Genomic DNA, 572,922 nt, shown 5'->3' on the forward strand with positions numbered 1-572,922 from the left:
CACATGCAGACTCGTATGAGCATGCACATGTGGAGACACGTGCAGAGACACGCACGTGCACACAGAGATCTGCGCACGCGTGTACATCTTTCTCAGACAGAACTCACTCAGAACAGCTCCTCGTGTTTGTTCCCATCAAGATCAACCCTCTTTTGTTTTTCTTCCTTTTAGTACAAAGCAAGGCAGCGGGTACATTTTCCAAACCTTGCATTTAAAAAAAAAAGAGCTAGAAAGATGAGGGATTTAATCAGAAAAGCCCTTCCCAGAGAATCACTTTGGATTGGCTACTTAGCGGTGCAGCATCCCGTAGAGAGGTTTCCATGGCTACCTGTGAGACCTCAGCAACCAGAACCCAGTGCTGAGAGGGGAGTGGGGCTGCAATGAGCCCTGTGTATTGTAAATGTTTCATAAGTATAATAAAAAGAAAAGGAGGACTTGTGGGACCTTAGAGACTAAAATTTATTTGAGCATAAGCTTTCGTGAGCTACAGCTCACTTCATCGGATGCATCCGATGAAGTGAGCTGTAGCTCACGAAAGCTTATGCTCAAATAAATTTGTTAGTCTCTAAGGTGCCACAAGTCCTCCTTTTCTTTTTGTAAATACAGACTAACACGGCTGCTACTCTGAAACATAACAATAATAGTGATAAATCTTTGCAGCAGTATAATGCCTGCTGCCTGAGCGCTTGGCAAAGGGTTGTGAATTGAGCCAGACAACCTCCATCCTCCTGAGGGATGGGGATCCATCATCAGGGAAACTGAGGCACAGAGTGGGGAAGGGACTTGCCCAAGGTCATGCAATCAGTGGCAGAGACCGGGGGCAGGAGGTGGGTTTTGCCTTCCTCTGCAGCATGGGGCACACATGAAGAATACCTGGCAGATTCTCCTCAATTTTGTCTTTAAATCACGCTTTGAGGACTTCACTGTTTCAGCCAGAGGTTATGTGCCTACTCCATAAGTGGGTGGGTGAGGGTCTGTGACTTGCAATGTGCCGGAGGTCAGCTGATCACGCTGGGCCTATCTGGTCCTAAAGTCCATGAGATTGCCTGGCTCCCCAGATTCCCTGCTGTAACCATCCACCTATGTGTAGCAACCCCGCCCCCCGGCTGTTACATCCAGGTGCCATAAATCATGAGGGGGATTGAACTGGGGACCTTCAGCACTAAAAAGCCAGCAGCTGTCTAGAGCCTGAGCTGAGACAGAGCTCGAGTAGGTGTAAACGGGAGGCTGCTGTGATCACAGGGGAGAATCCACTGGCTGGCAAGGGGAGCCCATGCACGAGATGATAGCAGTGATTCTCAAGCCTTGAGACCAGGGACCAGCTTGCTGCCTTCCTAAACTGTGTCAGGGCGATCTCAGGGACCGGCCCCGGTCCACGGGCTGCTCTTTGGGAAAGACGGTTCCTTAGGATGACAGGACACATGCTCCCTCGGGTGGAGGCGGCCTCTAAAGACTTAAACCTGAGCAGCTGGCTGTGGTGGGAGCCAGGCTCCAGCGCCCAGGCTGGGCTCACGCACGAGCAGTGCTTGGGTCCTTGTGCTCAGCTCGGACGGGCAGGGGGAAAGGGAAGTGGGCCACCGCTGGGGATGGGCCTGGTCTTAGGAAGATCATAGACACCTCGGAGATTCTTGGGATCTGGGAATATCCTGGTAGGGTCCGTCCCCCTCTGCTCCCCACCTGCTCTGCTCCAGAGAAGCAGGGCCTGGCAGCCCATGATGGCCAGGCTTCCTGCCCGAGCCTAGAGACGAGGCCACACCCACCTCCTCCATCAGCAATGCAGTCTTTCGCCTCCAGGTCGCTGGTTTGAACCCAGCTGGAGACAGCACCAGCACCCCGGCCGGCTGGTACACTCTGCTACCAGGAGATGGTAGCAGTGTTGCTAATGCAAAACCCCCAGCCACGTACTGTACATACCAGCCCCACCCACCCCCGGCCACCGGCACCTAAGACACACAAGCCGCGGCAACTACTTGAACTCAGTCAGTGGGGCCAGGAGCAGGTGGCTACAGCTGCTAAAGCCAGCTGCTGGAGGGAGACATGTTCTCTCGCTAATCTCCAGCCAGTGGGGCTCAAAGCTGTGGGTGGGAGACAGCCACTCCTTTCTAGGTCTCTTCAGTCCTGACCCTTATTGCTGCCTTCCGAGGGGTGGGCCATGGGACCATGAGGAAATGGACGAAGACTCCCAAAGTGCCTGATCCTGCGGGATCAGGGCCTAACTCGTTCCACAGAGCCGGATGGAGGAGACTGTGGGTGCAGCCCTGGCTAGATTCACAGCAGCAGCCTTGCTCTGTGTTCCCCAGCTGCCCTGACTTTTCTTCATTTCAACCCCTCTGCAGAGCCCTCAAGGCACTCAAGAAAGAGGAAGCCCCTGTTTGCTGCTAAACACGTGCAGACCGATCCGCTGCAGCGTGAGTCTCTTCACACGGCCCTGACGGTGGGAAGCCGTGCTGAGCGTCTCTCTGCAGGAAGTTGTGCTTTGCATCCCTTCCATTAGGCTGTGAAATGAGGAGAACAGAGATTTTTCAAGCCAGCTAGGGGGGTGGCACCCGTGCGATATCCTCACGAGTGTCAGCTACGACCCAGGAGTACATGAGTTTTAATCCCTATGCTCCATTGCCTTGGGTAGGTAGGAAGGATAGCGGCCATGTGACTTTAGCATCTTCTGTAATCTGCCTTGCCTAAGTTTCCCCATCTATCCAATGAATGATGCTGTAACTCACAGGGGTGCTAGTGAGGCAAAAATCCAGGCATGAGCCCCCAGGAAATGGAGAGATATTAACAGACAGATTGATTCTTCAGCTAGCAATGAGCGAACTGCACTGGAAGGTGAAAGGCTCATGTTGCTGATACCAGTTTCACTCCGGATCAGGGGGGCCAGAGCATAACCATAATCCCTAGCTTTTAACATGAGGGGATCTCTAAGCACTTCCCCATCTTTAATATATGGATCCTCACAACACTTGTGACATAGGGAAGATGTGTGTGAGTGAATGCAGGCCTGACACGAGGAGAGAGGTGGGGCTCAAAAAAGGATCAACAGCTACAAATTTCAGCCATGTTCATTTTGTCAACACTTTGTGTGGACTTTTTCAACATTTTGTTGAAAACCTGCAACCCTGTCCCAGGAGCAAAAGGAGAAAAGTCTCTTCTAAAGGGCCTGAATGATGGTTTGTATTTTTCATTCACGGGCTGGGTTTGGGGTTAGAGCCCTGGTACCTGGCAGGGGGAATGGCCTTCCCAGTATGGGGTCATGGCCTGGGTTTGGGGTTAGATCCCTGGCAGGGAGAACAGCATACCCAGGATGGGATCATGGGCTGGGTTTGGGGTTCAATCCCTGATATCTGGCAGGAGGTACGGCCTGCCCAGGATGAGGTCACAGGGTTTGGGGTTGGATCCCTGGCAGGGGATATGGCCTGTCCAGGACGGGGTCACGGGCTGGGTTTGGATCCCCAGTACTGTATCTAGCAGGGTGTTGTTCCACTGTAAACCTGAGTCCTCCCAACCCCCAGGGATAAAGGCCAGAGATGCCAGTGTGCAGGTGTCATGCCGCTACCCAGGCTCTGAGGGCACCTGCACTGGCACAAGGGCTGCTCCAAAGCCAGAACTGTCCATGATGGAGGCAGGTCTCCAGCAGGGCCCTGGGGCTGCATTAGCCTTCCGGATAGTGGTCCCTCAGGGCTGACACGCATCCTCTTCCTGCACACAGCTCCTGGGCCATGGACAGCCCTCTGCAGTGTCCACTGACAGAGGGATCGGGGCTGCAGGGCTGGCTCAGCCCCTCTCATCTTCTAGATGGGAAGGAGGAGATGTATGTGGAGAGGGGACCGTCACAATTCCCCCTCACTCCCAAGCACCTCCTTGTAACACCAGGGTTATTGCTTCAGTTTCCCCTTTCCAGCTCCTAAAAGACTCCCCTAAAAGTTCTCTTGGGTCTGATATTACCCCCACTACCCACCCAGTGGATTATCCCCCATAGGGGAAATAGCCCTTGAAAGCCCCAAACACCATCCATTTATCCCCCCATACAATGTGCTGAAATCCCCAAACCAGGGCCAACACCACACCTCATACCCCGAAGTCTTCTGCCACACCTGGGCTCTGCATTGGCCCCCGCCTGCTCTCAGATCACAGCAGCCTTTGGGGCTTCCTCCTGGCTCAGGAAGGTCAGCAGACTAGCCCGTCCATGGGTTTCCTAGCCCTCCACCTTCCTGAGGGAATTTCTGTAACACCCTCCAGGGAGGAACTCACATTCTCCCATCTTCCATTCATTTATTAGCCCCAGATGCAGCCCCAGCAGGCCCCACCCCCTTAATCAGGTCAGCTGGGGATGCATCTGTGCTGGCACATGGGTGCTGGACCCACTTTATTTAAAGGAGCCACCCAGCCCCAAACCGGGACCCTCTGCCATGCACGCATCCGGCTGGCTCTGGTTCCATGGATAGGGCAGTGGACGGTGAGCCAGAAGAGCTGGGTTCTAATCCCAGTTCTGAGCTGTGTGTGTACAGCACCCTGCACTCTTAACAAACCCAGTGTGATGCCCCACTCTGGGAGGATTCAGCGCTGCCTGGCTAAGGGTGCATCCACACTGCAGGGGTAATGGGCAGTTTGATGAGATGTACCCATGCTAGTTCTGATTTAGCTGGCATACTAAAAAGAGGCATGTAGCCAGGACAGTGGAAGGGCCTGGGGTATGAACTTGTCTGCGACCCTAGGTTTGTGTCTGCTGGAGGCCCTCACTCCAGTGCGGAGATATCCTGTGTGTCATAGGCCCTATAGTGCTAATGAAGGGTCTCCTTTAGCTCAAGTGGTTGAGGCCTGGAGGATTTGAGTGCTGTCCCCGCAGGACCTGTGAATTCTGAGTGTTTGTGGGATGCCCATTGGGGACACAAGTTGTTACAATAAACATAACACACTCACAGGACTTGAGCACCCCAAATCTAACTCGAGGCCCCGATGCAAGCCCAGGCCACGTGGGAAGGGCGGGGGGATGCTGGCTCCCTGACATCCTGGGATTTATCAGGAGCCAAGCGTTTTCTCAGCTGATGGGCTTGATGAGGTTACAGAACACAGGTTTCCCCTTGGGAAACCAGGTTTCCCAGGTTTCCCCTTCGTTTCCCTGGGCTTCTTTGCGGGCGCAGCTCCTGGGAGGACAGGAGCCGTCATGTTGACCGGAGGAGACAGCCAGCTGGTCGGTGCTGCTGCGGCCCTGCCTTCCCGCCGCAGGGGAATATGGATCCTAATGTGTTGCCATAGAAAATAACGAGGCCATTAGAAGGCAGGAGCTGCCGGGCTCCCCTCCTTGCAGCACGACCGGCTGGACCAAGAGATGCACAAATGAAGCCAGTTGGGCTAGGCACTGGGGGGGGGGGGCTGGATGATTCCCAGCCCCAGGGCTCTGTACCGGCCACACCGAACCCAGGAGCTTTGGTGGCTCGGCAGCTTGCCTGCTGCAGCTGGGTACTGCTCGCTCTGAGGGCAAGATCTGTGTCACTGCCCGTCCCTGCCTAGCCTTCCTCACCACCCTCTTTGTTCCCCCACCCCACCGCTCCTTAGACTGGGAGCTCCTTCGGGCGGGGACTGCTCCTTCTTAAACACCTGGAAAGGGCCCACCACACCCTGGCACCACCCTCACGGAGTAGGTGCTTATCACCTGCTTATCCCAATTCAGGCCCTGCTGGCTCTAGTTTGCCTCTACCTGAGTGAAATGTGCCTTTTCCTCCCGGCCACGGTACCCCCAGGGTGGCGGGCAGGAGGAGCAGGGCTTCTACCGGCACCCGTGTGATCAGCTGGTTGCAGGACGGCATCACCCATCAGCCATGGGGGAGGATCCTCTGAAAGCCACAGGCTAGGGATGGAGGAGTGGTCAGCATAAGGACCGGAGGGCCCCCATGCTGCCTTTTTTACTCATGCTGATTAGGGCCGTACCCTCCTGAGCTGCCCCCCAGGGAAGGCAAGATGGCCCCGATTCTGGAGTCTGATCTGCCCGCTGGAAAGCTGGCAGGAAGCTGGCTTACACAGCTATCTGGGAACTCCTTCTGCATAATGGGAATCCCCCAGTGGCACAGAGCTGCAGTACCAGCTCTAAACCATGCCCTCTTCCCCTCCCATTGTGGCTTTGGGGGCGGGGCTGGTGAAAAGGGGGCGTGGCCAGATCACCTTTGCAATCTGGCTCTCTCACCTGCTGAAATGCCCCCTTTGTGGCAGGGCGGCCAGGCATAAATTAAAGCCTGGAGGCTGCTGTGTCTGATGTGTGTGTGGCTGGGTGGTGTAGGGTAACCAGATGTCCTGATTTTATAGGGACAGTCCCAATATTTGGGACCTTTTCTTATACAGGCACCTATTACCCCTCACTCCCGTCCCGATTTTTCACATTTGCTATCTGGTCACACTCGGGGAAGGTGGAGGGAGGGGGATGGGGGGAGATCAGTCCCTGGTCACTCCCAGAATCAATGGGGCTGCTGTGGTGGCACCTTCAATCTCCCACCCCCCACCCCTCCCGACACACACACACACACACACATATGATCTGCTAAGCTGTGCCATCACAAAGAAGCAAACCCTGGTCCAAGCTATTTTTTTCCCCTCTTTTAAATGTATCAGCTAATGTCAAGTTCCCCTCCGAGCTCATGGGAGACCCCAGACCTGGTGCTGCTGGCTTCCCTCCCCCTTGTTCCTGTACCACAACAGGCTAGGGAGAGAGCCTGGCAGCTGCCGGGGCTGGAGAAACGAGCACGTCACCCCAGTGTCAGGCGTGATGAGACGGCAGACTCCCCTGCCACGAGTGACTGACAGCCACACCAGGCTCTCCCAGGCGGGCAGGTTGTGGCAGGCACTCCTGCAAAGTCCAGGTCTCTGCGAGGGCAGAAGCCATGGCTCGGGGTGTCACCGCTGTCGCGTTCCTGTACCAGACCTGGCCTGGCTACGGAGCTGGCTAATACACACAGTGTGCTCATCATGGTCCTTGAGTGCTCTGCCACGTCTGGCCGAGGTTCCTTTACAAATAAGGCATTTGACGCACAGTGACACCCAGCAGCTGAATGCTATTATTCCATTCCCGCTCCCCCTTCAAGTTCTACACGCCAGCCCACAACAACAGTTACACAGCCACACTATCTTTGAAGCTCAGTACGGATCAGGCTGTTCGGCGTCTCTGAATCAGGCTGGTTTTCTAACGAGACGACCTGAATGTGTAACGACTTGGTCATTTTTCAGAGTAGCAGCCGTGTTAGTCTGTATTCGCAAAAAGAAAAGGAGTACTTGTGGCACCTTAGAGACTAACAAATTTATTAGAGCATAAGCTTTCGTGAGCTACAGCTCACTTCATCGGATGCATTGAGCTGTAGCTCACGAAAGCTTATGCTCTAATAAATTTGTTAGTCTCTAAGGTGCCACAAGTACTCCTTCGACTTGGTCATTGGATCTGTCCATGCCTTGCAACAACTTGCTGGGATCGGTTTGGAATCCTTGAGTCTTCTTCTTCTGGTTCTGCATCCGCCATTGGTGGAGTTTGCACCGTTGATTGTTCTTTGTGAGGAACAAACTGTTGATATCAACAGTTCCTGTTGAACTCTTCGCTATCAGTCGTGATCACATATGACGTAGGGGCTGGATTTTTTTTTTTTCTGACAACTGCTGTTGTTCATCCCTTTTCTCCATCTCATTTGCCATGAACATGGTCACCAGGTTCCAGACCTGGCCATTCTCTAACTGATGGACATCCACTGTAAAAGGGTTCGTAAGCTCTTCATAAGCCGATTTGGCTACTCTCTTTGCGTCTGGCCGCTTTGAAGACAGGTTCTTTTCCAAAGTTGGAACAGTAGCTCTGAGTTGCCTTTGCATCAGGAGTTGTGCTTGACTCTATCCAGTAGCTGCTACTGGTGTTGAGCTGTAACTCAGAAGAGCGAGGAATGGGTCTTCTTGCTGTAGGACTTTCTTGGCTGTCTATACAGCTCGCTCAGCCTCCCCATTCGCTTGTGGGTAACCCGGGTTGTCAAAATGACATTGCATTTGGAAGGACTTAAAATCCACGGCAGTGACGTGCGGTCTGTTGTCCGTTGTCCGTCGCTCCGAAGGCAAGCCGCAGAGCCCGGAGGTGGGTTTGCCATGTGGTCCCGCTATTCCCCAGGCGTCTTCAAATACAAGATGATTATCGGCATTGCTCATGTTGCACATTGTCTAATCACCTGCACACAAGAGCCTCCTTTGCCGGCTGGCATTGATTTCATACAAATCCATTACTGCTTCTGCATATCTAATTGATGACTGCTCGTGGAGTCAGCGCTCCCTTCCTTTGTGCAAGACGACACAAAAGGAAACTACTTGGTAATTCTGCTAATTTTGGAGTCTCTGTGTCTGGCTGGTTGAGTTTTTTTCTAGTTATTTTTGGCCGCCATCTGATGAGCCCATTAGCATTTGCTTCATTGCACATGGCATATTAGCCATATAATGACACTGTAATCACATGGTAATACGAAACCATGGAGGTGCCCTGCAGTTACTGGTGGCTGTAGATTTGGACAAACCTCTGTGACACACTGTACCTCAAAATGGCATCCTATAACTCTCATATCCATCATTCATATATGGTTGTGATATTTCATACAAAACATGCCATGTAAGGTATCATATCAAAGCTCATGATCTGCGGAAACTTGCTGTTATGGCCAAATATGTATATCATCAGTGTGTCTGAAGTTATGAGATTTTGCTGTATGGTTGTTACTGAAATGTGCTGTACATTTGCTCGTGACTTACAAAGGAACCCCACCCAGGAGGGTGCTCAACAACGATCAATCAGCCAGGGAGTTGTAATCAAGGGATTCAATGAGGGCTGTCCAAGCACCACCTAATGGGGACTGCTGGACCCCATGACTCAGTTGCACAAGACCACACCAGGGGGATTGCCCAATCCAGTGACTCAGCAAAGCCCACCAGGACATGTCTGGGCAAGAGTCTTCTAGGCATATGGACTAAGGATATAAAATAGGGAACAGTAGCAGAGGGCCTTGGCCTTTCTCCTCCCCCACCTATGCTGAAAGCGACAAAAACGCTGAGAGGATGAAAACTTCATCTGAGGAGACTGGTGTAGATTTAAGAGGGAAACCTGTGTATTTTGAACAGTCAAGATGCACCCAACCCCAAAACTTTGTGTTCTTTCCTAAAGTGTCAACCAATTTGCCTGGTACTGATGTTAGGCTTACCGGCCTGTAATTACCCAGATTGCTTCTGGAGCCTTGTTGAAAAATCAGATTTATATTAGCTACCCTTCAGTCATCTGGTACAGAGGCTGATTTAAGTGATAGGTTACATACCACAGTTAGTAGTTCTGCAGTTTCATATTTGAGTTCTTTCAGAACTCTTGGGTAAATCCCATCTGGTTCTGGTGACTTATTACTATTTAATTTATCAATTTGTTCCAAAACCTCTAATGACACCTCGATCTGGCACAGTTCCTCAGATTTGTCACCCAAAAAGAATGGCTCAGGTGTGGGAATCCCCCTCACATCCTCTGCAATAAAGACCAATGCAAAGAATTCATTTAGTTTCTCCATAACGGGCTTGTCTGCCTTGAGTGCTCCTTTAGCACCTAGATTGTCCAGGGCACCACTGATTGTTTGGCGGGCTTACTGCTTCTGATGTACTTTAAAAAATTGCTGTTGGTTTTTGTGATTTTAGCTAGTTGCTCTTCAGATTCTTTCTGGGCCTGCCTAATTATACACTAGCTTCCTCATTTTTGTGTGGTTCCCCTTTGTGAAGTTAAAGGTTGCTGTGCTGGGCTTCTTTGGCACTTCCCCCCCATGCGGATGTTAAATTTAATTACATTATGGTCACTATTACTGCACAGTTCAGCTAGATTTACCTCTTGGACCAAAGCTAAGGCACACAGAGATGCAGTGACTTGACCATGGTCATGCTGGGAGTCTGTGATGAGCTGGGATTGAGCCTTGCCTCACTCCAGGTAACCAGGCTCTGGCTCCTGGCTCCAGACTCTGGCTCTAACCCTTGGCTCTGGCACCTGGCCTCTGACTCCAGTTCTGACCCTGGGGTCTCACATCTGGCTACCAACACCTGCTGTAACCACTAGGTGTGATGCCTGCTCCAACCCCTAGACACAATCACCCACATTCACATCTTCTGCTTAGCACTTTTCACCCGTAGATCTCAAGGGAACCAAAGCCATATCCCTTCAGTGTAGACATGGGGAAACTGAGTCACACCGTGGTTAAGGCCCACCTTTTCAAAGTGTCCACTAATTTTGGGTACCCACATTCAGATGCTCAAGACCTGCTGTGCACATTCACCTCCTGTTTATTCTGTCGGGAGTTGTGTTCAGAAAATGAGGCCCTAGCTCTGTCCCTAGAAAATTTAAGCACCAGAAGTTGGCTGCAGCTGCTGAAAGTTTTGGCCTGAAACCAGAGAGTGAGCCAGGACTACGATGAGAACTCAGGAGACCTGCTTCCCCCACCCCATCCTGCCCTAGTCTCTGACCCCTGCTGATTCCAATTGAACCTGTTTTCTTAAATGTTCGCCTGCAGCTACTTTTGAATCCTGTTGGTCCCAAGCTGGAAAATTCAGACTTGGATTTGGAGTAACAGAATTATCAGACACAGAGATGAACATGATTTGTTTGGGAACAGTCAACACAGTTTTTGTAAAGAGAAATCATGCCTCACCAATCTATTAGAATTCTTTGAGGGGGCCAACAAGCCTGTGGACAAGGGGGATCCAGTGGATATAGTGTACTTAGATTTTCAGAAAGTCTTTAACTAGGTCCCTCACCAAAGGCTCTTAAGCAAAGTAAGCTGTCATGGGATTAGAGGGAAGGTCCTTTTGTGGGTCAGTAGCTGGTTAAAAGACAGGAAACCTAGAGTAGGAATAAATGGTCAGTTTTCACAGTAGAATATAGGGAAATAGTGGGGTCCCCCAAGGATCTGTACTGGGACCTGTGCTGTTAGAATCATAGAATATCAGGGTTGCAAGGGACCTCATCTCGTCCAACCCCCTGCTCAAAACAGGACCAGTCCCCAATTTTTGCCCCAGATCCCTAAATGGCCCTCTCAGGGATTGAACTCACAACCCTGGGTTTAGCAGGCCAATGCTCAAACCACCGAGCTATCCCTCCCCCTTCGCTGTTCAACATGTAGTGCTCCCATTCACTGGTGGATTAGCCACTGGGCCAATGGGGCCAATGCCCAGGGGCCCTGACCAATTGGGGGCCCCCCAGAAAAATGGGTCCCCCGTACCCTGATCCACTCCACCTGCCTGGTGCTCCTGCTGGGGAGTGAGGGAAGCCCTCCAGGCCCTGACCCTGCTCCCCGTCAGGAGTGCTGGGCAGGGGGCGGGCAGGCCTGCAGGTGGAAGGGGTGGGGAGGGACCCCCACTTGCTCTCACCCAGGGCGCCACAAACCCCTAATCCGCCTCTGTTCCCACTGGTCTCACAAGAGCACAAGTACCAGCCTAACGGCAGACTGTTAAAAACTGGGTCACAAACCCAAATTGGCTGAGAGTTCTAAACTTAGATTTCACCAGCCAACAGCCCCAAGTGCAAACTCCCCAGGCGTTCCAACAGCCTAAACATAGAGTCACAGACAGTCCCCTTGTATACTCCGGTCTGCCTCACCGCCCAGGACAGCATATCTCTGCGATAGATGGCCCCTTACGCCAAGGATCACAGCAATATTCAGGCTACTCCTGATCCCAAAGGACCAGTTGCTTACCCCAGGTCAATTGCATTTTCAATCTCACACCAAAGACAACGCTTGTAGCCAATCCTATAATAAACAATCTAAAGATTTATTAACTAGGAAAGGAAACCAAGGCGATATTTGCAAGATTAAAGCAAGCAACTATAGACATGCAAATGAGTTACTATCTTAGGTTTTCAAAAGTAATAGAGGTTTCAGAGTAGCAGCCGTGTTAGTCTGTATTCTCAAAAAGAAAAGGAGTACTTGTGGCACCTTAGAGACTAACAAATTTATTAGAGCATAAGCTTTCGTGAGCTACAGCTCACTTCATCGGATGCATTTGGTGGAAAAAACAGAGTAGAGATTTATATACACACACACAGAGAACATGAAACAATGGGTTTATCATACACACTGTAAGGAGAGTGATCACTTAAGATAAGCCATCACCAACAGCAGGGGGGGGAAGGAGGAAAACCTTTCATGGTGACAAGCAGGTAGGCTAATTCCAGCAGTTAACAAGAATATCAGAGGAACAGTGGGTGGTGGGGTGGGAGGGAGAAATACCATGGGGAAATAGTTTTACTTTGTGTAATGACTCATCCATTCCCAGTCTCTATTCAAGCCTAAGTTAATTGTATCCAGTTTGCAAATTAATTCCAATTCAGCAGTCTCTCGTTGGAGTCTGTTTTTGAAGCTTTTTTGTTGAAGTATAGCCACTCTTAGGTCTGTGATCGAGTGACCAGAGAGATTGAAGTGTTCTCCAACTGGTTTTTGAATGTTATAATTCTTGACGTCTGATTTGTGTCCATTCATTCTTTACGTAGAGACTGTCCAGTTTGGCCAATGTACATGGCAGAGGGGCATTGCTGGCACATGATGGCATATATCACATTGGTAGATGCGCAGGTGAACGAGCCTCTGATAGTGTGGCTGATGTGATTAGGCCCTATGATGGTATCCCCTGAATAGATATGTGGACAGAGTTGGCAACGGGCTTTGTTGCAAGGATAGGTTCCTGGGTTAGTGGTTCTGTTGTGTGGTGTGTGGTTGCTGGTGAGTATTTGCTTCAGATTGGGGGGCTGTCTGTAAGCAAGGACTGGTCTGTCTCCCAAGATCTGAGAGAGCGATGGCTCGTCCTTCAGGATAGGTTGTAGATCCTTGATGATGCGTTGGAGGGGTTTTAGTTGGGGGCTGAAGGTGATGGCTAGTGGCGTTCTGTTGTTTTCTTTGTTGGGCCTGTCCTGTAGTAGGTGACTTCTGGGTACTCTTCTGGCTCTGTCAATCTGTTTCTTCACTTCAGCAGGTGGGTACTGTAGTTGTAGGAATGCATGATAGAGATCTTGTAGGTGTTTGTCTCTGTCTGAGGGGTTGGAGCAAATGCGGTTATATCGTAGCGCTTGGCTGTAGACAATGGATCGAGTGGTATGATCTGGATGAAAGCTAGAGGCATGTAGGTAGGAATAGCGGTCGGTAGGTTTCCGATATAGGGTGGTGTTTATGTGACCATCGCTTATTAGCACCGTAGTGTCCAGGAAGTGGATCTCTTGTGTGGACTGGTCCAGGCTGAGGTTGATGGTGGGATGGAAATTGTTGAAATCATGGTGGAATTCCTCAAGAGCTTCTTTTCCATGGGTCCAGATGATGAAGATGTCATCAATGTAGCGCAAGTAGAGTAGGGGCATTAGGGAACGAGAGCTGAGGAAGCGTTGTTCTAAGTCAGCCATAAAAATGTTGGCATACTGTGGGGCCATGCGGGTACCCATCGCAGTGCCGCTGATTTGAAAGTATACATTGTCACCAAATGTGAAATAGTTATGGGTCAGGACAAAGTCACAAAGTTCTGCCACCAGGTTAGCCGTGACAGTATCGGGGATACTGTTCCTGACGGCTTGTAGTCCATCTTTGTGTGGAATGTTGGTGTAGAGGCTTCTACATCCATAGTGGCTAGGATGGTGTTTTTAGGAAGATCACCAATGGACTGTAGTTTCCTCAGGAAATCGGTGGTGTCTCGAAGATAGCTGGGAGTGCTGGTAACGAAGGGTCTGAGGAGGGAGTCTACATAGCCAGACAATCCTGCTGTCAGGGTGCCAATGCCTGAGATGATGGGGCGTCCAGGATTTCCAGGTTTATGGATCTTGGGTAGCAGATAGAATACCCCAGGTCCTGGCTCCAGGGGTGTGTCTGTGCGGATTTGTTCTTGTGCTTTTTCAGGGAGTTTCTTGAGCAAATGCTGTAGTTTCTTTTGGTAACTCTCAGTGGGATCAGAGGGTAATGGCTTGTAGAAAGTGGTGTTGGAGAGCTGCCTAGTAGCCTCTTGTTCATACTCTGAAACTTCCTCGTGGCTGGACTTTACAAAAACTAGACAAGCCATTTACAAAACACACTTTGATTCTCTACAAAAGAAAAAGGACACTAAGCTATCTAAACTACTATATGCCACAAGGGGCCACAACAATGGTTCCCGTAACCCACCCAGCAATATTGTTATCTATCCAACTATACTCTTAGCCCAGCGGAAGAATCTGTCCTATCTCGGGGCCTCTCCTTTTGCCCCTCCACCCCCACGAACATGATACAGTTCTGTGGTGACCTAGAATCCTATTTTCGACGTCTCAGACTCAAGGAATATTTCCAACACACCTCTGACCAACATATTAACCCACAGAGACCTTCCTGCCAACACTACAAAAAGAAGGATTCTAGGTGGACTCCTCCTGAAGGTCGAAACAGCAGCCTGGATTTCTACATAGACTGCTTCCACCGACGTGCACGAGCTGAAATTGTGGAAAAGCAGCATCGCTTACCCCATAACCTCAGCCATGCAGAACACAGTGCCATCCACAGCCTCAGAAACAACTCTGACATCATAATCAAAAAGTCTGACAAAGGAGGTGCTGTCGTCATCATGAATAGGTCAGAGTATGAACAAGAGGCTACTAGGCAGCTCTCCAACACCACTTTCTACAAGCCATTACCCTCTGATCCCACTGAGAGTTACCAAAAGAAACTACAGCATTTGCTCAAGAAACTCCCTGAAAAAGCACAAGAACAAATCCGCACAGACACACCCCTGGAGCCAGGACCTGGGGTATTCTATCTGCTACCCAAGATCCATAAACCTGGAAATCCTGGACGCCCCATCATCTCGGGCATTGGCACCCTGACAGCAGGATTGTCTGGCTATGTAGACTCCCTCCTCAGGCCCTTCGTTACCAGCACTCCCAGCTATCTTTGAGACACCACTGACTTCCTGAGGAAACTACAGTCCATTGGTGATCTTCCTAAAAACACCATCCTAGCCACTATGGATGTAGAAGCCTCTACACCAACATTCCACACAAAGATGGACTACAAGCCATCAGGAACAGTATCCCCGATACTGTCACGGCTAACCTGGTGGCAGAACTTTGTGACTTTGTCCTGACCCATAACTATTTCACATTTGGTGACAATGTATACCTTCAAATCAGCGGCACTGCGATGGGTACCCGCATGGCCCCACAGTATGCCAACATTTTTATGGCTGACTTAGAACAACGCTTCCTCAGCTCTCGTTCCCTAATGCCCCTACTCTACTTGCGCTACATTGATGACATCTTCATCATCTGGACCCATGGAAAAGAAGCTCTTGAGGAATTCCACCATGATTTCAACAATTTCCATCCCACCATCAACCTGAGCCTGGACCAGTCCACACAAGAGATCCACTTCCTGGACACTACGGTGCTAATAAGCGATGGTCACATAAACACCACCCTATATCGGAAACCTACTGACCGCTATTCCTACCTACATGCCTCTAGCTTTCATCCAGATCATACCACTCGATCCATTGTCTACAGCCAAGCGCTACGATATAACCGCATTTGCTCCAACCCCTCAGACAGAGACAAACACCTACAAGATCTCTATCATGCATTCCTACAACTACAGTACCCACCTGCTGAAGTGAAGAAACAGATTGACAGAGCCAGAAGAGTACCCAGAAGTCACCTACTACAGGACAGGCCCAACAAAGAAAACAACAGAACGCCACTAGCCATCACCTTCAGCCCCCAACTAAAACCCCTCCAACGCATCATCAAGGATCTACAACCTATCCTGAAGGACGAGCCATCGCTCTCTCAGATCTTGGGAGACAGACCAGTCCTTGCTTACAGACAGCCCCCCAATCTGAAGCAAATACTCACCAGCAACCACACACCACACAACAGAACCACTAACCCAGGAACCTATCCTTGCAACAAAGCCCGTTGCCAACTCTGTCCACATATCTATTCAGGGGATACCATCATAGGGCCTAATCACATCAGCCACACTATCAGAGGCTCGTTCACCTGCGCATCTACCAATGTGATATATGCCATCATGTGCCAGCAATGCCCCTCTGCCATGTACATTGGCCAAACTGGACAGTCTCTACGTAAAAGAATGAATGGACACAAATCAGACGTCAAGAATTATAACATTCAAAAACCAGTTGGAGAACACTTCAATCTCTCTGGTCACTCGATCACAGACCTAAGAGTGGCTATACTTCAACAAAAAAGCTTCAAAAACAGACTCCAACGAGAGACTGCTGAATTGGAATTAATTTGCAAACTGGATACAATTAACTTAGGCTTGAATAGAGACTGGGAATGGATGAGTCATTACACAAAGTAAAACTATTTCCCCATGGTATTTCTCCCTCCCACCCCACCCCCCACTGTTCCTCTGATATTCTTGTTAACTGCTGGAATTAGCCTACCTGCTTGTCACCATGAAAGGTTTTCCTCCTTCCCCCCCCTGCTGTCGGTGATGGCTTATCTTAAGTGATCACTCTCCTTACAGTGTGTATGATAAACCCATTGTTTCATGTTCTCTGTGTGTGTGTATATAAATCTCTACTCTGTTTTTTCCACCAAATGCATCCGATGAAGTGAGCTGTAGCTCACGAAAGCTTATGCTCTAATAAATTTGTTAGTCTCTAAGGTGCCACAAGTACTCCTTTTCTTTTTGAGAATACAGACTAACACGGCTGCTACTCTGAAACCTGTGATTATGAAAGGCACTGAATTTAGCCGTATAGAGTGGAAATCTGTCAACTTCATGAAAAAACTCGCACAGATACAGACAGACATCATCTTCCTCTCCAAATGCAAACAGATGGACATCATACCGAAAGGACTGAAGGTAAAAAATCCATTACAATCTACATACCACACAGACTATGCTGACAGCTTGTGCCACACACTCTCAAGGAAACTGCGGAACCACCTGATCAACATCCTCTACAGCAAACAGGGAAAGATTAAGAATGAGCTCTCAAAACTGGATACTCTCATAAAGAACCAACCTTCCACACAAACTTCCTCGTGGCTGGACTTTACAAAAACTAGACAAGCCATTTACAAAACACACTTTGATTCTCTACAAAAGAAAAAGGACACTAAGCTATCTAAACTACTATATGCCACAAGGGGCCACAACAATGGTTCCCGTAACCCACCCAGCAATATTGTTAATCTATCCAACTATACTCTTAGCCCAGCGGAAGAATCTGTCCTATCTCGGGGCCTCTCCTTTTGCCCCTCCACCCCCACGAACATGATACAGTTCTGTGGTGACCTAGAATCCTATTTTCGACGTCTCAGACTCAAGGAATATTTCCAATACACCTCTGACCAACATATTAACCCACAGAGACCTTCCTGCCAACACTACAAAAAGAAGGATTCTAGGTGGACTCCTCCTGAAGGTCGAAACAGCAGCCTGGATTTCTACATAGACTGCTTCCGCCGACGTGCACGAGCTGAAATTGTGGAAAAGCAGCATCGCTTACCCCATAACCTCAGCCATGCAGAACACAGTGCCATCCACAGCCTCAGAAACAACTCTGACATCATAATCAAAAAGGCTGACAAAGGAGGTGCTGTCGTCATCATGAATAGGTCAGAGTATGAACAAGAGGCTACTAGGCAGCTCTCCAACACCACTTTCTACAAGCCATTACCCTCTGATCCCACTGAGAGTTACCAAAAGAAACTACAGCATTTGCTCAAGAAACTCCCTGAAAAAGCACAAGAACAAATCCGCACAGACACACCCCTGGAGCCAGGACCTGGGGTATTCTATCTGCTACCCAAGATCCATAAACCTGGAAATCCTGGACGCCCCATCATCTCAGGCATTGGCACCCTGACAGCAGGATTGTCTGGCTATGTAGACTCCCTCCTCAGGCCCTTCGTTACCAGCACTCCCAGCTATCTTCGAGACACCACCGATTTCCTGAGGAAACTACAGTCCATTGGTGATCTTCCTAAAAACACCATCCTAGCCACTATGGATGTAGAAGCCTCTACACCAACATTCCACACAAAGATGGACTACAAGCCGTCAGGAACAGTATCCCCGATACTGTCACGGCTAACCTGGTGGCAGAACTTTGTGACTTTGTCCTGACCCATAACTATTTCACATTTGGTGACAATGTATACCTTCAAATCAGCGGCACTGCGATGGGTACCCGCATGGCCCCACAGTATGCCAACATTTTTATGGCTGACTTAGAACAACGCTTCCTCAGCTCTCGTTCCCTAATGCCCCTACTCTACTTGCGCTACATTGATGACATCTTCATCATCTGGACCCATGGAAAAGAAGCTCTTGAGGAATTCCACCATGATTTCAACAATTTCCATCCCACCATCAACCTCAGCCTGGACCAGTCCACACAAGAGATCCACTTCCTGGACACTACGGTGCTAATAAGCGATGGTCACATAAACACCACCCTATATCGGAAACCTACTGACCGCTATTCCTACCTACATGCCTCTAGCTTTCATCCAGATCATACCACTCGATCCATTGTCTACAGCCAAGCGCTACGATATAACCGCATTTGCTCCAACCCCTCAGACAGAGACAAACACCTACAAGATCTCTATCATGCATTCCTACAACTACAATACCCACCTGCTGAAGTGAAGAAACAGATTGACAGAGCCAGAAGAGTACCCAGAAATCACCTACTACAGGACAGGCCCAACAAAGAAAACAACAGAACGCCACTAGCCATCACCTTCAGCCCCCAACTAAAACCCCTCCAACGCATCATCAAGGATCTACAACCTATCCTGAAGGACAAGCCATCGCTCTCTCAGATCTTGGGAGACAGACCAGTCCTTGCTTACAGACAGCCCCCCAATCTGAAGCAAATACTCACCAGCAACCACACACCACACAACAGAACCACTAACCCAGGAACCTATCCTTGCAACAAAGCCCGTTGCCAACTCTGTCCACATATCTATTCAGGGGATACCATCATAGGGCCTAATCACATCAGCCACACTATCAGAGGCTCGTTCACCTGCGCATCTACCAATGTGATATATGCCATCATGTGCCAGCAATGCCCCTCTGCCATGTACATTGGCCAAACTGGACAGTCTCTACGTAAAAGAATGAATGGACACAAATCAGACGTCAAGAATTATAACATTCAAAAACCAGTTGGAGAACACTTCAATCTCTCTGGTCACTCGATCACAGACCTAAGAGTGGCTATACTTCAACAAAAAAGCTTCAAAAACAGACTCCAACGAGAGACTGCTGAATTGGAATTAATTTGCAAACTGGATACAATTAACTTAGGCTTGAATAGAGACTGGGAATGGATGAGTCATTACACAAAGTAAAACTATTTCCCCATGGTATTTCTCCCTCCCACCCCACCCCCCACTGTTCCTCTGATATTCTTGTTAACTGCTGGAATTAGCCTACCTGCTTGTCACCATGAAAGGTTTTCCTCCTTCCCCCCCCTGCTCTTGGTGATGGCTTATCTTAAGTGATCACTCTCCTTACAGTGTGTATGATAAACCCATTGTTTCATGTTCTCTGTGTGTGTGTATATAAATCTCTACTCTGTTTTTTCCACCAAATGCATCCGATGAAGTGAGCTGTAGCTCACGAAAGCTTATGCTCTAATAAATTTGTTAGTCTCTAAGGTGCCACAAGTACTCCTTTTCTTTTTGAAAAGTAATAGAGGCTTCTGTAGTCAGCGAGCTCTTTAGGGCTAACCCAGGCTAAGCAGCTGGGGATCTTTGCTTATACCTGCCAACACTTTGCCTCATCAGGCTCCAGAGAGATCATTTGTTCCTTTGGTTTGGGGTTTTTTATCCCCCACCCGCCGCCCCCGCCATGTGCTCTGAGCTACAAACTCCGCTGCTGGGAGGAGTCCACTCGCATGACTCATCTTCAGGGTGCGGAGAGCAGAACGAACGCTGAGCGTCGTTAGTCCTTTTGTTGGTGATTCCTCAGTCCAGATGTGGGGTTTCCAGTTGTGAGCTCCAGCCGTAGCCCATACGGTACAGATGGCTCTCCTCTTGCGGAAGGAGTGTAACAATTTCTGGAGAAGAGCAGCTCTTTGCACTAATTAATGTCCCTCTCCTTCACGGTGATTCACACGGTCCCAGAGACAAGTGCAACAGCTCAGATATGATATTACACTCTGGAACACAGATATTACACATAGGATCAAAGCAGCATTCGCAAGCATTCGCAAGCACATCACATATCACAAGCATTCGATAGTCTAAACACTAAATACTTTCTTAGAATTCTAATACCTATTTTGTCAATATCAACCCACAAGTGAGCCAGACGGATTCCAGGTATGTCTCTGCTAGTGGCTAGTCGAGACATGGGGACCTTGGCATGAACTAGCTCCTGGCCTGCCAGAATCACAAACAAATTCATAAATGGTCTGGAAAAGGGGGTGAGCAGTGAGGTGGCAAAATGTGCAGACGATACAGCTCACTTCATCGGATGCTGTAGCTCACGAAAGCTTATGCTCAAATAAATTTGTTAGTCTCTAAGGTGCCACAAGTACTCCTTTGAATTTCATCTGCCATTTTGTTGCCCAGTCACCCTGTTTAGTGAGATCCCTTTTGTAACTCTGGTCAGTCAGCTTACGACTTAACTATCTTGAGTAATTTTGTTTTTAAGAACAGGCTAGACAAACACCTCTCAGGGATAGACTAGTTAATACTTAGTCTGGTCTCAGCATAGGGGACTGGAGTAGATGACCCATCAAAGTCCCTTTCAGACCTACTTTTCTATGATTCTATAATATAGAAAAGGCAGAAGTGTTCAATAAACATTTCTGTTCTGTATTTGCGGGAAAATACAGTTGATGCAGTCTCATCATATGATGATGAAAAGGAGTACTTGTGGCACCTTAGAGACTAACAAATTTATGTGAGCATAAGCTTTCGTGAGCTACAGCTCACTTCATCGGATGCATTGAGCTGTAGCTCACGAAAGCTTATGCTCTAATAAATTTGTTAGTCTCTAAGGTGCCACAAGTACTCCTTTTCTTTTTGCAAATACAGACTAACACGGCTGCTACTCTGAAAGATGAAATTCAGTGTTGATAAATGCAAAGTAATGCCCATTGGAAAACATAATCCCAACTATACATACAAAATGATGGGGTCTAAATTAGCTGTTGCCGCTCAAGAAAGAGATCTTGGATTTGTCGTGGGTAGTTTTCCGAAAACATCAGCTCAATGGGCAGCAGCTGTCAAAAAAGCGAACAGAATGTTAGGAACCATTAGGAAAGGGATAAATAATAAAACAGAAAATATCAAAATATCACTGTATAAATCTGTGGTACTCCCACACCTTGAATATTGCATGCAGTTCTGGTTGCCCCATCTCAAAAAAGATATATTGGAATTGGAAAATGTACAGAGAAGGGCAACAAAAATGATTGTGGTATGGAACCGCTTCCATCTGAGAAGAGATTGAACAAACTGGGACTTTTCAGCTTGGAAAAGAGACAAGAAAGAGGGGATATGATAGAGGTCTATAAAATAATGACTAGTATGAAGAAAGTGAATAGGGGACTGCTACTTATCACTTAACACAAGAACTAGGGGACACCTAATGAAATTAATAGGCAGCAGGTTTAAAACAAACAAAAGGAAGTACTTCATCACACAACACACAGTCAACCTGTGGAACTCATTGCCAGGGGATGTTGTGAAGGCCAAAAGTATAATTGGGTTCAAAAAGGAATCAGATAAGCTCATGGAGGATAGGTCCATCAATAGCCATTGGCCAAGATGGTCAGGACACAACCCCATGCTCTGGGTATCCCTAAACCTCCAACTGTCAGAAGCTGGGACTGGACGACAGGGGATGGATCACTCAATATTTGCCTTGTTCTGTTCATTCCCTCTGGTGCATCTGGCACTAGCTACTGTTGGAAGACAGGATACTGGGCTAGATGGACGTTTGGTCTGACCCAGCATGGCTGTTCTTATGTTCTTATCCTTTGGTCCTTCTGGAACTGTATCTGCTGATTCAATTTAGCTAGCTTCTCTCCTATCTGCCCATCTTGGACTCTCTCTTTGCCTGCAGAGGGTGGGTCTATTCCCCTTGGTTCCTGGTGCCATGTGTTTGCCACGGAGGGGTGGAGGACCTAGAAAGGAAAAAGGAAGATCATATTATTGTCTGATCATTATAAAAAAATCATGTTTTCTGCTCTATCCAAGGGACTGCATTCATTCAAAGTCAAAAGATTATACTTTTGAGTAACATACACAAGCTCAGTCAGGGGAAGACTGAGGATTAGAATCCACTTCTCCTGAAGCCTAGCTCTTTGTCTGAGCTGGAAATTGAATCCAGGTCTCCTGAGTGCTAGGTATGTGCCCCAACCATTCTTCCTCACTTATCACAGTATCACCTAGACTCTGCAACCAAAATCACAGCCCCATTGTCTGCTGCACCGTGCATACACTTAAAAAGGATACTCCTGCTGTAGTTTTGAGTGGAGAAATCATTCCTCGCTATTACTCTTAAAAAGTGCTTCTTAGCATGGCTGAAATGTTCCACCCCAGAGGTGGTTGCATTTCAGTAATGGGCGAATGATCTCTGCACTACACTCAGAACCAAGCTGCTGCAGACCTCTCCCCATCATCACAGAGCTATCAAAAAGTGAGCTTGGGGAATGAAGATATTAGAAAGAGACCAGCTACTGCCATGGCCAGCAAGCCATCTGGTTGTGACATCTGTTAAAGATTGCGTGTGGCAAGCTCTCAGACATGCACTAAACTGAAGACTTTTCCCTAATTTTTTTTCCCTTTTAATATTCAGATCTTTTGTATTTTTTCCCAGTGACTGAAATTCAGGGAGACCAGGAGCCGGCAGAACAAATCTTCAATTTGCTGTGTCCGCGATAAGATACAGAAATGCACCACTAATGTCCCTGGGCCCTTATTGCTGCTGAGCAGGGGTAAGGGATGTCAGGGAGCAAGGTTTGCTCTGCTGGGAATAGCAGAGAATCAATCTCCTAAAATCCACAATTCCCCTACTTTGTGCCTAGATTCCCAGGGAACTCATGGAGATTAAGGACATCCCCACTGTAGCCCTGTGATTCTTGCCCTCCACCCCTGCTGGTTCCAAGGCAGTACAGTCCCTGCAGGAGCCCCCACTGCCTCCAGCAGATTGGCATGGCCTGATCCCACTCCCATGGCATTAATCGTGAGTCTTTCCATTGTCTTCAGTGGAGCTGAATGGGCAGCATGAAACTTGCAATGGGGTGGGCCTATGCATCTGAGAGGGAGCCATGCCCCAGAGAACAGTCACTCCCCAGCCCCCCACCAGCTCTGTCTGGATGAGCACAGCCTCCATCCCATGAGGCATACACGAAGGGGCCACCAATAGAATTGGAGCATTCAAATGAGCTGCAGAGGAAGCGTGGTGATTGGCGTGGTAAGGCATCATGTGCAGGAGGGCGGGTACAGGTGATGCTGCAGGGCTGGCGTTGCCGGGGGGGCACAGTTAAGGTTGTGGTGCATGGTCTGTCATGTACGGCAGTTGTGTTAAATAGGAGGCAAACACTTGGGACTGGCCATTGTTTAACTTTCACTCATCCCTATGCAGATCTCCCTGATATGCATGATGTCTCCACAACATCTAGATCTACTCAGGCGAAAGGTATCATCAGGGCAGGTACTGATCACCCGTCCAGAGGTGTAATGTCAAGATAACGCTTGACCTCAACTGAGTTAACCTTAGATTTAAACTAGAAGGAATGAAAGCAGGATCTGGTTCAGTGGGAGTTTTGCCTCAGAGTCCAGAGCCTGGTCAATATATCTGCATCATACTTAGGAGTTCTACATATCAGAGCTTGGAGCATAGCATGAGCCCAGATACTATGGTTTTTCATAGATTCATAGACTCCAAGGCCAGAAGGGACTGCTATGATCATCTAGTCTGACCTCCTGGATAACACAGGCCAGAGACTTGACCCCAAAATAATTTCTAGGGCAGATCTCTTAGCAAAACATCCAACATTGATTTAAAATTGCCCAATTCAGACTGGAAATAAGATGTAAATTTATAAGTGTGAGACAGATCTAACTCGATCCAATGGCTAGACTCTGAAGATAGACAAATTCAGACTGGAAATAAGGAGTAATTCAGACTGGAAATAAGCATGAGACAGTTCTAATTCAATCCAATGGCTAGAAATTGAAGTTAGACCCGTCTCTGCTAGACTAAAGAGCCCATTATTAAATACTTGTTCCCCATGGAGAATAACCCCTTAACCTTCTCTTTGTTAAGTTAAATAGATTGAGCTTTTTGAGTCTGGCACTATATTCTCTAGTCCTTTAACCATTTTCATGGTTCTTCTCTGAACCCTTTCCAATTTATCTACTTCCTTCTTGAACTGTTGATAACAGAACTGGAAACAGTATTCCCGCGGCAGTTGTACCAATGCCAAATACAGAGGTAAAATAACCTCTCTACTCATACTTGAGATTCGCCCCTTTATTTATCTCAGGTTCACATTATTTCTTTTGGCTACAGAGTCACACTGGGAGCTGATTATCCACCACGACCCCCAAATCTTTTTTAGAGTCACTGCTTCCCGGGACAGAGTCCCCCATCCTGTACGTATGGCCTGCGTGCTTTGTTCCTAGATATATACATTTATGTTTAGCTATATTAAAAAACATCATTTGCTTGTGCCCAGTTTACGAAGCGGTCCAGATCTCTCTGCATAAGTGACCTATCCTTTTTATTATTTTCCACTTCCCCAACTTTTGTGTCATCTGCAAACTTTATCAGTGAGGATTTTATGTTCTCTTTCGGGTCATTGATAAAAAAGTTAAATAGCTTAGGGCCAAGAGCCAATCCCTAAGAACCCCTCACTGGAAACAAGCTTGTTTGATGATGATTCCCTGATTACAATTACATTTTGAGACCAATCAGTTAGCCAGTTTTTAACCCATTTAATGTGTGCCATGTTAATTTTATATCGTTCTAGCTTTTTAATCAAAATGTCTTGCGGTACAGCAAGTCAAACACTGTGCAGAAATCTAAATATATTACATTCACACGATTACCTTTATCAACCAAACTTGTAATATCATCAGAAAATATATCGAGTTAGTCTGATAAGAGCTATTTTCTATAAACCATGTTGATTTACATTAATTACATTACCCTCCTTTAATTCTTCATTAATAGAGTCCTGTATCAGCCGCTCCACTATCTAGCCCAGGATTGACAGTGATGGGCAGCACTATAAAACCCTAAGATGGAACAGTTTTCGGTACAAAGGAGGTCAGACTAGATGATCACAGTGGTCCCTTCTGGCCTTGGAGTCTATGAACATAGGTCTTGTCTTGCTCCCAGACATCACACTCACATAATGCAATAAACTCTGGGGCCATCTAGGACTATACCATAGTCTTTCCGCTGCACACCTAGAACCCCCTGCTCCAAAACACAAACATCTACTGCTTGAGCGATAGGAGAATCCCCGCTGGGTCTTGGCAGTCTGGGGCATATGACACACCCAGTGTTACCAACCCCAAGTGTTCAAAAATCACGAGTGAGGCCTTCTGACATTATGAGATTGGGTTAAAAATCATGAGATTTTAAAAAAATTAAATACATGCTGGATCCTTCTGGATGTTAACCTGTACGGTGCTTTTGGGTCATATTTTCAAGCTGTTCCTTGCAGCGATGAGGGCTGGAAATGTCCTTTTTTGAAAGGAAAGCTGAGAGTCTCACACTGTCACAGGAATGCGGGAGCTGAAGTTCTAAGAATTGCCAAGAGTTAGCGACACAGCATATAGCTGAGCGGTGTTGTCAGATGACTGGCTGCGCATACATGTTTGTCTCTGAGTGCTGCCCTGGCTCCGACCGAATGGCCCAATAACCACAAACCCATTAGTAGCGAAGGCACCCGGTCAGATTTATTGTCGACCAAGCACGGTATTAGTGCCCTATACTTGCTACAAGTTCACTGTTGATAATGCAACACAATGTTGATAAATGCAAAGTAATGCACATAATCCCAACTATACGTATCAAATGATGGGGTCTAAATGAGCTGCTCCCACTCAAGAAAGAGATCTTGGAGTCACTGTGGAGAGTTCTCTGAAAACATCCACTCCGTGTGCAGCGGCAGCCAAAAAAGTGAACAGAATGTTGGGAATCATTAAGAAAGGGATAGATAATAAGACAGAAAATATCATATTGCCTCTATATAAATCCATGGTACACCCACATCTTGAATACTATGTGCAGATGTGGTCACCTTATCTTTAAAAATATTAATAAGACCGGGACTTTTCAGCTTGGAAAAAAGACGACTCAAGGGGGATATGATAGAGGTCTATAAAAGTACGACTGGTGTGGAGAAGGTAAATATGGAAGTGTTATTTACTCCTCCTCATAGCACAAGAACGAGGGGTCACCAAATGACATTAATAGGCCACAGGTTTAAAACAAACAAAAGGAAGTATTTTTTCACACAACACACAGTCAACCTGTGGAACTCTTTGCTGGAGGATGTGGTGAAGGCCAAGACTATAACAGGGTTCAAAAAGAACTAGATAAATTCATGGAGGGTAGGTCCATCAATGGCTATTAGCCAGGATGGGCAGGGATGGTATCCCTAGCCTCTGTTTGCCAGAAGCTGGGAATGGGATGGATCACCTGATGATTCCCTGTTCTGTTCATTCCCTCTGGGGCACCTGGCATTGGCCACTGTCGGAAGACAGGACACTGGGCTAGATGGACCTTGGTCTGACCCAGTATGGCCCTTCTTATGTTCTTCTTAATACATGTAAGCCTGTGACAATGGACGCAGCTCAGTCAGTGGTGGGACTTTCCACTGCCCCAGAACTGGGGCAGGACAGGCTGGATGAAAGGTTAAAACGAGGTATTCCAACATTTATAGACTGAGACAAACAATCTGGGATCACAATGTACAGATCACTGTATGCCTTTCATGTCCAGTTTTTTACCTCCTCTTGTACTTTCCTCCTGATGTTTCAGACAAAACATTCCTATTCACCACCTGTCTTTGTACTCTTCCTCCAGAGAAGATATCACTATTCATCACTTTTGTCAAACTATCCTATCGTGTGCTAGGTTGGGGTGTTCTTGTGGTGGATTGCTGGGGTGTGTTTACATATTCAGTGTGTTTTAGCAATGCTAGCAATACTGTTGCCGAGTTCGTGTACCGGACACTGGTTTGCAGGCAAGCATCTGCTTTTGACAAAGCCTGACAGTTACTCATAGCATAACTTTGGCTGACTTTGGTTCAGGCCTCAGGACTTGCACCAGGTCCATGCTTCAGGCTCTCTCTACTACCAGCAGTTCTGACCCAGAGAGGATAGTTGTGATACACACACACACATGCCTCAGCGCCTCACACTGCATTATGGTGTATATATAAAATACGCATACTTAATAGATGTTTTTATTAAACCCTTTTCTAACAGAGCCTTAAAATATGCACGATGCTTTCGGCCAAAAGGCACTGAATGCAAATGCTTAATAACAACAATAATCTTGGAGGACGTGTCAGGGCATTTGCTGTGCAATTAAAAGTATGTTTTGACAAGGCAGCAGCCCTCGTTCAAGTGCCAGGGGACGTCTCCAATGCAAGCAAGTGACTGATTTCAAGGCAGCTCACGGAGCTGCGGATGGAGATGCTGGGGGTGGGGGAGGGGACGAACAGGGGTATAGTCGTTAGCTGCAGAAGGGTGTTGAAATCAGGTCAGCTCTCAGTTTCCCTTCCTTCTCGAAGCCGATTACTGTAGAGCCCAGAGCTGGAATTGCGGCTCCTGAATGCCCCAGCTCCTTCACGATCCAAACCTACCTAACCTGCAGAACATTCATTATAGGATCAGGCATCAAAATTGCCCCGAATGATGCATGGGTTATAAAATTAACACCAGCCATGTTGCTTCCTGTACAGTAGTGTCCCCTGCGGGGCAGAAGAGACACATGCAGCTGCAATGAACACGCAGGGGATTCTTTAGGGAGGCTCCGATGGTTCTTCCTGGCTCCCATGCTGACTGAGGCAGCCCTGTCTCTGGCTCCTCCCTGCCTCGGTTCCCCACCTGTACAAGGTACTTTCCTTACACGTGTTGAGACGGCAAGCTTTCTGGGCCTGGGCTGTCTCTCACGGTGTGCGCACCCAGGGCCTAGCCCAACTGGGCCCTGATTTTGACTGGGGCCTCGGTGGCCATTGCAATGCCATGGGCCTCGGTTGAAATTGACACGAGTGGGAGGAGAAACAGACGCAGAGGGAAGGGAAATGACTTGTCCAAAGTCACACAGCGAGAGCTGGGACTAGACTGCAGGTCTCCTGACTCCCAGGCCAGTACAGCACCCACTAGACCACACTGTCTCCTGACACTCGTCTACCAGGACATGTGTAGTCACAGACACCGACTTTCTAAAGAGCCGGGGGGAGCCCCGCCCCCACTCCACCCCTTCCTCCAAGGCCCCGCCCCCGCTCCGTACCACCCCGCCTCTTCGCGCCCAGTTACGCCCCCTCCCCCGAGCGCACCGCGTCCTCGCTCCTCCCCCTTCTCTCCCACCTTCCCTGCACTGCGTGAAACCGCTGATGGCAGTGAGCACAGGGAGGGGAGGGTCGCCAACTTTTTAATTCCAGGAAACTTAACACCCTGGCCCAGCCCTGCCCCGCCCCCTTCCCTGAGGCCCCGCCCCCGAGGCCCCGCCCCCGCTCACTCCATTCCCCCCTCCCTCTGTCGCTTGGTCACCCTAGCTGCAGGAGACTTCCCATGCCCCCGGGCCCCTCGCCCAGGGGGCTGCAGCGTGCCCGGCGTGAAGGTTGGGCCCCAGGGCAAAGGGGCTGGAGGCTGGCTACCGGCACTGAGGGGCTCTGCCCTGCCTGTGCCCCGGCTGCTGGCTGAGTTTCGTTGCCTTTTTATTTTCTCTCTCTGATTATAATGGTGCCTGGGAGGACTCCACTCTTCCAGGGGCTGCCTAAATCACCCAGCTGGGAAGGGAGGAGGGTGGGCTGGAGGGGAAAAGATGCGGCGGGGGGGGGAGGAGAGATGGGGAGGGAAAGAGGCCAAGAACGAGAGCAGGGTGGGGGTAAGAGGGGGCAGTGAAGGAGAGAGGAGGGTGTGGGGGGTATGTGGGGTGGATGGGGATGCAGGGGGAGGCAGAAGGCTACAGGTGCATGAGGATGGGGTGCACAGGGACATAACAGGAGAGCAGCAGTGTATGGAGGTGAATGGGGTGCAGGGGTGTGGGGGGTGAGGGACATGGGGGTGGTGATTCTGGGAGGAGGAGAGGATGGGTAGGAGAGTGCTGTAAGGGGTACAGGGCTGGAATGGGTAGGAGTGGGGGGCGGGATGGGATGGGATGGGGAAGAGCTGCAGTGAAGGGGATGGAGGTGCTGGGGGTGGGACAGGAAGTGATGCAGTGACGAGGGGATGGGGGTGCGGGGATAGGGGCAGGGGGATGCAGTGAGGGGGATGGGGTGCAGGGGGTGGGACAGGGAGGGATGCAGTGATGGGGGGTGGGATGGGACGGAATGCAGTGAGGGGGATGGGGTGCAGAGGTTGAGATGGGGAGGGATGCAGTGATGGGGGGGATGGGGGTGCGGGGGGTGGGACGGGGAGGGATGCAGTGATGAGGGGATGGAGGTGCGGGGGGTGGGGCGGAATGCAGTGAGAGGGATAGGGGTGCGGGGGTTGGGACGGGGAGGGATGTAGTGAGTGGGATGGGAGAGTGGGGGTTGGGACGGGGAGGGGACAGTTTATTATAGGATTGGCTACCAGCGTTGTCTGTGGTGTGAGATCCAAGGTGCAATTGATCTGGAGTACGTGACTGGCCCTTTGGGACTGGGAGTAACCTGAATATTGCTGTGATCCTTGGATTTAGGGACCATCTATCATAAAGGAGGCTCATCTGGGTGACGAGACAGACCAGAGAAGTCTGTGACTCCATGGTAAGGCTGTTATATCGCCTGAGGAATTTACACTTGATAACTGGTTGCTGAAAGCTAAATACAGAACTCACAGCCAGTTTGGGATTTGTGCCCTCGTTCTTAGCACTCTGCCCTGAGGATGGTACCTTGAGTCACTGCAGGTAGCGTTACACTGGCCCATGTTATCTGACTGGCAACCCTATGTGTTACCCTCGTCACACTAGGGAACCTCTGAAAATCTGAGAGCTGCCCTGCTAGCACTGAGCCAGCGGCTGTCAGTGGGCCTTGCCATCAGCGGAGCTGATCCCCAGTGGTTTTCGGTGCATAAACTCGTTCAGCTGCAGGCAGGGAACGTGGCCAGAGACACCAAGCAGATTCTTTCCCACTGACAGTTCAAGCCAAGACGCAGAGGAAGTGGCAGGCTGTACTCATTTCATAATCACTTGAGCAAGAAGAATTGACAGTAGCTTAATTACATTCTCCTGCTCCAGGATGTCAGATTAATAGAGCCTGAGTCTGCTTTTGATTCTTACACTAGGTGTAAATCAGGAGTAACTCCACTGGAATCAAATGCCTAGATTAGCGCTGTGCCCAGCGGAGGCTGCAAAGGCGTCAATTGCTACTCCGTGACATTGGGGCCTGTTCTAGGATTCTTTTGGCATAGTTCAGAGCAGCCTCGAGGCTGCTCTAAATTACATTCGCTGACTATGGTCCCCAGGGCCAATATGCCAGCTGAGAATAGCCAGAGCATATTAGTGAGTTATTCTTATAGTTCTATTTCAGCTGGGGACTCTACTGGTTCTTCAGCAAAATGCCGGAGTGGCATAAAGAAGTTACATCATGGCAGAAGAATCTGGGCCAAAGGATCTTTTTTGGGTAAATAAGATGGGAACTGGGCCCGGTGTCTTAGGGACACATAGACGTTAGCTCTTTTGGCCTGATCCTTGTCTCTAACTGCGTTTTCCCATATTCATCTCAAACACAGATACAGGTTGTGAAATGAAATGAAATGTCCTGTCTAGCCTTGAAAGAATGTGTCTTAATCACAAACCTCTGTGAAATTCATTTCTCTGCGCTGTGATATCCTGGGGCCAATTGCTGTGAAGAGTTCCAGTCTGAGCCAGAGGAATGCAGGGTCAGTGCATTGCGTTTCGCGTTCCTTTCTATCCATATGTCTCTGACAGCTCGAGAGAAGTGGGGGCAATGGCTGGGATATTGCAGATGGAAATTGGTTCTGATTAATTAGGCAGGCTATATACAGAGACTTTTACATTTGATGCCACGGAAGAGGGTTTAATCTTGCCATTCACTGATGGACTCCCCATTGAAATGGCAAGTGCTTCTGGATCAGCGACACCCCAGCAGATCATGAACCCCGTGTTTGTGAATGAGCATCGGGCTGGCAAAGTGCCCACCTGCAATCAGAGCCCCGTAATATGCCAGCGTGCACTGAAAGTAACAAAAGTGTGTGTGTGTCAGAGAGAGAGAAATTTTAACAAAAATGAAATATTTTAATTTTCCCTGACACTTTTCCTTGATATTTTAGGGGTTTTCTTGGAAATTTTAGTTTTATTTATTTACTTTTGACAACAGAAAACCAAAGCATTTCCAGTTGGAGGAGAAAAAATTGGGGGGGAGGATGGGGGTATTTATTTGCTAACGAAGGCCCCCCTCCCAAAATATTTTCAAATGATCATTTGAGGCTTAAGAAAAAAGGGAAAATTCCAAACCCACTGTAACTAGAAAGGCCAGTTCGCTTGTTGGGTTCTTTTAGCTGCATCTTGCCCCATTGCGTCTTGGGAGTTCAACTTCCCACTTGCCCCGGAGGGCATCAGCTGGCCCACGAAGGAGGGAAGGTCCTTTCTAGAGCAGCCAATCGCCTCTTCTGCTGGGGGTTCTAGAAGACAACAGAGGCCTGAACCTGTGTCTGCATCACACGGGCTTGTCTGGGCAGTAGGTAGTCGCTGGAAGGGGGCTACCTGCAGGTAAGCCGCTGGAATCGGGGCAAAGCTGGGAGAGGCTCCTTGCACACACGAAGTTGCAGAGGTTTTTTATCAAGTCTCACCGCTCATGTAGAGCTACGACAAACTGCCTGAAGCAGGCATAAGGTAGTGCCGGCTGCACAGAACAGCAGAGAATTTCACCAAAGCCCAGGTGGCAAGCCCAAGTAGAGCTGACATCTGAAGGGGTGCGGCTTCTTCTCTCATCCTGAGTGGTTTCAGAGTAGCAGCCGTGTTAGTCTGTATTCGCAAAAAGAAAAGGAGTACTTGTGGCACCTTAGAGACTAACAAATTTATTTGAGCATAAGCTTTCGTGAGCTACAGCTCTGGCTCATCCTCCAAATACCGGGATGGATGGATTGTGATGCTACAATGAGGAAGGCCCTATCGGTACCTTGACAGGTAGGTTCATAGATCCCAAAGCCAGCAGGGGTGTGACAAAACGGGACCGTTCTTAATGTTTCCTCTGAATAGTGTGGGGGAGCCTCAGTTTCTCCCTATGCAGTTCTTAAGTATCTAGGTGGTGGGATAAGGGTGTATGATCGTTGCAGGGCCCTAGAGGGCAGATGTGTGCAGGGGACTGCTAGTTCCTGGCAACTAATGGCCTGGGCCTTCCCCCCTGCAAGGTGAGAGCTAAAGGGTTGGAGAACAAAGGAATCAGGTGCCCTCCTGGCCTGGGAAAGGGACAAAGCCCAGAGGAGGAGGGGCTGGAGAGAGTTTCAGTTTGGGCTGGCTGGGGACATGAAGTGAAGTGCAGATGTGGTTGTCTGGCTCACTGCCCCCCCCCCAAAATGGACCAAGCTGAGGGGTCCTTTTCTCTGCACCTACAAGCTCTGTTTTAGACTATGTTCCAGTTGTCTAATAAACCTCTGTTTTACTGCCTGGCTCAGAGTCACGTCTGACTGCGAAGTTGGGGTGCAGGACCCTCTGGCTTCCCCTGGAGCCCGCCTGGGCAGACTCACTGTGGAAAGCGCACGGAGGGGCAGAGGATGCTGAATGCCCCGAGGTCAGACCCAGGAAGGTGGAAGCCGTGTGAGCTGCATGTCCTGCAGACCGTCTGCTCACAGAAAGGAGACTTCCCCAGAGTCTTGCCTGGCTTCATAGGGAGCAGTTCCAGAGCATCACCCGGGGACTCCGTGACAAGTGGTGGCAGCAGTGGGATGTTCTGCACCCCGTGGATGGTGCTTCCTGCAGTAAGTGACTGGGGAGCAGTAAAATGAAGGGGGATTGACAAGGACCAGGCGTGCTGAAGGCTCAGAGAGGAGCGGTTTCGGGGGTCGTTTAACCCCTGGAAGTGAGTGACCAGCGAGAAGGACTGTGGAGTAATGGGGTCCCCCTGGGGACTGCAGTGAGCAGTCTCAGGGGCGGAGGAGCCATGGCTTGGCCCTGGGAGAGAGAAGGACTTTTGCAGTAACAGGGTTCCCCTGGGGATTGCAGCGAGCGGTCCCAGGGGCGGAGGAGTCTGCAGCTCGACCCTGGCAAAGAGGTGGTGGCCTCGAGAAGGGCTGGCACACTAGGGGTTCTCCCTGGAAACTGTGGGCTGCTGAGAGCACACAGGCCTGTGAGTCCACAACAACTTGGGAACAGCGGAGTGATGGCCTGTCACCACCTCTTTAAGAAGGACATTGTAACCCTGTGCAGAAAGAGAGGGTTGCGCATTGGAAAGTTCACCAAAGCACAGTTAATCGTGCAGCTGGAGGAGGGTGATCGCTCTAAGGAACAGATTCCTGACCCAAATGGGGCTATAGCAGGATCTGGGAGCAGCTGGAGTGGTAGCCAGGCATCTCCAAGACCCCTGTCCCTGACCAGATGGGGGTCTTCATGATCGGGTTCCCCATCCGGGGATCGGAGATGGACGGATGGATGGAGCTGAGTCCGAGAGAGCAAGAGGACTGTGAGAGACAGCGGGAGCCTGAGAAAGAGCTGCAGGAGCAGCAGCAGCATGAACTGGCGATGGTGGAGTGGAGAGGCAGAGGGGACCTCCCAAGGGTGAGTGGGGATAGACCCCGGGGTACCAGTTCCACAGGGAACCTCGAGACTAAATTGCTGCCCCCTGGTTAAGGGCGGGGGGGATGTGGATGCCCACCTCACTGCCTTTGAGCAGGCTGGCGATTTGAAGCAGGAGGACCCCGGGGAACAGCCCCGGTGTCTAGCTCCCTTGCTGGGTCCCAAGGCCATAGACTCCGTCAGCCAGATGGGTGGGGAGGTGGACAGGCTCCCACTCCTGACCCCAACCTATATGTCCATGTGGAGTTTCCTGGGGCCAGGCCCCTCGAACCCCCAGTGGGAGCGGAAGGTGATGGGCAATGGGGAGACATTCCTGGGGTGGCGAGATCCTGGGACAGAGAGAACTGTTGTCAGGCCCCTGATGGTGCAGCCTCAGATGCTGAGGAGCTGGGTGAGCAGGGTGAGGGTCCCAGGGATGAAACCCCTCACCTTGCCTATGGCTCAGATCCTTGTGCAGACACAGGAGGGGTGGAGCTGGCTGGTCATTGGGGTTCTCCAGGATATCAGCTGTGAGACCCTGTTGGGGAGTGACTGTGTCTCTTTGGGACAGGATACTGGCCCTGATCCTGTAAGGGCCAAGGGTTTGAATTTGAATCCAGGGAACCAATCGGCGGAGAGGGAAATGGTCAGTGAAAATGCAGATGACCTGGCTGGCAGTGGAGAGGAGCCGCAAGGCTCAGGCTACCTGCCTGCCTGTAACCAGACCCCTGGGGCTGGGTGGGACAGAGAGATGCTCCCCGCCCCCTTGCACACCGGAGAGGGGGCTCACGCGGGCTCTGATGCAGTGAGGAAAGCAGCGAGCTCGCTGCCTAACCCCACTGGGACAGCAAGGGCAGCGCTGAGCATGGTGGGAGCTGAGACCACAGCTGAGTGGGGGGAGACACAGGCAGGGCAGGGTATCTGTTGGGAGTAGCAAGATGCTTGGTAAGGAAAGTTTGGATTAGCCTAGGCAGCCTTTGTTAATCTATCCAACTATACTCTTAGCCCAGCGGAAGAATCTGTCCTATCTCGGGGCCTCTCCTTTTGCCCCTCCACCCCCACGAACATGATACAGTTCTGTGGTGACCTAGAATCCTATTTTCGACGTCTCAGACTCAAGGAATATTTCCAACACACCTCTGACCAACATATTAACCCACAGAGACCTTCCTGCCAACACTACAAAAAGAAGGATTCTGGGTGGACTCCTCCTGAAGGTCGAAACAGCAGCCTGGATTTCTACATAGACTGCTTCCGCCGACGTGCACGAGCTGAAATTGTGGAAAAGCAGCATCGCTTACCCCACAACCTCAGCCATGCAGAACACAGTGCCATCCACAGCCTCAGAAACAACTCTGACATCATAATCAAAAAGGCTGACAAAGGAGGTGCTGTCGTCATCATGAATAGGTCGGAGTATGAACAAGAGGCTACTAGGCAGCTCTCCAACACCACTTTCTACAAGCCATTACCCTCTGATCCCACTGAGAGTTACCAAAAGAAACTACAGCATTTGCTCAAGAAACTCCCTGAAAAAGCACAAGAACAAATCCGCACAGACACACCCCTGGAGCCCCGACCTGGGGTATTCTATCTGCTACCCAAGATCCATAAACCTGGAAATCCTGGACGCCCCATCATCTCAGGCATTGGCACCCTGACAGCAGGATTGTCTGGCTATGTAGACTCCCTCCTCAGGCCCTTCGTTACCAGCACTCCCAGCTATCTTCGAGACACCACCGATTTCCTGAGGAAACTACAGTCCATTGGTGATCTTCCTAAAAACACCATCCTAGCCACTATGGATGTAGAAGCCCTCTACACCAACACTCCACACAAAGATGGACTACAAGCCGTCAGGAACAGTATCCCCGATACTGTCACGGCTAACCTGGTGGCAGAACTTTGTGACTTTGTCCTGACCCACAACTATTTCACATTTGGTGACAATGTATACCTTCAAATCAGCGGCACTGCGATGGGTACCCGCATGACCCCACAGTATGCCAACATTTTTATGGCTGACTTAGAACAACGCTTCCTCAGCTCTCGTCCCCTAATGCCCCTACTCTACTTACGCTACATTGATGACATCTTCATCATCTGGACCCATGGAAAAGAAGCTCTTGAGGAATTCCACCATGATTTCAACAATTTCCATCCCACCATCAACCTCAGCCTGGACCAGTCCACACAAGAGATCCACTTCCTGGACACTACGGTGCTAATAAGCGATGGTCACATAAACACCACCCTATATCGGAAACCTACTGACCGCTATTCCTACCTACATGCCTCTAGCTTTCATCCAGATCATACCACTCGATCCATTGTCTACAGCCAAGCGCTACGATATAACCGCATTTGCTCCAACCCCTCAGACAGAGACAAACACCTACAAGATCTCTATCATGCATTCCTACAACTACAATACCCACCTGCTGAAGTGAAGAAACTGATTGACAGAGCCAGAAGAGTACCCAGAAGTCACCTACTACAGGACAGGCCCAACAAAGAAAACAACAGAACGCCACTAGCCATCACCTTCAGCCCCCAACTAAAACCTCTCCAACGCATCATCAAGGATCTACAACCTATCCTGAAGGATGACCCATCACTCTCTCAGATCTTGGGAGATAGACCAGTCCTTGCTTACAGACAGCCCCCCAATCTGAAGCAAATACTCACCAGCAACCACACACCACACAACAGAACCACTAACCCAGGAACCTATCCTTGCAACAAAGCCCGTTGCCAACTCTGTCCACATATCTATTCAGGGGATACCATCATAGGGCCTAATCACATCAGCCACACTATCAGAGGCTCGTTCACCTGCGCATCTACCAATGTGATATATGCCATCATGTGCCAGCAATGCCCCTCTGCCATGTACATTGGCCAAACTGGACAGTCTCTACGTAAAAGAATGAATGGACACAAATCAGACGTCAAGAATTATAACATTCAAAAACCAGTTGGAGAACACTTCAATCTCTCTGGTCACTCGATCACAGACCTAAGAGTGGCTATACTTCAACAAAAAAGCTTCAAAAACAGACTCCAACGAGAGACTGCTGAATTGGAATTAATTTGCAAACTGGATACAATTAACTTAGGCTTGAATAGAGACTGGGAATGGATGAGTCATTACACAAAGTAAAACTATTTCCCCATGGTATTTCTCCCCCCCACCCCACCCCCCACTGTTCCTCTGATATTCTTGTTAACTGCTGGAATTAGCCTACCTGCTTGTCACCATGGAAGGTTTTCCTCCTTTCCCCCCCCTGCTGTGGGTGATGGCTTATCTTAAGTGATCACTCTCCTTACAGTGTGTATGATAAACCCATTGTTTCATGTTCTCTGTGTGTGTGTATATAAATCTCTCCTCTGTTTTTTCCACCAAATGCATCCGATGAAGTGAGCTGTAGCTCACGAAAGCTTATGCTCTAATAAATTTGTTAGTCTCTAACGTGCCACAAGTACTCCTTTTCTTTTTGCGAATACAGACTAACACGGCTGCTACTCTGAAACCTAGGCAGCCTTGTGAGCTGATAGCTTTGTCTAGTCAGCAGTGTGGGAAGGCGAGGAGAGTGGAAGATGAGTGTCCCTGGACCTTACCTGTTAGCTGGGTGGAGAAGTGTCACAGTGAAGGAAACGTGCCTGTGTCTATCAGGGGTATTGACTTGCCTATGGAGGGAGCTACCTTGATCTCCAAGCAGTTGTCTGTGAACAGCCCTGTGTGCTGGGACCAGGGGAATGAGATCCCGAGCTGTGTGTCTGGGAAAGGAGAAAGTGTGTCCGGCTCTTCTTTGTCTGTGAAGCAGACAGAAGGGGCCTTTCAGCCTGTGATGGTTGAGAATAGTGCAGTTGTCTCAGAGTTGGTTCTGGATTCAGCTAAAGCCCAGGAAGGGAATGGTCCTAAATTTGTGTCTGCTAGGGAGAATGGCCCTGTAACTAGGTCGCATCTAGTTAGTGTCTATGTAAAATCCCAGAGACCAGACAATTCTGGTGCTTGTATTTTGCCTGTTGCTAGTGTGTTATTGGGAAAGGGTGTAGCAACTCTGTCTAATCAGGGTGACATCCTAGCCAGGGCACAAGGAGAGTATAAAGGTGATTTGATTGTGTTACCTACTGATGGTGTGGAAACCTGTAGCAAGAAGGAAAAGATTCCTGAACTTGTGTGTGGCAAAGGGAAGGAGAAGGCTTCTAACCTTTTATCTAGGGAGTCTGTGAGTTTGCCTGAAAGGGGATTGTGTAGGAATCCGCCTGATGGGCCAGAGGTAATTCTGGATGTAAGTGAGACCCAGAAAGAGTCTGTTGTTGCTCAGGGAAGTGTTCCTCTAGAGCAAACCCTAGGTGAAGAGGGTAAGGGCAGAATTTCTGTGAAGGGTGAATTGTTGCACAGAAAAGCCCTAGGGAAAGGAATCCTCATGGAGTCTTTGCAAGCAGTTTACTGCAACTGAAGGGTGTGAAAGTGATTTAATCAAGAAAAGGAGGACTTGTGGCACCTTAGAGACTAACAAATTTATTTGAGCATAAGCTTTCGTGAGCTACAGCTCACTAACACGGCTGCTACTCTGAAACCTGTTATTAATCAAGAAAGTTTCAGTTCCTAACAGCCAGAAATTTTCTGTTGTGAATGGATCCACTGACTTTCCTGTTGAAAGATCCATTGTGGATAGCTTTGAGAAGGTCTCAGATGAAGTGAAAGCTTTTAAGAAAGTTAAACAGCCCTATAACCAAGTGGCTGTGTTTGGCCAGCTTGTTGGGGAGACAAGGTTGTTGAGAAAGGAATGTCTCCATGCTAGTTCTGTAAGTGAACACTATGTGGCTCAGGTCAAGATGGGGGCTCTTAACCAAGAAAGCCCGAATTGCAGCCCTCCAGACTTGAGCGCTGGGAGAAGACCTGATCCCAGTTTGACCCCCAGGGGTTTTGGGGTGGCAAAAGGGCATGGGCCACATAAACCTTCCCACATGCAGCATGTGAGTGCTATCGACCACCCCCGACCTAAGGGAGGGTGTGAAACTGGAAGGGCCTGGTGTAACTCCCACCAAGAAATGGGAGAGATGCTGGGGCATCCATGGGAACGTTGGTGGCATCGAACTTCCCCAGGTCACCAGCTAACGTGACCCCACTCAGTTCGGCCTCAAAGGGGGGAGAGATGTGACGAAGCGGGCCTATTCTTAATGTTTCCTTTGAATAGTGTGGGGGTGCCTCAGTTTCCCCTAGGCAGTTCTTAAGTATCTAGGTGGTGGGATAAGGGTGTATGATCTTTGCAGAGCCCTAGAGGCAGGTGTGCGTAGGGGTCTGGACACAGAGAATGGCCGACACCCTGTTTCCTGGCAACTGATGGCCTGGCCCTTCCCCCCTGCAAAGTGACAGCTAAAGTGTTGGAGAACAAAGGAATCCGGTGACTTCCTGGCCCAGGAAAGGGACAAAGCCCAGAGGACGGGGGGCTGGAGAGAGTTTCAGTTTGGGGCTGGCTGGGGACATGGAGTGAAGTGCAGATGTGGTTGTCTGGCTCACTGCCCCCCCTCCCCAAAATGGACCAAGCTGAGGGGTCCTGTTCTCTGCACCTACAAGCTCTGTTTTAGACCATGTTCCTGTCATCTAATAAACCTCTGTTTTACTGGCTGGCTGAGAGTCACATCTGACTGCGGAGTTGGGGGGCAGGACCCTCTGGCTTCCCCAGTACCCCTCCTGGGCGGACTCATTGTGGGAAGTGCACGGAGGGGCAGAGGATGCTGAATGCTCTGAGGTCAGACCCAGGAAGGTGGAAGCCGGGTGAGCTGTGTGTCGTGCAGACTGTCTGCTCACAGAAAGGAGACTTCCCCAGAGTCCTGCCTGGCTTCATAGAGAGCAGTTCCAGAGCATCGCCTGGGGACTCCGTGACAAGGGGCCACTGTGATGATCCAATCTGACCCCCTGCATAGCACAGGACAGAGACCTGCCCCCAAATAACTCCCAGAGCAGAGCTTTTAGAAAACCAGCCTGTCTTGGTTTTAAAACTGTCAGTGATGGAGAATCCACCACGGCTCTTGGTAACTCGTTCCAGTGATTAATTACTCTCACCTTTAAAAATTTATGCCTCATTTCCAGTCGGCATTTGTCTAGCTTCAACTTCCAGCCACTGGATCACGTTAGGCCTTTCTCTGCTACGTTGAAGAGCCCATTATTAAATCATTGGTACCTGTGCACCTTCCAAGACTCCAGAGAGACTCCAGAGCGCCTCATTATGATCCTCTCGCCTGTACCGCTATTTGGCATAGGCCATGAATCTTGCTCGGTGATTCCTCTAGCCCACCCCCACCTTCTGGCTAACCTAGATTACATCTTATTAGAAAGACATCTACAGGCTTGTCAACCCCAAGTGTTCAAAAGTCACAAGAAAAATCATTTGGTGGTGGGTTGAAAGGTCATGAGATTTTAAAAAGTATCAAATGTTGGGTTCTTTTTTGTTCTGGTTTTTGAGCTTTTTGGGCTTATGTTTTCAAGCTTTGAGGGCATCAGTGAGGGCTAGACACTTATTTATAAAACAGTGAAAACTGAGGGTCTCATGTAATCACATGAATTCAGGAGTTTAAAAACATAGATTATTACGAGATTTGCGATAAAGTCATGAGAGTTAGCAATGATGTATCCAGTCTTCTTTTAAAGACTCCATGAAGAATCCATCCCATCCCAAAGTTGATCCACTGGTTAACTACCGTCATTATTAAATATATGGTGCATTATTTCTAGTCTGAATTTGTCTTCCTGCAGCATTATTCCTTTGTCCGCTAGACTGAAGAGCCATCTGCCATCGGAAATCTCACCCCATGCAAGGACTTATAGACCATGATTAAGTTGCTTTTTAACGTCCTCTTGGACATAGAAAATAGATTGGGCTGCTTTAGTCTCTCACTAGAAGGCAGGTTTTCCAGAATCTTGATTCATTCTTGTGGCTCTTTTCTGAACTCCTGTCAGGTCTTCAACATCCTCCGTGAGATGCGGCCCCCAGCACTGGACACAGCGCCCAGTGACAGTCTCTCACTCATGCTGGATGCAGAGGCAATATCACCTCCCTGCCCTTGGTAGTCCCCTCCTTACCCATCCAAGGGATTGCATTAGCTTGCACAGCCTCCGCATCAGGGGGCTTCCACCAGGACCCTAAGTCCTGGTCACCCACGCTGTATGATCTATCCTCTTTGTTCAGTCACAGGGGTAGTGGGGCTAATAGAACAGGGCTGACTAGTCCATGGCTTCTGGCCCTTAAAAGGGCAGGCCACCTAGTTACACACCCTCACTGTTAATCTGGAAGGTCTATAGAAGACCAGTATCTCCTCACCCCTCCCGGCCTCGCATACACAGCTTCTCTTCCAGATACAGGTGGGACTGCCTGAATTCTTCCTTCCCTGTGCAGACATCCAGCGATTCCACAGAGGCCCCTTTAAGAGGGCTCCTGACCCTAGGACGTGCTGAGGGCTCCCTGGAGGTGCTAAGTGGATATCTACACAGCTCTGTAAACCCCAGTCTGAGGGACCTGAGCTTGGGGACTTGCTGCTTTCAAGCCTGTGCTTGAGCGTCCACACTGCATTGCAAACCCGGGCTTACAGTGGCCGGAGCTGGGTCTCACGGCCATGCTAGGGTATCCCTACTGCACTGTGCAGGCCTTCTGACATGCGTCTTCGGCTTGGGTGGTGGCCACGCTGCAGAATGCCAGGGCTCGGGCCTGAGTGTGAGCTAGGGGCTGTCCTATTTTCTAGAACTGTACATCGCTCTCAAACCTTTTAAAAAGTTCCCTAGCTACAGTCTGATTCTTTATGTGCAAGGCCTGGCTTGTCCCAGCTGAGGTGCTTTTCAAGGAGGGTGTCTGTTTTCCTTCTTTGGTTCCCAGATTTTGCACTCATATTACCATTGCTTCTCTCTTCTAGCTTCTGCGTGAGCTGAAGGGTTTCTCGCTGCAGTTATTCCCTCCCCAGCTGCATCCATTCTTGGCTCAGTGGTGAGCGGGGCAGAGCTGGCTCTTCCCACTGCTGCAGCCCCGGTGCCCTCTGTGAATTTCTGTGGACTCATTCGTTCTTCCTCTCATAGGTCAGATTCTATGAGAAAAATTCTCATCTCAGCTGGCTTTTCCTCAGGGGAAATAGAAGAGTTATGCATACAATGTGGTCTCACTGCTTCATATTAAATTTAGTATATGTTTCCTTGCTTGGGCTTGCCCCTGCTTCCGGTCTGTGTCCTACACCCAAAATAAACAAACTGCAAACAACCAACTGCCACCTTCCCTCAACTGGTCCCAACCTTTGGACTTGAGAATCGCTTAAAACGAGTGTCCGAGGGTGTAAAGTGTAAACCTCAGGGAAATCAGCAAGCTGGGTGTCGGTCCTGCTGTGACTTTTGGGGTGCAGTGAAGGATTGTGTTACCAGTTGCCCTGCAACTCTGGGTGTCTTCAGTGCTTTGCTCCTGTGGCTCACAGCCTGGACACCAGCTGCCAGCAGACAAGCATGCAGGGCTTCCGCGGTCCAGTTACTGTGTACCGAGCGACTCCAGTCTGCAGTTTCCCCCAAACTGTCTCCCTGCAGTGGCCTGAAACATTCCTCGACTTCCTTAAGTCTGCAGCTCTGTTAAAGAGGCAGAAATGACAGCTTGTTATCTTGACAGGAGCTACTAATCCCTTCAGTTCAATCGCAGCACTGGGCGGTTTAGATCCAAAGTAAAACAAGTGTATTTAATGACAAAGAGAGAGGTTTTAAGTGAGTTCAAGTATAAGAGACAAGGATAGGAAGGGTTACCAATGAACCAAAGTAAAAATACACTTTCTAATGGCTAAGACCTAACGTAACAAGCTACAGTCTTTGTCCAAGGGCGTGTCTCACCAATCTTGCTTTTCCAGACTAGCTCTTAGTCTGGATCCCTTCAGAGTCCAAGGCACTGGTTTTCCTTGTCTCCTCGGGTGAAGGATAACTTAGGAGTTCTCTGCGCCTCTCTTTATAGCCCAGCAAACCTTTTAAATGTCTCTTTCTCCAAATTCCTTGATCCTGCTCCAAGAGGCAGGAAGACTTCCAAGGGTGTCTCCATCCCCCGCTGAGCTGTTTAAGTGATCACTTTTTCCCCACTTGCTCTCCTAACGGCTTTGCTTGCCTGCCATGCAAATGGACTTTTCTTTGGCTTTGGTCCCGCCTTGCTCAGTTTACATGGGAGATACATTCAAGCAAGCAGGACCACCGTTCTTTGTCTGGAAAACACTTGTTTAGCAGCTCCGCTGACATGCCTGGATTCCTCATCATTCTAGCCTATCTGTCTAATTCTTTGCACGTTGACCTTGCATACATCATGGTAGAATATTAATGATTAGCGAATGATTCATTTTCCAATGACATGTTACATGACACCTTTTACATACAGATTATAACCATAATGAGTTGGGATGCACTTTGAAGTGGTCAGGCCAGCTGAAATTCACAGCTAGATACCAGAAAGGCCCTCACCTTCTGGCATAGGGATGTTCTTGGAATCATTCCAAGTCTCTGCTGGACTTAGGCTCTGACCCAACCCCCAAGCTGGGTCCTACGATGTGGGTCCTGAGTGCTTGCTGACCCAAGTCCAACTGAGTTGTGTGTTGGGCTCAAACTGGAGTCAGAGCCTGGGCATAGCATGCAGTGTAGACACACCTAAGTACCTTTCATAGAATCATAGAATATCAGGGTTGGAAGGGACCTCAGGAGGTCATCTAGTCCAACCCCCTGCTCAAAGCAGGACCAATCCCCACCTTAAGGGCCAGGCCCACCTCAAGGACTGAACTCGCAACCCTAGGTTTAGTAGGCCAATGCTCAAACCACTGAGCTATCCAGCTGCTCAGCTGTCTGAGGGCTTGGCCTTCCAATTCCCGTTACATCCGGGATCGAAGCACAGCCAGGGCTGTAGGGAAGAGGACCCAAAAAAGAACCACACCTAGCCACGGTTGTGTTGGGAACTACTCCTTGTACATAAAACACAAGGTAGAAGGCGAATGCTTCAGCTGTCACTGGCTGCATGCTCCCCTCTAATTTCTGCTCCTAAGGAAAGGAGTCATATTTATCAAGCAGTCAGAGTGGCTGCTTGAGGCAAAAGGTGAGAAATGAATCAAGAGGGCCGACGTGATTGTTCCCTCCCTGTGGCGCGCTGGTGCTCAGACTGGTGGCTTTTCATTATTAAATGCAAGCTGGTTAGCAGCCCCTGCCTCTTGGTGAGTTTTGTTTTAATTTCCTATTTAATTTTACTATCTGGTGAAAGGATCTTTTCATTAGCAGCTTCCTCAAAGGGTTGCAAAGCCTCTTGTTCCTCCAACTCCTGAATGTGTTAATTTCCTGCTGAGGATAAAGAGCAATAAAACACCCGACATGTTATTTACTGTTGCTCCACTGTTCCCCTCGGATTGTCTGGGTTCTCCCTCCTCTCATAGGAGACGTCTCCACAGGAGCTGGCAGTGTAATTTCCAGCTCTGGTAGACGTGTGCACTAGCTGTGATTGATGTTAGCATGCAGGGATCTGTTCTGGGTCCAGTTCCGTTCAATATCTTCATCAATGATTTAGATAATGGCATAGAGAATACACTTATAAAGTCTGTGGATGATACCAAGCTGGGAGGGGTTGCAAGTGCTTTGGAAGATTAAAATTCAAAATGATCTGGACAAAGTGGAGAAATGGTCAAAGAAATAGGATGAAATTCAATAAGGACAAATGCAAAGTGTACCACTTAGGAAGGAACAATCAGTCGCACACATACAAAATGGGAAATGACTGCCTAGGAAGGAGCACTGCGGAAGGGGATCTGGGGGTCAGAGTGGATCTCAAGCTAAATATGAGTCAACAGTGTAACGCTGTTGCAAATAAAAAGTGGACATCATTCTGGGAAGTATTAGCTGGAGTGTTGTAAGCAAAACACAAGAAGTAATTCTTCCGCTCTACTCCATGCTGATTAGGCCTCAACTGGAATATTTCAAAGTGGCAGCCGTGTTAGTCTGTATTCGCAAAAAGAAAAGGAATACTTTTGGCACCTTAGAGACTAACAAATTTATAAAAAGAAAAGGAGTACTTGTGGCACCTTAGAGACTAACAAATTTATTAGAGCATAAGCTTTCGTGAGCTACAGCTCACTTCATCGGATGCATTTGGTGGAAAAAACAGAGGAGAGATTTATATACACACACTCTAATAAATTTGTTAGTCTCTAAGGTGCCACAAGTACTCCTTTTCTTTTTGCGAATACAGACTAACACGGCTGCTACTCTGTAACAAATTTATCTGAGCATAAGCTTTCGTGAGCTACAGCTCACTTCATCAGATGCATTCAGTGGAAAATACAGTGGGGAGATTTATATACACATACAGAGAACAAGAAACAATGGGTATTACCATACACACTGTAACCAGAGTGATCACTTAAGGTGAGCTATTACCAGCAGGAGGAGGCAGGGTGGGGGGGAACCTTTTGTAGTAATAATCAAGGTGAGCCATTTCCAGCAGTTGACAAGAATGTCTGAGGAACAGCGGGGGGGGGGGGGGGGGGAGGGGAATAAACGTGGGGAAATAGTTTTACTTTGTGTAATGACTCATCCACTCCCAGTCTCTATTCAAGCCTAAGTTAATTGTATCCAGTTTGCAAATTAATTCCAATTCAGCAGTCTCTCATTGGAGTCTGTTTTTGAAGTTTTTTTGTTGAAGAATTGCAACTTTGAGGTCTGTAATCGAGTGACCAAAGAGACTGAAGTGTTCTCCAACTGGTTTTTGAATGTTATAATTCTTGACGTCTGATTTGTGTCTATTTATTCTTTTATGTAGAAACTGTTCAGTTTGACCAATGTACGTGGCAGAGGGGCATTGTTGGCACATGATGGCATATATCACATTGGTAGTGTGCAGGTGAACGAGCCTCTGATAGTGTGGCTGATGTGATTAGGCCCTATGATGGTGTCCCCTGAATAGATATGTGGACAGAGTTGGCAACGGGCTTTGTTGCAAGGATAGGTTCCTGGGTTAGTGGTTCGGTTGTGTGGTGTTTGGTTGCTGGTGAGTATTTGCTTCAGGTTGGGGGGCTGTCTGTAAGCAAGGACTGGCCTGTCTCCCAAGATCTGTGAGAGTGATGGGTCATCCTTCAGGATAGGTTGTAGATCCTTGATGATGCGTTGGAGAGGTTTTAGTTGGGGGCTGAAGGTGATGACAAGTGGCATTTTGTTATTTTCATTTTTGGGCCTGTCCTGTAGTAGGTGACTTCTGGGTTCTCTTCTGGCTCTGTCAATCTGTTTCTTCACTTCAGCAGGTGGGTATTGTAGTTGTAAGAATGCATGATAGAGATCCTGTAGGTGTTTGTCTCTGTCTGAGGGATTGGAGCAAATGTGGTTGTATCGTAAAGCTTGGCTGTAGACAATGGATCATGTGGTGCGGTCTGGATGAAAGCTGGAGGCATGTAAGTAGAGTATTGTGTCCAGTTCTGGATGCCACATTTCAGGAAAGATGTGGACAAATTGTAGAAAGAGCAACAAAAATGATTCAAGGTCTAGAAAACATGACCTATGAGGGAAGATTGAAAAAAATGGGTTTGTTTAGTTTGAAGAAGAGAAGACTGAGAGGGGATGTAACAGTTTTTAAGTACATAAAAAGTTGTTACAACGAGGAGGGAGTAAAATTGTCCTCCTTAACCTCTGAGGCTAGGACAAGAAACAGTGGGCTTAAATTGCAACAAGGGCGGTTTAGGTTGGACATTAGGAAAAACTTCCTAACTGTCAGGGTGGTTAAGCACTGGAATAAATTGCCTAGGGGGTTGTCTTCCTCGCCCTCGGTCACTTCCACCTCCCCAGTCATGTCCTCTGCAGCTGAGGGTATTTTCTTTTGAATAATGGATGATCTTGTGGTTAAGGCATCCGTCTAATCCTTAGGAGACCTGGGTTCAATTCTCACCTCTACTACAGATTTCCTTTGTGTCTTTACGAATGTTACTTAATGTACCCTGTGTTTCAGTTTCTCCTCAGTACAATGGGCCTAATAACACAGGTAAATTGCAAGGGTAAATACACTATCCTCTCTCTTTTGTGTACTTACGGCCCCGTTACTTCATAAATCATTGTAACATATTAATCCTCACAGCATGCCTGTAAGGTGCCCTTGTCCCCATTGAACAGAACAGAGCACAGCTAAGTGATATGCCCAAGGTCACATAGAAAGTTTGTGGCAGAACAAGGAATTGTACATGGGTTTCCCAAGTCGTAAGCTGGTACCCTAACCATTGGCCTATCCTTCCTCTTAATGAATGTGAGGCACTATGGTGATTGGGCCACAGATATAAAAGAGGATGGAGTTCTTTCATATTGTGTCCACACTATCATTAAAACTGTCATAATCATAGATTGGAAACATAGTTTCCCTGATCCCCTGGGGATTGATTTAGGTTTTGAGAACAGCGCTGGACTAATCGTGCTATAAACCCCATACGCTGACTTCCTCAGTGGGTGGTTTTAAAGTAGAAATGGCGAGGAAGGATTTTTGTTCCTGTAACAAAGTTTGATAAAAACGGAAGTTTTTCTTTTTTGCCACATTTCTTTTTCCCCTGAAAAAATGTGGAGGTTTTGATTGAAAAAACACAACCCTAATTCCCCTCCCATCCATTCACAGGGTTTGGCAACCAAAAAGCTTAACGGAAAGTGGATGTTTCCTACAGAAACTTCCTTTACGGCAAAAATAAAAATGTTTTTTAGGAAAAAAAAAAATTCAATGACGGATTTAGAGAATTTCGACCAGCTCTGGGTTTTTTTTTAACCCCACTCTCAGGAAAAGCCCTCTATTGAGTCCAGTGCTGGAATGCACCATGTTCAGCGATCACTGTTGCTACAGGCCAAAACATGAGTGTAGAGTAAGATTTTGGCTACCTGGAGGCTTCCTGCTTTGTTCCAGCCTAGCAGAGTTGTGTTAAAATCCAAGACCTGTGTATTCCGTACACCTGCAGGAATATTTCTGTGTAGAAAGAGGAGCCATGCGTAACTGCCCCACCTGCTGGGGAAAGACATTCATTATCTGACTCTTGCAACAAAGCATTGGCTCCTAGGAGAAGCTAAAGAAGCCGCTGGATAGGTCCCTGTGTGTGTTTGTCTGTGCACATCCTGGGTCCTTGTGTGCATGGTTGTCTGAGTGTCCATCTCTCCCTCAGGGTAACGTCACTTCGTTTTGAGCTCCCAGGGGGCTGGGGCTGTCCAGGACAGAGGGTGAGGTCAAGAGCTCAGCAATGTGTGTGGTTTTGGCATGCACATTGCATTTCTATATGTAGCTTTGGCGGCCTCCTATTTCTCTCCTAACTAGTGGCAGTCCAGCCCCAAAGCCCCTGTGAGATCTACCTCTCTGGGCTGGGTGTTACTGGTAGCACAGGCTGCCACTGGAAAATAGAGTGTTTCAGTGGCTCTCAGCGTTAACTGTTGTCTGTCTGCTGGCTGTGTGCTGTAAATGAACTGGCTACTGTATATGTGTTGCCACTGCCTCTAGTGGATGGACTCAGACTTGCTCAGCTGTGTGTCATGGGCCCTGTACTGCTAGCTTGCACACTGTCTGGGAAAAGAAAGCAAAGCCAAAGGCGGAGTGCTCCCCTCCCAAAAAGGGGAGGCTATTGTCTCTTCTCAGGATGATACAGATGGGGTTGGGGTATCTGGGGAGGAGAGGTCATCTGCAGACCATGCAAGTCATGGTCCTTCCGCTGGATGCTAGAGACGATGCTTGTGCAACCCAGCAGTCAGTGAGTGTGTGTTACGTGTCTGATCCACAGAGGATACGGGTCTGTGACCACCCTCAACTATGCAGCCTGGCCATTGAGGTCAGTACTCCACTCCCAAGATGTTCCATTGGCAGGGGGCCAAACAGGAGCAGGAGACGGATGGATGAGGGAGAACAGGAGACTGAAGAGGAGAGGGAGGAGAATACTTAGCACGACCTCACCATGCTGTTCTCCGTGCAGGAAGCCTGCCAGTGATTGTTCATTCATCTGGAAAGGGCCTGCCACCCTTTTTTCTTGAGATCATTTGCCTTTGGTTAATCGGTTAGCGTGGGAGGGTCACGGACAAATTGCATGAGCAAGGCTGGGAGGGGGCCTTTCCTTGGCAAACAGCCAGGCTGAAGGCAAGCTAGCACTGGTGCCAATCAATGGGGGGAGCTCCCGCTGACCCATTGTAGCTGCTTGTTGTTGCATTTGCTTCACCAAGAGTTGCGTTCATCTGCCTCACTAGAGTGGAAACTCTCCCCTGCACAGGGGTGAATTTCACCCAGTCTGAATTCCAGCGAGAGCCTGGAATTCATTTCCCGCTGACATCCGCATCATGACAAAACTCTGCCTGCCTGATTGCTCCCAAAAAGTGCATTCCAGGGGAGGTGATGCAAAGGTGGTGAGTAGAAATTGCATTGCCCAGTGAACGGGTCTTCTACCTCCTAGTCCTGTGTCTTGGGTTCTGTTTCTGCCACTGACCTTCTCTGTGACCTTGGGCAAATTGCTTCACCCCTTTGTTTTTCTTCCTACCCTGTGTCGCTCTTGTCTACTTACATTGTAAGCTGTTCGGGACAGGGCTACCTATCACTATGTGTCTGAGAAGTGCCCAGCTCAAAGGGGGGCCAGTTGTGAGTGGGACCTCCTAGGAACTATTGTAATACACGTAATAATTGCACCACTGAAAATCTTTGAATAATTTCCCCCACTAATTGGCCAGCTAATGGACGTGCGGTTGACTTAAAGTTTGACTCATAGAGATGTGAATTTGGGGGATTGCTTGATTCCTCAGGAAAAGAAAGGTCAATATGTGGAGCGGCCATGTGATGGGCCCAGATTGCCACAGGGAGCTGTCTGCTCCTGAACCCACGTCCTAGACATTAGTGCAGCCAGTGAAACTGGGCCAATACAGATGGGGGCTGAGATTTCAGTGGGGGCTACTGATCTGGGTGCCAAACATAGGGATAAAAGGGTTTCTGAAAGGCAAAATTTCCCAGGTGGAAGGACCTTAATTCAGCAAAGCACTTAAGCTTGTGCTTCCCTTTAAGGCTGCGAGCTGTCCCAGAACTACTCATGTGATTAATGTTAAGCGCATACTTTAGTGCATCAGAGCCCGTGGGCCATCGGGGGATATTGGATTGGAGGTGGCGGAGAACCTGCCCAGTATTTGTGTGTGACACAGGAAAACAAGTTGTTTCCCCCAAGCATGTGGCAGCATCCAGGTGCTCTGAGAACGGCAAGGCAGTGCTGCTGATCTCTTTGTAGGCACAGCCACTGCAGAGAAAATTGCTTCCCATCAGCCAACACATCTACATTAACAATGGAATTTGTATCCTTCACCATGGGCACTGGTGTACAGCACGAGGCTGTTCAGAATTCAAACATTCGCTACCGTGGCTACGGACACGCTGCAGAAATCTCGTTTTCATATTCAGGATGCAGAATGCCAGTACAAGGGCAAGTAGCTGTGTGACGAAGCGGGACTGTTCTTAATGTTTCCTCTGAATATTGTGGGGGTGCCTCAGTTTCCCCTAGGCAGTTCTTAAGTATCTAGGTGGTGGGATAAGGGTGTATGATCATTGCAGAGCCCTAGAGGGCAGGTGTGTGCAGGGGTCTGGACACAGAGAATAGCCGACACCCTGTTTCCTGGAAACTGATGGCCTGGCCCTTCCCCCCTGCAAGGTGAGAGCTAAAGGGTTGGAGAAAAAAGGAATCAGGTGCCCTCCTGGCCCGGGAAAGGGACAAAGCCCAGAGGAGGTGGGGCTGGAGGGGAGGCAGTTTGGGCCTGGCTGGGGACATGGAGTGAAGTGCAGACGTGGTTGTCTGGCTTACTGCCCCCCCCAAAATGAACCCAGCTGAGGGGTCCTGTTCTCTGCACCTTCAAGCTCTGTTTTAGACCATGTTCCTGTCATCTAATAAACCTGTGTTTTACTGGCTGGCTAAAAGTCACGACTGACTGCGGAGTTGGGGTGCAGGACCCTCTGGCTTCCCCAGGACCCTGCCTGGGGGGGACTCGCTGTGGGAAACGCCCAGAGGGGCAGAGGATGCTGACTGCTCCGAGGTCAGACCCAGGAAGGTGGAAGCCGGGTGAGCTGTGTGTCCTGCAGACCGTCTGCTCACAGAAAGGAGACTTCCCCAGAGTCCTGCCTGGCTTCGTAGAGAGCAGTTCCAGAGCATTGCCCGGGGACTCCGTGACAAGCTGGTACAATATGTTTTATAAACTAGCATCATTTAACCTTCCAAGCAGCAAATACAGATGTACAAGCCGGGGTAGCACCGAAAGCGCCGGTGCTGTAAGCGGACAAAAGAAGTGTGATTACCCTCTGATATGGGTGGGGGAATGGAGGCAGAGCACAGAACTCAGAGCCCAGCGAGAGAGGGGTAGGAGGTAGGGTGGTTTTAAGCTCACTTTGAACTCCCGAATCCTGAGCTGCCCTGTGTATAACTTATGTCAGGCTTTTCAGGGTTATGTGCCACAGCTCCACCCCTGACGCACCCCATGCACCTATGCGTGCCAGATGCTCCGTACAGCTGTCTTCCAGGGTGCTGGACTAGCAGAATTCTCCCCCTGTTACCCTGGGTTTGAGTGGTGCCTTACCCCAGAATGTGTTTAAGCTCATTGCAGCCCTATTGTGTGCATTCAGCCACCATGAATTAATAAAATGGAACACCACACTGTTAAGGGTTAATTTGGACCAGCAGGGCTTTTGGAGGCAAGGTCAAATACTAGTGGCAGGCTGGCAGTTTCTGCTCATCAGAATGGGAGGAGGGGAGAAAAGCGTCAGCAAATTATGAGACTGAAAGAAAATAAGTGGATGGAGACCTTGAGTTTGGGCGCCTTTGGTATAGAAATTTATTATGGCTGAGATTGTTAGGAATGTTTTGTTGATAAGCAGTTGACTGAAGTGAGGAGAAGTGCTGACCCAGTAGGGGTCACTATTAGCCGTGTGTTTTGTACAAATTAGTTATAAAAGACTAGATAATAGAGTATACTTTGGCACAGTTCTCGGAAGCTATCCTGAGACACATTTTCCTGACACCATACTCCCCAGTGAGGGAGCAACCGGCCATCACTAATCTGCTGCTAATTACTCGATACCATCTCAGATTTTTAGATAATTACTTGGGATGTTCTAAATCTATTGCTTATGTCTGTGTGTGCTTAACTCTAATAAATAGTAGCTTTAGATAAGAGCACGCTGGCTTGTATCAATCTTTCATCAGCCAGAAGCGCTCTGTTCCCATTGATTTATTCCTGACCCTGCCTGGAGTGAAGCAGTTGAGTTACCATAGCTTTGGGTTCTGAAAATCCTGGGTAACATCCCTGCCTCATCTGGGACTATTCGTGCCCCTTTATGCCACTCTTCCTTTTAACCCACCACAGAGGAGTCAGAACCTCAGCCAGAGAGACTAAGGGTACGTCTACACAGCAAAAACACCCCTGCGACAGCAAGCCTCAGAGTCTCAACTGACTCAGGCTGGTGCTACGAGTCTAAAAATAGCAGTGGAGATGTTCCAGCTTGGGGTCCAAGACCCTTCCCTCCGTGATAAATGAAGGGGGTGGAGGGTAGCTCCCTTTTATGGAAACCCAGCCAGCCAGTAGCTATAAAATCCCTCTTAGTAGCTGTTCTCTAATTGCTCTACCTGCAAAGGATTAAAAAGTCTCACTGCTAGGCATAGGTAAAAGGAATGGAGTGGGCAACTGGCCAAAAGAGCCAATGGAAAGGCTAGAACTTTTTAAACTTGAACAAAGGTTCCCCTTGTGTCTGTCTGCTGTTGTTCTCCTGGGGAGAGGCGGACAGGACAGAGCGATGCTGTAAGAAGCTTAGGCCAGGTATGAAAAATCCTTGGTATCGTACCTAGAAACTACTCATTTAAAACCCCAGACATGTAGGTAGATCAGGAAATGTCTAGGAAGACATGATTAGGTTTATCTCTTTTTATTTCTTTATGTCTTGCGGACTCCTCTGTGCTAATCCCACGTGCTTTTGTTTTGCTTGTAACCTTTAAGCTGGACCTCAAGAATGCTATTCCTGGTGCTTAATTCTTGTAGTTGCTCTTTTAAAATCTAGCAAAAGCCTGAGTTCCCAGATGTATTCTCTTTCTTTTTTTTTGTTTTGTTTTGTTTTTTGTTAATAAAATTTACCTTTTTTAAGAACAGGATTGGATTTTTGTGTCTTAAGAGGTTTGTGTACATGCTGTTTAATTAGCTGGTGGCAACAGCTGATTTCCTTTGTTTTTCCCCCTCCCCCTTTTTTTTTTCTCAGATCTTCCCGAGACGGGGGGAGAAAGGGCTTGAGGGTACCCCACAGGAAGGAATTCCCAAGTGCTCCTTCCTGGGCTTTCAAAGTGTTTTTTTGCACTTGGGTGGTGGCAGCATTTACCCATCCAAGGTCAGAGAACAGCTGTAACCTTGGGAGTTTAATACAAGCCTGGAGTGGCAGTATTAATTTTTAGAATCCGTATGGGCCCCCACCTTCTGCACTCGAAGTGCCAGAGTGGGGAATGAGCCACCCCCCATGAGATTTCACAGCCCAGGCTCCAGCCTGAACGTCTACATTGCTGTTTTTAGCTGCAGTCAGGTGACCCTGGCTCTGAGACTCACTGCCGAGGGGCTTTCGTTGCAGTGTCGATTGTCTCTGCTGCAGTAAAAGACCCACATCACAGGCTAAAAATTGCAGCGGAGATGTTTGGGCTCTGAAATCCTTTTTGGAGGAAGGTCTCCGACCCCTGGCCTGAATGTCTACATGGCAATTTTTAGCCCTGCAGCCCAAGTCCACTGGACTGGGCTCCAAGACTCAGTGCTGGGGGCTTTTGTTGCAGTGTAGACCTACTCATAGTGATTTGCCCCAGGTTACACAAAGAGGTGATGATTGAGATGGGAATTAAACCTGCACTTCCTGAGCCCCTGGCCAGCACCTTAACCACAAGGCCACATTGCTCTTCCTCGCCCCAGTGCAGGAGTTATTAATTTTTTGTAATGGCATGGGGGCCACATCTTAGTGCACAGAGGGTCTAATGGACATGCCCCCTCCATTTCGCCATCACAAAACTCCTGCCCGGCAAGGACAGCCTTAGCTAGGGTAGCCACGACTGTGTCCCCAGAATACCAGACCTTGGGTACTTCTGGGAATGGGGTGGGCCTTCCTCTACTGGAATGACCCTGCCCCCAGTGGCATGACCTCGTATGCTCTGTGTGTGCTAGGTCACTCTGCAGAGAGGGTGCCACTTTGAAGAGCGCACCCGCCCCACCCTGGGTGGTGTGATCGGACCAGCGCGCTTGTCAGAATGGTGTTTTCCATCTGTGATACCAGACAAAACACTGTCTGGTTTTTCCTCAGTACTACACAGGGGACAAAACCACAGCAAAAGAGAACCACCTGGCTTCAAACCAGACAAATGGCCTGGAAAGCCACAGCTAGTGGAAAAGTAACATTAGGGAAGAACCAAGCGCATTTTTAGTTGACTTTTAATGCAGCTTATTAGCTGGAAATGCGGAGAAGGAGCCAGTAACATGTGACTAGCCATCCATCTGCGGAGCACTTCCTGGTGGTGTTTGGATCACAGCTGCCTTGCTCAAAAAGGATGAAGTTGGGCTAAATCCATAAACACTTGGGAGGTGTTTCGGTGTGACTTTGAAAGGGGCTATCGGAGGACATGCTTTGCCCTCTAAGAAGTGCAGTGTAGTCTCCCAGTTGGCCAAAGGATGGAAGAAAGCTTCTTACATGGCTGTCACTTTTTTGCTGTCTGGTATTGAAGAAGGCTCCTACAAGGTATGTATCTGTTTAACAACAGTGGGGCAAACACCCTCAACAGAGGCCGATACAATGGGATGTAACAAGACCCTAACCAGGAGAAAATCCAATTGATCCAAGAGATCAATTTATAAGTGGACATGACAATATGGAAAAGCCGGGACTTACTGGAGGGCAGCACCAGCTAGAGGCTGCACTAATACTACAGTTGTACCAAAAAGCCAAATAAAGTACAGATATGCATTGATCATGGGAATTTAAATAGAGCCATTAAATGGAAACATCATATTGGGAAAACTGTTGAAGCAGCAGCTAAAATCTCCGAAGCAAAAAATTATTCTCTGGATTAGATGCAGAACGTGTATTTCAGCAAGTAAAGGTGGATGAGTTAACTCTAAGCTAATGATTTAATGCACCATTTGGATGTTACAAACATAAGTGAATGTAGTTTGGTATTAGCTCTGCTCCCAAGGTATTTCAATGCATAATTGCACAGACCTTTGAGGGATTACAAAATGTTGACTCTATAATGGATGAGGTTTTAATCCAGGCTAGGCCCTTAAACAACATAATGAATACCTTAGGCAAGTGTTAATAGAGAACAAGAGAGAGGCACTTAATACTGAATTTAAGAGTCCAAAATTGGCTTATCAGAAGTTATCTGTATTGGGCATAAATCCACAATTTAGCTGCTGATCCAGGTTGAATCAAGGCAAAACCAGGAATCCCCACCTCCCAGTGCAAGGCAGAGCCAAAGAGAGAGCCAACTATTTGGTAAAATCCCTTCCAAATTTATCAACGGTCAATTGCTGGAAAATGACATTGTCAGATGTTCGGAAAATGGACAGACACAGGCATTTGAGCAGTCACCTCTCACCACCAGCCTTAACATACCATAGTGTAACTAAACCAATTGGTTTGTCAGTGCACCCTCTAAAGGACTGCATGCACTGTACGGGAATGAATTCAGGGAAGTCCGATGGACTGTGTTACAGATTCCAAGGTCAGAAGGGATCAGTGTTATCATCTAATCATGCCAGAGGTCAGACTAGAGGATCATAACAGTTCCTCATTGCCTAATCTATGAATCCGTGGACTGTATGTATGGGAGGGAACAACCAATCACATTTACACAGAGACCCACGAGCAAGGGATAAAGAAACTACTCCCAGATGTAGAAGGCCAGTAAGAAACTCTTGGATCACCTAACCCCAACTTAAGCATTATTTTGATGCATAGGTCTCTACTGACTTTCTGCCGTGAGTTTCACTTTGATTGAAAAGGAGGTGCTTGGTTATCTCAACACACACACATGTAGGGATGGAATGGATGGCAAGAGATCCTCTAGTCCAGCCCCCTGTGCTGAAGCAGGGCCAAGTAAACCTAGACCAGCCCTGACAGGTGTTTGTAAAGCTGGATCTTAAAAACTTCCAATGATGGGAACTCCACAATCTCCCTTGGAAGCCTGTTCCCGAGCTTCACTATCCTTAGAGTTAGAAAGTTTTTCCCACTATCCAACCAAAATCTCCCTTGCTGCAGATCAAGCCAATTACTTCCTGTTTTATGTTCAGTGCACATGGAGAACAATTGATCACTGTCCTCTCTATGACAGCCCTTAATTGATTTGAAGACTGTTATTTGGTCCAGCTTTAGTCTTCTTTTCTCAAGACTAATCATGCTCAGTTTTTTTGACCCTTTCCTCATAGGTTAGATTTTCTAAATCTTTGATCATTTTTGTTGCTCTTCTCTGGACTCTCTCCAATTATTCCACATCTTTCCTAAAGTGCAGCACCCAGAATTGGATACAGACTCCAGCTGGGGCCTCAACAGTACTGAGTAAAGAAGGAAAATTACCTCCTGTTCCTTACATAGACACTCCTATTAATACACCTAGTCCTTGGGGAATTCTGTGGCACTGCGCAATGCAGAATTAGTGCAGAATTAGTGTTCTACACAGAATTTTCTCTCCACAGAATTTGGCATTGCAGAGCTGCTGGCCACCAATAGGGGCCACTGGACCCAGCAGAGCCTAGCCCCCCCAGCTCGCAAGTAGAAGGCACTGTCAGGGGAGGAGGATGAGTTTGAGGATTCCTGGCAGCTGCAGTTCCCAGAATCCCCGCATGCCCTTAAGGAAGGAGGCGGCATACACTGCAGGAAACTCCATATAAGCCCAGGACCCAGCATCAGGCTGTTTTTCTCTCTAGTCCCTGGGTAAGGGAGGGGAAAGGGTGCGAGGGTCTAGACTGGGGGGTGATACGCAGCTGGGCTCTGGGGGGTAGGAAGTGTGGGTGTCTGGGCTGGGGGTCACCCCACAGCTGGGCTCTGGGGGGGGGGTAGGCGATGCGGTGTTTGAGCTGGGGGTTCTGCGTGGCTGGGCTCTGAGGGGAGGGTGTGTGGTGTCTGGTTCCCTAGCTGGGCTCTGAGGGGCAGGGGCAGAGAAACAGGAACTGGGTTGTTGTAGGGGTTTCTTTAACTCTCTGCTCCTGGGGGATTTTTTTTGTGTCTGTATTATTACAGATAGCGTTTCTGACCGCTATTTTGAAATAAATTACTAAAATAATTGAAACTGGCATGAATATATAGTGTTATTTTGACAAATAAATTATGCAGAATTTTAAAATATCGTGTGCAGAATTTTTCATTTTTTTGGCGCAGAATTCCCCCAGGAGTACACCCCTGAGAATGAGATTGCCTTTTTCACAACTGCATCACATTGTTGACTCATATTCAATTTGTGATTCAATGTAACCCCTGGAACCTTTTCAGCAGCACCGTAGAACCTCAGAGTTATGATCTGACTGTCAGCCACACACTTCATTTGGAACTGGAAGTATGCAATCAGGCAGCAGCAGGGACAAAAAAAAAAAAAAAGCAAATACAGTACAGTACTGCGTTGAACGTAAACTACCAAAACAATTAAGAGAAAGCAGCCTTTTCCTTCTGCATAGTAAAGTTTCAAAGCTGTATGAAGTCAATGTTCAGTTGTAAACTTTTGAAAGAACAGCCAGAACATTTTGTTCAGAGTTATGAACATTTCAGTTACGAACAAGCTCCATTCCTGAAGTATTTGTAATTCTGAGGTTCTACTGTACTTCACCAGTATTCCCATTCTGTAGTTGTGCCTTTGATTTTTCCTTCCTATGTGAAGTACTTTGCGCTTGTCTTTTTTTGAATTTCATTTTGTTCTTTTTAGACCAATTCTCCACTTTGTCAAGGTCGTTTCGAATTCTAATCCTGCCATTAATGAAAATATTGAATAGGACTGGACCCAGGATGGACCACTGTGGGACCGCACAATACATGCCCTCCCAGTTCGACAGTGAACCATTGATGATCACTCTTTGGTGTTTGTGTGATAAGAGCAGAAACCTAGAAATCGATCCCAAACAAAGTAAGAGTTTGTTTGAAAAAAAAATCTGCCTTTATCCACTTCTGATCGAATGTCTGATCCAAAGAGACAAGCTCCTGGTGAAGAATAAACTGGCAGCAAACAGATCAACACCATCTGAAAATGACATTGAGGACTATGATGCTCAAGAAGTAGTGGAGCTTCAAATTGGAGCACGCAGACCCAGTTTTGCATATAACAAAACCAAAGCTTTATAGGAGTGGCCTAAAGAAAGGACAGCGTTTGCTGCCAAATGCAGGCCATATTGCCTGTTGAGGCCTGCTCCAACTCCCATTGGAGCCAATAGAGATTCTCACTGATTTTGATAGGTGCTGAACTGGACCCTTTGTTAAGGACAGTGTTTTGCCATAAGAAGAGACTAAATTGTCCCGACAAGGGGGAGGAACGAGGGCCTCCCTAAAATACACAGCACTCATCTAAGGCCGGGTCTATGCGACAGACCTATATTGGTAAAACTACATCACTCAGGGGTGTGAAAAATCCACAGCGTAGGCGGAGTCGATGGGGGAGCAGCAGCAGGAAGACACTGCGGTAAGTAGCTCTAAGTACGTCGATTTCAGCTACTCTATTTTCGTAGCTGAAGTTGCGTAACTTTGACTTCGCTTGCTCATCCCTACCCCTCCGTCCCAGTGTAGACCAGGCCCCATCGGATGCATCCGATGAAGTGAGCTGTAGCTCACGAAAGCTTATGCTCAAATAAATTTGTTAGTCTCTAAGGTGCCACAAGTACTCCTTTTCTTTTTGTGAATACAGACTAACACGGCTGCTACTCTGAAACCTTCCAAATTATCAGTATCTATCTATCTATCTATCTATCTATCTATCTTACTATATGTTCCATTCTATGCATCCGATGAAGTGGGCTGTAGCCCATGAAAGCTTATGCTCTAATAAATTTATTAGTCTCTAAGGTGCCACAAGTACTCCTGTTCTTTTTGCTAGGGAGTGATGCACAATCAGCTCAGTCTGCCGGAGATGTGACTTGACTGTGGCGGGTAAGTACCTTCACAAAGAGAAAACACCAGGTGCTAAAAGGCTCTTTAGGGCAAAACATCACAAGAGCTGAAGCTAAAGCCAGACACATTCAGATTAGAAATTAGGCACATTAAAAATAAGGGAAGTGGTGGCGTTTCTGCCTCTTTGATGTCTTCAAATCAAGACCAGATGCCTTTCTGGAGACGTGCATTAGCCAAACACAAACACGGGGTAACTGGGTGAAATTCTCTGGTCAGACTAGAAGAGCTAATGGTCTGTTTTGGCTTTATAATCTACGAAATCAAAACATAACAGGCATGGGCTATGGTGGGTTCTGGCTACTGACAGCAGACTACAGTGCTCAAGTGCAGGATTTCAAATTCTCAAATGCAGGATAGTGGTGCTCAGAATTGAAGAAAGATGTTGATAAATTGGAGAGGGTTCAAAGAAGAGCCACGGGAATGATTAAAGCCTGATAGTGACAGACCCAAGGAGCTCAATCTATTTACTCTGGCAAAGAGAAGGTTAAGGGATGATTTGATCACAGTCTGTAAGTACCTACACGGGCAGCAAATATTTAACAATGGGCTCTTCAATCTGGCTGAGAAAGGTCTGACACGATCCACTGACTGGAAGATGAAGCTAGACAAATTCAGGCTAGAAATAAGGTGCAAATTTTGAATGCTGAGAGTAATTAACTTCTGGAACAATTTACCAAGGGTTGTGGTGGATTCTCCATTGCTGACCCTTAAAATCAAGACTGGATGTTTGTCTAAAAGATCTGCCCTAGGAATTGTGGGAACAGTTCTCTGGTCTGTGCTGTGCAGGAGGTCAGACTAGATGATCACAGTGGTGCCTTCTGGCCTTGGAATCTCTGAATTTCAAGCATTGCGAGTCTCACCTCTTCACCACAATGTCACTGGAACAGGCAGGCTGGAGAGTTGTCCAGTGAAAATCACAACAAGATTTTTATTGAGTCTAATGCCACTGGACCTTAGTCATACACTAATAGAATGGCTGGCTGCCCCATCACATCTGCTTAACGAGCAGACAAACAAGGACTTTTCTTCCCACTCCAGACTTTGCCTGCCGTGCTGACCCATGCTGTCTCACCGTTGCACTCCCCTATTGATCTGTATCCGTCATCTCTTGTCTTATACTTAGATTGGAGGCTCTTTGGGGGCAAGGACCATCTGTTCTGTGTTTGTTCAGCGCCGAGCACAACGGAGTCCTGGCCTTTGACTAGGTCTCCTAGTGCTGTGGTAATTCAAATAATAAATACTAATAATTAATAGGAGAAAAAAAGGAGTGTGAACAATGAAAGCACGAGCATTGTAGAAACAGAAGGGAGTAATTGTCAAGATGTACCGGTCTCCCAGATTCCTGTTTAACATCGGAAAGAAATTCTAGACCCTGAGGAATCTGTCTCAGCACTGGCTGGATCATTACAGGGGCCAGCATATACGAGGTCACCACCATGATGAACGGCAGCATTGCTAAGATTGCCAAAGCCCAGATAGCAGCTGGCAGAAGCCACCTGACCAGCCTAGTGCTGCTGTGGGCTGGAAGATCCAATCAGATATGGCCGGGGCTGAAATAAAGTATAAATGGTTGACCTGGCGTCTGATCGAACACCTCTTGGGTGAAAAGGCTGTTGCTGACTTCCGTGGTACGTGGATTGGGCCTTTTCAAAAAGTACTTCAGAAGTGATTGTTTCAGAAACGAAAGATCTTGTCTTAGAGGCGCTAAATCGCCGGCTGCATGGTTATTAAACAACTGGCAGGGCACAGAAGAAAAGCAAGGCGGGTCCTGTAGTTCTAGCACTGCCTGGGGACTCAGCAGCTTAGTCCAGTTCCTGGCTTTTCTACAGACTGACTGTGGACAGCTCATTTCATCTCTCAGTACCTCACCTATACCAGGCGGACAGTAGCCCCTGCTCCCACCACTCGTCTGTCTTGCCTATTGAGAGTCTAAACTCTTTGGGGCAGAAGCTGTTACCTGCTATACTAACACAGCATAGCCAACTCTTGTGGTTCAATTACACAAGTTTCTGGATATTTGGTATTCTTAGTGCCCTGCCTTCTGGAGTCAGGTGATTATGTGAGAAGCTCAGCATTCTTTTTTTGTTTAAGTAAATTTCTCGCCCCGCACAGCAGTAGCAAAAACTTCAAAATGCAGGCCCCAAACCCAGAAGGCCAATGAAAAGAATCTTCCAAAATGGATTTTAAACACCCAAAACAACTCATGATTTTTAAGCTAGCCTGATGATTTTTGAATACGGGGGGTTGATAATATTGTGTTCAGCGCCTAGCACAATGGGACCCTGATTTTGGCTGGGCCGGTAGATGCTACCATAATATAAATAATAAAAATAATTATAATAAAGTAGTGACTGTGTTAAGCCCCTGACGGCTCCCCCCTGGGTGAGCCCAGTGGGCGAAACGCACCCCTGCGCAGAGGGCCAGTGGAAGGCTATTAACCACTTAACTCCTATTTAAGGACTTAAGGGGCATGCAGGACTAGTGTTGTCCCTCTGCATGGGGGTGAATTCCACATGGTGTAAATGACATAGGCCTGATTTTGGTCTCACTTACAGCAGTCGCCCCCAATGACCCTTGTACAAGACCTGATCAGAATGGATAAATCCAGGAGCCTGAGCAGACTCGGGCTGAGCCGAATGCTTCAGTGGTTAGTAGAAAGTGGTGACAAGCCTAGGTCCTGCAGAGCCACTGGGCATAGCAGGCTGGCTCCTCGTCTGCTGCAAATCAGCATAGCACCATTGCAGTCTGTGGGGGAATCCCAGCGGCTCAGGATACTCCAGGAAGCTCTGGCTGCTTCGCTCCACTCCTCTTGACTTTCACGGAGACTTAGGTTTCGAAGTTCATGAGTCTCTTTCGAAAATGGGTCTTAGATGTCAGACTCCCTTAAGCATTGCAATGCTGAGCTGAGGAACAAATAAATACCTGGCATGAGACTCTCCGGCCTAGATGCTCCAAGATATTTAGCCCATTGAAATCAATGGGCATTAAGCAGCTCAGTACTTCTGAGGATCTGTGACTCAGTTTCCCCTCTGGACAATGGGAATAATAGCAGTGCCCTACCTGCCAGGGCTATTTTGGGTATAAATATATTAAAGACTTTAAGGGGCTCAGACACCACAAAGGTGCAAGGCCAGATAAGAACCATAGATGGGGAACAGTGCAGGACTGTGTCACCTGGCAAAGTCTGTTCCTGACTCAGCATGGTGTTTAAGCCGATGAGCAGTCCCCATTAATGTCTTACCCCGGTGTAGCTGCATTGGCCAGATCCTCAGCTGCTGCCCATCAGCCCTGCTCCCTTGACGTTAATGGAGCTATATTGATTGGCACCAGCTGGGTATCTGGCTCAGGGACAGCCGGGCATGAAGTCTGACACTTTTATCTGGTGCTTTTCTAGGTGCTCCCTCCTGCCCCCTCCACATGTAAATTACACCAGTTTTACACACCAGATCGGAAGTGAAACTCCTTTGCCCCTCACACCTGCTTCCTGACCCACTTAAACACAATGCAAGAGACAAGGCAAGTGAGTGGATATCTTTTATTGGACTGACTTCTGTTGGGGAAAGAGACAATCTCACAAGCACCACAGAGCACTTCTTCAGGTCTTCTGTGGAGCTCAAAATCTAATCTCTTTCACCATCGCAGTTGGTCCTGTAAAAGAAATTATCTCACTCACCTTATATGTCTTATATCCTTGGACCAACATGGCTACAACATCACTGCATTGAACACAAAGAGCAGTGTAACATTGCTGCCTCTGGTGGGACATTTCTGAGAGTACCAATTTGGGACAAATTGCTTAGAGCAGGGCAGTTACAGCCCAAGGCTGAGGTTTCTCCACTTCTAAAATACAAGAAACCAGCCAGACAGAGAGGACTTTGGTTTTACCCCACTGGCTAACCATAAGTCATGCAAACAATTTCCTTATACACTGCAGTTTCCAGTATCACCACCAGTACCACTCGTTACGGGGATAAATAGTTACGAAAACCAATACCCCAGTAAAAGAAAAAAGGTTCTCTCGATCTTAAAGGATCAAGCCCCAGACTCAGGTCAATATACAAATCAGATCTTATCCACAAATCATGCTGTTGCCAATCCTTTAAAATCTAAAATCTAAAGGTTTATTCATAAAAAGAAAGAAATATAGATGAGAGCTAGAATTGGTTAAATGGAATCAATTACATACAGTAATGGCAAAAGTTTCAGTGGTAGCCGTGTTAGTCTGAATCAGCAAAAAAACCAAGGAGTCCTTGTGGCACCTTAGAGTCTAACAAATTTATTTGGGCATAAGCTTTCATGGGCTAGAACCCACTTCATCAGATGTATGAAGTAAAAGATACAGGAGCAGGTATAAATACATGGAAGGATGTGGGTTGCTTTACCAAGTGTGAGGTCAGTCTAACAAGATAAATCAATTAACAGCAGGATACCAAGGGAGGAGAAATAATTTTTGAAGTGGTAAGAGAGTGGTCCACTAGAGACAGTTGACAAGAAGGTGTGAGTAACAGTAGGGAGAAATTAGTATTGGGAAAATTAAGTTTAGGTTTTGTAATGACTCAACCACTGCTAGTCTCTATTCAGGCCTAATCGGATGTATCTAGATTGCAAATTAATTCCAGTTCTGCAGCTTCACGTTGGAGTCTGTTTTTGAAGTTTTTTTGTTGAAGAATTGCCACTTTGAGGTCTGTTATTCAGTGAACAGAGAGATTGAAGTGTTCTCCGACTGGTTTTTGAATGTTATGATTCCTGATGTCAGATTTGTGTCCATTTATTCTTTTGCGTAGAAAATGGCAAAGTTCTCGATTCAGGCTTGTAGCAGTGATGGAATAGACTGCAGGTTCAAATCAAGTCTCTGGAGTACATCCACAGCTGGGATGGGTCATTCAGTCCTTTGTTCAGAGCTTCAGTTTGCAGCAAGGTTCCTCCAGAGGCAAGAAGCAGGACTGAAGACAAGATGGAGGAGATGCAGCAGCCTTTTATAGTGTCTTGCCATGTGGTCTCTGCTTTCCTTGTCCCAAGGACAAGCTGTCCATCCCATGGCATGGACAAACCTCAGAGTTCTGTCCATAGGCAGGTCCCTGCATGTCTTGCTGAGTCACAAGGCGTGTCTGCCTTCTCTAAATGGGTCAATTGTATAGCTGATGGTCCTTAATGGGCCATCAACCAGGCTAGGCAGTGCTTATGCCACATTGTCAAGGTGTCACCCAGAAGCATAGCACAAGTTTGAACTACAGACAGAATAGAGCCAATACTTATAACTTTAAATACAAAAATGATACATGCATCCAGATAGCATAATCATAACCTGCAAACATAACCTTGTCTTAGACACCCTTTATACAAGATTTCTTGCCACTAGAGGACCTTGGGTGCAATAGTGATCTATACAGTCTCAGTTTGTGTCAATAACGTCACAAGCAGTCTGAACTGAGAGTGGCTGCCTTGACCCCACTAAGGACAGGACAAGAAGCAATGGGCTTAAATTATAGAAAGGGAGGTTTAGGTTGGACATTAGGAAAAATGTCTTCAATGTCAGGATGGTTAAGCACTGGAACAAATTACCTAGGGAGGTTGTGGAATATCCCTCACTGGAGGTTTTTAAGACCAGATTCGACCAATGATACATGTCTACAGCCAAGCGCTACGATATAACCGCATTTGCTCCAACCCCTCAGACAGAGACAAACACCTACAAGATCTCTATCATGCATTCCTACAACTACAATACCCACCTGCTGAAGTGAAGAAACAGATTGACAGAGCCAGAAGAGTACCCAGAAGTCACCTACTACAGGACAGGCCCAACAAAGAAAATAACAGAACGCCACTAGCCATCACCTTCAGCCCCCAACTAAAACCTCTCCAACGCATCATCAAGGATCTACAACCTATCCTGAAGGATGACCCATCACTCTCACAGATCTTGGGAGACAGGCCAGTCCTTGCTTACAGACAGCCCCCCAATCTGAAGCAAATACTTACCAGCAACCACACTCAACACAACAGAACCACTAACCCAGGAACCTATCCTTGCAACAAAGCCCGTTGCCAACTCTGTCCACATATCTATTCAGGGGATACCATCACAGGGCCTAATCACATCAGCCACACTATCAGAGGCTCGTTCACCTGCGCATCTACCAATGTGATATATGCCATCATGTGCCAGCAATGCCCCTCTGCCATGTACATTGGCCAAACTGGACAGTCTCTACGTAAAAGAATGAATGGACACAAATCAGACGTCAAGAATTATAACATTCAAAAACCAGTTGGAGAACACTTCAATCTCTCTGGTCACTCGATCACAGACCTAAGAGTGGCTATCCTTCAACAAAAAAGCTTCAAAAACAGACTCCAAGGAGAGACTGCTGAATTGGAATTAATTTGCAAACTGGATACAATTAACTTAGGCTTGAATAGAGACTGGGAATGGATGAGTCATTACACAAAATAAAACTATTTCCCCATGGTATTTCTCCCCCCCACCCCACCCCCCACTGTTCCTCTGATATTCTTGTTAACTGCTGGAATTAGCCTACCTTGCTTGTCACCATGAAAGGTTTTCCTCCTTTCCCCCCCTGCTGCTGGTGATGGCTTATCTTAAGTGATCACTCTCCTTACAGTGTGTATGATAAACCCATTGTTTCATGTTCTCTGTGTGTGTGTATATAAATCTCTCCTCTGTTTTTTCCACCAAACGCATCCGATGAAGTGAGCTGTAGCTCACGAAAACTTATGCTCTAATAAATTTGTTAGTCTCTAAGGTGCCACAAGTACTCCTTTTCTTTTTTTGGACTTCAGTAGTTCAAGATCCAAATTAGCGATCAACGTTACCCAAAAGAGTCCCAGTCGTGTGAATTCATTGTTTCATTAACTATGTGTACATATATATATATATATATTATTCTCACAGCAACATGACTGACTAAGTATTACTATTTGATCAACTACATTTGGTTAATGACCTAGTAAGAGCGTTCTGATTGGATAATAACTTTGTTTGGTTAATAATACAATCACACAGTATTTTAATATCACATACTGCAAAGAGCCGCAGGAGACACATTAAAAAGCCACTTGTGGCTCACGAGGCTCAGTCTGAGTATCACTGGGTTACACAAACACCTGTCAAGGATGGTCTAGATCCATGTTCTTCACTGCAAGACTCACGAGCTAGTGGCAGCTCCCATGGACCCTTAGTGCGACTCCCTGTTGATCGTGCTCTCCGGCGGCAGGGGGGCTGCAGCTAAGGCAGGCTCCCTGCCTGCCCTGGTCCCACGCCACTCCCAGAAGTGGCCAGCGCAGCCCTGTGGCCCTGGGGGTAAGTGGGAAGAGCAGAGGTCTCCGGGCGCTGCTCCTGCCTGCAAGCATCGCCCCCACAGCTCCCATTGGCCAGGAACAGCGCACAGAGCCACGTGCCCCCCCCCAGGGGCCACAGGTCACGCTGGTCCCTTTCAGTGGCATGGGGCCAGGGCCACCCAAAGTAAGTGCCATACCTTTCAATGGGCAGGTTCTGAATAGCTCTTCCACCCCCCCAACCTGCAGCTTCCCGTAACCAGCCCCCCATAGCCCCTCCTGCACCCCAAACCTCTGCCCCAGCCCTGAGCCCCCTCCCAGAGCCAGCACCCCATACCCCTTCCTGCACACCAAGCAATATTACCAATAATGGTAATATTATCATATCAACCAACAAAGAACTCGGAGTGTTCAACTGTCTGTGTTGGGCTGATGTGGCTCTCACAAGGAAAGTTTTTTGCCAAAGTGGCCCCACTTCAAAAATAGTGAAGAGCACTGGTCTAGATGATACTTAGTGCTGCCTCAGTGCAGGGGACAGGACTAGATGACCTCGCAAGGTCCCTTCCCGTCCTGCATTTCTAAAATTCTGTGATCGCTCTAGCAGGGTAAAGGGACCTTCATGGTGCTGAGAGTCAGGCCCAAGGAGCAAAAACCAGTTGAAAAAGAGAGGAAAAGCAGGCTCAGCAAGTGACTTCAACCACCGCTAGAATCATTAAAAGGTGCCAGTCTCTGTTTCACAGGTGTAAATCTGGAGCAACTCCGCTGAAGTCAACGGGCCAAAAACCTCAGCCGGTGCAAATCATTGTAACTCCACAGAGCTGCACTGGTTTACTTCAGCTAAGGATCAGGCCCCCATGGATTTTATGTTGGATTCTCACCAGTCTTACCTGGGAGCAGAATCTTGTCCACCATCCCCTAGATTACCAACGGCAAATTACTGACATCTATGACTGTGATTTAACATTTAGATTATGGTAGAGCCTAGAGGCCAGCCAGGAGAGGCCCTGTTGTGCAAGGCGCTGTACAAAACTACAGTAAATTATAGTGCCTACCCCAAAGAGCTTGCAGTCTAAGGGTATGTCTACACAGTGATCAGAGGTGCTACACCCAAACTAGCTTTGCTCTAGCTAGCATGAGTAACAATAGCAGTGAACCCGTGGCAACTTGGAGGACATCTGAGCGGGTGGGGAGAAGCATGGGAAGCCCTATTAGGAGTTCAACACCATTCGGCGGAAGTGCTTGAGTGCTCTCCTTGGCCGGTGGAGCTGGGCAGGTGGGTGACTCCAGACCAGCACAGCTCAGTGACGGGCAGAGGGCCAGGGACTGATGGGGGAGGCCCATGTCCCCCCCAGAGCTGGGCCCCGCGTGAAGTTGTCCATCTGGCGTTTCTGCTGCCGGGCTGTGGAGGGTTCGATGGCTCTGGCCTTCTCTCCCCTCGGCAGGTGGATGAACAAGAGATGAGGAAACAGCAGGATGAGATCACGGCCATCATCAAGATGCGGAGAGCCAGCTCGTCCAGGGGAACCCAGGTAGCCAGCCTGTCCGCCTGCTGGCAAAGCTGGGCACTGGTGAAGGAGGGGCAGATCTCACCTGCACACGTTCGCTCGGTTCTCTTTGGAGATCCTCTGGGAAACTAAGATCTCAGGAACTCCGAAGGGGCCAGGCAGACACAGTTAGTCTCCTCCATCAGCTAACCCGGGAGGGTCGCTCTCCGCTTTAGCTGTCTGACTGTAGAGGCTGCTTCCTGTTCTGACACAGCTGGTTTCACGGCACTGTGTGTGCCGGAGCACCCAGGTCCCGGGTAGCTTTGCAGTTGTGGCAGCCTCCCTTGCGACTGTTACTCCAGCTAGCTGGTGTATAGCATGTGCTGCAATCACACCTCTAACTGCAGTGTAGAAGGATGCTATAAAACAAGGCACGGCAGATGGATGAGACGAACAGCAGGATGTGGGGGGAACGGGGGAACAGAACTAGTAGGACAGGCACTATTCTTAGCCGATCAGGACCAGTGATCACAAATCCATCAGTGGAAGCCAGTGGAGTTTCCTGCAGGGTTAATTTGGCCCAGTGACAGTCACCATGTGCCAGGGCACTAGATATAAATCTTGGCATGCCAGGCAGGCAGGGGAGATGGCTCGAGGCTGGCTCAGCTCCACCGCGGATCTCCATACAGCTCCACCTGGGGTAGTGACCAAAGACACTGAAGCTGGCTCAGTTTGGGCCTCCTGGCCCACCAGTGTCCCCAGCAACCCCCCACTGCATGCTCAGGGATTACACACACAGCTCCTTCCTGCCTGCTGTAACAATGCAGCCAGGCTCCCCAAACCACATGAATTAAATTACGAACATGCACCCGGCTAATAATAGTCTGAGCAATTTCAGCAGCAGACTAACAGCACCCATATCGACAGGCTCGCTCCTGATGGCAATTAGCAATGGAGCAGGGCCCAACACAGAGCAGGCCAGGGAGCGGGCAGTGGGGCAGCAGGGTACGGGGCAGGGAGGCAATGTCCATGGTGAATTGAGATGGGAAGCTGAGGAAGAGGAGAGGGGAGATGGCGCAGGGGGGTGGGGTGGAGAGGAGGAGACCTCCTGAGAAATAACCAGGGTGAGTGGAGAAGAGACAGGGGACTTGCCAAGGCTGGAGTGCAGTCACTGCACATTGGGAGCTGTCGGACCAGATTCTCAGCGGGTGTTAATCAGTGTTGCTCCGCTGGTGTCAAATAGAGCTTTGCTGGACTCATTGGAGCGAGGCTTATTACAACAGCACACCCTCCCCTGACTGACACCAGCGGAGGATCTGGCCCAGCATGTGTGTGTGTAGATTTCACACCCAGACATACCCTCCCCTGACAGACCGGCAGAGGATCTGGCCCAGCATGTGTAGATTTCACACACACATACACACACCCCTTGACACCAGCTGAGGATCTGGCCCAGTGTGTGTGTGTAGATTTCACACCCAGACACACCCTCCCCTGACTGACACCAGCTAAGGATCTGGCCCAGCATGTGTAATTTCACACACACACTCGACACCAGCTGAGGATCTGGCCCAGCGTGTGTGTAGATTTCACACCCAGACACACCCTCCCCTGACTGACACCAGCAGAGGATCTGGCCCAGCGTGTGTGTGTAGATTTCACACCCAGACACACCCTCCCCTGACTGACACCAGCAGAGGATCTGGCCCAGCGTGTGTGTGTAGATTTCACACCCAGACACACCCTCCCCTGACTGACACCAGCTAAGGATCTGTCCCAGCATGTGTAGATTTCACACACACACACTGATTGACACCAGCTGAGGATCTGGCCCAGCATGTGTAGATTTCACACACACCCCTTGACACCAGCTGAGGATCTGGTCCAGCGTGTGTAGATTTCACACACACACACTGATTGACACCAGCTGAGGATCTGGCCCAGCGTGTGTAGATTTCACACACACACACACGCTGATTGACACCAGCTGAGGATCTGGCCCAGCGTGTGTAGATTTCACACACAGACACATACACACACTGATTGACACCAGCTGAGGATCTGGCCCAGCGTGTGTAGATTTCACACACACACACACTGATTGACACCAGCTGAGGATCTGGCCCCGCGTGTGTAGATTTCACACACACACACACACACACACTGATTGACACCAGCTGAGGATCTGGCCCCGCGTGTGTAGATTTCACACACACACACACACACACTGATTGACACCAGCTGAGGATCTGGTCCAGCGTGTGTAGATTTCACACACAGACACATACACACACTGATTGACACCAGCTGAGGATCTGGCCCAGCGTGTGTAGATTTCACACACACACACACTGATTGACACCAGCTGAGGATCTGGCCCCGCGTGTGTAGATTTCACACACACAGACACACACACTGATTGACACCAGCTGAGGATCTGGCCCCGCGTGTGTAGATTTCACACACACAGACACACACACTGATTGACACCAGCTGAGGATCTGGCCCCGCGTGTGTAGATTTCACACACACACACACACACACACACTGATTGACACCAGCTGAGGATCTGGCCCCGCGTGTGTAGATTTCACACACACGCACACACACACTGATTGACACCAGCTGAGGATCTGGTCCAGCGTGTGTAGATTTCACACACAGACACATACACACACTGATTGACACCAGCTGAGGATCTGGCCCAGCGTGTGTAGATTTCACACACACACACACTGATTGACACCAGCTGAGGATCTGGCCCCGCGTGTGTAGATTTCACACACACAGACACACACACTGATTGACACCAGCTGAGGATCTGGCCCCGCGTGTGTAGATTTCACACACACAGACACACACACTGATTGACACCAGCTGAGGATCTGGCCCCGCGTGTGTAGATTTCACACACACAGACACACACACTGATTGACACCAGCTGAGGATCTGGCCCCGCGTGTGTAGATTTCACACACACAGACACACACACTGATTGACACCAGCTGAGGATCTGGCCCCGCGTGTGTAGATTTCACACACACAGACACACACACTGATTGACACCAGCTGAGGATCTGGCCCCGCGTGTGTAGATTTCACACACACAGACACACACACTGATTGACACCAGCTGAGGATCTGGTCCAGCGTGTGTAGATTTCACACACAGACACATACACACACTGATTGACACCAGCTGAGGATCTGGTCCAGCGTGTGTAGGTTTCACACACACACACTGACACCAGCTGAGGATCTGGCCCAGCGTGTGTAGATTTCACACACACACACACGCTGATTGACACCAGCTGAGGATCTGGCCCAGCGTGTGTAGATTTCACACACACACACACACACACACTGATTGACACCAGCTGAGGATCTGGCCCCGCGTGTGCCTGTGGATTTTTCACACACACACACTTGCTGCTGCCCGGGGTGGCCGGAGTTGGTCCGAGTTGAACAAAGGCTTCTCCGCCACCCGCACGCCGGGCCGGCGATTGCCCCCCCCCCCGCCCCGGCCAGCCCCGGTGCAATCAGCAAACTCCACCCGAGCCGAGGCGCTGGCCCTTGTGCCCCCCCCCCCCCCGCGGAGAGCCCGGCCCCGCCCGCCGGGACCCGCCCCTGGCTCCAGCCCCCTCCCCGGGCGCTGCAGCGGCTCCGCCGCGGGGCAGCCGGAGCCGGGGTCTCCCTCCCGCTCACACGTGCTCCCCCGCTGCAGCCGCCCACCCTGCAGGCTCCCGGCGAGCTGCGCCGGGATCGGTTACGGCTCCCGCCCGCAGACGCCCGGCCCCCGAGCCAGCTCCGGGAGCGCCCGCCGCGGAGCCGAGGAGGGCGCCGGGACCTCCGGCCCGCAGCATCCTCAGCCCTCGCCTCCTCCTGGCCGGGCTGGCGAGAGGATGAGGAGAGATGGGCCAAGCCTGCGGCCACTCCATCCTCTGCCGGAGCCAGCCCTACCGGCCGGCCGCGTCTGACATGTGAGTGCCCGGCGCGCCGGGGGTTCTAGCCCGGGGGCCGCTGGCTGGGGCCGGCGGGGGTCAGAGGGAAGGGGGAAAGCGAGGCAAGGAGGAGTGGTGGAAGGGGAAGAGGAGCCCGCGAACGGAGCCGAGAGAATGAAACCGGGAGGGAGGGAAAAGTTCTTCCTGCCTCAGAGCCGGGAGAGAGGGTAGGAAATAAAGGAGAGAGACCCAGCGACTGGGGCCGGCCCCCCGGGGGAATCTGGCCAGCCCCTGCCCACCCCTTGCTCCGGACCCCTGCCCTAGCTGGAGCGGTTGCTGCTGCCTGGCGGGCTTGGTATTTCCACAGCGGGCACTGCTCTCTGACATGTCCTTCCATGCCACACAGACAGGGTGGGGACATGGGATGGAGCAGATCCGGGGGGCTTGCTTTCGGGGCGGCTCGCCCAGCCCTTCCAACAGCCGCTGGGAGTGCAGACCAGGGCGAGATGCCCCCTGGTCGCCTGCTGCCTCGGTTTCCCTTCAGTTGCTTTAGTCTCGCCGTCTGAAAATCCCCCTTGCGTGGAAGGAAGGAAGGGATGGCATGGACATGGCGTGAAAGCCAGGTTAGTGCAGCCCTGTGCGGGCACATGGGTGAGCCATTTCCCAGGGAGCAGCTAGAGAAATGTTGGACTCGTTTTGTAAAGGGCTGTGTGTGTGTGTGTGTGTGTGTGGGTGTAGACTTTGCACTGGCAACTACAACTCTCAATGTGCCACTGACGTGGGAAACACTGTAGTTTCCATGCTATAGTAATGCTGACACTGGTCCAGTTGTACCTGGCAGGGGCTGAGTTCTGCATCTGGATTCGATTTACCCCTCCTGTGACTCCTCCCGAGGAACCCCAGGCACTTGGCCAGGTGTGTGGAGCGTTTCCCAGAGGGATGGCTCCGAGGCAGGCACAGTCAGTCGGATCCGAACTGTTTGCAGCCTTCTGAGCATCTGTGCAACGTGCCTCAGGTAGCACATGAGCAGGATTCATCACCGAATTTGGTCCACGGGTTGGATCGTTAGCTTCCCTGGCCTGGGCCGGGCACTGACGGGGAGTGCGAACGCTGATCCGTCTCCCCGCTGTTTGCAAAGCCGCTTCTGTGCTGCCAGGGAGGAGGCTGGAGTTTTAAATTGCTCGCCGTCTGTTTCACCTTGCCATGGCCGGGTCAGGGACAGTGGAGGGCCTGCTGGATCCTCGGGCTGTCTCTCCGCGGCAGTCTGCCAGGAGAAGGCAGCGAGCGTCCCACATGGTGCCACGGGGAGGGCACCGTGCGCTCAGCAGGGACACTGTGCCATGTGTGGGTTCCTTTGTTTGCCCGGGTAAATCACCCGTGTTCAGACAATAGCTGAACAATCTCAGCCCATGCAGCGAGGCCCGCTCAAGACCGGCTTGTTATTAGAAGAGGTCGCCCCAAACATCTCCCTCCTCTGCCTCTCCAAGGAGCCTGAACGGAATCCCTTTGGCCAGCCCCCCTCCCCGCCCCCAAGTGGGTTTGCCCTCTGTACAGAGCCGCTCGCCTTAGCCATTGTTTTAAACTGCTGGCTCTGGTGCCAGGCAGAGTTATTATTTCCCCCCGGGGGGGAGTCGTTTGTCCAGCCGGTCCCCTGATCCTCTGGTTGCTGACATCTTTCGTGCCCACCCACGAGCATGCCCCAGCATTGCTAGGTCTCACCGCTGTCGCAAGCAGGGGGAAACTGAGAAGTGAAACTGCCCCGTGTTGCAAGAAGCCACAGCTCCCCTCTTACCCAAGAGCTGATTTGCATCTGAAAGCAAGCAGCAGCAACAGTGGGGTGCTGCTCCCAGCCAGCCTGGCTCTTGGAGCAGTGCCCGGGGAGCTGTGGGACCCGAGCGGCTTTAATAAGGGGGGGGGCGTACAAAGAGGCTGCCCTCTTCCTTTCCCCAGCGCCCTCCAGCTCTGCTGCGGTGGGCAGCAGGCAGCCCCTGTGCTGTCATTTGCAGGTGGGCACCAGCTCCAGTTGTAGCAAGTCCAGCCCAGCTGGAAGCGGGGAGGCAAGGAGGAGTCTGCAGCAGCAGCGTGGTGGGGGGGGGGGAGGAGGAGATCCGCGTGCAGCTGCTTCCCAGCTGGCGCTCCCTGGCTCCATCTGGGGGATGGCTTGTGAGCTGCCTGCTGTGGCCAGCAGCGAAGCACTCCCCCTAGGAGAGAGCACGGGGGTTGCTCTGTGCCCAGCTGGTCCACCCCATTCACCCGCAGCCCTTCAGGGCAGAGCGAGGATGGGATCCTGATCACCCCCTTTGTGGCAGAACACAGGGGGATGGGCACGAATAGTGGATGGAGTGCTGGGAGCACCCCTCTCTGAGTAGCAGAGTGCTGCTTGGATTTGTGCTCCTTCTGTTGTGAGCTCCCCGGGTGGGCCTGTCCCACAGCCAGCCCTCTTCCCAGGAGCTGTTGGACACAGGTCTGTCAGCGCAGTAGCCACCACGTGCATGGGACTGACTCTTCTTCCACATGGACAGGCAATGGTGCCAAGCGCACCCTCTCCAACTCCATAGTTGCACAGGGCGACGGATGAGTATCTCTAAAGCTGATCCTTTCCTCCTCCTGATCCCTGCACTCTAGGAGCCCTCTTCTCCCTCTGCAGGGCAGGAGCAACCTGTCCATAGATCTCAAAGAGCATCAGAGAGAGAGGCAAGTGTCATCACCCCCATGCTACCGATGGGGAAACTGAGGCATGGGGAGATGAAGTGCCCTGCCCACGGTCACCCGGCAGGTCAGTGGCAGAGCTGGGACTAGAACTCGTGTCTCCTGTCTAGTGTTTTCTCCCTACACTACAACCACAGGCACATCTTCTGGGTGGGTGCTGGATCATGTGATGCCACCAGGCCTCACGGGGGCACCTCAGTGGCATGATGTGCTGCCTGACAAGAGGGCTTAGAGCCTAGGCCCAGAAGTCAGGGCTCCTGGCTCTGGCCATGGGCAAGTCATGCCAGCCAAAACGATCACAAAGCCTTGAATCCCTTACCTGGAGGGTGCTATGGAAGGGTTGTTAGTGCTGGAGGATGGGGTCCCACAGACAAGGCCTATATGATGGAGTTGATGCTGGGCAAAGAAACAGGGGTGGGGGGGAAGGAAGGTTCCATGTATTAACAATCATTAGTAAAACAGGGCTGGATTGAGGCGCAGCTGCCATAGGCAGACAGGTACAGGGCTAGTATTAAGATTAACCTGAGGCGTTAGCTTGGTGTCCTCCCTGGCTGGGGAAGATTGTGGGGAAGGACTGGAGACAGCAGCTCCCTCAAAGCAGTCACGTGGGCTCAGCTCAACACAACTTCTTTGCTTCGGTTTATAGGGCTAAGTGACTTGCTCAAGGCAAGGTCTCCAACCTCCGCCACCTGGGGCTGAAGCTGAAGCCTGAACAATGTAGCTTCGTGGGGGCCCCCGTGGCATGGGGCCCCCAGGTAATTGCCCTGCTTGCTACCTCCTAACACCAGCCCTGGCTTTTATATGCAGAAAACCCGTTGTGACACAGGTGGACCGGGGAGTTTTTATAGTGGGGGTGGGATGGGGGCTCAGAAGGAAAAAGGTTGAGAACCCCTTCACTACAGCGTGATCGGAACATGTAGCGCTCTGTATCGCAGCGGGGTTTTTAATAAGCCTAAAGTGCAAATCCACTGAAGGCCAGCATTTCCTGGAACCGAACCAGCCCCCCTTTCCTCTGGGCGACCCTTTCTAGCTCTGGCGGCGTGAGCGAGTGGGACGCCGCACGATGCATTATTTTCCAGGCAGCCTTTGAACTCAGCGGAGCCTGTCAACTAATGTAGGGCTGAGCACGTGGCAGAGAGCTCCAACCAGACTGGGTCACCCAGTTCCACACTTAAGCTGGGGTGTAAGGCGTTGCTCATTGAATGCCAGCCCTGCACTTCCCGAGGGGGATCTGTAGCAGAGCTGTCCTCCATCCTGCACTGGGAGAGACATCCCAAATCAACTTCCGTTCTGAGGCCCTCGCAGGATAGGCCCAGCGGGGGCATTTTGCACAACTTAGTGCTGCCTGTTTGTTTGTGCATTCTGTGCTGTTTGCTTCAGCTGAAAGATGGGAATCAGCAAACTGAGGGACAGATGTTCAACGGGGCCAGTGCTCCAAAGCCTATTGTCACCCCCTTCTCAATCCCCAGGGCTGCCAAGGGATGATCCAGCGTCTGGTGTTACCTAGAGCAGCCTCAGGGGTATTCTAAATGATGCTGGCTGCTAAAGGCCTCTTCTGATTTGTCACTACCCTGCAGGGCTAGGAATGAGAGCTGATACCATTGGAAAAGGGAGCTGTCCTTCTTTCCAGCGAGAGACACAGTGTTTGCTTCCAGCCCTGGATGCAGCCAACTGTAAAGTCTCTGATGCCTAGGAAAGCTACACTAGGTCATTTCTTAGCTCCTTCAGTATTAGATACAGGGATCCAGCTAGATATGTGGTATCACTTATGGCTCCTGTACAACCCTGAGCACATTGTTGGCGCCTTGCAAATAACAAATAATCAGAAGAATAATCAAATGTAGGATGTTAAAGGAATTAATCCCATTGCGTCTGCCGGCCAGACACTGCAGCAGATGCTGTCAGTTAGTATGGGCTCTGCTCCATTGGTCATGACTACATCCTGCGGCCAGCACTCAAACAGGGAGGGGAGCTTTACCACCTGAGCCAAAAATGACTCTTCCCCTGAATGAGGTGGTAGGAAATGATGTGGCTGCCTCCTTCCCAGCACAGGGCAGCATCCATAGTGTAAAGATAATGTGAATGCAAAGTGCGTGTCACGTTCCCCAGCTAATTGCTGTTCCATAAGAGAACAGCCTACTGCTGCTGGTTGCTGATGGAGCTGCTCCTTTAGCTCAAGTGGTGGAAGGCAGTGCTAGATGCCCAGGTTTCAAACCTTGCTGTTGACTTTTGCTGGGAACTGTTTTGTGAGCGTGTGGCTTGGGAGGCCAAACCACCCAAGGGATTTTTCTCCTGGGAAGCAATGAATGATCCAAATGCATTTCCAGGAATGCCCAAGGTTTCTCAAGCCAGTCTCTCCCCTCTACTCTCGCTCTTTCACTGCTGCTAGATTGCTGCCTGCCTCTTTCCCAGCTCCCACGTGGCTTCCTGATAGCTGAGCTGGTCGTTAGCCAGAAACATGGGCACGCTGGAGCGTGGAGGAACCTGTCCTGGGACACTCTAGCCATGCAGTCCTGCCCTGCAAAGTGCTGAGCTATGCTGCTTAATGGATGGGGCTGCTCATCTAAAACAGGGAGGGAGCTCAGTGAATCCCTTTCCTCACCAGGGCTGAGGCTGCTGATGCTGCTACATCAGCAAAGGAAAGAGAAGCGTGTCTGTTAGCCCAAGTGAAGCAGGGACTGGGCTATTTAAAGAGAGACCAGACAAAACACCGGACAGTCTGCATTGGATCATAGGATACGAGTTTTGTGGGAATCAGGGATGGAAAAGACCTTTGCAATAGGAATTGGTCTGGACAGCCCCCTAGCCTCTTAAATTTGGGGGTGTTCTTTGATCTCATTCCAGGCAACAGCCCCCTAATTTAGAACAGGCTGAACCAAAACCCTGGACCTAGGTGCTTTGTGGTGTTTGAAATCCAGATCCAGAATTTCACCCCTTGAGCTCAGGTTTAAACAGTGTGGGGACCATATCCCTGCATTTCCTGGATAAAGGACACACGCACACAGCCCAGTTATGGGAGGCAGCGTAGGGCGCCAGCCTAGGAAGTGAGAGACCTGCAAGCAACTAAGGCTAGTGGGTGTAAATTAAATTGAGCAACATGTATCCTCCAACACACTCATCTAGTTCTGACTGTGAACCCATGACCGAGAAATAGGAGGTAAGGACAGCTTTGGAAAAATATCAGAGCTACAGCTGAGATACTGCCACTTATGCATGTTCTCAGACTGATGTGGCTCTATGCTAAAATGTCACAGTAATATCATACCTCACCTCTCACCAAAACGCCAGCTTCTTTATGAACTGTTTCAAACAGATTCCATGTGGCTATGGGACAAAGCACAGAATGAAAATCGAGAGAGAAGTAGTTCATGCCACGGTGGATCTCAGCTTTCCACTGCCATCCATTTCTACCTGTCTAGATTCTTTTATTGCCATTGTGGTATCTCATCCTAAATACACGATAACAAACACCAGGCTAGGGTTCTGTCTTTTGCTCTGACCTGGTGGGTGACCTTGGGCAAAGCACTGCCCTGCCACGTGCCTCAGTTTCCCCTTTGACTCGTCTAATCAGACTGTAAGCTCCTTGGGGCAGGGACTGTCTTTTATTATGGTCTCGTCTCCACTCAAAACTACAGTACTCACTGCAGCGACGGAAGGGGTTCTTCTGTTGATCTAGCAGTGTCGACACTAGGGGTTAGGCCGGCTTCACTATGTCACACACTTTGTCACTATGACTCAACCGCAGCCCTTAGAGTTACTTATTAGCTTGCACTTTTCAGGGGGGTGACTCAGAAGACACTGAGGAGTTATTTTTAATGAGCAGTTGAAAGGCTAAGACTCTTAAGAGTTTTATTTTTCTTGCGCTGTTATAAGCCACGGGCCAAATCCTGCTGCACTTTACTTCTCCCAAGGCTGAATGTGGCTCTGGCCACGCGACGACTTTCCAGTGCTGATCTGGGAGGTAACAGCAGCTATAATAATATCTAGGTCTTATATAGCACTTTTCATCCAGAGATCTCAAAGTGCTTTACAAAGGAAGTTTGCCTCATTATCCCCATTTTTCAGATGGGGAAACCGAGGCACAGAGAGGTGCCTTAGCTCACCGAGCAGCTAGTGGCCAAGGCAGGAATAGACCCCAGGTCTTCTGAGTCCCAGTCTAGTGCACGATCCATTTGGGCTACACTGTACATGCAGAGAGAGTGCTAAGGGGTTGCCCTACACACCTGATTTGGAGCCTAGTATTCCTCTTAAAATCAGTAGCGTTCCAGCTCCTCTATGCCACAGTGCACCACCCTCGGCAGTGTGGGGGTGGGGTTAAAGCAGCGTGGGGGTTGTGGCTAGAAAGCAATGTGCGGGCGGGGCTATAGGGCCAGACTGGCAGGGAGACGCTGCAGTTTAGGACTACACCACTGCTTCAGATGGGGTGAAGGAAATCTACAGAACGCCTAATCATCCCGTGGAACTCACAGCCACAAGAGATCACCGAGGCCCAGAGATTAGCAGGAGTCCAAAAAAGAAAAAGGAGTGTGCGTTTGTATGGATAATCTGAACACCCACAGCTACGGTAACAAGGTTTACAAAATAGCTAGAAGGGAGAGAAACCTTGATGCTTCAGCGTACAAGTCATCATCCGATTGGTGGCATGCCACGGGTCTGGTGCTCTTGAACGGCTCAGGAACAGGGTCTGGGAGGAGCCCTTCGGTGTGTCAGCCCCCTTAGGGTCACACTTTCTCACTGGGATGAGCCCCTTGGCTTCACTGCCTTCTGGGACCGACCCTCAGAGCCTTCAGCACCCCTGCTTCACCCCGTGAGCTCCCTTCAGTGAGTGCACCTGGATTGGATGCCTGAGGGGGACTCCACAGGGTGCAATGCACCCCCACCTTCCTTAATCTGGAGTGACTCTGAGCTCGCGGTGGAAAAGCAGGAGGGTTTATTAGACGTCTGGAACACAGCATAGAAAGTCCTTAGTTAACAGATCTCGCCATTGGGAAACGCTTCCTTTACAGAAATAGACCTGAGCTATGAAGTCTGAATCAGGAGCTAGATCACCTAAATCCAAAGTTTTCCCCACCTTCTCGGCTGCTTGCATTCAGACCTATGGGTCACGGTCAGCTCTCTAGCCAAGCTCTCTGTGGCCTCGTTTCATTCAGGCAGCATGCTGAGCTACACCCCTTTACTGACCCAGGGCAATCCCCCTTCCTCCTTGCGTCTGCCTCCCTCCTTCTGCCCCATGTAGATGGTTATCAGAACTACAGACCCCATGGAGTCTGACACGTTTAATTTAAACAACAACACAGCAGCGCTTTTGCCGGCAAGAGAAACAAGGATTAGATCAAGGAAATGAGGCCAGTTGCAAACAAACTGCTCACATGGGATTAGTCATGGGGCTTGTCACAGAATTACATTTTCTAGTTGCCAGAGCACTAGTGATGGACTCAGGCAGGAGGCACAGGTGGGGAGATGGATTCGGGGGACCCACAAGACTGACAACTAAAGGGGAGCTGGTGGTATGGTCCAGGCTCTGGACTGGGTTATAGGAGAGCTGGATTTAATTCCTGGCTCTGTTACAGACCCCCTCTGGGGATCCAGAGTAGTTGGGCTTGCCCCTCTCCATAAATAGGGGTAAAATTCACCTCCGCAGAGCACCCATGCTCAAGCCCTCCTAACAGAAACAGGACTAGACAGGAGGGAAGCTGCCATGGGCAGGGTGGTAGCTGAGGACTTGGGTGGCCAGGAATTGATCCCCCAGATTTTGGGCAAATCATTCAAGGGCCGTCTAAACACATCCGCTGGGGCTGTAATTTCCATTTTAGTAAACATACCTGTGCTCGCCCTGATTGAGCTAGTGTGCTACAAAGAGCAGCAGCATGGGCTAGCGGTGCTGGGTACAATCCTGCCTGACCCCCTGGAGGTGGACAGACAAGCCATGCAGACATGGCTACCCTGCCATGATCAGTAGGCCTGCTCAATCTGAGCTAGCACTGGGTACCTGTACCCAAGCTGTAAATTATACCCCCAGCTGCAGTGTAGACATATCCTTAGTGTCTGTGCCTCAGTTTCCCAACTGTCCAACTCGGGGACAATAGCCCTCCTTTAACTCCCAGGGGAGTTACATGAAGGATTCCATGGTGCCGTGTGCCAGTGAAGGCCATACACGTATCCCACTGATGCATGAAACAGACCGATTCTGGTGTCGAATCTTGCTGCGGGGCTGCAATGAACGTGTTTTAAACACTATTGAAAACCTCACGGCGACAGCATCCTTTTAAGCAGAAGAAGCGGGGGTGGGCGGTGGGAGGGCGGGGATGTAGGGAGCCTTTAAATAAAAAAAAAAATCGCAGCATGCAGGACACATCCAACAGTTAAGGGGGGCGCCCACTTCAGAAAAGGCTTTAATCTCCTTATTCAAGCCGAGCGATGACTCGTCGCCTAATTTTATTACCAGTGACGCTAGGCAAGACATTGTGCCTTGTCACTGTCGCTGTCCGTGCGCTGCCCTCGTCCACTGGCCCCGGTTCAGAACAGCCCGCGCGGATGTGCTGTGCTGGGTAGGGACGGAGGCAGTGCGTACGCCAACGCTGTGCGGAACGGAGGACGTGGGACAGACGATCTCCTCTGTAATAAGCGACAGGGCAGTGCAGGGCCGGACCCCGACAGGCGATGGGAACTTCCTCCGTTGGGCTGAGCGCCCTTTTTAATTTACGTCCTCTTCAGTGGGAGCTGAGGGACCTTTCAAGATCAGACCCATACTTCACCTCTCCTTTGCTTAGAGAGTGGGAGGGCATAGTCCAAATGTCCCAGGGCGGTGCTGCTGTCTGCTCAGCACTGCCCGTGAATTGTTTGCCCATGTACTCTGTCCCTCTCCGATGGCTGTGTGGTATCTATGGAGGTGCTGGCAGGTAAAACCCAGAGCCTTCAGCTTCAGTACCACTGGATGGAAGGTCAGCTGACAGTAGCATTAGGTTTTTATCTTCTTTGCAGACCAGCCACCCGAGGGAGATAGAGTCATAGTCACCTGAGAAACATAGGAAGTCCCAGGCAGGCTGGGGTTGGGGTGATGGCACCAGCCTGCAGAGCTGGCCTCCCACCTTCACCACAGGTTCTCTGCACGGCCTTGGGTAAGTCACTTCATCTCGCTGGGCCTCGTCAGGGAAAGGGGGATCATAAATCTGTCGTGTGTGTTCAGCCTGCCAGCTCTTTGGGGGCAGGGTCTGGCCCTCACAAGCGGTTTGTGCAGCGCCTAGTACAATGGGCTGTCAGCTTAATAGGGACTGGAGTACAAATATCCAGCATTTTCATACAATAGCGCCTCTCTGTGGTACTTCTCTGGCCCCCATCACTGAGGTGTCCCGATCGTTAACATAGTTAGCCTGACAACACCCCTGCGAGGTGGTCACACAGGAGGTCTAGGGCAGTGCTTCTCAAGCTATTTTTTTTTTCCAATGTGTACGCGAACCGGCAGCTGATGGCTCGTGGACTGGCCGACACCGGTCTGCGGCCCACCACTTTGAGTAGCACTGGTCTAGGGGACAGCAAGGAACTGAAGCCAGGTCTCCCAAGTCCTAGTCTAGAGCAAGAACCGCTGGGCCGTCTTTCCTCACAAAGCCTGTGCTGGCGGCTGGCTAATGATGTAAGAAGGGATGGTCAGGTCCTTGAGTCAAGGCACTCACCCAGTCTAGGCATAGATGGAGGTTGGGGAACAGAGACGCATGGCAGGCAGCAGGGCCAGGATGGTCTTTAAGAGGACTGAAGTGTTGACAGGGTAGGGGCTGTGGGGACAAGCTCAGGCCAGTGGCACTGGGCATTGTGGGTGGCCCCGCGGAAGAAGCGGGGTGGGGGGGGAGGACTGTGTGAGAAAGCTGCTGGTCAGGCAGACGAAGCTGGAAGTATTGGCGGAGAAGAGAGGACAGAGGGAGGAGAGAAGAAATAGGAGGGAGCACAGTTCTGGACAGCTTTGGGGCTAGCAACAAGGAGTTTCAATCTGATGCAAGAGCAGACAGGGAACCGAAAACCCCAAGCTGTGTTCTGACCGCTCTGCTCTGGGCTTGTTTCTCCCCCGTGGCGATTAAAATCTCCTACATCGAGTCCCATGAGCATCACCCAACAGCATCGCACAGGACGAGTTTTTAACCTCATCCAGGCCGACGGGGTTGTTGGATGGGCCCCCTATGGCCGACAGGTGCATTTAACAAGCTCCTCGGGGTAGCCCCAAGATGATTAGGGTTTGTAGACGGATGGCTGCTTAGTGCACATCACTACCTCATTTTATTTTCAAATGAGGAGTCTGGACCAGGGGTTGACAACCTTTCAGAAGCGGTGAGCCAAGTCTTCATTTATTCACTTTAATTTAAGGTTTCGCATGCCAGTACTACATTTTAACGTTTTTTAGAAGGTCTTGCTCTCTAAGTCTATATATTATATAACTAAACTATTGTCATATGTAAACAAGGTTTTCAAAATGTTTAAGAAGCTTCATTTAAAATTAAATTAAAATGCTGATCTTACACTGCTGGCCCACTCAGCCCATTGCTGGCCTGGGGTTCCGTTCACGTAGGCCGGCAGTGGGCTGAGCGGGGCCCTGGCTGGCAAGGGGCCGGCGGCCGGGACCCCAGACCGGCAGCGGGCTGAGCGGGGCCGGCGGCCGGGACCACAGACCGGCAGCGGGCTGAGCGGGGCTCAGCCCGCTGCTGATCTGGGGTTCCGTCCGCCGGCTCCTGCCAGCCAGGTTCCCGGTTGCCGGCCCTGCTCAGCCTGCTGCCGGTCTGGAGTCCCTGCCCTGTCCACAGAGTAGGTACCTACCTTCTCCCTGGTTCTAGCCCATTCTCTTCCCCTCTGCACTGAGCTGAGGGTGGGAATGTGCTGAGAACAGGGCTGGGGGTGAAGGAGTAGGCTGGGGGTTGGGGTGCAAGGTCTGGCCAGGAGCTAGAATGAGGGAGGAGGCTCAGGGTTGGGGCAGGAGGTTTGGGTGTGGAGTGCTTACCTGGGCAGCTCCCGTTTGGTGCGAGGGGTGCAGGTGGGAATGTGGGGTGTGTGTGTGCGCAGGAGTTCCCGTTTGGTGCTCAGGGTGGGAGTGGGGATGTGGGGGGGTGCAAGAGTCAGGGCATGGGGGGGCTGGGTATGTGTGGGGGGTACTGGAGTCAAGGCTGGGGTTGTGTGTGTGGGGGTGCAGGGGTCAGGGCACGGGGCTGAGATGTGTGTGAGGAGGGTTCAGGGCGGAGGGCTGGGGGTGTGTGTGAGGGACATGCAGGGGTCAGGGCTGGGGTGTGTGTGGGGTGGGGTGCAGGGGTGTGTGAGGGGGGTGCCGGGGTCAGGGCAGAGGGCTGGGGCTGTGGGCTGGGGTCATGGGGGTGCTCCCAGTCCCCTGCCGTGAGCCGCTCAGGGCAGGGGCTGGAGGGGATATGCCCTGATTCCACCCCCGTTCCCCAAGGTCCCCGGAGCAGAGAGCACACTGTGGCTGCACTTTTCCCTCTCCCCTCCGCAGCAAGGGCTGTCAGCTGAGGCAGGGAGGGAGAGAAGGAGGGGCAGGACCCCAGCATTCTGCGGGAAGAGGCGGGGAGAGGGGGAAGCTTGCCTGCCCTGCAAGGAGAGAGCAGTGAGGGGGGGCCAGAAGAGAGCGGGCTGGGCCGGGCAGGATTTTTAGTGGCACGCTGCTGTCTGCCCAGGTCCGGCAAACAGCAGCATGCCATTAAAAATTGGCTCGCATGCTGTGTTTGGCACGCGTGCCATAGGTTGCCGACCCCTGGTCTGGACAATGAGCTCTGAAATCCTGCAGAACTCCTTAGAGAACAGTTGTCTATAACTCGTAACCGCTCAGCACCTCGCCTGCAATTCACAGTCTACTATAGCAAGAGATGCACACTTTTCCCGTTAAAGAGCAAGGCCTTGCTGTTGCTAACTTGAAGATCTGGGGACACAATCGGATCTCACCCATGTGCCCAACTTTGGATTGGGAGCCAGGGGAGTTGGGCGCCTGCCCTGGCTCTGCCCCTGACCTGCAGGAAGCATGTTAATTGGCTCCTTCAGGGGAAATTGATGGTTGTCACCTGTGCCACAGAGCTGGCCTGATTTCTCTTTAGTGTAAGGTGGCCCCCAGCGCTCTGAGCATCCTATGTATATTCATGGGTTTATCCTCCCAACACACCTGTGAGGTAGGAGATGGCTATTGCACCCATTTTGGAGATGGGGAAACTGAGGCAAAGAATAATTAGAGGCTAGGATTTTCAGAATTGCTCAGCCCCCTCTTTTAGGCACCAAAATAAGCAGCCAGATTTCCACAAGAGCTCAGCACAAGGGGAGATTAGCTCTGTCGAAAATCTGGCTCTAGTTGTGGGCTTTGAGGACTTGAAAACTTGGCTCTTTGTGTTTTGCCCAGCATTCCACAAAGAGTCTGTGGTAGAAGAATCCAGCTCCGGGGAGGTCCAGTCTCATGCTTTAACCACCAGCCCACGGCAAGAGAAGCTGTCACATCTAATAAACCTAGGCTCGTATCAGGAGTGCTGGGATCCAGGATAGGGGCTACTAGGAAAATCTTGATCCAGATTCAGGTTCAAATTCCAGATGCTCCCCGGAGTTTGGTGCTGTTAAGTTCCAGAGCCAACCTGGAAAAGGACCCTTAGAAGGAAAAGGAAACAGGCCCAGGTCCTCCAAGGTATTTAGGTTCCAACTTCCATTGAAATGGGCCACGGTCAACGGCTGGATCATGGCGCAAACACACTGCTTTAACTCAAAAAATATTTGTTCTTTCTATCGTGCTAAGTCTGACTCCTACAGTGGAACCGTACACTGCGTTGGCTACAGGGTAATTAGGGACTCAGTATCATTAGCTTCTATGGTATTGTTTGATCACACTAGCTGCATTTCCACCCCACATCCTCTCCTCTCCCTCCCCCCTGCCCACCACAGCCAGTAACTGATGTTTTGGGTCAGCGTACCTGGCCCCCGATCATAAAACTAAACGCAATGCTTTGGGTTAAGTGGCACTAATTTTACCTGGGTGTATGGTGGCAAATTGGAGAATTGGTCTGAAATCAGCAAGATGAAATTCAATAAAGACAAGTGCAAAGTACTACGTTAGGACCGAAAAAATCAAAAGCATAACTACACAATGGGGGATATCTGGCCAGGTGGTAGTGCTGTGGAAAAGGATCTGGGGGTTAGAGTGGATCACAAATTGAACATAAGTCAACAAGGTGATGCAGTTGTTAAAAAGACTGATATTCTGGCATGTACTCACAGGAGTGTCATATGTAAGACATTGGAGGCAATTGTCCCGCTCTGCGAGGCACGGGTGAGATCTCAGCTGGAGTACTGCATCCAGTTCTGGATGTGATGCTTCAAATCAGTTAAGGACTTTTATAAAGAGGATGATGATCAATTGTTCTCCATGTCCACTGAAGGGATGGTGTATGGTCTCCACTCAGGTTCTGGTTGGGAAGCGTGGCCTAGTGGTCATGATCACAATGCCAGACTGCCAGATGGGTTGTGGGGAGGGGAGCCCAGGCCCTCCCACTCTACCGGGCTCCAACCCAGGGCCCTTTGGGCTACCAGTAACCTGGCAACCAAGACTACACCTCCCTGGACGTCTTCCTCTCATCTCCCCCTCTGAGGTCACCTCAGTCCAAAACCTTCACCTGATGGAAAAATCCAAATCCCAAGGAAGCAAGAGGGAGTCACCACTGTCCAGGGCCATGGGATACTTCCCTCTCTGCAGAGGGTCCTCCCTTTCTTCACGGAGGGTCCCTTTGGGCAACTGCGTCAGAGCCTTTAGGTTTCGCTCTGCTCTGCTGGAGCTGTGGGCTGCTCACCTTCAGCTCCAAGTGCCAACTGAGCTAATTCGCTGCCTTTTAATTGCTCCAGCAGAGGGAGCATTTGCTGCAGGTGTGGCGGGGTGGGGCTGGCTGAGCCCAAAATGAGCCCTTAAGCCCTGGTTGCTTGGTGCGGGGTTTGTACACCCCATCACAGATGACAAGCAGTAATGGGCTTAATTTGCAGCAAGGGAGATTTAGGTTAGCTATTAGGAAAACCTTTGTAACTTTCAGGGAAATTAAGCTCTGCATTCGGCTTCCAAGTAGGGTTGCCAAACCTCCAGGATTGTCCTGGAGTCTCCAGGAATTAAAGAGTAACCTGTAATTAAAGATTATGTCATGCGAATGCATCCAACCAAAATTGGCATCCAACCAGGAATACAACCAGGCATCCAACCAGGAATTGGCATCCAACCAGGATTGGCAACCCTACTTCCAAGGGAGGTTGTGGAATCCCCTCACTGGAGGTTTTAAGACCAGGCTGGACAAACCCCTGTCAGGGCTGGTCTAGGTGTACTTGGCCCTGCCTCAGAACAGAGAGCTGGATTTGGCGACCTCTCGAGGAGACTCAAAGAGCCCGACATTTCTATGGTTCTATAGTGCAAGAACCCTTGTGACAACCAGTGATGGAATAACTGACCCTTGGGTCATCTCTTTCCTAACCTCCTGAATTTGGCGCATGCCCTAAAGCATGAGGCTCTTCCAGACTGCAATGAGCATTTACTCACTGTCAGGCTGGAAGGAGGTTACTAGTGGAGTTCCTTGGGGATCGGTTTTGGGACCAATCTTATTTAATCTTTTTATTACTGACCTTGGCACAAAAAGTGGGAGTGTGCTAATAAAGTTTGCGGATGACACGAAGCTGGGAGGTATTGCCAATACAGAGAGGGACCGGGATATCATACAGGAAGATCGGGATGACCTTGTAAACTGGAGTAATAGTAATAGGATGAAATTTAATAGTGAAAAGTGCAAGGTCATGCATTTAGAGATTAATAAAAAGAATTTTGGTTATAAGCTTGGGACTCGTCAGTTGGAAGTAACAGAGGAGGAGAAAGACCTCGGAGTATTGGTTGACCACAGGATGACTATGAGCCACCAATGTGATATGGCCATGAAAAAAGCTAATGCGGTCTTGAGATGCATCAGGCGAGGTATTTCCAGTATAGATAAGGAGGTGTTAGTGCTGTTATACAAGACACTGATGAGACCTCATCTGGAACCCTCATCCTACTGTGTGCAGTTCTGGTCTCCCATGTTTAAGAAGGATGAATTCAAACTGGAACAGGTACAGAGAAGGGCTGCTAGGATGATCCGAGGAATGGAAAACCTGTCTTATGAAAGGAGACTCAAAGAGCTTAGCTTGTTTAGCCTAACCGAAAGAAGGTTGAGGGAAGATATGATTGCTCTCTATAAATATATCAGAGGGAAAAATACCAGGGAGGGAGAGGAATGATTTAAGTTCAGTACCAATGTGGACATAAGAACAAATGGATATGAACTGGCCATCAGGAAGTTTAGACTTGAAATTAGATGAAGGTTTCCAACCATCTGAGGAGTGAAGTTCTGGAACAGCCTCCCGGGGGGAGCAGTGGGGGCAAAAGACATATTTGGCTTCAAGACTAAGCTTGATAAATTTATGGAAGGGATGATATGATGGGATAGCCTAATTTTGGAAATTAACTGGTCTTCAACTATTAGCAGTAGATATACCCAATGGCCTGTGATGGGATGTTAGATGGGGTGGGATCTGAGTTATTACAGAGAACTCTTTCTTGGGTGTCTGGCTGGTGAGTCTTGTCCACATGCTCAGGGTTTAGCTGGTTGCCTTATTTGGGGTCGGGAAGGAATTTTCCTCCAGGGCAGATTGGCAGAGGCACTGGGGGTTTTTCGCCTTCCTCTGCAGCATGGGGCACGGGTCACTTCCTGGAGGATTCTCAGCACCTTGAAGTCTTTAAACCACAATTTGAGGACTTCAGTAGCTCAGACATAAGTTAGGGGTTTGTTACAGGAGTGGGTCGGTGAGATTGTGTGGCCTGCATTGTGCCGGAGGTCAGACTAGATGACCCTTCTGACCTTAAAGTCTATGAGTTTACCAAGAGGGACACATGCGGCGCCACATGGGAGATTGTTGAGGGTGCAGTGCAAGCTTGGAAAAGCAAGATCTCCCCTGGAGCGCATGCAGAGCGTCACCGGGTTGAATGTGCATGTCTCAGGAAAGTCACAAATATGTTCTGATCTATAACAAAACTGACTCGCCAGCTGAGCTCCAGGAAAAGACTTCTGTGTGCCCATAAGACCATCATAAGAACGGCCATTGTGGGGCAGACCAATGGTCCATTTAGCCCAATATCCTGTCTTCCGACAACGACTTGTGCCAGAGAGAATGAACAGAACAGCCAATCGTTGAGTGAGCCATCCCCTGTCATCCACTTGCAGCATCTGGCAGTCAGAGGTTTTGGGGCACCCAGAGCATGGGGCTGCATCCCTGACGATTATGCCTAATAGCCATTGATGGACCTACCCTCCACGACCTTCTTTGATTATTTTTTAAACTTTGTTTTAGTTTTGGCCTTCACAACATCTCCTGGCAAGGAGTTCCACAGGTTGACTGTATTGTGTGAAGAAATTCTTCCTTTTATTTGTTTTAAACCTGCTGCCTATTAATTTCATTGGGTGACCCCTGTGTTCTTGTGTTATGTGAAGGAGTAAATAACACTTTCTTATTCACTTTCTCCACACCACTCATGATTTTCGAAACCTCGATCATCTCCCCCTTTAGTCGTCTCTTTTCCAAGCTGAAAAGACCCAGTCTTATTAATCTCTCCTCACATGGAAGCTGTTTCATACCCCTAATCATTTTTGTTGCCCTTCTCTTTTCCAATATATCTTTTCTGAGATGGGATGACCAGAATTGCACGCAGTATTTAAGGTGTGGCAGACCCTGGATTTGTACAGTGGCATTATATTTTATGTCTTATTATCTATCCCTTTTGCTTTAGGACTGAAACATACTGCTCTTCACTCAGAATCTTGAATGGGGGACTAGTAATATATTTGAGGTCCCAAATGAGATCAGGGCCCCATCATGCCCGGTGCTGGACACACACATAGTGAGAGTCTAACTACATAAAGGGCAGGAGCGGAAACTGAGGCACTGAGCATGGAAGGGACTATCCAAGGCATGTCAAACAGGTCAGTGGCAGGACCAAGGATTTAGTAAGACTCAAAGTGGGATTGGACATTTAGATGGAGAAGTATATCTAGGGTTAGAACAGCTGATGGTAACAAAAATTTTGGAGAGGATATAATACCTCATGCTTCAACCCAATCACTGTTAGGGGATGAGACCTTATTGGGGGACAGATTATCTCACCTCTGCCTAAAATGGGGTTTCTTGCACCTTCCTCGGAACCAGCTGGTGCCAGTCACTGTCGGAGACGGGATATGGCTCTGGTACAGGCCAGCACTTCCTAGGTAGCCAGAAGCAGAACACAGATCTGCTGATTTTTAAGCAGGGGCAGATTGACTGGCCCACCTTGTCTCTCTAATCTCCTGTAATAAAACACAGCATCTGAGCTGTGCAGCATGGGGTTGTCAAGGGGAGGACATGCTCCTTGGATACCGTGGTGCTGAAATCAGCCTGCTGGCTTAGCAACACCACACCTTCCCAGCCGCACCATGGCAAAGTAAGAAGTGTCCCATGCACTCTGGGGTGGAGTGGGTTGGGGCCTTGCCTCTCACGACCGAGTGAGGTATGGTCTACACTGACAATTTAGGTTGACATAGCTACAGCGCCCAGGGGTGTGAAAATCCACCCCCCCGAGAGCCGTTGCTATGCCGACCGAAGGCCCGGTAGGCGCAGCTTGGTGGATGGAAGACCGCTTCCGTCGACCTTGCTGCCGTTGCTCATGGCGGTGGTGTTCCTGCAGCGATGGAAAAACCCCTTCCGTGGCCGTAGGCTACGTCTACACTATGCGGTTGCGCCAGTGTAGACACAATGCTGTAGCAAAAAGAAAAGAAGTACTTGTGGCACCTTAGAGACTAACAAATTTATTTGAGCATAAGCTTTTGTGAGCTACAGCTCACTTCATCAGATGCATCCGAAGAAGTGAGCTGTAGCTCACGAAAGCTTATGCTCAAATAAATTTGTTAGTCTCTAAGGTGCCACAAGTACTCCTTTTCTTTTCGCGAATACAGACTAACATGGCTGCTACTCTGAGTGCCGTAGCAGGGTCCCTGGAGTCCCTGTAGTACGGACGAGCCTGCCGCCAGTCTCTGAGAGGGATGGACAGCAGCGCATGGCTCCCGGGTTAGGTGGTGGCACCCTCCAGGAGCCCAGTGCATGGAGGAAGCCCATGTGCTGAGCCTGAACTATGCAGTTATCTCCAGAGGTCACCAGCTGTTTCCCCCAACTCCACCAGGGACTCAGTCACTCTCAGGACTCCGGGGAAAACATTACAGCAGATCAATAAAGGAAATGGCAGGGCCCAGCCCTGTGAAGGGCAGAGCACCATCAGCACCCCATTGTCTATCTTCTCCCCACCCTGCAAGTTGGGGACTTTTTGCTGTGCACCCCCCTAGCCGGGACAAGCTTCCTTTCCCATTCCCCAAGCCCGGTCCCCGTTCTTCTCCCCCGGCTTAGCTAAGGAGCCCTGATGCAGTCCCAGCCCGAGATGCGAGTCCCCCGCTCGCCCAGCCATTAGCCCCTCTTCATGGCCAGATAAATTGCCCCAGTTGATCCGCAGTCAGTTCAGCACCTACTTTTTGCTGTTTGTTATGCTGAAGGTCTGGTATGTAGGTTAACTCCTGGGGGTAGGAACAGAGAGAATGTGTTAGAAGCCCTGCAAGGCTGTGTTGGATCCTCTAACGCTGGTGTGAATAACACACAGCCAGGCATTGTAAACTAGAATTCAGTCCTCTCCTTCTTCTCCTCCTGCCTAGGATCAAAATAACTCCAGGGCCCGATCCTGCTGGGAGCTAAGCATCTCTTGTGACACGCTAGGACATCCTGGACCCCCTTCTATCCTCTGCTCAGGAGCTCAAGCCTTTATTTTAACAACCAGGAGGAGGGACAGGCCCCAAACCTTCCATCTCTCCACCAGCAGTCTGTACCCAGCCCCAGGTCAATGTCGAGCGGCCGCTGATCATCATCATTTGGAGGTCATCTCGCCCAGTTCCAGGTCTCCCTAGTACAAGTGCCACCCGCACCTCACTGGCACAAGAACAGAGAGGGCGTTCCTCTATTCAGGGTCTGTGGGGGCCTGCACAGAGCTCGGGGCAGTCCTGAGTTGGACCCCTGCTTTAATGAGCACTTCAGTCACCCCTGATCAACCCACCCCAAAATGCACCTGGGGCTGCTCGGAGGTGACGCAGAGAAGGTGCTCAGCACAGAGGCCTGCCCTGCCCCTGGTGTATTGCCTAGGGGAAGGGGAATGTTTGGAGAAGGGTGGGGAATGTTTCTCTGTCTCCTTTTATTGCCTATTTAGGTTATGAGGATGAGGCGGCATGCAGTGAAACAAAAAGATGATACATTCAAACCAGAGGAAAGGAAGCACTTTCCTGCACCCCTGCCATCTGGTGTTAAGCTGTGGAACTCATTGCCACAGGACTTTACCCAGGCAAAGAGCTGAGCAAGTGTATGAATGAAATTAACCCCACAGAAGAAATGAACCCTGGTGCCTCAGGGAATAAGCTGCTCACCAGCTAGGGGCACAGAAGGAATGCTCTCCTGCTCCATGGTTCAGTGCTGCACAATTCGGTGCATGACGGGAAGTTTAATGCCTCGTTCTGAAGCACCAGCATTGGCTGCAGTCACCGACTACCCCCGGCCATGGCGCCAGCCTAGCTGGCCCAAAGGGACTGCAGGTCACTGCTGAATTGGGCCTCTTGTCGGCAATCTCAGCAGACAGGCCAAGGGCTGAGCGGCCCATGGGGACTAAACTGACCTGTCGCCCCTAAAGGAGGTCCCTGCAGGGCCGGGCTGTGGCAGCCTGAGGACTGCAGAGCCTGTCGGTCCTGCGATGCCAAATTCACCCCACCTAAAAGGGGACACGTCATGGCAGAAATGCCCCCCTCTCTGCTCAGAGCCTGGGTCCAGCCGTAGGGAACAAGGCTACAACTTGACCCAGGGCCCCCTAGGGCTCCGGCATCCTTTTCTGGCACAGGGGGAATCTCACAGCAGCTCAGACAGAGCGAGAGGTTGAGGAAGCGGATAGCTCTTCCGCAGCTGGGAATCCAATGTGTCTGGGATCGAATGGGAAATGAGCCAGAGCTCATTGCACAAAGCTGGACGGGCCGGGCTGGCTTTTCACAGCTGGTCAGAGGCTTGAAGTAGGCAGGATACAGGGCAACATGGATCAATTCTCTGGCAACATCCATGTTCCTACTGTAAGGGACAACAGCAGCAAGGCATTCCCCACTGCAACTGGAGACCATTGCTCCTTGTTCTGTCATCGGCCACCACTGAGAACAGCCGAGCTCCATCCTCTCTGGAACCCCCCTTCAGGTAGTTGAAGGCTGCTATCAAATCCCCCCTCACTCTTCTCTTCTGCAGACTAAATAAGCCCAGTTCCCTCAGCCTCTCCTCGTAAGTCATGTGCCCCTGATCATTTTCGTTGCCCTCCGCTGGCCTCTCTCCAATTTGTCCACATCCCTTCTGTAGTGGGGGGCCCAAAACTGGATGCAATACTCCAGATGTGGCCTCCCCAGTCCCGAATAGAGGGGAGCAATCACTTCCCTCGATCTGCTGGCCATGCTCCTACTAATGCAGCCCAATTTGCTATTAGCCTTCTTGGCAACGAGGGCACACTTCTGACTCATATCCAGCTTCTCATCCACTGTAATCCCCAGGTCCTTTTCTGCAGAACTGCCGCTTAGCCAGTCAGTCCCCAGTCTCTTGCTCCCTGGCTTGTTTGTTTATTGTCTGTTTAGTTTATGAGGATGAGGCAGCACATGATGAAACAAAAAGATGATGCGTTTAAACCTGAGGAACGGAAGCATTTCTGGCCCATCCCTGCCATCTGGTGTTTTTAACCTGTAGAACTCATTGCTGCAGGATTTTGCCCAGACAAAGACCTGAGCAACATTCAAAGCAACTTGGGAACAGGTATATGAATGAAATTAACCCCACAGAAGAAATGAACCCTTGTGCTTCAGGGCATAAGCTGCTCACCAGCTGGGGACACAGAAGAAATGCTCCTCCACTCCATGCTTCAGTGCTGCATAATTTGGTGCATGATGGGAAGTTTAATGCCTTGTTCTGAAGCACCAGCATTGGCTGCAGTCACCGAATCCTGGACTAGGTGATCTCTCTATGTGGCAGTTCCTGGGTTTTGTCCATATAGAATCTAGCTCCAGGGATGAGTAATTACATCAGTGCTGGCTCTAAGGAGTCCGAGATAAGGGGGGAAGGGTTGCCTAGGGGTGAGGGTGCTACCTGGGTGATCAGGGTTCAATTGCCAATTCTGCCACATGCTTCTGTGTGATCATGGTCAAGTCACTTAGGGGAATTGCAGCCCAGAGAAACTATCCTTGCAACTGGGCTCACAGCCCTGCCCTGCCTTCCAGAGATCTGTGAGGATAAATACACCAAAGGTTGTGAGATGTTTGGGTACTGCGGTGATGGGGCCACAGAAGTACCATTAGTAGAAGCAGCCACTCCGCCAAGAGGGTGAAAGAGGGACAAAAAGGGAGGAAAAAGAGAGCAAACAAGACATCTCCCCTACATCAGTGACACTGTACAACATCCCATCCAGGGAAGGAGAGTGCGGCTCTGCTGGCGACAACTAACCTAGCTCCAGTGGGGCAAGGCTGAATGTCACCAGCAAGGCATCTGGCCTGGAGTGGTCAGGGAAACCTACAGGAGGAGGGAACGTCGCTGATCCAACAAAGGGCCGAACTCTCCTTTGCAGGCAGTGGGAGATCAGGCCCTGTGGCAGCAGCCTGTTCTGAGAACATGTCCAGGAAGCTGAGGTTAACACCCTGGTCTCCCACTAAGTGCCAGGGTATCTTTCCTGACTGCAGTGCTCAGTGCCTTGACTTGATGATAACCCAGCGCTGCTACAACAAATGTAATGAAGCTGCTCCGTCCCCTTGCAGGGCTCTTGTGCATTATTATTCATGCACTCATTACAGCCAGGCTGACTCTTAATTATGAATAATATTTCTTGTGAACTCAGCCACTGTTCTCCCGCACTGAGCTCCAGCTTCCTCGAAGCCAGCAGGTCCCAAACTGTCCTGGTTAATCCACCACCTTGTGAAAACAGTTACTGGGGTGGCACATCAGGCTCACATGCCCCCAGGGGTGCACGTATCACGGCCTGGGAATTCCTGCATCGCTTTGGGATCCTGCACCAAAGCGTTTGCAGGGATAATTTCCCGTGTGGGGGTTCCGTGAGAACTCATCTCTTAACCAGCTATGTATGATTGGTCCAGTTCCCCCAGTTGCAAAATGAGTACCTGACCTCTTAGGTTCGGGCCGTCCAGGGTGGTCATATGCAATGCTGGGTGCATCGCTCCCTGATGGGCCGTTGGCTGTGAAACGGGCATGCCTGAACTGCATCCGCCCGATGAGCCATTGGCTCTTGGGAACTTTGATGGCTCAGTGTAAATGGGGAAGAAGAGGTGGCAAGGCATTGCTCATGCTTGCATTGCCAGGTTTCAGAGTAGCAGCCGTGTTAGTCTGTATTCGCAAAAAGAAAAGGAGGACTTGTGGCACCTTAGAGACTAACGCCGTCAGCCTGTTCATGTGCTCCTGAGAAATGTACTTTGCATGGCACACAGGGCCCGCATCTCTAGAGAGATCACAACAGGGGTTTCCCACACCCTCTGCCAGGCTGAAATGCTTGGCTAGAATTCCAGGCAATGATCAGGCAGCATGGACTGCCTCTGTGGACTTGTAAGAGGGACACAGATCCTAGCCCCGCAATGCTAAGCCTCCATAAACAACCATGTGCTTTTGGTCTAAAGGTCTTTGCATTTAGATTAAGGAAGAACAAAAGCAGGAGAGCGCAGTGTGTGCATGTCATCTCTATGCCATGCTGCATCTGCTCCGAGAACAAAATGGACACTTAAAGGTGCAGTACACGGAAAACTGTAATGTAGCTACAATTTCCTACAGAACTGTAGGTTACTGGGTCAGAAGTGGTACAGGGTGGTAACAACCATTATAAGTTGCTAAGCAGCTTATGGGAAAGCATTGAGGGGCTGGGCTCGGATCTCACTCTGGAAAAAGCACTATTGAATTGAATAGAGAATACAATCCTCGTAGAGAGTTTTTAGCCTATAGAATTGAATAGAGGATTCTATCCCTCCAATATAATTCTGTAAGATGAGTCAATAAATATAGTGAAAGAGCCTCATTCTCTATGAAATACCCCAGGTCTAAGAGTAATTTCTGTAGAGCTCATTAAGTTTCTAGTGGTTCCATCCCTCTTGGATTCCAGATCCCTCTTCCTCGGGGGAAACCACCGCTGTAACCGGTCCCTCATGGGCCACTTCACCTGAGAGGTCAAGGACCAAATGGGTCGTGGAGAGGCAGCGTGACCCAATCAGTTGGTAGGACGGCATGGTGGGGGAAGCGCTGGCCCTGTTCTACCCACTCCCTGGACAGACGGAGCCTGTTGGGCTCCAGAGCGAACAATCTGGCTCCTTTCACGTTGTGCATGTCTGATTTCAGGATGGGCTGTTGTTCAAGGGCACAGTCTTTGTGCACGAGGCGGCGACTGCTCCCTTCCTCTCTCAAGCCCTGTGGCCTCAGTCCGCGGGCAGGCGTCGGGCGGCAGTGACACTTTTGATGCGTCAGTTTCACATCTGTAAAACGAACGCTGCGGCTGAATGCCGGCATCGGGACTGTGGCTTGTGTCTTGTGTCGAGAGTTATTGGCCTCAAAGCTCAGAGCCCTGCTGTGTCTCCAGCATGCTCCTCAGGGACTCTGAAGTACGATCATTTGCATTACAGTAGCACCTAGAGGACACTGAGGTCAAGACCCTGTTGTTTGGGTGCAGTATGCACAGAGTAAGAGACAGCCCCCTACCCCTGACAATCTAAAGAGGCAAGATGGGAAAAGGGAGCATTATCACCCCACTGTACATAGGGGCAACTGGGGCAGAGATTTGTCCAAGCTCATATAGGGAGTCAGTGGCCAATATAACCCAGAACCCCAATTCCCTGCCTTAAACCCAAGACAATCTTTCCACTTGATGGTGAAGCGTATGGCTCCCGGTGATGGCATGCACCAGTGCTGACTTCCTAGCACTGCCGTGTCATTAGAGTCACCATTGGCACGGCCCTCCTTGCACAAGCTTAACCAGCCAGCCCTCACCTCCTCTCCACTGTGGCCGGACTTCCCTGTGTGTGGGATGTCTGGGCTATTGCACATCCCTGCCTTTTGCCGGCCGCTGTCTTTGCGTGATGCCGTCACGCCGGAGTGACTGCGGTGGGGGGTGGATCAGAGATCTGGCACTAGCGCAGCGAATGGAAATTCTCCCCTTGCTCGAGCAGCGGGGATGTGGGTTTCCAGAGAAGAAGCATTGTTCTCCCCAGTGGCTGCCAAGTTCACAGAGCAGAAGGGGATGCTTGCTTTGCACCATAGATGAAAACATGCCTTAGAAGGCTTCCTGAATCCTTGGGACACCAGGGCTGCTCCGAAGAAGCGGGGCAGAGAGCACAGGGTGAATACCCTATGCCCCCTAGCAGTACTGTCTTGGGGCACGTAGGTCCAGGCTTGTGCACAAAGGAACTGACCCAATGCTGTTCTATTGGGTCAGGTCCAGCCAGTGGGAATTCCACAGGATACATTGACAGTGGATTTCTATTTCAACTGAGCAAAGGTCTATTGGTCCTGCAGCCGACAGAGAGCAGCTGACGAAACCAGCTGGAGGTTACTACTGGACTTCCACGGGGGCGGAGCGTACAGTAGCGAGCGATCTTAGCCACGCTTCCAGGGCTCTTGGGTTACAGCCGTATGGCAAAGAGAGACACCGTAATACCCTTGTCCCTCATTGACATGACGGCTCCGCTTATCATGCGCCACATTTCAAGGCATACATGGTGCCTGTTCTTTATGCTCCCACGGCACAGAGAGCGCCACGGGCAGTGGAACAATCGCTCATAATGAACAAGACATAAAAGCCACTTTATCGCTTAGCTTAAGGAACAAGATACATTGCCGTCCTCTGGGGCTTTGCAGCAGCAGTCCCCACGTGGAGCCTCCACCTGGGAGCCAGACGTGCCAGGCAATTTTGCCAGGTGTCCCTCCCTGCTGTTTGTTTAGCCGTGTAGCACTCTGCAACCACCAATGGGGAGCCAGGCTGCGGAGCCCAGGTCGCTTAGGGCTCCTTCCACAGGGGGTGCCACAGCGGCAGCAGGGCCAGTCAAACGTTGAGCTGGGGGCGGAAAACGAAGATTTGACAAAATCAAAATGTTAGCCGGGAATGTAACATTCTGGCCTGAATTTTCAATGAAAAAAAAAATCATTGAGCTGTGTTATTTCAGTAAGGGCGAAGCACAGTGTTTGGACTTTGGCATTTCAACTTGTATCTATTATATTAATTTAGAGTTATATTATCACCATGGGAGGTTTTTAAGAACAGGTTGGACAACCACCTCTCCAGGCTGGCCTAGGTTTACTTGGCCCTGCCTCAGCGCAGGGGGCTGGACTAGATGACCTCTCGAGGTTCCTTCCAGCCCCACATCTCTAGCATTCTGTTCCAGGGGTTCTCAAACTTCATTGCACCGTGACCCCCTTCTGGCAACAAAAATTACTACACAAGCCTGAGCCCTGCCGCCCCCTGCTCCCTGGGTTGGGGTTGGGGGGGCAAAGCTAAAGCCCAAGGGGTTCAGTCCCAGGCAGGGGGCCTGTAATCTGGGCCCCGATGCCCAGGGCTGAAGCCCTTGGGCTTTGGCTTCGGCCCTGCGTGGTGGGGCTCAGGCGTCAGTTTTGGCCCCAGGGTCCCGCAAGTCTAAGCCAGCCCTGGTGACCCCATTAAAATGGGGTCCCAGCCTACAGTTTGAGAACCGCTGCTCTATTGTGTGCTAGTCTATTGCGCAAACCCTTTCCCCGATGGAAATGGAGCACTTCAGTAAGGTAATTTTGATATTTTTGAAACAAAATTTTTCAGAAATGTCATTGGGGGAAAACTGAAAAACTTTGATTCTTTTCTGCGCCGAGTCAGGACAAGGGGAAATATTGGACTTTCCTGCAGAACAGAAGCTCTGAGTTTTGCCCAGCTCTGCTTAGAGATCCAGCCAGCCATCTGCTCTTCAGATCAGAGCCTGGAAGCTCTGTGAGCTGAATGAGGGGCAAGGTCACCCTGGCCTTTTAATGATGATCCTGAGCAGGCCAGTCCTACTGAGACTAGTTCTTATGCCAGGGTGCATTGCCTAGTGGTAACAGCATGGAACTAGGAATCAGGTTTCCTGGCTCTGCTACTGACTTACTATGTCCCCTTGGGCAAGTCAATTAACTTTTCAGTGCCTCAGTTTCCCATGCCTGCCAACATCTACAAACAAAACCCCAGTAGATTGTATTTTACATAAATTTGTTAAATACACATAAATTCCCTAACAAGTCACTTGTTTGTCCAAACTCACCCCCACCTCATCAATTCACTTCACCCCTGCCTTGACAGCGTCTCCAGCTCTTCACCCCCACGCTCGTTATGCACAGCTTCCTCCCTCACCTAGCACCACTCGTTCCCCGCTCACTCTGTACACACATACACACTGAATCCTTACACAGCCACTTGGTCTGCACATCCGTCCCATCGCTCCCAGGCATGGCTCGCCAAGCCAGCCCCTGGGTGCCATGATGCAAAGGAAAAAACAACCACAGCTCCTCTCTTTTATGGGCAAAGCCCAGGGGAAGGATGGCATGGCCTGTGTCTTCCTGCTCCTGTCCACCTCCCCTTTCCCTGGGGGAAGACACTACCCCAGCCCTAGTCCCCGCCTCTTCCAGAATATCTGGTTTTTGAAGCTGCTGCCTGGATTCTCTTTCTCTGGCCAGGAATATCACACCCCAATTCCCCATTATATCCCCCCACCAAGGGCTCAGCTCAACCTGGCTCCCCAGTGACCATAATCCCCACTCCACCCCATATCTCAGCTCCCCTGGCTGCGGGTCCCTGCTCCACCCCTTCGGAATGGCCCTGAACTCTTCCAGTGAGCTCCATGGCAGGGGGTGAGGTTCCCAAAGTCTTCATTTGAGGTGACTGCTGCCAGGGGACCCCCATGTCCTGACCCCCTCCATATGCCTCTGATCCCCATTGCCCCATGTGCCTCTTCCACCCTTCCTGGGTCTTGAACCCCCAAATTCCACCCAGGGGCCTCTGCCCCACAGTGCCTCCATGTGCCCATGACCTAACCCTCCATGCCCCTGTGTACTGATGCCCCATGTGCCCAGCTGGTCCCGCAATCAAGGGGCTCACTGCATCACGAGCTCAGCCGTTTGCTTGTATAGTTGGGAGGCAGGGGTCGGTACTCCACCTGCTATGTTTAGGTGATGGACTGTAGTGCCTATCAGCCTGTGTGGCAGCTCTGATTGGCTCTGCCTCCCCAGGAGGTGGGTACATGGGAAAGGAGACCCTATCAGATTAGAGGGTTTGCTCCATAGACACTTAGCAGCGATCAATGGGAAAATCTATAGCATTGGAGGGTCTGTTTTCCCCATCCATAAAAGGGAGTTAATGATCCTTACTGACCAGTCCAGAGGGTGGGGAAGGTTGAACGGTGTTTATTTAGTGCTTGGCAATCACCGGAGGAAAAACATGAAAGGAAAAGCATTTACGTGCGCGTGCGCACACACACACACCACACACACACACGCAGAACCACTGAAATCCTGGCAATGCACATCTGCCTTTGGCCCACCGGGCCCATAGCTGCTGCTGGTAGGCCACAGTCATGCCTGGCGTAAGTGGTTGGATCTCCATGGAAACCAGCGGTCCATGCTACGGAAGAGGCCCTGGAGAACGCTGTCCTGGGATTCTGCCACCAAACTGATGGCAGGGGTAGGGTGTTGCCCCTTTGCATCTTATACATCCTGCTTGACCGTCCCAGCCAGGAAGGGGTTATCCCAGAGTTCGTAAGGAGACTTCAGAAGAGAAGCAATTTTAATTCTGCCTTGGTACTGCAGCAGGCCAGCATCCCCAGCATCAGGACCCCAGTACTTTCCACTGAAATTGGGGCCACTTACTGGGGGTGGATGGGGCTGCGGATGGAGCGAGGAACCGCGATTGGCTCGCCCTCCTCAGAGGAGAGCGTGACTTTGCAAACTAAATGCTCCCGGCTCAGCTTGATGCGATGTGTTTTTAACCAAAGAGGTGTTGCTCTAAACGACTCTCATTTTAGCAAGCTACCGAAGCCCAAGAGTCTTTTAGCACAGGCTCTCTCTCACGTGAGTAATAATCATAATAATTAATAATATTTTGCATTCGTATGACACACTTTCCTCCCAGCGGATGCTAAAGAGCTTACCAGGTAACAGAGAACATATCGCAGTGCCACTGAAATGCAGCCACCTCTGGAGTGGATCAGCCAAGGTTCTCTTTATTGTCCGCATTAGGGTGGCGCTTAGCGGCCTCAGTCACAATCCTGGGTGCTGCACACGTACAGAGTATGAGGCAATCCTTGCCCCATCAGGTAGTCAAATCACTGGGACGTGGACTTCTAAGGGCACAGGAGCGAGCCCTAAGTGATCACTTTAAGGTCACGTGGAAAGTCTGTGGCAGATCCAGGAACTGAACCCGTGACACCGGATCCTAGCGCAGTGCTTTAACCACAAGCTTTCCAGCCTCTCTTCAACAAAGGGCATTTTGAACCTAGGACTTTAGGGCTAACGTCGGGATCACTGTTACAGCCAGGTGTGACAGTTGCCCTCTTGACTGACACCAGGATTGAGCCAGGGACCTCCAGAACTAAAAGCATCAGCTGCTCCCTCCAGTGGGCGTTAAAGAGCCGGGGCCATAACAACTCCTACCTGTCATGCAGCAGCACAGAGCTGTAACACACAATCAGTGGCGGGTTACACATGCAGGAGCAGACCTCATTTTGTAAGATCACATTTATGATTATGATTCCATGCACCGAAACATACAATAGAACTACAGAGTCCAAAGCAGGGGCTTAGTGCATCTCCCATAGTGTCAAACAAACCCTCCTTTTCCCCCTCCTAGCCCGTAACTCGTACTGGCTAGAGCAGGCTAACACAAACCTTAACACACAACTGGGGCTGTAGATCAGTGAGAAACCAAGCTGAAAGAAAGGGATGGGGACGGACGTGCGCAGAGCAAGAGAGACTTTATATACGGTAGCCGAAGAACAAAGAAGCAGAAAGATAAGGAAAGAACACATAGCCAAATGCCTCATCCTCGTTAAAGAACAAATCCATTAATTGAAAGATGAGCTGGCAATTTTTTTAATGTTGTATTTATTAAACCACAACATCCAGCAGGGAGGGGAAGATTAAAGTGAATCATATGTCTCCATCATCATTTCAGGAGTCCTTCATTACTCCCACCTGCTGCATATTTCTCTCCTCCCAGTGGAAAGTCTCCCCCTCTTCCCCCCCAATTTTATTTATTTATTTATTTCAGCGCCTTCATTTAAATGAATCAAAGGTGGCGAGGTTCCTTCCCCCCTTTAATTCCTTTCACCCCACAGCTCCCCTTTGAATTGTCCTTCTGGGGGGGAAAAATAGCATTACAGCTAGGCAGAGATCTCAGGCTGTGGGAGCCAGAACTGCAATCCTTAGTTAAAGTCTAACTGCCAGTTGATCGAGCACAAGTCAATTTAGCTTTTGGTGTCTAGAGCACCTGGGGCTACTCTGCCTTTCAGGAGCTGGCGGGAAATGTGTCATTTTGAGATGCCCTTTATTTGTGTTATACATTGGAAACGTGTGCTAATCCTTCTCTACTGGCTATGCTTTTAGAGGATAAGAGCCAACTACTGGTACCAGCTAATGAAATTCCTCTTTTAGCTCAGCTGGCAGAGGTCAGCTCTCTGGGGCGGAAGGGCTCGATTTTGCTGTGGGCCATTACGTGATCACTAGCAGAGCTGAGATGCGGAATTAGAGAGAGGGCCAGGGAGCTGCAGACGACGGCTCTCACCTTTGCGGTGGGTGTTTTATTATCCGCCTTCAGCAAGTGAAGGGTTAACTCTATGCACAGGCCTTCCCCAGAAACAGGGCAGTGGCACAGACCCAGCAAGGGTGACCCTAGATTCACCACCACAAACTCGAGCACGGAGAGCAGGTTTAGTGGCTGTGCATGGCTAATATCATGTTCACCTGACACCTTGGGCGGTGAGCTCAGGTTTCCCAAGCTAAGCAGGCTCTGAAAAGACTGGTACTAGGCTGGGAGACAAGACACTTTTCTCCTCCGTGATCCCAGCTGCAGCCACGCCTGCCATATGCTCCACTGGATAGCAGGAGATGCTCAGGCTTGATTCTCTCCCCTAAGCCTGATTCACCCTGGTATAGGGGAGAGAAAAACAAAGGGGGCTGTACAAGACACAAACCCTGCCTTGAAGAACGAATGGTCTAATAATACCCAAGGTGCACGCACCCGTTCCACGAATAGGAGCAGAGAATGGGGGGTGGAAGCAGAACTGGCGGGAAATTGATGGAAAATTACAGATATCAGAAAACGCCGATTTGTTGGAATCTAAATGTTCTGTGGGATTGGGGCTCAGAGTTGGGGCACCCAGGGTCCCCAGCTCTGCAGAAGCCCACCAGATGGATTGTCCCCAAGTTAGGGCTCCCTGGGTCCTCAGGCAGGAACGTTTTGAAAAGGTCCAAATCATATGTCATTTTGACCCCCCCCAACCCTCCATATGAATTTTGGAATTCCCGTGCCAAGGGAAACTTTGAAATGTCATTGTTTATTCTGTCTTGGAATGATTATTATTACAGTCAAGTTCAGGCAGAACGTAAATTCGTTTCCAGCTACCTCCAGGTGGGAGCACAGAGGTTGCAAGGCCAAATTCTCAGTTGATGTAGAGCCATTGATCTCAGTGATTTACACTAGATGAGAAGCTGGTCTACAAAGTTTGAGAAAAGAAGAGAATGGCCTAATGGTTACGGTGCTTTCCTAGGACTTGGAAAAAGTCCTTGGGGTTCACTTCCCAGTGCTGCTATGTATATTCTGTGTGTCCTTGGGCAAGTCACCTAATCTCACCATACCCCAGTTTTCCATCTGTTAAATGGGGACAGTAGCTCTGGCCTGTCTCACAAGGGCGTGTGAAGACAAATACAGTAGCCCGAGGGGCTCAGGTACTTTGGTGTTGGGGGACAGATAAATAAGTGCCTTAATATGCAGGTAAAATATAGTCCTTCAGTGTTCTCACCAATGAAGCTGTGCACCCAAAGTGGCTTCCCTCCATGGCTCATTCCTTCCAGCACTAATAATTATCGTTATCAGGAAACATCTCCAAATTAAATTCCAGGCCTTAGTTCCCTTATCTCTCTTGGCAGGTTCTCCCTTCCCCTCCCAACGAGTCCCCAGGCCTAGTTACGACTTCTTCAAAGCAGAAGCTGGCTTTCAGCAGAATCCCTGCACCAAGACCTTCTCCAAGCTTAACTAACAGTCCCCCACCCCCACGCAGTCAGAATTAAACAGTGAGAAAGTGTCGGCAATTAACACAAATACTTTCAGTTTGTCCCTCAGATTTACACAGCATAAATCAGTTGATTTCTGGCTCAGTAATTAAAGTAAACAGGCACTTTTCTTTCACTGCCAGGGGCGGAACCAAATCAAACACAGAAATCGCCAGAAATCAGTGCCTCCGGTTCTTTTCCATACCCCTTCTGTACGCCCTCCTTGGTCTTCTGCCTTTGCCGAGCTTTTTGCCCCAGGGGGCAGTACATATCAAAGGATTAAATAAATAGGACCCTTTGTGGGTATAATTTGACTCTCCTTTGAACTGTGAGTTCCTAAAGGGCCCTGAAAAGGGGGAAACTGAGGCAGGGTGCTGCAGCGTGACTTCTGGCCAGGAGGGTGTGCTTGGGAGGTGGGCTGCAGGATATTACAGGCCTGCATCTTGGCTGGCCCTTAGGCACGATGGTACAAAGCCTGGCTAATAGAATCTACCCTAGAGTCTTATGCTGTGCCCCTCACCCTAACATCTGCCTTTCCTGTGTCAGCTTGATTAGCCAGGGCAAAGTCCCTAGCAGACTTGATGACTTCTCTGGCTCTCTTCTCTCCTTCCTGCCTGTGCAAATCTGTGTAAAATGCTACCCCTGGTGTGAGTGGAGAATCTGGCTTTGGTCCCATTGGAAAGATGGCTGGAGGTTAAGGCCCTGGAAGGTGAGGCTCAGTTTCTGGCTATGGCCAGGCTTGCTGAATAACCGGGGCCAAATTAAGTGCTCTCTGTCCCCTATTTGATTAAAAGGGGGGAATAGTCCTTCCCTCCCTGACTCTGGAGGGGCTGTCTCTAATGTGTTTCGGTACAGGGACAAGTACAATGGATCTCAGCTGGGGCCTGCAGCCGGCGCTCCTGGAGTCAGAAGATTTAAGGAAAGCTGAGATTCTCATGTAAAAAAATAAACATCAAATATTGTGAGACTCCTCATAAAATCACAGGAGGCCACAATGCTGGATTGCCCTGCCCTGTCAGACATCAAAGCTGAGTTCTTCTTCAGGGTTGTCTAGGCTTCATTTATAAGTTTCTTAATGTTAAAAACATCACATTCATCTGACATCCATTTCCTTCTTTTCCAAAGGAGAGGATCAGCCAAAGGGAAGCATTTCTAGCTTTTCTATTTTCTGTAACCCTTTAGGTGCCGGAACAAGATCTTCAAAAACAAGGAAAAGACATAACTACCCCTATGCTTGCATAACCAGCCCCAGTTGGGCTGACATCAGGGTTTGAACCTGCAGCCTTTGCCACTAAAAGCATGACCTCAACTGCTGGAGCAAGAGAAGTAGCTCTCTTTAACAGCAGCTGTTGTAGGCTCTTGTCCTCCTCTGTGGAGCAGCTACTAGAGAGAAGCAAGAATCACACTGTGCTTATATTGGTTATACTTAGCCCTCTAAGCTGTTCCCTTCCATATAATTGAGATAGCCCCATAGGGCCATTGGCCCAATCCTGAAGCCCTTCCTCATGTCACTAAAGCAGCTCCATCAAAGGCAATGTTACTGTAGTGAGACAGCATGACTGCAAGGAGTAAGGGCTGCAGGATGGGTTCCCTTGTTTTGCTCAGGGTAGCTGGTAGGAAGGGGACGTGTATAGTACTGACTTCATGATTCCCATAAGTCACTAGAGCATGTACACATATGGGCCATTAAATGCTGTAATTACAGCTAAGCTTTAATTAACATAATTACATTTATACACAAATAAAACATTCGGCATAGTAATTCCTAGCCTGCAAATTCAAACTGGCAGGTTTTCCTCCACAGAGCGCCAGTGAACAAAATTGACGTGTTGGTGAATGGCTCTGTGCCCCCACTGCCCTCTAGTGGATTGAATTGGAGCTGCAGATCATAAGCCCTATACTGCTAAAAGCCACCCCACCTTAGCACAAGTGTGGGGGGGACTTGGACTTCCCATCTGTGCTCCTTTTATGGCCCCAATTGCCATAGTATCTGTGTACCGCACAAGCTTTAATTTGTTCCTGCTCACAGCACCTCAACAAGGAAGAGAAATACTACTAACCCTTATATAACAGATGAGGGGAAACTGAGGCACAGACATACTTGCCCAAGACCACTTAGGAAACTTATAATAGAGATGAGAATTGAACCTGGCTACCTTTTAATCCCAAACTAGAGCCTTAACCACTGGACCACCATTCTGGTGGGGCCAAGGTACCTGGGTTCCAGACCCACTGCTTCCAGGGAGTTCCACATTACCTTGGTATGCTGGGTAGCAAGAACAAGGGAGTTCTTGGTGAGCACAGGCATGCCTTCATTGTTCCCCAGGACCTGAGACTCAAGTAATAGGTTTCCTCCAATTCCCTTGGATTCTGGCAAAGTCTCTCGTCCCAGAGCAGCTGCTCTGAAATTATCCTGGATCCCTTAGGCAATGAGTATAACTCACTGCCTGCTTTACCAGTCAGGACTCCTGCTCCCATCCTTGAGCTGCCAGGCTGCCTTCTGGCACTTCAAGGCCAGGACACCTGGTTTTATGCGGCTGCTTTGGGGAAAAGAGCTATGAGATTCCGAATGACTAGAGGCAGTTAACATCTTGCTTTTTAACACCATGCCCCAGCAGCAGCTGCACGGGGACCCAGTGCTGACTCAGAGCGAAGGGTGCCCCCGACTGAAATGCCACCACCACATCTTCCAGCAGGGCTGCTTTGAAATTGGCCCACAGAAGCACCCTTGAGTTATCTGCAGCTCAGGGATAAAATCAAGGAAACCATAACCGTTACTGTTGTGCTGCCAGTACTGCATAAGGGTGCATTGACAAGACCAGGTTCATCCTGGGAGTAACTCCTGTGACCCCCCCGAGGGTGAAATAAACTCAGGGTGTTTTGGCAAAGAAGCCACAGGTCAGCAGCGACTGTGGATTGAATTCTTACTCCCATCCTGGGCTATTCAACAGGGAGCAGCTGCAAACCTGATCTCAGGTAGTCTTGAGACAGGTCTCTGTGCTGTGCCCTGTGTTTATTGCTTCTCCTGAACATCGATGAAGTATCGCATGACAGCGGCTTGGCTGGGGCGGTGTGTGCACCTGTTGTATTTCACTGTACTAATGACACAGCCTGGGAGCTGGTGAGGGCAGCTGGACTATCCCCCGGCAGCTGTACAGCACTCCTGTGAGTGACACACTGCTGCGAAATGTGTCTGCGATAACAAAGCCGGCTTCTGAGAACGGTGCCTCGGATAGTGGGGCAAGCGCAGGGTGAAACAGGAAATCGCTGCGCTGGGAAGACAGGTTCAGCTTCAGCAGTCTTGGGCTTGTGACCTGAACACGGCGTTCCTATTAAACGCGGGGCCGGCTGCAGCCGGGGAGAGGAAATCGTCGCAGGGCTGGTTTATTTCAGCTGGGAAATGTCAGACTCTGGGCCGCTGCCCTTGTTCGGGCGCTGTCAGGGCACTCTCGGAGCACACTGCCCCCACCGGGTGCCTCAGCACTGACCAGCAGGGATTGGAGGGGAGTTAAAATCGATTCTAATAAGAAGACTCCCCACTCGCCAAAGCTGTCCTGGCGGGTGGGGGAGGCACACTGTGGCATCCCTGCTCACTACTGCTGGCAGAGAGGAGCAGATTGCTCACCAAAAGCTGTCCCAGATGTCGGAGGATGGTGCTGGGGGACTGTGCCTTTAAGGGCCGAGCTTCCCAGCCATGGGACTTGAGTGCTGTGAAGGCACAGCCAGCTGGAACCAAACACCAAATAGCAGAGTTCTTGCAGGCTGCCGAAGCACCGAGGGTGCATCCCCGCCGCAGTAAAAGACCCCTGGCATGACTGCAGCTGGGCTGGGGAGGGCTAACAATTGCAATGTAGACCTTCGGGCTCGGGCTGGAGTCCAGGCTCTGAAACCCCGCGCGGGAGGTGCCCGAGCTGCAGCATCTACACTGAGGTCTTATAGCCCAAGCCCTGCAAGCCCAAGTCAATTGACGCAAACTCTGAGACTCGGTGCTGTGAGGCTTTTTACAGTCGTTCCCGGAGTGATCCCTGACCACCACACGGGAGGCTGGAGCTGCCTCGGTGCAGCAGCTGTTTACTCCAGCCGGTCCCTTCTGGTGAGTGGGAGAGGGGGCGGTGGTGCAGCCCCCTCATGTTGGCATGGCAATTCCCGGCCTAGCGGCTGCTGCTCCCAGCAAGGGGTGGGATGGCCAAGTGGAGCTGCCCCTGAAAATTCAGCACCTTGAACAGCTGCCTAGGTGCCCTGAACTTAACAGCAGCCCTTGCTCTGGGCCGAGAGTGCCAACGAGATAGTTGTGGGCACTCCGTGAGCTGTGGGCCCCTTTGCCCACCAGTGCAGTTCCTAGAGGAATCTCCTAAAATCACCCAGGAAGTGTGGGCAACTGCCTAGGGACCCTACCACCACAAGCAGGCCCAGCTCAAGCACTCAAGTCGGATGCTAAAGACTAGTCAGACCAAAGGGCCTTTAAAATTCGGCATTAAGTCTCTTCCTCCCCGCCCCCTCCTTTGAATGAGTGTGTGTTTGATTTACTTTGAGTATCAGATCTTGGCACAGAATTTCTTTCCTCCAAAGCACTGGTGTCTCCACTTATTGTGTTCGCCAGGAAAAAAACCCCAGTCACCTTCCAAGATAACAGAGGCCCTGCTGCACTGATGGCAGGGATGTCTATTATTCCCTATTATCAAATATTCTCCTAAAAGGGTTTCCTGGGACATGTGCACAGGATAGGGGAGAAAATCAATGTGTTTTGTGCTGCCTCTTGTTCTCTTCTTTTCGGCTGTGTCAGACATAAGGGGAGGATGTCTGTTATCAGAGCGATCGATCTGTAGGGATGCTCACTTTCTCCCCAACCAAAGGCCAGCCACACCTTTGCCAGGCCCTAAGGAGCACATCGGATTATCATAGCATGGAGCAGAGTGCTATCGCCCTCCTCTTCCATACGTCACCACAAGTCCCAGCATGCAACTGCTTCATGTTGCCCGGGAAGGGTGCATTATAGAATTCCAACTGGCCACATCTGGGAAGCCCCGGGGCTACTTTAAGGGGAGTCGGGCTCTGCCTTGCCTGGGAGTAGCAGTTACTCCCCAGCTGATCCCAATCTGGTGGCTTCATTCCCATGTGTGACTCCAGCTGGGAAAGGGTCAGGGAGGATTACACAGAGAGGAGATCCCCGTCAGGAAGAGGAGACCTCATAGAGCAGACCAGGGGATCCCTCTCACTGGGGATGGCAGGCTGGAGAGGGCCCCAGGGATGGACTTAGTCCCTGTGGTGGGCCCTGAGAAAGGAGCCCTGTGGATTGATGTTCCAGGGGAGGACCTGGGGAGAGGCTACATGAACCATAGGTTATTGGGAAGCAGCCCAAGGGGCTGGGAGGTGGGAAGCAGCCCATTTGAAGGAGCAGACCCAGCTGCTGAGCCCAGGGTCCCTGGGCTGGAACCTAGAGCAGCGAGTAGGTCTGCTACCAGGTCTGAGAGTGGGGCGTAAAAGTCCCAGCACAAGTACAACTGAGTCCAAGGTGGGGCTGAAGACTGACCCCTGAGGATGGGTTGTGGAGGAGCCAAAGAGGGGTGGAAAGATCTTGATTTCTAGGTGGTCTTTGGTCACAGCAGAAAGGGGTCTGGATTAGATGGGATTTAGCTGGAGGGCTAAGCTGTAGACCAGGGGTTTGAATTTTGCCCCATCTTAGCACTAGAAGCCCCCCTCCGCCCTGTACAAGAGCACCAGTTGCAACACCCACACCCTCTATGCGTCAGGTAGCAACACCATTCACTCATGGGGTTGCAGCACCACTCACTCAAATTTGGCCCACACTCCCCTCCATCATGGTGTAGCGGCCGGGCCAAATTTGTGTGGCGTTGAGAGGTTGTGCAAAAGGTCGCCATGCCACCCACTCAAATATGGCCCAGTCTGCCGCAGTGTATTCGCCCTCGGCCATGGACTGGGGGTGTCAGAGGCGAAGTTCCCTGTGGCGCCATGCTCTGACACCAGGGGGTGCTACGGTGGTGAGTGCCGGCGCTTACCTTCATAGAGCTTGCAGAAAAGCGAGGGGTGAATGAAACCTGCAAAACCCTCCCCAAGGTGTGCTGGAGCATTTGCTAACTCCTGTCGGCTTAATTGAGGCTTCTGAGAAGGTTCTGCCCATCCTTGTTGATACCAGGTAATACTCACGGGGTAGGCACCTTACAGAAGATGCTTGTGAGAGGAAGGATGGGGAGCCACCATTCAGTTCCTGTTCTGACGTGTGACCTGGGCTAAGTCACTTTGTCTGTGCTTCCATTCCTCGTGCTGTCCTATAGGGGCAACGGCACTGCCCCGCCTCGTCGGGGCGTTATGAAGATCAAACAGAGGCTGACTGCCAACCTCAGTTGATTCCTGGCAGTTCATCCCTCTTTGTTCTTGTGCCAGCTTTGATCCTTTCCATTAGCTCTTCTCCCTCCCTGGTCTTCACCCCTTGATGTATTTCTAGAACAGTGAGACGATTTCTAACTGTTCGAGGAGGGAGGTTTTGGGAGGAGCCTTCCAGTAGCGTAGTAAGGGGCACACAACCTAACCAGCTTTAAGATAGAGCTTGATACATTTCTGACGGGCCTGCCTGGGCTTTCGGGGGGCTGGACTCATGGCCCACGGGGCACCTATGTTCTTAAATGAACTTTTGCATGAAAAGTTTGTTTCCTTTCAGACTTGCAGAAGGAACAAACTCTTTCATTTCAAATCCTATTTTTCCTCATTTTGCTTTTCCTCTCTTTTTTTCCCTTTACGAGAAGAAAGTGTGGAAAATTCCCTCCCCCCAAAGAAAATAAAATCAAACATTTTTTCTTAGGTTTGAATGGAGGCAAAATGAAAATTTTAGATGCAAAATGAAACATGCGTTTCATTCAATCAGAAATCTGCATGGGGAAAAAATCTTACTTCAGATAGAAACTTTTCCTGAGAACTGCTGACCAGTTTTCAACCAGCCTTTGATTTAACACTCCCAAGAGAGGTACATCGGCTATGATGCTACAATTACGCAATTTAGGACAATGTATGTCTTAGTGGTTCAAATATCACTTTTACAATTTTTTTTAAATTTGAGGTGGGAATGTGGTTTGGTCTTTTTGCGGGAAGCACTGCAGGAGTGGGACTTAGGGATCTGAATGAGGTGAACCAATGCACAAACCCTTGAACAGGGCTAGTTTATACGGTACTGATATCTTACATCACCTGTTACCCCAAAGGAGAGGGATCTGTTCACCGCCACTGTTAGGGGGCTTATTCCTTCACCCACTCACTTCCCTAGTCCTTCTCTCATGAACAGAGAGCAGCAATACCCGAAGTCCGAAGGTGCAAACAATTCAACGTTTATTGTGGTGAACTTCCAGCAAGCAATGATTCCAATTTCCTTCCTTAGTGTCCCCCTTCCCAGCTCTGACACCACAGAGCCTTGCCTGTGTCCCTGTTCCCATTCCCCCCTCTTAGCAAAACATAATTCCAATTCCCCCACCCCCACCCCCGTTCCCTGTTCCCATTCCCCCCCTTACTTCCTGATTGACTGCAGGCTATATAGTAAAACTTGAGTTCTGCTTAGCTATACCCTAACCAATCATTTTACTGAAATGTAACTAATCAATCCTAACATATTGTAACATGTTTCAGAGTAGCAGCTGTGTTAGTCTGTATCTGCAAAAAGAAAAGGAGTACTTGTGGCACCTTAGAGAAGTTTGTTAGTCTCTAAGGTGCCACAAGTACTCATATGGTAACATGATTATCTAACCAATTATATCCCACAACCTTAATTAGTTTACACCCAGCAAAATTAATTATACAGCAGACAGAAACAATCACAGAACCAGACAGAGATTATACAGACACACAGTAGACTAACAAATGGGAAATGGGGACTACAGTGATAGAACAACACAGAAATGAGGATTTCACCTCCCAGCTATTGATAAGTGAGTTCTTGCCAGACAGGATGCTGTCAAACTAAGTTTCCTTTTACATCTTCTAGGCTCTTCCCTTTCTCTGGAGGCGATGGGCATTATCAGGACAGGATTGTATCCTAACAGCCCAATAGCACCTTATTTCAGTGTGACTAGTTTGGGATGTGAGGAGGTGACCGGTCGCTTCCCAGCTTATGGCTGCCTTTGTTGCTTAGCCAAAGGCCTTAGCCTAAGAACAGGGCCTCAGACTGTCACAGTGAGAAAAGGCCCTATAAACAGGCAGACAGTGATTTTGATTCTTTCTTTTATACCTCTATAACTAGCTACGTGATAAGAATACACCTACATTCTTAGAGTATAGGCCTTTACAGACAGACCTGAATATCTATATCCTAATAAAAAGAACAAGAGGACTTGTAGCACCTTAGAGACTAACAAATTTATTAGAGCATAAGCTTTCGTGGGCTACAGCTCACTTCATCGGATGCATAGAATGGAACATATAGTAAGATATATATATATATATATATACATATATATACATACAGATAAGTTACATACAAGTACTCCTGTTCTTTTTGCGGATACAGACTAACACGGCTGCTACTCTGAAATATATCCTAACAGCCACTACCGCTGAAATGCAGCCACCCCAGGGGTGGCGTGCAGCCAGCTGTTTAGCAGCACCTGGGAACACCTTACGGCAGCTTAAGACTGGAAGTGAAGAATGTCACCTTCTGAAATCATCAGGGTATTTGTGGCCTGGTGGGGCATCTAGTCAGGAAGCTGGGAGGGTGTCACAGACAATGAGACTAGGCTACGGTGTTGAATATTGGCCTTTGGAAAGCATCGCAGAGTATGCATTGTGAAGCTATCGAGTGAAATTATTATTGCAGAGTGCATAAAAGCCCCGGTCAGGATCAGGGCACCATTGTGCTCGGGGCTGTCCATATAAAGAAGGTTCCTGCCCTGCACAAGAGACAACAAGCAGCTGTAACAGACAAGGAGGGCACCAGGGAAGAGTGAGGTGATGGTGATTAGTGTAATAAGCTGTTGTCACAGCACCCCAGCTGCCTCACTACTGTTGACTGTTTTTTTGTAGACTTCAGGAGAGAATTGGACTTGAAAGAGGACAATGCGGTGGCTTTGCAGATGTTTACAGGAGAACTTGACTCCCGGGTAATGAACAGTGCCATGGCTCAAAAGGCAGAGGTGGAGTCAACATTTCAATAACATCTGAGAGATGATTGGCAGAGTGGAGATAAAATGAAGGCAGGTGTTGGGAGCAGTAGGGAAACCCAGATCCTAATTTAATTTTTGTATCTTGTCAAACTAGCTCTGACCAGTGGCCCATCACAGATGTAGTATCATGCCTCCAGCACAGCTAATTCCAGATACTTCAGAGGAAGTAGGTCCTGTCCCATTGCTCCAATGCACCCAGGTAATTTATACAATGCTGTTGGTATGGGAAGCATCACCAGAGGGCACTGTCATACATAGCCTTGCGAGTTCTTAGTGTGTGAGCAAGTTTTTAATATTGGAAGAAAATGTTATATTGGTTGGTTTCTGAGGCCAGTTCTTTGGGGGAACTGTGGCATGCAGCAAGGGGATTTTGATTCTGTTTCAATCTTGCTAACTTCTCTGCTAATCAGTTCTTGGGACAGAGTTGATCTCTGGGACCCGAGCATTGCTGAAAGATGGGATTGCCTGTGTGCCATTAGACACCTTGTTTCAGGATAGGTGTGGAGAGTATACAGTAAACTGATTGCACTAAGAATATACTCACAATCTGTGCTGGATTCCTCCCACAATGGAAAACCAACCCACAGGGCTGTGACATCTGCTGTTACTTGGCAGAGGGACAACACTATATACACAAGAAAGCAAATTCCTTCCTGGCTTCAGCAGCGATTAGCAAAGCCACTCCTGAAGCATGAGATCTGGCTAGCCCTTACCTTAGCATGAGTAACTTCAAGCCAAATTATCCTGGCTTGAGTCATCAGCAGAGCCAGGAATAAAGACCCAGCATCCCTTGCTGTAGCCATGAGATCAGACAGAGCTGTTAGCACAGAGCCCTAGTTCTAAAAAATATTAACTTAGTCAAATAAAAGTTGGGGAAATGTGTAATTATAATTTTAATTTAGAATTTCCTAAATGTCCTTTTTATTTTCGTAGTTCCTTTTTTGCTAGTGCTGAATATTGAAGCAATTATGTAACTAACACTAAATTGCTTAAAAGGAATGACTCATTAGAGCAAGTACAGAGAAGTCATGGCATATTGTTGGATCTCTCTCACACACACTATACCCTAGCTCACGTTAACCCTTCAATGGGAATGGGAGGCAAAGATTAATCACAGCCTAGGCCTGCAGATTTTCACCCCATACCCCAGTAGTCACCAGTGCCCCCCTTTCTCCCATCTCCCCAGTAGCACAGGGCAGAGCTGGGGAGAGGAGGGGCACTGGATCTGAAAAGGACACAGTTTACACTGCAAGAAGCATGTCACCGAAGTTTGGTATCTGGGGTCTGGCTTCTCAGTTTAACTGCATGGCGGGGAGGGAGCCACATCAGTGTGACTATTAGTGACTGTTTACAATAGCACACGGGATGTTGGACGCTTTCTAGACGTAAAGGATGGATGCTCCACGTCTCTGGAAGCACTCAGCCTAAGGGTGGATGGCCAGACGAGGAGACAGAGTTCAGGGAAAGGAAACAACAGAAAGGATATTCTGTACAAATCAACCAGATTCAGTGTGGGACTTAAAGAGTGGCCAGAACAGGGTCCATGGGGTGAGCCAGGAAGAGGGAGCTGGGTAGGAGACTGCATGGGAGACAGACAAATGGATGGCTCAGGGCAGGAAGTCTGGCAGAGCAGAGGGAGATGATGTGTCCCTCACCCAGACAGAGTAAGTAGGTAGGGCTGGAGTTCTGCAGAGCCTTGCGGGGGATAGGGAGCAGTCACTTCATTCGGCTGTGAAAGTAGGCAGGGAGCTAGTGGAGGGATTCAAAGTGAGGAGTGATGTGATCAAATCGCATCCCGAGGCCACCAGACAACTCTCCAACATCTCCTACTGTGAAGAATTCAAAGACGGCCCCACACCACAACTCCCCCAGGAATTTAAGGATATCGTCAAATCCTTCCCCAAACAACTCCAGACAAACTCTATAAACTCAGCCTCCATGAACCCACCCCAGGGACCTTCTTCATGCTTCCCAAGACACTCAAACAAGGCAGACCCATCCCATCTGGCCACAGCACTCTGACTGAAGGACTATCAGGACTTCTAGAAATATTTCTCCAACCACTCACCATACAAAGGATCAGCTTCCTACAGGACACAACCAGCTTCCTCCACAAATTCCAACATTAACAACCTCCCTCAGAGCACCATCCTTGCTACCACCGATGTCACCTCCCTTGCAATGCCAGCATCACTGCCTGCCTCCAATAGTTACAAAACAATGGGCAACCCGCAGATCTCCAGCCCAAACACAATCGCCAAACTCATCCATTTCATCCTCGCCCTTAACAATTTTACACTGAACAACAAACACTTTGCCCAAACCATGGGAACAGTCGTGGGTACTAGGATGGCTCCCTAATATGCCATCCTCTTCATGGTCCACCTTGAAGAAGAATTTCTGGACAAACGCACCATGAAACCAATATGCCTGAGATAAATCGATGATATTTTCATCCACTGGAAAGACGACCTAAACTCCGTCATAGAGTTCCACCCCAACTTCAACAACCACCATCTGCCCCACAAGAGTTCCTAGAGCAGGTCTTCTAGAGAAACAGCCAGTATATAAAATTTGCCAATGATGGAGAATCCACCATGGTAATTTGTTCCACTGGTTAATTCCACTCACTGCTAAAAAGCCATGCCTTTTTTCTAGCCTGAATGTGTCTAGCTTCATCTTCCAGCCATTGGATTGTTAGATCTTTCTCTGCTAGACTGAAGAAGCCATTATCAAATATTAGTTCCCCTTGTAGGTTCTTATTCTGTGCATTTAAAAGCCTACTGGGTCAGATTCCCTGGACTTCAGTGGAGCTATGCTGATTTACACCAGTGGTGGGCCAGTGTTTGTTGGTTCAGAGCACACTGCCCCAAGGATTGATCCTTGGGAGGGAAATTTTTGCTTAGTGTGTTGACTTTCCTTCGGTGCTGGGCTCGGCTCACTCTACCAGCTTAGACTTCCCTAGGAAAACTTTCTGCAGCCTAATAGAGCGAGTGCTTCTGAAACTGCCAAGATACTTGGCTTCAATTATTCTTTGCTCACTGTCACTCTAAGCCATTTGGAGTAATTAAACATGATCCTGTCCTAGAACTCCTCTGAACATGAGCTCATGTGTTTTTTTTGTTTTTTTTTTTTTGCCAAGAGTGTCTGGTGAATTAATTTAGAAATATAAACAATGAACAAATTAAGTGAAGGTGTGTGTGTGTGTGTGTATGTGTGAGAGAGAGAGAGAGAGAGAGAGACAGAGAACCTGATCCAGTTTTAATCCAGGTTAAATTAGCCAGCAGTGCATTGTGGGAGGACAGGGAAGAATAATGGGAAGGAATTAGAGCCAGCTACTGAAGTGGCATGGAACCAGCATGCAGATACCTAACTAGGTCACTTGCTGCTGCAGAAGATGGAAGGACAAGAAGCAAATGGCCAGAAGCTAAGAAAGAAAATGTTTGAACTAGACATTTGTCCTAAGGGGAAATGTGCTGGGTGCAGGTGTTAAAGGACCATAGAGATGCAGGGAGTTGTCTTGTGACCTGTCCAAGATGAGAGTCATTTACAGAACCCGCCTATGGGCATTCAAACAGCAAGATCAGATTAGTTAGCAGGAGTATCCAAGGAGCGCATAGAGGTCCCAGCTCTGATCAGCGCCCCATTGCGCTAGGTGCTGCATGTTCACAGAGTGAGAGAGAGTCCCTGTCCCTGGGAGGGAGGAAATCATGATCAGAATTTATTATCTGTCTGTGAACGGGGGAGATTCTGTCACTCAGGTAGGCGGCTGTGTTTGTTAGGAACCCGGCGGCAAAGAGAGCCCAGATTCATAGAATCATAGAATCATAGAATATCAGGGTTGGAAGGGACCCCAGAAGGTCATCTAGTCCAACCCCCTGCTCAAAGCAGGACCAAGTCCCAGTTAAATCATCCCAGCCAGGGCTTTGTCAAGCCTGACCTTAAAAACCTCTAAGGAAGGAGATTCTACCACCTCCCTAGGTAACGCATTCCAGTGTTTCACCACCCTCTTAGTGAAAAAGTTTTTCCTAATATCCAATCTAAACCTCCCCCATTGCAACTTGAGACCATTACTCCTCGTTCTGTCATCTGCTACCATTGAGAACAGTCTAGAGCCATCCTCTTTGAAACCCCCTTTCAGGTAGTTGAAAGCAGCTATCAAATCCCCTCTCATTCTTCTCTTCTGCAGACTAAACAATCCCAGCTCCCTCAGCCTCTCCTCATAAGTCATGTGCTCTAGACCCCTAATCATTTTCGTTGCCCTTCGTTGTACTCTTTCCAATTTATCCACATCCTTCCTGTAGTGTGGGGCCCAAAACTGGACACAGTACTCCAGATGAGGCCTCACCAGTGTCGAATAGAGGGGAACGATCACGTCCCTCGATCTGCTCGCTATGCCCCTACTTATACATCCCAAAATGCCATTGGCCTTCTTGGCAACAAGGGCACACTGCTGACTCATATCCAGCTTCTCGTCCACTGTCACCCCTAGGTCCTTTTCCGCAGAACTGCTGCCGAGCCATTCGGTCCCTAGTCTGTAGCGGTGCATTGGATTCTTCCATCCTAAGTGCAGGACCCTGCACTTATCCTTATTGAACCTCATTAGATTTCTTTTGGCCCAATCCTCCAATTTGTCTAGGTCCTTCTGTATCCTATCCCTCCCCTCCAGCGTATCTACCACTCCTCCCAGTTTAGTATCATTCCAGGAGGGGGAGGCAGGGCACAAGGTGTAGGCTTCCTAGCGATGGCAGTGGCTACCATTGGCACTTCACTGAGCACTTTCCATCCCTGGGGGTGTGTTCCCATGGGGATTCAATGACTGTGCGCACCAGCATGCTGGGTGTGGGATACGAGTGCCCACACGGGGAGCTAGGGTGGAAGCACTGGTGTGCCCGAACACATCAAGCATCATTATTCCCACGCTGTAGGCAGGGATCCTAATTCGGACGCATGCACAGCAAGCTAGTGGCAGAGCCGGCAGGCATAGAAACCTCCTTGTGCCAATGCACTAGCTCACCCTGATTCCTCTGGGCTGATTTAAGCCTCATTTCCTTTGCTCCTCCTCCTATTACCTGAGTTACCAACCAACCCTTGATTTGATTCCTTCTATGTGGGTGGCTTTAATCTAGGGGCAGCAGGGGTGAATTGGCAGCGGGCACTCCAATCAGTCAGTGAGGGATGCAATAGAAAGACCTAGGTCATAAACGAGATCCTCTTTTATCCTGGCTCTCCTTGCTGCATTCTTTGATTGTATGCGGATGGCTAAAGGTTACAGACTCGCTTTTGGTTAATGATCAAGACATGATTAATGCTGCCACAGAGGGTGACTTATGTGCATGGAGATGAGGCCCTGGCTTAGCTGCCACTCTTGGCTCGTTAGCAAGTTCAGAAACGAAACGGCGGCTGACTGCCTCGTGGGTGTCTTACCTCTCGGGTCACCGTTTGAAGTCCTGCCCAGAGGCTTAGTGACTGCGTGGCGTTATGTGTCAGGGCTGCATCAGAGGGTGCCCTTGGTTGTGTCCTTCATAAGAACACTTGCCCCTTATCTTTTTGACCTTGTCAGGACAAGGAAAAGTGGTTGAGTCTAATAATAACAGGTAGCACTTGTACATCAGTAGACCTCAAAGCACTTTAAAAAGGAGGCAAGTAGCCTTAGCTCCATTTTACTGAGGAGGAAAGTGACTTGCCCAGGATCACCCAGTGGCAGAGGTGGGACTGGAAGCCAGGTTTCTGGATCCCCCATGCCACACCACCTCCCTTAGGCCTCAGCTATGACTTACCCAACTGCAGTCAAGCTGCCTGTGTTACCCTGCACCAATGCCAGCAAGCAGGCTGGATGTCACTAATTTGTGTTAGGTAAGCTCAGCCTATATTTGGCCTCATTTCCTGATCGAGCCAAATGCTCTGATTAGAAGCTTTCCAGAGCAGGGGCTGGGGCTGTACAGCGCCGTGCCCAATGCAGCTCTGATCTGGAGGGTGGCAGGAGTAGCAATACTGGACTACGTTGCATCGGAAGCTCTCAACGTGCTTTACCATGGTGGGTGAGCATCGTCGTCCTCCTTTTTCAGAGAGAGGCAGTGACCTGCCAGCATCACACAGACCTGGGAATAGAAGTGGGGGAGCACGGATCCCAAGCTGGTATCCTATCTCCAGGCCGCTCTGCCTCCTGGAAACCATTTGCAGTAGCTGTAAAAACATAAGAGCGGCCAGACTGGCTCAGCCCAAAGGTCCATCGAGCCCAGTGTCCTGATGTCAGATCTGGCTGGGCTGGACAAACAAACCCCAGCTCTGTGGGGAGCAGCAATCAATCTAGCGATGGCGAGGAGCCTGCCTGTATCCCCACGCCCTCGCCACACACACAATACATTTCACTGAGACAAGGGGTGTGGGATTAGCTGCATGCTTAAATTGAAGCCCACACTCACATGGTTTGCTAGATCGGGGTCAGATCTGAGCCGTGTGTGAACAGATACGGGGAGGAATTGTCTGAGCAAGCATGTCTGTATCCGAGGGGTGCTGTTTGGTAGTGCAAGGCTTCAAAAGGGAAGGGGCTGGATGGTCTCCTAAAAACTCTGCTCCAGGAATTGTTTTGGGGCAGGTCTCTGGCCTGTTCAGACCAGATGATCACAATGGTCCCTGCTAGCCTTGGGGTCTGATACGCTCGTATCTTTAAGTGCAAAATTGAATGCAACGGATGGGCAGGAATTTCACTGAATCACATTATGAATCTGGCCTGATAAACTGTATGACAAAGAAACTGTAGCCCTAATTAACCATTGCCCTAATCTTAGCCGCCCTTAGCCCTAATCATCACAGAGCCTGAGCAGCTCAGTCATTGATGGACTTATGCCCTTGACATCCCCGGGAGGCAGGGATGTCTTCTCCCCTTTTCCCAGATGGGGAATTGAAGCCCAGGGTAGATTGCAGACAGTCATAGAATCATAGAATCATAGAATCATAGAATATCAGGGTTGGAAGGGACCCCAGAAGGTCATCTAGTCCAACCCCCTGCTCAAAGCAGGACCAAGTCCCAGTTAAATCATCCTAGCCAGGGCTTTGTCAAGCCTGACCTTAAAAACCTCTAAGGAAGGAGATTCTACCACCTCCCTAGGTAACGCATTCCAGTGTTTCACCACCCTCTTAGTGAAAAAGTTTTTCCTAATATCCAATCTAAACCTCCCCCATTGCAACTTGAGACCATTACTCCTCGTTCTGTCATCTGCTACCATTGAGAACAGTCTAGAGCCATCCTCTTTGAAACCCCCTTTCAGGTAGTTGAAAGCAGCTATCAAATCCCCCCTCATTCTTCTCTTCTGCAGACTAAACAATCCCAGCTCCCTCAGCATCTCCTCGTAAGTCATGTGCTCTAGACCCCTAATCATTTTTGTTGCCCTTCGCTGTACTCTTTCCAATTTATCCACATCCTTCTTGTAGTGTGGGGCCCAAAACTGGACACAGTACTCCAGATGAGGCCTCACCAGTGTCGAATAGAGGGGAACGATCACGTCCCTCGATCTGCTCGCTATGTCCCTACTTATACATCCCAAAATGCCATTGGCCTTCTTGGCAACAAGGGCACACTGCTGACTCATATCCAGCTTCTCGTCCACTGTCACCCCTAGGTCCTTTTCCGCAGAACTGCTGCCGAGCCATTCGGTCCCTAGTCTGTAGCGGTGCATTGGATTCTTCCATCCTAAGTGCAGGACCCTGCACTTATCCTTATTGAACCTCATTAGATTTCTTTTGGCCCAATCTTCCAATTTGTCTAGGAATTGCCTAGTCATATAGGAAGCCTGCAGTGGACTGAGATCTCCCTAAATTCAAGCCCCGAAGCCTTGCCCCCATGACATTCTCCCCCACACTGTGCTGGTAGGGTAGAGCTGGGTAAAACTTTGCACCTGACCTTTTTTTTGGCACCAAATACAGCTTCAGTGACACTGAAGCATTTTGCAAATCAGTATCGGTTTTGCCAGATTGTTTCAACTGGAGGAGGGGAAAAAATGCTGAAAAACTTAAAAGCAGTTGCCACTTCCTAAAGAAAATATCTTGATTTTTTTTTGTCTTTGTAGCGCAGAACTTTTGCTATTGAAACTGAAAGAAACCTCGTGAAAAAATCAATTTGAAAACATTACAAAATGCTACAAATAAAAGCCATGGTTTATTTCAGGAAGAACAAACTGTTTTGTTCCACCTGAAATGAACTTTTTTGACTTTCGGATGTTGCAAAACATTTCCAAATAGTTTCTTTTCAAGTTGACCTGAAACATTTCCCCCCAACTTCTTGGAATTATCATTGTTTATTATTTGCTGCTAGTGAACCAAAAAATCCATTATTTGCAGAGCCCTGTTCTAATGGGGAAAGCAGTAGTCACTTTGCCTTGCGTCTCAAAACCCGTGTATCTACTTCTGGGAGTTCCGCTGGGTTGATCCAAAGCCATCTCACAGACCTGTGGCACTAAAGTTGCCTCTTATCCTAAAGTGCTTTTCCCCCATTATTCCTCTCACCCTCAAAGATGGTTTGTGGCTATTCCCTTGGGATGTTCCTTATCTATATAATTTCATTCATGGCTTGTTTCTCCCCTTAGTTTGATGCATTTGTTCCTGAGTTGTCTCTGGACACAGGCACCCGATGTAATTAGAGTTTAAATTATTTGTGCTATCACTAATGCTATAATGACTTGCATAAGTACCTCTGGAAGAACATAGCCCAGCTGGCTGACTTGCATATCTAATTTATAGTTCACATATAACTCACAAGAGGGGATTGATATTAAAAAACCCAGCAAAATTCAGGTCTGGGGTTATTCCACTGGGGCCAGTGGCATGGCAGTAGAGATAGATTTGGCCCATTTTGTTTTAACACAGCTGTTTATAAATGATGCGGTCTAAATTAGCTGTTACCTCTCAAGAAAGCTCTTGGAGTCACTGTGGAGAGTTCTCCGAAAACATCCACTCCATGTGCAGCGGCCGCCAAAAAAGTGAACAGAATGTTAGGAACCACTAGGAGAGGAATTGATAATAAGACAGAAAATATCATAATGCCACTATATAAATCCATGGTGCGCTCACATCTTGAATACTGCATGCAGATGTGGTCGCCCCATCTCTAAAAATATATATCGGAATTGGAAAAGGCGGAGAGAAGGGCAAAAAACCGATGAGGGGTATGGAACGGCTGCCAGGTGAGGAGAGATGAAAAAGTCTGGGACTTTTCAGCTTGGAAAAGAGATGACTAAGGGGGGATCTGATTGATGTCTATAAAACCATGAATGGGGTGGAGACAGTGTATAAGTAAGTGTTGTTTATCTCTTCAACTAACACAAGAACCCAATGAAATGAACAGGCAGCAGGTTTAAAACAAACATAGGGAAATATTTCTTCACACAGCGCAGTCAGTCTGTGGAACTCCTTGCCAGGGGATGTTGTGAAGGCCAAAAGTATAACTAGATGAAAAAAAGAACTAGATCAGTTTATGGAGGTTAGGTCCATCAATGGCTATTAGCCAGGATGGTCAGGAACGCAACCCCATGCTCTGGGTGTCCTTAAGCCTCTGCTTGCCAGAAGCCGGGAATCATAGAATCATAGAATATCAGGGCTGGAAGGGACATCAGGAGGACATCTCATCCAACCCCCTGCTCAAAGCAGGACCAATCCCCAACTAAATCATCCCAGCCAGTGCTCTGTCAATCCTGACCTTAAAAACCTCGAAAAGGTGACAGGGGATGATCACTTGATGATTACCTGTTCTGTTCATTCCCTCTGAAGCATCTGGCACCAGCCACTGTCAGATGACAGGATACTGGGCTAGATGGACCATTGGTATGACTCAGTATGGCCATTCCTATGTTCTTAAGTGATGACTGATATAGAAAAGATCAGTTGGGCTTGGGTATTTTTATTTACTCTTTCATAACACAAGAACCTGCACAGAGCCATCCTATGGACTTAAAAAGTAACAAATTTAATACTGATAAAAGGAACTTCTGTTTTATGTAACCTGTTTTACCTGTGGAACTCACTGCTACTGTATATCACTGAGGTGAGGAGCTTAGTGGGATTCAGCAAAGGATTACAATGGAATGCTGGTTCAATATGAGTGTCAGTTCATCCCAGAAAAGGAGATCTTGGGAATTGTAGTTCAAAGGGGGATGGGAGTTATAGGCTGGCACAGCAAGAAATGCTGGGAAGGAGCATTGAGATATAAGCAACCCTTTCCCTCACAATGGGAAGATACCGGGTGTAGGTGTTCTGGAAGAAGCAGAGAGAGAGAGAGAGAGAGACCCTAGGCAGATGTCTAAAAAGACGGCAGATGGCTGGTGAAGGTGCCCCGAGGACCTGTTTTGACTAGAGAGCCAGACAGAGCCAAAGCCAACAGGGGACTCGTCCATGAAGCGGGTCGAGCAGAGGAGGTGGCCTGGGGGAAGAGAAGCTGGGAGCATACATGGTGGCGCTTGATGCCCGTTTCATTGTGTAAGGCTCAAAGGCTGGAGCTCTAGGGAAAGGGAGGGTGTGAGCGCCCACTGGACTCTGAGGGACCAGCAGGGAGCACTGCTGCTGCTATCCCCCTGTGAGGTGCGAAGACTGACCCGGAAACCCGGGTTCAGTTCCCTACTCTGCCACAGACTCCCTGTGTGACTTTGGGCCAGTCACTTGGCCTCTCTGTGCCATAGTTCCCCACCTGTACACTGCAGATAACAGCTGTGCTCTGCCTCAGGGGTGTGTGAGGATAAATACTCACTATAGAGATGGGGCTAAGTACCACACATAGACACACCCTCGAGGCATGGTCCTGGCCTAGGGAAGAGACTGGGAGAAGTTTTGGGGGTTTTCAGCTGGACTTTAGTTTTTGGTTAAACTCCCCAGGCAGCAAGAGGCGAGCCGAGACAGTCAAGCCATTGCTCCAGTGATCTGTGGAAGCATCTCCCAACAGAGACGGGAGAACACCATCGCCTGGGACTCTGAACTACACTGGACGATGCCCTCGAAAATATCCAGCTGGGCCCACTGGCGGCTGGGGCTGGACCCACTGGAGTCCTGCAGAGCTGTTCTAGTTCTCACCTCCAGCGGGCTCCCCAGGCTTTCTGTCTCACGCCCTGTTCTAAGGTGCAAATGAATTAGAGGCTTGATTCTCCTTTCCCTGACGCCAAGGTGATCCTTCCTTGCTCCTGACTTGCACCAGCCTATCACAGACTGGAGTGCGAGGGCTTCAGGCTGTGGGGAAGCCATGTATCGTAAGGGCAGGAGAGAATGACTGAATCAGGCAGAGAGAAACCTTCCCTGCCCTAAGCCCGTGTGGATCAGTGCTGTTTAATCTACTCCTGCTGTCTCTTCCCCCCGCCCCTCGTCCCGTCTGGAACCGTACGAATGCCACAGATGGCCATATGGATGCCTGTGCTCCTGCTCTGGAATCTTTCCTGCATCTCTCCCTAGAGGAGGGAGTCTCCAGCCAGGCAGATGGACCAATTGATTATTTTTATCCTTTCATTAAGCAGCTGGAGATACTGCCGTGATGTTAACCTTACAGTATCCCCTACTGCCAAAAGCAACTGTCTGCCCGGCCTGGGCATGTTCAGTGCAGATCGGCATAGTTGCTGGCAAGACATGTGCCCAGCTCACAGTGGCACAAAGGCCACATGGGTTGCAACTCTGTCTCTGGTCATTGGCAACTTGTACTGACACACCGAGCATGTGACCAGCTCCCCCAGGCTAGGAACACCTCTTCCGTCTGCTTCCTTGAATTCTGCTGAGCTGGCGACTTGGTTTCATGCCAAGCACTCTAGAGACTGATTCTTCATAGGCAATTTCTCAGCAGGAAAAACAACACTCTTGATTTTACTGCAGCACCTGATGGCCCCAGCTGAGGTAAGCACTGCCTTGTGCGAGGTGCGGGACATACACACAGTCAGAGCTGCAGGGAGCTTACAGTCTAGATAGACAAAGCAGAGGAAAGAAGGATTATTGCTGATGTTTTACAGGTGGGAAACTGAGGCACAGAGAGTTGAAGTGACTTGCCCAAGGTCATCCAAGGAATCTATGGCAGGGTTAAGGAGCTAAAGTCAGAGGCTCCCTCTATGTACTTAACATACAGCATGTCTCCTCCAGGCCACTGGACAGCTGTTACAGGGAACTGCAGCCTGACTGTTAGGATCCCAAGGGTGAAGCTGGCTGCTGGAGGTCAGGGGATAAATCAGTGTGGGCGTTGGCTCTAGATGTGCCTGGGAATTCACTCCCTATGGAACAGCGCTATTCCCAGCCTGTTCCCTATATTACTCTCAAAACACCTCCCTCACCCCCTCGCTGACAGCCGCCCTGCCTGATCTCCCTTTCCTTTGCAGAGGGCCTCCACTGGGGCATCTTCACTGTACTCTATGTCTATGGCACTTGGGCCTGTTTACTTGGTATTTGCAAGCCCGCGGCTTGAGCATCCAAACTGCGTTGTAAACCTGGGCTTACAGTGCTGGGCCTGGATCTCTTGGCCATGCTAACGAGTCCACACTTCGCTACGCAGAGCTTCTGACCCAGGTCTGTGGCTTGAGCTGCGTCCACACTACAAAATGACAAGGCTTGGATCCACAGCAAGACTTAGCCTCTGCCCCACCCTCTAAGCAGGGTTCTAAGGCCCGAGTCAGACAGATTTGTGTGCAGACTGAAGAGGGAGCTCAAACCTGAGTCAGCCCCCAGGTTGCTGTGCAGTGCAAACATACCCTATGCGGGCGAGGCACCGCTTTCATCCAGTTCCTTTCTGTTTGGTAAAAAAAGGCCTGGTTTTCCTGTGCAGCATTCAGCACCATGGAGAGTTCCCCTCCAACTCCAGCCCCTGCTGGTTTTTTGCCTCAAGCTAGCTGGGAATTGACAGCCGCCACTAGATCAGTGGTTCTCAACCAGGGGTACGTGTATATGTGGAGTACTTGTGGCACCTTAGAGACTAACAAATTTATTAGAGCATAAGCTTTCGTGAGCTACAGCTCACTTCATCGGATGCATCCGATGAAGTGAGCTGTAGCTCACGAAAGCTTATGCTCTAATAAATTTGTTAGTCTCTAAGGTGCCACAAGTACTCCTTTTCTTTTTGCGAATACAGACTAACACGGCTGCTACTCTGAAACCTGTGTATATGTGGGGATCACAGAGGTCTTCCAGGGGGTACATCAACTCATCTAGCTGTTTGCCTAGTTTTACATAAAAAGCACCAGCGAAGTCAGTACAAACTAAAATTTCATATGACTTGTTTATACTGCTCTGTGTACAGTACACTTAAATGTAAGTACACTATTAATATTCCAGTGGATTTATTTTATAATTATATGGGACTGGAACACATGACTTGTGAGGAGAGGCTGAGGGAATTGGGATTGTTTAGTCTGTGGAAGAGAAGAATGAGGGGGGATTTGATAGCTGCTTTCAACTACCTGAAAGGGGGTTCCAAAGGGGATGGCTCTAGACTGTTCTCCGTGGTGGCAGATGACAGAACAGGGAGTAATGGTCTCAAGTTGCAGTGGGGGAGGTCTAGGTTGGATATTAGGAAAAACTTTTTCACTAGGAGGGTGGTGAAACACTAGAATGCTTTTCCTAGGGAGGTGGTGGAATCTCCTTCCTTAGAAGTTTTTAAGGTTAGGTTTGACAAAGCCCTGCCTGGGATGAGTTAGTTGGGGATCAGTCCTGCTTTGAGCAGGGGGTTGGACTAGATGACCTCCTGAGGTCCCTTCCAACTCTGATATTCTTTGATTCTCTGATTCTATGAACTAGTCGCTGGACCAGAGAGAGTGGGAAACGACTTTGCAACCCAGTGGTTAACACACCCACCTAGGACATGATCTGAGGCCACTTCCCCTGCTCCAATTACTCTTCCAGACTGGGTAAATAATGGAGCGGCTTCAAGAAGAGAGCCCAAGGGTGCCCTTCATCAGAATATCCCTTAGTGCTGTGGTCAGAACACTTACCGGAGAGGTGGGAGATCTCTTCAAAACCTCCCCCTGCTCCACTGGCAGAGAGAGAGGAATTGCACCTGGATCACCCACATCCCAGGTACCACTGGGCTAGGGGTTAGGTACCGCCACCTCCTCTGGCTGTTTTGCATGGAGCGATGCCTGCCCTAATTGATCCCGACAAAAAGCAGCTTATGCATTTAAACTGCCCAACTCCAGGAACATGGATCGCTCAGTAGAGGCAGGCACCTCCCTGCAGCCTGGATTTCAGTACCTGGCTCTGGGAGAGGGATGGGGGCTAGGACACCCATCTCATCAGCATCTCCCATTGGCTAGCTTAGGCGGCTCCCCGCTTTGCCTGCTGGCTTTTGTGGCTCACAAGCAAAGCTGCCTCTCTCTCCCCATGCCTCGTTGGGGGCGGGGGCGAAGGTGCCTTGCTCAGGCTTTGGGGACCAGTGGTTCTCCTGTGACTTTTCTGGATACCCCGATTCTGAGCGTTGCAACGCCGAAGTCCCTTTATGGATCCAGGCCTAAATGACTTGCAAACTGGCATTCAAATCAGAGTGCCAGGTAGAGGGAGTTACTCTTCAGAGAGCTCAGCTCGCCTGACTGGAAAACAGTGGGGCCGAAATGGCAGAAGCTGCCTGCTCCAGGGGATCCCAGTCTGTTTCTTAAAAAGGAAATAATCTAATGGCTATAATAGAGAAACCTACCTCCCACTTTGTCTCCCTAATTCATTTGGCTCACCAAATGCTTCTTTGGGATGAAGCATCGTCAAGTTCCCCCCGCCCCCTTTCCTGCAGCTAATTTGTACATACACAGAGATGTCTCCATAGAGAGTTGGTTAGGGCTTCATGATTTATTCATCAGGTAGTGGCACAATACTGGAGTTCACTCAGCTGGTCCCATTTTCTAGTTACAGATAAAAACCACTGTGATTTTAGGAAACAAAACAACAAGTTGGAAGTGAGTTTAATCCTGGTGACTGACGGGGGATGGATCACTTGGTGATGAACTGTTCTGTTCATTCCCTCTGGGGCACCTGGCTTTGACCACTGTTGGAAGACAGGATACCGGACTAGGTGACCCAGTATGGCTGTTCTTATGTCCTGCTGAGCGATGCCCCCTGCCAACCGCTGTGGCCTACTGGTTAGGGGACGGGGCTGGTAACCAGGACACTTGAGTTCTCTTTGGGCATGGATCATTGTGTGACCTTGGATAAATCACTTCCATTCTGTCTCCATTTCCCCAGGAGTAAAATGGAACGAAAGCTATCTACCTGCCTTTGCAAAGTGCTTTGGGACCTGCAAATCGGATGCATGATGTACCTACAAAGTGTTGCTTAGCCATGGGACAAGCATGGCACGTGCCATGGGGTGTGACTTCCCCCGGCTTATACATGTCAGGGCCTGAGGGTCATTTTAGTTCCATCATCAGCACGGAAGCCAATCAGTGCTCATTGAACTCGCCTCTTGGCAACGGAAAGTCAGATGAACGGAGCTCTTCAGTTTATGACCTTTGCCACATTACTTCACTTCTGTGTCGTAGCTTCCCCCTCATGGCTCCTCCACTTTATGCCTGGCTGACGAGAGCCCTGTCTCCCCCGGGCCATGTCTCCCTGTGCCTCAAGCTGAGAGGAAAAGTGGTATGGGAGGGGTTATGGGATATATAAGCTGAGGAGAGGTAATTCTCAGGCGCCCAGATCCAGTGGCTTTGTAAATCAGCCAAGGCAGGACACTGGCCAAGTGCATGTGAAAGGCTACCACATCCAGAGGGATGAGGGGAAGTGACTGATCTCCCCGAGGGTAACGCGATGGCAGGTCAGGCGCTCTGCTCTCGGAAAGCTCTTACCGCTTTGTCTGCGTCGCCGTGATCTATACAAGGGGGAAGAGCCCACCCCTTTGTCTCTGGAACTCAGATCCCAGCACCAGAAGGAACGCAGGACACAGACGGTGCTGTGTGGCAAGACGCAGCGTGTGGTTTGTTTTTTGTGAGGAGTGATAGGTGTAGCTCGGCTGTGGGAGTAAACGGAGACAAAGCTCCCAGGACACAGCAGGAGGCAAGTGCATGAGAGCAGTGAAGCAAGGGACTGGGTTCTAATCCTGCCTCTGCCACTTGTCCAAGTACTGTCTCCTTCCACCCTGTAGCTGTTTAGGCCACAAGCAAAGGACAGCCCCTGTCGCCAAAGAGCTATCTGTACATATAGCATCTAGGACGCTGCTCCTGATTGGGGCCTCTAGGCCCTACAATAATACACAAAGTAGTAATGAGAGCCGGGGGCGTGGGTTCTCTTCCTGGCTTGGCCTCCGTGCTTCAGTTTCCCCACTTGTGAAATGGGGACATTCGTACCCACCTCTTGGGGGAGGCCCGGGGTGTCGCTCATTTGCAGTGCGCTTGGAGATCCTCTGGTGCTGCCCACGGGACAGGCATATTTGCTGCTATCTCCTTTCACCCAGCTCTTGCCAGATCCCAGGATGAAGTTGAGCATCTCAAGCCCACGTGGGTGGGTGTTGTACATCCAGGCAGCTGGCCCAGGCCATTCGGCTCTGAGAGCGGAGGAGAATTCACTGCTGCTTTGTTCCTCTGGAGCAGCAAGGAGCCGGAGAGAGCGCGGCGGGCACCGGAGAAGATGCTTCCCACTTGTGTTGACTCCGAGCCAGATCCATCAGCCAGCTGCACCACATCGCGGCCAAGTAATGGCTGGCACCACTTCCCCCTTCACAAAGCTCTTCAATCAAGAAATCCCTCTGCCCTCTCCCAGCAGGTGAAGTAGGAACAGGAGAATGATCCTTAGCCAGGCTGGGCTCATGATCCTGCCCAGCAGAGCCATGAAGAGGTTACATCTCCACGAGGGCTAGGGCCAGAGGTGCAGGGAGTGAGTCCTTTGGCCTGATTCTGGTCTCACATACACCAGCTTAATTACCTTGACTTCAGTGACTTTCCCCAGCGTGAGTGATGGGAGAATCAGGCTCCAGTCTATCTTTCCTCGGGGCCCATTGAAATCAAGGGGAGTCTTTCCATTGACCTCGGTAGATGTTGGATGAGCCCAGGAGGTGTTAATGGTACATTGATCTCCACTGCAGGGGAGGGAGGGCATGCACATAACCTCAGTGCAAGTATCAAGGTGGAGACAAAAGGAGACCCTATCCTGTTAGAAGGGATCGCAAGGGTCATCTAGTCTAACCCCCTGCCAAGATGCCCACAGTGCAAATTAGAGCAGCCCAAAGACTGCCCTAACTTGCCACTGTAAAGATTCAGACCATTTGCAAAATGTGATTTCAAACCCACCGAAGTTCAGGACTCCTTGGATCTGGGGGGTTTCATTCAGGCCTTTTTATACAGCATTTATCACCAAAATAACTGAGTGCATAAACTGCTGTGCCCCTGACTACTTCTCACTGGTAAATTACCTGTATTCCAAGCCCATTTCTGTAAGGGGATCAGCAGCCAGATGAAAGGGAACCCCTCTCTGTAACAGTCACCTCTTCCCAGCAGTGGGCCAGGGGGTAGTGAAATCAAGGCAGGCCCGCAGATGCTGCAGCCATGAGTGTGGTATAAATATCTAAATTACTCCCTGCAGCGAGATGCTCACCTGAGGTAGAAAGCCGCAGGTTCATTCAACCTGGGAAATGAATGAGAATGAAGTGGAAGAGTTTTCACATGACTCATCCCCTTGTATATTTCATAAAGTATCAATCAGCGGAGCAACGATGGAAGGTTCAGGCATGCGGGCAATATTTGCACCGGAGCCACAAATACAGACGCATTGTTAATTAAATGAACATTACTGGGACTGAAATGCTGAGATCCTTATTCTTGGGTTATTCAAACAAACAAATCTGAATGGAAGAATTTATGGCATTGGGAAACCTTTGGGCTGGCTCCTCAGCTGTGCCCTTGTATACCAGCTGAGAATCTGACCTGTTCATAAGAACAGCGAGACTGGGTCAGACCAAAGGTCCATGTAGCCCAGTGTCCTGTCTTCTGACAGTGGCCAATGCCAGGTGCCCCAGAGGGAATGAACAGAACAGGGAATCAAGTGATCCATCCCCTGTCGCTCATTCCCAGCATCTGTTCACTTTCACAGCTGTAATAAAGATGAGACTGTGATTTCAGATGGTTTCTGCATATGATCAAAGAGGGAACCCGGGAGCCCTGTTAATGAGCTTTTGCAAAAGGTGGATAATTTTGGCATCATGTAATTGTTATTAAAGATTTCTGAGGCTTTTCTTTCAAATCACTCAGAGCACATTTCTGCTCCACTTTAACTAGCTGGCCACTTCTGTTAAGCAAATGCTCATTGATGGGCCCTTGAGTTTAATTTTATTCCACCACTTCTCTGCTATTGCAATTCCATTGAGTTCAAGAGTGGGATCGGGCCTATTATTATGATTTATGTGTATTTCTATAGGGCCTGGGAACCCCAGGCACGGACCTGGCGCTGTGCAGACACAGAACAAAAAGATGGATCTTGCCCCAGAGCGCTTACAGCTGTCTAAAAGAGCAAGAACATTGCGTCCTCTGGAGCAGAAGGTGATGGTACTCCGCGGCTGGAAGCATGCTCTCTGGGTTAAAGCACAGGGCTAGGACTCCGGTGATGTGGGTTCAGGTCATAGCTCTGACACTGACTCTCTGCTTGACCTTGGACAAGTCACCTAGGCCCAGATTGTCAAAGGTTTTTAGGCTCCCAATGGGAATTAGGAGCTTAAATATCTTTGACAATCTGGGACTTTCAGTTCAAGGGGGAATGCTAATCTATTCCTGTCTTGGTCAGTTTAGACCAGTGGTTCTCAACCTATTTATCATTGTGGGCCGTATATGCAGCTCTCTGTGTGTTATGTCATGTGGGCCGCATCCGCACAATATATATACTATTTGCATGGTCCTGAGGATGTCACATGGGCCGCATGTATGTGCTGATTGGGCCGCAAGCAGCCCACAGGCCACAGGTTGAGAACCATGCTTATCATGCGTTTGTACAGCACCTGACACATGGGGCCCTGATCTCAGATGCATTCCCTAAGAACTACCATAATACTCCTCCTCCTCCTCAATCATTTCACACTCAAGTTTGCATCCATCAGGTACAAATTTGGCCCACGGGGATACAAAGTATTGAAGTTAGCAAAAGAAATTTCCCATTTCCCATCTTCTTCCCCTGTGTTCCTCCTTCCAACACATCCTCTTGAAAGAGTGAATTTCCATTGCCAGGCAGAGGCTAGAACTTCTGTCCTGTTCAATCATATGGCCAGGGCCTCAGCAAATGGTTTTCTTATTTCCCAGGCTGTGGAATTTTAATGGATCTGAGCATCACTGTCTCCCCAATAAGAAAAGGAGGACTTGTGGCACCTTAGAGACTAACAAATTTATTTGAACATAAGCTTTCGTGAGCTACAGCTCACTTCATCAGATGTAAAAATAAATTTGTTAGTCTCTAAGGTGCCACAAGTGCTCCTTTTCTTTTTGCGACTACAGACTAACACAGCTGCTACTCTGAAAGCTGTCTCCCCAATGATTCTGCTTCATCAGCTCCCAGGAAACAGCAGACCAAAGCCCCTTAACAGGGGTCAATTTAGATTTCAACAAGTGATTAGCTTCTTAGTTCCCTCTGGAATTAGCCTTCTTGAATAACTTTCTGCAACCCATTACTTTCCCACTGCGGAAGCCGAGGGCAGGAGGTTGAATTTTGATTTAAATATATAGTGTTGGGCTCTGGAATTGTGGTTTGTGCATTTTCTTCCTGTGACTAAACCTCTGTCTCTAGGTGGCTTGTGGCTGTGTCTGAGAAAAGCAAAGTCTGTCTCGAAATGCTCAATAGGGCGTCAGAAGATCTGGGTTCAGATCCCTGGTTCCGTCACAAACTCCTTAATGTGCAGATTCCAGGCAGGAAGCCAGCTGCCATGGGCAGAGAAGGAATAGACTGAAAGGTGGATTGCCCATTTACGGCAACATCTGGGGTGGATAAGTGAGCCATAGGCTTAGAGTGTCCACTTCACCACCTGGTGCCCAGTGCATAAGAACAGCCAGACTGGGTCAGACATGGAGACACGACCAATTGCGCAGCCCAAATGTCTGATGGTTGCTCACGAAATCCTGATGCGGCTCTGCCCTCATTGCATGGTCGGCGTCTCTGCTCATCCGCTTCCCTCCAGCCGCCTGCGTGTCACCTGTTCTCTGCCTCTCCCAGGCAGAACTGTATGACCCCCTTCTACCGGCAGGGATCTCGCTCAGCGTTAGAGAACGCTCTGCCGCACAGGGCCCGTCTGCCGCCATTCCTGGGTTCTGCTCTACCCTCTCCCGGGAGGGTAGTCAGGGGCTGATTGAGGCAGGGTCCTTAGAATCCAGAGCTGGCTGTTCCCAGCTCATACAGGCAGCCTTTATTATTCATCACCTGGTAAAAGAGTCATGCATGTACCGTGGCTACCTGCTCTCACCTGGCTAGGCCCAGCTGCTCCAACGGAGACCTTATAGGAGAGCAAAGGGAGTGGCTGTGCTTCCACATGGGTGGGAGTGTTCTCAGTACCTGACTCCTCCTCCCAGAGGGGCAGGGCATTACCTGACTCCTCCCAAAGGGGGTGGAGTTACAGGGCTCAGCTTCCTTATTAGAGAAGGGCCTCAGCCGGAACCAACCTCCCCTTCCCCCAGCATGTTGGCACCTCGGAACTCCATGCCGCAGGTCCCTATCTGCTTATTAAAGGGCCAGGCCTACTTATACATTTCACTTCCTTGATCGTATATGTCACGGCAGGTCCAGGTCTCATATACTGTGGCTTTCAGCTCGCTCTTGGTTAGCGTGGCCAACTCCTGAAATTTTATTACAAATCTGATGATATTTGGTGTTTTACCAAATGCCCCAGCTCCTGGAGTCATTTGACTTGATTATGATTAGGGGTCTAGAGCACATGACTTATGAGGAGAGGCTGAGGGAGCTGGGATTGTTTAGTCTGCAGAAGAGAAGAATGAGGGGGGATTTGATAGCTGCTTTCAACTACCTGAAAGGGGGTTTCAAAGAGGATGGCTCTAGACTGTTCTCAATGGTAGCAGATGACAGAACGAGGAGTAATGGTCTCAAGTTGCAATGGGGGAGGTTTAGATTGGATATTAGGAAAAACTTTTTCACTAAGAGGGTGGTGAAACACTGGAATGCGTTACCTAGGGAGGTGGTAGAATCTCCTTCCTTAGAGGTTTTTAAGGTCAGGCTTGACAAAGCCCTGGCTAGGATGATTTAACTGGGACTTGGTCCTGCTTTGAGCAGGGGGTTGGACTAGATGACCTTCTGGGGTCCCTTCCAACCCTGATATTCTATGATTCTATGATTCTATGATTCTATGACTTATGGGGAACTTCCGCTTTATGGGTTTTTTTTTTAAAAAAGTAAGTTTCTGGCCCTCGCGACTTGGGCAAAAGGCTTGAAAACACATGCCCCCTAAGGGCTCAAGCCCAGAAGGCAAATAAACAGAACCCCAGATTTATTACTTTAAATAAACCTGTTGATTTGTAAGCCAATGTCATGATTCTGGGGGGGCCGAGCTCCTGATGTTTCAGCCCTTGGGGTTGGCAAGGTTGCATGGTCCCCATGAACGTGTCACATCGCATTGGCACTGGCTTTTCAGCTCTGTCTGGTCCTGCGTTCCCTTTCTGCCCCTGCAGGTTTCCAGCTGCAAACACCTCAGTTGTTGGGACGGTACACAAAATGGAGGCTGCTGTTGATAAAAGAAATGGGGCCGTCGACTTCCTGTGACCTGGAAATAGCTTCCATGTTTCACAGTGTCTTAATTTCCTTGCGGTCGCCTGACTGTCTGATTTAGTCCAGTGCTCTGCTGCTCTTGTGGTTGGTTCTATGGTCAATTCCTCCAGCGGGTTTGTCTTTTTAACAGCTGAGGAATATAGCATTGCCAGGCTGAGCTGATTTGTCTTCATCAGGCAGGGTTTAGTTGGATGGGAGATTGCTGGGGGAAAGCCGGGGGGGGGGGTAAGGAGGGGTTAGTGACCCAGAGACGGTGCTGTTTCTATCGGCATCAGTCCTGATCTAATGCCCTGGCACAGCGGTAGGGATGCTGTACAGGGTCCTAGTGTTACCATCTCAAATGGGACCAAAATGGGAAGTCTTTAGATGTGCATTCATCTGTCTCGTTGCGATGGTCGTCCATCAGTACTCTTGAGGAGCCAGCTAACCCTAATATCCCATGCACATTCCAGCTCTCCTTCCCTACTTCCCTTACAGATCCAATGAGATCAGCTAGTTACTAACTTTCTATTCTCTATTATTATTTTTATTAGCGTAGTGCCCATGGGCTTCCATCAGGGCCTCCCTGAGCCAGGCACTGTACAAACTCTTTATTAAACAGTGTATAACACTGGGTATGTCACAGCTGTTGCGTTCTGCCCAGAGGTGGCTGCCTTTCAGTGTTGCGTGGCTCACAGCCTATAGGTACAGTCTGGATGATCCTTTGCAAAGCAGTTTGAGAGCCCAGTGCTGTGTAAACAGGAAACCGTGCTCATTTTCTTTGCTGCTGTCAGAACATAAAATCTCGGCCCTGGTAAGAAAAACAAACAGACCCTCCTGGAGAATGAGCCTGTGGGCTCTGTGTCTCTGGTGGCCCCCGGCTATTTGCTGAGTTTCATAGGCAAGTAGATGGGTGTAGATGCTGGGATAGGAAGGAAGCTGTTCTATTGGGGAAGATTCCCTGGCGACTCCTCGACAATGGAACAGATTAGAGCAAAGGGTACAATGCAAAGGTTTATAGAGGCTCTTTGATATTCTATTAATCATGGAGCTATCATTTGAGATACCGCTGGCAGCAGGCAGCATAAATATATAAGCCTGGCGATAAAGTCTAGGCAGCTTCCAAGTGGCCAGAGGAGCGGCATGTAAGATACGGGTTTATCACAAGTGTGGCATCCCGCAGCCCCAGGTGAATCAGCACCACGAGAGGCTCGTTTCTGGGGATGACACTGGCTCAGGCGGGATTAGCGTTTAGCATCTCGCTTGTAGGTGAAGGTTTGTGGGCGGCCAGGGATACAGAGAGCCTGAGTCTCCCTCTTCTCAAAGCAGGATAAGCAGGGAGTCACTCTGTTGAAATCAGTGGAGATCATCTGGCTAAATGCAATATGAGAGCAGAAACTGCCACAGCATGGATGGGAGACCTCCAGGATTGACGGAGGCGGCATTGCTGAGCCAGTACCACAGCGCGGTGCTGGAGCGTGTCTTCGGTTATGGCAGAAAACTGAGGTCCTGACCACTTGGGATCAGTAAAGAATCCAGAGTGCTTATAGGAAGGGCTGGCGTATTAACCTGGATTTTGGCCAGCAGCCCTGTATTTGTGATTACATTCAGCCTGCTGAATCGCCCCATCATTCCAGCTGGCTCTTCACCTCCTGTGGCAAACTGGCATGTAGCTTTGCTGTCAGCTGTTAGAGAACTTCCCCATTCTGCCTCAGAGCTGACTGCATTTCAGTGGTGGGTGGAGTGGTTTGCCAGAGATATATTCTGTGCAGTCCATTCGTTAGTCACACCGCTTATTGCTAACCATGTGCTCCCCCTGGGAGCCACTTTCTCCTGCTGCAAGTGCTTCTTCGCTCCCATTAAAGTGGTGATTTTTGAAGCTAAGTAAAGGATTTTTTAGCCACACAACTCCCTCTGACATCAGTATCTCCTCGGCAATTCTGAAATGAATCGGGCTGGACGGGAACACTACTGTCCACCCACTGCTTTGAGGTGCATTAATACCAGCCTCTCTATAGTGTTTTGTATCAGTAGATCACAAAACACTCACTATCATGAGCCCCATTTTACGGATAGGGAAACTGAGGCACAGAAGCGGGAAGTGATTTGCCCAAGCTCACCCAGTAGCAGAACTGGGACTAGAACCCAGCTCACCTGAGGTTTACCCCTTTGGCATCAAGGCCACGTAGCAGGATGGACGATGGCTCTCACTGGGCCAGGTCCCCAGTGCTGTACATTGGCCCAACCCCACAGGAAGCACTAGAGGGAGATGGGCCTACACCAGCTGAGAGTCTAGCCCATTATCTGCCAACCCCTGCTCACAGCCTAGTAACAAGGATGGTGGCAAAGAGAGATCAAGTGTGGCGTGTCGTCGCTTCACACCAGAGACCTGAGCCGTCACGGCCCCTTCACCAGCAGCTACACCAAAAATCTGTCCTCTGATGGCTATTTAAGTTCACACCTCGTGGTAGCAAGAGGACAGCTCAGATTTTTCCAGTGGTCCGCACCAAAATCTCCCCCAACTCTGGGAAAGGTCTGAATAGGATGCAAAATTCTCAGCTGCTGTTGCCTGTCACAGGCTGAGCCAAATCCCGAAATCTAAACGTAAGACAATGGGCTACACCTACTGGAGGTCTGTAGCTATAATGCTGACGGACACAGGCAGACACCAGAAATCCCCCCCGGGGCTGCAATTTAGGCTCACCCCGACTTTTGCTTCACCTGCCCAGAGAGCTGAGATTGTAACGAAACATGACGTCACGCTTGTTACGCATGGCTTCTAGTTTTGCGGCTCAGTGTCAATCAACAGGCACTGCCAGTCTTTTGGTATGTTTTTCTTGATTTTTGAGGTCTGATGCCTGATGTTTGAATCTTTGCGGTTGTCCGTGATGTGCTGATATGTCTGTGTGTCCTGCAGGGCCGCTGCTGCCGTCGTAGGGCCTGGTGCCCTATGCAAATATCACCCAAAACAAGGGCTGTTTGTTGTAGGATTTTTATTTTTTTTTAACGTGATGGCTCTGGAATGAGTGACTCTTAAAGGGAGGCTGACCATATTTCCCAACGGGAAAACGGGACACCATGCAGGGCTGGCCCGAGCACCTCCCCCTCCCGCCCCCACACTCAGCGTTGGCCCACGCTGCTCACCTGAGCCAAACCCCTCTCACAAGTGGGGCCGGCCCGCATGCTGCTCACCTCAGCCCCGTCCCATGCACAAGGCTGGTCTTTGGGTGCCCCCCTCTCATGTGCACGGCTGGCCTGAGCCCCTTGGCGTCAGTGGCATTGCTGCTCCGCTCCCCCTCCCCCCCAAACTTTTCTCCACACCCACTAGGGGGGCATGCCCCACTTTTTTGGCAAAACTGAGCATTTGTCCCATTTGCTCTTGACAACTGATCATTAGAGTAAACAGGACAAATCCCCCATTTTGGGCGGGGTGGGGAGGGGAAACAACCCTGAACACCCAGGACAGGGCTTAAAAAGAGGACTGTCCTGGCCAAAATGGGACACATGTTCACCCTACTTAAAAGTGACCCACTACAAGAAAAATAATTGGACTGGTGGCTCTTTTTGCTTCTCCTTATTGACTAACAAAGACCTGTAACATTTTGTTTGTTTGTCTCCAAGAAGGGGTTTTCTTCTAATTATTTTACAGTAGAAATTCAAGACGAGGCTATCGTGGTTTTCCTGGAAGATTCTGTGGGGAATCTGGATTCTGATATTGCAAGTGGCAGGGAAGTGAGACCTCAGCTGTTGAAATGTGGCAGGGATTATGAAATGCTAGATTGTTTTAGAGGCGGCTTTGTTCCATGGGGATTCCTATTTAACTCAAACGCCCAACAACTGTGAGGGAGAAAGATCTCTGTGTTAAAGATTCGTTCTCCCTCCTGCGCTTTCAACTGAGGGCTGACGAAGTCTCCAGCTCCCCATTCCTCCAAGGAGACCTCCCGAGGAACAGCAAAGATGAGGCTTGGTATTTCAAAAGTAAAAATCAACAAAGGCATGTGCATGTTTTAAACACATGCAAGAAACACAACTCCGTTTATTCACTTGGTTGCTCTCTTTAGCTGGACAGGAACCCTCTTTCCCAGGGAAAGGAATATTGGTTTCTCTGCGCCTGAAGAATGAGCTGGGTAACACAGAACGAGCCTCTTAGACTAAGATGTATTGATCATGCACTTCTTGAGCTGCCTGTAGCTAAGCAACAAGGGCTCCTAATGCTTCTGATGCCAGGTCGACATGTTATTGCTATCTGGGCAGAGCGTGAGTGAAGACACAGACCCTTGCCCAGCTGCTGGGCCTGTGGTAGCGCCACCGAATAGGTGGCAAGTGGCAAATTGCTATGTCTTTCATAGACATATTGGGGGCCATATCTATCTCTGGTGTGATTTCGCTGCCCCTATGGAGTCATGCTGTTACACATTCCCCACGCTCTACCCCAGAGTCAGCTGCATTTCACTGCCCGGTCAAATGATCCGTCTTGTTTACAATGATTTGCACCCTTCCAAGCGAAAGGTCTCCTCTCCGTGTGATCTATTAGGAAGATGGTCAATCATTCTGCAATCCGACCGCACCCCCGCAGCAAGTGGCCTGGAACGAATGCCTGGCTTTGTTCCTTCACGAGCGGTGAAATGGATATTGATTTGCAGCCGTCTCCACCTCGCCTGGAAAGAGCTGAGATCCCAATCTTGGTAATTCCCTGGAGGACAGCTTCTCAATCAGCGGGAAGGACCTGCAGCCATTGTACAGCCACGGCTCTGAGCGCCGAAGAGAATGGCCACCCTCTACTGCACCCCTCTGGCCAGGGGAAAGGATTGGCATGCGTGACAGAGAGCAGATGGATTTATTTCTGGCTGAATTTAGAATGTGCCAGGTTCACATCTCTGGAGAAATAACACTTTTGTTTATCCACCCAGCAGATGCAGCCACCCATGGCTGCTGGCCCTGTCTCTGCCCCAGAGGTGGGAATTCCTTGTCTGTGGGCCGTTCTGCTGAGACTTTCAATGCAAGCGTCAGTGTGTGTGTTAGAGACCTGGAGTGGAATCCCAGCCATACTGAAGTCAAGGGGGCCAGCATCCTGGCCCGCCGAGTAGGACCGGGTCTGGAACCATCGACTCCTTTCCCAGACACATTGTCAGAGAGTAATAACTTCCCGTGACTACGGCCGTAAGTGGGGCGCAAACCCGTCTCATAAAAGGGAAGCCTTCCAGCGCCCATTACTAGTTCCCGGCTTGTGTTGCTTGTCTCTTTAGATTGTCAGCTCTCCTAGCTCTGCTGGGGTAGTCTTTAGGCCTAATGCACCACTGTCCTGAATCTGGCGCTGCCATGTGCACCAGCACAAGGAGCGACCAGGTCAGAACAATAGCAGGGTGAGTATAAATTAGCGGAGATCTCAAAGACTTTAGCAAGATGAGTAACTCCCCATGTTACAGATGGGGAAACTGAGGCACAGAGAGCCAGCCAGCCCCCTAAGGTTATATAGTGAGTCAGTAGCAAAGCCAAGAATAGACCCAGGCCTTCTAATGCCTAGTGCAACATCCTAGCTCCTGGACACATTGTCTCCCCATCTAAATAATGCCCCTTGCTCCATTTCCTTGAAACAACTGAAATATGAGTTAGGCCCATGAAGGAGCCTGGGTTATGTTAGAGGGACCTAAACGGCCCCTCCCCACCCTGAAAGGATTCGGGTCAGGCATGCCTGGCACACAAAGCTACCAAATGCTCTTGAGGAGCAGAGTGCATTGACGGGGATTAGATTTTTGCATCAAACAGATTTATGAGGCTTTCAATAGCCACCCCGCACTCGCAATCATTAACATTGCTGTTTAACTAGTCAGCTCCTCCCCCTGCTTCCCTACGGAGCCCATCGTTTCTGAGGCCAGCTTTAACGCCCTGGGGCAGAAAAGAAAAGAACCCCGAATTTCAAACCAGCTTGAACCTGGCAGCTGTAAGCTGGTGTTTTACCGCAGATCACAGGCTGTGCATTGTATGGAAGGGCGATGGGGGAGGAAACTTGGGGTCTGAGCTGGCATGCAATGGAGCAAGGGACAGAGGAAGACAGGACAGGGAGGACAGGGTCAGAGACAGGGAGATGGGAAGGGGAGAGGACCTTTGAAATTGACAAGGAAGGATGGAGAGAGACACAGGGCCAGAGCCTCACTGGCAGAAATGAGTGTGGTTCCACTGACTTTATTGCTGATTTATACCAGCTCGGGATCCAGCCAAGCGTCACCTTCCCTTCTTCCTGGGAGTAAATCTATGGAGACACTAGCACCCATTGCATGGCCAAAGGCTCTGAGCCCAACTCAACAGACAGCGTCAGAGGGCTCCTCCCAGCCAAGGCGCAGTGGGGTTATTTCCCACGTACGCTCTGCCTGTTTGCCACCATCGCCGTCCTTCCCGTCACAGGGCGAACCTCCAGGGCCCTGCATATGCACCAGACAAATGTGATGAATCATTTCTCCCTGCTGGTGAACAGGGATATGCCAGCCAGTGTGCAGGGGTCACAGATCAAGAGGAGCGGTGCTACGCCCCAGCTTTTCAACAGCCCCCTGGAGGAACCCTGCCGTGGGCCAGATCCCCCAAGGGATCCTGCTCTTCCCTCAGAGTTGGCCACGTGGCTTCACTGCCTCTGAAGCAGCCTCTGGGCTCCAGCACTCCTGGTTCACACCATGAGCTCTGCCCAGCGAGTCCAACTGAGAGAGAGTCCTGGCCACAGACTTTTTGCCCTCTTCGGGGATCAAAGTATATGAGACCAGGCAGGCTTTTCAAAGCAGAATAGGGTTTATTAGTCAGCTGAACACAGCATCGGGGGGTCCTGAGCTTAGTCTAGGGAAGCAAAACCCTGCAAACAGCTGCCGCTGTTGCCTGGCCATTCTCCACCTGAGCATCAGGTGTTTCGTAGCATCAGAGACGCTATAGTTGGGAAAGACCGGCTGGCTCTCCCAGCCCATCTCCCGGGGCCACACAGATCCTCACGGCCTGCTGGTTCTCCCAGCGATCCTCAGCCTGCTCTACGGGGCATTTCAACTTCAGTTAAGACAACCCCAGCCCTGAGGCTACCCCCCGCTCCACTTGGGGAGACAGGAGAGCCACCTTTGTTCAATTCCATCCTGTCACCTCTAGTTACAACCAGAAACCCAGCGGGGCTTAGCTCCCCCTTCCATTCCAGATGCCGATCCCTGATGACTGATGGCAGCAGGGAAGCTCTGGATGTTGGATCAGGCCCGTGGTTTGGTTGGAAGGAGAGTTCAGGGTGGTTGGCCCGTTGTTTCCCCTCCGTGGCACTCATATCTCTGCCCCCGCTCCAGGGTATGGCTTGGGCACAGCCAGAGGCAGGACAGCACAGCACAAGAGCCGGCAATCACATTGCTGGCTGTGTCCCCTGGGCTGCTGACTGGCTGCACCTGGCTTAATGAAACTTCACTGATTCAACATGATTTACAATAATGCTGCCAGAGCTGGTAATTGACGTGCCATGTTCCATTTCCATTCCCCGCACCTTTGCCAGGCATGCTGGGCCCTGCTCCAGGCGGGGCTGCATGTTCCCATGTCCCAAGCATAATGGGGATATGCTCTGGCTCTGCTGGGGGGCAGCTGACAAAGCTCGGCAGTAGCAGCAGCCTCTGTGGTGCATTCACTGTCATGGCACATACAGTTGCTGTATCTTAAGACAGGTTTCATGGTGAAGGGGCCATCTCTAATAGGGCAACCTGCTGTCTTGAAGGCGAATTTCTACGGGGAGTGGGAAGGTTGTGTTTATGTTTTGCTTTTGGGCGACTTTATGGGGCAGAAAGAGAAGGCCTGCTTGTTTTTTAACTTTAGATTGTCAAGTCTGGCTTTGCTGGATAACTCACTGGAGGTCTTGGTGATGTCCATTGTGATCTTTCGCTGCTTTCCACTGAAGGAGCTGGGTAGGATCTTTAACACAGACACCTTCTCTCACAATGCATCCGATGAAGTAAGCTGTAGCTCACGAAAGCTTATGCTCAAATAAATTTGTTAGTCTCTAAGGTGCCACAAGTCCTCCTTTTCTTTTTTCTCTCCCAAGTGTGTCTGAGGCCTTGGAGTTAAATAAGTATCACTGGAAAAGCACGCTCAATGGTCTGAATGAACGTCTCTCCCCCAGCCAATGAAAAAGCTTGCTTAGTGCCTTTGATGTCATGAGCCTACAAGTTCTCCCGTCAGCCACAGAGTCCTCAAGGGAACACAGGAGAGGCAAGACCGGAATCTCTAATGCAAAATGCAAGCAGAAAGAAACCCGCCTCCCTTTGAAAGACATTGGACAAATAACCGCCATAAAAAACCCACTGAGTCTGCCCCGGGCCCAGTGCCCTCGGGGGCATGCCGCTGCACCCCAGCTCCTCAGGCAGCTGCAAAAGCTCCGGCTCGGCTGCAGACAGCCTGGCACTGCCCCATGCACGTGCATGCAGCCCAAGGCAGCTGTGCTGCCTGGCACCCGGGGGGAGTGCAGGGTAGAGCCCGGTGCATGGAATAGGCATGAATCTCACACCCCCTGCCTACTTCAGGGTAAAAGGGGGCAGGGTGGGAGATGGGCACCTCCGAGGATGCTCCTTGACCTCCCTATTGAGGTGTTTAGTTCTGTCATCTCCTCTTCAGTCCCCTTTCCTTGGTGGCCCTGCAGCTGGGCTCCCAATTATGCAGGACTGGGCTTCCCTGACCTCACCTCCCCCTTGTGCTCCTACACTGGGCAGCATCACGTCCCCAAGACACCTGCCTTTCCTTACCTTTACTCCCCCCACTGGCTGGTTAGTCCCCTTAGCTGGAAATCACTCCCTGGTGCCATCTCTGCTCAACCGGCCACCTGCCAGAGCACTTGCCTTGGGCTGCAATCTCCCTGCGGGGCTGCGGTGGAAGCTGGTGATTTCAGTGGCCGTGATACTGCAGTTACCTGCCGGGGGGCTGTCATTACCAGCGGTGGGATGGGGGGATTCGCAGCAGCCCTGTCATTACCAAAGACTGTTGACTTTATACTTCCCTGGGGCATCCCTCATCCCACTGAGTTCCCCGGTCCTGAGCGTACGGTGGGGTTGGTCCGTCGCCCACACTAACACCCCTCTGTGGCAAGATGTGCCAGTGATTCGTAAATGACCACAAGGCGGCAGGACGGAACCAGATAGTAACAAGCCAACAATTATCCTGCAAGTGTCCATGAGGGGTGGACTCGGCGCTGGGAAGGTGTAGCTACCTGCATTTCCCACATTCCTAGTAGATATCAGTCTACTATCGCTACCAGCTGGCAGAGCTGCTTTTCCAGCTCACGGGGTAGGTGTCCGAGCTGCAGTGCTGAAGAGCCCAAGGTCACGCCCTCCATGGAGGGGTCATTACCCCTATTCAGTCCTCCCTTGGGCAAAACTCCCACTGACTTCCCAGTTAAAGGGGAGGGTCTTGGCACTGCATCGCGTGTCCATTTCCATCATGTTTCTTATGTTGTTTTCCTTTGGAGGCTCAGTGCCCTTTCAGTCATAAGGGCTGAATAATTAAATCTACTGTTCATTCCAGCTGACGATCATGAACGACCATGAACTGGGATACTCCAAGGGGGAGGCAACTGGTTGTCGCACTCCGAGGGGAGTCACTTCCATAGCTGTGAGTGACGTAAGTTTGTTGAGCGCTCAGCCCAGGCCCCAGGTGATCCACAGCACATGAATGAATCAGCAGCCCAAGTACCTGTCACAGGGTGACTGGCCCTTTAAGGGGAGATGGGTCCAGCCCCACCTGTGACACCCTTCACTCACCTCCCCACTCCCCAGATGGGACAAATGAGCAGCCACATGACAGGCAGGTGCTCGGACGGGGCAGGGGGAGAGATTAGCTCAAAGTCTGTGGAGGAAAGGGAGAATCCAGGTAAAAAATCACTGCTTTGTAGAGAGCCAGGAGAGACTCAAAGAAGAATTAGAACAGTTCCTGGAGTTTAGACCCATTGGCTAGTAGCCAAGATGGTCAGGGACACAGCCCCATGCTCTGGGTGACTGATTGTCAGGTGCTGGGACCACAAGACAGAGGATGGATCACTCAGTGATTGCCCTGCTCTGTTCCTCCCCTCTGGGGCGCCTGACACTGGCCATTGTCGGAAGACAGGACACAGGGCTAAATGGACCTTTCGGCTAAGCCAGTGTAGCTGCTCTGATATAAAGGAGACTGTGGGTGTGTCTTCATGCAATGCAGATCATGTAGAACGTACCCAGCTAGCTCCACTCTACCCAGGTCAGATCCTGGAGCAGTGAAACTGCTTCCATGCGGGGTTCAGTGTGGGTTGTCCAAGCCCGCCTGGAACCCGGGGTCACTACTTGGGCAGCTAGCCTGTGCTGAATTCGGTGCTGCCGGAGCTTACCCAGTCTGGTACCCGAGCAAGCCAGCTGCAGCCATGGGGCAATTGTGCTGCAGACCAACCCTGTGAGAGCGAAGGCAGCGAGTGGACTGCAGAGTGTCTAAGGTTAGAAAAGGGATTTAAACACTGACTCTCGGGGTGGAAGGGCTGTGCCTGACTTAGACTAGGGTGGGAGACTCTTCTGTGTTCGTTTTGCACTTGGATTTGTTGTCTCCAGCTTAGCTGGAGGCCCAAGTCCCTGCAGCAGCCAAACCTGGTTGGGAGAGCCAGCCAGCGTGAGAGGAAACTGAGGCAGCAGCTAGCCTCAGGGCAGACGGGGGCAGGAGGGAAGCAGCACTGCCCCCTGCCTCACTGGCGATCTCTGCAGAGTGGCCAATGAATGACCAGGCCTCAGAGACTGAAGGGTATCCGCTCTCCCTGGGACGGTCCCAGCAGGTCATGGTGGCAGCCTGGCACTCTAGGCGAGCACCAGGTGTGCTGCACCTGCTCACTCCGTAGAAGGCCCCATCCCCAGAGCTGTCAAGGCAGCACCTTCCACCCGTGCTAGTGCCCCTCTAAAAGCAGACCCTTCACCTCTGCAGAGCTGCCCGTCCCAGGGCTAGGTGTGGTGGGACCGCAGAAGAAGCTCTTCTCATGGCCATTCAGTAATAGCCCATTGTCACCCCAGCCAGCACAAGGGCTCTTCAGTTCCCTAGGACCGGCTCCGTCCAGGGCACCGCACGACTGATGGCACTGCCAGGCCCGCCCCTGACTGCATGGCCCAGACAGCTGCTCGTCAGCCGCTAGCCCAGAAGCCCTTCCTAAGAGTTTCTCTTTGAACTCAGGGAACAGACTCATGCTTTTGCAGACTTTCAGGCCTGTAGCAGCCTAGGCCATGGACTACATCCAGCAAGTCCTGCAGCAAGGCCAGCCCTTTTGTTTGAGCCACAGCCTGCCTTAGAAAGTCATCAAGCCTTGATACAGAGCCCCCAGTGCATGCTGAGGTCATGCATCGCCGCCCCTCCAGGCCAGGCCAGGCAGTGGGCGATAGTGCATCCGCGGGCTGGTGCCTGGCGTTTGCTCGCAAACCGGCTGGTGGTCCTGATCGGCAGACCTGGCGCAAAGAGGGCACGGGAAGCAACTTGGGCTCCGGAGAAGTTGGGCCTGGAGTCCCGGGCGGGGGGGGGGGGGCATGGGCAGAGCTGGGTGGAACTGGGATTGCAGGGCAGAGCTGGGGTGGAGAGAAAGCCTGGAATTGCAGGCGGGGCGGGGGCTACAGTTCAGGACAGGGGTGCATTGCCAGAGCTGGGGGCAGGCTCGCAGGCCAGGAAGAGCAGGGGCTGTAGGTCAGGGCTGTGGTGTGCCGGCTGGGCTGGGTCCCAGGGCTGCACTCACCCGGGGTGCTGTGAATCTAGTTGTCCGGGAAGGGCCGGAGCCAGAGGAGGGGAGAAGCCAGGATGGCCGCAGGCCAGACCCGAGGTGCCACTTAGAACCAGACGGCACCGGGGTGCGCCCACCTCGGCCCCCAGCCAACCTGCCCTCAGTTGCCTCATGATGTGGACTAGCACAGGGGGAGGTTTTAGCCCCATCACTCAGCCCTGAGTCAGGGGCGTGACAACCGGCTGTAACTACCCCTTCCACTCCCCTGCGCTGGGGAGCCTCTCGAGCCTCTCAGGAAGAGCCGGTGGATGATTGCGTCCTCCCGCCACCTCCCCAAACCCCAGGCTCCAGTTACCGCTAAGCCAGTGAGAGCAACAATCCCGGGCTGCAGAGGGCCCTCTCCACTGGGTGAGCACGCGGGGGCCAGGCCTAGCCAAGCTTATTGGTAGGCAGCGCTCCCACAATGCAGCCTGAAAGCCCCCCCAGCTGGGTGGGTGGTGGAGACACTCCCTGATCCTTGCTGAGAGACTGGGGTAGCTACAGGCCTTGCAGTTGGGTATTGGGTGTAGTAAACCCCCCCCCCCCACTGGGCCCTTGCGGTTCACGGGTCAGACTGACGTCGCCAGCCTGCTGAATTCATAGTGTGCTTCCTACACTGGGGGGTGATTTGTGAGCTGGCCTTGGTGACAGCTCTCCAGCGCGGGGCTACCTCCCCCGCCACGTCCCCAAGCAGAGCTGGAGAGACAGCCAGGCTTCTGAGTGTGCCGCTTCTCTATTTAGGGGGGTGGAATAGGTCCTGATGGATGTTGATGAATTGCAGAGGGTTCAGAGAAGAGCCCCAAGAATGGGTAAAGGATTCAGACCTACGCCCTATAGGCAGGGGTTTTACACGCTCGATCTAGTTAGCTTTAAAAAGAGCAGGTTAAGGGGGGACTTGATCACAGCCTATAAGTACCAACATGGGGAACAAATATTTAACAATGGGCTCTTCCGTCTAGCAGAGACGGATCTAACATGATCCCGTGGCTGGAAGCTGAAGCTAGACAAATTCAGACTGGAAATATGGTGTAAATTTTTAATGATGAGGTTAATTAACCAGTGGAACAATTTACCAGGGTTGTGATGGTTTCTTCATCACTGACACATTTTAAATCAAGACTGGCTGTTCTCCTAAAAGCTCTGCTCTAGGAATTATTGTGAGACAGTTCTGTGGCCTGTGTTTTACAGGAGATTTCTGGCCGGTTAATCTATGAATTTACCTTGGTTAGATCCATGCTGGTGGTTCTCAGCCATGGGCTAGCAGGTTTCCCCAGGGAGTTCTTGCTCTGGATAACTCTGGGTTGAGGGTATCACACCCCGCCCCCCAGCAGCTGATCCCACACAGCTGATTTCTATTACTGCTCTTGTCCTGCGGCTGTCAAAGTGACGCTCCAGTGACAGGGGGCCTGTGTGGTGATGCTGAAGGCCCTGGGTTGTGTTCCTCCTTAGGACTGTGGCAGGGGATCGTTAAATTGACAACAGCCATTTTAATCTTTACAGTCACCCCTTTGTGTGGGAGCGAGGTGGGAGCTGACGTGACGCTACCTGCCGCAAAGCCTGGCCGGCCCTTCTTTGTCTCTCCAGCTCATTCTTCCGACTCCCAGGACATCTTGCAGGCTCAGCAGGGCGTGGCCTGGAGACTTTAAAGGGAAAAGTTAAGTGCCGCAAGAAGCTGTGATGGTGACCTCAGTGGCCTGCACAGCACTAGGGGGCGCCGTGTTGCACAGGACACTGTTGGTCACTCAGCAGCAGGGGGCGCCGTCCCCGCTGAGTTTGTACTGCACCAATGCCCCAGTGTGGCGCTAGGGGGCGCTGTGCTACAGGAGGTAGTGGCCTTCAAATCAGATGTGAAAGTTGGATCCTGGCCAGGTGGGGTCATTAAGGAGCCCACGGCCACCAGGGCGTCTAACAGAGATAGGCCCCAAACCAAACTCTGGGATCCCCACACCTTGGAATGTCGGCTGTTTGAATTTCTGTTCTGAACCCCAATTCTGCAGCCCGGGCCTGTCTTTAACAGGCTCCCTGGTATCCTGGCCTAATTCCACCTCCAGCCTCCCACTCCCTGCGATTTCAATGGCAATCCTGTTATTCAGCTCCTGGGCCGGGCTGTCGCTCGCTGTCGCCCTGCCCTGCCCCGTTCTGCCCCAGAAGCGGCTGCCAGTCAGCACTGGGCAGAGCGAAAGCGCTCCCCAGGTCTGTAAAGCACCTCACAGCCTGGGAAAGGTGCTGTATAAATGGCTCACTAATGATAATTAATACTCATTTCCGTGTACCCTTTCCCGCACACCCACAGTGCATTATGCCTGTAACCATCACAACGGGGCCTTTATCCCTAGCGTGGGAGATGGCTGTGAAGGCGGCTGTTCTGCGGGGGCCTAAAAATATCTAACAATTATATTGTTAAACGAAAAGCCTACTCAGGCTGGATTTCTACCTCACCCCTCAACCCCCCCCCCCCAGCCCTCTCCAATTTATTTCTATGCAGCCCTGATTTCCCTGCAAATTCCTGTGGCTGCTCGGGGAGACCTCTCCCCCGCATAGCATTTGCCTCTAGGAGCTTCTGCCTTGGGAGAAGAGACAGGACTTGGTTGTAGCCGATATTCTGGGTACTGGTTATTGAGGCTGCTGGCTGTAAGCAGAGGGACCCTGTGGTCCATCGTCCCCCCCCCCCCCGTCTGATTCCTGTCTTGCAAGGTGTCCCTAAATCCTGACCTGGACTCTGGAGTCATGGAAGGGCCAGGTGTCTGCACAGCACACCACAAAGCAGCGCTCTGAGTAAGTTACAGTGGGAATTGAGAAGTCTCTTCTCCTTCCCAGTCTGGGGGCCTCTGGCATTGTGGACGGGTGAGTGGATTCAGCTGGGATGCATAAAACAAGAGTCTGAGTCTCATCCTTTGTCTCCCACTGACTCCCAACCCCAAGATGCCCCCATCCCAGAGGCACACGTGCCCGCACCCCCATCGGATTTCCTCTCATTGCCCAGAACCACCTTCTGATTCCAGCAGATCTGCCAACCTCTGCTCAGGCAGCTGCCCTCTTCAGAGTCCCGCGGGAAGGGGTTGGGTGAGGCGGTCACCGAGATGGGATGCCCCGGGGACAGTGATTTTCTTTCCTAGCCCTGGGTTAATACCCCTAGTGCAGGACAGGAGTCAGTGCCCATTGGCTGCAGTTGCTGCGGGCACACTGGACTGTATTTGCCACCAATTAATATCCCCGGGGACTTTCCAGGGGTTTGCCCTGCTGCCCCAGGTAAATCCCAGCTGGGACCGTTACATTCTGGGACGGCCAATGTGTACCAAACAGCAACCACGCACCTGGGCAGCCACACACCTGGGGGGCCGTTTGGTGGCAGGGGTATAGGAAGAAGGGGTGACTGGTTTCTAGGCCCACTCCTCTCTGACCCTGTCCTCTGAGCTGGCTTCCCTTTCAAGGGCCTCCCCCGCAACGGCGGAGGAGAATCGGTTCACACCCCACCCCGCATATGATGCATCACGCTGACGCCCCTGCCCCCGGGCTGCTCCCCTGCGGGGTCCCACGCAGCAGCCGCAAGAGATCCGGAGCCAGGGCCTGCCACGTGAGAGTGGAATTGGGAGGGAAAAGGTGCAGCCCTAGGAGTGTGAATCCCCCTCTGGCCAGCAGGGGTCACTCTCCCCTCATGCAGCACTTGGGGCAATAGCACTAAAATGTCATTGACACAATAGTGCTGCTCCCTGCATCTCTCCACCTCCTCCTCTCACTTGGAAGCATTAGAGAACGGTCCAAAGCAGGACCCCCGATCCAAGCATCCCACAAGCTCAGGAGCTGTTTGCAGCAGGGATTGACATCCAGCTTTTGCAGCATCTGTCTCGCAGCAAGCAATCAGCTTTGCCTTATCCCAGATCACCATAGTAACAAACCCTGGGCTATGTGCATCACAGTAGCTGGGATTGAACCCGCAACCTTCGGCGCCAGTCCCAAGCAAATCGAATGGAAACAGTCGGGGGAATTTAGAGAGACGGGCTCTAGCTAGTTATAGCATCACAGACCTCTGTGAATCTGGCCTCAGAACACCCTGGGAGCTAGGAAAGGAGGGAGTATTGCCCATTGGCTAGCCCACATGATGGGGACTCAGGAGACCTGGGTTCTATTCCTGGTGCTGCCACCGGCCCTCTGGATAACGTTGGTGAGTCACTTCACCTTCCTGTGCCTCAGTTTCTCCATCTGTAAAATGGGGGTGGTGGTCTTGAGCTCCTGTGTAAAGTGCCTTGCAATGTGCTGATGACAAGCTCTAGATACAAGCTGGGGATTATTACTGCCCCCATTTTATAGTGGGAGAAACTGAGGCACAGAGCGACTAAGTAACTTGCCAAAGGTCACCTGGGGAATCTGAGCAGAGCCAGGACTTAAAGCCATCTCTGCTGAGACCCAATCCAGTGCCTTAACCACTAGATCATCCTTCCCCTTCTCTCCCTGGCCTAGACTTCTAGCTTTCTCTCGCTGCTGTGCTAACCCTGCAGTCTGCAAAGCGCTTTGAGATCCTCAGACAGAAGGTGCCAGTGAAACAGCCCATGTGGCTAATAAGTGGGTGGTGATAAAGTTCATAGGAGCATACGGCACTTTGCCCTCTCCCTTTTGTGCCAACCAGCTGGAGCAGAGGAATGCAATAACCTGCGACTAAATTACCATCGCCAAAGATTAAAGCAAATGTCAGAGCAGATAATGAGATGTGACTTGGTAAATGGTAACTGTATGGGGGAAGGGGGCTTCTTGCACACAACAGAATAAATTGATGGGAATGTGAAATCTGCTGGAGAGATAAAAGACCATCTGACAAGCATAAAAACCATGGAGTTTAGCAGGAACAAAGGAAGCTGAGCTCCGATTTGGGGTGGGCGTGATTTTCATGTTGGCTTTTTTCAGTCCGATCCTATTTTGCCTGTTGAGCCCAGGGCGTGTTGTGAGCTGGACGTAAGATACCATGAACTTGCCAGTAGCGCCAACCAATGCTTCCAAGTGCTGGCAATGGAGCAGCTTAGCACCGGAAGTGAAAGAGACTCTATCCAGCCGCAGGGGGACTGAGGAGAAACTTGTGGCTAGCAGTAGTATGCCTTGTAGCCGCCCTGTGGTTGAGCCACTAGAGGGCAGCATCATGCTCCCATACAACACAAAGCCAGTGCATCGCGCACCACAGCTGATCTCCGAGGTGCTGGAGTCAATGGTCCCTTGGTTTATTATCTATATGTGCAGGGTTGGAAGCAAGATCTCCTCCATTTGCCTTTGCATGCGATGCCCTGCTGACCCTGCCAGCCTTCTAGTAGTGGCCAGACCCTTCCCACTAGGAGCGGGGGGAGGGGAGGGGAATAACCTAACTAGCTTTAAGATGGATCTGGATAAATTTATCAATGGGATGAAATGACAGGGCTAGCTGGGATATCAGGGGCCTGGCCTCAGGACTGGAAGGGATCTCCTGGGTCATTACGTCCTATGGTCAGATAGCAGCGGGTCTGGGGATATAAGTGAATTTTGGATCGCTGAACTTCTGCAATGTATAGAGATCACTTCAGCCAATGCAGCAACCTCTTGGGTGGAACGTGGCAGCTGTTGAACAGTGCAGAGCAACATGGGTTAAGCCCAAAAAAATGAGACAGCCAGTATCGAACAGCAGGACGGAATGGAGGTCAGCAGAATGGCCCAGACTGTGGGACAACACCCTCTCCTCTTCCGAAAAGAGCCCTGGGACCTGTAGTGAGCCCCTCTGAAAGTTGGCAGCTCTGACGGCTGTTGGCACGTCACCCCCATGCACAGCAGCTGTCTTCCTAACAAGCTTCAGAAACTGCATTTCTCTCCAGTCACCAGCTCAGCAGTGGTTTTAATTGCTGCATCCCGGGTAGCTTAACCAGCCCTTTCCCTTGGAAGTCTTGGCAATTGGAGGGTACCTGGGCATGACCCCTCTGTCTCCTCCCACTCAGGCGGTCGCTTGGCTGGCCTCTGGCTGAAATTATTGATCCTTTTGCTGCTGTTGCTTTTTTACCCCGGCTGCGTCGGCCCGTGGCTCAGGAGTGGCTGGGTTACCCGTTATCCGGTTCTACCTGCAGGGGGAGCCCTCTGACCGCTCAGTGCAGAAGGCAGGGCCCCCAGACCGGCTTTTGATGCGGCTCTCTCCAGATTTCGATGCAAGGACTTAGAAGTCGGACCATGCCTTGGTTGGTGGGTGTTAGGGGCTGGGTTTCTCTTAGGCTTCTGCAGGGAAGCCAGGCTCTGCTTTTCGGCATACAAAGAGACAGCCCCCCCACAGTTTGTCTGTTTCTCACACACACTCACTTTGTTTGCCCATCCCCGGATCATCTGGGCACTGGGCTTTAAGCTCCAGCCTGCAAGTTCTTGCACCCCAGAACCCTTATTCTGAGCAGTTTCTCTTTTCCGAGGGCCCCAAACAGCCTCCAGATGTGCCTGGTTTGACGTCTCAGCTCATCACAACTCCAAATATTCCGCAAGTAGCAGGCTCTTGGGCTTATGGCATCTCTTGTGGGTGAGAGGAGGCAGGTCTCAGTTCTAATGACTATATGGGGGGTGCTTTAGCAAGGCTGCAGGGCACAGGCAGCCCCTGTGGGTTTTTTTCCCTCTAGCTCCCCTATGAACTAAACCCAGCATGTGCGGCCTGTAAACCCAGCATGTGCTGCCCGGTGATGCTAAACAGGCTCTGCCTAAATCCAGGCCTGGGCTCTGCACGGAGGGGCTGGATGCTGACACTACAGGGCCTGAGGCGTGAATGAGGAACATCATGTGACAGCAGCATCCCGGGGGAGGTCTGAGATGGGAAGCTTCCACACAGCCCTGATGTGCCAACCATTGCCATCCACCCCAGCATGCCTGTCACAAACTCGGGGTGCAAATGCAGGAGTTCCTGTCACGATGGAGGAAAGCCCCGGAAGGATTCAGCCCCCAAAACCTGGATGGCAGGGCTTGTCCCAGGTGGGGGCTCGCTCCCATCTGCAGAGGGTGGAGCTGGACAGGGCACGCTGAGTGCTGGAGCAGCAACGGCAGCTGGAGGAGACTGGTTTCAGAGTAGCAGCCGTGTTAGTCTGTATTCGCAAAAAGAAAAGGAGTACTTGTGGCACCTTAGATACCAACAAATTTATTTGAGCATAAGCTTTTGTGAGCTACAGCTCACTTCTGTAGCTCACGAAAGCTTATGCTCTAATAAATTTGTTAGTCTCTAAGGTGCCACAAGTACTCCTTTTCTTTTTGGAGGAGACTGGTTCAGTGGCCAGCACTGCTGCTCTGCAGGCTGTCCAACGCTGTTCTCGAAGAGGAGAGCTGGCTGGGAGTGATGGGAGAACAGGAGGTGGTAAATGGTTCCACCTCCTCTTCCCCCATTCCTCCTCAACCCCCTCCCAATGTCTGATCCCTTCCTCCCCCATCCTCGCCACCAACAAATCACCCCCGCTGATTTCACACCAGTTCCTTCCCTCCCCACTCTGCAGAGGTGCATTCCCACAACTTGCTGCATCCTCGCTGCCAAGTGACAAGGTTGAGATCCTGCTGCAGATCCCCTGGGGAATTTGTGCTGAAAGCAGGGAGTGATCTCACCGGCTGCAGCATTAGTGTGGGCAAAGCCGGGCTGGGCATAGTTACACTTTCGCTTCCTAGTCAGTTTCACTTTCCGGTTCTGTGCACTAATAAAACCTGGATGCATTTGAGTGGTTAATAGGAACTACAGTGCAAGGCCAGGGAGAGGATAATGGTGGTGAAAAGAACTTGGATCCTCCTGCTCGAAAAGCACAGCCCTTAACATGAGCTAAAGGAGAATCTCCATTAGCTGTAGAGGGTTTTTGACACACAACTTGAGCAGCTATGATTCCATCCAGTGGTCCACATCCAGACAGTGTATTACAATGATGCCCATTTTGTGGCCTGATCTACAGATTATGAATAAAAATTCCCAGTTATTACTTTGAAGGTTGACAGGTTCTCGTCCCAAGATCAGGCCCATTGTTATTAAAATTATTATATAGTTGGGACCCCCGATATGCACGGGTGCCACACTCACACTATAGAAACCCTTCTGTACTTACAAATACATAATTTATGATACATTTAGCAAAGCCACACCCACTCTAACTCGGTAAGGTAGAGAGATCATACAGAAAGTACATCTGAACATCCATACTCCCACCATCCCTTGCAGAACAACCCGCAATGTTAGCCATTGTCTTCCTCATCACCTCCAGTGGCCATCACTCTGGCCTCTCCCAAGTGTAAGCGGGGAATAGTCCTGCTATTGTGGGGAACTTTCCTGGCTTCTGCATGACCCCGGTGAAGTGGGCTAGCGAAAGGATCTGAGTCCTCGCTCCCACTGCCTTTACACAGAGGCCTCCCTGCCCTTGAGGGCTCCCCTTCCACTCTCCTGTCTGGTAGAGTCCTCGTAACCCCAACAAGGCTGGGCCCAGGATTCCTGGGGGGCTCGACCCCCAACCCTGCAGCGGTCACCTAGGACAGGGGCTAGGGTGTCCCCACTCCAGGGTCCTCTCTCTGCACGGGGCACTTCTCTGACCCACTGACCATTACATACAAGTTAAAGCAAAAGCAAGTTATTTAATCAACAATTAATTTTAAAAAGAATAAGGGAATATGGGAAAGGTTAAAGGAAACACGTCGCCCCGCTCTGTAGCCGGGAACATCACAAGCAGTGTCTCTGGAACGTCTGGGCAGTTCAGAGTCTGCTCCTTGTCAGTCCCAGGCCGCCTTCTCCGGCCCTGGCTGTGCTGCAGGGATGCTGTGGGTTGGAGACTTGCTCTGGTGGTGGCCACACGCTCTCAGGCTCTAAGTGGCAGGACCCTTCTTCCCAGTGTCACCATGTTGGGGTTACGATCCAAGCCTGGCCTGCAGAGCCTCTTGGCTGAGGCGTCTCCCTGTGCTGGGCCCGCTGCCCAGGGTCCCCCTCGGTCTCCCCAGCTGCTCACCGCACCCAGCTCCAGACTGCTCCAGCCCCAGCTCCACCACTCGGGCTCAGCACGGCTGCTGCTCTGCCTCCAGCTCCCTGGGCGGCTCCTTTGTCCCCTCTGCCTCTGCCTGCTGCAGCTCTGCTCCCGGGACAGGTCTGCTCTGCCGGCCGCTTCTGTGACTCTGCTCCCAGCACTGACCTGCTTCGTGGGCTGCTTTTCTGGCCCCTCTGGCTCTGGTTGCTGCCGCTCTGCTCCCAGGGCAAGTCTGCTCTCTTTGGGCTGCGCCTCTGGTTGTGGGGCTGCAGCTCTGCTCCCAGCACCGGGGCTGCTCTCTCTGGATCTGGCCCAGCTCTACTCCTCAGCTCAGCTCGGGCCCCTGCTTTCTCCTTAGCTCGGCCCCCTGTCTGACCCAGGCAATTCCAGCTCACATGGAGGATGGGACCTCCCTGGCCTCCTGACTTCCTGATTAGCCTGCCCACCTGTCATTCAGGCTGACCTAGAGCATTGGCCTCTTCTCCCCATTGTTGCTGGGGACTGTCAGTCTCTGGGTCCTGATTCCCCATCAACCCTTCCCCCTTTTAGTACTGGGAGCTAGCCAACGAAAACACCCCCACTGAATGTTAGGAAGAGGGGCAAGAGTCCCCTTACACAAGGGCTACATCTCTCTCCCCTTCTGCCCTGGGATGCCGCTTTTATAATATGATGTTCTGATCGTTAGCTTTCCCCGAGTTCGGTATATTGCCACTTGGGGCGAGATCATATGGCTTCGAAGGTGGCACCAGTGCACCAAAGAGTCCCTAGAGTGGGCTGCTGCCCTGGACTCCAGACCACAGTTACTCTGGGGTTCGAGTTCATCATTGAAGGTTTGCAACAAAGTCTGTTTTCTTTGCTCCCTTTACATGGTACAAACTCTGGTGCTTGGGAGTCTGCCTCCCTGAACAAACTGTCAGGACATCGAGACTGCTACAGAGGATGAATAGTGCTGTCAGCTCCAGCCTGCTGTGAGCTGGCCTTGGCTTGGGTCTCCTCTGAGGGTCTTGTCTTATTGCTGTGCACCTGCAAAGACGTGTCTCTTTCCTGGTATGGCATCCTGGGACTCGGTGTTATGGCATTTACCAGCTTTGAATTTGGAAACTTAATTCCTTTCACTGCTCCTAAACAATGTCACAAATTCGACAAGGGCAAATTCACAAATAGTTAACAAAACTTTCCTCCGCGACAGACATAGGCATCCCCTTGTTGGGGTGATAATGTGGATGATTATTTCAAACCATGTTACTTTAATGACAGGTTTCAGATTAGCAGCCGTGTTAGTCTGTATTCACAAAAAGAAAAGGAGTACTTGTGGCACCTTAGAGACTAACAAATTTATTACAGCATGTGAGCTGTAGCTCACGAAAGCTTATGCTTTAATGAATTTGTTAGTCTCTAAGGTGCCACAAGTACTCCTTTTCTTCATGCTACTTTAACTGGAACTTGATTTTATATTTATGTGGAGATTGATTATGAGAACCAAACAAAATACATTACATTCTAAAACATTATCACTGCTCCCTGGTCTGTTCTGGGTGACCAGAGTCACACATGGGAGAGTTTTTAAGTTTCCATTTGTGCAGCAAGTATCCACATCTGTCCTAGTTTGTGCGGATGCGATTTAGGGTTGCCCATGAGGTTTGTGGAAGACTAAAGCCAGAGATCTTCCGCATCAGGTCTTTCACGAGGGGTTTGTTTGTGACTTCCTGTGAATTCCATTCGGCTTTCCAAGCTTCACCAGGATTGAAGTTGCATTGTCTTAAGCATTTGCGGATGATACTAAACTGGGAGGAGTGGTAGATACGCTGGAGGGGAGGGATAGGATACAGAAGGACCTAGACAAATTGGAGGATTGGGCCAAAAGAAATCTAATGAGGTTCAATAAGGATAAATGCAGGGTCCTGCACTTAGGATGGAAGAATCCAATGCACCGCTACAGACTAGGGACCGAATGGCTCGGCAGCAGTTCTGCGGAAAAGGACCTAGGGGTGACAGTGGACGAGAAGCTGGATATGAGTCAGCAGTGTGCCCTTGTTGCCAAGAAGGCCAATGGCATTTTGGGTTGTATAAGTAGGGGCATAGCGAGCAGATCGAGGGACGTGATCGTTCCCCTCTATTCGACACTGGTGAGGCCTCATCTGGAGTACTGTGTCCAGTTTTGGGCCCCACACTACAGGAAGGATGTGGATAAATTGGAAAGAGTACAACGAAGGGCAACAAAAATGATTAGGGGTCTAGAGCACATGACTTATGAGGAGAGGCTGAGGGAGCTGGGATTGTTTAGTCTGCAGAAGAGAAGAATGAGGGGGGATTTGATAGCTGCTTTCAACTACCTGAAAGGGGGTTTCAAAGAGGATGGCTCTAGACTGTTCTCAATGGTAGCAGATGACAGAACGAGGAGTAATGGTCTCAAGTTGCAATGGGGGAGGTTTAGATTGGATATTAGGAAAAACTTTTTCACTAAGAGGGTGGTGAAACACTGGAATGCGTTACCTAGGGAGGTGGTAGAATCTCCTTCCTTAGAGGTTTTTAAGGTCAGGCTTGACAAAGCCCTAGCTGGGATGATTTAACTGGGACTTGGTCCTGCTTTGAGCAGGGGGTTGGACTAGATGACCTTCTGGGGTCCCTTCCAACCCTGATATTCTATGATTCTATGATTCTATGATTCTATGTCTTCCCCTTAAGCATGGGGTATTGGTCACCGCTGGAGGCAGGATATGGGACCAGCTGGACCAATAATTTGATCTGGTTCAAAAAATAATACTGTAAGCGGCTGGTTAGTGTGTATGCATGCCACTTCCCTCTATGTCTGGAACTGGAATCACTCAGCTGTGTGTCATAGGCCCTATACTGCTAATAGCGATTCTCCTTTAACTCCAGTGGCAGGGGCCTGTGGTTCTGAGCAGGAAGAGCTGGGCTGCATCTCTTCTGGTGCCATAAGCTCTTAGACTCAGTGATTCCAAGGCCAGAAGGGATTACTGTGATCACCCAGTCTGACCTCCTATATGACACAAGCCATTAAAAAAAATAATCCCCCTCCAGGGGGCTACAGATTTGTTACAACCCTTTGACTTCCTGTGGTGCCTTTTTAGCCAGCCTAGGCACCAGGATGTTCGTCAATTAAGCATCAAAGTCTCCTTGAGAGGAAGGTGAGTAGAATTCCCATCTCCCTCTGGAGCAGCAGGTTCCTGTAAACTCTGAGGAGGCGCTTGTCTTCGGTTTGACTCCAGGTTGACTCCAGTTGCCACTTGCTCTGCTGCTCCTGCAGCCCCCAGGATGCCGCTTCCCAGCTGAGACACCGCGGCAGGTTGCCTGGGTATTTTAATAACGAGATCACCCTTTAATTGGGAGCAGCGGGCGAATGGAGGGCAAATGCCCTCCCAGCATGCTCAGCGTCCCAAACTGAGGCTCAAATACTGACCCAGGCAGGCATCAGACCCGACCCTCGAACTGCCCGTCTGCCGGCAGAAGATTGGGGCCAGGGCGGGTGGACAGTCTCCTTGGCTGTGTTCCCCAGAGTCCAGACCAGGTTAATTGGCTCTGGACCCCCTTCCGGCCAGGAGGTTACTGACCCCCCCGGGGATTGCTGAACCCTCCCCCCCGGCACAGTTTGGGAGGGGGTGGGAGTGGGGAGATGCTACTAATGCTTGAGGACAGTGAGGGGCTGATACAAATGCCCTGAATAAGCCAGCCAGGTTCCCCATGTACCCCACGCCAGGGTTGGTTCTGCTGGATCTCAAAGCATGTGGCAGACGTTAGCCCCTGGAGAGCTGGATCAGTGTTATCCAGGGGCTAGAGCAGAAACTGAGGCATGGCGGGATTAAGGACCTGATCCTGACAGGGGCTGAGCACTGAACGCGGGGAGGGGCATTGCTGCTCCGGGCTGGCTCACATGGCTGAGCAGGGACTAGAGCCTGGCCCCCTGACTCTAACCACTATCTGGTACTGCTGCAGCCCAGCCAGGCTCTGTGTATGGCTCCACCACTTTACACTTGCAGCCAGCGCTCCGCCAATTAATTTGCACAGGCAGGATTTTCACACCCCTTTCCCAAGTCCCAGAGCTTACAGACTCTCTGTGTGTGTGAGAGTGTGTGAAATCTCAGGCTTGGCTCAGGATGGAGTGTAACCAACACATGTGAGCGAACTCGTTGCTGGGGGGGGGTTAATGGCGCCCCCCTGAGGAGTGGGACATTAGGACCAAATGAACATGAGCAATATCTTGTCCTTGATGGTGCGTGAATGCTGGGAGCTGATGACCCCAGAGTCCACCCAGCCCCACAGCTGGCTCAGCTCCAGTGCCCTGCAGTGATGCTGCTGGCACAATCGAATCCCTGCCTGGAATTTGTGCCGAGGGTTAAATGACTGGCTAGCCAAGGTACAGCATTAAAGCCACCGCAGGCAGGAGTGGTGGATCAAGGGGGGGCAGGTGCTCCTCAGCTGGGAGCACAGAGGGTTAGGGTAGAGGAGGGATCCGTGTATTACCTGTGCTGGCAACTGGGTCCCTGAGTGGCTAACAGAACACGGGACAGCGAGCCCAGCAGACAGTTGTGGGGGACGCCCAGCAATGCGGGGGAGCCCGAGGCAGCAACTGCTGCTGTCTGACCGGCAGCGGTGAAGGCCAGTTTGAGGAGGACATGTAAGTGGTGCTGATGACAGTAAGAACTGGAGCTGAAGTGGAAATCTCTTTCCTTGAGGGCAGGATAGCCGCCTGCCCTCTCCCCTGGGACGATCCCATGTATTCCTGACTTGGCTGAGGTCCTCCAGAGAGGCCCTCCGGCCTTGCAGTGTTTCCAACCCGATCCTCACAGCAAGAGAATCTGGTTAATTTCAGAGGTAGTGAAGCCCCGCGGTGCTCAGCGGGAATGGAGCACTGCTCCTCCAGGGGCACTTAACTTGTGTCAGCCCCTTGGCGCTGGGCTGCTTGGAGCCGAGGGATGCTCAGAAGGGGAAACTTGATGGAGGCAAAACTCCACTTTCTGGGCTACTAACCTATACATAGCCCCTCGGCCTGTGTGCGGGGAGGGGAGGGAAGGCTAGAGGGGAGGGAAGTCTGACTACAGCATCCAAGCATATGACATGGCTAACCTCTGTCGTGTGTAGTTCATTCTCTCTCCAATCCTCTCCCTGGGGGAGACCTGTGTGCCCAGTGTACTGTTTACTTGCTGTATACACCTGGGTCTGTGTTTGGGGCAGGGGGAGGGGGAGGCAGGAAGAAAAGTGCCTTGTTCTTGGAGGGTGGTGAGGTTTGGGGTGGTCCTTAGTTCCTGGGGGAGTTCGTTTGGGAGCAGCCCCCATGTCTGGCACAAATGAACTCTATCCTGAAGGCAGAAAGTTCCACCGAGTCCGACGAGCCAAGTTGTCAACCACAGTTCTCCTCCCCGAGCTTCTAGCTCTTTCAGGAGCCTGGCCATTGCACACCTGGAAGGGAAGGACCGAGACCTTGAATTTGACAGCAAGGCTACTGCAGGGCCTTTGCGGTGGCAGCAAGTCCCGTGGGCCAATTGCTCATTGTGTGGCAAAGAGTTTCCTTTGGGTGGTGTTAAATTTCCTGAGTTTCAGTGTCTTGGGCCATGTCTTTGTGCAAGTCAATATCTAAGCAGGCTTGATAACATCCAAATGACCTCCTGTCAGTGCAAAGAGCATAGAATGGAACCCCCCCGCCCCACATTGGCCCCTGTATGAGTACTGCTAAGATCTCTTTCAACAGAATTCGTGCCTTCAGCTAGCTAATAGCTAGCCGTGACGTAGCTCTTCCGAGTCAAATGAGCAAAACCCCAAAGCAGATGGGGATCTAAACAATCAATACAACAAACCCATTGAATCCTAGAAGCCACAGCTCCTGGCACCGCATTGTTAGATAACCATGCAAATGGAGATGGCTCGGCTGGAGCATTCGGCATCCGTTTCCAGCTCTGGAACAGCTGGTTGCTGCACGTACCGAGCGTCATCATTATGGAGATGGAATGCAGGTGAAGAGTTCAGAAAGCTGCTTATTCCAGGGCTTGGGGCCACCTTCTGTTCTCCTTCCTCCTGCGGAATAGTACAAGGCAGCGCAAATAGTGCCGCTGAATGTGATGGGACGGCTCGGGGAGCGGAGTGTATCAGGGCTTGGGCCCTGGGGGAGCAGGGAGGATTATGGGATGGTGATAGCAGGAAGCAGCCTGGTCCAGTGCAGCGAGCACACGTAGGAACTCCTTCCTCTCACTTCATGAACGTGGGCAAGTCTTCTCCCTAGTCCGTGCCTCAGTTTCCCCATCTTGCCCAGAGACCCCCCTCCTAAGATCAGAGTCCCATTGTGCGAGGTGCTGCTCATACACATAACGGGAGACCCTCTCTTTCCTGAAGCTCTTACAGCCTGAATAGATAAGACAGAGAAAGTCTCACTAGAGCATCACACATTTCGTGGCTTCTGCAAGCCAAGCGGTACCCCAATAAGAGACAGCAGCGTATTAAGCTGCTGCCGGTGATTTGTGCAGCCAGCAGCAGGTAGCGCCAGAGAGTTCCCTCCACAGGCCTCATTTTGTTCTCACTAATCAGGTTTTTCCCTTTTTCTGCTTTTCACCCCAGTTGATCGGGTTCTGCCCAGTGGTGCCTAAACAGCCCAGGAAAGTTTGGAGCTGATTGGCTGCAGCATTATTGTATTACAGAGAAAGTGAGAGAGAGCAGCCACAGAGTTCAGTGTGAAACCTTGCTGTGCTCGGCCAGTTATCCCTGCTGCCCAGAGGTGGAACTGAGGCACAGAGAGATAAGTGACTTGGCCAAGGTCATTGTAATGCCTGGGAGCAGGGTGACCAGATGTCCTGATTTTATAGAGACAGTCCCGATATTTGGGGCTTTTTCTTATATAGGCTCCTATTACCCCCCACTCCCTGTCCCAATTTTACACCCTTGTTATCTGGTCACCCTATCCTGGAGTCAGGCGGGTTAAGGGGCAGTCACCATCAGGGGTCAGAGTTCACCCAAAAGGACTGATCATCAGGAGATCCAGTCCAAGGAGAAGGTACGGTGTGGTGGCTGGAGGGGTCAGCAGGGTCCAAGCAGCAGCTAGCAGGCAATGGCTAGCCAAGGCCAGAATAGAAGCAGGAAGTTTATATATATAGGAGTCAGTGATCAGGGCCATGTGACCATGTGGCCTATCAGGAAGTGGGTGGTGGCATCCCGGAAACTGGCCAACCCACGTCTGTGAATTCCCTGATAACCTAATGCAGAAATGCGGCACAATGGCGAAGGTTGTTTCCCGAAATCCCCTGGGTGCGGGGTGTTGGGGAGGCCACAGTCTTGGTGGGAGGCTGGGGCAGAGCTGGGAACTGAATCCAAAACGCCTGGCTCCCAGCTGTATCCAAAAGACCACCCTTCCAAAGAGCTGTCTCTGTGATCATTCAGGATTCGCTGTTGGTGCGGCTGTAGGACATGTGGTATTGTTTCCCAAGCCCTGCTCACTTTTTCTAAACTTTTGTCCCAAACGCATTTTGAAATCAAACAAATCTGGGCCCGAATTTTGCTTTGTGCCAATGTCCATAGCAACGAGCCATCACAGACCTAAAGTGACGCCACAGGGGGTAGGAGTATAGTTACCTTAAAAGGCCAGTCCACTGATGTTGGGGAGTAATTTTACCCCATTTTTTACCTATAGTAATAATGCTCCCAGAACGCATGGGGGTGTTGTGTGGATACTCATTGTGTTTGGTCATGTCTCCCCCTAGTGGCTGTCTACAGCACTTACAATAGCCTACTAGTGGCTTACAGCTAGAGGAATTATTCCTTTAGCTCCTGTGGTAGATGCTTTGACTTGAGCACTGGAGGTTTGAGGTTCGCTGGCCCTGTATACGAATAGCCCTAGGGTTGTTGCTCTGAGTACTGGGGACCAAAACTATATAGTGCAGCCATATAGGGAGCAGGATGGGGAGACAGACATTAAAGCAATGGCTTGTACGTGGTAATCAGGAGTCAGCACACATACAAGAGACTGGTAACTGGTCCATATTTCAAAGCAAAGAGAAGGCTCCAAAGCCAAACAGCCTCTGAAGGCGAAGAGCGGCTCACCTGAAATCAAACCCTCCTTCTGCTGATTTATTTACTGATCGGCTCCTTCACTCGGCCTGCCTGGGGCTTTTTCCAGGGACATGGATCACTTTATTAGAACATATGCATGGCGGCTCTTTGAACGTTTCTCTGTGGCTGTGCCCTAGTGGTCCCCACATTGGGAGTGATCTTGTCAAAGGAAAGGAAGGACAGATGCTATTCAACTTTTCAAACATGCACAAAGGGCCCCGGCAGCAGGAAAGCAGAATTAAGGATTCTTTTTTGGCGTGGAGTTTTTTGGCTAATGCGCCGTAATTTGGAAGGCAAAGTTATTGGTGGGGGGAGCTGGTGATTTTTTTCACACTGCTTCAGTATGGTACAATGGTCACTGAGTGAGTGTGTGTAGGGGCCGGGGTATTTCTGATCATGGGAGTTCAAAGGGCAGACCATCTAGTTCAACTGCTTGAATTAATGAACCATGATGTGTGTTCCACCAGTGCCGCCAGGGTCCAACTGAGATCGGGGCTCGATTGTGCTAGGCGCGGTTGTGTGAGCCCCTGCCCCTAGGAGCTTACAGCAGAAGCAGACAGAGGACTGGAGAAGGGAAGGGTCGCTATCCCTATATACAGGCAGGACGCAGCTGATGCAGAGTGATGACGTGTCTTGCCCAGGGCCACACAGGGTGTCTGTGCAGAGTTGGGATCTGAGTTGTGTTGGCTGCTCTGGTGGGCGGGTGGGGGGCAGGTGGCTTGATCTGTGGTGTGCTCAGGAGGGGGGTGTGGCGAATTGACCAATGGGGGGCCATGTAACTGATCCTGTCTGAGAGCCCCCTGTCCCACACCGTCTCCCCAGGCAATGTGATGTGTGGATGACCCGATCCCTGGGCAGCATGGAAGCTTGCAGGCCAGGCCCTCTCCCCACTGATTGTCCGCAGTGCTGGGAGAGGGGAGGCTGCTCTGGGCTTCTCCAAACCCCAGGATTTGTCAACCCCCCCACTGGGTGTGAACAAACAGATAGCTATTAGTGATGGCTGGTGCCTGAGCTTGGCCCAGCTCTGCCCTTGTTTGGCTTCTTTATTAGCGAGCAGGAAAGCGAGAGAATTCACCTTCCCTCCAGTTCTCCTGTGTCACTTGTGGCAGGGAGTTCCACAGGCTGATTGTCTACACCAGATCCCAAGGGGTGAGTAGTGCTGCTGGAATCTGTGGGGCTGCTCACCCGAGTAAGGCGAGCCCTTTGCAGTGTTTCCTCATGGACACCTCCTTGGGCCCTGCACCCCATGGCCCAGCAGGCTCCTCTCTACGGCTTCACCCACTAACCAGAGCAAAACCCCAGATCCCCCAGGCTGGGGAAAGTCACACTTAGTGGCTTGGGGCCTCTCTCATTTTAAGCTGGTTCCAGGTGGCACTGGGAGCCTAAGCGAGGGCATCCTGCCCCAGTGCCACCCAGATCCCCTGCAGGCCCTATCGCTTTCTGCCCCCTACACCTAGTGGGACCAGAGGAAGGCTGGCGGTGGGGGAAGGCACCGGTCTCAGACTTGGGTTCCATTCGTAGCTCTGCTACAGACTCCGTCCATGAACTGGGGCAAGTCATTTAATGTCTTTGAGCCTCAGTTCCCCAGCTGTGTACACCACATGCCTTAGCTGGGACCTCTGGGCACTAGCACAATTAAACTAATGCTGTCATAGCACATTGCAACGTAATGGCTGTGAGTGTGTGTGCAGGGTGCCCTGTAGCAGCTAAGGATAAAGGACCTAATACTGCTAACAGTGGCTGTGAGTGTGTGTGCAGGGTGCCCTGTAGCAGCTACGGATAAAGGACCTACTGCTGCTAACAGTGGCTGTGAGTGTGTGTGCAGGGTGCCCTGTAGCAGCGAAGGATAAAGGACCTACTGCTGCTAACAGTGGCTGTGAGTGTGTGTGCAGGGTGCCCTGTAGCAGCGAAGGATAAAGGACCTACTGCTGCTAACAGTGGCTGTGAGTGTGTGTGTGCAGGGTGCCCTGTAGCAGTGAAGGATAAAGGACCTACTGCTGCTAACAGTGGCTGTGAGTGTGTGTGCAGGGTGCCCTGTAGCAGCGAAGGATAAAGGATCTACTACTGCTAACAGTGGCTGTGAGTGTGTGTGCAGGGTGCCCTGTAGCAGCGAAGGATAAAGGACCTACTGCTGCTAACAGTGGCTGTGAGTGTGTGTGCAGGGTGCCCTGTAGCAGCGAAGGATAAAGGACCTACTGCTGCTAACAGTGGCTGTGAGTGTGTGTGCAGGGTGCCCTATAGCAGCTACGGATAAAGGACCTACTGCTGCTAACAGCCGAGGGATCCTTCTTTAGCTGGAGATCTGGCGGAGGTTTAGAAGCGAGGGACCCGGGATCTAAGCCTGGCTCCCCCATCTCTGTGTGGCCTGCCTCTGCAGCGTGGCTGGATCCTGCTGGGTGATTGCATTCCCCCCTCCACCAGCCTCGTGTCTGCTAAGGGACATGCCCTGACTCTAGTCCCCCGGCCTGGGCGCTGGCCGGGCTCCCTCCTGCAGGTGCTTAGGACCCAGAGGACCCCTCTCCTTGCTTTCCCCTTGCCAGTGCCTGCTGCCTGCAGCCGCTCCAGCGCCTGGCTCTGCCTGCCCCGTGACAGCCCGCGGTGGCTGCGGCGCCCGGCCCCGGCGCTTTGGGGAGCAGGTGTGGATGCGAAGCCAAGCCCCTGGCAGCGGCGGGGAGGGAGGGGCGGCGGCGGCGGAGCTAGGACGGGCCTTGGCCGAGGAGGGAGACAAACCTCCGCGCGTGGCGGAGCCGGCCCGGGAGCAGCATGGTCCTGATCCTGCCCCACATACTCATTGCGGTTGTTCAATTTTTTAGACGGGGCCAGCAGGTTTTCCTGAAGGCGGAGGAGACGCTGCCCAGCTCCGAGGCGCTACAGGTAGGAGCCGCTTCCTCCCCCCGCGCCCCGCTCCCGCTGGGGCTCTCCGGCCGGGGGCGCTGGGGGGCTGGGGTGGGGGGTCCTGGAGGTTGGGGGTGGGCTCGCATCCAGCGGGCACCGGGCTCTGCCTCCTCCCGTTGCTGCTGCTTTCTCTCTCCCCCTTCAGGCTTTTCCCTTCTCTCTCTTTTCTCCCACTTTCCCTTCTCTCCCCATTTCTTGTCCTTTCTCTCGCCTTCCCTCTCTCTCCCCTTCTCTCTCTTTCGCTCTCCCCTTCCCTTCCCTCTCTTTCTTTTTCCTTCTCTCTCCCCTTCCCTTCTCTCTCCCCCTTCCCTTCTCTCTCTTTCTTTTTCCTTCTCTCTCCCCTTCCCTTCTCTCTCCCCCTTCCCTTCTCTCTCTTTCTTTTTCCTTCTCTCTCCCCTTCCCTTCTCTCTCCCCCTTCCCTTCTCTCTCTTTCTTTTTCCTTCTCTCTCCCCTTCCCTTCTCTCTCCCCCTTCCCTTCTCTCTCTTTCTTTTTCTTTCTCTCTCCCCCCTCTTCCCTTCTCTCGCTTTCTTTTTCGTTCTCTCTCTTTCCTCCCTCCTCTTTATTTCAACTGCTCTTCCCCTTCTCTTTCTCTCCATTTCTTGTTCTTTCTCTCTCCTCCCCTCTCTCTTCCCTTCTCTCTCTCCATTTCTCTTTCCTTCTCTCTTCTCCTTCAATCTCCCTTTCCTTCTCTCTTCTCTCCCCCCTCTTTTTTCAACCTTTACCCCTTCTCTCTCTCTCTACATTTCTTGTTCTTTCTCTCTCCTCCCCTCTCTCTTCCCTTCTCTCTCTTTCTTTTTCTTTCTCTCTCCCCTTCCCTTCTCTCTCTCTCTTTTTCTTTCTCTCTCCCCTCTCTCTCTCTCCATTTCTCTTTCCTTCTCTCTTCTCCTTCAATCTCCCTTTCCTTCTCTCTTCTCTCCCCCCTCTTTTTTCAACCTATACCCCTTCTCTCTCTCTCTCTACATTTCTTGTTCTTTCTCTCTCCTCCCCCTCTCTTCCCTTCTCTCTCTTTTCTCCCACCCCTCTCTCGCCTTTCAATCTCTTTTCCTTCTCTCTCCCCTTCTTTCATATTCTCTCTCCACTTTCTTTCTCTCTTTCCCCTCTTTCAACATCTTCTTTTTCACTCTTCCCCTTCTCTCTCTCCTCCCTTATCCCCCCATCTCGCTCACAAGCTCTTTCCACCTTTCACTCTTGTCCCTCATTCATTCTACCCCCTCCCGCCCCCCTTCACTCTCAGCCCCCCCCCACTTGGCTGGCGGCGATCGGGGCTGCCGGAGGGGCCGTGGGGTTGCCCAGGGCCGGGCGGAAGCGGACCGTGGGTGTCTCTCGCTAGCCGGGGTGAACTTTCCTGTTGTCAGCCTAGCGCTTGGGGGGGGGGGTCCCGGCTGCAGCGATCGGCGGCCGGCGGGGCGCGGTGCGGAGCCCCCCCGGGGGCAGGGGGCCCCGCCGCACTCCAGGGGAAGCCGGGTGCGGCTGGGGGGAGGGAGCTTCGTGGGGGGGGACGGGGACGGGGACGGGTCTGCGGCTGCTTTGCACCGGGGCTGGCCCCGAGCCGCCCGCCGTGTTTGCTCCGAGCCCCGGCCCGCGGAAAGCCGGCGCAAACTTCCGCCCAGTCACCGCGGCGGGCCTGGCGCAGGTCGCATCCCGGGCGGGCTCCCCCCGCCCCACTGCCCCGGCCTGGCCCCTCCGGGCCCCGGCAGGGTGGGCAAGGCAGAGCGGGCCCCACTGCCCTTGCATTGGGGTGGGATCAAACCCGCTGCGACCCGCGGGGCGGACGGGGCCGCCAGCCCGCCCCCCACCCCTAGCTCATCCCCCTTTGGTGCCAGCGGGGGGGGCCCTGTGTGTTCCCGCAGCCTGCCCCTGCTCCTGTCCCGCCCGCCGGCTCCGGATCCAAACAGTGGCAGGTTGCGCCTGTTTATTTGTACCCAGCCGGTTTATTGCCCCGCCGAGCGCGGCCTGACGCGGTAACGTGCCAGGAGCTTCCTGGGAACCCGCAGGGAGCCACCTTCTGGGGCTGGGGCTGGGGCTGGGGCTGGGGAGAACAGCCAGGGATGGCCCCATTTCCCCCACCCAGCGCCTCCGCATCCTCCTGGCCGCAACCCCTGGGCTGGGGTGGGGGATTATTATATTGCTGCTGTATACCTGGGGCGTTTGGGCACAGAGCAGCCAGCTATGCCCAGACCTGGAGCTGGGGAGGGGGGCGGGGGGTGTCATTCCTAGCTTCGGGAGACATGCTCCAGCCAGCTCCCCATACACAAAGTATCAGCCAGGTCCCAGTACATCCCCCTTGGGGGGGCAGGGGCATATTGAGGCTGCCAACCCAGAGGCGACCCCTCTCTATGCAACATGCTCGCTGATCAGAGCTAGCCCATGTACGTCTCCTCCACCTGGAAATCACATGCCCAGCTCCAGGGGTCCACGTACTCCATGTGGCTTGGCCCATATCATAGAGGAAGTCTGTGGCAGACCATAAACGGGAGCCAAGATCTCCTAGATGATCTCCTAGTGCTCCTACCCCTGGCCTCTCTATCCTCCCAGGGCTGATGCCTTTTGCTCTCTGGTAATTTCTGGTTAACACTAAATTTGAGACCTCTTGCAGAGGGCGAGGAAGGGCAGTCTTGTGGTGAAGGCGTACAGGTGGGAGTTGTGTTCTAGTCCCGTCTCTGACACAGACTCCTCTCAGGACCTTGGGACAGTCACTTAATCACGCCCTGTCTCGCTCAGTTGCACCATCTGTAAAATGGGGATAAGAACACTTACCAGCCTGGCTGGGAGGCTTGGTTTGTTAATCCTCCAGTGGAAGCTGACAGTGAAGTGTAAAGGGTTATTATTACAACTGTAGCAGAATGTCCCCCAAATACCTGACATAGCAATGTTTTCTGTGTTGCAGTTTGTGGAGGGGGCCAGTGGAGTGTAAGGCCTCAGATTGCTCTGGACAAATAATGAAATCCATATTTGTATTACAGTAGACCTGAGCAAATAATTGACTGTCCCTGCCCCAGAGTAGTTGCAATCTAAATAGACAAGATGGGCAAAGGAAAGTTCATTATCCCCATTTTGTGGATGAGGAACTGAGGCCCAGAGAGGCCCAGATCCTCAAAGGTATTTAGGCACCTAACTCCCCTGGGATACCTTTGAGGATTTGGGCCAAAGGGAGTCTGTGGCAAGGCTGGAAATTTTAACCCAAATCTCCTGAGGTCCTGTCTAGCACCTGAACCAAGTAAGGTACTGGGAAAGCCAAACATCACAGACTTGTGCTACTATCTGACAACCTGGAAGTGAAACGGACTATGAACAAACTGAAACTGGCCATTCTAGTTCCACTGTCCTTGCTGAGGGTGATGCAAACTGCAGGTGAAGAGCATCTTGGATTGAAAACAAATCCAGTCAGTTTTTAAAAGCTCAGATGTCATTAATATCATACAGGCCAGGAATTCTTTCAATACTCTCCTATCGGAGAGGCGATACAAGGTGTTTCTTATACTCTCAGAATGTGACTCAGGTGGTGCATAGGTCTCATGTAGGAACTCTCTACAGGGGAACTCCATCCTCCAAATTTGATCTGGAAAATGTCCCTTTGCTGCCCTGCTTTCTTAGCAGTGATGCTGGGCAATGATGGGGTTTGTTAGCCAGAGATTTGTTCAGGGCCCATGTGCTCTAGGCGACTTTTCCTCACGCAGGATGGGACCTGGCAGTGTTAATCAAGAGCCCACGAATGCAGGGAGGGAAATGAGCTGAACAAGGCTGAGAGGCAATAACTGGAGACAAAAAATGACCTGCGAAGAGCTGGGGGCAATGGCAGATTGATTTGTGATTGGAAAACAGGGAAAGAACATTTATTTCCCTCTTAACGAAAAAACTGTGCAAAGAGCACTTGGGGCTTGTCTAATACATGCCCGGTGGCATAGGGGTGGGTCACAGTCTAGGTGCCCTCCTGGGTGTTCTGCTCTGGCAGAGGCGCTGGAGCTCAGGAAGGGCCGTGTGTCGCTCCCTGCTGGCCAGTTGAAGGATCAGCCTCTGCGAGCCGCAGGGGGAGCAGTAGCCAGCCCTCAGTGCTGGATGGGAGGCGGAACCTCTGAGGGGGAATAAAGGCAGGATAGGTGAGAGGGAGGATGATCCAGTGGTTTGGGTGTGAGCTTGCCAGGTAGGAGACCCGGGTTTAAGCCCTGCTCTGCTGCAGGCTTCCTGTGTGACCGTGGGCAAGTAATTTAGTCTCTCTGTGCCTCAGTTTCGTATTCCTGTGCTATGGGGATGATTGCACTGCCCTGCCTGGCAGGGGTTTTGGGAGACTATTCCGTTAAAGAGTGGGAGGTGCTCAGATACAGCTGTAAAGGGGCCATCATATAAGTACCATAGATAGTAATAAAGAGGAAAAACAGGAGATCCCAGATCATTCTCCTCATAGACACTCTGGTCCCACTCAAGGCAATGGCAAAGCTCCTTCGGAGCTCAGTGGGCATGGGGGTTGGTCCTGGCTGCCCAGGTCTGCAAAAACTCTTCCTTGTGCATGGGCTTGACTCCTGCTATCCTATGCCTAGTAACACATCATGACTGGGATGGTCACACAATGACTTCTGGGGGGCTAAGAATCCCTTGGCGTTAAGAACATGACCCCAAGCCACACCCTGCCAGCCTGACCCATGCTGAGGAGCCGATCGTTCCTCTGGCTGGCCCACAGGGTCGGTGTGAGCCCTGGTGGCAGGATCTAGCCCTCTGCAAATTGTAGCAAAATCACCAGCAGTAGGAAATCAACCGCTGGGCTGGGTCTATGGGCACTGGGAGGCAGTGTGGAGCTGCGGACAGGGTCCAGGACCAGCAGGCAAGTCTGTTCCCACCTCTGCTGAGTGGCCTTGGGATAGTCACTTACTCTCCCTGCGTCTTGTCAGTCCATGGGACTTGGAAAGTGCTTTGAGAGCCGGGGGCGAAAGAACAAAATATTAATCCTGCCTGGACCCCAGAGGGCACCTGATGAGGGGTCTTCCATTGCGGGCTCAGGCCAGTAGAGATTAGCAAACGCTGGCAGGAACAACATCTCCTGACATGGAAGCCTGTGAGACAGGGGACAGTCTGAACTTTAAAGCAATCAGTTACCGCTCAAGGCTCAAATCCTGTGCGGTTCACTGGAACCTGGCTTCCTCTGAAGGCAGTGAATAAGGACCACAGGATCGGACTCTGCGGGCCTGATCCAAAGCCCATTAAAGTCAATGGAAAAGCTTCCATTGATTTCAGTGGCTTTTGGCTCAGGCACTCAATGGGTTATGGCCGACCCTGCTATGCCCTGATGGTTCCTGCAGGCACAGATGATGTGTGGGAGCAAGGCGTGCATGCCCGGTCCCCTGGAGAATGGGGTGGATTCTGTTCTGTTTGTTGGAGGTGGTGTGTCTGTCGTGCTGGAGGTTGGTGTTGCCGGTCTGATCGTTGCAAGCACTAATTGGCATGTACAGTAATTGCAGATAACTGCTTGGCCCTGTCCTTACACCCTGGCCTGAGGAAGGGGAGGCCCCGCCCTGCAAGCCCTCCCACACACACACATTTCAATAGTAGCTGTCGTGAGGAAGCACTGGAGGATCAGGCCCTGATTTTGGACGGTTACCTGCCCGCCTAGTAACTCCACCGGTGTAGATGTGAGCGGGGTGCCCCGGATGGCAAGGTTCAGGCCCCCCATCCGCTGGGAAAGGTCAGTGCCAGCACAGAAGGAGAATTCCAACAAACAATGGGACGTTTCTTCTGGGTTTAAGTAGCCTCCATCGGCTTCTGGGAGAAGCCTCTGGCACTGCGGATGCTCCTGCAGCCTGTGACTTTTGGAGGAGACACAGGGATGTGCTGGAAGTATTGGGCAAGGCAGCTGGGGTAGATGGAGCATCCCAAGTTAGGCCAGACAATAACATGGTGGCACGGCTGTGGTCGCCACTGAGGGGAGGGTAACAGGAGTACAATCAACCCAGCGAGTCCAGGCTAAGCAGCTGCTCTCACCGCAGCTGGAAAGGGAGATATGATTGGGGGTGTGGGGGGGGGGGCGGAGACGTGGCTCTAAACAGTGAGCTTCCGAGTTCCCTCGCGTGTGGTTTGCTTGCTAGACAGCGCGAGGTGTCCCTCTGGTGTGTCCCTCCCCCGCCTCTTTGCCGGGTGGACCCCATGCGCTCCAGGCTCCGATCAACACAGCCGCCTGGAACAGCTTCTACCTCTGAGGTCGCTCGCGGCTGCAGAGAAGTGAGATTCCTGAAGGGGACTGGAGGAAACGGGTAGGACGGCCCCATCTCCTGCAGACAGAGCACATCCACTCACAGCCTCGGTGAGCTGCCCTGTCCAGAGATCCCTGCGACCATCTCGGGGGCTGGTGATGGGCTTGGAAGATGGAGAACATCCAGGACAGTGTAAGGCCAAAAACCCTTCACTTTTTATTATTAATGCCGAGGGCAGTTCCTGAAAGTCCTAGTCCCTGCCCAGACCCAGCTCATTTGTCTCTCCCTCTGGTCTCATCCTGGATCGTCAGTTCCCGCTTTCTTCTGCACTTTTCTGCCTCTCTTCTGTTCCACTCCCTCTTTCTTTCTTTCCCCTCCTTTCTCACGCTTTCCCTTCTCTCTCTTCCTTGTCTGTTTCCTGCTCCTCTCCTTCCTCTGGTTTTTCTCTCATCCCAGTGCGGATGTCTCTCAGTTGTGCCCATGCAGCTGCTTTTTCTGTGTTCTCTCCCCCCTGCTCTGCGTGTGTGTGTGTAAGCTTGTGTGTGTCGCACGCATCCCTTCCAAGTTGCGTAGTCATCAGGTGTTTGTGTGAGTATCTGTCAGAGAATCTTCTGCAGGAGACTTTGGAGGCAGATCCTCAGCTGGTGTAAATCAGCATTGAAAGCAAGGGAGCCCTGCTGATTTACACCAGCTGAGGATCTGGTCTTTTTCCCCCACAGGGGCCTTATTATGCTGCCTTGGGCTCTTTCGTCTCATGTGCCAAAACTATTTGAACGTACCCGAGATCCTCCATTGAGATGCATGCTGCAGCCCCAGCAGAACCAGCCGCAGGTTTTGAGCTGCCATCTCCCTGGTGCCAGTACAGAGCTGGCAGTGGTGGGGGAAGGGAGAAAGGACACTGCTGGTCAGAAGCTACGTGAATCCACAGCGAGTGACCCCGGGGGTTATGGGAGGTAATCAGATCTCAGGCTTCAGGGCGTGAGCTGATCGTGTCGGGGTCAGGAAGAGATTGTCCACTATGCCGTTGGGCTCTTGGCTAGGCGTGTTTGGGGTGGGAAGACCACATTCCTCGGCAGCGCTGGAGTTAGCCACTGCTGGAGGCCGGTCTGATCTGCTGCGCTCTCCGCTGTACGTTGTCCCAGAGCCTCTAACAGCCCAGGACGGGAGCACTCCCCTGCAGAGCAGGGAGCATTGTCTATATGCAGAAGGCAACAGTGAAACCAGCGATAGGCAAGGGCCCTATCCTGCTTCCATCCGAGTCAATGGCCAAACCCCAGAGTGAGCAGGACCTTAAACTTCTAGCGTCTCTGTTCCCTAAGACTTGCTGAAGGCCCTTTCTGGCCTACTTGTTGTTGGCTTGCCGAACCCTTTCTACCTGCCCTCCCTGCAGGGAATGAAGCCATTGTGTTGGGCCCCTGCTCCCATCCCACCAGGCAGCAAACTGGACCCCCTCCCATGGAAGGTGGGACAGAAATTTCACCTGGGCAGCTAAGTTTGCATGGAGCCTTCATCAGTAAATACAGAAAGTCTGAAGAGACAGAGGGCCTATTCCCAGCCCCTGCTTTTGCAGGGAGATCAGCTCCCCCACTGCGAAGTGCGGCATCTGCCCAAGGCTTGCAGTTTGGGTGTGTGTGGGAAATGCTGCTCCCTGACACCAAACTACACCGACGTTAAAAAGTGGGGGGGCGTGCCAACCCTGGCTCCCCTGGTTTGGGTGCTGGTGGCTCCCTCACTTCTACAAAGGCTCCGGCATTCTTGCTGCACACACTATCTTAGCCTTAGTTGGGGTCGACCCTTGGACAGGAGAAGAGTCAGCAACTCCATGAAATCCACTCGGGACCTGGCTGTCACCAGTTGATTGTACGTGGATGACACCTGGATATTAGGAGCATAGGAGTTGCCAGACTGGATCAATTACAAGGTCAATCCAACCCAGTCTCCTATCTCTGACTGGCCAGTGCCAGATGCTTCAGAAGAAGTGGCAAGAAACTCCAGAGCAGGCCAATGTGGGATCATTTGCCTCCCCTGGAAATTCTCCTAATCCCTGACAGCTAGAGATCCCTCTTTGAAGCCTGCTAAATTCTTGGCCTCTGTGGCATCCTGTGGCAGTGAGTTCCACAGGCCAATTACAAGGCAGCATTGCATTTGTATCCATTTTGAATTTGCCACCTTTCCGATTCATTGTTCTTGTGTTTGAGACAGAACAGAAGTATTGGATTGTTCTGTGTTTGAACAGGACTAGCACAGTGGGTCCTGGGCCATGTCTCTTGGGCATTATTGCAAAAGAATTCATAATAATATAATGTTGTACAACAGCCAAAGTTTGTAGGTAGATCAGAAAGGAATGGGTGTGTGGAAAACAGGGAAAGAGGTAGTTAAAGAGCTTTTTTATAGCACTCTCCTTTGCAGCATTACTGGTGCATACACAGTATCTATTGATTTGATTTTTTTCTTTGTGTGTTTGTTGCAAAGAGAGGGGAAGGAAGATAGCACACGAGAAATAACTGAGAGCTGCTGAAGGGGAAAGAGGAAATGAGCCCGAAGGCGGCTACCGTACAGAAGCAAACAATGCCAGCCGCGCTGATATCCTTCAGATAACAAAACCTGGCCAGTGCTCTGCACAGTGGAGATGTTAATTTGTTTATAGGCATCATGTGTCTGCAGGCTGCAGCGTGCCAGGCACTTTCCCAGGAAAGAGGAGATAAAGTGTCCCAAGGAGTTAAGGGCCGTGCATCAAGACAGCAGTGCTTCTGGTTGCTTAATGATCTGGGAACACACAGTGCTCTCCTTTGGAGCGGGGTGACCTGGGGAGAAGGCGAAGGGGTGTGCATGTGTGTGTGTGTGTGTGTGTGAAAGAAAGGGTCCATTTGGTTGACTGATGGTGACCTTATCCATAATCACCCATGGTATGGATTTTGAACCATCCATTGTGAAACTGACCAGCCTTTATCTCAGCAACCATGTTGAAATTGACTAGCCTGCCCAGTGTATGAATCTGTTTCCAGCTAGTCAGCAGGTGGGTCGCTCTCGAGAGAGAGCGGCAGAGGGATGTGCAGGATGGAGCGAACTAATGTTGTGGCCCTGAAGGCCGGTGATGTGGCACCAGTGCTGTAAGAGGCGGCTAAAGGCTATGTCCCAGCGTAGCACGTGTTGCTGATAAGAGGGGTGGGAAATCCAGTCCTTTGATTTCTCTCTTGACGCTTCCTCGTAGGACCAGAGGGGGAAGGCAGTGCAGCGTGGCAGACTCTTAGTAAATGCCCTTTGCTGGCGAGAATTCTGCTTTGATCTTGAAGAACATGCTAAGGTTTGGCTCGAAGCCAGGTCGGGCGTGTGCGGCTAGAGATGGGGATGTGGGGACAGCGAAAACACCTTGAGCACCACCCTTCCCACAAACACTGGTGCTCCTAAGAGATATCCCGATGAGCCCTGCGGAGAAGTGATCTCTTGGTGAGGGGAAGGGACATGGCAGTGTCTAGGGATGCCCCACAAAACGTGGGCTGGGAAATCACCCCACCCTTGCCTTTGATGTGGTGCTGGAACATGAACAAGGGGTTCCCTGCGAGCTCAAAATCATCCTAGCAGCTTTCCAGGCCCCTGCTGGCTGTGCTTAAACATTTACAGTGGGCTAAATCCTGATCAAGTTACTCCATGGCACCCCCTTTGACTTCACCGTGAGTAAGCGTAACACACACCCTGGTAGGTCAGCAGCAAGATTGGAACCTGGGATTCCCAGCCTTAAGAGCCTGGGCATTTGCCACTTGGGCTGAAGGAGAAACTCTGCTGGCTAGTGCTCTTAGTCGTGTATGTGTCCAGCCCTGCATGGGACACTCACAGCATAGCCAGTGTGAGTTACATCGGGACTGAATGAACCCGGGGGAGGATGGAGTTCCATCCCCAGCCCTGGCAATTGATTCTCAGTGATAAATGCGCATGACGCCATTTGCATCTGCCTTGGTGGTGGAGTGGAGGGGGCCTGTGGCTGGCCCCGATGTTATTGGCGAGGTTGCAGGAGGACAGCTAGGATGCTTTAGCCCCATGGCTGTGTTTTGGATGCCTCTGAGCTTGGGCAATGACACTTCCACTGAGTTCTACACTGGCAATACCACCTGCTGTTTTAATAAAAGTCCCAGGCCACGCGCACACTGGGAAGCTTTGTGCTGTGAGCCAAGTGACCAGACCACCAGGAAGCAGGGCCAGCTGGCGGGGCAAGGTGGGGGCTCAGGGGCAGAGTGTGCAACCTGGGGTATTGCCCAGTTCGTTGGGCACCATCGGGCTGGGACCTGACAAGGAGCTGCGAGTGGCCTGCTCCATGGGGGTGAGTGGGGGCCACAGCTGCTGCCATCCCTGGCTAAGCTAAGCATTTCCTGCTTTATGCTTTTGTTAGCCTTGCACTGCCAAATCTATGTAGACAAGACAAACAAAGGGTGGGAGGGGAAACCGAGGCAGGGAGAGGGGAAATGACTTGTCTAAGGTCTCACGTGAGTTCAGTGGCGGAGCTGGGAATAGAAGCCAGCCTTCCTGACACCCCATGCAGCACCCTGCCCATAGCACCTGCTGCCTCTGAAACGGTAGCGCAACCGTCTTTGGCATGAAAGGCATGCTAGCCCGATATTAATACTCCAGCTGCATTGGTGCTGGGCTGCAGATCGACATGGGATATGTCCTGGGTGGGGGGCAGGGCAGATTCTTCTGGGCTTCATTTCAGGCTTTGAAGCACGCAGACGGAACGCCCTTGTAAATTCCACTCTAGCAGAAGCTGCGTTTGTCCATAGGAATGCCTAAGCCCATCTAGAAATATATTAAGGTCCTTGACTCCTTGACTTTGATGGTGCAGAGCAGGGCAGGGTTGGCTTGTGCTGCCAGGTTATTATAACTCCTTTACTCTGGTGCATTTTGTTGGAGGATCCCAGTGTCTACCAGGGGATGGGCTGTTCCGATGCAGATGCCTTTGATGATTGATTCCCCACTAGAAAGGCAGCTAACGAATTTACCCACTGATCCACCTCCTAATCTGCCCACCCTCATTCAGAGCCCCTTATGGCCAAGTGTAAAGCAATCGCTAAGGAAGCCATCACTCAGTCTTCCAGGCAGAACTACCCGTCTATCCCCCAGCTATTAATCTGAGGACACTTACTTACTTACTCTGCAGCTGGGCCCCATCACATCCATACTTCCTCTGTCCCCCATATAACGGGCCCAGTCCCGTTCTGCCATTATCCTTTGTCCCCTGCTAGCAGCACCTCTGCAATTACCTGCTGATACTGCTATCAGTCAAAGCCTAATTGATATGTGTTAGCCAGGAACTACTCTAATAGGGAATAGCGCTGCTGCTCCTGCAAGAAATGCTCGGTCCTAGCGGAGGGTGAGGTGTGCATCTGTCTGGAGTCAATGCACGTTTTAGCTAGAGACATCCCCCACTCCCCCCCAGCTCCAGTACAGCTGTTAGGGAGGCAGCGTGTCATGGGTATATCCAGCTCTGGTACTCTTATGGCTTTGCTTTCCCTGGCCTGGGTCTTCACGTTTCGAAGGCTCTGGCCTGCCTGTAGTGGCTGGGGCAGCGTGCCGAAGAGGGGCACTCTCTGTGCTCTCCCGCTCTTTCTCTGTCATGGCGACTTTGCTTTCCGTAGAATCATGGAAGTGTGGGGCAGGAAGGGCCCCCGAGTGGCTGTTTAACCCAGCCCCGTGTGCTGGGGCAGGGCCATGTCCACCTAAACCAGCCTTGACAGGAGTTTGTCCAGCCTGGTCTTTAAACCTCCAGTGACGGGGATTCCACAACCTCCCTCGGACACCTATAGCAGAGTTTAACTCCCCTGAGAGTTAGAAAGTTTTTCCTACATTCAAAACTAAATCTCCCTAGCTGCAGATTAAGCCCATTGCTTCTTGTCCTACCTTCAGTGGACATGGAGAACAATCGATCATTGTTCTCTTTCTAACAAATCTTTAATGAATTTGAAGGCTGTTATTATGTCCCCCCTTCAGTCTTTTTTTCTCAAGAGGAGACCTGCCTGTGTTTTTTAATCTCCTCACAGCTCAGGGTTTCTCAACCTTTGATCGTGTTTGTTGCTCTTCTCTGGACTTTCTCCAGTTTTCCCCATCTTTCCTAAAGCCTGGCACCTGGAATTGGACACAGTTCTCCAGCTGGGGCCTCACCAGTGCCGAATAGAGAGGGACAATGACCTCTCTTGTTTTTACGTAAGACATTCCTGTTAATCCACCCCAGCATGATACCAGCCTATTTTGTAACTGCATCACATTGGTGGCTCACATTCGATTTGTGCCCCACTTTAAACCCACCCCCGACCCCGCTCCTTTTCAGTCCTACAACCGCCTGGCTGAGGTAGTTTCCTACGTGGCTCTTTCCCTTACATCTAGACGACGTCATTAGACTGTAAGGTCTTTGGGGCAGGGACTGAATAATTCTGCATCTGTCCAGCGTCTAACACAATGGGGGTCTGGGGTTCCTAGGCCCTCCTGCAATGCAAACATGAAGTGCAGACGGAAAGCAAAACCCTGCCATGTGTAGGGGAACTCGTTACAGAATCTGGGCCGTGCTTTCTCTTTCCTCTCCTGAGTTCAGGACTCTCTACCAGTCCCTGCTGCCTCCCAGAGCTAAGATATGGAACCCAGGTGTCCTCTGCCAGATCTGAGCAGTAAGCCCTACACGCGAAGACCGTCGCTTTGGTACAGTGCCCTTCAGCATGCACCCAGCCAACCACAAGCGCTCGGCGGTTTGGAGCTCGGTAGAAGCGATTTCAAAGGTTGCCCAAATGTTACTCCACAGTGACTAATACAATGAAATATTAACACCCACCTCCTGCCGTGTGTTTTACAACCGTGTTTCCTTAAGGGAGCTAATTCTCTTTGGGACTCACAGGCTGCCTTGGTGATTAGCAGGTCTGCCCTGGGATGCACCGTGGGATAGAATTTTGTAAAAGGAAGGAGGATCGAGTGGATGGGGAAAAGAGACCGGGAGACAGGACTCCTGGGTTCTATTCCCAGCTCTGGGAGGGAGTGTTGCTATTACTACAGTTTGAACAAGGGAGTGGGAGACAGGACTCCTGGGTTCTAGTCCCATCTCTGGGAGGGAGTGTTGCTCTTAGAAAAGACAAACAAAGGGCGGGAAGGGGAAACTGAGGCACAGAGCAGGGAAATGACTTGCCCAAGGTCATACATGAGGTCAGCGGTGGAGCTGGGAATAGAAGCCAGCCTTCCTGATATCCAGTGCAGTGCCCTGCCCATAGCACCTGCCAGGGACTGGGAGTTGGGGCTTCTGGGCTCCAGCCCTGGCATTGGGAGGGAGTGTCATCTAGTGGTCAGAGCAGGGGAGCTCCTGGGTTCTCCTCCCAGCTCTGGGAATGGTGCTGTTCCTGTAGCTGGAGCAGGACGCCCGGGTTCTTTCCCTTCCCCAGTTCAGAAGCACTTGCTCTTTCGGGCCATGGCCTTGCAGCAGGCGAGACTTCTGCTTTATCGCTGGCGCACGTGGCAGCTGCCCTCCGCTGTGTTTGCATAACGGATTAGCCATCAGGCCTTATCTCCCCACAGGTATGAGCTGCAGAGCTGCCAGGCCACGGTGAGTCACTTGCCCACTGGTCAGCTTTGTTCCCAGGACACCGAGAGCGAGCTAGATCCTGCACTCGGCCTGGCATTGCTGCAGCCCAGCACCTTAGTGCCTGGGAAGGTGCGGGAGGGAGGACGGGGGGTGTTGCAGAAAAGGGAGCTGCCAGTTCTCTGCGGGGTGGGGGTGGAGGCTGCTTTCTCACTTCTTTCCCTTAGCATGGGCCAAATTCTCCTCTCTGTTCCACCCCTCTAATCTCAGTGACTTCCAAGCTATGAGAGGAGAACGTGGCCCCTTGATGCTCTCTGGGGAGTTCTTGCACATCCCTCTGGGAGCATCCGGGTAGCAGCCGCCAAGAGGAGGGCCTGGTTGTGCTAGGCGCTGCACGCACAGGTAGCAAGCGAGAGAGAGAGGCCCTGCATACAACTTAGAAAGCCAGAGGGGGGAAACTGAGGCACGATGCAGCGATCCACCCCAGGGCACACAGGATGTCGCTGGTAGAGGTGGGCCCAAAACCCAGGTCTCCTGAGTCACTGCTGTCTGTCCACACTGCGTGCTTTGAGGGTGGTGGTTTCTCTCTGGCTCTATTCCTCTGCACATTTGTAGCCTCCCCACATGGTCTAGGAGGGGAAAGCCAGGAAGGAAGGCATCCCAGCCCTGTCTAGAGCTAGGCCATTCTCCTCACGGTCATCTTCCTGGTCGTAGCATTGTTAATTATCTCCTGCCATCCCGGGTGGGGGCCCTAATGCACGTGTCAGTGGAACATTTCCACAGTGGGAGAGTCATCTGGCCCCCTGACAGCTGGCAGGCGCGGGGAAGCATTCCTGCCTGGCAATGCAAGGCCCCTGAGGCGGGATCTTGGGGGAAGGGAATCATACCGGCCCAGACAGGAGGACTGGCCTCGGGGATGGGGTGCGCAGAGCCTCGGGAGGCTGGGGTCACACGTCTGGGACGGCTGACCCTGACCCAGGCCTGCGTGAGGCCCATTCACAACAGAACCTCCCGCTCAGGGCTCGATTCTGCCCTGTGGTGCCAAAGGGCCCCGATCCAGCAAAAGCACAGGATCTGAGTCGGGTGGGATGGATTGGATCGAGCTCTGAAAAGCACACGCTGGACCATGGTGTGTGTGTGTGGGGGGGGAGGCAGAACCTCGCTATCCCTTGCAACTGAACAGCAGCAGATCATGAATGTGCCCGCTGCCCCCGAACGCAGAAAGCTGCCTCCTGCACCCCCTGGAAGCACACTGGGGCCATGGCCACTCCCCACGACTCAGCAGCTGGTGGGGACACAAGGGGCGGCACGCTGCCCCGGGGAAGCCCCGAGAGGAAGCACAGGCCTGTGCTTTGCAGGTAGAACTGAGCCCCCTGTGACTTTGAGCATACCCCCATTCCTCCGTGCCTCAGTTTCCCTGTGGAGCTAGCCTGGTTCTTCCCTCCCCAGGGGTGTTGTGAGGGCTGTCTCCTGTCTTCTCTGCATCGTAGTGTCCCAGAGGGGCTGAATGTTACTGAGCGTTTGGAGAGGCCAGGTGGCTGTAGGTTTCCCAGAGAAGCATTTGTCTCTGCCACTGCATCATTTCCTCCCTGCGACACAAACCCATTAGCAGGGCAATAAAGGAGAGGAAAAGGTCTGGGAGTGCCGCTGCACACAATGCAATGTTCAGCAGCTGGACAGGGTCGCTTCTTCCCATTGCGGCTTCCTCCCCCGCCCCACCCAGACTGAAGGGAAACGGGCGGCTGGTCGCCCCAGGGTGATCTCCCAGGGCGGAGTGGGGTGGGGTTAAGTGCCCGGCCACCCAGGATCCTCATTTCAATGCAGGGGGTTAAATTGATCCCCGTGGTTAGGACTGGGAAGAGGTTTTTCCTAAGGCATGGAAGGCTGGTCTAGAGGTTAAGGCATTGGCATGGGATTCAGGAGACCTGCCGTCAATTCTCAGTTCTGCCACAGTCCCCCTGTGTGACCTTGGCCATGTTACTTCATCTCTCTGGGCTTTGGGTCCCCATGTGTAATACTCCCTGTGGCAGAGCCTGTCTCGTACTGTGTGTCTGAAAAGCACAATGGGGCCCGGATCTAGATGCTACTTTAATTCCTGGAACGCTGCCCTCAACCCCGCTGTTCACAGAGAGGTGTAAGGGCGCTGTTCGGGCGGGGCGTGGGGGGCACGCATGGGGGCGGCTGGACCTGTTTGTATTGAACGTGAAGCCAGAAACTCCAGTCTGCCAAAGCGAACAGGGCGGAGGCCTGGAGCCAGGACCCCCCGGGAAGGGTTGTGTGCTTCTGGTCTTGCCGGGACTGGAAGGCTCCCAAGGAAGCTGTTCTCAGGAGACCACCAGCTGCGCTGGGGAATTGGCGTGAGCCTCTGGAGTGGAGGCTCATCATCGTCACTCCCATAACCACATTGGTCACTAGGGCACCATCATTGATGAGCAATCAGCCAATTCTCTGCACCCCTCCCGATTGTGCGTCAGTGCCAGTGCTTGAGTCTCCGCGAAGTCCATTCCTGTCCACTCATGTATGTTGTCAATCCAGCTCTTCTTCAGTCTACCTCTTCTGCTCTTCCCCTGTACTGATCTTTGGAGGAAGATCTTGGATAGGCCAGATGATCTTGTTACATGGCTGTACCACTTCAGCTTCCGCTTCTTCGCAGCCGCTGGGAGGTCTTCATATGACCCAGCGTGTTGGGTGATGATGTTGCAGACCTCTTCATTAGTGATGTGGTCGAAGTAGGAGAGGCCCAGGATTTTACGGAAGTATCTCATCTCTACAACCTGTATTTTCCATTCAGTTAGACTCGGGAGGATCACCTGGGACTAATCCAGCGGCAATCAGAGAATCGTCCTTGGCATTGCTGGGGAGCTGTTCAGCGGCGGATCTTGGAGTCAATGAGTTATCCTCGCATCCTCCCATGAGGGGGGCAGATAACGTCCCTGTCTCCTAAAGGCACAGAGAGGGCTGATGAGCTTGGCCAAGATCACACAGCAGTTTGAGGCACAGAACCCAAGAGCCCGGGAGTTCCCTACTCACCCAGCACAGCACTGCCCTCCATGATCTCTGAGCTCAGCCTCTCCTGGGGACATGAGGGGCCCGTTGTGACCCTGTGTCAGGCATTACCAGATCCAAGAGGCCAGGGAGAGAACACCCAGCCCACAATGGGGTTCTCTTGGACTGGGACACACGACGGACACCAATGAATTAGACGTTCACCCCCTGCTGTGACTCCGGGTTTACACCAGCTCAGGGGGATCAGAATCTGCCCCAAAGAATGTCCACTCTGAGTCAGACCGAGACCACGCAGCTCGGACACCTTGGACATGACGACATCTTGGGTTGGTCCAGTCGGTTTGATCCTCCCTTGGCCCATTGCTGAAGGGAGGCAGAAGAGAGCTCTCGGGAGGGACGTGAATGGGGAGAGGATGGGTGTTAAGTGCCCAAGGGGAAGGATGGAGTCCCAGGCCCCAGGGTAGAAAGAGGACACCAGCAGGGGGCTGAGGAGGACCTGGGGCAGAGGAGGTGGGGATGGGAAGCTTGACGGCAAGAGGGAGCCAGTGAAGGGATTCAGGATGGGCTCAGAGCAGGAGCAGAGGTGCTGCAGGCCACGTTGGTTGCTGCCGTGTGTCCACCGGCTGCAGTGAAGGTGCAGCAGGTGGAGGAAGGAGCCATTGGAACGAGCCATGGTCCAGTTTTGGAGAAGGTTCGTTCAGGCTGGAGATACTGGAGTCTTGGGCTGTAGTGGTGGCTTTGGGGTGACCTGCAGGACATGCCATGGAAGGAAGGAAGCTGAGCCCTGGGATCTCTGGGCCACCTTCATCCCTGGTGGGAACCAGCGGCGTTCCACCAAGAGAGGAACGTGGCCGTCTGTGCCTAAGCACTGCACCGATCCAGTCTCTCCCCGGTGGCAGCCTTCACCTGCCAGAGACTTGCTTCCTCCTCCTTTGGCCAAGAAACTTGCAGCAGACCTAGTGGTGGTGGACCCTGGTGGGCTGCCTGGAGAATGGGACTGGATATCTCATGGGAACAGGCTCTTCCCAAGGGGTGGTCGACCCATCTTAGGGAATGGGCGTCACGGACTCCTGTCCGTTTCCTCTCCTGGGCGAGTTCTCTGTCTTGCCAGTCCTCCAAATGCCCCCAGGATCTGAAAACCAAGATGGGCTTTTAAACCAGCTGGTTCCACCAAGGAAGATCCTACAGTGCTCCTTGGCTGGTAGCCTTGCTGATGACGGCTGAGCCAGGCTAGGAGCCCGCTGGGCTCAGCAGGGCAAATGGATAAGATTTGTGTGTGCTGGTTAAATCCAGAGGAAGCGATACACCGGCCGGCTGGATTCTGATCTCCATGACACTGGTGTAAATCCGGAAGGAGCCTGTGGGGTTGCTGTGGATTTACACCTGTGACTACGGCCTGAACGCAGCTGCCGATGGGGAGCTCTGGCCCCCGTGTGTTCATCGGAGTGGAGGAATTTGTGCGCCTCTGGGATCTGCGGCACTGCCTTTTCACATGGCAACGCTCCGCGGCAGCGTCCCTCCAGCCATGCCAGAGGGCAGCCCCTGCGAGAACCGGGCCACCGCCCGCCTCCGTGTCACTCTGCAGGGACCCCGTCGCAGCCAGTGGGGTCATGCCATAGGGGGCAGCGTCAGCTCCGGGGACCTGGGGAGCCTGGGAAATTCCTCTGGGATGGATTTTTTTTGTTGAACCGAGGCATTTTCCACATCGCTGTTGGCACACATCTGCACACATCTGCCGAACTGTCAGCTCTGGGCTGCCTGAGCACCGTCCCGGGGGACCAGCTGAGCCAAATCAATCCATCAGCGACACGGGGGAGCGGGTTGGCTGCCTGATCCTCCAGCTGCAGCCAGCAGGGAGGCCAAGGCAGGCAGGGTGGCTGCCCTGGCAGCATCCATCATCCCCAGGAAGGGAGCATCAGGGCTGGGGTCTCCTGTCCCTTATCCGGGTGTCAATCCAGAGGGACTCCATTGAAGCGATCGCTGATGGGAGACTCGGCGCCATGGCGGCTGCGGGGTTAATGCTCAGCCGGACTCTGTGCTCCAGGGGGGCCTGAGCCAGCAGTGGGGGGGTCTTTCCATTGACTGCCGGGGCTTGGTGCCAAGGCCAGGAGAGCGATGCCAGGGGAAGGGACGTCAAGGAGGGCCAGCACCAAGGGCTTCTCCTAAGCGCTGTCTCCATATTTGAAGGAATGGAGTGACCAGAGAGACATGCAGCCAGCGCCAGCTTTGGAGCCGTGTAGCACCCGCGACGTTCCATCTGCCCGGTATCTTTCCGCTGACAAATCCGCGCGGTGCAGCCTGCCGTGCAATTTCTCTATCAAGCGCTGACACCCTAATGAAACGGCAGCTGCTTGGGCTGGCAGTTGCTTGAAAGCTCCCGACCTCCATCTGACAGGGGATTTACGCTCTCCCTCCCCACACCGCTGCCTCCCCTCCCTGCCCTTCCCCCTCCCCAGCCGCATCAGCGACAGAGAGGCATGGGAGGTTTCAAAGCTGCAAGGCTCGGTCTGTCTGGAGCGCTCGGAGCTGGAAGGATGGTCACGGCCGAGGCGCTGGGCTGGGACCGAGGGCATCTGGATCGAGTGCCTGCCGTGAGTGACCTTGGCAAGGTCACATTCCCTTTCTGTGCCTCGGTTTCCCCATCTGTAGAAAGAGAGATGATGATGGTGCCCTTCCTCACAGGATGTCTGGGAGGTGCCCAGACACTGCAGTGATGGGCGGGGGTGTAATAAGCTGGTAGAGAGATGCATAGTATTTTCCACTCGAAGGGCTCTTCAGAGGATGCTGCTCCTGTCTCACCTGACTGCTTTGTGAGATTACACTGCCCTGTTCTGGGTCAAGCTGACTAAACAGTGTAAAAGAAACACAGAGAAAATCGTGTGATGCAGTGGGAATTTCTGTAGTATTTTTATGACACCTATGTCTGCCTCAGTTTCCCCTGAAAAGGAAAGGGGGAAAGGACTGTTTGCTCTCAGGGCAGGCTAGAAGACAAGGGGATGGATGTTGGCTAGCTGTCTGGGCCTTTGTCCCCGTATCTGTGGAGCATCTGAGAAGACGGTGGCAAATCCAATCACCAGGGCATTCATTGCCTCCTAGCAACCAGTGCCCCAGAGGGAGATGGATTCCCCCACCTCTCGGTCTGAGGTGGGGGGATAAGAGCTGGCTGCTGGAAGGAGTCGGGGCTTTCACTGGGAACTGACCAAGGGGATCAGACGCAGACAGACAGACTGACCAGGGGGTCACTGCAGCTTGGCTGGGCTCTGGGCTGGCCAGGCTGGACTGGGCTTTCCCCTTCAGTTCTCTGTGCTAACGTAAGGGCCCGAGGCTGCATTCCAGCTGGCGGATAGACCCGGCTGTTCGGACACACTGTGCATGGTCCCTGTGAAGGCTTGGTGAGGGGCAGTAACCCCTGGAGAGTGCACAGGTCTCCGTCAGGGGTCCGTCTTGCTTGGACTCGCTGACCGGAGCTCACGGCGGGAAGCAGGCGGGGCTGCAGGCCCAAAGGTCCAGACTAAGGAGGTGGTGAAACCGGGTGACGTACCCTGGAGGAAGAGCGAGACCCCTGGGGGGTCTGGGATATGGAAAGGTTCCTCCCAGAGACTGTTCCAAAGCTGGGTGGGGGAGGGGTAGCATCGATCCTATGGGTCCGTGTCAAATGGGGCTTTGTCGTTTGGGTAAAGTCCCTTCGGCTGCATTCATGCCCCTTTTGTGTCCAGTGCTGGCGTCCAGATCAAAGATGTGAGTTCTACTCCGAAATCAGGCTAGCATGCTTCTGGCACAAAGTTAAACATGGAGGGGCCATAGGGGCACGGGACTGGGGCAGATTCTCATCTCTCCCCAGATCTACATTGGTGCAACTTCCCTGATGTCAGTGGGATTTCTCCTGATTTACACCGGGTTAAGTGAGGTCGGACTCACATCTTGGAGCTGTCAGGTCGTTCACTGCCGTGTCTTGAAGCACCAGAGGCCCAATGCTCCTTTCACGTCTACTGGCAGAAAGCAGGACCCAGGGCAGCGGCTGGCGTCAGCCGGGAGTCACTCTCTGGCAGTGGGCTGTATTGCACGGAAGGCCAGGGTTCAGACCAGCAGCCGGTGTCAGCCGGGATTCACTCTCTGGCAGTCGGCTGTATTCACGGAAGGCCAGGGCCCTAGACCAGCGGCTGGCATCAGCCAGGAATCACTCCCGGGAAGTGGGCTGTATTGCACGGAAAGCCAGGGCTCAGACCAGCGGCCGGCGTCAGCTGGAGTCACTCCCTGGCGGTGGGCTGTATTGCACGGAAGGTCAGGGCTCAGAGCAGCAGCCGGCGTCGATCAGCGTGGCACCTTTGCTGTCAGGCAGTCGTGTGCCCGTGGTGTGCTGCCGCGGCTCTCCCCAGCGACCGGACGCTGAGACTGGCATGGCACAGCTCCGCCGGCCGCCGGGACTAACACACACAGGCGGGGGTGCTTTCCCCGGCATTCCCCAGTGGAGGAAATGGCCTATTCATAATGCACTGCTGTCATCCTGTAGCTCATTGTGTCCTGGGCAGGCTCCGCTGACCTTGGGTCAAGGCCTGAATGGTAAACATTTACCAAGACTACTCCCCGCTGGTTCCCTCTGTGTCTAGCCTAGTGTCTAGGCAGTTTGTGCCCTTGGGTGGTCATGTGAATCCGGGCTTGTGCTCCGGACCTGATCCTTGGCTGGTGTAAAGCAGCGTCATCCCCTTGAAGCCCATGGAGGTTGGCCAAGTTAGATTCTGGATCGTGTGCGTAAACTGAGCCTTCCAGTGCCCTCTCCACTTCCCCGGCTCCATGTCCCCGGCTCCTCCTCGGCTCCTCCTCCCGCATCCCGGCTGTTCTGTCTTTGGGACCTACGGAAAGTCTGACACCGCAACTCCTGTCCTCGGGGCCAGAATTCTCTGGTGCCGGTTCCTGCAGCTTCACCCACGACCCCCATAGTGCCCCCTCCTGTCCATCTGAAACCCTGCTGCTGAACCATCTTCTGAGCATGCCGCCTCTCTTTCTGTGTCCCCCACTCACCTCCCTTTCTGTATCCCCCCACCCCAGCTTCCCACCGTGTTAGCCTTAAGCTCTCTGCCCTCATTTCCAATGTTCTGCAGTGGGGTTCTTATACCGCGGCCCATTATCCCCGTTTCTGAGCAGGAGAACCTGAAGCCGGTGTAGAAGAAGCAGCACCTGAATGTCCAGACAGTTTCCCCAATTGACCAAACCCTGATCCTCTGCTCTGGAAACCTGGTCACATTAAGAATTTCTGGTGAGCTTTTCCAGAGCTGCCTCACTGGGGCCTGGGGAGTATCCGAGTTACAGCTGCTGGCATTTGGGGACACCCAGGATTGTGAGCGTTCTGGGGAAGGGCTGGCTGCTTGGGTCTGTACAGTGCCTAGTACGGTGGTGCCCAGTCCCCAACCCCGCCTCTTGGCACTGCTTTCCTCCTGCTTCTGCTGCTAATGACTCCAGTTCTGCTGTCTCATCTGCGTCAGAGCCAGCCAAGAGGCCGGCGGCTGTGCCCTCCCTCAGCGGCTAAGAGTTCCTCGCGTAAAGACAATGAGACTTGCCATTTCCCAAACTCTGAGCTCTGTCGGTCATGTCTGCATGGCATGGGGTAACCAGAGCCACAGGCCAGCTCCCCAAAGCCCCATCCCAGCATCCGACCTTTCCGGCCAAGACCCCAGAAAGGCCATACCCTCAGGGGGTTGCTGGAGCTGGGGCCGGGAGGCTCAGGTTACTCTTTAGATCTGGAACCTGAATTCCTCCAAATTCCCAGAGTGGGTGGATCTGGGTGTGGGTTCAGGCGCGAACCTTACAAAAGGCCAAGCTTTGCTGGATTGCTGCTGCGTGAGGCTCATTTTGAATCTTGGGCTAGGCTGAGGGTCTGGATCGGTTCTGGGGGAAATTCACAGCCCATTTGCCTCCATCCGGGATAGACAGAGGACCCCTGCAACGGTTCCTTGGAGCTGGCAGCCACAGCCGTGCTGTTGCCAGAACAGATGGCTTCTTGTCCCAGGATCTTGCTTCCAGACTCATTCCAAGAGCCGTGTGCCCCTCCCAGGCCGGAGCGGTGAGGCTGGGTCTGGTGCTGCCCTCTGCCAGCGTGTGCTTTGGAACCCCCTGGGAGCTGTTGCGCCAGCACACGGTGGGGCATCAGCTCTGCCTGTGCGTGTGCTCTGAAAGGAAACTGAGGTCCGGGGAGGCGAACTCCCAAGGGAGTTCACCCTCTGCAGAGAGCGGAGATTTCCTGCCTAGCGCACAGCTCTCTCCCACCCCTGCCAGCACGGCGGAGGGTGGAGGGACATCCGTTATCTCCGGGGTGGATTATCCAGCCTACTAATGCTCCCGTGCAGCCTGCAGTCCTCCTCCTTATACAGTCCCCTAAGGGAGGCAGCAGGGCCTAGTGGCTAGAGAAGGAGGGACGGGTTGGCAGGAGACCTGAGTTCTGTTCCCCGTTCTGCCACAGACTCACTAGAGGACCTCGTGTGAGTCACTGAGCCAACAAAGGACTTAACCACATGCTTATGTCTTTGCTGGATCAGGATGGCCCCGTGCCTCAGTTTCCCCATCGATAGCGTGTGGATAATACCTGCCTTACAATGGAGGGGTGAAAGCACAGAGATGCTTGAATGGAAGGTGCTATGGACTGGACTATCCAGCTCTGCACTATCCAGCTCGGACATACAGCCTGACGCAGAGGCTGAGCGGGTAGAGAGCCGACAGCCCCCCCCCCGCCCACCCCAGGACTGGGCAGTAGCTGAGAAGGGACCCTCCCTTGACTTCAATGGTCAGAGGGGGGAGGGCCCACTGACATCAACTGGGTACACCAGAGGGGAGTCTGGTCCACTGTGCAGATGGGCCAGATGCTTGGCCCCTGCTCCGGCGGCTTTGAAACCCAGCTTCACCAGCCGGCGGGCATGGGGAGCCAGCTGTTACCTGCCCCATTCCTGCCCTCCAGCCAGGGGGCGTGGCTCGGAAAAGAAAGGCAAGATGGCCACTGCTTACCAGTGATCCCCAGCTGGCAGACCAAGCCCTGAGACGGGAGCCAGCCAGCGCAGATTAGAGCAGCCTCGGAGTACAGTCCTGGCTTCGGATGACTTAACATCCCACACAGCCCAGCACCGGCTTGTTGTGTTCTGCAGGGCTGGCATTGCCAATTCCAGGGTGCCCCAAAGGATTGGGGAGGGGGTCAGCTGGCTCACGAATTGCCTCCTTCCCCCCAAGTCCTGTGGCCAGAAGTCGGGGAGCCCTGCGGAAGCTGGAGTGTTTGATCTCGGTGCTTTTAGACCAGTTCGTCCCAACGGACAGCCCTGGGGCAGCCTGGCTGGCAGGAAATGCACTGAGGTCGGACACATTCCTTTCGTCCCTTAGAGCCGCACGCCTCCGGGAGACGCGCAGGCCTGTCTCCGGCACAGACTCTGCCCAGCAAAATGATGGAACCTGCAGTGTGAGGGCCGCCCTAATGCTTCCAGGTGAAAGTTCCCATCAATAGGTATTGATCGCTGCTTTCCCCCTGGCATGCTGGCAGCGCCTTGGCCCCTGGGTCAGACTGAGCATCAAGCTTTTGACTCAGCTGTGTGTGAGGGAGAGAGCTCATTGCTCTCTGTGTGTGTGAGTCCCTGGGAGTTGGGGGGAGGACCCCTTACACAAAGGTCGGAGTGGGGAGGGCCCAGTGGCGTTTCCCGCAGGGTTTTCCAATGGAGATTGTGCTTGAAGGGAAGATTTTGATCTGAAACTCAAAGCAGCGAACCTGGGGAACGTGCAGGGAAGAACTATGGGCTCAGAGCAGACAAAGATTGGACAATAGGCCATTCACTGAAGTGTGTGTCTATGTCTGTTACATGTAATGTCTGGCCAGGGATGTGTTTGTTCATGTTTCATGTACCATGTGCAGGAGTCATATATTTGCATGTACATTTGGCCTATCTCTGTGTGTGTGCGTGTGTTTGGTGCGTGATCTGTGTAACTGCCAACCCTGAAGTGCGTGTTCTGTATGTGCCATGTTAATTTCAGCTAGTATGCCAGGGAACTGTGCATGTACCACAACTGTATGTGTGTGTGTATGTGTATGTATGTGTGCATCCCACGTTTATCATGTGTGTTCTGTCATGTGTGTGTATGAACATAATGTGTTTGCGTGCCACGTGTACCACATGGCTGCATTGTAGGTAACACATGCCCCTGCATACGTACATGGCATGCTGGTGTGCCATCTTCACTTCCTGTCTCAAGCCATTGGGCAGCATTGCTGTATGCTGCTAAATGGCTGCCAGAGGTGGCTGCATTTCAGTAGTGGGTGAAATGATTGTGGTTGTCATTTGCACATGGCCTTGGAATGAATAGCGCTGGGGACCGATTGTAACCTGGACACACCCTCATCAGCACAGTTATAGCAAGGGATTAACGAGCACCCTTATATATTTGCTCCCGCTTGCCCTAACCAAACAGGCCCTGCCATGCAAAACAGAAATGAGATTCCACCAGGCCTTGGGATCAAATAAGAGCTGCTTCCATATCCCTCTCTCTCTCCCTCCTGTCTCCTCTGCCTGACAAAAGGAAGTGCAGTGCACACCGGCCCCTCCCAGCCAGCTCTGCGGCATGACCTCCGACCCGCGCCGTGCAGACAGAGGAGCTCATTTCCTGATGAGAAAGGGTGTCAGCCAGTCCCACACTGACTCTGACCCCACCCAAGCCAGGATTCGCATCAGCTTTTCCCGGCACCCTTCTTTGCCTGTCGTGCATAAGCAGATTTTCACACGCATAGTCAGAGAGGGGAACATCTGTAATAGCTAGGGTAGTGTGGCCTAGTGAACTGAATGCAGGCGACTGTAGAGGAGTGTCTGGTTCTGTTAGTGACTCACGCAATGACTTTGTGGGAGGATGCCTCAGTTTCCCCATTTACAAAATAGAGATATACTATTGTGGCCCAGATAGGGCTGCTTCAGGATTAGCTAGTTTGCATTTGGAAGATATTAAGTGCACTGCGGTGTATGATTAATGAACATGTTTTCCTTCTATGGACGCTTATCCCTGAAGATCTCAGAGGGCTTTGCAAAGCTGGGGAATTGAGGCACACAAAGGCTGCATGACTGCCCCAAGGGCCACAGGGTCAGTCTCTGGCAAAGTGGGGGACAGAAGGTAGGTCACTGGAGTGCCAGGCTGTAGCCACGAGACCACACTCTCATGGGAGGTCATGTCATCAGAAGAGACCCCAAACTCCTGGAGGTTTTCTGCCCCCATCTAATACTAACAACCTCTTGCATTGAAATAGCACCTCTGATCCCATAGTGCTTTGCTAAGTGTCTATAGGGATCCCTGCCCCGCCACTGAAATGCAGCTGCCTCTGGTGTGGAGCACAGCATCAACTCCATCCCAGTAACACTGCACAGCTGAGGGAAGGAAAACGAGGGATTGCTTCTCCCAGTAAAACTCCAGGGGATTCTTAGGCAGCCAGGTGTCTTCAGTGAGCCCATATGGCCAGGAGCTGGGGTCTGCGTCACAGCTGAGTGGTGATACCTCCAACTGTACAGTGCTCTCTAGCTCCATTCCCCGGTGGTTGATTCAGCACTGACTCAAAAAGGAGAACCTCATGGGTATGTCTACACTGAACTCTAAACCTGGGCTCTGACTCAGGCTTGAGCCCAAGCCCCCCTTCTGTCCACACACAAATCAGCTAGATTCAGGTCAACAAGTGCTCAGGTTCTGGCAGGATGGGTCAGAGCCCTGTCATTCTGCAGTGTGGACGCAGCTCAAACTGCAAACCCAAATCAGAAGGGCTGCACAGCACAGTATGGATGTGTTCACACAACTGTGAAACCCTGGGTCCAGCAATTGTAGGCCCAGGTGTACACTGCAGTCTGGAAGCTCAAGCGTGGCTTGGAAACACTGAGTCCACAAACCCAGGTGCGGCACACTGGGCTTTCCAATGCAGTGTAGCTATCCCCCGTGATATCCAATTGCCAGCATTGCACCGCTGATCACTGAGCTTGCCTTGGGAATCTCTGCAGTAGCCTGAATCCTGGGCTACAGAAGAAGCAGCTGCTGTTGCCCATAGGGCTCGCAGCTTACTAGCCCCTAGTCATGCTGCCAAAGCTCGGAGGTACCTCATGCACACAGTGTCTGCCTCCCCCCTCTTGCCCCAGTCTGGCCTCACCATGCTGCTTTGGCTAAGGAGAGCTGGTTCCAGGGCCAGGTGCAGTGACAGACAGTGAGCTGGGAAGATCTGGCCAGGATCCTGGTAGGTTTGGAGCCTGAGGGTGGTTTGTAACATCCTGGAAGAAACTCAGAGGGATTTTACCCTCTAGCACAAACCAGTTCCCATTGTTCCTGTATGTAGGATTTTACAAAAAGAAAAGGAGTACTTGTGGCACCTTAGCGACTAACAAATGTATTTGAGCATAAGCTTTCGTGAGCTACAGCTCACTGCATCGGATGCATTCAGTGGAAAATACAGTGGGGAGATTTATATACACAGAGAACATGAACCAATGGGTGTTACCATACACACTGTAACCAGAGTGATCACTTAAGGTGAGCTATTACCAGTGGCGGGGGGGGGGAGGGAGGGGGAGAACCTTTTCTAGTGATAATCAAGGTGGGCCATTTCCAGCAGTTGACAAGAACATCTGAGGAACAGTGTGGGGTGGGGGGGAGAATAAATATGGGGAAATAGTTTTACATTGTGTAATGACCCATCCACTCCCAGTCTCTATTCAAGCCTAAGTTAATTGTATCCAGTTTGCAAATTAATTCCAATTCAGCAGTCTCTCCTTGGAGTCCGTTTTTGAATTTTTTTGTTGAAGAATTACCACTTTTAGGTCTGTAATCGAGTGACCGAAGAGATTGAAGTGTTCTCCGACTGGTTTTTGAATGTTATAATTCTTGACGTCTGATTTGTGTCCATTTATTCTTTTATGTAGAGACTGTCCAGTTTGACCAACGTACATGGCAGAGGGGCATTGTTGGCACATGATGGCATATATCACATTGGTAGATGCGCAGGTGAACGAGCCTCTGATAGTATGGCTGATGTGATTAGGCCCTATGATGGTGTCCCCTGAATAGATATGTGGACAGAGTTGGCAACAGGCTTTGTTGCAAGGATAGGTTCCTGGATTAGTGGTTCTGTTGTGCGGTGTGTGGTTGCTGGTGAGTATTTGCTTCAGGTTGGGGGGCTGTCTGTAAGCCCAAGATCTGTGAGAGCGATGGGTCATCCTTCAGGATAGGTTGTAGATCCTTGATGATGCGTTGGAGAGGTTTTAGTTGGGGGCTGAAGGTGATGGCTAGTGGCGTTTTGTTATTTTCTTTGCTGGGCCTGTCCTGTAGTAGGTGCCTTCTGGGTACTCTTCTGACTCTGTCAATCTGTTTCTTCACTTCAGCAGGTGGGTATTGTAGTTGTAGGAATGCATGATAGAGATCTTGTAGGTGTTTGTCTCTGTCTGAGGGGTTGGAATAAATGCGGTTGTATTGTAGAGCTTGGCTGTAGACAATGGATTATGTGGTGTGATCTGGATGAAAGCTGGAGGCATGTAGAAACAGCGGTCAGTAGGTTTCCGGTATAGGGTGGAGTTTATGTGACCATCGCTTATTAGCACCGTAGTGTCCAGGAAGTGGATCTCTTGTGTGGACTGGTCCAGGCTCAGGTTGATGGTGAGATGGAAATTGTTGAAATCATGGTGGAATTCCTCAAGGGCTTCTTTTCCATGGGTCCAGATGATGAAGATGTCATCAATGTAGCGCAAGTAGAGTAGGGGCATTAGGGGACGAGAGCTGAGGAAGCGTTGTTCTAAGTCAGCCATAAAAATGTTGGTATACTGTGGGGCCATGCGGGTACCCATCGCAGTGCCGCTGATTTGAAGGTATACATTGTCCCCAAATGTGAAATAGTTATGGGTGAGGACAAAGTCACAAAGTTCAGCCACCAGGTTTGCTGTGACATTATCGGGGATACTGTTCCTGACGGCTTGTAGTCCATCTTTGTGTGGAGTGTTGGTGTAGAGGCTTCTACATCCATAGTGGCCAGGATGGTGTTTTTAGGAAGATCACCGATGGATTGTAGTTTCCTCAGGAAGTCTCGAAGATAGCTGGGAGTGCTAGTAGTGTAGGGCCTGAGGAGGGAGTCTACATAGCCAGACAATCCTGCTGTCAGGGTGCCAATGCCTGAGATGATGGGGCGTCCAGGATTTCCAGGTTTATGGATCTTGGGTAGCAGATAGAATAGCCCAGCTCGGGGTTCCAGGGGTGTGTCTGTGCGGATTTGTTGTGCTTTTTCAGGGAGTTTCTTGAGCAAATGCTGTAGTTTCTTTTGGTAACCCTCTGTGGGATCAGAGGGTAATGGCTTGTAGAAAGTGGTATTGGAGAGCTGCCTAGTAGCCTCTTGTTCATATTCCGACCTATTCATGATGACGACAGCACCTCCTTTGTCAGCCTTTTTGATTATGATGTCAGAGTTGTTTCTGAGGCTGTGGATGGCATTGTGTTCTGCACAGCTGAGGTTATGGGGCAAGTGATGCTGCTTTTCCACAATTTCAGCCCGTGCATGTCAGCGGAAGCACTCTATGTAGAAGTCCAGTCTGTTGTTTCGACCTTCAGGAGGAGTCCACCCAGAATCCTTCTTTTTATAGTCTTGGTAGGAAGCTCTCTGTGGGTTAGTACATTGTTCAGAGGTGTGTTGGAAATATTCCTTGAGTCTGAGATGTCAAAAATAGGATTCTAGGTCACCACAGAACTGTATCATGTTCGTGGGGGTGAAGGGGCAGAAGGAGAGGCCCCGAGATAGGACAGATTCTTCTGCTGGGCTAAGAGTATAGTTGGATAGATTAACAATATTGCTGGGTGGGTTCAGGGAAACACTGTTGTGGCCCCTTGTGGATTTTATAGTAGCTCAACAGGGTCATAAAGCCGGGTCCAATCCTGCTCCTGTGGAATTCAATAACAAAACTCCCACTGATTTCACTGGGGACAGGTCAGGGTCCGCTGGACCGTCAGGGACTGAGCCACAGCTCACTGAAGTCAACAGGAGTCTTTCCATTGATTTCACTGGCTTTTGGACCTGGCCCCAGCTGCAGATCCGGCGGGTTTCCTGCTCTCTCTTCTGCATGTGGAGTGTTCTGTTGGCACCGGTGCGCTTTCCACTTGTATTTAGGAACATGGTCCAGCTAGCTCAGTGTCCTATCTTCCAACAGTGCCTGGTGCCAGGTGCTTCAGAGGGAAGGAACAGAACAGGGCAGTTGATTGAGTGAGCCATCCCCTGTCGGCCAGTCCCAGCTTCTGGTGGTCAGAGGCTCAGGGTATGTCTGCACTATAATTAGACAGCCATGGCCGGCTTGTGCCAGCTGACTTGGGCCCATGGGACTTGGGCTAAAGGGCTGTTTAATTGTGGTGTAAACTCATCCCAAGCTCTGGGACCCTCCTACCTCACAGGGTCCTAGAGCCCGGGCTCCTGCCTAAGCCCAGACATCTACACTGCAATTAAACAGCCCCACAGCCAAAGTCAGTGTAGCTGTACCCTTAGGGACACCCAGAGCATGGGGCTGCATCCCTGACCACCTTAACTAATAGCCACTGACAGACCTATCCTCCATGGACTCATCTAATTCTTTTTTGAACCCACTTATGCTTTTGGCCTTCGCAACATCCCCTGGCAATGAGTTCCACAGGTTTACTGTGCATTGCATGAAGTAGTACTTCTGTTTGTTTTAAACCTGCTGCCTGTTAATTTTATTGGGTGACCCCTGGTTCTTGTGCTACGAGAAAGGGTAAATAACACTTCCTGATTCTCTTTCTCCGCAGCTGTCGTGATTTTATAGACCTCGATCATATTCCCCCCCCCCCAAGTTGCCTCGTTTCTAAGCTGGACAGTTCCAGTATTTTTACTCTCTCTTCAGATCGAAGCTGTTCCCTATCCCTGATCATTTTTGTTGTCCTTCTCTGTACTTGTTCCAATTCTACTATATCGTTTTTGAGATGGGGGACTAGAACTGCACACAATGTTCAAAGTGGCGTTACGATATTTTCTCTCTTATTATCTAGCCTTTTCCTAATAGTTCCTTTCATTCTGTTCACTTTTTTGTCTGCTGCTGCACATTGAGCAGGTGTTTTCAGAGAACTATCCACAATGACTCTAAGATCTCTTTTTTGAGTGGTAGCAGCTAATTAAGAACCCATCATTTTGTATGTATAGTTGGGATTATGTTTTCCAACATGCATCATTTTGCACGTAGCACCATTGAATTGCATCTGTCATTTTGTTGCCCAGTCGCCTAGTTTCATGAGATCCTTTTGTAGCTCTTCTCAGTCAGCTTTGGACTTAACTATCTTGAGAAATTTAGAATTGTCTGCAAATTTTGCCACCTCACTGTTTACCCCTTTTTCCAAATCATTTATGAGTAGGTTGAACAGCACTGGTCCCCAGTACAGATCCTTGGGAGACTGCTTTTTATCTCTCTCCAATGTGAAAACTGACCATTTATTCCTATCCTTTGTTTCCTATCTTTTAACCAGTTACTGATCCATGAGAGGAGCTTCCGTCTTATCCCATGCCTGCTAACTTGGTTTAAGAGCCTTTGATGTGGGACCATGTCAATAGCTTTCTAAAAGTCCAAGTATACTGTATCCTCTGGCAAAAAGAAAAGGAGTACTTGTGGCACCTTAGAGACTAACAAATTTATTAGAGCATAAGCTTTCGTGAGCTACAGCTCACTTCATCGGATGCATTTGGTGGAAAAAACAGAGGAGAGATTTATATACACACACACAGAGAACATGAAATAATGGGTTTATCATACACAATGTAAGGAGAGTGATCACTTAAGATAGGCCATCACCAGCAGCAGGGGGGGGGAAAGGAGGAAAACCTTTCATGGTGACAAGCAAGGTAGGCTAATTCCAGCAGTTAACAAGAATATCAGAGGAACAGTGGGGGGTGGGGTGGGAGGGAGAAATACCATGGGGAAATAGTTTTACTTTGTGTAATGACTCATCCATTCCCAGTCTCTATTCAAGCCTAAGTTAATTGTATCCTGTTTGCAAATTAATTCCAATTCAGCAGTCTCTCGTTGGAGTCTGTTTTTGAAGCTTTTCTGTTGAAGGATAGCCACTCTTAGGTCTGTGATCGAGTGACCAGAGAGATTGAAGTGTTCTCCAACTGGTTTTTGAATGTTATAATTCTTGATGTCTGATTTGTGCCCATTCATTCTTTTACGTAGAGACTGTCCAGTTTGGCCAATGTACATGGCAGAGGGGCATTGCTGGCACATGATTGCATATATCACATTGGTAGATGCGCAGGTGAACGAGCCTCTGATAGTGTGGCTGATGTGATTAGGCCCTATGATGGTATCCCCTGAATAGATATGTGGATAGAGTTGGCAACGGGCTTTGTTGCAAGGATAGGTTCCTGGGTTAGTGGTTCTGTTGTGTGGTGTGTGGTTGCTGGTGAGTATTTGCTTCAGATTGGGGGGCTGTCTGTAAGCAAGGACTGGCCTGTCTCCCAAGATCTGTGAGAGTGATGGGTCGTCCTTCAGGATAGGTTGTAGATCCTTGATGATGCGTTGGAGAGGTTTTAGTTGGGGGCTGAAGGTGATGGCTAGTGGCGTTATTTATTTGCGTATACAGACTAACACGACGGCTACTCTGAAATGTATCCTCTGGAACACCCTGGTCCACCCTCGTGCTTGTTGACACCCTCAAAGAAATCTAATAGATTGGTGAGGCATGATTTCCCTTTACAAAAGTCATATTGACTCTTCCCCAACAAATCGTGTTCATCTATGTGTCTGATCATTCTGTTTTTTACTATAGTTTCTGGTATTGAAGTTAGGCTCACTGGCCTATAATTGCCAGGATCACCTCTGGAGCCTTTTTAAAAAAATCGATGTTACACTAGCTATTCTCCAGTCATCAGGTACAGAGGCTGATTTAAGTGATAGGTTACATACCAGTTAATAGTTCTGCAGTTCTGCAGTCTGCAATGCCCTTGTCTTCCTTGTGTGCTCCCTTAACACATTGATTGTCCAGTGGCCCCACTGATTGTTTGGCAGGCTTCCTGCTTCTGATGCACTTAAACCAAATGTTACTGTTAGTTTTTGTGTCCTTTACTAGTTGCTCCTCAAATTCATTTTTGATCACTTCATTGTGGGTTGCATGGCCCTCCTGTAAAAGAGGAACCTGAAGCTGCTCGGTTAGGGACTTTTCCTTCTCCTTGCAGCCAGTGTGGGGAGATCTCTCTATGAACTGCCTTGTCCTTGTGTCCCACAGACATGGGGCGGGGGGGGGGGGGGGAATCGTGTAAGGCAGAGAGCTGTCTGCTGCTGAGAAAAATCTGGGAGGTGGGACCCTGAGCAGGCATTCATAGACTCATAGACTTTAAGGCCAGAAGGGACCATCATGATCATCTAGTCTGACCTCCTGCACATCGCAGGCCACAGAACCTCATCTGCCCGCTCCTGTAATAGACCGCGAACCTCTGGCTGAGTTACTGATGTCCTCAAATCATGATTTAAAGACTTCAAGTTACAGAGAATCCACCATTTACGCTAGTTTAAACCTGCAAGTGACCACATGCTGCAGATGAAGGCGAAAAACCCTCAGGCGAAAAACCTGGGAAAAAATTCTCTGTAGTAACTCAGAGCCCTCCCCATGTAGTGACCCATCACCAGCCATTGGAAATACTTGCTGCTAGCAGTTGCAGATCGGCTACATGCCATTGCAGGCGACCTCATCAAACCATCCTCTCCATACACTTGTCAAGCTCAGTCTTGAAGCCAGTTACGTTTTTTGCCCCCACAGCTCCCTTGGGGAGGCTGCTACAGAGCTTCACTGGCATTGCTTGTGCCTCTCAAATGCAGCCATGGGGAGGAAGAAGTTAATTCATTCCTCCTCTCACAATGCCCCTGCAAACATGACTGCTGCGGATGGACAATTGCTCATATTCCTGTAATTTCCACCATGCGATTTTGTGATTAAACCCCCTACCAGGAGTTAGGGCCAAAAAAAAAAGTTACTGCGGAACATTGTTAAATTTCCTGGACCTTTTGTTGCTGTGTCGGGAGCAGAGTAATAACATTAAGCCCTCTTTATAATTCTGTATCACCATTTGGTCCCAAAGGGCTTTGTAGATGTACAAAGATCCTTTCAACCACCACTGAGATACAGCCACTTCTGGGGTGGAACGTGCCCGGGTATCAGTACCAGCAGCACCATGGTTTTTAGGAAGGAAAGAAATCTGTATCCTGTAATGGCTGGGAGCCATGTAAACGGGGATTTTCAAAGAAGTAAGGTACCCAAATGGCACTGCAATTCAGTGAGAGTTGAACATGTAGCTCACATAGGAGCCTTTGAAAACTCCAGCCATTTGTTTATGTGGGTATAACTTGTAAATAGCAACCGAACCCAACCGAACCCAAGGAGAGTGACCCTTACTCAGAGGCAGAACAGACTTGGCTGGGGATATGTTCACCAACTTCAAAAAACTGCACCACAGCTCTCTTTGAGCATTTCTCCAAGTTGTCTCTTCTCCATTCCGATTAACAGAATTTAAAATGCTATCTGTAAGAGTACTACCCGGTGGCTGCCACGAATTTTACCAATCCAGTTGAAACTGCAAAGGGGAAGAATTTTAGGTAGGCAAAATATATGGAACTCAACTGGGATGATCACACAAGCAGCCAGAACCTTGGTTTATGTCTCATTTGAAAGAAAATACCTTCCAGCAGCATAGTGCCCCCTACCATCATGAGGGGCTTGTTCACATTTATTTGAAGCTTGGCAGAATTTGATTTTTATTATTTTATAATGTTGATGTAGGTTTATTTTTACGCATTTTTTCTATTTTTATTTCTTTAAATTTTCACCGTTGTGGGAAATTATGGGAGGGTTAGACAATGTGTGTGTATGTGTGTGTGTGTGGGGGGGGGGGGGGTCCGAGAATAATTATTTAATGACAGTAGCTGTTGGGATTCAAAAAGGGAAAGTTTTATAACCACAAATTGTCAAGATCAAATGTCAAAAAAGTGCACAAAGTAAATAACCTTAAATCACCTCTAGTAAGTTCTCAGTGAGCATTTTTCTTATTTTGCCTCTCGGTATATTTCGATTATTATCTGTGGAAATATTGTGTTGTCAGTTTCTGTGCATGTGTATAGTGAACCTGACGTTTATCGATAAAAATCTAGTCCTTCTAAGCCTGTTTATACAGCACAGAGAGCTCTGTTCATCTTCAGACATTAACCTTGGCATATTTAGGGCACAGTGTAAGATGCATGGCTGGGTTCAAGTTCACTCCTAAAGAGAGGGGTTGGACTGCCCTTGGCAATGGGGCTTCTGGCCAGCGTGTCACCTGCTATTATTAGTTATTTGTGTCACCACGGCACCTAGGAACTCTAGTCATGGATCGGGACCCCGCTGTGCAAGGTACTGTACAAAACAGACAGTCCCTGCCCTAAGGAGTTTACAATCTAAGACAAGAGAAAAGAGATGGAGACAGACTGATGGGATAGTGCATTGAAACCATGAGACAGTATTGGTCAGCATGACAGGCAGTGGTCTTAGCACACCAGCAAGTCACCTGCGCCTTTAAGAAAGTAGTATTGGCTGATCTGAGGGGGTTTGCTGGGAAGGTAGATGGTGCGTCAGATGTTACAGGTGACAGCACCTTGGAAATGATTTTAATACTGTAATACAGACCCCTGGCCAGTGGGGAAGTCCTAGTATCCGCAGGAGATTACAGATGGGGAAGCTAAGCAAATCATTACTTCTGAGCCTTGGTGTCAGATTAGAATTTGTGAGTTCCTGGTGCCTGGTCGTATGGTTCAACCACTAGCCCTTACTGCTTCTTGGAACAGGAATTGCCATGTGGGATCAGACCAGGGCTCTGTCTCTCATCAGAAGGTGCAAGAACCCCTGTAACGGAACAACCTGCTGCAACCCCAGGCAGCCAGTGTTTGGCTTGCACCTTGGGAGGGTTTATTTTTCTGTCTTTGTCTGATCTAATGACACTGTAGACTTTCTCATGATCCATATAAATGTCTAAACTCACACGGAGCTCTTGGTGTCTATCATATCCTATGGCAGCGAATTCTACAAGTTAACTATGGGCTATGCGAAAAGAAAAGGCATTTCCTTTGATCAATTTTAAATGCGCTGCCTTTCAGTTTAGGTGGATGTGCCTTTGTATCATTGCCCTGTTCCATGTTTTTGAGGCCTTTGGATTGGTGAGGCAACTGTGGCTAGCAGGGCTTGGGAGTTGGCCACCTGACTCATCAGCATTTTTTCCTGCCGCAAGAGGTCTCTTGTCCAGTTTCTGGGGCCTCCCTGCTCTATTGAAGCACCTCATGGGACTCCAGCCATGCGTGGGGGCTTGATCCTGGGCAGAGAACTTGTAGGATGGGACAGGAGAGTTTGGTCAGGAGGCTTGTTCATTAGCTTGGCATGGTGGGGGTTAATGCCAGTGCCAGGAATGAGGATGCAGTGCCCCGTGGGGACAGTTCGGGTGGCTCCCTGCAGTCTGTTAATGGCTAGCGTGCTTCACAACCCGCTGAGGGCTCGTCCTCATTGCAGAGATAATGCGAGATATAACTTAAGTCCCGTCCACACACACAAGCCTTGAATTCATGTGGCCCATTGTGGGGATAGAGGTGCCAGCTAGAGGGGGCTCAGCTCAGCAGCTCACTCTCCCCCCCCATACAGCTTGGGTGTTATATCCCAGCGTAGCTGAGCCAGGCTATCTGGAGAGGAGACATGAGGGTTAAGTCAGCCGTAGCCCCAAAGCCGGTGCAGGGCGTCCCCTGCCAGCATGCTCAGCTCAGCTGCGGAAGAGCCAGCTATAGCCACATGATGGGAGTTCACACTGGTCTGTTCAGCCCACAACCTTTGGGCTGAGACTGCTCCCAATGGGACAATTCATGCTCAGCATCTGGCCGCCTAACCTCTTCTTTGGCCCCCTTGCCTCGGAGCCCCTCCTATGGCTTGTGATCAGTTAGTGACCCAGTCGCAGCCCCCGGCGCCACACTCTTCCCCAATCCCTCCAAGGCCTCACTGGTTTTTGGAAAATAAAAGCCTCAACGCCAGGTATTCCCGTTGCCGCCATGTGCCCCTGGAAGGAAAAGCAACCCCCTGTTTTTGCCAGTGTTCCTACGCAGCCTGCCCACCAAACGCTAATAGACCCCAGCCCCTTTGGAAAGGCAGCGGATGGAGTTTTACAGCTAAAAGGATTCAGGGGGCTGACACTTCCCCTCCCTGTACAAGGCAGGTTTTGCTTTATCTGGCTGAAAATTGCTTTTCCCAGGAGGGAAGTCTATTAGTTCTCTGGCTGCCATCACACGAGCGGCCTGTATTTGTCAGCTGTCTGCAGAGATTCCAGCCCACCGGGGCCAGATAGCATCTGATTCGATTTAGCATCTCCCTTTAAACAAGGTGTATATTGTCCAGGAGCCTCAGAGAGTGGCACGCAGCTCAGCTTCCATCCCGGCTCCTGCTGAAGTTCAGAGGCTTGCAGGACTGGAAACTGGGATGGGAGGAGGCCCAGCGGACTTCATTGGTACCAGGCATCCTCTCTTTCTACCCCTCGCTCGCTTTTCTTTCTTTCTATCTCTTGCTTCTTCACTTCTTCTCTCTCTTCCCGCCACCAGTTTTCTCTCTTGCTTCCCTCTTTCAATGTATTTCTTCTTTCTCTCGCTCCCTCTTTCCTTTTCTCGCCACGGAGAACTGGGATTACCTCGGAAAGCACAGTTCTGGTTAGATTTCCCCAGGCTGTTCTCGGTAGAATGCTGGATATTATGGGACCTTCTAGCTCAGGGCCCCATTGTGCTAGGTGCTGCGTATAGACTCTGCCCTGAAGCGCTTCCAGTCTAACCAGACAAGGGAAGGATTCTTGTCCCCATGTCAGCTGCGACACAGAATAATCTAGGGTACATCTCCACGGCAATCGCCCTGTGTGACTGCAGCGCAAGCTGTCACACCCAAGCTAGCTTTGATCCAGCTAACTCAGTCACAAACATTTTGCTGCAGTTTCACCGCTCCAGTGCCTGAGCTAGCTGGATCAAAGCTAGCTCAGGTGCATCCCCGCCTGCCTGCTGCAATCACACCTCCAACTGCAGTGTAGCCAGACCCTCAGGGACATGCCCACAGTCACAGAACAAGCCTGCGTCAGCGATAGGAATTGAACCCATGCTAGCGTCACAGCCATGAGACCATCTTTCCTTTTGCTTTTGCCAGCCCAGTGATCCAGCTTGGCTAGTAGCCCCATCCACCCCAGCCCTGGTGCAAGCCAGTGAAAGAAACATGAGCAGCAATTTGCAGTCTCTGTGGAGTTTTCTCTGAAAGCAGCGAGCGTCTTTCTGCCCGAGAGAGATAAAGGCGCCAGACACAAGATGAGATCGAAACTGGTGGGGGGACGGGATCTTAAAAAGAACAAAGGCTTGGAAGAGCGATCAGGCTGATATAAGCACCCTGCGATGCGGGGAGGGAGAAGGGAAAGGAAATTGTGCTGTGCTGGAACGTGACCGCAGGCCTTTAAAGAGCCCAAGGAGCCAAATGCACCAGCCTTTATCACTCCCAAACAGCCAAGGGGGGCAGGGAGGAGAAAGACAGGGGAGCTGCTCCCTGCTGCCAAGCGATCTGGTTGGCTTTAGCTTTTGCCAGGTGGTGATCTATTAAAAGATAGCCCTGGAAATCTTCTCTGCACCTGTCTCGGAACAGATGGAGACGCTAGCAACCAGCATGGGCAGCCACCGTGGCAACAGGCTGCTAATTGTTATTTTGATAAAGGCAAATGAATCTTGATTTTTGTTTCCTTCGTCCATTTCCCTCCTTTCGAGCCTTCCCTTCTCCCCAGCGTTCTCTCCATCCTGTCCGGGGAAGGAGCACAGGCTGGTGTGTAAGGCATCGGCATGGGAGGTTCTAGTCCCAAGATTTAGTGGGAGACCTTGGCCAAGTCCTTCCCTTCGCTGTGCATCAGTTTCCCCACGTGTATGATGGCATCGATTCACCTTTTGGAGGCTCTCACCTGGGAGGTCTGTGGATGGAAAGCACCCTGGAAGAGCTATTATGCATCATTAGTGCAAAGGTCGCTAAGAGTAACACCAGAACGAGTCACGCAGCCATAGCCATGGGCCACTCGCAGGGCCCATCTCCGTCCTTGCTGGGGCACTTCTTGTAATCTGACCTCAAAGCCAGCAATATAACATAATGGAGGTGTAACTCCTTCGGCCATGTGCTGCATCTCCAGCCGCCCCAGTGATGGGGAACTAGATCCTAGCTCCTTCCGGTCTAAAAGACCAGGCCCCTCCCACGTGAGCTAAAGGAGATTCACCAATCGCTTTTGGCAGTATAAAGCCCATGATGCACAGCTGGGCAGTTCTGATGCCATCCTGCAGAGGGCGATGATGCACAGAGAGAGGCAGGGGCGGTGAGTCAGACAGGAGCATAAGTTGGATGTGGTGCACGGCGGAGTTTAGCTGGAGGGTTTGACAGCTGGCAAAAGACTGGATCACTTCTCAGGGGGTATCTGGCAGGTTGGCAGTTGGTGAAGGGCGAGATCATTGCTAGGGGACAGTCGGAAGGGCCATTAGCTGGCAGAAGCGGGAGGCTGCTTGTGAAGGTGGCAGCTGGATCTGCAGGCTCCCTAAAGTTGACCCTGGGGCGGAGGCAGGAATAGCTACAGGAGGTACAGGGCTGAATGGAAGAGGAGGTGGGCAAGTCTCTAGCCTCAGCCAATGAAAAACTGAAAAAGAAAAAGGCAAGACAACAGGTCAATCAGCAGGGGAGATTAAATTAAAATCCAACCCCACACCAAAGGTGTCACAACCTCAGAAGAAGGGGAAACTTGGTTCCCAGCCCAGCCAATCAGCAGAAAATTGGCTCCTGGTTGCACATGCTTTTTCTTTGCTTTTGGGCTCTCCCTGCCGGGAGGGACTGTGTTCCCCAATCCTCTAGGCCCAGGTCCTGGAAGAGAAAAGGTGATCAATATGTTTTGCAAGCCGATTGGTCGTTCAAGACAATTAATTCGGGTTGCTCTAACTCTGGTCCTAACCGTGGTCTGGAAGAAAAGGGCCAGGCCGATTCTGGAGAGGAAAATACTTTGGGTTTCGCCTTGCCTCAACCCTGCCTATGGCGATTGTCAGGGTGGCACTCCTGAGCGAACTGTGGCTGGACTCGGGTGGTGACAGCTGTTCGACATTCACGCATGGCTCCTGGGCGTCACTAGAACCGGAGTGGCTTCGTGTTCTGCTCCCCCTTGCGAGTCCGAAGTGAAGTGGGGTGTGGTGCAGGGAGCTGTGGCATCTCCTGGGTGAAGTGGAAAGCTGAGGATCTCTCCTGGCTGTTGAAGAGCCCAGGACCCTCTCTGTGATAGGGATAATCCTGGGCCTCTGGCCAAGTTACATTGTCTCTCTGAATCCAGCCAGACCCTCATTTTTGCAGCTGGATTTACAAGGGTCTCTGGGTACTTTCCTCTCCTAGAATAGCATTTCTATTGGCAATGCTAAGAGCAGGCTAGTCAGCTCTCAGCTTTCTAGGTGTTAGGTGATCACTGCAGGGGCCCCGGAGGAATTACTCCCCCCATATGCAATTGTCGAAGAGGATTACATGGAGGGGCCTCACTGTAACAGCTGGGGTGTGGTCCTTAATCAGTTACCATATTCTTTGCCTTCTTTTCCTAAACTGGCTGCGCACTGTTAAACAGCTGCTGCACTCAGCCCCAGAGGTGGCTGCATTTCAGTGGCATGCCACGACAATCCTGTCTATTTAGTCCATCGAGGGTTTCCAGAGCCTATGCTAAGTGGATTGGAATTACACTGCTGGCTGCCTTGTGCCACTTAGCCTGCAGAGCCTAGGAGTCGGCCGACCTTTGGCAAGCCTCACTAAGCCAAGAGCAAATGTCTAGGAAAAGCTCTTAGACACACCAAGGAGCTTCAGCTTCGTCTCCAGCAAAGGACAACAGGAAGGAGAGCTCTGTTCCAGGGGAAGCATCCAGGAACACGCTGTCCTGGACAAAAGGTCCTGGACAAAAGCAGCACCCAGGCTTTCAGTCTCATTACTAATGGATGGGGAGAGATGCCTCCTCTCTCCGGGGTTATTAAAGCGGAAGCTGCCTTCCCATTATAAGCATGATTTAGGGCCCCAATCCCAAAATGAGACTCAGCCAACTGCTGCATCCCACCCCAGAGGTGGCTGCATACCATTGCTGAAAGAATGATCTATGTGCTGCTAAACAGCTTCCCTGGGGGGAAAAATCTTCTCCCAGGGGCAACCATCGCATTTGGCCTACATATGGGTCATGTCACCCTCAGTAACGGCACTCCAGCTTCCAATGAATGGCGCTTGAACAGAGCGGTTATGGCCTGTTAAATAGAGAGCAGGGGATTTCCCTGCCTGCTGGCGAGGGAGGGAATCATTCTGCTTCTTGATGGGCATGAGAAAGGGAAGGGCAAGGTGCTGTCATTGCAGTGCCGCCTAAGGGGCATTTCCAGCTGGGGACAGGGCTGGACATTTGTGATCCACCTGCCTTCAATCTGCAAGATCTTGCGCAGCAGCAAACGCGGGGCTCACCGGATTTCACACTCGAGATGAGCGGGTCTAGGGAGGCAGGTGAATCCTGGGAGGCAGAGCAAGTGGGGGCCCTGCTCCATCCCTTCCACCTGCAGTCCTCCTGCCCACCCCCCTTGCCCAGCATTCCTGCCGGGGAACGGGGCCGGCATTTTTCCAGGCTCCCGCCCCAGCAATTGGCCGAGGTCCCTGGGCCCACTGGCTAGTCCACCACTGAGCAGTGCCTTTGTGCAGAAGAGGGCTAAACACCCACGTTCAGTTTCTGCCTCAGGGCCCGTGGTGAATCCCGCTCCAGAGACGCTCCCCTAGCCAGAGCAAAGGCAAGCTGATTGAGATCACTAAAAGTGACTCCGCCAGGCGCTGGGCAGAGCCCCGTTGGGCCAGGCGCGAGTGTGTGGAGACGAGATCTGGCTGTAGAGCTTATTTAAGCCGAGAAGTGACGCACGGGAGCTGGGGTGGGGGGAGAAGGAGCCACTGGCACAAATCCTGCTTTGACAGACGCAGGGTGCCTCGGCAGTTGGGTTTGCTAATTATAAGCGAAGCCAGAGCCATACATGGAGCCCTTCCCTGGCGAGAGGATTTGAGTCTCCAGGGCTGCTATTAATAATAGACTATTTAGAAAATCGCTGTCTTTAGAGGAGCGGGAAGCCCCGTTAGCTTATCCAGCCTCGTGCCCTGTTTCACTGGTGCTTTAGCCAGACGAATGGCAAGCACCCCTCGACCCAGGGCTCCAGTCGAGAAGCTGTCCCTCCGACTGCGGGAGCTCCCATTTAACAGCGATATGCAGTACCTCGCCACATCTCGGCTGGGCCCTTCGCTGCATGCTGGGCTTTCAGTGTCCCTGATCCATAGCAACCAGCCCCTTCCTCTAGCCAGGCCCACGGTCCGTACTCTCTCACTAGGGCTTGCTACCTGCTGGTGAAGCAGCTGGGAAGGGGCTGGTGGAACCCGGCGGGCAGAGAAAAGGCTCTGACACACAGGAGACCCGCATTCATTTGATGCTGGTGAAAGGGGCCAGGTTATCAGAGTGAATCATATAATCACATCTATGAGATGGGCAGCACAGGGCAAGCGTGGCCCCACCCTCCATAGGCCTCACCCCCATCCTAGGGGTACCACCTCCTGTGGTTGGAGCATGGGTTAGCATACAAGACCATCAGGTTTCAGAGTAGCAGCCATGTTAGTCTGTATCCGCAAAAAGAAAAGGAGGACTTATGGCACCTTAGAGACTAACAAATTTATTTGAGCATAAGCTTTCGTAAGCTACAGCTCATTTCATCGGATGCATTCAGTGGAAAATACAGTGGGGAGATTTATATACATAGAGAACATGAAACAATGCGTGTTACCATACACACTGTAACCAGAGTGATCACTTAAGGTGACCTATTACCAGCAGGAGAGCGGGGCGGGGTGGGGGGGGAACTTTTGTTGTGATAACCAAGGTGGGACATTTCCAGCAGTTGACAAGAACGTCTGAGGAACAGCGGGGGGGAGGGGGGAATAAACATGGGGAAATAGTTTTACTTTGAGTAATGACCCATCCACTCCCAGTCTCTATTCAAGCCTAAGTTAATTGTATCCAGTTTGCAAATTAATTACAATTCAGCAGTCTCTAGTTGGAGTCTGTTTCTGAAATTTTTTTTGTTGAAGAATTGCCACTTTTAGGTCTGTAATCAAGTGACCAAAGAGATTAACGTGTTCTCTGACTGGTTTTTGAATGTTATAATTCTTGACGTCTGATTTGTGTCCATTCATTCTTTTACGTAGAGACTGTCCAGTTTGACCAATGTACATGGCAGAGGGGCATTGCTGGCACATGATGGCATAGATCATATTGGTAGATGTGCAGGTGAACGAGCCAGTCAGTGCTTGACTTCTGCTAAGGCTCCCGGGCCTCAGATGGGACACAGGAGACCTAGATTCTTGTCCTAGCTCTGCACAGAATCCCGGGGTGACCTTGGGCCACTCATTTGGCCTCAGCTCCCCACCAGTAGTGTGGGATCATAATCCTTTCTCTCTGTCTTGTCTGTTTATTCCATCAGCTCCTTGGGGCAGAGCCCGTCTTGTACTGATTATAGAGCATGGGTCCAGTAGGAACTCTGCTGCGAGCCACCAAACTGATTTCACTTAGGCCCCCAACCTGCCAGGAGCTGATAACGACCTGAGCTTATTGCTGACCTGCGCTGGATTCAAACCAGCCACCATAGCTCCCTAGCTGGTTCTCTTTCTCCTGAGCTGGCCAATGCCCACGGATTGACATGCTGATGGAGCACAGACCCGAGAAAGGTGTCAGGAAAAGGCCTGGCCTATACCTCAAGCTTAATGAGGCGCTGATTTAGGGACCAGTGTGTTACGGAGAAACTGCATCTTGCTCCTTCCCTCTCCCTGAGCTAATCAGCGCTCTGTCCTCAGTGATGGCGAGTGACCTTTCAGCCAGGGTTTTCTCACTCTGCTGTTACTTATGATGCTGCAGCTGCTGCCTCCTCCTGCCTTCACCTCCCGCTGGGGCGGCTGAAACCTCTGGGTGGCTTCTCCTGTGATTATCCTGGCTTTGCTAAGGCTCATAAGCAGACCAGGGAAATGTGGTCTGGATGAAATTACAGGTGCACAACCCTTTGAAAGACCTTAGTCAAAGAGTCCTTCTCAATGATTCTCTGTCAAACAGGAGGACGTATCTAGTGGGGGCCTGCAGGGGTCAGTCCTGGGCCTGGGGCTATTCAATATTTTCATTCATGACTTGGCTAATGGCATAGTTAGTTGGTACCCATGATGCCTCTGGCGTTTAGGGCAGTGACGAAGCTCCTCCACTCCTGTCTGTTTCTGGCAAGTCTTTCATTGGTTCCCCAGTTGTGCCCCGGGTTTTTCAGCTCAGATTCCACAGATCTTTGCCATGTTGTTTTTGGGCAGCCTCGTTTCCGCTTGCCTTCAGGTATCCATCTTAGTGCTGTTCTGGTGATGGAATCAGTTTCCATCGGAAGCACATGGCCCATCCATCTCCAGTGCCTCTTGGCAATGATGGTGCTCAGCTCCTCTTGGCTGCACTGTGTCAATAGATCTTGGTTTGAGATTGTTCTGGGCCAAAAGATACAGAGGATTTTTCTGAGGCAGGTTGCTTGGAACGGAGACAGTTTGGACGTGTCATACTTTCTCATTCCCCAGCATTCTGCATGCAAAAGTAGTGTTGAAAGTATGCAGCTCTGATAAATCCTGAGTTTGGCTTTGGCGTTGTATTTTGATGATTTCCAGACTGTATTTAAGCTCCTGAAGGTGTGCCTGGCTTTATTGATTCTGGATGTCCTGGCTTGTTCCACCATCCTCGCGGATGGTGCTGCCCAGGTATGTGAATGTTTCTACGTTGGTGAGAACATAATCCTCTAGCCGTACTGGTGACAGTGAGGCAATATTAAGGATCATGAGATCTGTCTTATTGCGGTTGATTTTCAGTCCGATTTGCTGGCCGAATGTGTTGAGTTGGGTTGTTTTTTCTTGTATATGGTGTTGGGTATGTGATAGGAAAGTGAGGTCATCTGCGAAGTCCAGGTCTTCACGGGAATGGAGTGGAGAAGCTGCTTATAAAATGTGCAGATGACACCAAGCTGGAAGGGGTTGCAAGCACTTTGGAGGACAGGGTTAGAATTCAAAAGGACCTTGACGCATTGGAGGATTGGTCTGAAATCAACAAGATGAAAGTCAATAAAGACAAGTGCAAAATGCTTCACTTGGGAAGGAAAAAAATAAATGCACAACTACACAATGGGGGCTATCTGGCTAGGCGGTCATATTGCTGGATCTGGGGAGTATAGTTGATCACAAATTGAATATGAGCCAACCATGTGATGCAGTCATGAGCTAGACTAGTATCACTCTGGGTGGTATTAATGGGAGTGTTGTGTGTAAGTCATGGGAGGTAACTGACCCACTCCACTCGGCACTGGTGAGGCCTCAGCTGGAGAACTGTGTCCAGTTCTGGGCACCACACTTTGGGAAAGATGTGGACAAATTGGAAAGAGTCCAGAGGAGAGCAACAAAAATGATCAAAGGTTGAGAAAACCTGACCTGTGAGGAAAGGTTAAAAAACATGAGTGTGTTTAGTCTTGGTCAAAGAAGACTGAGGGGGGACCTAAGAACAGTCTTCCAATATGTTAAGGGCTATTGTAAAGAGCATAGGGATCAATTGTTCTCCATGTCCACTGAAGGTCGGACAAAAAGTAATGGGCTTAATCTGCAGCCAGGGAAATTTAATTTAGATATTAGGAAAATATTTCTAATCTCAGGGTAGTTAAGCTCTGGAGCAGGCTTCCAAGGGAGGTTGTGGAATCCCCATCACTGGAGGTTTCTAAGACTAGGCTGGACAACCCCCTGTCAGAGCTGGTCTAGGTTTACTTGGTCCCCAACGCCATCATTTTGTAACATTTGTGAGGTGGTGTTGTCGTGGACAGTCCTTCCTCATTGACTCAATGTCCTTCTGAGCTAGTGCTGGCCCTTCATGGGGTGGCTTTCCAGTATCCAGAGGCTAGATCCCTTTGGAGCAGTAGTGTGGTCTAGTGGTTGGAGCAGAGGACCTGGGGTGCAGGACTCCTAGGTTCTATTCCTGTCTGTGCCACTGAATGTGTTGCATGGCCTTGGGTGAGTTACAAAGGCAAACGGAGCATCCTCTGTTCTTGGGTGCCATGATGTCTGAGCACCTGGCTTCAGACACACGGGCAGGATTTTCACTGGTTCAATGTCGACTCTGTGGGGAAGAGCGCCCCCTACTGAACTACCATTGCCACTGGGTTTTGCTGCAAGCTCTCCCGCTGACGGGATCCCATGCAGCAGGCGCGATGTGACTTCGAGAGCAGTCTGGGGTCACACGGCTGTGCAGTGTAACAATCACTCCGGCTGCCTTGAGATTTAATTGAAGTGATTCAGCGCGGCAGCCCTTTCTTCTCATGCTAATGTTGCTGGAAAGTAGCACTGATTAAAAACCCTGCTTGTTCCGGACACTGTCCAGCTTGTGAATGGGACTAGGAGCCTTTGTGGTTTGGGTTAGAAGGACAGGCCTTGTATAATTCAGGTTAGAAGAGAGAGCTGGGCCAACCCCTCAGGGATTGGGACAATAAAATGGGCAGCAAGGAATCACCGCTGATTAGGAACCCACTGTGGCTATGAGACAAGATGCAAAGGAGCCATCTGACCCCTGAGCCTGCTTACATTTCTTTTCCCCCTCCACAAGCCTGTGCTTTGAGTCGGTTTCACTGGAATTGGAAGCCCAGTGCTGCAGTAAATGCTCCTGTGTAATTGGTACTGATGTACATGCAAGGAGGATTGCTCCGGGGAAGGTTAGATAGTGGGAACTAGAGAGGAAGGATGGTCTTATGGTTAGAGCAGGCATGAGCCTCTGAAAAGTGACATTCGTGTTCCCAGCTCTGCTATGGACGCCCTGTGGGACCTTGCGCAAGTCATGTAGGCCCAAATCATCAAAGGGATTTAAGCACCATTGATTTCAGTCTGCGCCTTAATCCCTCATGGCTTCTGTCCATATCTGTGAAATTGGCATAGTAATCCTTCTGGGAATGTGTTTGTGCATGTACAGTGCCTAGCACTGATTTCAATATATGGGGCCTGTTGTATGGGGCCTGATCTCAATGTATGGGTCCAAATCTCAGTTGGGTCCTGTTGTATGGGGCCTGATCTCAATGTATGGGGTCTGATCTCAGATGGGGCCTGTTGTATGAATTTAGATGGAATATATTGGTTAACGGTGTTAGCATAACCCAGTCACTGTTTAACATTCAAATAGTGTTAAGCAAGGTGTGGGGTTTGGTATACGGAGACTTCGGCCTGCTTAGTACCATGGTAAGTGCACTACTCATAATCTTTTAAACCTTTGATTAAATGTACAGAAAAGAAGGGAAAACAGTTAAAGAACTGGAAATGTGAAGCATTAAGGAAGGCTTTCATTTGGACAAGATTCCTTGTTTCCATTCCCTTTAGCGGAAGGGAGTGGAGGAGGGAAACTCCTCCTTGTTTGACATCTCTTCGATGGTATTAAAGATGGTAACAACTGTCCTTTTTGGAGGGGAGAAGTCAGTTGAGATGAGCTGGGGCTGTTGCTCTTGCGGCTGTTGTTGGTCCCTTCATCTCAGCTGGTGTTTGGGATTCACCTGCAACCAGTGCAGGAGGTGGTGTCACCAGGGTCCCACTCTCTGATTCAGTCGGGTCAGGACGTGGCTCGGGATTAGGATGAAGAAGGTCTGGGGGCTCAGGGGATGCTGGGGGTGGTGATGTCACTCAGGTACCGCTCTCTGATCCAGTCAGGTCAGGACGTGGCTCAGGATTAGGACGAAGAAGGTCTGGGGGCTCAGAGGACTCTGGAGGTGGTGATATCACCTGGGTCCCGCTCTCTGATCCAGTCGGGTCAGGACGTGGCTCAGGGTTAGGACGAAGAAGGTCTGCGAGCTCAGGGGATGCTGGGGGTGGTGATGTCACCCGGGTCCCGCTCTCTGATCCAGTCGGGTCAGGACGTGGCTCGGGATTAAGATGAAGAAGGTCCGGGAGCTCAGGGGACTCTGGGGGTGGTGATGTCACCCAGGTCCCGCTCTCTGATCTGGTCGGGTCAGGACGTGGCTCGGGATTAGGACGAAGAAGGTCTGGGGGCTCAGGGGACGCTGCGGGTGGCAGTCAAGATGGCGAAGCTCACTCCAGCAGCCTCTGTTTGTTTTCCATGAGTGTTTTTTCCTTTTTTGCTGTTCTTCCCCCACAAAATCTCTTTCTTGTCAGGACCCAGAAAGGGCACCATGGGTAGATTAGACCCCTCCCCTCATTATTTCATTTACTAATTCGGCCCAGTCGCCGACACGCCACTTTGAGTTTATTAACTTCTGACTCCCCAACGCCTGTTCTTAGCCAGAATGGGAACAGTCTTTGCACTCTATCACCACGGCCTTTTCGGGGGAGATTAATCCAGGGTCTCTGCCTCATGGTTTTGCCCCTATTTTTATCACCGTGTGTTATTATGGGTTAGTGTGACAGCTTATCAATTTTTACTCACTTCTTACAATTAAACTCATCATTAGGGTAAATGTGTAGGCCCTATTATTACACCCGGCCTCTAGGTTCGACTGTAATAAATAACAATAAAGAACCCGCTGGATGGATGGGTGACAAGCCGAATCTGCGGCGCCCTGGGGCACTATGCTTGTCTGAGGGCTGTCACGCTGATAACATCTCTTGGACGCACCCTGGCTGCTTGAAAGTCAGAGCTGTGTAGCAGAGCGGCGGGACACTGAGTCCATCCTAGTCCTGCTTGAGTCAGATGTCTGTTACGATCTCGGGTCCCCCTGACATTTTGCTGGTGCCATATAACGAGGCACTACATCCCAGCGAGAACGGCTCTCCCAAATGGGTGGGCATAGACGATGGAACGGATCTGGGAAGCAATATTAGAGCCGATAAACCGCAGCATGTAAATCTCCAAATCACAGGTTTATGTGCATATGCGGCTCCTTTTGGTTAGCTTTTGTTATTCATAGATTCCAAAGCCAGCAGGGACCATTGTGATCATCTAGTCTGACCTCCTGCGTAACCCAGGCCAGAGACCTGCCCCCCAATAATTCCCAGAAAAACAGCCAATCTTGGTTTTAAAATGGTCACTCATGGATCCACCATGACCCGTGGTAAGTTGTTGTAGGCTGTACCCTCTGCTGTATTCAGGGCCACATTCCCCATCGTTCACTCACCTGCCCTCCCATGTGTTTGCTGACGTTACCTGCTGCCATCTGTGCACTGTAGAGGAGAGATCTCGGGCATTGGAGCTGAATGCTATGGCTGCGGCTAGCCTGCTAAGTGCGGGCCATTCCAGAGCTGTAAATACGTGAGATTTTATACAGAGTTGGGGTCAGTCTTGCCTGTTCCTCATATGTAAGCCACTTGCACACTCACATTGGCATGGCGAGTAGTAGTTTAATCATGACTTAATCACCACCTGTGGAACTCCTTGCCAGATGATGTTGTGAAGGCCAAGACTATAACAGGGTTTAAAAAAGAACTAGATAAGTTCATGGAGGATAGGTCCATCAATGACTATTAGCCAGGATGGGCCGGGACGGTGTCCCTAGCCTCTGTTTGCCAGAAGCTGGGGATAAGCGACAGGGGATGGATCACTTGATGATTCCCTGTTCTGTTCATTCCTTATTTTCTGTATCTCAGAGATCAGGTTTCAGAGTAGCAGCCGTGTTAGTCTGTATTCGCAAAAAGAAAAGGGGGACTTATGGCACCTTAGAGACTAACAAATTTATTTGAGCATAAGCTTTCGTGAGCTACAGCTTACTTCATTGGACGCATTCAGTGGAAAATACAGTGGGGAGATTTATATACATAGAGAACATGAAACAATGGGTGTTACCATACACACTGTAAGGAGAGTGATCACTTAAGATGAGCTATTACCAGCAGGAGAGTGGGGGGGGGGGGGAAGGGCGGGGGCGGTAGGGGGAAGAAAACCTTTTGTAGTAATAAGGTGGGCCATTTCCAGCAGTTGACAAGAATGTCTGAGAACAGGCTGCCGCAGATTATGAGATATTTGCTCTTGGCTCCCCACCCCCACGTCGTCTGCTGGGCAGGCTTCCTTTCTCATTCACCCCTCTCTGGGTGAAATGGATGCGGGGGCAGGCCCTGGCTGCAGTACACCCCCCCTCCCCCCATCCAGAGTGTGGAATGCTACACACACACACACACACACACACACACCCCAACCCCCGGCCTAGAGGAGCCGAGTTCAACAGCTGAGCCGAATGCCATGCATTTCACCCGCCATCTAGGGGAGATTTCCTCTGTACCACGTTAATCTGCCCTGCCCGAAATAAGCATCCGGCAACGGCTGCAGTTACTGCTGAGCGTGGCGTGGCACTGCCTTAGCAATCAGTTTATTTAGGAGGCAGCTACTCTATCCCTCTCTGGCCTGCCACGATCAATCATCTCCCCAAGGGGAGAGCCCTTATGAGCCTCTCTTCCCCACCTTCCTCCCACCCTGGGTGGGCGTTAGCTCTGTTGGCACCTGGCTGTCCCCCACCATCCTGGTGAGGTGTTGGCAATGCCACGGGGCAACTCAGCTTGCCCCTCTTCCCCGGGCGTTAACGTTGTACGGGTCTCCAGCATCCAAGGGTGAGACAATAACGCTTGAACAGGTCTGAATCCCTCCAGCAGGGGGCAGTGCTCGCCCTTCTCACACCCCAACCCTCACCCACGTGCTCGAGCAGGACTGGACCAAATTTTCGAGGTGGGTGCTGCCCGAGTTCAGGGAAAAGCTGTCTTGATGCCACGCTTCCCAGCTCGGATTGCTCTCTTCCCTGTGTCTTTCTCGCCACTTCTGGCCGAGCCCCCACACCCCGTCCTCGCTGAAGCTTCTCTATTTGCAGGCAATGATCCTGTTTGTTCTCAGTCTCCTCCTCCCTGGTTCTCTTAACTCGTGCCATTGCAGCTGGTGTCCTCCGAGCTGCCTCTGGTCTGAGCGTTTGGAGGTGAACGGCCAGAGTGGGAGGAGCTGCTGGGGAGATCAGACCCATAGGCAGGGGAGCTGCTATGGCATGGGCTTTACTCGATGCCCCCCAGCCATCCTAGCTGCAGCACTAGGCCGTCCCCTGGCTTGTCAACAGGGCCTTACTGAGAATATTTCCCCTACTGATCAAGGCTTTTACCCCCAGCGTCAAATGGCTCTTTTTATTTGAATAAAAGCCTGTTGAGTGAGCTGCCTTTCAGCGCACCCTAGCTTGACTGACAGTTCCTCATTTAGCTCATGAACAGAAGGGCAGCAGGTTCAAGTCTCTGCCCAGGAACGCCAATGCCGTAATTACAGCCACTGCTTTGTGCTCGCTTCTCTTTTAATTCTTCCCCAGCTCAGGCGCTCTCATTTCCGATTACAGATCCCACTCTCGCTCTTGTACTGCCAAGTGCGCTCCTGACGCCACCCAGGTAGCTCCCCTCCCCCTTTCTCCTGGGCAGGAGCAGAGAGTCCAGTGGTGAGGGCATGAGCCTAGAACCTGGGATCCTGCTCTGCCACAGACTTCCCGTGTGACCTTGAGAAAGTCACTTAACCTCTCTGTGGCTCAGTTCCCCCGCAGCGGCCCTATCCCAGAGCTGGGTGCAAGTATAAATATGTTAAAGACTGTGAAGAGCAATTAGAGGTCCTGATGAAAAGTGCTAGGTAAGAGCGAGGTGGCATTATTCGAGGGCTGGCAAACTCCAGCTCAGGCTGGCAATTGCAGATGCTGTACTGCTGAATGCATGGAGCACCTTAGGGTAAATCAAACCTGCCCTGGGTGCACCCAGGGAGAAGGCACCCATTGCACTGCCAGGAGCAGGAGACTCCCCGGCGTGCGCAAGTGGCACACGCCACCCAATGGAGCTGTAGGGGGCACTTCCACTGCTGCTTGCTGTGCCAACTCCTGCACCACCGAACATTGGACTCTGCTGTGCTGTGGGCGTAGCAGGAAGGTGCAAGGAGGATGCACATCCAGGGAGACTGGGCCCATTGGGCTGCCTGTCATGCCATCTACCTGCACGGTGGGCCACCTGGCAAGCTAGCCTTGCAGGTTTGGGGCCTGACCCAGACCCCTGGACCTCAACACCCTGGAACTCAGGAGAACTTCAGTTCGTGATTCGGCCGTGGCAGCTTGCAATGGTGCCCTCTTCTCAGCCACTCCTCTCCGAAAGGAAAGCAGCCATTCTCTTCCACTGCCTGACTGACAGCAGGGCACGGTCCGGAGGGCACAGCGGGCCCGATCCAAGGGAGTGGAAATCAGCGCAGTGACGTCAGTGAAGCTACAGCGAGGATCTGACCCCCTGTGCCCAGCAGGATGCAAGGGGCCGGGGGGGTGATGCCCCCAGATGCCCCGTGCCCTGCTCCCTACCCTCTGCGGAGTCTTCTTTGCCTTCCTGCTCAGACCCTGCTCCCTAGCACTGCACACTCCCTCCCTTACTGCCAAGAAGCCCGGCTTTCTTGTGGCACACGAATCCTATTGCAAAACAAAGCATTTCCCCCTCTTCCTCATACAATGGACAGGGAGCAGCAGGGGGCTCCTACGGTGGAAATGTACCTTGATTGCTGGCTTTGGCAAAAGCCTTTGGGAAAACATTTAATCAGCCCCAGTGTAACTAGTGGGATTTATTTTCTGAAAGGAGGCTGGGTGCCGTAGTGCCAAAACCATGAGATCCAAACAATGATAATGAAATCTGGGCTGTTTTCTATTTACCTGCGGGGTTTGGAGCCCTTAGGGGGTTTTTCTCCCCAGCCAGGCGGGTTAGAAACACACTGTCCGCAATGTACTCTCTGCCATATGTACCATCTCTCATTGGCTGTCGAGATGTCGGCTCCAGCCTCCGATCAGCCTCCATCACCCACTGGTTACACTTTCAAACAAGCCTCTTTGTGCTGTCTCCCCTGGTGCCCCTTCCCATTGGGAAGAGCCCCGCCTGATCAGTGAAGATGGAAAGACAATAACAGAAAACGCACCAATGGATGCAGGCTTAAATGCCTTTTTTGTTTCACTGAAAAGGTTAGCAGTGATTGGACAGTGAACATAGTGATCATCTGTGTAAATGGGGCAGAATCTGAGTCTGAAATAGGGAAAGAACAAGTTAAGAATTACTTAGACAGCTTAGATGTCTTCAAGTCCATAGGGCCTAATGAAATACGTCCTATGTAAGGAACTGGCTGAAGAGATCTCTGAGGCATCAGTGACGATCTTTGAAAACTCAAATGGAAGATGGGAGACATCCCAGAGGAAGGAAAAGGGCAAATATAGCACCTCTCTATACAAAGGGGAATAAGGGCAACCCAGGAATTACAGACCAGTCAGCTTAACTTTGGTACTCAGAAAGATAATGGAGCAAATAATCAAACAACCAATTTGTAAGCACCTAGATGATAATAATGTGATAATTAACAGTCAATATGGATTTGTCAAGAACAGATGATGTCAAGCCAACCTGCTATCCTTTGACAGGGTAATAAGCCTTGTGTATGGGGGGGAAGCGGTAGACGTGGCATATCTCAACCTTAGTAAGGCTTTTGATACTGTCTCACATGATTTTCTCATAAGCAAACTAGGGAAATATAGCCTAGCCAAATCGGCTCTAAGGTGGGTACATAACTGTTTGGAAAAGCGTACTTAGAGAGTGGTTAGCAATGGTTCGCAGCCAAGCGGGAAGGGCATATCGAACTCGGTCCCACAGTAATCTGTCCTGGTTCCAGTTCTGTTCAGTATCTCTGTAAATCATTTGGATAATGGCATAGAGAGTATGTTTATAAAATTTGCAGACGAGACTAAATTGGGAGGGGTTGCAAGGGCTTTAGAGGACAGGATTAGAATTCAAGATGATATTGACAAACTGGAGAAACAGTCTGAAATAAATTGGATGACATTTAATAAGGACAAATGACAAGTACTATACTTAGGGAGAAATAATCAATTGCACACATACAAAATGGGAAATGACTGCCTGGGAAGGAGCACTGCGGAAAAGGATCTGGGGATTATAGTGAATTACAAAGTAAATATTAGTCAACAATGTAACACGGCTGCAAAAAAAAAGGAAACATCAGTCTGGGATGTATTAGCAGGAGTGTTGAAAGCAAGAGACGAGCAGTAATTCTTCCGCTCTACTCTGCCCTGATAAGGCCTCAATTGGAGTATTGTGTCCAGTTCTGGGCCCCACGCTTCAGGAAAGAGGTGGACAAATTGGAGAAAGTCCAGCGGAGAACAACAAAAATGATGAAAGGTCTCAAAAATATGATTTATATGGAAAGATTGAAAAAATTGGGTTTGTTTAGACTGGGGGAAGAGAAGACTGAGGGGGGGACATGGTAACAGTTTTCAAGTACGTAAAAATTTGTTATAAAGAAGAGGGTGATAAATTGTTCTCCTTATCCACTGAGGACAGGGCAAAAAGTAATGGGATTAAATTGCAGCAAGAGAGATTTAGGTTAGACATTGGGAAATTAGGTTAGACATTCCTAACTGTCAGGGTGGTTAAGCACTGAAACAAATTGCCTTGGGGAGGTTGTGGAATCGGAGGTTTTTAAGAACAAGTTAGAGAAACACCTGTCAGGGGTGGTCTAGATAATACTTAGTCCTTCCGCAGCGCTGGGGACAACACCCAGTGCTATTATAATAAACAGAAGCTGAGATTGCCACATAGTCACTTCACTCCAGCAGCTGGTGCTTTGAGAAAAGCAGCCAAAATCACAAGAGTCTACCGTGCTGCAGGTCGAGGGGGGTCATTTCCAGTCAGGGCCTGTTTGTGCTTTATAATTTTGGGACAACTGGAAGAGGGGCCAACGTTGTGGTGGAGGATTCTTCAGGAGCTTCTGGCCGTGTGGCAACAACGCCAGATGAAACTGACATCCACTGCGGGTGGAGTCTGGTGTATGCCAGCACCTGGCTTCTATGGGGCAGCATTCCCATCCCCTGTGACCGTGTCAGTGAGATGGGATGTGGTGGAGACAACGATAGGGATCAGTATCGATGAGACACAGTGGAGACCTACTGCTCACTCCGTTTACTACAGGGTGATGAAAGGATGTGAACTATTTGTCCAAATGTTTTTTCATTCCTATTGCACCAAGACCCTCTTTGTTATTGTAGGGTTGCTTGTGAGTGTCAGGCAGCACACAAGTTTTTATATTGTGGGGCTGCTCCTCAGTTTTGGGTAGGAAACTCTGGTTTGTTATTGTAGGGTTGTACGTCGGTACTGTGTACAACACACCGGTTTGTTATTGTAGGGTTGTTCATCGGTACTGGGTAGAACACACTGGTTTGTTATTGTAGGGTTGCTAACAAGGGCTGGGCTGTGTGTGTTGGGTTTATACTGTAGGGTCGCTAATGAGCTGTGATGACTGCTTTGCTCTTGTTGGGTTCTTTCTGAGTGCCGAGCTAGACACATGGATTCTCTGCAGAGTGCAGGGCTGGGCCCATCCGTTTCTTATTGTAGAGCGACTTGGGTGTCGCTTTGTTGCCATTTATGCAGCTGTTTTTCAAACTGATGAGTAAGGAAAAAGCTGGAGCTCAAACATGGGGCCTAACCCAGTGGGAGTGGGCACTTTTAAATCATCACTTTTGTTCCCCACTAAGAAATGCTTTGTATCCTTCACAATGGAGCCGTGCAGGCATTTTCCTCTCCCAGTCAATTATTTCTAATTCATGAGTAATCAGCTGCTGACAGATGTGTGGAGAGGCAAACGCTACTGGAGATGTGGGGATCCGTTGCTCTGGGGTTGCCAGGTTTTTCAGGCCTGGAGGCTGTGAAACATGCTCTCCGGAAGCCGGCTGTCAACAAGTCATCAGTGGCATTTGAAACAGACCATAACCCGGGTGTTGAGGCTCTGGAAAGTTATGAGGCTAAATCCTTTAGTAACTAGCTGGAGAGAACCATCTGGTGACTCAGCCAGGAATGGCAAAAACAGTTGCCCATCTCCAGCCATGAAAACCAGTGACAGACAAGGAATATAGGGAGCTCTAGCTGCCCCTGACTCTGTGGCTGTGGAATAAGCCACTGGCTAAGAGCTGTGGAATTAGCTTAAACCCTTGAGCGTGGAACGTTGCATATTCCCAAGAGCTGCGATGTAGGCACTGTGGAGAAACGGATGCCAGGCTGTGTAGATGCAGAGGTGGGGAAGGGCACAGCTCATCCCCATTCCTAGCAATGCCATTGTTTGGGCTAGACCAGGCTGTGAGGGTCTAACTCAATGCAGGGGGGTCTGGAAGTAAATAAAAATAACACCTAGGAATTGCCATCCTGGATCAGAACACTGGTCCCTCTGTCCTTCTCTTCTATCCAGCTTTTTCATTCCACGACCCCCACCCTCATCTAGCTGGAACACCCCTTCGACTTACAATATAGGAAGGGCAGGGTGGTTGCAACCCCTGAAACCTGTTTATGACTTCACTGGGAGTGTGTGTGTCGCAGCCTCTAAGTTGAGGACCCATGCTGTAGTCCAGTGCCGCAGCACTAACAGTGGGTTATACCAGATGTTTCAGAGGAAGGTGCAAGAAACACTGTAGTGGACAATTGTGGAAGTATAGCCAAACAACAGTTTCCTTCCTGACCTCCAGATAGCAGTCGGCTTATGCCCTGAAGCATGAGGGTTTATATATCCCTCCAAGCTAATGTGATGGCGAATGATCCCATTATCCAAATCTTTTTTGAATCCTAAACTAACCTGCTACCTAATCCTGCCAAGTTGCTGACCTCATTAACATCTTGTCCCAGGGAGTTCCCCTGGCTAATTATGCACCATATAAAAACTATCGCCTTTGATCAGTGTTGCCTTTGTAGCATGTCAGCTTCATTGAACCATCCCTTGGTCTTGTCTCAGGAGAGATGGTAAATAGGAGTACGCACCTTACCTCCTCTCTACCAGCTGTTTTTTTGTACCTGTCTCACGTCCCTTCAGCTTCGTGTCCAGATCTTCTGGGCAGCAAGCCCATAGGAGATTCTGCCATGCCAGTGCGGTTGCCTGCACTGTGTATGGTTAAGCCATTTTGCGCATAGTCTCTATGAATTGTTCATTTGCCTCTTCCACGGCTGCTGTTCCACATATGAAACTCCAGCAACTCCTCCTCCAGGCACTCACTTCTCTCACTGTGTCTGCCTCAGAGTCCTGACCTCACCAGCCTGGATCTACCTGGACTCGCTGATTCAGAGGCAGCTGGACGACTTGGTAAACTGGGTGCAGGCAAACAATAAGCATTTTAATCTGGCTAACTGGAAATGTCCACGTCCGAGAACAAAGCACTCACAGGATGGGGGACTCTTTCCCGGAAAGCTGTGACTCTGACAAAGGTTTGGGGGGAGGGCATGCTGGATAATCAGCTGAACATGAGCTCCCAGTATGACACGGTGCCCAAAAGAGCAAATGCGACCCTGGGGTGCATAAACAGGGGAATCTCAAGTAGGAGCAGAGAGGTTATTGTACCTCTGTGTTTGGCACTGATGCGACCGCTGCTGGAATCCTGGGTGCAGCTCTGGTGCCCCCAGTTCCAGAAGGAAGTTGGTAAATTGCAAAGGGAGAACGTAGCAGAGAAGAGCCACGAGAACCATTCAAGGGTTAGAATTTCTGCCTTATAGTGAGAGACTCTGAGAGCTCGGTCTATTTAGCTTAACAAACAGAAGGCTAAAGGGATACTTGGTTACAGTCTATAAGTACCTACATGGGGAAGAAATATTTAACAATGGGCTCTCAATCTGGCAATAAAGGTCGGACATGGTCCAATGGCTGGAAGTGGAAGCTAGACAAATTCAGACAGGAAATAAGATGTACATTTTTAAGTGAGAGTAATTAACCACTGGAACAATTTACCAGGGTCGTCAGGGATTCTCTGGTTTCAGAGTAGCAGCCGTGTTAGTCTGTATTCGCAAAAAGAAAAGGAGTACTTGTGGCACCTTAGAGACTAACACATTTATTTGAGCATAAGCTTTCATGAGCTACAGCATCCGATGCTGTATCCGATGAAGTGAGCTGTAGCTCACGAAAGCTTATGCTCAAATAAATTTGTTAGTCTCTACGGTGCCACAAGTCCTCCTTTTCTTTTTGGGGGATTCTCCATCACTGACAATTTTTAAACCAAGTCTGGCTGTCTCAGAGATCTGCGCTGGGAATGACTGTGGGGCAGGTCTCTGGCCTGTGTTACACAGCAGATCAGACCAGATGATCACAACCGTCCCATATGGCCTTGGAATCTGTGAGTCTACGTAAGCCTACTCCATCGGTGTGTATCAGGCTTAATTCCCCAGCCATGGGGCCGGCCTTCTGGGTAAGGCATTGGCTGGGGAGTCAGGACGTTTGGGTTCAGTTCCCGGTTCTGTCACAGCCTCCTTGGGTGAGTCACTCAGTCTCTCTTATGCCTCCATTCCCCCAGAGCCGCTGAATGCGGTGGGCCCCGGCTGTGTCGTGCCGGATCCCACACGGCAATGGGAGACAGCACAATAGATGGGCTTGCTGCACCGGGTTTACGATGAGCCCAGCAGAGCAGCAAGGAAGAGCACCGCTGGAGATGCCCTCTCAGGAGACACTCCCTTTGGCCGCTTTTCAGGCAGCAGCAGTGGCGGTCAGCATCGCTCCTCCCAACCCTGCTCTAGACCTCATCTCACCGTGGGTAGGAGCAAAGGGACAGGCCCCTGGAGCAGCCAAACTTGGCCCTTCTCTAGCACCCTCCGGAGGATCGGTAGGGGATGGCGAGCCAAACTGCCACCTCCCTCCTCAGGCCAGGCAGCCCCCAGGGGGACGTGGCCCGGTCGGCCGCCTGCTGATTTGACTTTAGCTGGGTCAGGACAGAACCTGTTTGTTCTGCAGCCCGTTTTGGGGGGAAAGGGGGTGCGCCACAGCCATGGGAGTAGCCCCCGAGGGATTCTGTCCAGCCCTATCAAGACTCCTCCACACGTGGGCCATGGGCCCTCCCTCCACTGAGGAAACCCTGGGGACCGGCTGAGTTTCCACAGGCTTCGTGAGACAGCCTGGAGGGAGGTGTGTAGCAGCGGGGGAGAGACTGTGACAAGCTCCGTTCCCGGCTGGGGAGGTGCAAGAGACCAGCACAGTGATCTATGCAGGCCGAGCACATCACTGGGGGGACGCGTTCATTTAAAGCATTGTATTTGTTCTGGCTCAGGAGCAGCCGTGTTAGTCTGTATCTGCAAAAGAAAAGGAGGACTTGTGGCACCTTAGATACTAACAAATGCATCCGATGAAGTGAGCTGTAGCTCACGAAGCTTACGCTCAAATACATTTTTAGTCTCTAAGGTGCCACAAGTCCTCCTTTTCTTTTTGAGTTATTGCTGTAACCACAGGGCCATCTTTCCTCCACTACGCTGGGCTCCACCTACAGGCGGGAGCTGTCCCTGTCCTGGCATAATCCCTGAGAGCGGGCAGGCAGAGGTACCGATGTTCTGCCCTTCCTCTGAGCAGCTCTCCTCTGGTGTGTATGGAAAACTAGCCACTCCAGGGAGGTGGCGCTAGATGCTGGAGGAATCAGGATCTAGATCTGGGTTGAAAGCCTCTGGCCAGCCAGCCTTTGGGGCTGGAAAGAGGAGGTGCTCTTGGGAGGAAGCTGGTCTTGTTGTTCAGGGCAATGAACTGGGGGGCTGGGTTTGATTCCTCCTGCTGTTGCTACAGTTTTCAGGTTACTCCATCTTTCTGTGCCTCAGTTTCCCCTCTGTAGAATGGCTATAATCCCGTCTGCACTCCTTTGCCTGTTTAGATTGCAGATTCCTCAGAGCGGGGATGTCTCACTATGCATGTGTACAGCTCCCAGCACAATGCTGCTGCTATACAAATAATAACAAATATGTCACGCTGTTTCCCAGGGCACGAGTGGAAATACAACAGGCACAAAGTTTCCTGGGGCGTACAGGGCCACAGCTGATTCCGGGAAGAACCAACTCAGCCGCTCAAGGCAGGTTTGATGTCAGTTCTAGCAATGAAGCGAGTGGGGGCATGGAGGGGAGAGCAGGCAATCAAACCCATTTGTCTGCTCCTGCAATTTGTTTACCGCTTAAATAACAACTTCCTCACCCTCCCCTTGTGAGACCGCTTTCAAAAAACCTCCCAAACACCCTAATCCCTTTCAGCTTCTTCCTTATCAGCAGCTCATTAGGAGCAAACGCTGTTCTCAGCCCTGTTGCAAGAGGAGCGTGACGTTCCGGGCGACGGGAAATCCTTGAAGGAGATGGCCAGCTTCCATGACACCGCTTGTCCTCCCCGGCAATAGTACATCAACAGGAAGGGGCCTTGACTTCGCTCCTTTTTATCAGCACGCCGGCGGTTCCGCAGAACGAAGGCTCTTTGTGGCGGGGGGGGGGTGCCCAAGGGCGTGGGAGGAGGGTAACTGATAGCAGGAGCTGGTCATCAGTTTCCACATGGACCAGCACCAGCAGGGGATGAGACGCAGGCTTTGCCAGTGCGTTAAGCGGGTATTTGCTGGCAGACTCAGGGTTCCTAGGTTCCATTCCAGGCTCTGGAGGGGAGTGTGGTCTAGTGGGCACAGACTCTTCTGCCTGTTCCCCACCCCCAGGCTCGACCCCTTCCCTCTAACCTATCCCAGGCCTGTCTCTCCTCCACCCCGGCTTCTGGATCCAGTCCTATTATCCTTGCCTACCAAGTCCCAGTCTCGGCAGCTCAGGCTTCCCATCCCAGTCTCCCAGTTTCTCTCAACTCCGGCCCTTTTCTGTCCTAGCCTCATTGTCCAAATCTGTCCTTGTCCCTCCTCCCCGGTCTGGCTTTTGTCCCCTCTGCATTTGAATCAGATGGCTTCCTCCTTCACGCTGCCTCATGCCACTGGAGAGACAGTTCCAGTGCCCAGCCCCACCCCGGCTGGTAGCAGCTGGCATCAGCCGTTACTGGGGAAGTCCAGCTTTGCCAGTGTCTCCTAGTCTGTAGCATACTTGGGGATGGTGCATGTGCAGTCTGGTTTGTGCTAGGAGCTGTGAGATGCTCAAGCATGCTCGGGGGGGGGGGGGAGTTTAGCTGCTGAAATCAGACAGTCGCCACTGAGCATGTGCAAACTGAAGTTTTTCAAAGCCCTTATAATGTGGCCAGATTTGGGTAGATTTCCCCAGAGACTGCCCAGATACAAAGGCCACCCTCTTGCCAAATCTCATCCCCCTGCCCCAATGCTTGGGGACTCCAGAGATGCTCAAACGAAAGGTCGGGGCAAAACAGCTCATTTTCCCTTAGCCTCATTCTCCATTTTGTGGGAAATTCCCCCCAATCTGTGAGCCTGAGGCAGATGCCTGGCGTGGAAAATTTCAGCCCAAAAGGTGAAAGTGTGGCAAAGTCCTAGGCAATTGAAAACAGGGTCTATGATGGGAAGTGTCAGGCAACCTCAAACATGGGCGGAGCTACCAGGCCTCCCCTGTAATAATGATTAGCCCTTGGGACCTGAGCTGGGATGTGAACTTGCCAGGTGTGAGGGAGGGAATGGCCTGGACTCCCCAGAGCTGTCCCTGCCCCAGCTAGGATCTGAAAGCCGGAAGGGGCGCGAGAGGGTGGGGATTCATGTTAGGAGGAGCAGGAGGGTTTATTTAACAGAAGCTTTCTGCAAACTGACGAGCAGGGGGCAGGAGATGGGGAAGCCGCAGCAGGTGACAGTGAGCAAGGGGAAGGGGCGACTCGCCCTGGGGAAAGGAGAGGCAGGGTGGGCTTGGGGGACAGTCAAGAGGAAGAGGTGACTGGGGGAAGGGACGGGCTGGAGAAGAAAGCCAGCGGAAGGGAGCCTTGGGATGGGAAAGAGAGAGACTTGGGAATCTTTCCTAGGCCCCGTGAATCCTTTTGAGGTTGGGTGTGGGCAGGAAGTCCAATCAGCGTGGGCTCTGGAGATATGACTCCAATGAGAGGCACCTGCTTATGCCAGGGCTGAGCTTGGCCCAGTCAGGCCAGCTCCCAGAAGGAGAAGGGAGCCCAGTTCTGCAGATTTTACCCAGGGAAAATTCCCAGGGAAATCAGCAAGCGCTCAGCCTGCAGGGCCAGGCCATAAAAACCGGGACGTCCAGCTCCAGGGCCTGGATGGCGGGTGACAGACACAGCGCTCCGGTCTCCAGTGCCTGTTTCATCCTGCCCGAGCCACGTTCAGCATCTCTGAAGTCAGCCACCTGGCTCCGTCCTGGGCGTCACTCCCCCAGGCAGCTGGGTCATCAGGAGTGAGAGCTGGGGGGCGTTGTCCTGTCCTGCAGCTTCTAGTGAGTCTGTAGCCAGCTCGGCTCCCACCGTGGCTCACATCTGCATGCAACAGGGTTAGTAACCAGGGTCAGCTAGTGGCAGAGACCAGCACCCAGGTGCCTTCCTGTAACCGGATCGTGCCGCTGGCTCTTTGCCATGTGGATAAGAGACTCTAACCAGTTTGGCTGGTCCTCCTTCCTCCCCTACGTCCTTGCGTGCATCCCTCCCAGAGAGCATTGCTCTGGGTGCTGCTAGTGCTGATGCCCCTGGGGCACTCTGGGATCACTCTCTGCATTTTTCCAGCATGCACCAGTACAGTCATGCTGTGTGCAAACAGCCAAGTTCAGCTGTGGGGGGGTAGAAAAGCTGCAGGGGAGATGCGGAGAGGACCCTTGTGTTTGTCGCCGGGGTGGTGACTGTGCTTCCGACGGGCTGCAAAATCATGGCTTGAGTCTGTGGTGTAGACGGGGTATGCTGGGGCCAGCATTAGCCAGTCCGACCGACCCCTGAGCTCTTGCACCCAAGCCCTTAGGCCGAGGAGAGAGGGGCTGTCATGTTTCTGCCGGTGGGAAAAGCAATCACGCAATTTCTGCCTGCCAGCACCTCGGAGCTGCACACGGAAATCTTTGGGAAGAAGGACAGCAGCACGCGAATATGTGGCTCGAAAGAAGCACCAGGCCGACTGCCCTGCACAGCCCACCAGCTCCTCCCCAACACCAGCCAGAAGAGGGAGTGGGCAGGGGGAAAGGTGGCCACAGTGGATCTGTCCCCTTGTAACGTGCCATTGAAGCAAGGCTGCAGTTCAATTCTGGTTTCCCTAGCCGATGCCTGGGGGATGCACCAGCCCCTGGATAGAGGAGGTGCAAGCGACTTCTCCCCAACTCTGAGCCAGGCTGGACGACTCTGTCCCGGGGGTTAAAGAACTCACTGCCCTAGAGCCCATGTCGGATACGTTGGACGGGGAGAGCCCTTTGGCGAGACTGGGCAGGACAAGGCAGACTGAAGTGGTACAGTTGGACCCCCACAAGGGCTGGCCTCTGGGCTGATGGGAAGGATACGCACCTGGGCTGCTGATTCTCTGTGTGACCTTGGGCAAGTCAGGTTCCGGCTCTGTGCCTCAGTTTCCCCAGCCGTAATATGTGGACTAAATAGCTCACATGGGGCGCTGGGGGGCTCATTTCACTTATATCTCCCATGTGCTTGGAGATCCTCCAAAGGCAGGTGCCATATAGTATAAGTGTATGGCACTGTCCAGGCGTCAGGGCCAGGACTAGGGACCGAGTAAACTTTCTCCCCGGCCACCATCACTCGTTTCCTCCCAGTGACTCCCCTGTGCTGGGGGGTGGCAGCACCCAGGTCTGGTGGCAGCTGAGCCGTGGTGCTGCCAGCTTTGCTGGCCAGGCCTCTCTAGGACTGGGCGACAGATAAATGCCCGGGGCCCACACGGAATGGAGTCTGGTCTGGAGGGCTGAGATTAGCCTCCAAGCCTGCAGCTGTGTGAGGAGGGAACCCCAGCCGGGAGTCTACGGGAACCACCGGGGCCCTCCCTAAAGCAGGAGGCTTCACAGGGGGCCCTGGGTGCCCTCTGTCCAGCTTTGACCCCTCTGGTATCAGCTTCTGAGTTCCTCACACTCCGGTGCTGCTGAGCCAGCCAATAAATAGGTCAGAAATGCAGCCCTGTCCGGCTAGGGCTGGGTGGGGGACACACTCCTGCTCGCTCTCCATCTGGCTTTCCCTGGCAGGGTCAGTGCCCAGTGCAGGGCATCCTCTGGGCATTGTGCAAATAATCTTCCCCTTCCTGGTGGTTATAAATAAACCCTTCGGAGCCTGGAACTAAAGGCTGCTTCCTTACCGCTATTTGAATGCATCTGACGAAATGAGCTGTAGCTCACGAAAGCTTATGCTCAAATAAATTTGATAGTCTCTAAGGTGCCACAAGTCCCCCTTTTCTTTTCACATATATGCTATCACCTATACCTCGTATGGGTGGTATCTGTGTGTCGGGCTGTGTACCTGGGTTTGTTATTGCAGGGTTACTCCTCAGCACTGGGCTGTGAGTGCTTGTTTGTTATTGTAGGGTTGCTTGCAAGTGCTGGGCTGTTTACACATGGTTTGTTATTGTAGGGTCAGGTGTGAAAGCAAGTCTGCATGTGCTGGTTTGTTATTGTAGGGATGCTCGTGAGCAGTAGGCAGCTCACAGAGATTTGTTATTGTAGGGTTGCTCAAAGGTTCAGGACTGCCCACATTGGTTTGTCATTGTAGGGTTACTTGTAAGAACTGGATTGCTAGCACAGATCCTTTTGCCACATTTCCAAACACCTGAAACCAGAGCCCTGGGCTCTTGTGACCGGCTATGTGGCAGTGGGGTGAGGGGAGCAGACAGACAGAATGAAATAATGGCTCCTGTTACCTTCTGAGCATGCCATGGCATCCGACCTTCCCTGACACAGCGCTGCGTATCCCGAGTTGCCTTTTGTGCTCTGCGGGGCAAGGCAGGCAGCGAAGGCAAGCCCAGCAGTGCCTTGGCATCGGGGTGGGCTGGGAGTGAGTCACAGCCCAGGTATATTTTTAGCACTGCTCCAGATTTTTCCCCAAATGGTATAAAAGGAGAGAGCCGATGTTTTCGCTTGGCAGCCTGTCGCTGGAGACTGGCCTACTTCAGACCGCCCCTGGGACTGAGAGATCCGGAGGCAGATCCTGCGTGGGTAGCTCTGCTGAGGGGTGTTAAACTTCTCCTTCACTTCCAGAGCGAGGTGGAGTCTCTCGCTCTCAGCCACAGCCTCCCGGGGTGGGGAAGGGGTAGGGCCATGCTTCTTAGCATGACAGGTGCCAGATTCCCACCCAGAGATCGGCACCCATCTGTACACATACTAAGAGTCGATCCTTGCTCTAAAGCACTTACAGCCCTGATAGACAAGACAGATGCAGGGTGGGAGGGGAAACTGAGGCATGGAGTGAGGCCGGGACTCACCCGAGGTCATCCAGCACAAGCCAGGTCCCCCGAAGCCCACTCCCATATGACCATGCCACCTCTCTTAATGCTGGTCAGCGCCATTGGCCCAGGCCTGCCACAGTAACATCCTGCCGGGAGCTTTCTGCTGACCTGCCCCAGACAAGCTCATTTCACCCTGTAAAAGAGCCACAACACCCCGGCCGCTCTGCCTTTGTTTCCCCCAAGCTAGGATCCGCAGCCGGGGGCAGGAGCTGCTGACCAGGGGTTCCCAGCGGTAACAGGTTCCAAGTGGCTTGTCCGAGGGGACGTGACTCTTGATTCACTTTGTGCGCTCCAGGATGTCCCCTGCTCGGCTCAGTCTCTCCTCGTGCTCTTGAAGTAACTCTTCCCTGCCATGCGAGCCCCAGGCCAGACAGACCTCGCTCCCTGGGATCCCACCTCAGCTCCACCAACATTAGCCAAGTCCAAGGATGGCAAACAAGAGGAGAACTGGGTCCACCATAGCATGGCCTTGTCTGCAGGGTGGCGGCTGGCACAAGAAGCTCTCCTGCAGGTTGTGAGCTTTCCCCTGAAGAATGGGACGGGGACGCGGATCCAAGCAAAGGAGGGAAGGCTGCAAGAGCTGTTCCACGCCAGGATGGTTTCTTAAAGGGACCCACTCCCCCAAGAGGCACAATATCAAGCCCTTCCGTTTCACAGTGAGTGCGACATGTACACTACAGTAAAAGACCAGTGGCATGGCCACAGTTGGCCTGGTTCACCCAACATGGGCTTGCAGCAGGGCTCAGGCTGCAAGGCTAAAAATGGCAGCGGAGACATTCGGGCTGGGGCTGGAGCCTGGGAGCTGAAATCCAACAAGGGGGCTGGGTCTCAGAGCCGGGGCTTCTCATGTAAACCAGGCCCCCTGCAGCCGTAGCCCCATGAGTTCTGAGACTTGGTACGGTGGGTGTTTTGTTGCCGGGTAGACATACCCTCTAAGGGCAACATATCACATTAGCATTGAGCTATTAGCACCTCTAAGGCATGTAACCAGGTCTGCAGGGACAGAACGTGAGAGGGGTGCAGGTTGCAGGGCCACAAAGAACTTGTGGGATCAATCCTTTGCCTTTGACACGTAGGGGCCTCCTAGACCGCTCCAGGCACTTCTTCACCTTCTCTTGGGTACACCATCCAGACTGAGCTTCTTTAGTGTCTCTGTGCATGGCAGCTTTCCCGGACCGTGATTAGTCCTCGTAGACCTTTCCAGAGCCCTTTCCAATTTGTCAACATCCAGACCTGGACACAGTATCTGGTATTGGGCTCCCCAGGGCTGGGGACAGGGGCAATACCACCTCTCTCATTCTACTTATTGCTCCCCCATGGACACCTCCAAGGATCACATTCCCCCTCTCAGCTACAGCTTGGCACTGAGAGCCCGTGGTCAGCTGGTTACCTGCTGGGATCCCGAAATACTGGGAAGATTCGCTGCTTTCCAGGATACAGTCCGAGTGCGACCAGAGGGTCATTACACATGCACACCTGGATACACACGAAAGAAACATGTGAAAGAAGAAGACAACGACCTAGATAAACCGTTACACTGGGCAGCAGCTTTGTTTCACGCAAGGCAAGAGGGAATCCTTGGACACGCTTGTTCCTCTGACTGGAAACAACAAATCCCACTTGACAAATGACAGCAAACAGATTCAGTTCAGGGGAGCGTAAAGCGGAAGCTCCTAAATGGAAGCGTAAACACGAGCCCAGCTCGCAAGGGGCCCCGGTAATTTCAGTTCCAGCCTCATCACTTTCCTCCTGTTGTTTTCCAGGAAGCTTCTTGTGATGCTCACGGAGTGGGGGGGGGGCGCTTCAGTTCAGCCCCTCTCTAACTCACCCTCTTTACTCTGCCGCCTTTCAACGTGACTCGAGTGCTGGCTTAGGTCACATTAATGCCTGCTTCTCTGCTAGCGTGCCTCCGTACTGACCCAGAGGGGCTGCTGCTGCGAGAGAGAGGGAAGTGGGCCCAGTTCTTCCCCCACGTGGAAAGCAGGAGTGATTCCACTGACTCCAGTGGAGACCGGGCCCAGGCCCAGTGGCTTCGGGTCATAGTCCATTATTAGAATATGGGCCCACGCACACACCAGCTGTTCTGGGTCTGACTTTGCCGTCTCAGCCTTGGAGATGGGGGTGCAGGGAAACTCAAGGAGGGGAGCAGTGTGGGAAGCAAACTGATGTCCCGAGGCTTTGGGCGAAGGTGGCCAAATGTAAGGTCGGACATGTAGGAACAAAGAATGGAGGCCATGCTTCCAGGCTGGGGGGCTCTCTCCTGGGAAGCATAAAATTTGAAAAGGACGCGGGGGTCATGCTGGATAATCAGCTGAATGTGAGCTCCCGCTGCAATGCTATGTCCAAAAATGCTAATGTGATCCTGGGATGCGTAAGCAGGGCAGTTTTGAGTAGGAGCAGAGAGGTGATTTCACCTTTGTACCTAGCACTGGTGTGACCACTGATGGAATCCTGCGTCCAGTCCTCGTGTCCACAATTCCAGGAAAAGTTGGAGCGAGGTCAGAGAAGAGCCCCGAGAATGATTAAAGGGCTGGAAAACCCTGCCTGATAGCAACAGACTCAAAGCGCTCCATCTATTTAGCTTAACAAAGAGAAGGTTGAGGGGGTGACTTGATCACAGTCTGGGAGTATTTCCAGGGGAAATTCAGTCTCGCAGAAAGGTCTGATGTGATCCAATGTCTGGAAGTTGAAGCTGGGTAATTGCAGATTGGAGATAAAGGTCAATGTTTAACAGCGAGGGGTAATTCGTTCACCCAGGGTTGTGGTGGATTCCCCAGCGCTGGCGATGTTTAGATTAAGATGGATGTAAAAGATCTGCCCTAGTTCAACCGCAGTTGTTGGACTTGGAGCAGTAATTTACTCAGAGGAGTCCCCTGGCCTGTGTTGTAAGTTAGATCAGGCCCAGGAACTGGCCTAGTACGTCTGTCTGACCAAGGGCTTGTCTACACCTACAATGCTACGGCTGTGTGGCTGTAGCATTTCAGTGTAGACGCTACCTACACCAATTTGCTGTTCTAATATAGACCAGGCCTGACTGTCTATGTATCTAGGCACTGAGGCAGCTCCCATCACCACAGTGTCTGAGGCCTAGATCCACAGAGGTAGTGAGGCTCCGAATTTGCACTGAAAGCAGAGGGCGTTAAATACCTTTGCAGACTGGGCTGGAGAGACTGGCAGGATCTGCCTTATTTATCTTTATATCCCACGCTCATTTCTGGGGCAGCGGAGTGACTTGCCGTGCTGTGGATTGAGGTGTAGTGACACTGAGCCAGAACCTCAGCTACTGTAAATCAGCACCGCTCCATTGACTTCAGGTGAGGCCAGTTCTATTCTCGCTTCCCCTTGGGCGCCCCCGTCAAAATCAGCGAGCTTGCTCAGGGCTCAGAGAGGTTTGGTTCACAAAAGCCTGGTTCCGATCTCCTTACCCTGCTTTCCTACTGGTCTGAGAGGAGAACTGGGCCCACGGGCTGTACCAAAACGATGCTGGGGAAGCAGTAGGGTTTGGGCACTGTTTTGATTTCAACACTGTGTATAGCATTTTCTGTGACTATGTGGCACTGACAGGTAAAGGAACCACCTGCCTCTGGCATGTCCCTTCTGTTCTGTACATCTTGTACATCAGGGCGCAGAGCATCTGGAGGAGGAACAGGGATGTCGAGCCAAGCCACAGATGTCATTTTGCCTGGCCGGACTACAGCCATGATCAGGCATCGATCAGAGCATGGGCTAGACTGAAAAGGGGAGCGGACGCATGCACCTCTCGGGGTATGCACCGTGTCACGCAGCAAGCTGATGATTGCATTTATTCTGACACCTCTCTGGAGTTCTAGTGTCTATATGGGGTAGGGGGTGATCCAGGAAATGAAGGCTACAAGGGCAGGAGAAATACCAGACTGAGCTTCTTCTTGAGAGGCAGTGCAATGGACTGTGCCTTTAAGAGACCAGGCAGCTGCCCAGCCCGGCTGAACTCCACAGCCCTCTGCAATGCTACTTTTGGATGGCCGTAGGTGCCCCTTCTAGCTGATCATAAGGAGACAGATGAGGTGGAACAGCTTTGTTAAGCCTTGCTGCTCTGAGGTGGAGGAAGATGGCCGTTTCCGATGCCTCGGACAAGCTGGGACACAAAGCTGGTCTCCGGAGGGCAGAGAACTCCCGTACTGTGGTTACAAGAGGGGACTGAACCATTTCTGCACCAAAAGCACAACCCTCTCCTTCAGCCAAAGGAGCGCTCCCTGAGAACCAGTTGGAGAACACTTCAATCTCTCTGGTCACTCGATCACAGACCTAAGAGTGGCTATACTTCAACAAAAAGCTTCAAAAACAGACTCAACGAGAGACTGCTGAATTGGAATTAATTTGCAAACTGGATACAATTAACTTAGGCTTGAATAGAGACTGGGAATGGATGAGTCATTACACAAAGTAAAACTATTTCCCCATGGTATTTCTCCCCCCCACCCCACCCCCACTGTTCCTCTGATATTCTTGTTAACTGCTGGAATTAGCCTACCTGCTTGTCACCATGAAGGTTTCCTCCTCCCCCCTGCTGTGGGTGATGGCTTATCTTAAGTGATCACCTCCTTACAGTGTGTATATAAACCCATTGTTTCATGTTCTCCGTGTGTGTGTTATAAATCTCTCCTCTGTTTTTTCCACCAAATGCATCCGATGAAGTGAGCTGTAGCTCACGAAAGCTTATGCTCTAATAAATTTGTTAGTCTCTAAGGTGCCACAAGTACTCCTTTTCTTTTTGCGAATACAGACTAACACGGCTGCTACTCTGAAATCTGTTCCCTGAGGATAGGGGCTTGTGCGACTTGGTGCCAAAGGGCTCAGGCCTGCTGCATCCCAACCCCCAGTGGCTGGATGTGCCCATGGCCAAGGTGTGTTCAGTTTCACCACTGACGCCCCCAGGGAGATGGGGCGGGTGAGGGGCTGTGAATCATGCGTGCACCCATTTCACCATGAACCCCCAGTGCATGTAAAGTGCTGAGGATTGTACCAAATCCACACCCCTATGAGCACACCCCATTGTCTCTACTGTCCACAACCCAGGCCCCTGCTGCTTAAGCCAAAGAAGCTGGGAGGAGTATAGGGCCTATGACACACAGTTGAGCAGTTCTGATTCCAGCCAGCAGGGGGCAGCGGTTCACTCACTCACCACTCTATTTATATGGCTATTATTAGGAAGGAGAAATCTCAAGGCCACGTTGCCCTGCAGCTCTGGCTACTCATGTTCTTTGGCATGATCGTGCTTCTCTTGTACCTGAGAAGCTATTGCCCCTTGTTGGGTGCCAGTGACCTCTGGACCATTGCCTTCTCTTGGCTCCGGGGTAGCATGGGTGGGGGGATGGATTTGTTGATGTTGTGGAGCTCTGATAGATTTATCTTGCCCTGGTGGGAGACCCAGGCATTTGCTGTATGTTTGCTGGTTTTCTAGAGCTAAGTCCTACTGGCATCTGAGTGATGAGAACCGTTGTGGCATTTGCTGGAAGCACCCGTGCTGACACACGCAGACCCCAGGCTCCAAGAGGAAAACAAAGTCAAGGTTAGGCGCTCTGGGACCTTGTCCAGAGAAGGCATGTTGAGCGAGCAGGGCAGACTTCTGCAAAATCCCTTGTGCTGCGAGTTGGCTCCCAGATTTGCACTCAATATTGTGAATCAGAGCTGGAAGAATAGCAGAAAAATGCTGCCCGATTTGCAAATATTTCCCCCCCAGATGCGCTTGGTTCATCTAGGAGTGGGAGGCTGAGAGCTAGCTACATTGGCTTTATACACTCTACATCAGTTTCCAACTTCGATGTGCAGCCACATCAGCCCAAAGGGGACGGAGAAGGGGGCTCATTCTCTCGCTTAGCATGTTAGAGAAGGGAGCTGGACTCATTTTTAGGGCCCTACCAAATTCACTGCCATGAAAAATGCGTCACGGACCGTGAAATCTGGTGTCCCCCGTGAAATCTGGTCTTTTGTGTACTTTTACCCTGTACTATACAGATTTCACGGAGGAGACCAGTGTTACTCAAACTGGGGTCCTGACCCAAAAAGAGGGTGAGAGTGGGGTCAAAAAGTTATTGTAGGGGGGGTTGTGGTATTGCCACCCTTACTTCTGCGCTGCCTTCAGAGGTGGGTGGCCAGAGACAGTGTCTGCTAACTGAGCGCCCAGCTCTGAAGGCAGCTCCACCAGCAGCAGCCTAGAAGAAAGGTGGCAATACCATACCGTGCCACCCTTGCTTCTGCGCTGCCTTCAGAGCTGGGCGGCAGGAGAGTGGTGGCTGCTGACTGAGAGCCCAGCTCAGCAGGCAGCAGCCCAGAAGTAAGGGTGGCAATCATCACGACCCCTTACAATAACCTTGTGACCCCCCCAACCTCCTTTTGGGTCAGGACCCCCACAGTTACAACACCATGAAAGTTCAGATTTAAATAGCTGAAATTATGAAATTAACGATTTTTAAAATCTTATGACTGTGAAATTGACCAAAATGGACCATGAATTTGATAGGGTCCTACTTATGTTACTGTCTATATATGATCCCTTTCCCGCTTCCCCCCCCCCCCCCCCGAGCCTCTGGGAGCGCCGTTACTTTGTGATGTTCTGACCCCTTGTTTTCTCTTTCCTCTTCACTTGTTTGTGGGGTGGTTTGTTTCTCCCTGGGAAGATCAGCTGACTGCCAGTGTTGGGGTATTAGAGAAATGCTGCTTAGTGAGCACTGGCGAGACCGTGACTGCACACAGAGTCCGGATCTGGAATCCATGCTTTTGAAAGGATGTTGACAAATCAGAGAGGGTGCGGAGGAGAGCTACACAAATAATTCCAGTTCTGACAAACCTGCCTGCCAGTGAGAGGCTAAAGAAGTTCAATCTATTTGTTTGTGAAAAAGATTAAAGGATGTCTCGATCAGTGTACAACAACCTACATGGGGAATGCATCCGATGAAGTGAGCTGTAGCTCACGAAAGCTTATGCTCAAATAAATTTGTTAGTCTCTAAAGTGCCACAAGTACTCCTTTATTTTTGCAAATACAGACTAACACGGCTGCTATTCTGAAACCTACATGGGGAAGAATTTCTGATAGCAAAGGGTTCATTGGTAGATAAAGGCAGAACAAAAGCCGGCAACTGGCGTCAGAAGCTAGATGGATTTCAGACTAGAAAGAAGGTACACATTTTTAAACGCTAAGGGGAATTCACCATTGGAACAACTCACCTAGGGATGTGGTGGATTCTTGATCACCTGAAGTCTTCAAATCAAGACTGGTGTCTGTTTCTAAACTATATGCACTAGCTGAACCATAAGATATGGGCCTGATGCAGGAATTGCTGGGGAGGGCGGGGAGATCATATCCTGTGCACCCCATAACACATAGTGCCTGAGATCCCATTGCTCTCTAAAGCTTGGAATTGGGGAGGAGACAGGACCAAGTAGACAGAGCACTGGGATGGGAATCAGGGGACATGCATTGTATTCCTGGTTCTGCTGCTGGCCTACTGGGTGGCTTTGGGCAAGTCACAGCCCTTCTCTGTGCCTTAGTTTCCCCATTTGTAAAAATGGGGGAAATGATCCTGACCTTCCTGTGTAAAGTGCTTTGAGATCCATGGATGGAAAGCAATACTATTATTACTGTCCGCACAGGCAGGTCTCCTTGAGCTCAAGTGCAAAAGGCCTGTGATTTTTAGAATACGGGCACCAGGCCTCTAGTGTTTGCTCCCCATGCGAGCGTGATGTACCCAGTAACTGCATCCTTTCCTGGGAGCTCACAGCTCATTGCACATCCTCTCTGCCCCTCTGGCCTCATTTAAAGAGATGTCACCTTCCTTTTCAGCTCTCCCCCATCCCCAAACCATGCCAGCTCTCCTCCAACATTTATCTAGTTTGTAACCCAATTTGGGGCCTGCCACTTTATTGTGTCACTGGATTAAGCCATTTGTGTTTCTTATCTCCCCAGCAAAGTGATACAGTGTCTTAATAATGGCTTGCTCCCAGCCGAATACATGGCCGGATTAACTGCTGGCTACAATGAGCCCGTCCCAGGCTCTGACATGAGCATACATGGCGGCGTTCGATCTCAGCGCCTCTTTAAGTCACTCCTTCTTTAAGCTGGTAAATCCATCCAGCCTGGCACATTATCCCCTATTTAGCTACATAGGAGCCCTCCTCTTAGAATAATGACTGGGGATGGGAGCTCTGGTACACGTGCCTTGCTGAGCATATCACCCGCTGTGGAATGGCATCTCAGTTGTCTGCTGCTTCCTGTGTGCTTGCCAAAGTGACGTTGAGCCCCTGCCGTGGAAAATGGATAAAGGTCCAAGATCTTCCTGTCCTTTGTCCCTCTGTTCTCCACTGAGCCTCACTGGATGGAGCCATCCTTTGGTGTAGCTATCACGCACTCTGTGGTCCAGATCCTTAGTTGGCCCCGATCAGCATAGCTCAAGGAAGTAGCGCTGATTTACACCAGCTGAGGATTTGATCCTCTGCCCCTCAAACCCATGGCTTTGCAGAGATGGTCTCTGGGAATTGCCGGTGGGCACTTGGGATTTGGGATCCAGGACAGAATCTCTGTCTTCCTCAGGATAAAAAGTTGGGGAACCCCTGACTAAGCAGCGGGGGGGGGGAGGCTGACAGCTCCCCTCTGGGGCACTTTTTGGAAGCTTAGGCTGGTGATTCTGCAGGAAGGAAGCTCGCCCCAGCGAGCTAGGATGGTGCAGAAGTCAGCGTGCTAGACTAGACACCTGAATTCAAGTCCCTGCTCTGCTACATGCATCTTGGATTGGTCACTCAGGCCAAGTCTCCACAGCTGCCATAACACAGACCCTTCCTACATCGCTGATGGAAGGGGTTTTTCTGTCAATGTAGCTAACCTGTCTCTCTGAAAGTCAGTAGCTACCTGAGGGGTCAGGCTGACATCACTACAGTGCTCAGGGGGTGACATTTATCAGGGTAACTGAGTGACACAGTTATGTCAATCTTCATTTTTCAGTGTAAGCCAGGCAGATGAAATTCAGTGTTAATAAATGCAAAGTGATGCACATTGGAAAACATAATCCCAACTATACATGCAAAATGATGGGGTCTAAATGAGCCGTTGCCATTCAAGAAAGAGATCTTGGAGTCATTGTGGATAGTTCTCTGAAAACATCCACTCAATATGAAGCGGCAGTCAAAAAAGCAAACAGAAAGTTGGGAATCATTAAGAAAGGGATCGATAATAGGACAGAAAATATCACTTTGCCTCTAGATAAATCCATGGTATGCCCACACCTTGAATACTGTGTGCAGATGTGGTCACCCCATCTCAAAGAAATATATTGGAATTGGAAAAGGTTCTGAAAAGGGCAACAAAAATGATTCAGGGTCTGGAACAGCTTACGTTGAGGAGAGATTAATAAAACTGGGACTTTTCAGCTTAGAAAGGAGACAACTGAGGGGGATAGGATAGAGGTCTATAAAATCATAACAGGTGTGGACAAAGTAAATCAGGAAGTGTTATTTACTCCTTCTCATAACACACAAACTAGGGGTCACCACATGAAACGAATAGGCCGCAGGTTTAAAGCAAACAAAAGGAAGTATTTCCTCACACAACACACAGTCAACCTGTGGAACTCCTTGCCAGAGGATGTGGTGAAGGCCAAGACTATAACAGGGTTCAAAAAAGAACTAGATAAGTTCATGGAGGATAGGTCCATCAGTGGCTATTAGCCAGGATGGGCAGGGATGGTATCTCTAGCCTCTGTTTGCCAGAAGCTGGGAATGGGTGACGGGATGGATCACTTGACGATTCCCTGTTCTGTTCATTCCCTCTGGGGCACCTGGCACTGGCCACTGTTGGAAGACAGAACAATGGGCTAGATGGACGATTGGTCTGATCCAGTCTGGCCGCTCTTATGTTCTTTGTCTCTCGGCTCTGGCTCCCCAGCTGTGGAATTGGGATCTGATCCTTCCGTTGCTGGGTTCTTTGGGAGTGCCTCAGTGCAGGAGATCTCTCTCTCTATGGACGGCTGCACTCTGCGCAGTGGTGGCAGATGTGGGGGGCCTGCATGTCAGTTTCCCACTGGAGAAAGAATTAGTGAAGCAAGATATGGTGGGTATCCAAAGAGTGTGGGGCAAGGGGGAGAGAAAGTGCTGTGTTTGATTTACATGTAGGCACTCAGATACTACAGAAATGAGGTATATTTGTACCTAGAGTGCATCCGAACAGCCCCCGCATTTGCAGCTGGGGTTTGCATCGACTGATCCCCGTTTAAAATAAGCCACACCCGGGGGAGACAGTCAAGCCATTTGCTCCCTGCTGTTTCTTTCCACCCTTTGATCCCCCCGTGCACCTTGTCAGCATCCATCACCACAGTGCCGAGGAGGAGAGCTTCCCAAGACGAAACGGGCCAGGGGTACATTTACATGTGCCATAAACATTCAAATAAGCCAGGAGAAGGCAGTGAGTGCACCGTCTGTCCATACTCAGCGGTGGGCTTCGTGGCTCTGACCTGGCACAGGGACATGGGGTGGCTTGGGGTTGGTTTGTTTTTTTTGTCCATGAAAATAAGCTGAAGTGGGTGAGGAAGGTGAGCTGGGCAAACAATGGAGCGCGTGTTTTAGTTGTGTTTACCGTGGCTGTTGAGCACGCAGGAGCTCTGAGCACCCATTGCGCAGCCCACAGAGGAGCCGGGGCTTGACTTTGGAATCATCACAGATTTCTATAAACATTGGGAAATGCTTGGCGGCCGCACCGCTCCAAATCGATAAATGGAAATGTGCCAGCGAAAGGGGCTGGGCTGGCAGCCTGGTGTCTGGATACTGCTATGACAAGGCAGGGACATCTAAGGACCTAAAGAGGCTCCTTAAAGGGCAGCAGTGCGGGCCAGTGAATAAGGCATCAGGCTGGGAGTTAGGAGACTTGAGTGTAAATCTTGGCTCTGCCACTTCATGCAAGTTACTGTCCTGCTCTGTGCCTCAGTTTCCCTGTATCTATTTAAAATACATGCTCTCTCTCTTGCTAGGGGTTTATACAGTGCCACAGGGCAGCTAGGTGTTACCAAAGTAACAATGATAGAGATTGAGATGTTCTCAGTCACAGGTTCAGCCCAGACTAACAGGACTAGCTTCCCTCCCCCACGCATGCCACATGCCATCTTCCTGCTCCCCTAGGAATGAGAAAGTAGTTCAGGCCCATTTGAAGCCTGGTGGCTTTGCTGAAGCTGTCCTCAAGAGGGAGCAAAGATAGGGAGCCCCTAAATCCCCTTGATTCCTAGTGAGGTGCCTAGACATCTTTGCCGTTCTGGTCCTTAGTGCTGACTGTGTTGGGTTGGGAGATGCAGACTGGGAGCTCCTGAACTCACTCCACTGAGGGGCTCGTTTGGCACTGGTGGCGTGCCATCGGGCACCGCGGGCAGAGGCAAGCAGCAACCGGACAAGGACGCGACTGCTGCCTGTGCTCAACCCGGCATTTCGGTCGGCTTGCAGCGCGCCGGCCACGAGCCTTCGGCTGATAATAAATCAGCCTCCCTTTGTAGCCGCTGTCGTCTGGGAAGATGGAATCTGGAACCGCGCCGCCCTGGTGGGGAGATGGGCTGGGCGACCTCCGAGGTCTCGGTTCTCTGCTCTCACACCACTTAGCAAAGACAAGAATCGAAACCACGGGGGGGGGGGGGGGGGCTGGAGGCTTTTAAAATGCGAGTCCTTCGAGCAAGCTGGTTAGAACCCCGGCAGGGAGGGAAATGCACTTAGCCCTCCCCCCAGCTATTTTTAACAGACCCATTTTTAGCCCCCTAGTTCTGATCCTCCTCCACCTTCTACCCCCCATAGCTGACCCCTTTACAGCAAGGTTGCATCACAGCGCCCAGGGCTCAGTCCTTCTGTGAGCGCAGCAGCCTCTGGCTTTCGCTGCACGGCAGCAGAGTTAGGCAGGGATCTAAGGCCGCAGCGTGACCCCTTCCCCATACAGCGCAAGTCAGCAAGCATCCCCTCCAGCCCCAGGAGTCCTGATCCCCAGCGATAAACCTCCAGCAAAGGGCGAGCCCATCTGCAGGAGGGCTGGAGATATTTATTGCTGCAATACAAAGACGCCACAGAACAAAAGCTTAGGCCATTAATCCAGACACCTGAAGATCCCCTCCGCCTCCAAGCAAGGAATTCAAGCTCAGACTCTCAGAGGTATTTAGGCCCCCAACTTGCATTGAAACCAAGGGAGCCTAAACACTTCTGAGGGTCCGGGCCTTGCAGAAGAGCTCTCCGTTTTCTGCCTGCCAACTCACCGCTGAGCTCACCTGGTTTGGGGCTGTCGCTTTAACAGCAGCCTTGCCCAGCATGCTTGCCTGGTAGCTGGCCTTTAAATCTAGGAGAGCCAGCCGGCTGCAGCCCTTCAGGGGCCATTTTGCTTCAGGTGGCTGCTCGTTGCACGTAATGCCCATGAGTCTGGATGGCCTTCCATGCAGTTTTCTCGCATCCCCTGCTGTCACGGTAAAGTCCCGTGCTGCATTCTGCCCTAACCATTAAGCTGAACTGCTCCTGTAGGCTGGGTTTGGCTGCAGGCGGAGCTGTATGCCAGAGGTGAAGAGTGGGAAATATCTTGGATGCCCAGGGATGGTGACTGTGGGCAAAGGGAGTGAGAGCCGCTGTAGCCAGTTCCTCCTGCTTATTCACTGTTGAGAGACTCCTGGGGGATGGGCTACCTCTTCCATTGCTTTGAAAGCACTTGTCACCTTTGTGATCAGCCAGGGATGTAATAATATCCCAGCAGCAGTGAAGGGGTTCATACTATAATGAGCTGCTCTCTGTGTTACCATTGCCATTTAATGGACAGAATAAGAATGCCTCTAGAATGTGGATGGGTGTGTTATAACCCTTATACAGCTAAGAGTGAAGGGAGAGTCTCCTTGAGTTCAAGTGATAGGGGTCTTGAGGTTCTGGGGTCTATCTCTGCTGTGGCTGTGAAGATCTTAGTAACCACAGAGTGCAGCATAGGGAGAGCCATGCACTCCCAGGTGACTATGGATTTAATTGAACATAAAGCATGAGAAACTGATCATCCAATGAGAGTTGTGTCCCCATGAGACTGTTTAAAAGGCTACAGCTGTGGGTGAAGTTGCATGTAGTGGTGCTCTGTTCTTCTTAGGCAGTCCTTGCTCCCCACCCCAGAGGCAGCTGTATCTCAGTGCCAGGCAAGGTGTCTCTATATAATCAGTCAGCTGTCATGCTCTTCCCCAGAGGCAGTTGCATCTCAACCCTGGGTGGAGGAGAGATCCCTGTATAAACAGCTGTTGTGGCTACATCTTAGTGCTTGCCTTGGCTTGGAGTGACAGGATTTATTTGTTGTTTAGTTTGATGAGCGGAGAATTACAGCTTCTCAACAATATAGTAGTTACCCTTGAAATCGTACGGCAGCAAAGACAGATCATACGCATTACTGAGACGTATGAGTTTGTAAATCAGGTTATCGCTCCCTCTTGGAATACTGAGGAAAAAACAGCTCTGGCATTTTGCCGTGCTGGTAAGAAGTTGGCATATTGTCCATGCATCCCCTCAGCTTGCTGGCTGGGGCGCATAGCCCCCGCACCTCACCCCTTAATATGTATTACCGTTAATGTCATCTTCCTAATGCAGCGTAGATTCTATGGGACAAACGGAATCCGTGATCTAACAGGCATCTCTCATCAACCCTACCCCTACCCCCTAACCCTAACCCTAATGCAATTAGGAGTCTCCATAGCTCCCCTGTTAATAAGTAAGCCAGGTGCTGCTGAGAGGGGTTATGTTCACAGCATACACACAGAGAAGTTAAATAAAAAACATAACCTCCCTGCACATTTTTATAGCCTAGTGCCACTTTATTTCTTCGACTCCAGAACGATAACACACACGAACCAAAACCAGAGGGCAAGAAAAACAGGCTGCTCCCTGATGCAGACAGACACAACCCACCCCATCTTACTCTAGGCTGGCTCTGTGCGGACTGCCCACGTCCTGTGCTTCGCTACAGTGCCCCTGGCCTGCACGCAGCGCCAGGAACCCTTCAGAGCATTTAGGCAATGAGTGCTTACAATTGCAATACGGGTTCCTCTATGCCACAGGAGGGGCTAGATTGAGACTTCAGTTGTCCCTGTCTCAGCAGATTGGGGGTATCAGGGCAGGACAAGCTGCTCCGTGCCACGCTGGGGATGAGTCTGGAAGGGATTGGATTTGGGATACAGGGCGCGATCCTTCTGGCCCGTTCCACCTCTCTGAAATGACTGGCAAGCAGGGCTCTTGGAATGCAACCCCGTGTCCTGCACAGACCTGGGCTGAGCCCCTACATCTCATTGCACAGGGGCCGCTGAGCAGTGACTTCAGGTTGCTTGCAGTGTAGATGTACCTGGGTGAGATCAGAGTCGGGTGGGTGGAGACTTTGCTATAGATAGCTCCTGGGGGCAGGCCAGCTGGGCTAGGGGACATGATGGCTTCTCATAACCATAGAAACCAGGTGGCAGCTGCACCAGGGCGTATTTCTCCCATGCAACCATTTGTAATTACTGTCAGTGTAAACAGTAATTAGCAAATAAGTGAAACGAGCGTGGAAACATCTTCGGGGGAGGAGGATGGTATGGGCACAGTCAGGGCAGCTGGGCCTCGAGCTCTGTGGGGAAGAGAGGGGCAGCATAAAGGGGGCCGCAGCGTCACTAGGGGAGAGGAGAGTGTCTGTCTAAGGGGCAGCCTGTCTGTGGGGCAGAGTGGATGTTGCCAGTGGATGGAGTGGGAGAGAGGGCGTGGTCGGAAGGTCGGCTTGAAAGTCCTTTCCCTGGAATAAGCGCTTGGGGTCATTAGCAGCGTGACGTCTTGAGCTTGCATTGCTCCTCCGTGGCACAGAAGGGCTTTGTGCAGCCTGGTGGTGTTGCCGTGCTGTCGCCAGAGCAAACAGCATGATGCAAAACATGGCCTGGTGGCAGCGATTTGCATGGGGCCCCATAATCTGTTTTTTTGCATATTTCCTGGAAAGCGCAGTGTGGAAGTGAATCCTATGAAAGCTGCCAGTTTCACTGCCCTGGAAATGGAAGTCCTCCTCCTATCCCAGAACAGGGCCCAGCGAGGTGAAGTGATTTGCCCAAGGTCCCCGGGAGACCTGGGCTCTCCTGAGTCCCTGATTAGTGTTGTACCCACTGGGTCGTGCTGCCTCTGTCTACGGGCAGGAAGGCCGTGGAGTCTGTTGCCCTGGCAGTGCTGCGACATTAGCCAGGACCTGGACTAAGGCCAGTGACTCGTTTCCGGGAGGAGCCAGCTAACAGCTGTCAGAGTGCAATAACTTGTCATCTCTGCCAGTCTGAAAAGGCAAGCTGCAGGTGGAGGTTCTCTGGCCCACGCCTTCCATTGCTGGGCTCCTCTCCCTCTGTCAGTCTCGTTCAGCAAAACTCGGTGAAAAGGGGCCACCAGGCAAGATCCATGTCTGTGCATCCCTCTCCCAGGTGTGACAGCTCCAGCCGGCCATTGCCTTCTGAGCCGCTGCTGCAGCTGGCCAGCAGGAGGCGCTCAAACGGCAGACGGGCCCTAGCCTCGTCCCTTCTGCTCCCCTTCCCAGCCCAAACGTTCAGACGTGTCCCTTGCTTGGCGCCGCGCCAGGCCGGCCCCGGCTCGGGGCGCGGGGGACTCGCAGCAGAGCCGTCTCCTTCGGAGTGTGTGGAGCCAGATGGTGTCGGCTGCTAAGGAACAGGGCACCGAAGCCAATAACGCCAATGAATTTAAACGGCAGCAGGACAGTGCGTGAGGGAGCTGGGGAATGCTGGGGCTTGTGGGGGGCAGGAGGGGGCAGCAGTGCAGGGAGCTTAGAGAGCAGATGATCGAGGCTTCAGGCTTTTCAGTTCCTGCTTGATGCATCCTGATGCCGTTTGAAAATAAATCCACGGCCGGTGGGAGCAGCTGTGTTCTCCGCCTAGAGACCATCGTACCTGAGCAGTTCACAAGCAATGTTCTATCGAGCCTCACTACCCCGACCTCACTTCGGGAGGTGGGGCAGTGCTAATGCCACTGTTCAGCAGGGGGAAACTGAGGCACACCTACTGGACAATCATTCAGGCTCTGGGGTTCCCTTTCTCCAGGGAACGGGCAAACCAACACAGTGGCTTCCTCATACGACCTGCCCCAGCCCTGAGTGACCCCCTCTAGGGGCAAATGGGGAAGCTCAGTGTCCTAGTTCATTTAGAGCTTGGCATCTCGGCAGAAGCCAGGGGCCCGGTTCTGACCTATCTACCCATCTATTACCAGTCAGAGGCCAATGCTCCGCTCACGCGCCATCTGGGTAGCCAGAGGAGAGTAGCATCTTTTCAGTCAGGGGTGTCTAGCCTGGATTTGAACCCCCAGCTGGCAGCAGATGACTCATGTGCCTCAGGCTGGCACCCCCCGCCCTGGCTCCCGGTGCTGTTTGATAGCGTGTCCAGCTCCAACTCTGGCTGCTTTGGCTGGGATCGTGCCTCGGAGCCCCAGTCGGGGCCCAGAAAGCCTTTGTGCAAGGCGCTGTCGAGGCGACCCTGCTCCAGAGCTGGCTCTCCGCACGTCAGGCGGGACGAGGGGCCAACAAACAGTGGAGCAGCAGTCTCAGCTCACCACTTGCCTAACCCATGCCAGCTGAGGGTGGCTTGCAGGCACCCTGGCAAAGGTGGGTTGTTAGGAGGGTTAAAGGAGATGCCCCACCCCTCGGGCACTGGAGGGGGATCCCCGGCCACTGCTGCTGCCTCCCCTCGGCCTTCTCCCCAATCCGAGCCCACAGCTGCCACCAGGACCACAGCAGCCAGCTCTGCTGTCAATGCCCCCAGTGGGGCAGTGGGCATAGGCAGGGACTACACCCCTGCCACGACTCCCACCTCCGCCACCCTCGAGGGAGTCTCCTCGGCCAGCAGCAAGGACCAGGGGTGGCAAAAAGGCAAGAGCTCGGCCAGCCAGGTCTCCCCACAGCCCCTCCAGTCCCCAGCTCTGGGAGATCTCACTCTTCAGCATGTGTCATAGAATCATAGAATATCAGGGTTGGAAGGGACCCCAGAAGGTCATCTAGTCCAACCCCCTGCTCAAAGCAGGACCAAGTCCCAGTTAAATCATCCCAGCCAGGGCTTTGTCAAGCCTGACCTTAAAAACCTCTAAGGAAGGAGATTCTACCACCTCCCTAGGTAACGCATTCCAGTGTTTCACCACCCTCTTAGTGAAAAAGTTTTTCCTAATATCCAATCTAAACCTCCCCCCATTGCAACTTGAGACCATTACTCCTCGTTCTGTCATCTGCTACCATTGAGAACAGTCTAGAGCCATCCTCTTTGAAACCCCCTTTCAGGTAGTTGAAAGCAGCTATCAAATCCCCCCTCATTCTTCTCTTCTGCAGACTAAACAATCCCAGCTCCCTCAGCCTCTCCTCATAAGTCATGTGCTCTAGACCCCTAATCATTTTCGTTGCCCTTCGTTGTACTCTTTCCAATTTATCCACATCCTTCCTGTAGTGTGGGGCCCAAAACTGGACACAGTACTCCAGATGAGGCCTCACCAGTGTCGAATAGAGGGGAACGATCACGTCCCTCGATCTGCTCGCTATGCCCCTACTTATACAACCCAAAATGCCATTGGCCTTCTTGGCAACAAGGGCACACTGCTGACTCATATCCAGCTTCTCGTCCACTGTCACCCCTAGGTCCTTTTCCGCAGAACTGCTGCCGAGCCATTCGGTCCCTAGTCTGTAGCGGTGCATTGGATTCTTCCATCCTAAGTGCAGGACCCTGCATTTATCCTTATTGAACCTCATTAGATTTCTTTTGGCCCAATCCTCCAATTTGTCTAGGTCCTTCTGTATCCTATCCCTCCCCTCCAGCGTATCTACCACTCCTCCCAGTTTAGTATCATCCGCAAATTTGCTGAGAGTGCAATCCACACCATCCTCCAGATCATTTATGAAGATATTGAACAAAACGGGCCCCAGGACCGACCCCTGGGGCACTCCACTTGACACCGGCTGCCAACTAGACATGGAGCCATTGATCACTACCCGTTGAGCCCGACAATCTAGCCAGCTTTCTACCCACCTTATAGTGCATTCATCCAGCCCATACTTCCTTAACTTGCTGACAAGAATGCTGTGGGAGACCGTGTCAAAAGCTTTGCTAAAGTCAAGAAACAATACATCCACTGCTTTCCCTTCATCCACAGAACCAGTAATCTCATCATAAAAGGCGATTAGATTAGTCAGGCATGACCTTCCCTTGGTGAATCCATGTCCAGATGGTCGCGTCCCCTCCAGCGGCACATGAGAGTTTAGTCTCCTGAGGGCTATGATACTTTGGTCTAATCCCGGGAATAGGGTGACACACAGGGTCTGGTGGGTCCCTTGTGCCCTCCGCCTCTTGGCTCTGTCAGGTTCGCGGAGAGAACTCGGCCGTCTCTGCGCCACCGTCCCAGCTGGTCAGCAACAGGTGGGATTATTTGAGCCCAGCCACGGCCCGCTTGAAGGGACACCATGTCTCTCCTTTAGCCCCGTCAAACTCCTTGCCTCTCATTCGGCTCTTCTCCAGCAGGAAGCTCCGTGAGCCCCGTGCTGGGTCACACGGCGTGGGAATTAATCAGCCTGGCTTTGGAGTCGTTATGGCTTTGGCGCGTAGAACCTGATTGGCCCCTCGCTGTGTTTTCATGGCTAGGAGTGGGGTCTGCACACGTACCTTGTGCAGGTGTGGTAATACGCTGTGGGCATCATCCACTGGATGTGAGCCTGGTACCTCTGTATCTAGCTCAAGCAGTAGAAATACGTGTGTTTAAACAGCCGGGTCTGCCAGCTCCCTACAGGGTCTCACTGCTAGAAGGGGCACAGAGCTACCCTGTAATATCAGGGCTTACATGGGACAGGCACTAGGGGCATAACTGCTGGGTGTTCCCGAGAGCTCATTGACTCCAAATCAGGCTGCAGGTGGCCCAGGGAGTCGGTAATGGGCTGCTGGGTTCTCAGTTGCCCATCAGACTCTCCCTTGGCTGGGCAGTGACCTGTCGTCACCTGATGGCTGTTTGAGGGCCTGTGGGAGATCAGTAGGGTCTCCGTCACAACGAGCCCCCTTCTCACTGGTGCTCGTCGCCCCCTTGCAGCCGGCTTAGCAGAGTGACCCAGGCCAGAGTGCTGCTGGCCCTCGCCCCCCCCCCCCGTGCAGACCCCCAGAGGATCTATCTGTTCCTGTCCAGCGAGTGGGCTTTTGCTCGAGGTGTAGCAGCCCACGTGTCCAGCTCTGGAGATCCCTGGTTCAATCTGGCCAAGCAGGTGACTGTCACGCTGGGGGTCAGACTCCGATAAAGTGTCCCTCTCTGAGGTCTCTCCAATTGTTGGGCTTTGCTACGGCTGGTTTCCAAGTGCTGACGGCTGTCCGGGAACTTTTGTCACGGTCTGATAATGAGCAGCCTCTGAAGGCCTTTCGCTACTGCACCCCCCTTCCCCCACCCCCCACAACTGAGGCACAAAGATCTCCAGAACCCATTACAGGCCCCAGGCTCACAGAAACACTGCCAGACAGGCCGGGCAGCCATGCTTCTCCTATGCAAAAGGACCCCCCTGAAGATGGGTGGGCTGGTCTTCCCTGGGTACCCATGGAGAGAGAGCCGTGGGAGCTAGTTAACCAAAAGGAAAGGTGGCTTAGTGGTTAGGACATTGCCTTGCAATGTGGGAGACTGGGGTTTAAGTCCCTGTTCTGCCACAGCCTGCCTATGTGATGTGGGCGAGGCGCTTTGCCTCCCCATGCCTCAGTTTCCCCCTCTGTATGCTGCAGATAATAGCCATGCCTCACAGGTGTGAGGATAAACATACCAAAGGTTGCAAGATGCTCAGATACAGAGGTGGTGCAGGTGGGATAAATACTTTAGATAGACCATCAGATGCAGCTGCTGGGTCCATTGGCCAGGAGAAATTCTGAGTGCCAGCACCATTCGTTGGTGCCGAAAGGGTGGATGTAAAGGCCTTGGTCCCTGAATGTGGTCAGACCTCTTCCTAGCAGCTCCTTCATCATGTGCCAACTCTGTGCTTTGTGAGATTGATCCCAAGCTCATGGCTGTCAAGGGAAAGGCCGCCACTGACTTTGGGTTAGGCGGCATACTCCACAGAGCTGAGGGGAATAAACTACGCCAACTCTTCGGCTATTAACATTTCCAGTTGAGCATAGATCTTTAGCCCTGTCCTGCTAATCTAATCTCTGGCAGCTGGGAAAGGGGATGGGGAGACCCACGGTGACATGGTGGAATTGCCACACACTGGGAACTAACAGCAAACGCATCCGGGGTAGATGTGCGGAGCTGTTCTATGGGGACTGGGTGATACCATAAGAATGGCCATGTTGGGTCAGACCAATGGTCCATCTAGCCCAGTGTCCTGTCTTCCAACAGTGGCTGGTGCCAGGTGCTTCAGAGGGAATGAATAAAACAGGGCAATTTTATCGAATGATCCATCCCCTGTCATCCAGTCCCACCTTCTGGCAGTCAGAGGCTTAGGGACACCCAGAGCATGGGATTGAGTCCCTGCCCATCTTGGCTAATAGCCACTGATGGACCTATCCTCCATGAATTTACCTCATTCTGATTTGAACCCAGTTATACTTTCAACCTTCACAACATCCTCTGGCAACAAGTTCCAGTGTTTTTTGAGATGGGGTAACCAGAACTGCACATAGTATTCAAGGTATGGGCGTACCATGGCTTTATATAGTGGCATCATGATATTTACTTTCTTATTATGTGGCCCTTTCCTAATGGTCCCTAACATTCTGTTCACTTCTTTGACTGCTGCTGCACTATGAGTGGATGTTTTCAGAGAACTGTCCACAATGACGCCAACATCTCTTTCTTAAGTGGGAACAGCTCATTTAGACCCCATTATTTTCTATGTATAGTTGGGATTATGTTTTCCAATGTGCATTAATTTGCATTGATCAACATTGAAATTCATCTGCCAGTTTGTTGCCCAGTCAACCAGTTTATTGAGATCCATTTGTAACTCTTTGCAGGCAGCTTTGGACTTAAATATCTTGAATAATTTTCTATTATCTGTAAACTTTGCCACCTCACTGTTCACCCGCTTTTCCAGATCATTTATGAATAGGTTGAACAGCACTGGTCCCAGTACAGATCCTTGTGGCACCCTGCTATTTCCCTCTCTCCAGTGTGAAGAATGACCATCTATTCCTACCCTTTGTTTGCTCTCTTAAAAAAATGATCCATGAGAGGACCTTCCCTCTTATCCCATGACTGCTGAGTTTGCTTAAGAGCCTTTGGTGAGGCTCTGAAAGTCAAAGTACACTGTAATAACCAGATCACCCTTGTTCACATGCTTGTTACCCTCAAAGAATTCTAATAGATAGGTGAGGAATGATTTCTCTTTACAAATGCTGTGTTGACTCTTCCCCAAAGTATTGTGTTCATCTATGTGTCTGATAATTCTGTTCTTTCCTATAGTTCCACCCAATTTGCCTGGTACTGGAGTTAGGTTTACCGGCCGGTGTCATGAAATTTAGGGGGAAGGGTAGCAACCTTTATGTATGCAGTAGCATAAAATCCCTCCTTGGCAGCTGTACTGGATTGCCTTACCTGTAAGGGGTTAATCAGATCAAATAACCTAGTTGGCACCTGACCAGAAGGACCAATGAGGAAAGAAGAGACTTTCAAATCTGGAGGGGAAGGTTTTTTTTTTTTGTTCTGTATGTTGTTCCCTCTCCAGGCGGAGAGAGAAGCCAAGCAGGTACAATATCTCCTGAAAACATACCTGGAATAATCCATCTGAAACAACAGAAACTGTGAGTAGGGCAAGGAAATGTGTTAGGTTATCTTTTGTTTTGGCTTGTGAATTTTCCTATGCTACAGGGGTAATTTTATTCCTGTTTTTATAACTGTGAAGCTGAGCCCAGAGGGGAATCCTCTGTGTTTTAAATCTTTTTATTACCCTGTAAAGTTACTTTCCATCCTGATTTTGCAGGTGTGATTCTTTTATTTTTTTCTTTATAAATAAAGTTCTTCTTTTAAGAACCTGATTGATTTCAGTGTGCTGAAGACAAAGGGTCTGGTCTGTGCTCACATTGCAAAGGCAACTGATTGATAGTTTATTCTCAAGCCTCCCCAGGAAAGGGGGTGAAGGGGCTTGGGGAGATGTTTTGGGGGGATAAGGATTCCAAGTGACCCTTCCCTGAATATTTTATGTAAATCACTTGGTGGTGGCAGCAATACCGTCCAAGGACAAAGAAAGGGATTTGTGCCTTGGGGAAGTTTGTAACCTAAGCTGGTACGATATAAGCTTAGGGGGTCTTTCATGTGGGTCCCCACATCTGTACCCCAAAGTTCAAAGGGGGGGGGCACTGGCAGCTGTTAATTACCAGGATTGCCTATGGAACCTTTTTTAAAACTTAGCATTACATTGGCTACCCTCCCAGGCATCTGGTACAGAGGCTGATTTAAGTGATAGATTACATATCACAACTAGTTCTGCATTTTCGTATTTGAGTTCCTTCATAATTCTAGGGTGAATCCCATCTGGTCCTGGTGACTTACTTCCTCTATTGACACCTCAGTCCGGGACAGTGCCTCAGAATGGATACCTAAAAGGAATGGCTCAGGTGTGGGAATCCCTCTCACATCCTCTGCAATGGATGCAAAGAATTCATTTAGCTTTCCAAATGTGGAAGGATTTCTCTTGGAAGGGTTTTAGCACCTTCTTCTGAATCAGTTGGTGCTGGACCACTGTGAGACAGGGTACTGAGCTAGATGGACCCAATTCAAGCTGCCTGTTCCTAATGCTTATCTATGTCAGGAGTGTCTTACGTGAGCATGTTAGTTGGTTGGGAATGCAGCCATCCTGGGTGTAGGGCTGTCAGGGAAACAAGAATTCTCCTTTGACAAAAATGTCAAGGGTTCAACATGGGTTTTCATTCCACAGCAGAACAAAACCCAGATCTTTAGAAACGTCTCATGAGAGAATGTGGCAGCTGGACTCATGTGGTGATGGCCTGCTGTCCAAGGTCCTCAGCAGGATGTGGGAGACCCAAAGTACAGGAATTGCCACAAAAAGCATCAGCGTTTGCCCATGGAAAAATGTTTTGTCGAAAATCTCCTGAGTGCTCTCTTCCGATCCTTGGCCCTGATCTGACCTAGTCCCAATGCAGCAACGCCTCCATCCTATTTGTTTGGCTAGAAATAGGCAAAACCGCACAGCCGAGTTCCCAGCCTGCAGGTTCCCTTTGGTGATGTGGTGCTTTGGGTTCTGTCGACTGGAGTGGGCTGGTGTGAAGAGGCACTACAGAGATACCATAGGCACGGATTTATTACAGAGCGGTTCATTTCTCCCCTTGTTACGTTTTGCCTTCGGGGGCTCTGCAGCTGGGAAGCGGGAGATTATTTTGCAAACCAGGGAAGTGGAGGAAGCAAAGCTTCCATTTGTGCTGTTGTTGAGGAATTTCAATAGCTGCTTAATAGAGGTCCAGCCCTTGTGAAATCAGGTCAAGCAGCATCCTTTTCCCTTCCTACCCAGGCTCGGCAGATAAACGCAGCACAATGGCCAGAGGGCTGGCCTCTATAAAGCTCCTAGTCTTTGGTTATTTTTTCATTTAAAAAACTGCAATGACACCTCATTTCACATGCTCTCCTGCTCCCTTTCCCTGCTGACACCAGGCGTTTTCCTAACCGCTGCCCTCAAACCTCGGGAAGTGGGGAGGTCAGTGTTTATTTTGATAGCCAAAACTGTAGCTTTATGCTGTGTTAGCACTGTTAATTAATTAATTAACCCCTGCATCCTTCCCTGTGAAGTAGTTTAGGATTATTTGCATCCCCATGGGGAAACTGAGCCACAGAGCGTTTAAGCCCCACTGTCTTCATACATGGGTGTCTAAGATTTCCTCATGCTTCAGGGTATAAGCCAACCTCTAACAAATGGGGTCAGGAAGGAACTGCACCTGGGGGTAGATTATTCCCTCTTTGCTTACTGCAGGGTTTCTTGCGCTGAAACATCTGCTGCAGGGCACTATCAGAGATGGGATACAGGATTGGATGGACCACTGGACTGATCTCACATAACAGTTCCTCTTCTTCCTAGTCCATATTTAGACTCCTAAATAAGTGCCTGATGCTGAGAGATGCTGGCCATTCATGGTTTCCATTGACTTCAGTGAAGTGGGAGAGCTTTGATCTAGGTGGTGTACTCAAGGCCAGGCAATGAATTAGAGTCAGCCTGGGGACTGGAACGTGGCTCCCAATCTCGAGGTAGAGCCACTACGTCCTGCATTCTTTGGATATTTCTATCTGTATTTTAACGGCTTTATAGAGCATTTTGAATGGACCTCGCTCTTGAACAGCAGTTTCCACCCATGGATCTCCACGCGCTTTGCAAAGGAGGTCGGAATCATCTTCCTTGTTTGGGGATGGGGAAACAGAGGCACAGAGCGGTGCGGCAAGTCGCCTGAGCTCACCCAGCGGGCTAGTCATAGAGCCAGGATTAGAGCCCAGCTCACCTGAGTGGCAGTCCAGTACTCTCGTCACTAGGCAACACTGCCCCCCCACAGCGACTACACAGCCCTGGGGACTGATCCTGTGAGCACCTAATCACCCGGTGTGGAGCTGGAATCTGTGGGTCGGCCAGGGGTGGGGGTGGCATGTAGCGGGCACTGTTCGGCAGCAGCCTCCCCATTGTTCAGTTCATGAGCCAGTTTGCCATGGCAGCCACAGGGAGAGGAGAGAGCCCCGGCACCGCCTGGGCTCGGTTCTACAGCCACGTTCCTTCTGCCAGCTGGAGTGCCAGGGGGTGGGGGTGTGCACGGCAGCCCATGCCAAGGTGAACGTGGGTGGGCTCTGAAAGGCAGCCAGAGCCATATGCTGCGTGGAGCGTGGCGCCGGGGAAGGGCATTAGGCAGGCGAGGGCTGGTGTTAGTTATTTGAGGGCCGCCTCCCAGTACAGATCAGATGACACGATACTGGCCTTCTGGGCTAGCAAAGGGATCCCAGGCAGGGGCGCGCTAGGGGAGGGGCGGGTGGGGGCCAGGTTAACGGGACTGTTTCTCAGACTGGCAGCCCTGATGCGGAGAGGCAGGCCGGGGCGCGAGTGGATTCGCACGCCGCTGCTAAGCATGGTAGCAAAGAGGAGACGGGACTCAGGTGTGTTTGATATGCCGGGGGTTCCACATTGAGGCTGCTGGACATAGACAGATGCTGTGGTTTCCTCTGGCCCCCAGGCTGACCTACTGTTACCACAGGGGATCTCCCGAAGCCCTGACCTGCATGGACGGCTATTCCCCACACCCAGGGAGCATCTGAATCTGCAGCTGCAGGGAGGGCACTGCCTGTCAGCGCGTGCAGGGAGATCCAAGAGGGCCCCGACGCCTTCAGCTGGCACAGTGGGGTGGGGCCGTGCCCGTGCTCTGGGACGCTGGAGAGAAGCAGAGCGGTTGGCGATTAGTTAGTGTGCAAGGGAATTAATGCGAAGAAATCTCCTCCCTGGGAAGCCAGAGAGCATCGTCTGGGCGGCTTAGCCAGGAGAGTGCTGGGGCCAGGGCATGTCCTTTGCTGCTCCAACTCCCTGCTTGGCTTGGGCCAGGAGGGATCAGTGGAGGGTGGGAAAAGCAGGTTGGAGCATGAAAACATTACACTAGGAACAGTCCAGTCAACGGCTGAACCTATTCACCGGTCACAATGGAGCAGCTCCTGTCAGCCCCAGCAGGGCTTGGGTGCTGGGGAGAAGCAGCAGAGATGTGTGAAGATTTTTCTTTCCCGAAGAGAGACCTGCGCTTAGCTCCTGGCCTGGCTGAAGGGAGTTTGCTTTAGAGGAGCTGAATGAGGGATTGCAACCCCTGCTCAGTGACAGGAGAGAGGCCGGAGTTAGAGCACCCAGCGCCGCAGGGAGATTAGGGCTTCGGGGATCCGCGGCTCTGGGGCAGGCCACCAGGGGGAATGAAACCAAATTTTGAAATATTGAAATCCTTCGCAAAACAGAATGAACATTCTGCGTCCCACTCTTGTACAGGTATTAATCTTAAGCAGGCTGGAAAATCAATTGTACACACACACAGAGCTAGTGAAAAATTATATATATTGTCCACTTCCCTCTGATGGATGGAATCAACATCTCGAGCGTGTGTCATAGGCCCTCTACTGCTTGCTTAACAGAGATTCTCCTTTAGCTTAGATGGTCTGGGCCAGAGCTTTTGGAGCATGAAGAGGACATGTGTGTTCTCGCCACTGTTGCTGTGAAGTTGCATGTGACTGTGGCATTCAGGTGGTGTGATCACAGTGGAGTTTTAAGTGGCCACAGACTTGTTCAGAATAACCATAAGGGCTCGCCTGCTTGCTTCTCCTGGAGTCCTATGCCGAGCTTTCTGAGCCATGCAAGTTTTGTGAACCCTGGAGTCAGCATCCCAGGGCTTAGCGAGCAGGGAAGCCCTTATAGCTATAGCTAAACACAAAGCCACAGAGCAGGATATGCTGTGTTTTGTTTCAGAGTAGCAACTGTATTAGTCTGTATCCACAAAAAGAAAAGGGGGACTTGTGGCACCTTAGAGACTAACAAATTTATTTTAGCATAAGCTTTTGTGAGCTACAGCTCACTTCATCAGATGCATGCAGTGGAAAATACAGTGAGGAGATTTTATATACACAGAGAACATGAAACAATGGGTGTTACCATACAGACTGGAATAAGAGTGATCAGATAAGGTGTATATGGCATAAGTGTGTATGGTAACACCCATTTGTCACGGAGTCCCCAGGCGATGCTCTGGAACTGCTCCCTACGAAGCCAGACAGGACTCTGGGGAAGTCTCCTTTCTGTGAGCAGACGGTCTGCAGGACACACAGCTCACCCGGCTTCCCCCTTCCTGGGTCTGACCTCGGAGCATTCAGCATCCTCTGCCCCTCCGTGTGCTTCCCACAGCGAGTCCACCCCAGGCAGGGTCCTGGGGAAGCCAGAGGGTCCTGCCCCCCAACTCCGCAGTCAGACGTGACTCTCAGCCAGCCAGTAAAACAGAAGGTTTATTAGATGACAGGAACATGGTCTAACACAGAGCTTGTAGGTGCAGAGAACAGGACCCCTCAGCTGGGTCCATTTTGGGGGGCAGTGAGCCAGACAACCACATCTGCACTTCACTCCTCGTCCCCAGCCAGCCCCAAACTGAAACTCTCTCCAGCCCCCCATCCTCTGGGCTTTGTCCCTTTCCTGGGCCAGGAAGTCACCGGATTCCTTTGTTCTCCAACACTTTAGCTGTCACTTTGCAGGGGGGAAGGGCCCAGGCCATCAGCTGCCAGGAAACAGGGTGTCGGCCATTCTCTGTGTCCAGACCCCTGCACACACCTGCCCACTAGAGCTCTGCAACGATCATACACCCTTATCCCATGCCCTAGATACTTAAGAACTGCCTAGGGGAAACTGAGGCACCCCCACACTATTCAGAGGAAACATTAAGAACAGTCCGCTTCGTCACACCATTGTTTCATGTTCTCTGTGTATATAAAATCTCCTGACTGTATTTTCCACTGCATACATCCGATGAAGTGAGCTGTAGCTCACAAAAGCTTATGGTCAAATAAATTTGTTCGTCTCTAAGGTGCCACAAGTCGTCCTTTTCTTTTTGCTGTGTTATGTGACCAGGAAGGACAGATCTACCATTCTGCATCAGAGCAGTGATCCATCCAGCCCAGAGTCCCGTCTCTCCCAGTGGAAGGTGCTCCATAGGAATGTGCAAAAGAAACCTTAGTGGGCAGTTGTGGAATTGCCTTGTGGTGGAAATGTCTTCCTAATTTCCCATCAGTTAGTGGCGGGCTTAGCTGGGTTGTGATTGGCAGGGTGCAGCCATGTCCTCCTCTGTGATTGGCGGGATGCCATTAGGTCCTTTGCTGTGAATGGCAGGGTGCTGGCATCTCTTCCGCTGAGATTGGCGGCATGGGTTGCTCTGTTGTCATAAATATAAAGGGAAGGGTAACCACCTTTCTGTATACAGTGCTATAAAATCCCACCTCTGTCACCATGTCAGGGAACCCTGACGTGGTGGCAGAGGTGGGATTTTATAGCACTGTATAAAGAAAGGTGGTTACCCTTCCCTTTATATTTATGACAGCTGTAATGGCCTTTGCTCGGATAGGTGGGATGCCGTCATGTCCTTGACTCTGATTTGTGGGTTTCATGCATACTTGATAATACAAGTCCCAGAGAGATTGCTGGGGAATGTTGGACCGCTGCTCAGAAACAAGACAGCATAAGTTCTACGGTAACATCTTAATGGGGCTCAGTTGTTCTGTAACAGGCTCGTTATTTAAATGCATTTAATTCTGCTACCCAGAATCGTGTATAATGAAAAATATTTCCTAAAAAGTCCGTAACCGGAATTGGACAAAGGGGGAATCTAATAAAATCCTTTGGAAAGTTTTGTCTTGTCATTTCCAAAGGCCATAACTGATGGCTTCATTTAATAGCAGCTTGTGGGAGGAATATTAGCCCAGATCACATCAGCACCTGTCATTTAGATAGAGATATTTCAATTTAATGTCCCATAGGTTGGAAAAATAGCCTTGAGCCGAAGAATGACAGGGACTACTCATCAGTGTCATAGAACCCAAAGGGGAGGAAGAGGGGAAATGGCTTAAAATAGCACTGAAAAATACAACCCTGGTTGGATACTTATTCAACAAGGACAAGTGCAGAGACCTCCACTTAGGATGGAAGAATCCCATGCACCGCTACAGGCTGGGGACCGACTGGCTAAGCGGCAGTTTTGCAGAAAAGGACCTGGGGATTACAGTGGACAAGAAGCTGGATATGAGTCAGCAGTGTGCCCTCGTTGCCAAAAAGGCCAACGGCATATTGGGCTCTATTAGTAGGAGCATTGCCAGCAGATCGAGGGAAGTGATTGTTCCCCTCTATTCGGGACTGGTGAGGCCATACCTGGAGTATTGCATTCAGTTTTGATCCTCCCACTACAGAAGGGTTGTGGACAAATTGGAGTGTCTCCAGCGGAGGACAACGAAAATGATCAGGGGTCTGGGGCACGTGACTTATGAGGAGAGTCTGAGGGAACTGGGCTTGTTTAGTGTGCAGAAGAGAAGAGTGAGGGGGGATTTGATAGCAGCCTTCAGTTACCTGAAGGGGGGTTCCAGAGAGGATGGAGCTCGGCTGTTCTCTGTGGTGGCAGATGACAGAACAAGGAGCAGTGGTCTCAAGTTGTAGTGGGGGAGGTTTAGGTTGGATATTAGGAAACACTATTTCACTAGGAGGGTGGTGAAGCACTGGAATGGGTTACCTAGGGAGGTGGTGGAATTTCCATCCTTAGAGGTTTTTAAGGCCTGGCTTGATAAAGCCTTGGCTGGGATGATTTAATTGGTGTTGATCCTGCTTTGAGTAGGGGATTGGACTAGATCATAGAATCATAGATCAGGGTTGGAAGGCACCTCAGGAGGTCAACTAGTCCAATCTTCTGCTCAAAGCAGGACCAATCCCTGGTGACCTCCTGAGGTCTCTTCCAACCCTGATATTCTATGATTCTATGATCTAGTCCAATCCCCTGCTCAAAGCAGGATCAACACCAACTAAATCATCCCAGCCATAAGTGAAGACATGACCTGTCACTATCAGCGCTAACCCTGAAGGAAAAAGCAATGCACTGTTTGCTGCTGACGTCCCACCAGCTCCCACGGGAAGCACTGAGACCTCAGTGATGCAAAGTGATGGGGGAGACCAGGTTGGGTTCAGGTTGACGGTGATTAGATCTGCACCTGCCTACCCAGCATGCACTGTGCAACAGCCGTGGAAACGAGAGACCCGTCCCTTCAAAGGGCTGTGCTCCCACTGTGTGCCGGCGACACCGTTGTTCGTGGCGAGGCAGCCGATTGGTGGCTTTGTGTGTTGTTTGTTTGAACTGAGATGGTGATGTGGAGGAATGTGGCACCCACACGGCCAGGCAACTGGGGTGGGTATTTTGGGCAATGGTGTTCAGCCCGTAACTGAAGCCCACCTCGCACACCCTTTCCTGTGTCAAATAAGGTGTGTGTGTGTGTGTTGGCAGGGGTGGGGAAGCATCATGGTTCATTTCCAATCCCAGCTGCCAATGGTAGCTCTCATCTTCCTCCATCCCCTGGCTCATCCCCCCCCCCCCACAAAGAGAGGAGGGGAAATAGCTTTCGTCCCACAAATAGTTCCCAATCCAGATAAGTAACTAATTCAATTGGCGTTGCTAAGGAACCACAATCCCACCGTGGCAACAGAAACTCTATCGACCCAGCTAGGATCGTCCCCTTTTTCCAAGGGCTTAGCTCATGCACGTGGCATGGGGGAATCACGGCTGAATGCCGAGACACCTGTTTCTCCTGGAGGGGAGAGGCTGCTTGAGCGGGGGGATGGGATTTTTGAAGTGAGGAGCCAGGGCATCTGTCCCTGCTATATGACGCAGGGCAAGTCCCTTCCCTGCTCTGTGCCTCTGTTTCCCTTCCCACCCTGTATCTGCCTTGCCTGTTCGGCTTGTGAGCTCTTCAGGGGATGTTTTTTGTGCAGCACTTTGCACCCGGGGGTAGGGGCTGAGAGATCGGATGGGACTTCCCGTCTCCAGCGTCTCTGATCAGGACAGTGAGCTCTGCCGGGCTGTGGAACAGAGGAAAGATGATGCCACTCCTCACTCACCTGCGCAGTTCCATTGACGTTGTGGGTACAATCCTAAGAGATGTGACCTAAGCTCTATACTGCAAGTGGAGATTTTCCTGTAGGTTAGGTGCTAGGGACCCGCACTCTGCAAGCATGGCAATCTGTGATTGAAGTGCTGCCCTGGGAGGAACTGGAGGAAAAGAAGTGTTTGTTCTCCTGCCACTCTTGCTCTGCCAAATCTGGCATGCTCCAGGCTATCACTTGGGAGACATCCCCTGTCCTTCCACAATGATGAACTGGGGTCCAGATTGTCCTTCCATCTCTAGATGGCTGGGGCAGGAGTGCAGCACTGGTGGTGGGTATGCACCACCATTGCCCTCTACTGGGTAGAACCAGAGTTGTGTCCGCTCACCCTGTACTGCTAATGGAGAGTCTTCTTTCTTTCCTCTACCACCTGGGCACTCAGCACGGTGGACAAGGAACGCAAGACCAAGACGTGCCAGCTTTAAAAGCTTGCCTTAAAGTGCCAGGGATCCTTTAAGAATCATGAGCTAGCTCAGCTAATACTGCAGCCTTCCGGCTGTGAAACAACCTTCCCTGCTAATCTACCAGGAGCCCATCTCAGAGATGCTAAAGGCACCCAGAGCAAGGGACGTGTCAGGTAAAGAACAGTACTGCATTTGTGGCATTTAAGGCTGCTCTGGTCTCCAGATGACCCTGGGGTGATCCAGGATGTGTCTATACCCTTGGCCTTAAAGTCAGGGGCAGGGGAGCTGATCCTGTGTCAGAACAGCATTCGGGACTGTTAGCCTGAAAGGAGCTGGGGGAGAGCGACAGAGGCGTATCTGTGACTCCCCCGTGAGACAGCATATGCAGGAGTGCCTGAATGTCTTATGGGTGCAGATTGGCGTGTCAATGTGATTGTGTGAGTCAGATGGGAGTGGGTGGATGTGTTTATGCGGGTCTGCGTGTGTGAGAGACATCCACATGCACACCGAGCCAGTCCACTTTGAGCCGTATAAAGCCTCGTCAGTGTGCAACTGGAGAGGGATCACCATTGTTCATTAACACTTCTCGGCAGTCCTGCAGGAGGGCGGGGCACTATGGGCCACGACGATTCTCCATCCCCCTGCGCTTTGCGATGTCTTTCACGCCTCTGCCAAGCAAGCCTCGTACACTGTCACATCTAAACTAACCACTCATGTAGGCCAGGGTGGCATTTCGTCCCCGTTTGGCACAGCTATTACTAGTATGTATGCCACAGGGTCCAGCCGAGACTGGGGAGCTGCTGTGCTGGGCGTTGTATGTGCAGAGACCCGGTCCCTGCCCTGGAGAGCTTATCAATAAACAAGACAGACAAAGGGTGCAAGGCAGAGAGAGGGGAAGTGACTTTCCCAAGGTCACCCAGCGTTCTGGGAATAGAGCCCAGCTCCACACCTGGCTAACAAAATGTTAGGGTCTCTTAGGAAAGGAATAGAAAATGAGACCATAAATATCATAATGCCACTGTAATAATCCATGGTATGCCCACACCTTGGAATCCGTGCACAGTTCTGGGCCCCCCATCTCAAAAAGGGCATAGCAGAACTGGAACAGGTTCAGGGAAGGGCAAGAAGGCTGATCAGGGGTTTGAAACAGCTTCCGTACAAGGAGAGACTAAAAAGATGAAGGCCGTTCAGCATAGAGAAGAAACGATTGGGAGGGGGGGTCAGCAAGAGGTCTTAGAATCATGACTGGTGTGGAGACAGTGAATGGCGAAGTATTATTTACCCTTCTGCACAGTATAAAAGCCAGGGGTTATCCAATGAAATGAATAGGCAGCAGGTTTAATACAAACAAGACAAAGTACTTTTTCACATAACGCACAACCAATCTGTGGAACTCCTTGCCAGGGGATGAGTTCATGGAGGTTAAGTCTATCAATGGCTATTAGCCAAGTTGATCAGGGATGCAGACCTATGCTTGGAGTGACTCTAAACCTCTGACTATCAGAAGCTGGCGGTGGAAGACAGAGGTGACTCATTCCAGAATTGCCCTCTTCACTCTCCCTGACGCTCTGGTATGGGCCAGGAGACAAGATACTGGACAAGATGGAGCTTGGTCTGACCCAGTACGGCAGCTCTTATGTTCTTATGTCTCCAGACTCATGGGCCATAGAGTCATAGATTTAAGGCCAGAAGGGACCATTATGATCATCTAGTCTGACCTCCTGCAGAACACAGTCCATGGAATGTCACCCGGTAATTCCTGTTTCAAATCCCTAACTTCTGCATGAGCTACAGCATCTCCATAAGAAAAACATCCAGTCTTGATTCAAAGCCTTCAAGTAATGGAGAATCCACCAGCTCTCTAGGTAAGTTGCTCTGATGGTTAAGTACCCTCATTGCCAGAAATTGCACCTTCTTTGTGGCTTGAATTTGTCTACTTTTAGCTTCTGGCCATTGGATTTTGTTCTGCCTTTGCTAGACTAAGGAGGTCTCTCAGAGATCAGCTTCCCACATCAGTACTGATGGCCATGATCAAGTCACCTCCTAACTTTCTCTATTCATCCAGAATACCATGTACAGTTCTGGTCACCCATGTTCAAGAAAGATGACTTCAAAGTGGAAGAGGTCCAGAGGAGGGCTGCTAGGATGGTCAAGGGGAATGGAGAAGCCTGTCTTATGAGAGATGACAAGAGCTTGCCTTGTTTAGCTGGGTGAAATGCATGCTGAGAAGGGATACAGTTGATCCATATAAATATATCAACATGGGACACTCCAGGGAGGGAGAAGAGCTGCTGAAGCTAAAGGACAATGTTGGCACAAGAACAAACGGAGATAAATTGATCAGGAATAAATGGAGGCTGGAAGCTGTATGGCAGGTTTTCCAGACCACGCCTCACTCTAATACCCCTTTTCTGAACCCTTTCCAGACTTCTGGCCTGGCCAGTACTCTAGCCACTGGACCATGCTGCCTCCGCAGGGGAGCATCCGGGCCTCCTGCTCTCCCATGCTGCAGCGGTTGCTCTGGCCTTCAGGGCCACCGCTCAGGATTTTCAAGGAGGGCTGGCCGACTCCTGCGGGGCTCCTCAGTTTAATTTTCAGCTTCCCCGGGGGCTGCTCAGCCATAGTATGCTAAACCTACCCGTTCTGCAGCTCACCTGAAACCCACTGTGAAAAGGCACCTTCCAAAAGCATGAGCACTGCTTAGCCATACAGGGGCATTTCATACTTATTGGGGTAGGGGAGAGGGTTTGGGGAGAGCCCTGAAATGACAAGAGTTTCATAATTAGTGGCAACCTTAAAGCAACAGCAGTTCTACCAGCCACCAGGAGGAGGTGCTGCAATGGTGCAACTAAGTTGCTGCATCAACTTTTCACATCTTCAGAGCCTGGTTTTAAGTTCCAAGGGCAGATGGGGTCAGCGCGTCTGTCGTCCTAGCCCAGCCTGCCCTGGCTGGCCAGCTTTGCGAAAGAACGGCTCAGAGCTGGAGCAGCCAGGGAGGGCGTGATTGAGTATACAGATTGCTCACAATCTCACGGGAGCGACGCCGGGACGGTGATATGCAGGAGCTGCGGGCTGGAAACTTAGGTACAGCAACATGATCTGTAATTAGTGCTGTGTGATTAGCACTCTCTAAGGTGCCTAGGTGGACATGGGCTCGGAGGCAAGCGTGAAAGCGGGGACCATCTTTTTATTCTGTGCATGTACAGCGCCAAGCACAACGGGGCTAGTCCAGGAATGCAAATAATAATCCCTAATACACTAGGCCCTGTGAGCAATAGCCATAGGGGGTGCAGATAACGACTCACACAGGGTGAGAGGAAGGTGCGGGGAACGTGGCTGTGTCTAGTTCTGAATTTCATTGGCCTGTGTGAGCACTCGCTGTGCTGCTCGCAGTCCCTGTGAATTAGATCAGCCGTGTGGCAGTGGGACTGGGCAGGAGGCGAGGAGCTGTGTCTGGGCAGGTGTGACAAAGTAATCAAAGCCATCAGCATTCAGTGGCGCTCAACTGTTTGAACCATGGGGTTTCTGCTGGCGGGGCTGTTTCCTTGGGCTGGTCAGAAACCTGTCTGGGGAGGAAAAGAGGGGGGCCTGGCATCCTCCGGGGCCTGAGCATGTGGCTGGGGGAGCTGCACCTTTCTCCAGCTGACCCGACAGGGACAGACCCTTCAAAACAGGGTGCCTGTTAAAGGCAAAGAGAGAGTAAGTCCATGGCAAGAAGATTCAGGGAGAGGAGTCTGGGCAGGGAGGGCTCTGCCTTCCCCGAGGACACAGACCAGTCCCAAGGCCACTGAGGCATGATGGGGATTTGTGTGTGTGTGTGTGTGGGGGGGTGTTTGGCAGGAATTTGTAGCTCCCCTGTGCTGTTAGAGGAAAGGGGGGTGGAGAGGTGTTGAAGAAGTTCCCAGGCACAGCCTGGGTTCCTCACTCTACCTGACCCATGTCTCCAAAGAGATAAATGACAACCCAGAGCGCCCAGGGCAGGGGGATGGACTCGGGGGCAGCGTGACAGACCAGAGCGCCCAGGGCAGGGGGATGGACTCGGGGGCAGCGTGACAGACCAGAGCGCCCAGGGCAGGGGGATGGACGCGGGGGCAGCGTGACAGACCAGAGCGCCCAGGGCAGGGGGATGGACTCGGGGGCAGCGTGACAGACCAGAGCACCCAGGGCAGGGGGATGGACTCGGGGGCAGCGTGACAGACCAGAGCGCCCAGGGCAGCAGGGATGGACTCGGGGGCAGCGTGACAGACCAGAGCGCCCAGGGCAGGGGGATGGACTCGGGGGCAGCGTGACAGACCAGAGCGCCCAGGGCAGGGGGATGGACTCGGGGGCAGCGTGACAGACCAGAGCACCCAGGGCAGGGGGATGGACTCGGGGGCAGCGTGACAGACCAGAGCGCCCAGGGCAGCAGGGATGGACTCGGGGGCAGCGTGACAGACCAGAGCGCCCAGGGCAGGGGGATGGACTCGGGGGCAGCGTGACAGACCAGAGCGCCCAGGGCAGGGGGATGGACTCGGGGGCAGCGTGACAGACCAGAGCGCCCAGGGCAGGGGGATGGACTCGGGGGCAGCGTGACAGACCAGAGCGCCCCGGGCAGGGGGATGGACTCGGGGGCAGCGTGACAGACCAGAGCGCCCAGGGCAGGGGGATGGACTCGGGGGCAGCGTGACAGACCAGAGCGCCCAGGGCAGGGGGATGGACTCGGGGGCAGCGTGACAGACCAGAGCACCCAGGGCAGGGGGATGGACTCGGGGGCAGCGTGACAGACCAGAGCGCCCAGGGCAGCAGGGATGGACTCGGGGGCAGCGTGACAGACCAGAGCGCCCAGGGCAGGGGGATGGACTCGGGGGCAGCGTGACAGACCAGAGTGCCCAGGGCAGGGGGATGGACTCGGGGGCAGCGTGACAGACCAGAGTGCCCAGGGCAGGGGGATGGACTCGGGGGCAGCGTGACACACCAGAGTGCCCAGGGCAGCAGGGATGGACTCGGGGGCAGCGTGACAGACCAGAGTGCCCAGGGCAGCGGGGATGGACTCGGGGGCAGCGTGACAGACCAGAGTGCCCAGGGCAGCGGGGATGGACTCGGAGGCAGCGTGACAGACCAGAGCACCCAGGGCATGGGGATGGACTCTGGGGCAGCGTGACAGACCAGAGCGCCTGGGGCAGGGGGATGGGGGAGCCAGCCTAGGGGCCGGGGTGGCTTGTGCAGTCTCAGCCCTAGGCGTGGGGTCTCGGGCCGCTGGACTGCAGAATCCCAGGGACAGATTTCAGACAGGGAGTCCGAGCTAGAGACAGCGTCTGGAGCCTGCCCGGAGCCAGCCGGCTGAGAGCATGGGACGGACTAAGACAGTCTGGCCCCCTCCACAAGGGGGAGTCAGCCAGGGCTGTGAGTGGGGTATTTTCCTAGGGGGAGGTTGCAGGTATCGTAGCAAGTGGCTTTAACAACTGCAGTTTACCACAAACCGATAATGGCTCCTGTCTGGGTCCTGGGGGATGCCGGGACCCGGGGTCAGGGCTCTTCAGGCCTCCAGCCGGGGCTGCCCTCTCCAGGCCAGTCCTCTGATAAAAGCAAATTGGAGGGTGCAGGTTTCCAGGCCATGGCATGTGTCTTGGGGGGGATCCCTCTGCACTGGCTCCCCGCTCAGTCTCTGCTGCTTCCCCCCACATGCGGCGCAGACTTGTACCCAGCTGCAGTGTCTGGCAGTCGCGCCCGCTGTTCCCCCGCTCCCGCTGGCTGTACGCGCAGTGCCCTGGTGCTTTCCCCCGGCATCCAGCTTCTCTGCTGCTCCCGGCTGAGCATGTGGCTGCTGCTTCCACAAGGGGTTTCCTGGCTTGGGGGCTTTCTGCCCCCACCCCTCCTGGCCAGGGGAAGCGGCTGGTCGTAGATCAGCGGGGAGGGGGCTGCTGTGAAGGGCAGCTTCCTGCTTAGTAGATTCGTGGTAGAGCAGTGGGTTACTCGGCTCCGGCCTGTGTCTATCTTGGGGGTGACCTGGATTAAGATAAATGCTGCTGACTTCCTTCTTCTGGGCATTGCAGCGAGGAGCCTGAAGGAAGGACTCAAGTGGTGGGCAGTGGCCTGGCAGGTCAGCCCAGGAAGGGCGTCCCGTGCACAGGGGAAGGCATGGGGGGAAGGTGGAGTTAGGAGAGAAGAGGGCACAGAGGCTGGCATTGCTGTCAGAGCAGAGTGCGTCAGGGGGCCATGATGAGAGATTAGGTTGCATGAGCCGTTAGGGCTAAGCAATAGGGGGCCTGGAGGATTAGGACACATTATCTGTAGGTCAGAACTGAGCAGTTAGCCAAAGTTGGGGGCCCTGCAGGTCCCTCCTGCTAGGGGGAGAAATTGAGGCTGGAGACTGGTACCTTTGATGCAATCTTGTTTCTTTACAAAAGAGGGACAAAGTCCCGTTCCCTAGAACACAGGAAGAATCAAACAGCAGGAGAGAGTCTCTTTGCTCACTGCTCCAAGCCCCCTTCCGGCCAGTGCTCTGCTCAAAAAGCTCTCTCTCACTCTCTCTGTACAGGCTTTTCTCAAGGAAAGCTCCCATGCTTGTCCAGGCTTTGTCTGGTGCTTCCTGTTTGCCGTCTCTCTCCGCTTCCCTGGTCTTTCTCCTGTTTCTCTCCTGGTCATGCAATCTTACACATGCCTGTGTTTGGGGAGGAGGTCACTATTATTTCAGCTACCCGGTTCCATAAAGGACCTTAATGGTTTCTTACAACTATCTTAAATGAAGGGGCAGTTATCCCCCCCCACATTTCAAAGTTGTTTAACGCAACCCGTAACAGGAGCCCAGGACTAGGGGGCTGCAGACCAGCGCTGAGAGGGGTCATGAGCAGAACCCTGCAGGGCCCCTGGACTGGAGCAGCAGGGGGGCTGCAGACCAGGAGTGAGATGCCCTGGCAGGGCTGTGTGAGGGCCTTAGGCTGGCCAGGACTGGAGTGCATTACAACTCCATCTGGAACAGGTCAGGGGCATCGGCAGAGTTGGGTAGGGAGCCAGGAATAGCAGGGGTGGGGGGCGTTTGCAGGTCAGGAGTGAGGGTCATCGGCAACAGAGTGAAGTAGATGGTGCCATATCTGGCTGCCAAAGCAGGTGCAATCTGCCCATAGATCACAGCCGGGGTTTTTTTATGGTTTGCGGCCTCTCTGCTTCAATCAGCTACATGATCAGCTGCTTTGCAATCCTGGGCATGATTCATTCATTTGTCCTTTCAGGCCCCGCATTGCTGTTACTCTAGATTGAGAAGCCAGGAAGCCGGACTGATGGCTGATGATTAGATTGTTTGATGTCAAGGGCTGATAAAGTTAACTGCCAGCAGGCTCCTCCGTGATCTGAGTGGGGGCGGGGACGGGCGAGCGGGACAGGGAATGGAGTTGAATAGCAATAGGCTGCAAGGTACTGGTGTGTCTGCCGCAGGATAAGCACTTTAGTGCGTTTTGCTCCAGCGGGACCAATCCTGGGACAAAAAACTGATTGATGGCAATTGGTCTGATTAGCAGCCCTGTGGTGCCAGCTGATCACTTCCAGAGGTGGGCTTTGCAGCAGAGAGAGACACGGCCAAACTGTCTGGTTAAGGGAGAAGGAGGGAGCCTAGACAGGAGCTGGGTCCTGAGACCAGCAAATCCAATTCCTTCCCCTCTACTGCAAATAGAAGCGGGGCCTTATGGGTACGGTGCTGGATTGGGGACTCAGGAGACCTGGGTTTAATTCCTGTTTCTGCCACAGACTTCCTGTGTAACCGTGGGCAAGTCACTTCTTGTAAGAGTGCCTCAGTTCCCCACCTGTAAAATGGGGATAGTGAAACCTGCTCCCCACTCCTTTATCTGCATTGTCTAGTTATGGTGTAAGCTCCAATGGGAAGAGGCGCTCTCACTGTGTGTCTGTACAGCGCCTGGCACAGCATGGCAATGGTTGTGCATAGCACCTCCAGGTGTTACTGGAATACAAGGTGTGCAGGGAGATGGTTGCATGTCTGGATTGCCACCCTTCTGCGATGCTAGGTTTCTGATCAATTCCTTTCCCTGTCCATAACACCCCCACCTTTGCACCTTCCTATTGAAATCCCCAGGATGCTTATTGCTTCCCCTGGGGAAAGCAGGGACCCAGCCCCACCTCTCCGCTTCTAGCTTCATTCCACTGTACAGCTGGGAGAACGAGACTTACCCAAGGTCACACTGGGAGTCAACACAGAGCTGGGAATGGACCCCATTCCCCAGGACTCGTGAGTCCCCAGGCCAGTGCCTTGCCTTGGCTAGGAAAGGCAATGTGTAGCTCATGCAAAGATGGGCCTGAGCCAAACCCCAAATCCTGACCGACCCAACTGTGGGCAAAGTTTGAATCTGGGTCCAGTGACAAGGGTGCTGGGCTGGCAGTCAGGAGTGCTGGATTCTGTTCCCAGCGTTGCCACTGACTTCCTGTGGGACCCTGGGCAACTCACTGAATCTGTGCTCGGTTACCCCTGCTTTGCAGAGGAGGAAGTGACATGGCTGACTGCTCACACGGTGGTCATGATTACCCTGATCCAGACGTCACAGCTGGACCACCCCACGATCTCTGAATATTGGAAGTGCTCAAGGGGCCAAGCTCCCAAGCTTTGGCTTTGGGTGACTTCAGGTGTATCAGCTGACCAAAGAATCCTAACCGGGCTGTTGCCTGACCTATCGATTGGTTATATATTAATCAGAATCCCCAAGGTAGCAGCCTGTGGCTAGGCAGGTCCTGCCTCAGGATCAGCCCCAGAGTTATTAGCGTTGTGATTAGCTTGAGAACCTCGAGTTGCCCAGTAGAGACCCCCATGCTTGGGAGAGGCTTTAGGGCTTTGTAAGTCTTCATTAGCACAATCAGCAAAGCCACAAAGGCTCCAACCCAGCGAAGGTGGAAATGACTCAAAATGAACAGCTGAGCATCCGTATACACACACCACCCCTTGCAGAAAAACCCGAAGTGTCAATCATCACCCTCACCATCATCATCACCAAAGGTCATCATCCTGGCACCTGCCCAGGCTGCTGGTCAGGGGACAGCATTTATACACTGATGCCCACTGTGCCGGATGCATATACTCTTCATTAGGGGTTCAGCCCCTTTTCCTTATCTGTATTTCCTCACCCTTCTCACGTGGGGGTGCCCTTCCCCATAGATTACTAGGTCTTTTGCCTCAAGCTTTTTAGCCCATCTGTCAATTAGTCACCATGGCGTTCTTGGGGTTGGACATCAGATGATGTTCCCTAACTTCAAATACCGAAAGCTGGCATCTCATGGTTACCTGTCAGCAGGTTAGCAACACTTCCTGGCAGCATCGTTCCATCTTGTGACATAGCATCATTTAGGGCTCTGCGGGCATGCTCCAGCATGTGTTGATGTTAACGGGGGCCTTCCCATTGCCCCCCTTGGGAAAGGAGCTTAATGCTGAGCTCCCACTGATATCATAGAATCATAGAATCATAGAATATCAGGGTTGGAAGGGACCCCAGAAGGTCATCTAGTCCAACCCCCTGCTCAAAGCAGGACCAAGTCCCAGTTAAATCATCCCAGCCAGGGCTTTGTCAAGCCTGACCTTAAAAACCTCTAAGGAAGGAGATTCTACCACCTCCCTAGGTAACGCATTCCAGTGTTTCACCACCCTCTTAGTGAAAAAGTTTTTCCTAATATCCAATCTAAACCTCCCCCATTGCAACTTGAGACCATTACTCCTCGTTCTGTCATCTGCTACCATTGAGAACAGTCTAGAGCCATCCTCTTTGAAACCCCCTTTCAGGTAGTTGAAAGCAGCTATCAAATCCCCCCTCATTCTTCTCTTCTGCAGACTAAACAATCCCAGCTCCCTCAGCCTCTCCTCATAAGTCATGTGCTCTAGACCCCTAATCATTTTCGTTGCCCTTCGTTGTACTCTTTCCAATTTATCCACATCCTTCCTGTAGTGTGGGGCCCAAAACTGGACACAGTACTCCAGATGAGGCCTGACCAATGTCGAATAGAGGGGAACGATCACGTCCCTCGATCTGCTCGCTATGCCCCTACTTATACATCCCAAAATGCCATTGGCCTTCTTGGCAACAAGGGCACACTGCTGACTCATATCCAGCTTCTCGTCCACTGTCACCCCTAGGTCCTTTTCCGCAGAACTGCTGCCGAGCCATTCGGTCCCTAGTCTGTAGCGGTGCATTGGATTCTTCCATCCTAAGTGCAGGACCCTGCACTTATCCTTATTGAACCTCATTAGATTTCTTTTGGCCCAATCTTCCAATTTGTCTAGGTCCTTCTGTATCCTATCCCTCCCCTCCAGCGTATCTACCACTCCTCCCAGTTTAGTATCATCCGCAAATTTGCTGAGAGTGCAATCCACACCATCCTCCAGATCATTTATGAAGATATTGAACAAAACGGGCCCCAGGACCGACCCCTGGGGCACTCCACTTGACACCGGCTGCCAACTAGACATGGAGCCATTGATCACTACCCGTTGAGCCCGACAATCTAGCCAGCTTTCTACCCACCTTATAGTGCATATGACTCAGCTGAGCTGGGTGGAGCTGAGTCAGCCCAAGCAGGCTCACAACGCCTAGGACAGCACGGGTAGGGTGCTAGTCTGGGACTCTGGAGACCTGGCTTCAATTCCTAGCCCCTTGGGCAAGTCACTTAGCCGCGCCGTGACTCAGTTTCCCCACCTGTGCAATGGGGATAATAGCTGCCATCCTAGCGTTGCAAGGAGAAATATGTTACTGCATGGGCAATTCTCAGGTGCTATGGCGAGGGGGCCATCTCCAGGCACAGAGATCAGAGCTGAGCCCTGTGTGTTCTCTCTCTCTTGCTCGCTGATGGGGAAACCGAGGCACAGGGCAAGCCAAGGACTTGTCCTGGGGGTCAGCCGTGCAGTTTGGAATTGAACCCAGAGCCCTCCTGCTCCTGGTCCCTGGTGGGGAGGTGCTGTCTAACAGGGCTTGCAGCCTGCCGGTGCCGAGGTTGATTATTCATATTGAAGCACGGGGCTGCAGACTGATGACTTCCTAGAAGCAGCTGTCAGCACCGAGGCACCCGGCGCAGCAGTTTGTTATGCAGCAATAGCCGTGACCTTTTCCCTCAATGATGGGCTCAATGAAGGGGAAAACACTAGCCAGGAATCTGACATCCTTTGTATTTATCAGCGGCCCCTGAGAGATGAGTGATTAAAGCAATTCGGGGTGGGGGGGGAGGAGGGGGAGGCAGCACGGGGCATTGGCCTTTCGAAAGGTGCAGCCTTGGGTACTCGGCAAAGCAAACAACTCCCCCCATGGCCGATAAAGGCTGGAAAATCCCTAGGTCTGAGCTCCGAAATGGGAGGAATTGTGTCCCTGGAGAGTTGTATCTCTGGCTCAGCACTGAGATCCCCACCCCCTTCCCACTCCCTTTCTCTCCTTGCTTTGAAAGGATCAGCCTTGGGGTTTAAAATGCTTTTTTAGCTCCCTGCGGCTTTTCCCCGCACCCTGCCCTGTAGACTTGGCCCAAGTTCCCAGGGCTTTTAAAGATGGTTCTTTTGCACAGCTGCCATCCCAGGTCAGAACACCGGCCCAGCCTCCGGCAACAAGCTGCTGCCTGCCGCTTCCAGGGAAGACTCAGGGTGACAAGTTCAGCCCCCGCTGCACAAGGTCCATTGTGCAATGTTGTACAGGGTGTGTTCGGAGGGGTGAGGATTCCTTTTGGATCCCTGCACGAAAGCGTGAGAGCTGATTACTGCTGTCTTAGCACGTCTAACGTGCCAGCAGCATGAGTCGCGACATTAGCCATCCATCCCCTGTTCGAATCCCACTCGAGTGTTTGTGCCTCTGGCCCTGGGATGGGAGCAGATTCCACAGGCTGGTTGAGCAATCAAAGCCCTGACCCGCCCCACCCCACTTAGGGCTGAGACATGCAAAGGGGTGTTCTCTTGTGAATGGGGAAACTGAGGCACAGGCAAGCTAAGTGACTTGTCCAGGGTATCGGTAGTGAAGCTGGGAATCAAACCCAGGCCCTCCCGGTCCTATGGGGAGGTGCTATCTAACAGCCACATGGCTTCCCCACTTGCTTCTCCTGAGCAATGCTGCCAGCCCAAACTGTTGCCAGAAATGCCCAGCTCACCAGTCTGCATTTCCTAGAGCTGAGAGCCATAGTGCTGGCTTTTCTCTGAGGCCAGGAAGACAGTCTCACTGTGCCCAGAACTGCCCCCTTTGCCAGGAGGAACAGAGCAGAAACAACACACAACAGTGATGGGCATGGGAAAGAGTGCCAGGCAAGTGGAGTGAGGCTGCAATCTTAATGAACTCTGCCTCTTTCCCTTTCTTTCATCCTGGTTCATTAGCGATCGAGCAGGGGGGCGCAACTATAAGAGAGAGATCTCTCTCCAGCATGCTCAGAGACCTGTGTCTGGCCGTAGCCTTGCATTCCCTGGTGCCTGGTAGTACACCAGATTGGGTCCTTCCTGAAACCTGACCATGGTACGCCCACATCTTGAATACTGTGTGCAGATATGGTCGCCCCATCTCAAAAAAGATGTATTGGATTGGGAAAAGGTTCAGAAAAGGGCAACAAAAATGATTCGGGGAATGGAATGGCTTCCGTATGAGGAGAGATTAATAAGACCCGGACTTTTCAGCTTGGAAAAGAGACGACTAAGGGAGGGATATGATAGAGGTCTGTAAAATCATGACTGGTGTGGAGAAAGTAAATAAGGAAGTGTTAGTTATTCCTACCCATAACACAAGGCCTAGGGGGTCACCAAATGAAATGAATAGGCAGCAGGTTTAAAACAAACAAAAGGAAGTATTTCCTCACACAACACACAGTCAACCTGTGGAACTCCTCGCCAGAGGATGTTGTGAAGGCCAAGACACTAACAGGGTTAAAAAAAGAATTAGATACATTCCTGGAGGATAGGTCCATCAATGGCTATTAGCCAGGATGGGCAGGGATGGTGTCCCTAGCCTCTGTTTGCCAGAAGCTGGGAATGGGTGACAGGGGATGGGTCACTTGATGGTTCCCTGTTCTGTTCATTCCCTCTGGGGCACTTGGCGTTGGTCACTGTCAGAGGACAGGATACTGGGCTAGATAGACCTTTGGTCTGATCCAGTGTGGCCGTTCTTGTGTTCAGTCTCTACGCTTCCACTGGTTACTTTCTCCTTTCTGCCCATGGGTAGTTGTAAAGCCGCAGCCCTTTCACCCTGGAACCGTGGGTGCTAAATCTCCAACTCTTGGCATGTTAGCCCCAAACCTAGTGGCAGGCGTGTGTGTCCTCTGTCACATCCCTGCGTGAGCTGAGCAAAGAATCAAGGTGAGGGGCAGCTTTCAGCTCGAGTCCTTGGCCTGCCTGGAGGTGTGACTCTTCCTCCTGAATCCAGGCTCTGCCCAAGTCTGTGTGTGCCGGCAAAGGGCCTGGAGAGGGCTCTGAGTTCTGGGACGGGGAGGGGTCCTGGCTGGGGCGGGGGCTACCAGAGGGGGAAGGGACTAGGGGCAGAAGGCCTGGCCTGTCGGGAGTGGTGTGATGGCCTCATGGGAGAGCTGGTTATGGTGGCCACGTGTGAAGAGGTGGCCGCCAGCCGCTTGTCTCCATTCCCTTTGGGTGCTGCACATTAGTCCAGCGGTACTTTGAATGGGCTGCATAACGCACATATTTTCCCTCCCTCCCTGCGGGTGTTGGCCCCACAAGGTGCGGCAGGGCTGCGTAGGGTCCCCCCTTTCAAGGGCCCTCAGGAGTTTGTTCCAAGCCGGGACAGGGCCCTGCGAGGGAGCCCCCCAGCGGCGGTTATCCCGATGGGGGCCCTGCAGCTGTAATTCACCAGGAGTCACAGAGAGCATCACGGCTGTGTAGGGGGGGCAGGTTGGCCTCACGCCCGCTCTAAGGGATCAGCTCTTCGCGGAGAGGCCTGGCTGTATTCTACAGTGCATGTGTCTCCAGTGTTACTAAGCAACTGGAGATGCAGCCCTGTTGGAATAACAGCCAGAGCCAATATCTTCAGCAGATGCCCTTTGGGTTGGATCCCCACCACTCCCAGCCCTGCAGAGACGGGACCGGCGTTCGGTCCGAAGGGCATATGCAATGCTGCGAGATGCTCTGTGCCCCTAGCTGTGTGCATCTTGTAGTGCCGTGGGGAACCTCCCACCAGCCTCCTGCCCGTGGCTTCAGAGCAGCCGTGATCACCCCTTCCTCAGCATGTCCACCTGCCGGGGCTCTGCTGAGTGCAGTGCATGCTGGGATGGGCATTGGGAGGCTAGCCAGAGCCCGGTGGACACCCCACACGAGCAATGATCTGGACGGTGCGTTTCTCACCATGGTCCCAGTGCCGTGGCTGGAGTCATTCGTTGTCTCCTGGGACACCGCAGGCAGGCTGGCCAGCACCAAGCCCATAAATTTGCTACTACATCCAGCTCCTTTAACCGCCCTGGCTCCCTAATCTGTTTCTGCCACTCCAAGCCCTTCCAATCCCTTGCCATTGCAGTCAGTTCAATCAAGAGGGGTGATGCTGAGCTCCCAGAGATAGCTGGCTTCTTCCCCTGTGGCAAGGTGTGATGAAGTGGGACTGTTCTTAATGTTTCCTCTCAATACTGTAGGGGTGCCTCAGTTTCCCCTATGCATTTCTTAAGTCTCTAGGTGCTGGGATAAGGGTATGTAATTGTTGTAGAGCAAAGGGCCAGTGTACAAAGGGCCAACACTCTGTGTCCTGGCAACTGATGGCCTGGGCCCTTCCCCCCTACAAGGTGATACTTAAAGGGTTGGAGAACAAAGGAATCAGGTGCCTTCCTGGCCCGGGATAGGGACCAAGCCCAGAGGAGGAGGGGCTGGAGGGGGAGTCAGTTTGGGGCTGGCTGGGGACATGGAGTGAAGTGCAGACATGGTTGTCTGGCTTACTGCCCCTCAAAATGGACCCAGCTGAGGGGTCCTGTTCTCTGTACCTACAAGCTCTGTGTTAGACCATGTTCCTGTCGTCTAATAAACCTTTGTTCTAGTGGCTGGCTGAGAGTCACGTATGACTGTGGAGTTGGGGGGCAGGACCCTCTGGCTTCCCAGGAGCCCGCCTGGGCGGACTCGCTGTGGGAAGCGCACAGAGGGGCAGAGGATGCTGAATGCTCTGAGGTCAGGCCCAGGAAGGTGGAAGCCGGGTGAGCATCTTACCCCGCAAAACAGGCTGCTCACAGAGAGGAGGCTTCACCAGAATCCTGCCTGGCTTCGTAGGGAGCCGTTCCAGAGCATCGCCCGGGGAGTCCGTGACACAAGGATCCCAGCGGGATGCAGACACGCTACAGAGACAAAGCCTTCCGGGAGGGAAGCTATTCTCTGAGCAGGGGGAGATGGTCGCTGTAACGCAGCAGGCCTATGAATTAAGGTGTTTGCCCACCCCCACACTGGTCTATAAATACTGCCTGAACCCAAGTCCAAGGGGGGCAGAGGGGCTGGAGTGAGCAGGGGGATTGGTAACAGGGCGGGTATTGCTCGGCAAGCCAGCACAGGGGCACTGACTTCTGGCCAGCCTGGGCGGAAAGGAACTGATTGCTAGAACAGTTGTGCTGTTTATGGCAGTGCCCCACCGTCAGACACTAATCAAGCCCTCAGCCTCCGAGCCCCCATCGAGCCAGGCCAGGAATACTGCCCCCACGTCGCAGGGGGTTAAGCGGAGGCATGGGAGTGGTTGAGTGACGTACCCGAGGCCACGCAGCGAAGCAGTGGCAGAAATGGGTCCCAGAAGCCCCGAGTTTCAGTCTGTCGCCCATGTACACACCAACAGACAGACATCCCTGTGATGGGAGCTGATCCCGCCTCAGCCCAGATGCTGGGCGAGCTGCTGGCTTCAGACACCCCATCGGGCTGCGAGTGGTCGTCTTGACCAGCTGGCCCTGAGACCGCTCCAGGTGGACGTTTTGGTCATGGAAATCAGACACAGGCAGGGTTTGGAGCCGGGCCCAGGGGTGGGGCCGCCAGTGCAGAACAATCGCCTGCATTCATGGTGTGTCTGTGGGTCTTTGCCCATGGTGCATTAGCCACAGCGGGCAGCCCCTTGCTTCTGGCTCCAGCCTGTGAGCTCGCTAGGGCAGGAGCTGTGCCGTCCTAGAGCATGTGGGTGCTGCTAGTAACACGAGAGGGAGGCTGGGCTTGTGGGTGAGGCACTGGCCTGGGCCTCAGGAGAGCTGCGTTCAAATCCCTGCTCTGCCACAGACTCCTCGTGTGACCTTGGGCAAGTCACTTCATCTCGCTGCTGGCCAGTGGGGCTAACAGCCCTGCCTGCATGTTAGCGTGCGATGCTATGGTGAAGTGGGGCCCCACTCACATGGATGGGTCTGTTTATTTAGTGCAGTGTGGGAGACTGCCCAGGGACTCAGGGCAATTTTCACTGAAGTTGAATAAAAAATCAGAATAAATCCTCTGTGAGAATCCAGCACCCTGCACAGGGGGCACTAAGGTCAGTCAGGTTCTGGGCAGTGCCCAGCATAATGGGGCCTGTCAAACTGCCCTGCAGCGGCTCGAGCCTAGGTGCCAGCCTCAGGGCAGAGTGTTAGGAAGCTGGGCACAAACCCCAGATTGGCTGTGAGCTCTGTACTTAGCGTTCACCAATCCAGGGTGAGCCCCTCGGGCGCTATACCAGCCTCACCATGGAGTCACAGATGGTCCCATGGGTATGCCAATCTATTGTGCCACCCAGGCGAGCCTGCCTTTGGGATGGTTGGTCCCTAACATCAAAAATCACAGTAGCCAGGCTGCTCCCAATCCCAAAGAACCAGTCGCTTACCCTGATTAGTTGCACCTTGGATCTCACGCCAAAGACAGCACTTGTAGCCCATCCTATAACAAACCCTAAGATGTATTAACTAGGAAAGAGAAACGAGAGCATTATATACAAGGTTAAAGCAGGTAAACGTAGCTACATAAACGAGTTACAGTCTTCCCAAAGGGAATAGACATTTCTCTAATAAGCAAACGCTATGTGTCCCTTTGGGCTAAGCCAGCCTAAATGCTGGTGATCTCTTGCTTGCACCCAGAAACCCTCCCCAGAGCCCACGCAGCATAGAAATACAGTTTCTTCTCGTTAGCGGTTTTTCCCCGTTGTGCTTCTCAGCTGATGGGAGGAGTTCACTTGCAAGATGCATCTCCCAGCAATCTATTAAGGTTCCACACTAGTTCATCTGGCATTAGTGGGCCGGCTGTGGGTCCTGCCCAAGGACCCAACTCCTTCTGCGGGAAGGCAGCATGTCTCACTAGCGAAGGTCTTTCTCCGGGCTGGTGATGTACACAGGGACGGAGGGTTACAATGCAAACACTTATAGCCTGGGATACAGAGGTTATAAGTGAGATCAATGCTGGCAGCAATCGCCAGCATTTTATAAAGTTTAAACACTAACCGCAGTCTTTTGACTCAACTGTCTGTTTTAACAATACCAGCACCCAGGGGAACCAGCCTGATTCCAGCTCTGTATTTGTCAGGGTTCAGCTGAGACTGTAGGGCCTTGGCATGAACTGACACTGGTCTGTCAGTATGACAGGGCCCTGATATCAGCCAGGGTCTGGGCACAGTGGGGGCCCTGATCTCACTGGGGGCCTGTGTGGCACCTGGCCTAAGGAGGTACCTGATCTTGGTGGGGTCTGTGCAGTGTCTGGCATGGGGAGTGAGAGGGGCAGGTCTCAGTGGGGGTCTGTGCAGCGCAGGGGGCGGGAAGGTGCTGATCTCAGTGGCGGTCTTGTCAGTACCCAACGTGGGGGAGGGACTGATCTCGGTGGGCATTTGTGCAGCACCTGGCACAGGTTGGGGGGCTGATCTTGGTGGGGGTCTGTGCATTGCCTGGCACGGGGGGGGAACTAATCTCGGGGGTCTGTACAGTGCCTGGCATGGTGGGGGGGGGAAGCTGATCTCAGTGGGGGTCTGTGCATTGCTGGCACTGTGGGGGGGTGAAGAAGCTGATCTTGGTGGGGTGTCTGTGCATTGCCTGGCACCGCAGGGGAGGGGCGGGGAAAAGCTGATCTCGGTGGGGGTCTGTGCACTGCCTGGCACCGGGGCGGGGGGTGGGAAGCTGATCTCGGTGAGGGTCTGTGCACTGCCTGGCACCAGGGCGACCCCTATCTCAGTTGAGGCCTCCAGCTGCTACCGTAATATTTTCATTGTCACATTTCTGTTCCATTTGTTTTCCTACCAAGCTCCGGAGTGGAGGTAATAACCCAGCCTGAGATCATTTCGGCTTCACTCTGAAGTACACGAGGCCCCAGTGACTCAGTTGCTACAGTAATAAAGCAGCAGAGAGCCAAGGAGCCATTCTCACTCCGCTTTGCAAGCAGCCTCGGTGCTCCAGTGCACACTGCAGCCTTGCACCAATGATACTCTGCGGCAGGGCAAAGCCTCGGAGCAGGAGAACAAGGCTGTTTGAGCTGCCGGATTTGCTGTCAGGTCCAAGTTCGAGGGGCCGTGTTTTCATTAGAATTCATAGGCTCTGATCTTGGACCAAAATATCCCCAGAGAAGGTTTCTCTCTCCATAGGTCCAGACCAGGGAACCTGAGCCTGACCTGGTCCGTTTCAGACCCTGATAACCGGATGCTTCTCAGGGAGACAAGTCTGAGCCTGGATCCAGCTCATATTGGGAAGGGCTTGTTTGAGCCTCACTTGTCCTTTCCATAGCAGCTTTCATCCCAAACGACATGCACAGAAATCATGTTACCCAACAGCAAAATGCGGCTATCTCTGGGGTGGACCGCAGCAGCTAACAGTGCACAGCGATGCTTCCTGGCAGTTCAAGAGGCAGAAAGGGAAGGAGAATGCCACAGCTTATTTAGACTTCGGGGGCTCAGAGAGGTGGAATAGCTGGTGTTGGAGCCTGGCGAGGCCACCAGGGCAAATGTCCTTATGCAGGTCACAAGGCCAGCGTACGCTCCTTGGGGCAGGGGGGACGACTCTTCCTTAGTGTTTGGGCAAGGTGTGGCATTTAGCTTGCTGTGAGAGTTGCAATAGAATAACGGATTCTTTAACGATCCCAAGTCCTCTGAGCTGCCTCATTTTTGTGTCTCATTCAAATTTCTGAAGAACCTTTAAATAATCAGCATCATCCCTCGCTCTTACATAGTGCTTCTCAGCTGCAGCACTTTAACAAAGCGGGGGGAGGGGCGGTCAGTATCAATATTTCCATTTTATAGATGGGGAAACTGAGGCAGAAGGCAGAGGTGTGACTTGCCTGCAGAGCCAGGAATAGACCCACTTGGGGCCTGGGGAATGGCAGACGCACCCAGGGTAAGGATGATGTTAGCAGGCCATTATAAGTATAAGAACTTGTTTCAACTTCCACAAATCCCCCTGAAAGACCCCCGCCAACATCCATTTCTCACCTCCCATCTCCTCCCTGGCTCTGGGAAGTTTGATCAAAGCCAGAACTGGATTTTTAAAGGGTTGAAGCTCTGCAACATTCCCATTTTTCCTTCCCTCAGGGGAGATTCCACACTGGGTGGAGGCATGCCTGGGTTTTGAGAGCTCTGGTAGGTTTCACTGTCTGGGTTTTGAGTGCTCTGGTAGGTTTCACTGTCTTGGTTTTGAGAGCAGCAGTGGGTTTTAAGTGGGTGCTTAGGCCTTGTGCAGAGAGGCAGCTCAGGGGTGAATTTCACCAGCTAGAAACAGTTTCTCAGCAAGGCTTCCTCGCTCTTGGAAAGGGCCCTTTGGTGTTTGGTTGGTGGGTGTGGCAGTGAGCGAACTGAAGATGGGTCATGTCTGAGACTTGGGAGTCCTCTGTGCCATCCTCTGCTCTGCCACAGATTGCCTGTGTGACCTTGGGCCAGTTGCTTAGCCTCTCTGGGGCCTCAGTTCCCCAGTTGTGCCATGAGAGATGGAGAGTGAGATGGGGGGGGGTAGTGAACAGGTCTTTTGACTGCTTATTTCCCAGCTTTCTAACAACTGTAGGGTTGGGTGCCACCCTCAACCTCATGAGCAGCCTGTTTGAAGAAGCTTTGTATTTCGGGGTAGGGCGTGGGTCTGATCTTCCATTGGCATAACACCAGTGGTGCCTTCATTTACTCCTGACTGCCACCCAGCTGCAAGAGAGAGCAGCAAGCAGATCCGGACTGCTCCTGGAGTGCCTGATTCACAATGGAATCCAAAATGCAGTGCCACTCTCCATGGAGAGTGTGAAATTGGTCTCATTTTCCTGCTACTTTCCCATTGAAATGGCTCTGTATTTTAAGCTGAAATGTGACTGTTGAGCTCGACTGTTTTCACTCTAAAAAGATGGGATGTTTTTTCATGTTTCCCCAGCCACATTACCACCTTGGCAAAATGTCCTTAAACCACAGAAATGGGCGCAACAAATCTCTGGAAAATGTCTGGCTGCTTTCTGCCTTTGCATGTAGCTTTAATAGAGAGAGATCTGTATTGTTAGAGGGCTCTTCCATCTAGCAGACAAATTCAGAACAGACTCCGATGGCTGGCAATTGAACTCAGCAAGGTTCAAAGTGGAGATAAGGAATTAGAATTCTGTTTAGAATTCTATTAAAATGCTTTGAGGGAGTCAATGAACATGTGGACGAGGGTGATTCAATGGCTATAGTGTACTTGGACTTTCGGAAAGTGTTTGACAAGGTCCCTCACCATAAGCTCTTAAGCAAAGTAAGCGGTCATGGGATAAGAGGGAAGATCCTCTCATGGGTCAGGAACTGGTTGAAAGATAGGAAACAAAGGGTAAATGGTCAGTTTTCACAGTCGAGATTTTTGTACATTTTCAAATATATTAATTTCAATTATAACACAGAATGCAAAGTGCACAGTGGTCACTTTATATTATTTTTATTACAAGTATTTGCACTGTAAAAATGATCAACAAAAGAAATAGTATTTTTCAATTCACCTCATACAAGTATTGTCATGCAATCTCTTTATCATGAAAGTGCAACTTAAAAATGTAGAATTATGTACAAAAAACCCTGTATTCAAAAACAAAATAATGTAAAACTTGAGCCTACAAGTCCACTCAGTCCTACTTCTTGTTCAGCCAATCACTCAGACAAACAAGTTTGTTTACATTTACAGAAGGTAATGCTGCCCGCTTCTTGTTTACAATGTCACCTGAAAGTGAGAACAGACGTTCGCATGGCACAATTGTAGCCGGCATCGCAAGATATTTACATGCCAGATGCGTTAAAGATTCGTATGTCCCTTGATGCTTCAGCCACTGTTCCAGAGGACATGCTGGGTTCTGCTCGATAATAATCTAAAGCAGTGTGGACCACGCATGTTCATTTTAATCATCTGAGTCAGATGCCACCAGCAGAAGGTTGATTTTCTTTTTTGATGGTTTGGGTTCTATAGTTTCCGTATCAGAATGTTGCTCTTTTAAGACTTCTGAAAGCATGCTCCACACCTTGTTACTTTCGGATTTTGGAAGGCACTTCAGATTCTTAAATCTTGAGTCCAGTGCTATAGCTATCTTTAGAAATTTCACATTGGTATCTTCTTTGCATTCTGTCAAATTTGTCGTGAAAGTGTTCTTAAAATGAGCATGTGGTGGGTCATCATCTGAGGCTGCTATAACATGAAATATATGGCAGAATGCAGGTAGAACGGAGCAGGAGACTTACAATTCTCCCCCAAGGAGTTCAGTCAGAAATTTAATTAATGCATTTTTTTTTAACAAGTGTCATCAGCATGGAAGAAGAAAAGGAGTACTTGTGGCACCTTAGAGACTAACAATTTATTTGAGCATAAGCTTTCGTGAGCTGTAGCTGTAGCTCACGAAAGCTTATGCTCAAATAAATTTGTTAGTCTCTAAGGTGCCACAAGTACTCCTTTTCCTTTTGCGAATACAGACTAACACGGCTGCTACACTGAAACCTGTCATCAGCATGGAAGCATGTCCTCTGGAATGGTAGCCGAAGCATGGAGAGGCATATGAATCTTTAGCGCATCCGGCACATAAATATCTTGTGACACCAGCTACAACAGTGCCTTGCGAATGCCTGTTCTCACTTTCAGGTGACATTGTAATTAAGAAGTGGGCAGCATATATCCCATAAATGTAAACAAACTTGTTTCTCTTAGCAATTGGCTGAACAAGAAGTACGACTGACTGGACTAGTAGGCTCTAAAGTTTTACATTGTTTTGTTTTTGAATGTAGTTATGTAACAAAAAAACCTACATTTGTAAGTTGCACTTTCATGATAAAGAGATTGCACAACAGTACTTGTATGGGGTGAATTGAAAAATACTATTTCTTTGTATCAGAGGGGTAGCTGTGTTAGTCTGTATCCACAAAAAACAATGAGGATTCCGGTGGCACCTTAAAAACTAACGTTTATTTGGGCATAAGCTTTCGTGGGTAAAAATCTGTTAACTATTTCTTTGTTTTATCATTTTTACAGTGCAAATATTTGTAATAAAAAATAAATATAATGTGAGCACTAGACACTTTGTATTCTGTGTTGTAATTGAAATCAACATATTTGAGAATATAGAAAACATCCAAAAATCTTTAAATAAATGGTATTCTATTATTGTTCAACAGTGCGATTAATCACAATTAATTTTTTTAATTGTGCGATTAATTTTTTAATTGCTTGGCATCCCTAAAAGTTGCTCAAGATAGTTAAATCCAAAGCAGACTGCAAAGAGTTACAAAGGTGAGCACTGGGTGAGTGAGCAACGGAATGGCAGATAAAATTCAATGATGATGTATGCAAAGTAATGCACATTGGAAAACACAACCCCAACTCTACATACAAAATGATGGGGTCTAATTAGCTGTTACCACTCAAGAAAGAGATCTTGGAGCCATTGTGGACAGTTCTCTGAAAACATCCACTCAGTGTGCAGCAGCAGTCAAAAAAGCAAACAGAATGTTTGGAGCCATTAGGAAAGGAATCGATAATAAGACAGAAAATATCATAATGCCACTATATAAACCCATGGTATGGCTGTACTTTGAATGCTGTGTGCTGTTCTGGTCATCCCATCTCAAAAAAGATCTATAAGAACAGAAAACGCACCGAGAAGGACAGATGAATGATGAGGGGTATGAACCAGCTTCCATCTGAGGAGAGATTAAAAAGACTGGGGCTGGTCAGCTTAGAAAAGAGACAAGGAGGGGGACTATGATCGAGGTCTAGAAAATCAGAAATGGTGCAGAGAAAGTGAATCAGGAAGTGTTATTTACCCCTTCCCATAACACAAGAACCAGGGGTCACCCAATGACATTAATAGGCAGCAGGTTTAAAACAAACCAAAGGAAGTATTTCTTCACACAACTCACAGTCAACCTGTGGAACTCATTGCCAGGGGATGTTGTGAAGGCAAAAGTATAACTGGGTTCAAAAAATAATTAAATAAATTGATGGAGGATAGGTCCATCAATGGCTATTAGCCAAGATGGTCAGGGATGCAACTCTGTGCTCGCGGTATCCCTAAGCTTTTGTCTACCAGAAGCTGGGACTGGATGACAGGGGATGGATCACTCAATAATTGCCCTGTTCTGTTCCTTCCCTCCGACGCACCTTGTGTTGGCCACCATTGGAAGACAGGACTTTAGGCTAGTTGGACCATTGGTCTGACTCAGTCTGGCCGTTCTTCTGAGGAGTATAGTTTGAACAGGGAGGGTAATAAGGCTATTCTGCAGGTAACTGAGTCGGCTGGCGGTACACCCACCTGAGGCAACTCTGGTACTATCTGTCCATCTATGGCAGGCAAGCACACGCTGTTCCTGATGCCGTGTGAAACTTGTGCACTCGTCCGCTCTTTCCTCTGAGTGGTGCTGTTTATGTTTGATGGCTCAGACAAGATTTCAGCAAACAAAAGCTGTTTTATTAAACTCCTCCCTTCGTTCTCCATCTCCTGCGCTGCGTGTTTGTTTCTCTTCCCAGATATGGTTTTGCTTTAATCGAAGACAGAGGAATGGCCACCAGGTGAATCTCTCTGTGTATGTGTCATTTGTCAAAGGGATCTGAAATCCCGCGATTTCCACCGTAGTTGCTGTCAGTGCAGTCAGAAGCCAACAAAAGGCGAATAGAAAGCAGGTTATTCTGTAGCTTCTAATGGTGTCCAGGGGATGTGGGCAAATTAGCTCCGAGAGGGCGGGCTCCCAAGACCACGTGGGCAAGGCTTGAGGTCAATTTGGCACAAGCATATAATTAGGAAGGAGCTCCCGGGCCGTTTACGCCACCGTCACTCCACTGGCTGCCATGGAACGGCTGCTGACCTATAGCACGATTGAGCCCTGGACTTGCTAGACGTCATCTTCCCCAGAGGTTCAGGGTCATTGTCGTTCCATTACCATTGCTGTGGATGGGTCGATTCCTCACTCATGCTCCTCTGTGATGAACTCCGAAGTTAGCACTTCTGTGAAATTCCAATGTATGCGGCTCAGCCAGCAGCTCTTCAGCATTTGCCATTTCCCTCTGCTTTCTCCCTGGGAGATTTCTCTCTGCATGGCTGGTCTTGGCTTAAGAAACCCACTCCTAATAAAATCTCTGGTGCGGACACTACTGCTATGGGACAAGCCTGCAGTGACAAAGTGGGACTGTTCTTAATGTTTCCTCTGAATATTGTGGGGGTGCCTCAGTTTCCCCTATGCAGTTCTTAAGTGTCTAGGCGGTGGGATAAGGCTGTATGATCATTGCAGAGCCCTAGAGAGCAGGTGTGTGCAGGGGTCTGGACACAGAGAATGGCCGACACCCTGTTTCCTGGAAACTGATGGCCTGGGCCCTTCCCCCCTGCAAGGTGAGAGCTAAAGGGTTGGAGAACAAAGGAATCAGGTGCCCTCCTGACCTGGGAAAGGGACAAAGCCCAGAGGAGGAGGGGCTGGAGAGAGTTTCAGTTTGGGGCTAGCTGGGGACATGGAGTGAAGTGCAGATGTGGTTGTCTGGCTCACTGCCCCCCAAAATGGATCCAGCTGAGGGGTCCTGTTCTCTGCACCTACAAGCTCTGTGTTAGACCATGTTCCTGTCATCTAATAAACCTTCTGTTTTACTGGCTGGCTGAGAGTCATGTCTGACTGCGAAGTTGGGGTGCAGGGCCCTCTGGCTTCCCCAGGACCCCACCTGGGGGGACTCGCTGTGGGATGCACACGGAGGGGCAGAGGATGCTGAATGCCCCGAGGTCAGACCCAGGAAGGTGGAAGCCGTGTGAGCTGTGTGTCCTGCAGACCATCTGCTCACAGAAAGGAGACTTCCCCAGAGTCCTGCCTGGCTTCATGGGGAGCAATTCCAGAGCATCGCCCGGGGACTCTGTGACACCCACCCATCAGGGTACCTTCATTTTATGCCTTGGGCAAGGCAAAAATTTTCATTTGAAACTTTTTGCTACCCCCAAAATGGGCTTTTTTGTCAACATGGCTATTTCAGCAGGAAATGTCCGTTTTTGCTTCATTTTTTCAAGTTTTGTTTTTTTTTTAATTTCAGTCACAAACCTGAAAACTTTTAGTTTTCAGCTGAAATGTTCCAATAGCTAAGAAGTGAGATTGATGGATTTTATTTTGGACAGCCCAGAAAACTCTTGAAGAAAATGGTAAACAAAAGCCTTCGTTTTTTGTTGAAGTGTTTCCTTGGAGCAGGAAACGGGGCCCCAGCGGCTCTTTTTGCGCTGTCAGAGTGCTGAGCAACGTTATTTCATTGTCCGTCACTAGTCCTTGTTTCAGAGTAGCAGCCGTGTTAGTCTGTATTCGCAAAAAGAAAAGGAGTACTTGTGGCACCTTGTTACACTAGAGCCAATCAGAGATCAAAGCCCCATTGTGCTGGGGGCCCCCGCGAGCCCGTTGTAAAACTGACTCTGCCCCAAGAGCTTATGATCTAAGTTAATGACAAGACATGACAAGTCGATGAGACAGGTCTGGGCAGAAGGAGGAAGAAGTAATCCAAGGATCTGTACCGGGCCTGATGCTGTTCAACTGATTCATAAAAGATCTGGAAAGAGGGGTGCGCAATGAGGAGGCAACATTTGCAGATTATAGGAAATGATGCAAGTTAGTTAAATCCAAAGCTGACCGTGAACAGTTTACAAAGGGATCTCACTAATCTGGGTGACAAAATGGCAGATGAAACCAGCTATACATGCAAAATGATGGGGTCTAAATGAGCTGTTACCACTCAAGAAAGAGATCTTGGAGTCGTTGTGGGTAGTTCTCCGAAAACATCCACTCAATGTGCAGTGGCAGCCAAAAAAGCGAACAGAATGTTGAGAACCATTAGGAAAGAGATAGATAATAAGACAGAAAATATCATACTGCCTCTAGATAAATCCACAGTATGGCTGTACATTGAATGCTGCGTGTAGATCGGTTGCACCATCTCAAAAAAGATATATTGGAATTGGAAAAAGTACAGAGAAGGGCAACAAAAATGATCAGGGGTAGGGAACAGCTTCCGTATGAGGAGAGATTAAAAGGACTGGGACTGTTTAGTTTAGAAAAGAGATGACTCGGGGTTTATGATCGAGGTCTATAAAACCATGACTGGTGTGGAGACAGTGAATCAGGAAGTGTTATTTACCCCTTCACATAACACAAGAACCAGGGGTCACCCAATGAAATGAATAGGCAGCAGGTTTAAAACAAACCAAAGGAAGTATTTCTTCACACAACTCACAGTCAACCTGTGGAACTCCTTGCCAGGGGATATTGTGAAGGCCAAAACTATAACTGGGTTCAAAAAAGAATTAGATAAGTTCATGGAGGAGAGGTCCTTCAATGGCTATTAGCCAAGATGGTCAGGGATGCCACCCCATGCTCTGGGTGACCCTAACCTCTGACAGCCAGAAGGTGAGCTCGGATGGCAGGGGATGGGTCACTCTATAAATTGCCTTGTTCTGTTAATTCCCTCTGAAGCACCTGGCATTGGCCACTGTCGGAAGACAGGATGCTGAGCTAGCTGGACCATTGGTCTGACTCAGTGTGGCTGTTCTTGTATAAGTAGGGGCATAGCGAGCAGATCGAGGGACGTGATCGTTCCCCTCTATTCGGCACTGGTGAGGCCTCATCTGGAGTACTGTGTCCAGTTTTGGGCCCCACACTACAGGAAGGATGTGGATAAATTGGAAAGAGTACAGCGAAGGGCAACAAAAATGATTAGGGGTCTAGAGCACATGACTTATGAGGAGAGGCTGAGGGAGCTGGGATTGTTTAGTCTGCAGAAGAGAAGAATGAGGGGGGATTTGATAGCTGCTTTCAACTACCTGAAAGGGGGTTTCAAAGAGGATGGCTCTAGACTGTTCTCAATGGTAGCAGATGACAGAACGAGGAGTAATGGTCTCAAGTTGCAGTGGGGGAGGTTTAGATTGGATATTAGGAAAAACTTTTTCACTAAGAGGGTGGTGAAACACTGGAATGCGTTACCTAGGGAGGTGGTAGAATCTCCTTCCTTAGAGGTTTTTAAGGTCAGGCTTGACAAAGCCCTGGCTGGGATGATTTAACTGGGACTTGGTCCTGCTTTGAGCAGGGGGTTGGACTAGATGACCTTCTGGGGTCCCTTCCAACCCTGATATTCTATGATTCTATGATTCTATGTTCTTATGTGTTGCCACCCATCACTGTTGCTGTGTGATGCTCTTACACCATCCTGGAAAACATCTTTGGGGAGCTGCGGAACGCTGTGCAGTGCCCTGGGGCCAGGAAGGTGGGGGGCAGCAGCCCACAAAATGCTTCCAAGCAGTCATTATTGGTGTATTGCAAATGCACACTTCTTTGCTTGGTTTGCAGTACACCTTGCTGCTCCCTGCCCTACTCTGTCTCCTCGCCAGGTTTTCAAACCCTGATGCAGTGTGGTTGGCCAGTAGGTAACCGTAGCTGGAGACCTCAGTGCTCTGGTTTGCTCCCACAGTTGTATTTTGTGGAGACACATTTTACAGACACTTATAGGTGTCTGGCTCCACCAAGACCTGGCATGCTGTGGAGCTCCTTCGCTCAAGCATCCTCCTTCTCTGGGCCGCTCACCCAGTCACGCTCGCCTGCAGTCAAACCGACTTGCACGCTAGCTGACTTCTCCCTTTCCTGCCTCAGAGGCTCCCATGTTATAGAAAGAGCCCATGACTACTGTGTCTTTAATCCTTACACCATGGGTCAGTTTTGGGGTGCATCAGCAACCTCACAGAGCATAAGGAAGGGGTACATGAGTGCACAAGTCCCCTCTTCACTGCTTGAGCTTGCAGACCAACTTTCATGCACTATATGCTGGCTGTATTTCAAGGAATCCCTGTTGAGGTTACAGGGACAAACCATCCCGATGAGTCGAAAGAATAGTAAATATGGCAGGCGACCAGCTTGGCTTAATGGTGAAATCCTAGCGGATCTTAAACATAAAAAAGAAGCTTACAAGAAGTGGAAGGTTGGACATATGACCAGGGAAGAGTATAAAAATATTGCTCGGGCATGTAGGAAAGATATCAGGAGGGCCAAATCGCACCTGGAGCTGCAGCTAGCAAGAGATGTCAAGAGTAACAAGAAGGGTTTCTTCAGGTATGTTGGCAACAAGAAGAAAGCCAAGGAAAGTGTGGGCCCCTTACTGAATGAGGGAGGCAAGCTAGTGACAGAGGATGTGGAAAAAGCTAATGTACTCAATGCTTTTTTTGCCTCTGTTTTCACTAACAAGGTCAGCTCCCAGACTGCTGTGCTGGGCAACACAAAACGGGGAAGAGATGGCCAGCCCTCTGTAGAGATAGAGGTGGTTAGGGACTATTTAGAAAAGCTGGACGTGCACAAGTCCATGGGGCCGGACGAATTGCATCCGAGAGTGCTGAGGGAATTGGCGGCTGTGATTGCAGAGCCCTTGGCCATTATCTTTGAAAACTCGTGGCGAACGGGGGAAGTCCCGGATGACTGGAAAAAGGCTAATGTAGTGCCCATCTTTAAAAAAGGGAAGAAGGAGGATCCTGGGAACTACAGGCCGGTCAGCCTCACCTCAGTCCCTGGAAAAATCATGGAGCAGGTCCTCAAAGAATCAATCCTGAAGCACTTAGAGGAGAGGAAAGTGATCAGGAACAGTCAGCATGGATTCACCAAGGGAAGGTCATGCCTGACTAATCTAATCGCCTTTTATGATGAGATTACTGGTTCTGTGGATGAAGGGAAAGCAGTGGATGTATTGTTTCTTGACTTTAGCAAAGCTTTTGACACGGTCTCCCACAGCATTCTTGTCAGCAAGTTAAGGAAGTATGGGCTGGATGAATGCACTATAAGGTGGGTAGAAAGCTGGCTAGATTGTCGGGCTCAACGGGTAGTGATCAATGGCTCCATGTCTAGTTGGCAGCCGGTGTCAAGTGGAGTGCCCCAGGGGTCGGTCCTGGGGCCCGTTTTGTTCAATATCTTCATAAATGATCTGGAGGATGGTGTGGATTGCACTCTCAGCAAATTTGCGGATGATACTAAACTGGGAGGAGTGGTAGATACGCTGGAGGGGAGGGATAGGATACAGAAGGACCTAGACAAATTGGAAGATTGGGCCAAAAGAAATCTAATGAGGTTCAATAAGGATAAGTGCAGGGTCCTGCACTTAGGATGGAAGAATCCAATGCACCGCTACAGACTAGGGACCGAATGGCTCGGCAGCAGTTCTGCGGAAAAGGACCTAGGGGTGACAGTGGACGAGAAGCTGGATATGAGTCAGCAGTGTGCCCTTGTTGCCAAGAAGGCCAATGGCATTTTGGGATGTATAAGTAGGGGCATAGCGAGCAGATCGAGGGACGTGATCGTTCCCCTCTATTCGACACTGGTGAGGCCTCATCTGGAGTACTGTGTCCAGTTTTGGGCCCCACACTACAAGAAGGATGTGGATAAATTGGAAAGAGTACAGCGAAGGGCAACAAAATGATTAGGGGTCTAGAGCACATGACTTATGAGGAGAGGCTGAGGGAGCTGGGATTGTTTAGTCTGCAGAAGAGAAGAATGAGGGGGGATTTGATAGCTGCTTTCAACTACCTGAAAGGGGGTTTCAAAGAGGATGGCTCTAGACTGTTCTCAATGGTAGCAGATGACAGAACGAGGAGTAATGGTCTCAAGTTGCAATGGGGGAGGTTTAGATTGGATATTAGGAAAAACTTTTTCACTAAGAGGGTGGTGAAACACTGGAATGCGTTACCTAGGGAGGTGGTAGAATCTCCTTCCTTAGAGGTTTTTAAGGTCAGGCTTGACAAAGCCCTGGCTAGGATGATTTAACTGGGACTTGGTCCTGCTTTGAGCAGGGGGTTGGACTAGATGACCTTCTGGGGTCCCTTCCAACCCTGATATTCTATGATTCTATGATTCTATGATTCTATATTAGAGCAGCCTCGAGGCTGCTCTAATTTACCCCTGGGTGGAACAGCCACAGGAGGCCAAGGTTTGAAGCTGTACCAAGATATCCTGGTCATGTCCCCTTTAGCCTGTACCATGGCAGCAGTGAGGGGTTATTGTCACGAGGCCTTACACAAGCCCTGTGCTACTGAAGGATCCTATTGTACTACATGAGCTGGTTAAACTGGTTTGCAGCCAGGTTAATGAAACTACTGTCAGTGAGATAGGGGAGCATTACTCTGTTTTATGGATGGGGAAACTGAGGCTCAGACAGACTGAGTGACTTGCACAGAAAGTCTGTAGCAGACCTGGGAACCAAACGCAGGTTGCCGTAAACCCAGTCAAATGCCTGAACCACTAGGCCATCCTCCCTTTCCTGATTAAATTGTTGGGGGGGCAGGAAGGAAGCTGGCATGATAGATGAGAACAAGGTAAAAGACAAGTTGCAGTTTTTATTAGTTTTACCTCTGCAAGGAGCGGGCACAGCTGAAGTGGCTGGGCCTGTCTAGCTTTGCCTGGGAGTGTCTCTGAAGATTTCAGGGGGAGATGACTTTACTCAACCTTTTCCCTTTGCCTCCTGATGGCTAAAATTTTAGCTCGATGCCAGAGTGGCAACATTAGAGGCCTGTTTCCTAAATCTAGGCCACTGGTTTAACTGTCGGGGAAGGTGGGCTGTGCCTCCCTCGGTGGAAAAAATCAGAGCGCCCTTCACAGGAAAAGCTTGCCACTCCAGGATAGGGTTCCTGTCCTAAAAAAAGAAAAGAAAAAAGAATGAGTTTAAAATAGACAGGGGCATTGTTCGGAGGAGGCCGACAATTCTCTTCCCCATTGTATCATGAAAGCTCCTTTTCTTCGGGGAGATTTTGGGTTAGCCAAGGGAAAGGCACACCCCCTGGCCAACTCGCCTTTGGACAGGCTCCTTGGGGTGGAGAGACAGGACGTGCCAGGACTCCTGGGTTCTCCTGCTGCCTCGTTGGTTCAGTCTGACCTTGGGCACGTCCCTCAGGGTCGACGTTTCCAAAGCACCTACGTGATTTCAGAGCCTAGAACGGGGCACCCCGAGCAGCTGTGCCCTCTCCCTTTTTACCAGTGGTAACAGTGAGCAAAGGGGGCAGGGAGGGGACGGAGAAGAGTGAGCGGGGGGGGTCTTGGAGGGGAAGAGCAGCATGGGGTGGGGCCTCGGAGGAAGGGGCGGTACGAGGGGCGGGACTTTGGGGGCGAATTGGCGGTGTGCGGGCAGGGCCTCGGGGAGAAGGGCAGTGCGGGGGCAGGGGCTCGGGAAGGGGCGGCACGGGGGTGGGGCCCTGGGGAGAAGGGCAGTGTGGGGGCAGGGACTCAGGGGAAGAGGCAGTGATGTGGGTGGGGCCTCGGGAAGAATGGCAGTGCGGGGGCGGGGACTCAGGTGAAGGGGGCGGGGACACAGGTCCTGGCCTAGAGAAAGTCGATGGTACTTGAGTGATTTTGAGATGTCCACCTGAGTCACTTTCTGGGCTAAGGGGACTGACCAACCTCACCATGGGGGAGGTATTGTAACTAAATCACAATGTAAAGACGCCTTCCGTCTGAGAATCTGCACATGCTCGATAGAGGGGCAGCCTCCTGGGATGCAGGATGATCTCATCGTTAACGCACTGGAGTGGGATTCAGGGGATCTGGCGTCAATTCTCTGCTCTGTGGTAGTCTCCCCCTGTGGATCACTTCACCGTTCCGTGCCTCAGTGCCCCATCTGTAAAATGGGGACAGTGACACTTCCTTTCCCCCCACCCTGCCTCCATCTTGTCTGGCTCTGGATGCAGATTGCACACACTAAAGGGTGGAGACTGTCTCTCACATTTTGTCTGTACAGTGTGCAATGGGGCCCTGGTAACAGTTGGGGCTTCTAAGTGCTACCATAACACATATAGTAGGAACATGAAAAGGGCCATACTGGGTCAGACCAATGGTCCAGCTAGCCCAGTACCCTGTCTTCTGACAGTAGCTGTTGCCAAATGCTTCAGAGAATGAAGAGAACAGGGCAGTTTATCGAGTGATCCATCCCCTATCGCCCAGTCCCAGCTTCCAGAAATCAGAGGTTTAGGGACACCAGAGCATAGGGTTGCATCCCTGACCATACGGCTAATAGCCATTGATGGACCTCATCTCCATTATCTTATCTAATTCATTTTTGAACCCCATTATACTTCACAACATCCCCTGGCAATGAGTTCCACAGGTTGCCTGTGCGTTGCATGAAGAAGTACTTCCTTGTGTTTGTTTTAAAAATCTGCTGCCTATTAATTTCATTGCATGACCCCTGGTTTTTGTGCCATGTGAAGGGGTAAATAACATTTTCTTATTCGCTTTCTCCTCACCAGTCATGGTTTTATAGGCTTCTCCCTCAGTTATCACTTTTCTAAGCTGAAAGGTCCCAGTCTTTTGAATCTCTCCTCAGATGGAAGCTGTTTCACACCCCTCATAATTTTTGTTGCCCTTCTCTGTACTTGTTCCAATTCTAGTATATCTTTTATGAAATGGATAACCAGATCTGCACACAGTGTTCAAGATGTATCATGGATTTATATAGAGGCATTATGATATTTTCTGTCTTATTATCTGTTCCTTTTCTGTAGTTCCTATCATTCTGTTCACTTTTTTGACTGCAGCTGCATATTGAGTGGATGTTTTCAGAGAACTCTCCACAATGACTCCATCTCTTTCTTGAGTGGGAACAGCTAATTTAGACCCCATCATTTTATATGTATAGTTGGGATTATGTTTTCTGATGTACATTACTTTGCATTTATCAACACTGAATTTCATCTGCTGTTTTGTTGCCCAGTCACCCAGTTTAGCGAGGTCTCTTTGTAATTCTTTGCAGTCTGCTTTGGGCTTGCCTGCCTTGAGTAATGAATAATACTAGCTGGGCCAGGTTTGGCTGCTGTTTTTTTTTTTTTTAAAAGGTTTAAAAAATTTATTGACCAACAACGAAAAAGGCCATTGACTCTGAATCCCAAACACGTGGTACAACGCGTGGGGGCGGAGGACCGCAATGGGCAAGGCCGCTGCTGTGTGTCAGTTTCAGGACTGGCTGTTACAATGAATATCCCTTTCCTCTTGGCAGCATGGCCTTTTGTGTCTCCAAAAGCAGGGGAGGGGTGTGGCTTCCATATAAGTCGGTACTGGCCTGGCCTGCCCTAGGGCTGTGCTTTGCAGTGGTGAATTTAGGGACAGAGGCCTGGGATGGGAATGTATCACCTACTCCCACTATGCTGCCCCTGGGGACATCTCATCAGGGTCCTTGCAGTGGCTAAACTATGGTCAAAGCTTTTAAAAGCCAGCAGCTGGTGGGATTGGGGGACAGGCTCGTTAGCGAGCCAAACCCTTCAAACCCCAGTTCCCGCCAGCCCCAGCTTCCTGTGATATTTGCGAGGCGGCAGCACGCAGAGATTTGTTTTGCTGCGTGGAGCCGGATCAGATAGGAACATTGTGAGTTGGAGCCTGGGTGGCTGGTAGGGTTTGCCAGCCCGCTGTATGTTAGGTTCCTGCTGCTACCGTGGCCTAGGGTCCCAATTGTCTGAGACGGGGTGGGGCATGGGGGAAGAGGAGTGGCAGAGAGGGTTTAGGGCTTGGTCTGACAAGGTGTCACATGCTCGCTTCTGGAGAGAGCAGCGGGAGTTGGGAGAGGGTTGCCCTTTCCGTGAAGTACTCAGCACCACAAAGGATCAGGCCCTTCCAGACAGCGGTGCTCTCCGTGGTGCTGAACTATGGGCACTGAGGGCCTGATCCAAAGCCCAGTGGGCAGAGAGAATCCCATTGAGTCCAGCAGGCTGTGAGTGGAGCTCTGAGATAGCGAATCCAACTCTGTCATTAGCAAAAGGAATGGGGGTGGGAGAAGAAACGCCTCAAGAGTTCCTCGTTCGCCCTTGTGAGCAGCCAGGCCAGGTGCCAGCTTATGCCAAGGCCCCGAGGCCTCACTGAATGCTGACAGATGCAAAGCTGGCAACCCGTCTGGCTCATTTCAGTGTTAGCATTGTTAAAACAGCTGTTCTGTTGATAAGAATGTGCTGAGTGTTTAAACCTTGCGAATAAGATGCTGCAGATCTCACCTATCTGTACCCCAAGTTACAGAGCCATAGCATCGTAAACCCCTGTGAGTGTGTAACTCACTAACGGGGAAAGAGCATTAATTACTGTAAAAATCCAAAGGGCCCATTGAAATCAAATGAGCCATTGTGTAACATCAAAGGAGAAAGACCTTGTTGATGGCCCTCCTCACTCACGTGAAAAAGGCGTTTGGACTCGGGGGGGGGGTGAGGATTTCTAAGCATAAGCAAAGGCAGTATGGATACCAGTCTAATAGGTTATGCTGGCTGTAGAATGACTGTGCCTAATAGGGTACAAAATGTGAGCGAGGCCAAACAGCAAAAATTAAGATGTTTGTACACCAATGCGAGGAGCCTAGGTAACAAAATGGAGGAACTAGAGTTACTGGTGCAGGAAGTGAAACCAGACATTATAGGGATAACAGAAACATGGTGGAATAGTAGCCATGACTGGACTACAGGTATTGAAGGGTATGTACTGTTTAGGAAAGACAGAAAGAAAGGCAAAGGTGGTGGAGTAGCATTGTATATCAATGATGAGGTAGAATGTAAAGAAATAAGAAGTGATGCAATAGATAAGACAGAGTCCGTCTGGGCAAAAATTGCATTGGGGAAGATAACTAGTAGAGCCTCTCCTATGATAGTGCTTGGGGTGTGCTATAGACCTCGGGGATCTAATCTGGGTATGGATAGAGCCCTTTTTAATAAAGTAAATACTAATGGAAACTGTGTGATCATGGGAGACTTTAACTTCCCAGATATAGACTGGAGGACCAGTGCTAGTAATAATAATAGGGCTCAGATTTTCCTAGATGCGATAGCTGATGGATTCCTTCATCAAGTAGTTGCTGAACCGACTAGAGAGGATGCCATTTTAGATTTAATTTTGGTGAGTAGCGAGGACCTCATAGAAGAAATGGTTGTAGGGGATAATCTTGGTTCAAGTGATCATGAGCTAATTCAGTTCAAACTGAACGGAAGGATTAACAAAAATAAATCAGCAACTAGAGTTTTTGATTTCAAAAGGGCTGACTTTCAAAAATTAAGGAAATTAGTTAGGGAAGTGGATTGGACTGAAGAATTTATGGATCTAAAGGTAGAGGAGGCCTGGGATTACTTTAAATGAAAGCCTCAAAAGCTATCGGAAGCCTGTATCCCAAGAAAGGGGAAAAAATTCATAGGCAGGAGTTGTAGACCAAGCTGGATGAGCAAGCATCTTAGAGAGGTGATTAAGAAGAAGCAGAAAGCATACAGGGAGTGGAAGATTGGAGGGATCAGCAAGGAAAGCTACCTAATTGAGGTCAGAACATGTAGGGATAAAGTGAGACAGGCTAAGTCGAGTAGAGTTGGACCTTGCAAAGGGTATTAAAACCAATAGTAAAAGGTTCTATAGCCATATAAATAAGAAGAAGTGGGGCCGCTAAACACTGAGGATGGAGAGGAGGTTAGAGATAATCTAGGCATGGCCCAATATCTAAACAAATACTTTGCCTCAGTCTTTAATAAGGCTAAAGAGGATCTTAGGGATAATGGTAGCATGACAAATGGGAATGAGGATATGGAGGCAGATATTACCATATCTGAGGTAGAAGCAAAACTCAAACAGCTTAATGGGACTAAATCGGGGGCCCAGATAATTTTCATCCAAGAATATTAAAGTAATTGGCACCTGAAATTGCAAGCCCATTAGCAAGAATTTTTAATGAATCTGTAAACTCAGGAATTGTACCGAATGATTGGAGAATTGCTAATATAGTTCCTATTTTTAAGAAAGGAAAAAAAAGTGATCCGGGTAACTACAGGCCAGTTAGTTTGACATCTGTAGTATGCAAGGTCCTGGAAAAAATTTTGAAGGAGAAATTAGTTAAGGACATTGAAGTCAATGGTAAATGGGACAAAATACAACATGGTTTTACAAAAGGTAGATCGTGCCAAACCAACCTGATCTCCTTCTTTGAGAAAGTAACAGATTTTTTTAGATAAAGGAATCACAGTGGATCTAATTTATCTAGATTTCAGTAAGGCGTTTGATACCGTGCCACATGGGGAATTATTAGTTAAATTGGAAAAGATGGGGATCAATATGAACGTCAAAAGGTGGATAAGGAATTGGTTAAAGGGGAGACTGCAACGGGTCCTACTGAAAGGCGAACTGTCAGGCTGGAGGGAGGTTACCAGTGGAGTTCCTCAGGGATCGGTTTTGGGACCAATCTTATTTAATCTTTTTATTACTGATCTTGGCACAAAAAGTGGGAGTGTGCTAATAAAGTTTGCAGATGATACAAAGCTGGGAGGTATTGCCAATTCAGAGAAGGATCGGGATATTATACAGGAGGATCTGGATGACCTTGTAAACTGGAGTAATAGTAATAGGATGAAATTTAATAGTGAGAAGTGTAAGGTTATGCATTTAGGGATTAATAACAAGAATTTTAGTTATAAGTTGGGGACGCATCAATTAGAAGTAACAGAGGAGGAGAGTTGGAGTATTGGTTGATCACAGGATGACTATGAGCTGCCAATGTGATATGGCTGTGAAAAAAGCTAATGCGGTTTTGGGATGCATCAGGAGAGGTATTTCCAGTAGGGATAAGGAGGTTTTAGTACCATTATACAAGGCACTGGTGAGACTTCACCTGGAATACTGTGTGCAGTTCTGGTCTCCCATCTTTAAAAAGGATGAATTCAAACTGGAGCAGGTACAGAGAAGGGCTACTAGGATGATCCGAGGAATGGAAAACTTGTCTGATGAAAGGAGACTTAAGGAACTTGGCTTGTTTAGCCTAACTAAAAGAAGGTTGAGGGAAGATATGATTGCTCTCTATAAATATATCAGAGGGATAAATACCAGGGAGGGAGAGGAATTATTTCAGCTCAGCACCAATATGGACCCAAGAACAAATGGGTATAAACTGGCCACCAGGAAGTTTAGACTTGAAATTAGACGAAGGTTTCTAACCATCAGAGGAGTGAAGTTTTGGAATAGCCTTCCAAGGGAAGCAGTGGGGGCAAAAGATCTATCTGGCTTTAAGATTCTACTTGATAAGTTTATGGAGGAGATGGTATGATGGGATAATGTGATTTTGGTAATTAATTGATCTTTAAATATTCAGGGTAAATAGGCCTAATCCCCTGAGATGGGATATTAGATGGATGGGATCTGAGTTACCCAGGAAAGAATTTTCTGTAGTATCTGGCTGGTGAATCTTGCCCATATGCTCAGGGTTTAGCTGATCATCATATTTGGGGTCGGGAAGGAATTTTCCTCCAGGGCAGATTGGAAGAGGCCCTGGAGGTTTTTCTCCTTCCTCTGTAGCGTGGGGCACGGGTTACTTGAGGGAGGCTTCTCTGCTCCTTGAAGTCTTTAAACCACAATTTGAGGACTTCAATAGCTCAGACATAGGTGAGGTTTTTCGTAGGAGTGGGTGGGTGAGATTCTGTGGCCTGCACTGTGCAGGAGGTCGGACTAGATGATCAGAATGGTCCCTTCTGACCTTAGTATTTATAAGGAGTCCCCAGCTATTTAGCTTGGGACTTGGGTTAGCCCTAATGGACATACCATACATATTAGAGCAGCTACTCTCAGCTTTTGGAACCTGAGACTGTATCTCATTCTCAGGTGGATCTGTCCTGGCTTTAACCTTGTTGCTTTTTCCTGGTTAATGAACCTTTGGTCAGTTTGTTACAGGATTAGCTCCAACCACTGTCTTTGGGGAGAGCTCTGGGGTACCACTGACCTGGGGTGAGTGACTGGTGCTTTGGGACAGGGAGTAACCAGAATACTGGTGTGATTTGTGGTGTGAGGGACCAGCTGGCACAGATTGGTGGTGAGACTGGCCAGCGTGCCCCGGGGGATGTTTGACGCCATGGTGAGGCTGTTACAGTGCCTGAGGGGTTCACACTTGCTACTTGTACATTCTATAATTAGATTGTCGCCAACCGACTAGTTTGGGGGTTTTGCTCTGCTTCTTGCCAGTCTGCCCTGATGTTGGCATTCACGGTCACAAGCCACGGCAGGCAGCCTGACCGTCCGAACTCAGCCCTTGCTGGGCTCCGGCGAGTCATGGCTGTTGTGCTGGCAGGAGGACGGGCTCGGGGCTGTGGATTCTAACTCTTTGCTGCAGGACGGAGTGCGTTGCGAAGCTGGAGCAGTCGAGCATGTAGGACAGAGTCCGCTGGCTGCGGTTCTTGGGGCTGCTGTGCCTCACCGCAGCGAGCACACACGCATGCAGCCTCCTTGCCAAGAAGCTGTCAGCAGCAAAGAATAGCTGCCAGGCAGAACTAGTCAAAGGAGGGCGTTGATGGGATTCTAGGCTTCTATTCCACCCTTATAAGCCTCTATTTTACCTGACAGCAAACAATAGGGAGTGAATAATGAGCGAGAGGAAGCAGGAGTTTGTTGGAAGCAAAATTTCAGTCCCCAGTGCCAGCATGAGAAAGGGATCGAGCTGGCGCTCTACATTTCAGGCCAGTGAGGATGTGGGAAAGGGACCGTCTGCCAAACACATTCACTGCTGGAGCCAGAGGCCTACATTGCTTTGTTTCCCACATATTCCCCATGGCTTCTCCTGCCTCATTTTGGCTGAGGGGGGAGACATTATGTGTATACCTGCAGTACCCAAAGGCTTCAACCAGGACCAGGGTCCCATTGTGTTAGGCATTGTGCAGGCACACACAGAGAGTCAGTCCCTGCCTCAAAGAGCTAAATAGACAAGACAGATAAAGGGAAGGGGAAACTGAGGCACAGAGTGAGGCTGTGACTTGCCCAAGGTCACCCAGTAGACTCAGGAACTGAAGTTCCAACCGCCTGCTCCCCCTCCCATCCGCATTGGCGCCTGGAACATCCTCACATCACCTGCATCATTCACTTTGAAATGGTGAGTTGCCAGGACCTAAGGCTCACTGGTGTGAAGCTCTTTAAATATACTTCTGGCATGATGGAGCCCTTGTCCCTGTCAGGGCCTCAGGCTGCTGCCATGAAGCGATCAGGGAATGTGTGAGCGAACTCAGTGCTGGCATCAGATGCTGGGTCACCAGGTGTAATGATGCTGGTTCTGGTGGGACTCAACTGAGAGTGCCAATTCAGGACAAATTGCTTAAAGCAGGGCAGTTACAGCCCAAGGCTGGGGTTTCTATTCACACCAAGGCAAACCAAACCAGTCAGACAGAGAAGACTTTGGTTTCACCCCACTGGCTAACCACAAGTCACACAAGCAATTCCATTAGACACTCCAGTTTCCCAGGTTTCAGAGTAGCAGCTGTGTTAGTCTGTATTTGCAAAAAGAAAAGGAGGACTTGTGGCACCTTAGAGACTAACAAATTTATTTGAGCATAAGCTTTCGTGAGCTACAGCTCACTTCATCGCTATCACCACCAGTGTCGCTCGTTATGGGGACGAATGGTTATGAAAACCAATACCCCAGTAAAAGAAAAATAGTTTTCCCGATCCCAAAGGACCAAGCCCCAGACCCAGGTCAATATACAAATCAGATCTTACCCACAAATCACTCTGTTGCCAATCCTTTAGAATCTAAAATCTAAAGGTTTATTCATAAATGGAAAAAGATATAGATGAGAGCTAGAATTGGTTAAATGGAATCAATTACATACAGTAATGGCAAAGTTCTTGGTTCAGGCTTCAGAGTAGCAGCCGTGTTAGTCTGTATTCGCAAAAAGAAAAGAAGTGAGCTGTAGCTCACGAAAGCTTATGCTCAAATAAATTTGTTAGTCTCTAAGGTGCCACAAGTACTCCTTTTCTTTTTGGTTCAGGCTTGTAGCAGTGATGGAATAAACTGCAGGTTCAAATCAAGTCTCTGGAGTATATCCACAGCTGGGATGGGTCATTCAGTCCTTCATTCAAAGCTTCAGTGTAGCAAAGTCCCTCCAGAGGTAAGAAGCAGGATTGAAGACCAGATGGAGGAGCTGCAGCAGTTTTTTATAGTCTCTTGCCATGTGGTCTTTCTTTGTTCCAAAGACAAGCTGTCCATCCCATGGCCTGGAAAAAACCTCAGAGTTCTGTCCATAGGCAGGTCCCTGCACACCTTGCCGAGTCCCAAGGCGTGTTTGCCTTCTCTCAGTGGGTCAGTTGTATAGCTGATGGTCCTTAATGGGCCATCAAGTAGGCTAGGCAGAGCTGACACCAACTTGTCTGGGGTGTCACCCAGAAGCATAGCATAAGTTTGAACTACAGACAGGATAGAGTCAATATTCATAACTTCAACTACAAAAATGATACACACATATAGACAGCATAATCCTACCCAGTAAACCCTAGCCTTGTCTTAGACACCTCATTTGACCCCCTTTATGCAAGATTTGGTGCCACCACAGGACTTTGGTTGCAACAATGATCTATATGGTCCCAGCTTATGTCAATACTGTCATAGCAGGTCTACTGGGGGGTTGTGGTGATGGGCCTCAGCCCTGCTCTGGAGGGACCCCGCCGCTAGTGTTATACCAATAAAATAAAAACCAGCAGGATCTTATTAAAGGGGATAAGACAAAATGTCACATTTATTGTGAATACAAAAAGAAGCATAGTAGGCTATCAGTTCTAGCTCTAACATTTCATTCAGTTTCACATTCATTCACATGTTTATTCATACACACACACAGGTTCTGTAGCTGCTGGATAGTTACCAGTCCTGAATGTAGCTTGAGTTCGTGGCTTGGGTTAGTAGCTTGTGGCAGCTAACTGGCCAGGAAGGAGCACATGCAGAGCTGGGTCTCTGTTGGGCATGCATTGATGTCCTTTCATGTTGGCAGCAGAATGTTACCCTTCAAAGTCTTCCATCTCACCCATCCTTTTTGTAGGCTTTAGTTTGAATCCAGAGTCTATAGGTCTTGCTGTGTCATGCTGCCTCCGGGTTCGGTGTGACTGATCACCCGTCAATTGCAGTCATGACTTTCAGCCTAGGACCTGGCTTTGATATTTCTTCAGTTGTACTTTTGTTCTTTTCTTTTGAGGGTGGACTCTTCTTGCTTTAAGAAAAGGAGGACTTGTGGCACCTTATAGACTAACAAATTTATTTGAGCATAAGCTGTCAGCGCTGATGTCTGCATCTTCAGCCATTGGTGTTTACACTTTATTTCATCAGGAAAAGCTGGGGCTGGAGGTTGATTCCATCATCCATACATACCTCATTCACACATCTAAACTAAACTAATAAGATTACAGTAGGGTTTTTCAAAAAGGAAGGTTGCAGAAAGCTTTTACAAAATGGAGTGAGCATTTTAAAATGAGATTGGTACAAGTTAAAATGGAGTTTGAGTTACAACATGGACAAGTGTAAGGAATGGCAAACAGTGAGCAGAAGTTACAATGTTGAAACAGTGTAAGTTTCAGTGATTTAAGTAGCAATTGGATTGAAAGTGAAACTCAATTAGCCAGTTATTGGGGTAACTGGTTTTATGAATGAATGTTGTTTCAGTCATAAAACTTTGCTTATGAAATTATATTAATAAAGTGAACAATTAAAAATAATGTCATTGATCAGTTCTACATCGTCTCCCTTTTGACCCTTCAATCCAGGGGTACTGAATGGGTCACACTTTATGTAATTGTTTTAAGGCTATAAATGTGAGCCTGTGCTTTTAGCTTAAAATACATCTGTTTTATCCAGCAGTACTTGCAGAGCATTAGAACCAACATAACAGTCAGGATTACTAATAGAACAATGATGGAATGAAGAATTATATCTAGAACTGCTGACCAGGTGGGCTGCTCCTACAACACTCTGCCCTTTGATCTATGATCATTACAGTAGTTGTTGTCGTTGTAGGGCACAAGTGATCTGTTGCAAACAAACCAAATGATCATAACCAGGTGAATATAACTAAAACCATTACAATTGACTAAACTCCAGATATAACATAAACACCAATGCACACAATTATAACTATAATAATTGGGAATACAATAAAACCATCATCATTACAATAATTGGGTACATTGACAAACAAAATGAGGCCCAAGTTTGATGCTGCAATAGCCATCAAACAATAAAAGTGAACCCTTAAGTACACACAACAAATAAGATTTTATAGGAGTACCATAGTTGTCATGCAAGGTAAAACTGATTTGGACTTAAACTAACATTTAGTTGCTAAAATGTGGCAGAATCCCCTATTCCTAACAGTTGTTCTCAAGAGGTCTCTGGGGACCTGAAAGATGGGGCCCTACAATTACAGGCAAAGGTCTTATAGGTTATGGGGGCCCATGAACTACCCTTCAGGGCTTGGGGAAGTAGAACCAGAGTGCATAGAGGAAAGTGTGGAATTAACAATACAAGCAAATGTAACTGACAATACACATGTACCAATAATAAAAATCAACAACAAAATGATTATTAGAGAACCTAACAAAAAATAAATTTACCCTTTACCTAGTACAGTATCCCCTCTCTCTCTGGACTCAAAGCTAGCACAGGACACCCACCAAAGACAGACACAGAACATGCAACACAGAGCATATAACACTGAACACAGACTTTGTCATGACACTAAAAAGAAAAGGAGTACTTGTGGCACCTTAGAGACTAACAAATTTATTAGAGCATAAGCTTTCGTGAGCTACAGCTCACTTCATCGGATGCATTTTCATCATTTTCAAATGCATCCGATGAAGTGAGCTTTAGCTCACGAAAGCTTATGCTCTAATAAATTTGTTAGTCTCTAAGGTGCCACAAGTACTCCTTTTCTTTTTGCGAATACAGACTAACACGGCTGCTACTCTGAAACCTGTCATGACACTATAACCATGGTGTTTTATAATTCTTCAGGGGTACCAGCTCTCCTGATGTTCTAGTTCAGAGGCTGAAAGATAGAAACTTAGAAACAAATTAACACTTTGCTCCCACCATGGCAGACCCTGCTCCGTCTCTGCCACAATGTGTCCAGTACGTGGGACTGCACAAATGCTCATTAAGTGGTGCATTTTTTGTGAGTTTAAATTCTCCCTTTCTCCCAGTAAAAGGACATTAACGCTACATCTAGAAAAATTTTCCTGTTTTAAAATCCCCAGCCACTTTGCCATGGCCTGGAGATCTGAGGCAGAAACAGGCACTGTTGTTTCACTTTCACCATCCTCTCTCATGGTTGTGATGGTTCTACTGTTGCAATGGCATTTTGGGAGGAGGAATCTATGCAAATATCCCCTTCCCAATCTCCAGAGGGGTCCCAAAAGTCTGCGCCTTCTGGGGTCTCGAATGTCCCTTCTCCTGAAGTTACTGCTGCAATTTGTGTATTTGCAAATCCCAATTTTTGTTCCAGTTGTTTAATGAGTGATTTACAGTGGTTATGGTCAGTGGGGGCTCTCCCTTGTTCTAAAGTTAACTTTTTGACCATTCCCTGTAATTCCTGATTTTCTTTTTTGTTTTTCTTTTTTTCCCCTCCTTTTCTTTTGTATGCTCCTGTAAGATCTGAGAGTGCTGTTTTAACTCTCTGTACTCATCCTTAAGGGCATCTAACTGGGTTTGGGTACTAATGGACATACATTTCCATTTCTCTGCTTCTGCAGCAGAGACTTATAAATCTTCGTGCAGTTTCTTGTTTTCATTTTTACATTCAACTAATTGAAGGAATACCTCGTTACAAGGTTTTCCATAGAAGCCATACTGTGGCTGCTTCCTTGTTCATTGGAGTTGAGGGTTTATATATCAATAAGTACCTAGCCAACCTGTCTTCTAGGTCTGAAATTGCATGGACATCAGCCAACACTTGATCAAACCAAGGACTGTGTCCGAATTTTTGCAATATTAGTTCAGAAGGTGTGGGTTTTTGTCCAAAAGGCAATATTTTCTGTTTTTCTTTAAGGGTATCTTTAGCTTGTGTTTTCTTAAACATCTTCCCCAACAATTGTGAGCAACAACAAACCAAAACGCAAAAGCAAATTGACACACCACAACCTCCTCACTCCTGAGAGAGCAACTTCACTTTTTAACTCCTGGAAGAGCAACTTACAACTCCTGAAAGAGCAATTTTCCCTTTTTGACTCCTGTAAGAGCAACTGTTGGTGTTTCAGCCGGTGTTTACACTTTATTTCATCAGGACAGGCTGGGGCTGGAGGTTGATTCCATCATCCATACATGCCTTATTCACACATCTAAACTAAACTAATAAGATTACAGCAGGGTTTTTTAAAAATGAAGGTTGCAGCAAGCTTGTACAAAATGGAATGAGCATTTTAAAATGGAGTTTGAATTACAACATGGACAAGTGTAAGGAATGGCAAACAGTGAGCAGAAGTTACAATATTGACAAGTATAATGAATGACAAACAGTGAGCAGAAGTTACAATGTTGAAACATTGTAAGTTTCAGTGATTTAAGTAGCAATTGGTGAAACTCAATTAGCCAGTTATTGGGGTAACCAGTTTTATGAATGAATGTTGTTTCATTCATAAAACTTTGCTTTATATTAATAAAGTGAACAATTAAAAACAATTTCATTGATCAGTTCTACACTAGGGGTTGTTCAGTTTCCCTAGTCCTGGCCTGCTAAGCTCACCAAGAAGGGAGCCAGTCAATGAGCAACTCAGTTGTGGTCTCTGCTGTCCAGGGCTTTTTAGTGTGGATCTTGCTGCGGGGCGCAAAGAGAGGGGGTGTTTGTGCTTCAGAAATGATTGGATGTTTGTGCAAGGGTGGGGAGAGCCCTGTCTCTGAGTAAAGGACCCAGTGGCCGCACATCCCGGGGAGCTCTTCGGTGTCACAACCCCCTGCAAAGGGTCCGTGTGACACCGGCCCGTGGCTCCACAAAGCTACTCATTTATTTCCAAGGATGGGGCAAATTCAGCTCTCAGAGATACCGGGGTAAATCCATCCATGTCTGTGAGGACCCGCCGGATTTACACCAGTGTAATGAAGAGCAAGTTGTGCCCCCTGGTCACTTTATGGTATACCTTTCGGACTTAAGGTATTTCCTAAAGAAAGACTGATACACTGCTAGCAATCCACCCCTCGCTGGTGTGCCACACCCAACTCCTTGCGGAGCGGGTTGGGTAGGGCCCTGTAGACGTTTCCTGTACCAAGCGGAACTGTAACCAGAACGACCGCTGGAGGGCACTCTAACCGGATGGGTCTAGCCCTGCCCTCTGATGCATGGTGTCTCTGTAGACTGGGCTACATCTTCCCGGGTCCCAGTGAGAGTCATTCCAGTGAAGTCAGGGGGCCAATGCCAATCTAGAGCCGTTAAGGATCCGGCCTGATATAATGACAGTACGTTTAAAACCTGAGCATGATTTAGGGAGCTGCTGGGCCTATTTCAAAAAGTGGGCCTAGACTGGGCGAGTTCTCCTGACCAACCTTAATCCGCCACTGCTTATGGGTGGCCCCAGGGCCGTCCCGGCAGGATCAAGGTTTCCATGAGGTTGCGCAGCTCCTAGTTGTGTGGCTTATGGGGTGCTGGGTGAATTTCCCCTGAGTCATCCCCGGTCTTCCAAGACGCAGAAGCCTACGTGCGCATGAGTCAGCGCGTGGGTCAGTTTGACTAACCTTTAACGTGGTGGCTGGGAGGCTGCGGCTTTGGAAATGGTCCCGATTGACTCTTTCAACGGCAAATATCGAAGCGATAAAATCTCTCTCCCACTTTGGATCAGCCTGAGTCAGTGGGGCCTGGTCAGGGGGCACGCTGCTTTCATTCTAGGTCTTCTTGGCTTGATATTTTCTCAGGCTCAGCGCTCTTGAAGTTCATTCAAATCCAGCCCAGGTGTTGGTAGCCAGGGGAACTCCTGGCTGGTGACTCAGTGGATCCTCCCTGGTCTGAGATTCCCATCTGTGTCTCACCTTTCACCTGCCTGCTGCTTTTGGCTTTGATAGACCCAGCTATCTCTAGATAGTACCATCGTGCAAAGGCACCGGACTCCCTGCCAGCAGGGGAAAGGGTGGTAGCCAACAGACACCGATTATTCCCATTAGGGTCCTCCCATGCAGCGAGAAGGTGAAGGGGGAAGTGGGCTGCAGCTGAAAGAATTTTTCAGGTTAGACTCAGACCAGGCATGCACCTGGCCACAGGGGAAAGTTTTCAAGCGAGCTTCAGCATCCCCTCCAGTGGCTGACCCACATGGGAGGCTTAGAGAGGGAATAGGTGGGGGGGAAAGCAAAGCTCGGAATGAGGGGGATGGGCTGCTTTAGTGAATCCCCCTCCACAGCTGCTCCTGGCAGGGAAGTGGAGTCTGAGCTGCAATCTACAGCTGCTGCCCCCAGAGGAAAAGCCCCAAGACAGGAATGCGGCGGGAGCAGTGCGTGTGGGGACAGGGCAGGGTAATCTGGCCTGTGGGCAGCACCACAGCGTTCTGAGGGAAGTTAGGAAGCACCTGTCACTGGGGAGGCCCAAAGCGGTGGCTTCTGTAACGTCCCTCTTTGGGGAGGGGAGTTGGGACTCAGCCATCATGACTCCCAGTGGTTCTCTCTAGCTCCCTGGCTGGCACCGGCCGCGCTGTCCGGTGTCACCATTACATGCTGGACTGGATGTGGCAGTCCTGGACGAGGCTGCTGCCTCCACTTCCCCATCCGTTAGGGACGTCAGAGCAGCTCACCAGCTTCCCGTGGGCATCAGCCAACTCCAGCTCATGGCGGCTCTCTCCAGGCGAAGCCTGATGGCATATGGCTGGGGCAGGGGCCACGGGAGGAGCTTGCGCTGTGCCTGGTCAGGATTTCTGTCCCCGGTGTCCGTCAAGCCAGGATGACAGTCGCTAAAAGCAAACACTCGGGCTGGGCCAGAGGTCAGTTTTGAAAAGCCGCAATTTATGCGGGAGCTGGTTCCAGCTCAGCAAGCTGCGTGTTCTGTTTAAAATTCCACATTTGCTTGTGATCTTGAGGTCCTAGAAGGCAGCAGCATGTGAAGGGCATCATTAGTAATGCAAAGGAATTGACAGCGAGGCAAAGGAGTAAATAAATCAAGCCCAGGTCGATGCATGAAACCCAGCTCAGTAAGTTTGATGGCAAAATGGCCAGATACGCTGCTTCCTGTATGCTCTGCCGTCAGCACTGGCAGTAAATTAGCAGTGTATAGAAGATCCGAATACACTACGTAGGCACCCAGATGGAGATGTACTTGTAGGCTAGTCAGGTGCAGGGAGATGTGGGTGTAATGAGGTAAAATATTGTTTGTGCATTATTTGAGCAGGCTGCTGCTGTCTACTGGATGAAATCAGAATGGCTCCACTGTGTGTCATAGGCCCTCTACTGCTGATTGCTAATGGCAATTTTCCTATAGTTCTTTCCCTACAGTGGCCATTGAGTTCTAAGTGGATGTCATGTGCAGCATAATGTCACCCACCTAGCTAGCCGTGGGTTTGTTACTAGAAATACAGCAGACCATGTGATTGTACAGCACGCTGACTTTAAATGGGCTCTCAAGGTACAATTCATGGGGCTAATTGATCCCTAGGGTAGCTCCATTGATTTTTGGCCAGTGAAAGGCTATGATTGTTCTGTGGTTACATTTGCTTATGCTCACTCTCATGCTTCAGGGCACGAGTGAGTTCATGCAGGGGTCAGGAAGGAATTTCTGTCCCTCACATGCAGCATTGTAGACCTTCTGCGACACCTTTTAGAATCTTCTCTCCTTCCTTTGTAGCACAAGTTGTTGTGAGCAACCCGTCTGAACTGCTCGGGCACAGCAGGGTCTGTGTGCATCCGTGCATGTGGTTGTCCGAGTGAGTCGGTATCCCAGCAGGCTGCATTGGTGTGGAGAGGAGATGCCATCCCGAGGTGGGCGGTGCAGCACTCAGGCTTTGGATGACTACAGGCGGTGCGAGGGCAGGCTTTGAGAGGCTCGGCTGTTACAGTGCAATGGGACAGTTGTAGCCCAGGGCCAGGCTATCCAAGAGAGCGAGAAAGAGACGCAGTTTCAGAGTTGGGCAATAACCTGACTGACTGGAACAAGCTGACGCAAGAGCCCTCGCAGGAAAGGGACGTTTGTTCCAGAGCTTTGGACTCCATCCCAACCACTCACAGCAAAGGACCCACCTACACACCATCAATCAGAGCAGAGGACACAGATATCCTACCAATCAGAGCAGAGGACACCCAACTTCCCACCAATCAGAGCAGAGGACGCCCACCACACCACCAATCAGAGCAGAGGACACCCAACTTCCCACCAATCAGAGCAGAGGACGCCCACCACTCCACCAATCAGAGCAGAGGACCTTAAAGAATTTCACCAATCATGGAACAGGTCACACCCACATTCTAACTATTTACTCCCCACCTCCTCCCATTGTCAAGCACTGAAAGTCATCCCTCCAATCACAGCACAGGAAAACCCAACAGCCATCCAATCACAACACAGGACACCCAGATGTTCTAAAAAAACCTCTTCTCCCCTCCAATGCATTGACATCCATCCCATCAGCCAGAGCCCAGGACATATACCAGCTTTGCACCAATCACAGCAAAAGACATGCCCATACCCCCCCAGTCAAAGGCCCCAATTGAGCAGTTCTGAAGCCACCCAATGGGGGAAAGTGGTGCACACACACCCCTCCCTGCCTTTGGGTTAAGTGTTGCAAAACCAAATCTGTGTGGACTTGTGCGCGCCCTCAGCTGGATGATCTCAAAACTGAGTGTCATGAGCCTTATACTGTCAGGAGAAATGAGTTAGTAGAGATCATCCTCTTAGCTGGCAAGGGCGTGTGCTTCTGGAGCAGGGCAACGCGATCTCTCTCCCTGCTGATCACCACCCTGCTCTGGGTGGGCACGGTGTGGAGCGGAGCGACAGCAGTTATGTTTCCGTCAATCCTTGGTGTCCCTGCCAAAGCAACCAGTGAGGGTACTGTGTGATTGCCACTGGTTTGGTGATCTGTCTGGTTGCTACTGATCTAGATCTGTGCTCTCTCCCTCCTGGGTTTTGTTACCACTGGGGGAGCCTGAGGGGTGAGGAAGGGGAAGCAAGGAAGTCACACTCAGGTAAACTCTTACTGAGGGGCCAAACTTGCGTGTGTTGATTCTCGCCTCATTTTGGTTTTCCACCACTGTGGTTAGAGTCGGGAGAGTTTTGCCTGAGTAGAGACTAAGTAATGATTTCAGGAGGTGGCCCAATATAAACAGTGCAAGGTATTGCTTCTCGAAATCTGTTGCATGCCCCAGAAGGAATTTTGGGTAGGAGACCGGCCTCAGTTGTTCTCCAGACTCTCAGCTTTCATTAAAATAAGCTAGGACATTTCTCACTGTTACGGTTTCAGAGAGAGCCTTCTGGTTGTGACCCACATGTAACTGACACAGCACTGCCTGCCTGAGTTTGCAGAGAGCCTGAAACAGTAGCTCTTTGGTGTGTGTTGCCCTGCACATTTCAGTGGATGCTAATGCAGACAGCAATGGAGGTGTTTGAAATGTCGGTTAACTATTGCACTTCAGGGCCTAAGGGTGAGCCCTCACCAGCGCACAATGGGGTTGTAGGGGGCTCAGCTTGTAAAAATTCGGGACAGGTGGGTGCAAGGGCTGACCATTGGTATGTAGCAGGGGAGAACCGGGCCCTACGAGCGAAGGCATGGACCCTCTGTATCTTGCCCCTCAAAGATGTAAAGCGCTAGCCCTAAATCCTACTTTGCAAAAATCAACTGAGGAGCGATTGGCCCCGGGGGAGGACACTAGTTGCCAAAACACTCAGGGTCAAATTTCAGAGTAGCAGCCGTGTTAGTCTGTATTCGCAAAAAGAAAAGGAGTACCCGTGGCACCTTAGAGACTAACAAATTTATTAGAGCATAAGCTTTCGTGAGCTACAGCTCACTTCATCGGATGCATTTGGTGGAAAAAGCAGAGGAGAGCAGAGGGTCAAAGTATCCCTCAAATAAACACTGTCTAGTGAGCAGATGGCCTGGGGAGCGCTCAGCAGGCTGTGCTGACCTTTACTAGCCAGAGTGCGGCTGGCACGCTTAATCACTGGGAGTGAGCTCCAGTTCCAATCTGCAGTGCAAGGGGCTTCGGCTTGCTGCTAGTTTGTACGATCTTTGGACTGGGAACGATTTAGTGCTTTAAAGAAAAGCTCTGCTCTGCAAAGGGCCCCTCTGACTCCTCCGAAATGCTTTTCCTGCCTGTCAGAGTCACAGCGCTGAGTTCAGTGAGTCAGCACAGCTGAGGGAGAGTGAGCTGGATTCTGTTCCTCCTTGGGCCTCAGCAGAGCTGGTCACTGAATTTCAATTACAGGGTAGTATTCTGCCCCAGGTGCTCCATTGTGCCAAGCGCTAGACGTACGCACAGCGAGGGACGCTCACCGTGCCAGGCGCTGGACGTACACACAGCAAAGGACGATCACCACGCCAGGTGCTGGACGTATGCACAGCAATGGACACTCACCCTGCCAGGCAGTGGACGTACACACAGCATGGGATGCTCACCCTGCCAGGTGCGGACATACACACAGCGAGGGATGCTTACCGTGCCAGGTGCTGTATAGTCAGATGCAGTGACTTTCCCATTGTCTGACAAGACCGTGGCGCAGCTGGGAGTTGAACCCAGGTCTTTTGAGGCCTCATTCACTGCCTTGTCCACCAGATCTGACTTTCAGCTGTCGAATGCTTGCTAGCAGCGTCCCCGCTCGTTCCATTCCCCCTTGCTCGTCTCACCATGGTGTGAGCTGTCTCTCCCTGGCTGTGGTTTGAACCTGCTTGCACCGCCGATTTTACCCGGCTCATTCGGTGACATTTGGCGAGGGCAGCAGGCTCCGCATCAGTCACAGCCAGAGAAAAACAACAGCAGCAGCGTTGATGCACGGAGAGCAGGATGGATGGAGCCAGAGGGATGAGCTGCCACGGCATCCAGCTCTCCAGCTGTCCCCGCAGCCTCGGCTTTGCACGGGGAACATGGCCTCATCCATCTCCCCTCGCCCCCGCCCACCTCCCTCCCCTTGCCCAACGGCACAGGCTGGTGTCGGCTTTCAGAGCTGGCAGCCCTATCTCTCCCATGGCTTCAGAAGGTCGTTAGCAAGGCTCTGACCTGGAGGGGGAAATAGCCTGGCTCCCTGGTTCTAACGCAATGGGATCCAGCAGAGAGCCCCGGAGCCAGGCGGGTAGGCCCAGTTCTCTGTCGGCTGCTGCTTGGGATGCCATGTGCCCCTGGCATTCACACCCGCAGCAAGCTCTGCTCCCGGCCCGGATGCCGGAGAATGGCAGCCAGCCCCGCCAGATCCTACCTCCCTCCACAGCTGCGTTCATGGGATGGGGAGCAGGAGCCGGCTACGACAGCCGGGCAGGGAAAGGGCAGACTCGGGGTAAATACATCCTGCTCCACCTTCCAAGCCCCCTGCAGTTTCAGTTCAGGATTCATGCAGCAACGGCCAGAGCGGAGCAGACCTCTGAGCCACCGGGCCCGGTGTCCTCTCTCCAGGTGCAGGACGGACAGGCTAATGGATAAGGCACCGAACTGGGACTCGGGTGACTCTCTGCTCCACCCCGTTTCAGGGAGGGCTTAGCCAGAATCAGTGGAAGTTGGTGTCTGATTGTCACCGTGACGTACACTCCCAGAGCTTTAAAGTCCCACTGTCCCATTGAGGCAGCATGCTTGGGGTAGGGGGGGTGTTCTCATCCCCTTTGAGGGTCCTTTATGATTTCAGGGCTCCCAGCTCTGCCTGCTGTGTGCTGCGGCTGACACAAAACCAGGCTCTGCACCCTTCCCCTCTGTGCCCCCCCTCTCTGGTGTTGGGGCGAGGGGAGGAAGCGTGCCAGGGTGGGAGGGAGCTGGTCAAGACACATGGTGCTCCTCAGCCACTGGCATAATTTAGATCAGCTGCAGGGCTGCTCTAAGTTCCACCTGGGCTGTTTTGGAGCCCCAGCCAGCCCAGGGTCTGGGGATCCAGCCCTCCTTGGCTCTGTGCAGTGCAGTCATGGTGTAGCTGGGGACTGGACCCCACAGCAGTGCCAAGGGGCCTTAGCATCCCTGGGAATGGTGCCCACAGAGCCTGCAATGTGCATTGTGCTCTGGCCCACCTGACAAGGACGCGTGGTGTTCTCTTAGGAGCACAAATGAAGAGGCCTGTGGAGGAGTTTCCATTTCTCTTTGCCAGGCTCAATGACTATGTTAAGTACTATTAAGCACGTGCCACAAAGAGGGGTCCCATGGCACAGCTGTCTCTCAGCGCCTTGCACAGCCGACAGCTTTTCTAAAGAAAACATGTTCCCCGCAGATACAGCGCTCCAGGACGGGGCAGCCTCCGAAAGTGTCTCCCCGGCCCTGATCTGGGCTGTTCTCCGGCCTGCCGCCGCCCCATGGCGCCGATCCCGCCATAGAGAGCGTGACCGATCGCTGTATGTTTCTGTCTGGGCAGCCTGTGCCTTCGGGCCCAGCCCTGAACAAAGGGTGGCGTCTGAGCTGCAGTGCCCCAGCAATGGCCACAAGAAGCAGCTGCCCCTACTATGACCCCCTCCCTCTCTGGGGACAGGGGGTTAGCTGGCTGGCTAACTGCCCTGGCTAATGCATTGGGGGAGGAGGTGTGGAACCAAGGTCCTGCTGCCTGGCCTCCTGGAGGGTGTGGGAAGCAGGAGGTGCATGGTGCCCGCTCGATCCTACATGCCCTGGCCCATGGTGGGAGGGAGCTGGGGGCATGCATGGCATGTTTGTAACAATCCCTGCATGTGTGTGCAACCGACGGGAGAATTCCCAGCCACAGCATGCCGAGCACTTTCCAGAGGCGGGCCAGCATCTTTCTCCCCCTGTTACAAATGGGGAAACTGAGGAACAGTGCCTGTGCGAGCTGCCCAAGGTCGCATGGAGAGCCAATGGCTGGGTCTGTTAGCCTCTGTGCTGTATACAGCCTGCCCTAGTTCTTCCTATACTAGTGTATATCAGGAGTAACTCCATTGGGTAACACAGGTCTCAAGTCAGTACAGGTGGGGTCACAAGCAGGCTCGCCAGCTCACAGTGGGAGAGGGTGGATCCATCGCTTTAAAATTGAACTGGACATGGCAGAGTCCCGGGGGACTTTGGTACCATTCGTTTTCAGCTCTGGTTTGTTCCCACCCGGAGTTCCCAGACTAATGATCGGAACCTGCTCTCACTGATGCTGGAGTAAATCAAGAATAGCCCCATTGGTGGGGTGTGATGAAGCAGGACTGTTCTTAATGTTTCCTCTGAATAGTGTGGGGGTGCCTCAGTTTCCCCTAGGCAGTTCTTAAGTATCTAGGGGGTGGGATAAGGGTGTATGATCATTGCAGAGCCCTAGAGGGCAGGTGTGTGCAGGGATCTGGACACAGAGAATGGCCGACACCCTGTTTCCTGGCAATTGATGGCCTGGGCCCTTCCCCTCTGCAAGATGAGAGCTAAAGGGGTTGGCGAACAAAGGAATCAGGTGCCCTCCTGTCCCAGGAAAAAGACAAAGCCCAGAGGAGGAGGGGCTGGAGGGGGAGTCAGTTTGGGGCTGGCTGGGGACATGGAGTGAAGTGCAGATGTGGTTGTCTGGCTCACTGCCCCCCAAAATGGACCCAGCTGAGGGGTCCTGTTCTCTGCCCATACAAGCTCTGTGTTAGACCATGTTCCTGTCGTCTAATAAACCTTCTGTTTTACTGGCTGAGAGTCACGTCTGACTGCGGAGTTGGGGGGCAGGGCCCTCTGGCTTCCCCAGGACCCCACCTGGGGGGACTCGCTGTGGGAAGCGCACAGAGGGGCAGAGGATGCTGAATGCTCTGGGGTCAGCCCCAGGAAGGTGGAAGCCGGGTGAGCTGTGTGCTCACAGAAAGGAGACTTCCCCAGAGTCCTGCCTGGCTTCATGGGGAGCATTTCCAGAGCATCGCCCGGGGACTCTGTGACATGGGGTGCAGCCACGCTGGTGGGAGAGGAGGTTCTGGCCCCGGGGGGAGCAGAGCAGGTGCTGGGGAACAGCAGGAGACAGTCCCCTAGAGTCGTAGAAACGTAGGGCTGGAAGGGACCTCGAGAGACCCCCTAGCCTTCGCGTAGCTCTCCCATTAGAGATGGGCCTGTATCCAAGCTTAGAGCAGGAGTTTGGATTCAGGTCTGAAGCTGGTGGCTCAGGTCTGCTGTAGAGACAAGCCACATGGATGTGTCATGCGAGGGCTCCCTGGACACGCAGTGTCTGCCGTGCCGGACGAGACCCGGCTAGCCCCACGCGGGACGCTCTGACAGCCTGGTCCCCCGTGCAGCTGAGGGAGGTGACTTTCACCAGCTCCTGGGCACACCCAAGCAATTCGACAACCCTGTAAGGCTGGTCTTTCTGTGCCCCAGAATGGAGGTGCTTACTGAGAAGCAGGATTAGCTCAGGAGACCTGGGTTCAATTCCCAGCTCTGACACTGATTCAGTGTGCAGCCTTGGGTGCATTGCAGCCCCGCTCTGTGCCCAGTTTCCCCATTGATGCAGTGCTGAGAGATCCTGGGATGAAAGGTGCCATGTGTCTAACATTACCTCAGCTTGCTCCTCTGTACAGGTTAGGATCAGCCTTTATCTCGCCTGCTTCATAACCAAGTAGTACACTGGCTCTTTGCATTCTGGGCTAGGCAGGCACCGCGTTTGCTAACTCATTCTGAGTAGGGCCACGTTCGTCACTTGGGACAACTCTACTGGTGTCACGGGAGCTACCCTGGGTGTGGGGGATTCAGCCCAGTGCATGTGGGGGGTATTTCCAGTTAAATTAGAATCCACTTGCTCCAGCCTCTCCGGAAAGCAGCCCAGTTCATGTGGTGGATTCCAGGCTATGTCACACCCCTGTCCGACCCCAGGAGGACTTCGGGGCAGCTGACAGGCGTGCCTCATCGCCGCCAGATGCTAACCAGAAAGGCGAGCGTCCTGTCCTGCGAGACCTTTCGAAGGTCAGGAGGGAAGGCGCAGAGCTTCTCACGCTGGCTGCAGCTGCCCTGCAAGCATGGAGGACGGACACGGAGGGGATGAATCAGGCAGTAAATGGTGACTGGCAAATGCCCAGCTTGCTGCCTGGCCCTGGTGGCGGAGCTGCCTTGGACCTGCGCGTGCCCAGCCTTGACAGGAGTGAGGAAGAGGAGACCCCGGGGGCAGGGAGAGAGCCGGAGCTTAGTGAAGTTGCTGGGAATCTTTTCGTTGGTTTAGCTGGCTCCCAATGAAGGGCAGGTTGGGAGCCTTATGGTTAAGGTGACCCTGGCCACGGACCCGCCAGTGGAACCGGACCCAGTTCTGGGCTTCAGTTCTAACAGGGCAACGATATGGCTCCTGTCGCCATAGGCGCTGAGCCTATTTAAACATGGAAATAATCAGCTCACTGCTTTCTCAGCCTGTAGAAGAAATGGCTGGATTAGCTGACAGAGTTTTAAATGTGTGAGTGTGTGAGAGAGAGAGAGAACTCACTGAAGGTGTAAGAAATAATAATAATATCCAGCTCTTATCTAGCACTTTTAATCTGTAGATCTCAAAGCACTTTACAGAGGACATCAATGCCATTATCCTCATTTTACAGATGGGGAAACTGAGGCATGGAGAGGCAAAATGATTTGCCCAAAAGTCGCCCAGCAGGTCAGTGCTAAAGCCAGGAATAGAACCCAGGTTTCCTGAGTCCCCAGCCAGTGCATTACCTACTAGGCAACACTGCTTCCCCCGTGAGTTTTGTCTTTAGCTCTGAGCACAGAGAGTCCTTTAACTGGTTGTGTCTCTTGTGGCAATGAGTTCCACAGCCTAGGTCTGGCTCCGCTGAAAATTCTGTCTCCTCCGTTTTGGTTTAGAGGTTCAATCTAAAGGGAGGTCTGAGATGAGATGGGGAGAAGCAACCAGCGTTAGCCCTCATATTGTGCTTTATAATCCCCACCAGTATAACTAGAAAGAATATAATTGTGGCACAATGTGCTACCTGGGGTCTAGATTCATAGATTTTAAGGTCAGAAGGGGCCATTGTGATAATCCTGCCTAGTGCAGGCCAGAGACAGTCACATAGCAATTCCTGCTCAAGAGCTGTCTGTCTCGGGGGTTTCTGCCGTGCCCATCACCATGGTATCCGAGCCGTGCCTGCTGCAGGCAGCTGCCCATTAGAAGCCTGACCTTTCCATTGACACATGGGTTTTCTCTTCTTTCTCAGGATGCCTTACTGAGTCTGGGCTCCGTGATCGACGTCACCTGCCTCCAGGACGTCATCAAAGATGCCATTACGTCCGTGCTCCCCAAAGTGGTACGTAGAGGAGGATTCCAGCGGGGGGGATGGGGGCCTGTGGCTCTGTTTGCTTTGGGCTCTCAAAGTGCAGCGAAGATCACCCACTCCTCCTTCTGAAACAAGGGCAGCAACTTATTGAGTTAAACTGTCCTGGGTGCGACATCCTTAGCTGCGTGGTTTATGGACAATACAGGCAGAGTTTCCTTCTCACACTGGGATCTGGAGCTTGCTGAATGCCGCAAAGGCTCCTGGTGCGAACATGCTGGCTGGGACCCTGGCTTTGGCTGGGTTCTAATCTCCACTGTGCTACTGACTCCCCGAGGCCTTGGGCAAATCACTTGATTGCCCTTTGCCTCAGTTTTCCTCTCTGTATAACCGCATTAACAAAACCTAACTAGACGAAGCCCCACCAAATATACCACAGGCAGCAATCCTCTGTGCCCGGGGGGGACAGGTCAAATCACCTGTGAGGCCTCACTGATATTTAACCTATACCTGAGCCAGGGGATCGGGAATCACAGGGGAGATGGGGGCTGGCTGGACAGGAAATCATGAGATGTGTACTCTCTGCCTGCACCCCATTGCAGGACACTGGCAATGTCTGAGGTTTTGCGAGTGATGGGGGTGGGGTCTGGGGCCCCAGGATTTCACGTTCTGCACATGGAGTAGGGGCGGGGGGGATGCGCACACGTTCAGAGAGCCAGCCCCAAGCCTCAGCATTGCTTACGCTGGAACTCGAAGACTTCAGTGGGAGCTAAGCTGTGCTCCGGCTGGCCCTGGTGTCTTGTCCCCCAAGGCGAGGATCAGTCCACGTCTTTATTCCTGACAAGCCATGGAGCCAGGATCTGATCCCGGTGCCTTTCTGCTGGGGCCTGGAGGAGCTCACTGAATCGGTCACTGTCTCCTTCGCTCCTCGGGAGGTCCCTGCGTGCTCGATGGGTAGCGAATCCCCATGCTCCGGCTGTAGCTGTGTGTTGGGACAGCAGGGGTTGTGTGTTCCAGAACAAGAAAACTCCAGGGACAACTCAATGCGGGGGGCGTGGGAAATACGGGCACTGGAGAGAGCCCCGCTGCATCTCCGGATGCCGGCTGTTAGCTTCCAGGGGCCTGGCTCCCCACTGCGTTGCTCCTCCTGCAAAAGGGGGTGCCGCCCTGCAAGGGGACTTCAGGCCTGCTCTGCACTGCAAAGTCAACGCCCCGATCTGTCTCTGGCCGACGTGTTATAGTGCCACAGTGAGATCCCCACCCCGAGCAAGCTACTGAGGTGGACGCAGCGCATGTGTGCGCCCTGTGTGACCAGTGTCAACCCCGCAGCGGCTGCCCCGCCATGCCCCAGTCCCAGTCTGTAAACTGTGCTGTCTGGGGTCACAGAGACCAGAAGCTCCCCAGCTCCGCAACTCTGCGTATATTGCATCCGATGAAGTGAGCTGTAGCTCACGAAAGCTTATGCTCTAATAAATTTGTTAGTCTCTAAGGTGCCACAAGTACTCCTTTTCCTTTTCCAGACTGCCCACCTTGGCAAGCACATCTCCCTCATTGTGTGCAACTGGCCAGCCCACCACACCGGCTCCACACACACGCCTGCCTGGTGTGGGCGGAAGATATTAGATCTCCTGGGCCCATGGAGGGTAGTGCAGTAGCACCTAGAGTCTCCCACCATGATCCAGGCTTCATTGTGCTGGGTGCTGTACATACACACAGTGGGAGACAGCCCCTGCTCAAAGAACGTACAATATAGACAGACAAGGCTGATGGAAAGCAGCCGGGAGATGATTTGCTCACAGTCATGTAGCAGAGATGGGCCTAGAACCCAACTCTCCTGACTCCCAGGGTAATGCCCTCACCATCAGACCGCAGGGCGTCCACTGCCCCCTGGCCTGGGAGAAAGGACCCCTTTCCCCTTCTGCAGTGCAGCCAGTGCTCAGAGGCCTTCTAGACCTTGGGAAAGGTCAGTTTGGAACCTGCTGGCCAGTTTCTGCCCCCAGCTCTGGTGTTAGCTGAGCCTGCCACCCCCTTTACTGTCCTGTCTCTTTGCCAGCTGGTGGGTATAAAGCGCACGGGCCCGCTGCAGTCCTCTTTGTTGTTTTGAACCTGAAATCGTTCTTGGGCTGCCGTTGGCTAATCGCATTCTCCCGCGCGCTCGCCCGAGAGCGTAGCGGGCAACAATGCAAAGTCCCCTCCGCTCCCAGGGGCTCTTGTGTTCCTAATCTCCCGGCATTATAGCATTAGCGCGGGGGATAATATCTGCGTGTTCTCCCTCTCTGCCGATTGTCTATTCATGCTTGTAATCGCTGCGGATTCTCCTCTAGCAGGAGTGGGTGGCATATCCCCATCGGGAAGGGGACTGCTCCCCGAGGGCAGCAGTTAATGCGCAGTGAGCTGGGGCTGCTGCAGTTCTTCAGCCTGGGTGGCTCCCCAGCCCCATGAAGAGCCTGGAGAATCCTGTGCCTTTCCGCAAGGGGATGCCCAGCTGTAGTGCGAGTCACGCTGAAGGCCCAGGTAATGGAGTGAAAGAAAGTCATCTCTGTGCAGAGGGGGATTGACCCAGAATGCTGCGTGGGTGCAGGCTGTTTTCCTGCATATGCAAGTGTTTATACCTAGCACTTCACAGAGCTGGGGAAGCATTATAATCCCATTTGCCATCAGGGGAAACTGAGGCACGGGGTGTGTGTATCTTGCTCAAGGTCACTGTCAAGGTTCCTTCCCCACTCTGAACTCTGGGGTACAGATGTGGGGACCTGCATGCAAGACCCCCTAAGCTTATTTTTACCAGCTAAGGTTAAAAACTTTCCCAAGGCACAAACTCCACCGTGTCTTTGAACAGTATGCTGCCACTACCAAGTGATTTAGACAAAGAATCAGGGAAAAGACCACTTGGAGTTTCTGTTCCCCCAAAATATCCCCCCAAGCCCTTACACCCCCTTTCCTGGGGAGGCTTGAGAATAATATCCTAACCACTTGGTTACAAAGTGAACACAGACCCAAATCCCTGGATTTTTGGACACTGAAAAAAAATCGATCAGTTCTTAAAAGAAGAATTTTATTTAAAAAAAAAAAAAAAGGTAAAAATCCCCTCTGTAAAATCAGGTTGGAAGATAACTTTACAGGGTAACAAAAGATGCACAAAACACAGAGGAACCCCCTCTAGCCTTAGTTTCAAAGTTACAACAAAACAGGGATAAACTTCCCTCCAGCAAAGGGAAAATTCACAGGTTGAGAAAACAAAGATAAACTAATACACCTTGCCTGACTGTACTTACAGTTTCTGTAATACGAGAGACTGGTTCAGAATGGTTTGGAGGACATAGACTGATGTCCGGTCCCTCTTAGTCCCAAGAGTGAACGAACACAAAAACAAAGGTTTCAGAGTAGCAGCCGTGTTAGTCTGTATTCGCAAAAAGAAAAGGAGTATTTGTGGCACCTTAGAGACTAACAAATTTATTAGAGCATAAGCTTTCGTGAGCTACAGCTCACTTCATCGGATGCATTTGGTGGAAAAAACAGAGGGGAGATTTATATACACACACACAGAGAACATGAAACAATGGGTTTATCATACACACTGTAAGGAGAGTGATCACTTAAGATAAGCCATCACCAGCGGGGGGGGGGGGGGGAGGAAAACCTTTCATGGTGACAAGCAAGGTAGGCTAATTCCAGCAGTTAACAAGAATATCAGAGGAACAGTGGGGGGTGGGGTGGGAGGGAGAAATACCATGGGGAAATAGTTTTACTTTGTGTAATGACTCATCCATTCCCAGTCTCTATTCAAGCCTAAGTTAATTGTATCCAGTTTGCAAATTAATTCCAATTCAGCAGTCTCTCGTTGGAGTCTGTTTTTGAAGCTTTTTTGTTGAAGTATAGCCACTCTTAGGTCTGTGATCGAGTGACCAGAGAGATTGAAGTGTTCTGCAACTGGTTTTTGAATGTTATAATTCTTGACGTCTGATTTGTGTCCATTCATTCTTTTACGTAGAGACTGTCCAGTTTGGCCAATGTACATGGCAGATGGGCATTGCTGGCACATGATGGCATATATCACATTGGTAGATGCGCAGGTGAACGAGCCTCTGATAGTGTGGCTGATGTGATTAGGCCCTATGATGGTATCCCCTGAATAGATATGTGGACAGAGTTGGCAACGGGCTTTGTTGCAAGGATAAAGAACGCAAAACAAAGCCCCCCCCCACCGAGATTTGAAAGTATCTTTTGTCCCCATTGGTTCCTTTGGTCAGGTGCCAACCAGGTTATTTGAGCTCCTTAACCCCTTACAGGTAAGGAGGAATTTTAGGCTACCCTTATGGTTATGAGAGTCACACTGCAGGGAATAGAGTGTGGCTCTTCTGAGCCCCAGGCCAGCTTCAGCCACAAGACTGGCCACCCTCTCTAAGTATTTAAGCCGTCCACTTTTTTGACACAGACCATCAAACGTCTTTTGATGATGACCAGGCGGGACTGGATTTGAACCAGTGGCATTGTGGTCTCACGCCTCTTCCCTTCCGGCCCAGCAGCTGCCTGGGTTGCAAACCTACCCTCCCAGCACAGTTAATGCACCTCCCAGCAAGGGGATGGGGAAGTGATTCCCAGGCAAGCAGGCCAGCCCCACCCCAGGCTGTTGGTCGAATTAGAGTGCCCATGCCCTAGTGGAGTCCAGGTGCTTCTGCATTCTGGGCCAGATCCTCAGCAGGTGTCGATCGGTATCGCTCCGCCAGAGTCGGCGCAGAGCTACCCTGCTTGACGCTGTGCAATCTCATGCCTTCCGGGTAAGGTGCTGCAGAGCTGGTTCTAAAGCTTTCAAGGGCAGAGTCAGGTCCTGTCTTTGGAGGTGGAACCCCTGTGTCCTTTGCACGGGGCTGCCAGATTTACTCCTGCACGGTGTGGATGTTCAGGCATTCCAGTGACAGCGAGGAACAGAACACCCTCTAAGATCCTGCTCGTGTTTGCACCACTGTCACAGAACACCTCCTAAGATCCTGCTCGTGTTTGCACCACTGCCACAGAACACCCCCTAAAATCCTGCTCGTGTTTGCACCAGTGTCAATGCGGGGTGACCGCTGACAGCAGCGGTGGGACGCCTGGTTTAATCCAGTGTCTCTAAGAACCAGATTGGGCCCTGCACGCCTCGCCTGAGTAAAGCAAGCACCACTCCGGCCCGCTCTGCTTTATCTGTCAGAGCTGAGGATAACAGGAAGGCTGGATTCAGCAGCACAAAGGCGGTGGAATCAGGCTGGCGTGATGGAATATGTTCTTTTCATGGCTCTGCTGAGATGTAAGCAATGGAATCTGTTTTCACACAATACAATTATTCCAGTGAACTGTTAGCAAGGGACTTGTGTAGGGTGTTTTTTTTTTTTGTAATTAGTTCTTTTCAGTTGCCTGATATTTGAGTGCACATTACTCCTTTGTTAACCAGTGCTCCCTTTATCGCTGTGATAAATGCAGCTCATTCTCAGGTGCCTTGCTGCATAGAAAATTAGGGAAAATTGCCAGTGTTTTTTTTTAATCCAATAAAGGGGGATGTATTTATGCCAGACCCTCTTAACACTGGCTCCGTGGCTTGTTTGCATAACTCAGGTGCTTTAATATGCTTGTAAAGTGAGTGTATCATCTTGGCACACGTCGAGGATAATAACCTACTACCACTGTCAGAATCCATAGGCACTCCTTTAGCTCAAGTGTTAGAGGTCTGTGCTTTGGTGCTGGTGGTCCCAAATTCAAGGCCTCAAAACCTATGGTTGAGATTGGCACAAGTGCACTTTGCTTGTGAAGAAGTAAGATGAGAGCTTGGTGACCTGTTCCTGGCACACAGCCTATCAGATGGACGGAGCCCCTTTCTTCCCAAGAGCTAGCCTTAAACAGCCTCCAGGATGGCTGCTGAGCACTTCCAACAAAGGTAAACTTCCCAGGCCATCTCGCTGCCTCAGTTTCCCTGTCTAAACCAGCCTGCTCTCCCTCCCTGCACTGCTGTGAGGCTGAATTACTGTTTGTAAAGGCGGTGCTTTGTGATCCGGATTCCCAGCCCCATACCCTATCCACGAGGCCACGCTGCCTCTCGGTGCCAACAGGGAATTAGCCAGAGGAGACATTACTGTATGTCTTCACTGGTCCACGCAGTGCGCTAGCCCTCACTGAGTAACTACGTTATCTTATTGCTTAGCCTCTGACTTTCCTCCCTCCCTCCCACCATCTTACCCCCTTTTCCCACCATGCCTGCCTTGAGGCCGTGTGCCATGCATTGGGAGGCACCTACCATGCTTTGGGGCTCTGAAAGACGTGCTTGTACTTGTGCCATAGTCCCTGATCCATCCTGGAGCCAGGCTGGTTTCAGTTGCCCATGTCATTGATTGGCCACTGGCTGTGGGTGTGGCCGGTCATTGGAATTTGGCAGGGACCAGCTGAAGATGATGATGGTGGGGAGGGTGATGCCCATCCATCTCCTAACTCTACAGCTGACTCCTGTCTGCCCACCGAAAACTCCCTCCCATCTGCGGTGCAGTGGCCATGGCTCACTGAACACTCCTAGGTTACAAATCTGGCATGGCTCAGGTGTGATACGAGAGGCAATGAAGGAGTTTACTTCCTAGTGTACAGTCTGGCAACTGTGTCCTGGTGGCTTCACCCACCCAGCACCTGTGGAGCTGAAATCAGTTGGAGCTGCAGCCAGGGGCTGGGCACCTCTTCGGATCCAGCCCCAAGTTCAGTAGCTGCTAAGCCTTATTGGGGTTAATGCTATGTGTGCCATCTCTGCCCACTGCTTTCTCGCTAGCAAAGGTGCTGTGGTGACAGTCCGGGAGGCTGATGCCCTCTGCGCATCCCTGGGACAGATGGGCCCGCCTTTGGGGGCGAGCGGGTAGCTCAGCTGAGACCCAACAACTTGTTTCATGGAAGCCACCATGGAGCCAGCATCTGGTAACAACTTCCAGTCACTCTTATTTGTATTGTAAAAGCACCTGGAGGAGCTGACTGAGATCAGGGCCCGATTGCATCAGGTGCTGCACATGCACAGAGTCAGAGACAGTCCCTGGCCCAGAGAACTCGCGGTCTGACTAGACAAGACAGAGGATGGGAGAAAGGATGTATTTCTGGTAGAACTGCCCTTCCGAGCCACATTGGAAGGGGTGAGCTAGCAGAGACAGGACTTGTAACCAAGTCCAGTCTAGTGAGTTTATCCAAGAGAAAGCTAAGAGGTAACTTGGTTACAGTATCTAAGTCCTTGTGATGAGATTTCTGATAGTCACAGGCTCTTTAACCTCGCAGACAAAGATGCAGCAAGATCCAATGGCTGGAAGTGGCAGCTAGACAAATTTGGACTGGAAATAAGGTGCAATTTTTATAACAGTGAGGGGAATTAACCCTTGGGGCAACTAGAGGTGCAGTGGCGTCTCCATCGTGAGAAGTTGTTACATCAAGACTGGCCGTCTTTCTCAAAGATATTCTCCAACTCCACCAGAATTCACGGGCTTGGTGCAGAGTTTATTCGGTGAGGTTCTGTGACCTGTGTCATGAAGGAGCTCAGATTCCCTTATCATACCGGTCGTGTCTGGGGGAGCATCACTGAATCTTTCAGTCTTCGCAGTTCTCCACTCCTCCCCACCCTCCATCTCTTTTTTATTAAAAGCCAATTAGGCAACCTTGAAATTAGTTAATTACCGATGGCTTTACAAGAAGCCACAGCTATTGAAGAACCGATCTGACTCACTAGGAAACCATTCTTTGTGTCTGCAAATGGACTGAAGAGAATACCATTTTGATCTCACTGTGTAATTTAATTATTCAGACAGGTCTGCTTTGTGTGTGGGGGGAGGGAAGGGGCACATGCTTTGTGGAGAGAAGAAACCAAATAACACAGTGCTCAAACCAACACTGTTTCATTTTAACCACTTTGGTCCTGCCTCCCGGAGATGGTGCTTCTGGCAGAGTGCACCTCCCTGTGGAAGGGCTGTCTCTCAGCTGGAGAGGGGCAGTGTGGTCTAGCATAGAGGGTAATGAGCGGGGATTTAGGAGAGCGCTAGCTTTCCATTTTAGGACTTTATCCTTTACTGTAATGGCTGAGTGCCTTCTCCAGGTAACACTGAGCCAATAGCAAAGTCCCCTGAGTACTTCATGGCCAAAAGGGACTGTTGTGATCAGTCTGACTGCCTGTGTAACATAGGCTAGAGAACTGCCCCAGAAGCATTCCTAGGGCAGAACTTTTAGAGAAACAGCCAGTCTTGATTTCAAAACTGTCCATGATGGAGAATCCACCACGGGCCTTGGGAAACTGTTCCAGTGGCTAATTACTCTCACCGTTAAAAATGTCTGCCTTATTTCCAGTCAGAATTTGTCTCGCTTCTGCTTCCAGCTATTGGATCGTGTTAGACTTTTCTCTGCTAGATTGAACAGCCCTCTATTAAATATTTGTTCCCCGGGTCGGTATTTAGCGACTAATCACATCACCCTGTAACCTTCTCTTTGTGAAGCTAAATAGACTCAGTTCCTTGGTTATCTAATCTAATCATTCTTGTGGATCTTCTCTTAACCTCTCCAATTTATCAACATCCTCCTTGAATTGGGGGCACCAAAACTGGACACAGGATTCCAGCAATGGTCGCACCAGGGCCAAATCCGGAGGTCAAATCATCTCTACTACTTGAGATTCCCCTATTTATGCATCCCAGGGTCGCATTCGCTCTTTTGGCCACAGCGTCACACTGGGCTCTTCTATTCAGCTGATTATCCACCACGACCCCCCAGTCTTTGTCAGAGTCACTGCTTCCCAGGATAGAGACCTCCATCCAGTAAGTATGGCCTGCGTGCTTTGTTCCCAGATGTCAACATTTAGCTGCATCAAAACACAGATTGTTTTCTTGCCCTCAGCTTACCAAGTGCTCCAAATCACTCCCCCGTTTTTGTGTCATCTGCAGACTTTATCAGTGATGATTTTATGTTTTCTTCTCGGTCAATGTGAAATAGTGTAGGGCCAAGACCCGATCCCTGCGGGATCCCCTGGGAAACACACCCGTTCGATGATGATTCCCCGATTACAGTTACATTTTGAGACCTATCAGTTCGCCAGTTTTTATTCCATGCAGTACAAGATACGTACGTAGGAACGTACCCAAGATAGATCTAGGGCCCAGCCAAACCCCCAGCATTGAGAAGTTTGGGTCTGGATCCAGACACTGACACTTGGACACACCACCATTGTGTCTCCTCCTTCCCATTGAGAAGATAACCCAAGTCATGAATTGTAATCCAGTTGGGAACTCTCAGGCTACCTGTGCGTCACCTTTGGGTCTTTCTCCGCAGCCTTTCAGGGTCTCTTGGCAATGGGCTGCAGTGGCTATGTCATCCCTCGACAGAGCTGGGCACTTCAACCCTTCTTTTCTAATGAGATGGGGAACCAACGAGAGAGGGGCCTCAGTCACTCGAGGAGTCAAGCCTGCAGCTCTTCATCTTCCACCTGGAGTCCAGGCCAGGTCATCAGTGACTGAGAGGTACCAGATATTTGGTAGCCCCTGCATGGCCTTAGTCTGGTTTCAGGTGCCCATATCCACACAAGCAGTAACTGGCCCTCTTGTGCCCATCTTCAGCAGAAAGGCCAAAGAAGGACTTTATGGGCCATGGACGCTGAATGCTCTTCTAACAAGGGTGTTCTTGTTAAAACACAGATACCAATGATGTATGAAAGTGTATGTGTGTGTGTGTAAACACAATTTCCCCCTGCTGGATGGAATCAGAACTGCCCATCTGTGTGTCATAGGCCCTACACTGCTGTGGTGGGGATTCTCTTTTCACTCGAGAGGCAAGAGCCTGGCCTTTTGGAGCAGGAGAGGGCTGAGTTCCAGCCCTGAAGCTGGTGTTCAGAATTGCCGTGGGGCACAGGACAGTGATGTCCTAGGTGGGAATACGTTCTTAAAGGGGTCAAAGTGAGTGGAATTCTACAGCTATCCCCAGTCTACAGGTGGGGAAACTAAGGCATGGAGCAGCTGAGAGAATGATTAAACCTACTGAAGTTAATGGAAAGACTCCTGTTGATTTCAGTGGGCTTTGGATTAGGACCTAAAAGTCACACAGCAGGTCTTTGGGAGGGGTAGGAATTGAGCTCTTGTCTCCAGAGCCTAGCGCCTTAACCACAAGACCTACCCCCCACCCTTCCTCCATCCCATCATCACCACCACCGCTGCTGCTCCTTAGCCCCATGGCTGGCAGCCTGTTGCTTTCTTCTGGGTCAGGGTGGTTCAAGGCACTTGCTTTGCCACTGTCTCTTCCCCCGGAGGGAGGCGATCGCTTCCCTATAATGAACTTGATTGAGCATGAAATCGGGAGGCAGCCCGTGTCCGCCCCTAAATAAATCAATAGTTAGACAAAGCGTGACAAGGCAACAGCTGGCTCTGCTGTAAGCTCGGTCTGCCGCAATCAGGGGAATTCAGAGAGACCAGCCCCACTCGGGCTAGCCGCTGCACTGCAAAGAGCACCTCTTCCGCACCAGAGAGCCCCGGGCTGCCCTTGCTGAAATATGCGTTTCCCAGGTACCCCCAAGCGTCGTCAAGAGTCCCAGCCCCCCACTGCACCACAGCCCCTCTGCACTCCACTGCAGCATCAGATGTGGCCCGGGAGTATCCCAGGCCAGACTTCGGTTGTGCTGAATTGCTCTAAGGGTAGGAGCTGCCCCCTGTGATCCCAACCGGGAGAGTAGCTGGGGCAGGCGGAGGTGCCATATCTCCTTAAACTCAGGCTCAGCGTTCTGGGATTTCAAAGGCCTCCCTGGAGCCTGTGGGTTTGCTGAGCGTTTCTGGCCAGGGCGTTCGCGCAGCCGGCTTAGCCCACACCGAAGGCAGCGAGTGTACCTTTGTCTGCGCTCGGCTCCTCACACATGCTAACGTCGCCTGGCCTAGACAAGGTCCCGGTCGAGGGAACTTCCGTTTGCTGATGATCAACGTCAACTCCCCACCCCCTGCTCAATTACATCTCCTTGTTCCTGGCCATCCCCTCCGACCCAGCCGCTCTTCTTGGAGGGTTGCTGACGCTCACCGGCAAATCTGCTCTTCCCCCTCCCACCAGCCAAATTAACTATGGCTCCGTTATTGACATTACTCATGGGCTGCAAGCGAGCAATTACTGAGTCCTCTGCTTGGACCGTCGGCTGAACCCATCTCTAGCCTGGCAGTAATGAGGTAGCTGAATCAAGCCCATCAGATAAGAAGCGGCTGATGCAGAACAAAACGGTATTGTTGCCTCTAATGTTTCCACGGCATCATAACATTAAATTACTCAGCGGCGGTGCTATGCATTATCTCTTACGTGAGCCGAAGCTAATGGGATTTCATTGCACCCGGCTGCCCGGAATTGGCCTTTCCTCCTTGTCGCTGGTTTCCTGTGGAGACCCTGGATTCGGTGATGGGTGACCCTCCCCCCCGTGCTGCCGGGAAGGACGATGGAACATGTGCAATGAGCCAGGGACGCTCCTCCGAGCCAGGGAGAGACACGTGCCTGGCCACCCACGGCATTGTGACACTGGCTGAATGGGGCAGGAGGTTGCTCCAGGTCGTTTCCTGGCAGGCTGAGGGTCCGTCCTCAGAATGAGCCCCGATTCCAGTCTCGCACGCCCATCGCCCACGGCTCTCCGCTGGTCCCGTGCCTGCTGTAGAGCGGCATCAGGGTGGGCACTATGTGTCTCTGCGCTGGCCCCGCCCGCTTCTGGACATCACGGTCTCGGTGCTAATGCCTTCTTCCCGCACAGGGCCAGCCTGGGAAGCCCCCATCCAAAGGGTGCCGGCTCAGCATGCTGGGGCTACGGATGAGGCAAGGTCAGACTGGATCCTTGGTTGCTGCAGTGTGCAGGAGGGGGATTGATGTGTCCTCTCACATGCCCTGCTGCCATCGCCACTGGGGCACCTCCAGCGGGTGGGTAGCCCTGTCCCTAATTCAGCACTGCCCAGTCACTCTGTACTGGATGAACTGGAAGATTTTTGCCCATCTCTCTCCTCAGCGGCCTTGGGTACAAGCACCACACCAGGCTGCTGGGCCAGGAGCAAAGCCACCCAGACTGCTTGCTGCAGTTGAGAGGTTAGCACTCAGGATAGCTCTGAGCATGGCGCACGAGTGGCTTAATTCACTTAGCCTTAATAAAGAGCGTTCGTACAGATGGGCGCAGGCAGACAGGGCGTGTTTGCTCTGAGGAGTGGGGACCTGAAACATTCCTTCACCCCCAGTACACAGCAGAGAGGCTGGGCCTGAAACAGATTGGACAGCTGGGAAACTGAGGCACACAGGGAGTTGAGCCTAGGTCCTCAGGTAGCATCCTAACCCCTGGGCCATGCTTCCCATTCATACAGGCCGCTTATGTCTGTACAGTAGGGGTGACTCACAGACACCATGAAGGTGGGCTGGCTCTGAAGGGTAGAGGGTCTGACCCTGCTCCGTTATGCCCGTGGGAATCGGGAGGAACTCTGCTCATGCAGGTGAACTTCAGGGCCGTGACTCCTGATTTACGCCACTACAAGTGAGAGCAGATTTAGGCCCAGTGGTGTAAAACTGGGGGGGGGGGGATCAGAGCCACGCTGGCCTTCTTTGATGTCTAATGTCCCACCAGCCTTCTCCAAAGAAGGAGCCGTTAACAATCATTTAATCAATCACCCCCAACCCACCCTTATCAAGCAGATGATACAAAGCTGGGAGGTATTGCCAATTCGGAGAAGGATCGGGATATTATACAGGAGGATCTGGATTACCTTGTAAACTGGAGTAATAGTAATAGGATGAAATTTAATAGTGAGAAGTGTAAGGTTATGCATTTAGGGATTAATAACAAGAATTTTAGCTATAAGTTGGGGACGCATCAATTAGAAGTAACGGAAGAGGAGAAGGACCTTGGAGTATTGGTTGATCATAGGATGACTATGAGCTGCCAATGTGATATGGCTGTGAAAAAAGCTAATGCAGTTTTGGGATGCATCAGGAGAGGCATTTCCAGTAGGGATAAGGAGGTTTTAGTACCGTTATACAAGGCACTGGTGAGACCTCACCTAGAATACTGTGTGCAGTTCTGGTCTCCCATGTTTAAAAAGGATGAATTCAAACTGGAGCAGGTACAGAGAAGGGCTACTAGGATGATCCGAGGAATGGAAAACTTGTCTTATGAAAGGAGACTTAAGGAGCTGGGCTTGTTTAGCCTAACTAAAAGAAGGTTGAGGGGAGATATGATTGCTCTCTATAAATATATCAGAGGGATAAATATAGGAGAGGGAGAGGAATTATTTAAGCTCAGCACCAATGTGGACACAAGAACAAATGGGTATAAACTGGCCACCAGGAAGTTTAGACTTGAAATCAGACGAAGGTTTTTAACCATCAGAGGAGTGAAGTTTTGGAATAGCCTTCCAAGGGAAGCAGTGGGGGCAAAAGATCTATCTGGTTTTAAGATTCTACTTGATAAGTTTATGGAGGAGATGGTATGATGGGATAATGGGATTTTGGTAAGTAATTGATCTTTAAATATTCAGGGTAAATAGGCCAAATCCCCTGAGATGGGATATTAGATGGATGGGATCTGAGTTACTATAGAAAATTCTTTCCTGGGTATCTGGCTGGTGAATCTTGCCCATATGCTCAGGGTTTAGCTGATTGCCATATTTGGGGTCGGGAAGGAATTTTCCTCCAGGGCAGATTGGAGAGGCCCTGGAGGTTTTTCGCCTTCCTCTGTAGCATGGGGCATGGTTGACTTGAGGGAGGCTTCTCTGCTCCTTGAAGTCTTTGAACCATGATTTAAGGACTTCAATAGCTCAGACATGGGTGAGGTTTTTCATAGGAGTGGGTGGGTGAGATTCTGTGGCCTGCGCTGTGCAGGAGGTCGGACTAGATGATCACAATGGTCCCTTCTGACCTTAGTATCTATGAATCTATGAATCTAAGGACCTGCTGGAGGCTCATCCCCCACCTATACCTGTGTGCTTCGGCACCATGAATGAAACGTTGCTGGACAGCATCTCTCAGCCATAAGCGCTGCCCTGGGTCTGTCAAAAGCTTGTGCTTCATTTCCTTGAAATGCAGCTTGTCATCTTTCCCCGGGCTGGAGGATCCATTGCCCTGAGCGTAGGCTCTTCCAGGAAATCACGTCCCTGGGTAGAACTCTCTGGCCTCAGCATGAAGATTCCCTCTTTACTTTGCATAATGACAGGTTTCAGAGTAGCAGCCTGTTAGTCTGTATTCGCAAAAAGAAAAGGAGTACTTGTGGCACCTTAGAGACTAACAAATTTATTTGAGCATAAGCTTTCGTGAGCTACAGCTCACTTCATCCGATGAAGTGAGCTGTAGCTCACGAAAGCTTATGCTCAAATAAATTTGTTAGTCTCTAAGGTGCCACAAGTACTCCTTTTCTCTTTACTTTGAAGACCGGAGGGGGCAAAAGAGGAGATTTGATCTGTCAGATTTGCTGTTCCCCAGTAAATCGGCACGACTCCCGTTTGCTGAGCTGTCACCGGTTCGTGTCTGGCAGAGATGACTGTCACCGGCTGTGAGTTTCGGTGTTTCCATCAGTGCCGCTTTGCAGCGATTACTCCTTTGTGTTCTCGGCTCAGACGGGCCTGGCGGTGAGATCTCGCTCTGCAACAGGGGCCTGGCTGCTAGAATGGGCCTCATTTCCTCCCTGCACCATTTCCCAGTTACGCTGGAGTAGTTCTTCCCCGGCCAGCCAGCGTGCGGTGAAGACTCCGCCTTCCTCAGGCAGGGAAATGGCCAGGTGAAGGTCTGAAACCCACCGGGGGGGATTTGTCACAGCAAGAAAGCCACTGCTCCTGCAGCTTAAAATGGAGTTAGCCTCAAACTGCCAGGAGCATGTTTGATATTACGGGGAGGTGCTTGGGCAACAGGCATTAATTAGCTGGGTTCTCCTTCCTGCCGGCTGTGCAGATCGCGGCCCCAGTGCATCCAGCCCGGCAGCCAGAGACCGACGTCTGCAGGTGGAGAAGTGGAGCTGAGGCAGCAGCAGAAAGCAGAGGTCTTGGAGGCAGCGTGGATCTCCGATAGCATATGGTTTGCGCAACTCGTTCTCTTGAACTCAGTGGGGCTGCTTCTGTGGACTGGAGCCCCTGAGGCTTTTCAGAGCTGGGGTCAAGTCCCTGCCCTGCCCTAGACACCAGTGGTTTTGGGGCAGGTCGCTCAGGGACAGGTTTTTAACGGTGTGTAGGTACCTGAAATACAGGTTGGCACCCAGGGAGCTTTTACAAAGTACTTAAAGCACCTCAGTTTCCCATCTGTACAGCAGCCCTGCTACACAGGGCTGTGTGAGGGCAAATCTATTACAGACCAAGCTAAATGGGCCATATAAGCACCATCGATAGCGTCAAGCCGTCTGGAAGTGACTCATGAGCGTGACCACCAAGCTCAGGGAAGGCTGTTAAGAGCCAGGCACAATCCCCGGATTGGCTGAGTTCTGTACTTAACCTTCACCAGCGAGTTACCAAGTGTAAACTCCTCTGGCACTTAACATGGAGTCACAGGCAGTCCTCTAGGGTGCCCCAGTCTGTCTCGCCACCCAGGTGAGCCTCCCTTGTGATAGATGGTCCCTTACACCAAGGATCACAGGAATATTCAGGTTACTCCCTGTCCCAGCAGACCAGCCACTTACTCCAGGTCAATCGCACTTTCTATCTCACACCAAAGCAAGTGCTTGTAGCCAATCTTATGCGATTTATTATCTCATAAATCCTAATGATTTATTAACTAGGAAAAGGAAAGAAGAATTATTTACAAGGTTAAAACAGGAAAAGACACACACATACGGGAGATGTAGTCTTAAATTTCAAAAGGTAATAGAAGCTTCTATAATAAGCAAGCTCTACATGTCCTTTAGGGCTAACCCAGGCTAAGTGCTGGGGATCTTTTGCTTATGCCTGGTAATCCTGGCCCCCCAGAGTCCAAGCAGCATAAAGATCCAATTCTGCCTTGTTCGGGGCTTTGATATCCTTCCTCCAGTCTACTTGGAGCTGCAATGTTTGCCGATGGGAGGCGTTCACTTGCAGGACTTATCTTCCCTGGCGTAGGGAAAGAGTAAACAACAACAGTCTTGTGTCCTCTTTAAAGGCCCACTTTAGTCCGTCTGGCATCGGTGGGCCTTCCTTGTTGGGCAGGACATGAGCCCTTCTGTTGAGACCACACGTCCCACTCGTTAGCGTCTCTCTCCTGTCTGGTGATTGACCCAGTCCCAGAGCCGTACAATGCGGACTTGCAGCATGGGATGTGGATGTTATACGTGAGATTAACGCCGGCGGCCACTTGCGAGCGTTCGATAACATTCTGGTACGATCACTCTGGTACCCCGTTAGCAATGCCAGCCTCTGGGGGGAAGGGAGTGTCGATACCGTTTAATGAGGCATCATGGAGTGAAAGGACTTGCTCAAGGTGATAGATTGTTTCAAGCCGGAAGTGGAGCAGGATTAGAAGCCGGGCCTGTGCTTGGAGCCATTACTTCTGCTGCGGGGCCTGACTACCCCTTTCTCTCCCTGCTCTGAGATCCTGAGTCTACCGTCCTACTGGCTGGGCCCCAGCCCTCGCGACCAGGGACTGGACATTTCCAGGCACGAAGGGTCACTGCCATGTCTCCCGCATTGGCTCAGACCAGCCTGTAGCTCTCAAGGGGATTAATATGGAAATAGACCTTTCAGACTAATTAACAGCCGTGGAAATGAGGGCGGCCATCCAGCCTAGGGAAAATGAGAGGTGCTTGAAATGCCGGCTGTAGCTTTGCGTTACCATTTCCTTTCGGAGCTGCAGCGTTTCAGCCAACCGGGGGGATGGGAGGTGGGCGGGTTGGCTGCCATCTCAATCCAGACCTGGTCTCTGGGGATTGGTAGCCGTATTTCAAACCTGCACCCCCTGAATCCCAACTTCCAGGAGGTCCCCCGCTCAGGAAAGCGCTGATAGTCAGCGAGACCTACGCAGGTCCTGATGTGCTGCCCTGAGGCATACCCCTCAAGCCTGAGGTCAGATGACCGGGAATTGTTCTAAAAGTCCCGGCTTCTAAATCAGATGCTGTCGTGAGGTTTGGTTTTTTTGTTTTTTGTTTGTTTGTTTTTTTTGCTGTGAACGAATCAATCTCAACTGGCTGGGGTAAACTGAGGCAGGAAATTAGAAGTTTTCTAGCCGTCAGAGGGAGGTTCTGGAGCAGCCCCCCCCCAGAGGTGTGGCAGAGTGTGACAGGTGTACTGTAAATTCCATAGGGTTTAAAACTTCCCTGCCTGTCCAGATGCTGTGAAATGCTCTGTGTGGGTACAGTGCTGCTGCCCTGCTGTCTGATACACTGAGTACCCCCGGGTACAAAGCCCCTGCCCTGCTGTCTGATGCACCAAGTACCCATGGGTACAGAGCCCCTGCCCTGCTGCCGGATGCACCGAGTACCCACGGGTACAGTGCCCCTGCCGCTGGATGCATCTAATATTCTCCGTGTACAGTGCTACTGCCCTGCTGCCAGATGCATTGGGCATCCCCTGTGTACAGTGCTCCTGCCTTGCTGCCGGATGCACTGGGCATCCCCTGTGTACAGTGCCCCTGCCCTGCTGCCGGATGCACCAGGCACCCCCGGGTACAGTGCCTCTGCCCCGCTGCCGGATGCACCGAGTACCCCCCGTGTACAGTGCCCCTGCCCTGCTGCCGGATGCAGCGGGCACCCCTGGGTACAGGGCCCCAAAGCAGATTTCCATAGGTTGAATCCTGGCTGAATCCAGCTGCCCCCTGTGATGTGTCTCTGAGTGCACTCCAGTGCTGCGGGAGGAAACCAGTTCCCCCAGTGAGACAAACCCCCAGCAAGCTGCACGTACACCGGCCAAACAACAGGGGGGAAGACTTAATTGCAAAGCTCGTTAGTGGCTGAGAAGATCATTAGAGGCCCAATCACACAGCAATGCTGGGAGCTTAGGGTGCCAGGTTCCTGCTCCAGTGCATGGTGAGCTGAGGATTCGTGCGGTTTGGGGCTGGAGTGGGGGCTTTCTGTGGGCACCCTGGCCCTCCTCCCTGTGCCACGCAGTGCCGTGTCTCCCCACACAGGAACGAGCAGGGGTGGGTGGCGTTTGGGCTTCACAGCTGCACCCGGAGAGCAACCTGGGCAGCGGGCATTCCAAAGGCTTCGAGCGCGGGCTTGCATGGGAGCTGTGCTCAGCTTGTGTGAGGCTGGGGGTGCCCCGTGCCACCTCCCATGCCCTCCTCCCTCCCCCAGATCAAACCCCCACCTGCGGCTCCCTCATCACAGCATGGGAACGCCTTGCCCCACTAGTAGAAACTGCCCTCGCCACCCCCCGGGACGGGTGATCTCCATTGTACAGACAAGGCACAGGGGGACGAACTGATATGTCCAAAGGTCCCACAGAGAGCCAGTGTCTGGGCCAGGAGTTGAACCCCGATCTCCTGCGTCCCCGTCTGATGCCGTGTCCACAAGGCTCCTTCCTATCCGGAATCAGAAGATATTCTCGCTCGGAGAGAAGAGAGGTGATGCCCATGTGTATGCAGGGCTGATGGCCTGTTCGAGCCCTGAGCCGTGTGCCCTTGTGACTGAGTGCAGTGTTTTCTTCCCCCTAGGAGCATGTGTACATCTACCTGCTGGACGGAGAAGCCAAGCTGACCTGTGACGACCCTCCCCATGAGCTGCCTCCCGAGGGAAAGATCAGGTAAGCCCCAGTGGTGGTTATGCACAGCAGCCCCGTCTATGTCCGATAGTCATGCAAAAGAATCCCCTTGCTCGGGCTCAGCTGCATTGTGCCCCTCAGGAATTAGCTATCAATGAGACCAGATTTTCACCCCATTTTGCGGGACTTGAATGTGGGTCTCCTATTTGCCAGGCTGGCCACCTACCCACCAGGCTATAGAGACTCAGCATTTTCCTGAAGGCTAAAATGTCCCAGGCTCGGTCCAAGCCCCACTGGTGAACCTGGGGGACATGTTTGAGCCACATCATTTCAGCTGCTTTTTGTGGGGGAAAAGGGAGGGTCAAAGCCCTCGGTTCTGTATTTTTCAGTTGAACATTCTGGGCTTCTTTTGAGGCACCGGAATTCGGACACTCTTAAAAATGTCAGCGATTCTTATTAGGCCAGTATAGTCTGGTCTGATTATTTTAGGAGGACTTTAAAAAAATGAGTTTGTGGTGTCGGGATTTTCTGATTAAAGTAAGAGGCTTGTGTAACGTTAATGACGATTGAAGGGAGGAACCTTCCTGGGCCGCTTTTGTAGCCCTCGCTGCAGCAGGAAAAAAACCTCCAGTGTGAAGAAAATCAGCTCAGGACTGGGGAAGTTCTGACCCTGCGAATGCAGCATGGTTATACACAGCCGTGTGCTTTTCAGTGCTTTCTAATGGCGAGGGGAATTAACCAATGGAGCAAATTATCTAGGGACATGATGGATTTGTCGTCACTTGACATCTTTAAGTCAAGACTGGACACCTTTCTGAAAGCGATACTCTAGCTCAAACAGAAGTTATGGGCTTGATACAAAGTTTACTGGTGAGGTTCTCTGCTCTGTGCTATGCAAGAGATCAGACAACTGGCTGTCGTGGTGCTGGGTGTATCTATGAATCTAATGGGATAGGGATTTGTCTCTGTCTTTATGTAACGAGGCATGTCCCATTGGGCAGTACATTGCCTGCGTGGCACCAGGGTAGAGATGCGGGAGTGTGGCAGGGATTTCTAAAGCTCTTTTGAAAATGTTCTGTGTGCCCTGATCACCACCCTCTATTGGGTAGAATCACCACTGCTCAGCAGTGTGTCATAGGCCCGATACTGTTGCCAGCTACTGAAGGTTCTCCTGTGGCTGAGGGCTGGGTTTCTTTCTGAGCAGGAAGATCTGGATTCTAGCCTTGCTGCTGTTTTGTAGCTCCAGTAAGAAATGATGCGAAGTGGAGCAATAAGCATGGAATCCCCGGTGGCCCTGGGTTTGTTACAATATATTCTTGCTTCCTCTAAAAAAGAAAAGGAGTACTTGTGGCACCTTAGAGACTAACAAATTTATTAGAGCATAAGCTTTCGTGAGCTACAGCTCACTTCATCGGATGCATTTGGTGGAAAAAACAGAGGAGAGATTTATATACACACACACAAAGAACATGAAACAATGGGTTTATCATCCTTACAGTGTGTATGATAAACCCATTGTTTCATGTTCTCTGTGTGTGTGTATATAAATCTCTCCTCTGTTTTTTCCACCAAATGCATCCGATGAAGTGAGCTGTAGCTCACGAAAGCTTATGCTCTAATAAATTTGTTAGTCTCTAAGGTGCCACAAGTACTCCTTTTCTTTTTGCGAATACAGACTAACACGGCTGCTACTCTGAAACTTGCTTCCTCTAGTTATTCGGTTCTCCGGGGTATTAGAATAAATCTCTGGCATTTCTTCTTGACTCTCATCTGCTGCAGAACTACTGCAGCCTGGGCTGGAGTTCGTTAGGAAGCAGCTGGCTTGCTCAGTAGACCATTAATCAGAGATCAATGGAGTTGGTACAAAGCTTCGTTCAGTCATTTGAGTTCCTTTCTCTGCAGCATGAAATCACTTGCTAGCCGGTCAAATGGAGCAGCAGCGGGGAAGTGGGGGCAGATTTACAAACACAGCACTTTGCTTTCCCGTTTGCCTGTCGCCGGGAATTGTTTTACATCTGTACGGGAATTTACAGCTAATGGGAGTGAAGGCTGAGGCAGCCTTAGAGGGACAGTGAGGGAGCACTGTACAAACTTCCCGCACGGCTCTGCCAGTGCATCTCAGTTCTGGTCTTCACTTCCACGCTCTGCTATTCCAGTCCTGGCCCATCACATGGGCCCGATTAACAGCTGTTTGCTAATCCACTGCCTCATGCAGGATTCCTGTTCTGTGGGTCCTTTTAAATGTTTTCAAGTGCTGGCAGCCCTTAGTAATTCTGGGGCTCCCAACACCTGGGTATCTGAACAGCACTCAAGCTCTGTGAAGTCAGTCAGTGGCCCTGTTCTCCCCATTTTAACAGATGGGGAAATTGAGGCATAGAGAGGGGAAGTGACTTGCCCAAAGGTCACACGGGGAGTCAGTGGCAGAGCTGGGAATAGAACCCAGTAAGGGGGGAACAGTTGGCCTTACGTATACAAATATCAATTCACCCATCACTGAAATGCAACCGCCTCTGGGGTGCAGTGTGGCAGCTGACTCACCTGGAAGGAGAAGACTGTCCTCTGTAGGGAAGAATTGTTTTTTCCATTCATTCATTAGCCCTGCTTAAGATCTCTGCCTCACAGACATTTTTGAAAAACATTCTAGTACCTGGGTGCACCAGTGATGGGCATCCTAAAACCGCCATGGGCAGATGGCTGGATAGGAGTTTCATTCTGCACAGGACGGAAGGAGGTGGCGTCCTTCATTTTTTATTTATTTGTGTGTAAGGACAATAGCATGAAAACAGGATTATTGTTGTTTAGGAATCTTAATCCTCTGCTTTTGTGACATCGTTGTCTCCAGTTCGTTGCCATGTGATGTCAAAACAGAGGATTATGACCTCACTGGGGGGAGACGGAACTGAAAAGCCCAGGGAATCCTGGTTTCATGCAACTCCCCCTGCAGTGGAAAAGCAGGCTGGGGAGAGAAGCAGTTAATTCTGTTCTGAGAGCAGCAGGGATATCTCTGAACACAGCCCACTTTTCCCATGCGCATCCAGAATTAGCCTGGCAGCCTGTCGGGAAAGCCTGCCACTGCTCTGCTCTGCAAGGCCTTCAGACCCCAGGGCTGACAACCCCGCATCTTTCGCTGGCACTAAAATGTACATCCTCCTGCCCCAAAAGCACAAGCTCCTTCCTCATGCACTAGAGGAGAATCTCCATCAGCTGCCTGCAGTAGAAGATTTATGACACACAGCTGGGCAGTTCCCATTCTATCCAGCAGAGGGAAATGGTGATCTAGATACACTAGCCCATTCATTACAATACTTGTGTAAACCCAACTTTGGCGATGTGAGTTCTCCCCCCCAGCTTCTCGGCTCCCTGCCTCCACTGCTAACTAGGTTTGCTCTTTTCTGCTCTGGGGAAGGAGAGGCTCTATTAGGCAATAATCTGAGAGAGAAGGAGGCAGAAATTAAATTGTTCCATTCAGTGACTCAGCGCTCCACCCCTAGTTAATTTCTTAGCTGCCGTATATCTCGGGCTGGCACCAGCTCCATGAAACGCTGTCACCATATTAATAAAGCCAGAGGGTTTTATAGCTCTCAGAGTCGCTGGGTTTTAAGCTTGGTTTTCTGGTGCATTCCGGGATGGCTCTAGGGGTGCAGTGATAAATACATTAAGATTGTAAGGCGCTCAGCTGCTAAAGGAATGCAAGCTGTATAAATTCAGCATAAGAGAATGGTAACTGGAGATAAGTACCTCAGGGATGGCAGTTTAATGTTAAGAGAGAAACTATTGCAAGCTCTAACCGCTGCTGCAGAATGTCAGCGTTTCCAAAGTAGGAAGCCTTGTTTCTATGCGACGCACAAGTAGCTGTGGAACTCCCTGTGGTAGGAATTCACTGAGGCAAATCATTAGAATAGCAGCGGATAAGAGAAGAGTTGGAAAGGCTTTCAGTTTTTAGGCCTGAGCTACATGCAGATTTTGTACCAGTCTAACTATGTCAGCCAGGGAGGTGGTGTTTTTACTGATACCCTTAAACTGGTATAATGCCTCGTGCGGATGCAGTTACATGGTACACCCTGTGCTCTCATCCCTCTGCCCGTACCAGTATAATGGGGAGCAAGGGAAGGCGTTGAGTTTTGTACACACATGGTCAGGAGTTCTGTTTGCTGAGACTTCCTCTGGGTGCAGCTCCCTGCATCTGGCTCGGATCCTTGCCTGCCCCACAGACTGCTGAGTACGGCCCCAGCCACCTCATTCATTCAGGTTGCCCTTCCCCAGCAGGGCCCCTCCATAGCCCCGCACGCTGAAAGCTCCCTCTCGCTACGAATCCCTCACCGTGGAGAATAACAGGTTTCAGAGTAGCAGCCGTGTTAGTCTGTATTCGCAAAAAAGAAAAGGAGGACTTGTGGCACCTTAGAGACGAACAAATTTATTTGAGCATAAGCTTTCGTGAGCTACAGCTGACTTCATTGGATGCATCCAATGATGTGAGCTGTAGCTCACGAAAGCTTATGCTCAAATAAATTTGTTCGTCTCTAAGGTGCCACAAGTACTCCTTTTCTTTTTCACCGTGGAGAGGCGCTGGTCTTGTTCTAAGCAGGGACTGGCCCGGCAGACAGCGGGTGTCAGCCTGGCCCTGCTTGACAAACAGGGCCACTACGGATGTTTTTGAGCTGTGGGAAGAAACGAACACGCAGAGGGAGAAGACTGGCAGGGGCTGGCGTGGAGGTGGCTCTCCCAAATGGCAATCCGGGAGGCTTTTCATGCTGAGCCAACAGCCCCGGAGACTTCTATGGAACAGGTGCTGCAGGAGCAGCAGCAGGGCCAAGCGATCCCCATTGAACGGCTACAGCCCAGCCCTGGCGTGAGGGGAGGAGACTGAACCCAGGCCCCCGTCTACCCTGGGCCTCTCTGCTTAGGAGCATGAACTCAGCCCCAACTGTGGGCAGATCAATCGGCCCTTTTAGGGCACAGACTCAGGATCAGCATTTTGCTCCTTGCTGGGGATTGGTGCCAGTCAGCGCAGGAGATGGGACACCTCAGATGGAGCTAGACCATCGGCCTATCTTGCTCAGTGGTCCATGCACAGGACTGTGCCCGGGGCCAGTGTCCATGGTGAGCGCTGGATAATGAAAGGGGGGGAACTTCTGTCTGGTTTGCCCCCCCGCTGGGGCTGCTAGGGCAGGTTCCACCATTGCACATGCACAGCCAGAGCTGCGGCCGTACTTCTGAGTCCTGCCCCGCCCCGCCGGGTTATGGGGGAGCTGTGCCCATGGCCCAGCACGCTGCCCAGTCGCATCTCATTGTTTCTGGGGGCTCCCCCGCCCGTCTGTGTGTGTCCATCTGCTGTCTCTCAGCTTCCATTCAGCTGTTCGGGGCAGGGACTGTCCGTCAGGTGTTTGTATAGCACCCACTGCAATGGGCCCCTGATCCAGGATCCGGGCCCCTGAGTGCTACTCCAATGCAGATAATGATTAGGAATCTTCATGCACTCAGAGCCTGGCGTTCTCGAGGCGCTGAGCAGCGACAACTCCAGCTCCAGCCAACCGCAGCTTTGCAAATCAGGCCCCCAGCCTCATCCTAACAATCCCTAGCTCTTACCTAAAAAGAAAAGGGGGACTTGTGGCACCTTGGAGACTGACAAATTTTCTTGAGCATAAGCTTTCGTGAGCTACAGCTCACTTCATCAGATGCATTCGGTAGAAAATACAGTGAGGAGATTTATATACACAGAGAACATGAAACACTGTAACAAGAGTGATTTCTTATGGTGAGCTATTACCAGCAGGAGAGCGGGGGGCGGGGGGAGGACCTTTTGTAGTGATAATCAAGGTGGGCCATTTCCAGCAGTTGACAAGAACATCTGAGGAACAGTGGGGGGCCCCCACGAACATGATACAGTTCTATGGTGACCTAGAATCCTATTTTCGACGTCTCAGACTTGAGGAATATTTCCAAAACACCTCTGAACAACGTACTAACCCACAGAGACCTTCCTACCAAGACTACAAAAAGAAGGATTCTGAGTGGACTCCTCCTGAAGGTCGAAACAACAGACTGGACTTCTACATAGAGTGCTTCCGCTGACGTGCACGGGCTGAAATTGTGGAAAAGCAGCATCACTTGCCCCATAACCTCAGCCGTGCAGAACACAGTGCCATCCACAGCCTCAGAAACAACTCTGACATCATAATCAAAAAGGCTGACAAAGGAGGTGCTGTCATCATCATGAATAGGTTGGAGTATGAACAAGAGGCTACTAAGCAGCTCTCCAACACCACTTTCTACAAGCCATTACCCTCTGATCCCACAGAGGGTTACCAAAAGAAACTACAGCATTTGCTCAAGAAACTCCCTGAAAAAGCACAAGAACAAATCCGCACAGACACACCCCTGGAACCGCGACCTGGGGTATTCTATCTGCTACCCAAGATCCATAAACCTGGAAACTCTGGATGCCCCATCATCTCAGGCATTGGCACCCTGATAGCAGGATTGTCTGGCTATGTAGACTCCCTCCTCAGGCCCTACACTCCCAGCACTCCCAGCTATCTTCGAGACTTCCTGAGGAAACTACAGTCCATCGGTGATCTTCCTAAAAACACCATCCTGGCCACTATGGCTGTAGAAGCCTCTACACCAACATTCCACACAAAGATGGACTACAAGCCGTCAGGAACAGTATCCCCGATAATGTCACAGCAAACCTGGTGGCTGAACTTTGTGACTTTGTCCTCACCCATAACTATTTCACATTTGGGGACAATGTATACCTTCAAATCAGCGGAACTGCGATGGGTACCCGCATGGCTCCACAGTATACCAACATTTTTATGGCTGACTTAGAACAACGCTTCCTCAGCTCTCGTCCCCTAATGCCCCTACTCTACTTGCGCTACATTAATAACATCTTCATCATCAGGACCCATGGAAAAGAAGCCCTTGAGGAATTCCACCATGATTTCAACAATTTCCATCCCACCATCGACCTCAGCCTGGACCAGTCCACACAAGAGATCCACTTCCTGGACACTACGGTGCTAATAAGCAATGGTCACATAAACACCATCCTATACCGGAAACCTACTGACCGCTATTCCTACCTATATGCTTCCAGCTTTCATCTAGACCACACCACACGATCCATCGTCTACAGCCAAGCTCTACGTTACAACCGCATTTGCTCCAACCCCTCAGACAGAGACAAACACCTTCAAGATCTCTATCAAGCATTCTTACAACTACAATACCCACCTGCTGAAGTGAAGAAACAGATTGACAGAGCCAGAAGAGTACCCAGAAGTCACCTACTACAGGACAGGCCCAAAAAAGAAAATAAAAAAACACCACTAGCCATCACCTTCAGCCCCCAACTAAAACCTCTCCAACGCATCATCAAGGATCTACAACCTCTCCTGAAGGACGACCCATCACTCTCACAGATCTTGGGAGACAGGCCAGTCCTTGCTTACAGACAGCCCCCCAACCTGAAGCAAATACTCACCAGCAACCACACAACACACAACAAAACCACTAACCCAGGAACCTATCCTTGCAACAAAGCCCATTGCCAACTCTGTCCACATATCTATTCAGGGGACACCATCATAGGGCCTAATCACATCAGCCACACTATCAGAGGTTCGTTCACCTTCACATCTACCAAAGTGATATATGCCATCATGTGCCAGCAATGACCCTCTGCCATGTACATTGGCCAAACTGGACAGTCTCTACGTAAAAGAATGAATGGGGACAAATCAGACGTCAAGAATTATAACATTCAAAAACCAGTTGGAGAACACGTCAATCTCTCTGGTCACTCGATTACAGACCTAAGAGTGGCTATCCTTCAACAAAAAAGCTTCAAAAACAGACTCCAACGACAGACTGCTGAATTGGAATTAATTTGCAAACTGGATCCAATTAACTTATGCTTGAATAGAGACTGGGAGTGGATGGGTGATTACACAAAGTAAAACTATTTCCCCATGTTTATCCCGACCCCCCACTGTTCCTCAGATGTTCTTGTCAACTGCTGGAAATGGCCCACCTTGATTATCACTGCAAAAGGTTCTCCCCTCTCTTCCCCCCCCCCCCCCCCGCTCTCCTGCTGGTAATAGCTCACCTTAAGTGATCACTCTTGTTACAATGTTTCATGTTCTCTGTGTATATAAAACTTCCCACTGTATTTTCCACTGAATGCATCCGATGAAGTGAGCTGTAGCTCACGAAAGCTTATGCTCAAATAAATTTGTTAGTCTCTAAGGTGCCACAAGTCCTCCTTTTGTTTTTGTGAATACAGACTAACACGGCTGCTACTCTGAAACCTGGCTCTTACCTAGTGCTTTTCATCAGCTGCTCTCAGAGCACTTTACAAAGTAGGTGAGTGGCATGACCTCCATTTCACACATGGGGAAACTGAGACAGGGAACATTCAAACAGCAAGGCACTGATAGAGCCAGGGTCTTGGCTTTTCGGAAACTAACAGACTCTCCCAGCTGACCTGGCTTGTCCCACATTCCTGGGCAGGGCAGGGAACTTTGCCTCAGTCATTCTAAAATCCTGGTCTGGAATATGGAAGGGATCATTCCAGGGTGTTCACTTCCATCACCAGGTCTTGATGGCGCCAGCTATTGTGGGACGGCAAATAAAAGCATGAGGCAAGGAGTTGAGAGACTCCGTCACTATCACTGCCTCATTCTGTGACCTTGGGCAAGTTCCTCCGCTGATCCCTGCCTCAGTTTCTTTATCTGTAAAATGGGGGTGGTGACACCGACCTGCCTTCGTAACGTGCTGCAGGATCTAGGCATGTGAAGCGGTGGATGTAATTATTAGTCTCCTATGTGGGCTGAATTTCCTCTGGATTTAAAAAAATAATGGATTGCTGAACTGATTAAATTGAAGATCCAGAGCAGCGACCTGGCTGCTGATCCTTGTGGCTAATGGCCCGTCTGCTGCGTCATCGGGAGCCGGTGACCTGAATGTTCCCGCTCTGGGAGCGCCACGAGCAGCCAGCCCTGGTTTAATTAAACTTTTTAAAGACATCCTTGTAAAAATACTGCGGTGGCCTGGAGAAACGGATCCTGGGTTTGTCTGGAAGCGAAATACTCTTGACGGGTTTCAGGATAAATTATTCAGGTCCGGTTGGGGGTGGGAAGCTCCACACATGCAGAGTCTTCTTCAGTCAGCGGTGGCAGAGGAATAGATCTGTTCCTGTCCAGGATAGATTCACACAGGCTGAAGCTGTTCACTCCCAATGCCTTGCTCCTCACAATCAATAGCTACAGCAATGTAGGATTCACAAAGCTGTGTGATCAGCATTATGGAGCCCCCAACCCCCCACTGCTCTCATCACCGGGAATTGAACCCAGGATTTCTGGAGTTTGAGCCTTTGCAGGCAGCTAGAGGACTAAACCCCCAGTGGGAAGCAGTCGCAGACTCATATTCTCTGCAGATCAGGTGCGGATGGAGACTCTGGGAGGCACACACTGACTGCTGTGTGACAGCGGCATGGGCTGGTGCCATCCCCCCAAAACTAGAATGAGATTGACAGGTAGGAAAGAACTGAGAAAAGAGCCACAAACGGCTTGGGAGGCTGATTTATGGGATATTATGAACTATCACGTAAATGTAGGGCGGATTCCTTGGCTGGTGAGAGATCCTGGCCTCGTTTGCTCTGAAGTCCTGGTGTGGAATAGGAAGGGGTCGCTCTAGGTCAGCGGTTTTCAACTTTTTTTCATGTGTGGACCCCTGAAAAATGTCCCTTTGGAAATCTTTGCCCTAGTCTGTAGATCCCCAGGGGTTGTAAACCATTGCTGTAGGTTGTTAGCTGCCATCAGTGGTTCTGTGTGTCATTGGGCAGGGCAGTAGAGCAGATAAGGCATGAGACGGGGGTCAGTTGACCCCAGTTCTGCCATTGCCCTGCTGTTTGGCCTTGGGTGAGTCTGTCACCTCTCAGTGGGTGTATTTCAGGGGATGAGTCTGCAGATATTTGACCCCGAGCAGGGAAAGGAATGATTTAGCATGGCAGCCAGCATATGGGATGAAATGGGGAGATAACATCAGGGCTGTTACTAGGAACAGCTTCCTGGCTGTGAGCTGGCATTGGCCATGGAAGGGTCTCCCCATAGGAAGCATGGGAGCCTATCTCTTGGACAATTTACCAGTACCCAGGGCAAACCCAAACTATATGAGTGAGATCACAACCCTGGTGACAACTGATCTTTGTAGCAACCTGCCAGGAACTCGGAGGGAGGAGCACAGGTTGCAGGGGGGAAGAGTTCCGAGGAGGCACCAGGAAGTCAGTCTGGGTGCACATGGTTGGAATGCTGGCTGTGGTTGCAGCAGCTCTGTAAATAGTTCTGTTAATAAAGAGCCACTTTATCTTCTCTTGTGATTGCCCAGCACCTGGTACATGAAGCAATCATCTCAACCCCCACATCGAGGGTGGGGGTGTTACCCCCATTTTACAGGTGGGGGAAACCGAGGCACAATAGATAAAGCGACTTGCCTCAGGTCACACAATGGGGCTGTGGAAGCACTGGGCATGGGACCCAGGGCCCCCAACTGCCAATCCAGTATCTTAACCACAAACTAACCCTGTCCCCCATACAGCTTCCCTTGACCTTCCTTGACTTGGGGGGAGCAGCTGGCGGGGAGTTCAGCACCCACATCCACTTCAGGCCTTGTGCTTGCTAAAGTCACCGGAGGGGAAAATACGCTTAGGCTGGAAATCTGAGCTCAGGTGGGGCAGCAGCTGCTTTGCACAGATTTTCTGCATCCGGTGTTTTCCCGATGGGGTAAGTGACTCTGTGACTTGCCCGAGGTCCCCAGAGTGAGTGGGCTAGTCAGTCGGGGTCAGCCTGGTTCTCAGCCTTCCTCTGTGACGACTAGAGCAGATGGCCTCCTGGTAGCTTACCCCTTATAAACAGCGTACGCTCCCCGCGCTCTGTCTGCTCTCTGCCACAGAAGGCTGTGTCTCCTGCCACAGTCTCCATCCTTTTCTTCCAGGTTAGGGGTGAACCAGCCTATGCACCGATATTGGCTCCAGTTTGACATTAGGTGGCCCTCACCCCAGGGTGCCTCCTATCCCAAGTTTGTCACCCATGCAAAGCACAAAACAAATCAACGCCGGCTTGATAACATATCCAGAACAAGAAAAGGAGGACTTGTGGCACCTTAGAGACTAACAAATATATTTGAGCATAAGCTTTTGTGAGCTACAGCTCACTTCATCGGATGCATTCAGTGGAAAATACAGTGAGGAGATTTATATACACACACAGAGACCATGAAACAATGGGTGTTACCATACACACTGTAATGAAAGTGATCACTTAAGATGAGCTATTACCAGCAGGAGAGTGGGGGGTGGGAGGGGGACCTTTTGTAGTGATAATCAAGGTGGGCCATTTCCAGCAGTTGACAAGAACATCTGAGGAACAGTGGGAGGTTCGGGGGGGAGGGAATAAACATGGGGAAATAGTTTTACTTTGTGTAATTATCCATCCACTCCCAGTCTCTATTCAAGCCTAAATTAATTGTATCCAGTTTGCAAATTAATTCCAATTCAGCAGTCTCTCGTTGGAGTCTGCATCCGATGAAGTGAGCTGTAGCTCACGAAAGCTTATGCTCTAATAAATTTGTTAGTCTCTAAGGTGCCACCAGTACTCCTTTTCTTTTTGCGAATACAGACTAACACTGCTGCTACTCTGAATCCTTGGAGTCTGTTTTTGAAGTTTTTTTGTTGAAGAATTGCAACTTTTAGGTTTGTAATCAAGTGACCAAAGAGATTGAAGTGTTCTCCAACTGGTTTTTGAATGTTATAATTCTTGACGTCTGATTTGTGTCCATTTATTCTTTTACGTAGAGACTGCCCAGTTTGACCAATGTACATGGCAGAGGGGCATTGCTGGCACATGATGGCATATATCACATTGGTAGATGCGCAGGTGAACGAGCCTCTGATAGTGTGGCTGATGTGATTGGGCCCTATGTTGGTGTCCCCTGAATAGATATGTGGACAGAGTTGGCAACGGGCTTTGTTGCAAGGATAGGTTCCTGGGTTAGTGGTTTTTTTGTGTGGTGTGTGGTTGCTGGTGAGTATTTGCTTCAGGTTGGGGGGCTGTCTGTAAGCAAGGACTGGCCTGTCTCCCAAGATCTGTGAGAGCGATGGGTCGTCCTTCAGGATAGGTTGTAGATCCTTGATGATGCGTTGGAGAGGTTTTAGTTGGGGGCTGAAGGTGATGGCTAGTGGCGTTTTGTTATTTTCTTTTTTGGGCCTGTCCTGTAGTAGGTAACTTCTGGTTTCTCTTCTGGCTCTGTCAATCTGTTTCTTCACTTCAGCAGGTGGGTATTGTAGTTGTAAGAATGCTTGATAGAGATCTTGTAGGTGTTTGTCTCTGTCTGAGGTTTTGGAGCAAATGCGGTTGTATCGTAGAGCTTGGCTGTAGACAATGGATTGTGTGGTGTGGTCTGGATGAAAGCTGGAGGCATGTAGGTAGGATTAGAGGTCAGTAGCGGAGGAAGTGAAGGAATCGTGGGCTATTGCTTAAAGCAAAGGACTGATATTTTGTTCCCTGCTCTGTCGCTGAATCACTCTGTGGCCTGAAGCAAGTCACTTTGCCACTCTGTTCCTCAGTTTACCCATTTCTAACATGGGGATCATACCTCTGTGCTTCAGAAGAGTGATGGCAAAAATAATATTTGTAACCTGCTTTGCTGTTCCTGCTCGCACGGTGCTGCAGAAATCGCAGATTTCAGCAGAGCCCCTCTGGATTTACACCAGTCTCACTGAGGTCAGAATCTGGCCCAGTGTGACCTAGAAAGGCGTATCCACTGTACGTTAGCCTAGATCCTGCATTTCTGTGGCCCAGCAGCTCCGCATACTTCAGTGGGGCTACTCCGGATTTACACCAGTGTTGCTAAGAAAAGGGCCCATCCTTTTGAATGGATGCAACAGTTCGCTGACATATCAGATGACGGACTGAGCTCCAGCATTTTCACTCCCTCTGCGTCCCATCAGGGGCCCACGTGGCTCTGCAAAGGGCTTGCACCACTGCGATTTCCTACAAAATAGATCTCTCTCTCTCTCTCTCTCTCTGCCTTAGGGAAGTTTACTGCCTTTAGCAGCAGCTTATGGCTGCAGGGCCAGAGAGTAACAACCACTGAACTCTTCTGGACAAACAAGAGCAGGCCCGCTAGGCTGAACCCTGGTAAAGGGAGGCTGGATTAACCCTTTCCTAGTGCCAAGCAGTGCACATTCCTAATGGATGCTCCCAGGGCCAGATCCTGCTCTCTGCTGCCCTGGTGTATGTCAGGAGGTAACTACGTGGAAGTGAACAGTTACATGCGGGTACGGCCACTGTAAATCCATCTCCAGCTCTGGTACCTGTCTGGCCATAGCATCGGAGCAGCTCAGTCTTTTAGAGTCTGTACCCACACAACACTCCTCCCCCATGAGACAGGGCTGTTAGCCCCATTGCAGGGATGGGAAACTGAGGCACAGAGAAGCTAAGTGACTTGCCTGCAGTCATGCAGGAAGTCTGTGGCAGAGCAAGGGAACGGAAACAGGGCCTCCTGCTTCCTAAGCTTTTGCTGTAACCACTGGACCATGCTCCCGAGCCCCTGAGCTGTCTTTGTCATGAGAGAAGATGACTGCAGACCTGGTGTAAACTAGTGCAGCTCCACTGACTTGTTGCGTCATCTTGCCCTGGGGTGCATCTGTCCCTGAGTTGCTCCCGTCTGGCTGCTCAGTGCTTATTCGAGAGGCTCCAAGGCTCTCTGAAAGGGGAATCAGCTGAGCATCAGTTTTATTCCATGTGTTGCCAGGTCAGTCGGCCCCGGGTCCCTTTACAGCCCTGTGGAAAGTGGGGAGCTGTGAACCAAAGGAGGCACCATCACTGCTGATCAGATCAGGGCACTCAACGGGGCTGTGCTCTGCTTGGCTTGTCTCGGGCCTGCTGTTGATCATTCAGTTAGGGCGGGGATTAACCAGGCATGCTGCTCAGGCTGGAAAGCAGCTGATGGCATGCGAAGGGGCAGCTGGCTCATTGCACTGCCCTGAAGCCTCCGCTCCACTGGGCATGTGGGCAGGGCTCTGACCCAGATTTGGCCTAATGTGTGCAAGGGCATGATGTCCAGGAATGGCCAGGAGCCTGCGTACTATGTGCTTTGTATGGCAGGACACCGAGCGGCCCTGAATGAGATTGGAGCTCCATTGTGCTAGGCACTGCACGCATACCCAGAGAGAGAGTTCACAGCCTTGCTGGACGAGACGGACAGAAGAAGCCTTCTCAGCCCTGTTCTGCAGCTGGGGGAGATGAGTCCCAGCGAGCAGCTGGTTATTCACACCCGTCGGTGCTACCCCCACGCGATCCGCCGTGCAGCCAAACTTCGCACACATTCCTCTTCCTTTGTCATAGATCCATCCCTAATTGCTGTGTTTGTTCTGCTGTGAATAACCTCCCATCTGTTGACATCCCACTGGTAACAGGGTGCATCCAGAGCTGGCCACGCTATTCCAGGTGCGGTCTTACTGGGACCATCAGTAGGGTGACCAGACAGCAAATGTGAAAAATCGGGACGGGGTAATTGGAGCCTATATATGAAAAAGACCCAAAAATCAGGACTGTCCCTATAAAATCAGGACATCTGGTCACCCTAACCATCAGGCGCGCAGGCCCTGCTCTCTGACGTGAGACCTGGCACCGCTCCCTGTTTGACTTGGTTGGGGCTACAGGAGATTGCCGGGCAGTGCTCCAGTTTCATTGCCACAGCTGCGGTAAAAGCCCGTAGGCAAACAGTTGTAAAAGGGAAGGTGCTGTAAACGGTAATAGACACCCACCCCAGGTGTATCTCTTGTGTATACCGAGCCATAAAACACTTTTCAGCACAAGCAGGATCCTGCTGCACAAACAGTCATAAAGGGGATGAGTGGCCACGCACCAGATGGCGGGTCTCCGGTAAACCTGACTCTTGTGCCCCGTTGTCGGGAACACGTGTGCCTGTCTCACGGCTGACCCCTTCTGGCTGGACCCTGGACGAGACAAGAAGCAGAGGCCTCCATCGGGAAGATGGGCTCAAGGACCATGCCCCGCCTCACCCACCGCACAGAATACCCACCCCCCCATCACACCCACCCCAAGCGGTGGCCCCTACCCTACACCCAGCACAGAGCATCCCACAGAAGGACTGAGGAAAGCTGCATTGAGGACCTCGGGGTCGGCCTGTGAGCTGCAGGCGGGACAGGCTAGGGATCTTCTCTCTGGCCGAGACGGCACAAAATCAATGTGAGCAAACAGCAAAGTCACACCTGCTGGCTTAATGACGGCAGATGAGAGCCGGGGGGCAGAGACAGGCTGGGTGGGCGTGAAACCGCTGCTTTGTCTCTGCTACATAGGGTTGCCAGTACAGTTGCGCTCCTAGCGGAGACGGGGCTCGTACTGGAAGACGAGTAGTGCTTTTGCAGTTCAGTTTATACCAGTTTCCCAAATGACAGAATTTACGCTAGCGAAAGCTACTCGGAATCTCTTCTGTCTTTTTATTTGCTGATGTATCTGCATCTACGCTAGGGCACAGCTATGCTGCTAGGGGATACGTGTTTCACTCTCCCACGCCAGCAAAACCTGTAAGTGTAGACCAGGGCTGAGCCTGTGACGTGGCGATAAGCCCAGAGAGGCAGACTGGCTGTTTATTCAGGGCCGGATTGAAAGGGACCCACCGGCGTTCTTACCCAGAGGCATCCGCACCCCCAGCTTGGTGGGTCATCTCTTCCATCTTCTCGCCTTAGCTTCCTAGGGCTGCGGGAAAGCCACCCTGCCCCACGGCGTCCTCCCGCGGTACGGCAGATCTCGCTGTGCTTTGCCCTCAGTGTGCCTCCACTGGGAGAGAGGACGAGCCAAGCCTGCTGGGATCGGGCAGAATGATGCCCTTGGAACACCTGGCTACTAGGGCCTGACTTGAGTCCATCCCAACCTATTCCCACCGGCCGCCCCCCTGAACCAGGTCCCTCTGGGGCAGGCCGGTGCCAACCCTCAGCCTGGAGCCCATTGCAGGCGGCCGTGCTAGCAGGAGGCCAGGCTGGCTTGAAAAAGGGCCTTGCTGACAGTTTAACTGTGCGAAGCAGAACAGCGCAGAAAACTGGGTTAGTGACTCCAGATTGTCCCATCGTCACTCCGGATCTGTCTCCCCTGACGAGTTAATCGAGTTATCTCTGCTCTCCCCTCGTTGGAGCTGGAGTGAGAAGCGGCTGTATCCACGCTGGCACTGTCCTCACTGGTGCCCACCTCGTAGCGCAGACCAGAGAGGAGAGCTTTGCCCTGGCTTGGGACAGCATTGCATTTAAAAGTCTGTGAGGGCTTAAAATGGGAGCCGGAGCCTGACTTCGGAAGGGAGGGGGTGTGCAAAGGCCGTTCAAAGCGGGAAGTGGGTTATTAAGGTCACGTTAATGTCTGAGCATGAATTGGAGAGGAAGGCGGGGCTTGTGGGCGAGGCACTGAGCTAGGCTTGGGAGATCTGTACCCAGGACCAGACTTCCCAAGGGCTTTAGGCACCAAAGATGCAGGTCGGCGCCAGGCAGGATTTTCACAAGCCAAAGCTGCAGATAGGCCGCTAAGTGCCATTGAAATCGGTGAGCTCGGCACCCAATTCTGCCCTATCTGTAGCTTCAGGGGCCTAAAGACCTTTGGAATCCAGCCTGCCAGGACCTCCCTGTGCCATCTCGGGCCAGTCCCTTGGTTGAGCTCTGCCTCAGTTTCCCATCTGGAAATGGGGATAATGACCTTTCCTTTGCCACTCATGTCACACGGTAAGGCCCAGGTCCTCAGAGGTGCTTCAGCATTGCTCTGCTTAGCCTTGCACTGCCTAATCCTGGGTGGGCGGCTGCCCAGTGGAACCCGCGCCAGGTGCCCAGATAATCCAGACCCTGGGGTGAAGCACCTAAGCCAGAGCAGCCGTCCAGGTCAGTCATGCCTTAGCAGCCAAACCTTTCTCTCTTGCCCTGTCTTTCGTTCCATCCCTCTGCCACGCTCCCCATGGGTCTCCCTATCCACCCCCACCCCCCTGCTGTCTTTTGTGTGCTGCCCCCGGTTCCCCTAGTGTGGCAGGTATCAGGTGTTAGGCTGGCTCAGGGCCCGCTATGGGGCCGGGCCTCACGGGTGAAACAGGCATCCGTCAACCTCGTTTGAGGGTCCCCACTCACTGGGGATGCCAGGTTTCAAGCAGGCGTTAATTGTGGGGCACATCGGGGCTTAGCTGGCTTGTGAATGCCAACTTTTGTTGTTCAGAGGTGTAAAAAAAACACACACGCCCCCAAAAGACAAGTTTTGTCAACGACAAGCGCTGGTGTGAACAGCGCTTTATCTGCAGGAGAGCTTTCCTGCGGACAACGCTAATGCCGCTCTTTGGGGGTGGAAGTATTTCATTACAGCTGTGTCACTAAAAGCTGCATAGTGTAGACGTAGCCTCTGGAACACAGACATCACCTGTAGGATCAATGCAGGCAGCAACTCACAAGCATTCAATAGTCTAAACACTAGACACTTTCTTACAGTTCTTATACCTATTTCATCACTATCACCCCACAAATGAGCCAGACGGATTCCAGCTCTGTTTGTGTCCAGTTGAGACATGAGGATCTTGGCATGAGCTGGCACCCGGCCTGCCAGCATCACAGATGTATTAACAGGAGTGTTGTATGCAAGAAACGGGAGATCAATGTCCCACTTGACTCGGCTCTGGTGAGGCCTCGGCTGGAGAACTGTCTCCAGTTTGGGAAAGACGCGGACAAATTGCAGAGACCAGAGAACCGCAACAAAAATGTTCAAAGGTTTAGAAAACCTGAGCAGGGAGGGAAGGTTAAAAACCCTGGGCATGTTTAGTCTTGAGAAAAGAAGACCGAGGGGGGACCTGATATTAGTCTTCAGATTCGTTAAAGGCTGTTATAAAGAGGGCAGTGATTGATTGTTCTCTATGTCCACTGAAGGTAGGACAAGAAGCAATGGGCTTAATCTGCAGTCCGGGAGATTTAGGTCAGATGTTAGAAAAAACTCTCTAACTCTCAGGGGAGTTAAGCTCTGGAGCAGGCTTCCTAGGGAGGTTGTGGAATCTCCGTCACTGGAGGTTTTAAGACCAGGCTGGACAAACCCGTCAGCGCTGGTCTAGGTTTACTTGGCCCTGCCTCAGCGCAGGGGGCTGTACTTGACAACTTCTCAAGGTCTCTTCCAGCTCGACACTTCTCTGATCCTGTGTCTGCGCCGCACCTAGCACAATGGGGCTCCGAGCTCAGTCGGGGCCTCTTGGCTCATTTAACAAAATAATTTCTATTACCACAGTCCTACTATCCCCATGGAAACTGATGTCCCCTCTCTTCCCCACTCTTCATTTCCGTTTCCCCACGCAGGGATCAGAAGCGGATTCCAACAAAGAAAAACCCGAAGCCCAGATCATGACAAAGTCCAAACTAAAAAAACCAGATTTAATTTGCTCTCTCGACTTGAGGGGAGCGGGGACGAAGCGACTCCATGTCGGAAGGCCCATGGAGGTGTCTGTGGGAGTGACCGTGCCTTGTTAATATTCACATGAGCCGCACGTGTGGGCCGGGGGAATGTGTCCATAGACTGGAGCGTGCGGCTATGCGGGTATAAAAGGAAAGACAAAGGAAATAGTGATGGTTTGGGTAAATATCAGAGACCGTTTCTATTGATCCGCTTGATTCATTTGCCAGTTGGCTCCATCTGGGCCTCTTTCATCTCCTTTATATCCTCAATGAGCCGCCGTTAATTGCATAAACCAGATCAGACGGAACCAGAGACAAATTGAAACTTGACCATGAAAAGGAACGAATCCCACCCAAGTGTCTTAGCGGTTTGTGTCTCTCCCATCCTGCCCCCGCCAAGCACCCTCGGGGTTCTTCCAAATGAAAAACAAAGCCACAGCACGTGGCGTCTGGAGGGGCAGCCTGGCTTTAATCTCCCTTTGCAAATCCCGCTGTCTGGCGCTGCTGGTTGGACGGAGCAGGGTAGGGGGAGTTTATTGGGTCAGTTGCAGCTACAAACTTGAGGCAGGTGTCCCATGTATCTCGCAACCCGTGGGCTGCAGTGCTGCAGATGAACCCTAATCCAGCTCCTGGCTCTTTACCGCTGGGTTTAGTGCCAGATTGAGAGCTCAGGATGCTAAAGGACAGACCAGGGATGGGACGTGCAGCCTCAGTGCAGGCTAACCCTGCTGGCTCACTGCCTGGGCCCAGGAGCGCTGTGCTTCTTGATGGTCGGTTCAGAGCGGGGCCACTCCGCTGAGATTTCCATGAATGGGACCAGTTCCAATGTGGATGTGACACTCTGGCACATTGGGCGTGATGTTCCCTGGTCCGCAGGGGGCAAGCACCTACTACTGCTACCAGCGGATGGAAAGGTCCATGCAGAGACAAAGAATGATCTGGAGGTTAGGACACTAGCTAGACTGAAACTTTGGAGACTTGAACCCAAGTCCTTGCTGTGCCACAGACTCCCTGTGTGACCCTGGGCAAGTTGCTTAGATGCTTCGTGCCTCGGTTTCCCATCTATACAATAGGGATAATAGCACTGTCCTGCCTCAAAGGGGGGTGTGAGGATACATACATTAAAGACTGTGACATGCTCCACTACTGGTAAATAGAGGCCGGCTGAGTAGCTAAGCTAAAGATAGATGAATTTAGTGACTGAGCGCTAATGTAATTCCATTCACTAAGGGCGCCAGATGCTTTTAATACTAAAAGTCCTGGGTTCAAAGCCAGGCAGGGAATGGTGAGGTGAGTATCTGCCTGCTTGGAACAGAGCTGAGACCTCCCACAGCTCATGTCACCTGAGTCACCAGACCCAGGAGCATTTTCGAAGAGCAAAAGAAGAAGCTGGATGTAGTTTTTCATAGCGAGAGAGTCGATGGGTCCCCCGGTTGTTGAGTCGTCACCCGTCCACGGGCCATGTGCATCCCAGCCCAGTGTGGGCACTTGGGATAGCAGCCCTCCCCAGGGCCAGGAGGGCATGAGGTCAGGATCCAGGCCTGGTCAGCTAATGAGCGGGGGGGGGGGGTGGACGAGCATAAACGAGTGCAGGCAGGGTGGATCCAGGTGTGAGTTGTGGGTTGGGGGCGGTGTTCCTGTATTGTTAATTTCCACAGTGCTAACCATCACGGCAGCCTGGCATGGGGTAGCCCGAAGATTAACTTCCCAGTGTGCCCCCTTAAGCCTGCAGGCACCCCAACATTGGGCCTCAGCTTCTACATAGCTCCAGGTTTACAAATACCTGACTCATCTGGTCTCGTGGCACTAGCTAGGAGATGAAGGGTCTGTTCCCAGCTCTGCCACTGCCTGCTTGTCTGGCCTTGGGCAAGTCCCTTCATCCCGGTGTGGCTCATTTTCCCACTTGTAGCCTGGGGCTAATAATGACCTATCTCACACGGTGATTGCAACTATCCATACATGGATGGTGGTTCTGCAGCTCCCAAGATGGCATCTGGAAACTAAGGCATCAGATCTGAATACAAGGAAATACTTCTTTGTATTTATTATTATTCATTTGTGTTACTGTAGCATCCAGGAGCTCCAGCCACAAATCAGGATCCCATTGTGCTCAGCACTGTACAAACACCAAACAAAAATACAGCCTCTGCCCCAAAGAGCTTACAGGCTATTTTTGTTAACTGATGGAACTTCCTGTTGCAGGATATTTATTCACTAGCTTAGGAAGACATAACAACACGAGTAACACAATAACAGATCAGATGAACTATTTGTCTCTTCTGGAATGGTGATTCCTGTTCTCCCAATATTGCATTGTTGTGCATCCCCCATAGGCAGTATCTTTGGGTTGGGAGTATGACCACATCTACAGGGTAAGAAGTAAGAGGTATTTCAGGGTTTGTTGGGCCCGCCACTGGGGATCTGTATCCTAGCAGAGTGAGTGCAGGGCTGGGACTCAGGAACCCTAGATTCTCTTCCTAGCTCCGACAGTGACCTACGGGTGACCTTGGGCAGGTTACTTCATCTCTCTGTGCCTCAGTTTCCTGGCCTGTGAAATGGGGATAACAGCACCACCTTTGCAGAGTGCTCTATGGATGACAAGGGGCCACACAGGTGCCAACGTTATTGCTTGGAATCCCCTTGCCACCGGCTTCCTGAGGGACAGCCCCATTGGAGAAGCTTTCGGCTTAGCACCGCAGCCCTCGCTGCACGGCTGACTTGAACCCTCCCTCCTTCAAATGCTCCCAGCACGTCTCATTGGCCTCTCAGAGCAGCAAAACGGGGCACGCTAATGAGAAGCAGTCAGGCGAGGATAAGAAGTGGTAACAGGAGAAGAGCCGCAGCCTGGGAGATGTACGCAAGATTGTCCTGTTTTGCCCACAGCTGTGCCTCTCGGGCAATCACATTTTGCCCTGTCACAGCGGGCTGCCCGAGGGGCACGGGCCCAGGAAATGGAACCCCGGGCGGCTAGCGGAAGAAGGCGGGAGGATTGAACCCAAAAAGGAGCGCTCTCATTGGTGCATCTAATTGTTCCCTCCCAATGGCGGGTTGTATGGGCCACTTCTGGAGCGCCTCTTGTCCAAAGAGCTGTAATTTCCCCAGCTAATTGCAAACGAGCACAGACACTGAATGACGTTAAATGCAACACGCTGTGGTAATGAAACCTGAAAGGGGCTGAAAAGTCACCTTTTTAGCTTACTGTGACTCGGAGTAAGAGCTAAGACGACTCTAATTCAAAGACATTAGAGAAGATATTTCTCTCTCCCCACCCCTTGCTTATTCTGTCCATGTGTAACAACCTTTGGGGCTAAGTCAAGATACAGGCTGGCCAGGTGGTGAATGCACTGGTGTGGGACTCCTGTGACCTAGCCCCAATGCCCAGCTGTGACCCAGCCTCCCTGTGTGACCTGATCTCTCTGTGCCGCTGGTCCCCATCTGTACCAGAGCAGTGTAACAAAGTGGTTTGCTCCTTTCTGGGTCACAGGCCTGGTGTAATCCAAGCACCTCTTGGTGCCAACCAGGGGAAGGCCCAGGGGTGCCTGGGGTACCTAGATCCTCTGAGTTCACCAACATGATGCCATGTAAGGTCACTGATGATCATAGAATATCAGGGTTGGAGGGGACCTCAGGAGGTCATGTAGTCCAACCCCCTGCTCAAAGCAGGACTAATCCCCAATTTCTGACCCAGATCCCTAAATGGCCCCCTCAAGGATTGAACTCACAACCCCGGGTTTAGCAGGCCAATGTTCAAACCATTGAGCGATCCCTCCATGGTGAGATGTACACCGCATAATGTGTAGCTGAGGAGTCATGTCTATGTCTCAACCTGGTACTGAAAGCAGGTCACTCCAAGGGAGCATGTCGTGAGACAAACTTCTCCAGCAAGGAGGGGAGGGACACTTATCTCCTGGGTGGATCACTGGGTATTGTGTGCTGCACAATAGCAGTCTGTTAGCAAGCTGAGTCAGATGCTAATGAAGAGCAAGCAGAAGGAAATTAACTGGAAGAGGCACAGGCTGGTTTCAGGTGCAGATCGAAGATCTGGTCTGGGTATCCAGGGTGTGAAGGGACGCCTGGGTGTCCTTCAATCTGGGAAGACAGGTTTGATCTTATGAAAGGGGCTTTCAGTCAGGATGTGGGGGAAATGACTTGGGGAAGCTCTCCTGTTGAAGACGGGGGAATGTTGTGTGAGTTACGCATGGGCTCTAGAAAGCGCTATGCTGGGCTTTTATATGGAACCCAATATTCTCACTCACTAGCTCCTGAATCTCTGGTCTTTGATGATCAACTTGTTCTTGTTTCCACGATAAATGGACCTGTGGGGATTCCAGAGGCTCGTGGGAAACAAACATCTTCCCATCCACCAGGGCCTTAACAATGTCCCTCACCGTTGCTCCAAGTCATGTAAGCCCTTTTGGACCCATGCATTTAACTTTCAGCAAGGCGACTTAGACCCTGGTGAAGCTTGGAAAACTGGATAGAGTTCATGAGAAATCACACCCCTCGTGAAGGACCTAACACAGAAGATTCCTGGCTTCGCTCTTCCACAAAGCTCATGGACAGCCCTAAACCTCATCCACCCAAAGCATGGCAGATGTGGATACTTGCTGCACAGATGGAAAGTTAAAGACTCTCCTGTGTGTGCTTGTGGTCACCTGGAACAGACCAGGGACCACAGAACGACTCTGCCTGAGTCACAAATATGCAGGAGGCATCACAGCGATACACTCCACTACTCCAGACGCAATTATCTGGCTTAATCACCTGAGTGTAAAATGATGCTGTTGCTCTACATTTAGATCAGCCACATGAAAAAGAAGAAGAAGAAGAAGAAGAAGAAGGCAACCTGCTGCGTGCTGACTGGAGCGGGGACCCTGAGTGAAAACTCATATACTGGGCGGTGCTGATCATGGCCTGTTCCGTTCCACAGCTCCAGGTTCCCCTTGTGTCCTTGATGGCACCACGGCTTCCAAAAGCATTCACTCAGCTCCCATCCTTCCTGGCGGGGAAGCCTTCCCCATCCCCTGTGGGCCTGGCTGTGATGGTCCCCAGGGTTCATGGCTCCTGTTTCCCTGCAAACTTCCAGCAGTTCTAGGTTATTTTACAGACATTAGTCATACCGAGTGTGGACAGAGACTGGGCAAGCCTCCCTCACCTACACTCTGTGCCCTCACTCCTCACCCGCAGCCCCTGCTATCCCAGCCCTGGGCTTCCCACATGCAGCTCTGCCAATACCTCTCAGTCCTGACCCGCAGCCGCCTGGACTCCCCTCACACAGCTCCACCCACGCCCCTCAGGTGCTGTCCAGGGTCTGTTCTGTAACACCTATTGTGATGAGTGATGGGACGCCCATCACTCCAGTAACGTGTCTCTGTATTCGGGGGGGAGGGGGTGTTAAAATAGAACCGACACCATAAAATGAATCAATTATCGGGCCTGCCTTGAATGAGTGAGTTAAAAGTTCCCTGTATGGCCTGTGTCAGAGGGAGAAGGGAATTTACCAGAGAGCATGAGGGACATAAGAGAAGGCTGTTGCGCCACCAGCAGGGCAGATCCCACTGAGCCCACTCATTCCGCCCGTCCAGAGACGAGGTGGTGCTGGAGGGGCGGAGGAGAGGAGGCGGTGCTGGAGGGGAATTATAAGGGATAGCAAACAGATTAAAGCAGATTACCTAGCAAATGAAACAAACACACAAACTAAACTTTATACACTAAAGAAAATGGCGACAAATAGTAATTTCTCACCCAAACTGTTGTTTTAAGCAGATTGCAGAATTTCTTTGTGGACAGAGAGCTCTTGCTTGCAGTTTAAAACTCCAAGTATAACCTTCACGGTCCAGATACCATTCCCAGCCCTGGTTCGATACTCCCCACCCCTTCCCTTTTGTCTTTGTTTCTTCGATGTCTCCAGCAGTCATCTTGGATGGGGATTCAGTGAAGAATGAATGAAGATTAACTCACTCCCCAGCCTTAAATAGGATTTACATATGGCGGGAATCCTTTGTTTCCCAGTGTGATCCCCACTCCCTCCTAGTGGAAAAATACCAGCAGTCCAAGATGGTGTCCAGTACCAGGTGACATGATCACATGACCCTTCAGTGTCAAAGCAACATCCCAGGAAGCTTGGAGATTAGTATCTTCAAAGTCCTATTGTCCTTCCTAATGGCCCATTCCAGGCTGATTGCATTCTGTCTGGTGAGCGTTACCTGGGTGCAAAGACAGTTGTAATTGTTACATAGTTCATATTCCTAATGTCAGATACAGAAATGATACATGCATACAAACAAGATAATCATAGTCAGCAAATCATAACCTTTCCAATGATATCTCACATGACCCATCTGGCATAAAATACATCTTAGTTATGCCATATTCATATCATAAGCATATTTCTATGAAGAATATGGGGCATAATGTCACATTATGTTCTTATGTCCTCTGTGCCTCAGTTCCCCTCTGGGCAATGGGGTTGTAGCCCTGCCCTACTACTATCTGATCCGCCTGGCTGTGTGTCCTATGCCCCACAGTGTGACCATCTCCTGCTGACCTGGGAGATAACAGGCCTTAGGAGTGGCATGGGGACAGAACCCGGGTGGAAACTCCCTTCTCTACTGAAAACCATCGTGAAGCAGCCAGAGAGACACGGCTCCCCTTGATCTCAGGACAGCTGCGTGTGCCATGAACGACACTTAGTTCTGCCAAGCTGAGGGGAGCCCCCTGCGGGTGAGGCCGCTCTCTGCACCCCTGGCTGCCTGTTGGAGTCAAGGCTTGCGGGCATCTGCTGCTCGTTAGGCACAAATTGCGCCTCCCATCTTGTTTGGTTTCTGCCCCAAACATGGGGGATCAGAGGGCAGAGATCAGAGAGTGGAGGTTGCGTGGGGATCTGAACCGGGGACCCCGGTGGCCATAGATGGTATCAGCTGCATGAGCCAGGGAAGTCTGCAGGGGGAACGAAGTGCGGTGATAGCCACTTTCGCATGTCTCCAGTTGCTGGAGGGGGGCCCGTCCCACCCCTTGGCACTAGCAGATGGCCTTGAGGGGCGGCCTCTCCCCTGCTATGCAAACAGGGAGGTGCCCCCAGAACGCTCCCGTGGGCCTCCCCTCCCTGCTCACAGCCCAGGGCTGGAAAGGTGGCCATGCATGAAACTGCTGGGGGGACCAGAAGGGGCTGGCGATGGCAGCTCGCTGCAGGGAGATGTCCGGTGAGCAGCGATGCCGAGATGCCTTCTGGCTTGGCGTGACTGGCAGGTGCCAGCCATCAGCCCACGCGCCAGCATCTGGGCCATGGGAAGGGGAGGGCTCGCGGAATGACGGGAGGTGATTGGGGAGCCGTCCCAAGCGCTTGCTGAGCAGCCTGACACCAACACCCACCCAACGCCTCTGCCAATCCACAGCCCACCTCCCCCCCGCCGGTCCACACCTCAAAGTCCCACGCATGCATCGGCCCGAGCACAGGTGCACTCTCCTGGCCGGACGCACCCAGACGTCCATGTGTGCTCACAATCTCCCAGCGCGCATGCTGCAGGATGGGTGTGTGAGAGAGATGGGCCCAGCTCGTCATTTTAAAAGGCAAAGGAATGAAATCAAAGCGCGGCTGGGCCCAAACAGAATAAAAGTCTCCCTTTGGCTGCACCAGCCGGGAGCTCTCTCAGCTCAGTGGGGAGGCGCTTCGGTTTTCAGAGCAGAAGGCCCCGGGTTCTACACCCAGCTTTCTATGTAGGGTTACAGGTACGCATGTCTCCAGCCCAGGGATCTGGTGCAGAGCTCGCTCAGCTGCCGGCAGAATTTGGCTCAGTCATTTAAGAAAATAACCTCATTTAAATTATTATTTTGATTTTGAAAACTCAGATTGGAACTTACAAAACCCCAGCCCCGCCTTTGATTTTCCAGCCATCTCCCCCCCCCCCCAACTCCACCCTCTTATCCAATCATTGAAATGCATTTGCACCACAACAGTTGGGGCCGATCTGGGGGATCAGTCTGACACTTTGGATGGCTGCACACTTGTCACACATGAGGATTCGGGACCCGGGCGTTGCCTGGTGCTGCAACTGCCCGGGGGCTTGATTGGCCGCGTCGAAAGCTGGAGCTGGCAATCAGGGTGCGATAAACAGCAGCTTGTCAAGCTGACGGGAGGTGGATTATTGTGACAATTGCGTTTCTATTCTATTATTTCAGCAGCCCCTAGACCTTGCAGCGGAGAGCAGGGTGCTGGCTGTGGTACCATCACAGAGGGTCGGTGCATTGTGAACCCAGGTCTATAGGACCCGGGGTTTCCAAGCCATCCTTGAGCGTCCACACTGCCTTGTATACCTGGGCTTACAATGGCTGGAGCTGGGTCTTATGGCCATGCTAGCGTGTCCACACTGCACTGCACAGACCTTCTGACTCAGGTCTGCAGCTTGAGCTGCGTCCACACTGCAAAATACCAGGGCTTAGACCCCAGTGCCAGTGGGTCAGAGCCAAAGAAAAGGCAGCCGGTGTGTTTGTTTGTTTTTTTAACAAGGGCAAAAACAATGTCTTTTTCTCGGGGATGGTGGAGCTGTTTTGGCTGAAATTTCCCACCCAGGTTCCGCCTGAGGCAGACCCCCAGCGTGGAACGTTTCAGCCCAAACGGTGTAAGTATGGCAAAGTCAGAAGCAACCGAAACCAGAGTCTTTAACGGAAAGTGGCAAGTGACCTTAATACCCATCAGGTGGGTGGAGTAACTCCGCTGATTTCAATAGGGGTTACTCCAGAGTCACCCCTGTGTCATGGAGATCACACATGCAATTGCATCCACACCAAATGGTGCCACCTCCTGGCAGTCCCATGCTCCTGTCCCCACCCATCTGTGCACATGGTGCACACGTTCCTCCTATTCTTAGAAGCTAGGGCAGGAGGCTCAGTGGCTCCATGCCCCAGGGACGTGCAGAGGCCGTGATGCAAAAGCCTGTCCAAGGCCTAGACTTGGGTGTCATGATGGCTGGGGTGGGGGGGAGGTTTAGTGCTGCAGCCATGGCCTCGTGCCAGTCACTTATTCCTGGACAGATAGAGGAAGAGCTGGAGCTTGGGGGCTGGACTGCAGGGAAGGAGAAGGGGCTCAAAGCCAGGTTCCTGCTAGCTCCAGACTGCACTGAACATGGCCCAGCTGGAGATTTCAGTCACTGCTCCAGCCAGAGATGGTGCAAAGCCAGGTGGGTGGAGAGGAGCATATTAACCCCTTCCCTGCTACGCCTCTCCTCCACCAGGTGCTGTGCAGCCCACATGGGGCATGAGGAAGAGGTCTGTCTGCCAGCTGGGGCCAGGGCACTAGAGGCAAATCGGAAGCCCGGACTTGGGGGGACGTTCCAGTCCTTATGTGAACTTCCTGGACTGTCCCGTAGGTCTGACCAGTTCCCCTTCTAGGGGCCAGACTTACAGTGTGTAGATCCTGCATGTTACACACAACCACACTCCTATACAAAGACACAGACACACCTGCACCCTCACACAACCCCACAGACAGGCACACAGAGTCACGTACACACAGACAATCACAAGGAGTCCGACCCAGAGGTTTGCATCCATACACAGCCACCTGTGGGGTGTGCCCAGCAGCAGACATGCATAAAAGGGAGACAACACCAACTTCCCCCTCCCCATTGGCTCTCATCAAGTGCAGCAGAACGAATTCCCGTTCCTGCTCGGCAGCAATTATTCCCAGAGCCACCTTCAGAAGGATTTTAAAACAAGCCACTAAAGATACCAACACAGCCTGCACATTCTCCCCAACGGGCTCTTCAAACTATTGCTCAGTGTGACTCACAGGATTCCCCCCGCCCCCAGCCTTTCTCGAGAAAGACTCAAGAGCAAAGTCTGAAAAACCCCAATTCTTTTTTTGTGGAAAATCCTGAAAAAATTCCTTTAAAAAACCAATTTCCCCCCTCTCTCCCCCCAAAAAAACCCAACAACAAACAAACAAACAAACAAACCCTACTTTTAAAAGCACATTTTCAGTTTTGGGCAACCAAACATTTAACTTTGGGGGTTTTTTTTAGTTTTCCGTTTCCGGTTCTTCATAAGGGGGGAAAAACAGAACATTTACAGCAACCCTACAAAGTGCTGACAGGTTTCAGAATAGCAGCCGTGTTAGTCTGTATTCGCAAAAAGAAAAGGAGGACTTGTGGCACCTTAGAGACTAACAAGTTTATTTGAGCATAAGCTTTCGTGAGCTACAGCTCACTTCATCCGATGAAGTACAGCTCACGAAAGCTTATGCTCAAATAAATTTGTTAGTCTCTAAGGTGCCACAAGTCCTCCTTTTCTTCTTCCTACAAAATGCTGTGAAAATATTCATTCTGGTCTGGCAGCGGGTGGGCTTAGTGCCGCCTGTGGCTAATTAGCTGCATCCCAGGGGGTGGGTCTGAGGCTGCAGAGGAGTTGAGAGACTCCCAGGCCTTAGCTAAAAGGCCAACCAGCAGCGTAGTTGAGAGAGACCGAGACAGCGAGGAGTCCTGTGTATGCCACCCTCCAGGCCCTGCTCGAGACCCACGCTGGGAGCAGCTCGGCAATTGACGAAAGCCCTAAAGAAGGGGAAAGGCCCTCGTTAATCTGTCTGATTTACGCTGGGCTGGTTTGGTTCTTGAGGAATAAACCCATCGCTGAAGAAAGGGACCAAACTTCCTCAGCTCTTGGGAGCTTTCTTCCCTGCCCGGGCTGGTGAGATGGCCCCGGTGTCCAAGGAACCATTTTCCCTGGGCAAACATTTTGATGAAAAAGTTTCCACCAGCGAAAGGCAGCGGGGCTCTGTGGCCCCTCGCTGGGATCGCAGTACAGCGTGTTTTACCAATTCCAAGCCAGCGGGGGCGAGCAAGAGCCATTCCCGCCCGATGGCTGGCTGGAGGCCTACGTGACACAAGTTGGTGCTACCCCCTTTGGGAACCGGGTGTTCCCACCATCCAAAGCAGCAGCACAACTGGAGTTAACAGGAGCTCCTGGTGGCCACTCCCAGCGGAGACCTGGCCGGTGACTGGGCTCCAGGGACTGAAATACTGAGCTGGTCCCTCCCAGTCAGTGCTGGACAGGCTGGCGGAGGGTGGGTATCAGCCACGCTTGTCCTGGGGCTTCTCCTGCCCGTGAGGGAACCAGAGCACATCCTTCTCCCGGGCTGCCAATCCAGCATCCTTCACCAGTGCAACAGCTGCCTGTATAGCCAGTAGCCACAGACAGTGATCAATCAATGTGGAAAGCCGCGATCTCCGTCTCCGGGCCGGTAAGCACTGGGGGTGATGGATCTCAGGGGCTGCTAATGCAGACAGGTCCATTCAGACATGGATCGTGTCATCAGCACTCCTGCAGGTGGACGGTACTGCCTGTGGCAGGTAGCCCTTTAAATAGCACAGACATAAGAGCCACACTGTGGCTGCTCAGCTGCTAACTTTCTAGCCCTCCTCGCCTGCAGGGGGCACCCTCCCTCACTACATGCCTCCCAAAGGTGACCCAAGCATGTGCTGCCCCTAGTGGGAAGGATGAATTACTGCATGCTAAAAGAATTTCCTTGCCCTGCCGGTTCTTACATATTGTAACAATACCGTGGTTGCCTTTGACCCGGTGCACGCAAGAATCAGAGATGCAGTCTCCTTTGTTTCAGAGTAGCAGCCGTGTTAGTCTGTATTCGCAAAAAGAAAAGGAGTACTTGTGGCACCTTAGAGACTAACAAATTTATTAGAGCATAAGCTTTCGTGAGCTACAGCTCACTTCATCGGATGCATTAGGTGGAAAAAAAACCACCTAGTCTCCTTTGTACAGATAAACTGCAGGCAAAAATGTCCTACAGCCCTGCGGGATTTCAGGTGGGCAGGTCACCCCTTAGACGAGCATATGGGTTTTTCTTTTCTATGTTAAAAGAAATAAATCATTGTAGTTCATTTCATCCCAAAGACTCTATCTTCACAACCAGGAGAGAGAGGCTGTCAGATTCCAGAACAAAGGAGATGCCCATTGCTAGAGGACTGCTGACTACATTTCTCTCTATGCAATTAATGAGGAAATTGCTCCTGGAAACCCCTTGGGGACCAGGGTGTAAATCTGGAACAGGATTTTGACCTAGCACAGACATTCACTCTTGCTCCGGGGATGAGGGTTTGGCCACATGAACATGGTCACATGCGCTCCTCCAAACCAGTTTAGATGAGCCAGGCTTTAAAGTGGACAAAACTGTGACAGGCAGGGCACAGATTGAAAATAGCTCATGATCCTGTATTGATGGAGTGGTTCATCCTGGAAGAGCCCGGAGCGCCGCTGTGGAATTCTGCACACTGCACTCTGAGCCTGAGCGGTCACTCCGGTTTGAGCCCAAACCCCTGTTCTGTCCACACACAAATCAGTCTGACTCAGGTCAGCAAGCACTCTGGATCCTGGTCCTAGGATCCTGCTGCACGGGTGGGTCAGAGTCTACGGTTCTGTGACCCGCCGAGAGCTGAGGCCAGCCTACAGGACTTGGATCTGGCTCTCCGACAGCCTGGCGTTTGGGGATTGTAACACGCTGTTAGGGGACAGCAGGAGCTGCAGGCCCCAGTGTTACCTCTCTGCCTCAGCACGAGGGAGCTTTGCTGGAGAGATGACTGTGGGTCAGCTCCCTGCCACGCCAGCCTGTCTTTCTCCTCAGCAAACTGGTCCAGACTGCGGCGCTGGCAGACCAGGCCATGCTAGAGTGTATTCAGGTTGATTCAGTTGAGTGTTAGTATCGATCAAAGTACCGGCGAGCTGTATAACGGTATATGGGGGGTGTGAACTTCATGAAAATGAATGGGATGTTATTTGTGCTGTTTTCACATCTCTGTTCCTGTTAGAATGCAATACCGAACATTTACGTTGCGTGTACCCTGTAACTAAACAACCCTTCCAAGACATCTTGGGAAATGCTAATGACAGACTTAAGGACTTTAACAGCAAATGCTGATTTCAAAGCAAGGGGCCATTATGTGTGATGTTGGAGGTCAAAAGATTAAGTGCCTTCCTCACTCCCCGTCATTGAAGGAAAAGCCCAGTGGGTAGAGAGACTGTCAGCTTGCCTCCTCTCAGAAGAAGATATAAGAATGGATTCAAAGAGCTTTCCTCTCTGGACTGTCTGGACTCTTACAAGGAAAGGTACCAGATGCAAAGCAGAGAACCCCAGAGACCATCCAGGTACCCTGAAAAGACTTTGGGGAACTGGCAGTTTATTACATCACTGCCACCATTTGGAATTACAAGCGGTGGCTCACTTGTGAATATGTTTTCCCTGCTTTAACCTCTCAATAATTCTCAATCTTTTTTCTTAGCTAATAAATCTTTAGTTAGTTTACTATAGGTTTATTTTCCTGCTAGTGTTGTCTTTGGTGTAAGATCTGGAGTACTGATTGATCTGGGGTAAGTGATTGGTCTCTTGAGACAGGGAGAAATTTGAGGTGGTGTGATTTTTGATGTATCACAAAGTCCAGTTTGTCTGGATGGCCAGATAGACTGGAGAGTATAAGGGGACTGGCTGTGACTCCATGGTAAGCCTGGTAGAGTGACCCAGGAGTTCCCATTTGTTACTGGCTTGGTGAAATCTAATTACAGAACACAGGGCCGCTTAGGGGTGTCTACCCCGTGTTCTGACAGTCTGCCCTGAGGTCTGCACTCCCGGTTGCGAGCCGCTCCAGACAGCGTGACAGAGATGTTACCTGCCTTAACCTCGCCTAGCAGAGACATTCAGGGAGCTCCAGCCTGAGCTGCTCAGAGCTGTCTCTCTGCAATGCACAGCCTCTGTCATTCTGCGTTCGCAGATGATCTTACATTTGTTGCTCCTTTAGGAATCATGGCACTGCCACTGATTAATTTAACTGCTGTTTGACAAGCACTCTTCTTTCCCAGCAGGAGTGGGGTTATAGTAAAAGTGAAACACGTTTATTAAACTGGCTTATGCGATGCCAAGTATAAGGAGTGACGACAGGAAAGGTTACAAGCAAAGAAAAGTAAAGCTGGCTTCTAAGAGTAAAACCCCAATGTAATCGGCTCAAGTTCTTGGTCAAGATGGTTTCCCAGCTTCCAGTGCCTTCTCCTGCGTGACTGGCTTTTCCAGCCAGGATCCATCCTTCCTGCCTCAAAATGCTGCTTTATTTGTCTTCCCGCAGGAGAGGGATAATGCAAATGTCTTTTTGCCCCCTTATGTGACCCCAATGTCTCTATATCAAGAGCCAGGAAAAAGAAAAGGAGTACTTGTGGCACCCTAGAGACTAACAAATTTATTTGAGCATAAGCTTTCGTGAGCTACAGCTCACTTCATCGGATGCATCCGATGAAGTGAGCTGTAGCTCACGAAAGCTTATGCTCAAATAAATTTGTTAGTCTCTAAGGTGCCACAAGTACTCCTTTTCTTTTTGCGAATACAGACTAACACGGCTGCTACTCTGAAAAGAGCCAGAAAGGTTTCCTGCTGTTGTTTGCTTCCTGGAGACTTCCTATGCCCCCTGCCGATCCGTATGTAAATGGAGTTTCCAGTGTTTTGATTTCACCCTGCTTAATTTACACTGAAGACCTGGGGACAGATCTGCCTGCCCTCCTGTCTCCCTTTGGTTGGTCACAGACTTAAAAGCATAATATCAATGTAGGGTTCATACAGCCATTTCACAGTGAGACAGATCACCAGCATGTCACCTGCTTCCAGAAAAGCCCTCACTTTATCCACTGTAACAGTACAAGAATATTGGATACAATCAGTTGATTCAAGTGCTCGTTGGTTGGGGTTCAAGCCCCCTTCTTTTTCCACTGTTGAAATTCAAATCTGGGTTTGTGGATGAATTCCAGCCCCAAGCAGGGCAAGGTTCAGCCGTGGTGATGCATTTGGCCCTGTCTCTAGTGCTCGTGTCTGAGACTAAACTTGTTAGCCCAATTCCAGCCAGAGAAGCAATTGCCATTGGCCTACGTGGAGTGCCACCCATGCGCCCCGCTCAGCCCTGGTTCCCAGCGGGTCAGGTGCTAGCTCTGAGCACTCTGGCACTGCCAGGGGTGCCAAGTCAGAGTGCCTGTCTCCCAGGCCAGGGCAGGCTGTCTCCATCCCATCCCTGGTGGCTAGGGGAGCCTGCGCCTGATTCTCCAGCAGCTCTCCTTGGAGCGCCATCTGTGCCCGGGTTGGCTCAGAGCTGTGCCTTCTGCTCTTGTGCTTCCAGAGATGCCGTCCTCAAGCAGAAGCAGGTGGGATGCAATGGGCTGCCCCAGTCGGAGCTCCAGGGCAAACTGATGGGCAGTCTGGCGGCACCTTTACCTCCTGATAAGCAAGGTAGGAAGAGGCTAGGGTGGGACAACGTGGGGGTGGGAGGTGAGGGGGGAGCAGGAGTCCTAATGTCTCATCCTCTGCATTTCTGATGGACTAGTGCTCAGTTACTGCAGTGATACGTGCAGGTCACAGAGAGATCGATCAACAGCTCTGCGTGGGGTACGAGGGAGAGACAGACCACAAAGCACATGGGATAGGTCGATGGATGGAGAGGGGGGAACATGGAGTAGATGGGGGGATGGATGGAGAGAGGTGTACATGGGGTGGATCCGGGGATGGATGGTTGGAGAGAGGGGAACATGGGATGGATGAGGGGGGCTACATGGGATGGAGGGAGGGAGGGAAGGAGGAATAGAAAGGGGGGTACATGGGTTGGATGAATAGGTGGAGGGGGGTACATGGGATGGATGAATGGATGGAGAAATGGAGAGCAGGGTACATGGGATGGATGGATAGATAATGGGGTGTATGGGTTGGATGAATGGTGAGCAGGGTATATGGGATGGATGGATGAATGGATGGAGAGGGTGGTACATGGGGTGAACAGATAGATGGAAAGGAGCGTACATGAGGTGGGTTAATGGATGGATGGATGGAGTGGAGGTTAAATGGGATGGATGGATGGATGGATGGATGGATGGATGGATGGATGGATGGATGGATGGATAGGAGCGTACATGAGGTGGATGGATGGATAGCTACCCATCTGTGGTATCTCACCAGACATCACAAAGTCTGCAAATGCCAGCATGTGTCCCCATCCTGCTTCCCCTATTATCGCCTTAGTTTTGCGTCTCCTCCACACTGGGCTGACTTTGCTGTCTTGTTTGCAGTGTTGATAAACCCACTGGTGGACAAGAACTCGGGGGAGGTGGTCGCTGTCATCCTGGTAAGTGAATGGGAGCTAGTGTGAAGGGGAGAAAGCTGGAAGGGGGCAGGTCAGAGGAACTGGGCGGCTAAGACATAACCTGGGTCCAGCCTTTGTATACAGAGGTGTCTACGCTGAAGGATTGCACAGCCCTTCGAGACGGGTCCCACAACCCCCCACCGGCCCCCCATACGACATAGGAACCTACACAGTGGAATGCAGCGTCTGCTTAGCTCCACACAGCACCGATATGCTGGCTTCTCTCAGCCCGGCGAGCGTGACCCCACTACATGCTCCTTGAGCTTTAGCTCAGGTGGAAAGGGAGGATGTTTTGCTGCCCTGGGCTCTGGGCCCATCCCTGCAGGGGACTGACAGGCATGTGTCCCTGTGGCCGTCACCTGCAGAAAGGGCTTGTATCTGATCGGTTCATGGGATGTGCCCACCGCGGGGCCCTGGGGGTGCCAGGGCGAGGGCAGCCTCCATACCTGGGTGCCCAGGATTGCCCCCCTGCCACAGCTGTGTCCTTCACATGGGTGCCACCAGCTGAGAGGCGGATCTCACAAGTCTGGCCATACAAAGCGTTGGTTCCTGAGGGGTACATGGGGTGGATGGCTGCCACCGCCTTCCCACCCATCTCTGGGCTGCCCGGAGCAGCCTTCATGGCTGCCGCTGCTCCCCGTTAACTTTAGCAATGACCAGCCCGGGGCGGCCCGGGGGAAGCCCAGGCCTCGTGGACACGGGAACAGAAGCTCGCTGGCTCCCTCTATAGGTGAAGCCGGAGAACTGAGGGCACCTTGCTGCCAGGCCCTCAGCGGCATGTGCTGCTCCCTGGCTCCCCCTGCAGGCGAAGGGGTGGAATTGAGGAGGGGGCCGGTCATTTTTCTTCTGGGAAATGGAACCCCGGGGCCACACCAGTGCCTGGCCGTGGCCAGACCGATCAGCCCCCTGCTGGGTTAGGAACAGTCCGCGTGAATGCGCTGCCCCTTGCTGAGATGAATCAAGGTAAAGCTAAGCTCATCGGCTATCGCTGGACCCCCGTCCTCAGCAGGGAGCACTCAGCATGGGCCCCTACCTGCTCCACTCCTCACGGGGCCACAAAGCCACGTACTGGCTAATACGCGTGTCTCCGCTGCCCCCCGGGGGTGCACTGGGCACTGCATCAGGCCCTAAACTGCAGCTGGAGATGGTAGGTGAGTGTATTTGGAAGAGAGCACCGGGGTTCGATTCCTGCTTATGTCTGTGGAGTCCCGCCTGGCCGCAGGGCTGTTCTGGATCGGAAGCCGCTCCGTTCGCGGTGAACTGCTCCCGTGCAGTCGGGTTTGCACGCACAGTGTAGCGCAGGGAGCTGCGGGCTGGCAGGCTGGTAGAGGGAGCGCTGCAACCGGCTGCTCCTGGGGGGGTAGCAATTAGTCTTGTGCCAGGCAGGCTGTGGCGATGGGCCTGGCGGGGGCCGGGAGCCTGGCAGGAGTGAGCTCTTCTGAATGCTTGCATTGAAGTGGATTCCTCCCAGTCAGAGGTGCGCGGGAAGGGAGCAGCGAGATGAAATGCAAGGTTAACAAAGAGCCCTGTCTGCCTCTCGGGACATACCTCCTGGCCTGGCCCTGAAAAGGCTCTGATGCCATCGGGGAGCACGGCTTCTGCTAATCAGCCCAAGGAGCAGGGAGAGAGGAGGGTTTAAGTGGATTAAGGAGTGAGACGAGCAGCAAGAGATTTTCTCCAGTGCTTATTAAAAAGGAATTAAGATGATTAACAAGCACTGACCTTTCACAAACTCATGAGTTGGCCCCGTCGCTAGGGAGCACTCCCAGCCCTGGCAGGAGAGCCCCACTGCTGTTCACGTACACGTGTGTTCACTACGTGCTGCGGGCTCTTACAGATGTGACATGTTCACACTCTCTGCTGTGCGGTACCTCCGGGCATGCAGCTCATGCATGAGGCAGGCACGCTTCCCGCGATGGTAGGCTCCAGCGGGTTTTTCACAGGCCGGAAGCAAACACGTGGACCTACATATGTGATGTACACGTATGCCCTTTCCCACACATGACCCAGGCTGTTCAGTTCAGGGGGACTTTGCTGGCATGACACGCGAGACAAGCATCGCCAGAGTGTCAAAAAGAGACAAATGGCTGACACAGGCTGGAGAGGGACTACCTGGGGGCTGATCCCAGTTAGCAGAGTCCATTCCTGAGATGATGGTCGGGCACAGGCTAGTTTTAAGACAGAGTTCTTTAGATTTCAGACCAGCATTATATGACAGGGCTGCCTGCAGTAGCAGGGAACCTGGGAGGTCCTGGGCCACCCTATGCCCATTGCACAAAGCCATCTCTGCATGGCACACTTGCACCCTTTTGCATACGTAAATCCCTTCCCCTCTGTCCATCTTCAGCCCCCTTCTCCCTCCTTCCTGTCCCCACCTCCCAAGTGGCAGAGTTCAGATTTAGCCCCAAAGAGGCCGCAGGTGCAGCTCCACAGGACTCTGTCCAATTTCGGCTCCCAGGGGCAGGTCCTGGGTCATGTCCCTGGTCTGTCCAGCTCCATTCACGCACGGGCACTATGGAAATACAGTCACTGCACTCAGCGGCCTGCCCTGGGCTAAAAGAGCTGAGCCAATTTCACTCAGCTGATCTAGCATAAAACCCTAATGGAGACGCACTTAAAAGGCTGTCCAAGGGCTTGACGCTGGTGCCCAGCCCTGTAAAACACCAACAGCAACAGGGACACAGACGCCAATGAGTCTTCAGCTCTTCTTCCACCTCGGAGTCAGAGCTTGGCCTGGGATATTTGCTCAGTTGCTTTCCCCCACTGTGTCCAGCACCCTTCCGGAGACTCCAGGGGAGGGAAGCTCCGTGGGAAGATCTGCCAATCCGACGACTCTCACGCTGCATCTCCTCTCAAACAGCTCATGCTCCAATTGACTAATGCCAGTTCCCAGTGGCAGCAAGCCCCCCTGAGAGCAGGTGATTCCGTTAGTTAATGACTGATTTAGGAGAGCAAACAGCCCATTCACTCGCTGGTGATGCCTGATTTCTCGGAGCTGAGCAGGGAAGTGGAGCCCTCGCTGCTTCCCATGGAAAGCGCCTGGCACCAGTTCAGCTCCTTGGAACAACAAAGTGTAAGGAGCCTCTCTGTGCCGTTCTTGGATGCCATTTTGGCCCAACTTGTCAATGTTGTCAGCCTCCAAGCAGTTGCTAAGAGCAAAGCGCTAATTAATTAGAGACCGTAACGAGCTAGGAGCGACACACACACACCAATCTGAAAGAGCGAGACAGGGGATTGGAATCGAGAAGCAAAGAAAATACCCACAGCCTCTCTGTGTGTGTAACCCCATCTGTCTGCCACGCACATGCCTATGTGCTGTCACACACACATGTGCATGGCAGACAGATGGTGGTACACAGACAGACACACACGGGTACATGTTCTAACGCACACGTGCTGTAACACACAGGAGTACATGTTCTAATGCACACGTGCTATAACACACAGGGGTACATGTTATAACGCACACGTGCAATAACACACATGTTCTAATACGCACGTGCTCCAACACACGAGTGCGAGTTCTACACACACAACTTGGCCCACAGATGGGTTCCAGCTGCAAAGGTAGCACTGAACCCCAAAACCCTCTGGGGACTTGAGAGCTGAGGACTGCGGCTGGCTGCCCCTGGCACCCTGCAGTGCAAGCAGGAGTGGAAGCTTTCTCCTCTCTGTCTCTCTGTCAGTGCACCTGGCATCTCTTTTCAGGTGTGCCAGTGATTGTCATTTCCCGGGTACCTAGTGTGAGTGATGTGCAGCGAAGTGGGGCAGCTGGTGGGTGGCTGAGAGCTGCTACTGTGAATTGGAGGAAGAGAGCTAATGAACCCGAGCGGTTCTTCCCGGGAGCCAGGGAATACGTGATCACAAGAGACACATGGTGCAAAACTGGTGACGCACACACTGCACTCTTGTGATCTCGCCACACACACAAACACACCCACACATCCATGCTCTGCCACCCGTCATGTATTGGGGTGAAATTACATCTTTGCCCGGCCAGCATGATGTGCTGCAGCAGCCGGCACGGGGAGCTCTGAGCCGGTTGGCAAACCCCCCTTCTAGGTCAGAGCAGGATCCTGGCCCCGAGGTGCCGGAGCCAAGCAGCGCCTCGCTGACTGACGCCCGGCTGGGCTCTCCATTTGTTTTTCTGGCCTTGGGGGCAAGTGAATCTGGGTTGCTTTGGAAAGATTTTTGCTGATCAATTAGCCCCCAAGTGCTGCCTTTCTCCAGCGCCATTTCCCCACAGATCCCAAGTGCTCTCCAAACACTGGTGAGTTAGCAGCAAGCAGGCGTTGTGAGACACAGCATCTAGGCCCATCCTGGTGCCTTTGCGTAATGCGGGTGCCTCCAGAAGCCCACCTGTGCCCAAAGGTGGAGTCCATTAAATAACACCAGGGTCCTACCACACCACTACCCGCAGCCTTTCCCACAGGGCAGGGGTGCGAATTGACCTCACTACAAGAGCTCTCACCCAAGGGGACCCGCTCTTCTGTAATGGGCAGCCACACGGAGACTGGCTTAAGCTCTGCTGCATGGCGAGGGGGCTGCTCTCAATAGGTCGCAGCCAGCTCTTTCACGACCCAGTCGCTGCTACAGCGAGGCCAGGCACGTACTTCCTGTCCCCTGCTCTGCCCCAAGGGCAGACTTAACCCTTTTGCCTCCACTGGCCAGTAATGCAAACTACAGGAGGGAAACTGAGGCACACATAGGCATCATAAAAATATTACAGAAGTTAACACTTCATCTGCAGACTTCAACTGCTGATCCAGAGCCCATTGGGGTCACAGGAAAGCGACCCCTTCGGGTCAAGCCCCAGGGCTGCTTTTGCCCAACGAAGTGTTGCTCTCTTGTTGTGCAGCTGCTCTGCTGGCTGTCACCCCCTAGGGATTGGAAATCGGAGCTGGAAATGGCAGGCTGAGTGGTTCAAGCTCACCCCCTGGCTGCGCCATCAGCTGTCCTAATCCAGCACAGTCTGGACAAGCCAGTGTGGACGGAGAGCTAGTCTCAGCCCAGCTGCCTGGCTGGGCGAAGTGCCACTTCCGGCCGTGGTTGATGAAGCCTGAGCCCATCTGCACTGCTGCTGGCGTTGCTGGACGTCTGAAGTCAGCGCAGTGAGACCAGCTATTACAGAACTACGGACCTGGGCCTGCTGCCAGTGGTGCTAGCTTTGCAGCTGCAAACTCCATGGATTTCCTCCTGATTCCCACCTGTGTGAGCGAGAGTCAAACAAGGCCCTGGGGTTGATTGAGACAGCCTGTGTGTCAATAGAGTAGTTGGTTCCCAGAGAAAAACCCTTCTTCAGAGCGACTGCAATGTGGCACTGGGCTGGGAGTCAGGCTTGCTAAATTCAGGACTCCTGGATGCCATTCCCCACTCTGTCACCAACACCCAGAGAGACTGAGGGCAGCCGCTTCCCTGCTCCCTGCCTCAGTTTCCCTAACTGAGAGGGTGAGGATAGAAACACTGACCTACCTCCTGGGCTGGTTGGAAGGCTTAATGCATTGGTGTCCATAAAGGCCTCTGAAACCTGTGTACAGAAGGAGCTGGGAAGGTGCAAGCTAAACTTGTCAATGCTGTTATCAATGCTCATTAACATCCCAGCTTAAAGGACCGGCCTGGAGGTGGCTTTTTAATTTGCTCGGTGTAGTCTGGCTGACAGCAGCCTGGCTGGCTGGACCGTTCCCGGTCTGATGGCCGCTAGCTGTGGGCAAATGCCGTAAGTACAGTTGGTTCGAGCAGCCAACGCTTATCCAGGTGGCTGCAGTGTACTAGCTGGAGGCTAGAGATGGCCCCACGGTTCAGGGGTGTTTGGAAGTGGGCTCACGGCTCTCCGGAGAACAGGGTGATGTCTCCGGTGCTCCCTGCTGTCCCATGGTCCGCCGGCAGCAGGGCCAAGCTAGAGGCACAGGAGGGTTATCTGGACCCCATGGGGTCCCTGCTGGACCTGCAGGACAGGGTTGCTAAGGGTGTGAGAGAGGCCGAGGGCAGCCAGCAGAGCAGGGCTCTGGTAGGAGAGTCGGCTGCGCTCTGGGCGGGATGGTGCTCTGGGAAAGGGCCAGCTGGTCAGGTGGTGTGCACCAGGGCACTCCTGTGACATCAGCCAGGCTGCTCCGCTTTACACCCACTGAGACTCTGGCCCTGGGATTGTCGTGACCTGGGGCAAAGCCCTGGTTCCTTGGAAGTGCCTGGCAAAAGGCGTGTTGATTTCCCCAGGGCTTCATGGGAGGCCCATTGTCTCTGCCCCTGCTCACCCCACAGCCCACCCTGAGTTCCCAGAGCCCCCTCCCCCTGGTCAGGAGGCAGCTGATGGGCGCACCGTGCCTGCCAGCAGGGGGTGCAGCTCTGCACGTCCATTTCTGTGGCTTTCTTGTTGCCTGTTTGTTTGCCCCGTGCAGGTATTCCCTGGCGGCTGCGTGGCACGGGACTGGCAGAGCTAGGTTGCCACAGGCCTCAGCAGATCGGGCGGCGGGAGCAGGACTGGAAAGACGGGGGGCTGCTGGTCAGCCGTGAGAACCATCCCCAGCGCTGGGGGCGGGGAGACTGGGGTTGGCGGGGGTGCCAACCCCAGTCCCAACCTCACTGTCTTGCCTTGCCCCACCAGGTGCACTGTGGGCGGCTGAGCGAGTTGGACGAGCAGAACCTGCGGGCGCTGGAGAAGCATGTGAGTAACGCCGGGGCTCCCTGGCCTGCGTCTCCCCCAGCACCTGGTGGTGCCCCCGCTGGATGGGGCTACAAGCCGTCTCTGTCAGCCAGGGTGCCCAGGAGATCAGTCACACTCCTGCCCAGTGCCCCTGCTGCCAAGCTTCCTGGGGCAGCCTGCCTCAGCGTCAGCCAAAGGGGACTCCTGTATTGGCGCTCAGTCCTTACCCTAGGTACCAGAGGGGAAATGGCCTGGCGGCTTGCCCTGGGGGAGGCTGTAGGGGGTGATGGCAGGTTGGGGGATAAAGAGACTCAGTGACCCTTCCCCCATAGTGTGTGTGTGCACACGTGTGCAGGGAAACTGTGTGTGTGCACGCATCTTTGGGGGATCTGTGTGTGTGTATGTGTGCACACGTGTGCAGGGGATCCGTGTGTGTGTGTGTGCACACGCATCTTCAGGGGATCTCTGTGTGTGTGTGCACATGCACGTGTGCAGGGGATCTCTGTGTGTGTGCTTTTGCAAGGGATCTGTGTGTGCACGTGTGTGCAGGGGATCTCTGTGTGTGCACATCTGCAGGGGATCTGTGTGTGCATGTGCAGGGGATCTGCGTGTGTATGTGCAGGGGATCTCTGTGTGTGTGTGTGTGTGCGTGCATGTGCAGGGAATCTCTGTGTGTGTGTGTGGGCACAGGGGATGTGTGTGTGTGTGTGTGCACATATGCAGAGGATCTGTGTGTGTCTGCATGGGCACAGGGGATCTGTGTGTGTGTGTGCAGAGGATCTGTGTGTGTGTGTGTCTGTGTGCAGGGGATGTGTGTGTGTGTATGTGTGCACATATGCAGAGGATCTGTGTGTGTCTCCATCAGCGCAGGGATGTGTGTGTGCAGAGGCTCTGTGTGTGTCTGTGTGTGGGCGCAGGGGATCTGTGTGTGTGCGTAGGGGATCTCCACATGTGTGTAGGGGAGGTGTGTTCTGGGTGTGCAAGGGATTTCTATGAGCAGGTATGCGAAGGTGGGAGCAGGGATCTGCTGGGGTGGGATCAGTGCATATACACATTCGCTGGTGTCTGTCTGCAGGAGGGGGCCTCTCTTTCCATTTGCTACCCCTGGGTTAGAAGGCCTCCCTTTGCTGTGACCAGAATGAGTGTCATCCGCGGTGGGAATGAGAACTAGCCAAGCCATGGTGGGGTGCCGCTGGGGTTGGCCTGAAAATTTCACCCGCTAGACGGCTTAGCAGAGGACCCAGCTGCGATCTCAGCTCCTTTCTCTGCCTGATATTGGCACTGCCCCCTGCTGGTCACAGCTGCAAAGCCAGGTCCAGAGTGAGCATGATTGGCCCCCCCATTCTGAACCATTTGTCAGTGATGGAGAATCCACCATGACGACTTACCAAGGGGCGCGGTGGACTCTCCATCCTTGGCCATGTTTAAATCAAGACGGGATGATTCTCTAGATCTGCTCTGGGAATTACTGGGGGCGGTTCTCTGGCCTGTGTTAGGCAAGATCACACAGGTCCCTCTGGCTCTGGAATCTAGGAACCCTGGGGGCACCCAGCTCCCTGGCTCAGCCCCCATCTCCGCGGTGAAGGCTTGACTCGGAGTTGGCTCCTGTAGCTCTCCCAGGCGCTAGCGTGGCAGGCGGACGAGGCCTGGCTGCGTCTCACAGAGACCTGTTTCCCAGCCGCGCTGCCAGCCACCCCAACCTGTCGGGGTTCTCCTCACACCAGGGAAGGGACCCAGCTGCCAGGGACATATGAATTGACATGCAAAGGGGAAGCCTGGAGCGCAGGGTTTTCTGAGCCACTGAGTGGACCAGACAGATGGCAGCTGGGGAATGGCCAGGAGCCAGTTACTGCACCCACCCGCTGACGTCACGGTGACAAGACGGGCCTGATCCAAAACGCGCTGACGTCAGTGGGACCTTTGCCACTGATTTCACTGGGCTAATACTGTCCTGCTGCACTGGCCCAGACGGGCTCTGCTGAGTGAGTCTCCAACCCTCCCGGCCTCTGCTGAAACCTCCCTGTAGCTTGGCTCACGGCTGGAAAGCGAGAGGACGCTGCCTCGGGAATAGAAAAGGGGAGTAACTAGAAGCTCCTACGTGGTTTCACCACTTCTGTGCAGAGCGAGGAGCAACGCCTGCCCTGGGATGGATAAGCTGCTAGTTTGTCGAGGGCTTTAGGACCCACGGGACAGAAGATCCTGTGTATATGGAAGATATATTCTTTATAACAGTCCCTTGCCCTTCTCTAGGCCCTCCCAGCACTTCAAAGGCATCGGGTCAGTAAGTTAGTAGAGGCCCCAGCTGCGATCGGGTCAGCTCGTGCTAGGTTCTGCACAGACACAGCGTGAGGGATGGGCCTTGCCCCGTTCAGCTTGCGGCTTAAAACAGACACAGGCACCAAAGAGTGAGAGGAAGGAGATATTAGTGTCCCCGAAAGCACAGAGAGATGAAGGGACGGGGGTTTTAAAGCCTCCCTTCTGCTGACCAGGCTGGTTTTTAATCTTTTCCCCAATTATTTCTGACGAAACCTGAAAACCAAAACAATTTTTGTTTCCCTGCCCCCTTCCCCTCTATTGTCAGTATCAAAAGGGACAAAGGGGAAGGAAGTGGGGGGAGGGACCGGAAAATGGGCTGAGAACAAACAACGGTGAAATTAACGTGGTCACACACGTTCTGGAATAAAGGACAAAGGGCTCTTTTGGGAGCCTGCGGAGCTAAACTGATGGTGAAGTTTTATGAAGAAAGCTTGAGCCCTTTGCAGCCGGCTTGGCTGCGGGCAGTGACTGCCCTCCGGCTGGGTGACACGGGCATGGGCACTGGGAGTGGTATGGGCTGAGCTCGGCCCCTGCGTAGTTCCTAGTGGCCGCGGTGGGTGGCGACACGGCATGTAGGGAGACACTGGGTTTTACCCATCCTTCTTTCTGACGGAGGTTTCCCCATGATCGAGGAGCCGGGGCAGAGCACCAGAGAAAAGCCAGCTCTCGGCAAGACTTCCCCAGAGTGGGACTCTGAACGTCGCACATCACCAGCTGTTTGCCAGCAGTGCCGCAGCTAGCTCTTGGGCTAGTGGGAGAAAAGCAGCCCCGTTCATTCAGGAGCCAAAGCCCCGGCCATTTTCCAGGGAACCAGGATAATAGAAAAATCAATACGGTCTTGTCCGGGCAATTAAGGAGGCTGAGTGAGTGCTGGAGAGACCCGGCAAGATTCAATACCCACCGTGTGCAGCGCACGACTGAATAGAGCTAGCCAGAACGGGGCGTTTGGCTAGATCTGGTTTCAGAGTAGCAGCCGTGTTAGTCTGTATTTGCAAAAAAGAAAAGGAGTACTTGTGGCACCTTAGAGACTAACAAATTTATTTGAGCAGAAGCTTTCGTGAGCTACAGCTCACTTCATCGGATGTGATCTGGTGTGTCTGCACTGCTGCCCTCTGCTGCATCGACAGGGAACTGCTCTGTTACATGTCATCTGACCCCCCCAGCCCCCCGCAATCTTTAATGCACTATCCTGACACGCCCCTCGGCGGCAGGGCAGTGATCCGCTTTGTACAGAGGGGAACTGAGGCACGGGAGGCTAAGTGACTTGCCCGAGGTCCCACAGCGTGTCCATATCAGAGCAAGGAATAGAACCCACATTTCCTCCTCTGTTGGGCAAATCTCTGGGCCCCTGCTCCCCCTCTGCTAGAATGGGAATAATGAGCCTTCCTTTGTCTGTTTAGCTCGTGAGCTCTCCCGGGCAGGGCCTGTGTTGTATCTAGCTAGCTGCTGACAGCGCCCCAGTGTGTGTCTGTCTGCTGTTTTCTGCACCGTCGGCTGGCTGAGAAGAGAAACTCAAAGGGCCGGTGCCTGTTTCTTCACTGGGCTCTTTTTTCCCAGCCGGCAAATTCCTCTGCAGTTCTGAGTACCCAGCTGCACCGTGAGTGTAGCTGTACAGGGCCAGTCAGCCAGGCTGCGACCCGCGTTTCTTACCAACTGATTCTTCTCCCCCAATCTTGCTCAATTCACCAGCCATCTCCAGCTTGTTTCCACACTTATTACCATGATGCGAATTCCACCTCCACCATTCCTCGTGCCTAACCCAGGAGATCCCCTGCACCGCTGGGCACAATGGAGGCCTAACTCCTGCAACTATGTGCCTTCTATAGTAACTTCTTCCTACCCTCCACACTGCCGCATTGCCACAGCGAATCTTCAAGCGTCTCCCTCCTGGTACTGACTTACTGCAAGCTGCGACTCCATACGGTGCGGCTCGCTGAACCCTGGAGGATCATTTTAATCCTCGGCCCAATGTTGTTGCTGAGCATCGCAGGTCCTATTCCCGTGTACTGATGCCTCACAAGGCCACCGACCTCTGTGTAGCCGCCTCACCTGAGTCAAGAGCAACCTGTGAATTTGCCACTTGCTCAGATGAAATGAGCAGGGGTCAGACTGTCAGGGAGACGACCAGTTCCAAGGATCCTGAACGACTCCTCATGATAAAACGCCTTGCCTTGGAAAAAACCAGAGAAACCGCCTGATGGGTAGAAAGCACCATCCACAGTGCTGTCACCGTATGGGGCACCGGCTGTCTCCCAGCCTGTGGAGGTGAATGCAATCCAATACAAGACTGCAACCTGCAAAGCTCCTAAGTCCATAGGTGCCAATTCTATGGGAGTTCTGGGGCTGGAGCACCCATGGAAAAAAAGCAGTGGGTGCTTAGCACCCACCGGCAGCCCTGCTGATCAGCTCCTCCCCCTCCCACCCACCGCTTCCTGCCTGCCGCAGATCAGCTGTTCAGTGGCATGCAGGAGACGCGGGGGGAGGGGAAGGAGTGAGGGTGAAGCACACTCCAGGAAGGGGGCAGAACGGGGCAGAAAGAGGCGGGGGGAGGCAGGAAGAGGTGGGGTAGGGTTGGGGCCTTAGGGGAAATGGGGGAGTGGGGTTGAGCACCCCCGGGGGAAATGAGAAAGCTGGTGATGGTGCCTAAGTCTATCTCCTCGGTGCCTTTACCCTCCCACACACCACATTGCTACCCGTGCTACAGATGTGGTGGCCCTGGTGACAAGGCAGACGTTTAAGTGTGCCCTGCCAAGAAATCAGTGCGCAACCCAAAAAGACCCTTTGCTGAAGTCTGCAAGTCTGCCATCCATATTGTTTTCTGGAGTTCTCACAGATGAGGATGGTGGCAAACTGCATCCCCACAGGGACAAGCGATCACCCGCACCACTGCCAAAGGTGAGTCGAGGGCCAGGAGGCAGGAACCTTAGCAGATCCTGGTTCGCCCGCCTTGCACTATAATTGCCAACCAGTTCTACATTGTGCTACAGTCGAACCTCAGACTTATGGACACCGCAGGAACCGTGTCCCCCACTCCCGGCCAGGGGAGGGGGGGATAAAAACAGCGTGTCCCGCTCCAGGCCAGGGTATGGGGGAGGTGTGAAAGCGGTGCAGACCCCAGCCCTGCTCCTGCTCTGCTGACTCCGGCTGCCTTGAGCTGACAGGCCCAGTGTCTTGCTGTAAGGGGCTGCGGTGGGGGTGGGGCTGGGGGTGGGGTGAGGACAGGCAGCCCAGATGTGCCTCCCTTTAAGATGCAGTACCGGCATAGCACAGTACGCTGCTGCCTCATTGGTTACTTCCAGTTTCACTTGGTATCCACAAAAAGAAAAGGAGTACTTGTGGCACCTTAGAGACTAACCAATTTATTAGAGCATAAGCTTTCGTGAGCTACAGCTCACTTCATCGGATGCATTTGGTGGAAAAAACAGAGGAGAGATTTATATACACACACACAGAGAACATGAAACAATGGGTTTATCATACACACTGTAAGGAGAGTGATCACTTAAGATAAGCCATCACCAGCAGCAGGGGGGGGAAGGAGGAAAACCTTCCATGGTGACAAGCAGGTAGGCTAATTCCAGCAGTTAACAAGAATATCAGAGGAACAGTGGGGGGTGGGGTGGGGGGGAGAAATACCATGGGGAAATAGTTTTACTTTGTGTAATGACTCATCCATTCCCAGTCTCTATTCAAGCCTAAGTTAATTGTATCCAGTTTGCAAATTAATTCCAATTCAGCAGTCTCTCGTTGGAGTCTGTTTTTGAAGCTTTTTTGTTGAAGTATAGCCACTCTTAGGTCTGTGATCGAGTGACCAGAGAGATTGAAGTGTTCTCCAACTGGTTTTTGAATGTTATAATTCTTGACGTCTGATTTGTGTCCATTCATTCTTTTACGTAGAGACTGTCCAGTTTGGCCAATGTACATGGCAGAGGGGCATTGCTGGCACATGATGGCATATATCACATTGGTAGATGCGCAGGTGAACGAGCCTCTGATAGTGTGGCTGATGTGATTAGACCCTATGATGGTATCCCCTGAATAGATATGTGGACAGAGTTGGCAACGGGCTTTGTTGCAAGGATAGGTTCCTGGGTTAGTGGTTCTGTTGTGTGGTGTGTGGTTGCTGGTGAGTATTTGCTTCAGATTGGGGGGCTGTCTGTAAGCAAGGACTGGTCTATCTCCCAAGATCTGAGAGAGTGATGGCTCGTCCTTCAGGATAGGTTGTAGATCCTTGATGATGCGTTGGAGAGGTTTTAGTTGGGGGCTGAAGGTGATGGCTAGTGGCGTTCTGTTGTTTTCTTTGTTGGGCCTGTCCTGTAGTAGGTGACTTCTGGGTACTCTTCTGGCTCTGTCAATCTGTTTCTTCACTTCAGCAGGTGGGTATTGTAGTTGTAGGAATGCATGATAGAGATCTTGTAGGTGTTTGTCTCTGTCTGAGGGGTTGGAGCAAATGCGGTTATATCGTAGCGCTTGGCTGTAGACAATGGATCGAGTGGTATGATCTGGATGAAAGCTGGAGGCATGTAGGTAGGAATAGCGGTCAGTAGGTTTCCGATATAGGGTGGTGTTTATGTGACCATCGCTTATTAGCACCGTAGTGTCCAGGAAGTGGATCTCTTGTGTGGACTGGTCCAGGCTGAGGTTGATGGTGGGATGGAAATTGTTGAAATCATGGTGGAATTCCTCAAGAGCTTCTTTTCCATGGGTCCAGATGATGAAGATGTCATCAATGTAGCGCAAGTAGAGTAGGGGCATTAGGGGACGAGAGCTGAGGAAGCGTTGTTCTAAGTCAGCCATAAAAATGTTGGCATACTGTGGGGCCATGTGGGTACCCATCGCAGTGCCGCTGATTTGAAGGTATACATTGTCACCAAATGTGAAATAGTTATGGGTCAGGACAAAGTCACAAAGTTCTGCCACCAGGTTAGCCGTGACAGTATCGGGGATACTGTTCCTGACGGCTTGTAGTCCATCTTTGTGTGGAATGTTGGTGTAGAGGCTTCTACATCCATAGTGGCTAGGATGGTGTTTTTAGGAAGATCACCAATGGACTGTAGTTTCCTCAGGAAATCGGTGGTGTCTCGAAGATAGCTGGGAGTGCTGGTAACGAAGGGCCTGAGGAGGGAATCTACATAGCCAGACAATCCTGCTGTCAGGGTGCCAATGCCTGAGATGATGGGGCGTCCAGGATTTCCAGGTTTATGGATCTTGGGTAGCAGATAGAATACCCCAGGTCGGGGCTCCAGGGGTGTGTCTGTGCGGATTTGTTCTTGTGCTTTTTCAGGGAGTTTCTTGAGCAAATGCTGTAGTTTCTTTTGGTAACTCTCAGTGGGATCAGAGGGTAATGGCTTGTAGAAAGTGGTGTTGGAGAGCTGCCTAGTAGCCTCTTGTTCATACTCCGACCTATTCATGATGACGACAGCACCTCCTTTGCCAGCCTTTTTGATTATGATGTCAGAGTTGTTTCTGAGGCTGTGGATGGCACTGTGTTCTGCATGGCTGAGGTTATGGGGTAAGCGATGCTGCTTTTCCACAATTTCAGCTCGTGCACGTCGGCGGAAGCAGTCTATGTAGAAATCCAGGCTGCTGTTTCGACCTTCAGGAGGAGTCCACCCAGAATCCTTCTTTTTGTAGTGTTGGCAGGAAGGTCTCTGTGGGTTAATATGTTGGTCAGAGGTGTGTTGGAAATATTCCTTGAGTCTGAGACTTCGAAAATAGGATTCTAGGTCACCACAGAACTGTATCATGTTCGTGGGGGTGGAGGGGCAAAAGGAGAGGCCCCGAGATAGGACAGATTCTTCCGCTGGGCTAAGAGTATAGTTGGATAGATTAACAATATTGCTGGGTGGGTTACGGGAACCATTGTTGTGGCCCCTTGTGGCATATAGTAGTTTAGATAGCTTAGTGTCCTTTTTCTTTTGTAGAGAATCAAAGTGTGTTTTGTAAATGGCTTGTCTAGTTTTTGTAAAGTCCAGCCACGAGGAAGTTTGTGTGGAAGGTTGGTTCTTTATGAGAGTATCCAGTTTTGAGAGCTCATTCTTAATCTTTCCCTGTTTGCTGTAGAGGATGTTAATCAGGTGGTTCCGCAGTTTCCTTGAGAGTGTGTGGCACAAGCTGTCAGCATAGTCTGTGTGGTATGTAGATTGTAATGGATTTTTTACCTTCAGTCATAGAATCATAGAATCATAGAATATCAGGGTTGGAAGGGACCCCAGAAGGTCATCTAGTCCAACCCCCTGCTCAAAGCAGGACCAAGTCCCAGTTAAATCATCCCAGCCAGGGCTTTGTCAAGCCTGACCTTAAAAACCTCTAAGGAAGGAGATTCTACCACCTCCCTAGGTAACGCATTCCAGTGTTTCACCACCCTCTTAGTGAAAAAGTTTTTCCTAATATCCAATCTAAACCTCCCCCATTGCAACTTGAGACCATTACTCCTCGTTCTGTCATCTGCTACCATTGAGAACAGTCTAGAGCCATCCTCTTTGAAACCCCCTTTCAGGTAGTTGAAAGCAGCTATCAAATCCCCCCTCATTCTTCTCTTCTGCAGAATAAACAATCCCAGCTCCCTCAGCCTCTCCTCATAAGTCATGTGCTCTAGACCCCTAATCATTTTTGTTGCCCTTCGTTGTACTCTTTCCAATTTATCCACATCCTTCCTGTAGTGTGGGGCCCAAAACTGGACACAGTACTCCAGATGAGGCCTCACCAGTGTCGAATAGAGGGGAACGATCACGTCCCTCGATCTGCTCGCTATGCCCCTACTTATACAACCCAAAATGCCATTGGCCTTCTTGGCAACAAGGGCACACTGCTGACTCATATCCAGCTTCTCGTCCACTGTCACCCCTAGGTCCTTTTCCGCAGAACTGCTGCCGAGCCATTCGGTCCCTAGTCTGTAGCGGTGCATTGGATTCTTCCATCCTAAGTGCAGGACCCTGCATTTATCCTTATTGAACATCATTAGATTTCTTTTGGCCCAATCCTCCAATTTGTCTAGGTCCTTCTGTATCCTATCCCAGTCCTTTCGGTATGATGTCCATCTGTTTGCATTTGGAGAAGAAGATGATGTCTGTCTGTATCTGTGCGAGTTTTTTCATGAAGTTGACAGATTTCCACTCTATACGGCTAAATTCAGTGCCTTGCATAATGACAGGTTTCAGAGTAGCAGCCGTGTTAGTCTGTATTCGCAAAAAGAAAAGGAGTACTTGTGGCACCTTAGAGACTAACAAATTTATTAGAGCATAAGCTTTCGTGAGCTACAGCTCACTTCATCGGAGGCATTTGGTGGAAAAAACAGAGGAGAGATTTATATACACACACACAGAGAACATGAAACAATGGGTTTATCATACACACTGTAAGGAGAGTGATCACTTAAGATAAGCCATCACCCACAGCGGGGGGGGAAAGGAGGAAAACCTTCCATGGTGACAAGCAGGTAGGCTAATTCCAGCAGTTAACAAGAATATCAGAGGAACAGTGGGGGGTGGGGTGGGGGGGAGAAATACCATGGGGAAATAGTTTTACTTTGTGTAATGACTCATCCATTCCCAGTCTCTATTCAAGCCTAAGTTAATTGTATCCAGTTTGCAAATTAATTCCAATTCAGCAGTCTCTCATTGGAGTCTGTTTTTGAAGCTTTTTTGTTGAAGTATAGCCACTCTTAGGTCTGTGATCGAGTGACCAGAGAGATTGAAGTGTTCTGCAACTGGTTTTTGAATGTTATAATTCTTGACGTCTGATTTGTGTCCATTCATTCTTTTACGTAGAGACTGTCCAGTTTGGCCAATGTACATGGCAGAGGGGCATTGCTGGCACATGATGGCATATATCACATTGGTAGATGCGCAGGTGAACGAGCCTCTGATAGTGTGGCTGATGTGATTAGGCCCTATGATGGTATCCCCTGAATAGATATGTGGACAGAGTTGGCAACGGGCAGAGCCAGAAGAGTACCCAGAAGTCACCTACTACAGGACAGGCCCAAAAAAGAAAACAACAGAACGCCACTAGCCATCACCTTCAGCCCCCAACTAAAACCTCTCCAACGCATCATCAAGGATCTACAACCTATCCTGAAGGACGAGCCATCACTCTCTCAGATCTTGGGAGATAGACCAGTCCTTGCTTACAGACAGCCCCCCAATCTGAAGCAAATACTCACCAGCAACCACACACCACACAACAGAACCACTAACCCAGGAACCTATCCTTGCAACAAAGCCCGTTGCCAACTCTGTCCACATATCTATTCAGGGGATACCATCATAGGGTCTAATCACATCAGCCACACTATCAGAGGCTCGTTCACCTGCGCATCTACCAATGTGATATATGCCATCATGTGCCAGCAATGCCCCTCTGCCATGTACATTGGCCAAACTGGACAGTCTCTACGTAAAAGAATGAATGGACACAAATCAGACGTCAAGAATTATAACATTCAAAAACCAGTTGGAGAACACTTCAATCTCTCTGGTCACTCGATCACAGACCTAAGAGTGGCTATACTTCAACAAAAAAGCTTCAAAAACAGACTCCAACGAGAGACTGCTGAATTGGAATTAATTTGCAAACTGGATACAATTAACTTAGGCTTGAATAGAGACTGGGAATGGATGAGTCATTACACAAAGTAAAACTATTTCCCCATGGTATTTCTCCCCCCCACCCCACCCCCCACTGTTCCTCTGATATTCTTGTTAACTGCTGGAATTAGCCTACCTGCTTGTCACCATGGAAGGTTTTCCTCCTTCCCCCCCCCTGCTGTTGGTGATGGCTTATCTTAAGTGATCACTCTCCTTACAGTGTGTATGATAAACCCATTGTTTCATGTTCTCTGTGTGTGTGTATATAAATCTCTCCTCTGTTTTTTCCACCAAATGCATCCGATGAAGTGAGCTGTAGCTCACGAAAGCTTATGCTCTAATAAATTTGTTAGTCTCTAAGGTGCCACAAGTACTCCTTTTCTTTTTGCGAATACAGACTAACACGGCTGCTACTCTGAAACCTGTCACTTGGTATCCAGTTGACCAGTCAGTCCCATAACTCTGGTGTTCATATCTTTGAAGTTCTGCTGTATTTGCCAGCTCCCAACCTCAGTTTGCAGCTTCCCGACATCTATCCTGGAGGATATGGTGGATCTCCCCTCCCCATCAATGCTAGTTTACAGCTGCCCTCACGTGCAAAGGCTGTAATGTCCAAGGGAAAAGCTAAGAAGTCCAAAAGGGAGTTTCTATTTTAGGAGGGAATCATCAAAAGGATCTTCAGAGGATACGAGATCCCAGTAGCACAGGATCTGTCCTGCAAACTGAGGATAGGCCACTACCAGGAATCGTCTCTGACTTTCCAGTGGTTTTCACCGATACCACGGGTGTTGCAAAATAGTTCCAAGCACGAGATCCAACCAAAAAACAGGTCTCAGAGTAGCAGCCGTGTTAGTCTGTATTCGCAAAAAGAAAAGGAGTACTTGTGGCAACTTAGAGACTAACAAATTTATTTGAGCATAAGCTTTCGTGAGCTACAGCTCACTTCATCGGATGCATTTGGTGGAAAATACAGTGGGGAGATTTATATACACACACAGAGAACATGAAACAGTAGGTTTTATCATACACACTGTAAGGAGAGTGATCACTTAAGATGAGCCATCACCAACAGCAGGGTGGGGAAAGGAGGAAAACCTTTCATGGTGACAAGCAAGGTAGGCTATTTCCAGCAGTTAACAAGAACATCTGAGGAACAGTGGGGGGTGGGGTGGGGGGGGAGAAATAACATGGGGAAATAGTTTTACTTTGTGTAATGACTCATCCATTCCCAGTCTCTATTCAAGCCTAAGTTAATTGTATCCAGTTTGCAAATTAATTCCAATTCAGCAGTCTCTCCTTGGAGTCTGTTTTTGAAGCTTTTCTGTTGAAGGATAGCCACTCTTAGGTCTGTAATCGAGTGACCAGAGAGATTGAAGTGTTCTCCAACTGGTTTTTGAATGTTATAATTCTTGACGTCTGATTTGTGTCCATTCATTCTTTTACGTAGAGACTATCCAGTTTGGCCAATGTACATGGCAGAGGTACTCACCAGCAACCACACACCACACAACAGAACCACTAACCCAGGAACCTATCCTTGCAACAAAGCCCGTTGCCAACTGTGTCCACATATCTATTCAGGGGACACCATCATAGGGCCCAATCACATCAGCCACACTATCAGAGGCTCGTTCACCTGCGCATCTACCAATGTGATTTATGCCATCATGTGCCAGCAATGCCCCTCTGCCATGTACATTGGCCAAACTGGACAGTCTCTACGTAAAAGAATAAATGGACACAAATCAGACGCCAAGAATTATAACATTCAAAAACCAGTCGGAGAACACGTCAATCTCTCCGGTCACTCGATTACAGACCTGAGGGTGGCTATCCTTCAACAAAAAAACTTCAAAAACAGACTCCAATGAGAGACTGCTGAATTGGAATTAATTTGCAAACTGGATACAATTAACTTAGGCTTGAATAGAGTCTGGGAATGGATGAGTCATTACACAAAGTAAAACTATTTCCCCATGTTATTCCCCCCCGCACCCCACCCCCCACTGTTCCTCAGATGTTCTTGTTAACTCCTGGAAATAGCCTACCTTGCTTGTCACCATGAAAGGTTCCCCCCCCCCACACACTGCTGGTGATGGCTCATCTTAAGTGATCACTCTCCTTACAGTGTGTATGGTAACACCCATTGTTTCATGTTCTCTGTGTGTGTATATCAATCTCCCCTCTGTATTTTCTACCAAATGCATCCGATGAAGTGAGCTGTAGCTCACGAAAGCTTATGCTCAAATAAATTTGTTAGTCTCTAATGTGCCACAAGTACTCCTTTTCTTTTAGCCAAAAAACAGTATGCTCCCTGTGCAACATAAAGTGCTAAACGTACCAATTGCACTGAGACAACCACTCCCGGAGGAGATTCTGAAACCATGCAGAGCAGGTATCATTGAACCGGCTGATTCGACAGAACAGGTTTCTTTCTCCTGTCATTCTCGCCAGGAAGCCTCGTAGTGCTGTCTGCATGTGTGTGGACTTGAGAGAGCTAAACTCCAACATTGTCATGGATTGTCATGCTCTATCCAACATCAGTGTAACGCCGCTCACCTTGAAGGAGGCATGAGTCTTTATGACCCTTGATTTGTCACTCCATGAAGTTTGTTCCAGTTACCGGCCGATGCCATTTGGGTTAGCCTCTGCCGTGACTGTATTCCGGAGAATGATGCGTGGCATTTTTGGAGAGAGAAGGGATGGTACTTACTTCCTAGATGACATTGAAAGATGAATCTGAACATGATGTCATCCTAAAAGGGAAAAGGAGTACTTGTGGCACCTTAGAGACTAACAAATTTATTAGAGCATAAGCTTTCGTGAGCTACAGCTCACTTCATCGGATGCATTTGGTGGAAAAAACAGAGTAGAGATTTATATACACACACACAGAGAACATGAAACAATGGGTTTATCATACACACTGTAAGGAGAGTGATCACTTAAGATAAGCCATCACCAACAGCAGGGGGGGGAAGGAGGAAAACCTTTCATGGTGACAAGCAGGTAGGCTAATTCCAGCAGTTAACAAGAATATCAGAGGAACAGTGGGGGGTGGGGTGGGAGGGAGAAATACCATGGGGAAATAGTTTTACTTTGTGTAATGACTCATCCATTCCCAGTCTCTATTCAAGCCTAAGTTAATTGTATCCAGTTTGCAAATTAATTCCAATTCAGCAGTCTCTCGTTGGAGTCTGTTTTTGAAGCTTTTTTGTTGAAGTATAGCCACTCTTAGGTCTGTGATCGAGTGACCAGAGAGATTGAAGTGTTCTCCAACTGGTTTTTGAATGTTATAATTCTTGACGTCTGATTTGTGTCCATTCATTCTTTTACGTAGAGACTGTCCAGTTTGGCCAATGTACATGGCAGAGGGGCATTGCTGGCACATGATGGCATATATCACATTGGTAGATGCGCAGGTGAAGGAGCCTCTGATAGTGTGGCTGATGTGATTAGGCCCTATGATGGTATCCCCTGAATAGATATGTGGACAGAGTTGGCAACGGGCTTTGTTGCAAGGATAGGTTCCTGGGTTAGTGGTTCTGTTGTGTGGTGTGTGGTTGCTGGTGAGTATTTGCTTCAGATTGGGGGGCTGTCTGTAAGCAAGGACTGGTCTGTCTCCCAAGATCTGAGAGAGCGATGGCTCGTCCTTCAGGATAGGTTGTAGATCCTTGATGATGCGTTGGAGGGGTTTTAGTTGGGGGCTGAAGGTGATGGCTAGTGGCGTTCTGTTGTTTTCTTTGTTGGGCCTGTCCTGTAGTAGGTGACTTCTGGGTACTCTTCTGGCTCTGTCAATCTGTTTCTTCACTTCAGCAGGTGGGTACTGTAGTTGTAGGAATGCATGATAGAGATCTTGTAGGTGTTTGTCTCTGTCTGAGGGGTTGGAGCAAATGCGGTTATATCGTAGCGCTTGGCTGTAGACAATGGATCGAGTGGTATGATCTGGATGAAAGCTAGAGGCATGTAGGTAGGAATAGCGGTCAGTAGGTTTCCGATATAGGGTGGTGTTTATGTGACCATCGCTTATTAGCACCGTAGTGTCCAGGAAGTGGATCTCTTGTGTGGACTGGTCCAGGCTGAGGTTGATGGTGGGATGGAAATTGTTGAAATCATGGTGGAATTCCTCAAGAGCTTCTTTTCCATGGGTCCAGATGATGAAGATGTCATCAATGTAGCGCAAGTAGAGTAGGGGCATTAGGGAACGAGAGCTGAGGAAGCGTTGTTCTAAGTCAGCCATAAAAATGTTGGCATACTGTGGGGCCATGCGGGTACCCATCGCAGTGCCGCTGATTTGAAGGTATACATTGTCACCAAATGTGAAATAGTTATGGGTCAGGACAAAGTCACAAAGTTCTGCCACCAGGTTAGCCGTGACAGTATCGGGGATACTGTTCCTGACGGCTTGTAGTCCATCTTTGTGTGGAATGTTGGTGTAGAGGGCTTCTACATCCATAGTGGCTAGGATGGTGTTTTTAGGAAGATCACCAATGGACTGTAGTTTCCTCAGGAAATCGGTGGTGTCTCGAAGATAGCTGGGAGTGCTGGTAACGAAGGGCCTGAGGAGGGAGTCTACATAGCCAGACAATCCTGCTGTCAGGGTGCCAATGCCTGAGATGATGGGGCGTCCAGGATTTCCAGGTTTATGGATCTTGGGTAGCAGATAGAATACCCCAGGTCCTGGCTCCAGGGGTGTGTCTGTGCGGATTTGTTCTTGTGCTTTTTCAGGGAGTTTCTTGAGCAAATGCTGTAGTTTCTTTTGGTAACTCTCAGTGGGATCAGAGGGTAATGGCTTGTAGAAAGTGGTGTTGGAGAGCTGCCTAGTAGCCTCTTGTTCATACTCTGACCTATTCATGATGACGACAGCACCTCCTTTGTCAGCCTTTTTGATTATGATGTCAGAGTTGTTTCTGAGGCTGTGGATGGCACTGTGTTCTGCATGGCTGAGGTTATGGGGTAAGCGATGCTGCTTTTCCACAATTTCAGCTCGTGCACGTCGGCGGAAGCAGTCTATGTAGAAATCCAGGCTGCTGTTTCGACCTTCAGGAGGAGTCCACCTAGAATCCTTCTTTTTGTAGTGTTGGCAGGAAGGTCTCTGTGGGTTAATATGTTGGTCAGAGGTGTGTTGGAAATATTCCTTGAGTCTGAGACGTCGAAAATAGGATTCTAGGTCACCACAGAACTGTATCATGTTCGTGGGGGTGGAGGGGCAAAAGGAGAGGCCCCGAGATAGGACAGATTCTTCCGCTGGGCTAAGAGTATAGTTGGATAGATTAACAATATTGCTGGGTGGGTTACGGGAACCATTGTTGTGGCCCCTTGTGGCATATAGTAGTTTAGATAGCTTAGTGTCCTTTTTCTTTTGTAGAGAATCAAAGTGTGTTTTGTAAATGGCTTGTCTAGTTTTTAAGAGATCCACTTCCTGGACACTACGGTGCTAATAAGCGATGGTCACATAAACACCACCCTATATCGGAAACCTACTGACCGCTATTCCTACCTACATGCCTCTAGCTTTCATCCAGATCATACCACTCGATCCATTGTCTACAGCCAAGCGCTACGATATAACCGCATTTGCTCCAACCCCTCAGACAGAGACAAACACCTACAAGATCTCTATCATGCATTCCTACAACTACAGTACCCACCTGCTGAAGTGAAGAAACAGATTGACAGAGCCAGAAGAGTACCCAGAAGTCACCTACTACAGGACAGGCCCAACAAAGAAAACAACAGAACGCCACTAGCCATCACCTTCAGCCCCCAACTAAAACCCCTCCAACGCATCATCAAGGATCTACAACCTATCCTGAAGGACGAGCCATCGCTCTCTCAGATCTTGGGAGACAGACCAGTCCTTGCTTACAGACAGCCCCCCAATCTGAAGCAAATACTCACCAGCAACCACACACCACACAACAGAACCACTAACCCAGGAACCTATCCTTGCAACAAAGCCCGTTGCCAACTCTGTCCACATATCTATTCAGGGGATACCATCATAGGGCCTAATCACATCAGCCACACTATCAGAGGCTCCTTCACCTGCGCATCTACCAATGTGATATATGCCATCATGTGCCAGCAATGCCCCTCTGCCATGTACATTGGCCAAACTGGACAGTCTCTACGTAAAAGAATGAATGGACACAAATCAGACGTCAAGAATTATAACATTCAAAAACCAGTTGGAGAACACTTCAATCTCTCTGGTCACTCGATCACAGACCTAAGAGTGGCTATACTTCAACAAAAAAGCTTCAAAAACAGACTCCAACGAGAGACTGCTGAATTGGAATTAATTTGCAAACTGGATACAATTAACTTAGGCTTGAATAGAGACTGGGAATGGATGAGTCATTACACAAAGTAAAACTATTTCCCCATGGTATTTCTCCCTCCCACCCCACCCCCCACTGTTCCTCTGATATTCTTGTTAACTGCTGGAATTAGCCTACCTGCTTGTCACCATGAAAGGTTTTCCTCCTTCCCCCCCCTGCTGTTGGTGATGGCTTATCTTAAGTGATCACTCTCCTTACAGTGTGTATGATAAACCCATTGTTTCATGTTCTCTGTGTGTGTGTATATAAATCTCTACTCTGTTTTTTCCACCAAATGCATCCGATGAAGTGAGCTGTAGCTCACGAAAGCTTATGCTCTAATAAATTTGTTAGTCTCTAAGGTGCCACAAGTACTCCTTTTCTTTTTGAGAATACAGACTAACACGGCTGCTACTCTGAATCCTAAAAGGGGTTATAGAAAAACCTCAAAGACATGGACTTACCATCAGCAAGAAGAAATGTCAATTCCGTACTGTCTCAGTGACATATACAGGACATACAATCTCTCGGAACAGCATACAAACAAAACCAAACTTGGTGAAAGCCATTCGTGATGCACCACAGCCTAAAAACAAGGACAAACTTTGGTCCTTCTTGGGATTGTGCGACTACTATTCAAAGTTTGTACTATACAGCAATTTGCTGTGAAAGTAGTTCCTTTGCGCCATCTCCTGGAAAAGAATATGAAGTTTGAATGGGATGGAGAGTGCAAGAACAACTTTAACGAGATAAATCAAGCAATTTCCAGCAGTCTGGCTCTTAGAAGCAAACGATTGTCACAACAGATGCTTGTGCGTTCTTGGTACTAAAAAATGGATGCGGAGTCACTACTGCATTCACCTCCAGAGCCCTGACTGATCCAGAAAAATCTTATTCCGTCATTGAGCAAGAAGCTCTGGCAGGTTTCTGGGCAGTAAGACATTTCAGACTTATCTGTGGGGTCCGAGATTTATCTGAATATCTGATCACAAACCTCTTTCAGCTTTACTCACCATGCAAGGTTCTGGTTGTACAACTCTTAAGAATTGCTAAATGGTCCACCTAACTAACGGACTTTGATTTCAGACAGTGTGTCTTCCAGGAGCCAATGACTCCACTGCAGATTGTTTCTCTCACCTGCCCTTATCGGGAGGGTGCAACAGAGAAAGCGGATGAAGAGATTGCCATTGCACCAACCCCTGCTACAACTCCAGGAGTGATCAGTCTCAGAGTGGGCAACAGCCATGAGAGAAGACAAGGTATTTTAGGACCTAAAGAGTTACGTAGTCAATGATGGACTTGTAAGACGATGACATCAGAACACTTGCAACCATATAGACACGTATCATGTGAGCTGTCCCTTGTAAATGAATGGAAGTTGAGACTTGGCCCATCTTCTTGGGCCTATTCTTCTGAGAGAAGGAATGCTTCATTTGGCACATGAAGGACATCTGGGGAGGAGTCGAACCGACAAGGGTGACAAGACTTCTGGTGGCCAGTGTTGGACAATCAGGTTGAGGAAATAATATAGGATTGCCTGGCTTGTGCTATGAGTGAGAAGTCATGGAAAATCTTCAAATCCCTCTCACACCAGTTATCTATCCCAACTGTCCATGGGAGAAACTGGCTCTCGACATAATGGGGCCATTTGAAAATCAACCTGGTACACAAAGGTTTCTCCTAGTCCTGGTAAACTATCATTCAACGTGAACATAGCTGGAAGTTCCATTCGCTGGAAAGGTGACCTCTGAAATAGTGATTAAGTTCATGTCATCAGTTTTCACCCAAGATGGGTTTCCCAAGGAGTTGGTAATGGACAGTGGAACGCAGTTGTCTTCTGCTGAAATGCTACACTAGGTCTGTAGCAATGGTATCGAGCACAGACTGGTTTCTTTATACCAGTGGTCCCCAGACTTTTCAGCGTCGCAGCCCCCTTACACCTGTCCACATGCACACATCCTGAGTTGGGAGCAGGGCCATGGCTCCCGAGGGGGGGAGGGGAGAATGCAGACAGGGGTAAGGGGTCCGAGGCTGAGGCCACAGCAGGGGGCGGGTCAGGGGTCAGGGCCAGGAATGGAGCTGCAGCCAGGGATGAAGGCTGGGGGCTGGGAGTGGGGCTGGGGCCAGGTGCAGAGCCAGGTGCAGAGTCGGGGGCAAGGCTGGGCACCAGGGCTGCATCTGGGGGCAGGACCAGAGCAGAGCTGAGAGCGGAGCAGGGCTGGGTGGCACTCCCTCCTCGCCCCCTGATGGGGCTGGCCCGGACCCCCCCCCACTAGGGGGGAACACCCCACAGTTTGGGGACCTCTGCTTTATTCCATCCGAAAGCTAACGGTCTAGTCAAGGGAATGAACAGATTGGTGCAAGAAAGTTTGCAGGTTAGTTACAAGTGAGACCATGGAAGGAAGCTTTGCATGCAACATTGTTTGCCCTTTTGCTTCAGGGCCACCCCGCACGCAACAAAGGAGTATCGCCCTTTCATCGGTTAAGAGGATGCAAGATCAATGCACGACTTACTACCTGTCGAGGGCTTGCATGTTCACTTTTTTCAATCAAGCCTCCCTTGCAGCTAGTCGCGAAAGTGTTAAGAGCACACGGGAGAAATATAGGCAGTATGGAGCTCAGAAGAACGGTGCTAAACCTCATGAGTTTCAAATTGGAGATTTTGTTCGTGTGAAGCTGCCATTCAGAGGCAGAAAAAGGGCGTGCAAGATGTGTGTGTCCTTTGCAGATAACAGAACCCCCAGCAGATTCAGATGGATGGAAAGAAATGCAACATTTCAAGGTTGTCGGCAGCTCCTCCACCAGCAGCTGGAGAAGAGAATGCTAATTTCCACCCTGGTCCAGAGAACCCCAATGACACCAATAGTGCTGATGGACAATGTATAGCATTTGGGAATTGCTCCATTGCACAATCTTGGTCCTGCTTCTCCATGTACTAGGAGAAGTGTGAGACAAAGGAGACTGCCTGAAAGATTGGAAAATTTTGTTGCTGGACTCAATGACAGTTTGAAGTCTGACAATGGTTGTTCTGAAGGGGAAGGATGTGTTGTATCAAGCTAGGAGCAGATCTCTACCCTGGTTTGTAAGTCGGTTTCTAGGTGGTTCCTGGAGCTTTGCGTCCAGGAGTGACAATGCCCAGGATGCACCAGCAGAGAGGAAAGGGAGGGCAGAGAAAGAGAAGGAAGAATGTGAGCTCTGTGAAAGAGAGGGGAATAAACCTTATCTTTTGTGGTTCTCTAGCTTCCTGAGACTTCCTCAAAGGGGTTCAGGGACAAAAGACCATATCTCTGCTCTCGCGCGTGTGTGTGTATGTGTGCATGTGTGTGTGTGTACAGCTCCTAGCACAATAAGGGTCTGGCTTTTGTTGGGGATTCTTGGCGCTTCTTTAATATAAAAAATAATAACAGTGGATTTATTACAACAGCGATTTAAGGAAGGAGACGACTGTCTTGTCTTATTATTTAAAACAGACAAGAATAAAAAACTTTAAGGAAACTGTTTTCTCATACTGGGTTTAATTCTCAGCCCTAGTGGTGCAGATCTACATGGCAAAGTGAATTCACTTCTCAGTATCTAATCTAATCTAAGCCACCATAGTTCTAAAGTTTCAGAGTAGCAGCCGTGTTAGTCTGTATTCTCAAAAAGAAAAGGAGTACTTGTGGCACCTTAGAGACTAACAAATTTATTAGAGCATAAGCTTTCGTGAGCTACAGCTCACTTCATCGGATGCATTTGGTGGAAAAAACAGAGTAGAGATTTATATACACACACACAGAGAACATGAAACAATGGGTTTATCATACACACTGTAAGGAGAGTGATCACTTAAGATAAGCCATCACCAACAACAGGGGGGGGAAGGAGGAAAACCTTTCATGGTGACAAGCAGGTAGGCTAATTCCAGCAGTTAACAAGAATATCAGAGGAACAGTGGGGGGTGGGGTGGGAGGGAGAAATACCATGGGGAAATAGTTTTACTTTGTGTAATGACTCATCCATTCCCAGTCTCTATTCAAGCCTAAGTTAATTGTATCCAGTTTGCAAATTAATTCCAATTCAGCAGTCTCTCGTTGGAGTCTGTTTTTGAAGCTTTTTTGTTGAAGTATAGCCACTCTTAGGTCTGTGATCGAGTAACCAGAGAGATTGAAGTGTTCTCCAACTGGTTTTTGAATGTTATAATTCTTGATGTCTGATTTGTGTCCATTCATTCTTTTACGTAGAGACTGTCCAGTTTGGCCAATGTACATGGCAGAGGGGCATTGCTGGCACATGATGGCATATATCACATTGGTAGATGCGCAGGTGAAGGAGCCTCTGATAGTGTGGCTGATGTGATTAGGCCCTATGATGGTATCCCCTGAATAGATATGTGGACAGAGTTGGCAACGGGCTTTGTTGCAAGGATAGGTTCCTGGGTTAGTGGTTCTGTTGTGTGGTGTGTGGTTGCTGGTGAGTATTTGCTTCAGATTGGGGGGCTGTCTGTAAGCAAGGACTGGTCTGTCTCCCAAGATCTGAGAGAGCGATGGCTCGTCCTTCAGGATAGGTTGTAGATCCTTGATGATGTGTTGGAGGGGTTTTAGTTGGGGGCTGAAGGTGATGGCTAGTGGCGTTCTGTTGTTTTCTTTGTTGGGCCTGTCCTGTAGTAGGTGACTTCTGGGTACTCTTCTGGCTCTGTCAATCTGTTTCTTCACTTCAGCAGGTGGGTACTGTAGTTGTAGGAATGAGTGGCTATACTTCAACAAAAAAGCTTCAAAAACAGACTCCAACGAGAGACTGCTGAATTGGAATTAATTTGCAAACTGGATACAATTAACTTAGGCTTGAATAGAGACTGGGAATGGATGAGTCATTACACAAAGTAAAACTATTTCCCCATGGTATTTCTCCCTCCCACCCCACCCCCCACTGTTCCTCTGATATTCTTGTTAACTGCTGGAATTAGCCTACCTGCTTGTCACCATGAAAGGTTTTCCTCCTTCCCCCCCCTGCTGTTGGTGATGGCTTATCTTAAGTGATCACTCTCCTTACAGTGTGTATGATAAACCCATTGTTTCATGTTCTCTGTGTGTGTGTATATAAATCTCTACTCTGTTTTTTCCACCAAATGCATCCGATGAAGTGAGCTGTAGCTCACGAAAGCTTATGCTCTAATAAATTTGTTAGTCTCTAAGGTGCCACAAGTACTCCTTTTCTCATAGTTCTAAAGTGCCTCTCACCTCGGTATCCACACACACAGCATCTGTCAGCTCCCGGATCCCCAAAAGCTGGTTCACTTTCTGTTCCAGCCGCCTGGTTCTCCTCACTATGGTGGAGTCCATCCCTTCCCTGCTCCAGAATGTCCCTCCTCTTTCCATCACCCCTGGACTGAGACCCTGAAATTTCCCCAGGAGCTGGTCCTAGGCTGGTGGTCTGGAACGAGGGTATGGCCGTATGCAGACCACTTGGGCGTGTGAGTGGGAACTGGGCCACGTGCAGGGAGGGGAAGGTTTACATGGGGTTTGAGGCTTGACGCTGTTTTCTCTCCCCGTCTTCATGGCTAGGAAAGAGAACAGCCTGACCCGATCTCTGTGCATAACCAGCCATGCCCAGTGTATGGTGCACAGAATAAGCCCCTAACGGATGGGAAGGGGGCCAGGTTCCAGGAGGAATGGGAACAGCTCCCCCCCCCCACTGACCCCTTCTCCCCCCCGCACCTGCTTGTGCCTTGCAGGTTCTGGTGGCGTACCGGCGTGTCCAAACCCTCCAGAAGCTACAGCCCTGGCCCCAGGTCAGCCTGTCCACCAGCTCGTCCCAGAATTCCCTGGCCAAGACCGAGAGGGCAACACACAGCGGCTACAGCGACCTGGACCGCAAGATCCTGCAGCTATGCGGTAAGCGGGGGACGGCTCTTCCCAGCCCGAGAGGGGCCTGAGCACTGAGGGGGCCGGCAGGCACTGCAGAGCAGGGGCCCCCTTCTCTAGAGCTGCCAGCACCCACATATGGGGTCATTGCCATTGGCACGTGGCCCAGGCTGCATCCAGGGACCGGGGCATGGAGGAGACGCTCTGGTGGATGGGACCTGGGGCCAGTCAGGCCCAGCTGCCCGGAGCAGCAGCCCAGCCCCTGTGTGATATTGAGCGCCCTGGAGCTGTGGGGAGCGGGGGGTTGGACGGATGCAGTCTCGGCCATCAAGGATCTGCCCACCCTACAGAGACATTTGCCCCATGGCCCTTTCCCACCTGGGGCTGTCCGGTGATTGGCGCCCAATCTAGCTGCATTTAGACGTTGAAGTGAAAGGAGGCAAGTACTGGGCCCTGATTCCTGGCTCTGCCCCTGTGGCTAGGTGATAGTGGGCTAGTTCTTGCCTCACTCAGTGCCTCAGTTTCCCCTGGCTCCTGACACTGAGTGGCCTTCCAGGGCAGAGGAGAGAATGAACAAATTGGTGCCCAGGTCTCTGTGATTGTCAGGCAGGTGGGGAAGCCAGTGGCCTGACTCAGCCTGGCAGCTCCCATCACGCCACAGGGAGCAGGAGCGCCAAGAACTGACCATCCTCTGCCTGGAGGGAGATGAATGGTGAAGGGGACGGGGCTGGGGAGGAGAGTCACCAGCAAGACTGTTACGGTGCTGGACTTTCCGGAAGCACCGACCTCCCAGAATGGCCAGCGCCCAGCCTGGTGAGCTGGTTCCGGCTGGGTTAGCTAGTGGTGCTACCTGGCTTTCCGGGCAGGCGCTGCAGGGTCTCTGGCTTAACTCCCTCCTGCCAGCCCACCACACCAGCCAACGCTCTTGCTCGTTGCTCTTGCAGGGGAGCTGTACGACCTCGACGCGGCTTCGCTCCAGCTCAAGGTCATTAACTATGTAAGTACCTGGGTGCTTTGCTTTCACTGCAACGGACCTCCCGGGGAGGGAACGTTCTGCCCCATCCGCCTCGCAGGGAAACCCAGGGCACCCTTGCTATTGACCTCGGCTGGGCAGCGGAGCGTGGCCTTGCTTTGCCCATGACTTAGTGTTGCTGGAGTGTTCCTAGCGCTGGGCAGGAGTTAGCTGCTCCCTACAGAGCGCCTTGCACACAGCCAGCCTGTGCAGGGCCCTGACAGAGCTGGGAGGTTCGCAGCACAGCAGAATAAACAGGAAGAGACAGTGGCGTAGCATCTGTTTTATTTGAGTGTTTCGAGTGCACTCGTTGCCCGAGCAAAGGGGTTGGATAGAGTGCCCTGCCCAGCCCCAGCAGCTGTGTTTAATTTAATGCCCGCCCCCGGGTCCCTGTTCTCACCCTTTCGATTGCAAAGCCACCTCCTGAACAATGTCCAAAATGTCATCACTAGGCTTCAGAGTGAACAACTTGCTGAGCTAACTTCGAGGAAGCAGCTCACACCTCTCCCTTCTCCAGGAAGGATTTAGTTCACATTTGGGCACATTCAGAAGTTTTTATTTTCTGCTGATGCTTCTTGTCCATACAATTGAAAGTGGTGCTAGAACACTGCCAGTAGCCTGCAGCTGTCCTACCTCTGGGGGTGGCTTGGGGACATCTTACAAGCTATCAGGTGGGGTCAGTCCAGGTACAGCTGGGTGCTGGAGGTGGGAGCGCTGGTAGTTCATGGAGCAGAACATCAGACATGATGTTGGGGGCTGCTGGCTTGGGTACAGGGGCCTTGCACAGCCACGGCAGGGAGGTGCTTTGTTGTTTATGGGGACTTGGAGCAGCACTGGGGGGATGCTGGGTTAGGTATGTGGAGCTGGTGCAATGTTGGGGAACAATGAGTTGGGTACAGGGACCTGGCGCGGTGGGCAGGGGGAGATGGGTTGGGTACGGGGACCTGGTGCGGTGGGCAGGGAGAGCCAGGTTGGGTACGGGGACCTGGTACGGTGGGCAGGGGGAGACAGGTTGGGTACGGGGAGCAGACAGGGTGGGCAGGGGGACCGGGTTGGCTACAGGGACCTGGTGTGATGGGCAGGGGGAGCTGGGTTGGGTACGGGGACCAGGCGCGGTGGGCAGGGGGACCGGGTTGGGTAGGGGGCCAGACATAGTTTCCATGGGGGAGTGTGGTATCTGGAGCGGGGGACATGTTGGGTACAGAGAGCTGGTGCGGACTCCGGGGAGGGGAACTGGGTTGGATGCAGGGACTTGGCATGGTGTCCGGGGTGTGATGGGGGAGTCAGGTTGGGTTCAGGGAGCCAGCCTGGTGCTAAGACCCAGCAGGATGCTTGTGACACCGAAGATAATCCTGAGGTCCCAATTACCCCTGGTTATTCCTAGCCAGCTCAGATAATCATGCCCTGCTCCCCTAAATTCCCTCAGAGGATGTGGGGCCCTTTACCGTGCCTAGCAGCTGTTACGTGGTGTTGCTGTGAGCTGTTTAACGGGCTAGGCTGCGCCCCAGAGGCAGCTGCATTCCTACGGTGTCTGGAGCCTACCGGGATAGGAGGGGCTGTATCCATATTGCAGATGCTAATCACTGCTATGAGAGTTCAACATACAAACGGCTTCTGGCCTTGAATGAAAGGAGCAGGCCAGATGGCTCTGCAGGAGCCAGGCAGGGACCGGAGCAGGTGGCGAGAGGCCAGGCCAGGCCGTGATTTGCCACAGGGGCTGCCCCAGGACAGTGCGTGCCAGTCTCTTCCCTTGCAATCGTAACTGGTTCCTATCTCCGCGCACCCTGGGGCAGGCTGTGTTACCTGGGCCCAAAGAGCTGACGGCATTTCTGTAACCCTGTAGTCACCCACCAACATGAACCAGCATTAAACCTGCTTCGGGGTTTGCTTAGTCCCATGGCTCGTACCCCATTAAAAACCCTTTGAACCTTTTATTAAAGGTACCGAAAGAAGGGAAAACAGGTCCCGCGTTAGCCATGTGACGTATGAAGCGAGGCTGTTGTTTTAACACCATCCCTTGTCCCCTTTTGCTGGATCAAGTCATTCGGAGGAACCCTGGTTTGACAGTCTCAGGGATGGTGGCTGGTTTTGGGCAAGTCTGATCCCATTTCTAGGAGGCACAACGAGACAAACACACATAAAAGAGGGAGAGAAAAGAGCAGCAGAGAGAGAAAATGCAGCGTCTGCCTTGGGTGTTGACTTTCGCTGCTGGAAAACCACAGGCCTGGCACACGGTCATATCAGGCAGGCTGAGACCTGGCAAACTTGGCCCAGCGTCACGCTCTGGGGCATTGCTTTTAGCTGCCTCTTTCTGGTCATAGGCTTGCAAGCCCTGTTGCAAAATACAATTTTGGCCAGCTAAGCCAGGCTGTGATTAGACAGGAGGGAAAAGGAGCTGGGGCAGGAATGTCCCGGGGAGAGAGAAGCTCAGTATGATAATGAGAAATGGTGAGAGGGAGGGAGTGGTAGCTAAGAGTTAGAGCAGTGGGTGTCAGGAAGGGGGATTTGTGCGTTCTATCCCTTGCTCTGGGAGGGAGAGCAGCCTAGGGGTTAGAGCAGGGTTTGGGGGCATTAGGACTCCTGGGTTCTCGTACCTGGCCAAGTCACTACCCCTTGCCTCAGTTTCCCCAGGTGTACAGTGGGGAGAACAGCAGCTCACGGGGAGGTCACAAGGATTAGCTAGTGCTGTGAGATCATGGTCGGTGTGTGTTATTAAGCATAGATCCATAAGCCAAATGGGAAAAAGGCTCCAAGCGTCCATGTGGGCATCCGGTGTCAAGTGGAGTGCCCCAGGGGTCGGTACTGGGGCCCGTTTTGTTCAATATCTTCATAAATGATCTGGAGGATGGTGTGGATTGCACTCTCAGCAAATTTGCGGATGATACTAAACTGGGAGGAGTGGTAGATACGCTGGAGGGGAGGGATAGGATACAGAAGGACCTAGACAAATTGGAAGATTGGGCCAAAAGAAATCTAATGAGGTTCAATAAGGATAAGTGCAGGGTCCTGCACTTAGGATGGAAGAATCCAATGCACCGCTACAGACTAGGGACCGAATGGCTCGGCAGCAGTTCTGCGGAAAAGGACCTAGGGGTGACAGTGGACGAGAAGCTGGATATGAGTCAGCAGTGTGCCCTTGTTGCCAAGAAGGCCAATGGCATTTTGGGATGTATAAGTAGGGGCATAGCGAGCAGATCGAGGGACGTGATCGTTCCCCTCTATTCGACATTGGTCAGGCCTCATCTGGAGTACTGTGTCCAGTTTTGGGCCCCACACTACAAGAAGGATGTGGATAAATTGGAAAGAGTACAGCGAAGGGCAACAAAAATGATTAGGGGTCTAGAGCACATGACTTACGAGGAGAGGCTGAGGGAGCTGGGATTGTTTAGTCTGCAGAAGAGAAGAATGAGGGGGGATTTGATAGCTGCTTTCAACTACCTGAAAGGGGGTTTCAAAGAGGATGGCTCTAGACTGTTCTCAATGGTAGCAGATGACAGAACGAGGAGTAATGGTCTCAAGTTGCAATGGGGGAGGTTTAGATTGGATATTAGGAAAAACTTTTTCACTAAGAGGGTGGTGAAACACTGGAATGCGTTACCTAGGGAGGTGGTAGAATCTCCTTCCTTAGAGGTTTTTAAGGTCAGGCTTGACAAAGCCCTGGCTAGGATGATTTAACTGGGACTTGGTCCTGCTTTGAGCAGGGGGTTGGACTAGATGACCTTCTGGGGTCCCTTCCAACCCTGATATTCTATGATTCTATGATTCTATGATTAAAGCGGCATAATTATCCCCATGCCGACAAGCCTGCAAGCACCAGGGAGCAAGGCTGTGTAGATGGAACCCTGTCTGATTCAGTCAGCACTGAAAAAGCAGAGGCCGGTGATCAGTTCCCTCGCAGGCCGCTGGTGTGTGTCTGCAGCTGAGTTGGCAGGGAGATCGAAATCAGAGCTGTTAAGGCTGGGCCAGCCGACAGACCCAGCTAGGCTTCCAGAGTGTTAGGTGGGAACCTGGAACGGTCAGGACTGGAGTGGTGGTAGTGAGGTCTAGTGGGCAAGGCACTGGACCAGGAGCCAGGAAACCTGGGTTCTGCTCCCCACTCAGCTGCTGGGTGACCTAGGGAAAGTCATGTCCCCTTCCCTGTGCCTCAGTTTCCCCTCCCACATTGTGTCTGTCTGACTCTTTAGATTGCAAGGTCTTTGGGGTGAGGATTCTGTCTCCCACTATGTGTCTGTCCAGCGCCTGGCGCAATGGGGCTCAGATCTGGGTTGGAGCCCTCGGTGCTACTGTCGAATCCCTAATAATAATGGCTGTCCACACAGGCGAGCTGCACCCCCAGGGCCCTCCATGAGCTGATGACCCCAGTGCTATAACTGGATCCTCCCCATTCCAGCCCAGGCTGGCCGCTTGGAGAACCCCAGCCCTCGGGGCAGGCTCAGCACCGAGATGGGAGCCGGTTCCCATCACAGACAAAGCCCCCCTTGGGAGCAGGGCTGGCCCCTGGTCAGAAAGGGAGGAGTGAGAAGCAGGCACTGGGAGGCTCCAGCCATAGGAAAGGGGATACAGGACCGCTCGCCTCTGTCCCCCCAGCCTGGCATCAGCAGATGTTAGCAGCACCTGACGGCTTTTCTGCGGCTAATGGGAAACGGTGGGTGGCGTCGACAGGCAGCCCCTTAGCTGGCTGCCTCAGCAGAGACCCCAAAGACAGGAGGCGTGGGGAGGGCTCTCCTCTGTGCCCTGGAGCTTGGATGTATCGGCGGTGCCCATGCTGTGCCCAGCTTCTGTGGGTGATCCCCAAGACTCTCAGTCGGGCACCTCTCACCAGCACTAGATTAAGAAGGGTAGAGAAGGAGGTTCAAGTCCTGCCATCGCCTTCCATAGGATGGTGCCCACTTCCCCTGGGCTTGGGTTGGCCCTGGGGGGAAGGGAGTTTAGGTTGGCATGGGCATCAGGGGAGAAGCTTGTGTCAGTGGGAAGGTGGGCACTGGGGTGCGGACAATGCCACCCTAGAGAGGAGCAACTGGAATACAAGCATTGAAAAAAGAAAAGGAGGACTTGTGGCACCTTAGAGACTAACAAATTTATTTGAGCATAAGCTTTTGTGAGCTACAGCTCACTTCATAATGTCTCTGTCCCAGCGGCCAACAGGTCAACCCCCATTCTAGTGAGCACAGTCCCTGGGTCTGGACAAAGCCCAAAGACTCAAATCTGGGCTCCAAACCTCTTCTCTTGTGAGTGGGTCAGACTCTGAGCTCTGTACACAGCCCTGGCTCTGGCAAACCATCCCTTGGCATCCATCAGGGGTCTTGGCCAGTGGTTCAGGAGGGGAGCTGGGAATTGTCCCCATGAGGCAGGACTCTGCCCTATGAGGTGTTAAGTGGGGTTTAACCATGTGCTAGTTACCGCATGTCTGCGGAACACACCTCAACCTCCTCGCCTAGCCAGGGCCTTCATAGAGCCAGCTCACGAGCTGATCTGACAGCAGGTCCCATTCTCTGTTTACACACATCGGCTCGGGTGGAGTTCTTCCAGATTCACACCACTGGGACGGAGACGTGCACACACTGCCCTGGCTTAAGTTGGTTTAGTGCAGCTGGGGCAGACGCTAATTTCGGTGTCAGGTTGGGTCTGTTGGTTTAGCTTGTGCCTCTGCATTCCCCAAATCAAACTAACCTGAGACAAGCCAGGGCGAAACTGACTGAATATATGGAGATAAAACCACGCCTTTCGTTAAGCGGAGAATTGGGTCTCCCGGCTGTGCCCTCTGGAGTCTGCTTTGCCAAGCGCATCTTGCAGCTGGCTTGTGTTGGCACAGGCATCTGGGGAGGAGTTTGTGTCAGTGGGAAGGGGGGCTTTGGGGTGCGGGCAAGCACAGTGGTGCTGGATGTGCTTCTCCAGCCACCCTGGAGAGGTGCCGCTGGACTCTGACCGTTGGAAGTGATGGTTTCCCTCTATCTGGGGGAGCCCAGTGACTCTTCAGTACAAGCTCTAAGTCTCTAGTCTTGTGCAAAAGAGAATGAAAAAGAGGTTTAAAACTCTCCTCTGCTTTCCTAGGCCCCTTTATCTCCTACTATGCGTCTTTCTCTGCCCGGAGCCTGCTCAGCAGCCAGGTGTAGCACTTTTTGGGAAACAGGATTCCTGGGTTCTCGTCCTCCCTCTGCCACTGACTCCCTGTGTGACAGTGGGCAAGTCACTTAGAACACTGTGCCTCAGTTTCCCCACCTGTAGCCAGGGTAGGATGATACTTCACCTTTGTTAGCACAAGTGCCAGGTGCTGGTGAGAGTGATGGGCCCCCATCAAGCAGCCTGGCTCAGCTAAGCTAAGCTACCCAACATTTGGGCTGCAGATCTCAGCGGAACAGGCTGGCGGGTGTGTCCCAGGACTCCCTGCCTGCACTGGAGAGCACTGCACCTTCCTGCTCTAAAGAGGGGCTCTCTGCATCTCTAACCACTGCCTCCCTCTCTCTCTCTCTCTCTCTCTCTCTCTCTCTCTTCCCCAGCTGAAGCAGGAGACCCAGTCCCCCTGCTGCTGCCTCCTGCTGGTCTCAGAAGATAACCACCAGCTCTTCTGCCAGGTGGGTGGTATCGCAGCCCCACGCGGTCTGTCATGGGAGGAGTCCAGAACTCACCCTCGGGAACAGCTGTGATACAAGTAAACCCAGCTCAGAGCACAGACGGGGCCTTCTGCACAGCGGGAGGGAGGCAGGGTTCCCGGGGCATGGGGCATCCTCGCCTATTCCAGGAGAAGCACATCCCCATGAAATCAATCTGTGCGCCCATCTGCCCCTCACTGTCCATGCTGCTCTGCTGAGAGGTGCTTTCCTTTCCCCATGCTTCCTCCTGCATCCCAAACCTCCCCGTCCCGTCGGGGCCGGTTCCAGCAGGGTGCTCCTGGGACGTCACTGGGTGTCGAGAGTGCTCAGCACCTCGCAGAATCAGGTCTGGAGGGTCTCCGGGGCAGGGGCCTGATTCCCCTCATACCTGTGTGGTATGGGGCCAGGTCGGGTGACCCCAGCAGAGGCGCTGTGGAGGCATGCTGTTTGAGTGGCAGAGGAGTTGGGCCGGGGTCCCTCTGCTGGTGACTCTGCCCTGTTTGTAGGGCACCAGGAACGTGCCTGGCACTGTGGAGCAGAGCCAGCCGAAAACCGGCCCTTCCTGCGTATGATGCAGCAGGGAGGGGGGAGTGTTGACCTGGGAATGTGGCAGGGGAGTTTCACTCCCGGCGGATGGGATACCTGAGAGCCTGTAACCTGACCCAGGAGGGGGACGGGGAGGGGGAGGTAACCCCTCTGCCCTGGGAATGTGGACAAAAGGCTGCAGGAGAGAGCCTGCTAGGGGAGGTTTTAGTTTCAGTTTGGTGCTGGCTGGTGGAATGCAGGGAACCCCAGGGCCGGGGTCTAAGCTCCCTTCTCCCCCAGAAGGACTTGACTGAGGGATCCTGGTTGTACCCCCAAGCTCTGTTTTAGACTGTGTTCCTATTGTCCAATAAACCTTCCATTTTACTGGCTGGCTGAGAGTCACAGTGAATCCCAGGAAGAGGGGTGCAGGCCCCGGACTCCCCCACACTCCGTGACAACTGGTGGCAGAGGTGGGATCTACTGCTCCCCGTGAATGGTGCTTCCTGCAGGAAGTGACTGGGGAACAGTAAAATGAAGGGGGATTGACGGGGACCAGGTGTGCTGAAGATTCAGAGAGAGACGGTTTCAGGCGGTGGTTAACCCCTGGGAGTGTGTGACCAGAGAGAAAGACTTTTGCAGTAACAGGGTTTCCCGGGGGATTGCAGCGAGCAGTCCCGGGGCGGAGGAGTCTGCAGCTCGACCCTGGCAAAGAGGCGGTGACCTCAAGAAGGACTGGCACCCTAGGGGTTCTTCCTGGAAACCGTGGAAAGCTGCCCAGGCCTGCGAGTGGCCGGCAGGGAGATGTATGCTAAACACCTTAAGAGCGACCTGGTGGAGCTGTGCAGGCAGAGGGGGCTGCGCATTGGGAGGTCCACCAAGGAACAGCTGATTGCCCATCTGGAGGAGAGGGATCGCTTGGATGACCCGATCCCTGTCCCTGAGGGAAGCCGCCTGGTAGATGCAGCGTGGGCCCTGGGGCCTGACCGGGCTGGGAGGGCTGACCGGGCTGCCAAGGACATCCCGAGACCCTTCCTACCTATGCCTGGGGGAGGGGTTGGGGGAAGCCCAGCAAATACCAAGGGCACCCTGATCCCGGCAGCCAGCAGGGGATCCTCCCGGCGGAACTCCCCATCCCTGGAGTGGAGGCGGTTGGAATGGAGAGGGAGATGAAAATGAGGGAGCTGGAGAATTATGAAAAACAGCGTCAGCATGAGCGGGAAGAGAAAGAGAAACAGAGGCAGCATGAAGTGGAACTGGAACTGGCCAGGCTGAGGAGCAGTGGGGCCCCAGGTGCGGTGAGTGAGGGGGGACCCAAGACTGCAAGGAACTTTGATAAGTGCTTCCTGGCCCAGCATAAGGAGGGGGAGGACATAGATAACTTCCTGAAAGCCTTTGAGAATGCCTGCGAGATGCGCAGGGTTGATCCTGCAGACAGGCTCCAGTTTCTCACCCCTTTACTGGACCCCAAAGCCATGGAGATGTACAGCCAAATGAAAGGGGCAGAGGCAGGGGACTATGAACTGTTCAAAAAGGCCCTGCTCCGTGAGTTTGGGCTGACCCCCGAGATGTACCGGAAAAGGTTCTGGAGTCAGCGTAAAACGCCTGAGGTCACATACCTACAACTGGTCAACCAAATGCAGGGATATGCCCACAAGTGGACATCTGGGGCCCAAGCTAAAGAGGACCTGCTTGACCTAATTGTACTGGAGCAACTGTATGAACAGTGCCCTTCCGACCTGAGGCTATGGTTGGTGGACAAAAAGCTAGAGAACCCACAGCATGCAGGGCAGCTGGCCGACGAGTTTGTGAACAGTCGGTCCGGGGGTAGCAGGGAGGAGGAGTCCCAAAAGAACAGGCCCACCACAATGCAGAGAGAGAGTCACCATGGGACCTCCCGGCAGGGAAATATGGAGAACCCCCTCCCAAGGGGAACGCCTGGCGTCGGGACCCTCCGACCCGCTAGAGGGGACCAACGTGACCTGAGCTGCTATCACTGTGTCCAGAGAGGCCATGTACGGACCCAGTGCCCCAGGCTCAGGGACAGACTGAGCAGACCCAACCTACCCAGGGTTAACTGGGCAGGGACCCAGCTGGATGAGGGGCAGACGACCGAGGCAAGGGGGGCTGCCAGCTTACCACCTGCTCAGGAGGGAAGAGTACCCCAGGTACTCTTGGATGGGAGGAAGGTCAATGGATACTGGGATATGGGCACGGAGGTGACGCTGGCCCGGCCGAAGTGGTGGCCCCAGATTGGGTGGTGCCCAACACCTACCTGACTCTGATGGGGGTGGGTGGGACCCCATTCAAGGTGCCTGTGGCAAGGGTACACCTGAAATGGGGGCCCAAGGAGGGCCCCAAGGATGTGGGGGTGCACCACCATTTGCCCACTGAAGTTTTGATGGGGGGGGACCTAGAGGACTGGCCAAGCAATCCCCAGACCACCCTGGTGGTGACCTGTAGCCAGAGCCGGCAAGGGGCACTGCGCCCCGACCTTGGGGAGGGTGCCACACCAGAGGCGCAGGACCCTACCCTGGAGGGGAGGGAGCGCCGAGGGGTACGGCTTAGAGAGGCTGTGGCCTCAGACCCAGCCAGTGAGAGGGAACCGGGCCTCATCCCTTCCCCAGCCGCTGAGTTCCAGGCCGAGTTGCAGAAAGATCCCTCCTTGGGGAAGCTCAGGGACCTGGCCGACCTCAGTGTGGTACGGACCATGGGGAGAGGTTGCCAGGAGAGGTTCCTGTGGGAGAAGGGGTTCCTGTACCGAGAATGGGCTCCCCCAAGGGAAGTGGAGTCCTGTGGGGTCAGGAGGCAGCTGGTGGTACCCCAGAAGTATGCCGCAAGCTACTGTACCTGGCCCATGACATCCCCTCTCAGGGCACCTGGGAATCCAGCGCACCTGGCAGAGACTGCTACAGAACTTTTACTGGTCTGGGGTCTTTACCACTGTCCGGCAGTATTGCCGATCCTGTGACCCCTGTCAGAGGGTGGGGAAGGCCCGGGACAAGGGGAAAGCAGCTTTTGAGACCTTTGCCCATTATAGAGGAACCTTTCCAGAAGGTGGCCATGAACATAGTGGGACCTCTCAGCAAGATGACCCGGTCGGGGAAGAAATACGTTCTGGTGGTGGTAGATTTCACCACCCGCTACCCTGAGGCAGTGCCCTGAGCTTCCACTGAAGCAGACACCGTGGCAGATGCGCTGCTGACCATTTTCAGCCGAGTGCGGTTCCCCAAGGAAGTCTTGACCGACCAAGGATCCAACTTCATGTCGGCCCCGCTCCAGTGCTTGTGGGAGAAATGTGGGGTCCGGCACAACTGGACCTCAGCTTATCACCCCCAGTCCAAGAGTCCAACCTGCAGAGGTTCAATGGGACGCTAAAGATGATGCTGAAAACCTTTATGAACCAGCACCCGCAGGATTGGGACAAGTACTTACCTCACCTGCTGTTCGCGTACAGGGAGGTACCCCAGGAGTCTACCAGATTTTCGCCTTTCGAACTGCTATATGGAAGGAGGGTGAGGGGCCCCCTGGACCTGATGAGAGACGAATGGGAGGGGAAGGCCACTCCCAATGGAGAATCAGTGGTGGAGTATGTCCTGATCTTCCGAGAGAGATTTGCTGAACTCATGGGCCTGGCCAGGGAGAATCTGGCCAGAGCCCGGAAGAAGCAGAAGGTCTGGTATGACCGCACGGCGCAGGCCTGCGCCTTCGTCACCGGGGATCAGATGATGGTTCTCATCCCCGTGAGAGAGCAAACTACAGGCCACCTGGGAGGGCCCTTTCAAGGTATATAATATTATGCCAGGGGGAATGTGGTGTTGGCCGTGTGTGGACATTGGGAGGAGCAGAGAGATGACCCTTTAGTAGATCTATTCCCTGGGACCAGAGCTGGTTCACCCCTGGAAACAATTCCCCTCTCGGATCAGCTAACCCCTGCCCAGCAAGCTGAGATCAGAGGGGTGCTGCATCCGTACCGACAGCTGTTTTCCAACCAGCCTGGATGCACTAATCTGACTGTCCACCGGGTGCAGACAGGATCGCACCCGCCGATAAGATGCTCCCCCTTCCGAGTCACAGGGAAAACGACTCAGGACCCGGAAAGAAAGGTCAGGGACATGCTGGCTTTGGGGATGATCCAGCAATCTGCCAGCCCTTGGGCCTTGCCGATGGTGCTGGTCCCCAAAAAGGACGGGTCGATCCGGTTCTGTGTGGACTATCGGAAGCTCAATGCCATCACCGTGTCTGATGCCTACCCCATGCCCAGGCCTGATCAGCTCCTAGACAAATTGGGAGGAGCTTAATACCTTACCACCATGGACCTTATAAAGGGCTACTGGCAAGTGCTGCTGGATGCAGATGCCCGGCTGAAATCGGCCTTTATCACCCCTTTGGGGCTCTGTGAGTTCCTGAACCTGCCTTTCAGCCTCAGGGGAGCGCTGGCCACCTTCCAGTGCCTGGTGGACCAGCTACTGAGGGGGATGGAGAGTTTTGCCGTGGCGTATATTGATGACATCTGTGTCTTTAGCCAGACCTGGGAGGACCATGTGTCCCAGGTTAGACAAGAGCTGGACCGAGTCCAGGAGGCTGGGCTGACTGTAAAAGCGGAGAAGTGCAAGATGGGGATGGCTGAAGTATCTTACCTGGGCCATCGGGTGGGAAGCGGCCGCCTAAAGCCGGAACCAGCTAAAGTGGAGGTGATCAGAGACTGGCCCGCTCCCCACACCAAAAAGCAGGTCCAAGCCTTTATTGGGTTGGCAGGATACTACCGAAGGTTTGTGCCCCGCTTTAGCGCCATAGCCACCCCCATCACCGAGCTATGCAAGAAGGGGAAGCCAGACAAGGTGTCTGGACCGAGCAGTGCCAGGAGGCTTTCCGGGCGCTGAAGGAGGTTCTGGCCAGTGGCCCAGTTCTGGCAAACCCAGACTTTGACAATCTCTTTATGGTGTGGGCCCTCAAGAAACTAGAGCCATATCTCTTCAGGCGACACTTCATCGTGTACACCAACCACTCTCCCCTGACCTGGCTGCACCAGGTGAAAGGAGCCAACGCCAAACTCCTGAGGTGGAGCCTGCTCCTGCAGGATTATAACATGGACGTGGTCCATGTGAAGGGAAGTGCCAACATGATAGCGGATGCGTTATCCTGGAGAGGGGGCCCTGAACTTCCCTAGGTCACTGGTCAGAGTGACCCCGCTCAGTTCAGTCTCGAAGGGGGGAGAGATGGGACGCAGCAGGGAGGGGGGAGTGTTGACCTGGGAATGTGGCAGGGGAGTTTCACTCCCTGTGGTTGGGATACCCAAGAGCCTGTAACCTGACCCAGGAGAGGGAGGGGGAGTTAACCCCTCTGCCCTGGGAATGTAGACAAAAGGCTGCAGGAGAGAGCCTGCTGCGGGGGGTTATTTTCAATTTGGTGCTGGCTGGTGGAACGCAGGGAACCCCAGGGCCGGGGTCTAAGCTCCCTTCTCCCCCAGAAGGACTTGACTGAGGGGTCCTGGTTGTACCCCCAAGCTCTGTTTTAGACTGTGTTCCTATTGTCCAATAAACCTTTCATTTTACTGGCTGGCTGAGAGTCACAGTGAATCCCAGGAAGAGGGGTACAGGCCCCAGACTCCCCCACGCTCCGTGACACTGCGTGCCACAAATTTTGAAATGAAAGTAAAAAAATCATCCTAAATGGGGACACAAAGGTCAAAAGTGTGTCAATTTCACAGGAAGGAAAGAAAGAAAAGAAATCTGTTTGGGGAGAAACAGCATTGTGAGACTGCTCCTCGGGCAACCTGGGGTGCTGGAAAGCTGGCTGCCTGGTTTGTCAGCTGCCCAGGGAGCCAGGGAGGTGGGCAGCCAACCCTGCTGGGGAGCCCTGGCTTGGTGGCCACCTGCCAGGTGAGCCGCGGAGAAGTTGAGGAGCCCCAAAGGGCGACTGGTGGCAGAAGATTAAGGAGGTTCCCGCCTGGAGCCTGTCGACAGTTGCATTGAAATCAACAAATTCCCATGGAAACTTTTGGTTTTGATGACCTGGCCTTTCCCAATGGAAAACTGCCTGGAATTGCCAGGGATCCAGCCCCCCTCCACCCAACGGGGACTGAGCCACAAGTAAGGTCCCCCGGTTCATGCTCATTTCTCGTAGGAGGTGGGGGGAATCTTATCAGGACAGTTTTAGAACAGAGAGTTCAAGGCCAGCTGGGACCAGATCATCCAGTGTGTCCTCCTGTCTGTCACAGGCCACCAGCCCCACCCAGCACCCATGCGCGATACCCAAGATGAAATGAGCCCAAAGCGAATGAGACCCACAGGAGACTAGACCGTGATGTGCCACAGGCAGTGACCCTATCATGGGGTCCACTCACCCCTCGGGCGCCTCCTCCTGGTCACTCTGGGAATTAGCTCTTTCCAGGTGCTGCGCCCTCCTCTGGCCATCTTGCCACCCATCCTGCCTCGCCCTGTGGCCCCTCTCGCTCCAGGAGCTGCTGCTTCCAGTTGGTGACTTGCCCCCCCTCCCGGCCAGGTCACTATTGTCCTCCTCTTCCAGGGTATCCAAGTCCTTCAGGGCAAACTGTCCCCGGCAGTCCGCTCTCTGCTGTCTGGTCTGCGCCACTTCCCCAGGGGCTGTTAGGGGAGCCCAGGCCCACCCTCTGCTCCGGGTTCCAGCTCAGGGCCCTCTCCTCAGCAGCCAAGCTCTGCCCTGCCCTGCCCTGTCCCGTACTCTGCTGCCTTCCCTTTCCCCTGAGCCTTTCCTACCGCTCTGGCTCTCCCCCTGCGCTGGGTTTGCCGGCCCAGACTCCCTCCTCCCAGGGGCGGCTGCAGACTCCTTCCCTGCCATCCCTTCTGCTCTCAGCTCCTGGGCTTTAGCCAGGCCCCTCCTGTTCCTGTCCAGCATAGCTTCATTTAATCAACTCCTGCTCCCTGGCCTCCCCCAGGTGCAGCCCGGGGAGTTAATTGGCCCACCTGGCCACCTTAACCCCTTCAAACCTTGTGGGGGGTGCACTACCCATCCCAGACCTGCACCCACATGCTGCAGAGGAAGGTGGAAAAACCCCAAGGTCCCTGCCAGTCTGATCAGGGGGCCAATTCCTTCCCGAGCCCACACTTGGCAATCAGTTAGACCCTGAGCATGCAAGCCAGCTAAGCACCTGAGAGAGAGAGTACTCAGTGCCACCTCAGTGCCCTGGCCCTCCCCGTCCTATGTCCCATCTCCGGCTGTGACCATCCCTCATGCTTCAGAGGAAGAAGATTAAATAAACCCTCCCAGAATATACGTGGCAAAAAAAATCCCTTCCTGACCCCTGAAACCCTGAAGCATGAGCTTTAGGAACATACATAAAAACCAGCCCAGCAAAGATGTTGAGCTGGGCAAAAATGATCCTGTTGCAACACAGCCCAGAGCTGGTTTGTCTCAGCGTCGCTCAGCGGTGGGATATCATCGGGCCACGATGCACGTTGGTTTGCCCTGGAAGACCAACTCCAAAAGGGGGTGACCTTAAGGGTCATGTCACCCCCTACACTGGGTCCGATTCAAATAGATTCTCTCCCCTCCCATCTCACCCATCCTACAGGAACATTCCCTGTGTTAGAATACTGGCTAGGGACTTTTCTCCGTTAGCTCCGGGGCAGAGACCTGAGCATCTGGAGCAGGACGACCTGGATTCTGTTCCCGCTGCTGCTACAAAGTTCCAAGCTCACCCACCCTGAGCAGCTTTCACAGAGACAATCAGTTCTCGGCTAATTAGACCCTACTGTATAAAGAGTTTAAACTCTCTCAGCTCCTGTTCCATGGCTGGGGTTTTCCAGAGCACCAATTCCTCAGCTCCCTGGCCCTCACCTCTGTGTTTCTTGTTTCCTCCAGGTCGTGGGAGATAAAGTGCTGGAAGAGGAGATCAGCTTCCCTGTAAGTCGTTACATGTTCTCTGTTGCTCAGCAGCAAGGGTTGGCTCTGAATTCCAGACCTCCTGGGGTTTAAATCAGGCCCGCTCCAGAGATGAAGCTAGCCATTGGGATGTACAAACCGTGACAGTCCTCATGCTTCCAGGCATAGACAGCTCCCCAGCTGGGGTCAGGAAGGAATTCCTGGAGTAGGGTGGCACATTTACAGCGTGTGTGATGAGGAGAGAGGAGACCCAGACCACCAAGTGTGGATGCAGATCTAAAGTTCGGGAGTGCTCAGATCTGGGTGTTTGCCTCAGCCCCATCCTGAGCTGTGAGTCTATGAGCACTTTTAGCCCTGGCCAGGCTCGGGCCGACCCTAGAGGAGCCATCGACTTCTCCAGCTATGACAGCTCCTATGGCCTCTTATTACAGACCTGAGACACGACCACTGACTGCCTGTGTTCTTGCTTGTTGATTGACGGCATCCAGTGACGCCAGCCAGCAAGTGAGACCATCCGGTCTGGAACAATGTTGAATTCTCCCGGGAGAGCAGCTGCAGCCGGGAGGAGTCTGGGCTCCAGCTCCCTTCCCAGGCCACGCGTCAGGAAGCCGGTAAACAGGCTTCATTTTGTTAGCGCAGGGGCTGCTTCCATTCTCACCCCTTAGCTCCAGGACGTCCCCTCCTCTTTCCCCAAGGCTTTGTGCAGGTAGATCCATTTTAAAGCCAACCAGAAAACATCTGGAGGGCAGCCAGTAACTCTGGCAGTGCATGCTGCAGCCCAGCTGCTGGTGAACGCTTCCATCGACAGATGTTACAATCCAGATGTTCAGCACCTATGTCAATGGAGCTCCCCCGTTTTACACCAGCTGAGATTCCGGCCCTTAGCTCTGATAATCGTTCCTCATAAGGCAATCTTTCTGGCCTTGCCGCCACCCTAGACATCCAGCCAACGGGCGGAATGAGCCTGTCCTGGGAATATCCCCTTCTCTGTCTCCAAGAAGAATGGGGTGGTCCACCTTGGGAAAGCTCGAAAGAAGGCCATCCCCAAAGAATCATCCCACGTCTTCCGTGGAGCCCTGTGCATGCTGGGCCAGGAATTTGGGGGTGCATGGATGCCTGCAGAGGGCAGACTTGGGTGAACGTTTCCAAAAGCACCATAAGAAACAGGCTCCGCATTGCCATTTTCAAAAGTGACGCACATTTAGGAGCATAAAGCCCATTGGCTTTAAATGATCACGAAGCTAGTGAAGCACCTAGACCAGTGGTTTTCATCTGGCAGGGAGCACACCCAACTTTCTAGACAGGTGCATTGAGCCTTCCCTCTCACTCCTGGGGTCGCAATGCCACTCACTCCAAATAGGCCCGGCCATCCCAGAGGGGCAGCTGGGCTAAAGTGGAGTGAGTAGCATTGTGAGCTGGTGCTCGGTGTCACAACGCCACTCAGCTATGGTCCAGCCCCCCTGTCCATCTGATGGAGCAGCAACCAGGTCAAATGTGAGTGAGCGCGCGTAGGGTCCCGCTGCCACTCAAATCGGGGCCAGCCACCCCTCTGAATTGCATGGAGCGGCGTTGCAACCCGGGGCCCAGGGTCGCCTCCCCCACTAGCGTTCTTTGATGCTGAAATGGAGAAATCCTGCCCGGAAAATGTTGGGGCTATTAAGGGCTGTGCTCTGGAAAGGTTTCCCAGCCTAGGCATAGCTACGCAGCAGGATCGAAGGGCTGACTTATCTCGATTGGAATCAATGTACAAACAGCCCCAGTTCCATCACGATTACATTGGAAAGATCCATTTTGTAGTGGGGGTGAGGGGGGGAAAGGGTGTCATTCTCCAAAGGTTGAGAAGCCCTGCCCCTAGCCCACTGAGTCTGCTGGACCTGATCTCCGCTCAGTGCGAGATTCCCACAGAGCAAGCCCTCGGTGAGTATTTAAGCAGCTCACCCATCGCCTGGGACATGATCAATAGACCGCTTGCCTGCCAGGAACTCTCGCAAAAGCCCAATCAGTGCCAGCCCGCAGATCCACTAGCTAGATAATAATGCAACCAGCCGAGTGGCGGTGTCTGTGGAAGGGTAAGTGCCATTTGTGACACTCATAGATCTCAGCACCCGCTCTCTTGGTTTCTGCCTCATCTTCTTGTCTGCCACTTCCCTGTTCGGGGTTGGCCACTGTTCTAGCCTCCTTCCGAAATGCACGATCTGGGCTGTCGTGCCGCCTGGCCTCTCTGAGATCCGGTCCACGTGCCACGTCTTTGATCTCCCTCTTGGTCTCCTTCTCGCCAGTTCGCGCCAGAGCCATCCTGATGCTATAGCTCTCCCGCCCCCGCTAGAGATGCTCATACCTTATCCCCCATCTTCTCCGATGAAAAGATTCAGAAGGACTTTGAGGCTTCGATAGGTGTTTCCATGTTGCTGTGTCTCACGTTTTGGGGAGCAGTCCAGAGCAGGGAGAGATTGTGTCACCGCCGGTGTGTGCCACTCTGCCGGCTTGGAGCTCCCCACCCCGGTTACAGAGCAGGCAGTGACACGGCCTCTCACTGGCCCAGATTGCTCCCCAGAACGTGATGCCGGATGCCTCCATTACCGAAGGTGAGACAAATCCCCAGCGCAGCCGCCTTCGAGTGGAGCAGGATTGGCCATCGGCAGCTCCCCCCCAGATCCTTAATCCAAAGCGAAGGGGGCCAGATTCGTCCTCAGTGAAACTTTGCTAGCTACAATGGAGCTAAAGCCAGGGATGTGACTGGCCCGGTGCGTGGGGAGGCCGGTTGGCGGTGGATGAAAAAGGCTGTTGCAGCTGTATTGCAAGGGTACGAATTGATGGGCATGTCAGACTGGTGCTGAAGGGTACTGCATGGACTGGGGGACTGTGGACAGCCCCTAGGCCGCAAGTCACTGGTTTGACTGTGTCCCACATGCTGATCCCATCAAGCGGCTGCCTACGTGGCAGGAGTTTGGTGGGTCTCAGCCTGCTGCCCAGTGGGCCGGGGTCCACACTGCCATATTTCTGTAGTGGTCTGTGTGTGCTGTGGAGCTCAATGGAGGGGGCCGAGCTCTGGAAGGGCTTGGAGACTCAGCTGTCCTCTCCCCATAAATAGTGCTCGCTCCAGGTCAAGACTGTGGGGCATGGAGACTCAGCCATCCCCTCCACGACTGATGAGTCCAGCCAGGACTTAGGGAGACCGCAGGCCGCAAAGGCTGTGTTAGCCTGGGAGCTGGGGAGAGCCACAGGGCCACTCTGTGTCCAGCTGCATCCTCTTGATATGGCCTCCCCCCAAGCCCTGCCTCTCCTCTTGCACCCACGTCCCGGGAGCTGGGTGGAGGAGCTGGCTGTGCCGCTGCTCCCAAAAGAGCAGCTGGCGGCTGCGCCCGGGCTCCTGCATGATGCGACTTCACCCACGAGCCAACCTTCCTCTTCCTTGGCCCACCAGCTCCTGACTCTCGTCTCTTTGCCTGCAGCTGACGTTTGGGCGTCTGGGGAAGGTGGTGGAGGAGAAGAAATCCATCACGCTACAGGACATCAGCGTGGTACGTAGCTGGGCTGCCCCCAGGCCAGGGGTCCAATGGGGAGAGGCCCTCCATGTGGCCACAATGGGAGCATTGGCATGCAGGCTTTGGGCGGACAAGGGGGAGGATGTACTCACCACTCTTGGATGTCCCTCGGACGCTACCGCGGTGGGCATGGTATTAATGCAAAAGGCTGACGCTGTGATGTCTGAGCGCCACGGGTGGATAGGAGGGGGCCGAGTGTGTAGGAACTCCTCTCGCAGCTGCAAGCCAGCCTCCATAGTCTACCTTATACACCTTGGAACAAAGCATGCAGGCCGCACCTACTAGGTGGGGGACTCTCTCCTGGGAAGCAGGGACTCAAAAAACCCCATTGTGGGTCATGGTGGATAATCGGCTGAACAGGAGCTCCCAGTGTGACGGTGTTATTTGACCTCTGTGTTTGGCGCCGGTGCGGGAATGCTTTGTCCAGTTCTGGTGTCCGTAGTTCAAGAAGGATGTTGATGAATTGCAGAGGGTTTGGATCAGAGCCCCAGGAATAATGAAAAGATTGGAAAACCTGCCTGGTCGCGAGAGACTCAAAGATGCTCAACCTACATAGGTTATCCAAGAGAAGGTTAAGGGGTGATTTGATCACAGTTTATAAGTAACTACACAGGGAACTGAAATAGGACAACGTGCTCTTCAGTCTAGCAGAGAAAGGTCTGACACGATCCACTGGCTGGAAGTTGAAGCCAGACAAATTCAGACTGGAAATAAGGTACCTTTTTAACAGTGAGGGCAATTAACCATGGGAACAAGTCATACCAGACGTGGCCTCATTGGCCATTTTTTACTCAAGACGGGATGTTCAGTTCAGTTCACTCTTGGACTTCGAAGCAGGAATTAGTTCAAGGAAGTTGCCCTGTGTCCTGCAGAAGGTCAGACTAGATGACCACTAGATGGCTTTATAATCTCCGAATGCTGGGGTGGCTGTCCTAGAGATGACCTGAAGGCTGAGCTGACAGCTCCACCAGAGGGAGGGGCCAGGTCAGCGCTGGGGTGTGATCTGTCAGTTATGTGGGACAGCGCTGAGATCCATCACTCATGCAGACATAGACCCCAGCCAGGTTCTGTAGACCTAGGCGACTGGGGGCCAGGCCTGGCAGCAGCTGGGTCTAGGGGGATCCTCGTAGGTCATTTTCCCCACCTCTTGTCCGCGATGCTGTAACGCAGCAGGCAGTGATGACCGGCCGAGCCCGATCGCAGCCGGATCCAGCAGCCAGCTGCTCGCAGCACTAACACAGCCATGAGTCTGCCTGCCCGCCAGCTGGCAGAGAGCCCCAGCACCTCCCGTGACAGGCCTCTGATGGCACCTAATGTCTGTGTTGTTGTGGGGAAGAGCTGCCTCCCAGTCTGGTCACAATCCATCCCGTCTCCGCAGTTCCCAAAAATCCAATAGTCCCCGCAGTAGGAGCTGCTTCCAAACCCCGCCTTGTGGGGATGGGGGGATCTCCCTGCTGAAGAACCCTGGCTTGGCATCCTGGCTCTAGTGGGGACAAGTAAACCGAGTTTGTTAGGTCTCAGCCTATTCATCCCATTCTCGGGCTGCAAGGTGAAGGCTTGTCTCAGGGAGCCCAGGGCTGGAACGGCAGGGGGCTGCAGGCTGCAATTGAGGTGCATTGGCAGACCTGGGGGAGATCTCAGGGTTGGAACGGTGGGGGGCTGCAGGCTGGGATTGAAGTGCATTGGGAGAGCGGGGGGAGGGTAGCCCAGCGCTGGAACGGTGGGGGGCTGCAGGCTGGATTGAGGTGCATCGGGAGAGCGGGGGGAGGGGTAGCCCAGTGCAGGATCATCAGGGGTGGTCAGGATGCCCCTGGTGCAATCCAGGAGTTCAGAGCGAGTAGCTGCTCCTCCTGCAGCGACTCTGCGCTGGGGACAGAGGTTCGTTAGCAAACGCTCTGTTCCCAGCCAAGGCCTGGGCTCGTGTGGCCGGGAGCAGCAACCGTTGGACACTGAAGTGGAGAAAATGCCCAGCTAGCTCCACGGAGAGTGATCAGAGCTGGGGAACTGACCCACAGGCAATGAGTGTCGCGGTTCAGTGTGTGTGAGGGGTCAGCCTGGGGCCAGATCCTAATGCAGGGCTGGGCTGGAAACAGATCCCTGAGTTCCTCCTGGAACGAACAATCGTGGAGAGGCTCAGCTCCGAGCGTGCTGGATCTGAGCACCCAGGTGTCCGGACGGCGAATGGATCTTTAGTGGACCCTTTGTGCACGATCTCTCCTGCACTGGGAACCACAGCTGAGCGACACAGCTGGTCTTCCAGACCTTGGGCGATTCACTTAGTCTCTCTGTGTCGCGTTTCCCCCTGTGTGAAATGGGGACGATGCTTATCTGTCTTGTGCTCAGATGCTCCTGTGAGGGGGGGCATGCAAGTGCCAGTGCAGGCTCTGTCTGGATCATACAAGGATGTTTGATCTCTTGCACACAAGAGGCTGTTTGGCATCACCACTGCTGAGAAATAATAACAACTCCCCCAGAAGCCATGCACCCACCTCAGAGCCAGCTGAGTGTTTGCCCCAGAGTCAACTGCAGACCCTGCCCTGGCATGTGCTGCAGTCATGAGCCAGCATGCAGGGTCAGGGAAGTTATTTATCTATGCCGCCCGAGCAATCCAACACCTCTCCTTGGGTAGACAGGCAGTTCGAAAGTCTTAAGGGAGCGAAATAAGTGTAAATACGGTTTGGGATGGTGGAAGGACTGAGGTTGCTGCTTGGGAACCCGGCTGACAGGCTGCCTGCGGCTGCGTGAGAGGCATTGGTGGCTGTCAGTCCAGTCACTAGTGGAAGAGCGGGGCTGTATTTGGAACTTCTAGGTGGCAGTACAGGGCCTCTGACACACAGCCTAGCAGTTCTGATGCCATCCAGCAGAGGGCCCCTCTGGACTCAACCAACTCATTGCATTATTGTATTACCCTTCCCACTTCTACTGTTGTGTTCTCTGTTTAATACATAAGCGCTTGTAGTGCTTGTGTTAAAAAACGTGTTTGGTTTTTTAAGGAATATAAGTGAAAATGCCTGTCCCCTCTTGGGCCGTGCCGCTCGCGCCAGAGGCACACTGGCTGGCAAGGCAGAGCTAAGCATTTTGTTCCTGCCCTCAGCGGCTGGCGAAGTGCCGGAGCTAAGGAATTACTCCCGCAAGGATAAACAGAAGGGGATAGCCCAGCCGCAGAGGGGTAAACAGCTGTTCAGACTGACTCGGAGATTTCCTAGAGGCTTATTGTGGGCCCAGGAGCTCAGTGGTCAGTAACCGGCTGTTGAGTCTGCTCTCCAGTTATCTCTCTCTCTGCTTCTCCTTCTCCTTGAGAAGCCGTTTGTGACACATCCACACCACAAACTTCCCGCGTGGCAGCAGCGTAGGGAACAGACAGCTCCACTCGTCCCCGTGCCCCCCACTGCTCCGAGCGAGGCTAGAGATGGGGATCGGAGAGAGCAGCCACCTGGCTGTTATTAGCGGGTGGCTGCTCAGCCATTGATGTGGAATGAATTAATAATGGTAATACCTTCCTCTGGTATAGAGCACTGTCTTCCACAGAATGCAAAGGGCTTTAGTAGCATCATCGCTGTTTTATAGATGGGGAAACTGAGGCACAGAGTGGCATGGTGCCTGGCTGAAGGTGACCCAGCCAGCCAGTGTCCCCACTCCAGTGCTGTATCTGTTAGGCCATGTTGCCTCCCAGTTAGGGCATCAGTTCATAGAATCATAGAATATTAGAGTTAGAAGGGACCTCAGGAGGTCATCTAGTTCAACTTGCTCAAAGTAGGACCAATCCCCAATTTTTGCCCCAGATCCCTAAATGGCCCCCTCAAGAATTGAACTCACAACCGTGGGTTTAGCAGGCCAATGCTCAAACCACTGAGCTTTGCCTGTTGCCGGTTCTCAGGTTGGGGTTGCAAACAGGTGTCAAGGACTCGTGACCCCTTGGCCCTTTCCCTGTTGCTAATTGGGTGAGTGGCTGCAGCCGGATGGGGGAGACACGGTCACACATGTAGCTAGGGTGTTACCTTTGCTGTGTCTCACAGTACCTAGATCCTGCGCCCTTTCTCTGTGTCTACGTCTAGGAACAAAGCATGCAGGCCGCACGTACGGGATGGGGGACTCTATCCTGGGAAGCAGTGACTCTGACAAAGATTTGGGGATTGTGGTGGCTAATGGGCTGAACATGAATGAGTGAATGAGATCGTGGGGTGCATAAACCGGGGAATCTCGAGTAGGAGCAGCGAGGTTTTTTGACCTCTGCGTTTGGCACTGGCACAACCGCTGCTGGAATCCTGGATCCAGTTCTGGTGCCCACAATTCAAGGAGGATGTTGACAAATTAGAGGCTCAGAGAAGACCCAGGAGAATGATGAAAGAATCAGAAAATGAATAGTGCTAGACGTAAAGAGCTCAATTGACTTAGCTTAACAAAGAGAGGGTTAAAGGGTGACTTGATTAGTCTATAACCACTCACATGGGGAACAAATATATAACAATAGGCTCTTCCGTCTGGCAGAGAAAGGTCGCACACGATCCCATGGCTGGAAGTTGAACCTAGACAAATTCAGGCTGGAAATAAGGTGTAAATTTTGAAGGTTCAGAGTAATTAAGCACTGGAACAATTTCCCAAGGGTGGATTCTCTGACACTGGACATATTTAAATCAGGATTGGATGTTTGTCTAAAAGCTCTGCCCTAGGAGTTTTTGTGGGGCAGTTCTCTGGCTTGTGTTATATAGGAGAGCCGACTGAGCGTCACAGTGGTCCCCTCTGGCCATGAGCTCTATCAATAAATGAAATGCTCCATGCCTGTTGCCCTGCCGTGCCCCACATCCTGACCCTCACCTGGGCTGACCCTCCCGTGCCCCACATCCTGATTCTCACCCCCCGTCTGACTCTCCCATGCACGACGTCCTGACTCTCACCCCAGCCTGACCCTCCCCTGCCCCACATCCAGACCACCACCCGTATCTGACCCTCCCTTGCCCCAGGTCCTGACCCTCACCCCAGTCCAGCCCTCCCCTGCCTCACATCCTGACCCTCACCACCATCTGACCCTCCCCTGTCCCACGTCCTGACCCTCACCCTGGTCTGATCTTCTCTTCCCAGGAGGAACACAAGCAGCTTCACAACATGCTGGGATTCGAGGTCACCTCCATGCTGTGCGTGCCGGTCATTAGCCGGGCCACCTCCCAGGTGGTGGCCTTAGCCTGCACTTTCAACAAGCTGGGAGGAGAGAGGTGAGTCGGAGCCTCTTGGGGAGGCTGCTCCCTGGGCGCTGACAGCGGCTCCGCTCCCTACGGCTGGGCCGGGGCCCCTTCGCTGCACCTTTGCGCAGAGCTATGCTGACGGGACACAGATTACGGGCTGGGCTGGAGCCCAGAGCAGAGCCTGGCCCCAAGCACCTGGCAGGCTCCAGCTCTGGTCCCTTTGCACCGACCGGTCTGCATCACTCCATCACCTCGCTGCCGCACCATCTCTCCCACTCTCCCGGCCTGTGCTGGTGGCCCCTGGGCTAGATGGTTGTGAGCCCAGCTGCCTGCAGAAGAGGGCTCCTGGCCGGGGGGGACCAGCTGGCGGTTTCAGGCGGCCTCTATCACTCAGGCATTGGGTTCTGGCAGGCCACCCTCGTCGCCAGCATAGTGGTGTGGCTCCTGTAAACTACACCTCCCAGCATGCACTGTGCTCCAGCTGGATCCCAACAGAAGGCTACACTGGCGCTTTGCATGCTGGGCCTTGTAGTTTTTTCTGGCTGCACCTTTGCGTGTAAGACCATGTCGGCCGTGTTTTTCTCTGTTGTGAACTCCTGGGGCTATCGGAAGGGAGCTAGGGGGCTCCTGTAGCTGGGGGGCTGCCCTTGCCCCCGCTGTAATGCAGGATCGCTATAGGGGGAAGTCATCCATTCCAGGGAGTGCTGTATGGAGGGGGATGAGGTAAAATGGGGCCCAGCCTTGGCCACCTCTCCGCCCAGCACCCCTCTGGACCCCGAACTGTTCAGGGGAGACCCCAGTGCATTCTGTGGCACTAGGACCAGGTGATACCTCCCCTCCCACTGCCCCACAATGGGGCCTTGGAGAAAGCTGCCAAGATCAGCCAGAAACTCCAAGCTGTGGGTGCAAGGCAGGGTCCTCGGGCCATTCAGAGAACTTGCTGGCACCAGTCCCTCCCTTCCCCTGCAGATCCTTCCCCTCCGCATCTCCCCACACCTGTGTCTCCTCTCCTGCCCCATCCCCCTCGCCCCCTTCCCTTCCCTTCCCATTTAACTGATACCGCCGTAACAGCCCCTCAAAAACACCCCATGGCACTGACATGCTGTTTGCTGCCGTCTCTTAGCTGGTTTGTCCTACCCTTCCCCCATCCCGGGTCTATTGGGATTGTCGGCTCTTTGGGACAGGGACCGTCTGCTGCTCACTATGTACAGCTCCTAGCGCAGAGGGGCTAAGCTTTCGACTGGCCCTGCAGCAATAAGCGTGACTAGGAACTTCCCCCAGCCAAGCCCCTCTGTCTTAGCCTTGTTCAGTACCAACGCTGGCCCAGAGCTCTCTGGCGATCTTGGTGATTTGCTCTTAGCCATGAGTTACAGTGCAGGAACCACCATCAATGCACTTAGCCACGTGCAACCTGCAGACCCTCGGCACCTCGTTCACCCTCCATCACGCCTCTCAGGACAGACAGACCTTCCCTGCGGGGGGAACGCTTGCTTGGGAGCCAGGTGGGTAGGAGACAGGCCAGCCCGTCTAAAGCAGCACCACCAATTCAGAAGTTCTTGGGGGAGGATTGCAGGGGGGGCCCCCCAGACCCGACCCCATTCCGGTCCCCACTCACCCCCATCCTCCTCCCTCAGGGACCCCGGGTCTGTCTTGCCCGGGGAGCCTCCCTATTTTACCCGCCCAGTGCATAAGCTGGTGCCGCTAGGAGCCGAGTTCTTGGCAGACCTCCTGCACCAGGCCATACAGAGACAGACTCCCCATGCGCCGGCAGGTCGAAATGGAGTGTGCTGGGGTGCAACTCTGCTTGCGCCATTTGGCCTGGGCGCTCCTCCATCAGTGTGGCTGGGATGTCAGCGGCTGGCGTGCAGCCGTAGCGGGACAGCTGGCCTGAGGTCGGACGGAGCCGCTGCTTCAGAGCAACCTGGCTTTGCGGCCTGTGGAACGCTGAGCAAGTGCGAAACTCTCGGGGGAGCATTCTGCCCCCCACTGGTTGGTGCCACTGGTCTAAAGGGAATCGAGCTGTCTTGAGATTGTGTAGCTGCTTCGAGGGACATTAATTAGAGCATTTGGCTGGTGTAGGGAGGGACTTGGGACTTCATTGCCTTGGGCTGTAGCATCAGATACTGGAGGCAGAAAATTAATAGCGGGGAAGAGTGGAGGGGATTGGACTGGGGTCTTTAAGACCAGGAAGGATGGAATGAAAACCCAGCAGTCTCTCCTTCACCCCGTGAGAGGAGACCAAGGGCTCACTCGATGGAGTGAGCTGGAACATACGTGTAACCCTAGCACCATGCAAAGAAGCTCTCCATTGAGCACCACATTGTTAACCGGTGGAACTCACTGCAGCAGGGGGCTGTGTTGCCAGATGCCCCCTTGCCACATGGATGCAAAAAAGCTCCCACTCAGAATGGTGTCGTTTTCAGCTGCATGTTCCAGTGACGACACAAGGGGAAGGACACGGCAGAATTGTGCCCTGGGCTGTTACTGCCTGGTGCTTGGGACCCAAGCAGGTGTAGGGCAGAGGGAAGAGCTCTACTGATGATCAAAGCCTTCAGCGTCCATGCCAGGTTTGGGCACTGTCCGAGCCAAGCACCAGCTCCGATTAAAGGCGCAGTAAAGGGTTCCCCTAATCCACAGACACAGAATCCCCCTCACTGGGTAATTCATTTCCTGAAACTTGGATTCAGAGCTTAATAATAACAGAGCAAAACCCCATTCCCACTGCTTGGCTGGCTGGCAACGTGCCCGACTCAGCTCAGCCTTCACCAGGCCTCTCGCATTCAGCTGCCCCGAGCCCTCCTTCCCTGATCCCGCCAGTACCCCTGCCACCGTTTCATGGGCGAGGCCCAGTCCAGGTCAGGGTTTTGGGAAGGGGACAGGAGCAGATGAGAGTAAATCCTGGCTGACCTGACCTGAGGCCTGATAGACTGTGTAGTAATCCTCACCCCAACCCTGCTGCGGGGTGGGTCAGTAGCCTCATTCCTGTCCTACAGCTGGGGAAACTGAGGCAGGGCAGAGGAGCTGGGCCTCGGAGCAGTGCATTGCGATCGTCCAGGAGAGAGGAGGGGAATGCGTGGTGCACTGGGGAACAGCTGCCATGTCCTGCCCCAGAGGTGGCTGCATGTCAGTGAGGTGGATCTCCTCTGGACAGGCTGCACCGGCAGGCTCCCCGGCTGAGCAGCACTGGCTGCAGGAGCCGCTGCCCACCGTCCCTGTTCTGACCGTGCCACTCTTCTCGCCTCAGCTACACGGAGGCCGACGAGCACAGAATCCAGCACTGCTTCTGCTACACCTCCACCGTCCTGACCAGCACACTGGCCTTCCAGAAGGAGCAGAAGCTGAAGTGCGAGTGCCAGGTAAGGGGGCAGCTCGCTCCGTCATTACGCACTGCTGCAGGGATGTAACAGGCTGTGCCAGGCGGCTGCTGCAGCAGTGTGTATGGGGGGGGCAGCTGGCTACATCCACCATTTGGTGGGGGGGTGGCTGGACTGAGTGTCCATGGGGCATCGAGTGGAGGTGCTGGGGCATCGCTGCACTGGAAGAGGGAATGGGGCAAGACAGGCATTTGAGAGGGGGTTGAACAGGGCACCCACAGCAGGCTGTTCCCCAACCCTCAACCCCCTGCCAGCACGGGGCTAGACCCCTGGGCTTTGAGCTCCACAGTGCAGGCCTCACAACTTCAGCTAAGGGAGAAGTTCCGCTGGCTGGTAGCAGTAGCTGGCCCTTATCTGCCATGTAGGCCAGCTTCTAGAGAGGCCTGCTCTACCGAGGAGGGTTCTCTGAAGCCAGGATCCCCTCTGGAAAAGCCTGCAAGGCTGTCAGACTGTCTCCAGCATTGTCATGCTGCGGGGCCCATAACGCCCCCTCTCCCAGAGGCCGGGGTGGAGAGCAGGTCGCTGTGTTGTTGGGAGGATGTTTCACAGGTCTCCGTGTAAACTCAGGGCTGATTGTCCTGTAGGCCAGGAAAGGTAGGACCAGTCCCACACATTTGGCGGGGGGGATCCCCATCCTGATGATCGGGAGCTTCCCCTGGCTGGATATGTGGGGTTACCTACATGTGTACCCCATTAGCTATACACTTTCCTTTGCCATATCTAAGCACCTGGCAGACATGAAGAGATGAAAGTTCTACCTGTGAAGTAGAGAAGACTCGTCCCCAGTTTACAGTTGGGGAAACTGAGGCGAGGAGGATGAAGTGACTTACCCCAGGACTGACAATGCATCCAGGGTAGAGCCAGGAACTGTCCCCAGATCTCAAGTCCGATCCTAAACCGCAAGGGAATCCAGCCTCTCAGCACCTGTCTGACCCACCCACTCTGTCCTGCCCCCTGGCCGAGTCTCTGTGCTGTGCACTCAGCCTGTTAGCCAGTCGACTTTGCTCTTACCTCTGCTGGTGTCACCCGTCCCATCCAGATCTGCCCAGGATAGGATTGCCAACTTTCTAATAGCAGAAAACTGAACACCCTTGTCCCGCCCCCTGCCCCACCCCTTCTCCAAGGCCCCGCTTCTGCTTACTCCATCCCCCCTGCCATTGCTCACTCTCCCCCACCCTCACTCACTCACTCATTTTCACCGGGCTGGGGCAGCAGGTTGGGGTGCAGGCTGTGGGAGGGAGTTTGGGTGTAGGAGGGGGCTCTGGAATGGGGCAGGGTAGGTGGCTCCTGGAAGTGGCATTCCGTCCCTCCAGCTCCTAAGCGAAGGGACGGCCACGGGGCTCTGTGCTTTGCCTCCATCCGCACACACCGCCCCTGCAACTCCCATTGGCTGCAGTTCCCAGCCAATGGGAGCTGCGGAGCTGGCGCTCGGGGCGGGGGCAGTGCATGGAGTCCCCATGGCTGCCCCTATGCCTAGGAGCCAGAGAAACATGCCAGCCGCTTCCAGGAGCTGCACGGAGCCAGGCAGGGAGCCTGCCAGCTCTGCACCAACCGGACTTTTAATGGCCTGGTCAGCGATGCTGACTGGCGCTGCCAGGGTCCATTTTTGACCGGGCGTTCCAGTTGAAAACTGGACACCTGGCAACTCTAGCCCAGGACGGGCTCATCAGCTCCGTCCCGGCTCGGTGCCAGATAGAAATGAGTCAGTTCCACTCTCTGCAGCCCTCCCCCGTCGTGGTGCCCATCACACCGCTAATTTCACCGCCTGTCATTCAGCCCCCAAGCCCGCCACATGCAGTAAAACAGAGACCGCTGACAACATGAGCTAGAGGAGAATCGCCTTTTCTTACTGGGGATGGTGGGGCTTTGTCCTCTGCTCAGGACCCCAGCCATTAGAGTGTGACCCATCCTATCCACAGCAACAGGGGGCAGTGGTGAATACACACTTCAGCACCACCCAGCACGGGGCATGGGCACATCAGCATCATGGTGGGGTCCCTATGCACATCGGCACCATCCAGCAGGGGGCAGCGGTCCCTACGCACATCAGCATAATCCAGCAGGGGGCAGGAGTTCCTACGCACATTGGCACCATCCAGCAGGGGGCGGGGTCCCTCCGCACATCGGCACCATCCAGCAGGGGGCAGCGGTCCATACACACGTCAGCAGGGCTGATCCCGTATCAGTGTCCCACAAGACTAAAGCTGCCTAGTCGTGCCAAAGCATCTGGCCATGTGACGTTAGTGCCAAGCTGTTTCTTTGCCCGCCGCCCCCTTTCCACAGGGAGGCAGAGCTGCACATGCTGACCATCAGAAGGCCTTGGAGCTAGTGCTTAGACAGGCCCAAGTCCTTTCAGGCACCACCTGCTTTGGGCATTGGGGGCGTGAAGCGAGGAGAAGGAGGTATCTGTTGGGAGCAGATCCATGGGACAGCAGCGCCAACTGGCCGAGATCAAACTGGGTCCCCACTGTGCCAGGCGTTGCTTGGACACATTGTAAGAGACAGTTCCTGCCCTCAGGAGCTGACTGCATAGACAAGACACAATCATTAGCCCCGGTTTACAGATGGGAAACTGAGGCACAGCAATAAAGTGACTTGTCTCTGGTCAGTAGCAGAGCCAGGGATTAAACCCAGATCTTTGGAGACCTAGTCCAGTGCAGCGAGCGCCTGGCGCCATGGGCACATTTGCCAGGATGCAATTGCTCTCTCCCATCTCAGCAGGCACCTAAAGGGAGGATTTAATTATTTTTCATACTCTCGCCTCCCCAAGAGGCGGCTTCTTTGTTCAGAGGTGTTTAGTAATAACACTGGCCCCCCGTGATCCCAGGGCAGAGAGATGGAGCTTCCCCAGAATGGGATGGGTGAGGGCTGGGTTAGGGTCTCAGTTTGGCTGGTGCTGGGGAGTGGCCACTCATCCCCATGTGTAACAGACTTCCAAAGCTGGGGTTCTAGGAGGGTAACGGACTGTGTGTGTAGCACTGCCCCCTAGTGGGTAGGATTTGTCCTCGCCTGCTCCGGCCATCAGCTGGTCGGGAACTTTTTGACAAAACATTTTTTTCATTGAACGATGCTGATTTGTCAAAACCGTTCAGGAAACCGGGTCCGTGTTGGCGAATGTCCCATTTGGCAACAAGTCTGAAAAAAAAAAGGGTCTGAAACTGTCAAATCGTTTTGTTTCCACATTTTCAAAGCCAAATGGTCCAGTTTCCCAGCGTTTCTCTTTGACATTGAAGCTCATTCGACGGAGAAAAGGGTAAAGAAGAAATAATTGCAATTAGGAAATGTTTCTTCCAACTGAACGAAAGGAACCACTGGGACTGACCGAAGCTGAAACTTTTTTTTTTTATTTGCAAAAACATTCGAATTTGACTTTTTGTCCACAGTCAGGTGAAAACTTGCAAACTCTCGAAAATATTTCCAGGCTGGGAAAACTGTTTCCCACCCAGTTCTACACCTGCCTTGCTTTCCGGGGGCTTGAATCTGCTGCTGCTTAGGGTTAGTGAACACACCCAGGCACCCTCGTGCATGCACACACGAGGGCTGGGTCACGTGCACTTACGCGCCCTATTCTCTCACACTGTTGCATGCAACGGCATATGGCTGCACGCGCATCCGCTGGCACACCCAGACATATACCAGCACGCTTGTGGTGACACAATCCCTTGCACATGCAGATACCCTAGTGTTTTTGCACACTGACACACCCGGGATCTCACACAGTCACACGGACTGGCATTGGTTATGCACCTATGCAGTCGCTTGCACACGCTGACGTGCTCTCCTTCGCACGCTCAGCCAGACCAACCCATGCTGACTCCTTGACAGCATCAGATGTGGCTTGCTCCAAACCCCCCCGCCCACACACTCACACCTGAAAGGTAGTGAACCTCTCCTTCAGCCTTGTGCTCGGGGCACCCTCGGGTGGCACTGTGGGGCATAGCCTCAGCATTGCACTGGGGACCAGGAAATAACTTCACCTGTTGGGCCTAAGGCCGGACAGAGGCAGTGTCTCTTCCAGAGATGAATTGATTTCTGCCCCGAGGGATGGCCGCTGCTCCCAGGGGGACGGGGGGGGTGGGAATTAATGGGAAGCCACAGATGTTTAGAAACCATTTGATGGTATTAACAGGGGCTGGGGTGGAACTCACCAATAGAGCAAGGCTGGGGTTAAAGCAGTGACTTCCCTCACCGGTAGGACACAAAGCTTATCCCCCTTGGATGGCGTCTCTGTCCCATCACCTCCGCGTCATCCTGCCCTCCTCTCCCCTAGCCCCTCTGAGCATTTCTCTTGTACTCCCCGGAATGCCCTGTGGGAGAGGCGAAGTGCCCTAGTGGCTCGATCACTGGATTTGGGGGGGGCGGGGTCAGGAGACCTGGGTTCCATTTCTAGCTTTGTCACCGGTCCCTCTCCATGCCTCAGTTTCCCCTCCCACCCTTTGTGTAGCCTGTAAGCTCTCCAGGGCAAGGACTGGCTCTCGCTCTGTGTACATGCAGCACCTAGCATAGTAGGGCCCTGATCTCCGCTGCTACCCTAACACCGCTGAGCTGAAGGCAGCACCGTGGGGGAGATCCCGCTTGTCAGGGCCCTCAGTACACCCAGCGCTCAGGCCTGCTCCCTTCCAGGGGTGTCAGGTGCTTGTGGATGATAATGAGGGCTAATTAGGAGGAAACATGGGGATTTATAGGAGACTGTGGAGGTCACAGGCAGGAAGACAGAAGTGAGCTTTGGCTGGTGACTGGTCTTGAGCCCAGGGTGCGGGAGGGGAGCAGACTTGTCTAATTAACTCCAATAATGAACTCAGATAACCAGATTTCCCTTCTCCCCCACAGGCGCTCCTGCAAGTGGCTAAGAACCTGTTTACGCACTTGGGTAGGTGGCTTTTTCTGGTCCTACAGGCTATGTACTGCTGGCGCCCAACTCACTGATGGGCCGGCTGGGCGTTCGCCTCTAGGTGTGTACATTCCTCTGGCCCAGGGTTGGTGGTGCCAGGGTGGGGGCCCGCTGGGAAGCCACATTCCTAGTGGATGCGGGCCCCTATGGCAAATCCACGGCAGCCTCTCTGCGTTTGTTACACAGGGAGGGCTCACAGCCCTGTCTTCTCAGCTCCAAAATACAGCTCCCAGGGCTTCAGCTAACAGAGCAGCTTCAGCTGGTAGCAACGGTGGGCCCTTCTCCTCTCGGCAGAGCAGTCACTAGTGGGCAGCATCTCTCGCTCACACACACCCACACACACGCACATACCCACACCCACAGATCCCCTGTACACCCACACATCCCCTACACATGCATGTATACACACAAACAGATCCCCTGCACACACACACACACACACACACACATAGATCCCCTGTACATGCATGCATACACAGAGACAGATCCCCTGTACACACACACAGATCCCCTGTACATGCATGCGTACACACACACAGATCCCCTGTACACACAAACACACACAGATCCCCTGTACATGCATGCATACACACAGACAGATCCCCTGTACACACACACAGATCCCCTGTACATGCATGCATACACACACAGAGATCCCCTGTACACACACACACAGATCCCCTGTACATGCATGCATACACACAGACAGATCCCCTGTACACACACACAGATCCCCTGTACATGCATACATACACACAGACAGATCCCCTGTACACACACACACACACACACACACACACACACACATCCCCTGTACATGCATGCATACACACAGACAGATCCCCTGTACACACACACAGACAGATCCCCTGTACATGCATGCATACACACAGACTGATCCCCTGTACACACACACAGATCCCCTGTACATGCATGCATACACACAGACTGATCCCCTGTACACACACACAGATCCCCTGCACATGCATGCATACACACAGACAGATCCCCTGTACACACACACACACAGATCCCCTGTACATGCATGCATACACACAGACTGATCCCCTGCACACACACACAGATCCCCTGTACATGCATGCATACACATACACAGATCCCCTGTACACACTCACACGCACACACCCACACACACAGATCCCATGTACATCCACACCCACACATCCCCTGCACATGCATGCATACACACACACACTGTCGCTCCCCCAATATGTCACATCCATGTCACATCATGGAGACCCAGCCCTGCACCCCGAAGACGTCCCCAGCCAGCTCTCCTTCTGTCTGCCCCACAGGGCGTGGGTGCTGCCCTGCCCTGGGATCCTGAGGGAAACCCCAAAACACTAACGAATAAGGAGCCCAGTCTCCCCGGCCTTCCTGTAATGGCTGCCACCATCAGTGCCAATCCGCAGTGGGTTAGTGACCTGGGCAAAGCCCAGTGCAGACTGGGCTGAGAACCGCCCACTCCTTTCTCACGGGGGACACCCGGCGGCCATTCTGTGGGGTGTTTTCCCGTTGGCTGGCGGGGAGTTAGAAATCGCAGCTTGGGTTGTATCCACTAAGGGGCCACATGGTAATGCCGACCAGCATCGCTGGCCTCTCTCTACAGGGACGCTCCTCTCTAGCTGGGTCCTGACCCCCTCATTCAGCCATATGGGGGGGTCACAACCCCTTGAAACCTGTTCCTGGCCCTCTGTCCTAAGCCTTTATGCTCTCTGTAGGCTGCCCTGGGAGAAGGTCAGCCCCATCTCTGTGTCATGTGCTGAACCAGCCCCCCCAGCTCTAAACATGCAGGGAGGTGTGGGTCGGCTCTGCCCTGCTCCTGACTGAACGGCCAGCCCCAAATTCTGTAATGGGCTGGAGACACTGGCCACCGCCTCTGTGTTTCACGAGCCAGGCCCAATTCCCATCGTAACGAAGGAGAGGGTGAAGTCACAGGCTAATGTCCAACCATTAGGCCTGCCTTCCTCCGGCTAGTTAGCTGGTTAGCAGGCTGACGTCCCCTCCCCAGCTCTCGCACGGCTGCCCCCAGTTGGCTGTGTGCTCCCAGACATCCTCACTCGGCTCCTCTCCAAGGCCGGTGGGACCCGCGAGGCGCACCGCAACACGGCTTTTACACGTAGGCAGTGGAGATAAGGCCGAGACAGATTGCCGAGGGCACACGCTCCCACAAAGAGCAGGGCTCATCGGGGTGGCCCATGCCCGGCCACAGAGCCAGCTCCAGCAGAGACGCCAGCCATGTGAGGCTGTGATAAATGACTGCCTGGCAGCCAGGGCTGGGCAAAGCCTGCCCGGGTGCTTGACTGGGGAAGAAGCCCAGCCCAGGGCTGGCAGCACACAGTGCTCCTCCAGTCTGGGTGCTCAAGCAGGCCACGTCCGTGTGTCCAGAGGCCTGGGGATGGAGTCAGGGCATCAGGGCCGTGTTAAAGGGCTGTACAGCAGTGTTAAGTGCTAGCTCCTGCTCTCAGTGGCCCCAGGGGGCTCCAAGTCGCATCCCTCCGGTTTTACCCCGGTGTCATGGAAAGCAGAATTTGGCCCTTGCATCATTTATATAGCACCTGCTTCATCCCTGGGCATCTTGCCAAGCCTCCCAGCCTGCCATCAGAGTAAGTAAGTGGCGCTGTCCCCTTGTACAGATGGGGAAACTGAGGCACAGGGCAGGGAAGTGACACGCTGTGGAGGGAGCTGGCACTGGGGCCAGGATTAGAACCCTGGTGTGTTCAGACTACAGAGCTGCAGCCTGGCATCCTAGTAATGGGTCAGGTATGGAGCTGGCAGCCAGGACCTTGGCCTAACCCCATAGCTCCTGCTTTGGGTTGTCATTGGCGCCCATGCGCCACGACCCGAAGCCACCAGCTCTGGTCACAGAGCCATCCCTTGGAGAGGCCCCTTGCTCAGCGTCAGGGGGCTCAGGCCTACAGGTGAGAGGCTCCGTGGCCCTTCGCCGGAGCCCAGAGCCGCCCTGCCCCTGCCCAGGCATCTGAGCTGCCAAACGATCTGCTTCTCCCCTGCAGATGACGTGTCGGTGCTGCTCCAGGAGATCATCACGGAAGCCCGGAATCTCAGCAACGCCGAAATGTGAGTGAGCGGCTGCTCTGCGCGAGGCGTTACCCTGGGGGCGGGGAGTCAGCCTGGGTGCCCCCTGCTCCCAAGGAGGCCATGTGTTCACGCCCCCTGGGATTACGTTCCTGGATCTCTGCTGTGGCTGGGACATGCGCCGGGAACAGCTGATCCTGTGGGAAAGCTGCTCCTCCCTGGTTATTTTTACAGCTCTGATCTCCGGCTCCCCGGTGTAAATCTCCCCCCTCCTCACGCTCGCTCCCCCTGCCATGCCCCAGTCGGGCAGCAAACCTGCAGACTTCCTGGGCTTGGAGATGGGGCCTGGTTCTCCTCTCGCGTCCCCCCGGCGTGACTCGGAGCAGGTCTGGCGGAGCCAGCAGAGCTGCTGCTCCAGGCATCCCCCCACCCCTGGGCTCAGGAGAAGCCAGGCCCTGCTCTCTCTGATCAGCATGGCTCTCTCGGGACTGTCCTGGGCCGGATCCTGCCCAGGGCAGGGGCTCAGGGCTCAGGCCTGCACTTAGAACGCAGCTGCCCGGCTGCCTGCTCCCTCCAGCGCATCGCGAGGAACAAGATGATGAGCACGCCGCAGTCCCGTGTAATCCTATGCCCTGGAAAGGCAGCAAAGCCGCCCCCAAGGGGCTTGAGGGTTGCTGTCGCCAGCCCTGGAGCATGCCAGGCTCACTCACCTGCTGCACAGCCGCATGGAAACCCCTACCCGAGGCCCCCAGCCCCACAAAGGTACAAACACGGGGCCTGATCCTGCGCCCCTGAGGCTGGCCCTGGGAGGGCAGCACTGGGCCTGATTCACACGGGCTTGGCCCACAGACCAATAGCCCAAGCAGCTGCAGAGACTAGGGCTGGGCAAAACTCAGCCACACGCAGCCTACCCAGGGCTCGGGGAGAAGTGTGTTCTTTGGCTCCTGCTGCATGCAGCTTCGTGTCCCGGAGAGAGACTCCTACGGTGCAATATAATTGCTGAGAAATAGACCACGATTGTGTGAGTAACAACTGCAGCATAATGATGCAGATGCACAAGGGCAAGGGGCAACATTAAAGGTTCATGTCCCAGGGGGCAGAGTTAGGGGTATGTGTCCTGGGGGCTGGAGTCAAGGTTACATGGCGTGGGGGCAGAGTTAAGGTTACATGGCCCGGGAGGCACAGTTACAATTACACACTATCAGTCTTAATTTTCTCCTTCTCAGGTGTCCGCCTTTGTAAATATAACAGGAAGTGGAGTATAAATGTTTTAATTTCCATGTTTGTTTTGATTGCAGAGGACTAGATTACCCCCTATCCATGAGAAAAACTACAGGAAGGGACCAGGGTAGAGGAATATGCCACCCACATAGGGTTGCCAATTTTGTTTGGATGTGTTCCTGGAGGTTTCATCATGACATAACCTTTAATTAAAGATTAATCTTAAATTTCTGGAGACTCCAGATCTTGGCAACCCTACATAATGCAGCTGTTGGCAAACCAGCTAATTTTATCCAACATGGCCCCAAAGTGTTTCACCTCTATCTTAAGGGATCTTTGTCCACCACAGAAATGTAGCCACCACTGAAATGCAGTCACCTCTGGGGTGGAATGTGGCAGCTACTTCTCAATGCCCAACAGCACTGCGTAGTTGAGGACAGGAGGTGAAGAATACCTTGTCCGGAAGGGAGAGCCAGGGAAACTGAGGAAAGCCGAATGTCGTTACCCAGCTGGAATGTAGCCAGAACTGTGGGGCTAACACCCCATGCCTCGGGATCACTGGTGACCACAGAGGCCAGGATCAAGGGAATCTCTCTCGTCTCATGATAGGGCGCTGGGTCAATGAATCCAAAGGGAAGATGTGCTACCCAGAGGCCGTGAGCCTGGTCCGAAGCCGAGGGAAGTCAATGGGAGTTGTTCCACTGCCTTCCATGGGCTTTGCCCCGCGACTGGATGGTGCCGTGCAGCCAAGGCTGCCTGCTTGCTGTGGAGATCTGGCTGAGCGGCTGGTTGTCTCTTGCAGATGCTCGGTTTTCCTGCTGGACACGTTCAGCCATGAGCTGGTGGCCAAGGTGTTTGATGGGGGCGTGGTGGATGACGAGGTAAGCCCTCCCGGTGGCATAGGCAGGCCCGGGAGGATGGAGCAGGCCCGAGGATGAGGTGAGGCCGAGGGGGTCAGCTGGAGCCACCCGCTCCAGACCAGGGAGGGCTGGTCATGAGGAGGAGAGTGGTCTCCATGCCAAGCCGAGGGCGCTGCTACATGAGGGCCAGGAGATGGCAACTAAGCTGGGACAGGGAGGCTGGGCGGGGGTTGGAGATGGAGATGGAGAGGGGCAAGGTGCAAGGTAGGGAGATGGGACCGAATCCCAGGAGATGGGGATGGGAGGTAGTTTCCTGAGCCCCGGGAGAATGAGGGATTGGACAGAGATGGGCATGGGGAGGGCTGGACAGCATGGGGCCAACGTCTCGGTCAATCCTGTCCCTCAGAGCTACGAAATCCGCATCCCGGCAGACCAGGGCATTGCGGGTCACGTGGCAACAACGGGGAAGATCCTCAACATCAAGGATGCCTATTCCCACCCGCTCTTCTACCGGGGGGTGGACGACAGCACCGGCTTCCGGACCCGAAACATCCTCTGCTTCCCCATCAAGAACGAGAGCCATGGTGAGAGCCTAGGCAGAGCTGGGCATCAGGGTGCAGCTCCCCGGGCGCTGCCAGGGCACTCGGGCATTGGACACAGCGCTCCCTCGATGCCGCGCCCCTGGGGTGCCGGGTGGGGTCGAGGCCACACAAGGGCAAAGACCCATCAGATCCCAGCTTGGTCGCCAGGGCGTAGTTCCTGACCACGTGTTCTCCCAGAGCAGCGTTTCTTGGGCTGGGATCCATCGGCGGCCCCCATGCAGCCAACTCCTCTGTGTCTCCCGCTGCCTCCGCCAGTCTCCTCATTCCCAAGAGGAGCCTGGCGATGGGTCAGAGCAGCTGGAGACGAAGGGAAGGGGAGAAGGTCAAGAAGCAGCCTCTGTGTTAATTCGCCACCGGTGCTGAGGATGAGGGAGCCCCGCTCTAGTGGTGGTAGCAGGACCCCTATGGCCTGCTTGCGGCTCTGCGATCTTGGACAAGGCACGTGACAGCTCTGTGCCTCAATTCCCCCACTCCTCAGATAACGAGCATGGAACTGACCCTTGACACGGGGCGGGCTGTGAGAAGGGAGGAGTGAAGTTAAATTGCCCTGAGACTTGTTTAAGTGCCGCGCGTTTTGGAGACCCCCAGCCCTTTCCTGGGGCAGAGAGTCCCGCACCCCGAAGGTTGGATGGAGCCTGATGCTCAGCCCATTGCACCTGGGTGGCAGGGCGAGCTTATGGCTAACGTACAGGGATAAGATTCAGGAGGGTGTGTTACCAACCCACTGCGAGTCCCTTGGCAAGCCACTGAACCGGTGCCTCAGTTTCCCCACCTGTCACAACATCTGGGCCTGGTCCCCAGCAGGTGTTAACTGCCAAATATCCATTGAAGTCAGCAGAGCTATGCCACAACACACCAGCTGAGGATCTGGCCCATGTCTATGTAGCCACCTTACCGGGGACTTTATTGTTAGGCTTAACTAAGTGTTCCTAAGTGCTTTGAGATCCCCAGGTGGGAGGATCCCCAGAACCTGAGCTTGGTGGTGCTTGGGAGTCCCCTGGCCCACCAGCACCAGCAGCTGGACAGGGATTGAATGGCATCCCTGTGCATCGTGACAGGCCGGCTAACTCCAGCGCACTGGACAACAGCTGGGTTTGTTAGCCCCAGCCCCACTCTTCTGTGTCCGGCAAAATAACCTCGGTTAGTGGGTGTGATTTATTTAAAACACACAGGCCAAATCCTCTGGGCCCCCCACACCACTGCATCATCAAGCAGCAGGTCTAGAACCTGGGCTCTCCTACTCCAAAGCACCTGAGCCACAGCAGCAACTCCTGTAGCTGGGTGTCAGCAGCAGGCTGATTTATTTCCAGGGCCGCCACGCACACATGCCGAGCCATGCTGACTAGGCAAGTCCATCGTCAGTCTACCCCCAGTGGACACATTCCCGGTGCCAAGCAACCGGGCTGTCCAGCCCCCGTGGGTGTCCGGCCCGAGTTAGTCGTATTGCAGTGAAGCCCTAGCCAGGCCCGGGTGCTAGGGGCTGCACAGACAGTGCAAATGCCAGGCCCTGCTTAGAGAGCTCACCATCAAAACGAGGATGGGGGAGCTGGCTCTGAACAGCATAGTGCTGTGCCACACCCCTTCTGGGGCCATGGGGCTTCCAGCCCAGCACCTTACACTGGCCTGGCCCCGCCCGGCAGTGACCATCTAAGGGGGGGCAAGTGGCAGCCCCCACATTAACACCCTGTATGCCAGGTCATCCCCCCTGCAGTGGGATCACACTCTGGCCCTCCTGTGGGCAGCCAGGTGGCCTCGGCCCTTCCCCTGTGGGACTGGCGGGCGGCACTGGCTGCCCTCGGGGCTCTGTGATATTGGTGAGTCAAACCACCCAGTGCGAGCAGCCCGGTGACGCTGCCGTTAAATGCCCCCCACCGGTACCTCTAGCAGCCGGTTGGTCCCTGCTGCCTCCCCCGACCTGGGTCCTGCTATCCCCATGCCTGTGGGCATGTCGCCCTCTAGTGCCAGCCCCACTATGGCAGCCTGGTGCTGACTGGGCGGTGTGGGAGAGGCGGGCCCAGGTTCGATTCCCTGCCAGTGGCCGTAGAGTGTCTGCAAACAGCCGGGGGAGCAAATCTTCAAGGCACGTAGTGGCGCTCCCCACTCAATTTCAGTCCTCCCCCCTCCCGCCAAAGCCGATTTGCTTAACCCTTCGCTGGGCTCCCCACCAATCCCTGTGGAATGCACCGTGCCCCACCAGGGACACACTCTCCCTCCCCTGCCCTCTGGCCGGGCACCCCATTGTTGGCTTCACGCTGGGCTTTGACCTTTCCTCCCAACTCAACTTGCTCGCCCAGTGCTGGAAATTGTGGGTCGCTGGAGTGGGAGGCAGGAGGGACCGGCTCCCCCTCCCCAGCCCCGCCCCCTCTGGACCAGCTTCCTGGACAGACCCACGCCAGAATACAGCTGGGAGTCCAGAGCGGCCAGGTTTCCCTGTGTGTCGGCCCCGGCCCCGGGCGCCTGTACACTGGGCTCTCGCTGCTCTTCCAGAGGTCATCGGGGTGGCGGAGCTGGTCAACAAGATTAACGGGCCTTGGTTCAGCAAGTTCGACGAGGACCTGGCCACGGCTTTCTCCATCTACTGCGGGATCAGCATCGCCCACGTAAGCGGCGGGGGGGGCTGCCTTATGTGGGTGGGTTCAGCGCCCGCAGGAGGAGGGGTGGATTCCCATGCTGGGGATTCCCTCTCAGTGGCTTGGGCACTGGCCCATCCTTGGAAGCTGCCGAGCTCCCCAAGTCTCTTTCGCTGGGGAGAGGTGGATGCAGTGGGTCGGGAAAGGCTGGGGACCCAGCGACACCCCAGCAGCGTCTGCCTCCCTGCTCCAACCCTGACGTTTTCAGACCGGCTGCCCTCTATGGAGCGTTCCAGGTGGATGTCAGCACAGCACGGGGTTAGCCCTGGGCCCCCCAGGTCTGCCTCCCTAACTTCTCCCTGTGACTGGACACCAGGCTCTTCTTCCCTTCCTGTCTCAAGCAGTTGTGTGGCTCCGCACTGTCTGTCGGGTTCCACCCCAGAGGCAGCCGCATTTCAGCTGAACATGGAGAGGGGAGCGTAGTTACAGGTAGCGAGCGGAGCCTCAAATAACGCTGGGTCATCGGTGAATCTTGTCGCTTCTCGGCACCCTAGGAGAGGTAGAAGGCAATGCCTGGCCATGTGCGCGTGAGTTCAGGTCGGGGGAGTGGGGGGGCTGGAGCTCAGGCGCACCCCAGCGCTGCATGCCTTAGGCCGAAGGAGACTGAAGGGCTTGAGTTCCTGGAAAGACTCGTGTTGAGCGCACGAGGCGGGGGCTCAGGCCCCGGGAGAGCCAAGGGCAGCAGAAGCGTGTCCGCCCGGGGCTCTGACCACCCTCTGCTTCCCTCCCCTCCAGTCGCTGCTCTACAAGAAGGTCCACGAAGCCCAGTACCGAAGCCACGTGGCCAACGAAATGATGATGTACCACATGAAGGTCAGGGGGTGGGGGGCTCCCAGGGAATGGGGCCAAGGCGGCTGGGGTCGTGGGGCTGGCTGTCGCTGTCTCCGCAGCACTGAGCCATGAGTAGGGATGGGTGACACCATGGGTGTCTGGCTCATCTTCCTTCTAGTTCCCGCTGGAGGGGCCAGTCTGCGCTCCCCTGCCTACAGGCTGCTGCACACCCAACGTTACTGCCTTGCTCCACCCCAGAGCTGGCTGCATTTTAGGGGCAAACTCTGGATTTGCCCCAGTGTAACCGGGTCACAGCCTCTGACTACCCCGATGAGTCAGCAGTGCACTAACTGGCCCCAACGTTGACAGGCTTCACAGAGAGGCCAGAGGGCAGCATGGGCCGTGGCGCGGGAACCCCTCTTGCCTCCGGGTCAGATCATGGTGCCAGCCCAGCTGCTACCCAGGCTGTACCTGGTGGACAGATGAGCCCTGCACAGGGCTGTCAGGGCAGCATCGTGCGCCTGTGCCCAGCTGAATGTGGCCTGTATCTGCAGCTCCTCCGCCAGGCCCCGGCTTTGGCCCCCAGTGTTCACAGCCCCTCCTGGGGCTTCCCTTGCAGGTCTCAGATGAGGAATACAAAAAGCTGCTCAGCGACGGGATCTGCCCCGTGGAAAGCATCGATTATCGGTTCGCCGATTTCACCTACACACCGCGCTCGCTGCCCGAGGATGACACGCCCATGGTTAGTGCTCACGGGGCCGGCGTCTAGGGCCTGCCCGTCCCTGAGAGGGGGATGAGCCTTAGGGGCTAGCCTAGGGCACCCAAGGTGTGGATCTCTGCCACAGCCTGCATGGGCGGATCACTCTGTGCCTCCAGTGTCTGTAGCTCTGGGCCGCCTCCGAGGGGTGCTCAGAGAAATCCAGGAGGTGTCTGATGCTACGGTGATGGGTTCTAAGTAGGTACCTGAGACAGCCTGGGCTAGGATCCAGCCCTGGCTTGGGGCGTCTGTCCTCTAAGGAGCTGCATTCACCTTTGTTTAACACGGGTGCCCCGCGCTCCAATCCCGCCTCAGGTCCAAGGCGTCGATACGATTTCCTGGCATCACTGGCTGCCCCCTGGGCCCACCCAGGGGCGGGGGTCTGACAGCCACTGGTGCGTCAGCGCCAGCTTGGTGGAGAGTTTGTGCCATATGTAGCTGCTGCCCGCAAGGAACGCTGAGGGGGTGCAGGGAGTCATCTCCATTCCCAGCCGGGCCCCCTCAGCGCCAGCCCCCTGCCAGGTGTGCCCGGGAGCAGCCTCTCAGCCAGCTCTCCGCTCCCTTTCCCTCTGCAGGCCATCCTGAGCATGCTGCAGGACATGAACTTCATTAACAACTACAAAATGGATCGCCAGACGCTAGCCAGGTGGGCTCACTCGCGGCTCGGCACAGGGGCTTGGCTGCACTGGGAGCCCAGCGTCCGGGGCGGGGGAGAAGTTGTGACCAGCAGGGGGTGCTCTTGCCCAGCACTTCGGTACCAGGTAGGCCCCGTATTAGGGCTGGAGCCGGAGAAGAGGAAATCCCCGGATGGAGACACGCATTTGGCAGCCGCAGGGCGTCAGGGTGTTACAGAGACCTGGTGGTGGGGGGTCGTTCAGGGTAGGGGAGAGCAAAGCACCTAGCACGCACTTGGCTCAGTACAGGTAACGGATAATGGCGGGGCGGGGACTGGGAGCCAGGATTCTTGGGTTCTGTTTCTGGCCCTGGCATGTCACTCTGCCCATCTGTAAAGTGAGGCCAAGGATCCTGACCCGTCTCCCTGTGAGGCTTAATGGAGTGGTGTGTGTGCAGCTCTTCGAGATCCTCGGCCGGGAAGGGGGTGGAGCAGGGCAGGGGCACGGGCATAGGAGGAGGTGGACAGCCTACAGACTAGCAAGCCCCTGGCCAAAGGAGTCAGGGCCAGGAAATAACAGAGGGTGGTCCTGCGTAAACAGCCTCCCCGTCCAGCTCATGCTCCTACCCCGGGCATCTGAGCCCACGCACGCTCGCAGGTACACGGACCCACAGATCCACGCACGCTCACAGACACACAGATGCATGCACACAGGTACACGGACCCACAGATCCACGCACGCTCACAGACACACAGATCCATGCACACTCACAGGTACACAGACACACAGGTACATGCATTGTGACAGGTACATGCACACACAGGTACACGGACCCACAGATCCACGCACACAGGTACACGGACCCACAGATCTATGCACACTCTCAGTACACAGACACACAGGCACATGCACGGTGAGAGGTACACGGACACACAGATCCACGCACACTCACAGGTACATGCACACACAGGTACACGGACACACAGATCCACGCATACTCACAGGTACATGGACATACAGATCCATGCACACTCACAGGTACACAGACACACAGATCCACGCACGCTCACAGGCCCATGGACACACAGGTCCACGAACGTTGACAGGTTCAGGCATGCACACGCCTATGACATGGCAAGGAGCTGCAGAGCCAGTTGTGCCCAGGGCTTGTGAGCACAGCAGGCCCCATGATAAATACACTAGAAGCAAGAGGAAGACAAGGACAGGTTTGGCCTTTTACTCAACGAGGTGTGGGAGGGGGGTGCGGGAACAATAACAGAAAATGTGGAACTGGCAGAGGTGTTAAATGACTTTTTGTTTCAGTTTTCACTAGAAAGGTTAGTAGCCATTGGACGTCTAACATAGTGAACGCCAGGGAAAATGAGGTAGGATCAGAGGCTAAAATAGGAAAAGAACAAGTTAAAAATTACTTAGACAAGTTCGATGTCTTCAAGTCACTGGGACGAGATGAAATGAATCCTAGAATACTCAAGGAGCTGAGTGAGGAGATATCTGAGCCATTAGCGATTATCTCTGAAAAGTCATGGAAGATGGGAGTGATTCCAGAGGACTGGAAAAGGGCAAAAATAGTGCCAATCTATAAAAAGGGAAATAAGGACAACGCAGGGAATTACAGATCAGTCAGCTTAACTTCTGTACCCAGAAAGATAATGGAGCAAATAATTAAGCAATCAATTTGCAAACACCTAGAACATAATAAGGGGATAAATAACAGTCAGCATGGATTTGTCAAGAACAAATCCTGTCAAACCAACCTGATAGCTTTCTTCAACAGGGTAACAAGGCTTGTGGATAGTGGGGAGGTGGTAGACGTGGTATATCTTGACTTTAGTCACATGACCTTCTCATAAACAAACCAGGGAAATGCTACCTAGCTGGGGCTACTATAAGGTGGATGCAAAACTGGTTGGAAAACTGTTATCAGAGAGTAGTTATCCGTGGTTCACAGACATGCTGGAAGGGCATAAGCAGTGTGGTCCCACAGGGATCAGTTCTGGATCCGGTTCTGTTCAATATCTTCATCAATGATTTAGATAATGGCATAGACAGTACACTTGTAAAGTTTGTGGACGATACCAAGCTGGGAGGGGTTACAAGTGCTTTGGAGGATAATGATTCAAAATGATCTGGACAAACTGGAGAAATGGTCTTAAGTAAATAGGATGAAATTCAATAAGGACAAATGCAAAGTACTCCACTTAGGAAGGAACAATCAGTTGCACACATACAACATGGGAAATGACTGCTTAGGAAGGAGTCCTGCGGAAAGGGACCTGGGGGTCAGAGTGGATCACAAGTTAAATATGAGTCAACGGTATAACGCTGTTGCAAAAAAAGCAAACATCATTCTGGGATGTATCAGCAGGAGTGTTGTAAGGAAGACACGAGAAGTAATTCTTCTGCTCTACTCCACGCTGATTAGGCCTCAACTAGCGTATTGTGTTCAGTTCTGGGTGCCACATTTCAGAAAGATGTGGACAAATTGGAGAAAGTCCAGAGAAGAGCAACAAAAATGATCCAAGGTCTAGAAAACATGACCTAGGAGGGAACATTGAAAACAACTGGGTTTGTTTAGTCTGGAGAAGAGAAGACTGATGGGGGACATGATAACAGTTTTCAAGTTACAAGGAGGAGGGAGAAAAACTATTCTCCTTAACCTCTGAGGGCAGGAGAAGCAGCAATGGGCTTAAATTGCAACAAGGGAGGTTTAGGTTGGACATTAGGAAAAACTTCCTAACTGTCAGGGTGGTTAAGCACTGGAATAAATTGCCTAGGGAGGTTGTGGAATCTCCATCATTGGGGATTTTTAAGAGCTGGTCAGACAAACACCTGTCAGGGATAGTCTAGATAATACTTAGTCCTGCCACGAGTGCAGGGGACTGAACTAGATGACCTCTCGAGGTCCCTTCCAGTCCTATGAGTCTATGACATGGCAGTTCATGGGTGGAAGCGCCCTGCCCTGCAGCCTGCCAGGTGTTCTCTGCCTGGAGCACGGGAGCAGTGCTGGTGGCCAGCCAGATCCGAGCACCGGCTCCACGGGGGCGGCTGTCTTCTCATCCCCTTCTCCCTTGTTCCGGCCAGATTCTGCCTGATGGTGAGGAAGGGCTACCGGGACCCTCCCTATCACAACTGGATGCACGCCTTCTCCGTCTCCCACTTCTGCTACCTGCTCTACAAGAACCTGGAGCTGGTCAAATACCTGGAGTAGGTGGATGGTTACGGCTCCTGCAGAGAGCCAGCTTCCCCCCGCCCCGGTTCTGTACCCCGGCCCCTTGGCCTGTGTATCTCCCAGCTCGGCTGGTCGGGCGACCTACACCGCCCTCTCTCCCCAGCTGATTCAACAGGTGGCGCCCTCCCCTTGAATCTCCATCAGCCCAGTTTCCTGGCTTGGTGCTAGGAGGCGCTGCGCCACTCTCCAGGGTGCACCAGCTGACACAGGCCCTCGCCGCTTGCCCACAGCACATTGCACAAGTCAGGGGGTTGGCCCTGGGCCGTTCCACACTGCCACACTGAATTCCCACATGCACGGCTCCTCTTCATAAGGCCCCTGCATGAAACGGCAGCGTTCCAGCCCAGAAGTGGGTGCACGAAGTGATCCCGGCACTATGGGTAGGTCCATGAGCTCAATGGGGATTCTCCCCCCCCCGACACACTTTCAGTGGCGGCAGAATGTGGCTGCCTGCCTGGAGCTGCAGAAGTGAGGCTTGTTCAGATGGCCCCAGCGCCAGAGTCCCGTCAGCCTGGAGAGGTCACTGCAGAGAACGGGCTGAGCTGGCCCCCAAGAGAGGGAGGCATTGCCCCAAGAGCCCTTCCCATCCCTCGTCACCGTGATTCAGTGGGTCCTTTTCTCCACAGAGACATCGAGATCTTCGCCTTGTTCGTCTCCTGCATGTGTCACGACCTGGACCACAGAGGCACTAATAACTCATTCCAGGTGGCTTCGGTAAGGCCGGGGATTACAGGAGATTCGTTAGTAAACCCGGGGGATTACAGGAGACCTGCTGGTGAGGCTGGGAGGTTACAGGAGATCTGATGGTGAGGCCGGGGGGTTACAGGAGATCTGCCGGTGAGGCCGGGGGGTTACAGGAGATCTGCCGGTGAGGCCAGGGGGTTACAGGACATCTGATGGGAAGGCCGAGGGATTACAGGAGATCTGATGGGAAGGCCGGGGGAATACAGGAGATCTGATGGTGATGCCAGGGCGTTACAGGAGACAGAAGATCCTCAGGCACCAGGCCTTTGGCTCCCTGATGGGGCTGGAGATGAAGCTGCTGGGGGTCGGGCTTCCCAGACACCTCGTTGTGGGGGAACCAAAGGCCTGGGGACCTCGCTCTGAACATTGGGCCGCTATTGCTAAGCAAAGGAAAATGTACAGCGACGAGAGGTGACATAACTGCCCCACAGCCCCTCCAGGGGCAGGAGGAGCCATGGTGCGGGGAACACTGCAACTGCCATGAGCCGAGCACCCAGGACCTGCCCCAGCTCGGGAATGAGCTTCAGGGGCATTTTCGCCTGCTTGTTTTTCACTCCCCCTCCCCTGTGATTCCGGCTCCCAGCCCCGCCGCGAGGCAGGGGGCTGGAAACGCTCCAGTCACTTGGCTCGGGTTCGAGGAGACCACTCCTATGTCACAGGGGGACAGCCTGGCCTCCTGTTCGGAGGGTGGGATCCCTCAGTGGGATCCCTCCCAGCCCCCAAGACGCAAGGGCCAGCGCCTCTGGCTGATGCCAGATCTCAGCCCTGCGCCCTACAGTGGGAAGGGGACCTACTACTGGGGCTCCCCATGAGCAGAGGGATGGGACGGGGAATATACAGCCGGTGGGCCACAGCAACAGAACGTGCCCACCCCCCTCATGGCCCCTGTGTGACACAGGCGGCCGATCTCGGCCCCCTGCACCTGTAGATGGGCTCCTGATCCCAAACCTTACCAGCCCCAGTGCCAGGGTTGGGTCCCTTCTGAGGCCAGGCTGGGAGGCCGGCAGGGCTGTGGCAGGGGGGCACCTGCCCCGCTGCAGCCCCCACTAACCCTAAAGCTCCAGCGAGACGGACGCCCTCACCCCTCACTGGCTGGCCTCCCAACACGGTGCCCCTCTGTCTTCCAGAAATCCGTCCTGGCGGCGCTCTACAGCTCCGAGGGCTCTGTCATGGAGGTAAAACACTTTCTGCCCCGCGCCTCGCCTCGTTCCCGCACCCTGCCGCACTCAGGGTGCGGGGTCTCGCTCCGGCAGCTGCTTGCCTAGCTCACCAGTGAAACAACTGCGGCAGTTCTCGTCCTCGGGGGGGCTCCGCAGCTCCACACTGGCAGCAGGGCAGGGTGGCTGTCACAGGTGTGGGGGCCATGGATAGATGGGCATGAAGTTCCCCATCACCTCCTCCCTCACCCGGGGACAAGGAGAGAGGGCAGCTTAGGGAAAGCCCAAGGCCTCGGGGGTGGAATATCAGGGAAAGCCCCTGCCTGCCCCCTCTGTACGTTCCCCACAGCCCAGCCGTAAGGCGCATGGAGTCCTGCCCCGCTTGTCCCTATGGGTTGGGGAGGGGGAGTGCATGTACCGATGGGGGGTGCTGCCCCCTGGTGGAGCCCTCTCACTAATGCAGCCCTCCCTCCTGTGCCTCGGTTCCTCCCCCCCGCAGAGACACCACTTCGCACAGGCCATCGCCATCCTAAACACCCATGGCTGCAACATCTTCGACCACTTCTCCCGCAAGGTGAGTGGGGCGGAGCTCGCTGCCAGTGCCCCTCACTCCTGACATGCAGCCCCCCTGCTAGTCCAGCCTTAGACTCCCCACAGCCCGTTCTGTCGATGCATCTTTGCTGCATCCAAGGCCCCTGACTCCTGACCCGCCGGATCCCCTGGCACTCCAGCCGGGCCATATTGTACCAGATTCATGGTGCAACTGGCTTCTAGGCATGTGCCGAGACTGTTTCCCTTTCGGGCAGGGCCCCCTCAGGATTAGAGCCCTGCTCTCCGGGTGGGAAGGGCCAGCCAGGCACTGCGCCTCACTGAAGCCACATCCAGATGGAGTCCTTCTCCCAGAGGTGTAAGCCGGCCTGGGCTTCGCTCTTTGGTTCCTTCGGCGAATCGCCGGGCCAGAGGCAGCGAGCCCCGTTGTGCCAGCTGTGGACCCAGCTGTGGACTCCACTGGATAAAAGCCATAGGGCTGCGAGGTGGAAGGGAGCATGGTCTAGTGGTTAGAACAGGTGATGGGGACTTGAGTCTCCTTGGTCCCATTTTCCGTCCTGCCACTGAGTCGTTTGGTGACCTTGGCTGACTCCCTTGACCTTTCTGTGTCGATCAGGCCGCGTGGTGTGAGGTCACCGAGCCACGTGGCACTCAGCTGCGGTGTGATTGGCCTTGCAGGATTACCAAAGGATGCTGGATCTGATGAGGGACATTATTCTGGCCACGGATCTCGCTCACCACTTGCGAATCTTCAAGGACCTGCAGAAGATGGCGGAAGGTAAAGGCCCCCGGGGCGCTGGCGGGAGCGGAAGGCATTCGCTACGTGAAACCGGCCGCTAGCAAATGCTCCCGGATCCCGGCACCGGGAGTCTGGAGTTGGTCCCTGGGATGGCGGCCAGCAGCCACCCGAGGGCTCCCGCGTGATTTACAGCTAGAACAAGAAAACGTCTCGGGGCCTGGGTTTAGAAACAGCAGCAGACTCCACTTGTCCTCAGCTTCCCTTTGAGGGCGGAAGTTGAAATCTGCAGGTTGTAATGCTCCTGTGTGACCACTGGGGGGCAGCTACCACTCACTCCTGAGCTCCTTCACTGTGCCCTGACCCCGCTGGGTGCAAATGCCCCTGAATGCAGGGGGATGCTGACTCCTCCTGCACCGTGTCCCTGTCAGGCAGGCATCTGGGAGCGGCTCCTGGAGCCCTACAGCCCTGCAGTGGGCCCAACCCAGGGGAATCCAGAGTAGGGCCCATCAGCCTCAAAGGCTCCTAATTCCTCCTGACACCAAGGAGAGCTAGGCGCCTAAACCCCTTGGAGGATCTGGGCGTGAACAACTTGGCAGAGCTTTTCCATCTCTGAGCGCGCTGGGCTCCAGCCAGCTGGCAATGGGCTGGAGCTTGGCTGGAGCACCGGGGCAGGCTGGGGAGAGGGGTCACCAGCCCCGAGGCTGGGACTGCGGGAGTGCAACACGAGATCTAACCCGCTGGCGCCCAGTAATTCATCACTCACCCCTCTTTCTCCCCTGCCTAGTCGGCTACAACCCGGAGAACAAGCAGCACCACAGCCTGCTGCTCTGCCTGCTCATGACCTCCTGCGACCTCTCGGACCAGACCAAGGGCTGGAAAACCACCAGGAAGATCGCTGTGAGTACCAGTGGGGCCCCTCCTGCGCCGTGTGGGTGCCTGGGCCCAGCGTAGGGGGGCACCAGCCACTTCCACGGGGGCTGTGCTATCCGAATGTGGGATCCAGGGGTCCAGCGCCCCCTGGAAGAGTAAAGGGGGAGGCTGCTGTGCTCATTGGTAGGAGCTGCCACCTACAGCCGGGGCGCATCCGGGTCTCTGTGCTAATATCACATATTAGCTCCATCTGCTCCAGTACAGCTCCCCCCAGTGGCCAGCACTTAGCGCTAGAGAGGCGGGCAAAGCAAGTCCTACCGTTACCCTCGCCAGCTGCACAGTGCTCCTCGTGAGAGAGCGCTCCTTCTCACTCCCAGCCGGCAATCATCTTCTGCTCTGAGCATGGGGGCTGCTCAGCCAGATCGCCGTCCTGCCTTATCGGTGCGCAGAGCGTTAGCAGGCCTTCGACTGTCGCAGGGACCTTCCTGCAGCAGTGAGTGCCACAGGTCAAACCTGCCTTGTGTAAGGCAAGGTCTCCTCTAGCTTGCTCTGCACCTTGCTCTGAGTGCGCTGGCCCGGTGAGGCGAGCTACACAGCAGAGACTCGTCTCTTCCGAGCCCTGCAGACCCTCCTCACGTCCCTTCGAATTGTTAGAGCCGTATCGGTTAAAACACTGAGCGTGCTGAGAAATGTCAGTGAGGGTGAGAGGCCCCGTGTCTCACGGGAGGTGCCCGGCACTGTCTGGGCAGACGAGTCTCTCTCTAAGCAGAGCAGGGGATCCTGGAGCTAGCGTGGAGCGATTCTGATCCATGGCCTTTCCTTCACAGGAGCTGATCTACAAGGAGTTCTTCTCCCAGGGAGATCTGGTACGTGAATAAATCCCTCTGGGGCAGCCGGTGTGTCGGGCTTGGCTTCCTTCCATTTGTTCCCAGGCCACCCTGTGCTGCGGGCCAGGGGCTGCATTTCCAGCGAGAGCGCGCGGAGGTTGGCTCTCACTCCAGGGTGTCTGATGCCCGCGTTTCACCCGGATGTTGGCGTGACCGGGGCGGGCTGCAGGTTGGCATGCTGAGCCCATCCTAAGGGGCAGTTTGTCCTGGCTGGGGACAGGAAAGCGTCCAAAGACTCCCCCCCATCCTTAGATTGGGTTCGGCTCAGCTGTGGTTCTTCAGGACATCTTAAAAAGCCCGGCGCTGGCTCTCCACACTGAATCACCTGCCAGCCTCTCCCTCTGACGCCCTCAGGAGGCACCAGACACGGGCCAGGTGGAGGCAGAGCCAGGCCTACGGCTGGCCCTCTGCACCCTCCATCCATGGGGCTGTGTGCTCCCAGAGGAGACTAAACCAGCCCCAGGCTGGCTGGGCGTCTGGCACAGGGTGATGCGGGCCGGGGATTGCTGGCTCGGAGGCGTGAAGCCAGGGACTGCAGGGATCACGGCCCCCTTTGCCTGTTCTCTGCAGGAGAAAGCCATGGGCAACCGCCCCATGGAGATGATGGACCGGGAGAAGGCCTACATCCCCGAGCTGCAGATCAGCTTCATGGAGCACATCGCCATGCCCATCTACAAGTGAGTCCCCGGGGGCCGGCTGCTGGGGGCGGGGGAGGGCTCCGCGCAGGAACAGCGCCGACAACAGCAGCGGCTGCATGGCGCTTAGCAAGCCGTGCGCCCCCGCCCCTGCATGGAGCCCCCCCCCAGCCCTGACACACACACACACACACACCCCCTCACAGAGCCCCCCAGCCCGGACACACACATACCCCCCCATACACAGAGCCCTCACACACACACACGCACCCCCGCCCCCGCCCAGAGCCCCCCCAGCCCTGACACACCCATACCCCCCACACACAGAGCCCCCCCCAGCCCTGACACACACACACACACACCCCTTCCCAGAGCCCTCCCAGCCCTGACACAAACATACCCCCACACACACAGAGCCCTCACACACACACACACGCACCCCCGCCCCCACACAGAGCCCCCCCAGCCCTGGCACACCCATACCCCCCCACACACAGAGCCCCCCCAGCCCTGACACACACACACCCCTTCCCAGAGCCCTCCCAGCCCTGACACAAACATACCCCCACACACACAGAGCCCTCACACACACACACGCACCCCCGCCCCCGCACAGAGCCCCCCCAGCCCTGGCACACCCATACCCCCCACACACAGAGCCCCCCCAGCCCTGACACACACACACACACCCCCCTTCCCAGAGCCCTCCCAGCCCTGACACAAACATACCCCCACACACACAGAGCCCTCACACACACACACACGCACCCCCGCCCCCGCACAGAGCCCCCCCAGCCCTGGCACACCCATACCCCCCCACACACAGAGCCCCCCCAGCCCTGACACACACACACCCCTTCCCAGAGCCCTCCCAGCCCTGACACAAACATACCCCCACACACACAGAGCCCTCACACACACACACGCACCCCCGCCCCCGCACAGAGCCCCCCCAGCCCTGGCACACCCATACCCCCCACACACAGAGCCCCCCCAGCCCTGACACACACACACACACACCCCTTCCCAGAGCCCTCCCAGCCCTGACACAAACATACCCCCACACACACAGAGCCCTCACACACACACACGCACCCCCGCCCCCGCCCAGAGCCCCCCCCAGCCCTGACACACCCATACCCCCCACACACAGAGCCCCCCCCAGCCCTGACACACACACACACACACCCTCCCAGAGCCCTCCCAGCCCTGACACAAACATACCCCCCCGCACACAGCCCTCACACACACACACACCCGCCCCCGCATAGAGCCCCCCCAGCCCTGACACACACATACCCCCCCACACAGAGCCCTCACACACACGCACCCCTGCCCCCGCACAGAGCCCCCCCAGCCCTGACACACACATACCCCACACACACAGAGCCCTCACACACACACCCTCACAGAGCCCCCCCAGCCCTGACACACACACACACCCTCCCAGAGCCCTCCCAGCCCTGACACAAACATACCCCCACACACACAGAGCCCTCACACACACACGCACCCCCGCCCCCGCACAGAGCCCCCCCAGCCCTGGCACACCCATACCCCCACACACACAGAGCCCCCCCAGCCCTGACACACACACACACACACACACACCCCTTCCCAGAGCCCTCCCAGCCCTGACACAAACATACCCCCACACACACAGAGCCCTCACACACACACACGCACCCCCGCCCCCGCCCAGAGCCCCCCCCAGCCCTGACACACCCATACCCCCCACACACAGAGCCCCCCCAGCCCTGACACACACACACACACACACCATCCCAGAGCCCTCCCAGCCCTGACACAAACATACCCCCCCACACACAGCCCTCACACACACACACACCCGCCCCCGCATAGAGCCCCCCCAGCCCTGACACACACATACCCCCCCACACAGAGCCCTCACACACACGCACCCCTGCCCCCGCACAGAGCCCCCCCAGCCCTGACACACACATACCCCACACACACAGAGCCCTCACACACACACCCTCACAGAGCCCCCCCAGCCCTGACACACACACACACCCTCCCAGAGCCCTCCCAGCCCTGACACAAACATACCCCCACACACACAGAGCCCTCACACACACACACGCACCCCCGCCCCCGCCCAGAGCCCCCCCCAGCCCTGACACACCCATACCCCCCACACACAGAGCCCCCCCCAGCCCTGACACACACACACACACACCCTCCCAGAGCCCTCCCAGCCCTGACACAAACATACCCCCCCACACACAGCCCTCACACACACACACACCCGCCCCCGCATAGAGCCCCCCCAGCCCTGACACACACATACCCCCCCACACAGAGCCCTCACACACACGCACCCCTGCCCCCGCACAGAGCCCCCCCAGCCCTGACACACACATACCCCACACACACAGAGCCCTCACACACACACCCTCACAGAGCCCCCCCAGCCCTGACACACACACACACACCCTCCCAGAGCCCTCCCAGCCCTGACACAAACATACCCCCACACACACAGAGCCCTCACACACACACGCACCCCCGCCCCCGCACAGAGCCCCCCCAGCCCTGGCACACCCATACCCCCCCACACACAGAGCCCCCCCAGCCCTGACACACACACACACACACACCCCTTCCCAGAGCCCTCCCAGCCCTGACACAAACATACCCCCACACACACAGAGCCCTCACACACACACACGCGCCCCCGCCCAGAGCCCCCCCCAGCCCTGACACACCCATACCCCCCACACACAGAGCCCCCCCCAGCCCTGACACACACACCCTCCCAGAGCCCTCCCAGCCCTGACACAAACATACCCCCCACACACACAGCCCTCACACACACACACACACACCCGCCCCCGCACAGAGCCCCCCCAGCCCTGACACACACATACCCCCCACACACAGAGCCCTCACACACACGCACCCCTGCCCCCGCACAGAGCCCCCCCAGCCCTGACACACACATACCCCCCACACACAGAGCCCTCACACACACACCCTCACAGAGCCCCCCCAGCCCTGACACACACACACACCCTCCCAGAGCCCTCCCAGCCCTGACACAAACATACCCCCACACACACAGAGCCCTCACACACACACCTACACACACACAGAGCCCCCCAGCCCTGACACACACACACACATACCTACACACACACACACAGAGCCCACACACACACCGAGTGCTGCAATCGGATCCTGTTTAACCAACCCCCTTCCCCCCCACACACCACTCATACACTGCCCTAGGCATCAGATCCTCTTTAACCCCTCCCCCTCCCACACACACCCACTCATCCCCACTCCACATACAAACACACACCCCTCTTTAACCCCTCCCCCCCCATACACACTACACTCGCACACAGCCCTGGGCATCAGATCTGCTTTAACCAAACACACACACTCTCACACAATGCCCTGGGCATCAAATCCTCTTTAACACCCCCCCCCACACACACACCCCATATACACACACACCACCCTGCACATCAGATCCTGTTTAACCAATCCTCCCCCCCACACACACACACACGCACGCACGCATGCACACCCTGCCATCAGCTCCTGTTTAACCCCGAGGGAGGGCACGCCGCAATCCCTGGTACCCTCCAGTGGCAGGGGCTGCTTAGCTCCGGGACAGTCAGAGCACGGCACAAGCCTCACTGGGCACTCTCTGGCGGGTGGTGGGTCTCCCCCACCCCCGGAACTGGGACTTCATCAGCACGCCCCACCCTAAGATAACGTCCAGCTGGAAGAGAAGAGCAGCGAGTTCAGGCCTAGAGGGGCCTCCCATGATCAGCTGCAGGCAGAACCAGCGAGAGTTGGTCTCCTGGTGCCTAGAAGGGCCAGGAGCAGGCAGAGGCCAATCAGGGCCAAGCAGGCCAGATAAAAAGGGCTGGCTGGTGCTACTAGTGGCCAGATCTGGGTGAAGCCGAGAGTGGGAAGGCTGGCTCCCTGCCCCTGCCCCTGCCCCTGCCCCGCTGGTGTTTGCCTCATATGTCTGGTATGGACTGTCACCCCCAGGTGGCTGTTTCGAGTTTAATGCCCATTTGTTCTCTCCGGCCAGCCCTTGGCAGCGTGCGGGCAGCGCAGAGGGCCCCCGTTCGCGGCCCCTGGGGCTATGGCTCGCCACCCTTCCTGCTGACGGGCGTTCTCCTTGTCCCCCAGGCTGCTCCAGGACCTGTTCCCGAGAGCCGCCGAGCTGTACGAGAGGGTGGCCAGCAACAGGGAGCAGTGGACCAAAGTGTCTCACAAATTCACCATCAGGGGCCTCCCCAGCAACAATTCGCTGGACTTCCTGGACGAGGAGGACGACCTGCAGGGGCTGGACAGGGAGAGCGCCAAGATGAACGGTTGCCTGGTCACGGAGGGGCACATGGAGACGGTGGCGCAGTGAGGTTCTCCTCAGTGCCGCCGGGGGGGGTGGGGGGGAGCAGCGACGGATCGACAAACCCAGCGACGCTTTGTCCCTTTTCTCCTGGATCCAAAGGAAAGAGGGAGCTGGTTTTGATAAATCCTTATTTGTCCAGGGGGTTCTCTACAGTCACAGTCCCCCCCCCACCCCCCAGGCCGTGCCTAGCCCCGGGGGTGGGACGGCGGCTCTGATTCACACCTGTTCAGGACACTCACCCACGTGCTCTTTTGGATGCCGGGGCAGGTGGGAGGGGGCGGGCGTTATTCCTTGGACTCCTTTTGCTGTACATTGAAATGAACTGCACTTCCCTCATCCCCTTCTGTACGGGGGCTGTCACTTTTCAGCGGCTCCAGGGCTCGGTGTCTGCGCTAGGAACAGAAGTGGGTTCACCAGGGACGGGGAGAGTGTGTGCTTTGAGAAGGCCTGAGGCTGCCCTTCCCCTCTGGGCACGGCTGCCCTCGCTTCCCAGACCAGGACCTCATGCTTCACGCCCTCCTGAGAGCTGAACGTCATGGGCTGACCGACATGGAGGACTTTCGCCGATGGCTGCTTCAGGGTTGGGGGAGAGGTTTTCCTGCAGGCTGATCTGCAAGCCCTGGCTGTTGAATGGGGAGTTACATGGCCCGTGAGGCTGGGACAGGGAGAGCTGTGCAGGGAGGCAGGGACGGAAAGGAGAGGGGACCAGTCGCCGAGGAGAGCAGAAATGTTCCCGAGGGTTGCAGAGACGAATGGCCGGGAGAAATCACGTGTGGCGCGTCCTCGTGAACGTAGCTGTGGGCCTGGAGCAGTAGGGCCGTAGAACCGGGTCTTTGCTCAGGGATGTCTGGCTGAGAGCACGATGTGTTTTTCTGATCTCCAGGCAGTCGGGCATGACGGGTCTCGTACTTCCAAGCACAGGCTCACGGCTGCTCTCCTCCCAATGACAGCCTCTCTGCTCTCGGATCCAGGGCCGGCCGCCTTCTTCTGTCTCACGGTGATGGAGACGCCCAGGGGGCCTGCCCCTGGGAGCTGCAGGCGTACAGATGAAGGGTGGTTAGATCCAGAGAGGAGCACAAAGCCATCCAACGGGGAAACCTGTCCTGAGAGGACACTGCAGGGGAGGAGAGACTGGAGTCTGCAGGCCATAAAACGCCCCTGATCCATGCATGTGCCTCTAACTGCTGAGCAGAAACGCCAGTGCACGATCACTGCCAGCTTGTGATCTCAGAAGGGGGCATCTGCGGGGCCAGAGCCACACCTGGTGTAAGCAGACGCACATCCAGTGAAATCAGCACAGAGCACTTTCCCCTTCGCCCACATCTTGGCCCATCGCTGCCTTTGTAATTGAAACCTGCCCTTTGGATGCTTTAGCAGAGAAGTCCCTGTACCCATGTGTGCCCTGCAAATACCCAGCTGAGCCAGCAGCCAACCACGCAGATGTGCCCCGGCTGCCCTTGATGGGGCGCGCCGGTTCCAGAAGGCGTCTCCCTGAGCAATGGTGTTCCCTGAGCAATGGTGTAGAGCCAGAGCGCAATTAGCCAGCTAGCACTCTGCACCCTTCACCAGATGCACGGGCCACCTGTACCTTGTCTAGCGGGGCCAGCACGGAGATTATTTAGAAACCTAGATTGGACATAGAATCCAGAGGGCATGTGTCACACACGCCATCCGAAATGTCCCGGGGGCAGCATTTCCTGTGGACGCTGGAGGGGTTTTAAGCCTCCTTCAGGCCTTTTATTAACACGCTCACCGGTCTCTTTTCTGCTGCACCCGCTGTGTTAGTGGTTTGGAGCTGACAAGTCTAAGTGACTCGGGGGATGGTGGGAATGCAGCAGGGAGAGAAACGTGCCAGCCACCGAGCATACACTTGCTAGCAACGTACCCACGTGTCACACTCACAGACCCTAACCTGGCGCTTTCCCCGCTATATGCCTTGAATTCCGATTGAATCCACGGTCTGCGTAAGGTCTCGGGCCCGTGAGTGGCAGAGCTGCAGCAAAGCGTTCAGCTGATCGTCAGGAAAGCAGGAAATATGGACTTTCTCCCCTAGGCCAGTACTGTAGTGTTGTGGCCAGCGCGTCCCAGCTGCCCGTGGACTCTGAGGGACAAATCGTCGTCTGCTGAGCAAATGATTGTCACGGGGGCGAAGTGTCCCAGCTTTCAGGAAAACACATGATAGTTATTTGCGATGGGGCAGAGCCCTGTCTCCTGCATGGCCTGGTTCCACTGGTCCCACGTTCTCACTCAAGAGGACATCTGGTGCAAAGCACTTGCAGGTTTCGTTTGCTATTGATCAGAGGACAGGCCTGCTGGTAGAGTCCGTGTGGGCCTTTAAATCCTTTCCCATGTCATCTTTCCCTGTCAATCGCAACAGTCACTAGTGTACATAGCCCTGGGCGCTGTTCCTCCTTGGGAAGACACTGAACAGCCCGGGCTGGAGTCCTGGCCTCACTGAAATTGGTGGGATTGTGCCATTGACTTCAGTAGGGCCAGGATTTCGCCCTGGCTGTTCCCCCCCCAGGATATCGCTCTGCGCAGAGGCCAGTCTGCTGCTTTCTCACTTGTCTTCTGCGTGCTCAACTTGATTCTTTCTCACAAGGGGCGTCAGCATGGGAACGGGGTCTTGGATCTCCACGGCCAGGTGCTCCTTGGTCTCCCAGCTGACGGCATAAATGGCTCTGTGTGGTGATGACATAATTCCCACCACTGGCGGTGCTCGAGGGCCATCAGCAGAGGGTGAGGTACCCAGATGAAGACCAAGAAGCAGGAGCAGTAGGACTGTGGCATCCGCGGTTGAGGATTATGTCTCGCCTTTGTCATGAGCTGGATTTGATGGACGGATGGGACTTCCTCTCTCTAACTCCTGTACGAGAGATGGCCCAAAGCTAAACACCCTACACTGAAGAGCCCCAACCTTTCGGAAAGTTTAGAGCCAGATCTGGGCTTATGGGTTGGCCCCATCGAGTTGAAACAGACCAGAACCCCGATCCAAGGTCTCCCTCAACTCGCCCTTTCCGGCCTAGGCCCCTAACCCTAACCCCTGCTCCACACAGTCCTCCAGATAATGAGAGGAACGGGAGCTACAGGAGAGCGCCACCATCTAGAGGCAGAAGAGACTCCAAAGAGAATGTGGTCAGGTGGAATCAGCTGGTCTTGTGTCGTTTTTTGTAGCAAGTCCAGAGAACCCAGGCTCTTCCCCAATAATGGATACTGCAAAACATGGAGGTAGGCTAGCGTGGCCCAGAGGTTCCCGACACTGCAAACTGCATTGATCAAAATGAACCAACTGTGGCTGTTCCTAGGGGGTGAAATTCACCCTGTGCAGAGTGCTAGTGTAACACCGACAGACCCCGGTTGTCGGCAGATGGGATCAAACCTGGAGCCTCTGGAGCTTAGTGCATGAGACTCTCCCACATGAGCTAAAAGCCACCTGGCTCTTAGCTAAGGCTGCAGCGGACTCATTAATCTCTAAGTGGTCTGGGTGCCACCGGAGGGGACAGAACACCACACCCAGGAGGTGTGAGAGTTACACTGGCACAAGCCCACTGCACGAAGTCCCAGCTAAACCCTATTTCGAAGGCACAAGCAGGCCACAGGGGTGTATTTCACAAAACCTGGTCCCTTTGCTTTGCTAAAGCAGCACCTTCTGAAATAGCGAGCCTAGCAAATCTCAACCAAAGCCATCCGACGCCAACCTGGCTGCAGGAGTCTTTGCATGCTGGCTGTGGGGTGTCAGCGCGGGGTGGAGTTGCATAAATGTTTTGTGGAGGGGGATGATGATGCCCTTACCCAGAAAAGAGGCATGCTCACTGCTGAGTGTCTCAAGAGTGTTGACTGGCCTGCGTTACGTGGGGGCTCAGACTCTGTGGTGGCAATGGTCCGGTCTGGCCTTAAAACCTACGGCTGAGGAGCGATTGGAGCTGCCGGGTGTGTTTAATCTTGGGGCATGGCTACACGTGCAGAGGTAGAGCGTTGTGGGTTAAACCCGCCTTCGTAGGGCGCAGTAGGGAAAGCGCTGCAGTCTGTCCACACTGACAGTTGCAAGCACACTGGCCTGGCCACATTTGCAGCATTGGGAGTGGTGCATGATGGGCAGCTGTCCCCCAGAGCACCTCTTCCCATTCTGGCGCTGTGACTTGTGGAAAGGGGGTGGGGCATTCTGGGTCCTGTCCCAATCCCCTGTGAGGCACCGGTTCGCATCCCAGCGTTCCCTTTGCTTCAGTCCACATTGGGCACCATTTTTCAATGGTTTTTGTACTGCGCACGCTGTCTTCCCTTTCAGTCTGTGGGAATGGAGCCCGAACTGCTGAGGAGAATTTTCAGTGCTGTAAAGTGGGGGAAATCCCAGTCAGAAGCACATCGGGGGTGTAAATACCCATGCTGGTAAACACAGCAGCTGAGGCTTAGAGTCCTGGAGATCATGCTGCAGGTTTCCAGCCCAGAGCACCGCTCAGCATGGGGAGAAAGAGGGAGCTGGTGTTTAGGGCAGCAGATTGTGTCCTAAATGAGGATGCTGTTCCTGGCTTTGCCACTGACGCACTGCACAACCTCAGGCAAATCACTTACTCTCGCCCTGTGCCTCAGTTTACCCATCCATGACTCCCTTATCTCACAGGAGCCGCTCTGAGGCTGGAACCATTATTCAGGCTTTGAGAGCCTCGAATGGAAAGGGCTACCAAAGTGCATCAGTATAATCAGCAGCTGGACTATTTACCTGGGGAGGAAGGGCAGGGTTGTCTGGATCCTGTGGGTGGATGAGCACTGGAGTGTGTAAATGTAGGAACATCTGGTCTTCAGTGACATGCAGTACACATGGGTGTCATCCCTACCTGTTCTGCTCAGCATCCAGCAACCAGACATTGGCTCGTGCTGTGGGTATGAATTTCTTGTGAATTTGGGCTACATAAAGGTTTTTCTCGGGGTCTTTTTTTAATTGTATGTTTCTTTGAATATATGTCATGTGTGCTGATGTATGTGGGGAACAGCGGGAGACTCTGAAGACAAGGATGCTAACCGAAAACATGTATTCATTTGCCTTACCTATTCAGAGTTGCCTTTAGAAAGATGCTTTGTATAAAATACTTGGTAGGACCTTGCGTAGTTACTAAACGTGAATGTTGGCTGATAGCTTTGTATAGGAGTATGTCTATTTCTTTCTACCACAATCCCTCTTAGAACAACTGTAAGTATTTGCAGAGGGGACGATAGCAAAGAAATTGAAAAAAATAAATAAAAAAACCCCTAAAGGCAAAAAACCCTCCCAACCCTGAAAACAAAGCTTACTCTGATTGTTACGCTCCATTCGATTTTATCTGGCAGTGCTTGTAATTAATTTGTAACCACCACATTGTATTATAGCCATTGTTTGGGAATGGGAAATTATTTATCGACACTCCATCTTCCGCTGCGTGAAGAGCAAAGTTGACGGCATATGTAAACTTGCGGTAACATGGTTTTAATGATAGTTTCTAAGGGTCTGACTTATCCATTGGTGGCATGCTGGAAAAGGGCGCATAGCATGGGGGGGGGGTATCAGTGGGTCAAATCTATCCCTTTTTTCTCCACTGGAGATGTGTAAATAAAAACAGAGGGTGAAATTCACCCCTGTGTAAGGCCTGTGCATAACTAAGCACTAGGACTCAGGGGGTGCATAGAACTTATGCTGGCCTGATTTCCCCCTTGGAGAACGCCACCCCTGCTAGCTTACGTGCGAACATCAGCGCTTTTCCCCCGCAGCCTAGTCCTTTTCTATTCGGACTCTTTCCTGCAAATGAAGCAAGGGCTGTGACCCGTGCCAGGTGCTCCCTTCCTTCCGCTCACTTGCAAGCACAAAAGGGGGAAGGGGGGGGTCACAGACGCACCAACATCCACACCCCGCTGCGTAGATGCCACCTGGATTCCCCTGGCACTGTATAAAAGCGGAGACAACAAACCAAACCAAAATGTGAAGTGGCTGCTTCCAAGTTGTGGCTGTGTTTTGCACCCTTGCTGGTTTTAATGTTGCTGTGTATGTATGTGTGGTTCTTTTTCTCTCTCTCCCTTGTACATAGCCACCTGTAGATACTGTAAAGCCCGGCCGGTTTGTAGGGGTTCTCTTACCTAGCGTGTGTGCGTGTGTGAAATATTTTCCAGCTTTTCTGTCTTCTTATTACATTGGTTGTTCTGGGGTTTCATTTTTTTCCTCCCTTAAATAGTTGTGAAGGGGAAAAATGGGGAATTTTCTTCCTAATAAATTTCATACGCCGATCTCCAGTGTCTGCTTTTTATTCTGATTGGGGACCAGGTGGCCGATCGCAAGGCACATGGCTGGCTGTTTTGATGTATCAGGTCTCAGCTAAACAGGAGCTGGCCTGTTTCAGTTCCGGGGGGGCAGACTTCCAAGGAACACCCGGAAGTGGTGTTGGTGATACAATAGGTGGGGCTCTTCCTTCTCAGTCAGCAGACCTGCCTGATGGTGGTGTTAGTAGGATTACCAGATAGCAGCTGTGAAAAAATGGGACAGGGGGTGGTGGAGGTAATAGGCGCCTATATAAGAAAAAGTCCCAAAAAATGGGACTGTCCCTTTAAAAACAGGACATCTGGTCACTCTAGGTGTTAGGGGATAGCTGCCCAGAGGCTACAGAGGTTTCAAAAAGTCCACCCCAATCTTGGCTTCGCTGATGTCTCCAAGGCAGTTTAAGGCATAGTAGTGGGAGTCTGTCATGTTATTTGGTAATGGAAATGCTATGTGTCTCCTAGACTCATAAATTTTAAGGCCAGAAGGGACCATCATGATCATCTAATCCGACTTCCTGCACTTTGCAGGCTATAGAACCTCACCCACCCATTCCTGGAATAGACCCTGAACCTCTGGCTCAGGCACTGACGACCTCAAATAATGATTTAAAGACTTTGAGTTACAGAGAATCCACCATTTACACTAGTTTAAAGCTGCAAGTGACCCGTGCCCCATGCTGCAGAGGAAGGCAAAACCCCACCAGGGTCTCTGCCCATCTGACCAGGGGGGAAATTCTCTCCTGAGCCCAGATATGGAGATCAGTTAGACCCTGAGCATGTAGGTGAGACCCACCACCAGACCCCTGGGAGAGAATTCTCTGTAGTAACTCAGTGCCCTCCCCACCTAGTATTACAGGCCATTAGAAGTTTAGCAACCCATGCGACTGGACAAGTTTAGTATGTCTGAAAACCAGGCCAACACTACAAACCGTTCTGAGCCAGCTGGTGTACATGTGCGTCACTGTCCTCTACAGATGAAATCAGCACTGCTCAACTAGGTGTCATAGACCCTATGTTATCTTTAGCAAAAGGAGATTTTCCTTTCTGTCATGTGGTAGGCCCCTGGCCTTTCAGAGCAGGAAGCTCTGAATGCTATCCCTACTCTTGCTGTAGGGTGAAGTAGCCAGCTGGAGTGGTAGATCATGCCTCTGAAGGTACTGGCCCCTCTGAGAATAACCTTAGCAGGAATGGCGTGGATGCAAACTCACGGCGGCAGAGAGATGCTTAATGGCCAAGCGATGAGCAGAGCTTCCAGCTGTTCAGAATCTCCCCACACGTAGTACAGATGGTGGGATCCTACCGATTCTTTCGTGGAACGATGCAGGGGCCAAATCTGCCCCAGCTTACGGCTGGTGATATCCTGGGTCTAACAGTAACGGTGTCTTGTCTTCTCAACTCTTAAACGCTTGTTAAGCCTCTGCTCTTTCGTCTTTCTGGAGTGTCTCGTTCGCTCAGCTTCGTGCTGGAGGAAAGGGAGTGTTTCTAAAGTTACTTTTAACCCATTATGTAAAGTAAAACAAAAGAAGGAGGCATGCCCTTGGGCCCAGGTTAGGAGTGAGGTGCACAGCTGACGGTTCTGATTACATCCACTAGGGGGCAGTGGTAGCAGACACACAATAGCCGATCCATTAAGGCACATTTCATCCTAAAACACTTGGCAAGTTGCATTGAAATGCAGCCACTTCTGGGGAGGACAACAACTGTCTGGTATACAGCAGTCTGCACAGCAGTGGGGAGAGGAGACTTTTTAGCCGAGATCGGTGGGATAAACCCTCTCCTCTTACGAAAAATGCTGTGGGCTCTTTAGCATCGCCACCAAGTTGAGTGACCTAGGCTGTTTAGGTCTGCACGGGGAGAGCCGTGCACAGTAAAGAGTTTGCCTTCGCCACTGGCCACCTCCTGCATTGCAAGCCCATACGCTGCACTCGCACCCTGTTCTGCCCTCTCTGTCTCCTGTGTACGGGGGTGTGGTTCTGGCCAGCCCGCTGCTCTTTCGGAGCTAGCTCTCCAGCTGTTATGCTTGTGAGCACACCCTTCCAACCCGCGACCGCAAGAGAAATCCGAGACCAATGGACGAGGTAAAAGGCCCAAGGGGCCCCGCCTTATGGGCGTGGGGCCACCACAACCTGCTGTCTCCAGGCTGTAAGGAAAGTCCCCAGCCTGTTCTTCACCCGTTCCAGGCCCTGGCTGACACCGCGAGGCAGGCTCCTGCTTTGGCAGTCACCATACGCCCTCAGGCTCTAGGTGGCAGGACCCTTCTCCCCAGCAGCCGCCCTCCCATGGGGGGGTCATGTCCCCCTGGCTGAGCCCGGCCTTCAAGGACCTCTTGTCCGGCGACGTTGCTGCCCAGGGCCCCCCTCGCTCTCCCAAGTTGCTCGCCACTCTCAGCTTAAGTTCTTTGTGGCCCTGCCGGTCTCTGCTCCCTGGCCCTGGGCCCGCGGCTTCCTGATGCATTGGCGGGGCCCTTCCTGCAGTGGGGGCTAGGCGGGCATTTCCTAGCTGCTACCAGGTGGCGCTGCCCAGCCCTGGCAGGGAAAGAGGCACTAGAGAGACCCTGGCACCCACCCCTCCCTGCCTGGGGAGCAGCTGGAGCGGGAGCTCGGATCCACAATGGGGGTTTGGTGCTAGGGCTGGTCCCTGGCTCAGCTGCGTGGGGCAGCCATGCCTACAGGCTCTCCGCTGGGCTGCTCAGAGGAGGCTGCATCAGGCGTGAGTGAGCCAGAAACGGGGGTGCATGGAGGATCGGGGGGAGCAGGCCCAATCCGGCCGGAAGGACGCTGGGGAACAACTGCCCTGGCCCTGTTAGTTGGGGCTCTCTGGTGATAGCTTCCTGTCTGGAAGAGGAGACCAGGGCCTCCCCACCCCCAGACATACCCACTCACCTTACCGTGGCTGGCAGCGCTGGGAGCTTTCGCACTGACACCCGCAGCTAGAGATGATTAATCCTGAGCTAAGCCGGCGCCTGCCTCTGCTCTCTGAGGCTGCCCGGCGGTGTCAGGGGGCCAGTCTCATCCTACCCTCTCTTCCCCCACCTCCCCTCTCGGGCAACTCAGTTTCCTTACGTCCCGGAGGGGAGACTGGGCTAAGAAACCCCACGAACGCCACATTAGTGCGGTTGTGTCTCCGTCCCAGCAGCATAGGGCAGCTGCCCTGTTTCGCTCCCTGGGGGAGTGGGTCCCAGCCTCTGGGGCAGGGACCTGGGCCTTCTGCCCCATGATGTCTCTTGCTCCCAGAGCGAAGCTGGAGCAGCTCTTCCAGCCCCTGGGCCCAGCAGCAGCCAAGTCAATAAACCCCATTCAACAGTGAGCCCTTGAGAGGGGCAGGCTGTGGCCAAGCCCCCCTACTACCCCCCAGGGGGGTATGAGTGGTGGGGGTTGTGGGGCAGCGGAGCCCCACCATGTGCTCAGAACAAGCAACGCTTGTCCTCGAAAGTCTCTCTGTGGAGTCCCCGAAGCAGACAGAACAGGACAGGGAACACCTGGCCTCTGACATGGGGAGCCCCCCCATCTCCAGGGAGCGCCCAGTGCAGGCTGGGGCCAGCAAGGAGCCATATAGAGACCCCCAAGGAGAAGGATTCACACCCCAACAACACGGCACCCTTGCTGGGGGGGCGGGATGGACAAGGAAAGAAGAAACACACCCAGTTTTGCCCCCCCCAATCCCTGAAGAGACTCAGCCCATTGGGGGGAGTCAGTTCGCAGGGATGAGGGAAACCTCCTCAGTGCCTGCTGGCCCCTGGGTGATGCCCCTTGGCCCGCATGGCTCGCCGGTCTGCAGGGCTGGGCTGGGCCCATTAGGGGAGCGACTGGGGTTAGAGTCAGGGGGGTTCCTCTTTGTTTACACAGGCCTGGCTCCCTGACCACCACACACGGTGGTTTAGCCAGAGGCTGCTCTAGGCATCAGCAAGTGGGGCAGGCGGCAGAGATGTGGTGAGCAGGGGCGTGACGTACCCCCACACTAGCTGGGGTGTGATGTACCCTAACACTAGCCTGCCCTGCACTAGCTGGGGTGTGACATACTCCTGCACTAGCCTGTCCCACACTCCTGCGGTGTGATGTACCCCCCCACTAGCTGGGGTGTGACATACCCCCCCATTAACTAAGGTGTGATGTAACCCTGCATTAGCTCGGTGTGATGTACCCCCGCACTAGCCTGTCCAGCACTTGCTGGGGTGTGACATACCCCCACGCTAGCGTAGGTGTGATGTACCCCCCCACGAACAGAGGTGTGCTGGAACCCGCACTAGCCTGCCCTGGGCTCCTAGGGTGTGACATACCCCCACACTAGCCAGTCGCAGTGCAGACTAACGGTCCTTAGCTGTTCCTTAATGCACATTGCTCTCGCCCTCTGTGAAACGGGCTGAGAGCGAAGCACACTAAGACCCGTGGTGATGCGGGTCAGCAGGGTGCCTGAGCGACGAGCGCCCAACACACACCAAGACCTCGGCTCAGACCATGACGCTGGAGGGCCCAGCCCAGCAGGTGCTACTTGGGGGAGCCCTGAGCATGGCCTACCCCCCAGCAGCCTCTCCCCGGACATGGGCCACCCAGGACAGGCAGTGACCAGGTAAGTGGCATCCCCTGCCCCTCTGTGCCCCCATGTCCTACCCCCCACCCCAGCTCCCCCTGCCCAGGCCCCTCCGGGCCTGCCACCATCTCCTCCTCCCCCCCATGTCATAGCCCATCTGCCACTCAGAGTCCTGCCTCCTAGCTATCTCCCACCTCATCTGCCCCCCTCCTCAGCCCTCCTACCCCCCAGGTCCTCCTCACTGTGTCCTATCCCCCAACCCCATCTGCCCTAGGCTCTGCTTCCTGTCCCCTCTTTTCCTAGCTCCCCACCTCAGCTGTATCCTGAACTCCCCCAGGTCCTGGCCCCAGTCCCCACCCTGTGTCTGGACTCCAGCCCCCACTATTATCCCCACATTGTTGCATGGCCCATCCTCAGGCCAGGGACCTCCTAACCTGGTGCTGCTCCCCCTGCACCCTAAGGTGCCATTCAGATTGACACCCAGAGGGGTTCACTTAGGATGGGGGGGCAGAGCCCGATGGGGGGGCAGTGGACCCCTACACAGAGTCCCAGCGCATGGTGCTGTTAGGGGCAGGGTGCATCAGTTTAAATCAAGGCTATTTAAATCACCAAGTGGAAAGCCTCAATTTAAATTATTGATCATAATCAACTTTTTCCATTTGTACTTCAGTGATTTTCTAAAGAAAGGTGCATTTTCATTGGCTGATATAACCATTAAAGCATGTTGATTTACAATGAAAAGGAGCCTTTACGCTGGATTCGGATGTTCCACTCCCATGGTTATGGGGTCAGAGCAAATGGTGGGGATTATGGAACAGAAATCTAAACAGGCAGAAATACCCCAGGTCATATCTAGTCAACATCATCACCCAGCCTGACCCGTACCCCACACCACAGACAGCGGACCTGCTAGATCTACTGGGGAAGCAAAATTCATTAGCACTCTGGATTGGACTCGCAGATATCGGCAAATTCCCTTAGATTCTGATGCCCAGGAAGTCAGCTTCTGTAGTGGAATCTGGCCTGTCTGAGTTTAAGGTTATGCCCTTTGGATTAATTAGTGCAGGGCTACCTTTCAGAGGCTTGTCAGTGAGGTACTGCAGGGCTTACAGGTCTTTGCCAGGGCCTATGCACACGACTTGGCTATTTTTAGCGATCTCTGGCCAGACCACCTGAGCCACGTGGGAATTGTATTGCAGAGGCTTAGAGAAGCCAGCCTCACTGTCACGGTGTCCAAAGGCAAGATGGGGGCCGGGGAGGTACCTGATTTAGGACACAAGGTGGGGCAGTGGGTTTGTTCATACTGACTCTTTAAGAAGCCGTTCAAAATTGGTCTGTCGCACAAACCAAGAAGCAGATCCAATCCTTTATTGGGCTGGTCAGCTATTACTGGAGGTTTGTAAAGGGAGTTAATGAAATTGTGTCCCCTATAACAAACCTTACAAAAAAGGGGAAGCTTGTCTACAGAGCCAGTTTTCGTAAGCCCCGAATACAGCAAACCCTTTGTGGTGTGCACTGATGTGTCTAACGTTGGGTTAGGCACAGGGCTAATGCAGGCTGGGGTGGAGGACAAAAGCCCCCCCCCATTGTCTTCTTAAGTAAAAAACTGACCCCCACCAAACAGAACTATGCTGTCATCGAGAGAGAATGTTATGCCATAGTTTAGGCTATTAAACAATTTACGCTTTATCTGCATAATGGAAATGTTACCTGCACAAAATTCTCTGTTACTCACACACTCTAGGGGCACCCACCTTTACCCAGTTCCTAGGTCTCAAGGCGTAACCCTGTTAATTTAAGTACCCACCCTTACCCAGTTCCTAGGACTCAGGGTGTACTCTTTGCGGGGATGCAGGACCTTTTATCAGTGAAAGAGCCTTACACAGTAATATCCTTATCCTCTATTTATTAATAATTATTAAGCAGAATACACATGCTAAGCATACAATGCTGTGCTAACCAATCCTGATCATGCAGATGGACTTTCCCTGTTGGCCAGGCAAGATCAGTCTCATCTGGATGTGGTCACTGCACATTGTAGTTGTGCAGAGGATTCTTAGCAGTTCAGATCTTAGGCTGTGTCTTAGAGGCGAGTTCTTCTTCTTCTTCCAGGTCTTTCCCTTTCCTTATTCTTCTTTCCTTCTGCTGGTCTCCTTCTTGGACCCCAGTTTATATAGTGAAACTTAAGTCCTGCTTAGCTCTACTTTAACCAATCATTTTACTGAAATTTTACTAAACAATTCTCTAACCTATTCTAACATATTGTAAAACAATCTTTTAACCAACTATACCCCACCACCTTAAATGATTTACACCTAGAAAAATGAGTAATGTAAGAGACAGAAACAATCAAAGAACCAGACAGAGACCAAACAGACAAAACAGTAAAGAAGTAGGGATTTCACAACTACAACTGTTGATCAGAGATTTCTTGCCAAACAGAATGCCATCAAAGAAAGTTTTTTTGAACCATCTTAAGATCTGTTTATCTGGTGATGGTGGGTGCTATTAGGACTTGTATTGTTTTGATGCAGTTTAGATGGAATGTGAGGATGAGACTTTCTACTTCTTAGCTGATGGTTGCTGCTGTCCTAATGTGGCTGCAGAAAAAGGCCTTAGGCCCTACAATATGGCTACAGAAAAAAATCTTATCCTTACAATGTGAGGTTCCAATGGCCCACTCCCCACTAAGATGGTTACACCAAGTCACACGGACCAATTTGGGGCATTACGCTGCAGGCTAGCTCTGCAGGAGTATGATGTGGTAATAACTCATAGCAAGGGAAAAGAAAATGTAGTGGCAGGTGCCTTATTAAGAATAGGGAACCCTGAGGCATATTCAAGAGTCCCTTCACCATTTTTGCACTGGGAATGTGATGCTGGCAGACCAGGTGCCAGCTCATGCCAAGGACCCCATGCCTCAGATGAACATTGGCAAACACCGAGCTGGAATCAGCCTGGCTTGCCTGTTGTGGCAGCATTGTTAAAATAGGTATTTGAATGACAATGTTTCGTGTTTAGAATGTATTGAATGCTTGTGAGTTGCTCCCTTCATTAATCTCACCTATAATAGCTCTATTCCCTATTGGAAGGTAATAGTTGAGCAGTTGTATGGTAAGCCTCTGTGACTGTGTAAATCGCCAAACAGGAGAGAGACATTGACTGGTGCAAAGTGCTGATCTGCAACCAAAAGTGTTACGTCCTGCCCCATGGGTCCAGTGACACCAGAAAGACTATTGTGGGATGATAAAGAGGACAAAAGACATTTGTTGTTTTGCCCTCCACACCACGTGAAGATGAGTCATGCAAGGGGATTCCTCCCATCAGCTGAGCTTGCAGCTCAGAGCACAATGCTAACTGTATCTCTGTGCTGCTTGGAATTGGGGGGCAGGTTTACCAGGCATAAGCAAGAGGTCCTCAGTGCTTAGCCTGGGTTAGCCCTAAAAGATATATAGAGCTTGCTTATTATAGGTGCTTCAATTACCTTTTGAAAGTTAAGATTGCAACTCATTTGTGTCTCTGCTTACCTGCTTTAACCTTGCAAATATCTCTAGTTCCATTTCCTATTTAATAAATCTGTATATAGTTTATTACAGGATTGGCTAAAAGCATTGTCTTCGGGGTAAAGATCTTAGGTTGAACGGACCGGAGTGACTGACCCTTTGAGACTGGGAGTAATCTGAATATTGCTGTGATCATTGGTGTAAGGGACCATCTATCGCAAAGGCAGGCTCGCCTGCGTGGTGAGACAGATCAGAGTACCCACGGGGACTGTCTGTGACTTCATGGTTAGGCCATTTTAGTGCCTGAGGAGTTTACACTTGACACTTGGTTGGTGAAATCTAAGTATAGAACTCACAGCCAGTTTGGGGTTTGTGCCCTGGTTCTTAACAGCCTGCCCTGAGGTTGGGACCCATGGTCCAGTTGCACCATCTGAGAGCCACAGGGAAGAGCTGGATCGCTAGAAGGACATTCACTGAAGATGGGCTCCAATTGCAGAACTGGGAGCTGCTGGGTCTATCTCTGAGCCCTTCCAGGCTGGCTGTTCAGATCGGTGGCTTTGGGTTCATGTCCACAGTTCTCCGACAGCTCCTGTCTACATGGGGGTTTCAAACTAACGTGGTCCAGATCGACGGAGAGAAAATAATTCTCTGGTGGTTGGCGCTCACGGCACAGGCTGGGACCTGCCTGTGAAGGGCCCTATAGAAAGCCATGGTGCTGTGGTTGCTGGAGCTGGGCCACGGCCCGGGGGTGTGCAGGGCAGAGAAGAACGGGGCTTCTGTTCTTGCAGCCAGGTGGCCTGGCCACAGCATCTGCCCTTGCCAGCCCCGGGGGCGTGATCTGGGTGTGCAGAGCCCCGGCCAGGCTGGGCTCCCCGAAGGAACAGGGCCAACGCGGGCGGTGCATGCCCCAGAGATAGGCCTGGGGCTCAGAGAGCCACACAGCCCCCGCGATGGTCTCCTGCCCTTTAGGGTCAAGCAGGGTCAGTGTGTGGGGGGGTCTACCCAGCCCAGCCCCCGGCACTCAGCTCCCCTCCTCCTGCCGGGGCCAGGCCGGGCTGCAGCCCTTCCGCTGCGGGGCGGGCTCCTCCAGCCCCTCTCTTGCAGGGCGAGCCGGGCTCCGTCCATGGGGCAGGCCGGGCTCCTCCAGCCCCTCTAGAGTGGGGTGAGCCGGGCTCGGTGCATGGGGCAAGTCGGGCCCCTCCAGCCCCTCTAGAGTGGGGCGAGCCGGGCTCCGTGCATGGGGCAAGTCGGGCCCCTCCAGCCCCTCTAGAGTGGGGCGAGCCGGGCTCGGTGCATGGGGCAAGTCGGGCCCCTCCAGCCCCTCCAGAGTGGGGGCGAGCCGGGCTCCGTGCATGGGGCAGGCCGGGCCCCTCCAGCCCCTCTAGAGTGGGGCGAGCCGGGCTCGGTGCATGGGGCAAGTCGGGCCCCTCCAGCCCCTCTAGAGTGGGGCGAGCCGGGCTCCGTGCATGGGGCAAGTCGGGCCCCTCCAGCCCCTCTAGAGTGGGGCGAGCCGGGCTCGGTGCATGGGGCAAGTCGGGCCCCTCCAGCCCCTCCAGAGTGGGGGCGAGCCGGGCTCCGTGCATGGGGCAGGCCGGGCCCCTCCAGCCCCTCTAGAGTGGGGCGAGCCGGGCTCGGTGCAGGGGGCGGGGCCGAGCAGGGCCCCCTCCCTGAGGCTGGGCCCTCCGGGGGCTTCCCCCGCTGGTGACGTCAGGGGGGTTCCCTCCCCGCGCGGACGCCGCCCGGCCGCCCAGGGCCGCAGCTATGGCCGAGGCGGCGGGGAGCGGCGGCGGCAGGTCCTGGAAGCGTCACATCGTCCGGCAGCTGCAGCTCCGGGACCGGGCGCAGAGCGGCCGCTTCCTGGACGTGGTGCAGGCCTGTGAGCGGCCGGGGCCGGGGCCGGGGCCGGGGCCGGGATCGGCCGCCTGCGCCGTGCTGGGCGGGGGCAGGGGGAGCTGGCGCCCTGGGGGTGTTTGGTTTAGGGGGACAGAGGGAGGGGGTGTTTGGTTTGGGAAGGGAGGGGGACAGGGGTAGCTGGAGAAGGGCAGCAGATGTTTGATTTGGGGGTAGCTGCAGCTCGGGGGGGGGTGTGTGTGTTTGGTTTGGGAAGGGAGGGGGACAGGGGAGCCTGGGGGGAGGGGGTGTTTGGTTTAGGGGGACAGAGGGAGGGGGTGTTTGGTTTGGGAAGGGAGGGGGACAGGGGTAGCTGGAGAAGGGCAGCAGATGTTTGATTTGGGGGTAGCTGCAGCTCGGGGGGGGGGGGTGTGTGTTTGGTTTGGGAAGGGAGGGGGACAGGGGAGCCTGGGGGGAGGGGGTGTTTGGTTTAGGGGGACAGAGGGAGGGGGTGTTTGGTTTGGGAAGGGAGGGGGACAGGGGTAGCTGGAGAAGGGCAGCAGATGTTTGATTTGGGGGTAGCTGCAGCTCGGGGGGGGTTTGTGTGTTTGGTTTGGGAAGGGAGGGGGACAGGGGAGCCTGGGGGGAGGGGGTGTTTGGTTTAGGGGGACAGAGGGAGGGGGTGTTTGGTTTGGGAAGGGAGGGGGACAGGGGTAGCTGGAGAAGGGCAGCAGATGTTTGATTTGGGGGTAGCTGCAGCTCGGGGGGGGGGGTGTGTGTTTGGTTTGGGAAGGGAGGGGGACAGGGGAGCCTGGGGGGAGGGGGTGTTTGGTTTAGGGGAACAGAGGGAAGGGGTGTTTGGTTTGGGAAGGGAGGGGGACAGGGGTAGCTGGAGCCCTAGGGCAGCAGGTGTTTGATTGGGGGGGGCCAGGAGTAGCTGCAGCTTGGGGGGGGGTTGATTTGGGAAGGCAGGGGGCAAGAGGTAGCTGGAAACCTGCGGGGGGTGGTGTTGGTGCAGCTCAGGGGGCTGCCTGCTTCGGGGTAGGAGCAGACTTGGGGTGGGGGAGATTGGGAGGGGTCAGACAGGTAGGTGTGACCCTGGGGTGGGTGTATTTTAGGCAGTGATGGAGGGGAAAAGGATAGGTGCAGGCCTGGGGGGGAGTGTACTTGATTTGCGGGAAGGGCAGGCCTCGCTGCAGCTCTGGTTTGTGGGTGCGTTTGAAGGAGGAGTAGCCCGTGTGGGTGGTGATGGCTGAAGCGCCAGTGGAAAGGAATAAGGCCACCTTCAGTTTTGTTACCCAACAAACTGTTGTGTAGCCGGGTCCTGACCCTTCCCCCTTCTCTCAGCCTCTCCTTGGATGAGTCATTTGTTTTGTAGCTGCCTTTGAAATATAAATATCCCTTTCCTGGCTGGGAAGTGTGATTTGCTCAGAGTTTTGTGCCTAACTCTGCCCTTCTGCTTTGACTTGTAAACGTGAGCTCCCACGCCGTCCTTGTCCTCCCCCCGTCTTGTCGCTTGTGCGTTCTGTGCCCTGGCGTCTCTCTCCGTGCTGCGATGCGTGGGTCAAATGCCCATTCTGGAGGCAGCCGGAATCGCTGAATCTCCCACACAAACTCCCCCCCCCCCCGGCGAAATAAACGAGATGTCATGTAGCCGAAAGAAAAGTTTCTGTGGTGTGTGTGGAAGAAGGAACGTTAGGGGTTGGTTAGATCCGTGTTCTGCTGACCTCGCTCTGAGCTGCGACCCTGGCCCTCAGAAAGGAGGCTTGTTCCGGGCCTAGGAGCGGCATGCTTCAGCTTGGTAAAGGGAGGTGAAAGTAAAAGTAAAGGGATGAAATTAGCAGAGGGGAGAGCTCTAGGTTGCATATCAGAGAAGACTTCCTGGTTGTTATCAACTGTTCATCTTCTGCGAGCAACAGACATCTTGGAAGGGAGATTAAATCATGTTTCAGGGCTCAATCCAATTATTAGAGGCGGGAATGAGACCTAATGGGGGGACAAGTGCTACACCTTCCTCTGAAGCAGCCAGTGCTGGCCGCAGTCAGCGACAGGATATGGGATCAGATGGACCTCAGGACTGATTTGACCAAGCAGCCCTTACACTCCCCAGTCAGGATCGGTGTCCTATTGTGCCAGGTGCTCTACAAATGCACAAGTGCAATCCCTGCCCTGAAGAGCTGATATCCCAGGCCTTGATCTAGTAAGAAGCTCTGTTCAGATGTGCCCCTGAATACATTTTCAGGATCAGGGTCTAACTGAAGTCAGGATGCAAGGAGTGGGTCTAATAAACAGTATGGGGGTGGCTCAAGGTGACTGATAAAATCCCAGGATCACATAGCTAGGGAACAGCTGTATGAATTGGATTCTTGCATTTGCCCAGTTCCAATTGTTTAAACCTCAGGTTATTTTTGATACATATATCTATTTCTATTCAAAATAACACAGTCATTTCCCAGATCCCTCCATGTCTCCTGGCCAAGCCCACCCCAAAGTTCAGTGACTGCCAGGAACCGTCTCCCATTGATCACTGTGGGATAGTTTCCTTGGGGACTTGGTGGAAGCCCCACCCTTGTGACCTTTAGTGAGTTGTATGGTCTAGTTTTAAAAGTCCTGGAGGGAATAATCCTGCCATGGCCTCAGGGAGATAGATTGGAGGAGCTCAGTGCCTCAGTTTCCCCATCTGTACAATGGTACTGACCTCCTTAGAAAAGAGCATTGAGAACTGCTGATGAAAAATGCTATATAAGAGCTAAGTATATTAGGGCTTTTCCTTTGCTCAGGTCCATGACTATATCTGCTTTACACTTTTCAGACGGGCATCCAATGTTTCTCACATCGTCACCTCTGCTAAATGGCTGCTTAGGGTCAAAGGTTACTATAATCTTTCCCATTGCTAATAAGTCTTTACATTTGTACCTTTCCTCTCCAAGTGCTTTCCAAGCCCTTCAGCTGCATTTCTGATCCTGGATCTAGTTTCACCCTAATTTTGTGTCACGCTCCAGAACCAAAGCAAAAGAGCGTGTGACGTACGTGTCAAGAAAACCACTTGCCCTAGTATCCTCTGCAAGGATGGCGAGACTGTGAGTCTTGGAAGAAGGCTCTTGGGAGAGCACAGCTCTTTCCTTGATGTGTGTGTTTTGAGATTGGCAGGGAATGTCTGGGTGTGCCTTCGCTTTCTGTTCCTCAGAAGGGGAGGTCGTGTCAGTCTGATGCAGACTGGTCTGCTCTATACAAACACTTTATTGCTGACAACAGATATAGGCACCAGTGAAGCACTGAACCACTGCTGAAGCCTGCTGTGGTCTGCACTGGTATCTAAATCAGGTTCAACGCTGCTTCGGCTCGCCTCTGTATGCCAGTTTTCAACAACAGGTCATTCTTGATGTGTAGACAAAGTTTCGTTATTATTCCTGTTTTTTGCTTTGCCCTCTGACTTTGCGCCCTGGGGGTTAGGTAAGAGAGAGGCGTCTGGGGTACAAAAAAAGAAAAGGAGTACTTATGGCACCTTAGAGACTAACAAATTTATTTGAGGATAAGCTTTCATGAGCTACAGCTCACTTCATCAGTGAAGTGAGCTGTAGCTCACAAAAGCTTATGCTCAAATAAATTTGTTAGTCTCTAAGGTGCCACAAGTACTCCTTTTCTTTTTGCGGATACAGACTAACACGGCTGCTACTCTAAACCTGTCTGGGGTACAGTAAGTCAGGTATCCTTCGCTTTGGGGATGGTGAGGGGCTAAAACACAGAAAAGAGCAAGGAAAAACCACTCCTAACAACAGACACAGCCAGAATCATAATGGGGGGAAAGCCCTAGTTTATTCCCCTTTAAACTCTTCTTCTCCAATCTGGATGCCCTATGTTAGTTCACTCTGTCTCCGTTTCCGACTAGCTGGAGGAGAGAAGGAAGAAGATCAGCTGTGGATCTGCCAGCTAGGGAATTGGAGGGCAAAGCCCCTAGGCCTGGAGGTGCAATTCCAGGAGGCCGATTTCCAGAGAGGAAGGATGGTGCAATGATTAGGGTGCTAGCCTGTGACCCGGGAGCCTTGGGTTAAGTTCCCTGCTCTGCCAGAAACGTCGCTTTGGCCCAGGTCCACGAAGGTGTTCTGGCTCCTAACGACCATTGATTTCAAGTACTTTTGGGGAAATGGGCCTTAGTCCCTCTGCGCCTCACTTTCCCATGTGTAAAGCAGGACTAAAAGCACTTAGCCCACGGGGACGTAGCGATGGTAAATACATCACAGGTTGTAAGCGGCTCAGATACAACAGTAACGGGGGACAGATACGATGGATATATCCCATTGTAGTAAGATAGGGTTACAGTATAGGCCTGGTTCTCTTTCCAGCTCTTCCAGTGACTTTGCGATGTGACTCTGGACAGTCTCGTAAGCTTTTTGAGTGTCAGTTTCCACCTCTGTGAAATGACCGTACTTTTATGGATGCAAGCGTGTGCTGCTTTGAGTCTGACAGTCACTAGTGTGTTGTAAAACGGAACTAGTTCGTGTCTGGACAGACGGGGGAAAATGAGACACAGACTTGAAATGACTTCCCCGAGGCCGGGTTATGATTAGAACTTGGGAGTTTCGAACGCCCAATTCTCTTCGTTCATCTAGACTGGGTCACTGGTGCTGGCAGGTCTTTTGAGATCCCCCCCAATAAAAGGCTCTATAGAATTGCAAAGGATGAAGTAATATAATCCCCTTGCCGTCTCTCCCACCTTAAGCTATGGTCCGGTGGAGTTAAAAATGCGGGCGGGGGATGTAAAATTCACTGCACTCAAATGCTGTCCCACATTCAGGAAGCGGGTCGCCACCCATCTCCAGCTCTTGCAGATCTTTCTGAGATCCTGCAGGCCAGTCTCCTGCTTCCAGTCACAAAGTGATCCCTGCCTAGTTGGCTGAGGAGACCCTTCTTACAGGGCCACACAGTTGGGTGGGTTATAGGGAGATTGTGCTTTTCTTGGGGGCATCCGGCATTAGCTGCTAACAGAGATGACCCGAACCATTACTCTGTATCTGATACAGCAACTCCTATGTGTCAAAGGGAAAAAAAGGTCTCTCTAGGTCACGTAAATATGTTTCCATGCACCGAGGTTTATTCTGCTTTAACCTAATAGTTATTCTCTTCCTTCTGTGAGGGTGATTTTTTTTCTTTCATTTTCAGTAACGCTTCTCTATCAGGTTTCAGAATAGCAGCCGTGTTAGTCTGTATTCGCAAAAAAGAAAAGGAGTACTTGTGGCACCTTAGAGACTAACAAATTTATTTGAGCATAAGCTTTCGTGAGCTACAGCTCACTTCATCTGATAAATTTGGTCCACCGAATGCATCCGATGAAGTGAGCTGTAGCTCATGAAAGCTTACGGGACCTCAGTAAAAGCTTCTAAAATTAAGTTCTGCCCATGCTTCAGAGAGGATTGTCTCCTGGCCAAAGCCTGGCCTAGAGAAGTGCAGGGTGAACGTGGGATGGGTGTTGCGGAGATATATCGCAGAGGGTATGCTGGGGGGCGTAGATGGATATTGCACTTAGGTCTGTAAGCTCTGAGCATTGTGATCATCTCAGGAAGGGAAGGAAAGGAAAGGGAGTGCTACACCATGGACTGGCTGCCAAGAGACCTTCATTGTCAACCCTTCTGAGCCTCAGTCATATAGCTGATCATTCATTCGCTCCCCCGGAGGGCAGATGCCATGGAGAGTCATGGCTGTGAAGGGAGATGCAACCCCTGTCAAGGAAGAGGCGTCCCCCATGTAGAGCTTGACCATTAGGTTCAGGACTTTGGTTACTCTGTATTTGGCACCAGGGTTACCACTGTGGGAATCGTGTGTCCAGCTCTGGTGCCCACAAGTCAAGGAGCATGTTGATACATTGGAGAAGGTTCAGAGAAGAGTCACGAGAATGCTCACTTGATTGGAAAACCTGCCTGATAGTGGTAGACTCAAGAAGCTCAATCTATATATTGCAACAAAAAGCAGGTGAAGGGGTGTCTTGATCACAGTCTGTAAGTATCTACATGGGGGACAGGAATTTGGTAGTAGAGGGCTCTTCAGTCTAGCAGATAAAGGTCTAACAAGATCCCGTGGCTGGAAGTGGAAGGTAGGAAAAATTCAGACTGGAAATAAGGTTGAAGTTTTTAACAGTGAGATAATCAACCATTGGAACAATTTACAAGGGGTCGTGGTGGATTCACTGGCCATTTTAAAATCAAGATTGGATGTATTTCTAAGAGATATGCTCTGTTTCAAATACAGATTAAGGCCTATGTTATGCAGGAGGTCAGAGCAGATGACCCCTGCAATCCCATCTGGCATTATAATCTCTGATGGTGTTCAATGGGGAGCTGATGCAGTAACTGGAGTGATGCATGCCCTTCTACTGGTGTGGCTCAGAAAAGCAAAGCATTTGCATTAAAGCCATACACTATGTTTAACCCACAGATGTCTAGTCATGTCTCCCTGATCAGTGTAAACAGGAAGACCTTCTCCCCTTTGTAACCATTTTAAACACAGCACATTGCTTGTTTTTATACCACTTGTTCCTAGCACAGTTTAAGGGCTTGGAGAGGGGGCCTTAGACTAACACCTATTTTACACCCCCACACCCTTGGAGAAGACCTAAAAACACAGTCAGTTCTTCATGGCAGCTCCTGGCTTCACTAATGTGTGATTTCGATCAATGGAGAGCACTTTTATCAGGCCCATGCAATTGACGGGTTTTGGTAAAGTGAGTGGTATTTAGTGCTGTTGGAAAACACCCTGGACACCTAGAAGATCTGTTTAGCCAGAGAACTAGTACAGCCCAAATCACCTGAGCTACTCCCACTCCTCTGTCACTGCCATTATTGTCTGTATTTACTGTAGGTCTAGGTTCAGAGCCACGGTCATGGATCAGGACCCCATTGCACCAGGCGCTGTACAAACACAGAACAAAAAGACTGTCCCCGCCCCCAAAGAGTTTGCAGTTGTGGTATCAGATAAGAGACAACAGATGGATGCAGACCAATGAGAGAGTGCCAGAAAATGTGCCAGTGCTGGTCAGTGTGACGGGCAGGGGTTTGATCAGGCCAGCAGCATGGCAAAGGGGAGTTTTGAGAAGGGATCGGAAGGCAGATCACGAGGCAGTTTTGTGGATCTTTCCAGGGACCTCCTCCCCAGAGTGTGGGGCAGTAGGGGAGAAAGCACGAAGGTGCTTGTTTTGAAATGTAACAAGTGATTGAGGCCAGCTGGCTAATCGTGGGCTGATAGGAGGCAGAAGTCGGTGACTCAGTAGCATCTGAGAGATGCTGGGTGGGGATAGGCCAGGAAGGGCCTTGAAAATGAAAACAAGTAGCTTGGTTCATGGGACTGAGATGGAAGAGCCAGTGGATGGGCATAGTGCACCTCACCCTGATCTGGTGGCATCACCTCTCTGGCTCAGAGGTTAGTACAAGTCCCATGGTCCATTCAGCCATTGGCACCTTTGCTGAGACTGCCGGCAGGTGGGCCGGGGTGGTATCTCATGTGTGTCACTCGGCTGGAATTCACAATGTGCCAATGGGAAAAGATGTGCACAGGGAAGATTTGTATTTGATCCACCCCCCATAAAGAACTTGATACGTTTACCGAAGCATTGGAGCAGTGATGGACACGTCAAAGGAACCAACTGTCTTTGGGAGGAGACACCACACTGCACACCCACCCCCTCCCCCGCCCAAGACACAGCTGGTAAATGAAGCATGCCTCCAATTTAGTCTCTAGGAATTTGGTAATAGCAGCCAACGTGAGTGTAGCATGATAGCCACAGACCAGGATCTGCCGAGTGTGAAAACCAAGGGGAGAGAGGAATTACCTTGGGGGACATGACATACAGCTGCGGTGCTCCACAGCAGAGGTGGTTGCATTTCAGCATGATTGACACAATCCCAGAATGGGATTCCCCCTGGGGTGCTACCTGGAAGTGGGGTACCAGGTATCTGAGCCCCCTCCCCCGACCCACCATCCTGGGCTCCCTCTCACACTGTACTGCTGTGACAAGCTACAAAGCCCTCCAGCCTGCATTTTCACCAGCATATGTACAGGTAGGGGCACACCCAGCTGCAGTTACAAGCAGGCTCTCTGACCAGCCCCTGCATAGGGAGGCTACTCCCAGCTCCGCAGGCACACACCCTCTCTGGAATATAAACCCCAAATTATACCGTCTTGTGCTGCACAGGAAACTGTACAGCGTAAACTCATAAAATTTGTCCCCTCCCTCAATGAGGAGAGGAATATGCAACAGCGTTTTCCCCCCGAGTTATGATTCCCACACACTTCACTCCAACTCTCTGGTTTAGATAAAGCAAAAACAAGTTTATTAACTACAAAAGATAGATTTTAAGTGATTATAATGGATAGCAAACAGATCAAATCAGATTACCTAGCAAAAAAACAAAAAAGCAAACTAAGCTTACTATACTAAATATATTGGATATGAAGAGCAGATCCTCACCCTAAGAGATGATACAAGCAGGCTGCAGATTCTTAAGGGGCAATCTGCACTTGCTTTGCAGCTTGGAATCCCCAAGTGTTTCATAAAATCCCCTTAGCCTGGGTCCAGCACTTCCCCCAGTTCAGTCTTTGTTCCTCAGGTGTTTCCAGGAGTCGTCTTGTGTGAGGAGCGAAGAACCGCAGATGGTGTCATTTCCTGCCTTATATAGCTTTTGCATATGGCAGGAACCCTTTGTTCCCAAAACCTAGTTCCCAGACCAGCCCATGGAAAAACACTGACATCCCAAGATGGAGTCTAGAGACATGTGGTCTGATCACATGTCCTTGTAGAATCATAGCAGCCATTAGGCTGTCTGCAGCCTTCTCAGGAAGGCTCCCCAGGTGGGAGATAAGCCTCTCCTAAGGCCTGTTATCTTTTCCTACTGGCTCGTTGCCTTGAATAGGCCGTTCCCAACCAACTATCTAGACTGAAAGCATCTTGTCTAGTGGGTGTTACGTGGGTGTAACTACATTTGAAATACGGATACATAGTTAATATTCAGAAGAACTTCAGATACAAAAATGATACATGCCTACAAATAGGATAATCATATTCAGCAAATTATAACTTTTCCAATGACACCATGTAATCTCCTTTGGGATGAAAGGCACCAAAGAAATGGGAAGGTTGTACTGTTCTCATTCTGGCTTCCCTGGAGTTTAGCTGAAATTTCTGTTTGTGTGCACCCTGTAGTGCAAAATAATTGAATTCCACCTGATGATGCTGTCACATTTGCATCTTAGCAGGATGATGACAGACGTTTGATGGGATAGTTGGTGACTCTGGGTCTCAATGTTTGTAGAAAACTCTGGGGGCAATTTCCCTTCATCCCAGCAATGCCCATGATCTCCAAGCACCTCACCCCTCGTGTATTTAGACTCTTTTGCTGCAGAGAGAACAGGGCTCTTGGCTCGGTGTTATCCCGTGGCGGTAACTTGAGGCAGAGGAGAAGCCAATGTCTGCTCCGCAGTCCTTCCTTGTGAGGGTGGTGGATCTCAATGTCACCTTTGGCAGGTGCATGGTCACCACCTTGGTTCTCTCCTTGTGTGGTCCTCTCCATCTGTCTCAGGCCTGAGGGTACCTGTGCTGGTCAGTGCCTCTCTCCAGTCTTGGTGACAAGTTATGTCATTCCTCAGACCAGTGTCAGGCTAGGCCCGGTTCCCCGGGGTGCCACTCCCTTATCTCTACAATAGTGAGAGTGTGGTGCCACTGATCTCATGATAGGCCAGTGCTAAGCCAGGTCAAAGGGTCAGGGTTTTCCTGGGACAGCTGTCCTGAATTTACTATGCAGCTCTAAACAGTCAAAGTCTTTTCATTGCTGTGTGGGCAGAGATCCCACCACACTTCTGATCTGGACAGGGGGGCTTATTCCTTCCCCAGAAGTGGCTGCATGGCGTGATGCTGCACTGTTGCTCTGAGGGGGTCAGCGGGTGAGAATGGTGACATCCGTGCCGTGTGGAGCGACTGCCGCCGGACGTCAGTCCCCGAAGAAATCATTCCAAAGCTCTGAGCACGAGGGCCTTCATGGGGTGAACCGAGCGTGGTTGCATTGGGAGATTCCTTGTCTTGGGAGCTGGCTGGCTTAGCTGCAGTGTCTTTTGTTTAGATTTTGCTGCCTCGTTATATTTTGCCAACGAGAAACAAAGCCCAACGTTCCATGGCTTTTGTGCAACCCAGCACTGCAATGATTCAGCCCTTTCAATCCCTCCGCTCATTTCCTGTTCTGACATCAAGCCCCCCCCTCCAGGGAAAGCTTTCAACTCACCTCCCATGCACCCGCAAGCCTGGTTGCCCCCCGCAATCCTGTTAGGTCCCTGCCTTGTCACCCAGGTCTTTTCTGCAGAGCATTGAAATTTGTCTCTAGAAGCAACATTCAGCCAGGGACTGGCTAGTGGCCGCGAGTCCGGGAATCCGATGTGTCCCCAGTGCCTTAAGAATGGCGAAGGCTTTTGGCAAGGGGGCCCAGGGCTGGATGTGACATGGAAAGAGGGGTGGGTTATAGCAGCAGAATTCGGAGGATGTGAGCCTGTATCACAGTGACAGTGTCCCGACAGGCCCAAAGGAGTCCAGGCTTTGGTGGTAGCTTGTTCCTTAAAGATCTTGCCAGTTTGAGCACCGGTGTGAGTATGTGGGGGGTGTCTGTCTTTGTCGAGTGACTCCTTGATCCTAGTTAGAATCCTTAGGCCTGGTCTACACTCAGTCTGCCCAGGTTTAACTCAACTCAGCCTTTAAATGGATTTAGTTAAACCCTCCTCGTGGACACCTGAAGTTGCATTATACCCGGCTTATATCAAGTTAGCTTAATTCAGTCAGCCGAAGCCTTAGACATTCCCATGGAGAGAGTCTCTTCATGCCACTCAATAGCACCTTGGGGCAGGTGTAGCCTGCAGGAGAACTGGAACCTAGGGCTCCTGGAGGGCAACCTGCCAGAGATGCTCGTCGTCTCCTGGCCTGTCGTTTTTGAGCGGGGCTGTGCTCCCCGCTCAGTGCTCAGCACCTCTGAAAATCAGGCCATTGGCCTTACCTTCCTCTTGTTCCCCAGCCACTTGGCACTGATACTGCATGAGGCGCGTGCTTTGGAGCTGTTTCTAAACAGAGCGGAGCTCCATCAGGCTAGAGGAGCGGCGCCATGTGATTTCTCTTGGTGTAAAGTAGCTCGTGCCACGGACATGTTAGAGAGGACAGGGCAGGGTTCTGCGAATGTATCCGACAAAACCGAAAGCTCAGGGATGTTATGGGGCTGCTGCTTAGTGTTGAAGACACAAAGTACTTCCAGCTGGTAACGGAGGATGATAGGGAGGCAGAGCTGCTCAACGTCTGCTTTGCTTCAGTCTTCTCTCAAAACAATAACGTGACCGGCTGACCCGAGAGGTTACCATAGAGAGTAAATGGGAAGGGATGCAGAGTAGTATTTGTAAAGAACTCGTCCGAGATCTTCTGACTAATTTGAATGAGATCAAGTCAGCAGGGTCTGAGGTTATTCACCCTAGGATGCTGACGGAATTAGCTGAAGAAACCTCGGAGCCACTGGCAATAATATTTGCAAACTCATGGATCAGAGGTGAGGTCCTGGAAGACCGGAGAAGGGCTAAAGGTAGGGCCCATCTTTAAAAAGGGGAAAAAAGGAGGAACCGGGAAACTATAGACTAGTCAGCCTGACTTTGATACTGGGAAACTACTAGAGTAATGTATAAAACATTCAGTGTGTGAACACCTGGCGGATGATGGGGTGATCACTAGTAGACAGCATGGATTTACCAAGAACAAATCATGCCAAACCAGCTTGATTTCCTTCTTTGGTTTGCTGGATAGGGGGAATGCAAACCTGGACTTTAGCAAGGCTTTTGACACAGTCCCACTTGACATGCTGATAGGTAAGCTAGAGAAATTTGGGCTCAGGAGAATGACCATTAAGTGGATGCATAACTGGCTAAACAACCACAAACCAAGAGTAACTATTAATGGAAGGATGTCGGATTGGAGGGAGGTCTCAAGTGGGGTTCCACTGGGGTCTGTTCTGGACTCGGTGGAAAGAGCTCAGATACTGTGGGGATGGGCCTGGCGCAAGATCATAGACAGCTTGAACCACACTTGGTGTAGACATAAGCCACGCTTTGGGCCAACCGTGTTATCAGCTGATCGCAAGCTCAGTTAAAAGCTATAGCACAGGGAGGGCCACATACAGCACACAATAGTGTCCCTGTAATGCCAGGAGTCTTGCTCGCAAGCACAGCGGAGGTCTGAGCAGGACTGGATTGTCAGGTAATATTTTATGCTCTATGAACATCCCCCCCCCAACCCATCCTGATGAAGCCCAAAGTACCACATGAGCTTTGTGTACTGCACCACTGAAATGCAGCCACTTCTGGGGTGGAGCGTGGTAGCCAGCATGCTGGACAGCAATGATGGGAGGGGGAAACTTGCTTAAGAAGTCCAGAGTAAACCTTCCTTCTGTGAAACGTGCCCTTGGGTCTGTGGCATCCATACAGGCGGACCGGACATGGGCTTTTGAGATCTCTGCAATATCCCCCTCCTCCCGCCCTGGGAAGTGGCAGGGGACTCGTATTAGAACTTGCCTCAGCAGGAAGAAGCGTTGGCCAGGCCCGGCTGGATTTGACGTTATGGTTGAAACCTGAGGGTCAGACCTATAAACCGCTAGTGCAGCTGGGTGTGTGGGGCAGCAACGGAGGGTGTGAGTGTGTGCGTGCACGCAGGACTGATGCATTTGCACCAGTGATCTGCTTGGAGCGGGTGAAACATCTGTGCGCTTTGCAGAGCTGCCCAGAGCACAGGTTTGAAAGCAGCCAGCTCTTTCCTGGCTGATCCGCCTCCCGGTGGAGTCGAGGAGCTGGGGCAGGCTACAGGGCAGGGCACCCAGGGTTTTCTGCCTAAGGCTCCAGCCCCACGCCCGGCACAGACTGAGGGAGGCGTGTCGGGTGTCAGCAGAAAGCGCTCCTTTGGAGTCCGTCCTGGGCTGAGTGCTGCCCACCTCTGCTCATCGACACAAGATGGGCACATGCCACAAGAGCAGGGGGGCCTGGCTAGTTATCTTCTGCTACCTCGGATTCCCCTGGCAGCAGCATTTGGCATTGGGATTTTTCTTCTCTTCCTATCCTAAACTCTAGCTGTGCTTTTATGAAGCCGCTGCCACATTCCACGCCAGAGGTGGCTGCCTTCCAGTAGTGAAGGAAATGATTCCCATGCTAATGCATGCAGGGCTTGCTTATTTCACAGGGGAGCTGAAGATTAATTAGCTAATGCTTGTGAAAGGGCTTGGAAGGTGGATAAAGCTAAGTGTCATTTCAAGGGTGGGGTATTTTCAAGCAGAGAGGTCCCTCCTTTCATTGGAGGATGCAGGGGCTGATGTGTGACTATCTCTGCACCCACAGGGAGATCCCCCTGCCAGGCTTCCTCTCCCAGCACCCACAACTGGCTCATGCGCCTTCGACTGATCACAAGGGAGGTGGCTCATTCTGCGCTGAAGCTCTCAATAGCCTAGACCCAAATGTCACAAAAAAGGCACACAAAACACCCCCAGGCTGTCCGTCATCTAATACGTTATGGCACTTTGCTATCAAAGGCCACGTTCTCGGCTCCACTCAGCCTCCACTGAGGACAGCTGAGATGGGAGCTCTCTTATCCTGGGGCCCGGTCTGTGCCCAGGGGCTGCTCCAAAGCGCGCTGCCCCCTAAGGTCATCGACCAGCTGGGGATCGCTGGAGCGCAACATGCTGCAGTCAGGCCTGCCTGCCCCAGCTTGGCCTCTCTGCTTGCAGCTTCTGTGGAGGCTGGCGTGTAGGATCCATCAATGCCACTTCTGGTCTCCCCTAGAGCTGATGTCCAGCCACTTTGCACCACTAGACCAGAGCAGAGGGGGCTGGGCTTCAGGCCAGAATCGGGTCCCGAAAGCTTAAGAGCCATGCCAGCTCTTCGCAGAGGCTAAGGAATGAATCCTCAACCCCCTTTGAGGCAGGAAACCGTGTCTCTATTTTTACAGAAGGGGGCCAGAAAGCTGAAGGCCCAGTTCCATAAAGTGACTTGTGACTTAAGAACTCAGTGGTTTGCGAACTCACCCAGGAGGTGGGAGATCCGCTGGTTCAAGTTCTCCCTCTGGCTGATCGTGAGAAGGCATGTGAGCTGGGATAATAGGCAGCAGGTTTAAAACAAATGAAGTATTTCTTCACACAACACAAAGTCAACCTGTGGAACCCTTGCCAGAGGATGTTGTGAAGGCCAAGACCATAACTGGGTTAAAAAAAGAACTAGATAAATTCATGGAGGATAGGTCCATCAGTGGCTATTAAGCAGGATGGGCAGGAATGGTTTGCCAGAAGCTGGGAATGAGCGACGGGGGATGGATCACTTGATTCCCTGTTTTGTTCATCCCCTCTGGGGCATTGACCACTGTCAGAAGACAGGACACTGGGCTAGATGGACCTTTGGTCTGACCCAGTAGGGTCATTCTTATGTTCTTATGGACCTACCACTCCTCAGGTGACTGCCCTCACCACTAGGCTGTAGAGTCATTCTCATTCCTTTCTGCCTAAATTAATATTTAATCATTTCAATGGAATAACTGTGTACATCCCATAGTCCACTGGTCGGGATGCTCACTGGAGAGGAGGTAGATTCCTGTTCGAATCCTTTGTCCAGTGGGATCAGGTTTGCCAGTCTAGGGAATGGCTAATCTGGCATTTCTGACATTGTGGTCTAGTGGATAGAGCATTGGACTGGGACTCAGGAGACCTGGGTCTTTTCATGGCTCTTCTGTTGAGTGTCCATGGGCAAATCACTGCCCCTCTCTTGCCTCGGTTTCCCTATCTGTAAAATAAGGGTAATACTACTTGTGCCCTTTGAGACCTATGGCTGAATGGCGCTAAGTCCTCTCATTTGTGTGTGTGCATGTGTAATGTCACTTCAGGACAATGCCAGAGCGATCAAATAGCTTGTAACATCAGACCCACCAAGTCTTACTCACCTGGCTTCAATTTTAAAGCAGCATTTAAAGTACTGGACTCCTTGGTATGTTTTAGTGACATGTTTAAAATCTTGCCCACTGTTTCTTGCAATCTCCCTTGATCAGATTGTCATGTCTTCAGCCCCGAGGGCTTGTTGGACAAACTGTTTTCTCAAAGCCTGATAGATTTCATTCTTTTCCCTCTGATCAGATTCCCCAGCAAGAAGCTTACAAAGAAGAGTAGCCCTCAGGGCACTGGCAATTTCACCAGCCTGACTCTGGGCTTCGCCACTGGTGGTGTACTCTGTGAAGCCAGCCCTTTGATTGTCCTGCCAAGAGGTCCTAAAAGCTCTCCTGGGACATATTCACACCTTCCTCATCATTGTGCCTCCAGCCCTGGGGCAGCTCCCCTGCCCTGTAGCTAGCTAGACCCAATGTGTGTGCTGGGGGGCGGAGACGGCTGGAAATTGCTCCCCTGGAGAGCCTGCAAGCCGGTCATCACACTTGAATCGAACGATGGGGAACCCACCATAATCCTGCCCTCCTAATGCTCCATATCCAGGAGCCGTGGGTATGCTGTAAGGCTTGGTCTATGCTAGAATTAGGTGGATGTAAGGCAGCTTATGTCGAACTAACTGTGTCAGTGTCAATACTACAGCCTTGCTCCCGCCAATGTAAGTGCCCTACTACACCGACATCATAACTCCACCCCCCCCCCCAGAGGCGTGGTGCTTCTGACGGTGTAGTTAGGGCCACGCAGTGTGCTGTAGATGCTTAATTATATGGGCTGTTGGCTAAAATTCTTGTCAATTTCACAGCCATGAAATTGACAGCTGTGAAATTGACAAGAAAGGCTGGTAGGTCCCTGCGCCTGGCTCCCAGCTCCGGCTGTCACCCCTGAGGGGGATGTGGGGGGGCTCCAGCTAGAGCCTGGCTACCTGCTGGGAATCATGCTACTTCCTGGCTCCCAGTTCCTAGCCGGGCTGCTGCCTGGGCTCCCCACTCTAAGCTGGGGCTCCCAGCTCCCCACAGAGCTCCCAGAATTGTCAGAGTGCTGCTGCTCTGCAGAGACAATGGCAGTGTGAAGTTGACAAGAATGTCAATTTCACTGCTGGCAGGCTCTGTGCTGTGAAACTGAGCTTTTGCAGGGGGCGGAAAGGGGTCACAGCTGAGGCTGTCACTTGGGTATGGATCAGGGACTCCAGCCAAGAGCCCCGTATGACTGTCAGTGCCCCACGCTCGGCTGTCAGTGCCCCACAAAGCCCCACTTTAGTAGGTACGAGCACTCCGGGTGAGGACGCACTCCAGCGGCAGGAGGAGGGGAGTGTGGACACCAGCAGCCGATTGAATTACCATGGTGGCTGTAGGTTGACCTAAATTAAATCAACCTCCTTGTGTAGTGTAGACAAGCCCTAAGGCTTTGCCCTGTTTTTACAGCTGGTGGCAAGGTGGACTTTGAAACCGCAAGGCATGGTTAACGCTTGGTTAGTCACCAGGGGAGCAAAACACCTGCTGTCCTGGCCAGCAGCCTGGGCTACAGCATATGGTTCTGTTTGTTTGTTCGTTCCTCTCCCCCCCCCCAGATGTATCCAAGTTTGACCAGGTATTTGTCTGACACCTGAACTATGCCCTGTGTAACCGGTTTGGCTGCTGCACCTTCCTCCCAACTGGGTGCAGCAGGGTGCCCTGTATGTGTCCTCCAGGCATGCTGTGCCCTGCTAAGGCTATGGGATAGCTACCGGGGATTCCCCAGCACACATCGATAAACAGCATGGCCTGCTGGGACACACCTCTGTTGAGTCACGCTTGTGTTGTGGAAAGAGAAGCTGTGTGAACACAACTAACATGCTGGTTACAAAATGTGGCTGTACTTGGTGATGGGCTGTTCGCCAAGGATCTCCAAGTGCTCCACAAAGATTTAAACCTCACCACGACCCTGTGAGGTGCATTGCTGTTAACCGTCATCTGCAAATGGGGGAGCCAAGGTCCAGACCGACTCAGGTTGAAATTCTCAGAAGTGGCCTCTGATTTTTGGTCCCTCCATTTTTGGGGCACCCACTATGGAACAGCTGGTCCCTGGCTTCCAAATGTGCTGAGTCGCCCTGTCACCCACTGATTTCCCCTAGAGCTGTGGGTGCTCAGAGCCTCTGAAAACCTGAGTGTCCCAAGCTCTATGGGGCAGGAACTGTCTCTTTGTTTGTGCAGCCCAATGGATCCTGGTCTTGTAGGCACGACACTAATACAACTAACAAATAACAATAAGTCGGGCACCCGACATTTAGTGTCCTGCAGGGATTCCTGAACAGAGCTGGGAACAGAACCCAGGAATCCTGACTCCTGGTCCCCTGCTTCGCCCACGCATGGTGTGGACACTTTCCAGGAGGCATGACCCATATGTGGGCCTAGTCACATTTCATTACAGCCGTGCGCCAGCCCCTTGAGGTTCACAATAATAGAATGTAGAGATGGAAGAAGACCTGTAGGCCTGGTCACTCCGTTTTGCAGGTGGATAAATTGCTTGTTAAGCTGCCAGCGGCAGGCTCCTTCTAGAACTGGCAGAGCTGGGGGTTCTATCATGTCTGACCTCTCCCCCAGATTTCAGAGAAGGGGTTCTGATGAATGGGTCCCCCCTCTCCCGCACACGATGTTCGTGATGCCTATGCCCTGGTTCTCTTTGTTTCCTTGCAGATACCAAACTGTTGGAAAAGTCCAGCTTGCTGGTGCATTTCACAGAGAAGCTACAGGCTGAGTCCTTTGATCTCCAGGCCCCTAGGTAAGTAGAACGGATCTGACTTCTTCCTCCTCAGGCATGGAGGAAGGCGTGACACTTCTCAGAGCCAGCAGCACTGGGATATATCCCCGCTGCCCCTACAATGGCTGCACTGTTATCTTTGGAAGTTGATAGGCAAGCGTAGCTGACCCTTTCCCTGGTCCCTCGCAGCACCGAATGCCTCTGACTAGTGGTGGCAGTCCGTGCCCTGGGAAGGGGGAGGCTTTCACAATCAGATCTTTCTTCCTTTCCAACAAAAATCCACTGAGTCAGCCAGGCACCAGTTCCTGGCTCCCCAGCTGAGTAAGAGTGGGAAGTGGCTCAGGATGGATGGAGACCGGCTTTCTCCTCTGTCAGTGCTGAGCCGCTGCTGTTATCTTTCAGAGGAGACGTCAGTACACGTAAGTGATCTGAACCATAGAGCCCAAGTGACTTTTTTGCAAGAGTAAAGGGAGGTTAAGCCTGGGGGCTAGGTCAGATTGCATTGTTGGTAATTACGTTCTGCCTTCCTAGATCCCCTCTGCAGCTTCAGTTTGATAGTGTTTTTGCTGCTTTACCTCCTGCCCCAAACTGCTGTGAGTTTAACAGCTGCCATGTTCCACCCCAGAATTAGCTGCACTGCAAGAGGTGAACAAAGCAATCCTTCTGCATGCATGTATCTTTTGCTCTCTTGCCCCACAAAAAACTGCAAGCCACATTCTGCCATGCTTATCGGGGCGCAGGATCTGGTCTGATCTGGCAATGGTAACGTTGCACAGCGAACCTTTAACGGCAGTTATGTTATGCAAAGATAAAGATAAAGATAACTTGACCCCATTGCATGGGGATATTGCTGCTTTCCTAGGTAGTGAGCAGCTTGTTGAACTTGCCTTGGTTAAATGCACCACAAAATCTGCATCATGTGTGACATAGCGGGATTGACGTTGCAGCAGGAGCTGTTGGCTTTTGCACTTGCTGACTTTGACGGCAAAACGGGTATTTTTAATGTTACATTAAGAGCGATGTCTGCATTTAATAGCCTGGCTAAAGCAATGGAGAAGCCAGTCATCTTGTTTGTTTCATTAGGCCCTCGGTTTCACACCTCACTGGGAGCAGTGGGGCAGGAGAGAGCATCTTTGCTAGAGGCAGTTTGGCTTAACAGAGCAGAAACACCTGTGTTTACATTATGATTTTCTGCTGCAAAAAAGCAGAAACTGGGCTGTTTTCAAATGAAAGCTGCAGATGTGCTGAAGTTCAGGCTCTGATTTATTTTTTTAAATGCACGAAGCAAAACAATTCATTGCACCTTTGCCATCTCTTTCTTGCACACTGCCCCAGTGGGATTGCCCCTCTGCCTCAGGAATTTGCCCTATGCTCCTGTGGAAGGCAGATCTTCATTAAACTCTGCTGTAAACTCAGCAGCTGCATGCTCAGAAGTGACTTTGGGGTTTTTTTAACCTGCCCTGTCTGTAGGTCAGGGCGGGAAACCAAGGGCTCCGTGCTGGAACCAGGCTTGGGCCCCACAGAAGCACTTCAGACCCTGAAGATAAAGTACCAGGGGCAAATTGCGGAGATGAAAGACGTCAGTGGGGAGGTACGTAGGGGGGAGGGAAGGTCCGGAGTGTCAGCTCTTGTGGCCCTGGATTGTCATTTGCCCTGTTTTCTTAGCCCCTGCATGTGGGGGAGTAGCCTGTGCCCACTGGTGCCAGGGGTGGGGTGCCCAGTTCCATAAGGTTTGGGGGGTATGGACCATGTTGGCAGTTGAGGAAACTTCCTCTGCCTGCAGCAGTCAAGCTGTCTTGGCTGCCTGGACCCAGCTCCGGGAGCGAACAGGGCGGCGGGGTCGGGAGGGGTGTGGAAAGAGGCAGCCGTGAATTACGGCCCCCTGCTGATTTCAGCCCTTGAGCGTGGCCCCATCTGCTTTCCCTGCGCAGGGCTGGTCTGGCAGGGCAAGTGGACGGGGCTGTGTGTCCTGGAGCTGCGCTGAAGGGCCAGTGTCCGGAGGGAGCTCTGTCTGGCGGGGGAGGAGGGGTCAGTACTCACACAGTGTAGCCTACCTGCTCGCAGAGTCTCTGCCAACATCCCCAGCCGAGGAGCATGACCGCTGGTTGGTGGCTGCTGCAGCAGTGGGAGAGGGAGGTGGGCAGGGAGCCTGTTCCTGGCAGCCGAGACCACTTGGACAGAGCCCTGTCCACGTCCCCTGCCAGACAGAGTCCCCTCCTGACTCCAGCCTTTCAGTGTGTCCCCATCATCTCTTCGTGCCCCTCCAATAACCTTACTGCACCCACCCTCGTTTGGGAGCCTCTGCGCCATAGGTACAGGGGTTCGGTAAATCATAGGCCTGATTCTGCATTACTACACTGTGAAATTTTACAAACTTTCGATCATTGGAAGGTAAGGAAATCACGGCGCTGGCTTTGCTTGATGAGATCATTTTTAAAATGTTGAAATCTGGGAGAAAAGGTGTCTGTTTAAATAAGAGACGTCCCTTGTAATACGGGACTGTTGCCAGCCCTATGGCTAGGTACTGCCACTAGTAAGTGCGGACTCTGCACTTGCAATACCACGCCCTGCCTTCTTTGCAGAGCGCTCAGCATTGCCTGATTTAGTTGTAGGCAGCAGGTTTCAAACAAACGAAAGGAAGAATTTTTTCACACAACGCGCAGTCAACCTGTGGAACTCCTTGCTAGAGGATTTATGTGAAGGCCAAGACACTAACAAGATTCAAAAAAGAACTCGATAAATTCTTGGAGGATAGGTCCATCAATGGTTATTAGCCAGGATGGGCAGGGATGGTGTCCCTGGCCGCTGTTTGCCAGAAGCTGGGAATGGATGACAGGGGATGGATCACTTGATTACCTGTTCTGTTCATTCCCTCTCAGGCACCTGGCATTGGCCTCTGTCAGAAGACAGGATACTGGGTTAGATGGACCTTTGGTCTGACCCAGTGAGGCTGGTTTTATGTACTGTAGGTCTACAGACAGTATCATTATGGAGGCTGTAGGTTAGAGAGCAATTGGGGAACCTGTCTGCAATTCTGGCATCTGGAAAATCACTCTTTGTATCTACAAGCAGCTCCCAGACCTTTTGGTTTGTTCCTGTAGCTTGGAAATGGCTTGTGAATAGGAAGAGCATGCTGAAGGCAGTGGTATTGTAGCTGTGTTAGTTACAGGATGTTAGAGAAACATGGTGGGGGAGGCAATATCTTCTGTTGGATCAACTCCTGTTGGTCAGAGAGACAAGAAGTAGGTTGGTCCACTAAAAGATAGTCTGAGTGTTGTCATGCAAGTGAGCAAAAAAAAAAAAAAACAACCTGTCATCATTCTTGTATCCCACTGCACACACCACAATCTCAGGTGGAGTCCGGTTTATTACTCAGACCAGTTCTGCCTCGTGTGCTCCACAGTCCTTGAGAAAGCTACGTTCACATACATGCGTTTCTCTTTGGAAGATCACCTGGCCTTTGAAATCTCTCTCTTGTTTGCAGTTGGCGTATCGAATTATTGAACTTAGCAAATTACTCAAGGCCAAAGAGTGTAAATTGCAGGAGCAGAAAACAAGGTAAGGATGCCCCCAATTTCCTGGGTGTACCTGATTTAACACGGCTTCCTTCCAGGCCACTTCTTGGGGCTTATTTTATACAGACACCTGTTTATTTAAACAGCATGAGGAGGCAGGTCTACTCTGCAAAACTGGCCCCTCCTTCCCCTACAGAGCTCCTCCTGTGTGGGAATCACAATCTGAGGAGCCAACTTTAATGGCAGTAAACGTTTACTACTCTTCACTCCTACTAGCCCTGCAGAGATCATCCAGCAAGCTGGGCATGTGGCAGAGAAACCTGTACAGTGCATGCCTCACTCTAGCCAGTTACCCGACTTCCAGCCTATATTGTGTGTTTCCCCCCATGCCTGATCCACAGAGGATACGAGTTCGCTACAGCTCCCAGCTAAGGGACTTAAGCCTTTAGCTCAAGCTGGAGAGGCACGTGCTCTCAACTCTGGAAGCCTTGGGTTCAATCCCTGGTGATGATCAAGATGGCAGTTGCTCCAGTTTGGGAGCTCACTTTCAGAAGTGCTGATAAAAGTTTGGGATGCAAGTCGGGGGGAGCCCATTCCCTAGAGTGCTGTCTCTTGGTTTGGCTCAGGCTGGCATCCCTGAGCGGACGGATCTCTGAGCTGGAAGCAGAGCATCAACAGCTGAAGGGCCAGGTGGAGGATCTGGGCAGCGGGAACTGCGCCATGAAGGCGGAATATGACGCCCTTCGTGAACGTTACCAGCTCCGGGAGGGGGAGCTGCGGCGAGCGGCCGAGAAGGAGCAGGAGCTGATTGAGAGCCTGGTGCGGAAGAAAGTGGAAGCTGCTGAGAACCAGAACAAGAAGAACGAGAGGTTGGTTAAGGGTCTGTTGCTGCCCAGCGTATGAGAGAGTCTCGCCTGGGCTGGTGGGGGGCACAGGGCTTGCAGACCCTGGGCACTGCGGAGGAGACCCAGTGGGGGATGCTGCTGCAGAGTCCCAGGGCAGGAGGGAGTTTTGCCCAGCCCTCCTCCATAGGAAAGCTGGACCCTGCAGTACAGAGGATGGGAGCAAGGCAGGCAATATGCAAGGCTCTGCCCACACTCCCTGCGGCTCTGCCTGCCCCCCATGGAGTGAGGAGTGTCAGTGTCCTGGAGCAGGGAACTCGCTTGCTGAGGCCAGTGGGAGCCCTTGGGTGGGATTTTGCAGCCAATCCAAAGGCCAGGGGATGAGGTTATCAGTGGGCCATGGGCGTGCCGTGTGCTGGCTGTCTAGTGAGGGTGATGGGGCCAGACAAGCACCTTAGTATCTGAATGATTCTCGGTCTTTAATGGCCTTATCCTCCCAGCCCCCTTTTGAGGCAGGGCTAGGCCGTTATTCCTGCTGTACGGATGGGGGATTGAGGCACAGAGCGGTTAAGGGACTGGCCCAAGGCCACATGGGAAGTCTGTGGCAGAGGAAGACCTTGAATCGAAGGTTCGCATGTCACAGGCCAGTGCCCTAACCACTGGGCCATCCTGCTTCTTGAATCTGGCTCCTTCTGCTGATGGAAATGGACCTGTTCCATTGCCCTCTGCTTGAGCTTGCTTCTGGCTGGCTGCCAGCTGTGTTGCTTCCTTGTGAGGAAGACATAAGCCCTAATAATATTGCCAGCCAAGGGTGGTCTCTAGCTCACTCAACAGAGCACAGCAGGACACAGTCAACCTGTGCAACTCGGTGCCAAGGGATGGGATGAAGGCCAAAACTAGAACTGGGTTCAAAAAGGAGCAAGATGAGTTCACGGAGGGTAGGCCCACTAATGGCTCTTAGTGGGGCTGTCAATTAATCGCAGTTAATTCATGCGATTAACTCAAAAAAAATTAATCGTGATTAATCACAGTTTTAATCACACCAGATAATGGAATACCAATTGAAATGTATTAAATATTTTGGATGTTTTTCTACATTTTCGTATATATTGTATTCTGTGTTGTAATTGAAATCAGTGTATATTATTTTTATTATAAATATTTTCACTGTAAAATGATAAAAGAAATAGTATTTTTCAATTCAACTCCTACAAGTACTGTCGTGCAATCCCTTTGTTTCGAAAGTGTGACTTACAAATGTAGTTTTTTTGGTTACATAACTGCACTTGAAAACAAAACAATATAAAACTTCAGAGCCTGCAAGTCCACTCAGTCCTACTTCTTGTTCAGCCAATCGTTAAGACAAACACGTTGTTTATATTTACAGGAAGTAATGCTGCCCACTTCTTATTTACAATGTCACCAGAAAGTGAGAACAGGCATTTGCATGGCACTTTTGTAGCTGGCATTGCAAGGTATTTATATGCCAGATAACGCTAAACATTCGTATGCCCCTTCATGCTTCAGCCACCATTCCAGAGGAGATGTTTCCATGCTGACGACACTTGTTAAAAAAATGAGTTAATTAAATTTGTGACTGAACTCCTTGGGAGAGAATTGTATGTCCCCTACTCTGTTTTACCTGCATTCTGCATATATTTCATGTTATAGCAGTCGCGGATGATGACCCACCACATGTTGTTCATTTTAAGAACACTTTCACTGCAGATTTGACAAAACTCAAAGAAGGTACCAATGTGAGATTTCTAAAGATAGCTACAGCACTCGACCCAAGGTTTAAGAATCTGAAGTGCCTTCCAAAATCTGAGAGGGATGAGGTGTGGCGCATGCTTTCAGAAGTCTTAAAAGTCTTAAATAACTCTGATGCGGAAACTACGGAACCCGAACCACCAAAAAAGAATCAGCCTTCTGCTGGTGGCATCTGACTCAGATGATGAAAATGAACATGCGTTGGTCCACGCTGCTTTGGATTGTTATCGAGCAGAACCCGTTATCAGCACGGACGCATGTCCCCTGGAATGGTGTTTGAAGCATCAAGGGATACATGAATCTTTAATGCGTCTGGCACATAAATATCTTGCAACGCTGGCTACAACAGTGCCATGAGAACACCTGTTCTCACTTTCAGGTGACATTGTAAACAAGAAGCAGGCAGCATTATCTCCTGCAAATGTAAACAAACTTGTTTGTCTGAGCGATTGGCTGACCAAGAAGTAGGACTGAGTGGACTTGCAGACTCTAAAATTTTAGGTTTTATTTTTGAATGCAGGGTTTTTGTACATAATTCTACATTTGTAAGTTCAACTTTCATGATAAAGAGATTGCACTACAGGACTTGTATGAGGTGAATCAAAAAATACTATTTCTTTTGTTTTTTTTTCAGTGCAAATACTTGTAATAAAAAATAAAGTGAGCACTGTACACTTTGTATTCTGTGTTGTAATTGAAATCAATATATTTGAGAATATAGAAAACATCCACAAATATTTAAATCAATGGTATTCTATTATTGTTCACAGTCAGACTAATTTTTTTTTAATTGCACAACAGCCCTAGCTATTAGCCAAGGTGGTCAGGATGCAACCCCACAGCCTGGGTGTCCCTCGCCTCTGACTGCTGGAAGTTGGGAATGGGTAACGGGATGGATCACTTGATGATGATCTGTACTGTTCATTACCTTTGGGACACCTGGCATTGGCCACTGTCAGAACACAGGCTACTGGGCTAGATGGACCATTGATCTGATCCAGTCTGGCCATTCTTAGTTTTGGAGCTGCCAGCTGTAGGTTGGATGCAGATGTCCTTACCCCTGTGTGCTCCCGCCCTGCTCCTGGTAAGGGCTAAGAGTGCCTGGCTCTGCTCTCACCTTTGCTAGGCCTGATGCAGTTGCCCGAAGGTGAGGCCCAGGAGGGAGAGTTTCTGAACTGTCTCTCTGGATGCAGCTTGGCAAAGGGGACATGCAGCTGGGAAGGAGCCGCATAGGTACATCCCCACCCCCTCCGCTTGTCCCGTCTGTCCTTGTAGGGTGAAGCAGGCCCGGCTGTCCCGGGAGCTGAAGAAGGCTACGAAGAGAACCGTCAGTATCGTGTAAGTGGCTGGGAGCTGGGGCGCTAACGAGGCGGTGAGGCAGACCCGGGGGGGTTAGGGCGGTGATGCAGGGTCATGCAAAGGGAACATGGTATGTCCCAAGAGAAGTCATTTAAGCCCCATCCCAGGGGTGACCCCCTGGGTCAAGCCTGGCAAGAGGCCAGAGACGCTAGAAATGGCTGGGTTAGTGCCGAAGAGCAACAAGTCTCAGCCTGCGGGTGTCGACTTCCGAAAGGTTCCCCAGCAGCCGTCTTTTCCCTGGGCGCGATTAGCAGCCAGCACCCGTCCCTGCCTCCAGCTGGAGTGCATCCGCCCCCCTTAGCTGCTTGCAGCTGGCCCTCCTTAGCGCCTCTCCTGACCCCACGTCTCAGGGCGCTGTGGAGGAACCGAGGAGGCTTCTGGGTTCCGTCCTCGCAGGCGGAGAAAAGCTCCTCAGCATGGAGCAGGCTAGGCCCTGCTGGCGGCCTGTGCTCCGTGACGCCGCGGTCAGTCCTAGTGCCGATCGACCTGGCTCGACTCTCCGGGCGTCTCCACTTGAAGACACGGCACGACAGCAGGGTAGATGCTCCCTGTAGTGGCGGGAGGCATTCCCTCACTCTGCTGTGAGGAGGCTGGGTCGGCGTAGCGCCGTGGATTTTTCACACCCTGAGCGGTGTTGCCGTGCCGGTGTAGGTTCCCAGCGTAGACCAGCCCTCGGCAACATCAGTGGCCTTCTGGATCTTAGAAACAAGCTGGCCAGCCGCTCTTGCTTGTAAGTGTCCACAGCTCAACGGAAACACTTTAAAAATGACCGTGCATCCAGCCGAGAAGCTCTTGTTCTCTGGCCGTGGACGTGATCTGATTTTGGCACGTGGGGGGAACTCTACCAATGAAGCCTGAAGCTCATGACCCCCAGCCTAGTGAGGCTGTGATTGGCCCATTACTGGGCATTCCTTCATTTGTCTGCACCTCTCATCTCCATGGCATGTGTGATAATTGGTCTCCAGACGGTTGTGTGGTCGAATTCCAGGTCTCGTGACAGGATAATAGAAATCAGAAGTGGAAAAACACTATAGTTCTTCTAGTCCCTATGCCCTGGCCAGCATTTTTACCAGTAGAGGGTTGTGATGGTCCTTGGGGTACCCAGGATGGAGAAGTGGAGAAAAGGGGTAACAAGGCGACTCTCAAGCGCTCTCCTCTGGGCTAGGCCAGCCCTGCTCCTGCGTGCAGGTTAAGAATAGATGAGTCCCCTTGAAGCATTCCCCTGCAACGGCCAGCCCCTGACCCTGGCTCCTCCCCGAAATCCCAGATCCTCTGCCCCCAAAGGTGCAGTGTCCCCCCCCCACCCTGCTGTTTACTAGTTTTACCTTAAATCGCTGCTCCAGTATAACACACAGCCCTTGTAATACAACCCAAGAAGGGTTGTTTAAGAAAGGATAGCGGTTCAGCTGGAAACAACAAAATCCTAGAGCACGACCTGGTCCCTATGCTTCTTAATAGTTCCCGTTCTTATCAGATCAAGTTGTTTTCCTCCAAAGATCAGTCTATTGCAGAGCTGGCTGGTTTCACATGAACAGGGTCCAAGCTTTCAGCGAACTCCCTGCTCTACAAGACAGCTCCTTGGGAACGGGTGCAGAGGGCCTCTCCCCGCTCTGTGTTGCACAGAATCAGTCTGTTGTCTTTATTCACGGGCAGGTGACCCCCCGTCTGTTCCTTTTTACCGCCAAGTGGGTTTGATTGTTTGCGGTTGTCGCTGATGCTTTTCCGTTGACTGTTCTGGGATGGAGCACTGGTAAACAACTGAGCCTCATGTGATGTCACCCGCTGGCTATGGGAGGGGTGGCCATTACCAAGTAATATTACTGCCTGGTGACTCCTTTTTACCTTGAGACCATAAGGGCATTAAACTTCAATATAGTCCCACTATAACACCCGTACACACATCACGCCACGATCATGCATATGGGGAAGTCACCAGCTTTACGTCCGATGAAGTGAGCTGTAGCTCACGAAAGCTGATGCTCAAATAAATTTGTTAGTCTCTAAGGTGCCACAAGTCCTCCTTTTCTTTTTGTGGATACAGACTAACATGGCTGCTACTCTGAAAGCTTTGGATAGAGACCTTACACATTACCCTTTATGGGTAAATACCCTGCAAGCAATGTATTTGGTGTAGTGAGTTTGCCAGGGCTGAGACGGGAGTTTGCCAAGGGGCCTTTGTGTCACAACGGTAAACAGCACTTTAACCAGTACAGCTGTGTGTTTACTGGTAGCCTGTATGCTAGGGATATTTTGCCAGTATAGCACCCTGGCATTCCTATGCCAGTGGTACCAGCCATGGCCCGGGTGTGGGCACTATTCTGTCAGTATAAAGGTTACGCCCCGTTGTCCCAAGCTAACTGCTTTTGCACAGGGGTAGAGCCACTTAAACAGCAGCAGGTTCTAAACAGAGCTAGTTGAAGGGGTACAAAACCCACCTGCAGATGAGCCGTCAGGGAGGCTTTGGTTACCCAGCCCCCCAGGCTAACGCGTTGCTTTTTTCTCCCCACAGGGAATTGGACGAGGTGAAACCGGCAGAGGTGAAAGTGCCCGTCCAAGACCTGGTGGAACTGGAGGGCTGCGAGAAGCTGTGGAAAAGGCCCTTCAGGTAGGAGGCTGCGGCAGTTTCGTGGCAGAGGGAGAGACACACGTGCGCAGAGGGAGAGACACACAAGGAGTTAGCAGTGGCTGGCATGTGGATGAGCCTGAAAGGGGAGCTATAAAAGCTCTAGGCTAGTGGGGGGGGGAGATAATTGATTTCCTTACTGGTGTCCGGGCTCTGGGCATTTAACAACGCTCAGAGATCCAGTGGGATCTAAGGGAGGTTCCTGGCCTGGTTTGTAAGGCCCAGAAGTGTCTGTATAGCAGCCAGCGAGAGAATGTCTGATTATCCTGCTGAAGCAGCCCTGGGACTCATCCAGGCCTCAAAGGGATAAGGTCAAAGTTACGTGGTGGACAAGGGGAAGGGCAGCTCTCGCTGTGCAGTATTTGTGAGAGAGGAGACCCACCCTTCCCACTCCTCTTCAGCCTGCAGTGAAGGGACTAACCTGGGTGGGACGACCCCCGCGCAGCGCTGGAGAGGAAGGCGGAGAAAAGTCCGTGATCGCTTACGAAGATAACGATCCCGTGGCTTGCGTAGTTTTTCCCTGCGCGTGTCTACGGTTCTGATGTGCAGATTCAACGGCTGCCGGCCCACAGGGCTCCGACCAGGGGCGATGCGGCTGTGTGACTAGACTCCCTCACCGTTCCTGTTTGATTGCTCCTCGGTTCCACCGTTATTTACTTTTAAGCACTAGAGATGGGTGAACCGCCCGGATCAAACAAAAGCCGGCCTGAACCTCCGCCCTCCCCAAGCCCCTGTCAAACCTCAGCCACGTTGGAGGATCCCAAATGTTTAATTGATTCTTTTTCTTCTGAAATATGGCTGCTGTTTTTCAGGCAGCTCCTCTGAGAACGCAGTGGTCAGTGCTCAGCACAAGAAGCCCATTCTAATCGTTGCCCCAGCACCTTGCAGGCTCACAGCCTTTGCAAGGGAGATTGGTTAGATCATGGGGCTGGGACCCAGGAGTTCTAGTCCTGGCTCTGGCACTGACTTGCTCCGTGAACTTAGGCAAGTCCCTTTGCTGCACACTGCCTCAGTTTCCCCTTCTGTACAATGGGGCACAGTGACACTTATAGAAAATTCTAGCCTTGCAAGGGAACAAGGAGTGTGGGTAACCTCATGGGAGAATCTGTTCCCCAGAGATTTCCAGCCTGAGAGGTTCGGTTTTGGTTGGGCGTGGAAAAGCATCCAAATGGCCTGGATTCTGCCTCCCAACCACTAGAGGATCACTCATCACTAGTGCAAAAACCAGGCCCTTCCAGCTCGCTGCCCCATCAGTAGCACCCCTCCCTCTCTGGCTTCTCTCCGGCACCCCGGTCATCTCCCATGGGATGTTTGGCTGGTTTGAGGAAGAGACACGCTGGGCTGTGTGGAAAATACAGGAGTATTCCCACGGTCTGGGAAGGAGCCCAGCAGTGCCATGTGCTGCGCTGTGAAACGAGGTCACCGAGCCATAGGGATTACAGATGGACAATGCCTCCTGGGTCCCACCTAATCCATCGGCTTCAGCTAACATTGGATCATCCACTGTGGTGTATTTTCTACCTAGACACTTAAACACAGGCTCTGCCCCAGTGCAGGGGAAAGTCCAGCCTTGATTCCTCCCAAGAGAGGAGGGACAGTGGCCAAGTGGGCCAGTCCCATCTCTGGTTCCTATGGGTCGCCCTTGGGTTCCTGTGGGCCCTGTTAGGATCCATAGGCAGGGTGGCCAAGATAGGGCGAGTAAGGGGCGAAAGAGCAGAGCAGATGGAAGCCCTGGGGCTGGGATTCTTCACTGTGTTATCCCAAGGGAGAAACGCAAGGTACAGGCACCGTAAGATTGGCCAGACTGGCTCAGCCCCAGGATCCGTCCAGCCGGTGGCCAGCGCCAGCTTGTTCAGGGGAAGGTGTGAGGTGAGACCCCCCCACCCAGCAGCAAATGGGGGATAAACGGTCCCTACCCTGATCCCTAACGGTGGTTGGCTTAAGCCCTGACTCAAGCAATGGTCAATGATGATTCTTTAGCCCCCGAGCCCTGCGGGTGCATGGCACCCTCCGGGCTGGTGTTTGCTGCGGGAGCAAAACCCAGCTCCCTCCCTCGCTTAGTGAACGCTGGATTGGGCTCCCCAGCTGTAGACCCCCATGGGTGCATTGCCAATGTCGCGCCGTAGCCCCAGGTGCCTCTAGGCGCCTCATTTCTCCCCCCTGCCCCGGTTCCTGGCCCACGGGAGGGATATTGGCTGGAATACCGGACAGGATTGAGGTGAGGGCCCCGATGGGCAGTGGTGGGGAGGGGGTTGAGGGTGACTGGGTCCCGACTCCCGGAGAGCAGAAACTTGCTTCTGTGTGGCACAGCTCCCGCTAGTGGCCTCCCCCAAAGGGCAGAGACCGAGACACTAGAGGTGAACTCCTGGCCCCATCGAGATCACTGACAAAACTCCCATCGATTTCATTGGGTCCCAGCTGTCGCCCCAGGTGGGTAGGTGAAGGTTTGCCATCCCCCTGCAGCCACTGGCCCGACTGCCGCTTGAGCCAAGTTCTTCGTCCGAGTCGGGCTTTGAGGGCAGCACTCTCCTCTGTGATCTGCTGCAGCCCCCTAACCCGGCCTATGGCCCGTGGCCAGGTGGGAGAAGGGGATGTTGCCCGGAGGGCTGGGTGAGCCATGACCCGAAGAACAGCCCCGTCCCGTTCCCAGCCGCCTTTTGCTCATCCATTGCCTCCTTTTCTGTTTGGCTTTCGCTGTAGATCTGCCTCCGCCACATCCATGACTCTGGCCCGGTGCGTGGATGTCTTCAAGGGCCTGCTGGAGTAAGTTTGCTGCCGTGTGTCTTGCATCACCTGGGGCCCGGGATTTAATGCACTTCCCAAAGTTCTGGGTAGCATTGACTGAATGGTGGGTCTAAGGGGCCCTCGTTTCCCCTCCCATCCAGCCCTCTGCTCACCGGGCTGCTGGCGTACCGGCTTGATCTCTCGTCATTCAGACGGGACAAGGCTCAGATGGGCTGGAATCGGGCCCCGTGTTCTCCAGGGGTCGTTTGCTTGTTTTGTGAGCTGGACCCACTCTCATTAGTTTCAGGCTGAAACGAGGGAACTCCATCAGCAGCGGATCAGAGGTGCACTACCGCTCCATGCCCATCTGCCTCGTCACCTGCCTGCCGTCCCGAGTCAGCGACGTCCAGGTAAAAGCTCGGAGACACGGGGGATGTAGTGGATGGGCAAACCGGTCAGCATCTCCCTCCTCTTCCCGTGAGCCTGCCACACTCTCGGGCTCTCACTCACTTGCTTTGCTCCCCCTGGCAAACACCTCGTCTCCAGGTAGCTGGTCCACCCCCTCTAGCGCTGTTCTCTGTCACTTTCCGTAGCACCCTCATCACCATAGTATCTGAGTATCCGCCACTCGTACGTTCGGTAACCAGACCAACGTCTGTCACGTGTGTTCTCTCATCCTTCCAGGGGGAGAAGGGTGTGCAGGGCAGCAAGGGGCTGGGTTTGGTAGGGCTTTAAGGGGGTAGTTTTTGTCATACACGTCTTGCTCTGTTTTTTTTGTCTGTGGAGCCAAGACATGGGCCTTGAAGCAGAAAGTGGAGGGTTTTGGATGGTCCGTAGTTCCTGGGGGAGTTCGTTCTAGCCCCCGAGAAGGCTCTCACTGTTGAGCGTGCCGCTGGGCCAGCGGGGCAGAGTGGTCGACAGTGACCCTCTTCCAGAGCTTGGCGCGAGCAGCTGACGGCAGCTGGGGTACGCTCATGGTATCCCGCGTTGCTGAGGAGACGTGGTACAGTGTGCGCTACCCAGGGCTTCCTTCACAGCCCTGCGTGTTGGCTGACGAGAGTGGCTGGTGCCTTCCTCCTGCACCTGGTGGACGCTGCACCTCGTTACTAACCTTCTTCTCCGTCACAGGCCTAGCAGCTTAAAACCCATGTGGGCTGCCCGGATCGAGCTCCCCAGCCACACCCCAAGTGCGTTTTCATTCATACTCTCCTCTAGCCGACCACCTGGGCTGCGTCTAGCTCAGATTGCAGCGTAAATGTACCGGACGCTGCCCCCAGTGCATAGGAACGTAAGAACGGTCATCCTGGGTTGGACCCATGGTCCATCTAGCCCAGTGTCCTGTCTTCCGACAATGGCCAATGCCAGGTGCTTCAGAGGGAATGAACAGAGCAGGGCAATTATGGAGTGACCCATCCCCTGTCGTCCAGTCCCAGCGTCTGGGAGTCAGAGGTTTAGGGACCTTGCGTCCCTGCCCATCTTGACCAAAAGTTTTTGATGGACCCTATCCTCCGTGAACTTACCTAGTTCTTTTTTGAACCCAGTTATACTTTTGGCTTCACAACATCCCCAGGCAATGAGTTCCGCAGGTTGATTGTGTGTTGTGTGAAGAAATACTTCCCTCGGTCTGTTTTAAACCTGCTGCCTATTCACTTTATTGGGTGACCCCTGGATCTTATGAGTAACAATGGGACCGGGATGTCAGTTGGGCCCATTAGTTGCTACTGGGAGACTCCTGGCAATAGCCGCCCCATGGGGCTCAGGCCCTGGGGTTTGTTGTGGGAGGCAGATGGAACCTGCTGGGCCAGCTGATTGAGAAGACACTGGCGACCTGGCTAACAAACCTTGGTCGCTTGCATCCAAGCCTGCAGTCATCAGCTGGGACTGACCCGGGGGCAGGGCTTCATCGCCAAAAGCAGGGGCCCTGACCGCCTGAGTCCTTCCCACTCGGTGGTAGAGGGGTCCGATCCTTGCTGGGACCAGCCAATCTGCCACACTCGCCGGTGCCGGAGATAAGACGGGAGCTGTGAGTCTGCTAAGCCAGGCCACGCAGAGGGCTGAGTTAATGTGCTGAGCCCAGGCCCTCTGCCCTGGCCATGCCAAGCATGCGGGGTGGCACCTGCTGCCTGGTCACTGATCCCAGGAGTCGTCCGCCCTCACGGTTTCACCAGTTCTCCTTTCTCTCCTCCAGGAGGCGCACTTCTCCGAGGTGAATGCAGTCAACTTCAGTCCCAGCTCCAGCGTGCTGGCCACGGGCGGGGCCGACAGTCTCATCAGGCTCTGGAACGTGGCGGGAGGTACGGCAACAGGCAGTTGGCTGCTCTTGTCCAGGGGCGTCGACTACCGTGCCAAGCCATAGGTTAACGTGGGAGCGGCATTGCCAAGCGGGAGGGCGGCTGAGAGCTCACTTCCTGTCTCAGTGGAAGTCCAGCTAACCAGGTGGGAATACCCTGTCCCAGTGCGGATCGGGCTTGTGGTCCGCTGAGCTGCAGACAGCCTGGTGCAGGGTGGTGAATCCTGTCATGCCAGTGACTGCCCCCACTCCTGCAAGGGCGTTGAGTCCTTGACTCATCCTCCTGTGACTGCCCAGCCCTTCCCTGCCCCCTCTGACATGTGGGGAGCCTCACTTTGCTGCAGCCATGTCTGGGGTGGAACCCATCAGCTCCTAAACAGAACGCAGCAATACAATTTAGGCCAGCAAAGAGGAGTGTGGTGGGAGGCTCTGGTTTGGCCCACCTTGTCACGTCGCAGGTGTGCGCGGGTCATGTCCCGGGTCTCAGGTGCAGTAGGATGTGCACGCACGGGTTGATTCCAGATGGCGGGGGTCTTTGGCTCAGGTCGCTGCAGCATCTGGCCTGGATTTAGCTGTCACTCCGTCACTTGTTCCAAGCGTCTTCCCGTCAGCACACCCAGAGCCTTTCCTTTCCCCTTCCCGAAATCTCCAGGGTCGCTGCAGCCCTGGAAACAGACCCTGCCCTGACAAGCTGGACACCTGCTGCTCTCCTAGGGCTTCCTTTCCTACTCCACTTTCTCTGGCAGAGCCGTGAAATTCAGACCCAAGCATCCTCCAGGTCCTGGGTGCTCTCTGCTTAGAGACATGGCTATGTAAATAACCCCCATTACACAGAGAGGGAAACTGAGGCACAGAGAGGTCAAAGACTCTTCTTTTTAAAGTGGCCTCTGACTTGGGGTGCCTCCAGCTTCTGCGCCATGGGATTCTCGCAGCTGCCGAGCGCTCGCAGGGCCTTGGAGGCTCAGGAATTGGCGTTGTCTCGGCAGCCGTTACGCCTCTCCGCACAGCCCCGGGGCTAATCACCGTGCTGTTTGTCTGTCTGCTCTCAGGGAGGCTGGAGAGCCTGCAGACCTTGGAAGGGGCTAACGGCAGCATCACCAGCATCGAGTTTGACCCGTCGGTAAGTGAGGTGTTGCTAGGTCAGCCCTGTTTGTAGCTGCTAGCGGGCCTAGCTTGGCTGGGACCATCCTGAGCCAGGATCCCGGGACAGAGGCAGCCGGGGGGCAGCCGCAGCCCTTGTGCTCAGAGCATGGCACATCTGCCAGCTCTTCTTTCTCTTCTCCCTGCCGGCTGCCTCTCTCAGCTGCGGGCAACCAGCTCTTCTGTGATGCCATCGGCTGCCCAAGAAGGTGCTCTGAATAGAGGAGCCCCCCCGGGGTCTGTCTCTGGTTGGGATCAGCATGCGCTGGGGGTGCGATGCAGCCAGCAGGAGCCTTTGCACAGCGTGGGCACTAGATGGTGGCAGAGAGAAGCCATCTCTTGGCTGGCCAGCGCCTGGTGAGCCAGGGTAGCCAATGTTCTTCAAACCCAGGCTTTCTTCCAGCCCCCAGCCGGTGCTCGGGTGTTAGCTGGCAGGGGTGGGGGGGTCTTCTGAGAGCCTCGTTGACTCCATGAGCGGGAAGGGGCCGGCTCCCCCAGCTTTGTGAGCGCTGGTAGCTCGTCCGGCGCTGTCTGGGAGATTCAGGCCGTGCCGTCCCCTCGGAGGTGTGTGAATGGCCGGGAGGAGAGCAGGGCTGGTTGTTTTCACCCGGCCCCAGTGGCGACACGAATAGTGTCAGGAGCTTCGTAGATTCCAGGACCGCTGTGATCTGACCTCCTGTCTAAGACAGACCATGCAGCTTCCCGCAACTGGCTCCTGTTTGAACTAAAGCTAGATCCCTCCCAGTGCGCTCACCCTCCCCCCCCCCACAGTGACAGTGATCCTGTGCTGGCCTCTGTTCTCCTATGGACTGAGCTGGCAGAAAGTGGGGATGGTGGGGAGAGAGGGATGGGGAAAGGGGCAAGGAGGAGACAAGGCTGGCCAGGAACCAGGGGACTAACAGAGGGGGAGAAGGCTGCAAGGTAGATGGGGCAGGATGCGGGGAGGCAGCTCAGGTGGAAGATCCAGGCTGCCTAGATGATCGCACTGGTCTCCACGTGATCAGCGGGCTGCAGGCCCTGCCGGGGCCTCTTCACGCTAGAGAGGCAGCGGCTGAATCCAGCCTGCCCTGGGCACGGCGAATATCCCCACCACAAGGAAAAGTAGCGGGCGGGTTCTGTGCAGGAGTCGTTTGTCCTGGTCTCAACCAGAATGAGCGCCCCACGGCAAGGCACGGACCACGCTAACTGCACGCACGTGGCATCGCCAGACCTCTGTGATCCCAGGTGCCAAGGACCAGTGGCTCTGTATGCTGCCGAGGGCAGGACTCCCCGGTCGCGCTGCAACTCCCCGGCCGATTCCTGTCAACTCCCTCTTCCTCCTCTTTCAGGGCTGCCAGATCTTGGCAGCGGCGTACAACAATGCAGCGCAGCTGTGGCATATCGGGGACTGCAAATCCAAAGTAAGTGCCACAGGGTCTTGTCTGGGTCCCTGCTTTTTGGGAGGGTGTGTGGGGGGGTGTGTGAATATCCCCTGCCAACCAGGGAATGATCCAGACAGCTACAGGGAGATGGCAAGGACTGAGGGCCACCAGGGATCGCCCCCTGAAGTCACACATCAACTGGGTTATCTGGGGGTGGGTGTCGTGCCCCCAGTCTCTCACAGCTCCTCACCGATACCCTGAGGATGTTCTTCTGACCCCAGATTTGCCAGGCAGGGTATCCTCCCAGCAGGGTGGCCGCAGCTACGTACCCGGTCACATGCTGTCGGCAGGCAGAGACATTTCTGGTCACCCATGAATACTTTGAAGATGGATCCTGTGAGCTCTCTTGAATTTAGCATGTGTAGGAGGGGCCTAAAGGAGGCAGTAAACTGGCCGCACTCCGGTCAGTCAGTGCTGGCATCCCCATGTGAGGGGGGAAACTGAGGCACGGAGCGGTGGCGTGACTTGCCTAAGGCTGCCAAGCACATCTGGGGACAGAACCCAGGAGTCCTGGCTCCCATGCCTGTGCCTTATCCCCAAGGCTATCCTTGCTGCATTTTACACCAGCAGAGAATTTGGCCCTGGGTACCTGCCAAGGGCTTGAGACCATCAGGTGGGAGGTGCTGTGTGACTGCAGAGGGCCTGGCTCTGCCCCCAGCACGTGGTTCCCCGGCAGGGAATGAGAGCGGTGCCCAGTGGGTGGAGACTGCGTCATGCCCCCAGTGTGGTCAGTGGGTCTTCAGAGGCGGTGAGAGGCTGGCCGTGCTCTTGGGACCATCCCCTGGGGCCAAGCTCCCTGTCGCTGGTCGCCCCCTCTCTGCAGACAGGGCTCCTGAGACTGAATGCAGTGACGATTTGTAACCCATGGGACCTGTCTGTGCTGGACCGGGCCACCGGCCGCCCTGCACAGATGGAGTGCGTGGGAATAGCTCGCTGCCAGGGGGTGCTGCTTTGGCACTGGGTAGCCCCAAGGGATGAGCAGCGAGGGGACACGGCTAAGGGCAGAAGGGAATTCCTGGTGGCAGGGAGATGCATGCACTACCCTGTGTCCCGCCTCCCCTCTCCCTCCCCGGCCTCTGCTCCCACCTGTGGGGAGTGGGTCAGCAAGGAGCAGGCTTGAACGCTGGTGCGGGAGGACAAGCTGGGTGGGTGTGTGGGGGGGTCTTTTGTCATGGGAGGGGAGTGACAGATGGGGGAGAGGCAGGATTCCTGCAGGGACGGAGTCGCATTAACATGCCGGGCTGCCCGGTGGCTTTAATACCGGCCCTCCTGTGCCCAGTGCCCTGTGTCTTGCAGCTAGCACTCAGACCCCACTGGGGACTGTGCTGTCTGAGCCAGCGATGACCGGCATGACACGCTGGGAACCCAGGGCCTGGTTCTGGGAGGAGAACAGGACTGGCTGGTCCCTGGCATAAGCTAGAGCAGCCTCAGGGCTGTTCCATCTCACTCTCTGCTTCCCATGAAGCCAAGAATAGGGGCAGTGCTGTGCCCTCTAGCTGTGCCCCTGAGCCAAGGGCTGAAAGCAAGTCCTCCCACCAGCCAGGAAAAGGTTTCAGGGGCTATTTTTGCCCCCTTCATGTCACCTGGGGAACAGAAAGGAGCTGTAGTGTAACTGAGAACTAGGTCCCAGGGCTTCTGCCACTGCTTCCAAATCTAGCTCGCCTTTATAGGAGGAGAAGAAAGACCTGGGTGTCTTGGTCGATCACAAGATAACTAGAAAAGCAGTACTTGTGGCACCTTAGAGTCTAACAAATTTATTAGAGCATAAGCTTTCGTGAGCTACAGCTCACTTCATCGGATGCATTTGGTGGAAAAAACAGGAAAGATTTATATACACACACACAGAGAACATGAAACAATGGGTTTATCATACACACTGTAAGGAGAGAAAAGGAGTACCCGTGGCACCTTAGAGACTAACAAATTTATTAGAGCATAAGCTTTCGTGAGCTACAGCTCACTTCATCCGATGCATCCGATGAAGTGAGCTGTAGCTCACGAAAGCTTATGCTCTAATAAATTTGTTAGTCTCTAAGGTGCCACGGGTACTCCTTTTCTTTTTGCGAATACAGACTAACACGGCTGCTACTCTGAAAACTGTAAGGAGAGTGATCACTTAAGATAAGCCATGACCAGCAGCAGGGAGGGGGAAAGGAGGAAAACCTTTCATGGTGACAAGCAAGGTAGGCTAATTCCAGCAGTTAACAAGAATATCTGAGGAACAGTGGGGAGTGGGGTGGGGGGGAGAAATATCATGGGGAAATAGTTTTACTTTGTGTAATGACTCCTCCATTCCCAGTCTCTATTCAAGCCTAAGTTAATTGTATCCAGTTTGCAAATTAATTCCAATTCAGCAGTCTCTCGTTGGAGTCTGTTTTTGAAGCTTTTTTGTTAAAGGATAGCCACTCTTAGGTCTGTGATCGAGTGACCAGAGAGATTGAAGTGTTCTCCAACTGGTTTTTGAATGTTATAATTCTTGATGTCTGATTTGTGTCCATTCATTCTTTTACGTAGAGACTGTCCAGTTTGGCCAATGTACATGGCAGAGGGGCATTGCTGGCACATGATGGCATATATCACATTGGTAGATGTGCAGGTGAAGGAGCCTCTGATAGTGTGGCTGATGTGATTGGGCCCTATGATGGTATCCCCTGAATAGATATGTGGACAGAGTTGGCAACGGGCTTTGTTGCAAGGATAGGTTCCTGGGTTAGTGGTTCTGTTGTGTGGTGTGTGGTTGCTGGTGAGTATTTGCTTCAGATTGGGGGGCTGTCTGTAAGCAAGGACTGGCCTGTCTCCCGAGATCTGTGAGAGTGATGGGTCGTCCTTCAGGATAGGTTGTAGATCCTTGATGATGCGTTGGAGAGGTTTTAGTTGGGGACTGAAGGTGATGGCTAGTGGCGTTCTGTTGTTTTCTTTGTTGGGCCTGTCCTGTAGTAGGTGACTTCTGGGTACTCTTCTGACTGTCAATCTGTTTCTTCACTTCAGCAGGTGGGTATTGTAGTTGTAGGAATGCATGATAGAGATCTTGTAGGTGTTTGTCTCTGTCTGAGGGATTGGAGCAAATGCGGTTATATCGTAGAGCTTGGCTGTAGACAATGGATCGAGTGGTATGATCTGGATGAAAGCTAGAGGCATGTAGGTAGGAATAGCGGTCAGTAGGTTTCCGATATAGGGTGCCACAAGTACTCCTTTTCTTTTTGCGAATACAGACTAACACGGCTGCTACTCTGAAACCTGTCACAAGATAACTATGAGCCGCCAATGTGATGTGGATAAGAAAAAGGTTAGTGCAGCCTTAGGATGCATCAGGCGAAGTGTTTCCTGCAGAGACAGGGAAGTGTTAGTACCATTATACAAGGCACTGGTGAGACCTCATCTGGAATACCGTGTGCAATTCTGGTCTCCCGTGTTTGAGAAAGATGAATTCAAACTGGAACAGATGCCGAGAAGGGCTGCTAGGATGATCCAAGGAATGGAAAACCTACCTAATGAGAAGAGACTCAAGGAACTTGGCTTGTTTGACTTAACCAAGAGAAGGCTCAAAGAATCAATCCTGAAGCACTTAGAGGAGAGGAAAAGTGATCAGGAACAGTCAGCATGGATTCACCAAGGGAAGGTCATGCCTGACTAATCTAATCGCCTTTTATGATGAGATTACTGGTTCTGTGGATGAAGGGAAAGCAGTGGATGTATTGTTTCTTGACTTTAGCAAAGCTTTTGACACGGTCTCCCACAGCATTCTTGTCAGCAAGTTAAGGAAGTATGGGCCGGATGAATGCACTATAAGGTGGGTAGAAAGCTGGCTAGATTGTCGGGCTCAACGGGTAGTGATCAATGGCTCCATGTCTAGTTGGCAGCCGGTGTCAAGTGGAGTGCCCCAGGGGTCGGTCCTGGGGCCCGTTTTGTTCAATATCTTCATAAATGATCTGGAGGATGGTGTGGATTGCACTCTCAGCAAATTTGCGGATGATACTAAACTGGGAGGAGTGGTAGATACGCTGGAGGGGAGGGATAGGATACAGAAGGACCTAGACAAATTGGAGGATTGGGCCAAAAGAAATCTAATGAGGTTCAATAAGGATAAGTGCAGGGTCCTGCACTTAGGATGGAAGAATCCAATGCACCGCTACAGACTAGGGACCGAATGGCTCGGCAGCAGTTCTGCGGAAAAGGACCTAGGGGTGACAGTGGACGAGAAGCTGGATATGAGTCAGCAGTGTGCCCTTGTTGCCAAGAAGGCCAATGGCATTTTGGGATGTATAAGTAGGGGCATAGCGAGCAGATCGAGGGACGTGATCGTTCCCCTCTATTCGACACTGGTGAGGCCTCATCTGGAGTACTGTGTCCAGTTTTGGGCCCCACACTACAAGAAGGATCTGGATAAATTGGAAAGAGTACAGCGAAGGGCAACAAAAATGATTAGGGGTCTAGAGCACATGACTTATGAGGAGAGGCTGAGGGAGCTGGGATTGTTTAGTCTGCAGAAGAGAAGAATGAGGGGGGATTTGATAGCTGCTTTCAACTACCTGAAAGGGGGTTTCAAAGAGGATGGCTCTAGACTGTTCTCGATGGTAGCAGATGACAGAACGAGGAGTAATGGTCTCAAGTTGCAATGGGGGAGGTTTAGATTGGATATTAGGAAAAACTTTTTCACTAAGAGGGTGGTGAAACACTGGAATGCGTTACCTAGGGAGGTGGTAGAATCTCCTTCCTTAGAGGTTTTTAAGGTCAGGCTTGACAAAGCCCTGGCTAGGATGATTTAACTGGGACTTGGTCCTGCTTTGAGCAGGGGGTTGGACTAGATGACCTTCTGGGGTCCCTTCCAACCCTGATATTCTATGATTCTATGATTCTAAGGCAGAGGGACGAGATGATCGCTTTCTATAAATACATCAGAGGGATAAACACGAGGGAGGGACAGGAATTATTTAAGTTAAGGGCCAATGTGGACACAAGAACAAATGGATATAAACTGGCCTTCTACAAGTTTAAGCTTGAAATGAGATGAAGGTTTCTAACCATCAGAGGAGTGAAGCTCTGGAACAGCCTCCCAAGGGGAGCAGTGGGGCAAAAACCTAACTGGGTTTAAGACTGAGCTTGATAAGTGAATCTTGCCCATGTGCTCAGGGTTTGGCTGATTGCCATGTTTGGGGTCGGGAGGGAGTTTTCCTCCAGGGCAGATTGGAGAGGCCCTGGAGGTTTTTCGCCTTCCTCTGTAGCATGGGGCATGGTTGACTGGAGGGAGGCTTCTCTGCTCCTTGAAGTTTTGAACCATGATTTGAGGACTTCAATAGCTCAGACATGGGTGAGGTTTTTCATAGGAGTGGGTGGGTGACATTCTGTGGCCTGCGCTGTGCAGGAGGTCGGACTAGATGATCAGAGTGGTCCCTTCTGACCTTAGTATCTATGAATCTATAAGTTAATGGAGGGGATGGTATGAGGAGACTGCCTACAATGGCACGTGGCCCATCTGTGCCTGCTAGCAGCAAATATCCGCAACAGCCAGTGATGGGACACTAGATGGGGAGGTTCTGTGTTATTACTGAGAATTCTCTCCCAGGTGTCTGGCTGGTGGGTGTCACGGAGTGTGGGGGAGTCCGGGGCCTGCACCCCTCTTCCTGGGATTCACTGTGACTCTCAGCCAGCCAGTAAAACGGAAGGTTTATTGGACAATAGGAACACAGTCTAAAAGAGAGCTTGGGGGTACAACCAGGACCCCTCAGTCAAGTCCTTCTGGGGGAGCAGGGAGCTTAGACCCCGGCCCTGGGGTTCCCTGCGTTCCACCAGCCAGCACAAAACTGAAACTACACCCCCCCCCCCCCCGAAGCAGGCTCTCTCTTGCAGCCTTTTGTCCACATTCCCAAGGCAGAGGGGTTACCTCCCCCTCCTGGGTCAGGTTACAGGCTCTTGGGTATCCCAACCACAGGGAGTGAAACTCCCCTGCCACATTCCCAGGTCAACACTCCCCCCTCCCTGCTGCGTCACATCTCTCCCCTCTTCGAGACTGAACTGAGCGGGGTCACTCTGACCAGTGACCAAAGAAGTTCAGGGCCCCCTTCTCCGGGCATCCACTATCATGTTGGCACTTCCCTTCACATGGACCACGTCCATGTCATAATCCTGCAGGAGCAGGCTCCACCTCAGGAGTTCGGCGTTGGTTCCTTTCACCTGGTGCAGCCAGGTCACCCGCTACCCCGAGGCAGTGCCCTGAGCTTCCACTGAAGCAGACACCATGGCAGATGCGCTGCTGACCATTCTCAGCCGAGTGCGGTTCCCCAAGGAAGTCTTGACCGACCAAGGATCCAACTTCATGTTGGCCCCGCTCCGGTGCTTGTGGGAGAAATGTGGGGTCCGGCACAACTGGGCCTCAGCTTATCACCCCCAGTCCAAGGGGCTGGTGGAGAGGTTCAATGGGACGCTAAAGATGATGCTGAAAACCTTTATGAACCAGCACCCGCAGGATTGGGACAAGTACTTATCTCACCTGCTGTTCGCGTACAGGGAGGTACCCCAGGAATCTACTGATTTTCACCTTTCAAATTGTTATATGGAAGGAGGGTGAGGGGCCCCCTGGACCTGATGAGAGACGAATGGGAGGGGAAGGCCACTCCCAATGGAGAATCAGTGGTGGAGTATGTCCTGATCTTCCGAGAGAGACTTGCTGAACTCATGGGCCTGGCCAGGGAGAATCTGGCCAGAGCCCGGAAGAAGCAGAAGGTCTGGTATGATCGCACGGCGCAGGCCTGCGCCTTCGTCACCGGGGATCAGATGATGGTTCTCATCCCCGTGAGAGAGAGCAAACTACAGGCTGCCTGGGAGGGCCCTTTCAAGGTTGTCAAGCAGCTAAATGAGGTAAACTATGTGGTGGAGCTATCGAACCGGGCCCACCACTGCCGGGTGGTCCATGTGAATATGATGAAGCCATATTATGCCAGGGGGAATGTGTGGCTGTGTGTGGACATTGGGAGGAGCAGGGAGATGACCCTTTTAGTAGATCTATTCCCTGAGACCAGAGCTGGTTCACCCCTGGAAACAATTCCCTTCTCGGATCAGCTAACCCCTGCCCAGCAAGCTGAGATCAGAGGGGTGCTGCATCCGTACCGACAGCTGTTTTCCAACCAGCCTGGACACACTAATCTGACTGTCCACCGGGTGCAGACAGGATCGCACCCGCCGATAAGATGCTCCCCCTTCCGAGTCACAGGGAAAACTGCTCAGGACCTGGAAAGAGAGATCAGGGACATGCTGGCTTTGGGGGTGATCCAGCAATCTGCCAGCCCCTGGGCCTTGCCGGTGGTGCTTGTCCCCAAAAAGGACGGGTCGATCCGGTTCTGTGTGGACTATCAGAAGCTCAATGCCATCACTGTATCTGATGCCTACCCCATGCCCAGGCCTGACGAGCTCCTAGACAAATAGGGAGGAGCTCGATACCTTACCACCACGGACCTTACAAAGGGCTACTGGCAAGTGCTGCTGTATGCAGATGCCCAGCTGAAATCGGCCTTTATCACCCCTTTGGGGCTCTGTGAGTTCCTGAACCTGCCTTTCAGCCTCAGGGGAGCGCTGGCCACCTTCCAGTGCCTGGTGGACCAGCTACTGAGGGGGATGGAGAGTTTTGCTGTGGCGTATATTGATGACATCTGTGTCTTTAGCCAGACCTGGGAGGACCATGTGTCCCAGGTTAGACAAGTGCTGGACCGAGTCCAGGAGGCTGGGCTGACTGTAAAAGCAGAGAAGTGCAAGGTGGGATGGCTGAAGTATCTTACCTGGGCCATCGGGTGGGGAGTGGCCGCCTAAAGCCGGAACCAGCTAAAGTGGAGGTGATCAGAGACTGGCCCACTCCCCACACCAAAAAGCAGGTCCAAGCCTTTATTGGGTTGGCAGGATACTACCGAAGGTTTGTGCCCCGCTTTAGCGCCATAGCCACCCCCATCATCAAACTATGCAAGAAGGGGAAGCCAGACAAAGTGTCTGGACCGAGCAGTGCCAGGAGGCTTTCTGGGCGCTGAAGGAGGCTCTGGCCAGTGGCCCGGCTTTGGCAAACCCAGACTTTGACAAGCCCTTTATAGTGTTCACAGACTCCTCAGACACGGGACTGGGGGCGGTGTTAAAGCAGGAGGATGAAAATGGGGAGAGACACCCCATTGTGTACCTGAGTAAGAAGTTGCTACCCCGGGAGCAACACTATGCGGCCATCGAGAAGGAATGCCTGGCCATGGTGTGGGCCCTCAAGAAACTAGAGCCATATCTCTTCGGGAGACTTCACCGTGTACACCGACCACTCTCCCCTGACCTGGCTCAGGTTACAGGCTCTCCGGTCTCCCATCCGCAGGGAGTGAAACTCCCCTGCCACATTCCCAGGTCAACACTCCCCCCTCCCTGCTGCGTCACAGTGGGTCTTGCCCACATGCTCAGGGTCTAACTGATTGCCACATTTGGGGTCAGGAAGGAATTTTCCCCTGGGTCAGATTGGCAGAGACCCTGGTGGGGTTTTGCCTTCCTCTGCAGCATGGGGCATGGGTCACTTGCAGGTTTAAACTAGTGTAAATGGTGGATTCTCTGTAACTCGAAGGCTTTAAACCATGATCTGAGGATTTCATTGACTCGGCCAGAGGTTCGGGGTCTATTACAGGAGTTGGGTGGGTGAGGTTTTGTGGCCTGCAATGTGCAGGAGGTCAGACTGGATGGTCAGACAGCAATTCCAATAAGGGGCATGATGGTCCCTTCTGACCGTGAAGTCTAAGAGTCTATGTATTGGGTTCATTATTTGGAATTGCAGAGAGATTGTAATGTTTGAAGTAATTAAAAAATCCTACAATCCATTTCAGTTCTGCAGCAATTCCAGCAGGGGGCAGCGTTGGGCTCTTGTTCTCCGAGTCCGTAACTGGCTGGCTTTTCTGTAACAGGGCCGCCGTGTGTCGTTTTCCTTGTTTTGGTTTATTTTTTAGAATTAGATTATTGGGAAGAAAATAAAATAAAAAACCCCTAAACCCCTTAACATCCCCAGCTGTTCTGTTGTCTAGGAGACGCTCACAGGCCATGCGGACAAAGTGACGGCTGCCAAATTCCGCTCCACCCACCACCAAGCGGTGACGGGCAGTCGGGACAGGACAGTCAAAGAGTGGGACCTGGGCAAAGGGGCCTGTAAGTAACTGACTCTGTCGGGCGTAACGTCCTGTGTCTCACCAGCAACCTCCACTGGGGGCGTGTCAAGCGCGTGTTTGCCCACTGCTCTGTAGTGGCACCGGGTTATTATTGTATTGCAGTAGGGTCTAGACTAGGTTCATGCACAACCACAGAGCGAGAGGCAGTCCCTGCATCAACGAGCTTACAATCTGAATGGGGAAACTGAGGCACCAACCGGGGAAGTGACTTGCCTAGGGTCACACAGCAGGTCTGTAGCAGAACTGGGAAGAGAAGCCAGGTCGCTTGACTCCCAGTCCCGTGCCTTAGTCCAGCAGCTGTTACACAGTTATGGCGGCTACCAAAGATGCCCCTTTAGGTCAAGGCTTGTGCTTTGGAGCAGAAGGTTCTGGGTTCTAGCCTAGATGCACCATGTGGTTCCACCAGGACCTCTCAGGTCTGGCTGTGGATCTTTTACAGCAGGTTCTTATGGACCCTCTCTATGGTCTTTGTGTGGAGTCCTGGGTTAATAGTCTCGAATTGTTCTGGGCCCACAGCAGAGCCACCCTGCCCTGTGCGTCTTGGGAAAGCCGGCTAAGTGACTATTTCGGTTACAGTAAATCCCCAGGCTCCGATCCCCATTGGGGCCCGTTGTGCTGGCCACCACGCACACAGGGAAGAGACAGTCCCTGCCCCCATGGCCTTACAGGTTAAAAGACGCGCCCTGGCCGGGGGGTGGGGATGTACCATCCTCATGGGCTTGCATGGCGATGAATTGCCTCGGCTCTGTTACTTACATGCAGTGGCTTTGTAACTGGGGCTAGCGGCCATGGATAGATGAGGGAGAGGAGCAGCCACGCTTGATCACCTGACGGCCCAAGACTCTTGCTGGCTGTGCTTTCCTCCATTGGATGGATGAAATGCCACCCAGGGAGAAGAAAAGCGCTGGCTGTCCATGGATGGGTGGCGCAGGTGTAGGAGGGAGAGTGTGGTCTCGTGGCCAGGGCACAGGACTCAAGTCGAGGGCCTAGGTTCAATTCCCAGCCCTGCCACCCACTGGACAACATGCTCCACTGCCCCATGCCTCAGTTTCCCTGAGGGAAATGGCCTCTAGAGGTCCCAGTTGGGGGCATTGTCCTGGGCAGTGAAACAAGGAGAGTCCCTGCCCCAGGGAGTTCACATGCTGGCATTAAGACAAGCTGGAGCAGGTGGATCAACAGACTGGGGGAAGGGCGGGGGGACCAAAGCTGGCTGTCTTTGGGCTGCTGTATTTGCAGACCACGGCAGGCCTCGGAGGAGGGTGCTAGGAGCGGGCAGCGCCGTGGTTACTGATGGCCTCGGGCCCTCCAGCTGTGGCCATGGTGAGAGCCAAGTAGCCACCTAGCTAGTGTAGACGGTTGGGGGTACGTCCCCGGCGTGTCGGACTGGTGCTGGGAGTTTCGTGCACCTTGTCTTTACGCACTTCGCCTGTGGGCAGAGAACTGCTGGGCCTCCTCGCTGTGGGGACCCCCCCAGGAAATCTGGGGAGCTGCCGGAGTGGGGGCTGTGCCATTGCAGCACCTGCCGTCACGCCAGCCCTGGACTTCCCCTATCCCTGGCTGCGGGTTTCCACCCCATTCTTGGAATTCAGCTCCGGCCTTTCCAGCCCTGGGGCTACTAGTCACATTGCAATCGCCCTCGAAGAGCCATTAGATCAGGGCCCCATTGTGCTGGGTGCTGGCCAAACCCACAGCGGGAGCCGAGCCAAGGCGTAAAAGGGGGCGGTTTGAGGGTAGCCGTGGTTTGGCCAGGCCGCTCTGAGCGGGGATTGCCCAAGGCACCAAGCCACCCAGAACCTTCTGCTACCTACCCCAGGTCGCAGCCCACCGGGCCTGTCCCAGGCAAGCTCGTTGTCTGGGATTTGAACTGGGGTCTGGTGCATGGGACCCAATGCAGGCCCATCTCCCCTGTGCAGTGTGGGCCATGCCAGGGAGTAGACGGGTGGTGCTGTCTGACACAGAGCTCCCTTATGAATGATCAGTGTTCTCCCTGTGAGGTAGCACGGCCCATAGCAGAGCCCCTGGTGTCCTGGCACTGCCCCGCCAGCCTCCCCCCACCACATCACTCACGGCCGTGCTGTCTCCGCAGGCTGCAGGACCATCAATGTCTTCTCCTACTGCAACGACGTGGTGTGCTGTGACAACGTCATCGTGAGCGGCCACCACGACAAGAAGATCCGCTTCTGGGACAGCAGGTGACTCCCCTCCCTGGCGAGGTAGCTGCCAGGCAAGGAGCCTCAGCTGGTTAGGCCACCAGCTTGGCCCCTGGGGTCTCTGGCCCCCTTTGCTTGGCACTGGGGAAACAAGCAGGATAAAGCGCTGTCCTGCAGTTCTAGAAACACCTCCCTGCCCAACTTCAGACCTCTCCATCCTGGGATCAGCTTACCCAGTGAGGGCGCTGTTCATTCTCCCTGTTTCACAGATGGGGAAACTGAGGCATGGATTGGCTAAGTGTCTCAGCCAGGGGCTACAGAGGGAGCTGGTGTTGGAGCTGGGGTTAGAACTCAGGAGTCGCTTGGGGGCCTGTGCTCCGTCCGGTAGGCCTTGCTGCCCCTCAGTGAGCTGCTGAGCAGTTAGCCCCCCTCCTGGATATTGTCAGACCGGCCTTTCCAGGATGACCAGGTGGTTACGGCTGTGGACTGGAACTGGGGAGATTCCTGGCTCCCTGCACAAGTTGCTCAATGTCTCTGTGCCTCAGTTTCCCCTCTGTGATCTTGGAGATGCGTTTTCCCCATGGGGCCGTGGGCTCAGTCTGTTAACGCTCAGATGCTGCTGTGTCCGTCCTGCTTGGAGCTGGGAAGAGCTGCCACTGGGATGGCTCGTCTGGGCCTGGCCCAGAAGTGTGTGTGGGTTCCAGTGGAACTCACCACATGGGGTGATGCCTGCTGGGGCAGCGAGGCGCGAAGGGGGGCCTGGCGCATTCGGTGCCTCGTCTCCCTGGCAGCCGCAAGGGGGTGGGATGGGCAAGACGGCCGGCGTGCCCCGCAGCGGATGGGTCACAATCCAGAGTGGCTGGGTGTTTGACTGCTCACCCGGCGTCTGAGCGCATCGTCCCCCCGGCTCGGCTAATCGGCGCTAAAGCTGCCACGTGTCTTGCTGCCATGTCTGTCCCTCCCCTGGGCTATTCATACCCGGCGGGCTGCCCGCTGGACATCCTGATGGCTCCCTGCGAGCGCTCCGCGGGCCAGCTGAGTGGGGAGGGCTCTTGTCCATTCCCTAGCAATGGATCTGTCCGGGTAATTAACTCCCGTAATGGAGCCGGGCGGTTCCTAGATCAGCAGGGACAGAATGTAATTGACGGCCTCTGGCGTGTGGGAGTCCTGGAAGCGGGGATCCGAATGGAGCACGAGGGTGGTTCTGAACCATGTAGGTCTTCGGGAGCGGGTAGCCCCTGGGTGGGTTCTCCGCGGGACGGCGACGTCGCTGGTGCACTAACAAGCCCCTGGCCCGCTGTGCTCCAGGGGGCCCCGATGCACAGAGGTGATCCCGGTCGAGGGGAAGGTCACCTCCCTCCACATCAGCCAGGACCAGATGCACCTGCTGAGCTGCTCCAGGGACAACACGCTGAAGGTCATCGACCTGAAGATGAACAATGTCCGGCAGGTGTTCCGGTGAGCGGCGGACAGGACCCTGACCCCGAGAGCGCCCTGTCCTGCTCAGGCACCCCTCCTTCCTGCCCTGATCTGTCTTAGCAGCTGCGGATCGCACCAGTCCTCACGCTGCTGATAGGATGGTGTTCTCTGGGGGAAACTGAGGCACGGGGGGGCATGACTTCCCCAGGGTCACTCAGCAGGGCCAGTGGCAGAGTTGGGAATTGAACCCAGCTCTGCGTCCTGCCTGCCCGCCCACAGCCGGAAGCACCCTCCCTTGGGTGAAGTCGCCCCTCCAGACCCAGTCGTGCTGCTCCTTCAGGAGCCTGAGGGGTGACGCTGGGTGAGACTTGCCACTCCCCCCTTTCCGCATCACGGCTGGGCGAGTGGCTGTCTCAGCCCACAGGGGGCTAGGCCCAAATGGGTGATGCCACCCCAGTGTCCTCGTGGGCTGGCCGAGATGCTGGTGTTACCCCGCGATCCTGTGTCTGCAGCTGGCTGCCCAGGGCTTGGAAGCTGGAGTGTTGGTGTCGGGTCCCTGAGGTTGCAGGGATCTTGTGTCAGAACCCAGAGCCTGGCCCTTTACCCCACAAGCCAGCAGCTCTCCCCAGGGTGGCTTGTACTGAGCACCGGAGCCTGTCCCCGCTCCGCTGTGGGTCTCTGAGCACAGGCCCCAGGCGTGTCCCTAGGGGAGCTGTCGCCCTTCGCGAGGGAGCGACGCACGTTCACCAGGGACGGTTTGTGTCTGCAGGGCCGACGGCTTCAAGTGCGGCTCGGACTGGACGAAGGCGATCTTCAGGTGAGCAGGGGTGGGGGTGCTGGCTGTGCTTGGAGCTGTACACGCTGTCGCGCAGGCTTGGCCCGCCTGCAGGGTGATAAAGGGGACACCTCCCACAGGGGTCACTGGGAAGGGGATTCCTCGCACGAGGGCACATGGTTCTGAATGGAGCTGCGGATCTGCAGTGCCAAGCCCTGCCCATCTCCTGACACAGTCTGGGTTATTGTGAGCTCCGGGCTCAGGCGAGAGAAGGACCCACAGTGCCAGCGAGCGGGGCCTAGTGCAGGCACATAATGGGCAAGCATCCTACCCGCAGCACTGCCAGTGCCCCTCGCTCCTGCCCTGCAGACCCTCCAGTCCTGGGCCTCGCCACCCCCGGCCCTGCCAATGCTCCTCACCGTTGACCTGAACTCTGCTCACACCCCTGTTCACACAGTCTGTGGCTGCAGCTGGATCTCAGTGTGGGAAGTGTCTCTGACCCCGTTCCCTCCATCACTGCAAAGCCCAAGCTTTGGACGGGGTGGGAGATGGAGGCTGAAAAGGGTCTCGTTCCCCTTTCTGGGCTGTATGGACCCTACCCAGTCATTCTCCCTTCCCCAAGTGCCTCACCCTGCTCCTGACCCTAACCGGGGTGCAAACAGGCCCCAGGTGTGCTCCCCCACCTGACCCTGGAGGAGGAATCCCAGGAGCTAGGGGGAGCCCCTAGGAGCCTGCTGGCAGCTTTCCCCGTGAGCAGCTTCTCCCGTATCCTGCCAAAAGCAGGGCCCTGCGTTCTCCTGAAAAGCCAAAGGGCTACTTCCCACCGCGTGGACTCTTCAGCTGGGGGCCCTGCCCTGCCGCTCCATCTCTGCTCCCTTGCCAGTATCAGTGGCAAAGTCACCGGCCCCCCCAGACCTCCCATAGGTGGGTTTGCAATGGCTCTTCCCCATCCCTAGGCCAGGCAACTGGCTCCAGGCCGGAGCGCGGGCTGGCTGGAGGAATCGGAGCCCTGTCGCCCCGGGCCACTGATCTGCTGGGCTGGATCAGAGGCTGCTATCGACATTCTCGTCTCGTTAGCAGGGCAGCTCTTCACCCTTGGGGGAGGAGTGAGCCCATGGGCTTAAGGAACGCAGTGCTAACCAGGCCCTGGTGGGCATGCCAATTTGACCTCTCTGGTGTCCCTCAGGAGCCCACCACTGTGGTGTCTGAGCCCCCCTCCCTCCATCCACTTAAAGCCTCGGGAGGTCTCGAGTCGGCAGCACCAAGTGCAGACATCCCATGGAAAAGGCCCATTGGCCTGGTCAGTCCCGCTCCGTGGGGCCAGGGCAGGGTCATCCCTACAGGTGTCGGCCCCACACTGCTCCTGGCCGCAGCTGGCCTCCCAGTGGGCAGCCTCAGGACTGGCAGGGGAACTCTGCTCTGCCCCCTACACGAGGTGGCCGGGAGCCGGGTCCCCAGCTCCTGTTCCATGTCAAGGGCACCTGGGTGCCAAACGCCTTCGTGCCCCCTTTGAAAGCCCAGCCCCAGGCAGTGGTTTTCAGGAGCGCGGTGCCCATTTCCCACCCAGCACCCCCCAGCTCCCCGTCGATCCTGCCTGCGGTAAAGAAACGGCCGCAACCGGGCACGCCTCTTCCTCAACGCGGCCCTCGGCTAACAGGAACGAGCTGGCTGGAGCCAGAGACTTGCCGCCGAAGAGCAAGGATCTGTTGCCTCCAGGATCAGGCAGGCGCTGACCCGGGAACAGAGCCGGCTAGTTCATCCAGGGATAGCTACCCTTGCTACAGAGCTAGCTCCGCCTCCTTCCTGCGGCCTTGGCAGTGATTGGTCAGGAGGGCCCAGGATTGGCCAGCAGGGGGTGCTGCAAGGCAGGACGGAGGAGCATTGGGAGGGCTGAGAGTCCCCTCTCCCCAGTTGTTCCTGCTCCCTTTGCCCCCCAAGTGCTGAGTTAATGTCCAAACGCAAACATTATTTTAGCCTTTGACACGGGGTGGGAGTTTGAGACTTGAGGAAAAAGGGGCCAAATAACCAGGAATACCTGACACAGGAAGAATCCCTGGTTCAAAAGGCCAGAAGATCTGTTTAAAATACAGAAATTCCCTGGATCCTTTGCCCCACTAGGCTGCAACCATCTGGGCCCAATCCTGCATACATTCCTGGGTCCTCTATGTCCATCTGGGCCCAGTCCTGTGTATACTCCCCAGATCCTCTCTGTCTATCTGGGCCTGATCCCACCAAGCTGTGCCAGTGTGGTCCCCATCCTGCATAGTACTGAGCACCTCTTGCAAGGGGCTGCTTCCCACAGCTACCCATTGTGTTTGTGGGACGTTAAAGGCCCTCTGCCCCTCACAGGATTGGGCCCTTTTGTCTTACATGTGGCCCCTGAGGCCGGGTGAGTGGCTGCAGGGGCAGAGTGCATGCGATCGCCGTGATTCCCCGGGGGTCATTCCCGTCTCGCGGCGTGTGACAAGGGCACCCCGAGGGGTTGCTGGTTCAGACACAGTCTGATCTCTCTGATGGTTTAGCGAAAGCCAGAGGACCCTGCGTTAGCCCCCTTGTCTGCCCCGAGGACTGGGGCTTGCAGTGTCACTCCGGCAGTGCCTCACCGGCAGCATTTGCTGCTCGCCGGCAGGGCCGGGGCTCCTGGAGCGGCACCCTGCATGGCAGGGAGCGAGGGTCAGGCAGTGCATCCCTGCCCCAGCCCACCCGGGATTGTTGTTGAAATCCCTGGGGAGACTGTCCCTGGTTCCAGTGGATCGGCCAGTGGGAGCCGTGCTGAACTTCGGGCCGGTGGTGCTGGGGGAAACGGGCTGTGCCAGCTGGAGGAGCTCCTGTCTGAGCCGGGGCAGCAGTGCCCTCTGCCTGGGCGGGCAGAACTGCGACCTGCAGACTGCAGGAGTCGTAGGCATCCCCCGTGGGACACCTGGCGGCAGCAGGGGGGCCGGACCTGGGTCTGTGGAAGAGCAGGGTCAGAGCCAGGACTTGATCCAGAGGAGAAGAAGGGCGAGTGGACGATACCAGCTCCGGTAGCTGCTGGTGGGTGGCCATTGGGAAGTGGAGTATAACATAGGGCCTGTATTAGCATCAAGGGGGCTTTGGGCTGGATGCCCAGGTAGCAGCTGGGCCAGCGGGTGCCCAGGTAGCAGCTGGGCCAGCGGGTAGGTCTCCACTGCGAGCGAAGGCAGGGTTGTAGCAGGGGAAGGCGCAGCTGGGCTTGCTTTAGTCTAGCTAGCGTGGGAGACGACAGCAGTGTAGACGTGGTGGCTCGGGTGAGCAATCGGAGTCTGCAGCCAGGATCCCTGGTGCCTTGTTCTCTGGTTGCTAGCCTGGACCACCATGCCCACTGCTGCTGTTAGCGTGGGCGAGCATGCAGTGTAGACGTACCCAGAGGCTACCCAATTCTAACACCGTCGATAGCCTCCCCCCGCATGGAAGCTAGCGGCCCGTGTGAGCTGTGCTGGCTGCCTAGGGGAGGGTTCAAGGTGTCGGTCTCAGCCTCCGACCCCTCCAGTGGCTGGGGGTCTGGGTGATGGAAGGGCTGGCTCTTTCCCTGGGCTGGATGGGCACCGCGCTGGCAGAGCCTTCTCCAAGTCTCTGTACATGCCCCTTCCACCAGTGCCCGGATTCTCTGACCGCCCAGGTGCCATGAAGCCCAGGGAGGTGGGGACCCTGCTGATGGCTGGGGGCAATGGATTCCCATGGGGGTTCAATGGGACTGCGAGCATTGTGAACACTGAGCCTCATAAAAAGCCCCCCGAGTCTGGGCTGGACCCTCGTATTATCTGCCCTTGTGGGGCAGGATTGTCTCCTGCGTGGTCCGTTTGCTCCAGCCCCCCTTCCTTCCCCCCCAGGCCGGCGTTGCAGGTTCCTTACAGATCTGTTGCTGGGGTCTCTCAGAGATGCTACAGCTTGTGAGCTGCACCCAGGCAAAGGGCCCGGGGCCAGGCTGTCTATAGCGAGGATGCTAAATCAGCCAGTTCCTGCGTCTAGCTCCCTGTCCAGCCCCGTCAGCAGCTCCATCGCATGCTCTAGGTGGATGGCTTCTGCTTGTTGTCGTGGCTATTCTGCTGTCCTTGTCTCCCACCTGCCGCTCAGTTTACTCCCCGGCTGTACTTCGGGGGGAGAGGGAAGTTCAGGAGGTTCTTTGCTGGCGCCTGAGGGTGAAGAATGAACAGCCTGGAACGTGGGCTGCAACTATCCTTAGGCTGCCCTGGGCTTGCGGAGCTGTGGCCATTAGAGACTCTCAAACTCTCCAGCCCTTTTGGTTAAGCAGCAACCTCCTGAGCAGGGAGTTCCACAGATTTGCTGCACTCTCTCCTCTCAATGTACTTCTCTGGATGCAGCTCCCAAACCCTGGAGTGGATTCTGTGCCTCTCTGGACTGGAGTCCCTATGTCATGTGCCACTATCAAAGAACCAGCTGAGGAGTCTCTGCATGCTGAGCTTACACTCTTCTCTGTTCCTTGCCACCCCTCTAGCCCCGATAAGAGCTACGCCCTGGTGGGCTCCTCAGATGGCTCCCTCTACCTCTGGAACATGGAGAGCGGGAAGCTGGAAACGATCCTGTCTGGGGAGCACAGGTGATGCTCCGCTGGCCCCTAGGGCAGGTTGCTGTCCTAAAGGGTCTAGGCTAAGTTCATTAAACCAGGATCCTGGGGATGGGGCAGCCCCAGAGGCATCAGGGGGTCAGATCAGGAGGGAGGGGAGCCTGTGGGGACTGCTCCCATGGGAAAGGAATACAGAGCAACGGCCCAGTCGGGAACAGACCAGGCTCCTGGAATACAACTGATCAAGGTGAATTTGGGGGAGTGGGCTGGCCAGGGCAGGGAGCCTGGGAAAGAGGCTTTGTAGAAAGACCTGTTTAGAGCACCCCAGATGTTCCTGGAGGGGCCCACATTTTGGGGGAGAGGCAGATGGATCCTGTTGCAACCCCTGCTCAGCCAGAGCCCGAGAAAACGGGGTGCAGAGTTAGTGCACTGGGCACTGGGGAGTTTTAGAGATTGGGAGTGAAGCTATTTTCACCATAGTGAGTGTGCCATTGGGGTCCCGACAGCCCCCACGGATCCCCCCTCCCTGCAGGCCTCCGTCTTCATCTCCTTTCCAAGGGTCCTTGCGGGGGAGCAGGCAGGACCAGAGCCAGTTGTGCTGCAGGCCGTTCTGTGGGATCCTCCCCATGCCCAGGTCCTTCTCCCTCAGCCCTGAGACTTGCAAGGGGTGGTGCTTTAATCCACAGGGGAGGCTTTACAGATCTGGGTGCTGGGTGATTGAGCTTGTACTGCTAGGAAGGAGGAGAGGGTGACCCAGTGGTTAAGGGAGGGGACTGGGAGCCAGGACGCCTGGCTTCTGTGCCCTGCTCTTCCACCAACTCAATATGTGATTGCTTAACTGCTCTGTGCCTCAGTTTCCCCATTTGTATAATACTGTTTCTTACAATATTATTTTAAGACACAAGCCTTGTCCATATACCGGTGCTATTAGTGAAAGCACATCTTAAGAATAATAATAGCTAGCTCTTTTCATTCAGAGCTCTCCAAGAACTTTATGAAGAAGATTATCATCACAGATGGGGAAACTGAGGCACAGGGAGATGAGGTGACTTGCCCAAGGTCATCCAGCAGGCCCGTGGCAGAGCCAGGATTAGAACCCAGGTTTCCCAACGTCTGTGCATGTGCCCTTGACACTAGGCCTCCCTGCCTCCCCAGTACCTTGGGTAAATCGGGGTCAGCTGGGGTAAATTAGGGGTCAGTGAAGCTGTGCTGGTTTATGCCATTCACAGATCTGCCTTCTCAGGTGACTGTTATACTATCTCCATCGTTCCTGGGGTAACTGCTCCTCTTTCACTGACGGGAGAGTGGTGTGAATACAGGACTAGGAGCCAGGAACTCCTGCGTTCTACTCCGGCCCAAGCCCTCCAGGGCTTTGGCCAAACCACTTAACTTACCCGTGCCTCAGTTTGCCCACTGGGATAACAGCATCCCTACCACCAGGGCACTGCTAGAGAGCCCTGTATGGGAAGGGCGGATCCTTATTAGCGTCCTGTTCATTCTCCTTGCCTGTGTCCTTGTCCCTCATCCAGGGCCTCTGTGAATGCCGTGGCGTGGTGCTTCTCGGGCCAGTGTGTTGTGAGCGTGGACCAGGCGAAGAAGGTGGTGCTCTGGAAATAGTGCTCAGCGTGGTGCCGGCCTGGGGAGGAGTCCAGAGGGGGCACCAGCCCCTCCTTTATCTGCAGCCCTGCCCAGCTCCTGCTGCTACTGGTCAGCTTCCCCCGACCGATGCAGCCCAGGGCTGCAGAGTGGAAAAGGTCCTGGGGGGCCGGGGTGGGGTTGGAAGCCACGTCTGCTGCTCTCCAAAGACCTTTGCCTCCTCTAGCAACTCGGCAGCCGGGGCACTTAACAGGGCGCTGACATTTTTGTAAAAGGAAGATTAGAAAACCAAGGGCAAGTTTTCTGTCTCAGACCGCAGGAGCGGGAAGCTGCAGGGCCAGCGTCCACAGGAACAGGCCCGTGAAGGGCAGAAATATGCACCGGACTCTGGTTATGGGTCATTCGGGAGGGGGAGGAGCAGTTTGTGTCTGGCATTTAACCCTGAGGCTGCGGGTGACAAGCTCGCTCATGCATCCGGGGGCCTGGACTCCATGGGGCTGTCCACCCTCCATTGAAACCCGCTTTCTGTGGGACCCGGGTGTGAGGACTCAGCATTTCCAAACCTGCTCTTGAGTGGCCACGCTGCATTGTAACCCTGGAGCTGGGCCTCTCGGCCATGCTAACGCATCCACAATTCTGACTTGGGTCTGCAGCCTGAGCTGCATCCTCGCTGCAGAACGATGGGGCCTGGAAGCGAGTCGCAGCGGGACTTGGACTCTGACCCACCCCCCAGCAGGGTCCGAGGGCGCAGTCCCGAGTGCTTGCGGGCCCAAGTCAGGCTCGCGCGCGTATGGACGGAAGCAGAGCTCGGCTCCGACCCGAGTCAGAGCCTGGGCTTAGTGTGCAGTGTAGACGTACCCAAGGGATTAATGAGCCGGGGCTCTAGGCTCTGTTCCAACCCCAATAATCCACCCTGACCAATCGGCGCCTCCCACAGGCGGCTCAGGCTAACTGCCCAAGGGGCAGAGGAGTGAGATCCTGGACCCAGTGCAGTCCGTGGCCACGCTCCCGTTAACTGCAGTGGAACTAGGAGAGGGGGCTGCTTTGGGAATAAGGGATCGCCCTTTGGGACACCATCTCCATGGCCTGGGCCGTCAGGCCAATCCAAGAGCCATAGACACCAGCCTTGTGGGCTCCAGGCACGATCCCTGGGCACTTTTCCCCAGGAGTGAGCCACTGAGCTACGGTCTCCTCTCCATCCCTCCATGCCTCTGCTAGCTGGCTCTAAACCGTGCCTGGGGCGGGTCCAATCCCCTGATCTGCCCTCTGCAGAAGCTTTGCCTTTAATGATCCCAGAGGGGCTGCTGGCTGTCCCTGGCTCAGACCCAGCGAGGAAGGGGGCTGTGGGTGTGGATGGATTCAACACTCTAGCAAAGAAGGCGTCAAATACAAGGCTCAGCCCACCCAATGCTCGGTGGCTAGGGAGTTGCCCGCCCCCTGATTCCACACGGGCTGTGGCAAAGCAGGGCTCGGGGGGGGATCTGATCCCCTGAGTTTGGCTTGCTCTGCCACGCGAGCCATGGAGTTCGTTTGTCACCCCAAATAATCTTTGTGCCTTTTGAGTGTTTGCCGGCCTGGGGAGAGGCCCCTGCTGGGAGCGCAGGGCACGGCCCGTGGTGGGTGTGTGCACTAGGCTCATCCGGGTAGAGATGCCCCCGCCGTGTGGCAGATCGTATCATGGCTGTACAGCTGAATGGGCATGGCCAGGTGGGACACGCGTGCAGCTGGCTGCACAAGGCAGGACATGACCAGTCCTGCTGCTGAATGTGCCCTGCCACACACAGTGCACCTGCCATGCCATGGGGGGGCGAGACCTTCCAGGGCACTTAGATACATCTGGCTAATGCCCCCCCCAACTATGCCAGGCATTGGCCGTGTAAGGTTCCTAGGTCAATGGCAGGGAAAGGCCCAGTAGCAGACGTGTCTAACCCTACCACTCCATATTCTTCTCTGGGACTGTAATGTCATGGCAGCGGGGTCCTGTGAATACAGCTTTAAAACATGGTCTGGATTTCTAGGCTGTTTCTTTTCCCCGGGCTCTAGCTCTCCGTTTGGTACCCAGCCTCTTGGAGGAGAGACCCAGCAGCTCCACAGCCAGGCCGCCCACCGAGGAGTTACTCACAGCTGTTTTACGGGGGTCGAGTGCTCCTCAAAGGCACCGGTTTCAGTGCTCCCAGAAATTGACATCCTCTGGCCACAGAACGGGCATAGTGGGAAGGCAGCCTTCCCCCACTGATGCACCTTAGCCCTGATCTAGAGAGATCAGGTCTCCCTGCACTGCTGTGTGTGGGTTGGATGCTGTGCTCCACTCCAGAGACAGCTGCATTTTGATGGTGCTGCTCATCCAATGCTCTGGGAGCTTTTGCTATGGAAGGAGCCGTAGAAATTCTAGGGGGTTCTAGTCCCTGAAGGGTAATAGCCAGCTTTGTGAAAGTGGTTCAGGGGGTTTGGTCATGAACCCTGTGCCCCCCCAGTTCAAATGCCAGGATACACTAAAAAGGCCCACACAGGCAGAGATAAAGAGCTTAGCGCTGACCATCCCCTGGGCAGGGCAGGTGAAATCCACATAGGCTGGCAGTTTGCCCAGCACAAGTGCCAAGTGCTCGCCATTTTGTGCCTGCAATTTACATGAGCCCCTGTGGCACTGCTGGTGATTTATGCCGCATCAGTGGTGTGATTGCTAGCGTCACACATGCTGCTGATCCTGCGGGCTGGCCCATCTGTCTTGCTTTGTGGGGGTGCTGCTGCAGTGACCTGTGCACAATTGCCTTCTACTGGAGGGAATCAGCCATCCTCTGCTGTGTGTCATAGCCCTTACACTGCTAATGGAGATTCTCCTTTAGCTAATGAAGCGGGAGCCCATGTCTTTAGAGCAGGAGAATAAGAGTTCTGTGCCGGCCGTCTCCGTGATTGTTCTGTGTGGTCATGTGCAAAATAGTGACAACCAGCGAGTCCTACGTGCCCTGTGGGTTTCTTGCAACACTTACCTGTCTTCTCTGTAGGTCTGCTCCAGTGCTGTGCATGTGGAACTGGGAGCCAGCAATTCCTGAGCCCTAACCCCAGCTCTGACACTGGCTGTGGGCAAGTCATGTGGTCTATGTGCCTCAGTTTCCCTCTCAGTGTACAGGGATAGTAACCATGCTGCCCTAGCTCAGAGGGCTGTTGTGCGGATCACTGGGGAGGCCGCTTTATGAGAAGCATCGAGTGTCTTTATTAGGGTGGCAAAAGTCAGGGAAAAATCAGTGGTGTGAGCCTGGCCTTGGTGGGGCCCGTACCCAGCATGCAATGCTGCAGCACACCTGCCCTCCGGCTGGAAGACTGCTCATTGACTAGTCAGTCCCGGGGCGAAGCTCCTCACAGGCTGGATCTGCCAAGAGAAGCCAGAAGCTGGAGCAAGGTTAACCCCTCAGTGGACTCTCCCATCCAGTGGCCAGCTTGTGAGCTGTGCTGTGCTAAGGCCAGCCTGCAGCAAATGTGGGCGAGTTGCAAGAGGCAGTGCCCAGACTGGGGAAGCTGGTGGTACAATCCCAGCTGTGCCCTGGACAAGTCACCACCATGCTTCTTGCCTCAGTTTTCCTGGCTGTAAAATGGGGGTACTTCCCACCTGGCAAGGTTGGTGGGAGACTTAATTCATTAACCTCTTGATCGGGCCTTTGCGGCCACGTGATCAGCATAAAACCCGGGCAGCCAGGTCCGTGCTAAGCTCGGCTGGCCTGCAGCGGCACCCCCTGGACCTGCTTGTTCCCAGTGCTCCCCACCCAGGAGGCTTGCTTTTGGGAAGGAACATCATCACTATTGGAATGGGGCCAATAACACAAGGTCAGGGCAGGCCGGGTGCAGGCCCCATTGGGCTGACCGGCACCCTCTGCCATTAGTTCCCTTCAGACAGCGCCAGCCGGGAGAGGCATCTGCGGGTGAGAAATTAGCCAGCTAGCCGGCTCGTTTCTGGGCATCCCAGGTTAGCAGGAGCTCTGCCCTGCTGGGTGCAGGGAGCTTGCCGTGCTCTTGCCGTGGACTAGATGACCTTCTGGGGTCCCTTCCAACCCTGATATTCTATGATTCTATGATTCTCTTGCTTATGTAGAGAAATGGATGGACCTTGGCTTTTTGATGAGTCAGTGGAACCGGGATCCGCTGATTCGGCACTTCCCATCCCTGTGGGGAGAGCCAAGGAGTGGGAGAATTGCTCTGGGGTTTGCCATCGTCCCGGGATCAGACCCTTGCCCCAAATACTAAACACTTTCCACTGAGCTGCCCCGCCTTTCCTGCATTCAATGAACCTCGCAACCCCCCGTGAGATGATGGGTCCAGTTGCAGAAATAAGGAAACTGAGGCACAAAAGTCAAAAGCTTTTCCCCACGTCCCACTGCCAGCCAGTAGCAGAGGTGCAAATAGAACCCAGGCGTCCTGATGGTGGGTTCCAGGCTCTACCCATTCTGTAGCTCACAAGCTGAGGATGTCTTACCTCCTTGCCTGAGACTGATGAGTGGCACATATAAGACGGGGTCTTCTCCCAGAGCCTGACTGTCACCTGCCACGCTGCCCTGGGGCAGAGCTTATTCGGTGCCAGCAATGTCTCACATGCAATTCAAAAGCTCCTTCCCAACCCACCCTACGGCTGGTGGAGGATCAAAGTGACTGTCTGGTGTGCTGTGCTGGCTAAGAGGGTTGATGCAACCCAGCAAGGACAAGCAGGGCGGTGGTAGACTGTGTATGGCGTCAGCCCGCCCATTACCGGAGCCCGTGTCCAGGTCTCGTGTCTGCACGTTGCCACAATGGGACCGCTGAGAAGAGAACAAAGCAGAGGGTCATGGATTGCTTGAGTCGAAAAGACACTCGGGCGCACCCAACTGTTATGGGCATGAGGCAGCAGGAGTCACTGGGGTGAGGGCTCCGGCCTGCGCTGTACAGGGGCTCAGGCTCGCCGCTCCAAATGTTCCTCGCTGGCCATCCCGCCCTACCAACCTACATGTCCTCTTCCCTGCCCGCTGGCCCAGAAGCCTGCCTGCTAGCCATGGAGCTGAGTTTGGGACTCCAACCCGGACAATGACCCTAGCGCTTCATCTTTGCTAATAGGTGTTTCCTCCATCAGAGCAGCGCCTCCTACTGAGGGCTTGGCTCAGCCTGCCCTGGCCTGCTCCTGCAGGTATCTAGGTACCATGGCACCTACCTGAGGTATCTAGCTGGCCCGCATCACCGTAGTATCTGAGCGTCTCTCTCTCTGCAGTGTATTTAGCCCCACAACACCCCTCTGAGGTAGGGCAGGGCTGTCCAGATGGGGAAACTGAGGCACAGAGGCTAACTGCCTGGCCCAATGTCACACAGTGCTTCACCCTCTAGGCCGCACTGCCTCTACACATAAAGCTGTTCATCACAGTGCTGAGCACTTACCGGAGACAGGGCCTTCTCTTACAGTGCAAGATGCTGTCTCAATATCCGCGAACCCAGATTAATTCTGGAGTGTGGCACGTAAGGGGAGATGAAGCCAATTCCTTCCCTCCACAGCCTCCCTTCATTTTCAGTGGCTGCATTTTAAAAAGTCCCATGTCTGCATTTCGAATCAGCCCCCACTGGCAAAGTGACAGGGAGTTACTGCAAAGCAGCCCTTAGCCTGGCTACTGCTTTTGTTTCCAAGATGTTTGTCCCATTGGGGCATGTCCTGTCTGGCTCCTGTTCCCGACCCTCTGCTTTCTCCTGCTCTGTGCTGCCGCCTTTTGTGGGAAGTCTCAGCCTGGCTCCATGGCCGGATGCACAGATCAGAGCAGCCCAAGGGAGCAGCTGCTTGCGGTTTAGCAGTGAATGGGATGGGGCAGGCTGCTGGGTGGTCCCTCAGATGTGGGCTGCAGCATGAGCCAGGAGGCTGTTTTGACTCCAGCCAAGCTTTCGGGGTGCATGGCTCCCTGGCTCTGGAGTGGGGAGCTGACAGTCAGTGCTCCCGGCTCAGAGGAGTAGAGTCACCTACAGGAAAGCTGCATAGGGGAGGGGAAGCAGAGCAGAGGAGCACGAAAGGGACTTGTGAGCAGCGGACACTCAGGCTGGCATGTGGGCAGAGAGGCTCATCTAGGCTTCTGGCTCCCTAAGGACCTGTATGAACCAGGGCAGGTGAGCACTGCCCCCTCTTGGTGATTTTAAGCTGCAATATCTGTGGGAGACAGGGATTCTGGGAACGCCGATCAGCTTCCCAGCAGTTACACAAGACACCCAAGATAGAGCTGGAGCATGAACTTAGCTCTCCTGAGTCCCAGTCTGGTGCCTTACCCGCTAGGCAACCCTACCACACATCCTCGCATAGCCGCGCCTTCAGATTGCCAGGGTTTGCAGGCACCTGGGCAAAACAGCGGCTTTGCTAAGATGCACCAGGGTTCCTACCCCCAGCTCTGAGTAGCAATTAGCAAGGCCCTGAACTGCCGGCTTTAGTTCATGTGCAAAGTGAGGCTAAGACCGACCTTAGCAGGGGAGATGGAGCCAGTTAATATTTGTTTAGCACTTTGCAAAAGTCAGCTGCTCATTGCTGTTCGGAGTAAATCTAATGCAAGGAGTCTGTTAAAGGACGCTGTAGAATTCTACATGATGCTGTTTCCTCCAGGCGTCTGAAATGGACCCGTAACGACAAGAAAACGGCCCCAGGCTCAGGAGGAAGGTTAGAACCGAGAAAAATCAGCTCCTGCTTGAGTCCAGGGAGCTGGGAGAGTTTCAAAGGTGTGTTAGGGGGAAATAAACCCGCCTATTATTACATTTTGTTCTGCAGGAGTCAAAGCAACCCACCGGGTGCATCACTTTACTCTAAAGTTAGAGGGAGATCCTGGTAGGTCCTTTCATCCCCTTACAGGCAGTGGGTTGTGATGGGCCGGTGGGCAGGAGAGGTCCTAGGTCTGTATCTTGAAGTCTTGAAGCGGGGAGCTGGGGATGGTTTGAAGCAGAGCAAGGCAGATAAAGCTTCAGTGACCATCCTTTTCCCCTAGAGTTCCTTGTTCAGTGTTTGAAGAAACTGACTGACTTATTTTAATCGTTGTCACATAACCAGGGGGCCCAAAGTTTGACTCATTCTTATCCAGCATAAAGAGGAAGAGGCTAAAGCCGACACCACTCATCCGCTGAGCCCGGAAAACTGTCCCAGCAGATGGAGCGCTGCCCGCAGAGCTGACGGGGTGTCGGGTGCTGCAACTCTTCTGCCATGTGCGTGTGGGCAGTGCTGGGGGCGGTGCCGGCGCCGGCCTCTGTATGATGAAGGCATTAGATGGACACTGCAGGCCAGACACCAGCTCCCAAGCCGGGGGGAAGCCCGCGCGATTTTGCCTTCATAAAAAGCAACTAAGCTCTGTTTGATACTGATGTTTTTATTGGATGAGCCCAGTGCGATGTGCACGCACCGGCAAGAGCCCATCCCTGCCTCCCTCCATGGAGTTAATCCAACTCTTGGAGCAGCAGCAGCTGCAGTTGACAGAAGAATTCCTCCTTCAACTTAGCCTTTCTACACCAGCCCTGAGCACTGTAGTTAGGTCGCTCTAAATTTTAGGTGCAGAGGAGCCCAGTGCCCTAGCTAAGCTCTTCTGACTCTACATAAAGACGTGTGTAAAAACATGACATTTTCAAAGTTCTTCCCATCTGGCTCAAAGTTTCAGATGCTGCCTCGCAGCATCACCCCAAGTAGAGCTTGCACGTGGATTGATGGTTTCCCTTAACCTATGGACTCATACCAAGTTGCAGTTCCTTCATCATGCTGTTTACCAGCAAAATGTCCAGATGGCAGCTGTTGAATGATTTCAATGCATGACCTTTTGCATGTTCTTACAAGAGGACAGAAAAAAACATTTTTTGAATTCTATTGGACCCAAAAAGGTCTTCAGAGATTTTATTCCAAGTCCCGAAGGCTGAGACACATTTTTCCATCCCAAATCCTGTTCTCACAAAGCTTCATTAACTTGCTGAACAAACTGTCTTCTGCCCCAAATTTCACCGGAGTGCTCTCTTGGGAAAAGAAGAATTTGGAGGCATAGGTGCCCACTCCCTGGGTGCTCCAGGGCTGGAGCACCCACGAGGAAAAATTAGTGGGTGCTCTGCACCCACTGGCAGCCAAGCTCCCCTCCCCTCCCCCCCCCCCGAGTGCACCGCGTCCCTGCTCCTCTGCCTACCTCCCAGCGCTTCCTGCCCAACCACTGCCAAACAGCTGTTTGGCAGCATTAGCATGCTCTGGGGGTGGGGGAGGAGTGGGAACGTGGCACGCTCGGGGGAGGAGGTGGGAAAGAGGTGGGGCCAGGGCAGGGATTTGAGGAAGGAGTTGGAATAGGGGCAGGGAGGGGGCAGAGTTGGGGTGGGGACTTTGGGGAAGGGGTTGGAATGGGGGTGGGGCTGTGGGCAGAGGGTGGGGTCAAACACCCATGGGAAAAAGGGGAAGTTGGTGCCTATGTTTGGAGGGCAAGTTTGAGTAACTGAATGAGCTAGTTGAGAGGTGGTGGGGTTTTTCTTTTGCTAAACAACATCTTGGTCTAAAGTGTCAGATTTACAACATCCATTACACCTCCACAAAATGAAGTCAGGACTTGATTGTTCATTTGTTTAAGGTAGTATGGAAAATACTAGCTTAGACCGACATCTGAGAGACAGCAGCATGTGGAGATTGCCACAAAAATTGAGAGCTCTGAAATTACAAATGACAGAACGACACATTCTGTATGTTCTGAGAGACAAGTAACGATGGATCATGACTCCTCCAGGTTCAATATGTGCACATAGGAAAGTCTCCAAAGTCCATGGAACAATCTCTCTGGAGGACCAGAGTGGAGTTGTATCCTGGAAAGCAACTAAAAATGCCATCATGAGATTCTGTCTTGACATCTCCATGACTCCAGTTCAGACATGCTCAGCCTACAAGACGAATAGGGTGGGATTTCCAAAGCAGTCTAGGGGAGTTAGATATGTTTTCCAAGATGTATCTAAATCCCCTAACTCCTTTGAAAGTCTGTCTTTTTTTCTTTTTGAGCCGGCAGCCCCCACTGGGCTCTGATAGTCGAGCTGAGATTTTCTGGCTCATGCATTGCCACTTCTGCAGATCCTGCCCACTCTTCTATTCCCCCAGCCCCATTTTCTTCAACTGTGTTGTATAATTACACTTGGAAGGCTTACGTTTCTGTCAGTAAACGTCAATGTCACCGTATGCCCATTGATGATAGAAATGTGCAGCTAGGCAACGTACGAAATATGCTGCTTGAGAACTTCTTAGAGTTTGCTTTTAAGGCTATTTCGTGTGTATGTTGTGACATAGAATCATAGAATCTCAGGGTGGGAGGGGACCTCAGCAGGTCATCTAGTCCAACCCCCTGCTCAAAGCAGGACCAATCCCCAATTTTTGCCCCAGATCCCTAAATGGCCCCCTCAGGGATTGAACTCACAACCCTGGGTTTAGCAGACCAATGCTCAAACCACTGAGCTATCCTTCCCCCCCATGCGACATGTTTTACCAGGGATAAAGCTTGAACTTTTTGAATCTAAGTGTCTACAGTCACGCGATAATTATTGTCTGACCCTCCCCCGTTTCCTGCAAGCGTGAAAGCGTTTAAATTGCAATTGGATCATCAGTTAACAATTTGATTCACGTGCAAGGAGGATGAGATCCTGCTCATTGCCTGCGTGGCTCTGTGAGGGCAACAAGGGTAAAAACATGTGTCCCTTGTTCCTACATCCCACCTAACGCATCTCCCTGCACAGAGGTGAATTTTGCCATCCAGGAGTCGCTACAGAACATGCAAGTGAAAACATCAAACACATGTGACAGTCAGAGCTGGCTCATCTCCCAACACGTGTACCCAGCTCCGTGGAGTTAACATGTTCCAACATTTTAAGGAGTGAGGCAGAGATTCCCAGGGGCCATAAATCCGATTAAACAAGTGATCCTGGGGCAGATGTTCATTTTGACTCCCTCTATCCTGCTTAGCAGGGTTATGGGAAGCAGTTGCCATCTAGACCCTTGTTTAGCTGCTTTACAGAACTGCTTAGAAGTTCCTGGAGGCAGAAATTAGCGCCATTTGAGCTTTATCTTCACTCCCAGATAGGTAATCTCCTTATACAGATTTGAAACGGGAAGAATTTGTGAAAGGCCAAATCAGGTCTTTGCGACATCCATTAGATCCATTTGCTCCAATTTAATGCTAAAATCAGGCAGTTGAAATATATTTGCCAGCTGCAGCAGTGGAAACGAAGGAAGATTGGAGCGTAACAGAAATACACTATCCACACGTAAGAGCGGGTTGTGAATCCTTCCTGGTGGAAATACTCTTGTCACTGATGGTAAACACAGAGTGTATGTAACTTGGGGCTCCGGATGAATGAATGGGCTGGAGGTGAGAAGGGTGTATCCCTGCATCCCCACATCTACTGAACTGGAAAACAGCAGGAGTCTCTCCAGTGGTCACAAGTCTTGTAGCTTTCTGGGGCAGTGTTCTTCCCATGTGCTTCCTTCTCCTTCACGGCAAGTCCCCAAGTTCATTTAGCCCTGCCCTAGCAATTGTTATGCCAACCAGTCCTCCCACGGGGTTGTTTACCAAGGATTCACCTGGAGCAGATCTTAGTGGTTGGCTAATACGAGGCATTTCTTAGGGAACAAGGTGAATCAACTCATCACGATACACCTGTAATCAACTGCCTTGAAGAATTAAGATAGGAGGCAAGAGTTGAGCACAACCCTACAAGAGAAGAAGGAAATTATTGGAAAACCACGAGGCACCCCTTCATCTCCAGCTCCCTTAGATTCTTCCATGATTGAAGTCTCCATAGGTATTATTAGACCATAACACTGGCGTTAGAGACAGAACCTTGGTCCTCTCTGTTCTATACGGCACCAAGCCAGAGATGATCACATTGAGCGTCTGTTGATATAGAACAGGGGCAGGCAGAAGTTGGAGGAGTTTGTCGGGTCTTGCAGATAAGGTTGGGGAATGGGGACTCAGGGTTTTATTCCTGGTTCTTCCTGGGTGACTTTGGGCAAGTCCCAGCATCCCTTCACGCCAACCAGTTTCATCCATCCTAGCTGTAAGTTACCCTTTCCTGTCAAGTCCTAAGTGGCTCGGGCCCGGCTTGTCTGAGTGGCCGTCCTCTCTCTGGGTAGGGTACTGCCATCGCTGTGATTTGCAGACTGACTGGAGCTGGAGTCACTTCACTTGAGGCAAGAGGTGACAGCTGGCTGGGCCTTCCCAAGCGCTTTGAGATGCCTATCTGGAAAGCAGTCCTGCATTGGGAGAAGGAACTCGGCTCTGTTCAAGGAGGAGAGCCCAGCTCCTTATTTTCATTGGCTCTTTCTTGCTGACTGCAGTTAATCCTGAAGGGCGCCGGGACCTGGAGCCGCCAGCTGTTCCCACCCCACTCCCTGTAGTGTGAAAAGCCAGGTCTCCGTTACATTTCAGAGACTTGGAGTCTGGGTGCCCAATTCCACATGTCGGCTCTGAAACGAGCCATGGGGGAGGTCGGGCATTGAACAGTCTGTGATGCCAGACTCAGTAAACACATGGCTTTGAAGGGGGGAGCTTACCACCGCCAAGCACTGCTGTGTCTGGTGAACAAGGCATCCCCCTCCCTGACACCTGCCCCTTCTGCAGGGCGTGGGACACAATGGTGCACGTCTACTTCACCTGTGTCAGGCTGCAGCCCCTTTTCGGCTCCTCCAGAACCTTCTCCTCAGATTCTGGCTGCACTTCTCCCCCCGCTCCTGATTTACACACACCTCATCCATGCCCCTCTCCCCCCCCACCCCCAGAGTCGTGAGACTCCTCGTCATCCTCCTCCGGGCGCCGGCCAGGGCAGCCGTCCACCATACCAGGGGGAGGCTGCTGGATGGGGAGGTGCTCTGCAACTGTGGGGCCTATTTCCATTCCTCCCTTCAATCCTGCGTCCACTGGCTCCCTGGCCACCTTTGAGGAGCAGTAGGCGCTGTCCAGGGGCCTCTGCTCGGTGTGTCCCCCGGCTCCATGATTTTGACCTTTTCATCCTCACTCCTGTCCCTGTTTTTTCGTTGGTTGTCCCCCGAAATTTTGTGAGACTTGGGTCCAATAGCTCCTCCCCTTAGGCTGGGGGGGCTGTTAGATGTGGGCGGGCATAACCCAAAGCCTCAGTAGGTGCCCAGCGCTGTGTTTTAAAGACCCTCCTACCGAGGAAAATGCTGTTTATGCCCTAACCATGTGTCCAAACCGCCCTTCCTTCATAAAGAGACAGCCGGGCTTCCTCAGAGCCGCACGTAGCCCCCTGGCCTGATAGACCACGCCGAACAAACTGCCGTGGGGGGAGAGGGGTGGAAAGCTCCCCCTGCTTGCCCCTTTTTACTGTTTTAACTCAGTGGGGGGGGAGGGGTGGAAAGCAGCCAGGGCTGTTCCAATTGCTCCTAATTAGCAGAGCTGTGACCCCTGGCTGATTGGGGGCTTTGCAAATGGAAAGGTCTCCCGCCCACCCTTCCTCCTTTGCTAACAACTGCAGCCCCTTCCTGAGGTGTGGACAGGGCCAGGGCAGTAGATGGACTCTGCACCGGTGAGTTCAGAGGGGGGCAATGCCTTTGCCACGCTTTCTTTGTGGCAAAGCCTGGTTTAGGTTTTAGCTTCGTTTTCCATGCTTCAGCCCTAAAACAAGGACGTGCCCCAACTCCTTCCTCTGCTGGAGCCCTGCTGCTGCCAGGCTGGGTTGACTTGCTCCGGGGCAGAAAAAGGGGGGGTGTCACTGTACTTGTGCCATGGCTCCCCCTGCCTGGGGGGGGAAGGGGGTGCCTGAGGCACTGACCATAGGGGAGGCAGGAAGAGGGAGCAATGAAGGGGGAGCTCAGGCCTAGCAGCTGCCACCTCCTTGCTGGCCATGCCCGAGACAGCAGCGTGGGTGGCCTCATGGTTGGGGACCTGCCACCTGCATAGGAGATAACCAGCTGGGGTGCCCACATAATCTGCCACCCCCACCCCCACCCCAATGGGGCAGTCCCAGTACTGTGGGCTGGGAGAGGAGGCCCCATCTCTTCCCCAACCCCCTGCTCTGTGTGCCCCTCCCCATCCCCGGTCTCTGTGGAGAGTCCTGGACTTTGAGCTGCAGCCCCCCTCAATGCCGCTGCCAGTGGGCAGAGGAGACAGCTGGGTGTTTCCCAGACCCCCACGTATCCAGCCTCACCTGAGAAACGCATCACAGCTCATTGCAAGGTGACCCCAGCGGCCCCTTTCTGTTGGTATAACTAGGGAGAGAAAAAAAGCACCCAGGGCTGTTCCAGTTGCTCCTAACAAGCAGAGCTGTGACCCCCGGCTGATTGGGTGCTGTGTAAATGGAAAGGTCCCCCGCCCACCCTTCCTCCTTTGCTAACAACTGCAACCCCTTCCTGAGGTGTGGACAGGGTCAGGGCAGTAGATGGACTCTGCACCAGTGAGTTCGGGGGGGGGGGAATGCCTCTGTCAAGCTTTCTTTGTGGCAAAGCCTGGTTTATTTCTTGTCTTAGCCAGTCTATAGACAGGAGTAGATGCCCTACAGTGGGTGTAGGCCATGTCTACACCACTTACAAGCCTACACCAGCATGGCTGTATCAACACTCGTGTAGCCATGTTATGCCGATGAGACATGATAAAACCAGCTCAACATGCGGTGCTAGCTATGTGGGCGGGAGCACATCGGTGCACATGAGCGCCTATGCTGCCGAAACGTATGGCGCTCAGGGGGGTGGTTTTTCACACCTTTGAGTGACCTAAGTGCTGGTGTAGATAAAGCCTAATACTGGTTTCCAGTTCTCTCTTTTTGTACCTTTCAACCTGGGCTGGGCCTCTCCAGGTCCTTTTCCCCACTGCCTTCTGCCGCAAAAAGAAAAATGTTTGCAAATAGTGGCCTAGATATAAATGTGCCTATGATTGGAGGGAGGGTCATAGAATATCAGGGTTGGAAGGGACCTCAGGAGGTCACCTAGTCTAACCCCCTGCTCAAAGCAGGACCAATCCCCAATTTTTGCCCCAGATCCCTAAACCCCTACAAAGATTGAACTCACAATCCTGGGTTTAGCAGGTCAATGCTCAAACCACTGAGCTGTCCCTCCCCCCGTCACCTGGGCTGAGTGACACCTAGAATGGAGGGTACTTTGAAGGAACAGCAACAGCCCCAGTTGTACGAGTGAACCTGTCCCCTCCTCACTGAGCATCCGGTGCTGTGATTGAGGGCCCTGCAGGCTACTGAGGAAAGCTACCCCTTCATCAGCCTTATCAAGGAAGTGCTTCAGCTACACCAGAATCAGGTGCTAATGCAGCCGCGGGGTGAGTGGATGAAGGTGGTGAAGGGCTAGAGGGCAGTATCCTGGTGTGGTGACAAGTTACCAGACTGAGAGGCCAGAGAGCTGGGTTCTAGTCTTGCCTCTACCAAGTTGATGTGTGATTCATGGGGGCTTACCTTGGCCAGTGGGGGGCTCGGTCAACAGGTGCCTCACAGCTCTGCTGCCCTTGAGGCTCAGCTTCTTGTAGCCTTGACATCAGTGGACAAGCGAGACGGTCTCACCCTGGTTTAATTTACCGTGGAGACATGGTCCAGCCTCCAGAACAGCATTCCTTTGTCTCGGGCTGGCTGGGCTTGGCCGCCGTCCACCAAACACATTGGAGGCCTGTAATTCCAGCACCTCTGTACGGTTCTTTGTATGTTAACCATCCATGCCTCACACGAGAACACTAATGATCAGCGAGTTACTAGTTTTCCAGTGATCTGTTACAAGACGCCAGTTAAATAAATACCATGACAACAGTGCATGGGGTGTGCTGAGCCGGTCAGGCCAGCTGGGACTCACCCCAACACATCAGGGAGTCTCTGGTACTGGGGTGCTCGTAGGGTCACAGTGGACAGCCTGCTTCACCTGGGGTGCCTTAACTTCTGCTACCTGGAAGTGATGCCTACTTCTGTGAAGTGCAGTAAGATCCAGCCAGGGAAAGGTGCTATGGAAAGGCTGGTGGGAGCTGGAAGAGGCAAGAGGGTGAGTCTCCTTCCTACCAGGCCACAGCAAGCTTCCCACCGTAGCAGGGGCATTGCTGCTGAAACAGCTGCAGGGAGGGGAGCAAAGTGGTGTCACACAGAACACTGTACGGGTTTACATTCTAGCCTGCAATGCTGGGGCAGGGGGAGAGAGAGAGCGTGAGAGGGGCACATTATAAACCTCTGAAAAGTCAGAGCAGGGGCAAACCAAGGTGTGTGGGGGCCCCGTCCAGCTCCGAAACCATTTCAAAGGGCTGGTCCTCATTAAGAACCGAGGGCGGAGCTATTTCTCCTGCTGTCTGCCACTGCTGCAGGTGTGAGGAATGAAAGGACTGCAGTGCCAAGCGAAGTGGGGCTCTCAGGGGAGGGCTGTATGCTTTGAACAGATCTGAGTACCCGCCTGTTATGCGCAGCGGTTAGGGTGCTAGCCTGGGACGCAGGAAACCCACGTTTGATTCCCTGCTCTGCCACAGCCGGCCTGCATGACCTTGGGCAAGTCACTTAGTAGAGCTGGTCGCAAGTTCTCTGATGGAACATTTTTCTATCGGAAAATGCTGACTTGACTAAATCAAAATGTTAGGCGGGAAGGTGTCTGTTTCGACTAAACTGTCAATGGAAGCAAGGCAGTGTCTGATGGACCTCTGTCTGGTTCCCTGCTGGCCTTCCCATCTCCCTGACTCCTCCATAGCCTGGGTTTCCAGAGCTTTCTGCCTTCTCGGCAGCTCACCTGGCAGGCTGTCACTGAGCCGGCGCTCCTACTCAGCATATGTTATCTGGGAAGCACCAAAACATTCCCACTGTTGGGTGAATTCCAGTGTTTCCAAAACAAAACCCTGTAGTTTAGTGCCATGAAAATAAAATGAGGTTTTTGGCTTTTCGCCCCAATCTGGGACAAGAAGCTTTGCAAACATTTTTGGAGACCTGAAATGAGTTTGTGGGACAACAAATGAGCGAACAGGGACGGGAGTGAGGGTCAAAATCAGGGAGCCGGGGAGGGACACCAAGCAGAGAACCCCAGACAGTGCCCACGGCTCCTCAAAGGCAGCCAGGGAGCCAGTGGACACGGCCCAGGGGAACTCTGCCCAGATGCGGGACTGAAGGGAGGAATGGAAATAGGCCCCACAGTTGCAGAGCACCTCCCCGTCCAGCAGCCTCCTCCTGGTATGGTGGACGGCTGCCCTGCCCAGCACCCAGAGGAGGAGGAGTCTCGTGACTCCGGGGGGCCACGGATGGGGTGTGCGTGGATCAGGAGGGGCAGGAGAAGTGCAGCCAGAACCTGAGGAGAAGGTTTTGGAGGAGCTGGAAAAGGGGCTGCAGCCTGGCACAGTCAAAGTAGATGTTCACCAGGGTCTCCCTCACGCCGCAGAAGGGGCAGCTGTCGGGGAGGGGGGCGAACCGTGCCAGGGACAAACCCATGCTCACAGCTCCATGATGAAGCCGCCAACCAATTTCCCCAGCAGGCCGCAGGACCAGGGTGGAATAGAGACTGGCCCACCGGGGCGCCTCAACCTCCACAGGTGGCAAGAGGTCCTGCCACTTGGATCAGGGCAGGAGATGAGGATGAGGAAGTGAAGAGCATGGAGCATACCGCTGTTTTCCTAGCGCGGATTGGAGATGGACAGGCTGCAGGTCATGCAGGCGGCTCAGATGGTGTGGAGGGAGAAGCGGGGGGGGGGGGGAGAAAGGGGGCTCGTGGGGCAGGGGCCTGATGGTGAGGTCTGGAGGAGTAAAGGATGGGCAGGGACATACCCTCCCACAGGACCCGCTCGAGGAAGACCCAAGAGGCAGGCAGTAAGGCTTTCACCTCCTGGAGTATACACGGGGGAGTAAGAGGGGTGGAGAGTCCCATGCACCAGCCAAATGCCAGCGGAAGCAGATCCACCCAGTCCCCCTGGTCATAGTCCAGGAGGTCTCCAATCCTGGTGGCACCTGTGAAGACCAACCTCTGGCTCATCGAGGGGGACTCTGCTACCTCCACACCAAGCTGGGAGTTGTGTAGCAGGGACTCCGTGAGGAGGTTTCCACCCCAACTCCCCCAGCAGCCACCATGGACCTGGTTGCCATGACCAGCTTCCCGGTCCAGAGGAGCCCCTGCTAAAGGACCAGCAGCTCAGATAGGTCTCATGGGAGACCTCTTGGATGGAGATAAAGGAGCTGCTGGTCGGGAGACCAGGCCCTGTCCTCCTTCCTCCAGGGGAAGGCCTAGAACCTCCGCAGAGACCCAGGGCAGCCCCCGCCAAAGGAATTCCAGATCTACGGGGTGGGGTGGGAATGAAATCCCCCTCCTCTTTAAAACATTATGGGAAAGTCATGCAAGAGACACATCCCTGTGCCTCAGTTTCCCCATCTGTAAAATGGGGATAACAATACTGAACTATGTCACCTCAAAATTGTGAGACTCATTCACTAATGTCTTTAGAGAGCTTTGAGAGCCTCATGAACAAGGGCCAAATATCACAGCAGTAGCCTCCCGCGGTGGGGAGGGGGGAGTTTCCTTTCCCTCCCAGCTGCAGCTCTGAGATGGGCCCACCTCCATTGCAAAGTGCCTTCGTTTTTGCAGGACAATTCAGTTTGCAGCATTTGGTCCCAATGTCATGGTGGTGGGGGGAGATCTTAGAATTTACTCTTCCAAAAAAAAAAGTCCTATCCAGGCATCTCCGGCTACAGCCTCTTGTCCATGTCATCCCCTGGTTGCATGCCCTGAAGCTGGTCAGTATGCTTACAAGGATGTCCCGAAAATGCATCGCATGGCTTCACTGTGTTGGCGCGTTGGGCTGTTGACTGGCATGGTGTGCTCTGACCATCTCCTTTGCTGGGCTATTCCCCCTGTGTCGGAGCCCAGCTCCTGGAACCTGGCGCAGTTACCAGTTACCTTGTGCCTGTGTGAAGGGGGTGTACGTGACCATGTGCAGGGCGGGGGAGCATCAGACTCACGGGCCAAGACCTTCAGAAGGGATGAGTGCTCTTTGGGTGCCAGCGGCCTGATTCTCAACGTCAGCACCCAGCCTCTGAGAATTGGGTCCCTTGAACATAGGCGCTAACTTTCTAATATGCTGGGGGGGGCTCCCCCCCAGCTCTGCCCCGGACCCCGCCCCCGACTCCATCCCTTCCCCCAAGACCCCACCCTGCCTCTTCTAGCCTCGTTCCACCCCCTCTCCCAAATGCGCCCCACCCTTGCTACTCCCCTTCCCCCCAGCACCTCCTGCCTGCTGTGGAACAGCTGATCCACGGCAGGCAGGAGGTACTGGGAGGGAAGGGGAGGTGCTGTAACCAGGCACATTCCCCTGGTTGAGAACCACTGATCTGGCCTGTGGGATACTAGATGCTCACAATGGTTCCTTCTGGCTGTGGAATCTGCAAATCTAAACCTTTTTCCGTACTCTACTTCCAACCTGCACTCAGGAGCACATGGTGTTAGGACACCTGGTATTTTTAAGAGCTCTGGCGAGATGGAATGACTAATAAAACAGCTAACAATGAACAAACCCCTTGGACAATTTCGGCTGTATAATTAAATCAATGTTAATTTTCCATCCTATTCACAGGATTGCTCTAATCAGGACAGTCTATAATTGGAGTCTAGCATAATGATACTTCTCATCCCAGGGATAACGGCTGTGCTGTAATGGGGTCTTGGCTTAGGGAGGCACGATTAGTTTTACAAAATATGCTACAGGGCACTTGTATCTATACACCATGAAGTGCCTCCAGTAACACAGACACAGGTAACTAACCGCTTTCATGTTCTCTCCACAGGTACCAATGCGGAGAGTGGACCAGATGATATGTCTGGGGGGAGAAAGCAGAAGGAGACTCCGCTGGTTGGGAGGCATGAGATGCGATGTCCTGAGGTTGGGGGTTCCACGACCACCACTCCCAAGAGGAGAAGGCGGGTGGTGGTGGTCGGGGACTCTCTCCTCCGGGGGACTGAGTCATCTATCTGCCGCCCTGACCGGGAAAACCGAGAAGTCTGCTGCTTGCCAGGGGCTAAGATTCGTGATGTGACGGAGAGACTGCCGAGACTCATCAAGCCCTCGGATCGCTACCCCTTCCTGCTTCTCCACGTGGGCACCAATGATACTGCCAAGAATGACCTTGAGCGGATCACTGCGGACTACGTGGCTCTGGGAAGAAGGATAAAGGAGTTGGAGGCGCAAGTGGTGTTCTCGTCCATCCTCCCCGTGGAAGGAAAAGGCCTGGGTAGGGACCGTCGAATCGTGGAGGTCAACGAATGGCTACGCAGGTGGTGTCGGAGAGAAGGCTTTGGATTCTTTGACCATGGGATGGTGTTCCATGAAGGAGGAGTGCTGGGCAGAGACGGGCTCCATCTTACGAAGAGAGGGAAGAACATCTTTGCCAGCAGGCTGGCTAACCTAGTGAGGAGGGCTTTAAACTAGGTTCACCGGGGGAAGGAGACCAAAGCCCTGAGGTAAGTGGGAAAGCGGGATACCGGGAGGAAGCACAGGCAGGAATGTCTGTGAGGGGAGGGCTCCTGCCTCATACTGGGAATGAGGGGCGATCAACAGGTTATCTCAAGTGCTTATATACAAATGCACAAAGCCTTGGAAACAAGCAGGGAGAACTGGAGGTCCTGGTGATGTCAAGGAATTATGACGTGATTGGAATAACAGAGACTTGGTGGGATAACTCACATGACTGGAGTACAGTCATGGATGGTTATAAACTGTTCAGGAAGGACAGGCAGGGCAGAAAAGGTGGGGGAGTAGCACTGTATGTAAGGGAGCAGTATGACTGCTCAGAGCTCCGGTACGAAACTGTGGAAAAACCTGAGTGTCTCTGGATTAAGTTTAGAAGTGTGTGCAACAAGAGTGATGTCATGGTGGGAGTCTGCTATAGACCACCGGACCAGGGGGATGAGGTGGATGAGGCTTTCTTCCGGCAACTCACGGAAGCTACTAGATCGCATGCCCTGATTCTCATGGGTGACTTTAATTTTCCTGATATCTGCTGGGAGAGCAATACAGCGGTGCATAGACAATCCAGGAAGTTTTTGGAAAGCGTAGGGGACAATTTCCTGGTGCAAGTGCTAGGGGAACCAACTAGGGGGAGCGCTTTTCTTGACCTGCTGCTCACAAACCGGGTAGAATTAGTGGGGGAAGCAAAAGTGGATGGGAATCTGGGAGGCAGTGACCATGAGTTGGTTGAGTTCAGGATCCTGACGCAGGGAAGAAAGGTAAGCAGCAGGATACGGACCCTGGACTTCAGGAAAGCAGACTTTGACTCCCTCAGGGAACAGATGGCCAGGATCCCCTGGGGGACTAACATGAAAGGGAAGGGAGTCCAGGAGAGCTGGCTGTATTTCAAGGAATCCCTGTTGAGGTTACAGGGACAAACCATCCCGATCAGTCGAAAGAATAGTAAATATGGCAGGCGACCAGCTTGGCTTAATGGCGAAATCCTAGCGGATCTTAAACATAAAAAAGAAGCTTACAAGAAGTGGAAGGTTGGACATATGACCAGGGAAGAGTATAAAAATATTGCTCGGGCATGTAGGAAAGATATCAGGAGGGCCAAATCGCACCTGGAGCTGCAGCTAGCAAGAGATGTCAAGAGTAACAAGAAGGGTTTCTTCAGGTATGTTGGCAACAAGAAGAAAGCCAAGGAAAGTGTGGGCCCCTTACTGAATGAGGGAGGCAAGCTAGTGACAGAGGATGTGGAAAAAGCTAATGTACTCAATGCTTTTTTTGCCTCTGTTTTCACTAACAAGGTCAGCTCCCAGACTGCTGTGCTGGGCATCACAAAATGGGGAAGAGATGGCCAGCCCTCTGTAGAGATAGAGGTGGTTAGGGACTATTTAGAAAAGCTGGACGTGCACAAGTCCATGGGGCCGGACGAATTGCATCCGAGAGTGCTGAAGGAATTGGCGGCTGTGATTGCAGAGCCCTTGGCCATTATCTTTGAAAACTCGTGGCGAACGGGGGAAGTCCCGGATGACTGGAAAAAGGCTAATGTAGTGCCCATCTTTAAAAAAGGGAAGAAGGAGGATCCTGGGAACTACAGGCCAGTCAGCCTCACCTCAGTCCCTGGAAAAATCATGGAGCAGGTCCTCAAAGAATCAATCCTGAAGCACTTAGAGGAGAGGAAAGTGATCAGGAACAGTCAGCATGGATTCACCAAGGGAAGGTCATGCCTGACTAATCTAATTGCCTTTTATGATGAGATTACTGGTTCTGTGGATGAAGGGAAAGCAGTGGATGTATTGTTTTCTTGACTTTAGCAAAGCTTTTGACACGGTCTCCCACAGCATTCTTGTCAGCAAGTTAAGGAAGTATGGGCTGGATGAATGCACTATAAGGTGGGTAGAAAGCTGGCTAGATTGTCGGGCTCAACGGGTAGTGATCAATGGCTCCATGTCTAGTTGGCAGCCGGTGTCAAGTGGAGTGCCCCAGGGGTCGGTCCTGGGGCCCGTTTTGTTCAACATCTTCATAAATGATCTGGAGGATGGTGTGGATTGCACTCTCAGCAATTTGCGGATGATACTAAACTGGGAGGAGTGGTAGATACGCTGGAGGGGAGGGATAGGATACAGAAGGACCTAGACAAATTGGAGGATTGGGCCAAAAGAAATCTAATGAGGTTCAATAAGGATAAGTGCAGGGTCCTGCACTTAGGATGGAAGAATCCAATGCACCGCTACAGACTAGGGACCGAATGGCTCGGCAGCAGTTCTGCGGAAAAGGACCTAGGGGTGACAGTGGACGAGAAGCTGGATATGAGTCAGCAGTGTGCCCTTGTTGCCAAGAAGGCCAATGGCATTTTGGGATGTATAAGTAGGGGCATAGCGAGCAGATCGAGGGACGTGATCGTTCCCCTCTATTCGACACTGGTGAGGCCTCATCTGGAGTACTGTGTCCAGTTTTGGGCCCCACACTACAAGAAGGATGTGGATAAATTGGAAAGAGTACAGCGAAGGGCAACAAAAATGATTGGGGGTCTAGAGCACATGACTTATGAGGAGAGGCTGAGGGAGCTGGGATTGTTTAGTCTGCAGAAGAGAAGAATGAGGGGGGATTTGATAGCTGCTTTCAACTACCTGAAAGGGGGTTTCAAAGAGGATGGCTCTAGACTGTTCTCAATGGTAGCAGATGACAGAACGAGGAGTAATGGTCTCAAGTTGCAACGGGGGAGGTTTAGATTGGATATTAGGAAAAACTTTTTCACTAAGAGGGTGGTGAAACACTGGAATGCGTTACCTAGGGAGGTGGTAGAATCTCCTTCCTTAGAGGTTTTTAAGGTCAGGCTTGACAAAGCCCTGGCTAGGATGATTTAACTGGGACTTGGTCCTGCTTTGAGCAGGGGGTTGGACTAGATGACCTTCTGGGGTCCCTTCCAACCCTGATATTCTATGATTCTATGATTCTATGTGTGGCAAGATTGTATGTAAAGTTATTAGATTCTACTGTATGATATTATTAAGGCAGGTTCCAAATCTGGCAACACAGCCCAAACCAGTTCCTTAGAGACAAAAGGCAAATGGACTCCTCAGCCAGGTGTCAACAAATCGAGGAAGAGGGGTGTGAGTGAGAAATTTACACAAGATGATTCTCAAAAAAGAGAAATACTATAAGAAGGGAGAACAGAGGACCCAAATCACCTCTCTCTCCTCATCTTTACTCACAGCATCAACAACGTTTGAAAGACGACAAAAGCATGATTGAACAGGGGGAAAACCAGCCAGACTGCTGTGATCATGTGGTGAGAAAAATCTTTTTGCTTTAAGTTCACTTAGCTTGTTAAGTTAGGTATTCATTTGAGTTTTACCTTTTATTTCTTTGTAACCAAATCTGACTTTTATGCCTCCTTACTTGTAATCACTTAAAATCTATTTTTCTGTAGTTCAATAAACTTGTTTTATCCAAACCAGTGTGTGTGTGTGTGTGTGTGGATCGAAGTGTTTGGGAATCTTCATTTGAGATAACAGTGTTTGTGCATATCATTTTCTATTACTGAAAAGATGGACTTTCTATGGGCTTGTATTGTCCAGGAGGGTGCTGAGCAGTGCAAGACACACATTTCTGGGGACAAGTCTGGGACTGGGAATTTGCTGGTGTCACTCTGCAATGTGAGTGAGGAGTGGCTGGCTAGGGCACTCATATCATTCAGATGGGAGTGATTTTGCATTCTGGAGGTTGTGTGTGGTTGTTCTCACAGCAAAGTTCAGTGTGTAAGGTTCGAGTGCTGAGAGGCCACAGCTGTTCAGCTGTCCAGATTGTACCCAGGGGAATGCCACACCCTTCTCTCATTTGCTAATATTTCATTTTCACCATAAACTTCCGAGTCAGTTGGGCAGGGAACTCTGTACTACTCCGAGCCATTGTTTGAGCCTGTCTGCAGACTCAGAAAGGCAGCACAGCGTCAGTTGCGCTTGGGATCCGTAAGCAGGAGGGCTAGGACCGTAGGTGTTGATTTTTAAATGCAAGCTGAGATTCTGTAGCACAGGGCTCTGCCATTCAGGAAATTCAGCCGGGGGGAGTGTTTGACACCCTTGGCTAAGTGGCTCTGCCCACCTACATCTCCGGGCTCCTTCCCTTCCAGCTCCCCTGTATAGCCATCACAATCCCATTTTCATACCACCCCAGCTGCTTGGAGTTTTCTCTTCCTCCCGTGCCAACTTGTTAAGAGCAGCGCACAAGAAGCCATTGGGTGTGCACACCAACTTTATTGAACCTACAGCCGGATGAACAATGCAATACTCCTTACACCTCTAGGCCAATAGATGCTGCTATCTTTCTCATCGAGCCTTTCCGCAGCGATGCATCCCTCTATGCGCCCCGCTCGGTGATTGGCCCTGCAGCTGCTGGGGTGTGTATCTGAATCCTGGGCTCTGTCTGACATAACCATCAGCTAGGATGGGGGCAGAATGCATGCAGCAGTCCTGGCCGGGCCAGGATTGAGAGAACCCTGACTAGTGACACTATGCAGTGCAGACAGGGTTAGCCTAGGAGCCCAAGAGACCCGTGGTCTGGCTGTCCCCAGCAGCCTCAGGAGAGAATTGCCACATGCAGACCCAGTGGCAGGGCCACCATGCAGCATCTGCTGACTGAGCAGTGGACTTTTGAGGTTGACCGAGTTCACAAGTTGCTTCCTGCCCAAGTCCAAGTCGTCTCCTCAGCCTCCAGCCCTGCGAGAGTCCCAGGAATGGTGAGAGTTGCCTCCAGCGCTCACTTCCCAAGGACAAAGCCATGTGTAAGATGGAGCCGAACCCCTGTAACATAACCAAAGGGTTCCACCCTGTGCTGCAGGCCCTACCTTCTCTCCCCTTCCCTCCCAGCGCTCTCTACATACCCCAGCTGGAATGGGCCCTGGCTGGCTCATAGGCCCCGGGGCTGCACATGGCTCTGCACAACCGGCTAGTCACTGGGCAGTCATACAATGTAGCTGGGACTGGAGTGGGCAAGGGGAGATTTGATTATTAAGCCCCAGACCCGGGTCACCAGACAGCTACGCTTCTTTCTTCTCCCCCATCTGGGTCCCAGCTGAGTGACCAGCAGATCCGGTGCCCTGCTCCATGAAGAGAGAAGGGCCGAGGACCGGGATGCCAGGAATGGGCAGCTGCTTGTGCCGCTCGCGGTGCATTTCCACAGCAGAGGAGTAAGTGCCCAGGAGGAAGAGGATAACAGTCATGTCCTGGAGTCAGCCGCCTGCCTGGAATTGATCTGCTGATCTGGAACAGCTGCCTTCTCTAGGTCCCGTGTCCCTAGCCTCTGTTTGCCAGAAGCTGGGAATGGGCGAGAGGGGATGGATTACTTGATGATTCCCTGTTCTGTTCATTCCCTCTGGGACACCTGGCATTGGCCACTGTCGGAAGACAGGACTCTGGGCTAGATGGGCCTTTAAGTCTGACGCAGTGTGGTCATTCTTATGTTCTTACGATACAATCTTCTTAAAGATACAGTCCCTGCCTTGAGCTACACTGTGTGCGGGCAGCCTACCTCTGGCTGCAGACATATGCCACTAGGGGTGGGTGCAGCACTGTTAGCTTTACAATGGGCCAGCTAATGGACAGGAATGAAAGACTTCGGAGCAGGACAGCAACGCTTGTTTGGGAAGAGAGACAAAGCTGATAGGGCCCTTTAGAAACAGGCAGCATGCCATTACGTGCCTGTCCAGACAGGGGGAGGTGGGGTTTGCTCCAACGGTACACTGCAGACCCCTCAGGGGTACTCATCCATTTCCCAAGGCAAGTTACCAGGACACGCCACACCAGTACAAGTCCCATCTTGTACCAATTCAGTGCGTCTACATCAGGGAGTTGCGCTGGAGTAGCTACGTCAATGTCTTTACACTGGGCCTAGATGAGGCCTGAAAGCCAGGGAGAAGGAAATCAGGAGCTAGCCCCAGTCTTCGGGGAGAGCTGCTTCTCCTGTAACACCCACGAGAACCAGCCAATGAGCAATGGCTGAGCTGAGCAGTGGATGGGGAAACAGATGTTGTTATAAGAGGAAAAACCATTCAGAGGATCTGGAGCCATGCAGTTGGACACATTTCTACCCTATGTACCTGCAGCATGGCACCACTGCCCTCACGCTGCCTCCCCTCTCACCATGGGTTCCTGCTCTGGAGACTTTACAGTCCAGTTTGTACCCAGGTGCAGCTGTTTCTTTGTCTGGTGCCAGCTTGGTCTCCTTTGCTCACCAGGGACCACGTCCCATATGGAACCCTTAACAACACAGCGCCATCAAGTGGCTGACCAGAGCATTGCCAGTGGACACCACCACCCGGGCAAGGAAGATTTTTTGACCGAAACGTTGTCCACGGGGAAGGGCCTTCCCCCACCGCCCCACAAATCAAGGTGCTTCCGGAAAAAACGGCTGGCATTTAGTCTTTGTAAAATATTGTATTTGAATAGCCACAACGATTCCAAAATATATTTTCAATTCATTGTTTTTAAAAGGTTGAAAGAAATTATTTAACGAAAAATTTTGGAGAAAAAAATGGATCAGGTTTGAACACTTTGAAACAAAACCCTGTTGCCATTTCAGTGTTAACATGAAGCCAGAATGGGTGGAAAGCCGTGACCCGACTCATTAGCGTGTGCAACAGCAAGAGATATTGCCAGAGCAGGATGAAAATAGGTTTTGTCTTCACCTGTAAGTGGAGCACAGGGCTGTCCAGACCATCTCTGTTAAGGGATCTTCTGAAGGTGGGAACATGGAGCCTTTCAGCACCTGTTGGTTACAAAGATGCGGATACCTGACCATTGAGAACTAGACTGAGATGAAAACTCATTTCATTTAGGGTCCCTATTAGTCATCAGATAGTAACACCCTTCAGTCACTGCACACCTGAGATGTTATCCAGTCTTACAGCTTGTCACGGAGTCCCCGGGCGATGCTCTGGAAATGCTCCCTATGAAGCCAGTCAGGACTCTGGGGAAGTCTCCTTTCTGGGAGCAGATGGTCTGCAGGACACACAGCTCACCTGGCTTCCCCCTTCCTGGGGCTGACCCCGGAGCATTCAGCATCCTCTGCCCCTCCGTGTGCTTCCCACAGCGAGTCCCCCCAGGCAGGGTCCTGGGGAAGCCAGAGGGTCCTGCCCCCCAACTTCGCAGTCAGACGTGACTCTCAGCCAACCAGTAAAACAGAAGGTTTATTAGACGACAGGAACATGGTCTAACACAGAGCTTGTAGGTGCAGAGAACAGGACCCCTCAGCTGGGTCCATTTTGGGGGGCAGTGAGCCAGACAACCACATCTGCACTTCACTCCATGTCCCCAGCCAGCCCCAAACTGAAACTCTCTCCAGCCCCTCCTCCTCTGGGCTTTGTCCCTTTCCCAGGCCAGGAGGGCACCTGATTCCTTTGTTCTCCAACCCTTTAGCTCTCACCTTGCAGGGGGGAAGGGCCCAGGCCATCAGTTGCCAGGAAACAGGGTGTCGGCCATTCTCTGACCGCTGCACACACCTGCTCTCTAGGGCTCTGCAATGATAATACACCCTTACCCCACCCCCTAGATACTTAAGAATTGTATAGGGGAAACTGAGGCACCCCCACACTATTCAGAGGAAACATTAAGAACAGTCCCGCTTCGTCACACAGTTGATCTCTTGAAAGGCTTCATCTCCATTACTGATGTGAACCAGTGTTTAGAGCAGGGGTGAGCAAATTACGGCCCATGGGCTGGATCCAGCCTGTCAGGTTTTTGGATCCAGCCTGTGGGATTGCCACCCCCGTGGTGCCGTGGGCCCCATGCCACTCCCGGAAGCGGCTGGCACCACGTCCCTGTGGCCCCTGGGGGAGAGGAGGGAGGGAGAGGGTTCTGTGTGCTGCCCTCACCTTCAGGCACCGTCCCCCATTGCTCCCATTGGCTGGGAACGAGGAATCACGGCCAATGGGAGCAACGGGGGGCCGTGCCTGCAGGTGAGGGCAGCACAAGGAGCCCTTTGCTCCACCCAGGGGCCGCAGGGACGTGGTGCCAGCCGTGACACGGGGCCAGGGCAGGCAGGGAGCCTGACTTAGCCCCACTGTGCACCGCTGCCACCCCGGAGCTGCTCCAGATAAGCAGTGCCAGGCTGGAACCAGTACCCCGAACCCCTCCTGCACCCCACACCCCAACCCCCTGTCCTGACCCCCTTCCCACACTCTGCACCCCCTCCTGCACCCCAACCCCTTGCCCTGAGCCCATCTGGACTAGATGATTATGAGAGTCGAAATGCCACAAGCAATCTACAGGCACGACAGGAAGTGGGGCTGAAATTTCATCTCTTCCAGCTCTGAACTTTTTAAACTGTCTTCCATTTAAAGTGTCATCGCAATAATGACTTTCTCAAGGTAATTGTCTGTTCCCAGCACCTGGGAATCAGTGACAGGAGTGAAGTTTGCCATCAGTGGCAGATCACATTTAAAAAGAAAATAACCCCCAAGTCCATTTTCATTGAAAGATCCAGGGAACGCTCTGTTTGCAGGCAGAGACAGACCTTGAAGAACAAGAACCCTGAGCATCCGGGGCGCGTTGCTTTTCTTCGCTGCTATGATTGTTAAACAAAAGCCAGGAGGCTGGAGATGATTCACTCTGAGCTGGGAGGGCGTGGGTGGGAAACACAATGCAACTGCAGCCCCTGGTGTGCTGTAGCCACAGCAAGTTGGGTAGCAATGAGGCCCTGGATGGGGGGCAGAGGGAGCGGTCTGCAGCCACTGAGCGGAAAGGAGGTGGGTGGGGGTGGATGTATGTGGCTTTGGGTTTGTGCACTGGGAGCCAGCTGCATCCCCGGCGATAAATCCCAGAGCACCCCACACGGGCTGCGACCTGGGGGATCTGCAAGTCATGGCAGCAAGTGGGTGCCAGGGAAGCTGAAGGGGTGAAACCAGGCTGGGCCAAGGGAGAGGGCTGACTTATACCTACGCAGTCTTACCTGCTACGCGCCTCTCTCCCCAGCCCTGAGCAGCTTAGTCAAGTTCACCAGCAGCGCCAAAGGGGCTGTAAATTACACCTCAGTGCTTGGCAGCAGCGTAATGAACAGGCTGGACCAAGGGACGGTTGCATCAACTTAGACCCTAATTCAGCCAGGGGGATCAGGCGTGGGAGGGATACAGAAGTCAGTTGTCTGAAGCTTGGAAATCCCACTGCAAATGCTGTTTCTGCCAAATTAGGGCCGTCGTCCTGTTTCCAGGAGGGCATTGCCCCAGTCCCTTTTATTACCCAACAGGGAGATTTTGTTCATGTCAGGCTCAATGATCCAGCTCAGGAGAGCACCAGAGATCTGTGGCTGCACACAGCCCCCTTCCCATGCTCATCTTGGGTAAAAAGCCACATGTAGGTGACAGGCACTGGATTGGCAGCTCTGGCCATCCACAGAGCAGGGGGGCAGCAAGTTATCAGATCGCCCTGGGCTCAGAGGATCCCCCTGCAGTACAATCTTCAAGCCCCATTGAGTCCCAGGGCTCTGATATATGCACTAGTGTAATGATGCCCTATGTCTGGTTGCATGGCGGGGAACTGAACTCAGGACCTAGCATACTAAGAACAGGAGTCTTTACTACTGGAGTGAGAGGACCAGGTCCGTTGGCTAGGAGGCAATAGCAGACAGCCCTGGGTGCACAGGTTAGCCACTGGGGGAAGAAAGAGGCAACAAAGAGACAGCCTGTTCGCATGGGTTACCAACATTCAAACTCCCTGCCCACTAAGGACTTGACGGAGTCAAGACTCATTTCTACAGGCCAGACACTAACGAAGGCTGGATTTGGATGGGTGCCTGCAAGGAGAACGACTTTGTGGCCCAGTCCTGCAAAATACCTTCCTCCTCCCTGCCCTTGTGCACTGAGATCTACGTGGAAAGTTATCAATCCAGGATGGAAAACCCAACCGAGTTAGCACCTAGGAACTACCATGATACAGCAGCCAGCTAATCTGGCCTCCTGTGTCCAATGGTGCAAAGTTAGCAGGGAGAGATGAACTGGTGAGCTGCAGACAGACAGTTCTATCGATTTCTCTCTGACACACATGCACACCTGAGGGGGGTGAGGCTAGAACCATGGTTCTTAAGCTCGAGGTAAAGGAGAACTCTTTTAGCTGCCCAGAGGAGTAGGCCACTTATCCTGTGTGGGTGAACCACTGGAGGACAACGTCCCACCCAGGTACAGAGCTTGAACACTGTTGGTGCTATACAGAAAAAGTGTTTTCAGGAATAGCCAGCAAGAGCCACCCTTCAGGATTCACATTAGCAGAGCAGCTAACATATATGTTTCAGCACCAACAAGCTAGAGATAACTTGCATCCCCACACTATTCCTTAGGAGCTGGGCTAAGACATTTGACTCATTTCATACAACTCTGAAATGGTAACAGCTGGCCACTTCCCCACACCCGAAGAGCCAGCCAGCCCCCTACTAAAGCCACTTAAGCAGAGTCTTGTCCTGAGCTTAGAAAGCCAGCCAGTTATTCCTGCCAGATGGTTACAAGGGACGGCAAGATCCCCTTTGGTGGAGGATTTGGGTCTGAATTCAAAGTTAGAACCAACTCAGCCCACGAACAAGGGTAAAAAGAGATCTTCAGATCATTTGTTTGATCAGTCGTGCTACCCAACTGAGAACTGAGAAACTCTCCCAGGAGCTGAGAACTGGAAACACTCCCAGGAGAGTCAAGGCTCATGGGAACGGAGACCAGCAAGGCAAGCGAATGCCGTATTTTTTCCAATGGCTCATTTTCAACAGTGCTCCGCACTCAGCCGCTGGACAGGTGTGACAGCTGGGGCAGCTGGCGAGAACCTGGCCCCCAGGGCTTTCAGTTCAGTGTGGGATTTGGGTGGAGGTCTGCATTGCTGCTCCAGGATGCAATGGGGAGATGCCCTAACTAGGCAGTTCTTTCTGCATTGCTTGGCCCATCCCACATTTCATGGTGACTGCAAGAGCTTCACCACCACACAGTTCTAGGGCGCCCAGTTCTGCTGGCTCTGATTCTAAATGCCCGGACTGGATCCGAGCCGAGGCCCGTCTATCCCAGTGTCCCATTTCCAAGAGTGGCCAGCACCCGCTGACTCAGAGGAAAGTACAAAAAGCTCCACGGTAGAAAAATCTCACCCTAACCTCTGCCCGCCCCCATCAGAGACTGGCAGCAGCACCCAGACGTCCCTCCCTGCGCCAGAGACCTGCCAAGTCGCTGATGTGACACATGACACGACTATGCTTCCCTGACCAGCACGCTGCCCTGCCAACGTGCCTCAGGCCCGGGCCAGGGGACAGTCACAGGAGGAGTGGGGCGTTCCAGGGTACACTGGCAGCCCTGCCGGGCCGCAAGGCCAGACTTGCCAGGGGTCTGGAGCAGTGGGCAAGGCTAGAGTGGCAAGCTGAGAGTAGCACGCAGCCTCACGGGAGGGGGAGCGCAAGCAGGCAGGATGAAGGCTGGCATAGCAGGGAGCACGGCGGGGCAGGTTTAGAGGGACACTGGCAGGGCTCATGAGGAGCCTGACCAAGCAATAGGAGTCTTTCCATTAGGCTCTGGATCAGACCCACCCTGCTCATCATCTAGGCACTGTTGGCCCCTCACTTTGGGGCTGACTGCCCAGCAAACAAGGACTGATTTCTGTGTCCCCTCCACCATGCCCCCATCCTCTCCAGTCTGGTCAGGCATTTATGCTTCTACTTCCTTGTACATTTCTTCTGCCCCTGACACTTCGCCTTTTGCCTGGCCCCGCACAGACCCCACCCCCTGGCTCCGAGACTTTCCAAATCCCTTTTCCTCTTCCTGTCTGCATCCTAGGACTGGCCAAAGGGCCTCTTCCCAGTGGGAGACAGGCCAAGACACCCTGCAACTGCTGAGCTTCCTGCCCCTCAGCGTACATGATCTCTGCTGCTGTGCACATCAGCTGGGACCTTTCATAGGTTCATAGATTCATAGATACTAAGGTCAGAAGGGACCATTATGATCATCTAGTCCGACCTCCTGCACAGCGCAGGCCACAGAATCTCACCCACCCACTCCTGCGAAAAACCTCACCTATGTCTGAGCTATTGAAGTCCTCAAATTGTGGTTTAAAGACTTCAAGGAGGAGAGAATCCTCCCTCAAGTGACTCATGCCCCATGCTACAGAGGAAGGCAAAAAACCTCCAGGCCTCTTCCAATCTGCCCTGGAGGAAAATTCCTTCCCGACCCCAAATATGGCGATCAGCTAAACCCTGAGCATATGGGCAAGATTCACCAGCCAGATACTACAGAAAATTCTTTCCTGGGTAACTCAGATCCCATCCATCTAATATCCCATCTCAGGGGATTAGTCCTATTTACCCTGAATATTTAAAGATCAATTACTTACCAAAATCCCATTATCCCATCATACCATCTCCTCCATAAACTTATCGAGTAGAATCTTAAAACCAGATAGATCTTTCCGGAGAGCTTGGTTTGTAGCGCCTCAAGGCCCTAACCTGGACCCAGGATCTTAGATCTTATCTGCTGGGTGCATAAGAAAGAGTCCCTGCCCTTTACAACCTAAACAGACAGAGGATGTATCATTCTGCTCATGTTGGAGATTGGGGATCAGGCAACAGAGGGGTTAAGCGATTTGCCCGAGGCCACCCAGCAAACCTATGACAGTGCCAGGAATTGAACTCAGGACTCAGACTGACAGTAGTGACAGTAGTGAGTTAGGCCTTGTTTACACTAGTCAGTTGTAGGGCTGTAAGGGCACCAGTACATAGTTATATCAATACAACAGTCTCGTGTGGATGCAGTTATATGAGTACAAAGGTGCCCTATTCTGGTCTAGCTACTCTAGGGTTGCCAACTTTTTAACCGCACAAAACCAATCACCCTAGCCCCGCCCCTTCCCTGAGGGCCCGCCCCTTCCCCTAGGGCCCTCCCCCTGCTCACTATATTCCCCCTCCCTCCGTGACTCCCTCTGCCCCACCCTCACTCACTTTCACTGGGCTGGGGCAGGGGGTTGGGATGCAGGAGGGGGTGAGGGTTCTAACTGCAGGTGTGGGCTCCAGGGTGGGGCCACAAATGGGGGGTTCGGGGGAGGCAGGGAGTTGGGGTGAGGGAGGGAGTAAGGGTTCTGGCTGGGGGTGCAGGTTCTGGGGTGGGGCTGGGGATGAGGGGTCTGGTGTGCAGGAGGGGGCTCCAGGCTGGGGGGTGGGGTTGAGGGATTCGAAATGTGGGAGGGGGCTCTGGGCTGGGGCAAGGGGTTGGGGTGCAGATGCAGTGAGGGCTCTGAGCTGGGAGGCGCAGGCTCTGGAGTAGGGCTGGGGATGAGGGGTTTGGGGTTGGGGTGCAGGCTTACCTTGGGCAGTTCCTAGTCAGCGGTGCAGTGGGGGGGCTAAGGCAGACTCCCTGTCTGTCCTGGCACTGTGAGCACCCCAGAAGCAGCCAGCTGCAGGTCCGGGTCCTAAGAGCGGGGGCCAGGAAGCTCCGCGTGCTGGTTTCACCCACAGGCACCACCCCCCAGCTCCCATTGGCTGGTTCTCGGCCAATGGGAGTGCAGAGCTGGTGCTCAGGCGGAGGAGCAGCGCACGGAGCCACGGAGCCCGCCACCTAGGAGCCGGAGGGGCGCAACGTGGTGCCCGAACAGGTAGGACTAACCTGCCTTATCCCAGCAGCACACCTGACCAGACTTTTAACAGCCCAGTTGGCGGTGCTGACCATAGTCGAAAACCAGACACCTGGTCACCCTAAGCTGTTCCCTATCCCGTGGACATAGCTAAACTAGTGTAACTGCATCCACGCTCAAGGTTGTTCTGGTATAACTATATCAATAAAAGTGTCACACCCCTAACTGGCATAATTATACCCGTACAACGCCTGTGTCTACACCAGGCCTTCACCACAGAACCATCCGCTGTTCAGTTAACCCCTTGTGGCATCCTAAACTAGAAGGGTAACAGATTGTAGCGCTTAAAACAAACAAAACAAAGTATTTCTTCACACAACGCACAGACAACCTGTAGAACTCCTTGCTAGAGGATGCTGTGAATGCCAAGACAATAACAGGGTTCAAAAAAGAACTAGAGAAGTTCATGGAGGATAGGTCCATCAATGGCTATTAGCCTGGACGGGCAGGAATGGTATCCCTAGCCTCTGTTTGCCAGAAGCTGGGAATGGGCAACAGGGGATGGATCATTTGATGATTCCCTGTTCTGTTCATTCCCTCTGGGGCACCTGGAAGTGGCCTCTGTTGGAAGACAGGACACTGGGCTAGATGGCCCTTTGGTCTGACCCAGTAGGACCGTTCCTATGTTCTTATGGTCTTTACGAGATGGTGATGGTGTTCACCCCCACACTAGCCCGCAAGGGTTAATGTGGCTCAGAAGGGGTTAGGTAAGCAGATAGGTTTGATGAGCAGGCCCTGATTAAGGATGGAGCCCAGCTGAGCAGGAGCAGGTGGGACTGGTAGAAAGCCAGGAAGCCTGCAGCAGAAAAGAGCTGCAGTGTAAAAGCCTGGAGTCGCTTTCTGGGCCTACCAAGGGAAAGGAGGAGATCCAGGGGAGAGCAGAAGCCCTGGGACCCTGGCTGTGAGGGAAGGGGAGACCCAGAAGGGTGGTGGATAGGAAGCCTGATAGAGAGAGAATAGGAAGCAGTCCAGGGAAACAGCAGCAAGGTTTGGGATGGAGCAGACCCTGGCTGCTGGTTATAGGGTCCCAGGGCTGGAGCCCAAAGTAGTGGGCAGGCCCGGGTTCCGCTCCCAGTCAGGGGAGAAGCGGCATAGCCTGGAAGTGGAAGCTTGCCAGGGCTCAGCCAGTCCAGTGAGACTATAATCCCCGGATGGGGAAAATGACAGTGATCTGGCCGGAGGGCCGAGCCATGAAGACGGAGCACCCTGAGTCACACAGAGGAAGCACTATAACTCCCGGAGCATGAGAGGGGACCCAGAGAGACGAATGGGGCCATCAGAGCGGGTGGAGAGATTCCCCAGACATGGCCACAAGGAGACGCCCCAACAGCGCACAGAGAACCCCGTGAGGAGGATTCCCAGCTGACCTGCTTCAGCTACATGTATTTACCATCTAAGGTGAATGACTGGCTCCCCCTCGCAATGCACACACAGGTCAGAGCGATTCAGCGTCACATAAAAGCCATTCCAGCCCCGCTGGGCCACTACACGAGCCAATAACCCGGTGTCCTCAATGGGATAAGTAACCTGGCCCTTTGCCTCCTCTTCTAGCCACTCAGGACCCGGCTGATTGCCCCATAAACCAGTCAGTCTTTCCCCTCCCGCTCCCTTCTTGCGCGGGACCCACCAGCTGGGCGACACAAGCATTAGCCTGGTGTCAGCGGTTCAGAGCAGCAAACAGGAATGCGATGAACTGTTGGCACTTCAAAATTAGTGCCGGCGAAACAACAGGGCTCAGGAATGCGATCAGATGCCTGGGGCTCGAGGTACATTGGAAAGGCATTAACTAGTGCGCAAATACTGACGCACATTCTGCTCCCCCCCGAAGGTGACGGACTTTTTTGCCCAAGCAGCCGTGTATCAAGCAACTCAGGTCCCTTTTCAGCCCTTAGCGACAAACTGAATCACGGTTTGACCTCCGCACAGCCGATCTCAGGCAGCAACGGGCAGGAGAGCTGGTTGGTGCGAGCGCCAGACTGCACTCTGAAAACAGGCCTAAGAAAATACGGGCCAGCCAACCCAGGACTGCCGAACAGCCCCAATTCCCTGCGCTCTGGCCCTGGGGCAGTGGACAATCTAATACTGTAGGCGCCAGGTTTTGATCTCATTTTACAGCCATGTACATCAGGAGCAGCTCCCTTGCCTCCAGAAGCGTTACACTGGTGTAAATGAGAGTCAGGTCCCAAGTCTTTCCCAGTGCCCATGTCTATGATGTTAGGTATGTCGACACATATGGTGGCATGTGGCGTACAAACACTGCTTGCCCAGCTAGCCCGCATATGCGTAGCAGTGTAGATGGGGAATCATAGCTTAGGCGAGGGAGTAGAGGGCCTATTGTAATAATTAGGCCTATGAATTGTCCCTAATTGTAAGCTCAATTGGTGAAAAGTGGGTAAAGGTTCGTGAATTGTCATAAGGATCCATTATATCAAACCAGTAACGAAAAGATGTGAGGAGCCAGGAAAATGGAATGAATGTAAACAGAAAAGGGGCTCCTGGTACCACTCGAGGATGGTGGGAAGTTGATGACTGGTAAACAAGAGAGCAGAGGATTGGAAATCAAGGAATCAAAATTGGTGGGTCGGAAATTAACCCTAATTGTTGGACAAAATAAAGAGGCTGGATTATTCCACCCATCACCCTGTTTGGGGCCCTTAAATAGAGACTTTTACCATTGCCGTGGCTGGGGTGGAAGGATTGTGTTCATGATGCCAGGCCTTGCGAGGGGAGGGACCACTATTGTTGCACCAGCGAGGTCTCCAAACTGCTAGATCCTGCTCTGTCTTCCCCTCCCTTGTGTGCTCCTTTCTGTCCCCATCTTCCCGCTGTCCTGTCTCTTTCAGCTTTTCACCTGGCCCTGAAACCAACTAGACCACATGGCACCAGCAAGGTGAGATGAGGCAGCCCTCCCAGCTCTGACTGGCCTGAGAAAGACCAGCGAACAAGAGAGGCCTGAGCAAACGTAAGAACGGCCATACAGGGTCAGTCCAGTATCATGTCTTCTGAGCGTGGCCAACACCAGGTCCCCAGAGGGAATGAACAGAGCAGGGCAATTATCGAGTGATCCATCCCGTCATCCGGGCCCAGCGTCTGGCAGTCAGAGGTTTAGGGACACCCAGCTCTTGGGGTTGCGTCCCTACCCATCTTGGCTAATAGCCACTGACAGACTTGTCCTCCAGGGACTTTTCTCATTCTTTTTTGAAGCCAGTTATGCTTGGCTGGCAATGAGTTCCACAGGTTAACTGTGGGTCGTGTGAAGAAATACTTCCTTATATTTGTTTTAAACCTGCAGCCCATTAATGTCATTGAGTGACCCTGGTTCGGGTGTTATGTGAAGGGGTAAACAGCACTTCCCTGTTCACTGTCCCCACACCAGTCGTGATTTTATAGACCTCTGTCCTATCCCCCCTTAGTCATCTCTTTTCTAAGCTGACTGGTCCTAGTTTTATTCATCTCTCCTCATACAGAAGCCGTTCCATGCCCCTCATCATCTATCTGCCCTTCTCTGCACCTTTTCCAGTTCTACTGTATCTTTTTTGAGATGGGGTGACCGGAACTGCACACAATATTCCAGGTGTGGGCGTACCATGGGTTGATAAAGTGGCATTATATTTTCTTTCTTGAGTAGTAACAGCTAATTTTGTATGCGTCGTTGGGATTATGTTTTCCAGTGGGCACTACTTTGCACTTACCTGAATTTCATGGGACATTTTGTTGCCCAGTCACCCAGTTTTGTGAGACCCCTGTGTAACTCTTTGTAGTCAGCTTTGGACTTAAACTATCTTGAGTCATTTTGTATTGGCTGCAGACTTTGCCAGCTCACTATTTACCATCTTTTGATTCTTTTCCTTTTGTGTGTGTTGCAATCAATACATTGTTAACCTTTGGGCTACATTTGAAGTGTGTTTGCCATGGTGCCAAGTAGGTGCCAAGTCTCCGCCTACCAAACCCCCGACTTTTAATGTTGGACAGTGACTGGCTTATGTTAACCCCTTCGGCCCACATACTATGTCTAAATTAATACAACATGCCCTACACACCTGAAGTGTTATTTACCCCTTCCCATAAGACATGTACTGGGGTCACCCAATGAACTTAACAGGCAGCAGGGTTAAAACAAACATAAGGAAGCACCCTGTCACACAACGCACAGACAACCTGTGGAACTCATTGCCAGGGGATGATTATAGCGTGGTGTAGGATATGTACCCTATGCTGTTTCTACCCAAGCAGTGCCTCCCACATCTACAATTTTTAGCAACGTTCTGTCTGGCTGCCTTCCCCCTGCCGGAGCCTTTCCACGCTTCCGCATGTAGCTACACGGGTCCTGCCTCAACTCTTTCCTCCGCCACACGTGTAGACTTAGCCGACCACAGCAGCTGAAGTTTGATGTTTATTGGTCTTTAAGAGAGTATTAATACCTTGTTTCCAAAGCACTAGCCACATCGTTATATTAAATGGTAACAAACAGCCCCATTTTACAGGTGGGGAACCAAGCGACGCAGGTATTAAGTCACTTGTCCAAGCTTCCCCTTGCAGAGCCAGGACCTGACTCCAAGACTTTAGAAGCCCCTTGCCTGCAATGCAAGCTGGCCCAGGCCAGGGGGAATTCATAGAATCATAGAATATCAGGGTTGGAAGGGACCCCAGAAGGTCATCTAGTCCAACCCCCTGCTCAAAGCAGGACCAAGTCCCAGTTAAATCATCCTAGCCAGGGCTTTGTCAAGCCTGACCTTAAAAACCTCTAAGGAAGGAGATTCTACCACCTCCCTAGGTAACGCATTCCAGTGTTTCACCACCCTCTTAGTGAAAAAGTTTTTCCTAATATCCAATCTAAACCTCCCCCATTGCAACTTGAGACCATTACTCCTCGTTCTGTCATCTGCTACCATTGAGAACAGTCTAGAGCCATCCTCTTTGAAACCCCCTTTCAGGTAGTTGAAAGCAGCTATCAAATCCCCCCTCATTCTTCTCTTCTGCAGACTAAACAATCCCAGCTCCCTCAGCCTCTCCTCATAAGTCATGTGCTCTAGACCCCCAATCATTTTTGTTGCCCTTCGCTGTACTCTTTCCAATTTATCCACATCCTTCTTGTAGTGTGGGGCCCAAAACTGGACACAGTACTCCAGATGAGGCCTCACCAGTGTCGAATAGAGGGGAACGATCACGTCCCTCGATCTGCTCGCTATGCCCCTACTTATACATCCCAAAATGCCATTGGCCTTCTTGGCAACAAGGGCACACTGCTGACTCATATCCAGCTTCTCGTCCACTGTCACCCCTAGGTCCTTTTCCGCAGAACTGCTGCCGAGCCATTCGGTCCCTAGTCTGTAGCGGTGCATTGGATTCTTCCATCCTAAGTGCAGGACCCTGCACTTATCCTTATTGAACCTCATTAGATTTCTTTTGGCCCAATCCTCCAATTTGTCTAGGTCCTTCTGTATCCTATCCCTCCCCTCCAGCGTATCTACCACTCCTCCCAGTTAGTATCATCCGCAAATTTGCTGAGAGTGCAATCCACACCATCCTCCAGATCATTTATGAAGATATTGAACAAAACGGGCCCCAGGACCGACCCCTGGGGCACTCCACTTGACACCGGCTGCCAACTAGACATGGAGCCATTGATCACTACCCGTTGAGCCCGACAATCTAGCCAGCTTTCTACCCACCTTATAGTGCATTCATCCAGCCCATACTTCCTTAACTTGCTGACAAGAATGCTGTGGGAGACCGTGTCAAAAGCTTTGCTAAAGTCAAGAAACAATACATCCACTGCTTTCCCTTCATCCACAGAACCAGTAATCTCATCATAAAAGGCGATTAGATTAGTCAGGCATGACCTTCCCTTGGTGAATCCATGCTGACTGTTCCTGATCACTTTCCTCTCCTCTAAGTGCTTCAGGATTGATTCTTTGAGGACCTGCTCCATGATTTTTCCAGGGACTGAGGTGAGGCTGACCGGCCTGTAGTTCCCAGGATCCTCCTTCTTCCCTTTTTTAAAGATGGGCACTACATTAGCCTTTTTCCAGTCATCCGGGACTTCCCCCGTTCGCCACGAGTTTTCAAAGATAATGGCCAAGGGCTCTGCAATCACAGCCGCCAATTCCTTCAGCACTCTCGGATGCAATTCGTCCGGCCCCATGGACTTGTGCACGTCCAGCTTTTCTAAATAGTCCCTAACCACCTCTATCTCTACAGAGGGCTGGCCATCTCTTCCCCATTTTGTGATGCCCAGCACAGCAGTCTGGGAGCTGACCTTGTTAGTGAAAACAGAGGCAAAAAAAGCATTGAGTACATTAGCTTTTTCCACATCCTCTGTCACTAGCTTGCCTCCCTCATTCAGTAAGGGGCCCACACTTTCCTTGGCTTTCTTCTTGTTGCCAACATACCTGAAGAAACCCTTCTTGTTACTCTTGACATCTCTTGCTAGCTGCAGCTCCAGGTGCGATTTGGCCCTCCTGATATCTTTCCTACATGCCCGAGCAATATTTTTATACTCTTCCCTGGTCATATGTCCAACCTTCCACTTCTTGTAAGCTTCTTTTTTATGTTTAAGATCCGCTAGGATTTCGCCATTAAGCCAAGCTGGTCGCCTGCCATATTTACTATTGTTTCGACTCATCGGGATGGTTTGTCCCTGTAACCTCAACAGGGATTCCTTGAAATACAGCCAGCTCTCCTGGACTCCCTTCCCTTTCATGTTAGTCCCCCAGGGGATCCTGGCCATCTGTTCCCTGAGGGAGTCAAAGTCTGCTTTCCTGAAGTCCAGGGTCCGTATCCTGCTGCTTACCTTTCTTCCCTGCGTCAGGATCCTGAACTCAACCAACTCATGGTCACTGCCTCCCAGATTCCCATCCACTTTTGCTTCCCCCACTAATTCTACCCGGTTTGTGAGCAGCAGGTCAAGAAAAGCGCTCCCCCTAGTTGGCTCCCCTAGCACTTGCACCAGGAAATTGTCCCCTACGCTTTCCAAAAACTTCCTGGATTGTCTATGCACCGCTGTATTGCTCTCCCAGCAGATATCAGGAAAATTAAAGTCACCCATGAGAATCAGGGCATGCGATCTAGTAGCTTCCGTGAGTTGCCGGAAGAAAGCCTCATCCACCTCATCCCCCTGGTCCGGTGGTCTATAGCAGACTCCCACCATGACATCACTCTTGTTGCACACACTTCTAAACTTAATCCAGAGACACTCAGGTTTTTCCACAGTTTCGTACCGGAGCTCTGAGCAGTCATACTGCTCCCTTACATACAGTGCTACTCCCCCACCTTTTCTGCCCTGCCTGTCCTTCCTGAACAGTTTATAACCATCCATGACTGTACTCCAGTCATGTGAGTTATCCCACCAAGTCTCTGTTATTCCAATCACGTCATAATTCCTTGACATCACCAGGACCTCCAGTTCTCCCTGCTTGTTTCCAAGGCTTTGTGCATTTGTATATAAGCACTTGAGATAACCTGTTGATCGCCCCTCATTCCCAGTATGAGGCAGGAGCCCTCCCCTCACAGACATTCCTGCCTGTGCTTCCTCCCGGTATCCCGCTTTCCCACTTACCTCAGGGCTTTGGTCTCCTTCCCCCGGTGAACCTAGTTTAAAGCCCTCCTCACTAGGTTAGCCAGCCTGCTGGCAAAGATGTTCTTCCCTCTCTTCGTAAGATGGAGCCCGTCTCTGCCCAGCACTCCTCCTTCATGGAACACCATCCCATGGTCAAAGAATCCAAAGCCTTCTCTCCGACACCACCTGCGTAGCCATTCGTTGACCTCCACGATTCGACGGTCCCTACCCAGGCCTTTTCCTTCCACGGGGAGGATGGACGAGAACACCACTTGCGCCTCCAACTCCTTTATCCTTCTTCCCAGAGCCACGTAGTCCGCAGTGATCCGCTCAAGGTCATTCTTGGCAGTATCATTGGTGCCCACGTGGAGAAGCAGGAAGGGGTAGCGATCCGAGGGCTTGATGAGTCTCGGCAGTCTCTCCGTCACATCACGAATCTTAGCCCCTGGCAAGCAGCAGACTTCTCGGTTTTCCCGGTCAGGGCGGCAGATAGATGACTCAGTCCCCCGGAGGAGAGAGTCCCCGACCACCACCACCCGCCTTCTCCTCTTGGGAGTGGTGGTCGTGGAACCCCCAACCTCAGGACATCGCATCTCATGCCTCCCAACCAGCGGAGTCTCCTTCTGCTTTCTCCCCCCAGACATATCATCTGGTCCACTCTCCGCAATGGTACCTGTGGAGAGAACATGAAAGCGGTTAGTTACCTGTGTCTGTGTTACTGGAACCCGGACATTCCGCTTACCTCTTCTGGAGGTCACATGTTGCCAAGCTTCTTCACTGGCCTCTTGGCTCCTCTGTGCAACCTGCTCTATATCTTTAGAGCTTTGTGCCCCTAGAAGCCTATCCTGAGTTTGGTCCAGAAAATCCTCAGTCTCTTGTATACAACGCAGGGTCGTTACCTGTTGCTCCAGACCTTCAATCTTCTCTTCCAATATGGAGACCAGCTTGCACTTTGTACAGACAAAGTCGCTTCTGTCCTGTGGAAGAAAGACAAACATGGCACATCCAGTGCAGGTCACAACAGCTGAACCCCCCCCTTCCATATCACCTACCTACTATGAGCTTCTATGAACATATGTTACCAGGACAATAATGATCAGCAAATTATGAGTTTTCAAATGACACCTCACAAGGCCTACGTCGTACAAGATTTATCATAGTTTTGTAAAAGTGGTGAACCTAAGAATATGGACTGTCACGGGGAAAGTGACAGGAGTTGCTGCAGGAAGCAAATGCAGAAGGAAGAACTGGAGAGTTGCAAAGACAGGGAAGAGGGAGAGAAGCAGAGAAAGGAAGAGAAATAAAGGGTGGGACTAGCAATAATCCTAAAGGGAAAACACTTCCCCCTGAGTGCTGTTGATTATGACAATAAGGTCCTAAACAAGTAAGAGTTCCTATGCAAAGACCAAATTCCACTTCGTCTGAAAGAGGATGGTGATTGCTGTAATGTGGACTGAGAACCACCAAACCCCATTGGACACTAATTGCTTCCAGCCAGGACCCCGGGGCAGGATTTGAATGTCTAGTTTGTAGGGGAAACACTCTGCAGCCACCTCCAGCCCCTTGAGCTGGCCATGGCCCCCTACTAACCTTAGCCAAAAGCTTTAAAAATGGGGATCTTCTAATAACTAGGAAGGGAATTCATGATCCCCCAAGGGAGCTGTTCCAAGGCACACCGTTTATCAGCCTCTGTCTTTTGGGGAAGGACACTGGGTACATCTCTTGCCAGTGGTCCTTGGCGAGTGGTTGATGGAGGATAATGCTGCTCGGGCTGTCCAGCAGCTTCTCTGCAAATGTTTTAAGGGCCTGGTCCTATACAGCTGGGGCAGGCTGGGGAAGCACATTCAGTCAAGACAGGAACCCTATTAGCAGAACCTCTGAAATGCACCCCAGAGTGTCTCTGAAAGGGGAGTGTGCGCTGGGTTGGGACACAGGAGATACAGTTTAATTCCTAGCTCTGCCACAGACTCTCTGGGAGACCCTGGCCAACTATGGGGCTTGTGACTCTCAGTTAAACTGATCTGCTTCCACCAAGCAGAGGGCACCATGTGGACTTGCCAACACACAGCCATGCTAGTTTGCTGCAGGACGAATGAACTGAGGCTTGATGAGGGTCAGCGGAGTGAGCGGTGGGAGCTCCCGCAGCAAGGAGGTGGCTACACTGGGAACCGCGACCCAGAAGTACTGACTTGCAAGGCGGAGGTTTCACCTCTTAGAATGCGACATATCTCCTTGTCACTCCAGGAATGCAGCCCCGAGTCTTCTCAAATTTAGACTCCAGCAACTTACCCGCTCTGTCTGGAAGAAAAAGAAACTGAGCCCGGAGAGCTAATTATCCAGTATGTGATTAAGGCAAATGCCCTTCCCTGATTCTGGTCCTTCATGGGGACAATTTTCTCCCCACACTGGGCTGCCATTGTGCCACACGCTGTAGGTCCAACGCTGGGCTCTTTAAACGCGACAGAGAACAGAAGCGTCATAGGGCGGCACTGAAAGTGACCTTGCAAAGAGCAGGGTTAAGAAGTCGCCCTGTCAGGAACTCTTCCTTAAGAACAGGATGCTATGGATGTGCAGGGGGAAGAGATAATGGGAGCAGGCAGGACAGCCCATTAGTGAGGGAACAGCGGGGCAGGGAAGCTGCAAATGGTTTCTCTTTAAAAAGAAGGCTTCATATTTTTCTGCAGAGTGATGGTCCCTGATGCCATAGGGCTAGCTGTGAACTCGGATAAGTCACTGGTCTTTTACTGCCGTCGCCGCTGACATCAGGGCCCTGTTGTCCT

At 52.2% G+C, this 572,922-nt stretch overlaps 2 protein-coding genes and 1 long non-coding RNA gene across 8 annotated transcripts; 2 read left to right on the forward strand and 1 right to left on the reverse strand.

Moving 5' to 3' along the window:
• The first annotated feature begins 71,534 nt into the window (after positions 1-71,534).
• Positions 71,535-464,645, forward strand: PDE2A (phosphodiesterase 2A). Of its 3 annotated transcripts, XM_038378055.2 has the most exons (31): positions 71,535-71,867; positions 166,312-166,372; positions 318,656-318,745; positions 337,277-337,365; positions 370,960-371,069; positions 371,900-371,955; positions 378,575-378,634; positions 401,551-401,710; positions 402,625-402,677; positions 409,190-409,264; positions 417,647-417,688; positions 421,120-421,188; positions 426,292-426,422; positions 429,637-429,748; positions 434,597-434,636; positions 437,693-437,756; positions 439,738-439,816; positions 440,202-440,379; positions 442,885-442,997; positions 443,763-443,840; positions 444,418-444,540; positions 445,131-445,201; positions 448,272-448,394; positions 449,046-449,133; positions 450,291-450,338; positions 450,820-450,894; positions 451,548-451,647; positions 452,393-452,505; positions 453,306-453,344; positions 453,936-454,042; positions 458,174-464,645. In XM_038378055.2, the coding sequence occupies exons 1-31, from the start codon at positions 71,800-71,802 to the stop codon at positions 458,400-458,402; spliced, it is 2,844 nt and encodes a 947-aa protein (XP_038233983.1). In that variant the 5' UTR covers positions 71,535-71,799; the 3' UTR covers positions 458,403-464,645. The 3 variants fall into 3 exon arrangements, with proteins under 3 accessions (XP_038233983.1, XP_038233987.1, XP_043359937.1); XM_038378059.2 differs by lacking the exons at positions 71,535-71,867; positions 166,312-166,372 and adding an exon at positions 172,431-172,765; XM_043504002.1 differs by lacking the exons at positions 71,535-71,867; positions 166,312-166,372 and adding an exon at positions 318,048-318,099.
• Positions 99,626-103,738, reverse strand: LOC122457854. 2 transcript variants are annotated; one of them, XR_006277528.1, is made up of 3 exons: positions 103,685-103,738; positions 102,627-102,809; positions 99,626-101,339 (listed from the first exon to the last, which is right to left on the reverse strand). It is a non-coding gene; the product is annotated as an uncharacterized LOC122457854 (long non-coding RNA). The 2 variants fall into 2 exon arrangements; XR_006277527.1 differs by having other exon boundaries at positions 102,448-102,809.
• Positions 464,646-474,361: 9,716 nt separating the features above from the next.
• ATG16L2 (autophagy related 16 like 2) lies at positions 474,362-531,576 on the forward strand. Of its 3 annotated transcripts, XM_043504003.1 has the most exons (19): positions 474,362-474,581; positions 492,177-492,261; positions 493,711-493,831; positions 495,725-495,798; positions 496,382-496,624; positions 499,643-499,705; positions 502,236-502,331; positions 505,050-505,112; positions 505,375-505,483; positions 507,262-507,367; positions 508,413-508,483; positions 509,832-509,903; positions 518,951-519,071; positions 521,178-521,283; positions 522,550-522,699; positions 523,430-523,477; positions 527,910-528,011; positions 529,508-529,644; positions 529,680-531,576. In XM_043504003.1, the coding sequence occupies exons 1-18, from the start codon at positions 474,467-474,469 to the stop codon at positions 529,593-529,595; spliced, it is 1,833 nt and encodes a 610-aa protein (XP_043359938.1). In that variant the 5' UTR covers positions 474,362-474,466; the 3' UTR covers positions 529,596-529,644; positions 529,680-531,576. The 3 variants fall into 3 exon arrangements, with proteins under 3 accessions (XP_043359938.1, XP_043359939.1, XP_043359940.1); XM_043504004.1 differs by lacking the exon at positions 521,178-521,283 and having other exon boundaries at positions 474,393-474,581; positions 518,935-519,071; XM_043504005.1 differs by lacking the exons at positions 496,382-496,624; positions 499,643-499,705 and having other exon boundaries at positions 474,396-474,581.
• The last annotated feature ends 41,346 nt before the right edge of the window (positions 531,577-572,922 follow it).

Source organism: Dermochelys coriacea, chromosome 1, assembly GCF_009764565.3.
Source record: "Dermochelys coriacea isolate rDerCor1 chromosome 1, rDerCor1.pri.v4, whole genome shotgun sequence".
Lineage (NCBI taxonomy): Eukaryota > Metazoa > Chordata > Testudines > Dermochelyidae > Dermochelys > Dermochelys coriacea.

Bases quoted from the DNA above. Each gene is read 5' to 3' on its own strand.
- ATG16L2 (XM_043504003.1), top strand. From the start codon at position 474,467: ATGGCCGAGGCGGCGGGGAGCGGCGGCGGCAGGTCCTGGAAGCGTCAC. The intron at 474,582-492,176 runs GTGAGCGGCCGG...GTTTCCTTGCAG, and splicing joins CCTGGACGTGGTGCAGGCCT to ATACCAAACTGTTGGAAAAG. The intron at 507,368-508,412 runs GTACGGCAACAG...GTCTGCTCTCAG, and splicing joins GCTCTGGAACGTGGCGGGAG to GGAGGCTGGAGAGCCTGCAG.
- PDE2A (XM_038378055.2), top strand. From the start codon at position 71,800: ATGGGCCAAGCCTGCGGCCACTCCATCCTCTGCCGGAGCCAGCCCTAC. The intron at 401,711-402,624 runs GTAAGCGGGGGA...TTGCTCTTGCAG, and splicing joins CAAGATCCTGCAGCTATGCG to GGGAGCTGTACGACCTCGAC. The intron at 454,043-458,173 runs GTGAGTCCCCGG...CTTGTCCCCCAG, and splicing joins ATCGCCATGCCCATCTACAA to GCTGCTCCAGGACCTGTTCC.